Source organism: Dermatophagoides farinae, chromosome 10 (assembly GCF_024713945.1).
Source record: "Dermatophagoides farinae isolate YC_2012a chromosome 10, ASM2471394v1, whole genome shotgun sequence".
In the NCBI taxonomy this organism is placed as follows: domain Eukaryota; kingdom Metazoa; phylum Arthropoda; class Arachnida; order Sarcoptiformes; family Pyroglyphidae; genus Dermatophagoides; species Dermatophagoides farinae.
Genome location: NC_134686.1, coordinates 675,036 through 1,143,191, shown reverse-complemented (window position 1 = coordinate 1,143,191; position 468,156 = coordinate 675,036). Strand labels below are relative to the sequence as shown.

General features: G+C 29.5%; 72 protein-coding genes and 1 long non-coding RNA gene across 135 annotated transcripts; 37 read left to right on the top strand and 36 right to left on the bottom strand.

Annotated features, from left to right (window-relative positions):
- Nucleotides 1–43,474: 43,474 nt before the first annotated feature.
- snama (something that sticks like glue) lies at nucleotides 43,475–52,510 on the bottom strand. Of its 2 annotated transcripts, none has more exons than XM_075734672.1 (11): nucleotides 52,404–52,510; nucleotides 51,675–52,334; nucleotides 51,479–51,600; nucleotides 51,028–51,389; nucleotides 50,754–50,944; nucleotides 48,939–49,488; nucleotides 48,640–48,850; nucleotides 47,569–48,557; nucleotides 47,059–47,459; nucleotides 45,727–46,959; nucleotides 43,475–45,603 (listed from the first exon to the last, which is right to left on the bottom strand). In XM_075734672.1, the coding sequence occupies exons 2-11, from the start codon at nucleotides 51,838–51,840 to the stop codon at nucleotides 44,315–44,317; spliced, it is 5,514 nt and encodes a 1,837-aa protein (XP_075590787.1). In that variant the 5' UTR covers nucleotides 51,841–52,334; nucleotides 52,404–52,510; the 3' UTR covers nucleotides 43,475–44,314. The 2 variants fall into 2 exon arrangements, with proteins under 2 accessions (XP_075590787.1, XP_075590788.1); XM_075734673.1 differs by having other exon boundaries at nucleotides 52,400–52,487.
- Nucleotides 52,511–52,966: 456 nt separating this feature from the next.
- LOC124491069 (chitinase-like protein 3) lies at nucleotides 52,967–54,685 on the top strand. Its single transcript, XM_047053678.2, has 3 exons — nucleotides 52,967–53,504; nucleotides 53,573–54,069; nucleotides 54,153–54,685. Exons 1-3 carry the CDS (start codon nucleotides 53,068–53,070, stop codon nucleotides 54,470–54,472), a joined length of 1,254 nt encoding a protein of 417 aa, XP_046909634.2. The 5' UTR covers nucleotides 52,967–53,067; the 3' UTR covers nucleotides 54,473–54,685.
- A 1,001-nt stretch (nucleotides 54,686–55,686) lies between these two features.
- Nucleotides 55,687–63,745, top strand: LOC124490666 (uncharacterized). 5 transcript variants are annotated; one of them, XM_075734678.1, is made up of 8 exons: nucleotides 55,687–57,601; nucleotides 58,545–59,043; nucleotides 59,137–59,726; nucleotides 59,849–60,064; nucleotides 60,154–60,408; nucleotides 60,473–60,802; nucleotides 60,866–62,355; nucleotides 62,616–63,745. In XM_075734678.1, exons 2-8 carry the CDS (start codon nucleotides 58,667–58,669, stop codon nucleotides 63,087–63,089), a joined length of 3,732 nt encoding a protein of 1,243 aa, XP_075590793.1. In that variant the 5' UTR covers nucleotides 55,687–57,601; nucleotides 58,545–58,666; the 3' UTR covers nucleotides 63,090–63,745. The 5 variants fall into 5 exon arrangements, with proteins under 5 accessions (XP_075590793.1, XP_075590790.1, XP_075590791.1 ...); XM_075734675.1 differs by having other exon boundaries at nucleotides 55,688–56,980; nucleotides 57,140–57,601; nucleotides 60,473–62,355; XM_075734676.1 differs by having other exon boundaries at nucleotides 55,688–56,414; nucleotides 60,473–62,355.
- A 140-nt stretch (nucleotides 63,746–63,885) lies between these two features.
- On the bottom strand, nucleotides 63,886–75,163 carry Pbgs (Porphobilinogen synthase). 4 transcript variants are annotated; one of them, XM_075734682.1, is made up of 3 exons: nucleotides 75,012–75,163; nucleotides 65,061–65,552; nucleotides 63,886–64,970 (listed from the first exon to the last, which is right to left on the bottom strand). In XM_075734682.1, the coding sequence occupies exons 2-3, from the start codon at nucleotides 65,530–65,532 to the stop codon at nucleotides 64,348–64,350; spliced, it is 1,095 nt and encodes a 364-aa protein (XP_075590797.1). In that variant the 5' UTR covers nucleotides 65,533–65,552; nucleotides 75,012–75,163; the 3' UTR covers nucleotides 63,886–64,347. The 4 variants fall into 4 exon arrangements, with proteins under 4 accessions (XP_075590797.1, XP_075590796.1, XP_075590798.1 ...); XM_075734681.1 differs by lacking the exon at nucleotides 75,012–75,163 and adding an exon at nucleotides 65,796–66,036; XM_075734683.1 differs by lacking the exon at nucleotides 75,012–75,163 and adding an exon at nucleotides 65,848–66,036.
- Nucleotides 72,428–74,896, top strand: LOC124491064 (palmitoyltransferase ZDHHC11). 2 transcript variants are annotated; one of them, XM_075734680.1, is made up of 4 exons: nucleotides 72,428–73,624; nucleotides 73,749–73,895; nucleotides 73,970–74,140; nucleotides 74,208–74,352. In XM_075734680.1, the coding sequence occupies exons 1-4, from the start codon at nucleotides 72,937–72,939 to the stop codon at nucleotides 74,219–74,221; spliced, it is 1,020 nt and encodes a 339-aa protein (XP_075590795.1). In that variant the 5' UTR covers nucleotides 72,428–72,936; the 3' UTR covers nucleotides 74,222–74,352. The 2 variants fall into 2 exon arrangements, with proteins under 2 accessions (XP_075590795.1, XP_075590794.1); XM_075734679.1 differs by having other exon boundaries at nucleotides 73,970–74,896.
- A 60-nt stretch (nucleotides 75,164–75,223) lies between the features above and the next one.
- LOC124500268 (uncharacterized) lies at nucleotides 75,224–78,503 on the top strand. Of its 5 annotated transcripts, none has more exons than XM_075734662.1 (6): nucleotides 75,224–75,401; nucleotides 75,554–75,674; nucleotides 75,765–75,859; nucleotides 75,949–76,773; nucleotides 76,848–77,392; nucleotides 77,445–78,503. In XM_075734662.1, the coding sequence occupies exons 2-6, from the start codon at nucleotides 75,555–75,557 to the stop codon at nucleotides 78,059–78,061; spliced, it is 2,202 nt and encodes a 733-aa protein (XP_075590777.1). In that variant the 5' UTR covers nucleotides 75,224–75,401; nucleotide 75,554; the 3' UTR covers nucleotides 78,062–78,503. The 5 variants fall into 5 exon arrangements, with proteins under 5 accessions (XP_075590777.1, XP_075590779.1, XP_046920280.2 ...); XM_075734663.1 differs by having other exon boundaries at nucleotides 75,279–75,674; nucleotides 75,949–76,379; nucleotides 76,449–76,773; XM_075734664.1 differs by having other exon boundaries at nucleotides 75,236–75,674; nucleotides 75,797–75,859.
- On the top strand, nucleotides 78,464–80,829 carry LOC124491217 (ribonuclease Z, mitochondrial). Its single transcript, XM_047053848.2, has one exon. It carries the CDS (start codon nucleotides 78,541–78,543, stop codon nucleotides 80,737–80,739), a length of 2,199 nt encoding a protein of 732 aa, XP_046909804.2. The 5' UTR covers nucleotides 78,464–78,540; the 3' UTR covers nucleotides 80,740–80,829.
- Nucleotides 80,788–84,500, bottom strand: Lfg (Glutamate NMDA receptor-associated protein 1 lifeguard). Of its 2 annotated transcripts, XM_075734669.1 has the most exons (6): nucleotides 84,257–84,458; nucleotides 83,023–83,208; nucleotides 82,789–82,921; nucleotides 82,353–82,710; nucleotides 81,944–82,092; nucleotides 80,788–81,458 (listed from the first exon to the last, which is right to left on the bottom strand). In XM_075734669.1, the coding sequence occupies exons 2-6, from the start codon at nucleotides 83,180–83,182 to the stop codon at nucleotides 81,290–81,292; spliced, it is 969 nt and encodes a 322-aa protein (XP_075590784.1). In that variant the 5' UTR covers nucleotides 83,183–83,208; nucleotides 84,257–84,458; the 3' UTR covers nucleotides 80,788–81,289. The 2 variants fall into 2 exon arrangements, with proteins under 2 accessions (XP_075590784.1, XP_046920356.1); XM_047064400.2 differs by lacking the exon at nucleotides 81,944–82,092 and having other exon boundaries at nucleotides 80,788–81,445; nucleotides 84,257–84,500.
- Nucleotides 84,501–84,523: 23 nt separating this feature from the next.
- Nucleotides 84,524–86,043, top strand: eIF2Bbeta (eukaryotic translation initiation factor 2B subunit beta). Its single transcript, XM_047064398.2, has 5 exons — nucleotides 84,524–84,705; nucleotides 84,782–84,868; nucleotides 84,933–85,566; nucleotides 85,639–85,832; nucleotides 85,909–86,043. The coding sequence occupies exons 1-5, from the start codon at nucleotides 84,557–84,559 to the stop codon at nucleotides 85,982–85,984; spliced, it is 1,140 nt and encodes a 379-aa protein (XP_046920354.2). The 5' UTR covers nucleotides 84,524–84,556; the 3' UTR covers nucleotides 85,985–86,043.
- Nucleotides 85,851–87,198, bottom strand: LOC124500338 (testis-specific serine/threonine-protein kinase 3). Its single transcript, XM_047064397.2, has 2 exons — nucleotides 86,515–87,198; nucleotides 85,851–86,447 (listed from the first exon to the last, which is right to left on the bottom strand). The coding sequence occupies exons 1-2, from the start codon at nucleotides 87,171–87,173 to the stop codon at nucleotides 86,051–86,053; spliced, it is 1,056 nt and encodes a 351-aa protein (XP_046920353.2). The 5' UTR covers nucleotides 87,174–87,198; the 3' UTR covers nucleotides 85,851–86,050.
- A 67-nt stretch (nucleotides 87,199–87,265) lies between these two features.
- On the bottom strand, nucleotides 87,266–88,315 carry LOC124500342 (uncharacterized). 2 transcript variants are annotated; one of them, XM_047064402.2, is made up of 2 exons: nucleotides 87,775–88,315; nucleotides 87,266–87,707 (listed from the first exon to the last, which is right to left on the bottom strand). In XM_047064402.2, exons 1-2 carry the CDS (start codon nucleotides 88,127–88,129, stop codon nucleotides 87,418–87,420), a joined length of 645 nt encoding a protein of 214 aa, XP_046920358.1. In that variant the 5' UTR covers nucleotides 88,130–88,315; the 3' UTR covers nucleotides 87,266–87,417. The 2 variants fall into 2 exon arrangements, with proteins under 2 accessions (XP_046920358.1, XP_075590785.1); XM_075734670.1 differs by having other exon boundaries at nucleotides 87,266–87,626; nucleotides 87,775–88,237.
- A 1,070-nt stretch (nucleotides 88,316–89,385) lies between these two features.
- On the bottom strand, nucleotides 89,386–91,590 carry LOC124491063 (beta-1,3-galactosyltransferase brn). The gene is given in 3 exon segments (XM_047053673.2): nucleotides 89,386–90,263; nucleotides 90,265–91,019; nucleotides 91,113–91,590. Coding segments are annotated over 3 exon segments (1,425 nt in total). The 5' UTR covers nucleotides 91,135–91,590; the 3' UTR covers nucleotides 89,386–89,615.
- Nucleotides 91,591–91,741: 151 nt separating this feature from the next.
- On the top strand, nucleotides 91,742–93,032 carry LOC124500625 (uncharacterized). Its single transcript, XM_075734667.1, is given in 2 exon segments — nucleotides 91,742–92,487; nucleotides 92,489–93,032. Coding segments are annotated over 2 exon segments (1,134 nt in total). The 5' UTR covers nucleotides 91,742–91,839; the 3' UTR covers nucleotides 92,975–93,032.
- Nucleotides 93,033–93,126: 94 nt separating this feature from the next.
- On the top strand, nucleotides 93,127–95,433 carry LOC124500514 (pyruvate dehydrogenase [acetyl-transferring]-phosphatase 1, mitochondrial-like). Its single transcript, XM_047064595.2, has 2 exons — nucleotides 93,127–93,458; nucleotides 93,521–95,433. The coding sequence occupies exons 1-2, from the start codon at nucleotides 93,222–93,224 to the stop codon at nucleotides 95,327–95,329; spliced, it is 2,046 nt and encodes a 681-aa protein (XP_046920551.2). The 5' UTR covers nucleotides 93,127–93,221; the 3' UTR covers nucleotides 95,330–95,433.
- A 135-nt stretch (nucleotides 95,434–95,568) lies between these two features.
- LOC124500515 (uncharacterized) lies at nucleotides 95,569–97,171 on the top strand. The gene is made up of 2 exons (XM_047064596.2): nucleotides 95,569–95,671; nucleotides 95,744–97,171. The coding sequence occupies exons 1-2, from the start codon at nucleotides 95,631–95,633 to the stop codon at nucleotides 97,161–97,163; spliced, it is 1,461 nt and encodes a 486-aa protein (XP_046920552.2). The 5' UTR covers nucleotides 95,569–95,630; the 3' UTR covers nucleotides 97,164–97,171.
- lt (vacuolar protein sorting-associated protein light) lies at nucleotides 97,166–101,013 on the bottom strand. Its single transcript, XM_047064593.2, has 6 exons — nucleotides 100,420–101,013; nucleotides 100,189–100,347; nucleotides 100,031–100,114; nucleotides 99,383–99,965; nucleotides 97,460–99,321; nucleotides 97,166–97,390 (listed from the first exon to the last, which is right to left on the bottom strand). Exons 1-6 carry the CDS (start codon nucleotides 100,501–100,503, stop codon nucleotides 97,247–97,249), a joined length of 2,916 nt encoding a protein of 971 aa, XP_046920549.1. The 5' UTR covers nucleotides 100,504–101,013; the 3' UTR covers nucleotides 97,166–97,246.
- Nucleotides 101,014–101,122: 109 nt separating this feature from the next.
- Mcm3 (minichromosome maintenance 3) lies at nucleotides 101,123–104,099 on the top strand. Its single transcript, XM_047053098.2, has 5 exons — nucleotides 101,123–101,325; nucleotides 101,386–102,853; nucleotides 102,934–103,066; nucleotides 103,122–103,272; nucleotides 103,348–104,099. Exons 1-5 carry the CDS (start codon nucleotides 101,233–101,235, stop codon nucleotides 103,984–103,986), a joined length of 2,484 nt encoding a protein of 827 aa, XP_046909054.1. The 5' UTR covers nucleotides 101,123–101,232; the 3' UTR covers nucleotides 103,987–104,099.
- Nucleotides 104,100–104,164: 65 nt separating this feature from the next.
- LOC124490582 (mitochondrial translation release factor in rescue) lies at nucleotides 104,165–105,821 on the top strand. 2 transcript variants are annotated; one of them, XM_075734671.1, is made up of 2 exons: nucleotides 104,165–104,456; nucleotides 104,531–105,821. In XM_075734671.1, exon 2 carries the CDS (start codon nucleotides 104,577–104,579, stop codon nucleotides 105,126–105,128), a length of 552 nt encoding a protein of 183 aa, XP_075590786.1. In that variant the 5' UTR covers nucleotides 104,165–104,456; nucleotides 104,531–104,576; the 3' UTR covers nucleotides 105,129–105,821. The 2 variants fall into 2 exon arrangements, with proteins under 2 accessions (XP_075590786.1, XP_046909062.2); XM_047053106.2 differs by having other exon boundaries at nucleotides 104,315–104,456; nucleotides 104,527–105,821.
- Nucleotides 105,214–105,821, top strand: LOC124490580 (transmembrane protein 203). Its single transcript, XM_047053103.2, has one exon. The coding sequence runs from the start codon at nucleotides 105,214–105,216 to the stop codon at nucleotides 105,649–105,651; it is 438 nt and encodes a 145-aa protein (XP_046909059.2). The 3' UTR covers nucleotides 105,652–105,821.
- LOC124490581 (enolase-phosphatase E1) lies at nucleotides 105,821–107,228 on the top strand. Its single transcript, XM_047053105.2, has 3 exons — nucleotides 105,821–106,274; nucleotides 106,333–106,607; nucleotides 106,697–107,228. Exons 1-3 carry the CDS (start codon nucleotides 105,859–105,861, stop codon nucleotides 106,834–106,836), a joined length of 831 nt encoding a protein of 276 aa, XP_046909061.2. The 5' UTR covers nucleotides 105,821–105,858; the 3' UTR covers nucleotides 106,837–107,228.
- Nucleotides 107,229–107,503: 275 nt separating this feature from the next.
- On the top strand, nucleotides 107,504–109,480 carry LOC124490579 (soma ferritin). The gene is made up of 3 exons (XM_047053102.2): nucleotides 107,504–107,936; nucleotides 108,024–108,055; nucleotides 108,757–109,480. The coding sequence occupies exons 1-3, from the start codon at nucleotides 107,852–107,854 to the stop codon at nucleotides 109,165–109,167; spliced, it is 528 nt and encodes a 175-aa protein (XP_046909058.1). The 5' UTR covers nucleotides 107,504–107,851; the 3' UTR covers nucleotides 109,168–109,480.
- On the bottom strand, nucleotides 109,432–112,790 carry LOC124490576 (uncharacterized). 2 transcript variants are annotated; one of them, XM_075734666.1, is made up of 8 exons: nucleotides 112,190–112,790; nucleotides 112,026–112,109; nucleotides 110,977–111,928; nucleotides 110,802–110,917; nucleotides 110,495–110,728; nucleotides 110,296–110,442; nucleotides 110,006–110,218; nucleotides 109,432–109,884 (listed from the first exon to the last, which is right to left on the bottom strand). In XM_075734666.1, the coding sequence occupies exons 3-8, from the start codon at nucleotides 111,515–111,517 to the stop codon at nucleotides 109,501–109,503; spliced, it is 1,635 nt and encodes a 544-aa protein (XP_075590781.1). In that variant the 5' UTR covers nucleotides 111,518–111,928; nucleotides 112,026–112,109; nucleotides 112,190–112,790; the 3' UTR covers nucleotides 109,432–109,500. The 2 variants fall into 2 exon arrangements, with proteins under 2 accessions (XP_075590781.1, XP_046909056.2); XM_047053100.2 differs by lacking the exon at nucleotides 112,190–112,790 and having other exon boundaries at nucleotides 110,977–112,146.
- An 88-nt stretch (nucleotides 112,791–112,878) lies between these two features.
- LOC124490578 (calcium load-activated calcium channel) lies at nucleotides 112,879–113,851 on the top strand. The gene is made up of 4 exons (XM_047053101.2): nucleotides 112,879–113,030; nucleotides 113,088–113,165; nucleotides 113,236–113,410; nucleotides 113,483–113,851. Exons 1-4 carry the CDS (start codon nucleotides 112,967–112,969, stop codon nucleotides 113,712–113,714), a joined length of 549 nt encoding a protein of 182 aa, XP_046909057.1. The 5' UTR covers nucleotides 112,879–112,966; the 3' UTR covers nucleotides 113,715–113,851.
- Nucleotides 113,712–115,665, bottom strand: LOC124490575 (FAD-dependent oxidoreductase domain-containing protein 1). Its single transcript, XM_047053099.2, has 2 exons — nucleotides 114,992–115,665; nucleotides 113,712–114,925 (listed from the first exon to the last, which is right to left on the bottom strand). Exons 1-2 carry the CDS (start codon nucleotides 115,568–115,570, stop codon nucleotides 113,789–113,791), a joined length of 1,716 nt encoding a protein of 571 aa, XP_046909055.2. The 5' UTR covers nucleotides 115,571–115,665; the 3' UTR covers nucleotides 113,712–113,788.
- A 117-nt stretch (nucleotides 115,666–115,782) lies between these two features.
- On the top strand, nucleotides 115,783–118,435 carry LOC124500519 (glutathione S-transferase Mu 1). The gene is made up of 3 exons (XM_047064599.2): nucleotides 115,783–117,212; nucleotides 117,285–117,422; nucleotides 117,524–118,435. Exons 1-3 carry the CDS (start codon nucleotides 117,093–117,095, stop codon nucleotides 118,118–118,120), a joined length of 855 nt encoding a protein of 284 aa, XP_046920555.2. The 5' UTR covers nucleotides 115,783–117,092; the 3' UTR covers nucleotides 118,121–118,435.
- A 2,190-nt stretch (nucleotides 118,436–120,625) lies between these two features.
- Nucleotides 120,626–131,984, top strand: FBXO11 (F-box protein 11). Of its 4 annotated transcripts, XM_075734661.1 has the most exons (10): nucleotides 120,626–120,704; nucleotides 120,788–121,028; nucleotides 121,091–121,702; nucleotides 126,624–128,255; nucleotides 128,345–128,522; nucleotides 128,613–128,742; nucleotides 128,815–129,025; nucleotides 129,093–130,713; nucleotides 130,792–130,890; nucleotides 130,965–131,984. In XM_075734661.1, exons 4-10 carry the CDS (start codon nucleotides 126,860–126,862, stop codon nucleotides 131,092–131,094), a joined length of 3,765 nt encoding a protein of 1,254 aa, XP_075590776.1. In that variant the 5' UTR covers nucleotides 120,626–120,704; nucleotides 120,788–121,028; nucleotides 121,091–121,702; nucleotides 126,624–126,859; the 3' UTR covers nucleotides 131,095–131,984. The 4 variants fall into 4 exon arrangements, with proteins under 4 accessions (XP_075590776.1, XP_075590773.1, XP_075590774.1 ...); XM_075734658.1 differs by lacking the exons at nucleotides 120,626–120,704; nucleotides 120,788–121,028; nucleotides 121,091–121,702 and adding an exon at nucleotides 123,074–123,363; XM_075734659.1 differs by lacking the exons at nucleotides 120,626–120,704; nucleotides 120,788–121,028; nucleotides 121,091–121,702 and adding an exon at nucleotides 123,076–124,036.
- A 2,025-nt stretch (nucleotides 131,985–134,009) lies between these two features.
- LOC124500390 (uncharacterized) lies at nucleotides 134,010–146,850 on the top strand. Of its 12 annotated transcripts, none has more exons than XM_075734650.1 (13): nucleotides 134,010–134,597; nucleotides 134,836–134,940; nucleotides 136,322–136,685; nucleotides 136,777–137,363; nucleotides 137,441–137,858; nucleotides 137,919–138,711; nucleotides 138,772–138,860; nucleotides 139,056–139,530; nucleotides 139,592–142,927; nucleotides 143,142–143,492; nucleotides 143,666–143,767; nucleotides 143,869–145,090; nucleotides 145,145–146,850. In XM_075734650.1, the coding sequence occupies exons 4-13, from the start codon at nucleotides 137,108–137,110 to the stop codon at nucleotides 146,053–146,055; spliced, it is 7,953 nt and encodes a 2,650-aa protein (XP_075590765.1). In that variant the 5' UTR covers nucleotides 134,010–134,597; nucleotides 134,836–134,940; nucleotides 136,322–136,685; nucleotides 136,777–137,107; the 3' UTR covers nucleotides 146,056–146,850. The 12 variants fall into 12 exon arrangements, with proteins under 12 accessions (XP_075590765.1, XP_075590764.1, XP_075590761.1 ...); XM_075734649.1 differs by having other exon boundaries at nucleotides 145,142–146,850; XM_075734646.1 differs by having other exon boundaries at nucleotides 136,364–136,685; nucleotides 143,869–146,850.
- A 92-nt stretch (nucleotides 146,851–146,942) lies between these two features.
- Glut1 (Glucose transporter 1) lies at nucleotides 146,943–158,805 on the bottom strand. The gene is made up of 13 exons (XM_075734657.1): nucleotides 157,839–158,805; nucleotides 154,983–156,066; nucleotides 151,503–151,598; nucleotides 151,274–151,434; nucleotides 151,019–151,168; nucleotides 150,879–150,922; nucleotides 150,385–150,594; nucleotides 150,180–150,268; nucleotides 149,795–150,106; nucleotides 149,642–149,717; nucleotides 149,423–149,562; nucleotides 148,964–149,327; nucleotides 146,943–148,597 (listed from the first exon to the last, which is right to left on the bottom strand). The coding sequence occupies exons 2-13, from the start codon at nucleotides 155,025–155,027 to the stop codon at nucleotides 147,687–147,689; spliced, it is 2,598 nt and encodes an 865-aa protein (XP_075590772.1). The 5' UTR covers nucleotides 155,028–156,066; nucleotides 157,839–158,805; the 3' UTR covers nucleotides 146,943–147,686.
- Nucleotides 153,412–154,645, bottom strand: LOC124500396 (E3 ubiquitin-protein ligase synoviolin). Its single transcript, XM_047064469.2, has one exon. The coding sequence runs from the start codon at nucleotides 154,385–154,387 to the stop codon at nucleotides 153,470–153,472; it is 918 nt and encodes a 305-aa protein (XP_046920425.2). The 5' UTR covers nucleotides 154,388–154,645; the 3' UTR covers nucleotides 153,412–153,469.
- A 1,481-nt stretch (nucleotides 158,806–160,286) lies between the features above and the next one.
- LOC124500391 (ATP-binding cassette sub-family C member 4) lies at nucleotides 160,287–166,357 on the top strand. 6 transcript variants are annotated; one of them, XM_075734635.1, is made up of 9 exons: nucleotides 160,504–161,054; nucleotides 161,207–161,292; nucleotides 161,378–161,622; nucleotides 161,751–161,864; nucleotides 161,943–162,357; nucleotides 162,438–162,727; nucleotides 162,793–164,735; nucleotides 164,816–165,043; nucleotides 165,129–166,357. In XM_075734635.1, the coding sequence occupies exons 3-9, from the start codon at nucleotides 161,549–161,551 to the stop codon at nucleotides 166,217–166,219; spliced, it is 4,155 nt and encodes a 1,384-aa protein (XP_075590750.1). In that variant the 5' UTR covers nucleotides 160,504–161,054; nucleotides 161,207–161,292; nucleotides 161,378–161,548; the 3' UTR covers nucleotides 166,220–166,357. The 6 variants fall into 6 exon arrangements, with proteins under 6 accessions (XP_075590749.1, XP_075590750.1, XP_075590753.1 ...); XM_075734634.1 differs by lacking the exon at nucleotides 161,207–161,292 and having other exon boundaries at nucleotides 160,287–161,054; XM_075734638.1 differs by lacking the exon at nucleotides 161,207–161,292 and having other exon boundaries at nucleotides 160,504–161,043.
- A 113-nt stretch (nucleotides 166,358–166,470) lies between these two features.
- On the top strand, nucleotides 166,471–169,431 carry EndoB (SH3 domain containing GRB2 like, endophilin-B). Of its 3 annotated transcripts, none has more exons than XM_075734642.1 (7): nucleotides 166,471–167,168; nucleotides 167,410–167,513; nucleotides 167,612–167,753; nucleotides 167,815–168,191; nucleotides 168,325–168,366; nucleotides 168,486–168,575; nucleotides 168,640–169,431. In XM_075734642.1, the coding sequence occupies exons 2-7, from the start codon at nucleotides 167,442–167,444 to the stop codon at nucleotides 169,237–169,239; spliced, it is 1,323 nt and encodes a 440-aa protein (XP_075590757.1). In that variant the 5' UTR covers nucleotides 166,471–167,168; nucleotides 167,410–167,441; the 3' UTR covers nucleotides 169,240–169,431. The 3 variants fall into 3 exon arrangements, with proteins under 3 accessions (XP_075590757.1, XP_075590756.1, XP_046920420.2); XM_075734641.1 differs by having other exon boundaries at nucleotides 166,471–167,188; XM_047064464.2 differs by lacking the exon at nucleotides 168,325–168,366 and having other exon boundaries at nucleotides 166,471–167,513.
- Nucleotides 169,421–170,261, bottom strand: U2A (small nuclear ribonucleoprotein polypeptide A'-like U2A). The gene has a single exon (XM_047064470.2). It carries the CDS (start codon nucleotides 170,204–170,206, stop codon nucleotides 169,487–169,489), a length of 720 nt encoding a protein of 239 aa, XP_046920426.2. The 5' UTR covers nucleotides 170,207–170,261; the 3' UTR covers nucleotides 169,421–169,486.
- Nucleotides 170,262–170,351: 90 nt separating this feature from the next.
- On the bottom strand, nucleotides 170,352–171,709 carry eIF1A (eukaryotic translation initiation factor 1A). The gene is made up of 2 exons (XM_047064471.2): nucleotides 171,500–171,709; nucleotides 170,352–171,427 (listed from the first exon to the last, which is right to left on the bottom strand). Exon 2 carries the CDS (start codon nucleotides 171,257–171,259, stop codon nucleotides 170,810–170,812), a length of 450 nt encoding a protein of 149 aa, XP_046920427.1. The 5' UTR covers nucleotides 171,260–171,427; nucleotides 171,500–171,709; the 3' UTR covers nucleotides 170,352–170,809.
- On the bottom strand, nucleotides 171,500–173,361 carry NiPp1 (nuclear inhibitor of protein phosphatase 1). Its single transcript, XM_047064467.2, has 3 exons — nucleotides 173,230–173,361; nucleotides 173,101–173,161; nucleotides 171,500–172,860 (listed from the first exon to the last, which is right to left on the bottom strand). Exons 1-3 carry the CDS (start codon nucleotides 173,268–173,270, stop codon nucleotides 171,880–171,882), a joined length of 1,083 nt encoding a protein of 360 aa, XP_046920423.2. The 5' UTR covers nucleotides 173,271–173,361; the 3' UTR covers nucleotides 171,500–171,879.
- Nucleotides 173,362–173,429: 68 nt separating this feature from the next.
- Nucleotides 173,430–174,431, top strand: LOC124500418 (transmembrane protein 14C). Its single transcript, XM_047064490.2, has 2 exons — nucleotides 173,430–173,796; nucleotides 173,883–174,431. Exons 1-2 carry the CDS (start codon nucleotides 173,526–173,528, stop codon nucleotides 174,026–174,028), a joined length of 417 nt encoding a protein of 138 aa, XP_046920446.1. The 5' UTR covers nucleotides 173,430–173,525; the 3' UTR covers nucleotides 174,029–174,431.
- Nucleotides 174,432–176,883: 2,452 nt separating this feature from the next.
- LOC142597852 (uncharacterized) lies at nucleotides 176,884–178,221 on the top strand. The gene is made up of 2 exons (XM_075734633.1): nucleotides 176,884–177,085; nucleotides 177,175–178,221. Exons 1-2 carry the CDS (start codon nucleotides 176,986–176,988, stop codon nucleotides 178,191–178,193), a joined length of 1,119 nt encoding a protein of 372 aa, XP_075590748.1. The 5' UTR covers nucleotides 176,884–176,985; the 3' UTR covers nucleotides 178,194–178,221.
- Nucleotides 178,222–179,084: 863 nt separating this feature from the next.
- On the top strand, nucleotides 179,085–180,058 carry LOC142597857 (uncharacterized). The gene is made up of 2 exons (XM_075734800.1): nucleotides 179,085–179,357; nucleotides 179,427–180,058. Exons 1-2 carry the CDS (start codon nucleotides 179,135–179,137, stop codon nucleotides 179,891–179,893), a joined length of 690 nt encoding a protein of 229 aa, XP_075590915.1. The 5' UTR covers nucleotides 179,085–179,134; the 3' UTR covers nucleotides 179,894–180,058.
- A 4,969-nt stretch (nucleotides 180,059–185,027) lies between these two features.
- On the top strand, nucleotides 185,028–200,656 carry LOC124491055 (uncharacterized). The gene is made up of 8 exons (XM_075734632.1): nucleotides 185,028–185,277; nucleotides 190,791–192,600; nucleotides 197,793–197,986; nucleotides 198,069–198,264; nucleotides 199,449–199,569; nucleotides 199,790–200,025; nucleotides 200,121–200,354; nucleotides 200,491–200,656. The coding sequence occupies exons 2-8, from the start codon at nucleotides 191,430–191,432 to the stop codon at nucleotides 200,601–200,603; spliced, it is 2,265 nt and encodes a 754-aa protein (XP_075590747.1). The 5' UTR covers nucleotides 185,028–185,277; nucleotides 190,791–191,429; the 3' UTR covers nucleotides 200,604–200,656.
- LOC124490109 (uncharacterized) lies at nucleotides 200,609–202,850 on the top strand. Its single transcript, XM_047052573.2, has 4 exons — nucleotides 200,609–201,541; nucleotides 201,612–202,030; nucleotides 202,111–202,305; nucleotides 202,385–202,850. The coding sequence occupies exons 1-4, from the start codon at nucleotides 200,916–200,918 to the stop codon at nucleotides 202,825–202,827; spliced, it is 1,683 nt and encodes a 560-aa protein (XP_046908529.2). The 5' UTR covers nucleotides 200,609–200,915; the 3' UTR covers nucleotides 202,828–202,850.
- A 46-nt stretch (nucleotides 202,851–202,896) lies between these two features.
- LOC124490110 (uncharacterized) lies at nucleotides 202,897–203,811 on the top strand. The gene is made up of 2 exons (XM_047052575.2): nucleotides 202,897–203,521; nucleotides 203,599–203,811. The coding sequence occupies exons 1-2, from the start codon at nucleotides 203,003–203,005 to the stop codon at nucleotides 203,704–203,706; spliced, it is 627 nt and encodes a 208-aa protein (XP_046908531.1). The 5' UTR covers nucleotides 202,897–203,002; the 3' UTR covers nucleotides 203,707–203,811.
- Nucleotides 203,812–203,892: 81 nt separating this feature from the next.
- LOC124491277 (DNA damage-regulated autophagy modulator protein 2) lies at nucleotides 203,893–205,480 on the top strand. Its single transcript, XM_047053912.2, has 4 exons — nucleotides 203,893–204,320; nucleotides 204,401–204,522; nucleotides 204,592–205,091; nucleotides 205,170–205,480. The coding sequence occupies exons 1-4, from the start codon at nucleotides 204,250–204,252 to the stop codon at nucleotides 205,326–205,328; spliced, it is 852 nt and encodes a 283-aa protein (XP_046909868.1). The 5' UTR covers nucleotides 203,893–204,249; the 3' UTR covers nucleotides 205,329–205,480.
- On the bottom strand, nucleotides 205,322–208,111 carry LOC124500275 (electron transfer flavoprotein regulatory factor orsai). Of its 2 annotated transcripts, none has more exons than XM_075734631.1 (4): nucleotides 207,264–208,111; nucleotides 206,794–207,217; nucleotides 206,501–206,631; nucleotides 205,322–206,411 (listed from the first exon to the last, which is right to left on the bottom strand). In XM_075734631.1, exons 3-4 carry the CDS (start codon nucleotides 206,618–206,620, stop codon nucleotides 206,058–206,060), a joined length of 474 nt encoding a protein of 157 aa, XP_075590746.1. In that variant the 5' UTR covers nucleotides 206,621–206,631; nucleotides 206,794–207,217; nucleotides 207,264–208,111; the 3' UTR covers nucleotides 205,322–206,057. The 2 variants fall into 2 exon arrangements, with proteins under 2 accessions (XP_075590746.1, XP_075590745.1); XM_075734630.1 differs by having other exon boundaries at nucleotides 206,794–207,194.
- A 114-nt stretch (nucleotides 208,112–208,225) lies between these two features.
- LOC124491054 (uncharacterized) lies at nucleotides 208,226–213,776 on the bottom strand. Of its 9 annotated transcripts, XM_075734624.1 has the most exons (6): nucleotides 213,033–213,133; nucleotides 212,886–212,902; nucleotides 210,881–212,369; nucleotides 210,257–210,791; nucleotides 209,817–210,190; nucleotides 208,367–209,745 (listed from the first exon to the last, which is right to left on the bottom strand). In XM_075734624.1, exons 3-6 carry the CDS (start codon nucleotides 212,333–212,335, stop codon nucleotides 208,921–208,923), a joined length of 3,189 nt encoding a protein of 1,062 aa, XP_075590739.1. In that variant the 5' UTR covers nucleotides 212,336–212,369; nucleotides 212,886–212,902; nucleotides 213,033–213,133; the 3' UTR covers nucleotides 208,367–208,920. The 9 variants fall into 9 exon arrangements, with proteins under 9 accessions (XP_075590743.1, XP_075590739.1, XP_075590738.1 ...); XM_075734628.1 differs by lacking the exons at nucleotides 212,886–212,902; nucleotides 213,033–213,133 and adding an exon at nucleotides 213,639–213,776 and having other exon boundaries at nucleotides 208,226–209,745; nucleotides 210,914–212,369; XM_075734623.1 differs by lacking the exons at nucleotides 212,886–212,902; nucleotides 213,033–213,133 and adding an exon at nucleotides 213,639–213,776.
- A 598-nt stretch (nucleotides 213,777–214,374) lies between these two features.
- Nucleotides 214,375–218,410, top strand: LOC124490599 (uncharacterized protein KIAA2013 homolog). The gene is made up of 7 exons (XM_047053124.2): nucleotides 214,375–214,515; nucleotides 214,587–214,687; nucleotides 214,759–215,115; nucleotides 215,172–215,323; nucleotides 215,397–216,044; nucleotides 216,106–216,424; nucleotides 216,480–218,410. The coding sequence occupies exons 1-7, from the start codon at nucleotides 214,448–214,450 to the stop codon at nucleotides 216,875–216,877; spliced, it is 2,043 nt and encodes a 680-aa protein (XP_046909080.1). The 5' UTR covers nucleotides 214,375–214,447; the 3' UTR covers nucleotides 216,878–218,410.
- Klp31E (kinesin-like protein 31E) lies at nucleotides 217,022–224,935 on the bottom strand. Its single transcript, XM_075734601.1, has 10 exons — nucleotides 223,880–224,935; nucleotides 223,565–223,788; nucleotides 223,293–223,472; nucleotides 220,585–223,231; nucleotides 220,001–220,491; nucleotides 219,600–219,926; nucleotides 219,209–219,358; nucleotides 219,019–219,104; nucleotides 218,140–218,389; nucleotides 217,022–218,069 (listed from the first exon to the last, which is right to left on the bottom strand). Exons 2-10 carry the CDS (start codon nucleotides 223,597–223,599, stop codon nucleotides 217,385–217,387), a joined length of 4,851 nt encoding a protein of 1,616 aa, XP_075590716.1. The 5' UTR covers nucleotides 223,600–223,788; nucleotides 223,880–224,935; the 3' UTR covers nucleotides 217,022–217,384.
- A 1,521-nt stretch (nucleotides 224,936–226,456) lies between these two features.
- On the bottom strand, nucleotides 226,457–230,183 carry PolD1 (DNA polymerase delta 1, catalytic subunit). The gene is made up of 3 exons (XM_047053123.2): nucleotides 227,169–230,183; nucleotides 226,935–227,088; nucleotides 226,457–226,864 (listed from the first exon to the last, which is right to left on the bottom strand). The coding sequence occupies exons 1-3, from the start codon at nucleotides 230,116–230,118 to the stop codon at nucleotides 226,768–226,770; spliced, it is 3,201 nt and encodes a 1,066-aa protein (XP_046909079.2). The 5' UTR covers nucleotides 230,119–230,183; the 3' UTR covers nucleotides 226,457–226,767.
- Nucleotides 230,184–230,357: 174 nt separating this feature from the next.
- LOC124500499 (BET1 homolog) lies at nucleotides 230,358–231,106 on the bottom strand. The gene is made up of 3 exons (XM_047064581.2): nucleotides 230,979–231,106; nucleotides 230,825–230,907; nucleotides 230,358–230,742 (listed from the first exon to the last, which is right to left on the bottom strand). Exons 1-3 carry the CDS (start codon nucleotides 231,007–231,009, stop codon nucleotides 230,533–230,535), a joined length of 324 nt encoding a protein of 107 aa, XP_046920537.1. The 5' UTR covers nucleotides 231,010–231,106; the 3' UTR covers nucleotides 230,358–230,532.
- A 298-nt stretch (nucleotides 231,107–231,404) lies between these two features.
- Alr (Evr1_Alr domain-containing protein Alr) lies at nucleotides 231,405–232,270 on the top strand. Its single transcript, XM_047053530.2, has 2 exons — nucleotides 231,405–231,658; nucleotides 231,714–232,270. Exons 1-2 carry the CDS (start codon nucleotides 231,405–231,407, stop codon nucleotides 232,054–232,056), a joined length of 597 nt encoding a protein of 198 aa, XP_046909486.1. The 3' UTR covers nucleotides 232,057–232,270.
- LOC124490943 (pleckstrin homology domain-containing family J member 1-like) lies at nucleotides 231,683–232,911 on the bottom strand. Its single transcript, XM_047053531.2, has 3 exons — nucleotides 232,701–232,911; nucleotides 232,445–232,627; nucleotides 231,683–232,364 (listed from the first exon to the last, which is right to left on the bottom strand). The coding sequence occupies exons 1-3, from the start codon at nucleotides 232,843–232,845 to the stop codon at nucleotides 232,171–232,173; spliced, it is 522 nt and encodes a 173-aa protein (XP_046909487.1). The 5' UTR covers nucleotides 232,846–232,911; the 3' UTR covers nucleotides 231,683–232,170.
- LOC124490940 (dnaJ homolog subfamily C member 9) lies at nucleotides 232,740–234,044 on the bottom strand. Its single transcript, XM_047053529.2, has 2 exons — nucleotides 233,723–234,044; nucleotides 232,740–233,658 (listed from the first exon to the last, which is right to left on the bottom strand). Exons 1-2 carry the CDS (start codon nucleotides 233,915–233,917, stop codon nucleotides 233,047–233,049), a joined length of 807 nt encoding a protein of 268 aa, XP_046909485.2. The 5' UTR covers nucleotides 233,918–234,044; the 3' UTR covers nucleotides 232,740–233,046.
- Nucleotides 234,045–235,454: 1,410 nt separating this feature from the next.
- On the top strand, nucleotides 235,455–244,394 carry RhoGAPp190 (Rho GTPase-activating protein 190). Its single transcript, XM_047064748.2, is given in 14 exon segments — nucleotides 235,455–235,964; nucleotides 235,966–237,489; nucleotides 237,579–238,553; nucleotides 238,626–239,078; nucleotides 239,081–239,288; nucleotides 239,632–239,984; nucleotides 239,987–241,076; nucleotides 241,308–241,558; nucleotides 241,640–241,762; nucleotides 241,837–241,921; nucleotides 242,012–242,680; nucleotides 242,893–243,297; nucleotides 243,378–243,615; nucleotides 243,685–244,394. Coding segments are annotated over 14 exon segments (6,999 nt in total). The 5' UTR covers nucleotides 235,455–235,580; the 3' UTR covers nucleotides 243,926–244,394.
- LOC124500557 (uncharacterized) lies at nucleotides 244,345–245,881 on the bottom strand. Its single transcript, XM_047064641.2, has 3 exons — nucleotides 245,371–245,881; nucleotides 244,838–245,303; nucleotides 244,345–244,635 (listed from the first exon to the last, which is right to left on the bottom strand). Exons 1-3 carry the CDS (start codon nucleotides 245,495–245,497, stop codon nucleotides 244,515–244,517), a joined length of 714 nt encoding a protein of 237 aa, XP_046920597.2. The 5' UTR covers nucleotides 245,498–245,881; the 3' UTR covers nucleotides 244,345–244,514.
- A 354-nt stretch (nucleotides 245,882–246,235) lies between these two features.
- On the bottom strand, nucleotides 246,236–247,355 carry LOC124489774 (uncharacterized). Its single transcript, XM_047052163.2, has 2 exons — nucleotides 247,298–247,355; nucleotides 246,236–247,206 (listed from the first exon to the last, which is right to left on the bottom strand). The coding sequence occupies exons 1-2, from the start codon at nucleotides 247,352–247,354 to the stop codon at nucleotides 246,295–246,297; spliced, it is 969 nt and encodes a 322-aa protein (XP_046908119.2). The 5' UTR covers nucleotide 247,355; the 3' UTR covers nucleotides 246,236–246,294.
- Nucleotides 247,356–247,366: 11 nt separating this feature from the next.
- LOC124500374 (uncharacterized) lies at nucleotides 247,367–249,828 on the bottom strand. The gene is made up of 4 exons (XM_047064440.2): nucleotides 249,469–249,828; nucleotides 249,170–249,367; nucleotides 248,525–249,084; nucleotides 247,367–248,454 (listed from the first exon to the last, which is right to left on the bottom strand). The coding sequence occupies exons 1-4, from the start codon at nucleotides 249,654–249,656 to the stop codon at nucleotides 247,616–247,618; spliced, it is 1,785 nt and encodes a 594-aa protein (XP_046920396.2). The 5' UTR covers nucleotides 249,657–249,828; the 3' UTR covers nucleotides 247,367–247,615.
- Nucleotides 249,829–250,610: 782 nt separating this feature from the next.
- Nucleotides 250,611–253,093, top strand: LOC142597851 (uncharacterized). The gene is made up of 2 exons (XR_012832456.1): nucleotides 250,611–252,611; nucleotides 252,794–253,093. It is a non-coding gene; the product is annotated as an uncharacterized LOC142597851 (long non-coding RNA).
- On the bottom strand, nucleotides 251,007–252,606 carry LOC124500281 (aldo-keto reductase family 1 member B1). The gene is made up of 2 exons (XM_047064337.2): nucleotides 251,773–252,606; nucleotides 251,007–251,700 (listed from the first exon to the last, which is right to left on the bottom strand). Exons 1-2 carry the CDS (start codon nucleotides 252,481–252,483, stop codon nucleotides 251,329–251,331), a joined length of 1,083 nt encoding a protein of 360 aa, XP_046920293.2. The 5' UTR covers nucleotides 252,484–252,606; the 3' UTR covers nucleotides 251,007–251,328.
- Nucleotides 253,094–253,431: 338 nt separating the features above from the next.
- Nucleotides 253,432–257,222, bottom strand: LOC124500282 (fatty acid hydroxylase domain-containing protein 2). Of its 5 annotated transcripts, none has more exons than XM_075734615.1 (5): nucleotides 256,306–257,222; nucleotides 255,059–255,137; nucleotides 254,359–254,739; nucleotides 253,799–254,277; nucleotides 253,432–253,691 (listed from the first exon to the last, which is right to left on the bottom strand). In XM_075734615.1, exons 3-5 carry the CDS (start codon nucleotides 254,644–254,646, stop codon nucleotides 253,547–253,549), a joined length of 912 nt encoding a protein of 303 aa, XP_075590730.1. In that variant the 5' UTR covers nucleotides 254,647–254,739; nucleotides 255,059–255,137; nucleotides 256,306–257,222; the 3' UTR covers nucleotides 253,432–253,546. The 5 variants fall into 5 exon arrangements, with proteins under 5 accessions (XP_075590730.1, XP_075590731.1, XP_075590732.1 ...); XM_075734616.1 differs by lacking the exon at nucleotides 256,306–257,222 and adding an exon at nucleotides 255,811–256,175; XM_075734617.1 differs by lacking the exon at nucleotides 255,059–255,137.
- Nucleotides 257,223–264,842: 7,620 nt separating this feature from the next.
- Nucleotides 264,843–270,637, top strand: LOC124490185 (bromodomain testis-specific protein). Its single transcript, XM_047052645.2, has 6 exons — nucleotides 264,843–266,870; nucleotides 267,129–268,310; nucleotides 268,370–268,761; nucleotides 268,826–268,954; nucleotides 269,016–269,721; nucleotides 269,786–270,637. The coding sequence occupies exons 2-6, from the start codon at nucleotides 267,218–267,220 to the stop codon at nucleotides 270,163–270,165; spliced, it is 2,700 nt and encodes an 899-aa protein (XP_046908601.2). The 5' UTR covers nucleotides 264,843–266,870; nucleotides 267,129–267,217; the 3' UTR covers nucleotides 270,166–270,637.
- A 797-nt stretch (nucleotides 270,638–271,434) lies between these two features.
- Nucleotides 271,435–273,877, bottom strand: LOC124500479 (germacrene A synthase). Its single transcript, XM_047064553.2, has 4 exons — nucleotides 273,698–273,877; nucleotides 273,222–273,616; nucleotides 272,692–273,152; nucleotides 271,435–272,621 (listed from the first exon to the last, which is right to left on the bottom strand). Exons 1-4 carry the CDS (start codon nucleotides 273,704–273,706, stop codon nucleotides 272,239–272,241), a joined length of 1,248 nt encoding a protein of 415 aa, XP_046920509.2. The 5' UTR covers nucleotides 273,707–273,877; the 3' UTR covers nucleotides 271,435–272,238.
- Nucleotides 273,878–275,196: 1,319 nt separating this feature from the next.
- On the top strand, nucleotides 275,197–278,505 carry LOC124490928 (nose resistant to fluoxetine protein 6-like). Of its 2 annotated transcripts, none has more exons than XM_047053514.2 (8): nucleotides 275,197–275,275; nucleotides 275,368–275,753; nucleotides 275,847–276,242; nucleotides 276,355–276,820; nucleotides 276,915–277,164; nucleotides 277,256–277,467; nucleotides 277,565–277,685; nucleotides 277,825–278,505. In XM_047053514.2, the coding sequence occupies exons 2-8, from the start codon at nucleotides 275,450–275,452 to the stop codon at nucleotides 278,452–278,454; spliced, it is 2,379 nt and encodes a 792-aa protein (XP_046909470.2). In that variant the 5' UTR covers nucleotides 275,197–275,275; nucleotides 275,368–275,449; the 3' UTR covers nucleotides 278,455–278,505. The 2 variants fall into 2 exon arrangements, with proteins under 2 accessions (XP_046909470.2, XP_075590950.1); XM_075734835.1 differs by having other exon boundaries at nucleotides 277,854–278,039.
- LOC124491051 (glutaminyl-peptide cyclotransferase) lies at nucleotides 278,477–280,271 on the bottom strand. Its single transcript, XM_047053658.2, has 4 exons — nucleotides 280,155–280,271; nucleotides 279,884–280,000; nucleotides 278,927–279,770; nucleotides 278,477–278,841 (listed from the first exon to the last, which is right to left on the bottom strand). Exons 1-4 carry the CDS (start codon nucleotides 280,224–280,226, stop codon nucleotides 278,552–278,554), a joined length of 1,323 nt encoding a protein of 440 aa, XP_046909614.2. The 5' UTR covers nucleotides 280,227–280,271; the 3' UTR covers nucleotides 278,477–278,551.
- Nucleotides 280,272–280,981: 710 nt separating this feature from the next.
- LOC124500278 (aldo-keto reductase family 1 member B15) lies at nucleotides 280,982–282,592 on the bottom strand. Its single transcript, XM_047064335.2, has 3 exons — nucleotides 282,340–282,592; nucleotides 282,132–282,282; nucleotides 280,982–282,028 (listed from the first exon to the last, which is right to left on the bottom strand). The coding sequence occupies exons 1-3, from the start codon at nucleotides 282,479–282,481 to the stop codon at nucleotides 281,206–281,208; spliced, it is 1,116 nt and encodes a 371-aa protein (XP_046920291.2). The 5' UTR covers nucleotides 282,482–282,592; the 3' UTR covers nucleotides 280,982–281,205.
- An 18-nt stretch (nucleotides 282,593–282,610) lies between these two features.
- Nucleotides 282,611–285,474, bottom strand: LOC124491042 (uncharacterized). Of its 2 annotated transcripts, XM_075734614.1 has the most exons (5): nucleotides 285,238–285,474; nucleotides 285,028–285,142; nucleotides 284,693–284,944; nucleotides 284,528–284,599; nucleotides 282,611–284,385 (listed from the first exon to the last, which is right to left on the bottom strand). In XM_075734614.1, exons 1-5 carry the CDS (start codon nucleotides 285,379–285,381, stop codon nucleotides 282,860–282,862), a joined length of 2,109 nt encoding a protein of 702 aa, XP_075590729.1. In that variant the 5' UTR covers nucleotides 285,382–285,474; the 3' UTR covers nucleotides 282,611–282,859. The 2 variants fall into 2 exon arrangements, with proteins under 2 accessions (XP_075590729.1, XP_075590728.1); XM_075734613.1 differs by having other exon boundaries at nucleotides 284,528–284,944.
- Nucleotides 285,432–296,123, bottom strand: LOC142597846 (uncharacterized). The gene is made up of 2 exons (XM_075734599.1): nucleotides 296,111–296,123; nucleotides 285,432–286,198 (listed from the first exon to the last, which is right to left on the bottom strand). The coding sequence occupies exons 1-2, from the start codon at nucleotides 296,121–296,123 to the stop codon at nucleotides 285,432–285,434; spliced, it is 780 nt and encodes a 259-aa protein (XP_075590714.1).
- Nucleotides 289,097–299,969, top strand: LOC124490905 (uncharacterized). The gene is made up of 2 exons (XM_075734590.1): nucleotides 289,097–290,190; nucleotides 299,243–299,969. Exon 2 carries the CDS (start codon nucleotides 299,430–299,432, stop codon nucleotides 299,967–299,969), a length of 540 nt encoding a protein of 179 aa, XP_075590705.1. The 5' UTR covers nucleotides 289,097–290,190; nucleotides 299,243–299,429.
- Nucleotides 299,970–309,470: 9,501 nt separating this feature from the next.
- On the top strand, nucleotides 309,471–311,834 carry LOC124490904 (uncharacterized). Its single transcript, XM_047053480.2, has one exon. The coding sequence runs from the start codon at nucleotides 310,824–310,826 to the stop codon at nucleotides 311,832–311,834; it is 1,011 nt and encodes a 336-aa protein (XP_046909436.2). The 5' UTR covers nucleotides 309,471–310,823.
- A 19,998-nt stretch (nucleotides 311,835–331,832) lies between these two features.
- Nucleotides 331,833–362,370, top strand: LOC124490902 (3',5'-cyclic-AMP phosphodiesterase 4C-like). 3 transcript variants are annotated; one of them, XM_075734586.1, is made up of 8 exons: nucleotides 331,833–335,346; nucleotides 346,503–346,673; nucleotides 359,402–359,509; nucleotides 359,582–359,904; nucleotides 359,990–360,441; nucleotides 360,526–360,690; nucleotides 360,782–361,364; nucleotides 361,443–362,370. In XM_075734586.1, exons 1-8 carry the CDS (start codon nucleotides 334,127–334,129, stop codon nucleotides 361,742–361,744), a joined length of 3,324 nt encoding a protein of 1,107 aa, XP_075590701.1. In that variant the 5' UTR covers nucleotides 331,833–334,126; the 3' UTR covers nucleotides 361,745–362,370. The 3 variants fall into 3 exon arrangements, with proteins under 3 accessions (XP_075590701.1, XP_046909434.2, XP_075590702.1); XM_047053478.2 differs by lacking the exon at nucleotides 331,833–335,346 and adding an exon at nucleotides 341,285–344,718; XM_075734587.1 differs by lacking the exons at nucleotides 331,833–335,346; nucleotides 346,503–346,673 and adding an exon at nucleotides 356,334–359,140.
- LOC142597844 (uncharacterized) lies at nucleotides 348,950–356,419 on the top strand. Its single transcript, XM_075734589.1, has 2 exons — nucleotides 348,950–350,192; nucleotides 355,661–356,419. Exons 1-2 carry the CDS (start codon nucleotides 349,669–349,671, stop codon nucleotides 355,680–355,682), a joined length of 546 nt encoding a protein of 181 aa, XP_075590704.1. The 5' UTR covers nucleotides 348,950–349,668; the 3' UTR covers nucleotides 355,683–356,419.
- Nucleotides 362,371–374,887: 12,517 nt separating the features above from the next.
- Nucleotides 374,888–377,584, bottom strand: LOC124491028 (uncharacterized). Of its 2 annotated transcripts, XM_047053621.2 has the most exons (8): nucleotides 377,129–377,584; nucleotides 376,632–377,054; nucleotides 376,365–376,535; nucleotides 376,231–376,278; nucleotides 376,064–376,144; nucleotides 375,439–375,888; nucleotides 375,321–375,374; nucleotides 374,888–375,249 (listed from the first exon to the last, which is right to left on the bottom strand). In XM_047053621.2, the coding sequence occupies exons 1-8, from the start codon at nucleotides 377,190–377,192 to the stop codon at nucleotides 374,936–374,938; spliced, it is 1,605 nt and encodes a 534-aa protein (XP_046909577.2). In that variant the 5' UTR covers nucleotides 377,193–377,584; the 3' UTR covers nucleotides 374,888–374,935. The 2 variants fall into 2 exon arrangements, with proteins under 2 accessions (XP_046909577.2, XP_075590721.1); XM_075734606.1 differs by having other exon boundaries at nucleotides 376,365–377,054; nucleotides 377,129–377,311.
- A 9,897-nt stretch (nucleotides 377,585–387,481) lies between these two features.
- Nucleotides 387,482–421,241, bottom strand: LOC124490863 (solute carrier family 4 member 11-like). 3 transcript variants are annotated; one of them, XM_075734877.1, is made up of 19 exons: nucleotides 420,344–421,241; nucleotides 417,783–418,509; nucleotides 408,987–409,027; nucleotides 402,292–402,426; nucleotides 402,119–402,194; nucleotides 399,086–399,170; nucleotides 397,495–397,618; nucleotides 394,072–394,272; nucleotides 393,886–393,967; nucleotides 392,915–393,037; nucleotides 391,134–391,247; nucleotides 390,866–391,072; nucleotides 390,104–390,782; nucleotides 389,895–390,001; nucleotides 389,642–389,807; nucleotides 389,365–389,538; nucleotides 389,077–389,272; nucleotides 388,821–388,990; nucleotides 387,482–388,750 (listed from the first exon to the last, which is right to left on the bottom strand). In XM_075734877.1, the coding sequence occupies exons 2-19, from the start codon at nucleotides 417,922–417,924 to the stop codon at nucleotides 388,684–388,686; spliced, it is 2,889 nt and encodes a 962-aa protein (XP_075590992.1). In that variant the 5' UTR covers nucleotides 417,925–418,509; nucleotides 420,344–421,241; the 3' UTR covers nucleotides 387,482–388,683. The 3 variants fall into 3 exon arrangements, with proteins under 3 accessions (XP_075590992.1, XP_075590993.1, XP_075590991.1); XM_075734878.1 differs by lacking the exons at nucleotides 408,987–409,027; nucleotides 417,783–418,509; nucleotides 420,344–421,241 and adding an exon at nucleotides 402,489–402,534 and having other exon boundaries at nucleotides 391,134–391,248; nucleotides 392,913–393,037; XM_075734876.1 differs by lacking the exons at nucleotides 408,987–409,027; nucleotides 417,783–418,509; nucleotides 420,344–421,241 and having other exon boundaries at nucleotides 402,292–403,555.
- Nucleotides 421,242–424,343: 3,102 nt separating this feature from the next.
- LOC124500310 (uncharacterized) lies at nucleotides 424,344–426,995 on the bottom strand. Its single transcript, XM_047064368.2, is given in 4 exon segments — nucleotides 424,344–424,523; nucleotides 424,525–425,457; nucleotides 425,525–426,079; nucleotides 426,523–426,995. Coding segments are annotated over 4 exon segments (2,064 nt in total). The 5' UTR covers nucleotides 426,919–426,995.
- Nucleotides 426,996–427,205: 210 nt separating this feature from the next.
- LOC124490926 (putative 4-coumarate--CoA ligase 2) lies at nucleotides 427,206–429,298 on the bottom strand. The gene is made up of 4 exons (XM_047053511.2): nucleotides 428,997–429,298; nucleotides 428,010–428,931; nucleotides 427,451–427,939; nucleotides 427,206–427,390 (listed from the first exon to the last, which is right to left on the bottom strand). Exons 1-4 carry the CDS (start codon nucleotides 429,090–429,092, stop codon nucleotides 427,254–427,256), a joined length of 1,644 nt encoding a protein of 547 aa, XP_046909467.2. The 5' UTR covers nucleotides 429,093–429,298; the 3' UTR covers nucleotides 427,206–427,253.
- Nucleotides 429,299–429,648: 350 nt separating this feature from the next.
- On the bottom strand, nucleotides 429,649–456,100 carry mub (poly(rC)-binding protein mub). Of its 5 annotated transcripts, none has more exons than XM_075734875.1 (11): nucleotides 453,828–456,024; nucleotides 442,393–442,848; nucleotides 442,249–442,305; nucleotides 442,047–442,163; nucleotides 441,734–441,955; nucleotides 441,514–441,642; nucleotides 439,782–439,898; nucleotides 435,915–435,993; nucleotides 435,506–435,674; nucleotides 435,317–435,436; nucleotides 429,649–430,634 (listed from the first exon to the last, which is right to left on the bottom strand). In XM_075734875.1, the coding sequence occupies exons 2-11, from the start codon at nucleotides 442,630–442,632 to the stop codon at nucleotides 430,541–430,543; spliced, it is 1,344 nt and encodes a 447-aa protein (XP_075590990.1). In that variant the 5' UTR covers nucleotides 442,633–442,848; nucleotides 453,828–456,024; the 3' UTR covers nucleotides 429,649–430,540. The 5 variants fall into 5 exon arrangements, with proteins under 5 accessions (XP_075590990.1, XP_075590986.1, XP_075590987.1 ...); XM_075734871.1 differs by lacking the exons at nucleotides 429,649–430,634; nucleotides 435,915–435,993 and adding exons at nucleotides 433,570–434,114; nucleotides 436,955–437,644 and having other exon boundaries at nucleotides 453,828–456,100; XM_075734872.1 differs by lacking the exons at nucleotides 429,649–430,634; nucleotides 435,915–435,993 and adding exons at nucleotides 433,570–434,111; nucleotides 436,955–437,644 and having other exon boundaries at nucleotides 453,828–456,100.
- Between the last annotated feature and the right edge of the window lie 12,056 nt (nucleotides 456,101–468,156).

The following is a 468,156-nucleotide window of genomic DNA, read 5'->3' as shown; positions in this document are numbered from 1 at the left end:
ATATGTCAAACAAAAAAAAACAGAATCCGAATCAGAATCAGAATCATAATAATTGACGACTAACAATCGATGAACAAGAATTTTAGTTTTCATCTATCTTTGACATTTCATCATAGTGAATGGATATAAAAAAAACTTCAGGAAATAGGCGAGAAAATTTTCCAGTTCATTGGAATATGACGAGGAAAAAAAAACTAAAGTAAATCAAGTTATTTGCATGTTTGTTGAATTTATCAGTTTCTCTCTCTCTCTCTCTCTCTCTGTTCGATTTAATTCACAATTCACAAACAATAAGACATTTAAAGAATTGAAACTTTTCAAGAATTTCAACAATAGAATCAATCCATGACAATGAAAACAACTTGTTTCTTTTTTTCTCTCTCTCTCTCTCTCTCTCTCTCTCTCTCTGTGTGTGTGTATGAAAATTTCCACCCAATTCAAACAAAACAACAACAACAACAACAACAAAAACAAGAATTTCAGATAAAATTCTGAAGGAAAAAAAAATAATACAAAATTCTATCGTTTCATTGAATTCTTGTACATCATCATCATCATCAGCATCAATGTTTATGTTTAGATATCATACACATCATTAGTTTTAGGTCATAATTTTTATTGATCTATCATTGATTCTTCTTCCTCATCTCTCTCTCTCTCTCTCATGAGCATCTTTAAGCGTCAAAAAAAATCGTTTTGTAACCCGTTTATTTTTTTCAACTGAATTTTGTTTTTTTTTCGTTTCGTTTCGTTTCGTTTCATTTTTGTTATATAATTGAATAAATGCTAAAAAAAACTTAAACTTTTTTTCTTACTGAATATGATTATTATAGAATGGAAAAGAAAACTCATTTCCATCAACCAGAACCAAAATTTAACTCATCAACATAATCATCATCTATTCTTTCACCATATATACGGTGTGTGTGTATCATCTATTTGTCTAATACCGATGGGACCCAGAAGAGAATGCAATGGTATCATCATCATCATCATCATTATTTTAAGTTATTATTAGACCATGGACAAAAAAAAATTTTTTTGAAATTATAATTTTTTAATGAAATAAACAAATACAAAATATACGGTGATAGTGGTGGTGGAGGTGGTGGTGGTTCGCTGTCCATTGGGAAATTCATTCATTGTAAACACTACAACCACCATCACCACCACCACCACCCATTGTTGAATGAATTACATAACTCGCTGTTGGTGCATTATTCAAAGTTGAACTAAAATCAAAATCAAAATCAAATAAAAATCCAAAAATTATATTTATTAATCGTTGTGACCAAAGAGTTGAATATTTGGCACCCACACACATACACACACACACACACATCAATGATGTTGATGGACGGGATGATGTCAGCAACAACAAAAAAAAACCCGTTCAAACTCAAACTCAAATCAAATCAAATTGGATGTTGATGGCTGATATACTGAGTGTGTGTGTGTGATTCATGATGCATATTCTACTCGGTTATTATGGTGAATGCACCACGGAAAAGATTCCAAAGAATTCATATGTGGAACCAAAATTCAGAATCTGTTTCATTCGGTAAAACTCATACATATTTTTTTCTTGTTGTTGTTGTTGTCGTCGTCATATATGGTTTATCCTATTGGGATTCAACTTTTTTTTCCACTATCAAATTTCTCTCTCTCACTCTACCATCATCTTTGTTGGAATGAGAATGGGGAAAAAAATGAATAAGTGAACGAATGAATGATCAAACTTGGAATGACCTAGGGCCAGCCTAGGCTGTTAAAAAAAAATTCCAATCAAACAAAAATAAAATGTCCATATGTGTACAACAACAACAACAACAAAAATTGATTTAAAATCAAGTTGAACTCTAAACGGCGGTTAAAGTGTTAACAAAAAAAAAATTATCAAGAAATTGTCCCCACCCTCTCCATTTATTATTACACACACAGCGATTTTTTTTGCCTTTCATTCATTTTTAATTTCAACGATGATATTCAAATTCATTCAAGTGTTTTCAAGCGTATGGTGATGCTCGTTGTTCAAAGTTTGGGTTAAATTTTCATTTTTTTTTTTTTTGTTGTTGATGAGGATGATGATGAAGCACAATTCACCACCGATCCATTTATTCATATTCACATTATCCATTTGCAACGGATTCGACAGAAAATAAATAAATAATATGAAAAACAACAACAACAACAAAAAACTTGAAATTATGAACCGGGAATATTTTAACGAAAAGAGTGAAAAAAAAGTACAAAAAAAAAGTTAATTGTATGAAAACTTTTCGAAAAAAAAACGAATAATCAATTCTTTCATCATTATCAATACACACCGTTCCAATGAATCATTGAATCAGTGAATGGTAAATAAAACACACAGTATCCATAGAGATTTATTCATACATATATATGGTTATCTCATGAATATAAAAAAAAATGAAATGAAAAAAATTTTGTTTTTCACTTTATTCACTGGAAAAATAAAATGAACAACAACAACAACAACAACAAAAAGTTTATGGCTACAAAATTAAAGGCCAAAAAATAGAAAAAAAAAGTTTTGATTTTTGGAAGAATTTTTTTTGTTTTGTTTTTGTTTTTCATCAAATGGATAATGAGAAAAAAAACCTAGAAAAAAAAACCAGAAAAAAAATCATGATCATCATCATCATTGATCATTGAATGAAATTGCATTAAATTACATTTACCAGTGGATGAAAAAAAAAATAGTGATGAGCTTTAAATGTTTGAATTCATTGGGCATTTCCACAAACCATTGAATGTTCATTTTTTTCGGTTTTTTTTTTGGTTTTGGTTTTTCATTTCATGTGCGTGAGTTTCATCCGAGATTTTTTTTCATTTTTCTTTTTCCTAAGACACACACACACATCATCATCATCATCATCATCGTATTGCTTGCCAGAGAGAAAAAAGATGATCACAAAGTGTAATCGGTATTTTGTGTTATAGCTTGGTTTTAATAATTTACTTCCTGGCTTTGTAGAAAAAAAAAGAAAGAAAGAAAGTGAAAAAAAATCCCTTGATGAACAACAACAACAACAACAAAAAAAGAGAATTGGACCGATGAGAAATCGAAATGGATCGGTCCAAATAAAATCAATGGATGAATGATTGCAACATTCAATCCCCATATGATTATTACTACTTTGGAAATATCCAAATATTAGATATATTATCATCATCATCATTATTAGTTTCATCAGAAAATTCTGTGAGTATTAAATACACACACACACACACACACATACAGACATTCATGTTATCAATATAGTGATGATAATCATTGCTTTTTACAGTCACTTGACAATTTTTTTTCCGACTAATATTCAATTGAAAAAAAAAATAAATGAATGAATGAATGAATGCAAGAGAAAAAGTGTAACTAAAAAAAAACTCTTCTTCATTGGTGATGATGATGATGATGATGATGGAAACAGAATTTTTTTTCTTGTCTTATTCTTCTCATTCATCATAAGAATCAGACGTCATTTACACATCTAAAGAGACACATGTGATGATGAACAAACAAATAAACAAACAAAAAGAGAAATGAAAATGAAAAGATTTGGTTTTTTTCCAATACATTGATGTTCCATGATATGGAAGAAAAAATAACTGATTCTGGAACAACAACAACAACAACAACAACAACCAAGGGCCATCATTGTTATGGAAATTTTTGTTTTTGATTTTATTCATTCATACACACACACATACACACACATGACATATGTAATATTTACCATTTCATATTGCGGTTATTTTGTTGTTGTTGTTGTTGTTTCTTATTTATGCAACAAATTTTTCTTTCTATCAACCCGTACAAACATCATTATTCCATGATGATATAATTTATGATGTGAAAATGCAAGAATTTCATCACTTTTATTCAAAAAATTTTTAATTTTTTTTTAGAATTTTTTTTTCATCTCGGTTGAAAACATAAACATATATATAATATATATATTGATATTCTGGTAAAATGAAATGAAACGAACAAACAAACAACCAGACAAACAAATTCTCCATACATAATGAAGATTAATTTTTTGTTCCATGGAAATTTTGTGTACAGTGCATCAGAATTTAAATTATTGGGAAGAAAAAAAATTCTTGCAAATTTCTGTTACATATCAACGATTTGATTCATTTGTTTTTTTTTTTTTTTTTTTTTTTGACAACAACAACATTTATATACAACACTGTCATCTCTGTAATTAGTTTGGCATTCAAAATATACGTGTGACAAAACACACACACAATAAAATCACGAGTTTTTTTTTGAACGAAACAAAAAAAAATCAAATTGACAATTAGCCATTTTTTTCTGGCTTCAATAACAAAAAAAAAAAAAAATTTCAAAGATGAATTTCTCTTGGCTTGGCTACATATTCTGGTTCTTTTGATGTTTTTTTTCTATTCTTCACTATTTTGATCGTGTAGTACAGACAAAAACATAAAAATGTACCAAAAGAGAACGAATAAATAAAAAAAAGAATATGATTTATTATTGATGATAGTTTTGTGGTATGTTTCCAAGTGTGTGTGTGTATGTCGTTTACACATATAAACACATACCATAGAATATTCTGTGGGTAATAATAATGATGATGATGATGATGGCAAAAAGAAAAAAAAAACATCATCATATATACGTCATTAATTTCTTTGCCATTTTTTTTATTTTATTTCATATTTTTTTTTATTCTTTATTCCACATATTCTTGTTTTCATAGAATATTCTGTCGGTATTTTTTTTTGTTGTTGTTCATATAATATTGTCATCATTATCACCGGCACCATCAACACCACAAACAACAACAACAACTAACACTAGCAAACTACCATCATAAGAATGTTGGTACAAACAACAGAATTTGAATATGATATGAATATGATCCAGAAATGATCCATATATGATCCACCAACTGACTATGACTTTTTGACTTTTAGATTCTTTCACAAATGTACTGACACACACACCCAAACACACACACAGAACAATGAATTTTTTCGAATCAGAATCTAAAGATCTAGATTTATATTCGAACGAAAAGCAAAAAAAAAAAAATTCTTCACTGATCAGCGAAGAATTTTTTCCATTTCATATATTAATTTTTTCATTCATTCATTCATTCATTCATCCATTCCAAACGATGCATTCATGTTTGTTTGTTATGCAAAGAGTAAAAAAACAAGATTTATATCAAATATAAAAAAAATGATTGCATTACAATGATGATGATGATGATGATCTGGATGATAATAAAAAAAAAACCAAAACAAAATGATCAGCAATATTTTGTTGTTGTTGCTGTTGTTGTTGTTGTTGGATATGAATGTAAATGATACCAGACCAAACCAAACCAAATAAAAAAATGAAACGTAACGAAACAAAACATAAAATTTGAACCGAGAAAAAAAACAGAAACAGAAAACAGAAAGAAATTCAAAATAAACATAAAATGGATAACAACAACAACAACAACAACAACAAAAAACGTTTTTGATCATTTCAACTATAAAAGAATTTTTAAATTCTTTACGTTAAAAGAAAAAAATAAATATAAATTCTGTCATTGTTGTTGTTGTTGTTGTTGTTTTGTGGGTGTGTGTGTGTTTCAAAATCCATTAAATTGTTTTTTTTTGTGCGTGTGTACGTTGTGTGTGTGTGTCTGGAATTTGAATTTAAATTTTTTCCATTTTCATTTTCTTATATGAATCTTCTTTACTCATCATCATCATCATCATATATGCATTTTTTTTTGTCCAAAGAAGAAAAAGAAAAAAAATACTGGCAACATTCTTATTCCATGTTATTGTTATTTTTTTTTCATTTCTCTAGAAAAAAAAATCTACTCTCTCATCATCATCATCAACCACAGAATTGAATTGAAAATTTTTATCACTCTCACTGTCTCACACACACACACACACACTCTTTCACACAAACAAACACAGACAGAATTTGTTGTTGTTATATACGAAGAAAGACGCAAAAAAAATAACTAAATGATTGATTGTGGTTGAATTTTTATTTCAATGGCAAAAAAAAGAAACGAAAAGAAAGAGAAAAATTATTTTAATAGCTTTTCTCATCATCATCATCATCATCGTCAATGCAATCCAAAGAAACGACAAGAGAGAGAGAGAGAGAGAGAGAGAGAGAGAGAGACACTAATTTTTTTTTCTTGTAATTTAATTCAATCGTCAATCAACACACACACACACACACACACACACACACACACACACACACACACACACACACACACACACACAGACAGAGTTGAAATTGAGGATTGAATTTTTTGAAATGAAAGAGAAAAGAAAAGAAAAGAAAAAATTCTTCAATTGAAATTATCATCATCATCATCATTATTATTATAAATTCACCGGAATTCTCACCCTAAATCTTATTATTTTTTTTTCGAAGGTTTTCTCTCTCTGCCACAGTCCCTTCCCTTCCCCGTTGGACATAAATTATTTTGCTGTTGTTGCCTTCGATTACACACAAACAAGCACACACTGACACACAAACCGAGAGAGAGAGAGAGAGAGAGAAATGTTTGCTTGAATTCATTTCTAGAGCAATAGAATTATAGTGAATGAATGTGAATGAAAAAATCATCAAACTGTAAATTCTTATGAATCTCAATAAATAAAAAAATCAAATATACACATCGTATGTAGAATAACCTTAAAGGATTCCATTAGACAACGATTATCCACCCATATTCAATGTGTGTGTGTCTATCTGTGGGTACGAGTGCTGCATACAAACATCCTCTGGGCTTTATTTGCAAAGCTAATTGCATTGTACAGTTTTATTTATTTATTATGATGATGAATGAATGAATGAAAATTGGTATTTTTTTTCGGTCCGTTATTTCAATGACAAAAAAAAATTGAGCATCAAATTAGAACAATTCACATGGATATTATTATATTTGTGAATATTGTATGTTGTTGGTAATCATAAAATGGAAATTTTTTTTTTTCGTACCAAGTAACGAAAAAAAAAATAAAAATTCGTAAATCCATCATTTTGAATCAATTTATTTCATCCATTTATTACAACTGGTTTCAATGTGATAATAATAATAATAATCATTTTGATGATTGAAATTCATGAATTTTTACTTGATAAATTCTTACGTTTTTCACTCAAGACACACACACACACACAAAAGGAAAAGAATAAAATCCATAAATGATGAGACGAAGAATTATGATGATGATGATAAAGTTGTTCAAACATTGACAAGCATCACATGGCAACCAGAATAAAGAGACATTTAAATTTATGAAAATAGAATCTATAGAATCTATGAATTTGAAAAATGCATTTTCCCACAAGAGAGGAGAAAATAAAAAATGAAAAAAAAAATTCTTTTCCAAAAGCGAAAACCATGTCTTTTTTTTCTCCCATCATCATCATCATCATCATAATGTTTTCCATATGATTTGATTTCAGATCATCGGTTGTTGTTGTTGTTGACAGAAAAAAAAATTGCATCATCATTATCATTCAACAACAACAACAACAACAAATCGAATGCATAATTTATATGGAATAAAATTGAAAATTGGAAACAAAATGGATCCGAAAATGATCGGTAATGTTTATGGTTCTTGCTTGTTTGATTTTATCATCATCATCATCATCATGGATAATTTTCACCATCCATATATCAAGAAAAAAAAGGTAAAACAAAAAAAAAAATTTCACCTGTCTGGCACTAAAATAACAATCCAAGAATCAAATTTATTGAGCATCTGTTTGCATGTCACATATATCAGATTAAAGAAAAAAAAATAAATAATGAGAACATTGTCGACATGTCAACAGAGAGAAAAAACCGGTTTCCAATATATTCTTTTATATAAAATTGAATGAACTTTTGTTTTATATTTTATTTGCTGCTGCTTAAAACAATTTCAATCAATAAATAATGTGTCCATACACACAACACACACACACATAAGATGGTCATTCAATTCCATTTGATTGGATCGACAACAACAACAACAACAACAACGACGATGATGATGATGAGAGGAATTATTATTATTATATTGGCCAACCGAATAATGATCATGATGATGACCATTAGTTATTTTGTTGTTGTTGTTGTTGTTTTTTTTTTTGCCAACCATTTTTTGCTTTTTTCTTCATTCTCCATCATTGTTATGCTGTAGTTTTGTTTTATATTTCATTAGTTTTTTTTGTTTTTATTTTATTTTATTTCTTTGATTATTTAAGCTGAGAATTGTATTACTATTCCTACTACTACTACTATTACTACCACTGTTGATGATTATCATTCGTCTGTCATTGGCAAATAGAAAAAAAAATCCATGCCGGATACGATTCTACGATGGCTATAATAATAATAATGTCGATTTTTTTTAATTCTAATTCTCATTCTGGTAAAAAAGAGAGAGAGAATATAAAACAGATATCTAACAGAAAAAAAGAATGGAAGAGAGGTATTTACTTCTTCTTCTTCTTCATCTCCTCCTATGGGTAATATTTTCGCTCTTATTTTCATGGTTCCCGGTTCATCAGTATCCGGCGGTATGTAGGCAGAGAGAGAGAGAGAGAGAGAGAGCAAAAGATGATCTTTACATTGAATTTAATGTAGAGAATTTTTTTTTAAGAAACGAGAGAAAAAAAACCATTTTTACCATTCAAATCACGTATCATTCGTTTGATCGACACGAAAAAAAATAAGCGATGAAAATATTTACAAGATCAACGAATACCTACGGCTTTTTTTTTGGTGGGGAATCGGCGGAATCATTTTTGATCATCACACACACACACTGACGTCGATGATGATCTCAGTTTTTTTTAAAATTTTTTTTTCTCACATCATTGTTTGGTTGGTTGATTGGTTGATGGTTAATAATAATGAAAACCCCAAAAAAAATAATAATTTTCGGGTGAACGGGAAATAGAAAAAAAAATTGCCAAAGATAGCGGAAATTTTTTTGTTGTGGGTATTGACAAAAAAAAGCCAAAAGTTTAGTTTAGTCCTTGGTTACCACAGTTCTTCTTCCGTTTGATTTTTTTTATTTTTTGGTATATACGTCATACCGAAAGTTAAATGAAAAAAAGGTCATTTAACAATGGACAATTAAGCAGGAAAATTTTTTTTCTCTTGATCAAAGGAAAACAAATGAAAAATTCAATGCACACACACACGGATCGACACTTTTGTTGTTGTTGTTGTTGTTGTTGATCTAACTAATCGACCATCATCGATCGATCGATCGTTTTCTATTCACAATATTCATTCACATTGGTTTTTTTTTGTTTCCGGTAGAGAGAGAGAGAGGGAAAAAAATGGATTCGATTATCGAATTTCATTTGGATTTTTTTTTATTTAGTTTGAATGCCATAAATCGATATTCACTTTCATTTGCAATGGAAAATTTTTTTCCCAAAAATTTTCCCATTAGAATTTGAACACAAAAAAGGATAATTTTAATAGCATCATCATCATCATCATTAAATCACTACAAATGATTCGTTTGTTCGTTGGTTCGTGGTTCAAATTTTTTTTCAATTATTTGCACAAACAAAAATGAAAAGGTTTGCAATTGATTTTTAAATTATTGCCAAGGAAAAACTTCACCAACCACTTACAACTTTTTTTTGTTTTCTTTTCCTTTCTTTTTTTCACGGTGAATAAATATATCGATGGATGATTTTTATCAATCCAAACAACAACAACCATGGTGTGAGAATAATAATAAAAAAAATTCTTTTCAACTATTCTGGTTTTGTCATATTTTTTTTCTCTTCAAATTCTTTCATTCTTTACTTTCAATTTAACAAAAAAAAAATTTCAATCTTTCATCGTTTATATAAAGATCAAAGAATTGTCGCGTTTTTTGGTTGTTTTTTTTCCTCTTGATTCGTTGTTCATACAGGCATATTGAACATTTTTTTTTGATTCTTTTTTTTTACCATCTTCCACGGTCCTTAGGGTGCGTTCTAATTTATCTGTCAGCCAAATTCTGTGTGTCTATCGAATTTTTTTTCTACACTTTTTTTTTGTTGAACATATCACCGAATAGATCTTTGCAACACTGCCTCAAACCTTTTCAACAACAACAACAATAACAACAACAAAAAACTCAAGAATCCAAGAACACACACACACATGAAAAAATCGATTGAATCGAATTAGATAATTTTTCATTCTCTCTCTCTCTCCCACTCTATCTCTCACTCAGTTGCATTTCATTCTATTACACATCTTGATTATGTCTCTTTGACTTTATTTTCACTGGTAGGTGGATTTATTATGTGGAATTGTGTTTGGTTAGTGGGAGAAAAAAAACAAAAAATTTTTTTTTTAGTTGTTTTTGTTGTTGTTTCTTGTTGTTGTTATTGTTATTATTTGTCGCTAGTGTGTGTGTATGTGATTTAATGTATGTTGAAATAATCAACACAAGAATCAAATTCAAAATTCTTTTTTCGTGAATTGATGACAAAAAAAAAAAAATAAATAAATAAATAAAACACGAAGAATTCCAAAGAATCTACCATTTCATTTACCATTTTCTCTATTGTGTGTATACACTGGTCGTGGATATTTATATATTTTTTTTCTACAGATTTGTATTATATGATGCCATAACAAATTATGTTGTACTGTTTATATATAATATGCAAATTTCATGTGATTCAAGAATTTTTTTATTTGATTTTTTTTCGTACCACTAAAAATGAGAATACAAGAATGAAGGAATGAATGAATGAGAGGGAAAAAATGAAATCAACAACAACAACAACAACAAATCGAACATACACACACACACATACAATAGAAATAGAGAATCGCAATCAACAAAATCAATTTTATTCTATAATTCAAGAATCTTTTCTCTCCGTTTCCGAAATATTCAATATTCATTTGTATATGCAAGTGATTTGTAATAGTATGATCATTATCTAGGTTAATTTATCTCACAAATCGTGTTTTATTATTGTTATTATTAAGGAAACCATGGAAAATTTGTACTGTCATTTGTGAACGGTACCAAAAAAAAACGCCTTTTACGGTATTTTTTTTTACTATTTGGTCATTAGGAGAATGGGCGCGACATCCCACATTGTACTTTTTCATCTTGGAATTTTGTACGGAATCAGAATCGTATCCGTGGATTCTTTATTTTCATCTCTTTGATTAAATTAATGTTTTTTTGTTGTTGTTGTTTTCTTTTGCCAATAATTCTGGTTAGCTTTTGTTTTTCTTATATATATATGATACAATTGACTCATACAAGCACACACACACACAGAATATTCCTTATTTTACGAATAAATTGTTCATTTGTCTCATGTTCATTATTTAAATTAATGATGACCATTGGTCTTTTTCTCCAATACTAAACACTTCTATTTCACATTCATTTATTCAATCTTGACCATATCAACATTAACACAGTGTGTGTGTGTGTGCGAGTGTGTGGATGTCATAAAGTGTAACCAATTTGGATCGATTAAAAACAAAAAAAAAACCGAAACTAAATTCCATGCTAAACTAAACAAAAACAGAGTTTGTTTGTTTGTTTGTTTTTCTATGGCCAAATATAAATTGGATGGACAATTTTTGTTTTTACTGCCAAGTGTTGATGATGGTACTCATTTTTTTTTTTTGATTTGTCACCAACAGACCAAAAAAAAAAAAAAAAAATTGGACATAACATCAGCATATATGCATAGAAATTGAAGAAAATTATTTTTGACCATTAACACGGCCATCGGAATATTATCGTTTTTTTTTTTTTGGTTGTCCGACAAATTTTATTTCAATTGAAATTAGCATCATCATCATCATCATTGTATACATCAGATATGTATCAAATATAACTAGTTGGCAATTTTTCGTGGATATCAAACACACACACACACACACACAAAAACACGAGCACTGAGAAGAAAAAAAATTCATTGTGATTGTTTTTTATTTTTTATATTTTTTTTTTCGGTTGTGGTTGACAATTTCACATAGAAACAAAAATATCTGTGCATGTGTCTGCGATTGTCTTGTATGATGATTTTCAATGGTGTGGATTTTCATTTTCATTCAACCGAAAATATAATTCAACAACAGCAAATGGAAAGAATTTTTATTCTTTTGAAAATGACCAACAACAACAACTGCAACAACAACAACAGCAAGATCTGCGTGTAATCGATTAAATTATAACACCAAACAACACCGAACAACAACAACAACAACAACAGGAGAAACAAAACAAAAAAAAATTATCTTCAAGTAATCAGTTCCATTTCATAAACACATATCATCATTACACATACTCACACACTTATAAACACATCAACACCATGGACAATAAACTTTTGAAACATCAAAAAAAAAAAATTGAACAAAGAATCCACTTCGCTTGTCTCTGTGTGTGTGTGTATGTCACTTGTTCATAACAAAAACAAGAGTAAATCAACATTGTTTCAAGTAGTAGTAGCAGCATTCTCTGTGTTTGATCCGTTATTTTATAATTCTTTTCATGTTTCTCTTTTTTTTTCTTACTGGACAATCCGCATTCCCTTTTACGCAAAAAAAATTGCTTGTTATTTCAATTTTTTTTTTTTTTGTTTGATGTCGTTGTTGCCTTGCGGCAGACACAAGTTTTTTTTTGAATTTTAATTCCCTGACATCAGGATCCAGGGAAAAACAGAAAATTTGTTAACAAAAAAAAAATTAATTCAATTAAAAAACAATGGTTTCGATTTGAAATGAAACAAAAAAAACAGTTACGTCATTTGTGTATTTCTAAGAATTTTTTTTTCTTTGCATATCAAAAGAGAAACAAATCAGAATACAGAATATATTCTTGTTTCTTATTATTTAATATCGATGTTTGTCATGAGAATGAATGATTTTAATTAGTTCTTTTGGGTTCTTAGTTTGTTTTCTTTTTCTCTCTCTTTTGAGATCTTTTGTGTGCGTGAATGTTTGCCACTTCCGTTACGTAGCTGTTTTGTTTCACTTTCGGTACGCATTGGTATTCTCGATATTTGTGATAAACAGGAAAGAGAAGCATTCTTTTTTTTCTTTTTTATTTTTGTTCATTCCATACCATTCCGTTCCATTCATTTTATTTTCTTTATTTCACTCTCTCTTTCTCACACTCGATATTCTTTTCAGAATGTAACGGGAAAATTCAATTTTCCCGTTTCGCACACACACACAGTTTATTATTACTATAACCGTGCCAATGAAAATCCCGTAGATGGTTGATTTTTTGATCCTTCAGTCTTTTTTTTTCCTGATGCTCGGTATGGTCGTTTGCTTCATGCCATGTCCAAAATACAAAAAAAAATCGAGAGAAAGAGAGAAAACTAAATAAATCAACAAAGTGATTTATGAATTTCTTTTCATTTTTATTTTTTTTTTGTTTTTTTCCATTTCACATTCTTGAGCATTTTTTTTTTAGTTTGTTTTTCAAACCATTCGATCCGTTCATTTTGAAAAATATCATCATATCATATAATAAGACCGTGTGTGTGTGTACTTGATAATTTTCACTTTTGGTTGCAAAAAAAAACACACCAACTTTTCATTTATTTTCACTACCGTGTTTCATAAATCGTTATTAATTACACCTTGGATCGAACATCATCCACCCCTGCCAGCACCACTGCAAAAAAAAATCGACAACAACTGGGCATGAAAATCATCATATTGATCAACATATCGATGATACTGATGCAATCAATAACGTACACACCAAAAAAACGCATGTCTAAAAAAAAAGATCAAAGAGGAATAAATTTTTTTCTATCTATAATTCTCTCTACCCACTGATAATAACAATGAGATAAATAAAATTAGTTTTTTTTTCACTCTCTTGCCTCTCTCTCTCTGTGTGTGTGTGTGTGTGTGTGTGTGTGTGTGTGTGTGTGTGTGTGTGTGTGTGTGTGTGTGTGTGTGTGTGTGTGTGTGTGTGTGTCCAAAATATTCTGTATTCCAGTATATTTATCGATATAGTAAGAATATCGGTTTTTTTCTTTCTCTCCAACAAATTCTACAATATGTGCACACAAATATAAATGGAAATGAATTGCAAAAAAAAAAATATAAGATGGTAAAACGGAATTGAATTCAATTATTTTCATTCGTTTTTTATTTTGCTTTTGCTCTTCTTTTTTTTTGCCATGGCATTATATTCACAGCTCAATTCAGCTTTATTCCCATACACACACACACACAAGTGGAATTTTTTTTTTTTTTTTTTTTTTGATACCCTTGAAGGTCATAGATTCGATTTGGCATGTTTTTTTTCCATTTTATTCACATCATTCACCGAGTATGAATACATATATATAACCTAGAGAGAATTGAAAAAAAATTTTTTTTCGCTTGCCAAAAGCAAAAAAAAAAGAATTGAAAAAATTGAAATCGACATTGTAGTAACAATGTTTCATCATTATCAATTCGTTTTTCTCGAGAATTCTCTACTTGAGAATTTCATTTCATCTTCATCGTCGTTAAATTCGTCGTATCCACCGAAAAAAAAGGATTAAGAAGATGAAGATGAAGAATAAAAATCAGAATGATGACGATGATTAGATGGAACGAGAAAGAGTAGGAATCGGTCTTTTTTTTCATTTGGAAATTGTGAAATTCTTTGTGTGTAGAAAAAAAAAATCTAATCGTTGACAGAAAATAAAAAACAAGAACAACAACAAAACAAAAATAAAATTCTGCTGAATATTCTAATTTAAAAAACTGAAAATTTTCATTTGTTGTTGTTGTTGATGCTTTTTTTGCCATTTCAAGATGAAATGATATTAAGCCTATAGTTAATTTGATTACAATTTGTTGTTGTTGTTGTTTTTTTTGCTCGTTCAACACCATCTACACTGATATAATCGAGTGTTATCATCATCATCATCGTTGTCATTATTTTTCAAAGTAATTCCATAACAGTCTGTGTGTGTGTGTATGAAAATAAAAACAAAAAAAAAAGATGAATATCAAATCGGTTGACTGGATTTACTGGATTTTGAAGTGTAAATTTTCATTTTATTTTTTTTTGTTCAATGCAAGAAATAAGGCTTGTGTGTGTGTGCGTTAAGCAGTAAAATCAAAAAGGCAAAGCTGACAAGAAAGTTACAACAACGACGACGACCTTGTCATTTGGTACAAAAGTATCATCAATTTTCATCTTTACCAGAATTTTTTTTATTTTATTTTAAACAAAATAAATTCCAATGGAATTGATACCAAAATTCCTTGTGATAACCATCATCATCATCCGATATCAGTGAATCAAATGAATAAAATCTTGAGTATATTATAAATGGCACATCCAACAACATTCTGTTCACAAAGGTCGTCGTCGCCGTCGTCGTCGTCGTCATTGGTTCAAAAAAAAGGTCAAATTCACAAACGATCATTATGCACACACACACACACACACACACACACACACACACACACAAAATTCTCAGAATCGTCTTCTTCTACTTTTTCGTTTTTCAAGAATCAATTTGTGTGTACTAATCGTGAATAAGAAAAAAAAAAAAAAATTCCAGCTATCATTTGTGGTCTTTGTTGTGTGTGCGCGCTTTTGGCTCACAAACAAACATCGAAACAAAAAACCAAAAATGAGAAAAAAGAAACTTCTACTTGGAGAGAAAATCGGAGAAAACGAGTGGAGAAATTGAATAATTTTTACATTAACTTTTTCACTTTTATTCATTCATTCATTTTTTTTACTACTCTTTCATGGAAAAAGTCTCAGGTTTTGTTTTTCATCTTTTGTTTTGTTTTGTTTTCAAGAATCGGGTAATGTGTGTGTTTGTGTTCCAGGAACAACAACAACAACAACAACAAAACTACTTCGGGTAGACAACAACAAACGTTTTGCCATTTTTTTGTTTGTTTGTTCACCAGTCTTGTCTTGTTTCGTTGAATTTCATTTTGGTTTCAAAAGCCAATGAGAAACATTTAAATTATATATACTCAATTAAGAGCCAGAAGAAGAAGAAAGAAAAACCAACACACACACACACACACACACACACACACACACAGTCATCAGAATTTCTAATCCTTTTTATTCTTATATTCATACTATTTGATTCATTACCCTTTTTTGATCCAATTCAATCATATTGTCTCTGTTTTGAATGAAATTGGAATTCAAATAAATTTTTTTTTCATTCACATTCATCAGGACAGAATTTGCAACAACGATAAAAATGTTTTGTGAGCTTCCAACGACGACGACGACGACAACGTCAAAGATAATAATAAGATGAAGCAAAGATTATTTGCATTTTATATACATACAGAATTTTATTGAATGAATCAAGAAAAAAAAAACTATCCACCCATTTTCATTTCATTGTGTTCATTCATTCAAATTAAATACGGAAATTTTTTTTTGTTTGTTTGTTTGTTTGTAGATCCGATTCATTGGTATGTTATTTGCTTGAGACGTTTTTTAATCGAATAAAATGAACACAACAAACAGAATGTATAATGATGATGTATTCCGGAGAAAGAAATGAAACAAGCAAGCAAGAAAGAAAAAGACATCGAATATTCATGCATGCATGCACGTTATCATCATCTTTGTAATTGTTTTATACTTGCATCAACTTTCAATAATTTTAATTCTATAGACTAGAAATGATTCTAGACTACACCCACATGTTTGATCCAAAGACAGAATGCATGATTATTGTTGTTGTGTTTTTTTCCAGTTGTTGTGGTTGTTGTTGTTTTTTTTAATGGGGAACAGTTCATCATCATAGTAGCTAGATGATCATGGCAGCTTCACCTCATTGCTTTTTTTTTTATTTTCAACATTAAAGAATTTTTTTTGTTTATTCATTGATTCCAAGAAAAATGAAGGTTTTTTTTATGTATGTACAAGATTTGTTTTTTTTTTGTTTTTTGTTTTGTTGCAAACTATTCAATTGATTGATTGAATAAAACAAAACGGTAAAATAATCCTTTCACAATTGTGAAATTGAAGCCAGAAAACAAAACCAGAATTCTTTGGATAATAGAAAAGAATAAAAAAAATGGTGTACAACACACAGACACACACACACACACAGAATTTATGATTAAATGTCGTACAGTTCATTTTGTTTGTATACAGAACAACATGCACCAGGTTGTGAATTTGGCCATTTTTTCAATGTTTTGGTTGGATTAAACCCAAAAAAAAAATTGGAACAAAACAAATGAAAAAACACGAAAATTTTTTGAACATTACTCTAATCTCTTGATGCTCTTGTATTTTTCTCCTTTCCGTTTTTTTTTCATATTTCATTTTCACGAATTTGTCTCACACATCTTTATACACTGTATGTGACAAGCTTAGTGACAAGAGAAAAAAAGAAGACATACAGGAATACTTTCATCATCATTTGATCTTAATTTAACAACAACAAAAAAAAAAATCCAATACAAACGACAAAAACAATGGATTGAACTGGAGCCACTTTTATTTGATCAATCAATGGATCAAGCTTTTCATTTCAAATTTTTTTTGGCTGTTGTCCATTTAATTTCATTGACAATTGAAAAATGAAATTTTTCACCGAGAGAGAGAAAGAGAAAAAAAGTAATAAAAGAAAGCAAAAAAATCAAATTTCATGTGTTGTTTTTTCATCTAAAAAAAACTACCATTAGATAGTATCTGAATGAATGTTTCTGCGCAAAGAGAGATGGAGATGGAGAGAGAGAGAGAGAATCAAAATCATTTTCACGTGAATTTTTTTTTGTTTTTTGTTTTTTTTTTATTCTGTGGTTATTATTGATTGTTGTTGTTGTTGTTGTCGTTTTTTTTCTATTATTCACATGGACCCAGAATTATACACACACACACACATCAACAAGAGACTATCAGATTAAATTTTTCATGATGATGATGATGAAACAACAATGAGATCATAGATATACAATTGTTGTTGTTGTTGTTTATTTAGCCAGTCTAATTCCAATGAATTTTAACCGGCATTTCGTTTTTTTTTTTCGTTGAATTTTGTAATTCTATTGTTTGTGATGTTTCATTCTCATACATTCATCATTTTTTATATATATATGTGAAAAATCATTCAAAAATTTCATGTTTGTTCTTTGTTATCATATAATCGCTAGTGGATTTTTTTTTGTTCTGAATTTTTAGAGATTTAAAAAACACATGAATGAATAAATGAATGAATGAATGAAAATTGAAAAGAAAAGATAATGCCAGATTAAATTCTTGAAAATTAAATGTCGTCTATATGAAAAATGCAAAATGTACACTTGAAATAAACGATGTACACACACACACACACACACACACCGACACAATGATGATTGCCGCTGCCATTTTGTGCATTTGTGTGTGTGTGCATTCACACGTTTTTTTTTTCTCTTTTTTTTCATATTATTGTTTGATAATCATCAAACGAATCATCATGTCGATAATGATCATAATAACCATAATAATAATCATTATCATCATCATTTGATTCAATAATCATATAAATACTATGATTATATGTGTGTGTGTGTGTTTTGTTTATTTGATACGATTCTGTGCATTCTGTTTATTTCTGTGTGTGTGTATGTGTATGTGTGTACACTGTAATCTGAAAACAAAATAAACGATACAAGAATCAGAAAACAAACAAACAAACAAACAAACAAAAAATTATTGGCCATAATTTTTTCAAATGCAATGCATTATTATTATTTACAACAAAAATGACAATTGACAATTTTTCTCTTTCTCTCTGTCCCTTTCCTTGTTTTTTTTCGTTTGTTCGTTTTTCGAAACAATTACAGGGGCCGGTAATGTAAATGTTCAACGAACAAACAAACAAGCACACGCACACGCACAAACACACACACCCAATACATGGCAAATTGTTTATAAACGACGAGAAAAAAAATGAAAAAAAAACATCCAACGATTATTGATCATCATCATTGAAACAAACAAATATGACAATACAAAATATCATGGCCACATTCATTTTTGTGTTTATCTTTTCACACACGCCTTTCTGATTCATAGAATGAAAATAATTGACGGGTTTTCTACTGCTGCTGCTGATGTTTTGTGTGTGTGTGTGTGTTTTGCCATTGACAAGCAAATCTGTTCCACCTCTCTCTCTCTCTCTCTCTCACTATCTATCTCGATTGTTGTATTTTTTTTTTTTTTTTTGTTTCAACGATAATCTTGATGATATGATGATATAATTTTTTTTTCTGTTTGTTTCTTTTATGTTTTTGAAGTTCTTCAGTTTTTTGTTGTTGTTGTTGTTGTTTGAGGTCTTATTCATGCATGCATACCATGTATTATATGCATATCATGTGTGCATAAATTGTTGTTGTTGTATGGCGCATACAGATGTTGATGATCATGATCATCAAGGCTATAATCATCATCATCTTCTTGAAAAAAAGAATAACAAAAACGAGATTCTATACGATTCTTTGGCTTAATTTCTTTTTTTTTTTTTTTTTTTAGTTTTCGAAACACGTATTGTTATGGGCTAGAATGAAAAAAAAATCGTGTATTTGATTTGAACATTGCTGTTATTTTCAATCAATTCATTGATCATTTGGTGGTATTGATCATTGATGATGATGATGATGATGATGATACACGAAATGGATTCATTTTCTATTCGTAATCGTTGAAATCATTGGATGAATCATTTGTTCTTTTATTTTTTTTTTTTTTTGTTGCACATCTTTATGGCTATAGTAATCTTGAAGTGGCTCTTTTCTTTTCTTTTTTCTCTCGCTCGAATAACAATAGCCATCCAAGAGAAAAAAAAATGGAAAAAAAATCCACTGTCATATTCATTGGATTTATTCGACAACCAAAAAAATGGCAGCAACCACCCTGTATATTGTTCCATTAGTAAATCTCTGGTTCTCTGGTTTTGAAAAAAATTTTTGTTGTTGTTGTTATACATCCATATTCATACCATCAATTTTTATTGGCTTTTTTTATTATTATCATCATTTTCAATTTTTTTTTACTCATATATATCGTCCATTATTATTATTGTTATTATGACTTGTTATTGTGTCTGTAACAGAATGTGGTAGAATATTGAACAAAAAAAAAAAAAAAAAATTCTTTCGACCTCGTCAACCACAACAGTAACAGCAACAATAACCAAAAAAAAAAAAAAAAAAAAATCTCTGAAACTTATTGAGTGAAAGTGAAAGTGAATGAATGGAAAAAAATCCAAATTCTTTTAGGTTTATCGTTTCAGGAATAATTTTTTCATTTTTTTTTACATTCCACTTTTTTTTATATTCTTTGATATAAATCAAAGATTCATACACACAACAATACATGATACTTGAATATTACATTTTGTGTGTGTGTGTGTGTGTGAAATCACACAATTCAATGATAATTTCAATGATTTTGTTGTTGTTGTTGTTGTTACTACTGTTTATTACAATTGTAAAAATTGTGAATATAACAACAACAACAACAACAACAACGACAACAACAATTCATACGTTTTTGATAATTCCAAATATTCTGTGTATCATCATCATCATCATCATTATTATTATTGTAACTTTTCGAGAATTTTTTTGTGTACATGTGAAAAAAATTTTTTTTTTTCATTTTGAAAGAATTTTTTTTTTTATTTCTAGAATTCTATGTAGAATGTGATGTGATGTGATTATAGCATTTGGAATTTTCTGGTTTTTGTTGTTGTTGTTGTTGTTGTTTGGTTGCAACATACAACACTGTTTCATCATCATCATCATCATCATCTACAGAATCGTTTGAGAGAGAGAGAAAAAAAATGATAATAACCATCTGGTTTGGGGAAATAAAGAGTGTGTGTGTGTGTGAAAAAAAATGGCAAGCCACCAGGAATGGATGAATGAAATTTTTCATTTTTTTTTTAATTTTCAAGCCACATAAAAAAAAGTTAATTGCAAATTTTTTTTTCTTGTTCTCTCTCTCTCTCTTTCTCTCTCAAGCTAGATGCCATAATAAATAATTGAAATTGTCCAAAAAATAATAATAATAATAATGAAAACGCTGACCATCACCCCTTCCAGAAAAAAAAGTTGATGATTATGAATTTTGAATTAATTTTTGACTGGCCAAAAAACACACACACACACACGCCAAATATATAGTGTCATTCGATAACAACAACAACAACAACAACAACACAACAACAACAACAACTACAACAACAACAAAACGTTTGGCATGATGTTCATCATGCCATACATATATGGAACATTTATATATTGAGTATATATATTGAATATAATGACACAAAATAAAACCAGAAACAAAACAAAACAAAAAAAAAATTTGACTATGATGATCCAATTCTTTTCTTATTCTACAACCATTCACAATTATTCATTTCAATCATTCAATCATTCTAGGGAAATTTTTTTTTTCATTGGATGTTCGTGTGTGTGTGTGTGTGTGTGTGGATTTTCCAAACAAAAAACTACAACAACAACAACAACAAAGAGATTTTCATGCATGTTCTCTTTCGCTCTCTCTCTATGTATATGATGGTGTAAAATAAATGAAAAAAGAAATAAGATTATTTAGTCACTCAGTCAGTCAGTCAGTAAGTCAAATCAGACAAAACAAACGAAAAACAACAACAACAACAACAAAAGACAGCAGCAGCATCAGTGAATATTGAATGAATGAATGGGCAGAAAAAAACCCATATGCATCAATACATAAATGTTCTGATGACAATAATAAATGAGATTCGAACAAAAAAAAATGGCACGAAAACGACAAAAAAAAAGTATTAGAAGAATCAAGAAAATGAATGAATGAATGAAGGAAGAAGAAAAAAAATAAACAACACAACAACAAGAACAAAGTAATAATAAATAAATAGGCGAACAACAACAACAAAAAAAATGATGAATCGGTCCATGGTGAGTGTCATTCAATTCCATTTATTTGTGTTGTTGTTGTTGTTGTTGTTGGATATTATTCTTGACTTTTTTTTCTTCTACATTTGTTGTATTTCATATAGAAAACTATAGCGATGATGATGATTATGTCCACAGTTTTTTTTGTTGTTGTTGTTGTTGGCCAAAACAAAAAATGAGAATATTCCATATTTCCTTCACAGAATTCATTGATTTGAAATTGTTCATTTATTCATTGTAGAATTTAACAAAAAAAAAAAAAAAAAAAAAACGAACAACAACAACAACAACAAACGAAAATCCATCAATGATTTAACTCGTAATCTTTGGTCAAACAAAACCAAAAAAACAAAAAAAAAACGAAAAAAAAACTGTCAAAATTGATTCGCTTGATTTGTTCAATCATTCATCCGCATCAGAAATTGCATGCATGCACAGAAATAAAATAAAAAAAATCTCGACCACCACCACCACCACCACCATCACCAAAATCAAATTTTCATTTACGCTTTGTTTACTTTTTTATATTATCCATTCATATATATTCATCAAAAATCGATTGATTGATTTTATAATCTCTCACTCTCTCTCTCATATATGTATGACGTGTTATTATTAGGATATTTTTGTGTCGTAAATATATAATATATATATATTTCCAACCTAAACAATCCAATAAAAAAAAAGATTCATTGCACACCCACGCACACACACACATACACACAAAAAAAACCTGAATCCAAGTTTGGTCAACAACAACAACAACAACAACGAAAAAAAAGTCGCAATTCAAGCAATTTGTTTGGTCAAGATTTATTTCTTTGGACAATTTCTTTTCTAGTTTTTCAACTTGCTGCTTTAATTTGATCCTATTATTCTTGTTCATTATCAGTTGCTGTTGTCTTATTTAATGTGTCTGTTTGTTTGTTTGTCTATCTACAGCGCTGAAAAAAAAGTTGACAAAAAAAAATTTTTTTTTTGAGAAAATTATCAAGAATAAATCCAAAAGCGACAAAAAAAATTGCCAATTTTTCTCATTCTCATTCTCGCACGCCTGTTTTTCACATCACAAATGAACTTTTTTTTCGTTTTCATTTTCGTTGTTGTTGTTGTTGTTGTTCTTTGTTGTCAAATTGACATTATCATCATCATCATCAGTTGTGTTGATTATATAAGTTTGTTGTTGTTGTTGTTGTCGCAGTAGATATTATTAATCTACTAGTAAAAACACAATACCAACACCAATACAGTAATGGCCAATTTATGATGATTCAGTAGTAAAATAGACACTCAGTCTATTTGCTCACATCGACTTATGGCTTAACGGTAAATAAAGAATGAAAAAGAAAGACAAAAAATGTAAAATTCTATTGCCAATTTCATTGACAAAAAAAAAAAAGAAAAGAAAAGAAAATCAATGAATGAACGAAAACAAAAAAAAAAATGTGAAAACAGATCTTTAGGTCAAGTTATTATAGCGAATATTTATTTTTATTTTTATTTTTACTGTGAAATTCATTTCATTTCTCTATCTTTCTCTCTGAAAATTTTCTTCAAATTACATGTCGTTATAATTTTGTTCTTATGATTCTTCATTTTTGTTGTTGTTGTTGTTTCCATTTCAATCATTTTTGATCATTTCTTTGTTGTCATCGTTATGGTTGTCGTTTTTTTTTCTTTTGGATAAGAAAAAAAACTTGTATTCGTCTCAAGCGATTTGGTCATTTCTTTTATTTGTCATCAGTGTGTATATTACATACACACACACAAATCGAATAAAAATAAAAGATCATTCAACAAGAGAGAGAGAAAGTTTGGATCGAGAATATCAAATACATCTATCCATGATCATCATGATCATGATCATGAAGATGATGATGAAATTGGCAATAATAACACACGAAATAGAATTTCATTTTTTTTTCTTCTTCTTGTTCTTTTTTTCTTTACCCAATAATGTTTGTGCCAATATTTCTATACTAATAAATCAATATTCAGTCACGAATTATCATCATCAACAAACAAACAAACAAACAAGCAAAAAAATGTCTTTCAAAGAATATGGAAACAAACGAACGAACAACAACAAAAACATCAGATATCATTTTTCCAACAATATCAACACCACCATCATCGTTCACAAATATTGTTATTGTTCATCATTCGTTTTTTGTCGTTTTTTGTCTTGTTCAATCATTCATTGAATCGCTCTTTTTTTTATCGTTCTTGCCATTTTCTTCATTTCAAGGTTGTCGTTTTGTTGTTGTTGTTGTTTTTTTCCGATTTGATTTACGAATTTTATTCCATTCAAATGATACATCATCGTCATCACAGACAACAAACATCCGAATGAAATCAACAACAACAACAACAACAACAACAGTAAAAAAATTGTGAAAATAGAAAAGAAACGAGAAAATAAAAATAAAAAATTAGACTTTTTAAACTAAACTTATTCTCTCTCTCTCTCTCTCTTTCTCGTTTTTTTTGTCGGCGGCCATTCTTTTCGTTGTATTTTGTCCGCTGTTGTTGTTGTTGTTGTTGTTGTTTTGGATTCTGGTTACTACGGTTACCAGAATTTTTTTTTCTTTATTTATTCTCACTATCTTCATTTTCCGATCATCATTTTTCTTTTTTTTTTATTTCATCGGGTTTTTTTTTTGGTTCGCCATTCCAGAAAATGAAACAGTTCTTTTTGTGTGTGTGTGTGTGTACATCGTTTACATTCGTTTCTTTGCATTACTGAATGCTTCTGATGATGGAAATCTTTGGCCATTTCCTTTTCCATTTCAAATTGTCGTTGTTTGGGCTGGTTTGGTCTGTCTATCGGTTGGCCTGTTCAAATCTTTGTTTGTTGTAATAAAGAATTTAATCGAATGTTGTGTGTGTGTGTATCGAAACTTAAAAAAAAAATTATCGGGCCTTGATTTCATCCACACTCTCTCTTATTGAACATGATCAAATTTTTTTTTTCTTTTTAGCGTGCATTTTAAAATTATCAAACAAATGAAGAAAAAAACAACAACAAAAATTCTAACCATGTGTTTCTTTTCTATTCAGTTTTTTTTCATTCGATAAAATGTTGTATATCGTGTTGGATGGATTTGATTCTCACTGTAATTGACAAACAAAAATTTGTGATGTTTAATTTGTAATTTTCACCATTGTATCTGTCTACTTTTTTTTCTGTTACAAAATTCCTACCACACACACACACACACACACACACACACACAAAACAAACAACGATGATGGCTATTTTGTTTTTAAGAAAAAAAACAAATGATACAAAAATTGAATCATTGCCGCCATGGTCATCATCATCATCATCTATCTATCTATAATGACCATAATAATAATAATAATAATTTGAACGATTTCAGAAAGGAAAAAAACAAAAAGTGTGGAAAAAAAAACAAAAAAAAAAATTTTTTTTCTAGTGCCAAACAAATTAATTCTGGTTGTCAGTTTTCTATCTATCTAACCATCTATCTATCTGTCTGTTTGTAATGTAATACATGCGTGTGTGCGCTGCTTTGGCTGCTGCTATATTAAATTGCCACCATTATTGGCGTGTACAACAACAACAACAGACATACTTATCTCGTTTGTTTTTCATTTTTTTTTTTTTTGGATTTCAACATTGTTGTTACTACTGTTGAAGAGAAATTTTTCAAGATTCTCTGTCTTACTTAAATTACCGATCAGCATCATCATCATCATCAGAAATTTTTTTTTTCATCTTTTAAATTTTTATAATTTTGATGTTTTCAGTTTTTTCTGTTTCTTTTTTTGTTTCATACTGATTATATGATGTTCTTTCTCCTCCCACACATTATTTTTTTTTTCATTTCATTTCATTCGCTTGAACACCTCCTTTGCTCTCTACACACACACACACACACACACACAAAAACTAGCCACGTCGCCATGAACCATGAAGCTAATTGATTGATTGTCAATGATTGGCTATAGAAAAATTGCCAAATATAAAAACTATGTGACTGGAAAAAACAAACAAAAAAAAAAACAAAAAATGAAAATAATCTACTTCCGATCCACAATTGGACCAATTTCATTCATTCACTCACACACTCAAACACACACACGAATGTTTTTTATTTATCATCGGTGTTTGTCTTGTCTTGTTCTGAATGAATGATTTTGATGAAAAAAAAAAAAATAAAAACAAAATTGTGACATTCTAATTCATCATCATCATCATCATGTTGATTGTACATTTTTTCAATGATTTGATTTATATTATGATTCGGTAATTTTGGAATTTATTCATCCATTCATTCATTCATTTATTCGTCACCATCACAACCGGTAAAACCGAAAAAAAATGAAAATGAAAATGAAAATAGATCCAGTAGTAGTCAGTTATCACACAAAACGGGAAAAAAATTAAATTGAATTACGTGAAAATTATTATAATATAAATATGCTTGTTGTTGTTGTTGTTGTTGTTGTCTTATTTTGTATAATGCACACACACACACACACTGTTGACATTTGACATAATGTTTTGTTGTTGTTGTTGTTGTTGTTGTTGGTGAAAAAAAAATGTAAATGATATTTTCGACCATATTCCTCACGTAGTATAATATTAATAATAATCAACATAAAGTTGAAATTGGATCCATGCGGTTGTGTTGTTCATCTATAGAGGTATATTTACATGGCTTATTCGATTAGTGGTTGGTCGGCTGGTGGTGGTGACGGTTAGTGGGTGATGTGGGAGATGTGATGGACATCATGTAGCGTTATGTGGTATTTCAAATAACAAAACTAACCAATGATAAATGCCGTTGACATTTTTGAATCATTCTTCATATGTAATATTTATGCTTGTGTGTGTGTGTGTGTGTGTCCACCATATAAACTTGAAAATTTGAAACTTGAAATTCAATTTTTTTTCTCATCTCATAAAAAACCACCACATGAAAACCAAAAAAAAAAAAACCGAAAAACGAAAACCGAAACATGATGATGATGATTGAATTTATGGTTGAATTAAACTTTACATTTTTTTTTCTCATTCATCCACACTGCTGAATTCAATGTTTTTTTTGCTGTTGTTGTTGTTGTTGTTGTTAGATTTGAATGTGATATCTATACGGTTTTAATCTATCCACATCAAAATGGCCGTGTATATTTGAAAAATTCAAATGCTCCTCACACACCGACACACACTGTATACTCCTGGGGTGATTTTTTTATTTTTTTTAGTTTCCATTCAATGATTTTCGATCTAGCAAACGAACGAACCAGCGATCAGAGAAGCAACTACAACAACAACAACAGAAAAAAAAACTTTCTCAATGGAAGAATCCAAAAAAAAAGAAAAAAAAAGTTTTTTACGAGAAAAAAAATTTTTAAAAGCTTTGCATACATGTTATTCTTGGTGGTGGTGGTGGTTTTTTTCTTTCTTTAAATTAAATTATTTTATCTCCGACGATGGTGATACTGCAGACACACACACACACGCACACACACATCTGGCCATATTCTAGCAAGGATTTTCTTTTTTTTGGTTTCAATCCACATTTGTGAATAATATTCATATTTTGGATTTTACTTTCATTTTTTTTTCACCCATTTCTTATCATTAAACATCATGTGTTTTCTTTTCTTTTCGTTTTTATTATTATCTCCATCTCTCTTCATAGCCATACTGTTTCACTCGTGCAAAACAATCAATTTGTGGTGGATGGGAAAAAAAATTTTTTTTCGATTCTACCACCCTTCCTCTCTTTCTACCCAATGGCAACAACTTAACTTTACAATCATTTTGTGTTTTTTGTTTTGTTTTCGGGCGAAATTTAGTGAATAAAAAAAAAAACGAAACCCACAGATATAAACGTGACCAACTAGCAAAAATCAAATGATCCAAAAATAATGAATAAAAGTTGAATGAAAATGGGAAAAAAAACTGAATTTTTTTTCTCTCTCTCTTCTGGTCTTCTTGATCCAAAATCCAAAATTCTTTTGTTGTTCATCTAGCATATACCTACCTGGGATGATGTCAAGAAGAGTTTATGATTTACAACAAAAAAAAACGACTTGAAATTCATTTTACACTCCCCCTCCCAAAAAAAAACATACAAATTATGATGACCATCATCATTTGTATAATAATGGCTGGGGATAAAACAAAACAAAAAAAAACCCAAAAACAGGAAAAAAAACATCACGATTCCAATGGGCCAATTGTGAAATGTGAAACAAAATTGTTTCTTGTTTCTGTTTTTTTTTTGTTTTTTGTTATTTATGATTGTAATATATTCATATGATGAATAGTAATGAATGAATGAATGAAACAAAAAAGCAAAATTTAAATCCATGTTCGTCTGTCTGTCTGTCTCTCTAAATGTATACAATTTGTGGTTGACAAGATAGAGCGTGAGAGAGAGATTCTTGAAAGTTTCAAAAATAAAAAAAATCCAGTTGTTTTCTCTCGGTGGTCGTTGTTGTTGTTGTTGTTGTTGTTGTTGTCAAGAAGTAGCCACAAAAAAATGGAATGAAATAAAATCCATATGTCCAGAGAAAACAAAAGTGAAAACAAAATTGTCTCAAACACACAAACTATTTGTTTGTTTTTTTGTTTTTTTTGTTTTTTGGAAACAACAACAACAACAACAAGAAATTGATTCTATTGGAATATTCTGGTTCGAAGAGAGAGAGAGAGAGAGAAAAAAAAAGACGACACGACACGACGAATATTCTTTTTGGTTTTTCTTCTTTTCAAAAGAAACATTGAATTTTTTTTTTGCTCGTTTAATGAGCTTCTACATGTGCAGCAATTCTGTCGTTGTTGTTGTTGCAATCAATCTAAACACACACAAAAAAATGACCATTTTTTTCCAATATCACCCTGATAAAAACAACTATATACAGTTTAAATTGGAATATAAAAAAAGTCAACAGAAAAAAATGATCAACTTTTTTCTGGTTTACCCAATTTTGCCATCATCAAGCTGAAAACAAACAAACAAAAAAAAAAAGATTCAAGGATAAGCACACACACACACACAGACAACACATTTGGATACATAAAAAGAAAAACAAACCAACAACGAATGAATGAATGAATGAAGAAAGAAAAAAACTATTTTTCATCACCATAATCATCATCATCATAAGATTGATTTTGACTTTCAATGATTTTTTTTCAGTGAATGTAGTGAAATCATAAATGAAATAAACAAAACAAAAACAAAACGCAAACAAACGGAAGAAAAATGTGAAACAATAAATTATGCAATATATCGTTATTAATAATAATGTTGAAACATCTTTATTGCAAGATTCATGATGCTTATGATGATGATCAAAGGCGGTAAAATGAATGAATGAATGAATGAATGAATTCCAAGAAGAAGGAAAAGATGAAAAAAAACTTGAACCAATATCAATTACATGCTTGTGGTTTCTGTTCATATACCATTTTTATTCTTCATTTTATTCACAAATGTTTTTTGATGGTTTTTTTTTCGGCGGTCAATTTTTTTTATATGAAACATACACATAGCAAAAGAAGAAAAAAACTTGACCGGAAGTATTCTTGCATTCCAAATCTAATGTATAGAATATGTACTCCCTGGTCTTTGGATCTATTATCATTTCCGTTGCTATCATGTCGTGTACTTGATATTTATTATTCAATTGTTTCAAATAATTTCATCAATTTTTTTTTGTTTATTGATTAAATTTTGGTCAATTCATAAATGAAGTGATGATGATGATGAAAACTGAAAATCAAAATCCATCGAATGTTGTTGTTGTTGTTTCGATACATCACACCCCACACACCCACGGTACTATTTATGTTTCTGATCTCTCTCCCTCTCTCTCTCTCTCTCTCTCTCTCTCTCTCTCTCTCTCTCTCTCTCTCTCTCTCTCTCTCTCTCTCTCTCTATGGTGCACCATGATGATGATCATGATGATCATGAAGCTCATTATTTTTTGATTTAAAACCCATGAAAAAAACAGTGGAAAAACAACAACAACAACATTAAGATGATAATAATGTATGTTTGGTTGGTTGGTTGGTGATGATGATGATGATGGTGGTACAGGTTTCCTGTAATTTTTTTTTCTCTCATGTTCTGACTGTATGAGAAAAAAAACAGAACAAAATACAAAATCCAAATGGAACTGAAAAGAAAAAAAAATAGTGAACAACCAACGAGTATTGGATTCTTCAGAATTTTTTTCCACACACACACACACACACTCATTCACACCAATTTTTTTTTTGGACTTTTTAGTGTTGTCCATCCTAATTAATATAAATGTTTTTTTTCTTGTTTCGTTTTGTTCGTCTTTTATTTATACATTTAACTAGATACAAATGATGATGATGATGATTGTGTTATAAATACAACCATCAACAACAACAACAACAACAACAACAAAGACATCGGATATGGTTATATTATCCAGTTACAAGGAGAGAGTGAGAGAGGAAAAAAATTATGGATAAACAACAACAACAACAACGACGACGACGACAACAACAACAACATTAAATAGCTAAATGTCGATTTCGATTTTTTTTTTTTTTTGCAAACGAGCAAATTGTTACGGTTGATGAAACAATGAAAATGAAATCAAATTCATATTTATTGTGTAATTGTAATCATCATCATCATCATTCTAATTGGATCATTTGTTTTGTTTTGTAGTTTTTTCACATTTCATCCATCTCTCAACAAAAATTCAGTTCTATCAATGAACAAATGAATGTTTAGAAGTAAAAAAAAAAAAATCAAATTCAAACCATGAACCTATTCAAGTACATTTAAATTAAAATACATAATACTACCACCACCTATGCACACACACACCCACGCACATGAACACAATCTTTGTGCTGAAAAAAAAACAAATTCTGTTGCAATTCTTCAAATGTTTCGAAAAAAAAAACAGCAGCAAGAAACAAAAATAATCAAAAAACAAAAAAAAATCGAAAAAAATCTTTTTCCAATGAACTCTTTCGTCGTCATTTGGATCACACTACTGCTTCTGCTGCTGCTGCTGTTACTAAATAAAATGATCTAGTTATCGGACAACAGCTTGCTTGTTGTTGTTCGTCATTTATTTAGCTTGACTAGATCAATAGATTGATAAAAAAAAACTACCTATAACAGCTAGTGAGAATATATCGCTGTTGTCAATTTTGGTTCGTTTTTTTTTCGCTCTCATTTTTTCATTATTTGATCAAGTAAATTTGTCAAAGAAAAACGAACGAACGAACGAGTTATTTTTAGCTGTAAACGAATCGTTTTTTAATAGAAATGATTGAAAAGACATTTTTTTTTTCGTACAGACGAAACACTAAACTAATATATTAAACTAAGCGATCGATAATTTGAATTGCTGAATCTCAGAACTCCGCACTGGCACACACACACAAATCTTTGGATTATTTTACTGATTTTTTTTTGGCCATTTTCATCACATAATTTGAATTTAAAAATCATCATCATCACTTACTATAAGGACGATCCTTGTTGGTTGTAATAGCTGCCGATACAATCGATGTTGATGATGACAATATAATCGATGATAATGATGATGATGATTTGTTGTTGATGTTGTTGATTCAGAATTAATGCTAACAATGGTAATAGAATTGGATGATAATAATGATAATGATGATGGTGATGGTGATGATGATGATGATGATGAAGAATTTTATGACAAAATTTTAATAATATTATCCTAAATAATTGTGATGATAATGAAAATAATGACAATGACGATAGTGGTGATGGACGAATCAATTTATCAATAAATCGATGATCGTCGTTATGTTGTTTTTGTTGATTATGAGCCATTTTATGAACGATAATAATAATGAGATGGCCGTAAAAAAATAAATCAAATCATCATCATATACATCGTGGCATTTATAATTATCACACACACACACACCAAAACATCCACTCACTTGCACTGAAAACAATTTACACACACACACACAGAAAAAATTTGCAGAAAAAATTTTAAATTGTAAATGTTTTTCGATGTCCAAAAATCAATTAAACAATTAATAATAATAGAAACGAACAATACACAACTCGTTTACTCGCCGATGGTGTCGCCACTGGCCGATGACTATTACAAAAATCAAATTCGATTATAAATAAATCAATCAATCAATAATTGTTGTTGTTGACATGACATAAAGATGAACAAAAAAAAAAATTTTTTTGATTTGATGAATGATTTTTTTGTTTTGTTTCACATATACGCCCAACGAATAATTGAATGATTTTTATGGACAACAACAACAAAAAATTAAAAAGTAACAAAAATTTTGTTGTCCATTTTTTTTCCCCACAGTTATAGTCATGGTCAGTCAGTTGGTCGGTCATTCAGTCGGTCGATTGGTTGGCGGGTCGATTGTTATTCTTTCCGTTCATGGAACAACGTGTGTGTGTGTGTGTATGGTGTGCGTGATATATGATGATGATGATGATGATGATTATGAATCCAAAAAATTAATATAGAAATGAAACTTTATCGGATATCGATATAGTTTATGGATGGTTTAAACAAGAGAAAGAAAACAAGCAACAACAACAACAATGAACAAGAATAAAGTCCAGCCAAACTTATGATGATGATGATGATGGTGATGATCGTCGATGTAGTTGAATCGGAAATTGAAGAAAGAAAAAAAAATAGAAGAAGAAAAATTGAATTTCAAGTCACACTATATTCAATATATCGTTGAATTGGTCGGTTGTTTTTTTTTTTGTTGTTGTTGTCTGGTTTTTTTTGGGGGTGATTCTACGTGTTTTATGTATATATGTCGTGTGTTTTTGTGTTTGTGTGTGTGTGCGTGTGTTTGAATCATTCACCAAAAATGAAATGTGACTAAATGAAATGAAACACAAACAAACTAGATCGAATATGGAATACCAATATATATTCGAATTTTTGGTATGGAATGCAAAAAAAAAAAAATGAAAAGAAACTGCGCATTTGATGGTACAAGAATCACATTGCTGCTGCTGCTGCTGCTTCTATTCTACTATGACGACGACGACGACGACTACGTTAACAGCAAACAACATGGCCGGTTGCTTTATTTTTTTTTTCACTTGAAAACTTGGAACCTGGAATGGAGTGTGGATATTGAAACACACACGCACATAAAGGCGGGTATATATTATTTTTTCGGATTTCGATTTTTATTTTTTCTTGTTAACAATAACGACGACGACGACGACGACGACTTCAACAGAGCTACACAATAACCGAAACCTGGAAAAAAAAATGTTTTGTCCGCGTTTTTAGTTTGATTTTGGTTCTTGTTTTTTATTCCAACAGAAAATGTTCACCATCATACAGAAATTAAATGAAACATATATAAATCAAAAGATGAGCTTTTTTTCAGCAACTAAAGATTCTTGCTACTTGATCGTTTGATTATGTTTTAATAAAAAGTGAAGAAGAAAAAAAATAAGAGATGCATGATGGACAAATAATCTCTCTCTCTCTCTCTTTTTTCCATTCAGAATAACAATATAACCAACTACACACACAGATAGAAATTTTCCTTGGAAGAAAAACCCCACTACAACATAAGTGAAGTGTGGTAAAATCTTTTTTTTTTTATTCTGGAAACCTTGCCATTTAATTCAGTTTTTCTCCTTTTTTTGTTTTCATTTGTGATTATTTAATTAGCAATTTATGATGATGATGATGATGATTCTTTTGTTCTTTTTGATTCTATTGTCTGTCTGTATGTCTGTCTTTATTTATTCATTTTTTACTTTTTTTATTTTGTTCAACATTTATTCTTACGTAATAATAAGAATATTCTTTTATCATCATCATCGCTTATTATTATTGGATTATTACACATATTGTGTGGTGGAAATTCTTCCTTCATTTTTTTTATGCGTTCCTTTTGTGTATATTCTGAATAACTTGCCAACTTTTTTTTTATTTGGCTTCTTGTTTCCGGATAATGAATTATTATTGTTGTTGTTTTGTTTCGTTTTTTTTTGCAAATAAAAAAAAACAAAACTTTTTTTTTTTTCTCTCTCTCTCTCTCTTTTCAAATCATTATAATCATCATCATTCGATTCTCGTTTGACTGATTGATTGATCGATTGATTGATCAGTATCGATTCAAATTGTGAAAGATTCGTGTTGAAGATGAAGAAGATGGCCATTTAAATAATGTGGTGACTATCAAGTGGAATATTTGGTTATCATTCTCACATTGATCATATCATCTATAATATGAATATGAATATGAATCCACAGTGGAACAAAAAAAAAACTGAGAGAAGCCTTTAGGGTCCATTTATTTTGATTATTGTCGTGAAGTAAACCCAGTCGTAGAGTACGTCACGGTTTTTGGCGCTTTTTAATAGTCCGGAACAGGCGCTGCAATCTAGCAAACAACATGATTGTTAATGAATCAATGTTTCTCCTTTCAGTAATGTTCAACGTGGTACGTTGTATATGAATTGTACATGTGAGCACAAGAGAGTTTCTTGTATGTTCCAGATTTAATTTATGTATTTTTCATGTTTCCATTCTCATTGATTGAACAATAAAATAATCAAAGTTATTCTCGAAAAACATCAACAATGATGAATCAGAAAAACAAATTGAATCAATTCGAAATGAGCTATCCTCTTTACAGACTATGAATCATCAATTGAAAAATCTGGCACTTAAATATAAATCACAATGTGGACAATATCAAAAACAACAGAAGCAACAACAATCTGGTTCTAATGATAATCAGATTGCATCTGCAATCCTTGGTACAATGGTACCGCTGAACGGTTAATTGCCGTTGTAAAACGGTGTTTAAAGACTTTCGATAATGAATTCAAGTCAATGGAAGACGCTCGTAGCATCTTTTTGAAAATCAAGTCAACAATCAATGGTCGTCCATTAATTCAAAATGACGAGCGATGGCTATCGCCGTTTGAAGTCGCTTACGGACGTAAACAAGAGCCCTTGATCAAGAACAATGTTGAAATTGGGAACGTCAACAAATGGATGGACTATTTGTCAACGATTAGGAATAAATTCGAAAGACTTTGGAAGCAGCAATATTTGAATACTTTGGCTCAACGTAATCCACCGAGATCTACGGACATCAAACCTGGGGATTTTGTCCTGCTTCCCGCTGAGTATCAAAAACGAAAGGATTGGCCATTGGCGAAAATTATATCGAGTCTATCGCAAGCGACGATGGCATCGTACGCTCCGTTAAAATCAAATTAGTCGATGAGAAAAAGAATTTCATCCGTCCCGTAAATGGACTCGTACTGTTGGAAGCGGTGGGGGAGTGTCGTGAAGTAAACCCCTCGTAGAGTATGTCACGGTTTTTGGCGCTGTCGAGTTTGGCTCTAAGTTGTGTGTGTGAGCGCTTTTTGATCATTGTGTTTTTTTTGTATTTCGATATATATATTGGCACCTAAAAATAAACAATACGATTTTCTACAAAAACTGATTTTGCTTTGTTTGTTTTGTTTTCTGGTTTTCTTGGTAGAATTTACTACAGATTATCATCATGGATCATTTATCCATAATGATCCATTATTGATCATCTTCATTGTTGCTTTACCTGTTTGTATTAGTGTGTGTGTGTGTGTGTTTGTGTGTATGCAAATTTGGTAAATTATAAATGAATCCAATTCATTTTTATATTGGAAAGAGAATATGCAAATGGCTTTCACACACACACACAGCCAAATGTGATAAGAAAATTTTTTTTTCCTGTCCTCTATTTCCACATTATTCATATTTCAACTTTCAAAACTTTGCATGCCGTTATATTTTGTCCTATGATATGAAACAAAAAAAAAAATTGGTCATCATTGGTTATTTTTCAGATGGCACAAAACAAAAAAAAAAAACAAAAGCAAAAAAAAAACGAATCGAATCGAATCCAAAATCTCAAAAAAAAAAACGATGAAAGTGTCAAGATGGATGTTCTCAACAACAACAACAAAAAAACAGTGTGTTGTGTGTGTGTGTGTGTGTGTGTGTGTGTATCAACATGGTTAGCTTTTAACACACAGAAACTTTTTATGAAGAAGAAAAAAAAAATATTCCAGAATATAGAAAACTGTTGTTGTTGTTGTTGTCGTCGCCGCATCTAACAACAGTCAAAATCAACAAACGCACACACACACAGACAGACAGACACTTGGAAAAATACACACAGATTTATTTATTTAAATAAATCATCAGGCACCATAGTTAGTAAGAAAGAAAAGAGAAAAAAAACGAAGGAAATTAGACCAGACTGAATTCAGCATTTGTTTTGCTTTTTAGACTTTTTATTTTTCTACTATTTGGTGATTTTTCTTCTTTATCAAAAGCAGATATATTTATTTTTTTTCAGTGTTTTTAGCACCACTCATTCATTCATTCATTCATAAAAAAATTATTTCATGTTCATATCGTTTGTTTATCTGCCTCTTGTTGTTGTTGTTGTTGTTGTTGTTGTTGTTAATATTGAACACATTAACACTCAAACACACGAGAATATAAATCGATTTAGTCCATTATATATAAAGGAATTAAGAAAGAAAAGAAAAAATGTGTTCAATACTCATGTGTGTTGATTGTTGTTGTTGTTGTTGTTTTGTTGTTTTATTGAACAACAACAATGACAACATCAACAACTGCAAAAAAAATGGAAGAAAAATGGTAAAGAAATAAATCCTTCCTGGTTCAAAAGTGTTTTTTTTTATAGAGACAGGAAAAAAAATATATCACAAGGTGGATGATGACCGCCGAAAAGCAAAACAAAACTGTATCAAGAATTTCCAGTAAACAAAACAAAACAAAACCAAAAAAAAAACGTAGAAGAATTGGGAAAAGAATCGAAACAAAAAAACACAACAACAGAATTCAATAGTCCATTATATTTGATGTTTTTCATCATCATCATCATCATTCAATTTCCCATTCAAAACACACACACACACACACACACACACGAGCACACAGACAAAATTATATCAAGATACAACTTGGTTAAAGTAAATTGTACTAGATCACGCTATCATTGAAAAACAAAAAAAAATTTTTTTTTGTTTTATTCAAAGTTTGCATACCCACCATCAATAATGAATATCTTAATAGATAAAGATACGTGATCTGTGCGCATGTCTATGTGACGTGACATTCATTGACAAAAAAAAAGAGGATTATTAATGAAAAAAAAAAATTGCAGATCATTTCCATCATCATCCTGGTTATTGTTGTTACTTCACATAATGACCACCAATATATATATGTGTGATTATTATGGTGAATTCCATTGAAACGAAAAAAAAAAATGGTGATCCAGAATTCTGAACATTGAATTCAACAAAAAAAAAACTACAAACAAAAAACACCAGCAACTTTGTGGAAAACATCACTGTGATAGAAAATAAAAGTTACACCAGGAGCATTTCATTTATTCAAATCATTGTTGATCACACACACACACACACACACACAACCAACCAACCACCACCACCCCCACTATTATATTATTAAATGAAAAACAAAAACAAAAAAAAAAACAACGGACATGAACCAGGATCACTAACCACCAATTGGATTTCTCAAAAAAAGAAAACACAATGAAAAAAAAACAACACAGATAACACCGAAAGACAGAAAAAAAAGAGAAACAAATTATTATGTGAACAATGTCATTGTGTGTACAACAACAACAACAACAACAAAAAACTAGGGGGTTATTCACAATGAATGAAGAACCAAAAAAAACGAAAAAACGGAAACTGTGACCATTATAACACTGAGAGAAAGAGATAAATGTACTATACTAATGTCTGTAACACACGCACGCACAAACAACCAAAATACCAACGGAAAAAGAATGAATTTTTTTTTGTTTTTTTTTTTTTTTGCCAATTTGCATTTTTTCCCATTCCCATAGTGCTTGTTGTTGTTGTTGTTGTTGTTATCATTGTCATTTTTTTTCTCGGGCAAGAAAAGCAAAAAAAGCGAAAAAAAAACATCTCTATATCGACGGCCATGGATGGATGCCGAATGAAAATGAAAATGAAATGGATACAGAGAATTGAAATAAAAAACAACTTGCAATGAAAATTGAAAATTGATTTCAGAGCAACAACCAACCAACCAACCAACCAACCCCTCAACCAACAACCACAAATAATGGAAAATAATCAGCCAATAAATCGATGTTGTCGTTTCGTTTTTTGTTGTTGTTGTTGTTGTTTTTTACGTTGACATCAATTGTGTTACGTTGTTATATTTGTTTTTTCTTAGATTCAATTTTAGTTTGATTGATTCTGTTTCCATTTCTATGTACTTCAACATCCCACGTAACGCGTTTATCTTCGTGTGTTCACACAAATCAATCTGGTAATCTGTTTTTTTTTGTTGAAAATAGCCATTTGATTACAATGACAACAACAACAACAACGACAACAACAAAAAATAAATAAAATATTGCGATTCAAATTTACAATGAAAAAACGAAAATAGAATTGTCACATCTACCATAACCAATCTGTTTATATTTCATTCGATTCCATTCTATTCGATTCTAATTTAACGATTCTCTATTTTTTTCCAACAAATTGATTCTTATTCATCTTCAAATGATCAAATTCAATTCGTTTTTTTTTTCTTACCAATATTATATTATTATCTCTCTCTCTCTCCTTCCATGATTCTTTACATTGATTCTTTACTTTTACCCGAACAGGCAATGTTTTTACAATTTCTATTTCTGATGAAAACTGATATCATCATCATCATCTTGATCATCGTATTGAAGAGAATAAATGATACACTTTTGTATTTTTTTTTTTTTTTTTTTGCTGGCCAGCACTCTCACTCACACATGGTCATTTCAGTGCCAGAAAACAAAACAAAAAAATAATCACCAAAAGCAAACAATAATAATAATCAACAATAAAATGAAAATGAAAAAAAATACAAAAGTTAAAGAATGGGTGATATACTAGATCCTCTTTGTTTATTCTTTTCCTACTTCTAGGTCCAGCCAGTTTTTTTTTCAACAACAACAAAAAACGAAAACGAAAAAAATAGAACGAGACTAAAACAGATTAATCTTTGATTAATTTTTTGTTTCATCATTCGATTCTTTCGATTTTCAATTCAATTCATTTTGGCATCAATTTTGGAGCGCTTAGGCCAAATTCTTTGTCGTTTTTTTTCCATCTTCTTCTTCTTCTTCTTCTTTTCCTTGTTTCATTCATTTAATCGAGAGAAAATTTTTCCTCTTTTCTGCCCATCACAATCATTCTTTATACCTATATGTACATCTTAGCTTTGTAGATTTTTTTTCTCGTTTTTCATTTCATTTTTTATCATCAATCGAGTGATGGTGGTGGTGTATGGTGTATCTTTCACATAAGCATACCCCATCACCACCGCTTCGTGACCGACCTAAATCAAACAAATATACAAACACCAGTGACTAAAATTCAAGTTTTTTTTACTGTTTGTCTTTGTTATTCGGGGTTTTTAATTTTTTTGTTTTGTTTCTGTTTCTGTTTCTCGGTACGCCGATTATTTGTTTTTCTTCATTCATTCTTATCTCAGTGTAATAATAGTTTTAGTTTACACAAACGAACACACACAAACACACACACACACAGGCAAACACGCATTACATTAAATATAAAACCATTGATTCCAATCCATGATGTTTATCTATTTGTATAAGCAATTATTAATTGAAAAGTTATACACAAACAACGTACACCATCACCGGCGTATCGTTTTTTGTTTGTTTGTCGTTTGTTTGTATCGGTTTTTATTTGTTCATGATCAGACATTTTTTTTTTTGGTATTTATATAATTGAAATGAATATACAACAACCAACAACCAACAACAACAAAAACATTGGTCATCGGTTTTTTTTCAGTTGATTTTTATCGATACACAAAGTGAACACTGATCAGTGATCAGATGTTTTTTTTGTTTTTTTTTTTGGTTTGTAATCAAATGAATTTTGTACAAGTAAACATGGAAAAAACTTGTGTGTGTGTGTGTGTGTCATAAGCAGCAAAGATTAAAGATTCAAGATTCGATTCAAATAAAGATTTTAATTTATAAAAATCAATCGATCGATTGATCGATCGAATATCCAATATCTTGATGGATTTTTTTTTGATTAAGTTAATTATATTTTGGTGCATGTGTGTGTGTGTGTGTGTGTTTCATTCAAATTAATTTTTTTTTCTATTTTTGTTTCGTTTTTTTTGTGTATTAATTGGGATTTATTGCTACAAATTAAATATTAGGATAAAAAAATGTAGGCTAATCCTTTTGTTTCGTTTATTATTATCATTCTAGGATTATTGAGAATTAAGACAACAAATAGCAAAAACAAACAGCGAAAACAAACATTGTCAAATGCACTCAAACACACACACACGCACGCACACATTTACATAATCCAAAATGCAAATCAAAATTAGACCAGGAAAAAAAATATTCATTTGAATATGGATCAATCAGGATTTGTTTGGTTTTTTTCTACTGTATGTGAATCAAATCAATCAATTCAAATTGATCGAGTTTTTTTTCATCATCATCATCAGAAAATACATTTGAATATTGAATATGGCTTGTTTAGTACGAAAAAAACAAATTTTTTTTCCACTAAATTGATCATCATTGAAAATTGCCAGTTTACTGAATAATAATGATGATGATGATAATAATAATGTTGTTGTGTGCTATAAAGAATATTCTATGTAGAAAAAAAATTGAATTCTCGAAAGTATACAGGTGTGGTGGCTGGTCCAAAAAAAAAAAAAATTATTCTCATAGGTGTTAATATAGAAAAAAAAACGCACAAATCTCATCACGCAATGTCGATTCGATGAATTTCTACTCAAAAAAAATGCAAAATGCAAGTAGCCATGACCATTAAGACAAATGGAAATCAATTTATTTGTACTCATCGTTGTTCATGAATACCGAAATTGTTTCGAAGAACAAAACCAAAAAAAAAAAAAAAATCACCATAACCAAGTTATCAGACTTTTTTCTGCTGCTGTTGTTGTACACCGGAAAAAAAATTCAATAAGAGACAAAAAAAAATGCAAATCAAAAAATTCCCTGGAACATTTTTGATGTCATCATTTTATTATCCATCTCTACCATATATGTGTATGGCTTGCATTCAATTGATACCGGATGGCCAGTGCAAACGAACGAATTGGAACAAATCGAAAAAATGGATTTTTTCTGTTGCACTAATAGAGCTGTGTATCGATAGAAAATATGAATATCATGTATATATAATATCAATATGGTAATGGTAATAAAACAACAAAGAAAAAAAAAGTTTACCACAGATAAACAAATTTATTTGTGCAAATTTCCTGTTTTTCTCTCTTTTTTTTCTGTTCAATCAATACACCACAACGACCACTATCATTGCCAAAAAATTATTCATTGTCATCATCATCATCATCATCATAATCATCATATTCATCATTATTTTCTAATTCAAATGATCGTCGTCGTCGTCGTTTTGTTCATCATATTGTATCGCGACATGGACCAAAAAAAAAAAAAAAAAAAAACAAACCAACAAAAAAATGCATTGCAGTGAAGCCCCATGTTTATTTTTCAGCCATCATCACCACCATCATTGTAATCGCAATCGTTAAGGCATTATTTTACCGTAGAATTAACGGTTTTTATTTCGATAACAAAAAGAAAAAAAATTTAGCAACTAAAAAAAAAACAAAAAAAAACGAAAACAACAAAACCAATTACATAATGGATGTGCGAATGAATAATAGATTTTTTCGTTCGTTCGTTCTTCTTCTGTCTGAATGTTTATGTTTACGAGAAATCCATATCCATCTGATATCCGATTGAATGTGAATTTTTATTATTATTATTATTTCATTTGCAATAAAATCAATGCAACAATAAAAAAAAGAAAAAATTTTTGTTGTCGTTGTTGCCACCGATGTTGAAGAACAAACTATATGAACTTTTCAAGTTTTTTTGATGAAAAAAAAAGAAGAAGAATTTCAACCAATCAGCTAGAATTTTGAATAGTGAGGAAAAAAAAGTACCGGAGAATTTTCGATGAATAAAAAACGCAAACAAAACAATGGACGACAGTAGTAGTAGTGGCAATGGTAATAAAAATAAAATCGGATCGGATGACGATGATGATGATCGAATTCAATTCGCTTTTTTTTCTCTTTTTTTTTAACATTCCAACAAATATTTATTCGGTATATATGAATGTTTTATGAATGTTTGAGAGAGGGACAGAGGGAAGGAAAATCTTTTCGATACAAAATAAAAAAAAAACGCAAAAAAACGAGAAAAAAAACTTTTTTTTTTCTGAATAAAAAAAAGAAATAAAAAAAAAATTATAAATCCACGGGAACGAAATCGATAAACGGGAAATTTAAGTTTTTTTTCCATGGAAAAAAACAAAAACAACAAAAGTTAATGCTACTTTTACAACAACAACAACAACAACAACATAATAACCCGATCGACATTTGTTTTTTTGTTTTTGTTTTTGTTTTAATTTTTTTTTCTCTTTCATCTCTTTTTTCACTGTTGATCGATTTTGACTGCATCATTTTATTGTCGCAATCATTCTGGTGTTTACAAGCAAAAGCAAAAAAAAAAAATTTTCTCCACTAATTTCTGTCTAATTTATTATCAACATTAAACCAGAAAAAGAACGAAGAAGATGATGATGGAAAAGAATCTGAGAAAGACGGAAATTTGCCATCAATGTTATACACACACATACACACAGGAAGGAATGAAAAACAAAAAGGAAAAAATCACTAAACATTCAGCAATATACAAAAAAAAAAATTTATTCTCATCAATTAATCCCTATATATATATGTGAACTAATTTACAACTTATTACAAGCATCATTAAACAATCGTGTGTGTGTGTGTAAGCGTTCATCGTCCATTATACACAAACTATCATCATCATCATCAATGAATGAATGAATTTACAACAATTTTTTCAATGTTACAATGTTACCAATTATAAATCGTTCACATCATCGTCGTCGTTGTCGTCATTGTAAGTAGTTTTTGTTTAGTTGAAACAACAACAACAACAACAACAACAACAACAACAACAACAAAATGACATCAAAAATGCTTTGATGGGAGTAAAAGGAAGGGGATGGAAATAATCGTCACAAACAGAAAAAAGAAAAGAAAAAAAAAGTTTTGTCATCAATGTGTGAATTAATTTTCACGCACAATAAGAAATGGATCCACCAAAACAAAAAAAAAACTCATGAAATTCGATCATCATCATCGTCATTGATGATAATTCCTATTATTATTATCATCAACCCCTGGAAACCCTCCAACTTCGAACACCACCACCACCATCAATACACAATACTGCAACATAAAAACAAAACCCACACACACACAGACACACACACCCATCAAATAATAACTTTTTTCACATAGAATTTGTCATCATTTATTAATACGACAAAACAAAGACATACAGAGAGAGAGAAAGGGAAAAAAACGAACAAAAAAAAAATGAATAGAAAAAAAAGATTGATACGAATAAATTCTGTACAGGAAAATGTCACTGTGTGTGTGTGTCTGTGTTACAAACAACAAAATTGTTCGCCATTCTTGTAGATGATCAAAAAAAAAAAAAATTTTTTTGTTTTGTTTTTGAAACAAAGTTTGACATTTTTTTTTTCTACGGAAAACTGAAACAAAAACAAAACAAAAAAAAAATTCATATATAATCCAGTGCTTTTCATGTCTATCTGTCTGTCTGTCTGTGTGTGTGTGTGTGGATGTAATTAATCATCAGAATAGAAAAAAAAGAAATACATAAAGCAAAAAAAAAGAGTAGGAAGACGAAACAAAACTAAATTCACTAAACGGAATTCAGATTTTTTTAGTTGGACTTCATTATTCATTATTCATATACAATGTATGTTTGTCATAAAACGAAGGTCTTCACATAATTTGATGATGATGATGATGATGATGGTGATGGTATGGCCCGGAAATGGATGGATATGAACAACAACAACAACAAAAATGGCGGCTTAATAGTTGATGATTGCTGGTGTGTGTGTGTGTGTGTGTGTGTTTGTGGCTAGAAAATTTTACAAAATGAATGAGAAAAGAATTTTATAATTTTTTTTTGTTTTGTTTTGTTTTTTTTTTTTGGTACTAATTTATTCATAATCAGAATATTCTATGTTGTTGTTGAAAAAATAAAATTAAAAATAAAAAAAAAAATTTATATTCTCCACAAATCTTCACATTCAACGTCGTGAATGTGAAGATTTTTTATCACTTGAATTTTTATTCTTTGATGATGATGATGATGATGATAATGTTGAATGTTTAAATGAAATTGGATCAATAGCTGATTTAATTTTCTTTTTAACAATATTCTTCATCGATGATGATGATGATGATTTGATACCTGAATTATGATGATCACCACCACCATCACTATCGATTGAACTTTCTGAATGTAAACGTTTACGATGTGAACGTTTTGATTTTGATGTTGATGTCGATGTTAATGATGATGATGATGGATGATGTTGCTGTTGTTTATGATTTGATGATCGACGTTCTTCTTTATCACGTTTTTTTTCCTTTGATGATGATGATGATGATGATGGTTTTGATTTAGATGATGATGATGAATCCATTTTTTCTTTTTCTTTATCTTTCGATGATGTATGGTGATGATGATGATGATGATGTCGATCTTTTTTATCTGATCGATCTTTCTTTTTATCCTTTGATCGTTCTTTATCCTTTTCTTTATCTTTTTTATTATGTCGATGATGATGATTATTATCAGAATCATGTTTCGATTTCGATGATGATGATGATTCTTTTACTTTTTCTTTTAAACTTATTTTTGATTTAAGTTTCATTGTACTACTAGATGATTCTTTATTATATTCACCATCATCATCATCATCATCTTTATGATGATGTTTCGATGATAAATCATCATCTTCTTCTTCTTGTTGTTGTTGTTGTTGTCGTTGTATGGATGATGAACGTTTTCCAAATGAAAATGATACCAACAATTTACCTTGTTCATTTGTTTGTATTACTTTTTTATGTTTACCACCATCACCATCACAACCACCACCACCACCATCACCATTTGGATCATCATCATCTTGATTATCATCATCATTGTCTAGATTATTTACAATATCTTTATCATTGTCATTCATCTTATTGATATCCACATTATTTGATTCATTGATAATAATTTTCTTATTATTCGATTTCATTTTCACTTTATTATTATTATCTGATCGATGAACATTTGATGTTTGGCCTTCATCATTGGCATTGGTAACATCTTCGCTTTCTAAATCGCTATAATCTTCTTGAATTTTTATTTCCACATCTTCTTGAATGTTTCCAAATTTTGCTTCATTACCACTACTACTACTAGTAGTCTTTATTTTCAAACTCTTTGCTGTTGTTGTTGTTGCTTTGTTTGTTAACGATATTTTCTTGCTATTGGACATTACTGGAACTGGCAATTCTTTTAGCGATAAATCTTCTGACAAATCTAGATTAATTAGAAACATTGCAATATAATTAATATAAAGTTTTTCACTAATTTGTTTGTGTTTCTTTTTTTTGTTGTTCAGTCGTGTGTGTGTATATAATTTATATTGAAATATAGGCTTACTTTTGTTATTAACTGTACCAGAATTTTCTTGTTCTTGTCTGTCCAATTCTTTTGCTTGATGTTCATTAATCGAAGCTTGTTCTTTTCCGTTTTCTTCTTCTTCTTCAACAATATTGCCAATGCCTTGAACTGGAACATTTAAAGATGAAAAAGTTGTTGCTGTTGTTGTTGTTGTTTTCGGTTTATCTATCGCTGTTAATGGTTGTTGATGATGTTCATCGACAATGTTCCATTCATTGTTTTTCAATGTATGATGATGATGAGCTTTATTATTCTCAATATCGATTACATTATCAGAAGTAGAAGAACCCAAAGTCTTATTTTTTTCTTCTTCTTTTTCTTCTTTAATCTTCGATTCATCATCATCTTTACTGGATCTTTTATTATTTGAACGTTTACCACCACCACCACCACCACTATTGCCTCTTTTTTCCTCTTCATGATGATGTTTTTTAGTTGATGATGACTTACTGCCACTATGTTCAGCAGAATTTTTCAAAGATTTTTCACTTTTTGAAGACGATTTACTATGATGGCCATAATGATCAGATGAAGATTTCAATGATGATGATGATGATTTTGTTGATGATTTAGATTTATTTTTTGATGATTGTTTACTTCGATCTTTTTCTGATTTTCTATCAACATCATCATTCATAAATTTCTGATTACTAGATGCTGATGATGATTTTGATTCTTTTTTACGAATTTCATTGCTTTTTTTGGATTTTTTCGATTTTATTTTTTGTTCTTTTTTCGATTCAGAAATTGATATATTCGATGAAGTAGATGTGGCACCATCGTTGTCGTCATCGTCGTCGTCGTCAGATGATGATGATGATGATGACGATGACGATGATGAACTGTCATCATCACTACTACTTAAGCTACTTTCACTACTACTGCTGCTACTTGATTCACTTTGATTTTGATTTTTCTTCTTTTTCTTTTGGCTTATGCTATTACTGGATGATGATTTTTCTTTTTTCGAAGATTTTTCCTTAAATCTGTGGCCAGATTTAGAATCACCATGATCTGACAATTTACTCTTAATCGATTTAGATTCTTTGATGATAATTCGTTTGCCATTATCATCATCATCATCGTCGTCACTTGCAACATTATTATCCGAATCATTTTGATGACGTTTATCAACGACATCTAGTTTATCATATTGGCGTTGATCATCATCATCGTCATCATCTTGTAATTTAATATCAATCAAATTGGATTCTATATACATATGGAGGTAGAAAACAAACGAAACAAACAAAAAAAAAAAATAAATGATAAGAAAAACTGATAACAAAAAAAAAAAAAAAGTTAACAAACCTTTCTGGTGAATAAAATCAAAATCATTAATACCGCATACTAAATTCACATCATTTGAATTAGTATATGGATCAGATTTGCCCATTCTTCTATCATCATCCAAATCGATCATTTTTTCACCTACTGCTGCTTCATATTCATCTCTACTATGTCTACGACGATGATGATGGCTAGTAGTAGAATCTTCGTTTCTATTATTGTTGTTGTTGTTGTTGCCATATTTATCAGTTCGACGTTTCAATGATGACGATGATTCATCTTTGTCAGTGATTGTTCGATTCATATGATAGGAAGATTCACGTTTATGGCGTGATGTTGACGAAGACTTATGGCGACTGTCATCATGGCGATTCTTATCATCATGATCATAATGTTCACGGTTTCGTTCTCCATATTCACCTCTAAGGAATTTTTCGATTTTTTTTTTTGGTTCATTTGTAAAAAGTCATACCATTAGATATAAAAAAAATGCTTATTATGGGAAAAAAAATTTTTTTCTTCTAAACAAACCTTTTATCATATTTGGAATAAGAACGTGAACGAGATCTTCGGCTATTATTTCTATTTTGTTGACGATGGCTAACGTGTAGATGATTGTTGCCGCTGTCAAGATATGATGATGATGATTTACTACTACCACCAACATTCGATGCATATCTATTATGATAATGTGATGATGGTGAACGTGATGATCGATGTGGTAAAGGCGATCGATGATGTTGTTGTTGATGTTGTTGATGATGATGATGATGATGACGGCGATCACCATCTCGATTTCTTGATATTGATGATTCATATATTTCACGTGATTCTGAACGTTTAGAACGATGTCGATTTGATGATGATCGTGATGGTGATCGATGTGAACGGATACTCGATGGTGATGAACCTCTTGATGAGATTGATCGTGAACGAGAACGACGATTTCTTTGATGACTAGAAGCAGATGGTGAACGAGATCGACTATGATCTCGTCTTCTATTATCAATCATTATTGAACGTCCAGAACGATCATCATCTCGATAGCGACGAGAACGAGATTCTAATTGTCTATTAAATCGTTCCAATTGATCTTCATAATCATCATATTTACGCGATGATGATGATGATGATGAATAATAAGAATTTTCCATTAATGATCGACCATTTAATGCACTTAATGGATCAAGCCCATTTGGTCCATAGGGAATATGCAATGGATTTAGTGTACCCATACGATTATTTATACCATACATTGTATTATCATACAATGGATTTCTAATCTGTCCACCAAAAAATGGTGGTAAAGGCGGCGGTGGTGGTATCGGTGGCAGACCTAATTGACCTAATCCAGGCAATGGTGGTGGAAATGGAACTGGTGCTGATGTCGAATCTGATTGTATTAGATTTCTATTTTGTGTATGCGATAAACGAGGTGGTAATGGTAACATTCCAGGTGGACGTGGCAATATTGATGACTGTCCACGGCTAGATCGTACACCAATGGGCATTTGATGATTCTGTATAAATATAGAATTAGAAAAAAAATGAAATTTTTTTTTTTTTGGAAAATACATTTGAAAAAAGCAATAAATCACTTACTCTAAATCGATTATTTGAAAAATTTGGATGAAATTGACCAAAAAATGGTGGCGGTGGCAATACATTGCCACCAATCACAGGTAATTGATTCGATGATCCAATTCTATTTGTTGTTGTTGCTGCTGCTGCTGTTGACGATGATGATGATGATGAATCAGAATCATTAATATTAGTATTAGTAGTACTAGTAGTTGGTATTGGATTTTTTTCACTAGAAATGAATGATGATGATGAGAAAAAAAAAATTAATTTCAAATTCCAAACAGAAAAAAATTCATGCAAAATTCACAAACACAAACCTTTTCTTATCATCATCATCATTATGACGTAAAATTTTTCCACTTTCATCTTTTTCATCATCATCATCATTATCATCATCGTTTTTAGTCACTATGGGCTTTTCAATAATTTCATCATCATTTTCTTTTTTGTTCACAATTTGTTCATCATTATCGTCGATTTCATTGTTTGTTTTGCCATCCTCATCATCAGCATTATCGATTTTTTGTTCATCATCCACTTTATTGTCATCTTTTTTCAAAATTGATGATTCTTGATCCATATTCTCATTGCTATCATCCACACCATTATCATCATGATCACCATCACCATTATCATCGATTGATTGATTTGATTGTTGTTGTTGTTGTTGATCAATTTTATTATCATCATCAATTTCAATATTCTTTTTCTTTATGGCCATACGATTATTGAATCCAGTTTCTTTACGAAATTTATCCACCGATAATCGTAGAAAACGATTCGGTATCAAATTATCTGGTGAAACATTTGTTTCATGACAGCTAGGACATTCATGATTATCTGATTCCAACAATAATAATCGTATACCTAGATTTTTGAAAACAAAAAAAAATGAAGAAAAAAAAATAGACAATCATTATGAGTATTTATAAAATGGTGGATATAATGTAGTAAGAAAAAAAAACACAGAAAGGAAATGAACTGAAAAAAAATTTTTCTTCTTCATCGATGTAAAATCATCAGGTTGGAATTATATATATACAAACCGCTTAAGAATCTGTAAATGTTAGGAAACAAAAAAAAAAAAAAAATTTTCTCGCTAAATTTCAAGTTTTTTTTTATTCGTCAAATCATTTTTTTTAGTTTGATGTATCCAGGGATACTCTAAAAAAAAAGAAAATCAACCTGGACAATCACATTTTTGGTCATTTTTTTTTTTTTGGTTTCAGAGGATAAAAAAATGAAATAGTAAAAGAAAAAGTTTTTCACATGTAAAAAAAAAATTTAAATTAAGTTTGGTAAATTATAATAAAATGGATCAATAATCGATATATTGATATATTGAATTTTTGTCCATTACTTGTTTTCTTGAAAAAAATTATTAATTAATCCATAATTAATATAATTATTAATTAAAGTTATATCACAAATCATCATAATTATTATCACACAAATTATCATTTTTTTTGTTTGTTTTTGTTTTCAATAAAATTTGAATAGATAGATTTCGTCGTTGATATGTTGATTATTTGGTTTTTCGTTTCGTTTGTTTCTTCGGTTGTTATATTACGATACATTTTTTAACCAAATTCCGACGCCACCATCATCATCATCATCTGGCTTGGGGTTCTCGTGCCGACGCACACACACACACACCAATCTCTGATCTGCATATCATCATTTTCGACGATTTTTATATGTAAATTTTTTTTTATATCACATTTTGAAGAGAATTTGATGATTCATTTCGATGTTTTTTTTTGTTGATGAAGTGGTAATGATGATGGGAACAGAAAAAATGATTCTTGTTCAATGGGATTATTATCAATCAATATATATGTGTATAAAAGCATTATTGAGAATTTTGAAAAAAATAAAGATTAAAAAGATTTGAATGAATTTTTGTCAAATCAAGTCACATGCTAATATATACTCTACTAAAGAGATAAATAGATTAAATGTGTGTTTAGCAACTACTACTACTACTTTGTTGAATGGGAAATAAAAAAAAGATGATGAAAATAATGATAATGATGATGATGGTGATAATAAATTTAAAGAATATGGATAGAGAATTTTATAATTCATAATAATATTAATAATAATAATAATAAATCGACCAACAAAATTACATTCATCACAGAAACTGTTGCCACAACATGGTACCAATACGGCATCCTGTAATAGATTTTTACAAAGCGAACATTGTAGTTCTTCCGGTATTTCAATTTTTTGTTGCTGTTGTTGTTGTTCACCATTATTGATTTCGTTTTCACTTTCCGAAAATGGTGCCTTTTCTTTTTTCACTACTTTATATGCAACACTGTTGAAAAAGTGAATAAATAAATAAAACAAAATTAATGAAGATATTCTGTTCTGTGGTTAAATATGAAAAAAAAGACTTACTGGTCAATTAACGGTACAGCATATTCTCCATTAGCCGTAATCATTGCTCCTTTTTGTTCAGGTCCAACTGTTATCATAAAACTACGTGGTATGCCCGTACTACGTTTAACATCGATACTATTAGTAGGACAATGTTTAATATAATGTCCTGGTTTTCCACAACGATAACAAGTATAATTAGGTGGTAATGGTCCCATTGGTCCACGTCCTCTTGCATATTTAGATGGATCATAATCTTTGGTTGATTGTGTTAGCATTTCTTTGATTTTATCTTCTTCAGAACCACCACCACCACCACTACCAGCTGTAGTGATGGTAACCAAAGAAGATGATGTTGCCATATTTGATGATGATGTGTTATCCTTTTTTGTTGTTGTTGTTGTTGTTGAAAATCAAAGAATTAATAATTAACCATTCAAAGATTCAGAATTATTATATTTTAACAACTTACAGATTTATTATTTCCACTTGTATTATTGTTTTTATTCCATTTTTTATTCGAATTTGCCACAGGAACACGGGCAACAATCACAGATGTATTTTTAGGTATTAATGTTGCATTATTTTTATACACTAATAATAATCGATAATTGATAAGGTTAATATATTAACATTGATTTGATTATTATTCATATTTATTCACATACCTTCTTTAGTTTGAGCATTGGTAATTTCTAAATCAAGATCGGCACTTTTACCAATTTTTCTTTGTTGCATAATGGATTTTTTCAATTCACCAACAGAAATATGTAGACTATCAAATGTAATTGTATGGGCTTCTTTACCACTTTTGAATTTATAATGAACGGACATCTTTTTTTTTTGTTAATCTTGTTCGGTGGTTATTTGTGTAAACGACCAGAATATGTTGGATTGATGGATGGATACAAACACAAATAACACACACATATATAAACGATGATAATGATGATGATGATAAACACAAAGACGAAATACAACGTATCAAACGAGGTAAACAAACAAACGAAAAAAAATGTGAACTCAGAAATGTCTTTTCTTTTCGAGTGAGTCAAATTTTTTTCGATTTGGAACAATTTCGAATACAGGAAGATATAAAAAAAATGAACGTAGAACGGGTTTTCTTTTTTCTCTTTTTCTTTTTTCTTTCGGTTTTGTAAGCATGTGATTAGAGGCGAAATTAATCGAAAGTCAATATTTTTGTACTTGCTTTCAAAAAAAAAAGTTGATTGATTATGACTAATGAAGACAATGATGATGATGATGACGATGATGAAAATTTAGAATCACAAACAAATCGTTTTTCGATCGCTATAAGCTATAGTTTGCTGTTGAATATAAGAAAGTCTGCTATATATATATTGATCATGAGTAAAAAATAACAAAACAATACCAACACCAACACCAAAAACACGATGACGACGAGTACATTTTGGAAGCCATATTTTCTCACGTTTATAATACGCAAGCACGCAACCACCACCACCACCACCACCAGGATCACAAAAATAATGGAAACACAAAAAAAAGAAAAAAAAAATAGAAAAAACCAGAACACAACAATGAGAGCTCAATATATTGGATATATATATGTGGTGCTGCCACCAACTGGCATAAAATTTTTTTTTCTGTTTTCCCGGAAATTTTCTCCAATTCCAAAAAAAAATGTTGAAAAAAAATTTTCGGAAACTTTTTTTATTTGGTCTTTGGTTTTCGCTGAATCATTTTGATTGGAAAATTCATATGATTTCTTTTTTTTTTTTTTTGGATAAAAAAATTTTCAAATTAGATTAGATTGTTGATGATAATAATCATATATGATATACTTGATGTCATGTCAATATATCATTGAATCAATGAATGTGACTGCAATGCATTCGAAATTTTCGAATTTTCACAGTGATGAAATGTGCAAAACGGTTGCCATTGACAAAATGAAAATGCAGAAAAAAATAAATGAAAACAAAGCAAACATCTGATCAAGAAAAAAAGTCAAATGATTGTTTCTCATGATCATGATCATCATATCATATCATATATCGAATCGTTATCATGTTTTGAATGGATTTTCAATCAATAAATAAATGCTTCGAATCTGAACATTTTAATAAAATGATGATGATGATGAATCTACAATCATATTATCGCCATCAAAAGACAATCCTAAATGGATTTTTTCTATTAATTCAATTATTGATTTTAATGAAAACTATCAATGCATTTAATGATCAACATCAACCAAAACGTATTTGTTATTTATTGATTGAAAATCAACAAAATCATTTAATACCTATTGATCAATTAAAATATTCATTATGTACACATTGGATATTTTCGTTTGCTCACCTGGATGATTATAATGTTAATGTTTCCACATTGATGGATGATTATATACGTAAAGTTATGTCAACAACTAATAATCAAACGGAACAATATTATCTAATATCGATAGGCACAACGGATATGTCGTTTGTTGATAACCCAAAGAAAATTGAAAAGTAAGTATTTCAGTGGTCTATATTTTAACGATTTGAAATTTTTTTTTTTTGCAATTTTCATTTTCAAGATTTATTGATTCAATCATCCAATTAATGGATCGATTTTATTTGGATGGATTCGATTTAGATTGGGAATTTCCTATGCAACGTAAACATCAATTTACATATTTATTACGAATGATTAGATATCGTTTTAAACATAAATTCAATCATCGTGGTAAACCATACATATTGAGCGTGGCATTATCACCGGTTATTTATATTGTTGAAACCAGTTATGATATCCATTCTATTGGCCATCTAGTGGATTTTGTCAACCTAATGACATATGATTTTCATTCACCGAATACAATTCCATATACGAATTTTAATTCACCATTATATGCAAATCAATTGGATAGATTATATTTTGAATATTTTAATACAAATTTTGCCGTTAATTATATGATACAATTGGGATTATTGCCACAGAAAATAATGGTCGGAATACCATTCTATGGTTATAAATATTATCTGGTTAATAAAAATTTTCATAATCTTTATGCATTATCCAATGGTACTGAAGGTAATTTGATATATTGAATATATATGCTGATTGTTTGAATTTTTCTAATTCTGTTTTTGTTTTCACCAAAATTAACTAAATAGTACCAGTAGCATTCAATGAAATTTGCGATGATTTTCTTTTGGATCCAAATACAACCATTGTTTTTGATCATTATTCCAAAGTACCATATGCATATCGTGAATATGAATGGATTACATATGATGATTATGAAAGTATAACAATAAAAGCACAATGGATTATGGATAATCATTTAGGTGGATCAATGACATTTCCATTAAATTATGATGATTATAATGGTGAAAAATGTATTAATAATAAACAACAACAACAACGACAACGACAACGACGACGAAGTAAACATTATCCACTTCAATCCATACTTTTTGATATAATTAATTGAAAACTAAAAACTAAAAAACTAAAAAAAAACAGTTCCAATCCACACCTTTAGATGGCGTTGTCAAGCAACAAACAAAAAAAAATCCAAACATTCGATGAAAGAAAACTTTTTTTTCTTTTGGTTTGTTGAAACGGAAATGGTAAAAATGAAATGAAATGGTGAGCATCCATTTTTCAAAAAAAAGAAAAAAATAAACTCTTGAAATCATGAACCATCATCATTGATTGTCAACTTCTTTTTATCGATAATGATGTCGGTGATGATCAAAATAATCTAATCGCGCATACCGGTTTTTTTTACGATACAGAGAGAGAGAGAGCGAGAAAGAGCAAATACTTGAGAGCGAAATCTCAAAAGATTTCTTATACTATACTACAGAGCAGCAGCTATCCACTCAAAAGAAAAAAATGATGACGACGACGATGATAATAATGATGATGATGATGTAAAACTAAAAAAAATTGATGCATTTCCATTTTCATGTCTACAGTTGCATTTCATTTTTTATCCAATTTTATGACGATATTTTTTTTTTGTTTTGAAATGAATTTTTTTCCTTCTTCTTCTCTCTTGGATCTTGATTGAACAGAACAGAATACAAAAAAAAAACCCAAAAGGTGAAATATATCCAGAATCAAAACAAATTCAAACAAAACAAAACAAACAAACAAAAACGGGAGAATTTTCGGAATTTGAAAATAACGAAACAGACAAAGAATTTTTTCTTCGAATCTGACAAATAAATACAAAAAAAAAAAAAAAAATTCAAGGCGAATTTCAAAGTTTCAAATGTGATTTTTGTTTTCGTTTTTTTTTCTCTTGTGTCATCAATCATCAATCAGTGTTTTTGTTTTTGTTTTTTTTTTCAAATACCCATCTTTTTTTTTGTTTTATCTTATCACATTCATCGATTTCATCGCAACAAATGATCAAATTGTATTGAATTTGAACATATATGAAATATATACAAAACAAAAACAAAAAAAAATTGATAATCATACGATATACGTCATTTACGACACGGACAATTTGTGTTGCTCATCTGCTCCTCCTCCTTCTCCTCCTCTTTTGCTCAATTTGTTCTTTTTTTTTTTTTTTTTTTTTTTTTTTGCTGTATTTTTGTTGCATATATATATACGCTTCGTCGTCGCCATTATTATTTTATTATTATCATCATCATTGATATATATGTATTCGAAAATATTGATTTCGGACACATAAAGAAATTTCTGAAATCAAATGTCATGTTTTTATATATTATTCGTTTTTAAAAATCATCACATCATTTAAATTGACACATTTTTAAATGTTTGTTTGCCTTTTTTTTTTGAAAAAAAACAGTAAAAAAACAAACTTGACACATAGACAAACGAACGAAACAAAACCCAAAATTTTGCAAAAAAAGCACAGATATATTCGAGCATTTCTTTTGTGTTTTGAACATGAGGAATTTTTTTGTTTGTTTGTTTGTTTAGAACAAAAGAAATCTAGAATATAAAAAAAATAGAATTTTGGGAAAATTCGTTACATTCTCGTCATTGTTATAATTCATCATCATTTTATTGATCATTCATCGATCGATCGAAAATCATCATCTAAAAATCGTCATCTTTTATGATAACGAATTGGATTTTTTTAAATTGTGATTTTTTTTATTATCCGTCGTCGTTTTTTTTGATTGGATTCGAGAAAAAAAAAGAAAAATAAGAAATATATTCACATCCATATATATTCTATATATTCATCACAACTTCATTTTTTTTGCCGTTGTTATTGGAACGAGGAATCAATTAGCCAAAAAAAAATTGATAGATAAAACGTGGAAACAAAACAAAACGGAAAAAAAGGATCAATTCAGGTGTTTTTGTGTGTGTGTGTGTGTGTGTTATATAGTGTGTGCTAATCATCTTTATCTTTTTTTTTTGAAAAACAAAAAATCTGGGTAATTATAAAATTAATTTTTTTTTTTAATTATTAATTGATTTATTCGATCACTGAACTTATGCATTTTTTGTTGTTGTTGTTGGAACGATTTTAAAATTTTCCACTCATACACACCCCCTCTTCTTCTTCCTCCTCCTACTACTACTACTACTACTCCTCCTCGAACAGAGAGAGGGAGGGAGGTGCAGATGTGTCTTTTATTTTATCCAAAAGGTTAAATAAAAAAAAAAATATAAAAGGCATCGGCGGGAGTATGATCAATTTTCATTTTGCACATGCGTACTATATAGTACAACAAATTGTATTGTGCTCAATATAATATCGTTGTTGTTGTTGTTGTTTTTTGTCTACGACGTCGATCAAAAATGTATAGTATCTCAATGTGTTGATGACGACTACACTAAACACACACACACACATCGAACGATAAACCATAGTTGCTGATTTTTTTTTTTGTTGAAATAATTTTTTTTAGTTTATAAATGATGATGATGATGATTTAAAGAAAAAAAAAGACGAAGAAATACCCGAAAAAAAAGTGATACATTTTCACTGGCATTCAATGTTTGTTGTTTTTTTTTCACATTTCATGAATGTCTTTTGATCGTCCTTGTTGTTTTTTTTTTTGTTGTTGTTGTTGTTGTTTCGATTCTTTCCATTTTACAATTGATGATGATTGAAATTGAAATTGGCTAATCAGCATTTTTTTTTTATCATGTTTAGAAAAAAAAACATTTAATTATTTTGATACATATCGAATGAAATTGCACACACACACACACACACACAAAAAAATGATCCAGAAAAAAATACAATGAATTGAATCATCAATGAATGAATTTTCTTGGAGCGATATAAACACAATTGATGAAAAGAATCGCAAAAAAACAAACAAACAAATGATGATGAAAATTTAGCCACAAAAACAATATAAAAACAAAAAAAAAATTCATGTGGTGAACAAATCGAAACAAACAAACCAAAAAAAAAGAATATTCCTGGAAAACCGGAACAATCACGAACAAAAAAAATATTTTCGTCAATCATCGCGACATATATATGCTGTGTGACAAAAAAAAACGTTCGAATGAATTTTTGTCTCTCTCTGTGTGGTCACTTTCGCTATCTCTGATTTTTGAATTTGTGGAATATTTATCGATGTGTGTGTGTGTGTGCATTACCTGGGTAAATGAATTTTTTTTTTTTCTATTTGTTCATCATCACCAATTTTTTTTTGTTGTCCAGTGATTTTCAGTTCTTGTGTGTGTGTGTGTGTTTTTTTTACAAGCCTTCGGCCAGCTAATTTAAATTATCAATCAATTTTTCATTATTATTAACGTACAACAACGAATTAATCAACTATAATAATTTAGCTGTTGTTGTTTTTTTGAAATGGATGTTTTCAGACAAAATGTGTCCAAAAAAATATCGATAATTTCCTTTCATACTCCCCCCTCTCATACACTCTTTCTCTCTCTCACTCACACACACACACACGCTCTGTTCCTGTTGGTCTATATTTTTACTATACCAAGATTGGTCTATCTGCGAGTGTGTGTGTGTGTGTGTGTGTATGTGTATTCAAGCTTTGGATACCAATTTTGTAAAAAAAAATATATATATATAGGGGGATGAGAATGAAAACAACAACAAAGAGAAAGGAAATTGAAATTGAATATATGTATATGGTGGTGGTTACCATAGAGACAAAAAAAAAACATCAAAATAGAAAAAACTCGAATCGAATAAATTCGAAATAGTGGTTCAAACAAATTCGAAATAGTGAACAAATCTGATTTGAAAGAAAACAATCCAAAAAAACATTTTTATAAATTAAATGTTTCTGTCGAAAAAAATAAATTCAAAAAAAAAATTGATTTCTACTGCTAAGACACACACACACACTATCTGATAGCATCTGGCTGGACTATTACAAAAAAAAAAAAAAAATTTTTTTTTTTTTTTGATTGCACGAATGAAAAAAAAACAATCAAAATTCCAAATTTAGAGATTATTTGAATCATCATGAATTTAGTGTTTCATTTCTAATTTATTCATCTGACTTATTAATTACTGACATTTTTTTTTAAATTCATTCGTTCGATTCTTTTTTTTTCTTTGTAATCAGAAAATAATATCGCAACAGAGAAGAATCACATCTACAACGGATAAATTTAGTTTGAAAAAAAATAAATTGGACAAAATCAAAAAAAAAATTGATTTTCCTTGATTATTATTTTTTTTTCATATATGGATCAATCGGCAATCATAACGAATACTACTACTACTACTACGAATAGCCAACATAATAAATTAATGATGATGATGTCAACAGATGAAACTGAAGAAGGTGAAATTCTTGAAGATGGTGAAATTGCCGATGATGATGATGATGATGATGATAATAATAATAATGTTAATAATGATTATATTATGAATTCAACAAATATCAACAACAGAGAAGGATTTAAAGAGAATGATTTGATAATGAATAACAATAACAACAACAACAACAACAAGAATGGAATCGGATTAGGTGGAATCCATAATAATAATAATAATAGATTTGGTCCGCCGCCACTACCAATACCATCATCGCAACAATTTTCAGGCTTTCAGGATAGCAGGTTAGATTTTAAATTCATTTTTAATTTAATAATAAATTTAAATATGTCGAAAAACAAAACAAAAAAATTTTTCAAAATTCAATTTTTTTTTAGAGATGAAAAACCTGGATTTTTTTCTTTACCACCACCACCACCACCACCACACCCATCATTACAACCACCATCACAACAACAACAACAATCATTACCACCGAAAGGACCAAAAAGAAAAAAAAGAAATGGTGGTGGTGGTGGTGATCGAGGTAATAGAAAAAGAAAACGTTCAAATAGTCTTGTAATGATGGGTTCTGGTATAGGAATGAAACATAAATTTTCAACATCGCCACCTAATCATTCATTACAACAATCATTAAATGAACCATCGTCATCAACATCATCATCAACTGTTATCATACAGTCATCTTCATCACCATCATCATCATCAACGACTACAAATATTAGCCATCAACGTGATCCATTCGATGTAACACAATATTTGAACGACTCATCATTTGATACTGTCGAACTGTCTGATGAAATAGAATTCAGATTTGAGTTGATTGAATTTGATGTTTTCATGGAAATATTAGGCTGTAAAATCAATGAAGAAAGTGAAGCATTTAAAAACGGTAATGTTCCACAACAAGAAAGATCAAAATTAATGTCGCGAATAGTGAAAATTATGAAAAAATTACATGGCAATGGTATGTAAAAGTTTGGATGCACGTGTCAATCACATGATTTTTGGATTTTTTTTATTGAAACTTTTTTTATTGAATTTTTTTTCAATGTCCTAAACTAATTTTAAATTTTATATCATTATCAGATCCAGATACGGCTCGACGATTTGCTAGACTTAAACGTCGATCGAAAGAAAAACAAAATTCCACAAGTATTGCATCAAAAACTGGTGTGTACAAAACACCATGCCGTTTTTATATGGAAGGCAAATGTCACAAAGGATCCGATTGTCTTTATTCTCACGATGTTGCTATTCCTAAACGTAAAGAATTGTGCAAATTTTACCTACAAGGTTTTTGTGGTATGTCATTTGTAATGAAAGATTTTCATGCTAAAATATATATTGATTTTTTAATAATAATAATAAAAATGTTTGATTCATTTCTTTAGGTAAAGGAGATGATTGTCTTTTTATGCATGGTGAATTTCCATGTAAATTTTTCCATACAAATACTAAATGTTATTCTGGAGAGAATTGTCGATTCAGTCATCAACCACTCACTCCAGAAAGTCGAGAGATACTACGAAGCTATTTAGATTCAGGAACATTTCCAGATGAAGTAAAGCCCTATAGGCCTATTAATAATCCAAATGATTGGATTAAAGATGACGATGATCCAGACTCAAATGATTATGACTATGAAGGTAGAAACTTTTTTTTTGGCTAATGAAATAGATTGTATTAAATTTTTTTTTAAAATTTATTTAGCATTATTATCAAACAAAACTCGAAAAGTTTTACTTGGAGCTCCTACTGAGAAAATGAAAAATTCTCTAGAAACTTGGAAATGGCAACTGGAATTGAAAGAATCTGAACAAGCATACACTGGTTCAAAACGTAATCTATTCAGTATTGATGATGGCCTAACTTTAACAGAGAAACCACCTACACCAAGAATCGAAGAAGATGATGAAGTAATTGAGGCGCACATTCAAAACTATTATAATGATCTACTCGATACAGATGATTATGATGAAATGATACATTTGAAAGAAATTGAAGAATTGGAACAAAAATTGAAACAAGAAGAACAAATACGTAAACAGCAGCCAACACCACTTGAATCGCAAACGGAATTTCCGAATCCTTCGATTGTACCAGCTGCTTCACCATTACAGCAATCGCAATTTAAAGAAGAGCTTAGTGAAGAAGAGAAACGATTGATTGAAGCTTCAATGAAAGATGAAGATCTTCGTATTATGCCTAATCAACCTTTCACACTTCCACCTGCTTTTGGTGGATCACCACAGCCGCCTCCTCAATTATCAATGGCTCAGCCAACCATTTCAGTTGTCGATCAAACAACGCCTCCATATGTAACGAATTTTAATTCTCCTCATCATAATCCATTTGGTTTGCCACAACCATTATTAGATGATTCGAAACCTTTTGGTATTAATAACATGGATCCATCATTATCAAAATTACCAGTTCAACCACAGCCTTCGCAAGATCCAAGATCTCGTGATCCAAGAATTCGTGATCCTCGTCTGAATAATTCAAATCGCTCAGTGCCTAGCATCGTAACAACAGCCACATCTTTAGTAACGAATAGTTCATCCAATTTTAGCATGACTAGCGGTAATGTGATACCAATATCATCGATGCCAACACATCCTACAGTATCTATTGTAACTCAAATGAAACCCGAAAGTAAATCGATCAAATCTAACCCGAATCTAGTCATCAAATACAAATTGATTGGCGTTGAAGTAAATACGATCGATTATTCTGATTATTATGAGTCTTATCAAGCGGATACATCTCTTAAATGTGATCCTCGATTAAAACGATTTTTTGACAATCCATTGCCATCGCCTCGATTCAAATCAAGTAGCAACGCTGTTGAACATCCAGATCATTCTTTGACGGCGCAAGAATCGAATTTTATAAAATCACCAACTGAATCATTTACAACGACGGGACAAAAACTGCCATCACAATCGGCAATAAGCAAATCTTTTTCTTCACAATCATCATCATCATCAACATCAAATAACAGCATGATTTCAAGAGATCCTCGTATGCGTAATCGAATTAATGAAAATGATCTTCGCAATAGCCTGGATACCAAGAATAGCGACAGTAATACAAGTATTATTTCTACAAGCTCTACCGATCAAACCATCACAACAACATCACCATTATCATTAACAACTACGACTACAACTGTGGTGGCTGGAGATTTAGAAACTAATACTGATACTAAATCTCAAAGTAATAGCACAGCATCTGATCAAAATACTCAAAATAATCTGACGGAAGTTGCTAATAAAACTAACGATCGATCGTCGATACCATCATATGCATTGTCGGCATTGCCCACAACTCAATCATTATTTTCATCAGTTACCGGAAGTAGTCTATTGCCATTTGCTAAGCAATCCACAACTGAATCATCATCATCATCATTATTATTGGATTCGAATAATGATAATGACGATGATGATGATGATGATGATGATGAAGATCGACTAAAAGTTGATGAAAATCCTATCGATTCTACTCTTAATGATCGTAAAGTTGAAACAAATATTACATTTGACGAACCATCATCATCGGAAACGAAATTATGGCCAAAAGGAAACAACGTAAGTTTATTATTCTCTTTTGTATTGTTTGTATAAATTAAAATTCAAGTTATATTTATTGTATATGGGAAAAAGTAGTATATGATCGAATCATTCATGAGGCATCGATAAGTAACTTTTATCCATCATATAGTAGTCGTTATATTATGCTAATGATATTCATGATGAGAGAGAGAGAGACTATGTTTGTATTATTTTCATTCTCTTTCTTTAATTTCTAACTTTTTTATTATTCTTTTTACGATTCACTTGCGAGATAGATTGGAAATAATATGATAAATAATGATGTCACAACTACAACGAAAACATTATCTGTGATAGATTCATCTGATTATGAAATGGGAATCGATCTTCGAGTTTCTTCTACTTCATCAAATTTGCTTGATAAAAATATCTCTTTAAATGTGAATCGAATGAACATCCGTTTACCGAAACCGCAATCATCATCATCATCATCATCAATGTTAACCACAACAACAACAATAGATGCAGCTATGACAAATCAAGATGACAATCAAAATAGTAGTAATAATGAATCAGAATCAGAATATGAAAATGAATTAATTATAGCTACTAGTAGTTCTGAAACAGAAGATAATATCCTATTATTGAATTCATCATCATCATTGAATAATAATGATAATGTTGTTGATGATGATGATGAACAACAACAATTACAAAAACATCAACAAAATAATACTGTCAGTAGTTGTGGTAGTAGTGATGATGTATGATCAAAAAAAGAAAAGAAAATAATGTCAACTTTATTATTATAAATTAAGGCCACAATGGATTAACCATCATTTTTTTTCCAATTATCATTGGAAATTTTGATCATCAATATATATACAAATACAAAAAAAAATTATACTTCTAATTCAGAAAAAAAAATAAATGAGACACACACACATACATAAACAATAAGAATTTTTTTTTTTGATTTACCAAGGAAAAAAAATCGAAACTGAATTTTTCTTTTCTTTTTTTTGTTCAAATAATAAAAACAAAATTAACAAATGGATCCAATTGGCAAAATTTTGAACAAAATGGGGCCATCATTTTTTCCCTTTTTTGTGCAATAAATAAAAAAAATGTACATCCAATGAATTCTGAACAACAACAGAATTGTGGAATAAAGAAGCAAAACAAAAAGAAAAAAAAATCATGTCCATTCTCATCGTCATTGTCATTCGTTTTTCGTGAAAACTTTTTTTTTCTCTTGTTTACATTTTTTTTTTCATTTTTATTTGTAATTATTAATAATCAATAATTATTCTCTACTTATGGCCACAAACACACACACACACACGCGCCCACATACAGAATACATACAAATTATTTTAAAAATAAAAATAAAACTAAACCAGTAAATCGGTTTTTCACATAAAAATCAAAATCTTTTACCACCCACCATGCAGGTACTTTTTATAGGTGGAAAGTTTGAAAAAAAAAGAAAATTGCCAAAAACAAAAAAATCCTGGATCCAAAAGAACACAAACAGATCGCAGTTTCGCAAACACATCTACATTCATTTTTCGTTTTATATTTATTTATTTTCAGATCATCATTATACATTACACACACACACATTTGTTTTTTGTTGATATCACGTGAAAAAAAAACACATCATCATTTTGCCATGTAAACACGAAAAACTGTCTTGTGTTGTTTTTTTTTTTTTTGAGAAAAATTATATGGAAAACAAAAAAAATTTCTTTTCTTTGAACTTTTTTATATCACGCAAAAATTGTAATAAATAACAATTCTCATGAAAAAATATTCCACTATGAAATATATAATCAATTTTCTTTTTCGATTCTTGGAACAGCATAGGCACCATATATAATAATTTTTCCATTTTTGTTGATGATATTTTTAGTTCACTGGGTAAGAAATGAAAATTTTTCATCACCATTTTTTCTTAATGGGGGGGGGGGTGAAAAAATGAGAATAGCGTGCGTAATATGATTCAGGTTTTTGTTTTCATTATAATCAAAATTCTTGGCCACCATTATTATTATGAATCCAATGAAGAATATCGGCAGTAAAATAAGTGATGATAATCGATGCACCTGCTCGTTTAAATCCGATTATTGTTTCCATAACAATTTGTCGTAAATCGAATAAACCAATTTGTGCCGCATGTTTAAGCATTGAATATTCACCTGAAACCTGATATACAGCAATTGGATAGTTTGGATAATGATCGGCAATTGATCGTACAATATCAAGATAAGCCATTGCTGGTTTAACCATAATCATATCGGCACCTTGCCTTATGTCACGATCAATCGAACGTAAAGCCATACCACGTGAACCGGCTGGTAATTGATATTTTTTACGATCACCAAATTTTGGTGCCGATCCGGCTGCATTTCGAAATGGGCCATAAAAACAGGAAGAAAATTTCGCACCATACGATAGTATGGATACATGTGAATAACCGGCCAAAGTTAATTGTTCACGAATAAGAGCAATACGAGAATCCATCATATCGCTTGGAGCGATTACATCGGCACCAACCTGTGCATATTTGACCGATAATTTTGCTAATGCTTCAATTGATTTTGGATTATCAATGTGGCCATTATGTTGATCAAAAATACAACAATGTCCTATAATAAATGAATTAAATTTAAATTGAATTAAATGATGGAAAAAAAAGAAGATAAATGATCAACACAAAAAAAAAGACAAAGACATACCATGATCGGTGAAAGCACAAAGACATACATCTGTTATGATTAACAATTGTGGAAATTTTTTCTTGATAACCGGAATAACTTTTAACAATGGATTCTTTTCAACATTGAAAGCATCATCCAAATTCTTTTCCTCTTGTTGGCCATATTGTTGTTCCAAACAAGGAAACAAAAGTATTGATGATAGACCCAAATCAGACACTAATGGTGTTAGATATTCGATCAGAATATTTTGTCCCATACGATATACATCAGGGAATGATTCAATTGATTCGTTAGCATAATCATCATCAAGTACAAACAATGGTAATATAAAATCTTTTGGTGAAAAATTTTGTACCGATTGTGATTGCCAATGACGTGTAATTGGATGCGATTGTGATGAATGTAAATAATCTTTTAAGCTTGTATTATAATGGCTTTCTTTGTTGTTGTTGTTGTTGTTTTCATTCATTGTCGAAGACATTTGGGACATTTTATTTATTATTTGTTAATCTGCAAACAAACAAACAAATAAAACAAGTAGATGAAAATGGAATATATATAAAAAAAAAATAAAAATAAAGACGAAAAAAAAGAAAAGAAAATTGTAAAACGGAAATGTGAAAATGAAACAAGAAATTGGATACGGAACATGAAAAACAATCACACACACACACACACTATATATAGTGAAAAGAAACGCTGAAATGGAATTGGAACAAACACAAAAAAAAAGCAAAAAACAAACAGACAGACATAAAGTGGAAAGAAACGAATGAAAGAATATAAATCAAAAAAATGTATCAACTAAATGGTAATGTGTGAACAAACAAAAAAAATTCAAAGCGGATTCAGATAAATGAAAAAAAATGAGCAATAAAAGAAATAAATAAATATATAAAAAAAAACAAGAAAATCAACGGGCTCGAGGCCAAAATATTTTTTGAATTCGTTTTGGGTGCTAGTATTTCTACTTGTTTTTTAACCTTGTGTACATGAGTGTGTGTGTGTGTGTAGTAAAGACAAATATTATTATCATCATCATATCGATGATCAATTCAATCATCATCATCATCATCATCAATCAATTGATTCAAGTTCAAACATTAGCAGACGGTTTTTTTTTCATTGAAAGAAAAGAGAGAGAGAGAAAAAAAAAATGAAAAAAAAACTTTTTTATTTCCACCATATATGACGAAGAAATGTGTGTTTTTTGGAATAAATTTTTTTTTCGAATAATCCGATCAAATTTTTTTTTCATCTAATTGAATTCAATTAGATAAAAAAAATTTCCGGGTAATTATTAATAAAACACATCATCATCATCATTCAATTCAGTTGTTTAATTCATGACGACAATACAACAGCTTGTGCATCACAATTATTTTAAGTTTCAAATTACAAAAAGTTTCCTGATGATGTTGAAGATGATTATAAATAGGACACATCTGGGGCTTGACTAAAATGTAGATAATTTGATATTAGTCAATGATACACATACACACACACACACACGCACACACACCATCAAAAGCATCAAATTTTATTTCTTTTGAAATGAAATTGAAAATAAAAACTTAAAATTCACATCATTCATTCATTCATTCATTCAGGTATAAATGGATTCATTGGAAAAATGAAAATTATTATCATCATTTATCCAACAAATATAGCCAACTATCAAAAATAGAAAAAAAATTAAATTAAAATTAAAAACTTTTCGCTCATTTACATACATGAAAACTAGTTATATGGATAACTTTTCAATTAATCAATCAGAATTAAATATGCACAAACAAGCAGAATATATGTATATAGAATATTCTGGAAAGAAAAAAAATCTGGCTTTTGGATGATGAAGCATTCAAAACATCCAATCATTATCATCATCATTATCATCATCATCATTAATAGAAAACAGTATTCTATGCAGAAATATTCTCTCATATTCAAGATAAAATAATGATAAAGTTTTCATTTTTTTTCATTGTCTTTATCACCATCTTTCTTTTTTCAATTTTTTTTTGTCTTGTCATTATTTTTTTTTCTATAAATTGGCACATACTGCTGCTGTTGCTGTTGCTGCTGCTGCTACAATAAAAAAAAGGAGATAACAATAGAAGTGTATTAGGCGAAAAAAAAAGTAACAAATATGCATGAAAGAAAATCATAATCAAATTATAACCCAAAAAACAGTTAGCGTCGTAGCTGAATAGCCTTGAATGGGGCTTCTTGATTTTGGTTATAACAATCTGTGTCTGTGTGTGTGTGTGTGTGTGTTATATAATCATTATATGGCCCTATGATTAAAGATGTGCCTATACATTATGTTGGGTAAAATGAAAAAAAAAATCTATTACGACCAAAACATTGTTGATGGTGATATCTTGATTAACTTGAAAAACAATGCCTTAGAAACTAGAAATTTTTCTTTCTTTCTCCTTCTTTTTTTTTGTTGCATAACATCAATACCCAAAGAATATTCAATCAACGAGCTTATTATTGATTATTGTTTATTGTTAATAACGAAACAAAAAAACAATATATATCGTACTCAAAACAGGATTAATGAATTTTCAGATAATTTGACCGTCAAACTAAAAAAAAAAAAAAAAAAAAATGACGGTATAGAATATTCTGGATACACTGACACACATGCACACACGATATATACTGTTTTCTACCATTACCACCGTGTGTGTGTGTGTGTGTGTGTGTAAAACACAAGAACAGGAGAGATATGAAAAAAAATTATGAAAAGCCCACTTGAAAATAGAATCATAAATAATGGGGAAAAAAAATGAAACCTAATGAATGAATTGACAACAAAAAAAGATTGGTTAGGTTAGCCAAATTTCACACAATTGGTCAAGTTTGTTAACCCATTAATGCCCATCATCCTATATATAGGATATTTACTTGAAGATGAATAATTTCAAAACTATTCATTCAATTTTTATAAAATTAAAAGCGTTTTATTTCACGTTTATTTAGCTTCAAAATGATATATAACTCATCTGTATTATCTTTATCTAAGTACAGTTAATTTGATCTTGATTGTCAAAAAGTCGGATTTTCTGAATGACTAGAATTCAAAGTGTTGTAAGACCATTTTATAATCCGAAAATGATAACAATTTATATTAGAAAAATGTAAAATGATCTTCAAATAACATTTTTAATTAGGAGTTATCAAATTAAAATTAGATCTAATTACCGCAATGATGATTTTCCGGTGATCCTATATATAGGATCATGGGCATTCAAAGTACTAAAATATCAACTTCTGTTATTATTGAAACCTATGTATTACATCGTAGTATCTCTTGTTTTCTATGTAGGACTAGCATATTTTTCCAAACAAAAATCTGGTTAATCTATTTATCAGTGTTTCTCAACCATAGGGTCACCATCAATACAAGACAAGACAATCAATACAAGATTATTACAGAAATTCCGGATATTTCCGGACTAAATCCAGACGTATGGTAACCCTAAGAATTTCTATGCCAAATTGTTAGAGTGCTATTCTTTTTATTAGTGAGAGAAACAAATTATTCAAACTCCTAATTTGTCAGGATCCAATACATGTTGTTTATTTTTCGAACCAATAGGTCGGCCACGAGGCTTATCATTTATCTCCCCTGTTTGGTTAATGTCGTCAGCATCATCATCAATGTCGGTAATTGGATTATCATCAGGTTTATCAGATTTCTCCGATGTCCCTGGAACAGAAGGATTAGTCGGTTCTATCATTAAGATAGGGCTTACGGTTTTCGAGCTCGGTGTCTCTTGCCATTTTACCGTCGATGACAGCTCTATTTGTCCAGCCTTACGATCGTAGCATCGGTATATGGATTCACCATCATAGCCAACCAACACCACGGGCTTCGAGCGACCATCAAACTTGTTATCATTTTTGATCAACATTTCACCGACAGATCCGCCGATATCCATATGGATATATTCACCAGCATTACAACACGATGATTTGTTTGCCATCGATACAATTGTTCCGGCATCAACATGATTATGTCTTTCGTGCCGCACGGCCAAACTTTCACCAATAGCCATCATGGTTACTCGTTTCTTCGGTATTCGGGCACGGACCTCGTACACATTTGTATATTTCTGTGAACGATCAGCATAAATCAATGGTTTTCCATCTCGATAAATAACCGTACAATTAAAGTCGCCACCAAAATGTATATTTCGATGTTTCGATAATTGACCCAGTGATATCATGTTCATTGGCGATGTTTCAATCAATAACGAATTCGTTAATTCAACAGTCGTCCAATTTTCGCCATCATGAAGTTCCACTTCGACTGACCCAATACCGGACGCTTGGCTGATGCCACCAGGAGATGCGATTTCACCCCCATTATATGGTTCGATATCAGTAAAATATTTCCGATCATTAAACGTATGCACACTAGCACCACCATCGGCAAATATTTCACAGGATTGGTAGTCGTCGTCGTACGATGGTTTCGGCATCACTTTCGGTCTATCCGCTATACCAGCTTTTGACAAGGCCATCAATGTCACCTTCGGCTTTGAATCATTCGACTCATTCGAATCTTTTAACAACGGACAATTCTTTCGAATATGACCTTCTTTGTGACATTCGTAGCACCGGAAATTTTTCTTCCGTCTAGCCATGGCCAACATGTTTTTGGTCTCGGACTCTCTTTTGATCTCAATCTCTTTCTTTTCACCAGCCTCAGCCGTCATCGACCCGGTTACAAATTGTTCCAGCTGATTGAATGTCATACGTGTGCCAGAACTCAAGCGTATAGCTTCGATACTATTCTTTATTGATTCAAACTTTGGCGGAAGAATGGACAATACTTTTGAACATTTTTCACCATCCGTCAATTCCTTGCCCTTGGTAAGCAATTCTGAAGCAACCGACCGTATTTTCCGAAAAGTATCTTTGGCACAATCAGACCACGTAATCGAATAAAACTTCAGCATCAAATTGTCGAGTTCAGCTGATGACGATCCTTGATGATACTCTTTCAATGCTTTATAGATTTCTTTTGCTGTTTTGCAACCGATAATTCTGTCATGATTATCATCATCCAAGGAACTGTACAGTAAATTCTTGGCCGCATACATTTCTTTATCTTGGCTTTTGTCATCATACTTTTCTTCAACGTATTTCCAAAGATCGAGACTCCGAAGAGCTGATTCAATTTCGACATTCCAGCGTTGAAACGATGAATCGTTGAGCACAGTGATTTTCGGTGCAACTGAATGGCATGAAGGACCCATAACCTGTTGTTTATTTGATGAACAGATGCACAATCACAATCGATATAGAAATAATAATAAAGATAATTTATTGTAGAAGAAAAATGATAATGATAATTGATATGAATTACAAAGCACAAACAATATTTTAGATGAAGAAAGAGAGAAGAGAAGATCACACCAAAATTACAAGCTGTATATAAACCGCATGGTTAATCGAGCTAGTTCTTTATATATTTGTAGCCACAGACAGGCGCATGTCGATTTACATATGATGAACGTTCACTGATTTACAATATCGGTGACTAAACGTCAACAGTTTCAAATTACAAAAAGTTTCCTGATGATGTTGAAGATGATTATAAATAGGACACATCTGGGGCTTGACTAAAATGTAGATAATTTGATATTAGTCAATGATACACATACACACACACACACACGCACACACACCATCAAAAGCATCAAATTTTATTTCTTTTGAAATGAAATTGAAAATAAAAACTTAAAATTCACATCATTCATTCATTCATTCATTCAGGTATAAATGGATTCATTGGAAAAATGAAAATTATTATCATCATTTATCCAACAAATATAGCCAACTATCAAAAATAGAAAAAAAATTAAATTAAAATTAAAAACTTTTCGCTCATTTACATACATGAAAACTAGTTATATGGATAACTTTTCAATTAATCAATCAGAATTAAATATGCACAAACAAGCAGAATATATGTATATAGAATATTCTGGAAAGAAAAAAAATCTGGCTTTTGGATGATGAAGCATTCAAAACATCCAATCATTATCATCATCATTATCATCATCATCATTAATAGAAAACAGTATTCTATGCAGAAATATTCTCTCATATTCAAGATAAAATAATGATAAAGTTTTCATTTTTTTTTCATTGTCTTTATCACCATCTTTCTTTTTTCAATTTTTTTTTGTCTTGTCATTATTTTTTTTTTCTATAAATTGGCACATACTGCTGCTGTTGCTGTTGCTGCTGCTGCTACAATAAAAAAAAGGAGATAACAATAGAAGTGTATTAGGCGAAAAAAAAGTAACAAATATGCATGAAAGAAAATCATAATCAAATTATAACCCAAAAAAAAACAGTTAGCGTGGTAGCTGAATAGCCTTAAATGGGGCTTCTTGATTTTGGTTATAACAATCTGTGTCTGTGTGTGTGTGTGTGTGTGTGTTATATAATCATTATATGGCCCTATGATTAAAGATGTGCCTATACATTATGTTGGGTAAAATGAAAAAAAAAATCTATTACGACCAAAACATTGTTGATGGTGATATCTTGATTAACTTGAAAAACAATGCCTTAGAAACTAGAAATTTTTCTTTCTTTCTTCTTCTTTTTTTTTTGTTGCATAACATCAATACCCAAAGAATATTCAATCAACGAGCTTATTATTGATTATTCTTTATTGTTAATAACGAAAAAAAAACAATACTACTCGCACTCGAAACAGGATTAATGAATTTTCAGATAATTTGACCGTCAAACTAAAAAAAAAAAAAAAAAAAAAAATGACGGCATAGAATATTCTGGATACACTGACACACATGCACACACGATATATACTGTTTTCTACCATTACCACCGTGTGTGTGTGTGTGTGTGTGTAAAACACAAGAACAGGAGAGATATGAAAAAAAAAATTATGAAAAGCCCACTTGAAAATAGAATCATAAATAATGGGGAAAAAAAATGAAACCTAATGAATGAATTGACAACAAAAAAAAAGATTGGTTAGGTTAGCCAAATTTCACACAATTGGTCAAGTTTGTTAAATAATGATGAATAAAATAGGGCCGAATTTATATATGTATGTGTAAAGCGCATGGAATAAAATTATTCTGGAAAAAAATAGAAATGAAATATCATTATTATTATTATTATCATATATGATTGGATAGAAATATATATTTGAACAATAACATAAATGAACAAAATATATTAGAAATAAAGAATAAGAATTACGTAATTGTATATCATCATCATTGTGTATATAACAACAACAATAATAATAATGGTGTGTGGAACATGTACCATGGAATTCGTGGAATAATAATAATAAAAGAAGAAGAAAAATGTTACTGGATTCACTGGCAGAAACATACACACACACACACACACACACACAAACACTGCCCATATATCATACCAAAAACAAAAAACGCACACATATACACAAAGAGAAGCAAATGTATTGTTGCGTTGCTGTTATTTGAAACTGAAACACAAGCAACAACGAACAAAAAAAAGATACACGCGCGACAATTCTTTGTGCAATTCCATTGTCGCATATGTTGAAAAAGTAGAAAACAGAAAAAAAAGTGAGTCAATGCCATACAAATGGAACGGTAATATTCATCATCATTTGTTAGTTGGCCGTCATACGACCATCAACGACGACGACGACCAACGTCTTTTACCATCATCATCATCATCATCATCATCGACAAACGTCAAAAGAAATTTGGTTTCTATGGTTCTTAGTACTGAATTTCTATTTCTGCTTTATAAATTGAACAAATAATAATGGGAAAAAAATGGAATTTTCAATAATCGGATGAAATATTAAAAAAAAGAAAAAAAAATAAGAAACAGAATGACGATTCAAATTCATCCAAAAGAAAATCAAAATCATCAATCATCAATTTTATTAGATACAACAACAACAACAACAACAAAAACAACCAATAATCAACAACAACAGCAACAACAACAACAACAACAAGAATTTGTCCGTTATAATGGTTGGAATCGGCCATTTCATTATTTTCAATTAATTGGCTGGACCATTTATATTGTTTTTGGTTTCATTAATTTTCTTCTATTCATACCGAACATGTCGTCTTCCATTGATCATCATAATAATCATAATAATGTATTGCCTTTTCTAATATATAATCTATTCATTTATTTAATGCATTTTTTCACACATATTATTGCATCAACAATCAATCCAATTGATAATAATGTATTGGCCAAATATAGTGAACAAAAACAATTGAAACCGAAAAAATTTGATCGTAATAAACATGAACATGTGATTGAAAATCAATTCTGTTATATATGTGAATCAAATGTGGATATGAAATCAAAACATTGTAGTATTTGTAATAAATGTGTTTCAAATTTTGATCATCATTGTAAATGGTTAAATAATTGTGTTGGTGGTAAAAATTATCATTGGTTTGTATTGTCAATGATTACGGCATTAATACAAGCATTGACCATATTGGTTACAGCCATTTTATTGATCATTTCATTACATGTAAAGGATTTTATGCAAAGTAATAATTTTGAACAAAAAATTTTGAAAATTTAAAATTGAAATTTTGAAGTGTGAAGCAAAAAAAAAATTCTTAATTTCTATATCTCTCTTTTTCATTCTTTAATTAATTAATTAATTAATAGCATCAAAATTAGTGATTGTCCATTATGAATTTGATAACGAAGGAACCATTAAAATTATATGGTCAATCATTCTGTATATAACATTGGTTGTATCAACTATTTCAACATTATTATTACTTCATCTTTGTATTTTTCATATATTTTTAAGTAAGTAAAAAAAAACGATTCTTTTCATTTTGATTCAAATTCTTTTAAATTCTTCATCATCAATACATATTTAGATATAATTGGTGAATCTACATATGAATTTGTGATGAGACAAAGATCATTGCTAAAACAGGCAAGACAATCACCATCAACAACAATGGGAAAGAATGAATCGACATCAATGAATAGACAATTGCAGCAAACAAAAATCAATATTGGCCATGATGAACAACCATTACAGCGTGGTAATAAATCATCATTGTTTACAATGTTCAATAAATTCTGTATATTTTTCAATCAACATACGCATAGAAATAATAAGATAAAAATTGATATAACAAACAACAACAACAACAACAACAATTTGGAACAAAAATTGGACAACAATAACAGTAATAAACAGGTAGTAAAAAAAGATAAAATTAGGTCAACTATTATTATGGAAAATCAGATTGCAGAATCGCAACCATCAACAGCAGCAACAACAACAACAACAACAACGAAATCAAATGGTTATAATAATGAGAATCAAATGAAAGTTTGAAATTGTTTTATTTATGCACAAAACAAAAAAAATAACATTTGACCCTTTTATAAAAAAAAAGAATTTAAAGAATCATCATCATCATTGAAACTATAAACACAAAAAAAAACCTGTGTGTACGTGTTTGGCCTGAAATTTATTGTAAATTAATTATTTATATCGATTGATAAACACACTGTGACCCTACCAGAAGTGGTCGATTTTTTATTGTTGTTGTTGTTGGTAACTAACACACAAACAAACAAACAAAAAAAAACTCATTTCAATATATTGTAAAAATTGCCATTATTCTACATTCGAATTATGGCTACTTGTTTTGTTCTATTTCACATTGTTTGATCTATTATACATTGATGATATTTATTGTTATTATTATACACACACACACACACACACACACACACACACTCACATTGTTGTTCGTTATTGATTGAATGTTTTAATAAAGGTAAAATTCTTTTTCTTTCTTTCTGTTGTCTCTTAATTACAACGATATATTTATACCTCATTAATTATTATGAAATGATGAGGTATGATGCAGACGAAAAAAAAACAAAATTGTCAAAACTTACCAACAGACAAAAAAAAACGGAAAAGGAAAATTCGTTGAAACGTTTCGTACCAAATTCAGGAATTATTGCCACACAAATGGTTGGAAAAACATTCGATGAATCAAGAATCTGATTCATGTTTAGGTGTATCCACACATGTGGATATAGCCCCAAAACACCAAGGGATTTTTTCTCTTTTTCTCTTTTTTTATTATTATTTTTACCCATTGATTGACAGTTGTTTTATTACCACTGTGCACAGTGTTTGTGTGTGTGTGTGTGTGTGTCTGTGTTTATGTGTTTGTGTGTTATATGTTTGTCCATGGATCGTGTGTGTGTTCTGTGTGTGTTTTCAATAATAAATGAATTTATTAATTTACATATGGTTGAAATGTTCATCATTTAGAATTGGTTTTATTTTATTTTTTTTTTTATAATTTTTTTTTTAATTATTTTCATTTTATATTGTATTTAAAACTTGTTAATGGCCACCATTATCATCATCTTGATATTTAATATAAATAATAATAACCGTTGGCCATGTCCTCGATCATATTTAATAGAATGATGCATCAAATACCGGCCAACGAAGCCTGTGAAACTGAAGAAGAAGTTGAAGAAGATAATTATAATTTTAATAATGCAGATGTTGATTCAAAATCATATCTGGTCAATTTATATAAGGTATGAATGTGATTTATTAGATCAATTTTTTCAAAAAAAAAAAAATGTAATAAAATCATATTTTTGTTCCAATGGAATATAATCGTAAAGAATCTGAAAAATTGCAACTATTTTCTAAATAGTTTAATCGTCAATGAACAATTGGACTATGTTGTGATATCATTGTTCAAAAATCATCAATTCAGGTATCTATCCATGTTATGAACATTTATATTTAGTTTTTTTTTTCTAAACATTTTCGATTATTATTATTATTATGATGGTCCATCATCAGTTTCGGTATCAAATTGTTCGATTCCGATACAGTATTCGAACGAGTCCATTTTACCTGTGAAGATAATCATATTGTTGATTATATCGATAATGAAGAGCTGCCACCGAAATTGATAGATGTGATAGAAATGTTTGATTTTAAAAATATCTACTATAATGGTTGTATTATTACCGAAATACGTGATTATCGTCAATCATCGACAGATTTTTTCAATTCATATTTCATTTTATTAAAGCCAACTAGTTTAAGCCTTTATAATGATGTAAAAAAGATCATTGGATTGACAAACAAGAATTATATATGGACAAATACATCTAGACTGAAATTGGAATCCAAATTGATCTATCTAACATCGCCAAAATTATGTCTTGATCCTAATCCATGTATAGGCATTTTATCGAAAAAATTATCAAGAAAAAAATTAATATTTGGTAACAAATTATTCTTAAGACTGCCAAGAAAAAGACTCAAAACAATAATCACTAATGATCAATCAAAAGAATTTAGATTACTCAATTTTTTGAAAACCAAAAAACCAACTACATTCATACAGCAAAAAATGAAACCAAATTCAGCTGCAATTGAAAGCCAGATGAAAATAATGCAAACTGAATATAAAGATGTAGAAAAATTGGCTAAACAATTGATCGAACCGAAAGATTGCCAATCGAATGTTGAATTAATGAAAACTGAAGAATATCGAATGGAATTTTTAGACACAACCGGAACAATTATAACATTGACCATATTTCGTCGACCATATGATGATGTTTATTTTGGTAATATTATCAACATGAAGAATGGTGATTCTAAATCGGCACCAAAGTAAGTATCATCATAATAGATGATGAATTTATTTTATTTATTTCTTTTTCTTTCATTTTTTTCCCGAATTCTAGTTTTTATCTTGGTCCAAAAGAAATGAAACGTCGTTATATCGAACAATTTATTGAAACATTTTCAGAGAATGGAAAAAAAATGATTAAAATTACTCAACGAATCGGCAATGAAGAACCAAAAGTGAAACATACTCAAGCTGTTGAAATGTATCTGTTACGGCAGCAAAATTTAGCAAAATTAAAAGTTGAACAGCAGCAACAACAACAACAACAGCAATCGAATCAACAATCTCAAATTATTACAATGAAAAACAATGAATCAAACATTCAACAGCATCAGGCTTCTAAACAAACTATCATTTTGAATTCATTGATCAATAATAATCATCAAATTCATACTACAAATGTTTCTAGTGATAATACAGGAACGATAATCACGACAACTACCGTTTCATCATCATTACCATCATCATCATTACCATTATCAGCATCATCAGCCATAAACAATACCTCAACAATGACGAAATTGACTCCGAATCAAATTGTGATAAAACATTCAAATTTAAAATTAATTCAAGCAGCTAATTCGAATGTCATCAATAAAGGTAACATTTGTGTTATTTTATTTCACATTAATAAATGTTTTTTTTTCATTAGAAGTGATCAATAACAATGAAAATAATCATCATTCGACATCTATGATTTCTTTGAATACGACAACTAATACAACGAATAATAGTAATCAACAATCGACAATTCAATCACATCATCATCATCATCATCATCCTGTGCAGCAGCAACAGCAGCAGCAGCCAGTATTGTTGAATGTAAGCACAACAGCCACCGGTCAATATCATCAAAATGGAACACAACAGATACCTATACGTATACCACTTTCATTTTCATTACAACAATTAAAATCTGGCCAAATTGCATTAGTTCCAAATACAAATCTAAATACAAATTCATCGACAACAACAGGTACTACTGCTGGTACAGTTGCTAATGTTGTTCAAATGACAAATACAACAAATTCACAACAAAATGTTCCGGTTACATTTACAAATGATGTTAATAACCGTCATCATCATCATAATCAAGATCAATTACAACAGCAAACCAACAACAATAGTAATGAAATTCAATCATCAAATAGTACTAATACCACTACTGCTTCTACTACTACTGCTAATAATAATAATGTAACCTATGTTCCAACCAATGTCAATTTTATTCTACAAGGAAATCAAGTTTTCACTAGCAAAATTGGTTGAAAATATAAATATATGGACCACTTTGCAATCATCATTAACAACAAAATTGGGGGGGGGGGGTTGGGAAAAAACTAGAAACTATATTGGAATTATATTATGTCGTTCAGAATTGAAATTATTCTTTTGTGTATGTGTTTGTCTGTGTTTGTCTTTGTTTGTTTGTTTGTTTGTCTTTGTTTTTAACCAATTAACGGGTTTTTTTTCATTCAAATGGTTTGTCAAATATATTATATAGGGTTAATAAGATTTTATTTTATTTTATTTTTATTATTTTTTTTTTTTTTTTTTGTAAATATATTTTCAACAACAACAAACAGGAAAAAAAATTTCATTTGCATGTATGAATTAAATGGATTTGAAAAAAAAATTGTAAATTTAAATTTGTTCTCATCAGATGGCGCCATTATGTTTTTTTATTATTATCAAAATTATTCACGTGTTTTTGGATTTCATTTGTTTTTGGTTTTTTTGGGTTCAAAATGTTTTTCAGTTTGACCACCATCAGAAGAACATTTATTCGCCCATTATGGACAATCACAGATTTTCGTTATTTGTCATATTTATCGAAAACTAATGTGACAACAAATGTCCATAATAATGATGATAATGTATCATTGTGTGTTGTTGGCAATGGTGCCGATGGAAATCCACGTTCATTATTTCTTGATTATAATGATCATATTTTTATGTTCAATTGTGGTGAAGGTCTTCAACGTTCAATATGTGATTTAGGTTTTAAACCATCGAAAATTGATACATTTTTTTCCACTTCAAATAGATGGCATAATTACAGTGGCATGACTTCATTGTTACTTGCACGTTATGATTCTGGTTCTAGACATTTAAACATTAACAATGCTGATTTAAATCAAACATTCATACAATATTGTACGGTATTTGATACAAAATTAAAACGGCTAAAATATAACTATTTTGATGATAAGAATTTTGTATATGAAAATCTTTCCATTCAAATTGTTCCCATCGTGTTTGGTAATATAAAAACAGCCATATATCTTGGTACATTACGAGCACAACGAGGTAGAATAAATTTGGAAAAATGTTTTCATCAAAAAGTTCCACGTAATCTGGTAACTGAATTGGAACAGAATCAATGTGTTCAAAATCAATATGGCCAAATTATTCATCCATCCGATGTAAGTGATCCAGATAGACCGGAACAAAATTTTTTAATATTCGAATGTATTGATAAAAATTATTTGGAACATTTGTCCGTAAACAAAGTGATCAATGAATTCATACCAAAATGCAATGTTATGGTTCATTTTACCAATGATTTGAATTTACAAGAAAAATCGTATGATAATTTTTTCAAACAACATCATTCTAGTCATCATTTATTGATTACCAATAGCAATCCATCATTTAATCTTCGTTCAAATTATCGATTTCAACTTCAATTGAATCAACTGGATTCTTGTCTGTTTCCGTGTTTACGAAATACGGAACAATCACCCACTATTAGTGTATCGAATAATAATAATGATAATAATGTAATCTATTCACCAACCGGTATCAAATATATATTTCGTTCATCAACAACAACAGAAATGTCGGAAATAAATACGGACTGTGTTCCACAATTACCTACCATTGTTGATGCACTTCAACACAAAGATGGATCAGAACGTGATGGAATTGAAGAATCAATTGAAAATCTTCGTAAAAAACAATCATCTATAACAAATCATTCACGACTATGGAATCATAAATATCCAGAATTTTTATTTCTTGGTACCGCTTCATCACATCCATTACCTATACGTAATGTTTCAGGAATTTTAGTCAATATTGATGAAGAAAATTCCATTCTATTTGATTGTGGTGAAAATACCTATGGACAATTGTTGAATTTTTATGGCCAAAACAGTGTTGCAAAAATTTTGGCCAAAATTAAAACAATATTCATATCACATCATCATTCAGATCATCATTTAGGTTTGATTAATTTATTGAAAAAACGTAATCAATTATGTCAATCAAACAATATGAACAAATTATGGATTCTATTACCACCAATGGTACATCAATTTATACAAAATTCAAAAATTATAAATTTAAATCATAATAACCATTACAATGTGGTTAGAAATCAATTTTTTCATCAATTTCGTTCGAATATAATGAAAACATTACAGATTCAACAAATGGATCTAATACCTGTGGATCATTGTGCATATGCTTTTGCCATTGGTATCACTGATAAACGTGGATTTAAATTCATTTATTCTGGTGATACAAAACCATGTGATCGTCTTATAAAATATGGCCATAATAATTGTCATCTATTGATACATGAAGCAACAGTTGAAGATGGTCTGCATAAATTTGCCCAAACAAATTTTCATTCAACAATATCTGAAGCAATCAATGTTGGCCATAAAATGCAAGCAAAATTTACATTATTAACACATTTTAGTCAACGATATGGTAAATTACCATTATTACCAATGGAACAGCTGAACAATGATGATAACATTGGTTTAGCATTTGATAATATGATCATATCAGCCGATCAATTATATAGAATACCATTATTATATGATACATTGAAATGTATGTATTCTAAACATATTGATCGTATACAATATCGAACTGATCTTTATGAAAGAAAATTTAATGCTCATTCATCATCATCATCATCATCATTGATTTGATGGCTGATAAACAAATTTTGTAAACAAAATAAACAAACAAACACACTATTTATGAATGAATTAATAAAATTTTTTCATTTTATTCATCAGATATTAAGTATTTTTATTTTTTTTTTATAAATATAGCAAAATATTATTCATCATTTGTTTTTGCACATTACATTTCTGTTTGAATAAGTCTCTCTTTTTTTTTTACTCATCTGCAAGATTATGAATATATATGTGTGTGAGGAGTAGGAATAATAATAATGTGATGTGATGATGATGATGATGTGATTGAAACGATATAGCAACAAACAAAAGCGCTAAATTATGGCCAAAAAAAAAAAGAAAGAAAAAAAATTTTAAAGAACTGGATGACAGAATAGAATAGAATAGATGAAGAACGATGATGATGATGATGATCATTGATTTCAATTTTGTTGTTGTTGTTGTTGTGGTAGAATTTCATTGCAAAGCAATCATGATCGATTAAATGTTCGGATTGATTATATAGCATGATGATGATAATTTGTTCGGACACCAAAAAAAAAAAACAACAACAATCGGATTAATCACTTGAAACTGCTTGTAATATTTGTAACATGTACATAAAGATGTTGATAATATCCAGATATAATGTCAATGCAGCAAATACATAATCTTCAGCAGAGAATTGCATTTTATGTGAACCACCAAGAATCATTTGCGTGTCGATCAATAGAAACTGTAGAATTTTGTTTTCATTTTTTTAATTTTTTGGTGCAAAAGCGATTAGATTATTATTCAACACAGCCATATAATGATAAAAAAAAAATTCAGAAAAAAAGAATACGTTAAATATCCAAGGATAAAGCGAGGGAAAAAAAAGAGAAAAAACAAATAGAAATATATGTTAGTTAATCGAATTAGAACATGAAGTGCTTAGAAGAATATTCTTTTTTTGTTTATTATTATTGTGCTATATATAAGTGGATTAAAATGATAAGCACAAGATGAAAATCAAATCAAATCATTTTGTATGAGAGATTATTATAATTATAATTATAATTATAATGATTGTTTTGATTATAATGATTTATATCGTAAATGAATTTTTTCTTCTTTTGATTCAATTATGTCATAGAACATTAGCAGCAGTAGCAGTAGCAGTAGCAGCAGCATTCGGGAACAATAATTATCAATAAGAATTAGGGTATGTTTTTCTTGTTTTTTTTTCTAATTCCGATTAGCAGCACCAAGAATGCTGAGAATATACATGAATATCTGAATAATATCTAAATAAAGTGTTAATGCTGCAAATACATAATCTTCGGTTGATATTTGCAATTTATGTGAACCACCAATAATCATTTGAGTGTCGATTATTAAGAACTGTTGTTGTTGTTGTTGTTTTTTTTTAAATAATTGATAGCAGCGAAATGATGATGAAAAAAGGAGAGAAAAATGAAAATTACAAATAAATTTGGTAAAATAAAAACGATCTTATTAAATTATATAAGGGGGTTATAGGCTATTTAACTAAAAAACAAAAAAAAAATAATCCCGTTCGTGCTACCGCTTTCACCATATCAATTAAATTAATGAATATATATCATCATAGCATTAAGATAATGAGAATTAAATTCACTTACCGCTGAAAAGAGGAAGGCTCCAATACAAGAATAAATTAAATGCATAGTGTTACTTCGTGGAAAGAACATCATGATGAAACCAAACATTACAAACACAATGAATATTATAAACATCATTCCATTGAATATAGTGAAATCAATCTTGGTTTGGAATGCAAACAATGTCAAACCAAGACAAATAACGCCAGTTATCAATACCGCATATATAACTATTTGGAATTGATATAGTGAAGCTGTAACGCCCACCAAAAATGATTGGGCCAACGTGAATAAGAACAAACAAATATAATTATGTGGAGTTTTACGAGCCATGTCTCCACAACAGGCCAAAGTAATCATTGTTACCAAAACTACGGCCCTATAGAAGATGTTACGGAAATAATTTTCATTGATATGATATAAGAATTTTGAAATTTTTAATTTTCATAAAACTTACAATGCCACAAACATTAGCCAACTGTTTTGTCTGGTCCATTCCTGGGCTTTGTCACTGCCAGAGATGGCAAATACAAATCCAAATGTGATGGCAAGTTGAACCGATAAAATTCCATATACTTTTCGAATGAAACCTTTACACAAATAATAAAAAAATACAAAATACAATTACCAGAAATTCATACATTCATCGATCAATCTCTATCTAACATAACATATCATATCGATAACTTACCAAGACGGACAGCTTTCGAACTAAATCCTTCAAATTGATCACCAAAACCAGCTTCAGGATTATATTGTGGTGGACTATCTGGATAGCCTGAACTTGGATATTGGCCAGGATATTGACCACCTTGTGGTGTACCATATTGTTGTTGTTGATTACTATACATCTTGTATTGTTTGTTAGTTTTTTTTTCTAAGATCAGAAACAAACAAAAAAAATTTTGATTCGAAATTTGTTTGTTCAATTAATCGAATTTAATATTGATGATGATTCAATACAAAAAACAAAACAAAACACAAATTGTTGGAAAAAACACACAAATAAATTAGAATTACAACATTGGTGGTGGTTTGTCGTGTCGCAAACAACAGTATAGTGTGCAATATAGAGAAATCGTATGAAAAAGAAAATACTAGAAACAATGCAAAGAAGATAAACAGCGGCACAGACTATATCGGTAAAACTATTCTCACTGCTCTCACTATAAACACAATGGATCCATCAACATCAAAAAAAAAAAAAAAAGAAAACCACTACTCATTTTTTTTTGCAAATCTCATAAACAAAAGCAAAAAAAAAATTGTTACTTTGGTTACAAATTGATTTTTTTCTATTTTATTGTTGTTGTTGTTGTACTGTTTTTCTACGTTTTAAAATATGAAAGAGAGAGAGATGGAGATGGATAGATAAAATATGAATCATATGTATTTTTTTTTTTACTTTAACATTTCAATTTATTAAAATACATATATGAAATGAAATATGTAAAAAAGCATTTGTTGCATTTGAGATTATCAATGATTTTCAATAATCACATAATGATGATGATCAATGTAATCATTTTTTTTTTCGTTTCACGCACAATGATGTCATCACACCAGAGAAACCAGATAGCTAATGAATCATGTTCTTTTAGTGTTTTGGAAAAATAATCATAGATAAAAAGTAAGCAAGCAAGCAATAAAACGGGCCAAGGGAAGAGAAAAAAAAGATTGGTGGTAATCAGAAAAAAAAAAAAAATCGAATGTTTTAAAAATGAACTATAATAGAATATCGTGGCTAAGCATATATTATGAATGAATTCGAAAATTGACGACGTGTAAATAGAAATTTTTAAAGAAAAAAAAACAAAATTTCGATGCGAAAAAAAAGCCGAATAATAGCATATATGGAAGATGAAAATTCTTCTTTTATATCATCAAAGAATCCTGAAAGAATCGAATAAAAATGATCCACTTACCACCGAATATATATTCTTCTGATTAATATGTTTCCAAATTGACACGATGATATGTATGGACAACGAATATACAATTTTATTTGCGGTTACGGTTGAATTGAGTGGTGGAACAAAAAAAAAATGAGAAAAAAGAAAATTTTTTGACGGCGTCAATTAAACATAAACAAATTTTTGAGTCATGAATGTGTGAAATGAAGAGAGAGAGAGAGAGAGAGAGTCAGCGGCTGAGAGATCAATAGATTGTATATTTCCACCTAAACAGGATCCATTGGTGGGAAATAGTTTAAGGATACCTGCTGCATGTGGGTTTGGAATTTCTATTTTATTTTTTTTTTTGTAATTGTTTCGTGGCGCCGTTTGTTTTTGGATTTCATCATAATTTTTCAATTCAAGATGGAAATGGATTATGATAAAAAATTGAATGAATTTTTACTGCAAATAAAAAATGGGTTTGTGTTTTGTGTTTTTTTGAATATAAATACAATTATCGTGTTTTGATATATTCATTTTATTTTTTCATTGTAGACAAATATCAGGTTCATATAATTTTGCCAAACAAACCGTATTGTTGGTCCTGGATCTGATTATCAATACTGAATGGACAAAAATTAGGTATGTTATTATTTTGAATTGGAACAAAGTTTATTGAATTAAATTGAATATAAATTTTTTAAAGAGATATGATTGAAAAAGTTCAAGAAATTGGAAAAACATTAATCAAAGAACAGCCAACAGAACCAGTGATTGATAATATGGTGAAAAGAATATTGAAAATAATTCGTGAAGAATTCAATCATATTCGTGGTATACGTGATGATGAAGGTTTTGAATCAATAATAAATTTATGGTCACATAATCAACAATGTAAAGAAGAAGCTACATTAGAAGAAATGACCATTGTAAAAGATTCTATAAGCATAGCCATTGGTGAACTATTAAGCGAATTGGAAACAAGTGGTGAAAATATTGCCCAACAAGCTATGGAACATATCTATTGGGATGAAGTTATTCTTACTATTGGCCGATCAAAAACGGTTGAAGCATTTCTTAAATTTGTGGCCAAAAAGAAAAGAAAATTTCAGGTTATCGTTGCTGAATGTGGTCCAGATAATAATGGCCATGATTTGGCCATTAGTTTAGCTAAAGAAAATATAAACACCATATTGATTCATGATTCGGCAATATTTTCGGTCATGTCTCGTGTAAATAAAGTAATAATCGGTACACATTCAATAATGGCCAATGGTGGTATTAAATCCGTTTCTGGTACATATACATTGGCTTTGGCTGCAAAACAATATTCAGTTCCTGTTAGTATATTGCATTATTATTCATGTTACTTTACATTTCAAATCCCAAATTCTTTTTTCTGTTTTGTTTAGTTTATTGTCTGCACCGGAATGTTTAAATTGACGCCCAAACATATGGCCAGTTATGACCAGATGGCATTCAATAAATTTTCATCACCAGAAAAAGTTCTTAATTATGAATATAGCTATTCGGTTGACTGTCAGGTAGTGAATCCGGCATTTGATTATGTACCACCTGAATTGATAACAATTTTTGTTTCAAACATGTAAGTTGTTGTTGGATGTTCGTTATTTCATTCATCATTTGTTTTTGTTTTTTTCTGTTTTACAAAAAAAAACTAGTGGCGGAACAACACCATCAGATGTTTATCGACTTTTAGGTGAATTATATCATCCAGCCGATGAATTAGCAATTTAATAAAATTTTTTTTTCTCTTTGATTAATTAATAAATAAATGTGCAAATGATTATCCATCATTTACCATTATCGTTTTTTATTGATATTCAAAGTAGAAAATTTATTTTTTTTCGATATCGATTGAAATAATGATTGTCGTCGATTATTATTACTATTACGGCTGATTGTACGTTGTTGAATATTGATACTATTGTTATCACTAATACTGTTGAACCATTTTGAATATAAAACTTCATTGATATTTAAACGTTTATTGAAATCTGGTTCCAACATGCTGTTGATCAATTGTTTTAGATTAGTGGATAATCGTTGATATTGTGATTGTTGACGATAATTATGATTCAATTGATGTTGTACAACCAGTTGTTCATCATCCGAATGAAATGGAAACATACCGCTGGTGACAATGTAAAGACAAACGCCACAATTCCAAACATCATATGCCATTGGATTGTAAGGAATTCTGTAAGGAATTTGATTTGGTTTTTTTTTGGATTTTTTTTTAATTTCATTTCATTTTACCTACTTACTTTCGATAAATTTCCGGTGGTAAATACAATTCAGTGCCACAATAATCTTCACATAATTTTTTACGATCATTATTATTTGTCCATAGTATCGATAAACTAAAATCACAAATTTTTGGCTGATCATCAATGGTAAGTAAAATATTGTCCAATTTAACATCACGATGTGCTATTTGATTTTCATGCATATGAAGTAAACCATTACAAATCGAACGAAACAATAGCCGTGATCGTCTTTCACTTTGTCGTCCTTTTTCCAATATACGATCTCTTAATGTACCATTTTCAATAAATTCCATAACAATAACATAACCATTGATTGTTGGTGGTTGATCAATATTGAATGCTTCAATGAAATCTATTATATTCACATGTGGTTTATTATTCAACATTCGTATGATATGTATTTCATAACGGAGAAAATTTTTACGATAATAATCTGAACATTGATTAAAATTAATAAATTTAATTGCTACCATACGATTGAATCGTATTTGTTGTGCTTTATAAACACAAGCATATGATCCGGTTCCAATTAGATTATTTATTCGATAACCATGTTTCATAATCTGTTGACAATGATTAATGTTGATTGATGATGATGTTTGCCGTTGTTGCTGTCGCTGTTGTTGTTGTTGTTGCTGTTGTTGATTGTCAACCATCGATATATGAAATTAAATATTGTCACATCAATCAGAGTAAAAAAGTAATGGGAATTTGCAAATTTAAATATTAAAAATTGAAATGAAATCAATTTTTTTTTTTTTTTTTGAAAAATTCGAATTTTATTGTTTCCATTTCAAATTATATTATACAGAGATTATTATTATTATTATTAATAGCAAACAAAATGGGTCAAAATAGACATTTGGTCAATGATCTGATAGAATTTTGTTTGTTTTTTCTTTAATAAGAAATTACTGGTCCTTCGGTAACACCTTCTCTATTCAACGGTGTCATAGTGGTCACTTCATTATCATCTTCAATTGGTTCATAAATTGTGGACACAATACTCAACTGTGTACCTTCACCAGTTTGATTAATGACACGTTCTTTTTTACGGAATCTTCGACCACCAATAATCACTTCCGATTCAGTGGTACCATTATAATTTTCTGGATAATCATTATTAAAAGTGGCCATTGGAAAATTTTGAAACATTTGCTGTGTATTGGCCAACATTTGTTGCATCATTTCTGTGCGATGAAGAGAAAAAATGTTTTTTATTGTTTGAATTAAAAAATCAAAACACTGGTGACTTACGTTCAAACATTTGTAAATGTCTATTACCGGCAAACAATTGTGGTACGTGGCCAGAAAATTTAAATAAATCTTTTTGTGGATTATAATCAAATTCAAAGAAATCTTTACCACCTTTTTCATTGGTTGCAATTTCATTGCTAAAATCTTTGACCGTACGATGTACATCATTTTCATCATCACCTTGTGCTATTACGGTACTTTCTTTCAACGGAACTATTGGATCACTTTCACGTTCAATTGAACGTTTATAACGTATATAAATATGTTTGGCATTAGCACCATCATTATTATCGATGATGATCAATAATATAAACACGGTTACTGCCACAATTGTAAATGAAAATTTTGAAAACATTTTGTTTCGATTTCAATTTCAATTAACACACACGCAAAATGTACATAAATTGATTGATTGATTGATGGTAACGACTGAACGATTCGATCGATTCATATGACCAATTTATATATGTTCGAATGATTGGTTGGTTGGTTGGTTGGTGTTTAGGATGGAAACAACCACCACAACCACAACCAGAAGAAGAAGAAAAAGAAGGTATGTACAATGATTACATACATACACACACACACAAAACAACACAAACATGAATCGCAAAGCCATATTTCTGTCTCTGTGTGTATGTTTACCATTGATAATTATTATTATCATAAAAAAATATATACATTCGAATGTCAATCATTATATGTATGATGAACAATTGATGGTTGAATATATTGTCACCATCCAAATAATAATCAAAAAAAAAAACCAGCTTGTTTGGCAAGTTTGATATCATATCCGTTTTTTTTTGTTTTGTTTCTGGTTCTTTTCCCTATACTGCTGCTGCTGCTGCTGCTGCTGCTTCATCATCATCATTTAATTTGATCAATGACAACTGTTTCTACATACATAAACAAACCAGAAATAAAAACAAAACAAAAAAATTTGTCTATTTGGTATCTTGATGTTGATGTTGATGTTGATGATGATGATGACGATGGTGTGGTTGATAATGATTGCCCCATCATCATCATCATCATCAAAAATAAACAACGACACAAACAGAAATTTCTAGCAAAACCGAATAAAAAAACAATTTTAGCAATGGTGATGAATCACCAACAATTTTTTTTTCAATTTTGAAAAAAATTGATCCATTTTTTTGCGCTAAAATTATTGATTGCAACAACAAAAAAAAAATTCGAAAATTGCATTTGATTCAATGAATGGCTAATAAATTTTCATACCGAATAAATAAATAAAAAAAACCGGTACACATTTGTCCTTGAAAAAAAAACCACCACCACCACACCACAACCACCAATTAATTGATGATGATGATGATGATTTTTAGTCTTGATCATCATGATTATCAATCGTGTCCAAATTATTATTAATGATGATGATATAACAATGATGGTGATGGTGATGGTGATGATGATTTTTGTTGCAATCACACAAAAATTTTACGGTTGCAACTTGCAATCATCAACGAAAAACGAATATTTTTTTTCACTTTTCAAAAATATGACATAATGATGACTGAATGTGTTGAATATATATTTCATATGTATGGGAAAAGTATCCATAGAAATCAATCGATCGATCAATCAATCAATCAATTTGTTTATTTACTTGGTTTGTTTTTTTTTTGTTCTTCTTCGTTTGGTTGATTATCTGTTGTTGTAAAAATATCATCAACGATATGATTTGTTTTTGTTTTGAACTATATCAATATTGAACTGAGTTTGTTTTTATTTTTATTAATCATCGATTCCATTATTATGCTTTTGAATTTTAAAACAAACACAATAATAATGAGCTAAACTTTTTTAAAAATATATTATGCATTACCAAATGATTTTTGTTCATTCCAAACTTGCCATAAAAATTTTGGATCATGAAAACCATGTGAACCGATAATTGTTGAATATTTTTTTCCATCATATTCCAATGGATAGAAATACATTTGTTGTTTATTATCGATTAAATTGATTTGCATACGATATGCCAATATGCCAAGATAAACATCATCATATTTAAATGGTTGGCTATAAAGACTAGCATAATAAAGATCGATAACTGTTTGATTATTGACTAGAAAACAACCACCAGTTACATATGGTGGATATCTATTCCATTGATATTCATCCAGACTAATATACCATTTTGATGTTAAATGTCGTTGTGGATGTGAATTAGCAAATACATAGCCAACATATAATCGGCCATCAAATTGATGTGGCTGTTGCTGTTGTTGTTTATAAAACCAATCATTATCTTGCCATAGATCTTGATTATCGTTTAAACCGGAATCATAATCATTTGATGGCTGCATTGATGAATTTGGTTGTATAATAAGACGTAGATAATTACGAGTAAATTTGAGCAAATTTTTTATCGATATATAATAATCATCATCAACAAATAAAATAAACGGCACTTGATGGCAGTTCTGTGCAGTCCATTGTAGTGAGGCCATAGTTTTTTTTCGTATTATTATAATATGAATCAATGAAATCCGCCTGAACGAGATCATTGTAGAATTGATTTTCAATATCGATCAATTGTTGACAATCAACTGTTTGATTGAACGCAAATATGGAACGAAATTTTTGTGATTTTTTCGTAAACACTATATTCGGATAATGATGGAATGTATTTGGACAACGAAATTGATTCACCGATGATGAACATTTGCCCAACATGAAAACAGTACGAATTTGAACATCACTAAAACGTTGTTCATTACCCCATGTTTGGCGAATAATATTTCGTAACAGGAAATTACATGTTGCACTTTTAATAACCAGCAACAATGTTATTGGATTGTTTGAATACAGTGATGATGTTGAATTTGTACCCATATTATCGAAGTTTTGCTGGCATTTAAATTTAGGATTCAAATGATAATCATATGAATAATTATGTATAGGTTTAAGTGCATTATTGGCCGAATTTTGTTTAACATTTTCAATAAAATAACGAAAATCTTTCATATAAAGTGGATAATGAAAATTTTCACCATCAAATATTGTTTCAAATGGATGGACAAATATACCGCCAATATACATTAATAACAATATGATTATAGTGACGCAAGTTATCAATAATAATCGTGAACGATTACCACGTAAACGAAATTTAATCCAATGAATCAATGATTGATGACGATGTTGATGGCGATGATTAGGATTATGATAAACAATTGGTTCACAACGTATAGATTGAAATTCATATTGAATTCCTAACAAAAAAAAAAAAAAAATAAATAAATAAATAAATAAATAAATATCGGAAAATGAAAACGGAAATAGATTAGATTTGAATAAATACCAACTTTGAAAGAAACCGGGTGTCATTTTAAGTATCTAGTAAAATAGTGACCATTCAATGGACAGTGGACAAAATAATAAATAAATAGAAATATATAAATCAAATGAATAATCAGGTAATGGACCAGGTAAAAAAAAAAATTCGTTTTTGTTGTTGTTGTTCAATATTCACTTTGTGTGTGCACTCATTCGTTTAAATTTTGTCGAGTAATTATGATGCAGAATTTTTTTTTGTTGTTGTTGTTGTAAATTCATCAATTATACAGTCGCACATATACAAAGATATATATATCACATTCAATTTGAAAAAAAAAATTTACAGAAATTCATCATTTGCGACAAACTTAAATGGAATAATATAACGATTGTCCACATTGATCCAAAAAAAAAAAAAATCATTTCAATGAGCCCATTTGACCATTTGCACCAATGAAAGAAAAAAAAATCAACCACACAGCTGTATTCACACACACACACACACACCGAAAAAATGAATCTTCACATTTATCATGATAAAATACCAAAAAAAAAAAAAAAAAAAATGTTCCCATTCGATTTAATTCAAGCGGTTACGTCCTTTATTAATCGTACATTTAAAAAAATTGGAATTTTCAATTTTGTGAACACACACACATGTGTTTGGATATTTAAATTTTTTTTTATTTTTATTTTTTTTTCATCATTCTTAAAAAAATTTTTAAACATTCTCATTGTTGTTCTCATAGAAAAAAAATGGAAGAAAAACAAGCTAGAAATCCAACCGATGGAATTTATCATCATTTAGGTGTGGAATTATCATGTCAATCGTCACAGCTTGAAATGGATGAATCAAAACCAGTTGAAGCTATTGTGGCAAAAATGGACAACATTATCAACATGATCAATCAAAATATGATGGTCGGTGAACATTACACTGATATTGCCAGATTGAAATCAGATAATTCATTCATTCTGATATCTAATCACATTCATCCGTCGATAAGATCAGGATTCGTTACTAGATTCAATCAATATGAAGATATTCCCAATTGTGTTGCCAATTATTTAAATCCTGGTCATGGACTAGCGAATAGTGTTGCAATTCGTGATACAAATGAAAAAGATCATGATGATTCATTAACCAGAATTTTTGTTGGTTTCGATTCCGGACATATTATAATGCTCGATACAAAGCTTTCGATTCTGTCGACAAAACAATTTTGTCATAATATAATCACCAAAATTGTTTTGAGCCCTAATCAACAGGATCGTCTTGTTTGTGGTGATTTTGATGGTCGATTAGTGTTGATTGATGCAAATAGAGATATGGAATCTCTTACTTATTATGATAATGCTCATTCTGATCCGATCAACGATCTGGTATTTCGTATGGATGATGGTTTCCGATAATACCATCATAACAGCCGGTGCAGATCATTCAATATTACTTTGGGATTTTCGTATTTCTCGTACGGATCGACCAGCTTCAACCATAGCACAAGTGACCAGTCAACCAACAGCATTAGATTGTGTAGCCGAACATGAATTGATATTTGGAACTGAAACAGGAAATTTGGTTCGTTTAGATCTACGAAATTCGAGTAAAATTCTACAAAAACATTCATTATTCAGTAATCAATATGAATATGATGATGATATGAGTGTTATAAAAATTCATCCACTAAAACAACATCTCAGTTGTGTTTTGACAGCTCATCAATATTGGCTTATTGAACGTCAAAATTTGGATACAATAATCGATAATCATCATTCAACATATTTTAAACGTGTTCATTTGAAAAACTGTTTAGCCATTAATGATGATAATGATTTATTAATAATTGGTAATAATTTTAATCATTTCCTTTTTCCAAATATTCTAATGTAATAATCATTTTTTGATGATTTTAAATTAAAAATCAAATTAAAAAATTATTCGAAAAAAATAATTCTTAACATATCGATTATATCGATTACTGTTGTCCGCTTAAATGGCAGCATCATCATCATCATCTTCATATATTTTGTTCGGTCGACCGCCAAACATCAGCTGTAGGTTCAATGTGTTTTTTTTAATCTTGATTTCAAAAAAAAAAATTCAACCAAGATCCATAGGATCTATCTATAGATGGAACATGCTGCCAACATTGGTGACAAGGACATTACATTTTCGATATTATTATAAAGTTTTTTATTCAAAATCGATTGCCGATTATTTGATCTTGTCGATCAAACACGATGGTCATTACAATGCACAACAATATCGATGTCTGGCATCATCGTTTTTCCGTAATCCAAGAAAGATAGAATCATATTTCAGTGCAATAGGAGGCGAATCCGATGATCCACCACCAGATCTAACCCCTGAACAAGTAATTGACCCTTTTGTCTAACGATTAAATCAAGACGAATTTCGTTCCATTGAACTTCTCAGGTTACAGCCATATTACGAACGAATGAATCGTTGGTGCTGAACAATGCTACTGCAGCTGAAAACGTGCGATTTTTGGAGAATTTCCTCGATGTTCTGGAATCGAAAAAATTTGCCAAAAATAAAAAATTTGAAGCCATTCGAAGGAAACAGCGACGAATCACATCATCGGAGAGGCAGCCACAACCGAAAAAATTATATTCATTAGTCGATCATCCATGGATTTCACAAGTTGAATCGAATCAATTGGCCTCAAATCATCCAATCGAGGATCGACTACGTGTTTCCACAATAAATTTGGACGATGAAGATGATCACAGATCAATTATATTCGGTGTTTTCGATGGCCATGGTGGTGGATTCTGTGCCGATGTCATTGCTCGACGTTTGTTTCATTATGTAGCTATTGGACTGAAAGCTAGACACTTAAATTTAACTCAGCCTAAAGACACGGCCTCAATTGATGCCAATGATATTGCTAAAATAGTATCTGATCATTCGTTATCACCATCGAATTTCTATCATAACATTCATTCAATATATGAAGCTGAAGTAGCACGTCGGTTGCAATCTCGGATTGAAGAATTCGAAATGGATGCTCTACAAAAATTTGCCATCGATGAATTGGAACATCATCATGAAAAAACAGATGATGTAATCAAATCCATTATCGAACGAGCTTTCATCCGCTGTGATCAAGATCTTGACCGAGAGATCGAATTGAATCTAACTAATACTACATCGAATCTTTTATTACATTATTATCATTCACTTGCCGTATCTGGTTCTTGTGCCACAGTGGCTCTAGTCATTGACAACAAACTTTACATTGCTTCAACTGGTGATTGTCGTGCTGTAATGGGATTGCTTCGTGTCGATGATCATCAACAACAACAACAAATCAGTCAACAATCCAAACAGCGATTATCACCATTGGAAAAGAAACAAAAATTACGTGTAATTGAATTATCACGTGAACATAATTCCGATAATGTTAGTGAATTGAATCGAATATATTCAGAACATCCAAAGGAAGAAAATAATTTTATTATTCGGGAACATAGGCTATTAGGACAGTTGATGCCATTACGTGCATTTGGTGATTTTCCATTCAAATGGTCAGTGGATAAAATGAAACAATTAGGTCTTACACGAGCTTTTGGTAGTCATGTTATTCCCACTTTTTATCGGACACCACCATATCTGATTGTTACACCTGAAATAACAATGTTCGATTTGGAACAAGATGATAATATGTGGCTTGATCGATTTGTCATAATGGCTACCGATGGCCTTTGGGAACAGTTTGAATCATCATATAAAGTGGTCAAAGCTGTGAATCGTTATAGACAAAATCTTAGTCAACAAATTATGGCCTATACATCTGCACAGGTGTTTAAAATTGAACCTGTAAACGATGAAGATGAATATTCATCATCATTGACATTGCAAGAGATTATTGATCGTTTAAATAAACAGGTAAAACATGGCCCAATAACAACATTTAAACGTGTTACAGCCGATGATGATCTTATTGAAGATATTAATTGTGGTACATTTTTATTACGAACTGCTTTAAGCGATATTTCAGCCAATCAATCAGTGCCACGACCAAATATCGGTAAAGTACCAGAATCAGATCCATTATTAATGGAACAAGAAGAAGAACGAGAAAAATTTTCACATCATGTTGATCAATATGAACAACAAAAACGACGACATCAAAAATTGGTATCCTATCTGACATTACCACAATCGGTTGTTCGCAATTTTCGTGATGATATATCATTGATTGTAATCGGTCTAAAATAAAAATGAAACACATCATTTTATTATTTCCTCACAAACTAAAAAAAAAATGTACACATGCTCAATTTGTTTGACAAAAAAAAACAAAAACAAAAAGAAAAAAAAATCCAATATTTTTAAATTTCTTGTCTATTTCAACCGAATAGGTGGTGCTTGATGATCATGTGATCATAGTATAAATCGTTGATCGGTAACCACACCCACCTTCTCTGTATTTTTTTTTTTGATGTCAATAGAATGCCCTGAAATATTTTGATTTTTTTTTCTGATACGAATTTCTATTTTTAAAATTTATAAAATCATTATGTCTGAATGCGATTCTGGTGGAATATCAATTGATAATTGGTAAGTGTGTCAAATTCCTGTGTTGAAATTCTACATTGATAACATTGTATTTTTTCATTCAATTCAAAACAGTCAAAATGCTTATGAAACTGAAGAAGCAAAACAAATTCGTAAACTAATCGAACATCATTGTGGTGTGTTTAAATTTTCATCAAATATAAAATTGTATTGTAATTTTTGTCATTTCGAATTTACTGATCATAGTGATGAAAATGTACAAAAACATTTGAATGATGTGGAACATTTGAAAAATTTTTTAAAAAATTCACAAAAATCACGCAAAAGTCGTCGATCATTGGATGTTTTTAATGGTGGTGGTGGTGATGGCGGTGGTAATCGATGCATAACTTTAGCCACAAATGAATTGGTTCTAGTAAGCGATGATGAAGATGAAACTGGTGATCCTGAAACGAATAAAATCGAAATCATCATCAATGCATATCAATCCGGAGTGCTGGCAAATCGAAAATTTGATAAAATTCATTGCATACCATGTGATATAGAACTACGTGATTCATTGTTGTTGATCAAAAAACATTTACTCAAAGATCGTTTACATTTGAAAAATATGATGAAACTTGAAAATCAATCAAAACAATATGCAAGTAAAGAATTTGCTGGCAATAAAAAAATTCAACAATTCGTCGATACAAATGCCAATTGTCTTGAATGGGATGGACCATCATTGATACATTGTAAAGTTTGTCATAAAGTCATACAGGCCCGTTATTATACACTCATTCGTCATTGTCAACGTCGATCACATAAAACTCGTCTATCATCATGGTTACCAGATGATAATGGTACCGTTTTGTCCAATGATGAAAATATTTACAGACAAAAAATTCAAATGGAAAAAGAAAAATTGAAAACATTAATGGAAACGAATCAAGATTGTTTACTATTACATGCAAATAAAATCTATTGTCGTTTATGTGAAAAAATTCTCATCACTAAATATAATAATGTTTTAAATCATCTTGGCCGTTCGATACACATTGCTCGAAAAGCTCAGGAACAAAATAAAACCAATGATGATGGTGATGATTCAATGATTACCACGATTGATAATAATCAATCATCACAAGTGCAACAAAATATCGGAGAAATAATTGATAATCTGCTACAAAAAGAACAAAATCGATTGAATCGTTTGATAGAAAAACATTCAGAACATTTAATTCTATACAATCATTGTGAAAATGTTCTCTGTAAACCATGTAAACGAATTATGTTGGCTCAATATATAAATGTTCATAATCATTTACGTCGTCAAAGTCATAAAGATAAAACAATACTATATGATGGTGGTGGTGATGGTGATACAAATAAGAAAAAATTGACAACAGAAATTGTCGAAATAACAGCCAATGATGAAGATGATAATGATGATGAGCAATTGGTGATGAATTCTGTTACTGGAACCGTAGAAGAAGAACAGGTTATACTTATCGAACAAATACCTATGGGTGATCAATTAACATTTATTTAAATGAAAATTTGAAACAAATAAACTTTTCATTTTTTTATTTATTTTTTTTAAAAAAATATCACACAAAAAAATTATTATTATTATCATGGACTATAAGTGAGCTGATGATGATTGCTGCCACTTGTGTTTGCCGCCATTGTATTTGTCAATGATGTTGATGAATATGATGGTATGACTGGTGAATTTTGATTTTTACCATTTTTCGTCTTACAAATTTGACATAGTTTCTGATTCGGGAAAAAAAATTCAGGTGAAATTAATCAGTGTTTGAACAAAAATAACATGTTTATATTTACCTGTTGAATTAATTGTTTTCCATTATTGATATCCACATCGGCTGTAAAATCTAAACAATTTGTATGGAAAAGATGTCCACATTGAAATAGAACGTATTCACCATATGTGGTAATCATTGCTTGATGATTATGATGATGATGATGTGTTAATATTCCTGGCACTTGACATGAATAACAATAACGTTCATGATCACGAACAACAACCGCTTTTGAACGCATTCGATACATTTTACTGAATTGTTGATAACAATCTGAATTTAGTACACGACGGCATCCATCTTCCAGTGTGACCATTAAACGATAATCTTGTAATATCTGCACTAATGATGGTACTAAATCTGGTATCGATACACCTTCAGGTATTCTTGATATCAATGATATTGGATCCGTAGCATTCGTGCCAACTTCACGTAATAATTTTGATAATAAATTCGTTTTCGATACTGAAATGTCCATCAATTCTGCCCAAAGATCAGCATCACCATGTTCTTTACAGAAATCTATTGCCGCATTAATGTCGTCGGTTTTATCGATAATGATCCTTAAAGCTTCATGTGTATTACCCATTCGGCCTAAAATGAACACTACGGCTTTGGTTAGCTGTTGTTTTTTACAAACTTCTAATGCCTTTTCTAATTGAATATAATTTGATTGTCGCAAAAATGGAACAATTCTGTCTGGAATATGTTTAGCATATAGATCGAAAAGGAGATCATGATAACGTGTACAGGCAACAGGATCACGTTGAATCAAACGATCCAGATATGCACATAATAGCCGTGGATGTTTCCGTAATCTTGTAATAACTTTATCACATGGTATTAAATCTTGATTTGCTATTAATAGCCGTGAAGTTTCTTCGGCATCCAACTCTAAAAGTTCAACGATTCTATCTTCAACAAGATGTAATAGCCGATGTTTCCATATTAAATCAAATACACGTTTAGCATTACCAGTCTGTAGAAATATAAACAAAGCTTTTTGATAGCGGCATTCATAAATATACATTTCAGCTAATGATTCCAAAAGATTATGGTCCTGTTGTAATTGTGATGATAATTTTGTTGTAAGACGATCAATCATTGAATCTGTTGAATAAAGATGAAGTGGCAATGATCGAATTGTTCGTAAAAATCCATTAGAATCATCTTGATCTAAAAATTCGATCAATACCATTTCGTATAGATGTGGTGCAAGAAGACGTTGATTATCTAATCCTATCGGTAGATATTTGGCCAACACACGAATACAATGATGTTGTCTAAATAGATTCAAATGAATTTCCCAAAGATTCCAATTTTTCAAACAAAGTTCATGACAAATTTTACCAGCTTCTTCACATGAATCCAATGTTGCTTCTACCAACAGATGTTTAATGAATAATTGTCCAACACTTTCGTATGTATGTCGAAAACATTGACGATTATTCATACGATTTGTTTTCATTCGTTGAAATGCTTTACGAAATTTTTTTCGACTTAAAAGCCAATCAATAGAATCATCTTCATCACGTGGTCTTGCAATAATCAAATCACGTGGAAATATAATCAAATAGCCATTTTCTTCACGATAATGTATCATTTGAATGTCACGTGTTTTTTGTACTGTTTTCAAAAATTCATTCGGTGTCAATATATCATCGGATATATCAGTGAAAATGTCGGCATTTTTTGGTTCAACCATTTTTATTCGAACCAATTTTTGATTTTCATTCAAAATTGAATCATCATTTTGTTCGGATATGGAATCATCAATAGTGGGATAAAGAAATGATTTCTGTGTACATAGAATTAATAATCTGTCTTGTTCGAATGGCACCACTCCACAGGCTATAAGATGAGAATCAATATTGAAAGAATTGACTGGTGGGGAAAAAAAATTTTTATTAAAAAACCGATAATCGTTGAATTATTATTATCGAACCTAATTCTACATAATATTTACGAATACGTTCTTGGACCATCATCGCTTGTGTTAATGAAAGTTCGGAATCAAAATTTCTTTGTCGTATGCTACAAATTTTGATTGAATTACCCCATGATACCAATAATGTACGATTATCACGCCATGTGAAACTACATTGATAAAGATCCAATTTAATACGATAATCATTTTCTTTATCACGATCCAAATGTGTTATTATTGTTTTACTTTGTGAATCATAAATTTTTAGACAAAGATCTGAAGCCCAAACAATAAAATTACCAAACCAATTGGCTATACGTACAACACCACGTGCCTGTTGTAAACATGTTGCACGATAACGTCCAAGAAGATTTTTTTCAAAAAATATAAGACGATCAGCTTCACCGATAACAAAACGACGTGCACTCGTTATTCCATATTGTGGATCAATAGCTAAAGCTTTTACTGGTCTTTCAAATGTTGTCGTATAATGTGGTTCACCGGTCGTATAAAATTCTTGTATACATACACGATAATCTGAACACGAGGCAATAAAATCCGCTTTTTCATCTATACTTAATTGATTTATTGATGATCGATGCTTAATCAATCATAAGACAAAATAATGAATACAAATGGTTAAAATTTTCAGAAAAAAAAACTTACTAAATTATTAAATGTATTTGAACAATTAACACCTTCAATATTCAACACGTACATTTGTCCAGATTGGGTGCCTAAAACGAAAAACTGCAGGTCCAATAAAAAAAAGCAAAAACAAATTACAATTAAGAATTGAAATTCTTTCATTGTGCGGGCAATACTTTTTCATGTGTTGCTATCGATGTGATTGATTCAGATTTCAGAATGTTTGGCACATCTCCTCTGATACGTGAATAGGTCAATTTAGGTTCATCATCATCGTCGTCGTCGTCATCGTCATCGCCATCATCATTCGCTCTATTATTCATTGTTGATGTATTCTAAAGATGAAAACAAAAAAATTACAGAATTCAAATAACATGTGATAAACTTTCGAATTAGTTAACTCCTACCTGATGATTGGGCAAAATAATCGATGGATTAGTTGTATCATTTAGATAAATTATTGATTCACCTTCCACATATGTGGAATCCATTGATCATGCAAAGAGAAAGAGAAAAAAAAATTCAACAACAAAATAAACATTAAAATAAACAAACAAAAAAAATTTTTTTTTGAGCATCCAAAATGGAGATTATTAGTGATAAAATAAAAATAAAAATTCAACTAAAAGATAAAATATAATAATGAATGTGTATGCATTGTGTGTGTATATAAACACAGAAAAATGATGATGGAAAAAAAACGAATGAAAACAAAAAAATGTTTGAGTTGCGCAGTCGTAACCAAACACATTTTTTTTTGGTTTTTAATTTCGAATCCATTTTTTTCGCGGTCATCCGATTTTGTGTTTACTATATAATTGGATATTTTGTTAACGATCTGGATCCGGTTATACTTAATGGTGATGATGATGATGATGATGATTAATCTTAGTCCATAAATTGTTAGTTTTTGTGGCCAGTTTGGTTTTTTGAAATTTTTTAAAATGAAAAAAGAACAACAAAATAATTTGTATATATACATCAGATTTCATGATGAATTTATTTGCCACCAGATGGTGGATGAAGTGCACAAAAAATAATTACTGAATGTGTAACAAGAAAAAGAAATAGGCGGAGCTTGTGTGAGTGTGTGGATTAGACTTTTCCCTCCAAAAAAAAAAACAAATCTGTTGAGCCGAACAAAGAAAGTCTCGAAAAAATTTCAGTTTTTTAATAAAAAAAAATTTACATTTCCTTGCGATTTAATTTTTTTTTTGTGTATGAAAATGGCTTTTCTTCAAGATTTAAATGATAATGATAATGCTGAACAACGTGAAAAACAATCTCAGTATTTGGATTTTCTTGATGATGAGGTATTTCATTTTTTTTTCAATGATTTGAAATGGTAAATATTGAATTTTTTTTTATTTCAGAATGATCAAGGTTATTATGCTGAAGCTGTTAAACATATGATCAAAACACAACAACAACGTTTAATTGTTAATGTTAATGATTTACGTAGAAAATTACCATTACGTACAAAATGTTTACTTCGTTCTGGTATTGAAGAGATTGTCCTATTTCAGAATGCTCTTCGTGAATATATCAGTCATCAGGCACCGGATTTTGTTGAAAATTTTGATGAATTTTTGATTGGCTTAGAAGGCAGTTTTGGTTCACATCATGTCACACCACGTAATTTGTCATCAATATTTTTGGGTTCCATTATTGCTGTCGAAGGTATTGTTACAAAATGTTCATTAGTTCGACCAAAAATTGTTCGTTCTGTTCATTATTGTCCGGCTACTAAAAAGAAACATGAACGTCGATATACGGATTTGACATCATTGTCCGCTTATCCATCGTCATCGGTTTATCCTACAAAAGATGAAGATGGAAACCTATTGGAAACTGAATTTGGCCTTTCTACATATAAAGATCATCAGATACTTTCGATACAAGAAATGCCTGAAAAAGCTCCGGCTGGCCAACTGCCTCGATCTGTTGATATCATTTCCGATAATGATTTAGTCGATGTTTGTAAACCTGGCGATCGGGTACTTATTGTTGGACCTTATCGATGTTTGCCCAACAAACAAGGTTATTATACATCTGGAACATTTCGTACAGTTGTGTTGGCCAACAATATCACTCAATTGAACAAAGAAGTTTTGACAGTTGATTTGATGCCCGAAGATTTGCAACGTTGTCAACGATTTTCACGTCAGAAAAATGTTTTCGAAGTTTTGGCTCGTTCGTTGGCTCCTTCAATTTATGGACATGATTATATTAAAAAAGCATTGCTTTGCATGTTGCTTGGCGGGTTAGAAAAAATCCTGCCTAATGGAACACGTCTTCGTGGTGATATTAATGTCCTATTGATTGGTGATCCATCTGTATCAAAATCTCAATTGTTACGTTATGTATTGAATTGTGCACCGAGAGCCGTGGCAACCACTGGTCGTGGATCATCAGGTGTCGGTTTAACAGCTGCTGTTACACATGATCCAGAAACTGGTGATCGTCGATTAGAAGCCGGTGCTATGGTTCTAGCTGATCGTGGTGTTGTTTGTATTGATGAATTTGATAAAATGTCCGACATTGATCGTACAGCCATTCATGAAGTTATGGAACAAGGCAAAGTAACCATCACTAAAGCTGGTATACAGGCACAACTTAATGCACGTTGTTCAGTATTGGCAGCAGCAAATCCAGTATATGGTCGTTATGATCAATATAAAACACCAAATGATAATATAGGAATGCAGGATTCATTGCTTTCACGTTTTGATCTATTATTTATAATGTTGGATAAGAATGAAATTGAAAATGATACCGAAATTTCTGATCATGTTGTTCGAGTACATCGATTCCGTCCACACGGTGAACAGGATGGTGAACGTAAGTGTTGTGTTATAATACTATAGAAGTGATTTTGTAATCAAATTTTAAACAATTTTTTATTATTGTCACTTTTTTAGCACTTCCAATCATAACGAATGCAGATTTTCTTTCAACCAAAATGAATCCAAACAAAATGAACGATGAACAAGAATCGGGTCAAGATATTTATGAAAAATATGATCCACTACTTCATGGTAAACGTAAACGAAAGTAAGTGTTTTTTTTCTGGAATTTCTGAATTTTATAAAAATTTACTCAATTACAGTGAAAAATTCGTTACCATGAACTTTATGCGAAAATATATTCATTTAGCAAAAGCGATCAAACCACAATTAAGTCAAGAAGCTATTGATATTATTGCCGAAGAGTATTCGAAACTTCGAACATATGATTTAGAACAAAACGATCTTTGTCGTGTAAGTATAACCAAAAAAAAAAAAAAGAAAAAAAAATAAAACTGAAATGGTTTAACAATTTTCATCATCTAATAGACACAACCGATAACGGCTCGAACATTGGAAACATTGATTCGTTTATCAACGGCTCATGCAAGAGCTCGTCTTTCGAAATCGATTGATACCGTTGATGCTAAAGCTGCAGTAGAAATGGTTCAATTTTCTCATTTTCAAAAAGTATTGGAAAAACCTGGAAAACGTAAACGTCGTCACGAAGATGATTATGATGATGATGAAGAGGATGAGGAAGAAGTTGAAAATGAAATCTATGATGATGATAAAAATGATGATGTCTATGAAATGCGTTTTGATGATGAATCACATCGACCACGTAAATCACGTAAGGCTGATGCAGATGAATCAATGGATACTACTGACCGATTGACTACAACAATTGATGAAGTGTCAACAACAACAAAATCTCAGGAAAAACTATCACCATTGTCGGAAATGCCTGATGCACGATTCAAAGAATTTCGACAATATTTGTATAAGATTTTCCATGATAACAAACAATCAAGTTTGACCACTGTTTTGATTTATAAAGCATACGATGAAGAAGCACAAAAAGAAGGAAAATTGAAATTCACACATGAAGAAATTGATTTTGCATTAGCTAAAATGAATGATTTGAATCAGATATTTTTGTCTAATAATATGGCCATTTTGATCTAGGAAAAAAATTTCATTGTAATTGCATCCGATTTTTTTCACATTTCAAATTGTCAAAATTTTCAAATTAAATTCCATTTAAACATCCATTACGATATATATGGATGGATGTTTAATTTTGTGTGTGTCTGTTTTTTTTCAATAATTTTGTTTTGATGATATTCTTTTGTGTGATGTTGAAAACACATTGATTCTGATAATTCGATGAAACGATGGTAATTGATTGATTTGAATGAAACAAAAAAAAAAAATAGTACCGTTTGTTTTTTTCTTTGTCGATAATTATGTGCATAAATTCAACTACAAAAATCATTACACGATCTTGCGTTCGTCGCCTATATAAAGATCTATTACGATTTGGTCGTAACGAATTGCAATATACGAATAAAGATTATTTTTGTCAACGAATTCGTAAAGAATTTCGTGTCAATCGAAATCTTGATCGTCCAGAAGATATTGAATACTATTATAAGGTATTTTTGATATTCTGATTTTTGAATTTTTTGATTTTGAAATTGATTTTTTCATTTTTTTTTTTGCCAGAAAGGATTAACTTTATTACAAAAACGAGCCATAGTTTAACATATTTTCAAATGTTTTTTCGTAATCACCATCATACTAATCTCATTGTTAATCATTTTTTTCGAACATCTCAGTTGTTACAAAATTCTATTGCTGTTTCCAATTATTTCAAACAACAACAATTTCAAATTCATTCAAGTCAAATTTGTTTTAAATTTATTCCGGATAAAAGTCGTTTACCCGTATTGAATGAAAACGATATTGAAGAACAATTCGTCCAGGGAAGTGGTCCTGGTGGACAGAATGTAAATCGTTTACAAAATTGTGTAATACTCAAACATTTACCAACCGGTATCATTGTCAAATGTCATCAAGAACGATTATTACAACGTAATCGTAAACTAGCACGACAACTTTTATTACAACGTTTAGATGTACATTACAATGGTACGGATTCAATTGTTGAACAAAAAAAACGATATATTCTTTCACGATTAGAACAACGTGAACAACGTTTTTCGGATTTACGTATGAAAAAATTACAATATCAAAAAATTTTTCAACAACAACGACAAAAACAGCAACAACAACAACAACAAGAATCTGATTATAATGAAAATTAATTGATAATGAAACTTTGCAATAAATAATCGTCATCATCATATCTCTTTTTTTTAGAAAAAAAAACTCTAGCAAGCTAATCAAGTCATGTTCTATACATGGAAAGAATTTTGTCGATGGTTAAATGTAACTTTATTCGAATTTTGGATGTTTCTATTGGCCACAATCTGTTTTACATTTTTATTGGCATTGAAGATTGAAAATCCATTCAATATATTAGAAATTATTGGCATCAAATCATCATCATCACTAAATTGGTGGCATATATTTTTTCCATATTTTTTAAACGATGCACTTGCTTCATATTTCAATATTATTATTTTTATTCGTCAATATCATATTGGTAAAATTCGTCAAGCATTCATTCGTCTAGTGTTTGTAACGGCACGATTAGCAATGCTTTGTGTGGTCAAAGTATTTTTAATCTATAAATTAGAGAATAGATTAGCTGTCAATTTTTCTGAAATATTTTTACCATTGTTTTTTCTATTGTTTATTCTAATCTGTAGATCTTTTCGTATCTGATGTTCGATCATGTATACACTATAGAATTTTTTTTTGTGTCCACAAAATCTTATTATAGTTTAATTTAGTTTAAAAAAAACAATTGTGATTCATTTGTTTACGTTTGTTTACGTATGTTTAGATTGTCGATTGTGTGTGTGTGTTGGTTGATTTGCAAATAAATTCTCTTTACTTAATTTTTGTTGTTGTTATTGTTTTAAAATTCGAATGGCCATGGCCACAGAATTGGTACGACTATTCAAACCTAAAGTTATTTTATTCAATTTAATTGGTACCATTATTCCATTGGATTGGCAAGACGAATGTATAGAACCATTTATTCGTGATAATATTCATCGATTTATTGAAGAAAATTGGTCACAATCAGAATTTGTTTATGAAATGATTACCATACAATTTCAACAAGAATCTATTGAACATTATTTTCATAATGATCGAAAAGATTGTCCATTAGTATTGAATTTTAATCGTGATCATTCCAATTGGATGGATGTTATTGATTCGGTGGAAAAATTTATTCATTGGCAAATGGTAAACACACAGTTAACAATGTCGAATCAAACATTGGAATTGTTACGTCTATGTTGGATGGATGGTTACCATAAAGGAATGATTAAAACAAAGTAAGTGGATCCTTTGATTGATTTGTCTTTGAAGAAAATACAAGGGATTTTGTTTCAGACTTTTCCATGATGTTAAAAACAATTTAAATCGATGGAAATCGATGAATATTCAATTGGCAATATTATCATTAACGATGAATAATGATGTATGTAGATTGATACTGACATCAACAAATGATGGTAATATTTCGGAAATGTTTGATTATTATTTTGATGAACAAACAATTGATGGCCATTATCGGCAAACAGAATTACAATTTTATCAACAAATAATGCAATCAATGAACATTTCCATTGGAAATGAAATTCTATTAATCAGTAATTATGGACGAGGTATGTGGGTGTGTGTGTGTGTGTGTGTGTGTGTGGTCAATCATTCATTTTCATTACATCGTTATTTTTGATCATTTATTTATACATAGATTTAAAAATGGCCAAAGAAAATGGCAATTTTCAAACATTGTTATTATTACGACCATTGGTTAATCAGCAACCACCAAGATCATATTATTTGATTCGTTTTGCTCATACCGATAGCCTTGGACGAATTGAATTTGTTTAAGATGAAAAAAAAATTCTTTTTTTTTTTGGTACAAATGTGGTGTGTACTTTAAGGCTATCTAATAGCACATTTTTTTCGCTGATTTATTCATTCGTCGTTCGATACATTTGCACATTGAATTGAATTGACAAAACAAAAAAAAAAAAAAATTTAATCGAATCAATCAAATTATAATGTGCTCAGATTTTTTGTTGCCGTTGTTGGATAAGATGTGGATAAAAAAAAATGACAATCAAAGAAAATGAAAATGAAAATCAATTGTTACAAGATATGAATGACAATGATAAGATTTTGTTTAAAAAAAAATCAATCAATCAATTGTAATGAGAACAAAGTTCAAAGTATCCATGTATTGGATCATAATTCGATGTGCTGATGATGATGATTTTTAAATCGATGACGAACTAAATAGATCCATTTTTAAAAAAAAAAATTGTACATCTAGGGTAGTGGAAATTATTATTGATCAAATTAAATGCGCAGGACACATACCACACACACACACCACAACATCCATCATAGCCGCTATTTATGGCTGTTTATTTTTCTAGCACATTCACACACTTATGTATGTGTACCACCACCACCACCACTAACACCACAATCATTCGATTTTTTATCATTGCCAAATATAATTTTGGTGTTTAGTGTTTTTTTTTTTTTTGGCCACAATATATAAAAACCTGCTTCCAACCACACACACAGCGAGCGTTTCACATATTCCATTCACCAACAACAACAACAACAAAAAACACACGAAGTAATTCATATTTCAATAACAATTCTTGGTGCGCATCAACAGTGTTTGGTCGTCCGAAATAAAAAACAATTTTTTTTCCCCTTTTAATCAAAAAACAAATCTTCATTTTGATTTTTCATTTTTGTTTTCATTTTCATCATCACGAATATATAAATAAATTGTGTTTTGATATTTTTTTTTGTTCTTTTTATTGGTAAATTTTCCTTTTCGTGAAAAAAAAATAAATACAAAACAAAAACAAACGATTGCATCATCATGGCTGAATCATCTCAAATTTCAATGGTTCGACAGAATTATCACAAAGAATGTGAAGCTGGTGTTAATAAACAAATCAATCTTGGTAATGAATGAAAACCAAAACCCAAAAAAAATTCGTTGACAATTAATGAATATTCTTTCTTTTTTTTGTCACCCCTATTCATTTTAGAATTGTATGCGTCGTATGTCTATCAGCAATTGGTAAATATCAAATCAAATCAAATCAAATATTTTTTAAAATCCTTGAAATAGTGTGTGTGTGTGTCTCTGTGTTCAAAGATATGAAACCTATTCGATGAAGAAACTTAAATTTTCATTATCATCAGACTGGTTTTATTCAATTCATTCAATCACTGTGTGTGTGTGTTTCAGTCCATTCGATTTTCTCGTGATTACCATAAATATACAACACACACACACAGCATGATGATGATTTTTTTTATACAAGACAAGAAACAAACAAAAAAAAATATAGCCAACTCACAAATATTCGATTATGACTCACACACACACACTGGTCTTTGTCACAATGTTGGCGATAATTTTGCCGAGTACTCTAATTTTTTTTTCTTTTATTGGTCTCAATAATAATGAAAATCGTTAGATTTAACCAGCGCATGATCATATGATCATTTTGTTTGTTTGTAAAATTGAATAAACATGAAAAGAGGATAAACAACAACAACAACAAGGCTGCTGATTCTGATTTTTTAGTTGAATAAGCATTTTTTTAAAAATATACATTGGTATATTCAATGAAAATTGTTGTTGTTGTTGTTGTTGTTTCAAGGTTTTTGAAATAAAGGATAATGATTTCATTTCCGTTTTTCAATGATATCAGATTTTCCTTGGATTTTAATTTTGTTTTTTTGTTTGTGTTTAATCTTTGTTTTCCATTTTAGGCTTTCCATTTTGATCGCGAAGATGTTGCTTTGCCTGGATTTCGTAAATTTTTCGATGAATCCAGTAAAGAAGAACGTGAACATGCCGAAAAATTGATGAAATTTCAGAATCAACGTGGTGGCCGTATTGTATTGCATGATATACCTAAACCAGTGAAACAGGATTGGACATCCGGTTTGGAAGCAATGGAAGCAGCATTGGAATTGGAAAAAACTGTCAATCAATCATTGTTGGATTTACATGCTGTTGCCACTAAAAATAATGATGTTCAATTTGCCGATTTTCTTGAAACACATTATTTAACTGAACAAGTTGAAGCAATCAAAAAATTGGCCGATTATGTTACACAATTACGTCGTTGTGGTCTTGGTTTGGGTGAATATCTTTTCGATAAACATACCCTACAATGATGATGATAATCTTAATCATAACAAAAAAAAAAAAAAAAAAAAAACATCGATAAATCAACAGCAAAACGAAATTGGAACAGAAAAAAAAATCACTACCGTAGAAGAACATTATCAGCAACAATATTTAAGTTTCATTTTTGTTTTTTTTTTCTTTCGTTGTTAAAAACAACTGCTAAATTTTGTGTCCTTTCTTTATATCTTTGTTTTCGTTTTTGCTTTCATGTTGTAATCAAAATCAAATCAGATTTAATTAATCATTTGATATAGTTGAAAAAAATTAATAAAAAAAAAATATGTGAGTTGAAAAGAAAAATTTTTTTTTTTGTACATAAATCATCGACAAAATGATGGAATCATTGAAATACATGGTAAAAATGATGTCAGACAAAAATTTCCAAATGATTGTTGCTGTTGTTGTTGTTGTTGTTGTTTACCACGATACATTTCTTCAATAAATTGACAAAAACATTTTGCCTGTCTACAATGTCTTGGTGGTATATCGGTTGATGATGGTATGGTTATATTTATCGATTGTTGCTGCTGCTGTTGCTGTTGCTGTTGGTTTGAATTATTTGATTGTTGTTGTTGTTGTTGTGGCTGTAATGATGATGATGATTGTTCCGGTTGTGGTTGAATAATAGATAATGACATACGTTGTCTACCAAATTCACGTATCCATCGTTGTGAATATCGATATAAAAGTTTTTCGGCTTGTTTCTTTTTTTTTTTTTTTTTTGGTGACAAGATTCATAAACATATGTGTGGTCACATGAGTGGTCAATTTTATTTATACAAACAAACAAAAAAAAAACAAAACAAAACAAAACAAAAAACTTACTTCTTTTTGTGATATTTGTCTTGTACCACTAGAACCAGTTATATAAATGTTGTCATCATCGCCAATAAATCTATTGTCACCACTATTGCCATCCAAGATTGATGTATCGATATTTTGATGTTGATTTCGATTGTTTTGATGCTGTTGCTGTTGCTGCTTTGTGGTTTGTAAATCTTTATTGTTGTTGTTTTTTAACATGTCTTGTAAAAATTTCTATAAAATTTCATTTTTTCAAAAAAATAGCCACATTACAAATTGATGAATTGTGGAAAAATTACATTGATACTTACAATACAATATTTTGGATCAAAATATACAAAAATTAAATTAATTTTATGGCAACTAAAATGACCACGATCATCGATGCCAAGAAAAATATTGTGGCGACCAAATATGGAATTTATTTGTGATAAACATTCTTCAAGCATTCTGTAAAGCTATTATTAGTGAATTATATTAGTGAATAACCGAATATTTTTGGTTTCTTACCCGAGATTTAATGAATATGACCAAAAATATACCCAATGCATTCAATACTAGCCACATGATTCCGGATAAAAATATTGATAAACCTTTTGTACCTGATGCTAAAATGCCCAACAATACAATGATGCTCAACGTAATCCATAATGCTAATATTCTTTTATGTAATGTTATATATAAATGAAAACGATAATCACTAAGTAAAATGCTCATCGTTGATACATAATCTTCAACTGTTAACTGAAATGAATGAATTAATTAATTGGAATTTTTCATACCAAAAACCAGAAAAAAATGAATGAATAATGCTTACAGTCAATGGTTGTGCCATCAATTCTTCTGGTACAAGATGTGCTTTAAATGTGGCCGGTGTTAACCATGCACAATTATTATTCAATGGATATAATGTAACAACAATATCACCATTGCCTGAAAATTTGGTAAACAAAAAAACAGATGTTTCAACTCAATCAACGATAATCACTTACTGAAACCAGATTTTGGAATATTCAAAACGGAACTAGATGTATTTGAATGATTAGATTTTGTTAAATTATTACTACTACTACCAGCAATATTTGTACTATTTCCACCGCCACCACCATTGCCACCACTATTACCACCATTAATCTGAAGAACTTGAGTTGTACTATTAGCAGAAAGATCAATGGTTGCAAATTGTTGCTGTTGTTGTTGTTGACTTTGTTGATTATTTTCAGCTGAAGAATTTGATGATTTTAATCGTATTGCACTTTTATTGATATTATCATCACCATCACCATCATCATTAACAACAACTGATTTACTATCAATGGTTTTCAATGAATTTATCGTTGTAGGTAACGATGATTGCTGATGATCTGATGTTTGTTGATCATCAAATTGAACCCAAGAATTATCATTGTTATTGTTATTCATTTTTTCAAACATTCTATCGATTGAAAAATCTGCTAATTGATTCGGTTGTTGTTGTTGTTGATTCTGTTGTTGTTGTTGTTGTTGTTGTTGTATTTCACTCAATGGATCCATTTTTGTTGTTTGTTTATTTATATCACCATAAAAATCGAAAAAAAAAATTTTTTTTTTTGAAAAACAAACACACACACACACACAATTTATAACTTGTTACTACATTCGATTATTGTGGTTGTTATTTTGAGATTAATAAATAAATAATGATGATAGTGATACCATTGTTTCTAAAATAGAATGTATCATCATCATCATTGTGACATCAATAAAAAAAAACATCCTTTTTTTTGTTGTTCATAGCGGCAATTTCAATTATACTAAGACAATTTGATGATTCAAACGTTTTCTTGTTTTCAACATTCAACCAACCGAGCAATCAACTAATTGAACCAGCCAAACAGCTTGTTGTTCTTGAAATCTTATGACCACCACCACCATTACCACCACCGCCAGCACCACCAACACGTTCTTCCGATGTTTAATGGAAGATACATAGAGAAAAAAAACGATGAAACAAACGTTGGAAATATATAGAAATGAATAGCAACAAACACAGGTAACAAACCTGTGTGTGTGTGTTAATCAAAACTTATTGCTAAACTTGTTGTTGTTGTTGTTTTGGCTATAGAATAATGATGGAAATCAAAATCTGAAAATTATAAAAAAAAAACAAATCACACAGGTAGGCATAAGCACGTATGAAACATGAATAGAATCCAGGCATACAACCTTGAATTGTTGTTGTTCATTCCAAGCTCCTAGTCTGTCTGCTTTTATTTTTGGCTTTAAAAAAAACCAAAAATTCAAGTTTGGTGAGTATTGATGGTTGATGGATGGATAAAATGAACAGCCAGAAATTCATGTTGATTGACAGCAGAATATCAACGTCAAATGATGATGATGATTATTACATGAGGTAAAAATCGATTAATCAATCAATCAATTTGGAATTAAAATCAATATCTTTATACAATATTCGTGGTCAAGGTTCAAACAATCAGCAAATTGAACAAAGGTCAAATTACTCATTATAGGTCAATGATTGCGTTGACCGAACAATTGATTGCGAATCCAGTTTTTCCCATATATTTCACATACAAATTAAATAGTGACAAGTTTTTTTTGTCGTTGTTGTTGTTGAAATGGTTGCACCAAAAAAACTGGTTGTAATGATTATATTTTTTTTTGTTGAAAATCATCAAAATTATCATAATCATGGTTGACACACAAAATGTGCTTAATTAATCTCTCTCTCTCTCTTGTGTTTGTATTTTGTTTTCAATTTGTCAATATGCAACACATTCATGAATGAATGAACACTAATTCAAATTCAAATTTAGCGCGCAAAATTTCTGGCCAATTTACAATTTTTTCTCTTCAGGGTTGATATAGTCGCCTTTCGAAGCAAAAAAAAAAAATAAAAAACATCATCATCATCACTTCACGTTCTTACATTTCACATGTTTTAATTTGGAAAATTAGAATTTAAATTTTTATAAAAATAAAATGATTCCTTATGACGCTATTCTTATTGTACTCATATCATCATTTACAGCCTTATTCGGTGAAGGTTTGTAAATTGTTTCCATTTTACAATTTTTAACAATTAATTGATTTCAATGATCAGGTTTAACATGGCTTTTGGTTTATCGAACAGAGAAATATAAAAAATTGAAAAATGAAGTTGAAAAACGATGTAAAAAATGTAAGTATTACAATTTTCCCCTTTTTCAGGAACCAAATCTTTATATTTATCCTTTCCATATATATTATAGTGGAAAAGAAAAAAGAAACAATGGGCGAAACAAGTGATCGTCAACAGAAAAAGAAACTAGAACGTGAAGAAGAAAAATTAAAAAATCATAATCGTGATCTTTCAATGGTTAAAATGAAATCAATGTTTGCCATCGGTATTACATTTACAGCACTATTATCCATGTTCAATAGCATGTAAGTGTTATTTTTTTTGGTTGATTTAAAGAATTTTTGTTTGTTTTTCATTCCCATTCTATATACGGCCAGTTTTGATGGTCGAGTTGTAGCAAAATTACCATTTGTTCCAATATCATGGGTACAAGGTCTTTCACATCGTAATCTACCTGGCAATGATTTTACCGATTGTTCTTTCATATTTCTTTATATATTATGTACAATGTCTATACGCCAAAATATACAAAAAATCCTTGGATTCGCACCATCAAGATCGGCCAATCAACAGACTGGAACAATATTTGGACCAATGCCCAATAAATAGAATATATAGAATAGAATATATTATTTATTTATTTGTAGTAATAATAATTAAAAAAACAATTAATTAATTGTTCACTAATATTGATAAACTTCTTTCAATGGTTTATTGTTGAATAAACGTTCCCAATTGAATGCACGTAGATCGATTGTTTTATAATCTTGATATAATAAAAATTCCATTATAGCACGTCCAATTGCTGGTGACATTTGTACACCTAAACCACCGAATCCAGTGGCCCATATAAGATTCTTGAAAAATGGATCCTGTCCAATCAATGGTGTTTGATCGATACGATTATAATCAATGTAACCGGCCCAAGCTCCTTTTATTTTCATATCAGTCATGTCAAATGATTCTATACGATTTTTAAGCATTGGTTGTACACGACGATCAAAATATGAATAATCCACATCAAGTGTATCGACATCTGGTTCTTCATCATTTGATGGTGATCGGCCACAGATAAAATTACCACCAAGACCTTCACGACGACAATATGTGCCACTAGTGTCGATCAAGAATGGAAAATTTAATCCAGGTCCATCTTTACTATTGAAAGCATAAACATATCGTTTTCTTGGTTCAATTGGAAAATTGACCACTGAACGCCAATCATCAACATCTTCACCATAGCCTAATAATTTGGCTATTTTATGTGATTCATAACCGGTGGCAATTACGCCTAATCCAAATTCTACATGACGAACATTACCATCGGGTTCACGAACAACAACATAATTACAGGTAGTTTTTTCATAATGATAATCATTTTTGAAATTAAAATCCAATATTTCTGCATGAACAAATTCGACACCGAAAAATTGTGCTTTAGCTTTAAATGCCACCAATAATGCTAATGGATCAAACCAGCCTTCATTTTGAACACCATATGATCCAAGAACAATACCATCCGTATTGATCATTGGAAATTTTTCCTTTATCCTTTCGGCAGTATACAATTCAACTAATGTTCCCATTTCGATTTGTTTCTGGTGATTACGTATCAATTGTTCTGCTTGTGATTCATCAGCCAATGTTAGAAAACCTTGTGGATGATAACTAAGATCCGGTGGTTCACCATCCAATATGCTCAAATGTTTTCGTGCATTTCGTATGAATTCCGATGAATACTGTGCCATAAGAATATTTTCTTCCAATGAAAATTGTTGACGAAGACCACCGGTACTTAATGCTGTTGAACATCGTGTAAACTATCGAATAATAAATGATGATAAAAAACTGTGATTGATTAAAGATTTTATCAAAAAAAAACTTACACTAGGATCTTTTTCAATTACAGCTATTTTCAAACCGAATGGTGCTTTTTCCTTTAGAAAATAAGCAATAGCCGTACCAATGATACCGCCACCAAATACACAAACATCAACATGATTTGGACAGCCAATCTCTTCACGTGTTTTATGTATACGTCCATCAAGTAATAATGATATATCTTCTTTAACGATATTTTTAGCACGTGTAAAACCAATATTTTTAGTAAAATATTGTGGATATTTATACATCATATAGCTATTACTATAATGTGGATCATTCACCGGATTATATGGAACACCATCGGCACCAATATTAACGGCGGCATCATCATCATCATCTTTTTTACCGGTACCCAAAACATTTCCATGATCTTTAATTACAACTATTTTTCTTGGTTCAGGTTTTTTTCTTTGTTTTGTTAATTTCTTTTTATCATCATCATCATTAGTTTTGGTTGGAACATTAGAATCACCATCAGATGGTGATGATGAAGCGGAAAAATTCCGTAAATAAAATTGTTTAACAAATGAATCGAATATTTTTGATGAAAAATGATTAGATTTTTTGATCATACAATGCATGATAATGATGGCAATGAATATGGATTGATTAGAATGATGGCGATGTTCACGACGATATTGGATCAATAGAAGAAATATCGAACGATTATAGATATTTTTTTAAAAAATAAAAATCATGTGTTCGATACGAAAATATTTACCATAATAAAAAAAAATTGTTACGCCATCTTTTGAATGAAAATCAAACTAGGCCATAAATATTTTTTTCTGTGATTTTTTTTCGAAAATTTTTTTTTTTTTGATTGTTTTGATTTCAAAACAAAAAAAATTGTGAAATTTCCAATGAAAACTTTCAATGAATCCGTCTGATTCTGAGCTTTTATTGATCCCTAATCTACATATCAATTCATACTCATCGTTGAGAAAAAAGAATCCATCCACTAACTAACAGCTGAACTAACATACAGGAATCAACAAGTTATTTTTTTGGTCAAATATTGAAATTTCAAAATGGATCCTGTCCAATTATCATTTATCATCAGTGAAAATCTGAATATTATTATTAACAGAATTGAAAATCATGTTCAATGGTCATAGATAAACACATCCATTTATTCATCAATTTGATTACAAGCCAAAAACTTGGCTTGTCGATGATGATGATGATGATGATGGTGGCCATACGATAATGAAGATTTTTTCAATGGCAAACATTTTACCACACACACATACACATGCATACATTGTGTGTTTTGAATATATCACATACACACACACACACATACGTAAGCCATATATATGTGTGTGTGTGTGTGTGTTTTTACGACGACAACAAAATTTTGAGCCAAAAAAAAAAACGAAAAAGAAAAAGAAACTCGAATGCCAAATGAAAAGCAAAGTGTAAACAGATTTTCTACTGTGTTAACAAGTGGTAAAAAAAATATGATGAAGAAGACAAGAAGAAATTTCGCTACGTATTTATATGATCATATATGAATCATATGAATCCTGATTATCATCATCAAGATTGTTTTTGATTTGATCAATCGTGAATCGTTTGAAAAATTGTTCATGTGTTTGTTTATTTGTTTCATCGAGAAAAAAAAACAAAAAAATTTTTTCATAAACGGAACAGAATCTAAATTCAATTTGTCTTCATTGATTTTTTTATCATCATCTCATACACATACACATTCATCAATGATCTTGTGACTTGGTTTTTTTTTCTTTTGAATTCAAACAAAAAAAAAATCGAATGATATCAAATATTATCTGACACACACACACCCACGCATACACACAGAAAAAATATTTGATAAAAAGTGGATATAATCAGCCATTATCATCATCATCATCATCATCATTGGCAACAATTAATTTGGAAATTTTTTTTTTCTTAATTGTTCAAACTACGATTACACTAGCGTGCTTATATACGCAATATCCGTTTTTTTTTTTACTCCAGATCAAAAGTACAGCCAATCAACTTTTTTTTTTGAACAAAAAAAAGGAACAAAGTTTGCAAAGTTCGCATTGACAATTTTTCCATTCACATTTTGATTGTTGACAACGATTCGAAATCATGACTATTGCGGATAAACAACATCAACAACAACAACAACGGCAGCAGCAGCAGCAGCAGCCCGATGATAATGACAATGAAGAGAATGTTCCCATTCTGGGCTATTGGAACATTCGTGGTGTAATTAGTTTTAATTACAAATTTTAACTTTTCAAATTTTTTTCTCTAATTGCCCATTTGCTGTGTATATAGAATGCCCAACCGATTCGGTTGTTATTACATTATACGAAAACCAGATACAAGGAAAAGAAATATAATTTTGGAAAATGTGACCAAGATAAAATTATATGGCGATCATCGAAATTTAATCTGGAATTGGATTTTCCAAATGTAAGTTTGTTTTGTTATGTTTTGTTTTTGGACACGAATATCTCATATATTCATGATGATTTATTTATGATGTATGTGTATGATGATGATGATCAAACTAGCTACCATACTACATCGAAGGTAATCTTAAATTGACACAAAGTTTAACCATTCTACGATATTTGGCCAAAAAACATAATCTTGCCGGTCAAACGGAAAAGGAACGTACCAGAATCGATTTGCTTGAACAACAATTACGTGATTATCGTAATGAATTCATTGAAGCATCGACGAATAAAAATTTTGAAAAGGCTCGTCTCATTTATTTGGCACGTTTGCCTGAAAAACTTCGTGCATTATCATCATTTCTAAAAGAACGGCCATTCTTTTGCGGTAATTCATTGTCATATGTGGATTTTATGGCCTATGAATACATTGATCAACATCATTATTTGTCTCATGAATTATTTGAACAATATGGATGCCAGAATCTTGTTGAATATCTACAACGTATCGAAGCATTACCAACTATTAAAGAATATCAATATTCACAGGATTATATTCGTCATCCATCCGGTTTGTTGGTTGCATGGTATGAAGCAAAATTCTTTTCCACTTTTAATCGATCGGTAAGCGATAAACCAACAGAACAATTGAAACAGGAAATCGAAGATACCAATTCATCATCAGATGTTGAACAGGATATGTATCTAGTTTGAAATATGGAAAAAAAATTATCAAAAACAAAAAGAAACCAAAAAAAACAACAAAACATACACACCCACAAATTCAATTCAAAAAATTCATTATGTGCGCGCGTGTGTTTGTAAATCGTTCGATGATGACGACTATTTCAATCCTTATTATTCAAATTCAAATTCCACTAAAATCTTTCAATTATGACAATTTAGGATTCTATAATTTTTTTTCTTTTGTCTTGATTGATTATGTAATTCTTCTTTCAATTTACCTGCATACTTTGAGAGTGTAACGAATGAAATAAATGAAAAAAAAATTCATGTCCAACCAAAAAATTTATGAAAAAAATATGGGCTATTTTCACACACACACACACACACATTCGATTCGTGTTTGATTCGAATGAAATTCTTCCATTTCATCTCGTTATTGTTCTCATTACAACAATATGAATCAAATCAAATTGATGGTGTCTGTGTATATAAGTGGTGGTTGAAACAAATTCTTCAATTTAGTTCATCGATAAATATGAACCCAAAGCAAAAGAAAAAACGAATAGAAAAGTTTTTTTTTTTGCCTAAAGCATTCGATTTGATGATGATGATGAAGATTCAAAAAAAACGAATAAAACGAATATTGTCGTTTTCCTTGAAGGTCGTTTAGGTTCGACGGACAATTTCTTTACATTTTTTTTCTTCTTCGACGACGACGACGACTACCCAAATGATTGTTGTTTATTGTGTTTGACTGTGTTTGAACGTGTTTTTTTTTTATTTCTATCTGTAACAACGTATTCGAATCAAATGAAAATCAACATGTTACAACAAGAATGGCCTCGTCTTTAAATATGGTATGTTATTTTTTTTTGAGGGGAGTTGATGATTTGGTCAGAGTTCAGACAATGAAGGACATTACATAAATTGAAGTCAAATCGTTTTTTTTTCTTTGCCTGTTTGACCAGCAACACACACACATACACACAAAGAGAGCGAGAATATAATGACCATCAAGAGACCAAGGCAGCAATTCATTTCTACAATCAACAATTTTTTTTTTGCCATTTCAATTTGAAATTGTGCTATTGAAATGAAACGAAACGAATTTTTTTTTTACACGCTAATCAATCTACATTTGTGTTGGTCATCCAATGAATGATCGACGATGGAATCGAAATGCCGTGCCCATATATATATATGCAGTGTTCAACAAATCGAATCGAACAAGAATGTTTTTAAGCAGTCCTAGGGGACATATACATACATAGGTTGATTGTTCTTCTGATTGAAATGAATTTTTTTCACAAAAACGATATTTTTTTTGTGATAAAAATTATCGATTTATAAGTTCCCCATACACATTATTATATCATAAATATGGATTTGTGATCAGTCATCATTTGAATTTGAGAAAAAAAAAATTGAGGTCAACTTGTTGCACACAGGTTTTTCATATACGTGCGTGTGTGTGTGTGTATGTTTGGTTGTTATCAAAACATGGTGATGGTGGTGGTGGTGGATTGACCTGAGAACCTTATCCCTGGTCACATTTCATAAACCTCATGAGATGATCATGACCTGTGCAATCATTGTTGACGTTCCCAGCTATGGATCACAATACTTTTTTGTGTGTGGTGTGATCCGGACAGCGAACGAAAAAAAAAATGAAAACCGTTCTGGTACTAGTTGGTTTTTTTTCTATAATACGGAAGTATAGAACAGTGTAATCATAGTCATCATGTTGGGGTTTTTTTTCACCAATATTTGAATATCTGACCTGTTGGAAAATTTTCAAAACGGACCCAACCGTTTCAAAAGAAAAAAAAAGAAAAATTTTTACTTGATTGTGTACGATGACGACGACGATCAACACTGTGCATGTGTGTGCACACACGGTGAGAAATCTACCGAAACGAAATGTCGTTCCAAGATCAAATAGGTAGTCAAAAAAGTAAAATCATTGAAATATATCAAGGACAATATTGGATTGTTAAAATTGAAAAATTGGAAAAAAACGAGAAAAAAAAACCCTGGTACCTTAAAGATTTTGTTTCACACACACGCACACAGTAGAATGACCTTTTTTCACATTTTATTTGTAATTTTCGTTTAAACGAAAAAAAAAATTTCATTCCATTACATGTTGAATGTTGTTGTTGTTGTTGCTGAGAGTTTCAAAAAAACTCAGACAGTCAAAATGTTAATCAAACACAAACATTAATCCAAAAAAAATGAAAATGAAAATGAAATGCAAATCAATTTGGATGAAATTAGGTTGTCGTTGTTGTTGTTGTTGTCTTGAATCGAACAACAAAATTCTCATCAAATCAGATTTGATGAGAATTTTTTTTTTTTTGGCTATTTTAACCCTTGATATTGTGTCTGGATGATCGAATGTTGTCTGCAAAAAAAAAAAAAAAAATTCGAATGATTTTTTGTTGTTGTTGTTGTAGTCGTGATTCTTAAAAGTTGATGATCATTATCATCATCATCATCATGATTATCAGATGTGTGTGTGTGTGTGTGTGACAGCATTTAAGGTTGAACTTAAACACTCAAAAAAAAATTTTAAACACTGTATATATCTTTGTGTATATTTGATAATCTGGTTTGTTTTTATTTTGATTGAAACTTGTTTTTTATGATGATCTTAATCTTTATTTTTTCTTGATGATGATATGAATATGACAGAAACAATTACCATCATCATTAAACCAGAAAAAGAAATTAAATTTGAATATACAACAACGACAACTACAATACGAATATATCATGATCATATGTAATCGAATGGACAAAATTTTCCTATAGGACAAAAAAAAAGGAAATGATGAGATTATGAAACACGGAATTTATCAACACACAGCTGGGGGGCGTGGATCCAAAAATTTAATAATTGATCCATACAACAACAACAACGACGACGACGCAAGTAATTCCTTTATTTGACAGAATTGATTGAAATTGATTGATTTTCATTTATTCCAATGAAAGAATAATGTGGACACAACGATCAAGTTTCAAACTTTATCCACCCGGTGGTTATAGTAGTTCAATCAATTTCGATTAATTAAAGAAGAAAAAAAAGAAAAGTGAAACTACCCTGTGGTGTGCATTGGTGCACGTCGTCGTCATCGTCATTTTATTGTTGATGTGTCCTGTGTGTGTGTGTATGCCGCCCAAATTCATGAAAATGGATTTGGTTCAATCCAACCAGGATCCATCTGCTACCAGAAAATTTTTTGTTTCGGGTTTAATTAAAGAACAATAACCTTTTTACAACAACAACAACAACAACCAAACGATGCTGTTGATTTCAAAGTTTTTTTTCGGGTTCTATCGGTGGTTCCAAGAAAAAAAAATATTAATAATAAACCGATACCAAAATTCCATAATGATGATGATGGAATTTAATTTCAACTACTTGCCCCCCCCAAAAAAAAATTCAAATTCGGGTCGTTAATCTTTTTTCTTTCTTTCTTTCTTTCTCATCATCATAATTATATGTGGCCATCATCATTATTCGTAAAAAAACGCGTGCAAAGTAATATTTTAGTTGGAAAAAGGTCGAAGGCCATCCAGTTTCAATTTCATTTCTCTCTCCATGTGAGTATGTGTGTATGTCGTCCATCACTGTGTATAGCCAATCCATTGTACAAATTAAAAGGGGGTAGGTAAGAGAAATGGTGATGGGGAAAGGATATTAAGATTTTCATATGAAATGAGATGTTCATCATCATCATCATTTTTTTTCGGGGTTCGATGCACTTGATTCCTCTTGATTCAGTGCCTAGCCTCTTTTTTTTTCTCTATCTATAACCACTTTTAAGCTAAAGCCAAACATAAGGTAATAGTGTTTGCCTGTGTGTGTGAAAAAAGATTTAATGGCCGGCTGGTGTATTCTCAATACAATTCATACACATAGTTGTCGGTCTGTTGTTGTTGTTGTTGTTTTTTTTCGGGGACCAAGAGATTTCACAAATCGACTCGACTCATTTTACCAAAGAAATTTTTGTCGATTTGATTTGATTTGAAACATACACACACACACACACACACACACCATGCACTATACACGTATTTTGAACCGACATTTTTTCATAGTCGTCTTTGTTGTTGAAATTTTAGCTTTTTTGTTTGTATTATATGTGTTCTATTGCTATCTTGATTCGATTTTAGTTGTTAGTGTGTTTGTGTGTGTATGAATGTTGTCGGGGCTGGGTCGGTACCATTTTTGATCATCATGATTATTATATGGGGAAAGTTCGCATAGAATTGAACCATAGTTGACTGACTGACTGATGATGATGATGATGATGATCTCGTGTCGCCTCCTCCTCCTTTTTTTTAATTTGGGCTTTTAGTTGTCGTTCTCACGAGATTCAAGTTTTTTTTTCAAATGTAATTGTAATTTTGAACGAAATAAAAAAAAACTTTTTTTTTGTTGTTCACAAAAAAGAAAAGAAAAACTGTATGACGGAATATTCACTTTTGATGGGGGGGGGGAACAAAAATCCGAAAAAATTTTTCATTGATTCAAAAATCGAAGTTTTTTTGTTTTGTTTTGTTTTGTTTCTATAGATTCGAATATATATAGTTTGACCATATTGGTCATCAGATGGCGTTGCTGATTTGTTTTTTTTTTTTAGAAGTGGTATATTCAAATGAAAGGGATTAATTCAGTGATCTGCAAAAAAAAATGTTCTGTTCTGTTCTGTTTTCTTTCATAAACTCGTTGTGTGTGTGTGTGTGTTATTGTTATAATACACCTGCACATATTTAACAATCGTTCGTTAATGCTACTACTACTGGTTTTTTTCTTAAAATCCTCTTCTTATTTCTTGTCATATTTGAACCGCCTACATTATATTGATGATGATGATTTTTTTTGTAGTAGTAGCATTACACATAGATATACAAACAAAACTTGGGTATAGCTGCCAGTATTATTTTTCATTCCAGTGATTCGATTCTCTCATTCGAATATTTGCCTTCCATCGGTTCGTGTGTGTGTGTGTGTTTTCTGTTTTTCTATTTTTCTATTTTGTTTTGTAATTTTATTTTTTCTGGTGTTTTTCATTGTGTATAAAAAAAAAAGATTGTGGCAGCTTGGCATTTTTTTTTGTTTGTTTCTTTTCATCTATATTGGATAAATTTCGAGCCTTTTTTTCTGTTCGAGTTTTTTTTGTTTGTTTGTGTTTATTATCCATTATCATCATCTAATTTCTATTTTCCATATTTATTATTATTATTGTGTATCATAAAAGGTAACAGCCAACTTTTTTTTAAAATTCTTTACATTAGTTATAAGAAATCTATGACTGATAGGAAAGAAAAAGATGATAATTTTTTGTTTTTCATTTCTATATGAACTATTCTGGTTCTGGTTATTATTAATAATAATGATGATAATTGTTCCAGAATTATTATTATTTGAATGGATCTGGATCTAGAATCTTTTTCTTTGTGTATATGTGTTTGTGTATGTGTTCATAATGTAATGTCATTATATTCTCATATCAATATATCATGTATAAATGTGAATTTTGAAATTTTAATTTTCAACACTTTGAACTTACAACAAACAACAACGATAGATTGATAGATTCGTTCAAGCTCAGTGATCATTTAACCATTTTTTTTGTTTTTTTTTTTTTTTTGCCAATCGTTAACCATCCATCCATTCATTCGATTCAATCTTCAAAAAAGGATCTGTATCTCTTTTTTTTGGTATATCTTATCTAATCATCATCGTCATCATCATTTCATCGTCATCATCATTAATTATCGTGAATAGTTATTCAACTTTATCCTTTACTTTTATGTATGTGTTTGTGTGCGTGCGTGTGTGTGTATGTATATGTATGAATATGCGAAATTCCTTCATTGTCTTTGTTTTCTGCTTTTGATTCTTTTTCTTTTTTTTCCCTCTGAATTAGGGTGAGTATCAATTATGAATTCATACGAATCATTTTTAATTGATACAAGAATTCTATACTCAAATCTTGTGATCATCACCATCATCATCATCATCAATTTAAAACTTGATTGGTTTGCCTCTTGGATGATGATGTAGATGACTATGGAGAGAGTCTCGTCTAGTTTTCATCATCATCATCATCATTGGACAGGAGTAAAGCTGCTAATGATTATTATTATTATTATTACTTGTTTTAATTATCAAACTAATCAATGATAAAATCCACATATCATCGAGTAATTACCAGTATATATTAGATGCTAGAAATGTAACGATCAAATTTTTTTTTTAATGGATGACCTGAATCATCAACCTATTATCGACAGCATTTTAAACCATAAACCATAATGATGATGATGATGATGATGTTCGGTTTACCATTAAAGTAAATCTCAAATCATCATCATATTGTAAATAAAAAAAATTGTTTGAAAGGACATATCATTTTTTTTGTCATTGTTATTTGTTGTTGACTAAACAAAACTTAACCACGTTTTGTAAGTTTAATTCAAATTTTGGCTATAATTTCCACTGATTCAGCCATATGTCATTTTTTTCAAAAAAAAAAAAAAAAAATGACAACCAATCGCGTTCACCTGATTGATGATTTGATATTCAAATTTTTTTTTCCTGTATAGCCAAAATAAAAAGAAAAAAATTCAAATTCCAAACACACACACACACACAAATATCGTTTATCTTTGATTTTGAATTTTGAATTCCAGAATTCTGTGATTGAGTTTTTTTTTCTCATTCAAGAGAATTCATCATCATTTAGGGTCAATTTCAACTGAGCTATAAAATCTTTTTATTTATTTCCTCTCTCTCTCTCTCTCTCTCTCTCTCTCTCTCTCTCTACTTTTCTGGTAATTGTTGTTTATGTGTGTATTGTATATATGGTTTTTCTCATGGCTCAATTTTTTTTTCTCTCACTTATAATTTTTTTTTTACCTGGTTTACTCTCATTTCACTATGTGTATGTGTGTGTGTGTAAGTATGTATGTCCTCAATTCCATTGGCATACAAATTTTTTTCGCTAAATAAAAACGTATATAATATGCTGGTGGTTTCTCTCTTTTCTGGCCAGGTTTTTTTTCGGCTTGGTTTTTTTTTTTGGCTTTTGGCTTTGGCGTCCACCATTTCATTCACATTTTATTCATGATTTATAAACAGCAAGTCATTCATGTGTGTGTGTGTGTGTTGTGTTCAAGTTTTCTCTGTGTATGTATATCAATTGTCTATTCATTTTCTTTTACATACATTTAGGTCTTTGAAAAAGAAATAGCTTTGCTTTTTCTCTCACTCATTTTTTTTCAATACACTTAATAGTCATCCCATATGGAGATATGATGATAATCTTGTGTGTGTGTGTGTGTAATGTTTTCAGAGTCAATCCATGATTTTTTTTTCTTTCATTGATGTTGATGTTGATGATGATCTCTATTGGTGTTTGTGGATATATCTTCCTCACATACACACACATTCATTCATTTATTGGAAAATTTTGATCCTGAATTTTTTTTTTAGAACACAAACGGGAAAAAATTTTTTTTTTTGAAGCTATCAGATAACAATAAAAAGGGTTTTTTTTCACTATGATCATCATCATTATTATCTTCCTTTACACTGACCTTTTGATGATGATGATGATGATGATGATGACCACAAACGTATATTATACATTTTAATCACTTTTTTTTCATCTATAGATGAGGTAGGATCATATCTGTTTATAATCAATCTGTGTGTGTGTGTGTATGTTTTTGATGAAATACACCCTTGGATAAGTTGATGATCACGATGAATGTTTGGGGAGAGAGAAATTTTTTTTTTTTTATTTCATTTTTTTCCACCAAAATTAATACTGACATTTATTTTTTTTCCGTTTCGTTTATATCGTTCAGCCAATGATGATGATGATGATTATTTTTTCATTTTGGTTGATGAAAAAAAACCGATTTACACGGATGATTCTCATTTTCAATTTAATTGAATCAATTTTTTTTGTTTTTTTTTCGTTGACATTTGGAATTTTTCCGAAATGAAAATTCTTCATCGTCACCCGTGTTTTCAAATGGCATTAAATGATTCTTTGTATTTCAATTGTTTATAGATTCTTGTTCATCATGATGATGATGATGATGATGTGTTTTCCATGATACGCTCATTAGTAATGAGATGAATTATTTTTAATTAATGGCCTGTGTGTGTGTGTGTGTGTGTGCAGGAAGATTAAACAAAAAAAACATGCATGCACGAATGGATGTATGGATAATGGCCAATGTGATTGCATTTAAAACCAGAAAAAAATACAGTTTTTTTCTATATTAATTAATTCTTGGATCATAAATTATTATTAGTAAGTCATGAGGATGATGATGATAAATAATAATCAAGGTTATTATGGCTGTATCCTAGATTTATATACTAGATTGCGATTTTTTTTTCTTTTTTTTTGTTTTTTTATTGCAAAAAATGGACCCTGCCACTTTGAAATAATTTTTTTTGTCTAATTATTGTTTTTTTTCTCTTTCTATAAAATCATAGATCGATTGCATTGGAAATCAATCAATGAAAAAAATGATGATGATGATGAAATTTCTAAATAAAATACACTACAGCTGATTATTATTTCATCATCATCATTGATTTTTCACATGTTCACGTGTGTGTATATGGTGTTTTTTTTAGTGCATATCATCAATGTTTCACTGCCATATATATATTGTTAATATCGATCGATAAATAATAATAATTGATAATTTTAAATAACATAAAAAAATATGTTCATCAATCAAAGTAATAATAATCAACAACAACAACAACAACAATCTGTTCAACAAAGATCAACAATGGTCAATACAAACAATATGGCTACTGTTTCTGGAACCAATAATAATGATATTATTTCTAATGATGATGATGATGATGATGATGGTGGTTGTAATAGTACAACAAATGATCGACACCTGTTTACATCACGACATATACATACTAGCCATTATCATCATCATCATCATCATACACCTATTGGCCATGGCCATCATGATAATAATAATAATGATACCTCTTCCATATCGGTCGATAATAATGATGATCAAATATCAACGATTGGTTCCAGACAATCTACGTCCACCGTTTCATCAGTATCATCATCATCGCCGCCACCACCACCACCACCACCACAATCGGCATTGACATCGCCCAATGGCCGTGTTTCAGTTAAAAAATTAGCTAGACAAGCATCAAGATCACGAAGTTCATCGAGAGTGAAGAAAAAATTATGCATTAATCCAGTCATGACCAATGTTGCCATGGCCGTTGAAGCAGCTAATCCACCATATTATTATGAATCTAAATCTCAACCACAACCGCAACAACTACAACAACAGCAATCAAGTCAACAAGATTCGCCTCCATCATCATCAGCATCCAATAATACCTCATCATCATCATCATTATCAAATTTAAATTGTACGTCTTCCATATTGTCTGCCAACGGTAGCCATCAAAATCATGAATATCACCATCAATTGGAATCTATAATTGTTGCTACCTCTTCCTCTTCCACCACTTCTCAAAATTCTTCTGTCGAGTTACAAAATATTCCATTATCAAAAGATTCACCGTCTTCATCAAAATCGATGATCGGGTTTGAAAATCTTTCAACAGCTACAAAAACGACGTCATCATCAACCACGGCAACAAATGGTGTTGCTAATATTGATGATCAAGAAGATATGCTATTATTAGCCGATGATAATAATGCCTGTTCGGCATCGCCAACTGATCCTCATCAATCTTCATCAAATTTAAATTCGGGCCTTGAATCTCATAGCGATCATCATCGACATCATCTGAGTAATTCTCCTGTAAATCATCATAATCATCATTCACCACCTTATGATTTACGTAGAAAATCTGGTCCAAATTTAAATTCAAATCAGAATTCTGTTGTCACCACTGAAACATCATCATCATCGATTTCTCAACAAGATCAATGCAATGGACAATCATCTAGTAATGACAATACACTTATTGCAACAAATACTGCCAATATGATTGTGCCGAATCAACAAACAAACGAATGTCCATCGAACCATTTAACAACTAGACAACATAGCCATGGCCGTTCATATCGACCACAAAACAATCAAAGTCACAGTCCATCAACGAAAGGTTAGTCTGAGGTCAAATTTATTTTTTGACAAAATATAAATATAAAGTCAATTAATTCTTTTGAATTTTTGTTTATTTATTTACTGTAGTCCTTGCCGATAAAAATCAATATATTAGCCAGGATGGAGCAGCTGCAAGTTATCTACTCTATCAACTTCCCGACGAAGTATTGCTTTTGATATTCTCTTATCTATACGAAGTAGATTTGTGCCATGTATCAGAAGTTTGTAAACGATTCCATAAAATTGCTAATGACTGTAAACTATGGTACGTTTTTTTTTTTTGGTCCATTATCGTTATCATTTTTTATTTGAATTTTTATTATTATTATTATCTTGGTTGCTTTATGATGCGTAGGAAAAATCTATACCAGGATCGTTATGAATATGATAATCCAATGTTTTATCGTGGTGTTGCCAAATTTGAAATAGTTCCAGCAGCGGAATGTGACCTAGATAATCCATGGAAAGAAAGTTTTCAACAATTGGTCAGTCTTTTTTTTATTGAGTTTGATGATTTTTTTTTATAATTTTTCATTCATCTAATAAATAATAATTAGTATTACGGAATCCATGTACGACCTGGACGATTGGAACAAATTGAAAAGGATCCACAAAGGTATCGTGGTCAATCGGTGGTCTATTTTGATACAATTGAACAGGCATACAATTATTCAGAAGACTTTGATAATTGTTTTATATTCATACACTCTGGTCATTATAAATTTGATTATCTCATGATTGATTCGAATGTTAATTTTATTGGTGCTGGTAAGTGTAATTGATAGCATAGAGTTAACAACAATCTTAACTATTTCAACTATTTTATGGTTTATAGCTCCGGGAAATATTGCCGAAAATGTTATTTTGGAAAAGGAAACCGAATCGACCATAACATTTGTTGAAGGTGCACGTGAAGCCTATCTTGGATATGTGACCTTGAAGTTTACACCCGACCAATCAACTTCAGCACAACATCATAAACATTATTGCCTGAAAATCGGTGAGAATAGCTCACCGACCATTGATCATTGTACAATTCGTTCCACATCAGTGGTTGGTGCAGCTGTCTGTGTTTCCGGCGCTGGCTCTGAACCAACCATTCGACATTGTGATATCAGCGATTGTGAGAATGTCGGTCTTTATATTACCGATTATGCACAAGGTATCTATGAAGAGAATGAAATCTCTCGAAACGCATTGGCTGGTGTTTGGGTTAAGAATCATGCGAATCCAATTATGCGTCGTAATCATATTCATCATGGTCGTGATGTTGGTGTATTCACATTCGATAATGGATTAGGCTATTTCGAAGCAAACAACATACATAATAATCGTATTGCCGGTTTCGAAGTGAAAGCTGGTGCTAATCCAACTGTGACTCGATGTGAAATCCATCATGGTCAAACTGGTGGCATCTATGTTCATGAATCAGGTCGTGGCCAGTTTATAGAAAATCGTATTCATTCCAATAATTTTGCTGGAGTATGGATTACATCACAATCGAATCCAACCATACGACGGAATGAAATCTACAATGGTCACCAAGGAGGCGTTTATATATTTGGTGAAGGTCGTGGTCTTATCGAACATAATAATATCTATGGAAATGCCTTAGCCGGAATTCAGATACGTACTGCTAGCGATCCTATTGTTCGATTCAATAAAATTCATCATGGTCAACATGGTGGTATTTATGTTCACGAAAAAGGCCTAGGTTTGATTGAAGAAAATGAGGTTTATGCAAATACATTGGCCGGCGTATGGATTACAACAGGATCGACACCTACATTACGTCGTAATCGAATTCATTCGGGTAAACAAGTTGGTGTTTATTTCTATGATAATGGCCATGGTCGATTAGAAGAGAACGATATCTTCAATCATCTGTATTCTGGTGTGCAGATCCGAACCGGATCGAATCCGGTTATTCGAAGGAATAAAATTTGGGGCGGTCAAAATGGTGGTGTTCTTGTTTACAATGGTGGCCTTGGTTTATTGGAACAAAATGAAATTTTCGATAATGCAATGGCTGGTGTTTGGATCAAAACCGATTCAAATCCAACATTAAGGCGGAACAAAATATACGATGGCCGTGATGGTGGTGTATGTATATTCAACGGTGGTAAAGGTGTACTTGAAGATAATGATATATTCCGTAATGCACAAGCTGGTGTTTTGATTTCAACACAATCACATCCATTATTGAGAAGAAATCGTATTTTTGATGGTTTAGCTGCCGGTGTAGAGATCACGAACAATGCAACAGCCATATTGGAATTTAATCAAATATTTAACAATCGTTTTGGTGGCTTATGTTTAGCATCAGGTGTTTTACCGATGTTGAAAAATAACAAAATTTATGATAATCATAATGCAGTCGAAAAGGCTGTAAATAGTGGCCAATGTCTATATAAAATATCATCATATACCAGTTTTCCTATGCATGATTTTTTTCGGTAAGTGTTATTCAACAAACATTCTTGATTTTTTATGAGATAATAATCATTATCATTATTATCATTTAAAATTTACAGCTGTCGTACTTGTAACACAACAGATCGAAATGCTATTTGTGTTAATTGTATAAAAACTTGTCATAATGGACATGATGTTGAATTTATTCGCCATGATAGGTATGTGTTTTTTTTTAATCTAAATGAATTTCTAATAATTTTTTTTTTTTGAAATGAATTTAATTTTTCTAAAGATTTTTTTGCGATTGTGGTGCACGAACATTAAGCAATCAATGTCAACTACAAGATGAACCAACACAGGATACGGATACATTATATGATTCAGCAGCACCGATGGAATCACATACACTGATGGTGAATTGAACCATATTAAAAAAAAAATAGTGCAATTTTCGATGAAAAGAGAAAAAAAAACCAAAGATAATTTGAAATTGCAAATTTCCATTCTTCGTAGTGTGTATACTGTAATTCTTTACATTGAATGTACAAAAAAAAACACTCATCACCCACTTAGGAATTTTTTTTTAACAAATTTTTTTTTCATTTCATTTCATTTCATCAACATTTGTATATCATTCATGTCACAAATAATCCATCATTCCGATTCTCATTCATTCATTCATTCATCACTACCAACCAACCAACCAACCAAACAGGCTGCCTCTCTTTATAGGAATTCTTTTTTTTTCTCCATTATTTTATCAACCAAAAAAAACCAAAAACAAAAATTCGTGCAATTCCTTTTTCCATCTTGTAAACAACAACAACAATCTATCTATCAATCATCAATCAAATTATTATTATGATAAACAAAACACAGTAAAAACACTCTTATGGTAAATTTTTTTTCCTATATTTTCGCAACAACAACAACAAAAAAAAATATTAACTCGGCCCGGATTCTTTCGATTTAAATTTTGTTCGTTTGTTTTTTTTTCTTTTTCATTCATCTCATCATATCTGATTTTTCTAATTCAATCCTTGCCCCTCAAACTTATAGCTTGTATAACAAACTATAGATACAATGTGTAGCTCTCATTTTATTTTATTTTTTTTTCATTTAATCATTTTCATCAGTTTTTTCTTTCTGTATACAAATTACAATGCACACACACACATTATAAATAACATTCTCATCATCATCATCATGGATCATGGATCATCAATGATTAGGAATTATTTTTTTAAACAAAAAAGAGAGAAAAAAAATTTGCCAATCAATCAATATTAAACTATTATATATATGAAAAAAATGGAAACATTTTGAACATTTATAATTTCGAACGTTTTTTTTTTTGTTGTGGAATTTTTTTTTTTTTTGAAAATAATGTAACGCCATCTAGAGAAATGAATTGGAAATTAGATTAAATTATTGTTTTTTTTATTCATTTATTTTGCCGGTTCTATAGAATTTTCTATAGAATCTTTATCATCATCATCATCATCATCAGTGAAACGCAATCAGAGGAATATTTTCATTGTCAATGATAGGATTCGGTTGTGTGTGTGTGTGTGTGTGTGTGCTATACTGCACACTAGATCCATAGAATCGGCAATTTGCTCGAACAGCCGAATTCTTTTTTTTTCTTCTTCTTCTTCTTCACAATCAATGGAGAAGAAACAAAATTCTGACGCATCTTTATCGAATGATGATGATGACAATCTTTCGTTCGATGGTCGTATTTTATATAGTCCAATGACATTACAATGGTGTGTATGCGTGGTTAAATCTTTTTTTTTTTTTTTTTTTTTTTGCCACATTTCGGTCATTATAGCCACCATTCATTTATAATGATAAATAAAATTGAATTAAAATTAAAGAATAAAAGAAAAGAAAAGAGGGAAAAAACCTGAAATTTTAACACATTTGAAATGAAAGTGCCAACGAACGAACGAATGGAAAAAAAAACAAAACCAGAAAATGACAAAATCATACAAAAACATGATGATGATGATGATAATTCTGAATCTTGATTTAAATCAAAAATCAGCACAACCGGTTGTGTGGCCTTGTGTGTGTGTGTGTGTGTGTGTTTGTAAAAATTTTTACGCGCCTTTTATTTTCATTTTTTTTACGTTTTTTGTTTTGTTTAATATGATTCTCACTTGTAAGCTTCTGTATATGTGTGTGTGTGTGTGTGAATCACATTGTATACACAGTTCATCGACCAGGTTTTTATTCCAATATTCATTCAGTATTACACAATGATGATGATGATGATGATGAATATTGTTGCTCAAATTGGATTAATTTACTTTTATGGACAATACATTTTCAATAGAACAAACAAGAATCCCCTCGTTCCATATGAAATTGAGAGAAAAAAAAACAGAATTACCACACTTACAGAATTTTTTTTTACTTGTTGCTTATATTATCATCATCATCAACATTTTTATTATAAACAAATCAATGATCAATGAAGATATTTTTTTTGTCGAAAATTTAATGATTATGATGATTGAACAAACCGGACATACAAACAAACCAGAATCGATCACTACTACTATAACACACCACCACCACCACTATACTACTACTACTACTACAAGAACAAATAATATCAAGCTGCGTAATATGTGATGATATGATTCTGTACGCGCGCGTTGTACTTTATTCACCTTTGTTTTTTTTTACAAAAAAAAAAAATATGGCCACCTAATATAATCATCTACATTTTTTTTTTGTATTTAATTGGCAAAAAGAATTTTTTTTTTATTCTTCAAGAAATGACATTCAAATCGATAAAAATGTAAGAAAAATTACATTTTTTTTCAACCAAAAGATGGCAATCATAGCAATCACGTTGTTTATGAATAGAAATTTCCCGGCTATTGCAAAAAAAAAATAGTAGCAACTGCAATGATGCAATTCGAATGAGAACGCATGCGTCAAATGCAGGAAACATAGAGGGTACAGAATTATCATCATCATCATCAGAAGTATTGACTACTACAACAATATAAAGATGTACGTTTTTTTTATGTTTTATGAATGCATGCAGCATTAATAACAATGGCTGCCGTGTGTGGAAAAAAAAATATATCCCTAGTACTAGTGGTAGTGGTTTCAGTTTTACTTGTGTGTATATGTTGAAAACACACACACACACACACAAACATCATCAACATCCTTTTTTTTTCATTATTTGTCACACTAAAACGGCATTGTTTTTTTTTGTTCTCGCTTTCTTCCTTTCTGTATATACCACTATGATGACTATACCCATAAATTCTTTGTTGTGGTTGTGGTGGTGATGGTGGTGGTGGTCGTATATACAATACATAACCATCACCAGATAAACCAGTCACCATACTTTTTTTTTATTGTTATTTTAAAACAACTACTACTACTACCATTACTACTACTACTACTACCCAAATATTTCTGAAAAAAAAGAAGAAGAAGAAGAAGAATAATAAGAAGAAAAAAGACAAAAAATCTTTGCATCCATCCATTCATCCATTACCACATACACGCACACCAGATTTTTTATACGTTGATAATAATAAATTGTATTGTATGTATGTATGTATGCTGTGTATGTATTTGTATTTGTATGTTTTAGAGAGTTTTTATACAACCAAAAATTTATAATCATCATCATCATCATCATCATTCAATAGCAACAAGAAAAAAAAATATAACTCTTTATACTGTAATAAGTGTGTATGTGTGTGACTGAAAAAAAAAGATAGATAGCGAGAGCAAACCCTCTCCGAATATCATCCAATCCAATCCAATCCAATAATAATAATAATAATAACAAGAGAATTCTGTAATACAAAAAAAACAACAGAAAAAAAATATTCTTGTTGTATCCATTCACATACAAACAAAAACGACGCGTTAAACAAAAAAAAAGGTAAGTTTTATGTTTTCCAATTTTAATTGTCCACATAATTTTTTCCTATTCTTTTTCGTTTGTTTGTTTCATCCATTTGTTGTGAGTGCATATATGCATGCATGCATGCTTGTTCTTTGGCCTCAAAGTTCAACATTGATGTTTTCTGGTTGATTTTTTTTTGTTTTGTTTTTGGTTGAAAAAATTTTTTGATTTTCGTTTCGTTTCTTTTTTTCTGTTCGTTCAAATATATATATAGTATAGTTATAATAATAAATATCGATCGATATATATTGACAAGTATAATAACGTCATCATCGAATCTATTTTGTATTCGAATTCTTCGAAATTTCACAAAAATTCGGTAAGTAACTTTGATTTTGCTCATTTGATTCACTTTTTTTGTTGTTGTCTATGTTTGATTCTTTATTCTTATATATATCAATTATGCAATCGATCAGTAGTAGATTGTTTGGTTATAAATTGTTAAATGATGATGATAATTTGTTGGTTTGATTGATGATTGCAATTTGTTTTTCTTTCTCTCTTTTTCTCACTCGCTTGCTCTCCATAATGTAATATCTTTTAATCTCGTGATGTATTCTTGTCATATATGTGTTCATCATATCATATACCTATAATTAATTAAGTAGTTGATATACAACGGGTTTTTTCATTCGAAAACATTCGATCATCATCATCATTATTAGGTTATCTAAATTTCATCTTGATCAATACTGATTCATCAAGATGAATATTTTATCCAGCTCAATATATTATTTCTTGGAATTTGAGCCATAATGCATGAACACCTTGAAACAACCATGATGAACCAACCATCTACAAAAAAAAAGTCTAACACTGGTAGTTCTGGCTTTTTTTTTATTTCCATTTCAATCATCCATCCATCCATCCCCTTTTTATAATCATCAAAGAAAATTACAATTTCCCAACAATCAAAGACGATATTTTTTTTTGCTGCTGCTGCTGTTGCTGCTGCTATTTGAAACTCAATGTTACTCAATGCCAATGTTGGATGTGTTTCATTAAAAGTTTTTTTTTATATATATTTGAATATAAAATACTCTTAGCAACTAGTAAAAATGATAACAATCCTGGCATTTTTTTTGTTGTTGTCTGTATATATAAAATACATGCAGCAACAACAACAAAAAAAATATTGAATTTCAAAAAAAAAAAAAATACAGAGAGAGAAACAGATTTTTCTTCCTCATTTCATTTTATTTCATTTCTCATTCAAATCCATCATTGAAATTTTTTTTCCTTCATTCTCTATTTTTTTTCACAGCAACAGATTTTCAGCTTTAGGAATTTTTTTTTGTTTATCCATCAAATCAATGAACATTTGATTGATTCGATGATGATGATGATGACGATGTGTGTGTGCGTTACGTTTGTATGTACAGAGATTTTTTTTTTTTTGGAACTCTAAGAAAAAGAGAAAATTGTAGACAATTTTGATTCCACATTGACAATAGGTGTGTGTGTGTGTGTGTATGTGGTGCCTGGATTTGTGTAGGATGATGATTTTGAAAAAAAAAATAAAAAAAAGACGAGACAACCAATGATGATGATGATGATGACAAATGACGTTAGAATTAGACATTTTGGGACAATCATGTGCTATATATGTTTTTTTTTATTTTCAAATAACCAATTTGGATCGTTTTTTTGATATAATTAAAAAAAAAAAAATTTTCATGTTATCAATTTTCATTTCACAGGTGATCGTTTTCTATTTTCTCTTCGTTTTGTTTCGTTTATAGTCGACGAAAGAAAAAAAATTCGATTCTTCGATTGACGCAAACCAGCCAGCCATATTCAAGATCAGCTCAACTCTCAGCATTTTATGTTTGTGTAATAAAGAGGCATTTTTTTCCCCCCAACCAAATTCAGTGTGATATTTTTTTTTTTTTTTTTTTTTTGCTTTCTTTCTATATCTCACAAAATTTGTAATCATCAAGTGAAGAAAACAAAAAGCGAAAATTTCTAAAAAAAAATTGTTTTTACAAAATTTTTTTTTTTAAACATTCTTTTTTTTCTTGAATTTTGAGAAAATTTTCTCTCTTTCGTCATTAAATAATAGAGGTTTGTTTGTGTGTGTGTGTGTGTGTGTGTGGACTATTAGTTTAAATTTTTGACCATTATCTAAATTTGTTTTTTTTTGTTTGAATTACAGGTTTCAACACAAAGACGAAATCGATCATCTTGTGATTGTTTGTTTGTTTGTTTGTTTATTCATTCATTTGTGTGTTGTGTGTTTTGTCAATCTTTTTTTTACAACAACAATCAACAAATTGAAAGGAATTTTTGTTTTTGGATCAAGAAAACGATACAAAAATAGCCGACTGTTGTTTCGGTTGTTAACTTGTTTATAGAACCACCACCACCACCACCACTCCCAACATCTGCAGAAAAATTATTATCTGCAGTGGGTTTTATCAATCATCAATCAATCAATTTAAAAAATTTATTAATATGTGAATTAAGTGTTTTTGTTCAAATGAATCATGTCTACAGTGTCACCATTATCTTCAACAACAACAACAACAACAACATCATTGAATACGCAGCAACAGGAGCAGCAGCAACAACAACAACAGCAACAATCATCGAATAATAATAATAATACAAGCAGCAATCAAATTTCGTCATCATCATCGTCATCATCAACGTCGACTAGTTCAAAATCGAAAACCAAATATAATCCTTTCGATATAAACCAAATTTTCAAAGGAAAATCATTGGAAAATCCAAAAACTTCTGGTATGTTTTTGTTTGCTTTTTTAAAAAAAAATGTTTAATTGAAATTGGAATTATTTTTATTTTGTAATTTAAATTAGTTATTGTACCAAAACATGGCTTACAAACAGTTGGAAAAGTTTTGGTTGGACGTCGTGTACCTCCACCTGCCAATGTTACATCATCATCATCATCATCAACATCAACATTGTCAACAACAACAACAACAACGACTACATCTAACATTGGATTAAATTCATCAGCAATCAACGACGATAATCAGCAACAAATATCTTCAACAGCAAATAACAGTAGTAATAATAGCAGCAGCAACAGCAGTACTTTGGACAATACAAATAATCTTAGTTGTTTAAATACGAATAATAACATTGTTGAAAATCATAATTATAATAATAATAACGAAAAAATCGGCGACAGTATCAATCAGAATAATACGACGACAAGATCGTTGTCTACCGGATTAAATCAAGGTTTACCGAACGATAAAGAAGAGGAAAGGTTTGTATCAATCAATTTCTAATTTATATTGATAAATACTAAATAATCCATATAAAATAGTTCATCATCATCATTGAAAGGAGAAACAGGCTCAGGAAGCCAAAAAGATACGACCCAACATTTAATCGGTCAACAGCAACAAAATCCGTCAAAATGTTCGATAACGCAATCTGTTGTGAATCATCATCATGCCCAATCTCATCATCCTCCTTCTTCTTTTTCACATCACCATCCACAACAAAAACAACAACATCATCCACAATTACCACCAACAGATTTGTACAGTCCAATGCCTCAAACGGCGCAAAATCATGCTCATGCATACCAACAGCAATATCAGAAACAATTTCAAAAAGAATTTCCGCCAATATCGACTGCTGGTGGCGACGTAGGAGGACGAGACAAATCTGCATCGATTCCCAAAGAATCGAATATTCTTGGTGCCGCAGGAGGAGGAAGTCGGCGAGAATCATTAGCAACGGAGTATCAACAAAAACAGCATCGTCAAACCCCTCCATTACAACTGAAGGGTCCAGCCAATGTACTGCAAGATGGAGGTGGCGAAAGAGAAAACGATCAGAATCAAAGCGGTAGTGGTTATCATGTTCGGGATCATTCAGCCGATTATCATCATTCTTATCGTCATAATCACCCTAATAATAACAAGAATCTTCATCATTCATCATCGGCATCGAATTTGCCATCATCACAAATGAGTGCTGCAAATGATCTACTTTATCATCTTCCGACTGCGAATGATTTTCCTTTGATTATGTCATCATCTTCAAAGAATATTTCTGACCCTTTGAATCCTCAGCAATCATTGAATCGCAATACTAATCGACGAAACGATGTAAGTTTTCAATATCTAAGTTATAAAAATATTTAAATAAAGCTATTTCTACTTGATTAGGGATATTCGTCTTCGTCATCAAATCAAAATTATGGACCTACCGGTGGTAGTAGTGGCAACAGCCGAAAAAGTCATAATAGATCCGAACGGTAAGAGATTGTCGATAAGAGATTATTTAGGCTTTTAGAACAAAAAAAATGATTATAAACCAATTGTGACATGAAAAATTTTGTGTTGACAACACTTTCACTACCCACTGTTTATGATTCGTGTTGAAGAAACCTAGATGAATTTTATTTTTTTTTCCTTATCTAAATTATCGTACGTTTTATTTTTGATTTTAGAAAATTTGCTCTTGAAAAACCAGCCATAATCGATGATAAAGAGCTAAAATCGTTGGATAAAATATTGAAAACCGATTTGGATTGTGATTGGGCAGATGAAAAAGAAATCGATTATGGTGCCAAGATACACTTTAGCGATGGTGATGATTCTACGGATGATGACGATGATCGTGAAAGTAATAAAACTATGGAAAGAGAAGATTCACAGCCAAAATCTGTTGAATCTTCAACAAAATCAATTCCATCATCATTAATGAGAGATAATGTTCGCCAATCTGCCTATCATCCATCTTCACGGGAAGCATCGGCATCCAATTCTATGTCAATGTATCCTCCACCATCTAATCGTGGACAGATGGATCCACGAACAGCAGTACCACCTCCAAATATACCGCCACATGAAGCCAATAGATATTATGGACGAAAATCTGATCCACTCTATGAAACTATCAATCGTAAAGATAATTTGAATGAGGTATGCATTTATTATAAAAGTTTACTTGGTTTAATTATATAATTTTTTTTTTTATATCTAGCATTATGATGAACGTCGTGGTGAATATCATGTTTCATCCAGATCACAACAATTGCCTAGAGGCGGTGGTAGATATCTTCAACAACAATATCTCCCACCACCACCACCACCACTACAACCCCAATTACAGATGCAACCTTCGCGAAGCTCAAGAGAAAATGGACGTGGTGATCATAGTGGTAGTTCACAAATGAATTGTGTTGGTTCTGAGGAAGAAAATTGGCGCCCTAAACCTCGATTGAAAGATGAAGTTAGCAATGCTGTACTTCGAGGACGACAATCTCGAGATGCTGACCATGATGAAATGATGATGCCGCCGCCACCACCACAATCTAATCGTGATCGACGTGATTCGACACGTGATTATCGTTCTGATCGCTTGGGTGGTCCATCTAGTGGTGGATATTCGTTATCTGGTAATAAATCATCGATCTATCCTCCTCCGAATTTGCCGCCACGTTTACAGAAACAAATTGAACAAAACATGCATCAGAAAAATTCTAGTGCCCGAACACGATCGCCTTCACAACAACAACAAGGTGATCAGATCATGAACGGTGGTCAAGTGTTGATGGATCAACGTCATTCGTATCGTGATTATCCTTCATCACAATCGATTTATGATCAAAGAGGTGTTCCACAACGAGATTCACATCATCGACGAACACCTCCTGATGTTAGCTATAATGATGGTGGACGACAATCATCTGGCCGCTTTAATACACAAAAGAATGAACCAGCTAGTTGGCGCAATACAAAGCCGAATGATAATCGAGAAACATTGCCATCTCAACAATCATCTAATCGAAAAGATTCTTCTGATGTATCTTCATCGTCATCATCTACGACTTCAGCAACAACAAAACCTACGCCTTTATCGCAATCACAAAGTGATCCACATCATTTGGAACAGTCGAAAGAATCTCCATCAAAAGATTTGCCCAATACCAACAAAACGCATCATGAATCCATTGAATCTAAACCTTCTGCTGCACAACCGCCAGAATCAGAAATTGAAGTTGTCGAAACACCTGTTTCGGATCCCCCACCCGAAAAAGAAATTTTACCAGAAGATGGCAGTAATACAGAAACATCAGCAACCAATAAACCGGCAGTCGAACCTTCAAAAGTGGATGCCCAATCAAATCAGAACGTTGAAAATGAAGTGAATTCTCAGCAACAAAAACAATCACCTGTGTTGTCGACAAACCAACAGCCATCTACGTTGACGAACCAAAAGAGTTACAAGGAAGATAATGGTAGTGGTAGTCACACTAACCAACAACCGCAACACTATCGAAGCACTAATTCAAGAGGATCATATGCCGATTCTCATCAACAATCACGAAGACGAGATGGTGGTTCTCGGTATATGGATCATTCAAATGATAATCGACAACATCCTCAACGAAAATATTCCAACAATTCTACGGTATCTTCGGACCGTTATACGCCTCCATCGACTTGTCCTTCTAATCAAATTCAGCGCCGTGATAACTATACAAACAGCAATTATCAGCATCAAGGTTCATCATCGAATTATCAACATAATCAATCTCAACAACCGACATATAAATCGAATGTGGATTCATCAAGCATAGAACATTCGTCCTCACAACTGCAACAACAGACTTATGATTCAACGAATAATCGATCTAGACATGATTCGATTAGCTCGAATTCGACCAATACGACTACGTCAACGACAAATACACCAGCACCTACCCCTCCGGTAGTTGCTCCTGTATCATCACCGCCGCCACCACCACCACCACCATCACAAACAACAGCATTGACGAATACAACAACGAACAACAACAATGTCATCGTTTCGACGGCTACATCATTGCCTTCAGGTCCCGTTGTTGGTCTTTCGACCAACATACGAGCCATTTCGACTTATGGTCCACCGCCTACTACCGCTAAAGTTTTTGGTGATCAAGCCATGATACAACCGGCATCTACAACTCCACCTGTCCAGAATTCTAATGTTGAGAAACGAAATACCACAGGACCAAATCCGGTAACAAACCAAAATCAAGCGATTAAACATGCGAGTGGTGGTTCCAGTGGTAATGTTGTAAACAAACCACAACCACAAGGAACATCGAATCGTCGTGATGAACGAAATGATCATCATCATCCACAACAACGTATTAGTAGTGGTGGACATCATCGACCTTCGTCTGGTGCTGGCAGCTCTTCGTCTCGATATGGTTCTCGAAATGTTCAACAATCAAAACCACAACGTAGTTCCACTCATCATGGCTCGGCTAGTGGTCCAAATAGTGCAGTTTCGCATAAATCAATGGTTCCACCAGTATCCAAAAGTCCTGGTGCTTCATCCATTTCGAATGCTCCTACAGCTCGGCAACAATCAACAACTTCAAATTCATCGGCTGCCGCCACTCGACAAGAATCAGAAGATTTCATTCAAGATGAATGGGAAACTGCTTCTGAATCTAGTGATCTAATGGAACGAAGTATGGCTGAGGTATCATCATCGGCAGAAAATCGTAATAAATTGAATGATGAAAAACCATCTTCTCAAGCTCAGCAACAAACAAGTGCTTCGAATACAACAGCATCTAAACATGGAAGTGATCGAACTATTTATACATCCAAATCATCGGCACATCAACCACCATCATCATTGCATCATCATCAACAACAGGATCATCATGGAAGCTATAGAACTAGTGGACGACATGATAGAGGAGAACGTCCGTCAAATCGTGGAAATGATTCAATGTATCAGCAACATCATTCATCGTCTTCATCCAGGCATCATGGATCATCATCGGCGATAATGAATTCCTACCATGCTCGTAGTTCTGGTGGAGTATCTCGTCATACCACAAGAGGAGGAGGGAGTGGAAATTCATCTACAAGTGGATATCGAGGTGGAAGTGGAAACAATAGCACTATGCTAAGCAGTTCAGCTCCAAAACGATCATCTAATCAAGGTTCGTTGTCGATGGCCCCAAACTCAAATTACCACGGTAATCAACGACATCATGAGCAACAAATGAATGTTGCCATGTCAAAAATGACATTGTCTGATTCACATGATGCTGAAGATACATCGTTAAAATCGTCCGAACGTAATCGCAAAAATTCTTCCGGTGGTCCAGTTCAGAGCCATCAAAGTTCTGGTCGGCATCATGGTTCGAATACTATGGGTGATTCTTCTACGACTGTGATAAATAATCAACAAAAACAGACGTATACTGAATCAGAACAACAACAACAACAAGGTACAATGGCGAATAAAAAAATGGCTCAACCACATGATCAGCAACATCTCAATAATAATAGATCAAGACGAAAAAGTGATGTAAGTAAAACATAGGGATTAGTTTAATAATTACCATTCAATGAATGATGATTTGCTTGAATATTCATAATCTGTCAATCCTATGAAACCTTCATGGAAATGATTTGAAATCCAAGTGTACTGATTATTATGTATAGGCCAAAATAATTGCTTTTAGTTTTTTTGTTGATTAAAACAACAATTTAACATATTTTTTTTCTCTCTCTAAATTTAGCAGCGATCATCTAAACCTAATAATAATAATAAAAGTAACCAGAATCAGCAACAACAATCACAAACAAAAAGTGCGAATACCAATCGATCACAACAAGATTCAACTCAAATAATAAATCAAAAAGATTCTGTACAAGAACATAACAAATCAGCTGGTAATGTAACAACAGTTCAACGTAGTAATAGTAATTCTTCGTCATCGAATTTCGATCAATCAAATCAGGATTCATCATTGGTTTCGAGGGATGATGGACAATCATCCATCACGAAAGAATCTTCAACAACTAATCCATCAACAACAGTAGTGAAAAAAACTGAAACACCGCTTAATATTACTAGAATTCCCGATATGGTAAGTTAATTATTAAACTATTTTTATTTATTGATTTAAACAACTTTGAGATGAGCTTTTTGCTAATTTTATGTGTCCATTGTCTTTTTCTTTTAATTTAATGTGCGTTTGTTTGTGTTGATGTGTGCTTTTCATCCATTGTTGATTCGCATTTGTTACGTTTGCTACTTTAGGATGCAAGCTCTACTAACATGATTATCACTAATCGTAAAATTGTTGGAACACTAATCTACGAGAATACTAAATTAAAAGAAGAGAATAAAGTCCTCTCAAAGGTTGCTTTCCTATTAATTAATTAATAATCATATATATTTTGATTATTTATCATTGAAAATTGATTAATTTTTTTTTTATTTTCGATTTTTATTGTTTATAGATTGATGAAGTTGTTTCTACCACACCATCAACAGTTGCAACAAATAATAATAATTCTGCAACTTCAATTTCACAATCAATTTCTTCATCAACATCAAAAAGCTATACAGTGAACAGTACAACAGCTTCGACAACATCGGCTATTAATGAAGAATTGAATATGAAAATTGCTTCTGTCAAAAAAGTTTGGGATACAGCACCGAATGAAATACAAACGACAAATAATAATAATAATTCACAACAAACACAAAGTTCTGGTGAAAGAAAAAATTCGTTGCTATCGGCAACTAGTCCAACTGATAAAACTCAACAACAACAACAACAAAAAATAAACAATGGAAATTTGTCAAACATTAAAAAACAATCAAATCCAAATATATTTACTGCTAGTGGAAATGCACAAATAATAAATGCTACATCACCACCGGTTGTTGTTTCAACATCGGCATACAGTGGTTTTCAGCATCATCAGAATGTGCTGCAAACTCCTACTAGTCCTCCAACAATATCGCATCAAATATATCAGAATCCATTAGCTGCTGCTACAAATCCACAACAAAATCCTGCTGCATTAGCTGCTGCATTTCATCAATACAATGCTGCCTCCGGTCAATTATCTCATCATGATCAAACAAATTTCACTGGTAATCCTGCCGCTAATACAACGAATGCATCACAGGCTTCTGCTGGATTAAGTCATTCACATGGGGCCCAAGTGACCTTTCCACATATTCCTGCATTCGCTATGCATCAACAACCGAATGTAGTCGCAGCGGTACAACAATCTCAGTTCAATCAAATGGCATTGGCTATGATGCAGGCTAGTAGTAATGCTCCGGCTGCAAATCTTCAATTTTTAACTCAGCTGAATGCGGCGCAACCACAAGCTTTAGGACCAGCAAATACCAACGATCATCAATTCAATAAGTTTACGTTGGCTGCAGCAAATCCTAATGCGGTTGCAATGATGAAATCAACAACAGCCACATTTGTTCCCCACCATCCACATCACCATCAGCAAGCCAATCATCATAATTTACAACAAACAGCTGGTGGATGGCCTGCAACTGGTCAACAATTACAACAGGCTAATCAACAACACTTCTTTACACAATTAGCTGCAGCAGCCACCAATCCAGCCGCAAATGCATTAGGTGGATTTGTTCCTGCTCCATTAAACCTGAATAATGCTGCTGGGGCCAGTGCAATTCTTCCAACAAATGGTTCGCAAACACAACTTTCACAAAATTCTTATCATAATAATCGTCAAACAGCAGGTACCATGCAACGTGTTGATCCTAGTGTGGTCGGTAATCCAAATATGGCTTCTATTCGTTCGTTTGCAATGGGGCCAACAGCTGATCAGATGCACCATCATCAAATGGCTACTGCTTCCAATCAATTCATGAATGATGGTCAAGCCAACAGAACAACCGGAAGTGCCGCTGGAATAGTAGCTAATCAGCAACATAATGTAGCTGGTCATCAAAATCATCGAAATTCACATCAATTCTTTGCAGGACCACAACCGAATGCCACGCCACAAACATCACAAGCATTGAATATACAAGCTGCTGCCAATTGGACTGCAGCAGCAGCAGCCAATCAACAATTAGCCTTTTTTAATCATCAAAACAAAATGCAACACCAAGCTAACGGGCGTTCACAACCACAAGGTCAACCGCAACAATTTCCTATGCATTTGATGATGAACAATGCTTTAGCTGCTGCCGCTCATCACGCTGGTGGTCATCATGTTCAACAACATCAAATGAATTCACGAACAAGTCCATTGACAAACACTAATTCTTTTCCTAACAATTCTGTTGTGGCAAATGCCGGCAACAGTTATCAACCGAATCCTATTCAACGACCAAACGCCCAGCAATCAGGTGTTGTTGGTAAAGGTGGTATGATGAATCAATCATCAAATAATCGAAATGGTTCAAACAAATCATTCAATAATCAACAAGGAATTGGAAAATCTAGACAATATCAAAATCGTAACAATAGTACACCATCACCAGGTACTAACATCAACAATAATTCTGCTATTAATCAAACAAATACTGCTACATCGACTAATGTTAATGCCGATTACAATGAATCTGGATCCACCGGTACAACAAATACATCACAAACGTCGACAGTTCCCGCAACAAATATAACTGGTACCGTAAAAGATTAAAACTAAAAAATGGATCTCATGACATCTATTCATCGACATAACCAGACACATGCATATATATACATACACATACGCACACAAAGTGATTTAATCTGGATTATCTTGTGCTTGAAAAACAATGACCATTTGGTTTGAAACAGCTCTATGACGGTATGAAGATATTTGCTACATATTCTTGATGTGTGTGTATGTGTATACTATAATAGTGTATAATAATTGTGAATATTGATTGATATGTACACACCAACATATACACCCATATTGCTGCTGCTATTTTTCATATATAATGGGTGTATTTTATTGTGATTGTTTCATTACAACTACAACTACAAAAACAACAACAACAACAACAAAGATCGAACACAATGTTGATGATAATGATGATTAATGGAATCTATATGTTTTTCTTCTACTTTTACTTCTTTAATTTATAATTATACTATATCAACATTGAACTCTGATATGATGATTCTTGATCCTTAAAATGATGATGATAATGTTTCATAAATCATCATCAATCAATTTAAATAAATAGTTTGATTTTGTTCTATACAAAAAAAAACAACAACAACAACAACAACAAACAAACAAGCAAAACAGAATCTTATTACACACACATATATTTCTTTCATTCATAGACAATGAACACACACACACACATACACATACAAAACACCTGTTACAGACATTTATTTAAAAAAAAATTGTCTGTCACTCTGTCTAATTTCTTTCTGTCAAAATTGATGATGATGTTGATGAATAAAAAAAGAAATAAAAAACAAAACTGAAAAAAAATCATTTATACAATTCATCATTTATATTCATCGAATCAATTGAATTTAATTATTTTATACATTCATTAATTAATTATATAATATATGATGTGATGTGATGAATAGATTTTTTTTTCTTTCCTTTCATTTCTTTCATTTTTCATTCTTTGCAAATATAAATAAATAAATAAATGTAAAAGTAAATAATCAACAGGTGTGTGTGTGTTCGTTTTATTGTAATATAGTTGTAAATCATAGTTCTTCCATTTGTTGTTGGATAGATGGCAGCATTTTCATAAATATTGAAATTAAATACCGCCAATTTTTAAATTATAAATTCACTGTGATGATGGTGTGTTTTTTTTCACATTTTTTTTGTATACAATTTATTTATTCAACAACATTTTTTTTTATTGATTGCGAAAATTGAGCATTATCTGATTAGGATCTGGATCTGGATCTGGATGATGATGATGTTAATGTTGACAAAATCAAGTATTTATATTTTGTTTTATTTATATTGTTTTCATTTCATAAATATAACGTTGTATGTGTATGTTTAGGTTCAAATTTTGGTGCATAAATCATAATAATTGATAATTGATAATTGATGAGCGATAATGGTGAATGTTGATGATGAAAATGATGGCTATTTACAAATTTTTTGAGTTATTTGGCAATATAATGGATGAATTGAAAGATTATATATTCATTAAAATTTTCATGAATTAGTGAGATTATTTTTGGTGTGTGTGTCTGTGTATGAGAAGTGTGCATTTTGGCATGAGAAAAATCACAGTTTTCAATAAAGAGAAACAAAAAAATTATCAGAATTGAAATTAAAATTTATTGTTTACATCATAATTGATCTTCAATAATAATTCGATGATGATTTGGAGTGGCAACAGCAAAACTACCACCAACAATAAAATTTCCACCACTAAATACATCATTCAACATTGCTGCCGATTGTTGTTGTTGTTGTTGCGATTGTTGTTGTTGTTGAAGATGATGTTGATGATGATGTTGTTGATGAGCATGTGATTGATGACTAGCCATAGCCGATACTTTTTTTCGTGTCAATGTTGAAACAGCTGATGGTGTTCCTGTTTGTGATATATGATTATTATTGGCAGATGGTGGAAATATAAATGGCGTCGTTGATGAACATAAAGTGGATGATGATGGTGGTGTCAACGATGGTGGTGATGATGATGTTTGATGATAATATTGGTGGTTGACAATTTGTTGTGGTTTATGATGATTAGGAATTGAAGCGTTTGAAGATAATGGCACTAATTGTGGCATTGTTTGTTGTTGTTGTTGTTGTTGTTGTTGATGGTGATGATGATGATGATGATTAGTACCTGTCGCTGTTGCTGTTGTTTGTTGTGATGTTGGTTGAGGTGGTGGCAAAACAAAATGATGATACGATTCTTTTGATGGATTTGAATGGATAGGCGCATCTGGTGGTTGTTGTGGTGGTGGTAGTGGTGGTGGCGGCGGCGGCGGTAATGCAACCGTTATAGGCTGTGTTTCCGAATGTATTGGCACAATTGGTATCTGCATAATTGGTGTTGATGGAGCTATCATTGGAATTCGACCCATACTACCGGTTGGTGTATGACGTAATGGACCAGGTGTTAATGGTGTTTGTGGTTGACTTCCACCACCACCACCACCACCACCACTACAACCAGTGGTCGATTGTGTTGGTACACCACCATCATTATAATGAAAATGATGATAATGGTGATGATGAAGATAGCCTAACATAATTGATGATGATTGAAAAAAAAAATTAATTTAATCCAACAAAAAGGTCAAAAATTCAAATTCATTCATTCATACTAATCATGCATCAAATCTAATTTAAAATTTTGGGTTTATTATTTTTTCGGAATAATTTAAAAGAAGAATACGAAACAAACAAAAAAAAACAAAACAAAAAACAAAGGGCACAATTATCAATTATCGAATTAAAAAAATATAAAATCATGTCGATATTGTTTTATAATCGGGATATTGTTTAAACTTAAAATCCTGATTCTGTGATTGACTAGATTGTTGTTGTTGTTGTTGCTGCTGCTGCTGTTCGGGTTCTTTACAAATATCCAAAGAATCTCCATTCTTACATTTTTCCAAGGTTCTTTCATCAGCAAAAATAATATCACCACTACTTGATTTATGTGAATAAATATCACCAGAACTAGAATTATGTGATTCAAGACCAGTCTGTGATGATGATTGATGTCCACCAATACCAGCCACAGCAGCATTTCCAGATGATGATGGTGCTTGGCCATCATGTGTGAATTGTTGTGAACCACCAACATTATCATCAATTTGTATTAAATTATCAGAACCATCTTTACGAAATAAAGCCGATATCTCTTCAAATGTACGATTTTTAGTTTCGGGCACTTTAAAATAAGTGAATATCCAAAAAATGGCTAAAAATCCAGTGAATGGTAAAAATGCATATTTATCCATTGCTTTCTATTATTTTTTTAAATTAAATTTAAATTTAAAATCAATAAGTTTTTTCCCAACCCTCCGCCCCAAAAAAAATTACATTACATTACATTACTTACATCTTTAAATTGTATCATAATTGGAAATGCTAAACCGACAACAAAATTAGTAAACCAATTTACTGATGCTGCAATACTAATGGCAGCTGGTCTTGGACCTTGTGAAAAAAGCTCGGCAGTTATCATCCAAGGAATTGATCCTGAATGAATAAAAAAATGAGAAAACATTGAGAAATTGAATTAAAAATTCAAATTTTTTTTCGACTTCGTTCGACTTACCCGGTCCAATAGCAAAAAATACAACATAAATTAATGTACTGATGACGCTCATATAAGACATCCATGTATATAGAAACTGGTGAGAGAGAAAAAAACATTAGAACAAACGAATGAAGCTGTTGAATCAAAAAAAAAAAAACAAAAAAAACTTACACCAAATAACAAGAATATGGTTAAAAACATGCTCGTTATAAACATTCCACCAAGTCCATATAAATGTAATGTACGGCGACCAGTTCTATCCATCAACATCATCGATACTAATGACATTAACACCATGACGACACCGACACCAATTGTAGAATATTTGGCCAAATCATCACCAAGTCCAGCAATAGTGAATATATTGGTTGAATAATAAAAAATGGCATTTATGCCGGACAATTGTTGTGATAATTGCATCACAGTGCCAATAATCAATGGTGTTTGTAATGAACGATTTTTGATCAATTGTAACATTGTAATCTGTTGAATTATGAAAAACAAAACAAAAAAAATTAACATTTCAATTCAATAAAAACATATCATCATGCTTCACCTTAGCTTCTTGTTGTTGGGCTCTATCTTCAATACGCATTTCTTCAATATCATCTTCAACATTTGTTGTACATCGTAATCGTTGTAATGCTAAAAAGAAAAGAAAAAGAAAGTAATGCAACAACAACAACAACAATAATAATAGTTGTTATTATTATCTTGATATAATTTCCGTTATGAATAAAACAAAAAAAAATAAAAAATACCATAAGTGGCTTCAGTTAACCGTCCTTTTGAAATTAATAAATATCTAGGTGATTCCGGACATTGTGGTAAAAGCATCAATTGTAAAATTGCTGGTATGAATGCCACACCCAATAAAAATGGCCATCCATCTTCAGTGCCTAATATTTGTGATAGGCCCAATATTTGTGATAATAATAGTCCAATGGTTACGCCCAATTGATTTACCGTTCCTGTGTTTTTTTTTTTTTTTTTTTTTTTGGTGGTGGGTAGTTAGTTATCAACCAATGAGAATGAAAACAAAACAAAAAAAAACAGTAAAAAAACGAGAGAAAAAAAAATTAGAATCTTCAGGAACAAAAAAAAAAAAAATTTGGACAGAAAAATGCCATTAGATTGAAAGCATACATCTTGAATTATTCATTCAATCAAACAGACTCAAACGTTACACTATTGATGAATGATCGATCTATACTACTATTTATAGTTCACGTCCAACAAAAAAAACAAAGCTTACCAAGTGCACCTCTTAATGTCATTGGTGCTATTTCCGATAGATACCTATGAAAGAAAAATCAAAAAAATTAATCAGTACTAATTAACCATAGAAAGGGAAAAAAGAATCCAATTATCATCATCATCGTCGTCATTACTTACATAGGCACAAGTGCAGTATTTAGTCCACAACTAAGACCAATAAAAAATCTACCAAACACAAGACATTCTATTGAACAGAATAAATGTGATGAACTCATCAATGTAGCACCCAATATGGCAATGGCATTGTTGAGCAATAGACCACATTTTCTATATTTTTTTTTTTTTGGTGAATGAAAAATTTTCATAAATTAAAAAAATTTGATTGAATTCAGAATTTGAAAGTTGTTATTGTTTTCTTCATATTCTTATTACCTTCCACAATAATCAGCGATAGCACCGCCAGATATACCGCCAATCATACCGCCAACAGCGAATATTGAAACTGTTACCGACCATACTAATGTTAACATATCTTCAGACATATATTTACCTGTTCGTGATTTGTATACTTCGGCAATAAAATTTTCTAAAATCTTTAAATTTTACAATTCATCATTGAATGAATGAATCAATCATCATCATCATCATCAGTATTACGAACCTTTTGTGGTGCATTTATCACTCCGGTATTGTAACCAAATTGAAACATGCCAAGTACGGCTGAAAATATTGCAAACACCAGCATACATGTTAGACCCTATTTAATAAAAAAAAAAAGAGAGAACGAAGAGTTAGATAGATGGTCCAAATGAAATTCAGAAGCAACAACAATAACAAAAACGAAGAAGAACGAGGAAATCATTAATGAAAATTGATACCATCATTATTATTACATATACAAACAACAACGATAGTCATCATAGTGTGTTGTGACGTTATGAATAATAATAATGTATAATAATATTCGGGCCCAGATTCTGAATGCAAAAAAAAAGAGAATCCTGATTTTCATTTCAGGCCACACACACACACACACACACATATTCTTCATGAAACCTTTTTTTCCTATGGTACAACAATAACCAAAAAATGATGATGACGCCAAAGTGAATAGTTCCCAAATTCAGTGTTTTCTATGGTAGCTGATAACTATACATTTGATACGATTCTATTCCATTCAGTTTTTTTTTATTTTTGATTCATTGAGAATTCGGTCGGTTCGATTTTCGCTTCGTTTGTTTTTTTTTTTTTTTTGTTGTCTCTGCATGTGTATGGTTTATTGTGTCGGGTCAACTATTACAATAACAACGACAACAACAAGGGCAAGTTCATATTAATAGCATCCTTTTTTTTTCTCTCTCTCTGTAAGTTGCTATAGCAGCTCATCTATTTTTGTGTGTGTATGTGTGCATGAGACACCAGAATTTGGATCATTATATAATTCCAACACACACACACTTTCACATAAAAAAATGGTTTCTAGGTCAACAACACATATGTGATGACGCGCCATGACGTTCTTTTTCGAATAATTCTATACTATACAGATACACACACACACACAAGGTCCAAAGAATATTCTGAGTATTCTGGAGCCAAAAATAGAATTCAAAAAAAATAAATTGTTCTCGTTAAAGAACCAGGAATAGAAACACACACACACATACACATACATATAAATGTTTGGCAAAATCATGTTCTTTCATTCCCCACAGGTCCTCCCCCCATCATTAGAATCAAAGAATCAAGGTTGACACACAAACAATGTCCATTTGTTGTTGTTTGGAGTTTATTTTGCGAAAAGAATTTATTCATATTTCGAAATACGAATGAAACGGTATGGACCACCACCACCTTTGTTGATTATGAAACAACCAACAAGATACATCCATCCATCCATCCATCCATCCATCATGTCGCGTAAAAAACTTTTTGACTTTCATTTATGCATAAATAAATGACCAAGAAAAAAAACGAATAAAATTTTTGCATATCCATTGATAATGATGATGATTTTATCTAATTAGATTAGAAATTAGCATTTGTTGTTCGTATTTAACACAAGGAAATTGATTGAAAACAAAAAAAACAGAAAGAAGAAGAAAAAAAGTTTACCACAGTTAATCCTGAAAAAAAAACAAAATGTACTCATTAACATTCAAATGGCAATTTCATTCAAATTATTATTTTGTGGTCAAACCAGAGAAAAAAACCAAAGTTACCAAGGTGAAATAATGATAATCATAATCAGCGGCAGTAGCAGCAGCAGCAACCCAAATTATCATCATCAAACTGGAAAAAAAACACACACACACACACACACACACACAAACACAGGAAGCCGATTACATTGGCCGAAAAAAAAGCCAGACAAAGATTAATTCCAAATTTTTTGTGTATGGTTTGTGCCCAGCCCAAATGAATCGTTTAAATTTGCAGAAAAAAATTGCCAGAAAAAAAGTCAACAACAACGACAAAAAATGACGGACCTATTTCACAACAACGAATCCAAAATTATCTACACAAAATAGGAATTTTGTAATAATTTTGTTTTTCATCGATTGACATTATATTTACATGTTTTGTTTTGTTTTTATTATTGGCACGTTTGTCTCATTCGCCACCTTTTCAAAGTGTTTCACGACAAACAGGACAAAATTGTCTAACATGAATCCAACGTTTTAAACAATCACGATGATAAATATGGCGACAATTGATTGCTTTTCTTGTATATTCACGATCCAACATTATATCCAAACAAATAGGACATGGTTGTTGATTAGAAATTTCATCAATTGTTGGTATTGAAAACATTGTCATCATACGATTGATAGTACAATATGAACGATATAGATTATAGCAGCAATCTAAAAATTTATCCCATTTTCTTATGGCATAACGTAATAAACTTAATGCACGTATACCATTTGAAATCATGGCCATCCAAATCAATGTTTGACTTATTGCACATATTGCACATGTAATCATCTGTATAAATGAACGATATAATAATTTTTCTTGCCATTCATTTTGATAATACAGACGATCAATAATATTCATTATATAATCACCAATACAACGTATCAATAAACATGTTGTATAAATATAACGATATAGAAATAATAATGTTAATAACATATTTGTTTTCATTGTTGTTGTCGATATGAATATGATGAATCGTTGATGATAATAAATTGACCAGATTTGTATAAAATTTATGATTGCCGATAATGATTGTATTATGATTAAACGTAAATGATCTGGTTCTATATTATTATCATCATCAATTTGATTAATTTGTTCCAGTCGTTTTTCCAATAATAAATGTAAAATTGTAAAATAAAATATAAAACAAAAATGAATGATATTAATCAATTTGAATAATGGTTGAAACAGAACGAATGATGATGATAATTCTAAAAATAATGGCCAACGATTATCATTGATATATTCCAATTCAATTGACCGTAAATGGCCGAATAGATATTTGGATATGAATTCAAATGTTAACTGTACAATCATAATCATATTGATATATGTGGCCATTAATGAACAATGGATGTTGAATGATTTTCACACAAATTGGATAAAATTGTTGATTCTGTACATAATATGCATAGGTAAAACGAGCCAATATTATAAATATGCTTGATGATATTAATGTCAAACCATTATTGATCGATGATGATGACATTTGTTCGAATCAATCACACACAAACACCACTTAGCAAAAAAAATCTTTCTTACAGATAAATTTAAATATTAACGGGTATAATTAAAAATCTTTTAAACTAAATCTTTTTACTGTGCATCTTGTTAACCACGTTGAGCGCTATATATATGTGTGTGTAACACAAACCAAAAAAAAAAAAACAATCGTCATTTCAACAGAAAAATATAGAATTTTGCTAGAAAAAAAAAGTAAATTAATTGAATTATAATGAAATTAAGTTGAACATGTAAATAAATGCTCGATATTTTTTTTTTTGGCCAGAATATTCAATGGTAGACCATAAACTTTTTATTATTATCATTTGAATTGAAATTTTAAAATGTCAAAAACTTTTCGCTCTTTTTGCACATAATAATAATAATGAATGAATGAATAAAAAAAAAACAATGAAAATGAAACCAAACTTACTTCAGGACAATGGTGACCACTGGGACACCAAGTTTTTCGGCACATTTCCAAGCACACAAAAACACACACAAACACAGATGTCAATTTTTTTTCTTTCTTTCTTTTTGTTTTCGAATCGATGAATCTCTGATACCACCAACCAACCAACCAACCGACCTATCGACCGACCAACCAACCGACCAAAATCAGCCAAAAAAAAAAATCAAATAAAAATGATGATGATTATGGCGGTGGATGTGGCACTATTTATATATTTGCAAAAAAAACGATTGGCGATGATGATGATGATGATTTGTAAGAGTTCACGAATTGAATTCTGTTGTTGTTGATGCTGCTTCTAATTGATTGATTAAATGAATATTCATCATATTCCTGAACGAATCAATACGAGACTTTTAGCAACGACCAAAAAAAAACAACAATTTATACGATTTCTTCATTTGAATAACACAAAAAAAAACAAAACAAAAATTTGATCAATCTGATGACGATATTTGAAAGTTTTCTTTTTGTTGTCTATTTGTTTGTTTGTTTGTTTGTTACATTTTGACACACAAATGAAAAAAAATGAAAACAACGTTTAATGCACAGTGGGGTGGGGGGAAAAAAATTGACGTTATCGTTGTCTGACTTTAGTGTGAGTTTAAAATATCAGGAAAAAAAAAATATCAAACGCGTTTTATTATCAGTTCGATATCTATCAATAAGAAACTGGTTATTTATTTTGTTTTGGCGTTGTTGAATGTTTTTGATGCATCATCATCATCATCATCATCAGCATCATTGATTCAAGTTGATATAAATGATTTATAAATAAATGTGTGCGATGAAAATAAAATAAAAAAACAGATTGAAAACAGTTGAAATAAGTTTGGGCAGTGTTAAGGTTTGATTTTTTTTTGTTGTCGTTGCTGCTGCTGCTGAATGAATGAGTCATTTAGTAGCTGATTTTGGCTTTAAAGAGATAGATTTATAATAATTTTAATTGTGTGCGCACCGTTAGCAGAAAGTGAGATAGAGAGAGAGAGAGAGAGAGAGGCTGCTTGTTTTTGATTGATCGATTGATTGATTGATTGATTTATGTCTGTAAAATGGAAAAGAGAAGAAAAAAAATGAAATTAGAAAATTAGAAAATAAATGATGATGATGATGATGATGATGACCAATGGTCAAACATGTACTGTGTATGTATATATATGTTATTAATTAATTTCAATTTTAAATTACAAGACTTTTTTTTCCAATGCAAATCAAATCTCACTTTTTCTCGTCTATGAACAAAAAAAAAATTTGTCATTTTTTTTTATTTGGTTGCCTTTGATGATGACAATCAAAATGAAACAACAACAACAACAAAATCCTGTTTAGATGATGGATGATGATGATCAACACTATTTTTCGTTGATTATCAATGTTTTTTGCCTGTCTGTGTGTGTGTGTGTGTTTGTGTGTGTCAAACGGAAAAGTGTGAGAGATCCCAAAAAAGGAATTATTCTAAAAAAAGAGAGAGAAAGAGAGATAGAGATCAATAGAAAACAATTCGACAAAAAAACATCATCATTACATATTCATTGAATAATATTGATCATTAAAATGATGATGATGATGAAAATTAATTGATTCGAGGTCGAATAACCGAAATAAAAAAAAACATCATTAAAATAGATCGATCTCTATTCAATATCGATCAATATCAATGGATAAAATAGATCGATCAATCAAATAAAAAAAAACAAAACAAAACAGGACAAAAAAAAATGTCCAACTAAATGACTGAATAGAGAATGAAAACATTGGATAATGATACATTGGATGGTTAATCTTTGGTGGAATCGTCTAACGAACTAAAAAAAAAGAATGTAACGACCACATTGATTATGATAATTTGATTTTTTTTTTGTTTTCATCGACAAAATTCTTTGTGTTGAAAAATTTCCAACACTTTACACAATACCTGTCTAGTTATAGCTAAAGATTTTATACGGGATTTAAGTTGCTGTTGTCACAATGGATGTGCGAAAAAATAAAATGAAACACATAGTGTGTTTCAATTCAACTGAATCGATCCAAAAAAAAAGAGAAAGAGAAAAGATTTATCTATCCATAGATATTCATTCAATGAATTGGTCTCTATTGGGTATTAACTTTTTATCCCAAAGAGAGAGAAAGAGAAAGATTCTGCACATAAGTTTTGTTTTTTTTTTGGCGGTAATAATAAAATTTTTCTTGTGCCCTTTCCACACACACACACACAAGCAAGAATCTTTGAATCCATTGAAGCAAACAAATCGAAAGTAAGAATATTCTTGCTTGTGTGTGTGTGTGTGTAGATGTCGATTTCGATCATCATGATGATGATGACGATGACAACAACAACAACAATAATCACACACACACCAGAAAAAAAAAGTTAAATCAATTCATTCAAGCATATAAACTTTTGATTCAATGAATTTTGTGTTCAAATATTTTGTTGAGAATGTGTGTGTGTGTGTGTGTGTGGAAAAGAAATCATCAACGAATGATAATCATTTTTTTTTCCTTGTTTTTGTTGTCATCGTCGTTGTTTTTTGACTTCTTTCTTTCTTCATGTTATGGTCACCAAATTACAATTTTGAAAATGATAATTTGATGAAAACGAAAACAAAAATGGCGTAGGCGTCAGAAGAAGAGAAAAATTTATTTCATTTTTCATTTTTGTTTTGTTTTTTTGTTTTTGTTTCTGCTGACATAAACAGTTGTTGTTGTTGTTTTGTTGTTGTCGGGTCCAGTTACATTTTTGGTCATCATTTTTCTTTTGGATCTTGTATTGATTCAATTTTTTTTCGTTGTTGTTGTTGTTGTTGAAATATTTACCTTTGTTTTATTTTGATGATTGAAATATTGATTTTTGTTCAATTTCTATCAGGTGGTTATATTGTTGTTGATGAAAAGAAAATTTTACAGACTGATACCGTAGAAATTTTCAATTTTCCATACCATTCAGATATCTGAATTTTTTTTTCACTTCCGCCCACACGCTCAAACACACACACACACACACACTGTCACTCTTGCTCTTGGTTCAGACACCGTCGAGACACACACACACACACACCCAAACAATCATTTGAAAACCACACAACAACACAAAATCAATGAATAATTTTTTTCCCTTTGTTTCTTTTGGTTGGTTGATTTATATATTCAAATTATCATCATTTTTATTGTAACGATGATTTTGTCGTTGTTGTTGATGATGATGATGATGATGATTTAATGATTTTTGTTTGTTGTCGTTTGTTGTTGTTGTTGTTGTTGTTGTAAAAAATTGAATAGAAAAATGGTTTGTGATGATGTTGATTGAAACAAAACCAAACCAAATGACAACAACAACAACAACAACAATTTACTTGGTTGGTGATGATGTGGGTAGTTGATGATTGGTTTCAATGAATGAATGAATGAATGTTTTGATATGAAATGATGATGATGATGATGATGACGAATTGGTGAAAGAAAAAAAAAACGGACCCGGATAGCTATAGCTAAAATCAGTCACTCAGACTCAAATATTCGTTTTTCCGTGTGTGTGTGTATGGATCTTCTTCATAACATTCACAACATAAATACATAGCAAAAAAAAAATTTAAACATAGAACCGGACACTTTGAATTCCGAACAGAAGACTGAACTCAAACACACACACACACACATACATAAAACTTCAAGTGAGTAGCAAAAAATAAAGTTATCGGATGATAAAGATACACGCACACACACACACATACACATAGTGGATAGTGGATAGTGGATAGTTTAGTTTTTGGTATAATATCCCAAAAACCAGAATATCCCGGAATGAAGAAGAAGAAGAAGAAGAAGCTCCCAGAAAACAAAAAATTGAGTTTTTTTCTTTTGAAATACTGTGACTACTGTAAAAAACATCAATCTCCCTCCCCCCACTATATCAACTAACTAACCAACAAACCAAACAAATACCAGAATTATCATCATCATCATCACTAAATACTAACTACAGATGTATACTGTATATCCATAGCGCACACACACACGGTGGATCCAGGATCTTGTTGTTGTTATCGTTTTGTGTTATTGCTCCTTGCTTCTTGTTGGACCCAAAAATATAGAGATAGAGAACGCGTGTGTGTGTAGTAGTAGTAATGTGTCCACATTTTATATAGATACAGGGTGTATGGATATTTTCAATGGGGGTAGTTTTGTTTTGTTTTTGTTGTTGTTGTTGTTGTTGTAAACATCAATTTTTATAAGTCTTGAAGAAACTATATGTTTGCGCGATGCATATCCTAATACTGAATTCAGATAGTTATCATTTAATGGGGTTTTCTATTCTCTATGGCCATTTTATATATACATGAATCAAACACCTACACAGAATATATTCCATTCAATTCTCTATTTATATATAGTCCACTTTTTTTGATGATGATGATAACTTTTACAATACATTTGGATTTTTTTTTATTTATTCTATAGAGAATTTAAAGATGATGATGGAACTGAAATTCATTTCCATCTATCTATGCAGAACAGAATTCGTATGAATGTGTATAGAATCTCCTATATGAAATATAGATTTTATTAGTAGTAGCATCTTATACGAAACGAACGAACGAACGAAACTATCGATCGTATCGGAATTTTTTTTTTTTTTGATAACAACAAAAAATTCTTTTGCTAAATGCAAATCATGTTAAAGTTATGAATGGAAATAGAATGTAGTTAAGATTCAACAACAACAACAAAAAAAGTAAAAATGATTGAAAAATCGATATATCAATCAAAACTAGAGTATCAAAACAAAAAAAAACCTGGTCAGGCAATTTGCGTGTGTGTTGGTGGTTAAATTTTGACATGCACACACAAAAAAAAACAATGTGTAAACTTTTCTGCTTGTGGGCTATTGATTATTTCGAAATCAGAAACTGACAAAAAAAAACCCAAAACCCAAAACCCAACACACACACACACACACAATCGAAAAAGAAAGTTTACAGAAACTTATATTATTACTTGTATATTGAACAAAAAAAAACAGAAAAAAAACGATGATGATAATGTTTTGTGGACATTATTTCGTTTCGTTTCGTTTCTTGTCTCTTTTGATAATTTTGAAATAAATTTTTTATGATGATGATGGAAAAGATGGATTGCACATTTTAGTCTGAAAAAAATAATAATAATTTCAAGTGAACACTGGTAAATATCACACAAATGTAAACACACACACACACACACACACACACCAAACATATAGTGATGTTAACGATCTATAAAGGAAACGCGGTGTTTTGCAAACCAAAAAAAAAAAAATAAAAATATTGGGATTAGGTTTCATCATCATCATCATTATATATCAAACGAAATCAAATCTAATCAAAATCAATTTGAAAACAAAACAAAAAAAAATAAACATTTTCCATTCAAGATTCGAGAAAAAACTCAAAAAACAACAAACAAAATCGTCATGAATAAACACTGTGTGTGTGTGTGTGTGTGTGTGTTTGGTTTGCTAATGTTCAACTAATACATTTATGGAAATGAACAATGAAAATAATCTTGTCATCATCATCATCATCATCATTATTTGGATAATAATTCAATTTCCGTTGAAAGATTTCAAAAAAAAACAAAAAAATAAATTCCGGTAACGGAAATTGAATCACTTTTTTTTCGTTTTGCAAATTATCATCACCATCATCGATCGATCGGTTTATCATTATCATCATCATCATTATCAAATATATTTCACTTGAGGCTGTAATTTTTTCATTCGCCATTCTGTTTAAAAATTAAAAATCATCTCCAATCCAGTTCAATTTCAAAACATCAAATGAACTTTATTGCTGCTGTTGCTGCTCTATACCACCAACAAAGAAGAAGAAGAAAAAAGTTGACTTTTTTTTGCACTTGAAAAACTTTTTTAGTCTTTTTTTTTAACGATAATAATTGATTTATGAGAACAAACGAAAAAAAAGGTGGCCATAATCGTAATTTTTGTTGTTGTTGTTGTTGTTCAATTTCGTTTGTCTACAATATTGTAATTATCCGGTAATTTATATATATTTCATTTATTTCACATTTACAACCAATTTATATATACACACACACATGTGTGTCTGTGTGTGACTGTGATAAATGGTGTGATAATTTATAACGATGATGATTATTACCTGTTGATGATTTTTTTACAATTTAATTAGTTATTAGTTATATTATACAATTGAAATTATTACGTGTTTTATTATCAATTTTACTATCATATGATGAATGATGATTTTTTTATATGGTAATTTGTGTGTGTGCCATAAAAGAATCAAAAATTTTAAATCAAATTTTTCTTTCCTTTTTTACTATTATCATTTTCATCATAGTGCCCATCATTCATTCATTCATTCATTCAACATCGAGCTTATACATTGGTCCACGGCCACCATTTTTGAATATTCCAAAAAATTTTATCATTCTCTCTCTCTATCTATCTATCGTAAATCTTAAATACATCATCAAATTCATCAAAATAAGAAAAAAAAAGAAGATTGAAAATGGAAAAACATTCACGTTTTAGCCGAAAATCATTATTTGATCGTACATTTTTCCTGTCTAGATTAATTTTCACGTATAAATTTTTTTATGATTTTTTTCTTGTTTTTTCTTGGTTTTTTTTTGGTCTTTGTTTTTATATATGGCTTCATCACCAGGTCTAATGTTTTGTTTTTCTCTTTTTCTGTTTTTTTTTTGTTTTAGTTATGTATTTCCAATATTTTATCAAGGTTACAAAAATAATGGTCTCGATTTTCAGGATTTATATCGTTGTCCAAAAGATGATGAAGCCGAAAAAAGTTTAAAAACATTAAAAAGGTTTGTTTGTCTTCGAAAAAAGAAAGATCATCAAAATATCAAAAAAAAAAAAAAAAAAAAAAAATTTCTACCCAACAGAAGCTGGACAAAAGAATTAAAAAGTAAACAACCAAAACTATGGCGTGCATTAGCACGTGCATTTGGTCCATCATTTATATTACCATTATTTTGTTATTTATTCGAAGAATGTTTCATACGTATTGTACAACCATTTTTACTTGGTCGTGTTATTAGATATTTTTCAGAAAATACAAATATAACCTATTTGGATGCATGTTGGTCAGCAGCTGGTGTGACCATTTGTACTGCATTTTTTATATCATGTCATCATCCAGCAATGATACAAACAATGCGTATCGGTATGCGTATGCGTACAGCATGTTGTTCATTAATGTTTCAAAAATCATTACGTTTAAGTCGTGCATCGGTCAATCAAACGGCCGTTGGACAAATTGTTAATATCATGTCCAATGATGTTAATCGTATGGATGAGGTATGAGGTACATGTGATTTGGGACTTTGTCATTTGATATTAGAAATTTTTTTTTTCTCTCTCTCTCTCCTTTTTTATAGTTTAGCATTTTTGTTTCATACATAATTGTATCACCAATACAAATGTTCATTGTTATCTATATTCTTTATGGATATATTAATTGGACTTGTTTTGTTGGTCTTGCATTATTGTTTTTATTAATACCAATACAGGTATATATGGGACGATTATTTTCACGTGTACGTTTCAATACAGCCAAACAAACAGATAAAAGATTACGATTGATGAGTGAAATTACATCCGGTATACGTGTAATTAAAATGTATTCATGGGAAAAACCATTCGCAAATCGTGTTGCCGATGCACGAAAGTATGTGATACTAAACTAGTGAATTCTGAATCTAAATTTTTATTTTTTTTCATCATTATTTATAGAACGGAAGTAAAATATATCCGTCAAGCTTGTTATTTGAAAGCAATCAATTTATCAGTGTTTTTTGTGGCCACACGTATTGTATTGTTTGCTTGTTTCATCACCTATGTATTGGTTGGTAATCAATTAACATCGGAAGCAGTGTTCGTATCGATGGCATTATTCAATACATTGCGATTGACGATAACATTTTTTTTTCCAAATTCAATTGGTCTTGCATCTGAATTATTAATCGGTTGTAAACGGATTGAAAATTTTTTATTATTAAAAGAAATGGAATCTATTGAAGATAATGATGGAAAATTTAAAAGAGAAAAAAATTATATACAAAATAACCATATTGCAAATAATGAAAATGATGATGATAAAAAATCCAATGAAAATCTTGCTAATAATTTATTAATGGAAAAAAATGAACCAAAATTAATGATCAATAATATTGTGGCCAAATGGAGTCCAGAATTGATGCAACCAACATTACGAAATATAAGTGCCAGATTAAAACCAGGTGATTTACTGGCCGTAATTGGACCAGTTGGTGCTGGTAAAAGTTCATTATTGATGAGTATATTACGAGAATTACCACTTGAATCCGGTAAAATTGAATTAGAAGGATCATTATCATATGCTAGCCAAGATCCATGGTCATTCAATGAAACTGTTCGTAATAATATTCTATTCGGTATGCCATACGATCAAAAACATTATGATCAAGTGATCAAAGTTTGTGCATTGGAACGTGATTTAACATTGATGCCATTCGGTGATAGAACATTGGTTGGTGAGAAAGGTGTTTCATTAAGTGGTGGACAAAAAGCTCGTATCAATTTGGCTAGAGCAATTTATCGAAATTCCGATATATGTCTATTAGATGATCCATTATCAGCTGTCGATACAGCTGTAGCTGAACATATATTTGAAAAATGTATTATGGAACATTTAAAATCAAAGATTCGTATATTGGTTACACATCAAATTCAATTCATACAAAAAGCAACAAAAATTTTAATACTTAAAGAAGGTGATTGTTTAGCATATGGATCATTTACTGAATTACAACAAATGGGCATCGATTTTATGAGTTTATTAGCTGAAAAACAGGATCCAAATAATAAAGATGATGATGATAATAATGGTGAAAAACATCGAAAATTAACAATTTCTAGTTCATTTGATGGTTCAGAAATTGTTTTACAATCCGATACAAATATGCGTGGCCGTACATGTACCATTTCAAGTGGACAAGAAGGTTTTGAAGTTTTACCATCAGATAATGATGATGTTAATGACATCGATAATTTAGAAAAATCAACCGACAACAAATCCGATACAAAATTAACAGAAGAACAATTTCAACGTGGTTCAATTAAATGGAAAGTTTATCGTGAATATTTAAAAGCCGGTGCTACTATATTGTCATTAACGGTGACAATTTCATTTCTTATATTATCACAAACAATTTTCGTTGGATCAGATCTATTTTTAACAGCATGGACAAATAAAAATCAATATGGTCAAACACAAATATCGGATATGGAACAACATCGTGATATTATTATCTATTCAATATTGATTGTTAGTCTTTTCATTACAACTATTGTTCGTTCGGTTTCATTCTTTCAAATTTGTATGCATGCTTCTGAACGATTACATAATCAAATATTTGAACGTCTACTACGTGCACGTGTTGCATTTTTTGATCAAAATCCAGCTGGCCGTATATTGAATCGTTTTACAAAAGATCTAGGCATTATTGATGAAATGTTACCCAGTACAGCATATGATTTGAATTTAACATTTTCACAAGCAATTGGTGTTGTTATCACTGTTAGCATTGTCAATTGGTGGCTAATTTTTCCGGCAATTTTATTGACAATTTTTGTATTTTTTATGAGAACAATTTACATTAAATCTGCACGTGATATTAAACGTTTTGAAAGTTTAGGTAAGTAGACAGAAAAAAAATTGACGGAAAATCGATCTAATCTAATGATTTTCATTTTTTTTTTTTTTTACTAATTTCAGCACGTAGTCCAGTCTATTCACATATAAGTACAACAATCAATGGTTTAGCATCGATACGTGCATTTGGTGTACAAGAAGCATTTGAACGGCAATTTTTTATCTATCAAAATGACCATAGTGCTACATGGTTTTTATTTATAAGTTCATCAAGATGTATGGGCCTAATGGTTGATTGGATTTCCACTATTTATATTGCAGCTATTTCATTTGTAATTATGATATCAAAAGGTTCAATCAATCAATCAATAATTTTTTTATATTTTATTTCGAAAAAAGAAAAAAATCAATTTAACAATTTTGTATTTTATTTTAGATTTACAAGGTGGTAGTGCTGGATTAGCAATATCATCTGGTTTAATGTTGGCTGGTATGACACAATGGGGTGTAAGACAATCGGCAGAATTTGAAAGTCAAATGACATCTGTTGAACGTATTGTTGAATATCAAGATCTACCAAAAGAATCATCAGCTGAATCAAAACCAGAACAACGACCACCAATTGAATGGCCAACCGATGGTACCATTGAATTTGATCAGATGTATTTACGATATGATGGTAGTGATAAACCAGTATTGAAGAATATTGATTGCACTATTTATGGTGGTGAAAAAATTGGTATCGTTGGCCGTACAGGAGCTGGTAAAAGTTCTATTATTTCGGCATTGTTTCGTTTGACCGAAACAGATGGATCCATTCGTATAGATGGTATCGATACTAAATCGATTGGATTGAATGATCTTCGTAAAAAATTGTCGATAATCCCACAGGATCCTGTAGTGTTTACCGGTTCGGTTCGATATAATTTAGATCCATTTCATGAATATGCAGATGATAATATTTGGAGTGCATTAGAACAGGTGCAGCTAAAAGCACAGGTAAATAATTACAAAGGTAAACTGGAAACAATGATCACTGAAAGTGGTAGCAATCTAAGTGTCGGTCAACGGCAATTAATTTGTTTGGCACGAGCGATCCTAAAAAATAATCGAATATTAATATTGGATGAAGCAACGGCCAATGTTGATCATCAAACCGATCAACTTATACAGCAAACAATAAGAGAAAAATTTTGTGATTGCACCGTATTGACCATTGCACATCGTCTTAATACAATTATTGATTGTGATCGTGTTCTAGTATTGGATGCCGGTGAAATTGTTGAATTTGATATTCCATATTTCCTATTAAGAAGTAAAGGTAGTTTCTATGAAATGTGTAAAAAAACTGGCAGAGCAATGTTTGCAAATCTATATCAATTGGCAAAGATTACACATAAAAATCAATTAAAATCAAATTTGAATGAAGAAATTGGAGAAAAAACCATACAGCCATTAGATGAACAAGATGATGTCGATGATGAAGAATTATTGACTGGCAAACCAAATGAACATCGTTTTGACTAAATTTAAGTGAACCAAATCAACAACATCATTCATTTTCATTTACAATAGATGTAAACACTGAAGATTTTATTTTGTGAAAAATTTTTTTTTATTTTCAATCATCATCATTCAAAAAATAAAATTAGAAATAAAAAAAAATTAACCGGCTTTTTAGTTTGAATCTGTAGAAAAAGATCAAATTCATTTATCGATGGTTGAACAATCGATATTTTTTTCTGTTGACATTTAAAATTCGAAACAAAAATCACGTGATCATTATTTGAATGCGTAGATTTTTTTTTCGTTTATTTTTTTTTTTTTGGTCTAATTAGTTATAATTGTGTGAATTTGTAGACGAAATGAGCAATTTTTTTATTTTGTTTTGGTTCTGGCTAATTGAAACATTCCTGATTGTTAATTGTAAAAATGTTTTTTATGGACATTGTTCTATCGTTGTTTGCAACAGCGACAAATTGGCTTGCGGTAACTAAGTGAATTGAATTGAAGTGAAAAAGAGAGAGAGAAAAAAAATTCTCAAAACTTGAACTTCATCATCATCATCATCGACTACGACGTTTTTCAACATATACAACACATCCTATGCTGTAGTATATATCAACCAGAGCGAAACAAAAAACTTTCCACGCGCATACACTAACCAGAAAAAAAAACCAAAGACAAAAAAAAAATAACATCGTAATCAAACAATAACAACAACAACCGAATGAAAGAAAAAAAACCAAACAAAGCTTATGGACAACCACCAGAAGAAGGAAAAAGTCAAAAAAAAAACTCGTTGATATCATCATCGTCATCATGAACAAAAAAAATGTGATTGGCTAAAATAGAAAAAGAATAAGAACAAAAAGTCTACATTGTCAAGATTTTTATTCTCAACATCATCAACAACAACAAAAATTGCCATATACTCTACGTGTTTTTTTTTTGGTGTAGTTATATCTGGCTGATTGTAAATATTTTTGATTTGTGGTGGGCTCATTTTCCAAAATAAAACTACACACACACACACACACCATCAACAATCGATAAACACACACAATTGATCTATGAGCCTAAAACTTTTTTTTTCTTGTTGCCCTAATCTTCTCTTTTTTTTGGATGATAATCCATGATTCACACGTTTTGATATATGTAGTTTGTTTGTGTGTGTGTGTGTCGTGAATTTTTATTTTTTTCCCATTACATTTCAGATTGAAAATATTGCTTGATGTGAGATCACATTATGGATTTTAGTACAAAAAGTTTAAAAAATCTTGTATCAGATGTGACTACTGTTTTCACTCGTGCTAAACAGGTATTTTTTTTTTGTTTTGTTTCATATTCGATTTACATTTTTTTTTGTTGATTCTGATTTTTTTATTCTGTATGATTCCAAATGGTGGTGGTATTCAGTATGCAGAAGAAACAATTGGTACGGCTGAACGTACTGAATTGGATTCAGAATATGAACAGCTGGCTGAACGTGCTGATTGTTATAGACAATGGACTGAAAGAATTGTATCGAAATTAGAGGCTGTTATACAACCAAATCCAAGTTTGTATTTTCATTTTACTTTATTCGTTATTTATTTATTAATTTTTTCCTATTTTTATAGATATGAGATATGGTGAAATGTTGATTGAACGAACAATGGGTTCAAATACTGAATTGATCAAATCACGTGATAATCGTTTACGTAATCTTGATTATTTGGGCAATGATATGATTGATGCTGGTATTGCATTCGGTCCATCAACATTATATGGTTCAGCATTGGTCAAAGTGGGTAAACATCAGACTGAATTGGGACAAGCAGAAAAAGATTTCGTACAAAATGCTTATCGTACTATAATCATTCCATTGAGAAAATTTCTAGATGAAGATATGAAAACAATTGCAAAAGAACGTAAAGTTCTTGAAACAAAACGGCTTGATTTAGATGTAGCCAAAAATCGTCTTCGTAAAGCTAAAAGTCAAGATAGTCAAAATAATGTAAGTCTACATGAACATTGAACATTCTAAATATATTATGTGTCTAATCTGATAATCTTTGTCATTTTGACTAACTTGATCATTTTTATCTATTTTTTTCCCACTCTTTTTGCTTACAATTTCTATTATAAAGCCAAAACTTAAACCAGAAATGATTGAAAATGAGATCGAAGAGGTTTATAATCAAATTTTTTTTTCACTTTCAATCAGCTTATTTTTCAATTTATTTTTCTTTGTGTTGATTATAATTATGATTCATTGGTTTGTTTTTTGCAATTTTCTATGACACCACAGGCTGAACGTGATCTCAAACATTGTCAAGAAGAATTTGATAGACAGATTGAAATAACAAAATTGTTGCTTGAAGGTATCACCAGTGCTCAGGTATGACATTTGATTATGATGATGAAAAAATTGTTTTTCATCCATATTATTGACACATATATAGGCAAATCATGTACGTTGTTTGAATGATTTCGCTCAATGTCAAATTGAATATTATCATCAATGTTTTCGTCATATGGCTAATTTACAACGAGAAATAAATCAACCACCACCACCACCACCATCATCCACATTGAATGATCAATCACTTCCCAACGGTGGTGGTGGTGGTGATGGTGGTGCTACATTAAAAGATTCAAACAATCCGGCTACTATAAAAATGACATCTAATCATCATAAAATGAGAACAACATCCAATAATTCTGCTGCTACTGCTATGGAAGCAATTGATTTAATTCATCATACAAATATCGATAACAATTCCACAACGGTTCCAATGGATTTAAGTTCATCATCATCATCAACAACAACAACAACAACATCAACAATCAATAAAAGACGTGCAAAATGTTTAAATACTTATTATGCACAATCTAATGATGAACTTGCATTATTAGCCGATGAAATTATTTACGTCACATTGATTGATCATAAAAATCAACAACAATCAATCGATGATACGAGCGATTGGATGTATGGTGAACGTCTTAGTGATGGCCGAAAAGGAAAAGTTCCTGTTGCTTATTTGGAAATTTTGAACTAAAAAAAATTTTCATTGAATTTGATCATTTTTCATGTTGTTGTCATGTGTGTTTTGATTTTTCCTTTCTTTTTTTTGTTGCAGTTGACATTTATTTACACTACAAATTATTATTATTCATCATTTTATTTTGTACATATGGATTGTCTTTCATTAATTATAAAAGAATGATTTTTTGCGAAAATGAAAAGAAAATGAGGTTTTTATTATGATTTCATACACAATTGAGATCCATCATCATTGATAATGATTATTGATTATTACTATTTGGTATATAACCTTGTTTCAACAACAATTTCAAACGTTCCATCTCTTCCAATGTATTGGCCTTTGAAATAGCTTGTTTAATAGCTTGAACCTCTTCGGTTGTAAGCTGTTTTCGTTGATTAGTATTTGGTTGAATAACGGCACCACCACCACCTGGAACGAATGTTTTCGATTTAATACCAATTTCATGTTCTAATCGTTTTCCTTTTTCACCGCTAAATAATTTATGGGATTCTTCACGTTCACGTAATTTAACTTTTTTAAAATCCAATAAACGTATCGATGGAATTCGATGTATAACATATAAACGATAATGTTTCTTTGTGGATACTGGATTTCCCATCAATGCAAGTGTAGTTAATTTTTTAAATCCACTCAATGGATCAAGATCACCAAGTTCATCCAGCTGATTATTGATCATTATAAGAGTTTCCAAATTGGGAATGGTTTCATGAAGACGTTCATCAATTTTTGAACAACGATTATTACTCAAATATAAACGTTTAAGACGATTCAATAATGGAAAATTTTCTAATGTACGAATATCGTTCGATGTAAAATCAATGGCATCAAATTGATCCAATGTGGCGCCCAAATTTTCCAATGTTGTTATCTTATAATCACGTAGATCTAATTCACGATCACCAGTAGATTTGTTCATGAATTGAAATGCACCTTCCACCAATTCGATAGTAAGCTTCATTTTTATTATTATTATTATTAATGATGATGAAATCAATGATGAATACAGAATTTGGCAATTTTTATTTTATTACAATGAATTTTTTTTGTCATGCCGCTCATTAATATTATTCATTCATAAAGGACGTAATTTTTTAAGAATATGGTTACTTTTTTTGTGCAAAAGATGGCGTAATCATTTCTCTTGAATGATTTTTTTTATTCAATCGAACGAACGAACAAAAAAAAATGTTACAATAAACAATGTTTAAATCGAAAAAAAACAAACATCATTTTACATTTACACAAATTTTTAAGCAAAATTTAAATTTTTTTTTTGGGGGGTGGATAAATAAGTGTGTGTGTGTGTAATAATTATTAGCCATTTAGAATTTGTGTGTAAGAAAATTAAACAGAGTGTGAAAATGAAAAAAAAAACAAATACCTAGAGAAGAATAGAGAGCAAGCAAGAATATCGATAGAATAGATTTATAATGAATGTGTGTGTGTGTGTGTTCATGTGTTTGTTGTATTTGGTTGCACATGGAAAAAAATAATAATGATGGAAAAATGCATGGCGACCAAAAAAAAAAAAAAATATTCTTGTTGTTGTTGTTGCAAATCATTATGGTAAATCATTATCTGAACCAACAGAATCAACATCATCACCGAATTCAATAATATCCTCTTCTTCATCATCTTCGCCAAATTCACGTAATGAAACTTCATTTATACGAGCATTTTCAGGTAATTCACCATACGTTTTTAAATTTCTTGCTTCATCCGGATTATATTTGAGTATAACATCGGCCTTTGTATCCTGATAATCACGTAAACCAATCAAGATGATATCACCTTGATTGATCCACACCTTTTTACGAAGTTTGCCACGTATATGACATAACCGTTTGACACCATCGAAACAATACGCCTCTAAACGGCCATTGCCCAACATACGCATCACTTGTGCATATTCTTGGCCATCTTCTTTAAATACTAATTCACGTTTTTCATCTTCATTTTCATTCTTACCACGACGACGATTTTTACCTCCCTTACCTTTGTTTTTAGGCATTTTGGGATGCTTTAAAAATGAAACACTTTTTTTACGATCTCTTCTTTTTTTTTATTTATCAACTTTCTGTTTCCAATTAAGAAACACGTGTAGTTAAAAATGGGAAAAAATTAGCAAAAAAAAAAAATTTAATTTGCCGGTGAAAATCAATCACTGGATTCTTTCTTTCTATATGATGATGGGAGAGAGAAAAAAAAATTATTCAATCAATCAATAATCTATTCACATCAAAAAACATACCAAGATATTGTGTGTGGGAAAAAAATTTTTTTTTTTTTTTGGCCAACAAAACAATTTGGAACTAGTTCCAAAAAAAGAATGTTCTAAAAAATTGTTGTAGTACAGAGCAAAAAAACGCGTTTGCCAACACTGAAACAAACAAACAAAAAAAACATCGACAACGATTACGACGTTGAGTGAAATGTGTGAGTCGATGGCTCTCTTTGTCTGTGGATAACGAAAAAAATATCACACACACACACGGATAAACACGCTTGCGTGCTCATCCTTTTCTTGGAAACTTTTTTTTGTTGTTCTTAAAAAAAATTTCCGTAAAGTTTTTCGAGAAAATTTAAATTTTATTCACAATTCTTCTTTCTTTTTTTTCTTTTGCTTTGGAATCAAAAATTAGTCAATGATGTAGTTTTTTCATGTCCTGGCCATGCTTCTTTTGCATATTTCTTTTTCTTTTCTTTTTCATCGGCAAAATCTTCTTCAACATCATACAATGAAATTGTCGATTCAGAATGGACAGATGATTTTGATTTTGTTGGTACTGCCGGAATAGGTCCAATTAGTTTATCAACGTTGTTATCATCATCATTGTCGTCGTTGTCGTCATTATCGATATCTGGTGCTGGATTCGGTAATTGTATGCCTAATGAACAATTTTTTTGCAACAATGTATGTGATGATGATGATGAAGTAGCAACCGAAGTACTTGGCTGATCAGATGTATTGATTCGATGAAAAAATGATTCTTTAAATAAATTAGAATATAATGATGAAGATGATGATGAATTTTGTATTTTCATTCGTTTAATGCCACTATTATTGGATGGTATAATCGATGTTTGTACTAGATTACGAAATTTTCCAACATTTGGATCAACATCTTCAGGATTGATTATTTCATCATCACCATAAAATTGAACTGATTTACGTTTATTAGCTTTAGCTGGTTTCATATCATCAGTTTCAGATACACCTAACATACTGACACGACGATTTTGTGCCGTATTATATTCGGTCAGATGATCGATTTCATTTTCACAATCCGGTAATGATATCTGTGTTTCATCTTCATCGCCTTTCATTTGTTGTTTTTTAGGCTTTTCACGTAGAACATAATTTCTTGTCGATGCACCAAAATGAAAACAAGAATCAATGGGAAGTTGTGTTGGACTATTTGCTTCGATTCGAATTGAACCAATAAATGAGCCATGTGTTGAGCCAAGATCGACTAGAAAAAAACGTTCCAAATTTTTATGATAAACTAAAGCAGCATGAACACGTGAACATGAAGCATGATCAATACAGAAATCTGTCATGGATAAATTTCGGCCAAATAAATAATGATTTTTTTCATCAATCATGAGTTTCTACGAGAGAAGATAGAACGAAAAAAAATATATTTGAAACAAGCTATATTCAATCATCATATGTGGATAACTTAATGATGAAAGCTGATACAAAAATGTTCATCAATTATTCTGGGCATCATCGATTGTGTAGAAAATCGAACGGAAAAAAAACAAAAAAAAAATTTCTACATCAAATTGCTACATGGATGCCTGTTGGAAATTGGAAATGTTAAATGAGAAATAATCATAAAAACAAACCTGAACCAATTTTCCATCTTTCATAACATCCAAATGATGGCCAGGTGGTGGAATTCCAGCCCTACGATTAAAATCGAAGAAAAAGAATCGATTAATTTATTTATTTATTTTTTTAAATGATAAACAAACCATGATGGTACTTTATAGTTGGACAATGATGGATCCATCATGAGTTATTAGAAACATCGATCTTTGGTAAACAAAACAAAAAAAAATTCTGATTTATTCTTGTGTTTATACATTTTTTTCTTGTCATCCATTGACAATGATAATCCGATAGATGGCATTACAATCAATAATTGTCAAGGTGTTTACATTTTTATTTTTTTATTACTGGAGTAAATTTTTAGACAAAGTAAAAAAATTTTTTTTTGTTGATAAAATAATATAAAATTATTATTATTATCAACAACAACAATCAACAAATGGTTGACAATAGTCTTTTGAATACGACAACTCGTACTGGTGTTATTGAAACAGTGGATACATTTGAATCGAATAATTTTTTCGGATTGAAAATGCCTGCAGATTTTTTAAGCATCGGTTATGCATGCATTGTAGCATTAGGTGGTATTATTGGCTATGCAAAAGCTGGTAGTGTTCCATCATTGATTGCCGGATTAGGTTTCGGCGCTGTACTTGGTGTTGGTGCCTATTTTACATCGGCAAATCCAAGACATTATCATCTTTTATTAGGTACGTTTGTGGTAAAATTATTTCATTTTATTTTGTTTTTAATCATATTTAATTTTTCATTTTTCATTCGAAAAAAAAATCAAAAGCATCTTCATTGGCATTAGCCGGATTAATGGGATATCGTTTCTATAAATCGGGAAAATTTATGCCAGCTGGTTTAGTGTTTACATTATCGGCTTTTATGGTACTACGATTTAGTCTTCGTTTCATTACTAATCGAAATTATTTTTGAGCTGAAACAAAAAAAAACCTGGAATCAAACAAACAAACAAACAAACAAAAATCCCATGCACACGCACACACACACTCAAACATAAAAAAAAGAATCCTTGAATGACCAGACTATTTTTTTTTTTAATTTTCAAATAACACACGAAAAAAACATTTCCGTATTTTTTTTAAAAAAAACAGAAAAAAAATTTCCATAAAAAAACCAAGATGATGATGATGGTGTGTTTGTAATGCCGAGCTATTTTAATCTTTTTTTTGCTTTGTTGCCCTGTCATAAAATGGCCAATTTAATCCGTTAAGGTCAAACCGTGATTGAAATGAGAAAAAAAAACCACTCAGAAAGAGTGGTTTTTTTTCTAATTTTGGAGAATAAAAAAAAGAAAAATCAGTTTTACACCGTTAAATTGTTTGATGATTTGTGTGGTCATCATCTAACCTGCTTTGATTTTTTTTTGCAGGGTGTTGTTTGGTGGCGGAGAAAAAAACTAATTTTTTTTTCCTGTATATGATGATGGTCAATCTTTTCTTTTTAATTTATATGTAAGAAGCACACAGCTTTACATCTGCATCAGAAAAAAAAATCATGACCATCATTCATTCATTCATTTTTTTGTGGCCAATGTTTCGAACATAATGAATAAAGTTCATCACTAAACTACACCGAAACAAAAAAAAAAAACACGACCAGTTCATTCGAATGATGTTGCTGTTTTTTTTTGTTCGACAAAAAAAGGTGGAGAATTATGCAACACAAAAAAATCTTCATTTTTTTTGCCGTTAATGAATAAGAATAATTAACCAATTCATAGAACAATTCTTGCCAAAATTAATGAACCAAAAAAACAAAAAAAAAAAACAAAAAAAAGATGATCGTTTCATTATGAATAATGATGGGGTGAATTGTATTATATAAAAGCAGAAGAAAAAAATTTTCTAATAAGTAAAAATAGTAGTCTTTATTATGATTCTCATTAACATCATCATCATGATTATCGTTATGTTTCAAAGTTTTTCAAGAGCTTCACTGGTGGTAGTAGTAGTAGTAGACAACCAGGTATATACACAGTCATTTTCGATCCAAAATATAACCCAAATAAACATGTAAATCCTTTTAAAAGTTTTTTATTTTCTCATCACACACACACACACATACTTGAACAATTGATATTAAAGTGTTCCAGTTTAGATTCAAAGATTCGAATCTTTTTCATCGTAGTCGTCGTCATTAGATATAGCAAAAAAAAAAGAAATAATCGAACCAAATAAATTCAACGATTATTGCTTCAATCAAACGACGACGACGACGACGACGACGACGATGATGACAACAACAAAATAAGAATTTTCAACTAGGATGAGAATGAAATGAAATAAAAATTTTTTTTCACACACACACACACACACAATAGCAAAGTGGAAAAATTACGATTGAGATCCATTAAAAACATTGGGAATAACCAGCAAAAAAAAAAAACGTTTTAATGGATTCTTTTCATTTCTATAGAATTTGATTTGATGATTTCAGGCGCATCACTACAAAAAAAAGTGTGTGTATGTGTGTGTGTGTGTGTATGTGAAATATACACACAATATTCATCAACGATTCTTTTTAATAAATTAAAGAATAAGAATGAACAATTTGAAATACACACACACTGACAAAATGGTGAAAAAACCCGTTAAATTTGAAAATTTTTTTATTTTATCTCCCACCAAAAAATAACTATAAATGAATGAATGAATGGTGTGTTGTCAAATCTTGAACATCGATTTTTTTTGCACCTTTTTTTCCTTTCTTTCTCTTTCAAATTTTAACAATGAAAATTTATCGTTTTTTTTATTGTGGAGTACAAAAAAAAACAGTTTAGCATCATTATCATCATCAACAATAGTGATTCGTAAAATTTTTCGATCAATAATTCTTTTAAGAATAACCGTCTTGATTATGATGATGATTTATCAATCAAGATTAAAAATTGCTTTTTTTGTGATTTCGTTTTGGTCTTTTGTTTGGCAACATTAAAATACCAATTCGAATTTTGATCGATCAAACTTGAATCAATCAATCAATGAATTTTATCCATCTACATACATACATACATACATATACAACAAGTTTATTGCTTATCTGATATCAAGATTTTTTTTTATAAAAAAAGGGTCTTTAACCTTTAAACATTATTTTTTTATTTCATGTTCAATCAATGAAATATATTTTGCCCAATCAATCAGTCAATCAATCAAATATTAAATAAAAAAAAAATAATGCATGAACTTTGAACTTTACTGTTCGACCTAACCCATCAATAATAATAATAAAATCGTGATGAAGATTTTTTTCTTTTATTTTTTTTTCCAAATTCCAAATGGATTCACATTCGTTCATTGGCCTTTCAATGATAATAATGAGTATATATATATATGGTGTTCGAATCTGGAATCAATTCACATTTTCATTTGTTAGAAAAATTATCATTCAAAATATATATAAATTAAAATGGACAAAAAAAACAAGTCTTTGTATTTTCAATAGAATTTTCTTCTTCTTCTTCTTCTTCTTTCATACTTAGGAATGAATAATAATGGAAATAAAAACTGGTTATTATATTACTGGACATATCCACTTATGATCATCATCATTATATTGGAAAAAAAACCAGTTCATTTTTTTTCCATTATATAATCATGAATAAGGGTACAATTCTTGTTGTTGCTGTTGTTGTGATGTTAACTTGAACTTGGTTGGTCAGTTTTTTTTCGAGATATAATAATGCTGCTCTTGATTGACCAAAAGAAAGAAAGTAAAGAACTTATCAACGGACGGTATAAATAGCCGAATATTTCATGTTTTTTTTGAATTGAATTGAATTAATCATTTCAGATCATCTTCCAGAAATAAAAAATCTTGTGTGTTTGTTTGTTTTTTTTTGTGTGTGGATAAAAAATTATTTTGGTATCATGAAATTTTCTATATTGATACTTGGTTCATTATGTTTATTATTGATGATATTCGAAGTTAGCTGTAATAGTAAAGGTGGTACAAAAGGTGGTAGTTCAGGTGAGCAATTTTTTTATTTCCAAATTTTTTTTTTTTTTTTGGCCATTTGTTTTCTATGGAAATTTTTTTTTTCTTTAAATTTTCTATAGGAACCAAAGGTAATCCAAATGTACCACCACCGCCAAGTAAAGGTGGTAGACCATCACCACCAGTAAAAGGTCAAAGACCATCAACAACAACAACAACTACTGAAGAACCAGTACAACAACAACAACAACAAGAAGAACAACAGGAAGAAGAACAACAACAGGAAGAAGAACAGCAACAAGAAGAGCAACAACAGCAGCAAGAAGAGGAACCACAACAACAAGAAGAAGAACAACAACAACAGCAAGAAGAGGAGCAACAACAGGAAGAAGAACAGCAACAGGAAGAAGAACAACAAGAGGAAGAACAACAGCAACAGGAAGAAGAACCACCAACTAAAGGTGGAAAAGAACAGCCACCACCACCATCAAAAGGTGGTAGACCACAACCACCATCGAAAGGTGGACGTCCACAACCATCGACAACAACATCATCACCACCAACTAAAGGTGGCACAAAAGGTGGCACAAAAGGAGGTACAAAAGGTGGTACAAAAGGTGGCATCAAACGACCATTTTATCGACCAGATCGAATTGATATTTTAACATTAGAAGATCAAATTTTAAGAGGTGTACAACCAATACGATCAGAACGGCCATCATCATTGATTGTACCGAAAGTAGTAAGTGCTCGTAATCATAATGATGATCCACAACCAATATCATCATCCATTCATTTTCCACGACGATCAATGTTAAATATGATTGAAGAGCAACCACAACAGACACGTATAATGCCACCAACAATGGCATTGGTTGAAAATGATGGTGATCATCATCATCATCATCAAGAATTATTAATGCCAATGATTCATCAATCATTGCCATCGGTACGATCAATCATTCCACAACCTTATGAACATTTATTACAACAACAACAACAACAACAACAACCGCAGCCACAACCACAGCCACAACCATTCGTACAAGCATGGAATGCACCACGAATGCAGCCACAACAACAGCATCAATTGTATATGCAAAATGTACGACAATTGCCAATTTATGATGGATGGGATTAAGAATCAAGAATAATAATACGAAGAATAAGAAGAAGAAAAAAGAAAAAAAATTCTAGAAATGATGGAATCCATTCATTCATTCATTCATTCATCCATAAACATTACATAGATTAGATAGCAGTTAAATTCAAATTTAAAAATTAAATTACAACAAAAAAAAAATGAAGAAATTCAGAATCGTATAGCTTTCTTATATTATTATGAATATAATATAATAATTGTCAAGAATTTCAATTCATGAATTTTATCTTATCTTATCTTATCATCATTATCATTATTTATCGTATCGATCATTTTAATTCATCATCATCGATTATATTCTCATCGATTTATTTACTAATTAAGAATTATAAATCATGGAATCGTGTTACGAATAATAATTTATTTATTTTTTTATATATTGTAATTGACTTACATATACACATGTCCGAAAACCAAAAAAAAAAAAAAAAAAAAAAAAAAAAAAAACAAAACAAATTTCTCATTTTGTGTATGTCTGAAATCTTAATCTAAATCTAAATCTTAATCTTATCTCTATATTTATTTATCTATTTTTGTTCGTTTGAATTAAAATGAAAAAATAAAAGCCAAAAACAAAATCCTTTTATATATGTATGAATCAGACATTCATGTTTTAATTTTGATGTGTGTGTGTAATCTGTAATCTTTTTGGGTTATTTTTAAAACTTTTTTTCTTCTTTGGTTTGTAGAGAAACTGGTCTGATATCTTGTGTGCAATGTGTGTGTGTGTGTGTAACCTTCAACTTGACATGGATGTTTTATAAATATACAACACACACACTGTTGTTGTGTTTTCAGTTTCAGGTCAAGTTTTTTTTCTGGTTCACTGAGATTATTATTTTTTTTTTTTTTTTTTGGTTTGGTTTGGCGGTCAGTTCAGAACTTTTTTTCGATTCATTCGTTCATATCTTACGATTTTGATGATGATGATGATGATGATGATCCGAAATAGCCATACAAAATTATGTTTAATTTTATCGATAATTTCAATGATTTTGATGATCATTGAAATTAATGCCAATGATGTTAAAGGCGGCGGTAGGGGTGTTGCAACGAATAATGGACAGCGTCCATCACCATTATCAAGAATAAATATGGTTAAAACATCAACAACAACAACAACGACAGAATCATCACAAAAAGGTAAAATAATATTTTCATTGTCATTGTCACTGATTGATTGATTGATTAAATTATTCTTACGATGAAAAGAAATCTATGATCATACGGAAATACTACCAATGAAAAATGATGATCATGATCATGACCATGATGATGATAATGATGATGTCAATGAAGAATCAGAATCGAACCAAAATTCACCTGTACCAGTACCTGTTGTATTCATTGAACAGCAACGAATACAACAGCGACCAACTATCGATGATCATCATACAGGTTCAATGATGGCACGTCGATTATTTCCACGATCATCATCATCATCATCATCATCATCATCATCATCGATGATGACAACCATGAAACCAAATATTCATCATCGATCAATTGATGAAAATGATCAAAATCATGATGAACAACAACAACAACAGCAGCAGCAGCAACAACAACAACAATTTAATTGGTGGGCAAGAAAAGATTTGCGTTTAAGAAAATTGCAAAAAAAATTAGATCAAGAAGAACAACAAATGATGGAATTAATGTATGGATTTTCACTTTGATCATCGTTAATGAACATGAAAAACAGAAAACAATTGACAAAACACGACGAATGAATTCACAAACTCTACACACACAAAAAAAATGCAAACACATCGTATGTTGTAATGCAGATTTCTCAATTTCCTGTGTCGTTTAATTTTTTTTTTCATTCCTAACAAACAGACTGACAAAACAAAACGAACGAACAAATGAATTGTCTACTTACACACATATTCTATATATATTTATTATTATTCAAATGAATAAATAATCAATTCTGGTGATTCTCGATTCTTGATTCTGGTGATTCTTGAGTTTATTTTATATACGATAAATAAATGAATGAATTGAATGAATGAATGAATGAGAAATGAGATGATGAGATGAAAAATGTGTAAACAAACAAAATAAGTTTTGTTTTTTTTTCTGGTTTGTTGTAGAAGAGGGTTAAACACAAATTGTGTAATCGTTTTTCGTTTTTTTTTTAAATTTCAAATTCATCAATATTGAAAAAAGAAAAAAAAATATAAAAATAGAACCAAAACTATTCCTTTTTATCAGAATTCATTTCCATTGGGAAAATTATTCTGTTTGTTTGTTTGTTTGTTTGCCTGTTTCATTTCATTCATTTTCCAATGTCAAATATTGGCTGATTGAGTTGATTGAACATGAAACATCATCATAACAAGAATTTTGCATGACGTTGACGAGATAATGAGAATCATAAGAATAAATTCCATTTCCAAGAATAAATGAAGAATAAGAATGAGAAGCAGAATCCATTGTTCCAAGAAAAATTCATTTATCATCATCATCATCATCATCATCAATGAATCATAATGAAAAAAATTTAATAAATCATAATAATAATTGAATCTGGATTGAATGGATGGTGGATGATAATGAAATGGCAGCCAAATAAATCCAATGCTACAATCACCTTTTATGCAATGAAATGTAGTCAAAATTGATGATGATAATGATTATTGTCTTGATTAGCTTGAAACAAAATCTAGTAGAAGAACAGCAATCTCATTAATAAATGAAATTGGGTCATTCATTTATTATATCGTCATTAATGACCGTGGTACAGTTTTTTTTACCATTCAAGTTATGTAATGATGATGATGATGATGAACACACACACCAAAAAAAAAAAATCCATCACACAAACAGGGTGTCCGAATATGGTGATGGTCAAAATTTTTTTTTTGAACCAGAAAAAAGTACAACAACTCAATTCTTTACAGTCTGAAAAGGAAAAAAAAATTTGCAAAAAAAAACTCATCCCATTGTGTCCGTAGAGTGAATTGATGGCCAAAAAATAAGTTTCATTTGAAAAAGAATTGAATTCTGTTTTCTATTCTTACTTTTTTTTTCATTCCCTTTCCCCTTGCTACCACCACAATCATCATCATCATCAACATTTACGTGCTTGGTAAATTTTGTCTTTTTTTTCAGTTTTATTTCATTATTACAATCCACACCGAAGAAAGAAAAAAAAAACACCACCATCAAACAAAGTTTTTCGTAGTCATTTTTCCCCTCTATTTTGAATGATGTATTCTTCTTCTTCTTCGTCGTCGTCGTTGTTGTTTGTTATTGTTATTGTGTATAAAGATAATTTTTCATCTCAAAGAACCAAGTTTCTTTTTCTTTATTATTATTATTATTATTATTATTATTCTGGATCTAGATCTGGATCTTCTTTTGTTGTTCAATTGCTACGGCGGCGATGGTGGTGGTGGTGTTTCAGTTTCAGTTTTTTTATTTTTTTTTTTTGTTCGGGAATCCAATTTTTTCCATTTTTAGTTGGTTATCGGTTTTTTGGTTTTTTTTTATATTTTTTCTTCCTAAACCAACGCACAATGAACATCCAACAACAACAACAACAACAACAGTAACAGTCATCGACAACATCATTCATTTTATTCTCTATATGCCGAAATTCTTTGGAATTCTTGATCATTACCGAATTCTTTCTTCGCTGCGTGTGTGTGTGTGTGTGTGTGTATGTGTGTAGCGAGCGAAAAAATGAATGAAATAATTCTTGCAAATCGACAAAAATTACATAGATAGTGGAAGAAAGGCGAAGAAGAAGAAGAAGAAAAAACGAAAATCGAAAATTATTACATCTGTCATGATGTTAATAAATTATCTAATAATAAATATTTCTCGGAGATCAAATGATTTTTTATTAGCAAAAAAAAAAAAAAATATTATCAATTTGAAAATGAATCGAATCAAATCGAATCGAATCAAATCGAATCGAAATGAATCAGAAATGAAAAAAACAAAACGAAACGAAACGAAACGAAAAACTATCGTTCAATTTCTCAATGTCAAAAATTCAAACAGTAAAAAGAAAAAATTCATCCAATTCATAAACATTGTTACACCACCATCATCATCATTATTCACCGATGATATATTGTGATGATTTTATTTACATTTTATTCGAATAATGAAAATTATTTGATTCAACAACAACAACAACAACAACAACTACGATGAAGAAGAAGAATACATCATTCAACAACAGCAGAAAAATGGAAAAATTCAATTTTCGAAATTGAATTTTCACAAACCTCCACAACAATTGCAACAACAAAAAAAAACTTTTTTTGTTGTTGTGTGTCCGTGGCGGATAAAGGATATTTACATCAGAGCAAAACATCATGATGATAAATGTTGTCATCATCATCATAATCATTACATTTGGGATAAATTGATGGAATTTTTTTCTCTTTATTTTCCACTTGGAAAATGATTCTTCATATCAATTTTCATTCGATTTGATTCGATTCGATTACCTGTAGTCTGTTGTTATTGTCTTGGATGAATAAATATTTAGAAATGCAAAAAAACATTTGACATCATCATCATCATCATCAGTGTTTTTTTTTTCGTATACGAAAACTCATTATAAATGATGAAAATTCTACTGTTGCCGCTATTATTTGAATGAAATTCATCTACAAGATTTTTGGAATCAAATATGAATCCGAGCAATAAATTGGATATATGTTTTGTGTGTGTGTGTGCTAGTTTATTTGCCAATTTCTAACCAACCAAGCAAAGAAGTAGTTTTTTTTATATACACATCACATACGGTACATCTGAATGGATGAATATAAAATAATTAGGAAACACCATCTTCATGGTGCACACACACACACACTCGGAAAAAAAATTCACAATAGTGGCGGTTTACCATGATTTTCATTCATTCATTCATTCATCGTAGATTGTGTATTCTTAAAGACCAAAATATATAAATATGAAACGAATGGAAATTCTTTCATTCTCATTTTTTTTTTGGCTTTTCCGGCTTGTTTTTTTTTAGTTGATTTCCTTTTTATTATTATTATTTGTGTATGTTGTTGACTGTTCTTGTCATCATTATTGCATCTTTTACTCTAGAGCCGCTCTTGTTGTTGTTGTTGTTGTTGTCATTGTTGTTGTTGTTATTAAATATAATACGATGATGATGATGAGTATACATGTCATTTATTCATAGCCTAAACACAAAGCATCATGGATCGTTTCATTAAGGCATACCAAATAGTTGATGTGTGTGTGATCATCATATACACAGAATTTATTTATGTGTTTTTTTTCTTTTGGCTAAACATTCATTCATTTCAGATTGAAATGAAATTCTGATTGGATTCTGTGCTGGGCACCAATGCGAATTATTTAAATTCAAACATATTGATTATAGATTTATGAATGAAACAAAATGAAATAACAAGCAAGCATTGAAAAAAAAATCTTTATTTCCGTTTGCATTCTGTTGTTGTTGTTGTTGTTGTTGTTGTTATTCTTGGATTCTGATTCTGATTATTATTATTTTTTTTCATTGTAGTTAATCGATATTTATACGTTTCTTTTTCTTTATTTTGTTGACTTTTTGCCATTTTGAATCTTGTTGTTTATTATTATTATTGTCGATGATGATGATGATGATGATGCTAATGATATGCAAAAAAAAAAAGAAAGAAAGAAAAGAAACGACAACATCAGCCTAATAATAATAACAATAAATGCCGAAACGAAATAAAACTTGAACGAAATATTGAAATCGATCGGCAAGAAGAAGTGGAAAAAGTTTTTTTTCCTCCACCATAGCCATGGAAATTTATTTTTGTCTATTTAAGAAATGACGATTCTTGTTGTTGTTGTGAACAAAAAACTATAATTATCACACACACACACACACATGACGAGACAAGTGTGTTGACCAGGAAAAAATTCTGTTTGACAAATTCTGTATTTTTTTTGTTTCGGACTGGCTTACTTTTTTAATATCTCCGACGACGATAAATGGTTCATCATCATCATCATCATCGATTGATTAGGCAGGCAGTTACAAATGGAACAAGAAAATATAAATAAATGTGGTGCCTGTGCGTGTTGAAATAGTTGTCGTGTTTGCTTCTGCTGCTGCTGCTGCTGCTGTATAATCATCAAACACAGATGGAATCGTACAAGAATTGAAAAAGAAATTCTTACAGTTTTTGGCTATATGCATGTATGCGTGTGTTTATAATTAGTAAGTGGATCAAATCGATAATGATAATTTCGAAACAGAAAAAAAATCAATTATACTAAATGAAAAGTTTTTTATATATATATCCATTCCATATAGTGAAATGGATTGAATTTTTTCAATCAAAAAAAAAAAAAAAAAAATTCAAACTGTCGTCAACTGTTTCAATGATCATCATCATCACATCATTATCATCGTGTGTGTGTATCCAAATTTGATTTTGGGATCAAAGAAAAATTCTGAAAAAAAATTTTTTTTTCATCTTCTTCACCAACCAAAAGAAAAACAATGAAATCAATGAAATAGAATCGAATGGCGCATGTCATCATCATTATTTCTTTAGAATATTCTCCTATAGAATTACGTAATTTATCTATACCACTACCACACACACACACATACACACTCACACACACAGAATATAATTCTACGGCCAATTTTTTTTTTTTTACTATCCGATAAAAATTGTATTCGATTTCATTCATTCATTCAGTGATTCAGTGATTCATTCATTCATTCTAAAAAGCCGTATAATAACTGTATATGTTATTTTGTCGTCTTGGATCTTTTCGGTGCAGATAAAACATCACAACAACAACAACGATAATAATAACCAAAAAATAGTAGTCAAATTTATGATGCCAGTAAGGCAACATCATCTAATCATTTTTTGTTTTCCAGTGATTCACGAAAAATTATAACGACAACAACAGTGTGTGTTTTTTTTCAAATTATCTACATGGTATGTTTGTCTATGTCAAATGCATTCTGTGTAGTGTGTGTGTGTGTGTGTGATTTTCAACAACAACAACAACAAATAACCACTTGAAAGTCAGGATGATGGCGGTGATGGTAAGTATGGAACCTATTATGATGATGATAATTCAAACTTTTTTACTTTTTACAAAAAAAAAAAAAAAAATTTCATTACAATAATCACATGTTGTTTTTTTTTCCATTGTTGTAAATGTCAAATTCTGTTTCTGCGTATTTCACTGTCCATGTGATGATGTATGTATGTGTATGGTGTGTCAGAATTTAAAAAAAAATAGACAAAAGAATTGAAAAAAAAAATTTTTTTGGAATGAAAATGTCATTTTCAATGACAATCATTTGATGTGATGATGATGATGATTTCTTTTCCCATTTTTTTTTTTTTTGACATTATCATTGAAATCTTTTGGATATTAAAAAATTTTATGGTTGAACAGAAGAAAAAAAAATTTGAATATTTCCGGTTATTTTATTTTGTCTCCAGTTATTATCATACCCAGTATCTATTCATGAATTGTATTTGCATGTCAAGTATTCTGTAATTCTGCAATTCTTGAAGAATTTAGTTTTTTTTTTGTCAAGTGTTTAACATTATCAATATTGTGTGTATGCGTGTGTTTCAATTTCTATTTCTTTCCAATAATTTCAAGCACGATTAATTCTTTTCAATCTTTTCGTTTGAAAATTTTTTTTTTTTACTCAAAAGGTGATCAGGTTTTTTTTCCAGTTTTTTTTTGCAATTTTATTTTTTGTTTACTTCTGAGTTGTTGTTGTTGTTGTTGCTGCTGCTGCTGTTTCAATTTCTTTAAATTCATTTTGATTGGTTCCTTTTTCTATCGCCCATCAATGTTTCTGGTACATTTCACAATATTGCCAGCAAAAAAAAAACGATTCTATAGACGATAAAATGGTTTGTAATGACAACAACAACAACAACAACAACAACAATGAAGACGATGAAATGAACCGAGAACAAAACAAAACAAAAAAAAATTTTTCTTTTTTTTTGAAAGCTTGAAAATCGATTCAATTGTTTGGGTTGGCCAAAAGAATTTTTTCCTTTTTTTCGTTGTTGTTGTTGTTGTTGTTCGGTTTTTTTCTGATTGAGATTGTATCTATCAATCTAACCTTGCTGCTGCTGATGATGATGACCCGAATTTCTATATATACAAATACCAAGTAGCCATTTAAAGATAAAAAATAAAATTGAATCGATTGATACAGAATACAGAATTGTCAATGATTTTGATTTGTTGTTATTGTTGTTGTTTTTTTTCAGATTCTGTCCTAGTGTGTGTGTGTACGTTGACGTCATTATTATTCCAATTATTAATTCTTCACACACACACACACACACACAATCAATGATCCTTGATGAAGATGATACTTTTTCATTTTCATTTTTTTTGTTTTTTGTTTCATTCTTCATCAATTTTTTTTATTTCACGCCTAAACGAACTAAAAAAAAAGCTAATGTTTTTTTTTTGTTGTCCATCCAGAAAAAAAATGAAAATGAAAACTAATTTACTCTCATCACGACTACTGATCTTGATGATGATGATATTTTTTCTCTCCATTTTCAATGTGTATAGCGATTTAGTAAATTGATGTGCTCATCATCATCATCATCATTTTACCGATGTGACAGAATAAACGTTCAAAGTTTGTTTGTTTTTTACATGGTTCTTTGAATCGTTTCCATTAACACACACACAGACACACAATGTGTGTTTGCGATTCTCAATTATTATCTCTGGCTGGTTATTTCTTTTTTCTTTTCTTCATTACACTGCATGTGTGTGTGTGTCATCAGTATTATTAATGTCAATGAAAATCATACCGACACACACACACACACACACAAATGTTGTACGTAAAGAGAATATAAAGAACAATTTTTTCGTCGCTACAGGCGAATATATTAATTTATTTTGGTGTTAAATAATCCCAAATGGAACAATGGATTTGGATTGATGTTGATGATCATTGAATTTCTGATACATAAACGCAACGACAGAATTTTTTTTTTGTTTAAAAATTTTCTCAAATCGAATCGAATCAATTGGCTATTGACATCACATATATATGTGTGTCCGAATGTTGGAAATTTTGAAAAGTTTTTTTTCTTATGGGAAAGTTTCTTTGTGTGTGTGTGTCAAATTTCCAATTCCGTGTTTAAGAATGCAGAATATCTATTTTGGTTTTTTTTTCGATTTTTTTTCCAATAACAAATATTTTTGTTGTTGTTTTTTTTAATCAAAAGTTTTTTTATTCCTGTTATACGCCTACCACCCAGATCCATGCTCGAGATATCACACATAGATAAATTCAAATATTGAAAATTTTTTGTATTAGAAAAAAAACACACAAATAGTGTCAAATATATATTACAGTCAAGTCACGAATTGAACATTTTCTTTTTCTTCGTCGTTGTTGTTGTTGTTGTTGTTGTTGTTGTTATTTTTATTATCAATATCACAAAATGGAAATCATATCATCATCATCATCATCTTTTTTCTTTCCTTGAATATTTTTTTTTCAGATCATCAAATTACTTCTGATGATGATGATGTTATGATGAAAGTTTTTTTTTCATATATGAATTGCACGCAACAAAAACAAACACACAAAAATGGTCATTTGTTGTGGAAAAAAAAAGTAAATAATCAATAAAAAAAAATTCTTTTGGCCAGCAACAGAATTCTGAATTCTGCAGAATTTTTTTTTCATGAACTTGGAAGTTGGAATCAAAAAAAAAGTTGGCGAGAATTTTATCCGGATGATCATGATGATGATGATGAGGTGATTTTTTTTTGTTTTCAACTCGACAATAATTCTACTGTATGATGTGAGTATGTTCATCGTGGTGGAAAGATATTTTTTCATTTTCATCATCGTCATCTTTTTTGTTTTGTCATTCAAATCAACCCCAAAAAAATGTTTTGAAACCCAGACAAATATTTATATATTGATCGATCGATTTCAACTATGAATAAAACAAAAAAAACCCGGCAAAACATCATCATCATCAGGATCGGAAACCATCTTTTTTTTCTTGGGCATTCATAATAATAATAACCTGATTTATTCGTCTTGGGAATTTTTTTTTTGCATTCCATATAGAATGGCATCATTTTTTTCTTCGTACAGAAAAAAAACTGTAGTTGTGAGAATCCTCAAATGGGAATTAAATAACAATGAAAAAAAAGAAAGTAAGAAAAAAAAGTAGCCCACTTTGAGGAAAACAAAAATAGTGAGAAAAACATCATCATCATTATTTATAAGTGTAGAATTTTAGAATTTTAGAATTTTTAAATTTTCAATGAAAAATTTTCAATTCTCATCATCTTTATCACATCAGATGATGATAATGATGATCATTTCGTTTTGTTTCACTGGTCATTGTTTGTCCGTTGTTGTGGTGGTGTCGGCTGATTTTTTGTTTTGTTTTTTTCCACTAAATGAAAGCTAATATTTTTGGCCATCTCGGGTATCGCGTTCGGGTATTTATTACTTTTTTTTTTTTGGCTGTAGTTCAGCCCGTAATGTACCCGTTGTTGTGGTCACTGTTTTTTTTTAATGTTTGTTTTGTGTTCTATATGTAATATAATGAAAATTGAAAAGTGAAAATGAATATTCGAATAATTTATGCTTGACAATAATAATAATAATAACGCACACACAATGGCCAATCAAATGAAACGGAAAGGCCAAAACGTTTTTTTTTCTTCTTCATTCTTCATCATCATCATCATTTTTTTTAGCCGTCTGGCTTGTTTAGTTTATCGTCAACCAAAAAAAAAAACCATTCCCATCCATCCATCCAAAAAAAAAATTTCCAATTTTTCAATCTTTGCCATTTATAAATGAAGAAATAATATTTGAATCGAAAACCAAACGACAACAACAACCGACGACGACGACGACGACGACGACGACAGGGTTATTTATGAGCCTCAAGGTTCTGGAAAACAATTTCGTTTGTCTCACTCAGTCAGTCAGTCAGTCATTATTTGTTATATTTTCATTTCCATTTCCATTTAAATTGTTACCAAATTTTTTTTTTTTTTTGGTTCAATCACAATACACAATATATATAGTGTCATTTTGTGCTGTAAAAAAAATGGTTAATATTTTGTGTGTTTGTTCATGGATGATAGTTACACCTTTTTCCTGTGTGTGTGTATGTGTATGTGATTGTTGTTGTTTTTTTTTTTTTTTTTGTTAATTTATTATTTGACGACAATTCTTAATGATGATGATGATTATTATGACCAGATTTTCTGTTGATTTTCACCGTGTATTTGTGTGTGTGTGTACTAGACAAACTACCAGGAACTACCATATGTTCACACAATTTTTTGTTGTTGTTGTTGGAACCAAAAAAAAACGAAATCATAAATTACGCGTGCTTTTTCTCTTCTCTTCTGGTTGTTATTTGCATGCAAGTCCAATACCGACTGTAAAATACCGTTTGTTTTATTGGTTTGTGCATGTGTGTAGTGTATGTTCAGGGTGTTGACCATCATCATCACTCACATCGCATATAAAATGCACGCGCAAGTTTTATATTTTTATTCACAATTTTTTCTCCATCTCTCTGTGTGTGCGTGTGTTTTGTTGTTTGAGAAAAAAAAACTTTTTTCATTTTTATACTCTGTTATTGTTGTTAAAACAGCAAAAATGGTACACATGTGATATTTTGAAATTATCATCATCATCATCATCATCATCATCAGTCTGTTGGTCGGTTGGAACTATTTCAAATGAAACGCGTTGTTTTGGTGGTGAAACACACACACACACACTGGGACCAAAAATACAAAAAATTCTCTAGAATCAACTTGAACTCGTCCTTGTTGTGATCTTTTTATTTCAAAATAAGTTTTAAACCAGAGAAAAAAAAACTTTTTCCACTTTTTCACTGGTGTATTTATGTGGTCAACAACAATTGACAGAATATTAAAAAAAAAAACAGAATCGATTCTGATCCACGATCAATTCTATCTATCTACATGTATCAAATTTCATTTTAATCGAAAAGTAAAAAAAAATTCATTCATAATTCACAAATAACGTTCCAATAAACAAGTTTTTCATTTGCTGTTGGTTCAATTATAATTTTTGCAATCTTGAAAATTGGCCATAACAATGACGACGATGATGATGATGATGATGATGATGATTCACTTACAATCAACAACATTATCAGCATGAAACACAAATTAAATTAAATTGCAAAGAACCACAACAAGAATATTAAAAAAAAAATACGGCCATTTATTCTCTGTGATGGTGTGTGTGTGTGTGTTTGATGGTTATATTTCCACTCATCATTCGGATATTATACATTTATTTATTATTTCATCAAGTTTCATTTTTTTTTCGGTTTTGGTTTTTTAGTGTTTTCCATCATCATCATCATCATCATTATGTCGGTTTCCTTTGTATGTGATGATGATGATTATGATTATGAATTCTGTTTGTTTGTTTATTGCATCATTTTATCCATTATATAATTCCAAGTTTTCTCATTTTTTTTTCTCCATTTCGTTTCAATTTTCCCCCTCCCCCCCAAAAAAAAACATTAGTGAAAATAGCCAAATTGAATAACAACGAATACGACGACGACGACGACGACGATGACGATAATTGAAATGAATTTAATCGATCTTTGATTGACATTTTTTTCAACTTGTTTTGGGTGTGTGTGTGTGTGTGTTCAATCAGTTTTTTTTGTTTGCTTTTTCAATAATAATCATTATCGATGATATACCCATTAACCCTACGTTGGTGGACAACAAACAAACAAATGAATATATATGATCATTTAATTCACATTAAATACATTGATACTGATGAAGATTCTGTTGTATGTTTGTAAATAATATTCATATATCCGATACAGAAATTAATTCCATTTCGATTCTGTTACAACACAACAACAACAACAACAACAAACGAACCGGAATCACTATCAAAGAATATAATTACTTTATTGCTACACACACACACACACAATCGATAATCGATAATCGATACTGCCAGTGAAAATAGAAAAAAAATCACCACACGCCCAATTCAGAAATCAAATCAAATCTCATTTTGTGTTAAAATGTAATTTTGGTGTGTTTGGTTTTTTGTTTTTTCATTCTATTTGCCAACCAGAATAAAAAAAAGCCTAAAAACAAAATTGAAATCACCGCCATTCTTCATTTGTGATAATCAACATGATCATGATCACTACCGTTACCACCAGCTACAGTAATGTAATCGAATTTTCAATTTCAATTTCTTCATTATCGATACTGCCATCGTTATTGATGTTCATTATAATTATAATTCAATCAACAATTTATTATTCTGATTATAATCACCATCACCAAAACGATGATGATGATGATGATGATCAAATTTCAATCATTAAACAATTTCAATGGTCATTGTGGCCATTATCGTTGTCATTGATTATATTATTATCACTGATTTCAGTCTCTATTCATTGTTATTGTTATATATTATCAATTTTCATCACTATTATGGCCTTGATTTCATCACTAATTTATTCCACAACAACAACAACAACAACAACGATGACGACAACGACGACAACGGATATCGATTTAATCAGAATAAAAATGGCCAAAATTCTTGATTATATTCATCATCATGTGCCTTGGTTCCCATCATTATTATCATCAACAATCATCATATGGATAATTAGTGCTATATTGAAATTTTATTTGCTGTTATGGTGGTGGTGGTGGTGGTTGTGGTTGTATAGGAGAAATAATCATAGTAAACCATTATTAGAACAGAAGAATGATGATGATGACAATGACAACTTAATTTTATTTTCAAATCAAATAATCAATAATGATTACGATGATGATGATGATGATGATTGTAAGCCTTTAAAAAATAAAGAAAATGGCAATATTTTTTCAATTTCACAACCACAACAATTACAATCGTCATCATGGAAGACGACGACAACGACGACGAAGACGACACTAATCATTGATCGATTCATTAATTTTCTTCAACCACCGCTTAGACAACAACTGCAGCAACATTTTTGGTTGCCTTTATTATTATTATTACCATGGAAAACTAATGAAAATAATAATAACAGCAACAACAACAACAACAACAACAAAAGTAACAACAATGATAATAAATCTATTGTCAGATTAAATTTGACAAAGACAACAACTAGAATCCATCGAAAATCTATTAACAATGATAATGATGATGATGTTGATAACATCAGCAATTGTATTGAATTGAAATTAGATCAAAATCGACAACAACAACAAAGACGACTATTACGACAAAAACTAATACCATACAATAGTAATAAAAATGTGCCAAAAATTTTCAATTTGGTGATAACATTAGGTAAGATTTCATTTTCCTTTCTTTTTTTTGTTGATTTCACATTTTTTTTTATTCTCCATTATTATTGTCAATGACAATAATAATGGTTCCGGTCTTTGGTTGGTTGGTTGGTTGGTGGATGGTTGAACAGAGGAGGAAAGAAAAACGAAAGAAAACCAGAATCGATTTTGAAAAATCAATGATTCAGATTTTTTTTTCTGTGGTGCGTGTTAATGGTTGAAATTTTTTTTTTGTTCATTTTATTCTGAGAATCAAAGAATATGATGAATCAAGAATATGTCAAGCCTGTAGAAAAAAACAGGCAATTGTAGTCAAATCAAAAGCGATCATCATATAATAATTTTGTTTTGCATTATTTTGAATCAAAAGTTTCATCTGTTACTGATTCTTGTCAAACATATAGGCAATGATTGTGTTTTGTTTTTTTTTGTTTTTTGAGTTGAATCCAGACACACAAATCCCAGTAGATGAACATAGAAAAAAATATGTCAGATATATGTACGTTATAAGCATCTTGAGCAGCAACATGAACAACGAAAACAAAAACAAAACAAAAAAAAACATTCTTCAACATGTCAATCAATGATGAGCAACAACACAACACATGACATAACAAGATATTTTAATTGAAAGTTAATTAGTTTTTTTTTCTATTGAGAATTGAAATGAATAACATACATACACACAAACACACACACACACACACACGATTCTATTTGAAAATTGAGATTCTGTATCGTAGAAGAAGCCATTTATATCTCCAAATTCTACGGTGCATTTTATTTTATTTTTTTTTTTGAGCTAGTGTGTTGCAATTTGAGATAAAAATAGAATCCTGAATACACAGTTGAGATAGCATTATCATCGATCGATGATTACCAGTTTTCAGTTGATGATGATGATGACTAGAAAAAAAAATTCTCTTTTGGAATTATCTCATTCTGTTTTTTTTTTCATAAAATATTCATGAAAAATTAGATGGAATTTTAAAAACGTTTCCTTTTTCTATCTATCTAGTCAGATTCTGGTGTATTGGTGTAATCAAAAGAGAAAAAAGATTAAGTTTTTTTCTCTCTTTCTTTCAAATTTGAAATTCTATCCATAGTAAAACAAAATTGTATCAATTCAAATGACGATTCTGATGATTCTGTGTTTCACTTTTTTTTTATTTACTCATTCTCAAGAGTCTATACTTTTTTTTTCTCTCTCTCTCTCTCTCATTTATACACTGAGAATTCAATACAATTTGAAAGTTTTACCATTTGCTATTTTTGCCATCTGATTTACAGATAAAGAAAGATTGGGCAAATGAAAACGAAAAATTTCAAATTCAAATACATTTAGAAACCCTTAGGACTTATGGTAGTATATAGATTAATATAAATGTAATGACAAAATGAACCCAAATAAAAGTCAACTAAAAAAACAAAACAAAAATAAAACAAAAAACAAAACAGCCAGAAATTTATATTCATCATCAACATTTGCACAACATCCATAATAATAATGAAATATAAGCGATAAGCGACTTAATGAATATGATGATGATGATGATGATGATTAAAGTCCCTATGGTCATGTTTCTTGTGTGTGTGTTAGAATTAATTATTTTTGGCCGAAATTCTGATTTTTTTACTGCTGCTCCTGCTGCTGCTGATTCTGGTGGCAGTAATGGTGGTGATGTTTTGCCAATGACAAAAAAAAATTAAACCACCAAAAATAGAAACACATATGGAAAGCAATATGTTTTACTTTTTTTTGTTGTTTCTTTTTTTTCTGGCTATGATTAATTGTTAATTTCATGTGTCTATTGTACTGATCTCTAATCTCTCTTGTCGTGAAAAATTTTTTATTTATTTATTTTAATTATCACCCAACTAGAATCTGAAATCATCAAGAAACAAACAAAACCAAACAAAAAAAACGTTGAAATCATCAACATTTCATGATGCATTTCCAGAACCAAAAAAAAAATTTACAATGTAATTCATAGAATCAAGAATTGTTGTTGTTGTTGTTTTGTTGGAATTCAAAAAGTTTTCAACTTTTATTTTCTTTCTCGTATAGATTGTTTCTGGTTGTTGTTGTTGTTGTTTACAAACGACAAACATCAGACGACAGGAATTTTTTTTTGTTTCTACAAAATTTCCGGTTCAATATGATACATTGTTTTTTTTTGTTGTTCACGCATGAATTCGCATTATGGTTCTATCTCTCACCATATGATTCGGTACGATCCAGGAACACAGATACACACACATATCATAACATTATATGATCCAAAAAAAAATATGATTGATATAATTATTGAGAATGGAGATATGTTTGAATCTCTCTCTCTCTCTCTCTCAAAAGTTTCTGGCCATCATTTTTTTTCTCTATTTATTTATCTCACATCTCCAGAATAATCACATATTGATCCAATGAAAAAAAATCTAGACGTCATAATGAAATGATGATGATGATTAAAATTGTCGTCATCACCAATCACCAATCACCAATTCATCTTCAGGCATATGATTAGTGATCAAATTCATCAAAATTTCACATTAACACTTTTTTTTTTTGGTTTATATGTCCAATCATTTTTTGTTTACGGTTAATTGTGGCCTAAAGTTTTTCTCATTCTTTAGCTTTCAGAATCAGAATATTTTTTTTTTTGCACATGGCACAAGAAAAAAAAACATTTACTTTCTTTTCATTTTTATTGGTCTGTGAAGAATTAAAGAATATTCATTATATGGCAACAAAGCGGATAAGCGCTTACCATCACCATCATGATGATGATGATGAATATAATGACAAGATGATAATGTCGGCAACTATGATGATGATGATGATGATGATGGTATTAAAAAAAATTAAATTATGCATAGTAAGCACATCTTTTCATATTTTTTTTTCTTTCTTAGAAACAAAATTCTTGTTGAAAAGATTAAAAAAAAAATGAATTTAATTTTAATCATCTACAGCCTATTCAATTTAAAACATTCGAATTCTGTTACATACAGAATTCATTTTTAAAAAAAGGAATTTAAAACTCATCTTAGAGAATGAAACAAAACAGGAAAAAAATGAGGGCCAATTTTTTTCTCCATAAAAAAAACCATTCAATTGTTCAATTTCACACACACACACAGACTGTTGCCAGACAAAAAAAAATGAAAACCTAATCCTCCTCTATATGTGTGTGTTTTTGATCATTTAATTCGTTTGGTTTCCTCCTTGACCGATTGGGCGAGCAGAAAATTTTTTTTTTCTTTTTGATGATTGTGTGTTTGGGTGCCCAAACCAAAAAAAAAAAAAAAAAAAAAAAAAAAAAAAAAACATAAGGAAACATCAATAAAACACATGATCAAATTTGTGATCATAACGAAAATTTTTGTTTTGTGCGTGGGTGTATTATGTTCCAAACCAAATGAACAAGTTATTTATGGCCAGAAAAACAAAGAAAAAATGAAGAAAATCAAAATACATAAAGAATATATATGTTTACACTACAACTTTTACAAATCTATAAATGTGTTGATTATTTGTGGGTGAAAAAACCAAAAAAAAACACATATTCCTCATTCTGTGTGTTTGTTTCATATTCTGGAATTATTCTGTAATGAAACAAAACATGAAAATTCATTTCCATTGTTTTGAATTTGAATCATAAATTCAGAATTTTTATTGTTGTTGTTGTTGTTGTTAGAATCGTCATTCATTCATTCTACATAAAACAAGAAAAAAAAGTTAATCATTATCATTCAAATTTTGTTTGTTTATTTCATTGATTTTTTTTTGCAATTCCAAAGTTTTTCTTTCTCTCTCACTCATTGTTTCGTGCCTGGAATTATTCTTTTTGTTGTTGTTTGAAACGGATTTTTTTTTGCACATTTTCTCCTCCTATTTCAAATTTCGATTCTTTGCTTGTGTGTGTGTGTGTGTGTGTGTGTGTGTGTGTGTGTGTGTGTGTGTGTGTGTGTATGTTTGATCTTGATGCTTGATCAGCATTCATTGTGTTTGATATTTGAATCAATGATGATGAATAGAGAGAGAGAGATAGAACAAACAAAGATAGGCAAATCATTCAGTTCAATTCAATTCAATTCAATACAATTTATTTGTTTTTGTTTTTATTTTTGTTGTTTTTGGTTAATTTCAGTTGAATTTTTGACCTAAATTCCATTCTATTTAGCTTACAACAACAACAACAACAACTAATATAATTCTGTAGAATAAAATTTTCATTGGAATTTAACAACTAATTGTTAATGTTTTGTTTTGAAGAATTTGATTTAAGACACAACTTAATCGACAAACACACACACACACACACACAAAACATACAATACAACAGAAACAGTCAGATTGTATTAGGATTTTTTTTTTTTTTTTTTGGTAATGTTTGAAAAACAAAAACAAAAACAACAACAACAACAACAAAAAAATTTTCACCGAAACTTTTTATGTTTTTTAGCCTTGTAGGTTTTTTTTTTCTTTGAACAATGAGAAAAAAAACAATCACAATGGACCAACAAACACACACACACACACACACACACTCATTCGATTCACGATATATTAACTTGATTAGTGTGTGCAAGTGTGTGTGTGCAAGTTGTGCCCATCCACCGGGTATCCGGCCTGGGCTTGACCACTGGCCAGACATCTAATTCAATCTAAGTAATTTTTTTTTTCGGCACTAGCTTTTTTTTATTATCATCATCATCATCATCATGACGACCATACATGAACAAAAAAAAAAAAAAAAATACAACGATCGTCATCATCAACAAACAAACAGACAGACAAAAATATTACATCCGTATGTCCGCATATTATCATCATCATGATCATTTTGTTTGTATATTGGTGGTTTATCTTTGGTTTTCTTCTCAAATAAAATTCCATTTTCATTCTCTCTCTCACTTGATCTAGTTTGGTTTTTGATCATCTTCATATGTTTTTTTCTTTGTTCAATTTTTTTTCGGCCTACAAATGGACATAGAAAAAAACTGAAATGATCAACGAAAAAAAATAGAAATGAAAAAAAAATTTCATCTTTTTATGATTTTGATGACCATGAGACTTGGCTTTTGAATCTTGATTGGTCATGTTTTGTTTTGTTTTTTTTGTGTGTTTCGCTGTTTTGTGTTATTTTCGCTCAATTTTTTTTCTCTTTTTTCATTCATTTATCAATATAGGAATATTTCTGACAATCTGTTTGACCAAATCCGTATGGACAATTACGGTTACAGAAGTACATATCATGTCAATTAAAAGTGGCCGTACTGATTATGTTATAGCTGGTGAAAGTGTACAATTATCTTGCCATTATATGTTTACAAAACCATATGAAAGAGTATTGGCTGTTAATTGGAAAAAAGATGGTCAAGAGGTATGTGATGGCTAAAAAAAAAAATGAAAATTTTATTTTCTCATTGTTCTATCATCATCATTTATTGTATTTTTTTTTTTAGGTTTATTTTTCAATGCCAAACAAACGTCCATTAGCATTGTCATTATTTCGTGGCCACGTTGATTATAATTCAAAAGATTTATTAAACACTGTCACATTATTCAATGTTGACAAGAATTTTGCTGGCCAATATTCATGTCGTGTAATTACTGAATATAATGAATCGGAAAATTCTGCACAAATGATTATTATTGTTGGTAATTATAATGTCAAAAAAAAAGAAAAAAATTCTTTCCCTAAAACAACAAACAAACAAACAAAACAGACAATCATCAAATAATTCATCATCACAGCTGACGACAGCAGTAGCAGCAGCAACCAATAATCAAGAATTTTTTTTTTGTTTGTTTCATTTTTGTTCCTGGAACATGATTCATCTTGTCAAATTTTCTCGCCTTCATCATCATCATCATCATCAGATTAATTTCCATATATCTCTCTTCAATTTCATTTTGTTTGTTTGTTTGACATGTGACAATAATAACAATGTTTCCATATGCAGAACAACAACATTAATAGTGGTATATATAGAATCAACTAAAACGTGTTATAGCAAAGAAATTTGATCCAATAATAATGATAATCAAGAATCTAGAATCTGGATGACATGATCTAATTTTATTTATTTATTTATCTATTTTTTTTTCATTGCTCACGCACCATGATGATGATGATGATGAATAATATTTTCATTTCCATCTTAATTTGATTTCATTTTCATTGTACACATATGTTTATTTTTGTTCTTGTTGTAAACTTTAAATTCAAAATATCACCATATTCAGCTTTGTCCACATGTTTTTTTTTCTAGGATTCTTTTCCGTTTTTATCATTCATTTATTTATTTATTCTAGTAAATCCAGTGCATGTTTCCAATGAAATCACTGGTTCCATCATGTACAATATACATTGAAATTTTGTTCAACAAAATTCTACACATATATCATATCAAAATATCAAGTTGGTTGGCCTTTTGTTGTTCCGGCAGATTCTGAGAAACAGAAAAAAAAATTTTTTTTTTCGCTTACGTCCACGGTTTTTTTTCTATCTATATCTCTGTGCCCTTCCACTCTCTCTCTCTCTTTCTCTTTTTCACATCATATAATAATCATCTTTAAATAACATAACGGTCAAACAGAAAAAAAAAATTTTTTTTCCCTCCAGAACATCATCATCAGAATATCATGTATATAAAAATGCTGCTGCTGCTGCTGCTGCTCAGAATATAGATGATTTGATTTCACAAGACAATCTTTTCTTTTCTTTGTCTTTTTTTTGTTTCCAATTTTTCGCTTCAATTCATTTCTCATATTTTTTTCTTTTTTCTTTTGGTCATTTTTTTGTTGTTGTCTCTTTTTGTCTTATGAATGGGAAAAAAAAGATGCCTGTAAAGATTCAAATTGGAAAACCAAAACCGATATGGTCAACTGTGTTGAAGAAATTAGTTTTCATTGTATTGGAATGTATCCAAAACCATCACCAGCTTGTAGTATTCATAATGAGTATGTATATATATCATGTATTTATTTATTATATTCACCAGTGAGATTTTCAAATCAATCAAAAATAGATGGATTCATGAAGTGATTTTTTTTGTTTTTTTTTTTTGGTTGAAAACTTAATCATGACATGACATGACATGACATGTAGTGGTTTGAATCAAAAAAGATTTATCCTTTTTCAATGTTTTTTTTTCTCTTTCTCTCTCACTTATACAAATAGCGTGACTGATCAATATTTTGCTGGTGAAACATTCGATATGATTGAACAATTATCAAATGGTACATATGAAATTGCAATACAAAGACGTTATTTAGCTGAAAATTTTACCAAATATCCTGGACAACTTTCATTCCATTGTCATCTATTAGTATTGATGACTTCATGGCGTATGGGCATCAATTATAAACTTTTTGGTGATGCTGGTTGCATTGATTTACCACCATCAATCAATAATGGTATGTTTTTTTTTTTACTACTTTGGATTGGATTGGATTTTTTTTTGAAAATGATGATTCTATCGTTTGTTTTTTTTAATATTTCTTTCTAATAGGAACATCACAATTGATTGGTGAAAAAACATGTTGGAATACACCGAAAGAAAATAGTCGTGTCAATTATAGCTGTCATGATGGTTACAATTTAATGGGACCATCAGTATTGATTTGTCGTAATGGTAGTTGGATACCGGATCCAATCAATCTAATGTCACAACCGGTTGCTGATTTACGAACTTATAATCAATTACGTTTACCAATGCCTTATTGTCAGTTTATTGAAAATCAATGTATGTATAATAATACAAATAAATATATTCTATGTATGAATGAAAAATAAAAAAAATTTTAATTCGTTTCTTTTTTCTTTTCTTTTTTTTGTTTCAAATCGTCGATTCCCAACACACACCCACACACATATCATAGTGAAAAATGATTCTACATCGTTACCGATTCTGTTGTCCAAATTTTATCAAATTTCATCATTGTTTTTATTGTTGTTGTTTCATCATCATTGCTATTTTGTTGCCAAAAATTAATTTTTCTTTTTTGTTTTCTTGGATTCAAAGAATTAAAATTAAAATTTTTTTTCTTTTGACTGCCTGCCATTGCCATCCAATGCGGATCTCTCTGTGTGTGTGTGCAATTATTAATCTTTTTTCTACACCACTAATCCTGATATTTACTTTATCAGCAAAAACAATCACCTAGGAAATAAAAAAAATTGGTTTACCAATCAAATTGATGATCAGAAATCATTGATTTGATTGATTATCATTTTGATTGTTTCAATCGTTTTTTTTTGTGCGTGTGTGTATGTGTATCAAATCCATCATCTAATTATTATAATCATGATGACGAATGCTTTTTATTCATCAATTTTTCTATTGATTTTATTCATTATTAATTTAAAATCAATTTGTTCAACAGCTACAACAACCATGTCACCGGATATAATCAATGAAGCTGAATGTTTTCAATTAAGATATTTGAATAAAAATTCTCAATATGAAAATGAATATAGAAAAAAATGTGGCCAAATATTTGTGGATAATTTTTGTGAACATGTTCAATGTTTATCCATTGAATCATGTCCAAATGGTTATGAATTGATTGAAAATATTGTTGGTCATAAATGTTGTCCAGCTTGTGTTAAATTATTAGATGAAAATGATGTATGTGAACCAGAATCAATGTCAATGGATGATAGAATTGAACGTTGTAAAAATGGTATGATTTGTGATCATATGATAAAACGTTGTCGATTACCAGATTTAGAACAGATGTTATCATCAACAAAACCATGTTTACGTGAATATCATAATCGTTGGTCAGTAAGACAGAATAAAATGTTCTACATAATGAGTGCAAATAATGCTATTAAATCATTATTTCCGATACCATATGCACATGAACAATTTTTACCACATTGTACATTTGATGGTACTTATGCACCGAAACAACCAAGTAGAAACAAGTAAATTCATCAACAGTGTTGACCTTTGTAATGTTTAATAACATTTCTTTTTATTTTCCTATATATATAGAGCTTATTGTGTGAATCCAAATGATGGTAAACCAACATTTGGCATTATTGATAGCCACCGTAGCGTGAATCAAACATGTAAATGTTCACAAACAATGCAAGATAAATTAGCATTGGCCATTGATCGTTTAGATCCATCGAATAAACATAATGCACAATTGGATAAAGTGATAACAGTATTCAATTCGGATACACATATGAAATGTAAATTTTCAGGAAATTTTCAAGAAGTTCAATGTATGAATGAAACTTGTTTGTGTGTAAATGAAAAAACCGGTAAACCAATATTGGATCCAAAAGAAATTATTAATAATGATTGGGCAAGAAATAATGCAAAAACCTTATATCAACCATTGAAACCAGAATATGTAAGATGGCAATCAGCTGTTGTTTATGGTGCACTCAACAGATTGGTATGCTGTAAGTAATAAATGATCATTAATGATTTAATGTATTCAGAAATTTTTTTTTTTTCATTCATTTCATTTGTGTTTGTATAGTTGATGAAGAAACACAGAAAAAAAAATTAGTGGACAAACCGATTGAAAAAAGTTATGAAGAAGAATGTTTTATCGAAGTACATCGTTCAAGTAAAATGGTTAATCATTTTGCCAAAAAAGGAACAACATTAGAAGGATTAACGAATACAAAATGTGGTTTTGATGATAATTTTTATCGTGTACAATGTCCAGATGGTTTGTTATGGTGTTAAATTTTTTTTTTGTTCTATTGAAAATAATTCATGAATGAATTCAATTTCTGTTTCAAATATAGCTGCTTGTACTTGTCATGATCCGGATGGCAATCCAATTACACCATATAGAGCTGATTCAAAATTATCACAAGAAATTGATTGTCGTTGTGCGTTAGAAGAATATCTTTCAAAAAATGGTATATTACCAGTAGGAATATTACGCTGTAATGGTTTAGGAAATTTCAAACCAATCCAATGTAGTTCAAATGAACAAATATGTTATTGTGTTGATGATAATGGTGCAAGAATTAGTGAACGTTTTTTGATGGAAAAAATTCAGGATTTTAAATTGAAAACATCGGGAAATTATTTTGTTGAAGATCTTTGCCAGATTATGCGCAATACATTAAGTTTGACCAATAATCAATTGATTCATGGTGATAAACATTTTTGTTATAATCCATTACGAAAATCATTCGAATTATGTGATGAACCAACAGAGGATCATATTTTTAAAAATTAATAAAAAATTTAATTTTATTAAAATTCAAAAGATGGCACTATCATCGTTTGTTGACATGTGTGATTTATTTTTTTTTTCTCGGCTACGATTTTTTCGCATTGATTTTTTTTTTTTTTTGATTATCCACCAGTTTTTTTTCCGAAAATTTATCAAAATTGACAAAACATCGAAACAAATGTCATCGAAAAGAGGAATGATTATTGTACTGGAAGGTTTGGATCGTGTTGGTAAAACAACACAAGCACAAAAATTGGTTCAATCATTACGAAATCAAGGAAAAGATACTGAATTGATTCGTTTTCCTGATCGTTCTACAATGACTGGAAATCTAATCAATCAATATTTGTGTGGACAAACTAAACTGAATGATCATGTTATTCATCTACTTTTCGCGGCAAATCGATGGGAAAAATTTGATCAAATGTTAGAAATGGTCAAAGCCGGTACCACATTTGTCATTGATCGTTATTCATATTCAGGTGTAGCATATACATCGGCTAAAGGTTTAGATTTTGATTGGTGTTGTTCACCGGAAAAAGGACTGATTAAACCTGATTGTGTTTTATTTTTGACCACCGATATCAATGCTATAAGTAAACGTGAAGATTTTGGTCAAGAAATTTATGATAGAAAAGAATTTCAAAAATCTGTTTATGAAGCATATGAAAAACTTGTTGATAAAAATTATTGGAATGTAAGTTATCATCATCATCATTTATATTTTTATTAAATATTAACAATTTTAATCTATTCCATCTACACACTATTCAGATCATTGATACGACCAATAAAACTATTGACGATGTACATGATGAAATTTTAAAAGTTGTCCACAATCGTTTGGAAAATATTTCGAAAAATATATCATATCTCTGGTAATAATCATCGCAACTACAAATTATCCATCCAAATAAAATGGTTTATTTTTGATTTTAAAAATTTGAAAAATTAAAATAAAATTTACACTTTTTTTCCAAAAAAAAACGATTGTTTATATCGATAGTAGACGACCATCGCTTGTTTTTTTTTGATTTTTGCGTATACGCAATCTAAAACAGTCAACACATTCTTTCGTTTCATTGTTCGCTTTGTTGTTGTTTGATATTTGATTTTGGTGATTATTTTCATATATTTTCAACAATTTGATAAATATTGCACTTTTTTTTCCATCCAAATAGGCGTTGATTCACATTGTGTGTGTGTGTGTGTCAATCAAACATAATACTTTGATGATATTGATGCCAATGAGTTTTTTTCTAAACAGGAAACTAATTCCACGATACGAAAAAGAATCTAAATATTATCGAATAATTTTTTTTTATTCATTTAGCAATACAATGAATTATTGATCTCATTCATATAATTTTGAATCTTTACAAATCATTTATTATTCCATCCAATATCTCTCTGTGTACAATCATCATGTCTTGGGATAATCTTCATTATTTACCATTGGCTGTATTTGTATGTCTTCCATCCACTTTTATAATATCGTATGTTTTTTTATCGATGGTTATTTGATGAATATTTTTTTTCAAATGAATCTTTTCTCCTATATATATGATCAAAATAGATATGTTATCGCAATCTCTTTAAATCATGTTGAAGTTCAATTTCCATATATTAGTGATACTGGAACACATGTTCCTGAATCAAATATTTTTGCTCAATCTTTGAATATGGTCTCAGCATTAGGTATTATTGTTGTCAATTGAATTGATGATTGAATATATTGATTTTTCATTTTCAAATTATAAAATATAGTTGCCATCACAATATATATGAGATTTAAACATGTTGAACAATATTATCGTGATGATCTAACAGTAACATCGAATAAAATATTCAGACTGAATCGTTTTGCATTATATTTTGGCATATTATCCGCTATTGGTTTATCTGTTGTGGCAAATTTTCGTGAAATTGAATTATTTAAAATCCATTTACTTGGTGCATTAATGTCGTTTGGTTTTGGTTCCGTTTATTGTTGGCTACAATCATGGCTTTCATTTCGTATGGTACCATTAGTGAATACTAAACAAATGGCATGGTTTCGTACAATATTGTCTGTGATTATAACTATATCATTTTTAATCACCTGTGTTATGGGCCAAATATCCATTCATCATTTTCATGGCCGTGATCCAACTAATTGGCAACCAAAAGATGGTGGTTATCGTACCCATGTAATTAGTGCTATTAGTGAATGGGTTGCTGCTATGGCTTTAGATTTTTTTATTCTAACTTATACCCGTGAATTTCAGGTAACTTTTTTATTTGCATTCATTCATTCATTATTACAAATCTAATCAAATGATTTAAAAAAAAATTCCAATTTATAGACATTTACTGTGTCAACACCAAGAGTGATGCTTCGTACTGATGATTTTGTTGATCCATATCTATCACATGGTTCAAGATATCCAGTTGATGCTAGCATTAATCCAATACAATTTTCGTCTGATCGTGAACAACAAACATCGACACCAATTATTTATTAATTCAATCAATCAATCAATTCTGATTATATTAATTAATTAATTCATTTTTATTCTTCAAATTTGATTAACGAAAATCAATCAATCAGGAATAATAAAATTCGTGTGTGTGTGTGTGTGAGTGTGGGTGTGTAAATAAATTTTTTTGTTTACCATAATCTGTGATTAAGAAACATTTAAAAAAAAAATCTGAAATTTATTTTTTTCCCCCACCCTTAAAATCACAAATGTGGATGATTTTTTACTCACATGAAAAAAAATGAAAGGCCACAAGGTCTCTACACATCAAAAAAAAAACCATTCAATTTGGTTTTGTTTGGACAAATTCAAATTGAAAAAGTAAAAAAAAACAACCTACAAACTGTAAAATAACTGAGCAATGAATTTACATGATATATCATCAGATGAATTATCCGATTGTGTTTATTGAATGATGGAAATAAAAAAAAAATGGAAAATAATTGCTGAGATATGAATGTGTTGTTTATGTGTGTGTGTGTTTGACTGATTAGTAGACACATTTGTAATAACAAACATTACAAAGGAAAAAAAACAGTAGCAGCAGCAGCAGCAAAAGTCAAATGAATCTGTGTATCACATGTTTTTGAGTATCGAATGATGATGATGATGATGATGAATATATTCCGTGTAAACCATCCATCCATCCATCCATCCATCCATTCGTTCATTCATTAATTCATTCAGTCATTTGAATTTTTTTCATTTTTCATTTTATTGTTTAATCTCTTCTTTCATAGAATCCATTACTACTGATGTTTGTTGTTGATTTGTTGTTGTTGTTGTTGTTTTGGCTTCAAATTTTTTCAATATTAATTTCGGATCAATTTTATTGGCCAAATCATTATCATCGTCATCCAATTTTTCTGGATAATAACGTTGTTTTAAATAACGATATTTTCTTAAACGATATAATGCTTCTAATTCTTTAATAATGAATTCACCACGTGAAATATGTTTCTGTATCTGTTGTGGATCGGTTTCATCACGATTCTTAACAAATGATTTATGACAACGATCACGAAAATATTTATAACCTAATGGATAATCTCGGCCATAATAAAGAAGCTGTAAATTAAAGAGAGAGAGAGAGAGAGAAGAGATTATCCAGGATTTAGATTAATTTACCGGAAAGAAATAAAAAAAATTACACTCACCGTTTTATATAGATTCAACACTTGTAAACGTAATTGTCGTTGAACATTTGGTCCACCAAGACTACCGCCATTGACCATTGTGGTTAATTTTAATGTACAAGAAATCGATGGTGGATACATTGAAATTTTTACTGTTTGATTAAATTATGAAACAAGAAACAAAAAAAATTAGAAAACAACACGAAAATTGGATGATGTATCCAAAACAAAAATTTTATTGTTCATCAATTAAAGGTCATAAAACGCACGTACACACGCAAAAAACACGTATAAAGAGAGAGAAATAAACAAACCTAATAAAATATTGTTGACGGATTTTTTTCAATGAGGAAAGATTCGTCAAATTGATTTTGTTGTTGTTGTGGTCGTTTTGTTTGTTTGTATGGAAGAACAACAAAACAGTGATGTATTCATTCAAAGTCATGTGGTTATCATTCATCTAATTATATGATGATGATGATGATGAGAAGTGGTGGTGGTGGTGGTGGTATATTTGTGATAACGTTACGATGATGATTAACACCAGAAAAAAAAATGTTGATAAAATTGAGTACAAAATAATAAACACAATTTGATTAGGTGAGCGCGGTAGTAAATTGATGGTAAGATTCAAGAGGAAGCAAAAAAAAAAAATTTAATAGTCGCCTCTCGCGTTGAAACACATTGAATTTATCAAGGATTTTTATACATTGAACTAAAAAAAAAAATAATAAAAAGCTACCCTTATTATTATTAATGTTCAATGTCGAATATGAATTCTTACCGTTATAGTGGATAAAAATCAAAATTGAAAGGTTTCATTTCATGTACCTTGAAAATTTCAAATGATTAAAGCAACATCAAAACAACAACACAAAAAAAATTGAGAAACAATCAAAACATTTTGACAACAACAACAACAACAAGTTTATGAGCTACTGGTGATGGTGGTTGATTTTTTTTTTTTTTTTTTTGTTTCACCCGTTACCGTTTCTTGTTTAATGATCACAAATCACATCAAATCATGTATCTCCATCCAAAAGATACATTATTCATCAACAAACAATCATCAATAACATTGAATTTTTTTTTTTTTTTTTGGTTTATCTTGTCGTCAACAATGTTGTGATGATTGTGTATGTAGTGGTTAATGGTGTGTTTGGTTCAAGTTTTTATGGAAATAAAAGAAAAAAAATTAAACAGTCGTTGGCCATAATCATATGGCTTTTCTCTTTTTATTTCTGTCAATTAACTCATATGGATGGATGGATGGATGGATGGATGGATGGATGGATGGATGGATGGATGGATTCGAGGATTGAATTGAATTTGTATGTTTATTTCTATCTTCTCTCTATATATCTTGTGTAAAGAAATGGTGTGCGTGATCAACATAACATCGTCCAAAATTTTAAAAAAAATGAGCGCATGCGTCAACTCGTGCCATTAGGCACGTTTACCATTTTTTTTTTCTTTCTTTCTTTTAAACGCAAATTCAAAATACAAATTGGAACGCGCTATTCCTACAAAAAGTTGAATATTCTATAAAAAAAAAAAAAAAATAATCATCATCAGATTTAATTTGATTCCAAAAATAAATATTCTTCATTTCGAATGAAAAAATCTGTGACCATTTTTTTTTAGAAAACACAACCCAACCACTACTACTACTTTAATAGTTGTGTTTTTTTTACTATACTCATCATCCTCACCATCATCATCAAATTATCAATTTTTCAATTCAGTAAAAAAAAACAAAGAAAGAAATTTATTAATAGACATTTTGCTATATAATGTGATAATGATAATTTTCAACGACAATCATCAAATAAACAACAAAACAGACACAAACACACACACACACACAAACAAAAATTGATAATGAATGAAGAAAAAATTAAACATCATCTTTATAAATCTGATTGAGCCGTGTGCGCGAGATCTCTACAATTAATTTGTGGTATATGTGTGTGTGTGTGTGTATGATATATGTGAATGTGATTCAAAAATTCGAATGTATCTCCAACAACAACAACAACAAAACGGTGTATTGCCCCTATTTTTAAGATGATTTGATGATATAATGATGAAAATAAATGATTTACAAATGTGAACAATAATAAAAAAAAATTTTTGAAAATAACAATCAATTCTAATTGAAAAACTGTTTGCACACAAGAAAAAAAAATCCATTGAAAATGACAAACATCATCATAATCTTCATATATAGATATATCACAAAATAAATTTATTTAGATTTTCTTTTTCTTTCTTTTTTTTTGCAGTAGTGGTGGTGGTTGTTGATTTGATTTGATTTATAAAAACAAAAACATTTGACGAAACATCATGTTTAAATGAGAGAGAAGGAGAGACAGACTAGAATAGAGATAGAATATTCGATAATAAACCATTCTAAATCTCTATTTTGTTTTGTTTTTTTTTCATTCATCAATGGTGCCAGTAGTAGATGATGAATCTTCATCAATTTGATTCGAAATGATTGTTGTATCGGTAGTTATGGCAGCTTGATTTAAAGTTAATGTAGATTTTTCTCTTTCTTGTTGTTGATTACCATTAGTTTGGTTTATCGATATATTATCATCATCATCATTTATTGTTTCAATTTGGCCATTAGATCCATGTTCGGAATGATTAGATTGTTGTTGTTCATCACCCGATAAATCTATTGTCATTGTTTCTTGATCATTTGTGGCTGAAGATTGTGAATTTGGCTGCTGTTGTTGTTGTTCACCATTATTATGATCAGTCATTGATGATGATGATGATGAAACAAAAATTTGTTGCTGCTGTACTGGCACTTGGTAATGTCGTTGTTGTTGTTGTTGTTGCTGTTGTTGTTGTTGTAAATATGTAGCTCGTAATAATGGCAATTCAAAATGATGGAAAAAATAAATCATTGAATGATATGTAAACAACATTGTAGTCAACAATGCCAATCCAGAATATTGTCCATTGAATCGATAATGATAGGCATAGAATACAAATTGATAGAGGTAGAAAAATCGAAGAAAATGTCGTCTTGTAATCTGTGATTGTATGGCCAATGAATCAAATTGATCGGCTGCCCATACCATTATTATCACATGGAATGTGATCGATGAATCAGAGAAAAATTCATACATTATTGTTTCCATTCCAATCAATGCAAGTATTACGGTGACCAAAGAAGCGGCCAAAAATGATATTCTTGTTGCAGGCTGTTGTAATTCTAATGATCGTAAAAATTCTGAAACAAATACAAATACCTAAAAAAAATATATAAATAAAAGTTAAAATTTTTCTATATCTAAAACAAAATAAAGATCTATATCATCACCTGTTGATGGCTATATCGAATCAACATCGATACAAATAATGTAAAAACAATCATTATAAAAGCAGCTGCAAGATATGATGTACGAGTCATCCAAACATTTACAAAACGAAAATGTTCACCAGTGACAACGTTTCGAACGAAACCACGATTATTTTCACGTTCAGCCAACTGTTTGATTGAACCAATCAATACATCATCGTAGCCAAGAAAATTATTCAACATAAAACGAGCTGTTCGATCACCAAAACATTTATCTGTTTCAGGATTAAGTACAACTTTCATAACTGGCACATGATATCGATCACGCATTTGTTCAGATAATCGTAAAAGGCCATATTCAAGAGAATATTCTACAATATATGGTTCTGACCAAGCTATTAGAAAAAAAAATTTATATTTTAAAACATCAGATATTAATATATAAAAATCAATATACAAACCTCCGTTCTTTTTATAATTTAAAAAAGTTAATTCTGGATCATTTTCATCAATATCATTTTCCATATTGATAATCACTGGATTCAAAGGACTATATTGATTATTGAAATTTTCCGATACACTTGGCTTCAATTTCAAATAAGATGATCCAGAATCTGATTGAAAAATATCATAAGTAAATTTTTGATATTGTTCATATGTCAATGGAAACATTATTGTTGGTGTTTTCATTGTTGTTGTATTATAATGATGATTCCAAAATTTTGGATTCAATTCAGAATTGGCAGTAGTGGTGGTGGTGGTGGTGGTTAAAAATGACTCTTGATCACCAATTTGGACACGTAATATGCCATGTTTTGGCCATGTTTGTTTAACATGATCCAAACATGTTAATGGTGAACGTATAAACATCACATGCATATGTATCAATAATGCAAAAGAAATAAAGGCCATCAATAATATGGAATATTCGAAAATATTTCGAATAAATTTCGGTATAGAAACCGAATATAAAAGAGCGATTCTTATGAGCAACATCTTATAAATATATGAACAAAGAAAAAACAAAGAAAGAAAAAAGAAATGATTAGAATTTTTTTTCCCACAAAATTTCAAATCGATCCAACCTTGATCATGATCGAGAATAAAACGATACCTACACTATAGACTCGTTGTCGTGTACGAAGAAGATTGGCATCTAAAATCCATTCAGCACCAACACCACCATTAATTGGAACTTCAAATAAATTGTTAAAATTCCTTGGTTGCTGTTGCTGTTGTTGTTGTTGTTGATGATGATGATGATTACTACCACTATGTTGATGTATATTAAATGTTAGATTCATTGTAACTGAAAATGGTGACCGATTTCGAGACGTTGTCGATTCGCCTGATTGCTGTTGTTGTTGTTGTTGATTAACATTTTCATTTGAAATTGATTGCTGCTCATTAGTTGATGATGATGATGATGATGAATCCATCAAATTGTCATTATTATCATCACTTATTAAACCAGTTATAATTGATGATTGATGGCCATTATTTGTTGTTTGTTGTCCATGATTCAATGTATCTGTAGCTGTATTAGTTGTCGATGTAATCGATGACGATGTATTTGGTTGTGTTGATGATTCTAATCGTTGTTCTTGTTGCTGTTGTTGTTGTTCTTGGTTTCTGTTGTTGATTTCTTCATTTGAAGATGTTGATGATGGTGTTGATTGAATGGAAACTCGACGAATAGTTGCTGCATATACAGGTTCAATTGTGACTATATTTCGTGATGATGATGACGATGGTGTTGAATGATGATGATGATGATGTGTAGGATTTATTTGTATAATTCGTGTTGTTGCGGATGTAGGAATAGTAATAGCATTACCATTACCGTTTTGAAAATTTTGTGTATTACCGTTATCACCATTTATAATAATCGTTGAATGTTGTGAATTCGATTGATTCGGTTGTCGATGATTATTATTACGATGATGATGATGTTGAATAATATTATAATGTTCAAATATACGTGTTATAGCATTCGTAGATGAGGATTGTGAATGTGATGATGATGATGATGTGGAATTCATTGATGATAAAGAATTATTTGTCGTTGTGACATAAACTTGTGTTGAAGTGTTGGCTTCATTCGTTGTTGAAGATTGATCATTATTGGTTTCAGTTTGACCATCATCATCATCATTATCATCATCATTACGGTTATTACCACTAAATATACGAGCTATTCGAATCAAACAGTTAGCCAATGATTGTGTGGTTGTTGTATGTGACTGTGGTGGCTGCTGTTGTTGTTGTTGTCGTTGTTGTTGTTGTTGTTGCTGCTGATGTTGATTATGGTGACCATTATTATCATCATCAGTAATGTTATGTTGTTGACTATCAATATTACTATTATCACTATTATTATTATTATTATTATTCACAGTGGTATTGATTCCATGTTCATCATCATTAAAATTTGTTGATGATTGATGTCCATTCGAAGAAGAAGAAGTAGAAGAAGAAGGTGGAGACGATGAAACATTACTGTCTTCATCATTATTATTATTCGACAATGGCAACGACATGATATTTTCTATGGGAGGTTTTTGTTTTCTATTCCTAAATTTTTACAACAACAACAACAACAAAAACAAATATATAAAAAAAATGATGAATACGTAATCGATAGAAAAAAAATACGAAGAAGAAAGCAAAAAAAGAGAAAGTAAAAAGGAAAAAATAGATCACTTTCAATTATACTATAATTATGGATATGTACACTAGTGGTGGTGGTGGTGGTGGTGGTTGTTTCCAATAAAAATGGAGCAACAACAGAAAGAACAAAAAAAAAATTTCAATTCCATGCAATTTTACGATTTGGAACGAAAAAAAAATTTGAAAATGCTCACTATCAAAGAAAGAGAGAAATAGATAAATGTAAAAAAACAAATGCAAAAGTAGAGTTATATATCAAGTTATTATTATTATTAAAAAGGATATATATCGTAATTATGGTCAAAAAAAAAAAAAAGAAAAAGCCAAGAAAGAGATTATTATTATTGAATATAAAAAATGTGTTCAACGATGTAAAATTTCGAATGTTTTTTGTTAAGAAAAAAAAAATTTCTTTCATACCTGTGTATATGTAATCTCTATTTACACGTTGTAAATTGGAAAAAAAAGAAATATAAAAAACGAAATAAATAAATATATATGAAATGAAACGAGTACAAGGTCATGTGTCAACAACCAAATTCAAATATAAAATAAAAAATAACAGACTGTTTTGTTTGCTTTTTTGTAATTCTTTGTATAAAAATTTTTTTTGGCGATGATGATGCAATTTATTTAGATCAAAGAATGAATAAAATGTAACACACACACACACACATACATACAATGAAAGAGAAAAGAAAAAAGTCAACAAACAAACAATTTTATATAGATCTTTTTGCTGTGATAATGAGTTGTTGTGTTTAATTGTTGTTTTAGCGGTCATGGCTATCTTCTCTGTCTCTCTCTCTCTCTCGTGTTCTTTCTTTCGATTTGCATTCAATTTTTTTTTTTTTTTTTTGCCACCAATTAAAAATGTTGTTGATCCAGAAACGAGATGGTTAAAAGAAAAAACTCAAGTTTGTTTTGAAAATGGTGGAGGTGGTGTGTGTTTGTTTGTGTTCGATAGTAATTGATTGATTTTTATTGTTGTTGTTTTGTTTCGTTGTTACTATACACACACACACACACAAACAAACAAAACGTCTTAACTAAATTTTTCGAGTTTTGTTTTGTTTTGTTTTTAGAGTTTAATGATAAAAAAAAAAATTTTCTCGTTTTAGGATTAGAAACAAAACAAAACAAAACAAAAAAAAATGCACGACCAGTACATACCTTTTGTACACAAACGTGTGATTTGTTTTTGTTTTTTTTCGTATAAATGAGCCAAAATTCGTTCACCTGAATCGTATGTGCATGTGATGATGGTGGTGGTGTGGGCAAATTGTTTTTTTTATTTTGAATATGAAAATGAAATTTTTGTCGTTGTTTTTGTATTTCATTCAAACATTAAAAAAAATGGATCAAATAATGACGCCGTATATATTCGATGTATTCGATGTTGGGTTCACATATATGTAAAAAAAAGCACCGAAGTAAACATACACGCACACATTTTTTCATTTCATTTGAGAGCAAATTCCAAATGAAGTGTACCCGTTATATAACTGGTTAGTGGATAAAAAAAAATGATATTATCTGATGGAATGAAATTTTTGAGAAAATTTAAAATTATACCCACTAAATGTGTAAAGCGATTATAATTTTGATTGTAATATTTCGAGTGAAAACAAAAAAAAAAATAAATCACAAAAATTCATTCGATATATAAATAAAAAATTCTGAAAGGAATACATCATTTATGGAGAGATGAAATTAAATCAACGAAAAATTGATAAACTTTGATATCACTTTGAAAAAAATGGTGATTTAACGCCAAAAAAAATTGCAGTGTACCACTCACATTTTTCTCTGTGTTATATTGTATGTTTGTTATGAATCAGGTGGCCGGATAATTATCATCATCATCATCATCCAATATCAATCCAACAATGATAAGAATGACGGATTCTTAAAATAATCCAACGGTTTGCAGTGAACCAGATCAGATCTTATTTTCATCATCTATATACTGATTGGAAATCATGTCTTTACGTGATTATTTTGAATTTTTCAATTCTCGTCGTCTGAAACGACATGATAAATTGTTTTTGTAATTATTCAGTTATTCAATCAGTCATATTGTTCATAATAAATCCAATTTTGTTTTTTTTTTTTTGGTAGGCGAAAACGTTCCATTCTTATGATATGTGGAATACTTTTGGTCATTTATCTAATATCATTGGTTTTTCGTCGATTAAATGTTACCCGTTTGAAAAAAGAAGGTACGAACACTTTATTTTGTTTGTTTATTTATTTCGTTGTTTTTTTTTAATTTCGAATATTTTCACCACAGATTTCACTTCTCAATGTATCGATAAATTTGTACAATCATTTCATTACGAAATTGAATCTTCCGATTCCAGTGTTTGGATTCCATTCGAAAATCATCCATCATCAGCATCGTTGCCCACCGTTGTAGAACCGACATCATCATCATCATCATCATTTGGAACTACTTACTATCCGAGTATCAATGATATATCAAAAAATTCTTTTATTCCATTTGTTGGCAATGGAAAATTTTCCATTGCTCCAGTCGAAAATTTAGAAAATGGTGCACGTTTTCATATAATGGGCAAACGTATTCTCGATACATTCATACCATTCGATCCGATTATTAATGTGGGCGAATTTGGAACTCATACTAAATGTATGGATATTGATTGATTAATTAATTTATTGATAATCAATTTTTATTTTTATTAGCTGCTTACGTATCGCGTTATCGTAAGGGAATTGTTGAAAAATTTACCTGCAGCAATTATGGTGGCGGTATCATTTCGATTCATGAGATTTTTTCCGCTCATCGTTTAATACCAGTGTTGTTTACGCAGAACATTCGTATTTCGAATCCTACGGTATGTATGTTTCATTACCATAATTATGATTTATATATTCATTACGATGTTATTGGTTTTTTTTCCAAATCAGAATTCTCCGGTTATATTGACTTTATCTCGTTGGTCAAATAAATCTGTCGTTAGTAAGCCTATTGGTGTGACCACCAAAGATCATCGTGAATATTCAATGATTGTTGCACCAGTACAGCATAGCATCGAAAATCATAGTGGCAAAAAACAATCCAATCGACTATCAAAAGCACAAGCAATTGCAATTGCATATCCATCGTTGCATGACACAATCGAAGTACATCCAAATGATCGTTTCTCATTATCCGTCCATACGTTTATCAATTATACTGGTGTTTTTAGTCATGAATCCGAAATGCAAGCTGCAATACCAGATCTAAAAATTTCATTACGAGAAACGGTCAAAAAATTGGTTGATTTTTCCGATACAGCCCTGCAACAATATCATGAACATGCATGGGAAAAAATTTGGTCTTCAGGTTTTAGTATTTCACATTCACATGCTCCAAACGTTGTCAATGGATATCAGATAAATGCTACACTTTATTATATGCTATCTCAACGTCCAATGTTATTGCCAAATCAATCGAATCAACAGAGTAATTCTATATTGGAAAATTTTAGCAACGAATTAACAAATTTAGAAACAATAAATCGATCATTGATTTATCGGCCAGATCGATGTTATAATGGCCATTCTACATTGCATGTATGTAAATTAAATTGACCAAATTGTTTCATTAACTCAAAAATTTTTTTTTTCAATTCAGGCTCCTCGTTTATGGGACCGTCTGGATTCTGTTAACGATCTTTATCGTGTAATTTCATTATGGTTTTTAACATTAGAAAAACAAAGTTGTGAACATTTAATGAAATCAAGTGCTGGCAATGTTCTTCAAGCATTTGTGCTCAGTTTGATTGGTTTACGTTTCACACCAAGACATATTGAATTTCATTCACATCCAAATGATCTTCAACGATCATTTCTGATTCGACGTTTAATGTATGATGATAAAACTTTGCTCAACATTAGTGTTATCATTAATGATGAAAACAAAGCTTTGATTCGTGTTTCCATTGAAAATCATAGTAAGTTTATCAATTGATGATCTAATTACCACCATTAAACATTTTTTATTCTTAGATAAATTAAAAGAATATTATGCTTGTGATGCTGGTTGTTTGGATGCACCAATACATCTGACATCCATTGCACAAGAATTTCCAGTAAAATTAACTGAACCATTAACACCATTACTTTATATAACATCTGATCGTGAACATGTACAAGAATTAAAACATTCAATTCATGTGAAAGAAATTAGTGAAGCACCACCACATGAACATCAGACAATTGCTTTACATCGTTATGGCCATTCACTTGGTGGTTTACCCAATTTTTTTTGGATAGCAATGATTTTTTTAATCATTATATTTCATTTATTTCTTGGTAAATTAATCTATAATGAATATTTTAATAGCCATAATTTACCACCATATGAACGTACTTCTTACCGGAATATTGGACGATATTCAATGTAAAAAAACAAAAACAAAACAAAAAAACATTCATTCATTCATTCAGTCTGTGATGTGATTCAATCAATACGCCAATTTTATATATTCAAATCAAATCAAATTGTATAAAAAACAAAAAAAAAACAAAGCCAATCACACTTGGACATTTTTAAAATTTGATCCTAGTCGATTTACACACAAGGATTTTTCTTTTTTTTTTTATTATTTCATAAAAGAGTGAGAGAGAGAACATTATTATAAATTATTTTATAAATAAAAATAAATAAAAAGATTTTGTTTGTTTGTTTGTTTGTCGTTTTTGTTTTGTTTTGTTTTGTTTTTTTTTAGTCAAAAATTAGTTTGTGTTTCCTACAAAAATATAGTGATGATGATTTGTTATTAATTTTTTTGTTTTGTTTTTGTAGCATACAAAAAAAAGTGTGATATTCTAGTGTGTGTGTGTGTGTGTGTGTATGTAGAAATACTGATGATTGGATAAATGATTGACAGATGAAAGATGATGATTATTTGTTAATGGCTAATAATATCTTCAATAGGACTACTATCACGATGTTGCCATAAATTGATTGTACAATCATTTGATGCCGTGAATATTGTCTGCTGTATGGTGGCAATATCATTGACGGCCATTTGATGTGCTTGTATTTCGCCAAATAAATGACAATTTTCGGTGCTCCATAAACGAAGATAGCCACTACGACATGCTGATAATAGAACAGTTTCTTGTAAGAATGTATCCAATGCTAATACCCAACCACGATTACTATATGTGGCCATACAACTTTGTGCTGTAAGATCCCATTTTTTAATATAACCATCACGACCACCAGAAAACAGGAAACGGCCTTTATTTATCAATCGTAATGCTTGTATACCATCATAATGTGGTGGCTGTAATGTATATTTTGGTACATAGATTCCATTTAGATTTTGTTCCAATTCAAAAACTTTTATATAATGATCTTTTGAACCAGTGATGACTAAACGTGTATCATTGATTTCATCATCATCAACGGCCAAACATGTGACCAATGAATTATGGCCAGTATTTAGCCTAGAAATTGGTTGAAATTTTCGTAGATCCCATGCACGAACAATACGATCGGATGTTGAAAACAGAATCGAACCATCGGCACTTAGTTGTATATCATAAATGAAAATATCATTACCAAGATCTGTTGTTAAACCTGTTGAACTATATTCAAAATCAAACAAACAAACAAAAAAATGAATGATATGCTTTACAAACAAACAATTAAACATACCTTAATGTTCGTACACAATTAATTGGTTTTTGGCGTGGATCCCAGATTTTAATGATCGATTTGGAACAAGTGAAAATTAATTTATTATATTCTTCATATCGTACAACATTAACAGCATCTGGATGATCATTCAATGAAAATACTTCTGTACATTGGTTGAGATCCCAAATTTTTGCCGTACAATCTTTTGATCCACTAAATAATACTTCTTTTGTAGCTGTCACTGATAATACTGCTCGTCTATGTCCAACTATTAAAAACATTAATTAATTTTTTTTTGTTGCGGTCAATTTTTGCGGTATTACAAAGAGGAATGAAATGAAAATATGGAAAAAAAATTTGAAATTTAATCAATTTATTGATTATATTGATAAAAATTGAATTAATTAATTAATTTATATGTTTGATGATGATGACATGAAAAAAAATGATGTATGTTTTTTTTATAAGTTATGTGATTATGCACCACCACCACCACAAACGCCATCAGTCGTCGCATTGTATTATAAATCATCATCATCATGATGAATTAATGAAAATTCAATCTTTTTTTTCGTCTAGTACAAACACCATCTTGACATGTTTCACAAGTATTACAAAATGATGATTGTATTTGATGATGATTAGATGAATTTGTTGTTGGTGAATTATCATCAACAATGGCCATTGTTGTTTTATTTCGTTTTATTATTTTTGATTTATTTGTAGATTTGATATTTCTATTATTTGTTGTTGTTGTTGGTTTTATATCCATGATGATTCTACATTCAACATTTGTCGATAAGGCATGATCATTTTTATCACCATCATCATCATCATCATTGTTTTTATCAAAACCAATCTTGACATCATTATCATTATTTAGAATTTTACACTCACCTACGCTATGTGTACATGTCAATGGAAATTGTTTATCGATTGCTTTACTACTACTAGCCGTCGTACATGGTAATATTTGACCAATGCTATATATATATATTTTTTTTAGGATTAATGAAAAGAACGAAGATTAAAAAAAAAATTAATGATGACACATGTCAAAAATGTTGTTGTTTGTCAGGGCGCATACCTATTTTCCACTTGATTACTAACTGTTGAGGCACCAGTCAATCGAGAAAAAACATCCGAATCATTATTCATAGATGAACACATCAATGTTGATGATTTTGTTGTTTCACGATTAATTCGACGATTTATTGATGGTGATCCGGGCGGTGTACCAGTTACTGCTGTTGACGATTCATTAATGTTAAAAGTATCACTGTGATATAATAATATAGAAAAATTCCATTGATTAGAAAGGATTAATTTAAAAAAAAAATCCGGTTATCGAAAAAGACAATTATATAAATCTAAAGCTAAATTTTTAAAGGATAAAGAAAAAAGCACACAAACACAATCATCATCATCATCAATCTTACATAACATTTGGTCGACAATAATTTGAATCATAATTTTGATGATGATCATTGTTGTTGTTGTTATTGCTGCTGCTGTTGCTGTTGCTGCTAGTGCTACGCATAAAACGATTCATTTTAAATGATGTCAGATTATTATTGTTATTATTATTATTCATCATCAAATGATTGCTGCTGCTGATGTTGTTATTGTTATTGTTGTTGTTGTTGTTGATATGATATTGATGATTATTATTATTATTCGATGGAATCCTACGTCTCATCAAATGTGGTGATAAAAGATAATGATGATGATGTGAAATCATTTTAGTCGGTATAGAAGAAGAACTACATGATGATGCACATGTTGTTGACATGTCATTCAATTCTCTTTGATTGTTCAAATCAATAAAAAAAACACACAATAATAGAACAAAGACAAAAAGCAAAACAAAGACGATCACAGAGAGACAAGACAAACAATGGGACAAATTAAAATCATTGCACATATAGATACATATAGTAAATTATTAAGAAGGAAAAAAAATGTAACACTTACTTGAGTGAAGATGCATTCGATACATGACATACTACCGGAACAGCAGAAGCAGCCACCACCACCACCATTTAAGCTCGATTTGTTTGGATTTACACCACCAGCAGAAGAAATAGTATTAGCAGCATTCGAAGATTCATACATACTTTGTATCATCAACGAATTTGAATCACAATGTTGTTGTTGTTGATCAATATTGTTTTTATCATTGTCTTTAATCAGCCAAAATGTTCTATTCATTTCCAATTGTTGATGTTTAATTTCTTGTTCTTGTTGACTTTGTGGTGGTAACAATAATTCAGCCGGTGTTCTTGTTAATCGACGATATTTTGGATTCGAAGGTGGAATGTCTGAAATATGTGGTAATATGTCATCATCATAATTATCGTTTTCGTATTTCTAAAATGATGGGTAATAGAGACAGAGAGAGAGAGAGAGAAAAGAAAAAAGTATTCAGATTAGCTTGTTTTGTGTGTGTATTTATATACTTACCAGTTGTTGAAGTTTATTGGTTTCAATCAAATAATCCAATAATTGACTACGGGCAACATATTCATCGGTTAAATTTTTACATCTAGCATCCTTTTCTTTAAGCTCTTCATCACGTTGAGATGCAACGATAGCATGATTGATTGCACTATTTGCCAATTTATTCAAAATATATTCCGTTTCATCTGGATCAAGTTTATCGAACAATTGATCAATGTTGAGATTTTCATCCTCCGATTGCATGATGATTCCTTGGCTAGTTTTGATACATTGATCCAGATATTCAATGTTTTCTTTGACCGATTCAAAATAATCATAATCATTATTGTTTTCTTTCAATGTATTCAACAGGTCGATTGATTCTTGTCTATCTTCATAGTAGCGGGTCAATTTTTTCTCTTCAAGCTCAAATTGTGTACGAAGTGCGACAATTTTGTTGAATTTCTGTTCAAATTGTGTCCATTTGTCACGTGCTTTTTGTGGTGTACTGCCGCCATTCATGTAACGTCGGAAACGGCCACCCACACGATCACTATAAGCAGGTCGTGCTAATCGTTTTAGATTTTTAATCTCTTCTTCGCGACGTTGTAATATTTTCTTCTGTTGATTTGATCGCGTTTCAAGATTACGAATTTGCATGTCCTTTTTCTGATCTTCACGTGTTAATTTATTGATCATAATTCGATTCCTTAGCAATTCTTTATTATGTTTACCCATTTGTTCACGCATCTGAGCAATCAATTTGACACGATGTTGTTTTGCTTCAAGAACTTCTTGTCGTAGTTTTTTCAGCTGCTCTTTACTAATCGATTCTTGGCTTAACATTTTCTTATGTTCACGTTTAAGATTTTCATATTTACGAATATCAGCCTGTAGATTGGATATTCGTTTTTCATATTCTTCTTTCTTTGCTTTCGATGTATGATCATCTTTGTTTTCTTTTTTAATTTTGCCCATCAATTTATCACGATCTTCTTCAATTTGTTTGATTTTCATTTTGAAGCTAACAATTTTCTGTTCATATTGTTCAGTCAATTCAATGATTCGTCGTTCACGAGCTTCAAATTCTTCTATTAAACGTTCCTTAGAAGCTAAACTTTCCATTAGATTGGCCAATTCAACATTATGATTTGCTAGTTTTGTTTCAAAATCTTCAGTATTGTCTTCTTCAGAGAAATCCTCTTGATCATCATCATGTAAATCTGTGACACGATTACCATTGCTATCTGGTGAGCTCATTGAATGGTTCAATTGATTATAAAAAGATTTTCCCAATTCAACATCATGTTTAGCCTTTTCTATAATGTCCATTCCACCATTCGTTTCGTATTCATCATTCGTTGTACGATTCAATTGTTTACGATAATGAGTAATAAGATGTTCACTTTCAACAACTCTTGAACGTAAATCACTGATTTCTTTTAGATATGCTTTAATAAAAGATTCGGCTGCATCTTCATTTGCATTTTGATTCGTAATGCTGGTACCACCACCACCACCACCGCCGCCGCCATCATTATTAGCAATCTGATATTTGACCAAATTTTCTTTCAGATTAATATTTTCATCATTTACATCGGTCAATCGTGTGTTCAATGCTTTGATACGAACATTTGCATTGTTCAATTCTCTTCGTAGCATTTCATTTTCATGATAAACATCATTCAATTCAACTTCGCCATCATTTTTGACAAATAATTTACCCTGTCGTAGTTCTTGATTTTCAAGCTGTAATTGCATAATTTGACGACGTAATTCATTAATAAGTTGTGTCTGTGAATCTTGATTGGCTGTGACTTTGTTTTTGATATTTTTGGCTCGATTAGCGTAACGTAATGTATTTAATGTTTCGACAAAATCTCTATCACATGGTGAAATACAGGCAATCATTAATGTAACACTGTTACCACCAAGAGAATCTTGTAGTACACGTGTTAATTTTGAATCACGATATGGTATGTGTGTCATTTTTCTTGTTCGATCACCTAATGCTGATATCACATTGCCAAGATGTAATAATCCGGTATTTATTGATATTCCTTCACGTGCACGTTCACCAACGGCACCAGTACGAGAAAGACGTTCAGAACCGGCAAGATCGACAAAATTAAATTTGGCAGTTAATGTTATTACTTCTTGTTCAGGCGTTTCATTATCATCCTCTTTTTTGATTAAATCTATACGTGTTTGTTTAATAAAAAGTGTAAAAATTGCATGTGATCTTGATGATTCGGCATTCATTAATGTAGCGCCTGTTGTACGAAATAATGAACCAGATTTCAGACAATGCATTGTATCATCACTAGTAGATACGGATTTTGATTCAACACCAAGCAATACAATGCCTTCATCATCCATAATACGTATTCGATTTCGTTTGTTTCGATTTTCGGCCAACAGATCAATAATTTCATCATTATAAATTTCAATGAACTGTGTACTAATACTAAATTCAGGCATTGGAAGACCATCATTTTTGGCTTGATCACGTCTTTTATTGATATTTTCGAATAAATGTTCAACAGCACGAGGAATAATACCCCTTTGTTCTTGTGGAAATGTAACATCAAATCCAGTACCCATTGTATAGGTTTTACCTGATCCAGTTTGACCATATGCAAGTATTGTTGCATTATAGCCATTGAAACAACTGTCATTTTGATAACGATAATTAGATAACGATATCTGAAAAAAACCGAAAAAAAACTTACCCTTCAATTAGTGATGTAACACAAGCATCATAAATTTCTGATTGTTTAGAAGACATATCAAAGACATGATCAAATGTAAATGCTTTATCATCACCAAGCCAAACTTGTGGTTCACCAGGTGTACACCGAGTACAAATATTATACATATCAATTTCTTCACGTTGTAATTTTGGCCGAATTCTATTGTAGACCACCACCACCAACAACAACAACAAAAAAAACAATCAATCAATCAATCAATCAATTAGATTGATAATTATCATAATACATACCTAACGGCAACGCTTACATTGGTGTTGGATGCCATTTTTTGCTTTATTTATTCAAATTCGAATGATAATCAAACAGAAGAATGTATCACAGTTGTTTATTTGTGTGTGTGTGTATGTTATGTTTTATTCACACAAAACAAAGATTCGATTCTAGATTTGATTTGATTCGATTTTTTTTTTGGAATGAAACAAAATTCTATTGAATTTGAATATCAATAATAAACCTAAAAAAAAAAATTTACAACAAACAAATCAATAAATTGTAATAATCAAATTAATTCTGATTCTGAAAAAAAAAAATTCAAATCTACTAACAAATATATGATTGTTGTTGTTGTTGTCATTAATAATAACACACTTAAATTTGGACGGTGGGGATTTCAATGATGATTGTTGATTGTTGATATGGTTACACATGTAGATTAATTGATTATAAATATAAAACTGATCAATAGAAGTAAAAAAAAAAGAATGGCGCGAAGGCCATCCATAAAGAAATTGGGTTAATATCAAATGTTTTTTTTTTGTTTTGTTTTTTGGTCCGAGATTATGATTGTCACATATAAATACTAAAAAAAAGAAAAAAAATGATGAAAACTTAAAGAAATTGATGACTAACACACACACACAAACACAAAAAAGACGTTATTTGTTTTTGTCTGTTTTCAACGATAATAAATTCAAAAATTGATGATGATGAAAAAAAAACTCCATAACTGGCTCAGCAGACACAAACAGCGAAGAAGCATTATTGATTGTGATGCAAATAGAAAAAAAAACCAACCAACCGATCGATCAAGTGTGTGTGTGTGTGTGTTTGTGGAAACCAAACCGACAAATTTTCTTTTCTTTTTTTTCTGATGATGATGATGATGATGAAGCCAAAAGAAAGCAAGCAAAGCGCGAGTGAAGCGCACCGAAAAAAAAAACCACCACCACCACCACTACCAAATGATCACAACCACATGAACAGACAGAGATAGATGATAGTAGAACAAACAAACAATAAATGAGAAATAGAAGCGTGCGCGGCAGTGATGATGATGGTTTTTCAATGGAAGAAAAAAAAAAACGGCCGACCAACCGACCGTTTTTTTTGTCCAATTTGGAATCCGTTTGAATGTGAAGAGTTAAAGTTAGTTGATCCTGGGTGGGGGGGCAAAGAAAAATATCAGGCCACCATCATCATCATCATCATCAAAATAGCCATTCAGCTAGCCAGCCAGCCAGCTAGCTAGCTAGCTTGGCCAGTTTTGAATGACCAATGATGATGAGAAAACAAAAAAAATGATTATGGAATAGTTCACAATGACAAAAAAAAATTCATAGTGGTCAGAATATTCTATTCTGCATGGTCCAATTCACATACATTCAAAAAAAAAACAACAAACATAAACAGACGAATTGATGACATAATATAAAAACATATAATAACAAACTGCGCGCTCCGATATGCGCCAATGATTGTTTGTCATCCAGTGAAAAATTATCTCTAAATTCTATCTATTCGCATTATTCTGTGTGTGTGTTTAAACATGCACGCATATATTCTTGTTGTCAACATGTACACACACACGCACACCGAAACAATTTTTTTTTTTTAGGCGCCCAGAATTCAATTATTCTTTTTTGGTTGCCAAAGAATTTTTCTTTTAATAATTAAAAAAATAGTGCATGATGACAATAATATGTGTCATATTATTGTTGTCGTTTTTATGATTTAAAAAAAAAATTTTCAAATTCATAATAATGGCATACAGAGAAAAACAATCGATTTTTTTTTTTTTTGGTGATATGACTGGCAAAGAGAATTTTTTTACAAACCGCCACCACCACCAAAAAAAAAAATGAAAAATTTTATTGATTGATCAGATCGATTGATTTCAAATTTTCGTGTCTAGACTGGTATATTATCATCATCAAAATGTATAAAAATAAAGCAACAACAAGATCAATTGTTTTGTATAATTAGAATATATATATATGAGAAGTGGAAAATGGAAAACTTGTTTTTGTCGCTATTAATATCTCATATAATATGTGAATGTCGTTTGGTGTGGTCGATTTATGATTGTTGATCAATGATGATGAATGATGATGATGATTTTACCAATGTTGTGATCGATAGATAGCTTCCTTTTTTTATTATTATTATTATTTGATCTGATTTGATTGTGTTGGTCAAAAATAGTAGCTGTTGTTGGTCCAACCTTTTTTTTTTTTTTTTGTTAGCCAAATTTAGCGCTGTCATTCCAATATTCCACCTGGTTCTGCAATGATGATGATGATGAATCTCAATTTTTTGTTGTTGTTGTTGTTGTTGTTGTTGCTGCTGTTACTACAAATCAATTTATCGCTAATCATTTTAGGGTGATTGTCATTATTTTTATTTTTTTTTTTTGTTCATCGAATTCTATTATAATTGATTCGACATTCATTGTACCAACAGGTAAATTGACATATACGTAATCAATTATCACATGTTACATGGAATTTTTTTTTTATTTTATTCAATTGTTCTTAATGTAATTATATCATGAGGTCATCGTCATCATCGATGATGACCAATCTGGCCATAGTGGTGAAGAAACGTACACACTTGAGATGATAAAAAATGGATGCCAATGATCATGATGATAGTGTAAAGTGGATGGAGATAAAAAGAAAACAAGTGCGAATCTAATTTTGGTAACCAGGATTTATGTGTTTGCGCATTTGTTATGGTAATAATAATCATCATCATCATCATCATCATGATGAATTAACATAATCTCATATCATTCCAAGTAAACCTGGATATCGATAATCATCATGATCATGTTGATGAACAACATCACCACCACCAGAAACAAAGCAAAAAAAAACATTGTAAAGCCGACAATCTGTTATTCATAGAGCGGATGAACATTTTTTTTTTATTTTTTTATTTTTAGATTTCTTTTCTCTCTTCGTTTCAATGTCTAGCCTAATTAGCTGTACTTGTATTTCGATGTTTAATGTAGAGACACATATATTCGACACATATTAATTTCAAACGATACAAAAATTCACTTGACATTGATGGATCGAATATAAGTAAAAAAAAAATTTTTCAAAATTGAAAATGCACTTGAAAAAGCACTTATGATGATGAATCTTTAAAAAAAAAAAAAACAAAATGCGATCAAATATTCAAATTTATCGATCCTCGAATCGGATAATGATCACCATTCAGGCATACCAAAACGTTGAATAATTTTTTGCTGTTCAGCTAGATCAAATTTAATTTTTTTACGCATATAAAATATTGGACAATCACAGCTAAATGAATGAATGAATGAATGAAAAGAGATATTAATAGATAAGTATTGATGATGATACACATATATACCTTGTACAGATAACCTCTTCCAATAGGCTACCTTGACAACGTTGACATTGTGTCCATAATTTGGCAAATTTTTCTTCAAATTGTGTTAATTTTGAAATTTCATTCTTAAATATGGATTGTTCATCTTTAACACAATAATCGCAAGTGGCATATTCTAATCCATAAAAATTGGACAGGTAAAATAATCAAAATGTGAAATGAAATGAAATGAATGAATGAATGAATGAAACTTACCATGTTTTTCCGGTAAAGATGTTTTACATTTAATACAAGTTTCACGTTTATTTGTATATTTAAATAATGCACCAACTTTTGATGTTAACACTGTTTTTGTACGTGTATGATCACCACGCAATAATACTGATTCAGTTTTTTCACGAAATATTGGCTCAAATATCCGTATTAATGGTTTTGAAATTTGATTATCAAGATAATATTGTGTATCGATTGGAATACGATTTTCTAATACATAAATTGGATCTTCTGATTTCATATATGCTGGTGTACCTTTTGCTGCAGCAATTATTACAAATGGTACACGATCACCTAATTTTGGTGCTGAACCAGCATCACGTTTAGCCATACGGTTAGCCAATTCAACATGTGCTTGTTTTGCAGCATATTCATGATCAGATTTTGTCAATTCTTTTGTAATGATCAGATTGGAAATATCTACACGATTACAGAGTAAATCAGCAATCACTGATTTAGCATGATTGACGGCAGCTTCTGGATTCCGTTCGACAAGAATCTTGTGTAAACAGGCACTGATCAAATTGGCAACCAATGGACAATTATCACGACGTACAGTTTCAATGCCTTTACAGTCCATTTTATCGAATTTTTCTGGACGAGTCCAAAAAAGACCAGCATAACGTTTTTTATTGATCAATAAATATGGATAATAAACTTTTTCAAATTCAAGTTTAATTGGTTTGTCAAATTTTTCCGATATTTTATCCGCTGCTTCTTTACCCAATTTCATAGCCTCTTCAACGGTATTGACACCAAAATTGACCATCACTGAATCTGTATCACCATAAATGACCATACAATCTTTGCCATAGCCATTCGCCACAGTATATGTTGTTTCCACTAGATTCTTTGTCTTTTCAATCATAACACGGCCAAAAGCGGTGACACTTTGTGATATTTCCAAACACGGTAATTTACCCACTTGTGCACCAGTGAAACCATATACTGAATTGGCAGACATTTTCAATGCCAATTGACGGCCATCTAGTACTTTTTTACGAAATGGATCGGTTTCTTTTTTCAAATCAGCTTTTGCATTTTTACGTGCAGACAATAATTGTTCTAAAATATCTGGTAATAGTCCTTTTCGTATGGTTTGTTTAACAAAATATGATCCTGATGGTGTTTTCGTATAGGCATCTGGATCCATTTGTTTTGCTTCATTGGCAGTCAATAATGTTGTATAACAAAGATTATGTGCCATCATAATAGATGGATATAGTGATGCAAAATCCAATGTTGCAATCGGTACACCATAATAACCACGTATTGGTTCAATAACTAATGCACCAGAAAAATCATCACCTTGTTCAGCACGTACAGCAGGCATTACTAAATCCTGTTTAAGTGCTTGTCGTAATAACTGTGATACAACTTTAATCTGTTGACCACGTGCTAGAAGATATGATAATGGTACACCAGTAACACGTGCCATTTCCATATAATTAATCAATGACATTAATTTATCCAATAATTTCAATGGTAACAATGCATCCTTTAAACAATATACGGCCAAACGTTTACGTGTCTGTTCATTACCATTTTGTAGATCAGTAATAATTGAATGATGTACATCTTCTTTTTGTTCACCAAGAAAATGATAACTAACAGCATTCAATGTATATGATCGTAGTTTATAATCACGTAATATGACCAATAAAAGATCAAATTGAACACGACCTTCAATATTGATTATTTTATTTTCACGTTTTCCCATTTGTTTTGATTGTAGAATAGCACGTCTTATTTTGGTCTGTGAACGTTTTATTCGTCCAAGAAATGGAAATGTTGATGATTTCAATGTTTTAGCACGATCAATTAGAAAACCGAGATCAAAATTCTGGATATTATAACCGGTGATAATATCTGGATCAACTTCACGAACAAAATCAGCCCATGCTTGAAGCATTTTTTTCTCATCATCATAACAACGAACTTCATGATCAACAATTGGTAGACAGGTTTTCAAACAGAAAATAACTCTAATAAATGGTTCTGATTCACCTTGTCTAGTGACATAGTTGGCAATCTGTATGATTGGATCATGTTCTGGTTCGGGAAAAATACCTTTTCTGCCAGCACATTCAATATCAAAACTAAGCACACGTAACGGAGCAATTGATGACCATTTTTCATCCGGTTCATAGGCAATTAATTTGTCATAGGCTACATCTAATTCCACTTGACATCTGGATTCATATTTATCCGCACTTCTTAGCTGATATGATTGAACAGGCAATTCGATCCAACAACAACCGACAACATTTCGATCCACCATGAATCGGATTTCAAATTCAATATTGGATTCAAAACATTTTGTTTCCGATTGACCGAGCAAATTTGTTGTTGTTAATATTTTGGCAGCAATACTGATTAATCGTGGCAAACACAATGTAATCTTTATGAATTGTGTTTTACCCAATTTTTGATAACCATAAAGTGATTGTTTTTCGACCAAATCAATCGATAGTACAGCATCGGATATGTTTTCAGAATTGTTTCGTAATTCGGCCAGAATCAGTTTGTTCAATCGTTCAAGTAATTGTTTACATATTTTTGAATCAAATGTTTTCGGTGCTAAAACATAGAAATATGGTGCAAAACCATGAACATGTGCCATTATCGATATACCATCGGATGTGACACCAAACATTCGCATGATTGGCATTGGTCCTTGTGATGGACCAGGCATATCTGGTCGTGCTTCACCAATGTAATAATCAATGTCAATTTGTTGAAAAATGATTGCATCTTTTTTATAATCAATTGATGGCTGTGGTCGACACCATCGACTATGAACACGTTTAGTTTCGACAATTTCATCATCTTGTTGTTGTGGATCAACATTCATATCAGTGTTGTTTCCAACATTTGATTCTTCATCGATAAATTCTTCATAATCATCACCATAATCATTATCGTTATCCATGATGAATTATTCAAAAAAAGAAAAAATAAACACTTTGGACAAGGACAAAAAAACCAGTGAAATTCCCTCCAAAACTCAAATGCATGCAACACTTCAACATATAACTCACAAACAAATTCCTAGAATATTTCTTTGATGTCTTGTTGGATTTTTTTTCCGAAAAGTTTTTTTTTTCGAATGTTTGTATAATGGTCATTTTTGACAATTTGTTTTGATTCAATTGTAAAATTTGATGGAAAATAATCATTTTAATGGAAAAAAACAACAAAATCTGTTCCAATGGAAAAAAATTTGGAACAACAATCACGTTATGATTGATAAAATGCGATTTAAAATTTAAAAAAATAAAAAATAAATACAAAATCGTGTTTGTTTTTAATCTTTGTTGAAAATACAACAATGTGATTTCATTTTTTAAAATCTAATAATCAACCAAATGATGAAGAAAACAAAAAGCGAAAACAATAATAGATACCATATGTAACGATGATTACCGGAACTGGCAATTTTTTTCAAACGAGCCATAGAATTTGTCAATGATCCCCATGTGGAATCAAAATCATTGTCCATATCTTTTAGGAAACGATTATGTTCTTTGATTTCGTCACCAATGTCCAGTGATAACTAAAAAAAATTCAATTCAAATTATAAGACAGTGGATAATTAATCTTGACCAGTGGTGAAAAAAAAAAAACAAAAAACATACCGATTTTAGTTCATTAACTTGATTTCGAAGACCAGAAATTAGATCATTATTTTCATTACCTTGGATGTGGGTGGAGAAAAAATCTGAAAAAAAAACAACAAAAACAAAATGAGTAAAAAAATTTCGTAAAAAAAATTCGCGAATCATATCATACCTTCATTTGAATGTGGATAACGTCGAGCCATTTTTTGTTGTTGTTGTTGTTGTCGATGTTTTTTTTCGTTCACGAGTTGTCGATATTTACAATTGATCAAAAGATGATTAAAGGTGAATTGTAACGTTTTTGTTCAATTTAAACCTCTTTTTTCTTTCTTTTTCTGGTTTTCGCTATTTTATTTTTTTCGCTATTTCTTATCACACATGCACACACGTCGACAATAAACAAAAAAATCAGATGTTACAATGTGTGTGTGTGTGTGTGTGTGTGACGCAAACTCGGCGAAAAATTCATATATCATGATCATCTGACATTGCATCACTTTTTGGGATATTTTTTTTCGTCTCTCTCTCTCTCTCACATTTTGTCCTGTTAATTGTTGTCGGTAAATTACCTCAACGTGTTTGTGTTTGTTGAAAAAAAATGTCATCGTTTGTTACAAATATTTTTCAATCAATGTTTTCATCATCATCGATTACAACAGTAACACCAATAACAATGTTACAACAATCACATGATGGTGATTATGAATATGGTATCGGTAGTGGACTACGCCATCAACGTCCATGTCGTGCTTGTAATGATTTTAAAACATGGATTCAGACCAATCAAAATCAAAATCAACAGGTTAAACATCAACAAAAAAATGATGATGATAATAATTCCAATTTAACTAGGTAATTTTACATTTACATTAAAAATTGTTTGAAAAAATAATTTATTTTCTCACAGATCTGATTGTCCATTGGATAAAAATGAATTAGGACACAATACTTGGAGTGTTTTACATACAATATCTATGTATTATCCAGAAAAACCAACCAATGATGAACAAGAATTGATGAAAAATTTCATAAAAGGATTGGCTCGTTTTTATCCATGTGAAACATGTGCCAAAGATTTTCAACAAGAAATCCATAATGATCCACCACAAACAGAAAATCGTCATTCATTATCATTATGGTGGTGTCGACAACATAATCGTGTGAATAAAAAATTAGGAAAACCAGAATTTGATTGTCGTCTTTTGGAACAAAGATGGCTTGATGGTTGGAATGATGGCTCATGTGATTAGATCGATGATAATAATTTGATAATAGTTTTTTTTTGTTTAAATTGTTTCACTTCATTTTGCTAGTTTTTTTTTATTTGTATATTGACATTATGCTTTGAAATTAAAACCAATCAATCATGATTTATTTGACCATGGTGTCGATTCAAGTGGATCAATACCGGTGATTGTTTTCAATTGTAAACGTAGTTGATTTAAATAAACACGTTGTTTACGATATGATAATTGTTTCAATAATTCTAACCATTCGTTTGTTTGACGGCTATTTAGACAAAAGAAACAATAATTTACATCTGGTTCGGCTAGAAAATCTATATGTGAAAATTAATCCAGATATATATAAACATGATGATGATTAAATGAACTAAAACAAAACAAAACAGATGCTTACAAAATGAAAATTTATTCGGCATATTAGAATCAATGTGAATATGGAAATTTTCCATTAAAAATGCAAATGATGGTTTCATCATACGATTCTGGCCATGATGATGATGATGATTCGTTGGATTCATATCCGTATGATATACAAATAATATATTTGAACATAGCCTAAACCATCGTTGTTTGTAACCTGTGTGTTATTTGAAATGATTTAAATATAATCAGAGTTTCTTTTTTTTCACAAAACAAAACAAAAACATTACCAGATTCATTGAATTTATAAAACATGACACCTTCTTTAATTGATTGTCCATTGGATATTTCCAATAAAATTTCTTGATTTATTAACATTTTAATGATTTTTGATGATTGAATTGGATGATGAATTTTTTCTTTTGTTCGATTCATTTGACAAACAAACCATCATGTATGATAATGATGATGATGATAATTGTGTGTGTGTGTGTGTGTGTGTGAAAAAGAGCAAAGACAGTACATAGAATACGTGACAATTAATTTGAATAAATTTTTTGTTTGTGTGTTCAAAGAGAGAAAACAAAAATCACAGAAAACCACCATTATACGAATAAGAGATGACCGGATAAATTATCAGATGCGTCGTTTTTTGTTCTTGTTGTTGTTGTTGTTGGATGATGATTTACCTTTATTCTTTGATCCGGATGTTGCATATTTAGCTTCAAGATTTTTAATTAATGAATTAAAACCATTCTCTTTGGATGTATTTCGTTTTTGAATAGCCATTATTAAATCAGAATCACCATCATTGTTTTGTTGTTTTTCTGATTCTTTTTTAGCCGATAAAGATTCTTTTTGAATTCTTTTTATACGTTTGTTTTTTTTCGATTTTGGTTCATTAACAAATAAATCGAATGCTGGTATTTCATTCATATCGATCAATTTGTTAAGCATTCCGGTGACACGATCTTCATCATAGAAATAAAAATATTCATAAATCATGTTTAAATCTCCTTCGAATTTTACATAAAGATTTTTCAAATCTTTTTCCTCTTCTGATGAGCCAACATAATTTTGTTCGAAATCATCCAATTTTTTAGCATCAATACGTGGAAACAATGTTCGCCAATAGTTCATGAATTCATCGAATGTAGATAAATCCGTAAAACTATTCTCATCGGTAATGATCATTCCACTTTCATCATAAACTTTTCTATATTCATCATTACTCAATACACAATGAACCTAAATTAAATGTAATCAAATCAAATTACCATATTACCAAAATAAAAAACAAATTCGAATTTACCTTGGTCAATATTTGAAATGCACGTTTTGCCGATTCTTTTTGACTTGCAGCTTGTACTCTATCCGGATGAACTTTAAGTGATTTTTTACGATATGCCGATTTAATTTCATTCTCATTGGCTGTTTTAGATATTTCAAGAATTTCATATAGATTTTTTGTACCAAAATATTCTTGACATTCTTGTAGAAAATCCATTATGATTTTAGTTGATCAAAGAAAAATTAAATTAAAATTAAAAAAAAACTGAATGACTTTGTTGAGAAAAAAAAATAGGCGCCAAAAAAAAATGAGCTATAAAAACGAGCAACAAACAACACACAAATGGATTGAAAAAAAAAGATGCTGACCTGAAAAGTAAGAAATTCTCAATTTGCGCATGATCATTGAATGATGATTGAATTATAAAAAGAAAAAAAAAATGAATGATACCAAATAGAGGAGGAATACTATAGTAGTCATCGTCGCGACCTTGATGATCCATCCAATGAGGGTGAGCAATGGATATGTATCATCAATATATCATTATTCTGGGTAGTGGTACTGTGTGAATATAGTGGGTCGTATACCCACACACACACACACACACACATACACACACATGGACTCGAACTATTGGATTGACCATTATCATCATCATAGACGTGCATAGTTTGTGTGTGTGTATGTATATAATACACTCCGGTATATCAAAATCGATGAGCCAAAAATTGCTTTGAATGTTAAAAATTCTTTGATGATGATTCTTACATGAACAACAGCAGAAGCAGCATAAAATATTTCTATGTTCCAAAAATAGATGGATCGTTATTTTTTTTTTTTGGACCATCACACACACACACACACACACACATATTCCATCATTATGAATTTTTATATTTGTGTGTTTATTACATAATTGAGAGTTGAATTTGACTCAATGATTATTGTGTGTGTGTGATCCATTTTTTTTTCTGGTTCAAAATAATCACCATCATCAACAAAAATATATTTCTTATGTGTGAAAAAAAAAATTTGAAAACCCTTTTGTGTGTGTGTTTGTGTCTGTTGTTTTATGTTCGGAATCATTTTCGATCGAAATTATATTATCTAAATGTGAAGAAAATTTTTTTTTTCGTGTTTGACTGCGCTTGACAAATAAAAAAAAACAAAGAATCTTTATTTGAGAATTTTTTTGCAATTCAACACATCCATAAAAAATATTAAGGCCACTACAACACAACGAATGATAGTCGATCTATTTGATTCAATTCTTGTTTTTTTTTCGTTTTTTTTTGTTTTATCCATCTTTTTCTGCACACAGACAGATCACATTCTAGAAATAGAAATGATGATGATGATGATTGTTTCCAGTTCATCGTTTCTTCTACATCGATCCATATTTTTATTTCATCTGACAACATAGAGAGAATATAAAATTCTGTTGTTGTTGTTGTTTTTTTTTATCATTCACCAATTCCATATACTGCTCATCATCAACATATATAATCCATATATATAATATAAAACTTGTTTATAATTTCATTTGACATTTATTCTTTTATTCTTGGTTTTTATTTTTGATTCTTGATGATAAACTTTTTTTTTATATATGTCTCGTATGTGGCTTTTATTCTTATGATTTATTCAAGAAGCTGAGTGGGAAACAAAAATCCCAAAATATATGATAATGTGATGATTCGAAAGTTGAAAAAAAAATTCATAAACCGCATCTCTCTCAACCATAATGTTTTATTTTTTTTTTTTTTCGTCGATCAATAATAACATCATCACAATTTACATAGTGGAATAAATTTTCAAAAACAAAACATCATCTATTTCAACAAAAAATAATAAAAGTTTTTGTTGTTGAAATATTGAAATGTCACGAAAAAATGATCATCATCATCATCATGATCATCGACGACCATTCGATACGATCACTGGTGGACATTATGGTGGTGGTGGTGGTGGTGGACGTATGTTTTGTATATCGGTTGTTGGATTATCTGGTACTGAAAAAGAAAAAGGCTGTCTCGGTGTTGGTAAATCATGTCTTTGTAATCGATTTATACGGCCACAAGCTGATGAATATAATCGTGATCATATATCGATATTATCACAGCCAGATTTTAGTGGACCAATTGTCAACAATGAACATTGGTTATATTGGGGTGAAACAAGAAAATGCACCGATGAAGGTTTTGAATTAACATTCAGTATTGTAGAACAGACTGAATTTGTTGATGATGCTTGTTTTCAGCCATTTCCGTTCGGGCAAAACAATCGAATTATATCATAAACGTTGTGCAGCTACCAGATTGAATTCAGCGGAAAAATTAATGTACATCTGTAAGAATCAATTAGGTATTGAAAAAGAATATGAACAACATTATCTACCTGATGGTAAATTCAATGTTGATGGATTTATCTGTGTATTTGATGTCAGTCAAATTCAAGGCCGTACCATTGAAAGACAAATCGAATTGACGGCATTAATATTGAATTCATTACTGAAAACAAAAAAACCAGTTGTATTGGCAACAACAAAAAATGATGAATATTCTGAACGTTATGTACGTGAAGCAGAAAAACTAGTCAATCGACGTGAATTCAAAGGATTAATACCACTAGTCGAAACAAGTGCTCACGATAATGTTAATGTTGATATGGCATTCTGGGCCTGTGTACAACGTGATTGGACCAAAGGTAAAACAAAAATTCTTTCATATCATGAAGCATTCCAAAGACAACAGGATCGCCTAGAAATTGTCAATGATGCCTATTTAACATTAATCAAATCAAATATAACCGATTATCGTATCCATTGGAATAATACTTATTCAAATCTATCGCAAAGTCAAGATTTTATTACTTATTGTGATCTATTTGGACAGGAAAGTGCTCAACAAACATTTAAAAGACATGTTAAAAAATTAAAAGAAGAATATGTTTGCCGTAAAATTGACATGTATCTAAGACGTTTACCAAAATTATTTAGTGAAATGTTACCAGATCTAGAAAGTTTTGGTCATGATCGTAGCTGGTTAGCTGTACAACAAATTCTTCATCAACATCCATTGTTTGATAATAATTTTGTGCTCAATGAAAGTCTTTCATGGCAAGAAATGGATGATACAAATGAAACACGTATACCATTTGATTTATTACAAACACCTGAAGCAGAAAAATCATATCTAGATCATTTGGCAACATTATTGGCTGAAGACCATTTACGTAGTCTTCGTTATCAATTTAGTGAATTACTACGGGAAACATCAGTGGTGCCTGGACAACCGCTCAGAGAAATTCGTGATCAATTAAAAGGTCGTGAATGTGTTGAATCATTACCAGAATCAGAGTTGAAATTAATTTATGATGAATATCAAAAAATACTACAACAAGATGCTCGTGATCAATTGAATGAATTATTTCTGGAAAGAGTATCATTATTTTTACAATTCTCTACCGGTAAAACATTGACACAAGAAGATTTGGCCGCTATATCACATGAATTATCCAAAGATGACCGATGGCTAACATTAGATTTGATTCCACAGGATCGTCAACTAGCATTAATACGACATCTTGGCTTTCTACAATGGCCAATTAAAGAACATTGTTCAGCTGGACAAACTTGTGTGGATTTAAATATCGAAGCTTATCATGCTTCATTGGCCAAACGTAATCCTCGGAATTTATTTTGGAATCATGATTTAGAAAAAATTCAAATCAAATTCATTGTATTTGGTTCATCGACATATGCTGATAATTTAGCCACTGTGGTTAAAGTAAGTTATATTCCAATTATTATTATGAATGAAATGTTACCATTTTATTATCATCATTTTAATGAATTCACATTTATTTTTGAAAATAGGCAATGTGTCCTTCACTTGAACAAGAAAATCCTCGAGTCCATTATGAAATGGAAACAATGCCAAGTAATGAATCATCAAACATTATTACCATTCGTCCATTTGCCAATCCATTACAATCGGAAGCTTATCTTTGTGTATATTCTTCACGTGCATCATTAGATTTTTTATTTAAAACATTAGAACATTCATTATTAGCCGATTTACAATATGGTAATCTTCATCCAACTGGTCTTCCTTTAGTACTATTATTAGCTTGTACTCCTGATACATCGGCCAAAGAACGAAACTATCTACGTGAAGAAGGCGCTAATCGTTCACAATGTTTACAATGTGCATTTTTTGATGTCACCAGTAATGAACCACATGCAAGATTTAAATCAGATGAACTATTACGAGCATTAATTTTCTTAAGTGAATCATTAATACGGCGAGCTGAAATGAGCCATATTTATGGCGGCCCGAATAATTCATTACTATCAAATCATTCCATTCCAGAAGGTGCCTTGAATCCAGAGATTCGAATACTAATATCGTTAATGTGTGGTGATCCATTATCACCTGCTCGTTTTCTCGAATCATTAATTCTTATGGATGGTTTAGCAAATTTAAATTTCTATCCAGTATCCGATCATTCATTTGTTACTGACATTGGTTTTCTATTATCCATTGATGATGAAAATAATGATAATAATAATCTATCATTGAATCAACATGAAATACCAAGTTGTTATGTTGAATTTGTTGTCTCATCTTATCATAGTTCATATACGATCAAAGAAGAATTATTTTATGGAAATATTCTAGTCTATTGGTCAAAACGACAAGCTTCATTTGCAAATATGTCAGCATTGGCTTCGATCACAGCTTCATTGATGCCCATACATATTCTAGCATTAGTTGAAAATGAACTTAGACCTAGCAAACTTTCACATCAATTAGTGGCCAAAGGAAAAGAATTGGCCGATCAATTACAGGTAAAATTTATTTTTGAATTTATCATCGATAGATGATGATTAATCGATTCTCTGTTTTTTTTGTTGTTGCAGGCACATTTTCGAATCTCAACACTTGGTTCCGAAATGGCAAAATGTATCTCATCATTTCTTAATTATTGTCTACAAAATAAACATCTTATTGAAAAGAATCTTCAAATTGCAAACACCGCCACTACAAATGTTGTTGGAATTGAAAATCAATTTGATCCACAATCGTCGGCTGATGATTGTTTTATTGGCACGAATCCTGGTGATGCAAATTTTGAATCAATAATTCAACAACAGACACATTTGAATGATCATTGTGAATCACCATCGAAATTATTAGCTGATAGTATTTATGAAAAATTACCTGAAGATCAACAATTGTCTAAAATTCATCAGCCATCATCATCATCATCAACGAATAAACTACATTCTAATGAATATCCATCATCATTTCTAGTCAGACATCGTGGTACACAACACATACGAAACGATATTCACCCGATGATATTTTAGATTCATCATCATCATCAATAGTAGCAGTACAAGAACAAATGGAACATATACCACATTTTTTGAATCCTCTTTTTAATGCAAATGAAACAACAACAACAACAACAGCAATACCAACAACGACGACGACAACAACAACAACAACTGGTGAACATTTATTGAAACCATCTGAAATGATACGACAACGTAAACAACATATGAACAACAATCATAATTGTAAGTAATGGTTTTTTTTTTTTGGTGACAATTCTTTTTCTTGATTATCATTTTACATTCATTTATATATGTACTTAATGATGATTGTATTTTTTATATGTGTCATTATTATATTCTCTTTACTATTCTTGTCTATTCTTGTTTCTCTTTTCTATTTCTTTTCTTTTTCTATTTCCACCTTCAAACACTATAATTTTCATGATTTTTTTTTGTTGGCGTCAATCTTTTTTTTTATCTTTCCTTTTTTTTCCATCAATTTCATTACAATTGTGAATTGTATTGAATGATAATGTGTGTGTGTGTATGTGTGTGTGTTTTTTATTTGCTGCAAATCAAACAAAAGACTATAATTTACAATCATATCCAAGTGCTGATTCATTAGATCGAATCTATGCATTAGATTCACATTATCAACATTCACATTATTATTTTGGTGATGGTGATGGTAGTAATGTTCATCATCATCATCATCATCATGTTGATAATAATAATGATGACAATGACATAATAACAAATACAACGACACATTTGCCAGCTCATTATGTTTATCGTCCTTCAGTTCAACGTAGTCATATGATTGCTAGTGATGGTCATAGTAATTTTATTGATCGTACCATTGAATCATTACCACCGAGGCCAGCATCATCGGCACATGTTATGATACCAACAAATCGTAATCAATCATCATCATCATATATCCACCACCTTATTCACGAATTGCTATATCACCACCGCCTGCTTATAAAATACATGCCCAACATTATCAATTTGAAATGAATAATGATGATCTAGATTCGAATCAATTATATTCAAATTATTATCATCATCATCATCATAATGAACAAGAACCACCGTTAGAACCAAATACATTAGCATATTATCAAAGGAAATATTACCCACCACCATTACCATTACAACAGTCTCAAGTTCATCATGATCATCATGAATTATATTCAACATTCCGAATTCATCAACAATCATCATCATCATCATCATTTACTACAAATTTTAATGATAAACATCATCATTCTACAGCCAATCATCCAATTCTAATGCCTAATGATGTTCATACAAGAAATTCTCAATTAATTTATGCTACAACTGGCCGTCATTTTCATCCATCACAACAACAACAACAACAATTTTCTCGTTCACCTCATTTTCATTATCATCAACAACAAAATATTCTGAGAAATAAATCCGCATTTCAATCGACAACAACATCATCGGAATTGTCGCAATATTTGGACGATGAACGATTATCACTTCATTGTAAATTACAGAATAAAAAAAAGAAAAAGAAACATTCATTCAAAACACGATCATCATCTTTGTCACATAGAATGGCTACAGCCGATGAAGAAGATGAAGATGACGACGATGATGATAACCACGATGATGATGATGGACATCATCAATCATCCAAATTAATGTTTGATAATGGCAAAGATAAATCATCATCACGATCATTATTGAATAGAACAAGACATCGTAATCGTAAAACGGATGAACGATCATTGAATCGATCATCGAAATTATATCGAGATATTGATTCCAAATCAAATAAAGATGTTAATAAAACTAGAAGTAGTGGAAATCTAAATTCGTTAGATGATACAAAAACATTGACTGGCAATAATGATAATTATGAATCGGAAATGGCAATGGTTCAAACAAATAATGTCAATGATGATATAAATGATGATGATGAAGATAATGATAATGATGATGTTGTCATCGATGATGAAGATGGTCATGAATCATGTGTGTCATCCGATACTAGTAGTGGTATTATATGTTTATAATATTCGATTGCTTATTCCCTGATTCCAAAAGCTCCGAATATACCTAACATACATACACGCACATAAAAATCGTGATATGATTTTTAAAACCTTGAAACCTAAGTGCTTCCTATTTGCAATTCCTTGTAGTTTTTTTTCCTATGAATGATTTATTTTTGTTTTCGAAGGAAAAATTCTAATAATTCTCATAATTTTCTGTTGTCTCCTATTGTAGCTGATGAAAATTTAAATGCAACTGCAGATAAATTTGCCGTTATATCTGGATGGGCTTATCATCAGAATCAGAATCAGAATAATAATAACCGATCACCAACTAATATTGCTTCTATTCATAATCGATCAATGTTAGATCAATGGCCACCACCATCATCAACATCATCGTCGATTGTACAGCATGTTCCTACTACTACTATTACTAATAATAATAACAATGATGAAAATTCAACATCTAGTGAACGGTCAAAGGTATTATATATAGTATTTTAAATGGTCTGTGTCAAATATTCTCAAGAGATTTTTTTTTTTTTTTTTTTTTTTTTTGATCAGGCTCCTGGTAAAATTGATATAAAGAAATACAATAATCTTTCTGATGCAATTGGCCGATTAAATTTACATTCACCCTTGGGACCAACTACTAGATCAAGTCATTCAACATTTGATGACATATCGGTAAGATATAGTATATATAAGATGGATGGTTTTAAAAATCCATTTAATAAATGTTGTAAACATTACATTTATAGAAACCAATGGCTATATTTGATGATTCAAGAATTTTGCTTAATAAACGTGAACGAATTTCCATTAAACATTCATTGTCTACTAAAGGTAATTTATTTTTTTTTAAATTTTATTTTTACTGACTATTTATCATTCAATTATACGATTTTTTCGTAAAAAAATATACAAAACGATTAGATAACGATTCTGAAAGTGATGTTAGTGATTCAACAAATAATAATAACATAAATAATGAACAACAAACAACAGAAATGATCAATCTAAATGAACGACTTAAATTCAATAGCTTAAAACAGCCAAGTACAATTGGCCCATTAAGACAGAATAGTTCCAATAATAATAATAATAGTGGTAGTAGTAGTAATAAAAAGACACAGAATAAAAAATCTCGTCGAATTACACCGGTACCGGTTGCACCACCACGTCTACCATCAAGTGCAAATAGTTCAAATGCTGTAACGCCCACCAGTTCTGGTGTTGGTAAATCATTCACATCGTTTAGTTCGTATGATGATAATAATTCAATCATCAATGATAATAAATCACTTAATATAACAACAACAACAACAACAACAACAACAATGGTTAACAGCGGCAGCATTAATAATAATAATAATAATCAGGATAATACATTCATCGATACAACAAATGGTAATGATGGCAAAATCAGTATGGATTCTGGTGAATTACGGCGAACACGTTGGCATCAATTTTCCAAATTATTTTCATTACCCGCCGATAATGAATCCGGAATCAGTATCGATGATAATAGTATTGATGCTGGTTCAGAAGAAACCAGCATTAGTCATAGTATCAATCCTGCTGCTGCTGCTGCTGCAATCGCTGGTAAGAGGATTGAAATAATTTTTTGTTTTCTCTGGAATGTCCATTTTACATTTGGTTTGCATGGAAAATTACTGCTCATTTTTTTTTTTGATTGATTTATATTTATTTATTATCAAATATTTTGTTGTTTGAATGGTCCTTTTTTGTGATTGGATTCCAATTGATTTTAATTTTTTTTCTCTTTTTTTCTTACTTTTCCAATCTTGTTATAGCATCAAAAACCAGTGGCCAAAATAGTAGTAATAATAATAATAATAATAGCAATGGTGAAAAGGCAAAATTCCTTAAAAGTAAATCGATTGGAACATTTCCAGAACTTGATAAGAAATCCATAAGAAAAAAAGAAAAAATGGAAAGGAAAAAAATGAAAGAAGAGGAAAGAAAACAACGTAAAAGTATTAAAGAGAATAATAATAATTCAAGCCGTAATCGTAGCCGATCAAAAGGAACACATTCATCATTGGAAGATTTTGCTCAACAAAATGGCAATCCAGTGCCATTGTTCATTGAAAAATGTATACAGTTCATCGAACAAGAGGGTCTTGATATGGAAGGAATCTATCGTGTTCCAGGCAATCGTGCTCATGTTGATACACTTTTATTGAAATTCGATGAAAGTAAGTTTAGAGTTTTTTTTGGTATTCTTTTATGTCATCATGTTGAATATAATTTTTTTTTTTTTGTATCGTAATTCTAGATCCCGATATAAATATTGCTGATCTAGACATTCCAGTCAATGCCGTTGCAACAGCATTGAAAGATTTTTTTCTCAAACGTTTACCACCGATTTTTCCATCCGATTCTATGGCTAATATTGCCAATCTAGCTAAACAATATACTGATATTGGACAGCTATCTGAAATGCGTACATTTCTACGTGAATTACCAAATTCAAATTTTGAAATTCTTAAACATATGATCTCACATTTTGTCAAGTAAGTTTTATTTAAGACGCCTTCATGTTAAAACCTATAATTTTTTTTTTTGCTTTTTCCACCATTCAGAATCACAGAAAAAAGTTCAGAAAACAGTATGGATAGTAAAAATTTAGCCATTTGTTGGTGGCCAACATTATTACAATTTGAATTTACCAACATGGATCTATTTGAACAAAAACGGCCACATTTAATGAATTTTGTTCAAATCATGATTGATTCATATACAGATCTATTTCCATTCAATGCCGATAGTGAAGATAATCTAGCCACATTATCCTGTTCAGCGGATGAATTATCTTCATTATGATTAAAAATTTGATTTATCCAATTATACCCTCGAAAAATATCGTGATTTCAACCACCACCCCCCCCAAAAAAAACGAAAATTTCATTTGCCATTTAATATACTCATCACTTAATCTTTCTAATTTTTTTCGACTGAAAACAACAACAACAACAAAAGCCATATTGTTATTTGTTCGAATGCCCATTCTTTCATCTGAACCCTTTTTTTTAGCATCATCATTCTCCCACAACGTCCCTTTACCTTGCAAAAAAAAAATTATTTATATTTTCATTTCTGTGATTTTTATTTATTTATTTAATTATTTTTCATTTTTTTTCTGTTTTGTTAATTTTCATTTTTTTTCCATTTCATTTCATTTCATCATTTTTTTGCCTATCTGCATAATAATAATAATAATAAAAACACATTTTGATAATTGAAAAAAAAATTAAAATGCAAAAAAATTTTATTAATCGTCAAAAAAAAAAAATCGATTATAAAAACATGTAAAAGGAACAAAAATTCACCGGTGTTGTTTTTTTTTTTGGTCGTTGGTTGCTTTTGTTTTGAACACACATCATCGTGTAAATGTTTTTTTTTCTGTTGTCCATTATTCATCGTCATTACTTTCAAAATCGTCATCTTTGGTATTTTTAAAATCTTGTTTGGTGGCCACCGCCACCACCATGTCGTATGATTCATGATTGGATTGATTTCTTTTGTTTTGCCGCCTAGGAGATATATGATTATATTGTTTGTTTGGAAGATGATATTTAAAAAAAAATGAGTTAGAAACAAAACAAAAATGATTAACCCTGGTTTTTTTTAAAAGCATTGTGCCATTGAAAAAAAAAACATTGAGACATTTTTTTTTGTTGATCTCAAAATTCTATGGCGTTTCTCTTGGCGATGAAAGCGTGTGTGTGTACTTACATCCGTCTTTTCAATACTTTGGCCACAATCAATGCACAAACAGTTATGAATAAGGTTATCACAATAAAACATATTAATGTATGTAAACTAAACATTGACGATGATGATGATGATTGTGGCCTACAAATGGCAGAATGTTCACGATATTCAGAACATTTGTCAAAAACATCGTCACGTATTTTTGGATCAGAAGGTAAACTTGCATAAAGTGCACTTATATTATGGCCACATTCATTCAATTTATTGGCAGCATCGATTGCACATTGTTTTGCTTCCCAAATACCACAGCAAGAGGTTTTTTTCACCGATTCTGTCTGAAAATTACTGCCAAACTCTAATGCAACATTGGTAATTTTTTCATGATAGATATCTTTACATTCTTGTAAGTATGGTGTGATTGCTTTGTCACATTTTGGATCATTTATTTCCACCGATCCGATATTGATTTCAGCACCGAAAATTGGTTCTATAGAAAATAAAAATAAAAATTTTTCTCAATAAAAAAAATTCCATTTACAAATAATCAAACATACCTGTAGGTTCTGGTTGGCGAATTATAGCGGATAGATCAAAAGCATTTATAAAATTGGCAACAAATAGCCATGATATGATGTATGTGATGAGAACACGAACTTTTGCCTGGTCTTTATACATCATCATTTTTTATCCTTGCTAAAAAAAACTATATCAATCACACAACACAGAATTAACAACACACATGTAACACAAAGTCGTATTAAATCTCAAATGGTATCGATTTTGATTATCATTGAATTTTAACATTGATATGTGTGTGTGTGTGTGTGTGATTAATAATCACCCAATGCGAAAATGAATGATATCGCCAAATAAGAAAGTAAAAAAAAATGGTATTTAACCAGTGATAACAGAGACAGAGACAGAAAAAATCATTGATAACAAAAAAAAAATTGTCAATGATATCAATATACAATTGTTGTGTTGGACAAAATTTAATCATCAAGACGATTTCAGAGAAAAAAAAACCATAAGTACACATTATCAATGTTTTACTTATGTTATTGTGTGTTTTATTTTTGTGTTGGTTTTTTTTTACTGTTATCTTTTCACTATTTTGATGATTATGTGTGTGTGTGTTGCGCTCATCACAAGGTACCCAGCATTCTGAATCTGGATTTTTTTTTTCCCCATTAACCACTATCATTCATTACTACCATATATATATAGACATGTGTTACGATTCTTATTGTGATGATTCATCCATTGGTGGTGATCCAGAATGGATCAGTTCCACTACCTCAACCAACTATATCATCACGCCTATATCATAAAGTCAAATTGTGTGACCAAAAAAAAAGACGAAACATGTGTGATGGTCGATATTTTCATTCAGAATTGAAGAATTGTAAAAAGAGAGAGTGAGAGGTTGTTGTTGTTTTTTTATTGTCATATATCTGTATGTACTGTACACACAGCTTTTAATCCAATTGTAATAGACTAAATGGACTGATTCGACGATATTCATAAATGGTGATTATAGTAAATAAATATAATGATAATGTAATAATCACAATAATAGGACATAGGATACGAATTCTATCATTAACACGTAATAATATTAATAAATTATCATTAGCCACTGGATTGATACCAATGCAACCTAAATAACCACGATCTTTAAAATTTACATTTGATATTTTCAATTCAATTACGGTTTGATTATTATTATTATTATTATCTGATGATTGTTGCTGTTTGGCCATCACCATATTATATAGTTGAATTTGGACACGATCATTGTTTCGATGTAACCATTGTTTTGTTTTATTTTTAATTTTTGTATAATTATCATATGAGAAAATATAACCACCACCAACATTACCATTATTATGATGATGATGATCATCATCTACTTCTTCTATACGAAAAATATCCAATGTAGAATTGATTTGATGATATTTCGAAACAAATGAACATTTCATTCGCCATTCTTCATTGGCCCATACTGTTTGTGAAATTACATTTTTACCAAATAATTCTGATCGAATTCTTGGTTTAGCTCTAACAGCAAAACGATGTATATGAAGAATTTTTGTAGAATTTAAATCCAATAACATTATTTGACGACATTCATAATCACCAACATCAATAGGTTTAGCTTTCAATAAAGTTAATATTATAATTGAATCATTTTGATTGATTAAATGAAATTTTGTTCGATTATAATTATTTGGCGACAATGATGAATCTATAATTAATTTTTGATCTTTATACCAATTAACAATGGTAATCGATGATGATGATGAATGATTGAAAATTTTACAAGATAAATTTAATGATTGATATTCAGTAAGCAATACATATTCACAATGAATCGATTTAATCATCATCTATAGAGTAATTTTGTTTAAAAAAAAAAATATCCAGTATAAATTAATCAATCAATCAATCAATCGATGAATAAATATGCACAACACATACCGAACGATCAAATAAATTCATTGTAATTATTAAAAATAACAAATAAATCAAAAACATGATGTCAGATGATTTTTTTTTTTGATAAAACATACATGGATGGAAAATTGGATGAAAAAAAAATGGTATTTAAATTCGGTTCAACAATGTGTTTGGATTGTTCTTTTTTGTTTGTTTGTTTGAAAATTTTGTTTTGTTCCGTACATATAGATCAAAATCTAATTATCTAATTATTATTGGTAATAAACAATCTCTCTGTGTGCGCATGTGTGTGTGTGTTTGACAAAAAAAAATTCATTGAAATGAATTTAAAAAAAAAATTCACATACAATTACAGGATGTAGAATGATGATTCTGTATATGACTTTTTGATCGTCTTAAACTTTTAATGAAACCTATTCTATTTGATTCTTTTTCATCCAATTTTTCATTCATTGATGATTGTTTCGTTGTTACATTATTCATTCTGAATGAATTTGAACGAATAATTTTTAATTTACTATTTTTACGTTGTAATGATTTCTCACGATTATTATTATTACTATTACTATTACTATAAGTAAAATTTCGGGATTTTTTCCTTTGAAATGTTTTACCTGTACAACGATAATATTTGGCTCTACTATCTTTATCAATGAAATCATTATCATCATGATCATTATCGCCAATAATCGGTATTTGACAATAATATAATCGTATTGCTTTGAATGTAAATGTATTTAATGAACCAAGACGATTACCATAAAAACAATCGGATGTTTTCTTTTCCAATACTTTTTCATCATCATCTTTACCATAAACATTGATAGTTTCTGCACCAAGTATACAAACATTTTGTTGTTGATTATTATCTTGATGATGAAGCCAATTATAAATTCTTTGCTGCATTGAATCCAATGGATGATCAAGTTTAGTTGCAACAAAAACTTTTGAACAAAGCTGTATAATATTATTATCTGATGATGATGATGATGATGATTGATTCGTTGTTTGCTGTTGTTGTTGTTGTTGTTGTTCATGTGTTGATTTTGGCCGTTTAATAATAGTCTCTGAATCATTATTGTTGATTCTAGGCAATAATTTGCAATAAACAATGCGTAAAAATTGTATATAATGACCATGTTCAATGTTGGTACAATTTCTTGTCTCCAATTTAGAAGCTATATATGAAGATAGAAACAAAAAAGTCAGTCTATCGCCGCTCATATATATATGATGGTGAAAACTTACGAGATTTAATTTTAATATCGATCGATTGTGCGTTTAAAAAATAATCCACATATTGACTATTCAACCATCGGCTAGCACGTTGTGTTAATGAACAGAATGGTTCAAATTCTGGCCGTTTAAAAAAACTGCCAGCCGAAAGAAGTTCTGGTTTAAAATCTTCGATTCCAATCACTGTATATGGGTAATCATCATTTTCTTCCAAAATTATTGCATTCATATCATCACCGGATTTATATTGTTCATAAAATAATCGTAAAATTGTTAAATGTCTAGAACTTTCATCGGCCAAACTGATTTCCGGATCAATGAACCATTCACTATTTGCTTCAATTTTCAATGATTCCAATGTGATTATATTCCAAAAAAGTGTATCTGGTTGTTTCAATCGACCATTAACTCGTTCCAATAATTGATCGATTGTTTCGAATGAATTTTCATTCAAACGTTTTGGTATAAAATCCAAATGTTTTAGCTTTCTGAATTTATCATTGAACATGATATCATCATTGTTATTATTATAATAATCACTATCAAATTTATCTTTTCGTCGTATCCATAATCTATAATCAATCAATCAATCAATCAATCAATCAATAGATCGATTTGAATAATAATATTGTTATGAAAAATTTTTTTTTCACTTACCGAAAAGCTTTCAATGAAGTTTCAAATTCACCACGTGATATTGGACTCCATAATGGTGTTACCGGATTGATTTGTTGTTCCCAACGGCTAACCATTGAAGTGACATTATGACGATAAGATAAACGTACCGTTTCACAATTGATTATATTCCAATGTGAATTTTTATCCAACCAATTATTGGCCGTATCAATCAGATGACTAATATCAATATAATGATGATGATATTATTAAACTAATCAATAATCAATTGTACAAAATACAAAAAAAAGAGAGAGAGAATGAAAATTACAATACAATACCTGAATCGATGATATTCAACTTGATGATGTGCACTAGATGAATATGTTAATACTGATGGAACAAAATCGATGAATGTAAATTCAGCATCATATGGTATTGATTTTTCCAATATTAATGGATCTTCTGGTTTTTCCGGTAGATTTTTTTCACGGTGAATTCGATTCAAATATACAGCACAATATGACATTTTATTTTCAAACAATCGATTGTTTAATGCAAAAAAAAAATAAAAAAAATTTTATCAATCAATCAACAACAACAACAAACAAATATATAATGATCATCACAATCGATAGTGATTTGTTTGTTTGTTTGTGTGTGTGTGGAAATAGCTGATGATTTTCGCCACAACAAACAAATAACGGATAGACGAACAATCGAACCCTGATCAAATTGTAAATTCATTTAACCAATTGATCTGGTCGACCGGACTAAGTATAAAAAAAAAAATTTTGCAATTCTTTTTCACTATGTGTGTGTGTGTGTACCGAGAGTACAATATTATATATATGATATCCTCCTACGATTCTTGTTCAATCATCTTGTTCGTTGCTGTTGTCATTTTCAATGAATAAAAAAAAAGAAGAAGAAGAAGAAAGAAGAAGACTATCATCAGATAATAGAGTTTTGTTTTGTGGCAAACAAACCAACCAACAATAACAACAACAACAGCAAAAAAAGTTTGCATTATAATTAATGTGTAGATAGATAGAAAGATATAAACGCAACACACACACACACACACACACACCTTTTCCATATACAACTACAAATGATGATGATGATCGGACAGTATTTTTTTTGGATCAAACGATAATTTTTCCAATGATGATAATATACCTTGGTGAATAGTGAAATTTTTTTTTTTGTTTTTTGTTTTCATTATTCTTATTAGATTATCATGACTTTACACACACACACGCATACATTTTTTTATGGACAGAATAATTCTATATTTATATGAATATACATGGTTTTTTATATATATATATACAACAACTACTAATTCAATATGGATATCACGCAATGAATAAATGACAGAATATTATTATTATTATTAGAACAAAGGGAGATAGATAGATTCTGAAAATCCACATAATAAAATATATTAGAATCGAAGGCAAAAGTGGACCAACTAACTAACCAACCAACCAAATTTTTTTTTTTTTTTGCTGGTTCACAATTATTATTAGTTGGCTTTTATTTTTTTGACTGGTTGTTGTTGTTGTTGTTGTTGTTATGAACTAAATTTGACAAAATAAAAAAAAAGACAAAGACCAATGATGAGTGGTGAGTGATTGTGTCTGTCTATCTTTCTAATAGTAATAAATGAATAGATAGAATGAATGATGAAATTTGATTAAAATGAACATTGTGAAACAAAAAAAAAATTATTATTGCGTACAACCCAAAAAAAAAAAATTCTTTCTCTGCTGGTGATTGTTCATTTACTCATAACATTGACCATGGAGTCTTTATAATAACCTTTGAAACCCAAGACCAAAAAAACCAGAAAAAAAAATCTCAAGATACGTGATTATAATTGGCCAGAAATTTTTTATTATTATTATTATCATTAGTATTTAAATGACAAATGGACATTTATGGAATTATGTTTGGAAACAAAACAAAACAAAAAAAATGATGGTCATTGTGTTGGTGTGCGTGGTTACCAGAATAAAAATTACAAAAAAACTGACCAAATCGAATAAAATAAGTTAAGGTCAATTTGATTCAATGATTTTTGCTGTTGCTGCTGTTTTTTTTAAAGCAAATATTTGTCCAATATAATTGAAAAATTATGTATACAAGACAAACATTTATTCTTGTGGATTTTTTTTTTCAATTTTCATTTCATTTTATTCTTCATTGAATGGATAATCTGGATGATTAGTTAGTCCATTTATATCATATATACGTTGTTTTTCATCAATCATATCAATTTGTTTCATTTCATCATTGGTTAATTGAAAATCAAATAATTGTATATTGGATTTTATTCGTTTTGGATTTGAACTTTTCACAACAATCGGTACTGAACGTTGTAATTGCCAACGTAATGCAATATGTGCACTAGTTTTATTATGATTTTCACCAATTGCGATCAATCGTGGATCATTTAATAATTCTTTATCTGCACGTCTTATTGGTGCATATGCTTGCATTATAATCTGATTTTCAAGCAAATATTTTAATAATAATTTTTGTTTCAAATTTGGATGACTTTCAACCTGTAATAAAAAAAAAAATTTGAATGAAATTCATTTTTTTTATATATTTGCATATTGATTAGATTATATTACCTGATTAATAACCGGTTTTATTGTTGCTTTTGAAAGTAATGTTTTTATTTGTCTACGATTAAAATTTGATACACCAATTGAATGTGTATAATTATTACGTATGGCTTGTTCCATTGATTCCCATGTTTCTAAATATGAATCTTTTTTCCATGTTCGTGGTATAATGGAACCATTTTTAAATTTTGGATATTTATCTTGATCATCATTTTCTTTGAAACCAGTTGGATAATGTAACAACACTAGATCTATATAGGAAACTTTTAATTTTTGCATCGATTGTTGTATACTTTTGATGACACTTGATTTGGAAAAATGATTACACCAAACTTTTGTTGTTATGAATAAATCATCACGATTTATGATTCCTTCTTTGAATAATTCTTGTAGAATATCACCAATCATTTGTTCATTACCATAAATATCTGCTGTATCAATCAATCTATAACCATTGGTTATAGCCGATTTTATGGCTCGTTTCACAACACTATTATTGCCCAATTGCCATGTACCAAATGCAACCAATGGTAAACAATGGCCATTATTCATGACAATTTGTTTGGACTTTGATCCATCACGATGTGGATGATCAACAATACGGCCAAAATCTGATGAATTCAATTGATGAACATCTACTATTACAATGAAAATTGTTGACCATAAACACATGATGAATAATAAACCAATTATTATTGAACAGTTGATTGATTTCATGATGAATCGAATTTGATCAATTTTTTGAATGTAAAAACTAAAAAAAAAATGAAATGAATGGATGGCTCTGGCTTTTTATTCAGAAAAAAATAGACGAGGTTTTTTCTTTTTCTTTTACATTTTGATAAGTAGCAGCAGCAGCATACACACACACACACACAAACACTACCATCATCATGGTTTATCGATAATGAAAAAAAACCTCTCTCTGTGTGTGTGTGTGCATTGTGTTGTTTTTACCACCATCTCATCTTCAAATTCTAATTAAACTTTTTCTTTCTTTCTTTATTTTTTTTTCTCATTATTCAAGGATCAAAAAAAAAAAAAACAAATTCAATTTGAATTAATAATGAGAAACATAGATGCCAGTGTCCCTGAATCATCGTCGTCATCATCATCATTGTGTGTTATTTGTTTAATCGAAACGGTATTGTTGACTTTTGTATTCAAGAAAATTAACATTCATATGTGCTGTACCGTATTAATCTCTTACTAACCATCCTGTAGTTTATCAGTCTTATCTTCTCAATATATATACGTTATTAATTGTTGATTTCGTTGATTTTCCTTGAATTTAAAATAAAAAAGAACATCATACAAAAAAAAGAAAGATTGTTGTTTTTTTTTTTGCCATTTTTGATCATCATCATCATCATGATGATTGATTTTCACGTCATCATTGATTTCAATAGATAGGTATTTTGTTATTCACACATGAGCCCCTGGCAACAACAACAACAAGTGGTTTTTTTTTTCAATGAATAAGTTTTTTTTTCTTTATTCTGAAAAAAAATAGCCATAGCAAAATATTCATGAATGAAAAATACTTTGTTGATCGTTTATAATAATATAACAAATATTAAAATCTTTGGAAGAATAATGTTGTGTGTCTGTGTCTGTTTATGTGTGTATGTATGTTTACACATCAATAAAGTGAAACATTTCACGTTTTGTTGGATTAGATTATTTTTTAAATGAAACACAATTGACAATTTGATAGATGTAATATATATTATAAATAAAACAATAATAATATTATAAAATCTTGATTGATTTTGTTAGATTAATCATTATCTGGTATCAATATTTTCATTGGTGTCAAACTAAGTAGTACTTGATGTCGTTTTGAATATTTTGATTTAAAATAACGTTCACTTGTACCATGAAAATAATCTAAAAATCCCATACGACCAAAATTTTGATTGAACCTGTTCAATTTGTTTGGATGTAAGTATGAAAATGATAAAAGAAAAAAATATTTGTTCATTATTGATCAAGTGATTGATATATATTATAAAGGATATATTATACTAACATTAAATGGTGATAATCATGAAATTCTGGTGATGGCATCAATGGAAAATGATAACCAGAATGATCATTCAATGTAACAATATGAACAATCAATAGCCATATTGAAATCGTACTACGATGGCTAAGCATTAAAAATGGTCCAATTAGTACAGGCACAAGATTGGCTAAAAAATGTTCAAATGGATGACAATATAATGCTGATATAGCAATCGGTGCTTGCCATTTATGGTGAATTTTATGAATAAAACGATAAAAGAATTTATAATGAAGTAAACGATGTAAGTAGTAAAATGTGATCTCCTGTAGAAATACAAAAACAACTAAATGATAAATAATTGTCGATACTGGAGGCACACGATAATTTCTGTCGAATGGTAAATTATTCATTATCAAAGATCCCAATGCTGTTGTCAATAATTGTACGGTAATTTGATTATAGAATGCTACTTTTGCCGTTTCAATAATATCATCCAATGTGATCTATAAGAAAATGAGAAAAAAGATTTCATAAGAAATTCATAAGAATAAAACACAGACAAACAGACACACAGACATACATACTTGTTTATCATCTTGTATTTTATAACGATATAGAAATTTTGGCCATTGAAAATAATCCAATAATGTATAGAATGAGCCAATTAGCCAGAAACAGCCCATTGTCAATATCATTAGTGATAATATTTCCGAACAAATAGCTGATGTTCGATCAAAATTTGATTCATATTTATCGAATAAAAATTGTATCCAATCACGTGCCGGTTCAGATATTCGATCGGTTAATGTCAATACATGGCTTAGATAATTTGATTCAGTACAATTTTCTTGTGTTGTTTTTGTTGACATCATTTTTTAATGTTGTCGTGCCCGTGGCGTGTGTGTGTGTGTGTGTATGTATGTATGTATGCTATTCGATCAATACAAAATTGTCAATTTGAATACCTAAAAGTTGGAGAAAGAGAAAAAAAAACAAATCAATTTATTGTTGAAAGAAAAACGAAAATCATGAAACAAAAAAATGATCGATTGAAGAATCCAGTTCAATCAAACAAATTGAAATGATAAAAAAAACACAACAAAAAACTTTATGTCACATCATCTCATTGATTGTGTCTTAGTTATTGCAAACCAAAAATTTTTTCAAGTGAAATGTGTATGTCTGTGATTTCATTTTTTCGATTGACAAATTGATTTGTTGCTTTTACAATTGTTAAGTGTAAACATGACAATAATACACCTAATATAACACACATTTACACACCTTAAGAATGATAATGACGATGATGATGATGATTACTTGATTTGAATGAAAAAAACCCCACCCGATTATTGAATTGAATCTAAATAAAAAATTTTATCAATTTGGATGATTTTTTTTGGTTGTTGTACTAATAATAAAATCTAAATGAGGCTTTTGTGTGTGTGTATGATTCATACGAAATGATGATAATTTTTTTTTGATCAAATAATGCACAAAACACAATTACATGTTGAGAAAACAAAAAAAGAGGAAGAAAACATTTGGTTGTTGTTGTTGTTGTTGTTCTGTGTTTATCGATCATAAATGATTGTCGTCAATTATAATATGATATATATTTTAAGGGGGTAGGAAATAAGCCAAATTAAATGTTACACATACACATTTCATTATGATGATGATAATGATAATTGAAACAATGAAACCATATATATATTGTGTGTTTGAGGTTATCAACACACACACAAACAAACAAACAAAAATGTTGATCTTATTAATCTGACAAGGTTATCATTATTATTATTATTTATGGATCATTTTCATATTTATTGTTGTTGTTGTGGTTACGAATTGATAATAATTAACCACTATGTTAAACAATTATATGATGATGATGATGATGATGGATAATCAAATTAGATCACATTGTTTTGTTGCTTATTGATTGATTGATTGATTGATTGATTGTCAACAACAATTGATTTGTAATCACCAAATGTAATGTGGATTATTTTTATTTCCTATGTTTTGCTTACCATTATTATATTGATGAAAATGGATTGATTGATGGATGGAATACAGCCATAGAAATATGATGATTATGATTAACATATTTCTGATGACTGTTGATATAATGTATATGATTAACATTGTTTCATTTTCATATATATTCATATTTTATTGTTGTTGTTGTTGTCGTTTTTTTTTTTTTGATTATTGTCAACACATAAACATACAACCAATCATCATCACACAATGATCATCGTCATCAATATTACGATGACAAAGCAAGGACGGCAATGGAAATTGTGTGTATATAGAAATTTAATTCACATTCGAAAAAAAAACAAATCAAATAACGGTTTGAATGACCAAAAAAAAAAAAAAAAAAAAAACATTGATTTGATTTGATTTGATATGATGGCGATGGTAAATGAGGAAAAAATTTCATCATCATCATCATCATGCTCATTCATTCACTCACTTGAAGAGAAACATGAGTTTTTATTTTGTCAAATTTTAAAACTTACGTTTTGTCGCTTGATGGTGGTGGTGGTGGTGGTGTTACCTTTGGTTGTTGTGATTGAAATCAAATTCGTTCGTTTTTTTTGTTAGAAAATAGAATGCAAATGAAAATTATTAGGTGAACATACAAAAAAAAAGTGAAAAATCTTATATTTCGATAATAAAAAAAAATTCGAATTTCACTACACGGATAATAGTAGTAGTAGTAGTAGTAGTAGTAGTAGGTCACACACACACATACACACTGTAATAAATTTTGAAATAAAAAGTGATGATGAAATTGAGCCAATAAATTGAGGAAACAAATTCATAAATAACGTGTGTGTGTGTGTGTGTGTTCGTAAAATTCGAATATTTTTTTGTTGTTGCTGTTGGTTTTTATACGGATTTTCATTTTACTTGGAAAAAATGGATTGGATGATTGCATCCATATACAACACACACACACACACACACACAATTACGCGTGAGTAGATGAATTCTTTTTGATTATAATAATAATAATATTAAAAAAAAAATCAATTAAAATCATCGATTAATACATGTTTTTTGTTGTTGTCATGCTAGAAGCCGTTTCGCTCTTATATGAACATGGCCCAATTTCTATTTTTTTTTTTTTTTTAATTTGTTTCATCATCATCATCATCGATTCTTTGAAAATGAAAAATTATTGAAGAATGGTGGTGACGAATTAAAAACATTCGACAAGATTAAAAAAAAAAAAAACTTTGATAAGCACGTACTTTCAATGATTTTTTTTTGTTTGTGTGTGTGTGTGCTACGTGCACGAACAATAAAAAAAATGTTGATAAAAAAACAACAACAACAACGATGGATGATGATGATGATGATGATATGTTACAAATGTTTGTTGTTGACAATTGTTGATATATGATTTGTCAGAATTTCTTTTTTTTTTTTTTTTTTTTTTTTTTGCTGAAAAAAAATCACTAATCACTAATAATATTAATTTCATGACAACAAAATCATCAACGCCATATAATAACTGATGATGAATAAATAATAATAACGACGACATCTTCATCATCATCATCATCATCATCATCATAAATGAGTCATGATGATCAAACAGAAAAACAAAAAAATATTGAAAAAAAAATGGGTTCCATCACCACCACCACCACCACCAGCACCGCCACTACACCGGCATCAACATTCATTATCATCATTGATAGAAATCATGTGTACACAAACATAACATCTGTGTTCATGAATATGAAAATATCATCATCATCATCATCATCCACAAATTTTATCGATTTCATTTTTTTGACAAAAAAAATGGAATGATGAAAAAAAATTGTTAAAGTTCGAATTTTTTTTGTAATTATTTTCATTCAAAACCGACAGATAGTGTTATATTTGCGTGAGATGAATTTTTTTTCAACCAAAAAAAAAACACGAAATTCAATTAAATCGACAATAAAAAACAGCAGCAACAACAATAATCACAAGATGATGATGATGAAGATTTCCATATGGTGATGATCGATAATATTACAAAATCGATCGATCGAATTGTGTTTGCTGCAATTTGATGATTGGATTTCACCCCCCACTATATAATATATATGAAATGTTGAATTATAATTGAATCGAAAAAATTTTTTTTTGAATTTTGATATAATCAAAAAAAAAGAAAGAGATGGAATCATCAAAAATTCAATCAAAATAATCTTGATACAAATTCATTCTTTTTTCATATATATGAATTCAATTTTTATTTTTCCTTTCTTTTTCTATTCATTTTGCCTGTATATACAATTCATTCACACACACACACACAATGGTGAATGATGAGAAACAAAAAATGTTACCAAAATTATAGCCTTTTTTTCTTGTATTCTGTGTGTTGGGCTATATGTGGGTATAATAATCTCCTGTTATGTTATTATTATTTATCATGCTGATGATGATGATGATGATGATGATTATACTCCCAAATATTCAGTTATTCCATCAGACAATAGTGGTGTATATGTGTATAGAATTTGTGTGTGGGCAATATATTAGAAGAGAGAAAAACAAAATTTGTTCTAAAGGAAATGATAATGTAAGAAAATTCTTCATATATTTATTCTTTTTGTATATATATCCATTCGCTCCCTGCGTGTGTATGTGTGTGTGTCGCTTGTTTGTTCGTTTGTTGTGTTCCTTGTTGTTGTTGTTGTTGTTGTTGCTAATTTTTATTGTCGTCGATATTTGTCGATCGATTATTGATTGATTTTTTTTTTGTTTTTTCATTCTCACGGCCTTTTTTTCTCTTTCTCTCATTCTCTCAATTGATTGATTCTTGCCTTGCGTGTATATGTGTGTTTGTGTATGTTTGCCATCGTTCACATATGTATGTCAATTGTGAATATATATTTCATTAGTGCCATCTACTATACTATGACGCTAAGGATGTGTGTAAACTGCGGCGAAGCTGAGCCGGCCATTCTTGCTTATTTTCAGTACAAACATAACTATTTAGTATGAGCTACTCAGTGTGTGTTGTGTGTGTGTGTGTCTGAGCATGCTGGAAAACTTTTGAATGCCGCTGAAACAGTTCGTCCAGCTCAGAAGTAGAAGTCGCTTCCAAAGAAACGCATTCTGTGGTATGTAGCTTTGACAAAGCTTTTTTTCATTGTTCTAGCTCAGCACACTTTGCTGCAGATTTTGCATCCAATAGATGGTGCAGTCATTCAATAGAACATAGAAAGAGTTCGAATTCGAATTTTTCGAATTGATTATTGTGATAATACATGTGACAAACGTGATTTTCATTTTGTGTGCCTGTGTGAGTAAAACTGAAGCTGAGCTGTATGGCTTCTTTTCTTATCGATATCGATGAACAATAATAAGTATGCTGTTTGATCAATAAGTTGATGTTGGATTTACGTAACATTTTCAAAGGTGTCAGGTACAATACAAAAGTCATGGCTGACCCTGCGGTACCAAACCGAAAGCCGGAAGCAAAACGCCGTGCATAGAAATCCACCGTCTGGCACGAAGCGTTAAAATTGACACCTTTGGCTGGATGCCAAGCAGGGGGGCGGCGCAGCCGACCTCCAGTTATATTGACCGTCAAGGATTTATATCTTTGACTGGATACCAAGCAGGGGGGCGGCGCAGCCGCCACCCCTGCGGGTATCCAGCTCTATTGACCTCAAGAAATCATACCTTTGGCTGGGTACCAAGCAGGGGGGGCGGCGCAGCCGCCACACCTGCGGGTATCCAGCTATATTGATTGTCAGGAGTCAGCCCCGCAGGGCCAGTCTGGGGCAGGCGCGAAGCGCCTGTACCGGGCTGGTAATTGTGTAATGCATAAAGATTAATAATAAATTCAAATGAAAACAAAACAAAAAAACATTTTATAGATAACCAACCAACCAGCAAAAAAAAAATTCTGTTTTTTTTCTTCTTTTTCCTGGTTATTCTCAATGTGTATGTGTATGTATCAAAGTAAAAAAAAATGAAATGAAATGAAATCCTGGTTATTTGATTCATCAAATCAAAAACAAAAACAGAAAATCATTCGAGATAAAGATAGTAACAAACAAACAAACACACAGAGAGAGAGAGAAACATATGAAAAAGCAAATTATACCATGATTGTCGTCATCATGTTTTTCTTTACCCAAACACCAACACCACACACACACACCATTAACAACTACACAACCTAACGACGGAATTAGACACATAAAAACAACAAAATGACAACGAAAAACATTTTTTTTTTTTGGACTAATGAAATACAAAAAAAATGCGAAAAGAGGCAATTTGCTTACTTTTTTTATTATTTGGGGACTATTAGATTGGATGATGATGATGATTTGAATGAATCATGAAGAAGCATCATTCACAATAGAATCGATTGATTGATTGATTGAAACATATAGAATATACACGTGCACGTGCAAAAAAAAATATATTTGGACATTTGTTATACGTGGACATGATGATGATGATTTAATTGTTGATGATTCAAATGTCCAAATGATGGCCAATCAAACTAACTACTACTAGCTGCTGCTGCTGATGCTACAACTGATTCAATCATCAAAAATAATCAAAATCGATGATCGATGATGATGATTCACATTGTCATCGATTGGATTGTAATCATCAATAAATATAAATAGGCAGTAATGAAATTATCAAACCAAATGTTGAACAAAAACTGAATGAATATTCTTTTCCTGTACTGTGTGGATGCAAACACAACAAACTAAACAAAAAAAAATCTTAAAAACAACAACAAGAATAAAATGTGAACAAAAACAACCAGAGAAAAAAAATAAACGACAATAAAAAAAAATAGAGCAACAAACATAAACCAAACACACACACACACGAACGCATTAACACAAGAATACAGAAATTCGCAAAAGAAGCAAAGAATCAAGAATATGACCGAGATTCAGACGAAAACTGATTCACTATGTCTATGTGTGTGTGTAAGTGTGTTGGTTCAGTGCATTAGATTCTGTTGTTGTTTCATTCAGAATTTTCTATCCATCTATTCATACTATACACACACACACACACACATTGATTTTAATGATGATTTTGGTGTTAAAACCAGGCGCGTGATATACTAAAATAACAAACAAACAAAAAATGTTAAAAGCTACACATTAATTCTTATATATTTCAATTTGATTTGGAATCATTCTTTAGTATGATGGACAAAATTACTGAAATTCTGTAATTCTAAAAATATTATACAGACATACACACAAACAACATGCAAAAAAAAAATTCTTGAAAATCAATCAATCAATCATTTTGTGAATAAATCAAGCAACCCTTTCGTTTTTGTTTATTTATTTTAATAAATTTTTTTACTTTAAATCGATTTGGCCATTTTTTCTTGATTTAAATATCGCGCCAGCTTTTTTTTTGTTATCATTTTGAATCCACAGATTCAGCATGCTGTTCTGTGTGTGTGTGTTTGACATGCTAATAATGAAAAAAAATAAATGCCATGCCGTTTACATGCTGTCGGCAGAAATTTTTTTTTTTTTTTTTGTATCCTTGTGTCTGTTTGTTTGTGTGTGACAAGGGAAAAAAATATCGTTTTTTTTTCCATCATTTATAATTCCAGGCTATGGCTTCTTTTTTTTGCTGCTACTACTACTACTACTACTACTACTGCTATCTAATAAAAATGCTACATTTTTGTGTGTGTGTGTGTGTCAGTGTATTATTATTATTTTGTACACATGATGAAATCATCATCATCATAAAGATTTAAAAATCCTCGTTTTATTTTTTGAAAAAAAAAAGATTCACGATGATTCATAAGACGTAGTTTCCGAGTTTCTGAGTGTTTTTTTTTTCGTTTCGTTTTGTTTCGTTTCATTTTTTTCCAAATTCCCCAATTTGATTTTGTTTGTTTGTTGTCATGTTTGATGAAAATTCATTCAGGAAAAAAAAATTTTTTTTTTTTCCAAATTTTGTCTGATTGATATCCATTGATTTATTTTTATCTCCATACATACATATTTACAACATACACACACACACATTTATTATCGATACGATCGATCTACACAAATTGTACATTATATAAAATGGTGATTATGATTATTAGTCTTATGATTCATTCTGATTTTATGTTAATGGAAATGGCCTGATTTTTTTTTCTGTTTTGTTATTGTTGTCATATTGATTGATTGATTGATTGCAATCATACACAATGTTGTTTCCATGATGATTTTAAATTATCAAAACAAAACAAAAAAATTTTTTTCCTGTTTTAAAATTTTCAAAAGAATCATCATCATCACGTGTTTAGAATCGCATCGATGAATCATTTGTTTGTTTGTTTGTTGTCGATGTTGTTGTTGACCAATGAAAAATCAAAAACAGAATCGTAAACGAAAAAAAAAATCAAAATGCAAACAAGGTGGCAATGTGAAATTTTATCGATTCAATTCAAAATGAAAAAGAGAGGGAAAGAAACTTTTCAAGATATCTGGTATTGTGTGTGTGTGTGTGTTGTGTATGGTGAGGAAAAAATTGGTTTGAGGTTGGTTGATGTTGCGTGATGATGATGATGATGATATGCGTTGTGTAAGTATTCAGTGTGGATTCAATGGCCTTGAAAACAAGCATTGATCTTGCCACATACACACACACATATTCGCATATCATCATCATTTTCATTTTTTAAATGAAAAATCTTCGTACAAGAAGAAGAAGAAGAAAACCAGCTTTACATTTGATGATAATTTGTACATTGACAAGAGTTTGGTGGTAGTAGTGGTGGTGGTGGTGGTTGTAATGGTGGGGAACGGAAACCATACGGACGGGTTATATAACTTGGATTGATCATGATGATGATGATGATGATGATAATCAATTCGCGATTGATTTTTTTTCTGAGGATGTGTGTGTGTGTGTTTTTTTGGTTTATAAAAATTCATGATTCAAGAAATTCCAAGAATTTTTTTTTCTCTCGATTGTCTAGACACATTTATATGAACTCGGACATCATTGGATTCAATCATATCATTTTTCTTTTTTTTTGGATCTGTTTATGTTTGTAAAGAGAAAGAGAGAGAAAGAGAAAAAAGGGCAAAGTGTGGGAGTATGTGTTTGACCTATGATCATCAAAACATAAATTGGCCTATTTGGCCATCATTCATTTCATCTGATCATAATCTTTTCTTGTATCACATAAAACTAAAAAAAAAATCCATTTGATTTTCAAAAAGATTCTGATAATCTCACAATAGAAGAGAATCTTCTCGAATACGAAAATTCTTTAGAATTGTGGAAAAAAAAATTTTTTTTTTGCCAAAAATAATCTTTTCAGAAAAAACAAACGATTGATTTCTGAAATGGCAATTGTTTTTTTTTTTTTGTTGCATTTGAATTTGTTATTATAAAAACTAAAACACACACACACCCACATCCTACCCAAAATGGAAAATAAACGAATCATAAAGTATAAATATCATCATCATCATCATCATCATTATCATCAGCATCAAAATTAAGAAAAAGAAAAGAATATTCTTGTTGTTGTTGTTGTTATGTTGAGAGAATGATTTTTGATTTTTATGTTATATTTGATACAAGAATCAACAAAAAAAAACGACTCATCATCATCATGATGCGATAATGGCGCCCTCTCTCTGTGATATGATGTGTTCTTTTCTTTTCTTTTTTTTTTTGTTTAGTTTTTTTGTATACAAAATTATTATTATCCATGCATTTGGTCTTTGTCTCTTTCTCATTTTTTTTTTTTTGGTGTATCGTTATGATGACGACAAATTCGCCCATTCGTCCTTGAGTTGTCCCCGTCACCATAATCAACATCATCATCATCATCAATGATCGACAAAACGCGTATTATACACGACTCCACAACATTTGCTACTTGTTTTTTTTTGTTTTACGTTGTTTTTGGATATGTCATGAGAAAAAAAAAGTAGTGGTTGATAAATAATGCTGTAAGAAAAATTTTTTTTTTGGGTGTGGAGGTTTTTTTGTTGTTGTTGTTGTTGTGCCTTGTGCCACTCTCAATAGACAGACACACGTCCACCTTTATTTATGCACTTGTATTGTATTGCATTGTATAACCACCAATATATATATATATATATATATGCATAGTAGTAGTAGCATAGATTTTTATTATAAAAGATTATTATTGATCACTCTCCCTCCGTTATACAGTGTATGCTCTGCAACAAGAAACAAAAAAAAAGGAAAAAATTTTTGATTCGATTGAAAAAACAAACGTTCGTTTGCATCATGATCATGATGATCATCAATTTATTTTTCAACGATCATTTTTTTTTCAATTATCATTTCAAGACATTGACAAAATAATCGAAGATTGGTAGTACACATGATGCCAACAACATTCACATACATACAAATGTTAAAATAGAGTGACTATTCACAATGACTCACAAGTTCCATGAAATCATCATTATATTTCTTGTTTCTCCCCCCCACCATTTCTTGAATGCTGCTGCAATTTGATTTTTTTTTTGTTTTGTTTTGAGAAAAAAAATATACCTACAACAACAACAACAATCGTCAATCTTTCTTTTCATGGTAAATGATGATGATTATATTGGTGTGTACTTTGAACATTGAACATAAATGATGATGATGATGATGATCATCCCTTTAAGCAATTTCACCATACAAGTAACCGGTCTTATTTTTTTCTGGAATTATTGAACAAATGAAAATAAATTCGAAATAAATCAAAGAAGAAAAAAAATTATTCAAAACTTGAACTTGATTTTGGGGTATTAATATTGAATGAAAAAAGAGAAAGAGACAAGGGAAATTCTCACAGGAAATGACATTAACATCAACATTTTGTTTTATATAATATAAGGAACTATTTACTACTACTAGTAATTCAAGAATTTCAAAACACACACACACATACAGAATCATCAAGAAAAATTGAAATTGAAAATCGACAGTAGATATTATTACTATTTTGTACAAGTTTGTATGTATCAAGTGAAAATAGTGATGATAACAAAAAAAAAAAAGTATATCTTCCTTTCCCACAATATATACAACAACAACAACAACCAACAACAATTTTTATATTGGCATGGTTCATGCTCAATGAATATGCCGCTTAACGGAAAAGGAAAATGATGATATAGTGTTGTTGCCATTAGTGATGGTGGTGATTTTTTTTTCTTTTCTATGTACATGTGGTATTATATTAAAGTAATAAAATGCAAACAAACGTTTTATGTGTGTATGTATGTGTTTGTATGTATGAAGTACGCGCCTTTTTTCCTTGTCTTTATTTTTTTTTTATTCACACGAATGAATTTATTTTATATATATATACTTACAGTATATCTTCGTCGTCATTTATTATTCTTGTATATATATTCAATCACAAAGTATATTCTATTTGTGTATGTGTGTATATTGTATAAGAAAAAGCCGAGATTTATCCATTGAGAAAAAAGATAGGGTCTACAAATATATATATATAGCATAATTTTAAACGTCTACTTTTTGACCATTTTGATCCTATCAGTTATGTTTCTATAGTATCCATAAATGCTACTATCATTTTTTGGGTATATTTATTCATTTTTCATTAATTTTAATGCTGTTAGCAATTTATTTATGGAAAAAAGAAGTAGTATTTCATTGAATTAGATTGATGGTAGTAGTTGAATATAAGATGTTAATAAATGAATGAAAAAATGATAAATGTTTCAGCAGCACCACGATCTATGTACGATCATTCGCGCGCTGGATGCCTGCTTGTGTGCTTCATTTTACCTGATATTAGTGCTGGTCTCTTTTTTGTTTGTGACAAAAAAAAAAATTTTTTTTTCTTTTTTTTTCGTTACAACATTAACCAAGGACGGACAACGATTCTCATTTCATGTTTTGTGTATTTGAGTGTGTTGTTGTGTGACTCTCACCGTTCTTCTTTATTCACATTTGATTGCTCTCTGCTCTTGCTTGTTCATCATCATCATCATCATTTTTACAACAGATATGTTTTGTATTTGAACTCACTCACTTTGTCGTGTTGTATTTTGTGTGTGTGTATTCTGCGATTGTGCTAAAAGTGTCTTCTTTCCAAACAGAAACACAACGTTTTTGTATGAGCCTTGTATGTGTTATTGTATTATATGTATTTGTTTTTACAGTGTGTTTCCTGTTGAATTCTCCCCATTGATAAAACGTTTTGTGAATGTGAAAGTTTCTTCCCCCCATTTATTTATTGTGTGGATTGAATTCATCATCATCATCATCATCATCATTATGATGGAATGAATGTGCGTTTTGTTTGTGTTGTGTGTATTGGATTCTGTATGGACCATTCGTCCAAAAGAAAAACGTGTTTAAGCAATTAATTTAACATCATCAATTTGTTTCGATTTAATAATTGAACATCATCATCATCATCATCTTTTGCCACCCAATTCACACACGCAACAAACTTTTAATTGTCCGTTTTATAAACCTCGTCTTCGTTATAATCGGGTTTTTTTTCTTCTGCTCATCATTATTATCATCAATTCCATATAGTCAACAACAACAACAACACTCAATTATAAAATCATATCAAATCGTAATATTGATACGCACAAATAGTCAAACACACACACACACAAAAGTTGAATTGATTTGTTGTTGAATTTTTTTTAAATTCCATGTTAACAACACGCTTCGATTTTAATTTTTGTTTTTGTCGTCATTAATTTTCATCTCCATCTTTCGTCAACGACATCAACAACAATAATCAAATCTTTTGGAAAGATTAATCATTGGAATTGAATAGCCAACATTTTTTCATCTATCCAAATCGACAACAACATTATTATCATCAATTGATTGATACGGTGTGCTGCAAATCTGCATTTTGCAGATTTTGTGCCACTGAATTCGTGTCAACACCAACCACCACCACTGTCCATCTAACAACTGGACATATTTTTTTTTTGCTTTATTTCAAATGTGAATTTTGATCTCTTTCTCAGGGAATTTCGATGATTTTTCCGTGTCATTTGAGAAAGCAGTTTAGAACAATTCAAGATAATTGGTAATTATTTTGAATGAAAAACATTTTTTTCAGAAAGACAATATGCTAGTCATGCTTTTGCTTGAAATTTTTTTTTCATTTTTTTCCTTACATCAGTAGAAAAACTGAACTTTGAACACTTTGTTTTTTTTCACTTAAATTGTAGTGTTATAATGTTTCACAATAAATATATATTTTCTTTACAAAACCATATAATAAATCGTGTTTCATTTATTGCATTTTATCTCAAATTTCTTTTGGTTTCTTTTTCTTTCACAGCGATCCAAAAAAGACCAAAGTTGTTATATAATAATTTTCTAAAGCGCAAACAGTGAACAAAAGAAAAAAAATCTTGAATTGCCGAATTCATGAAACTAAAAATGCATGATGAGATAAATTCGATGGACATTTCGAAAAAGATGCTTGAATTAACGACCATCCCATTTTCACCAATGAATCCTTCAATCCCCATGAAACGAAAGTATAGCTCTTCTAATCATTTTCGACCTCATTTGACATCATCAACATCTGACATGTCGAATGAAAGTTTAAATAATGAACAGAATTTGGATGATTGTGAAGAGGAAGATGATGACAATTCACGTGCATCATCGAATCTTAATGAACATGCCAATGATGAAATCAGTAGTTTGAAATCAGATTCATCATCAGTGATGGCTAACACTACAACAACAATTAATCTTCCATCACCACCATCATCGACACGATCATCATTCGATGTTGCCATCCATAGAGATTCGTTTCTATTATCAAATGGTGATATGTCCGAAAATAATTTCGATCATTCTCATGCTACAAGTATTTTCGGTGATAGTTCTGATGTTGCATCTCATGATGATGATATGATTGAGGAGATCTCTATGAAAAGTTATGATGAAAATTTAGATGATGAAATTAAATTGATCACTGAAGAATTGATTGAAAATGTCATCGATGCATCTGAAGATGATGATTGGAAATCGATTACGATTGATTTTGATGGTGAAACAATCTTACCGAATGGTCTTCGTTTGATAAAAGGCATGGCCGACATGATCTTCTACAGGGAAGATGATAGTATACCTTATCGTTTTACGAATCAATTAAATTTTCTGAAGACCATTCTAACCAAATACATTTGCCGCTATAAAACGGCTGTGCCATTCTTGAATCCTGTCGATAGTGTCCGTCTCAAGATTCCTCATTATTATCTAGTTATCAGAAAACCAATGGATCTAAATACAGTCAAAAATCGACTCAATTTTCTTTGGTATCAATCTGCTAGTGAATGTATCAGTGATATCCGTCAAATATTCAAAAATTGTTATAATTTCAATGCTCCCACCGATTATGTTTATTCTGCCGGCAAAAAATTGGAAGAATTTTTCAATGAAAAACTAAAAGATATGCCTCTTGTGGAAGAAGAAATTCCCTGTCCACCAAGACAAAACATTGAAGAATGTAGGTTTTTATTTGTTCGCTTGAGCATTTCAATTATTTTTATTTTTTTGCCTTTTTAGTTCAAAAATTGAATGAAAAACGCAGCTCGAAACGTCGAAGTGGATCATTGTCAGATAGTATCGATGGTCAGATTCCATTTCCGAATGGTGAAAACAGTTTGGTTGGACCATTCTCACCAATCAAGATGACAACACGTAGTGAGAGAGGTGTTATGGTTCGTAAACCAAGTAAAGATTTACCAGCTCCAATTTCGACGCCTCCTGTGAAACAACCTACAGTGAGAAAAGTTCCATTGAACAAACCATTGAGCGAGTGTTGTAAATTTGTCAAAGAATTGTTCACCAAGAAACATGAAAATTATGCTTGGCCATTCTGGAAACCGGTTAATCCAAATGATTATCCTGATTATTTACAAAAAATTAAAAAACCGATTGATCTTTCAACTATCAAAGTAAGTTTTTTTCTACATGACATGTATATCATATCATTTTTAATCATTGTTTGTTTTCAATCAGACGAATATTCAATCGGGAAAATATACCACTGTGGATGATTTCGCTAAAGATATGAGATTAATGTTTTCAAATTGTTTACGTTATAATCCACCAGAATCTCCCATCATCGAACAAGCCAGACAACTTAGGGTATGGTCATCATTTCTTAATGTTTTATTGATTCTCATTCATTTATTGATTATTTTAATAGGAAGCATTCGAATATCGATATGCACAGTTTCCAGAGGATTATTTGAAAGAAAAATTGATTGTTCCAAAACACAACAGTACTCCATCAATTTCGGTACGACATATGCCTAGTGCCTCAACATCATCAAGTCATCATCATATTTCTGATTCATCGAATTCATCAAGCAAATCTCATAGTGGCAAAAAACCGAAATTAGAAACAAATAATAAGAAAAATAGTCTCAAAAGTCGTGTCTCTCAACATGAATCTGGTCATTTGTACAGCCCTATCAATGTTTCAATGATAGCCGATAGACATAATGGCAATACTAATGCAGATAATGATCCTGCCAGTGAAGATCGTATGAAAATGCTTGAATTTCAAGTAGCATGCTTGAGAGAAGCTCTAACAACGGCATTATCTCACAATCCGGAAGCTACAGCTGCCACTGCACTTCTCAACGCAATCGCACCAAATGCTAATGGAATTAAGAATGGAAAACTTTCCAATTCAAAAAAGCCAAGAAAGAATGGCTATAAAACTAAAACAAATAAAAGGTTGTCCCAAAAATCTTCAGCAAACAAGAAACGAAAACATTTATCCTCTGACGAGGAGGATGACAATTCGGATTCCGATGTTGATGATTCCTATCAGCTTACTGAGCCATTCAATCCTGAAAGTATTGATGATCTTAAAAAACTGAAAAAAGATCTTGAAAATCTTCATGGTTTGTATTTGAATTTTTCATTCTGTCATACAATCTAATTTAATGTTTTTTTTCATTTATATAGCAACCGATTTGCAAAATGTTCTTCGTATTTTGCAATCAACCGAACCATCGTTGAGATGTGATGATGAACAAAATGTTGAAATCGATTTTGAAGCACTGAAACCAAAGACATTGATAGCGCTCAGAAAATATGTCACTTCTTGTATGCTAAATAGCAATAGTAAAGCATCGCCATCAAATCCTGGCAAAAGTGGTAATAATATACCATCATCAGCCGCATCGTTAACGAATAAAAACAGCAAAAAATTATGCCGTGCATCTTCATCAAACAATTTTGATACTGACTGTGATAATTCAATTCAAAACAATTGGTCACGTGCTGATTCTAGAGCTTCAAACTTACAACTCAGTGAAAGTAGCAGTGATAGTGAATTGGACTAATGATTATTATTATATTATTATATAATATAAAACACAAACAATTCAACAAATAAGTGAAATAATGGAATATAATTCATTCAAAAAGTATACAAACCATTTTCTATTTGCAAAATGAAGAAAAGTGATTCATCAAACATGTGTAAAGAATTTCATCCGGAAAGCAATGTTTGTCATCTTTTCCAGAATTGGTTTATGGTGTTGTGCTCTATCTTGTTAATGGGGGTGGTGGTGGTTATAAGTGTGATTCAAGGACAATCGACTTTTTAACAAAAATTGGCCGCAACAACATTTTTGTTTTGGTGTCTGGGATCAAGAAGAAAAAAAAATCGTTCAAAATATATCTTAATTATAGTGTGATAAAAAGACAAACAACCTGATGGAATAATTGAAACCAAAAAAAAGAAAAAAGAAATAATCTCGTATCAATAGATTATTATTGATTGGAATCATCATCAAATGAAGAAAAGAAAAATTACAAACTACATGTGTAAACATCATCTTCACAATAAAATAAATATAGAGATCATATTAGATTGTAGTTTATAACATTATTACATCAAACGCTGATGATGATGATTACGATGATGATGATGATGATGGGTGTGTTATCTATTTTTTTTCTAATTATATTTAGGATATATATAAATAATATATAAAATGTCGATGTGTTCTATATATAATAATAATAATAAGAATCAGACATTGTATCTGTGTGTATGTGTGTCTGTCTATCATCATTATCATTATCATTATCATCATGATCATTACCCATAAAATTATTATCATCATTTCAAACAAATAACAAATGATACATTACCATTTATTATTATTTTACCATTTATTGTTATTATTATTTGTGAGAAAACAAAAACAAACAAACAAACTAAAAAAAAAACCATTGTAATAATAATAATAATTCACTTTAAAACAACACATAAACATAAACTACAAACAAAATATTTTTTCACATTTTCATTTCCAAAAAAAAAAGAAAAAAAAAATTCCTTGATAACCATCATCATCATTATATATATCACATCATCATTCATTCATTCATATAAAAAAAAATCAATGATTTTGTTGTCGAAAAGCAAAGAAAATTAATTGATTGATTTTGTGTGTGTTTGTAATATTTGTGTTTTTTTTCGTTGTTGTTGTTGTTGTTGTATACAGGTTGTGGGTGTTTTTTTTTCTATATGTAAATTTTTGATGATTTTGAAAAAAAAACAATTCTTGAATGGAAAATATGGGAAACGGGAATTGGTTAGATTTTCTTTTTTTTTTGTTTGCTGTATCATTTGATTCTTTCATTTCATTACACATACACACACACAGAGACACCAATCATGCACTTGATCATTGAGATTCATATTTTCATTATGATTATCCACTCACATACACAAAAAAACATTAAAACTATCTCACATTTATAGTCGAAATAGAAAAATTTGTGGTCATCATCATCATCATGATTATCATCTCATCATTATATTATTCTCATTATTATCGTTTCTTATCCTCTTCTTTTTTTTTCCTATTCCTTTTTCTCTTCAAAAGAAACGAAAAAACAAATATTGATAGAATTGTGAAAATTATCATCATCATCATCATCAACACAAATCACCATTCATTTCTTATTGGCAAATTTGGACAACCATCTCTCACCTCTTCATTTAATAACAAAAACAAATCATCATCATCATCGATCATCAATTATCGATCATCAATGAAAACATTTCATTCATTTTTTTTTCTTATTCTCAAGTCATGTTAAAAAAAAGTGTTAATTTCTTTTTCATCATTAATTTGTTAAAGATCTCTGTTTTTTTCATTTTTTCTTTTTCTTTCTCACACACAAAATCCTTTTTTTGAAAAAAAAAATGAAATAAAAAAAATCAATTGTCAAAATTAAATAATATTAAGCAAAAAAAAAAACGAAATTGTGACTTTGTGGTGGTTTTTTTTTCTTTGTTCTATTTTTGTTTTTGCCGAATAAAACAAAACAAAACAAAAAAAATTTTGAAAAACAAAAAACGAGCTCCATCTATTGATCAAGATTAACATTTTGTTTATTTATTTTGGTTGAACATTCTCCGGTACCGGTTTTAACCATTCATAATAATGTTGTTGTTGTTGTTTATGATGATTATTTAATTTGTTTTTATTATTCAAAAGTATAATTGTTTGATGTTGATCATATAAAAAATGTCCACCAGGTGGTATAGCATCCAATTGAAAATTTTGTCCATGATATCTTCGTGCTTGAACAGCATAACGCCAATAACCACCCAATACTTCTTTTACACCTTCCAAATATAGCCGTAATCGTTCTGATGCTTCTGTACTGGAATTCAATACAGGATCAAGCATAATCTGATCGATTAGATCGAATATAAAGGTATCTTTTTCTTGAATTAATTGATGTACATGATTAACAGCTTCTTGTAATGTAAAACCTATTTGAAAAATATAGGAAAAATAATTATTATTATCATCGACAATAAATGATTGGTTCGAATTAATCACCTTTAGTATGAACTAGAACAGTATAAGCATGTCTCATACGGCTAAATTTAAAATTGGCTTCAGCAACCTCTTTACGAAATGTTAGATGATCATTAACCATGATCATTTCTTCGGATACAGCATCAATCAATGATTTCATCAATGGATGGTTCCATTCCTGATCAGTAAGGGCTATATTTTTAGCATATTCAATCAATTGTAACGTCATCTGACCACCAACTGAACCAAGACGTGCTTTCATATAACTATCCCAATTAGGAATAATTGTTTCGTTTGTTCCATTACCATTACTCATGTGATCATTATTATTATTCGTGGTCCATTCATCTTCCAATATATTACCAGCTATATAATCTTTAAACATTTTAATTGATCGATTGATCTGTTGTTTTGTATAATCGAAATATGTTTCTTTCATCACACGTTGTATGGCTTTTATAAAATCTGGCCATTCATTACATCTGTTTCAAAAAAAAAAATTCGAATATTTTATATAAATTTCTCGGCAAAAAAAAAAATTAATACTCAACTGATTGCCGGTCAATATACCATCAAACATATCGATCATTTGATGCCAAAAATTACCATAATCAATTTGTCCATTACTTAGTATACGGCTAAGACCATCATGATAATCATCGGCAAGAAAAAACATCGTACACCATTTCATTAATTTTTCTAAACGATGAAAATTTGCCGATGGAAAACAACATGCTGAATAAAGACCAAGATCAGAATTACGGATTGAATCAACGAATGCTTGATGTTTTCGTAATGGTCCACTATTATCAATAGCCCATTCATAACAGTATCGTATCATCCATTGGGAATAGTTTGGATTTATCACCACAGGAAATGGACTTTCATAATGTGGATAAATGAAATTTAATCGATCTAATTGATCATAATATTCAACATTCGATGGCTAATTAGAATGTTTAGGAACAAAAAAAAGTACTTTTCAATAACATTTATAAACATAAACATTTCACAATCAATTACTTACCTGCGGCATTGTCAAATCACGATTTGATTTCCTTTGTGTTTACTTGTCCTTTTTATATATATATAGATACACGACACATTAATCATGTTTATCGATCAAATTTTTTCCATCCTTTTTTCTTGTTCTTGTTGTTGTTGTTGTTGTTGATTTCATTTTGAATCCTCACCGTTCATTATCATGATAAAGAACGTCAAGGCCAATAATTATTTGCTATTTTTTCTTTCTTCGATAGGTTATGGTTATTATTTTCTTTCTCTTCTTACTTATATTAAATATATTATAAATTAAATTAAGCTGTCTATATTGGTTTTTCATCATTCTTCATGGTAGTTGTTTTTTTTCCACTGGGATTCACATAGATTCACATATATATCTCACATATCATCATCATAGATGGCGATACATGAATGTTTTTTTTGTGCAAACGGCGTAAAGTTCAAGAATTATTCAAAAATAAATCCGTTATAGATCTTGAAAATTGCTCGTCAAACTGGTTATGGCAAGTTCTAACGTTTTAATTCAAACGTATTTCAAAATGTAATTTAATTCTTGGTAAAAACCAAAGATTAAATCGAGATTAAGAAAATGAAATGAATGACAAAATTGGTGTTGGACATGGAACAAGTTGTCAATCCATTGGCTACTACTATTACCATTTACTTATCTGCCTTATCAACGATTCAAAGACAAACAGAATGTGGTAAAAAAAATATCAAGAAGAATAAAAGATAAAAACCATTTTTGTTAAAAAAAAATATCGAAAACCGATTAAATATCTGCAAAATCGTTGAAGAAACTTGATATTTTTATGATGTGCATGACTAATTGACAGTACAAATAAAAAGAAAAAAAAATGTCTTTTTTTTTCTTTCTTGAAACTTATCATCAGGTAAATATTACGAAAAAACATTTCAAACAAACCACATGATGATGATGATGATGATGTGTGTGTGTTTGTGTTTGTTTGAATCGATTCGGTTGATTTAATTCAATTTGATTGATTGATTGATTGATGAATTAACCGAAAAAAAACATGGCAAAAAAAAATTGTCATTGTTCATATTTCACAATTGACCAGACCATTTATTTGTAGTGATGGAATCAAATAAAGTAAGAGAAAAAAAAACGTATATGACAATGGAAGATAAATGTCAAACATAAACAAACAAACAAACAAAGAAGTTAAAGAAAAAACAAACAAATGGGAAATATTAAAGGGAAAACAAAAATTCATGATGGATATCACTATAGTACTGTTGCTGCTGCTGATGCTGCTACTGGTGGTGGTGTTGCCAATCTCATCATCATCATCATCATTTATTTTTTACAAATATTAAGAATGTCAACCGTATCTTTGTGAAAATCTATTTATTTTTATCACTGGCTGGGGGCATTTAAAAATTATTCTTGCGATGAAATGCAATACACACATATATATGATCAGTTTATATTCGGTTTATTAAAAAAAAAAGAAAAGAAAAAATCCATCATTTGTCCATCTATGATGATGATGATGATAAAGTTATATTGCCCTGAAAATAAATGTTTGTAAAAGAATCATTTGCACTGAAAACAAAGGTAATTATTAAGAATGAAAAGTGAGAAAGTTGTTTTTTTTTATATATTTTGATATTTCCTTCAAAAATGTATAAATTTCAATCACAATCTAGTCGATCAAGATCATTTCATGATTTGAGGTTCATATCATCATCATCATCATCATCATCAACAACAACGATAATCATCATCATCATGTCATTTTTGTTGTTATTATTATTAATTGTCAACATATGTTTGGGTGCCACCAATCCATATAAAAATAATGCTGATTATTTTAATCCAATAATTCATGATCATCAGATTCAAATTGCTAATAATTTTCTTTTCAATCATGTTCAATCATTGATGATTAATAATTATCGAAAATATTATCAAATTTTATTTAATAATAATGTCAACACTAGTAGCTATGTCAAAACTATTAATGATCAAAATTGTTTACAACTATTAAAACAAACATTAATACATCCACTTGAAACTGAATGGTCAGCTAAATGTGAGTGTTATTTTGTTGTTGTTGGAAAATTTTGTTGTTGTTGTTTTTTTTTCCATTTTGAATTTAATTATTATTTACACCATTTCATTTCAGTGATCGATTCTACTGGATCTATATTTGGCCATGGATTATTATCTGGTACTTTTACTAGTTTTGGTGATTTCGATTCCTGTATCAGTATAGATACTACTAGCCATCATCATCATTATCATTTATCATCGAAAAATGATGATGATGATATCTCATTTATTGGAAAATATTGTATTGCTACATTACGTTTGCCAACAACAAATCATTTGAAAAGATTTCCCTCGATAAATCCAACACAAAATTCAGAATATTTGAAAATTGATGCCAACATCAATGATACATGGAAACAATCTTTATTGGAACGTTGGTTACAGGCCAATGTTCGTTATCCAATTGCAAATGGAATATGTTTACCATCTGTTTGTGAAACAAAATTTGTTGGCAATATAATCCAGGATGGTAAATATGAAAAAAAAATTGCATTTTCAATTATTTATATTGATTATTAACTTTTTTTCGTTTTTCGTTATTGTTGAACAACAACAACAACAACAACAACAAAAAAAATCAGCTTTTCAACCATTACGCGATACCAATTTCAACATTGAATTCTGTCAAACAAAACAGGATTCATCATTTAATGATTGGTTTTTAACCAAATACATTTTAACCACCACAATAATAATTTTATTTGCATTGATTATTTTGGCTACAATATTGGAAATATATGGTGTTCAAATGGATGATAATGGTACAAAATCATTGCAAATGATATCATGTTTTTCGTTATGTACAAATTTTCGTTCATTATTTGTTATAAAAAAACGAATGCAATATCCATGGATCGATGGCTGGCGTGTTTTATTAACATTAATAGTTCTTATATCACATGTATCAATCAATCAAGGTGTATTACATTTAAGTCCATTATCACCATTTATTCATTTTCCAGATGATTATCTACGACAAATGAAACATATAAGCAATCGATATCTGGTCAATAGTACATGGACTATAAAATCATTTTTTATGATGAGGTTCAAAATTTTTTTTGCCATTTTTTGTTTTTGTTTTTGCTATTCAATCTCAATCAATTAATTGATTTATTTTTTTCCCACTTCTTCTTTTTAGTGGTTTTTTATTAGCACAAAGTTTTTTAAAATCTAAAAATTCACCATCATTTGGCCGTTATGTATTGGTTCGGTGGTTACGTTTTACACCTTGTTATCTTGGTTATATCATATTAACATTATTGTTAGGTTTTACCGGTGCAGGACCATTATTTCATGAAAAAATTATCGAACCATATTTGAAACCATGTGTAAACAATTTAGTATATCATCTGTTATACATAAATAATTGGTTAGATTTCAGACAAATGGTTTGTGTTGGATATTCTATATTTTTTTCACCCATCAATTCATCATCATCATCATCATTGTGTTTAATTTTCATTTTCATTTTCATCACAGTGTGGATTTCAAACATGGTACATTTCCGTTGATTTTCAACTTTATTTACTTTCATTCATTGTGTTGGCATTACATTATCATAATTTTAATTGTTTAGCCTACATGATAACATTTTTATTCATCATTTCATCATACATAATGACCATGGTCATGTTTATTTGGAAAATACATGGAATACCGTTTTTCATTTCACCATTATATCCACAATTACCGTAATTTATTTATCTCTTTTTTTCGAAAGGGGGGAATCATTAATTTCACATTTTGTTTTTTATTTATATACCCCGCTTCTCCCCTCCAAAAAAATAGTCTAGCTGATCGTGGCTATTTTTTCTATTGGACAGCCACATATAATCATTTTGAAGCCTATTTTACTGGCATTACAATCGGTGTTATGGTCAACAAAAAAATCATCTTCAACATGTCCAAGGTTTGACCATATAACGATAATGATAATTAGATTTTTTTTTCATGTGTTTTATATATGATAAATTTGTTAATATTTTTTTTGTTGTTGTTGTTTTGTTCCTCTGTTTACCTATATATATATAATCATTTAATTTGGTTAGGTTTTAATAAGAAATCTATTTCTATTCAGCCAAGCAATGTTGGCCATCGTACCGCATATATTTCCATTATTTTATGTTGATTATCAACAAGAACGACAATTACTTGATTTAATTAGCAGCTATTCATGGTCGGATGCATTGATTATAACCATACCGAATATATTGTGGCTTATATCATTATCATTCATGTTCTATTTATTATCAACATATCCAACAATAATGAAAGAAAACATTATTATCAAAACATTATCATCACATTTTTTTGTACCATTGGCTAGAATCAGTTTTGCCATTTATTTGGTTCATGTACCATTAACATGGTTCATTGTACATCATACACGTTTTCCACAATTAAGAAATGAATTCGGTACTTTTACATTCTGTTTTCTACTCATCATAATATCCGTTCTTGCTGCAATCATTATACATATTTTTTTCGAACTTCCTTTTACCAAATTGATTCATTTATTATTGTATCCAAAGTCATCAACAACAACAATGAAAAAATCAGCGCCAATTAAATCAACGTACGATATTGTTTTGAATAATAAAAACAATAACGATGCAGCAACTTGTTTGACACATGAACAACAACAACAACAAAAACGCCCACAACAAACAGACAATTGAATGTTTTTTTTGCCAAAAAAAAAAAAAAATAAATAAATGACTTTATTGCTGTTGATGATTCGAATATTGTGAAATTCAATTTTTTTTTTGCTGACCATTAGATTGGTCGAAAAAAATTTAACAGAAATAATTGCATAATATTCGTAAAACGGCCAATAGAATTAAAATTAAGATTATCAACATTATCATCCATACTATGCCATGTTCGTGGAAATGGATGTGGTATCAGATGAAGTGCCGGTACATTTCGTATGACAAATGGTAGATGATCATCGCGTACAAAACTGACCATAAATGCTGGATTCTGTTGAAAGAAAACCTTATTACTACCACCGCTCATGGATTTGGCTGTTTTCTTTTCATTATTGAATTGTAGATAACTTTTTTCTTGATTAGAAACAAAAAAAAACAGAAAATCAAACGTTAAATCAAAACGAGGTGAGAAAAAACCTATCTATTTTTTTTAAAATACCTATTTGAATTAATTGCTGAAAATGTTGACTTGTATTGAGATTTGTATTATAGAAACGTGGCGAACCAGATCCACCGATCAAATCGAATAATATGAATAATTGTATACCATCAATTGTATGATAATCTTGTGGTGATATTATTAACACTTCGGTAATTTTACCATTTTTCTTTTTATTTTGATTTTCATTTTGAATATCAATCAGTCGCTGTTTAGCCGATATTGAATCTTGACCATCACATAAAAGATAACGACTTGAACGTTTCATATTGGTCATATTTGCCAGTGTAGCGAATCGTTTCCTCTGTTCATGGATTTTATTCGTAATCTTTTCCCATTTATTAGCAAGATGTTTTGAACCAAATAATGAATCACTTTGTGGTGATTTCGATTTATATCGTCGTTTATTACGTCGTAATGCATTCGGTTCAGAACGAATAATTTCTTCACCATCGAAAAAAATTAATTGCAATGTATTCAATTGTATGGTACGATTACTATTGAAATGGTGGAGCCAATGTTTTTCCAGATGATCATTCATCGTATACGCTAGATAAATCATCATTGAACATGATACGGCAGCATCGGTGGCACCAGTGAATCTTTCCACTTGATTAATATCCGTATTATTATGGCCTTTTACTAGCGACGATTTTAATGAATCATAATGACAGGCTAATATTGTTCGTTTCAATGATGATTTACTTCGTATACAACCAAATTCTGGCACGTATGTGGCAATTATGTTTTGAAATTTAACTTGACCAGCAGGTGTTCGTGTCCGGAATACATCCTCTTCAATATGCCATCGTGAATTCAAGTCTCGCAATGTATTTTTAATATACTGAAAATATTTTTTTTTTTTTTTGGCAAAGAAGAAAAAAACAAACAAAAAAAACCAAAAAAAAAAATTCACTCAATTTTTTCGTTTCAAAAAAAAAAAAATTCGTGACATACTTGCCGAACAGTTTCATGGCCAGCTGAATTTACACTTCGTGGTATGAGGATTTTTTCCAAAATTGATTGAAAAAAATCTTTATCAAATTTAATATTTTGAATTAAAATTTTGAGATCCTAATCTCTCGTCGAACCATCATCATCATCATCATCATCATCAACGAATGAAGTTGAAGTTGCAGTAGTGGTGAAAAAAACAAAAACAAATTTTTTTTTTTTTTTTTGGTTTGATAAAAATCAATTTTTTTTTAAAATCCAAATCATTACTTACAGATTTATCTAGGATGATATTTTTATCATCATCATTTTTTTTATTATTGTCACAATTGATGATTGTCATCATAAATGATAATGATAATAATAACGAACAAATAATGATAAAAAAGTGATGAACGATAATTTTCATAATCGATATATCGAATTGTTTCGGCATTTTTTTTGTTTTGTTTTGTTTAAAAAATTTTTTTTTTCAATCAAATCGATTGATTATCACAAATGTATAAACTGTCGATGATGATCAAAGTTAATCATGAAAAAAAATGGTTATATATTCGCATTATCATTACAAATGTGGTATGTATAAAACTTGAACATTTCAAATCATTTGTCCAATATATGAAAAAAAAAATCTGTATCCAAAGTTCAATTTTTTCGTTTTTCTCTTTGAAAAAAAAATTTTTTTTTTCATTCATTTATTCATCTAATCTAATCTAAATTTCTCTTTCTATTAAATAATGACTTTTGTGTTTGTCGTCGTCTTCGTTGTCGTCGTCGTCGTTGCCGTTGTTGTTGTTGTAGTTTGTTGTTTGTCAAAGAGGAAAATTCAATGCAAATACGTGCTGGTGGTCGGTTTTTCCTTCGTTTTTTTTCCATTTTATTATTATTCATCAATTTATCAGTTTCTATTTTATTTTATTTTTTTTTTACATAATAGATAGATTGATTCAACAAACAAACAAACAAACAAACAAAACTAGAACCTTGACATGGTTTCTTTTTTACTACTACTACTACTACTACTATGGATTATTGCATAAAAAAAATAACAAATAATAGAGGGGGCTAGAAAAATAAAATTCACAAATGGATTGATGTCTGTTTGTTGTGAATGAAATTTATTTTTTTTTATTTTATTTTTCTGACAAAATTTGGAGCCAACCCGATGATGATCATCATTTAAATTAATGATGATTCATTAAGCTATATTATGGTGGAATTCTCTTTTTTTTTCGTTTGAGGCCATTAACTAAACTACCATTAATGGTGGTATAGTACAACACACTAAAGAGCAAATGATTTAATTGTTGTTGTTGTTGTTGTTATTATTGTATAACAAATGGAAATTCTGGTAAATGTGAAGCTGATTCAAATGTGATTTCTCTGCCACCATTATTGTTGCTTTTATCCAATGACATAATGGCCAACATTTCTGTTTGATTTAGTTGAAAATCAAATAATGAAATATTTTCTATCATACGATGTTTTTTATTCGTACGTGGTATAATAACAATACCCCTTTGTAATTGCCAACGTAAAATGATCTGTGCAATTGTTCGATTATGTTCCAAAGCAATTTGTTTTAATTTTGGTTCAACAAATAATTCTACATTAGCACGACGTAATGGTGAATATGCAACCAAATGTATGTGTTTATTTTGACAATATTCAAGTAATTTTTCTTGATTCAAATGTGGATGACATTCAACTTGATTCACTACTGGTTCATATCGTCGTCGTCTATTTGTTGTTGTTGTTGTTGTTGATAAAAGTTTATCCAATTGTTTTATATTGAAATTAGATACACCAATTGAACGGGTTAGATTCTGATCACATGCATCTTCTAAACCTTGATATGCTAATTCAAAATTTTCTTTACTCAAATCACTACCAATTATTGTATTGTTATTGGTGAATTTTGGTACAAATTCATCACCAGATTGAAATGACATTGGCCAATGTATAAGCACTAAATCAAGATAATCAATACGAAGATTTTTTAATGATTGGCGAACCGATTTGATTGCCAATTCTTTTGTATGATGATTACTCCATACTTTTGTTGTAATGAATAATTCTTCTCTAGTAATTTTTCCATCTTGTATAAGTTCATATAATGCTTGTCCAATATCTTTTTCATTTTGATAGCTATGTGTATATGAAGTTTTTTTTCCAGGAACAAAAAAGTAGTGAAAAAAAAATGAATGAATGAATTGAGTGAGACGACACTGGGAAAAAGTTCAAAACTTACAAATCGGCCGTATCAATATGACGATAACCAACATTGATGGCATTTTTTATGGCTTGTATTATTTGTTCAGATGTTGTTGCAATCCTTGATGTGCCTAAACCAACAACAGGAATATAATGACCATTTTTAAGCTGTACAGTTCTATTAAGGGCTAAGAATTTCATATAAAATTGATGATGAATTTATAATTTAATCGATATATATTTACTTGATTGTTGTTGTTGCTGTGTGGCTAATGATAATGTGGACGTTTCCATTGATGATACAAAAAATGGCTGTCTTGGACAATTATTATTCATCATCATCAACAATAATAAACAGACAAGAATTGAATCAAAAATTGTAGACATTTTGTGACCAACTTGGTGTTATTGCCAAGACTTTTATAATCCACAATGATTTGCTGCTGCTGCTACTATTGCAATATATATGAAAAATCAAAGTTGATGAAATAAAAAAAAACACCAAAGATTAGATTTGCCCTAAAAACTATAAATTTATTCGACAAAATATTTCAATCATCATCATCATCATCATCATTATCAAAAGCAGAAAAAAAATCAAAAATTCAGACATGATACGATTAATGTGTGTGTGTTTTTTTTTGTTTTTTTCGTTGAATGAAATTAACAAAATGATATATATATAAATAGGATCTGAACAACAACAACAACAACAACAAAAAAAAAAATGATAATAACAGGAATAAATGAAAAACAAAATGATGATCATAATGTTTGCCAATATGAATTACAATAATCATATACAATTGAATCGATCCCGATGAATGGCTCATGTTCCGTTTGTTGTTGTTGTTGTTGTTGATGATTATGATCAGTGATTGACCAATTCATTGATAAATGTTTTGTGGCCATCAATGTTAATGTTTTAAATATTGATGATGATGATGATGATGATTTTTGTTGATGAATAAAAATTTCTTTCATCACTTTTTCATTTGTACAGAATATAGTCTGTTCATTTGTTTCTAATTTTTTGATTATTATTGCACGTAATATTGATGATGGTTGATTAATAAAATATTCTTGTTTTGTTTTCGTTTTTTTAGTTGCCGCCGCTGTTGTTATTGTAGCCGTTGGCAATGTTATTTTTGATGATAGAAATGATGACGATGATGATGTCAATTCATTTTGTTGTTGTTGCTGTTGCTGTTGTTGTTGTTGTTGTTGATTATGATCAAAAGTTTTACTTGAAATCATCATATCGATTCCAGCTAAATTTGATCGATATTTATTGAATGTTTGTTGCTGTTGTTGTTGTAACAAAATTTGTGTTGTTTGATTGGCATTCAACGACATCCGTTGTAATTCATTTAGAAAACTTGATAACAATGGTATTGTATTGATTGTTTCAGAATTAGTTAACTGTGAAATTAATTTTTTCAAAGTTTTTATCTGCATCATTGCCAATGATCGTTGAATTTGACTAGTAGTAGTAGTTGTACTACTACTACTACTACTACTGCTGGTGCTGCTACTACTACTACTACTACTACGCCAATCAATTTCGATTCTTAATAATTTTCCCAAATCAACACCACTTATGAGTACATTGAATTCAGCCAATGATGATTTTAGTCCATCATCATGATGATGATGATGATGAAACTTTTTATTTATCATAACAACCAACGGGGGGTTTGTTGTTGTCATTGTTGTTGTTGTTGTTGTTGTTGTTGTTGAACTTTTTATCACTTTGAAGTGTTCTTGTTTAATAAAAAATTCGGCCATGATACGATTACGTGTACCAATGATGGCTAAATTTATTTTACTATTAAATGGCCAATCTAACAATGTGCGCCATGGTCCACGAAATTGTTGTTGTTGTTGTTGTTGTTGTTGTTGTTGTTGTCGATTAAATCGATAATTATTCTTTTGTAATTGATAGATTAATTTTATATTATAATGATAATGACAGAATGGTTGTTTATCATTTGTCTGCATAAAATAATAAACAATTTTTGACATGTTAAAATTTTTGTTGTTTCTTTCATCATTATCATCATCATCATCGTCGTCATTATTATTGAACGATTCAATATTGGCTTTATAATCAACAATACTATTTGGACCAAGCCTAATAGGACATATTGTCTGATTCATTGTCATCATCATTGATGATTTACGTGGTACTTGAAAACAATAACTATAATATGGATGATCGCCAATCATTGATGAACATTGTCCATTAATAAATTCATCATAATTTTGACATGGAAAACCCATAAATGGACCTTAAATTGTATATAGAAATGAAAATAAAAAAAAAATTAAAGAAAAAATGGCCAAATCTATAAATGGATCAATCCAAATGTTTGTTGTTGTTGTTGTTGTTGTTTTTTTTTTTATAATGAAAAATTGATATATGATAATTACATTCAGAATTAATGGCTTCAATATATATTAAAAATGAACGAGCGTGATTACAGCCAATAAATCGACGTATGCCTAAATTATGATGATAATGATAATGATGGGCATGAAAATTTAGTAAAAAATTGAATGGAAAAAAACAACAATACAATACAATACAATATATACCATCAAAGATGTTTTTCTCTTTACTTATATAATCGACAACATTCTTTATGGAAACATTTTTTTTACAACCAGGCTGATTTACGCCTCCATTTAAAAAGAAATCAACATGACCACATGATTGACTCATACCGAAACCACCGGACATAATACTAGCCACATCTGAATGTATAACATCAACAAATTTTGCATCATTTCTATCAAGTCTAACAGCTGGATCAGTATATTGAAAATATGGTTCAGCTGGATCAAGACCTATGGTGTATGTGAATAAATAAAGAGAGAGAGAGAGAGATAGATTGATTTTCTTTGATTGAAAACATTTGTATAAAACATACCTGTAATATGACCTAAATCTGTAATAATTTCACCAATATAACCGGCCACATGAGCACCAAGACTATGTCCTATAATATGAATTTTGTGGCTACTAAATTGATTTGGATAACTTTTCTATGTATGTACACAATTTTGATTGTAAAAAAGGAAAAAAAGAAGCAAAAAAAAAACTTTGGAACTTGAATTAATTCCATTTTGGAATGCTGTACCTGAATAAGTTTAATAAGATGAGCAATCATTGCACCAACTAATCGAGTATTTGCAACCGCTTGACTATATGGTGGTGATGCTCCCAACATCCAATCAACACAAATAACATTAACATCATCTCGATTCAATAATGCCAAACTCATTTCCTATAGAAACAAAAAAAAAATTAACGAAAACGAATTAAGAATTTCATTTATTTTTGATTATATATATAATTTATAGATTCGATCACTACATTAACCCAATATTCATCACTATTCTCCAAATATCCATGAACGATTATCTTTAAATCGGATTCTGGTTGAAAATATTTTGAAATAAAAAATTCATTCGTTTCACTATATGGTAAACGTTCAGCCAATGTAGGATTCGTACGTGTACGTAGATAAAAAGCAATTTTAATTGCACTTGGTGGTTCAGGTATCAGATTGATTGGCCTATAAATGGTACGAAATGGTTCGGTAATACGAAAACAGCCATATGGTTCAAAACAACGACCAATTATCGGTGATTGTGATGTAGTTGTAGCCGTGATGGTATTATTCTTTTTCCTTATCGATGTCAATGATTTTCGTAGTACAGCGGCCACATTTTTTTCATTATAATCATAATGATGATGACCAACAAAATGACGATCACTAAACGTTCCATTAGTGTTGTTAGTATTCGATTGGGTTAAAATGGTGAGCAAAAGCTGTAATTTTCGTGAAAATTTGATTTTATCATTTAATAAATAATCAATAAATGAAGAATTTAATGTCGAAAATGGTTTTACGAATAAATCTATTGAAATATCATTCAATAAAAGATGATCTAATGATTTTTTAATCAAAAATTTAATATCTGATTGATTGATCAATGATGATGATGATGATGAATTATTATTATTATTATTATTATGAACAGCTGATGATGATGATTGTTGACGTGCAACATTATTGTTTATGATGTAATATAATGCTGATAATGAAGATGTAAATGGATGATGATGATGATGATGATGATGGTGATTTAGGCCAAAATTCAATGAACGTAAATGGCTTATTAATGGATTATAATAATGATGATGATTATGATTATCGATAATCGATTTTTGTTGTGGTTGTTGTTGTTGTTCCAAACACAAAACCAATAATAAATTGAATGAAAATATCCAAATATGGTGATAATAATTATAATGACGATGATGATGAAATAATGATTTGATTGAAAAATAACGTGGTAATTTCAAATTAATATTTTTGAAAAATTGTATCAAAGAAATGGAACATAAAATCATTGATGATATTATGTAATAATCATAATTATTATATATATAATGGTGACATTGAAGTCGATGACGATAATAATTGTATGATAATGGAAACAACATTTTGATCAAAATATCTTTATTCAATAATATCAATTGGTCAATCTATCAATGAATGGATCAAGATCAAGATCAATTGGAAATTGATCATACAAAAGTAAAATTGATTATTATCATTGATGATTTTGATCGATATTTGAAAAGAGAAAAAAATATCTATCGATTGTGATGAATGTATCAAAGTCAGGAAGCATATGTAAAAAAGATAGACGATTATGAAGGTCAAGATCAACAATGATGATGATGATGATGATGATGGATATTTGAAAACTGAATGAATGGATGATGAAACCATCGACATGCTGTAACGCAACGACCATGATGATTAACACCACTATAGTAAACAACACTGGTTTTTTTTTTTTTTTTTTTTTTTGCTGGCTCTTTGGTATTTCAACATTTTCAAACAAGCCAAATGGAATGAGAGAGAGAGAAAGACATGACCGTATACGATGATGATGATAATTTATTCTAACGGTAATCAATTATTATTATTATTGTCCATCATCATCATCGTTATCATTCCATTGGTGATTTATGATATGACCCACATTTGTGGAATGATGCTATTTTCGGTATTTACTATGAACTGCACTTGTTTTTCTCTTTTTTTTTGTTGTTGTTTTTTCTTATTTCAATTTCTGATTTTTATTTTTTTAGAATTATAAGCTTTTGATTGATGGTGAAAGAGAAGAATTACAATGTGTAAGAATGGCTTTGAAATTTGTTGTTGTTGTTGTTATTTTGAAATTAACTTGGATCTATTTTTTTTTTCTCTTTCCATAGAATTCATGATGATGATGATTATTATGATTTCGAACAACAACAACAACAACAACAGCATGGACATTGTCCATTATCTTGATTCAAAAAAAAAATGAAATGAAAAAATTGAAATTTTATCAATCTTCGTCGGTGATTTTTTTTCTAGTTAATTTTTTTTCTGTTGATTTTTACCTTTTTTTGTAGGTTAAAACTTTGTCTTTCTATGTTTACCTTTGTGTTTATATATTCATCATATTCAGCACACATGCACAAAAACAAAAAAACTTTTCCAAATCTCTGAAAAAAAACCACATAACACAGCATGGTATTTATTTTGATTTTTTTTTTTTTATTTACCGTAATATTTTGTGCGTGTGTGTGTGTGTGTGTGTTTATGTCTTTGATGAAGTAGATGACAAATACACAAACAAACAAACTGACTAACGAACTATAAAGTGAATGATGAAATTTGGTAAAAAAACGCACAAACACATACATCACCTAATTCTGTCATCATCATCATCATCATCATCATGGTGTTTTTTTTTATAGGAATCGATTTTTTTTTTTGTTCATCGTTGTTGTTGTTTTTGTTGTTGTCGAATTCTAAATTCTGGTAATTTTTCACTTTTTTTTCCATCATCATCATCATCATCATCATCACGATCATCGTTTAGAATTACAGGTCTCTACCTCTACCTTTTATTTCACATCATCATCATCATGATCATCTTCGTCATTGATGATGATGTAAAAAAAAATGAAATTTTTCAATAAGAAAACTCCAGTGTTTCCCAATGGGTTTTGTGTGTGTGTGTGTGTGTTTGAGTGTTTGTTTCATACAAAATTTATAAATGAAAATTTCCGGCATAATAAACACACACACACACACATCTACCACCAAAATAGCATTTCCTAATACATTTAGAATCAAGGAACAAAAAAAAAAAGTTCAAGATTCCTAAAAATATCAGCGTTTCTAAACCAACATGGAGAAAAATGAACCAAACACACAACTGTTTTTAAACACACTATTCACTACCGGTTTCACTACTGGTGGATGCTGGTTGCATTTCCTTCCTATTTTTGATTATATATATACAAATAGAATAAAAATTAGTTGGTTATATAATTGGTATTTGTATATTTGGCAAACGCTGACAAATTATATTTGAAAAATTGTACTAGGGAAAATAGAAGAATTCTTTGAAAGACAAAAAAAAAAATTCTTTCATTTCATTATGCTTTTACTACTACCACCACCACCACCACCACCACCACCATTATTACTACTACAACGATTCTTGCTTTCATTTGATTTTGAATTTGATTTTTTTTTCTGGTTGTTTTGTTTCAACATCAACATCAAGAACTTTGACTGCTGTATACAGTTGTATATCCCCTGTGTATATATGTCATGGAATATAGAAGCAGCAGCAGCAGCAGCATACCACATCCATTTATATCAGAAAAAAATAAAAAAAAATCAATGGATTCAAACTACGCAACTGTATATTATATACTTTGTGGATGGATAAAAAAAATGATATGCTATGTATGTATGTGTGGTGGTAGTGTTTTTTCTTTTTGATGAAAATCGCGCCGAAATTTCTGTTCACATTTTTATTCCACACACACACACACACACACACACACACACACATACACAAGCTGAAAAGCCAAGATGAAAAAAAAACACACACAGCTACAGAATTGAATGAATGAAAAAAAAACGATGGCCATATAGACACAGAACATTCTCAGACATAAAAGAACATTGAATGAAATTGTAAAACGCGCAAAAAAATTTTTTTTTATATTCAGTGTTCTGTTTGTGTTTGTGTGTGTGTGTGTATCATAGTGTCCGGAATTTTTTTTTTTTTTTTCATCGTCATTATCTCTCTCTCTCTCTCTGTTTCCATTTATACCGGTAATAATTTGATGATGACTTTTTTTTTGTCTGTTGTATGGAAAATTTTTCAGTTTTTTTTCGTTTGAAAATTGTTTGTTTGAAAACTGTTGTTTATTATCTGATTGTTTTTTTTTGTGTGTTTGTCGTTTTTCCCGGGTTCAAAGATAAAAGCGAATATTTCCGCATTTTATCCAGGTGTTATACACCACACATGCCACACGCACACACACACAAAAAGGGATATTTCCCTTGTTGTTTTTGAACAAATCTTGATCATCATCATCATCGTCATCATCAAAGATCAACATTTCGTCGTGTGTTATATATGAATTCTCCTATGGATTGTGATTCTCACATACAGTGAAAAATAGTGAAAAACAGTGATAATCACAATGATGACGAGCTTCTTTTTTATGATTTTTTTTCTACATTTTTTTTTTTGTTTTGATCACTATAAATAATATATATAATTATCATCCAACCAACAAACATCATCATCATCATCATCAACGATTCTTAGCATCGACAAAATAATAACGATAATTTTTTCAAATGTAAAAAAAAATATCATCTTCTTTGATGCGTTTCAACGTGTGTTTGTGTTTGTGTTTGTTGGCATCGTTTGTTGTTGTTGTTGTTTTTTTTTCGTTCCCTGTGTGTTCGTGTGCATGTTTTTGCTGCATTTGAATTTTGAATGAATATGAAAAAAATTTGCATAAATCGTGTGTTTGTTTGTGTAAATTCATTGAACATTTGAAAAACTAATATTTTCAAACATTCCAACAACAAAGTGTTTGCCATATATAATAACAACAACAACAACAACAACAACAAGAATATCGAACATTTTTCTTTCTTTCTTCTTCCGTAAAAAAATAAGAATTTCATGTCCAGAATATAGAAAAGGTATTTTTATTTTTTATTATTCCTCTTTTGACATTTATGAGAATGAAGAAAAAAAAATCCTTCACTTTATTCAAAAAATGGTAGAATCGGTTTAAATCGATTTTTTTTTTAGAGAATTTCAAGTAGAAAAAAAATATGAAAAAAAACCATTAATGCAACTTCACACACAAACACACACACACGAACCAACACACAAAAAAGTATGCTATCCAGAATAACCAGAATTATTTAGACATTTTTTTTTTGACATGGAATGAAAATTCATTTTCCGGTTGGCCAATATGGCCACTACAGGTGGATGTTGTTTTTTTCTCGATTTGATCGATGTTTATGACAACAGAGTACAGAGTACCGATCATTGATTAGTTAATTGCATAATACATGTGTATATTCTCATGTTGTTGTTGTTGACAATGATAATAGTGTCTTGTTCCATTTTGTTTTTTTTTTCTTTTTTTTCAGTGAATATTTAAGTGAATTTGTCTGTTTGTTTGTTTTTTCCTATTTGTTTGTTTGTTCATTTGTTTGTTTGTTTGCTATACGATAATGATGATGATGGAGATTGAATGTAGTGGATCGAAAAAAAAGAATGAAAAAAAAAACAAGACAAGAATTATTTGACAATAATGATCATTATTAATTCATCGATTCTCTCTCTATTTCTCTATTTATCGATTATTAGATTGGTCGATAGAGTGGTAAATTTGTTTGCATTTTACTTGTTTGCATGCATGCACACAGTATACAAGGATAAAAGGAAATGGAATTAATTTCCAATGATGATGATGATGATGATGATGATGATGATGTTGACAATTTTTTTCGTTGCTAAGAATTATTTCTTTTCGTAATCGATCATCATCATCATCATATGAAAATTGTTTAAATTCACACAAACGATAGAGATCATCAGCAATAATAATAATGTCAACAGCAGAATAAAACAGGTTCCGTTTTTTTTTTGTATATTCAATCAATCAATCAAATTTTTTTTCCCCATATATCGATGGGATCAAGTTAAAAAATTTCTTTTTTTTTTCTTTTTGTCTTCCACATGATCGATATGATCGACAACAGTATGAAAAAGGCAAATAATCGATGATGATGATGATGATTCTTGTCATCTGGTCGATTTGCCCTTGAAATATCATCCATATATGTGATGTTATCAAATCGGTCATCATCTATTAGTTATAATTCGTGTTATTGATGGAATAATTTTTTTTTGTTTGAGCTTTGGGTCACCAGTTTTTTTTCTTTTTTTTTCATCGATCAATATTAACTGTATGATACACTTTGTGTTGGATACAATGACAACAAACATGAATTTAAAAAAAAAAACAAAACAAAACCCAAGAGAATCGACAATTGTTGGGTTGTTTTTCTTCTCTGTTTGTATCTGTATCTGTATCTGTGATTGTGAATTTAAATCGATTTTGGTACTGTTTTATTTTTTATTCTTTTTTTTCATCATGATGATGATGATGAGTTTTTTTTCCATTCTGATTTACATATGAATTGTCGGTGTGTATTTTTTTTTTTTTTTTTTTTTTTTTTTTGGCCAAAACAGAATCAAAAAGTTGGAATTGATACGATTTTTTTTTTCGTTCGTTCGTTTGTTTGTTTGTTTCGAATTGTGGAGAAAAAGTTCTGGATTATTCACCATCAAAGAATCGGTACGAATTATTTATTTCGAAAAAAAAAATAAATTCTGCTTCAATCGCTTCAATTGTGTTAATGTAAATTGGTTGACAAATTCCTTCTATTTGGATTTTTTTTTTGCTAAACAAATTCTTTTGATTCTTTACATTGGAAATGTTCTTTAAGAATTTTTTTTGTTACCAAAAAAAAAAATATTATCATTATTTTTAATTCCTGAATGTGTGTGTGTGTGTGTGTATCGGTTTCACAAGTAAAAAAAAAAACGAAACAAAAATTCATATTTCCATTCTGTGAAATTTATTTTTAATTTTTCTTCTTCATCATGATTATCCGTTATTCAATTTATTCATTTTAACGATTATTATCACAATGTTTGTGTGTGTGTGTGTGTGTTTGCATCTTGATTATCATTTATTAATCATTTTTTTTTCTGTAAATAGAAATTGTACGTCACAGTTACATGCACACAAAAAAAATTGAGCGAGTTTGCCATTTTTTTTTCTCTCTCTCTTTCTGCCCATATTGTTCATGATGAAAATCATGTATATCTGAATTTTTTCGTTTTTTTTTCATATTTTAGTACATTCGTTGATGTTTAAAGATTATTGTAGATTTAGAATTCAGACCCACACACACACACACACACAGAGAGAGAGAGAGAGAGAGAGACAGAACCAATCCATCCATCCATGTCACAAATGACAATTCTTTGGTTGTTGGTTGTATGTGATGTTTTTTCTTCTTCTTCTCATAAATAATATGTGCAATATCATGCCATAATCACATTATCATTCATCCTGTGTGTGTGTGTGTGTGTGTGCAACAATTATCATGCCCATCATTATTATCTTGAACGAAAGTGAAAAAAAAACGATTTTGAACGAAATTCGTTTTTTTTTACAAATTCTCTTTGGTTATGTTGATTCGGGAAATGATCCAAGAATGTATATGTGTGTGTGTGTATGTATATGCGTTTGGTGATTTAATGGGAAAATTTCCGGGAATTTTTTCTTTTCAAAGAATTGTCAAAGAAAATTTGAAAATTGTGAAATGAGGTGAAGTAAAGTAAACTTTTTTTTTCCTTTGTTGTTGTTGTCGTTGTTGTTGTTGTTGTTGTTTGATGATTGAATTTAATAGATACGTTTTTTGTTATACAAAAGAAAAAAAAAGTTAATGGTAATTTTTTTTTCTCTCTGTTCCCTTGTGTGTTTACCGAGAGAGACTGAGAAAAAAAAAGAATTTGTCTATTCTCGCTGTGAGATATCAATGTTTTTTTTTTTTTTTTTTTTTTGATTCTTCTGTACGGATTTTGGAATTTGTCTATTTGTAATGGCAAATGAAATTTAACAAGTGAAAAAAAATTCATTTCCATATAACACATCTTCATCATGATGATTCAAATATTCTTCGTTTGGATCAATTGTCGTTGTTGTCGATTAAAACGACACACACACACACATGGCATTTGTCATATATTGAAAATAAAATTGACAACAACAACAACAACAAGACATCAGCCAGATGTGAAAAAAATGTGTTTTTTTATTATTATTATTTCACTAGATACATTTGCACTTGACCAAAGGTGAACAATCCTTTGTATATCTGTGTAAATGACATGTATCTGTATCTGAAACTGTATCTGTTGCTGTTGTAATGGTAATGGTGTTGTAACCAAAGGAAGAAGAACAGAAAAAAATTGTCATCATGACAATGAAGAATTATTATCATTTTTCACACGCACACACACACACGAAAAACAAAAGAATAAATTAATTCATATATATATGGACCACCAACACCACCACCATTACCACCAATAAATGATGAACGTGAAAAAAAATTCTTTAAGAATAAATATCAATCATTCCTGTCTGTTGTCAGTTGTTGTTGTTGTTGACCTGATATTCTTTCATATGATTAATATTCGAAATGTAGCGCCTAATTTAATGATAATAAATCTATCTATCTATATCTATATTTTCATTTTTGTTTCACACCATCAGGTGAAGCCATATATCGAAAAGACCAAAAAAAAAAAAATTTTTTTTTTTCAAGTTCATCATTGTGAACTTTTCTTGTTTCATTCAATTTCATGATGATGTATTGGTGTGTGTGTGTGTGTGTGTGTGTGTGTCGCCGTGTATAGAATTCCATTGGAATCGAGAATTTTTTTTTCGTTTTGTTTGTAAATGAATGTGATAATAAGATGAATACGAAGAAGCTATTTTGAGACTAAATGAATAGTCGTATTTTGACTAAAGTCAACATTGTATGCATATGGTATATATACACCTGGGTGTACTTTTTTTTCTCTCTCAGTGTGTGTGTTGTGAAATGAAATTTTATTTTGAATTTTTCTCTCTTTAGTTTTTTTTTTTTTTTTTTTTTTTGGTGCACAAAAAACACCGTAACGAGCAACGTTGATGATGATGATGATGATAATAGAAAAACCGAGAAAAAAAATGATAATAGCAAACAATTTCAAGAAGAAATCATGTCTATTTCATTTCATTTCATTTCATTTCATTTTTGCATCAACATTAATGATGATATTGCATTTTTTTTTTCATTCATTCATTTTATTTGAGGTTCCAGAACTGAACTGTTTTGAAATTCACATTATTCGCATTTTCTTTTTATTTTATTATATGATTGCCATTTTGTCTCTATATTGGTCTTCTTTTATTTTCTTTTTTTTCGGTTTTTGTTGTTGTTGTTGTTGTTGTTGATATTCCTGATGGGTCCAATTTCTTTATTTGTTTTGTTTTTTGTTGGCTGTGTGGATGATAAAGAAATGGGCCATAAGAATTTTTTTTTTGGCCGTTTTACATTACACAAACATAAGCTTAGGTTTTTTTTTTGGGTTTTTTGGGTTTTTTTGGACTTTTTTTTTTGGTTGCTTTATGAATATATTTTGTTCAGTGTAATTTGAAGAAAACAAAAAAAAATCGTTTGCTGTCACATGACACACGTATAATGATTATGGTGTGTGTGTGTGTGTGCGTGTGTCTAATTTAATTAATTTTCATTTGTTTCATTTGTTGTTTGATGATTGTGAAATATCACCATCATCATGATGATGATGAATGTTTTTTTTTTCTCAGTTTGTTTGCATCGAAATAATTCTGGTAACAGGAATAATAATAATAATCATGGCAATTATTTTTGGCTATTTTTAATCTATCAAAGAATCGATCTGGATTCTATGGAATGACGAATGATTGTATTTTTTTTCCATTGTATGTGTGTTGTGTTCATTTTTTTTCCAGTTCAATTGATAATGGATTATTGTATTTCACTCTCTCTCTCTCTCCGTTTTTTTCGGTGCATGTTTTAGGTACTTTTGTGTTGTTCGGTGGTCTTTTTTTTCGGTATTTTTATTTATAGTCCCGGATTTTTTTTTTTTTTTTTTTTTGTTAATCGTATTCGACGACATTCTTTGTTTCCGGCTTGTTATTATTGGTTGGCTTGTTTTTTTTTTTTTTGCTTTCTATTTTACTTCATTAGTACACAGTGTACACGCACACACAAATAAATCCTATTAACAATATCAATGTGGATTGTGATTTTTTTTCATTTTTCATTTTTTTTTTTTTTTTAACTGAAAACATCAATATAAACAGAACTCTTGACCATCATAATTGTGTGGCAGTACAGACATTAATTTGATGCGTATGTATAAAGTTTGTGATTAAAATGACCATTTTGGCCAGTGGATAATTATCTATAATTATCCAACGTTGGTTTCAAAATTCCGATTTTTTAATATTCAACGAAAATGGACATTAATCAATTTAATTAATTTAATGGTGTGATGTTTATTCTAGGTGTGTAATTTTCGTTGACAAACAAAAAATAAATAAATTATCCAATTATCCAATAGTTTAAAATGATGATAAAAATTCAATGCCAAATGCTCTAAAAAAAAATGACGATGATCATGATCATCGCCAATCGTTTTGGGTTTGGGTTTGGTTTGATTTTGATGTGAATACGAATAAATAAATAATAAACATTCAGACTGAAAAAAATCCTTTTTTTCTTCTCTTCCCATTCGAATAATCGTTTCCAATTTGTTTCTGTTGATGATGATTTTTCTTGTTTTTTTTTTTTTTTTTGAATGTCACATTTTCTGACATATTCGTCATCATCATCATCGTCATCATTGATGACGTTCAAATCGATATTTTAGCCGATTTTTTTTTTGTTGTTGTTGTTTCTCAATCAATCAAAATTGACAAAAAAAAATACTAACCATCAAGTGCCATGTACTTGAATGATGTATCATCATCATCAAGGGAAAATTTTCTGTTTCTTTTAACGTAAAAATAGATATATTTTTTTGGCCAAATGAAAATGATAATTTCCCCTGTGTGTTTTGTGCATTGATTGAATTTATTATTAATGTCTATGTATTGAATCAGTGAAGAGAGACACTGAAAATTGCTTTTTAACTTGAATCAGAAAAAAATGAAAAAAGTTTTTCTCTCCTCTTACAACTCACTTATAAATGTAGAGATTGAATTTAGATTTTGTTTGTGTGTGTGTTTTTGGTCCAATAAATTCTGTCATAATGATGACGATGATGATTGAAACCTGAAACAAAACGAAAAAAAAAATAAAAAATTAATCGATAAAACATGACACTGGTTTAAATTCTTGTTGCAGAAAAAAAAAATTTACAATGTTTTTCTGTTTTTGTTTTGTTTCTATTTTGTTTTATTCAATAAAAGGTTAAACTTTTGTTTTGTTTGTTTGCTTTTTTTCAGAATATTCTTGCTTGATTGCTCGTTTTCTTTTCTCTATTGAGATTATATAATTGGTAATCGGATGTGATGTGATGCGTGTGTGTGTGTGTGTGTTTTTCATTAGGGAAATAGAATGTAAAAAATAATAATCTGCATATATCAGTTTTCTCTTTGTGTGTGTTTGTGCGTTTGTTTTTGTTTATCTATGATCTTGGATCTTGTCAACAAAATGATATTGATGATTACCAGAAACATGGATACAAATAAAAGTCAAATTTTTAATCTTTTCTTTTTTCGTTTTGTTTTGGATCGAAAGATGTTTTTTTTTTGTTTGCACATCAAAAACAGAGATGTGGTTCAAAAAAAAAAATTCAATTTTCTCATCTGAGAGTGGAAAGAAAAGAATTTTTTTCGATAACAAACCAAATCGAAGAGAAAATGTCCACCAAATGACATTGAAAAAGGATTTTTTTTCTTTTTCACTCTAAAAATGTAGATTTTCATAATTTTTTTCCATTCGTTGATCGAAAAAAAAATCATTAGAAATGGAAATTGAATCTGGGAGTCAAGAATATCCACAACTGAATGATGGGCGAGACTTTTCTACGATGAAACAGAATAACAAAAGAAAAAAACATTCGTCGACGTCGTCGTCGTCGTCGTTGTTGTTGTTGTTGTTGTTGTTGAACATAAGAAAATGTCAACGCTGGAAAAAAAATGATCAAGAATGAAAAAAATAAAAATAAAAATGTAATCCAAATGTAAACGAAAACGAAAGGGCACATGGAATCAGAATCATCTCAAACTAAAAAAAGAAGAAGAAAAGAATTAGGAATATTCTAAAAATAATTTTCTATAATCAGCTCAATAAGAGAAATAATTTATTCTGTCTCATTGTGTGTGTGTGTATGTGTATACAGACTGACTGACTCCGGAATTGTTTGCTTGCCTGTTGTTGTTTTTTCTCTATCCCCCCGTGAAGGAATGAATTTTTTTTCAACCGGATACAAACGAATGAATGAATGAATTTAGCAGGAAAAAAAACTAGAATACTTACCTGTGGTGAAAAATTACCTGTATTGTACAGAATGATGAAATAAAAACTGAAAAAAAAATTCCTAGAATGAGACCAGTAGTAAACAACTACTGAACAATATCTTTGTATATTCGTATTTCGTAACATCATGATCATCACATGAAATGTATAGTGTGAAACTAATTAATTTTTCTTTCTTTCTGTTTGTTTGTTTATGTTTATGTTTGTAACCATGTAATAATATTCTTGCCATGACGATCATGATGGTGATGATACAGAATTTTATACCTTAAGGCCAAAACCCAAATTATCATTTGGATGATGATCCATTTTCTCATGATGAACTTGTTATTTTTATTAGATTTTTGTTGTTGTTGTTGTTGTTGTTATTTGCCATTCTTTTTGTCATCAAAAAAAAATCGATATGATCAAAAAAAATTCTGGATCTGGTTAGTTAGGTTGGTTTTCTTTCCATTCTCCTAGATACCAAACGATGATAATAATAACATTAACAACAACAACAACAACAACAACGACAACAACAACAATGGCTGACAATTGGAAAACAAACAAACAAACAAAATTTTATTTGAGTTTTTTTTCACTCATTCTCTCTCACGATCGATTCGCTCAATTTGATATTGAGCATTTCGTTGGTTATCATTATCGGTCATCATTCTGGAGATAGTTTGAAATTGTTTTGTTTTGTTTTCACAATTTGTTTTTCTCAAGAATTACCATTTTGTTTCATTGCAAATTTACACTGTGTATGTGTGTATGTGTGTTTGTCAACAACAACGAAAAAAAAATGACACATGTATGGCAAATTGTCATTTAATCATCATCATCGTCGTCATTTTTTTTTCTTCATTCTCATTATTACATAACAAGAATTCATGAATGAATGAATGAAAATATTCTTTATGTAAAAAAAAAGAAAGAAAGAAAAAGAATTGCTGCCACTTGATAAGAATAATTTTTCTCCATATCTGGGCTATTCACTCACTATGGCACCATAACCATGAAACAAATGGAAAAAAAAATGCATTTGACGCTTGCACATCTATTCTGTTCTATTCAATTTCATTATAATCTCACCAAAAATCAGGTGACTTTTCTTTTCTTTTCTTTTTTGCTTGTTATCATGGAACCGATGCTTTTGACATGGTTAACATATATAAAAAAAAGTGGATGAATGGAAGAATATGATTTTTTTTTTGACTTTTCTCTTTCTCTCTTTCGTTGATTTTTAATTAGCAATTTTGAATGTACATCAACAGTGTGATAGACACAGAGACACAGAAAAAAAAACGAAAGAAAATCATTCGATGGTACCGTACCCAAAAAAAAGAAGAAAAAAAAGCCATTAATAATAATGATGATAATATAATGTCGTATATTCAACGTAAAATATTAATAAGTGATAAATTGGAAAGAATCTTTACGATTCTTTTTTTGTCTTTTTTACTCAATTCTTTGAATCTGGAATTGTACAGAATTTCCACCAGAATGTCCATTATGGAATTTTTTCTAATTTTTCTAATTTTTTTCGTTTTCTTTCTCTCTCTCTCTCTCTTTTTCTCTTGTTTTTAATAATTTTCAGATTCATTCAGATTCATTTTTTTGTTTGTCAACCTCGTCAAATTATTTCTCATGTGCTAAAAAATAAGTCAAGTCAAGTCAATTCTTGTCAATTCTTGTCAACTGTCATTTTTTTTGTTGTCATCATTTGTGTTGGCGTTGAATATTTGTAAATTTTCTTCTACTTCTTCATTCATCCATATTTGCACATGCACAAATTTATTAAATCCATCAAAATGATGACAAGCATTGAAGAAGAAATTATTATCAATAATGATCATGGACAAAATAATGATGATGATGATGACGATGATAATGATGAAGACGAAGATGATGATGAAGAAGAAAATGAAGAAGATGGTAATAATAATAAAATGGAAACGGAAACGGAAAAAGTGAAAAATGATCATCAACAACATGAAAAACGTGAAAGGAAATTAGATTTTTCACATCCAGATATACATAATAAAAATAATAATACAAATAAGCGTCATAATGAATTATTATCAGATCAACGATGTTTATCACCAACAAAACAGATATCATCATCTATGCAAACAAATCCAATTATGTTAATGAATAATCCATTATTACATATCCAACAACAGCAACAACAACAACATAGACAACGTATTGGTGGTGCTGGTGGCAGCGTCGGCGGCAGTGGTGATCGATCATTAGCACAGCAAGCATTATTGAATCGTGCATTACGTAATAGACGTCATACATTGGCCAATGTTAATCGGTAAGTTTAGTGAAAATTTTTTTTCTTTTTCATTACATTACCTGTCAATATATTTATATATGAGGTTTCATTCACCATAATAATGTGTGTTTGACCTTTATTTTTCAGGTGTTTATTCATTCTCAATAATTCAATAACATTATGATATTGTAACGGTTTTTTTGTTTCAAAGAATATCGATATTCTTTGTTTTTCTATGTGTGTGTGTTTGTTTCAGTGCATTTGACATTTTTTTTTTTTGGCCAGATTCTTTTTTTGTTTTGTTTTCAAGAATTTAGAACAAAATAAAATACTTAGCAATACACATGTGGCAGTGTTTCAGTGTATTATAAGAAAAATGAAACCAAAAAATAAATGCTCAGCAATTTACAATGAAAGAAATTTATTTTGTCATCATCATCGATACGTTCGATGACTGTGTGGAAAATAAATCTACAAAAAAAGGTCCCTAGGGGTTTTCTGCTGATGTCCAATTTCGATTTGACCAAATTTTTTCTTTTTTTTTTTTGTTTGAATCAATGAAAAAAAAACCTTACCTACTGAACTAAACTTTTCACTGTACAGTACTGTGTACTGTGTACTCAACTACTTGATTTGATCTGATTTGATACTGGACAAAGAATTGTGAATGAAAATAAATAAATATAACAATGCTTGATTCTGTGGATTTTTTTTTTTCATTATTACGATTGCAAAATTCCATCATTATGAGTTCAAATGGTCCATTTTTATTCTGGCTATTATTGTGTTGTATCGTGTGTGTGTGTGTGTGTGTGTGAGAATTAATAGAACACATGAAAAATATCATCGATTTAGATGTAAAAAAAAATTTTTTTTACTGGACATTTAAATTCTTTTAAAATTTTAAAATCGGGTATTTTTATCTTTGAAAAGGAAAATATTCTAAAAATCTAGACTAGTGATTGCCTGTTTTCTATTTTGTTGTTGTTGTCGTTGTCGTTGTTGTTGTTGTTGTTGTTGTTGTTTGGTTGTTAGGTTCAAATCAAACATCCTTTAAGACTTTTTTTTGTTGTTGTTGTGCAAAAAAAAAAGTTTAGAAAAATTTTTCGTCGTCGTCGTTGTTGTTTCTGTTGTTGTTCAATTTCGGCCCATCCGGTCGGCGTTTTATTTATTCGTGGCCCAAAAGTTTGCATTGTGTTGGCTTTCAATTTCAGTATTCTTGTGTTTGTGTGTGTGTGTGTGTGATATTTTGCATTTGGATGGTCTAATTTTTTTGAACTTTAAAAAAAAAAAAAAAATTTCAACCAACCAAAAAAACAACAATAGAACGACAAGAAAAAAAACAAAAGTTTGTCTTTTTAGACAAAAAAAATAAAAAAACAAACTAATGTATTCCATTATTTGTCAATTTATGTGATAAGAATTTAATTTGATATTCTCGAGAATTGAAAATTTGAATAACATTTCTTTGGATTTGTATGCATTTCAAAATCCAAAAAGAAACAAAAACAGCAGAAGAATGTAGAGAATCAAAGGGTTGTTTTTTTTTGCACATTTTCAAATTTTTTTTTAGTATATCAAGCTTATTGATTTGTACACAATGGTTTATTTGCAAATTTTCAAATTGAATAATCGGATCAGATCACACGACACTACTTACTCTCTATCTCCCTTCGTATTTATTATTCCATTCATGTGTGTGTGTGGTATGTTTTACCATTTTACCAAGTTATATCTTGTCTGATTGAAAATCAATGATGATGATGATGATGATGCTCACACAACCACCACCACACCACCACTGCTGTCAATTTCCTGTGTGTGTGTGTGTGATACAAGTTTCTTTTTTGCCTGAGCAAAAAAAAAACATTAGACACCCTCTCTCTCTCTCCATTTTTTTCTTACGATGAAATTGATATATTGATATATGGAAAATAATAATGTAAAGTAAATAGGCAAACTTTTACACTTTTTTGTTTTGGCTTGAAATGGGAAAAACAAAAATTCTTGATTCTAGATTCTAGATTCTAGAATCTAGACCAATATTATGATAATAATAATAAAAATGTTGTGTTGGGCTCATTTTTTTTGTTATTTTTTTTATTCTTCTTCGAAGAATTTTTTTTCTTTTTTTTTATTTCATCGTTGTGAATGATTATTTACAATCTTTTTATTTTCTTTTTCATTTTTTGTTGTTGTTGTTGTTGTTTGTTTGTTTCTCGTCGGTATAGTAACTGTATGTATATATAATACTATAAATCATACTATAAACACGAAGACAAAGATTCATGGAAAATATTCTTAAATTCTATAGTGAACATACACACACACACACACAGAATAAAATGAACATAAAACTGTTGTTCTTGATGAAAGTGGCAAAAAACTATCCATCATTCATTTTTATTTTATCGATTCTTTATTTTTTTCAAGCTGGCTTTTTTGCTTTATTATTCAACAACAACAACAAACATATTCCATTATTCTGGTCAGCTGAAAAATTCTCTCTGTGTGTGTGTGTGTGTGTTTAGTGTTTATGATGTATTCAAGCGTGATAATATGGCCAATGGCCTGTTCCGTGTATGTGTGTGTGTGTGTGTTTGTTTTTTTGTTTGTTTATTTGCTTGTTATATAATCTAAATTGACCAAATTATATGATTTTTTTTTATTTTCATTTTCATATTTGCTTACATTTTTTTGTTATTACTACTGCAAGTAGCTTAAAAGGGGGTAGTAGTGGTGGTGGTGGTTGTGCTGTGTTTTTGGACAATATTAAATATTTGAATCTGAATCTGAATTGTAATGTTTACATATATAAATAAAGGACAACACAATATATAAAATGATGATGATGATGATAAACTGAAAATTGAAAATCAAAAAAAAAAGTTCATTGCCATTCGTTGAATACACTAAATTCTGGCTACAAGAATAATTTTATGATTATGATGATGATGATGACAGTGAATGGTTGTCATAAAAATAATTACTTTGTTTTTTTTTATTGTTTTTTTTTCTTCGAAACTAACGAATTTTGCTCCTCCCCGCCCCCACAAAAAAAGAATCTGGTATTTCTTATCTCATTTATTATTATTATGGTGGTGGTGGTGGTGGTTAAGAATGTTGTGTAAATGAATGCAATTCAATCATTTTGTTTTGTTTGTTTTTGTTTTTATTGTATTTTCATTTCAATTCTTTAGTTTCTGGTATTTATTCCGGTGATTTAGTTTTGTTTGTGTGTGTGTGTGTGTGTGTGTGTACGATTATTGTTGTTGACAAAGGGAAAAAAAATATTTCATAATGGAAAATTATTATTAGGTTCCAGATGTTTTTCTTTTTTTTTTCATCGCCCATCACCATCATCATCATCAAACATCAAACATAGGGTGTTGTCCATGAAAATGAAAAACAATACACACACACACACAGCAAGCAAGAAAGCAACGGTGAAAATGTCTACCTACTTAATCATCATCTATATATATGGTTATTAATAATTGATCTTGATGATGATGATGATGATAATAATAATAATAATAATGGCAGTGGTGGTGTGAAATTTTCCATTTTTGAATCATTGAATACACAATGGCTCACAATGGGTTGGGTAGAAGAAAATGAATCTTGAAAAGTGTCATTTGACTTTTTGTTTTTGTTTTTGTTTTTTTTTTTTGAATATACCTATTTTCTAGGTTTTTATGATTTCCATTACTTTTCATTTTCATTTTCATTTTCATTTTCATTTACATCGTCATATTATTACAAAAGTGTATCCACACACACAGTGTTCCATACTAATATAGTTAATTATTTCGTTGATGAATGACTGAGGTAGAGGTGTGTGTGTGTGTTTTTTTTGACGATGTTTGTTCCATCATCATCCATACACACACACACACACACACACACACACAATGAAAAAAAAATGGGTGATGAAAAAGTTTTTTTTTGTTGTTTTCAACTTTAGCCATGTGTTAAAGTATTCACTTTTTTCCATTGATTGTACTTACCAGACACAACTATTGAATTACATAATGATTGAAACTTTTTTTTTTTGAAAAAAAATTCATTTTTTTTATAGACCAACTATCGCCATCTATTGATTGAAATTATGATTACTTCTTAAATGTTTAAATCATTTTCATAATATAGATAATAGATGTCGCTACGTGAATCATTTTAACAATTTTGATATTACATAATTTTCATTTTTATTCTGGATTTTTTTTTTTTTTTTTGGCTAACCATAATTATCATCAAAATATATAATTCCAAATGTAGAGTGATGTATAGAATAATAAAAACCTTGTATATTGATGATGATTTTATTTTCTTTGTTAATGTGTGTTTGTGTTTGTGTGTAAAACGATCATCAGCACACAACCTCAGGCTGCCAATAATTTAGGAAAATTTTCCATCATTATCGTCATCAGGATGATTTTTTTTTTTTTTGTTGCAACAACAATGATGAAGAACAACATATGCATCGTCGATCTAATAACATCTCAATAATGATGATGGAAATGAGAGAAAAATGAAAATGAAAATGAAAATTTCGGTATTCAGAATTTTTTTTTTCGCTTTCACTCTTTTTTTTTTGTTCATTGATGACGATAATGATTTCGATGATGATGATGATGATGATGATAATTCATGCAATGGAATTGTGTAAAATTAATATCACGCAAATAAATTTTTTTTATTCACATACTACTAATTGCATTTATGATTAGTGATGACTTTTTTTTTCTCTGGTTCTCTCCCATTTTTTTTTTTTTTTTTTTTGCTCGATTCATCATTTTCTCAATATATACAGAGAGTGCTAACGACCAATACATTATATTAGTGGAGAATATCGTTTGAAAATGAAACGGAGAAAAAGTTTTTTTTTTATTTTTTGGTTGATACAAACTTTGAAATTTTTTTTTATTTCAAAGTTTTTACTTTCCTGTCCCCCCTGGTACTGTTGAAATTATATGTTTCATCATAACCATATATCATAATCATATATATCTATATAAACTGAGATGATTCTCTGGTTGGTCATTTATGTAGGAAATTGAATCATTTCATTACAACCCCATTTGGTTCATTTGTTATTCGATCGATGCCCATTATTATTTATATCTTTGATAGTTTTGCGATAGAGAAAGAGAGAAAGAGAGAAAGCAAATTACAATTTTCTCATTTCATTGCTTCTCTTGTTGTTGTTGTTGTTGTTGTTCATCTGCGGAATGAACAAGAAAAAAAAATAATATTCTTATCGATTACACATATGATTATGCCGAACAATTCTTTGTTCAATTTATTGTTGAGCGATAGTAAGAGAGAAAACGAAAAATGAACGGTTCGGTTATTCACCATCTCATATCATCATCATCATCGTCTGTAATTTTTTTTTGTGTTTTTTTTCATTATTATTATCATTTTATTGATTGCTTTTCGATCCACCAGTTTGTTCAGTTTCGTTTTTTTTTTATTGATAAGTCTGGCATCAGGGTCTGTGTGGATTAGCACATAATTTGGCCGCATTTATTTATTCGACTTATCTGTATATGTTTGACCATTGTAGTAGTAGTAGTAGTAGTGGAAAAGAAACGGAAAAAGATAATCGGCTCCGGAAATTCATACTTTGGTAATTTATATCCGAATCAATAACGAGATGTGATGATGATTTCCCTTGTTGGTGATCAAGATGATGATCAACCATTTTTTTTTTTTTTTTTTGTTATGCCCAAATGACCTCTACAAATTCAAAAAAAAAAATACCAAATTCACGGAATTTTTTTTCACAGTGTAATATTCAAATATGATGTAATGACAAAAATAAATTGATTACAAAAATCTTTCTTGAATATAACTTGTAACTCAGTAGCTTATCGAGCAATCGATTGATTGATTGATTGATCGATTAATTTGTTTCTCATTTTAATAACCAATCAAATATGTTTCATTCACAATTCATGTGCTGTGTTTAATGTTCACAATTGATATATTTAAATGAATTTCTGATCGATTTTGTTTTTACTTGATTGATCAATCATAATCATAATCATTTTGTAATCCAATTTTTCCTGTTTTTCTTGAATCAATGATGATGTATGCATTGAAATTTCCATGCTAATAACCAACCAACCAACCAACAGATCGATCGATCGATCGATCCACCGACCGACGAAATGATATTCATCGTCATTATATTGTCATTTTCAATTTCTCAATATTTCTGTATTTAGTGCAAAGAGTTTTGTTTTTGTTTTTGTTTTTTTGGATACAAAATTCTGTAATTTTGATTCCACGATTCTTTTATTCTCTTCTTTTTTTTCGCTACAATAAACATAGAATTACACTTGAAACAAAGAAAAAAAATTTTTTTCACACACTTGAAAATGTATCCATCATACATGGATGAAAATCATTGGAAACTAACAAAAAAAAATTGAAAAATCTTGTCATTCTGTTTCGTTCATTCATTTATTCATACGCAGAGACACATTGAGATTAGAATTGAACGACCATTCGTGTTTATTGATTTGGAATTAATTTCTCCTTAATGAATGGCACACTCGCACCCACACATACACACACACACAATATTATCTGACAATCTAAATGAGTGGCTTTTTTCCAATATTCAATGGCAGAAATTTTTTCATTTTTCATTCATTTTTTTTCTATCTTTTAATTCAATTGTTTTTCCAATTAAAATTGAATGACAGAATTTTTTTTTCATTTTCATTTTCATTTCGATTCGGATTCTGAAATTAGATTTCAAAAGAAGAAAAAAAATTGAAATTTTTTTAAGATCTCAACACGATTCATATATCCATCGTGTGTGTGTTATCTCTTATATCGATTAAATTCTATTAACCAAAAAAAAAATCAGAAGAATCAGAATTTTTCAATAAAAAAAAAGACTAGGTTTTTTCAGACTATTGAATTGTCTATAGCCAGCATTGTCTGTCTGGCTGGCTGTCTGGTTTTTCTAGCTGATGTTGACAATTTTTTTTTCTGTTTCAATCATCTTATGAATGTCATTTTTGAATGTGACGAGAAAAAAAAGGAAAATTTCAATCATTCGATTGATATTTGAATATAATTTGTGTGTGATGTGTGTACAAGTTGCACAGACAAAACTTGCAATTTTTATTTCTATTTCATTTCAATTTCCTTTTTTTTTATTCAAAGATGTGATTTTTTTTTCTCCCTCTATTTTTTTCCAGTCAATTTCTTTTGTCGGTTTGCTACTATTGTTGTTGTTGTTTCAGTTGCACGCGACATCTTTGAATTTCCTTTTCCTTCTGTTTTTTTTTTTTTTTTTTTTTTTTTTGTTGTTGTTGTTGCTACTGTCGTTTTTTTTTATAAATATTCAAACCAATCATTACGCAGTTTGAATAATTTTTACACACACATACACAGACAAAACTTATTGACATTGCAAATGTGTTGCCCATGTTGTTGGTGATGATGATGATGATGATGATGATGCCAATTCAAATACACTATTATTCAACACTTGATATTCACGTTCACAAACACACATTTGGAATGAATAATTGAAAACATTGACTAACAAACAAACAAACAAAGACGACGACAACGACGACGACGAAAAACCACTTGAATATATTATTTGTATATACATTCACATTCACTAATTTCTTTCTTCTTCCTTTGATGTTGGTTGACATGTAAGAATGACGGCAGTATATGCAAATAATAAAGAATAACAACAACTGCGACAACAACAACAAAAATCCAATAGACAAAGTTTCAAAATCACCAATCAAATTCTTATTTTATCCATGTCAGGGAATAATAATGGAATATCGAACGTTATTTTTTTGAAATTTCCGATCAATTTCTTGTTTCGATTGTTGCAGTTGTAGTTGTAGTTGTTGTTGTTGCCAAATGAGAAAAAAAATGCATCCAGTTATTCTGTAATTTTTTTCGCCCGCCACTATTATTTTATGTGGATATTAAAATGAAAGAAAAAAAATTCTGTAATCCTTTTTTTTTCGTTTTAATAGTAGTAGAATCCGAATAAAGTGTGAACGAAAGAAAAAAAAAACTCTTACCAACAGTTTTCACCAACAGTTATCATGTATGAGCCTTCATTATGAATTGTTTGCACTGAGATTGTTTTGATTCTCTGATTTTCACACTCTTATCATTTTCAGTTTCATTTCATTTCAAAAAATTTTTTTTTCTAGTTCCAGATTTTAAGCCAGATTTTCTCCCCATCATCATCATCATCATCATCATCATTATTGTTATATTGATATCAAAGTCAAATATTTGGCCAGTTTTGTTCCCTCTCTGTCTCCCTCTCTCTTGCTTTTTGTATTCGTGAATTTTTTTTATTCCATTCGACAACCGTGACTGCGACAAAAAAAAAATGTGCCATGTGGCAAACAAAAAAAAAATGGGAAAAAAATGAAATTTTTTTTCTTGCATCTCCATCTTCATCATCATCATCTAGTTCTTGGAATTTTAACCGATACATACAAAAAAATTTCAGAACAACAAAAAGAAAGAAATTTGAACTGGAGAAGAATAAGAAACGAGAAAAAAAACACCACTAACTAGCACCTGCGTCTTATATAGAAGTTGTTATTTTTTTTTCTATGGAAAAATTTTTTTGTTTTGTTTCCAAATTCTGTTGATAGTTGTGAATTAATGTTATTCTAGTGGATTTTTTGGTTTTGTTTTCGTTCAATTTGATTTGATTTGATTTGATTTAGGTTGATTGGCCGGTGTTGAAAACAAAACAAAAAACAAAAATATCGGAATCCAGAATTCTCAGAATCGATTCCAATTCACAATAGTTGTGTGTATCTGTGTATCTGTATGTTTTTATTTATTTATTCATCGAATTGTACGTTTTTTTTTGTTTTTTTGTTTTTGTTTTGTTTTTATTTCAGATTTTCAGATTCTTCAGTGTTTATGATATATTCTAAACACAAATTCTGGTGTAGAATATATACACACACACACACACACATAGCAATAAGGTAACCAAAACATCTACTTTGTTTGTAGTGCCAATACCGATATTCATGTGTAATAATGATGATGGTGATCATTGATAGGATCCAAAAAAAAAGAGTATAGATTTCCTCGTTGTCATCGTCGTCGTAGTCGTGGTCGCCTTCGCCACATTGAATATAACGCAAACGCAAACATTCTCTACATTCCATTGTGGTGTGTGTGTATGTATTGGATATATAGACGTATAAATGGTCTGTTTCTGTTTCTGTTTTTTTTTTTTTTTTTTTTTTTTTTTTTTTTTTTTTTTTTTTTTTTTTTTTTTTTTTTTTGTTATACACTGGAATTGAATGTGAATGTGAATGGATAGTATATGAATATATATAAACTAATGGCTGTCATTTACGGTCACAATGTAAACGTTATTTTCTTTCCTTCTTTCATCTCTCTCTCCCTTTCTCTCTCTTTTTTCCATCTTTCAAGATTTTCATTTTCATTTTCTTTTCATTTTTTTTTCATTTTGAAAACCTTCTACACATTTCTACAAACAAACAAACAAAAAAAAGTGGTTGGCGCCATTCATTCATTCATTCATTTGTTGTTGTTGTTTTTGTTGTTGTTCAAACTTTGACTTTGTTGTTGTTGTTGTCATATTTTTCGCATGTGTTATTCGGTTTTCTGTTCTGTTCTGTTCAAAAGTTGTGATTTTTTTTTCTCTCTCTTTTCTCTTTTCTCTTTTTCAATTTGTGAATAATTTCTCTCAATTGTATGAGTCGTGATTTCTTTCTGGCCAATCAATAAATCTATGTAGATGATGATGATGAAACAAGTAGCAGTCAGTGTTTTTTTTCTTCCTTTCTAGGTAGTTAATTTGTTTTTTTTTTCATTTCATTCAAATTGAAGTTCAACAACAACAACGTAACATGTGAAATACAAAAAAAAAATTTTTGAAATTGAAAGAGAAATAAATAAATGAAAAAAGTTCAAACATTTGCCATTGGCTTCTGTTAATTTGTTTGTTTGTGCGTGTTTGTGTGTGTGTGTCTGAGTGTGTCTTTTTTGGTTCATAATCATAATCATCATCATCGTTTGTTTGCTAATTTTTCCAATTTCGAGTTCAATAAAACTTTATATACGTTCAATCATTTACTGTTGTTGTTGTTGTTGTTGTCATTGTTTGATTCTTTGATTCTGAACAAAAAAGTTTTCCAGTTTATGATGATGATGATGATGATAATGTGATGTGATTCATTTATTTACCATCTTTAAGTCTGTGTATATGTGTGTGTGTGTGTGTTGGTTATTTTTGGTTGTTTTTGATGTGATCTGTTTCTTGTCATTGTTGATGATGATGATGATGATGATGATGTTCCACAGTTACCACACACACATACCACCATCATATCGTACAAGATCCATCAAGAATTTATTTTCAAGTCTAATTGTTGTTGTTGTTGTTGTTAAAAATAGAATTTTTCAACCATCACACACACACACAAGTGTTCCTTTTGCATCATTCATTTCATTGATTGAAATTATTATGATCCAATGATTTATTTGTAATGATGACAGTTTTTTTTTTTTTTGATTTGCTTTTTTTCATAAATTATCATTTTTTTTTTGTGCGAAAATTGTTCATTCATCCGAATTCAAGATATACATAACGTTCAATGTGTCTCTGTGTGTGTGTGTGTATAATCCATATTTATATCATATTTTTGATGATGATTATGATTATGATAATCATAATGTTGTCGTGACCAAAATCACGATCCATTCGTTATCGTTATCGTTGCTCTGCTGCTGCCACTGCTGCTATTGCCATTGATGTTATATTAGAAGGACACATTTGTCAATCTCAAATTCTCTTCATGACAGTTTGTATATTGGAAAAAAAAGGTCAAATAAAATGAAAATGGCAAATAATACAAATATACAAATTGAAAAAAATAATGACCCGACAACAACAACGACAACGACAACAACAACACAGGTCAAATCGACAACTGTAACAACAACAGCAGCAGCAGCAGCATCCGCTTCAACAATAATGAAATTTGATCGAAATAGCACTATTTCTACAATGAATACTCTATCAAGTAGCAATAGTAATAGTAATGGTGGTGGTTATGGTGGTGGTGGTGGTGGTTGCGGTAGTAGTAGTAGTATTGAATTACATAATAATAATGATGGTGGAAAATCATCATCAATTCGTTGTGTTGTATCAATTGAACTTGCTCATAATGATAATGATGATGATGGTGATAATGATAATCATCATGATGGTAATAAAAAACATTTTTGCCATCCACTAACATCTACTACCAATCATTATCATCAAATGGATCAAATTGAAACACAACAACAACAACAACAACAACAAACGATAATTACAACCACCACCACCACCACCCCAACAACAACAACAACAACAACTTTATCATCATCATCATATCATCATACAAATCAAAATCATAATCATAACCATCGTTCACCATCACCAAATCGTAAAATATTAATGAAAAATATGGCTAAAAATTCTTCATTCAATGTTTATCATAATCATGATAGAACTATTATGATACCGAATATTACAATGACATCTTCATTATCGTCTACTTTGACAACATCGCCACCCACTACAACAGTATTAATAAATGATGATTGTTTTGATAATAATAATAATAAAAATCTGGCATCACCGACAACAACAACAACAACAACACAACTACAACCACAATCATCATCATCGATAAATAATCGTTCAATGATGATTAAATCTCGTAATCATTTATTAGCTACCAATAATTCTGGTAGTAGTGGTGGTGGTGGTGGTGGTGGTGCACCAATATTATTATCAGTACCAACAACAGCTAATGGTGGTCCACCAAGACGTCGTCATTCATGGATTTGTGGGTAAGTTTGGTTGATATTACATTGGCAGCAAAGAATTGAAAGAAAAAAAATACCATTATTCTTCATTAGAATTCTGTATGTATGTGACTTGAAAATGGTAAAAAAAAAAAATATCAAACTCTACAAACGGTAAATGTCAATGTTCAAAAAACTTTCATGTCTCTCTTGGTTGATCGTATTATCAATTTAGTTTCCTTGTAAATAGTAATAGTAATGGTAGTTAATGATGATTTCAATTGCCTTTTTGGCATCGTCATCATTCAATCATATAATCATTCGAAATAAGAATCGATTAACCCATTAATGCCCAAATTTTTTTTTTGAAAAAAAGTTATCAATTATAAAAATTTGATGGCTACAAGTAATAAATATGACATTTATTTATTTTTAAAATTTTTATATTTCGAGAAATTGAACTTTGAACTTCCATCCTATATATAGGATGATGGGCACACAGACAACAAAAATTGCATATATTGGATATATTGGATATTATTGTTATTTTATCAAATACAATTGATATATTCGGTTTTTCTCTTCGAAATCATTTTACAAATTAACAATACATCAATTTGTAGTGTATTTATTTTATAATTTACTATGATATTATTTAAAATCATTTAAGCAGAAACTTTTATTGTACAAGATCCATTGATACGGTGATTTTTTTTTTACAAACATGGCATGTCCATTGTTTGTGATCTTGTATCTTGATGATGAAATGATTCCCTGTATTTAATAATTCATCACCGAGGCTAAAATGTCTTGGTCGACCAAGATTTTTAATTTTGAAAATGAGTCCAATGATAAATAAATTTTCGAAATTGACCTTTTATATTCAAGAAATTTTTTTCTCTTGGGTCTACAATACAATAAAATGTATGAATTGGTGAATGACTGGTTAAATCAATCGAATTAGTGAATAGCAAAAAATACTACTTCCTCGATTTTATTGATAAATGGTAATTAGAAATATTTTACTAAACAAAATATTTCATATTACTCAAATAATCCTCAATCAACTTTGGCTGTTTGATGGTCATGTTTTTTGAGTTTGGTCCAATACACATTCAGTTTATTTTATCATGTTTATTCCTGGGAGCTATTCATGGTCCTCTTCTACACCTGACCCTGGATATACGTTTGGATTTTCTCTGTAAACCCCAGGCCTTCTTGAAGTATCTTGTGACCAAACCATCCCACATCAATACAATTAGCACTGTGGTCACCTTACTTCCATACATAGATTTCAGTTCGTTGGCCAGCAGTTCGTCAATTCTGTGTTCGGAATAATCCTCTTGTTCGAAATAACATATACTGTTTTATTATCTTTTCTACCTAAGAGAAACAGTTCATTTTTCTTATCAAAACTATAATCTAATTTTTCCCTTTCTTTGTCGATCTTCAATGGCCAGATTCAGAATAAAATGCGATTCTTATTGCTGGTGTGGAGTTTGAATAATTTGTTTCTCTCACTAATAAAAAGAATAGCACTCTAACAATTTGGCATAGAAATTCTTAGGGTTACCATACGTCTGGATTTAGTCCGGAAATATCCGGAATTTCTGTAATAATCTTGTATTGATTGTCTTGTCTTGTATTGATGGTGACCCTATGGTTGAGAAACACTGATAAATAGATTAACCAGATTTTTGTTTGGAAAAATATGCTAGTCCGACATAGAAAACAAGAGATACTACGATGTAATACATAGGTTTCAATAATAACAGAAGTTGATATTTTAGTACTTTGAATGCCCATGATCCTATATATAGGATCACCGGAAAATCATCATTGCGGTAATTAGATCTAATTTTAATTTGATAACTCCTAATTAAAAATGTTATTTGAAGATCATTTTACATTTTTCTAATATAAATTGTTATCACTTTCGGATTATAAAATGGTCTTACAACACTTTGAATTCTAGTCATTCAGAAAATCCGACTTTTCGACAATCAAGATCAAATTAACTGTACTTAGATAAAGATAATACATATGAGTTATATATCATTTTGAAGCTAAATAAACGTGAAATAAAACGTTTTTAATTTTATAAAAATTGGATGAATAGTTTTGAAATTATTCATCTTAAAGTAAATATCCTATATATAGGATGATGGGCATTAATGGGTTAATTGAATGAAATAGAAAAAAAATTCTTAAACTTGTCCAACCCATACATTCAAACACCAGAATTTTTGTTTTCAAGTTCCTTTTTTCCTTTTTTTTTTTTTTTTTTTTTTGGTTCTCTACACTCGTGATGATTATGATGATGATGATGATTATCATTTATTATTTCATCTTCATTTTCGTTAATTTTTTTTCGTTGTATCAAAAGAAATTGAATGCTGATGTGTCTAAGTGATCAAATTTCATCAGTTTCAATTTTCTTTTCATTTCTATTGATTATCTTTATCTCACTCAGTCAGTCACTCACTTTTTTCATTGCTTTTTGTTGTCTTTTTTCTGATTGTCTTGGATTGTATTGATTTTCAATACATTGTCCATACTGTGAAAGTTGTTTATTTTTTTTTTTTTTTTTTTGTCATTCGCCTAGCAACAACAGACAAACAAAAAAAAACTTAATCAGGGAATGTCTGGTTGATGGAATCCAAAAAAATATCGATCCATTCTTATGATGATGATGATGATAATTGGATGATTTAATCATTATCAATAGTCAAGTTAATTAAAGAATTATATTCCATTCCATTTTTACCACACTTGAACACATAAACACACACACACACACACACAGTGTGAAAGTGATGGTTTCAAATCTTTTTTTTTCTGTTCTTTCGATTATAATCGATTTATTATATATTCATGGAAACAAATCGATTTCCAATTTAACATTCATCTCATCTCATCATCATCATCATTCTGTTTTGCATAACCAAAAAAACACACATTAATTCGAAAGAATACCATAAAATGTAGGTGTCCAGAATTTTCCATTATTCGTCTGCTGTCTTGTTTTTGTTGTTGTTGTGCATAACCTGATAAGACATTTGATGCTTTTTTTTCATTCATGATGATGGTCATTTGAAATTGAATTTTTTTTTCCTTTTGTTGTTTTTCCATTTAATACAATCACAAATGGTTACATTTGATTTCTTCGGTTAATGTGTGTGTGTGTGTGTGTGTGTGTGAATGTCACATCTATGTGAATGTTCAATTTGGTCTGGTAACAAATTCTAGCCATTTTTTTTCTATTCATCGTTATTTTTTTCTGGATAATCATCATCATCATCAAATGAATCGATTCAAATGCAGCTGCAAATTGAGAATTGTAAATTCTCAATTGATGGTTTTAGTTTCCAATTGGTTTTGGCCAATGTATATTGGTGAAAATTTATTCTCGTTATATACGTGCTCCATTGGGACACTTTTTTTATAGTTAGTTAGTTTGTTATGTGTGTGTGTGTAGTAAAAAGAATCGTAATGATATTGGCTCATTTTTCTTCTTTTTTTTCTACTTTCTTAAATTCACATTTCATCTATGTTTAAATGACATTTTCAAAGATCAATCTGTTACATTAGCCGTGTGCGTGTGTGTGTGTTTGATTGCTATAAGGTTTATATTTATTCACATTCTGTGTCCATAGAATAATTGCATTGTTGGTGGGGAAACAACAACAACAAACAACAAACAAACGAACACAATATTAAATCATCAGAATAATAATTCTGTATTCTGGTATTTTTTTTATTCTTTCTCTCCATAATGATCTATATATATATATCAATTGATGAGAAAAGCAAAAAAAGCCACACACACACACAAAAAAAAACCGATTAACTATCTGTCGAATTCAATCAACTATAACGTTTTTGTTATGTTTTTTTTTCTCTCTATCTTGTTGAATATTCATATATAAATTCTTGTTGTGTATGGCACGAATAATAACCTAACTAAACTAAACCAAACCAAAAAAAAAATCCAATTCTCAATCATTTGATTTCACAATTCAACAACAAACTGAATATATTCTGTGTCTGTGTGTGTATGTTTTCAATTTTATTTTCTATTTCACTATTTACTGTTCATCATCATCTTGTTGTTGTTGTTGTTCATTTTCATTCCATCATTGCATATACCGAATTCACACAATTGACATTTCCAACAACAACAACAACAACAAAAAAATCCATTGCATTGTTTGCTCAATGTTGTCGTTGTCGTCGTTGTTGTTGTTGTTGTTGGATTTTTTTTCTCCACAATATTCCATCATTTCAACATTCTCAATCAAGTTTTATTGTTGTTGTTGTTGTTGTTAGCTTTTTTTTCTACTGGTTTGGATCAGAAAAAAAATTCAATATTCACTGTCGTCACATACACAGAGGCACCATGACTAGTAAAAAAAAGTCATTGTATTGAAAAAAAAGAAAATTCTTGAAAATTTCAACAACGACGACAAAGAATTCGAGAATTTGAAAAAAAACGTATATGGTGGAATTATTTTATTTTTTATTTATTTATTTTTTTTTGAAATGTAAACAAAACGAACAAAGATTGATTACATTTGGAATTAAAACACAGTGGAAAAATTCTTTTCAAAATGGACACTCTATCTATCTATCTATAGCTCTAAATGATTCAATTTGATCAATTTTTGCAACATTAAACATACGATATTGGTCCATGGTTGTTGTTGTTGTTGTTGTTGTCAATGAAAAAGTCAATGTTGGCCATCATCATGATGATGATGGATGTTGAATTTGATAAGATCACGTTCGTTTGTTTGTTCTTTTGAAACATTTTGAAATCAAAATGAAATCGATTCTTGACGAATAGAAAAAAAAGAAAGTTATGTTGTCCACTGTCTATGTTGGATCAATTCTATTTTGGATGATATTTAGTCAATATTCCTCGTTGTTTGACAACAACAACAACAACGACGACGACAACGACAACAGAATACGAAAATGACATTTCGACAAATTAATTTATGCCAAATGATTTGTAAGCAAACAGAAGAAAAAACATACACATGATGATGACGATGGTGATGACAGAATATTCTTTGATATTATATATGTTGAACATTTTTTTGACTGTTGACCACCAATATAATAACATAAAATTAAGCTGTATGGAATTTTCTTATTAAATTCTTATGTATCTCTCTGGTTTGATGATGATGATGATCATCATCATGTATTATAAATTATTCTTTCAATGTCAATCTTTGATGTTTTGTATGCATGTGTGTGTGTGTATGTTTGCAATGTTTCAAGATTGATACTGATTAGTAGTACTAATAATAATAATAATTTTCCATTTAATGCTCAATAATTTAAAACAAATTGAATCGTCTTTGATTTATTCATATTCAATATGTATTAATTCAATTTAATAATCATCAAGTTCTGTCAAGATCATTTTCGTCGTGGTTGTCGTTGTCGTTTTTTCTTCCTCTCTCTCTCTCTCTCTTTATCGATAATAATATATTATTGATTGATTGTTTGGTAAATAGTAAGAAACCGGAAAAAAAATACATGGTCATTGCATTTTGTGCACGTGCGCGTGCTCGTGTGTGTGTGTGTTTTATTTATTTTTTACATTCCAATGTTGATGACATACTAATGTCAACAAACATTTTTTCAATAAAATTTAAATTTCTGAAATCTGTCATATTCATCTGCAGTTGTTGTTGTTGTTGTTGAAAATTTAACATTTGGCCATCATCATATTGATGCGAGGAATGCGAGGAATGAACGAAACGATTAATTAAAAATGGCAATGTGTATCTGTGTATGTCTGTGTTTTTTTGTGGTAATCTTTCTGATTTTCGATTGCTTGAAAACTTTTCAAGTATGTGACATACTAACGAAATTTTTTTATTTTTTTTTCAAAAGTTTTCCATTTCCATATCTTGTGATATAATCGATTTGTAATGAAATTTTCAATTTACCATGTTTTTTTTTATTCTTCTGCTCCATTCAAATTCGATTAAAATTCTGGTTTCTTTTTCTTTTTTGAATAAAAAAATTTTTTTTTCTCTCGATTCTTATTCAAAATGATGATGATGATGATGATGATGAATCGTTAAATTATTCATCCATTGTTGTTGTTGTTGTCGTTGTTGTTGTTGATTCGAATGGTTGTTATTAGGTACATATTTATCTTTTTTTTCTGAAAATTTTTTATCTGGAATTTGAGAAAAAAAAACTTGAATGATTACCAAGCAAAATGAGTATCCGTTTTTCTTTACATTCAGAATTTTTAAGAAGATTCCACAACACAAGATTCTTATTACTGGTAACAAATGAAAGAACAGAATCAATTATTGAATAAAAAATAAAGAGACAGCAGAACATAGAGAATTATTCTTCATCATAATAGCCTCTAAGAATTTTTTTTCTGTTTTTTTTCTCTTCTGAATTTTATTGAATTTAAAATGGTTTTTTTCATGTTTATAATGATCATGATGATGATGATGATTGTATTGCGACATGGCCATTATTCATTGGAAATTTAGATTTGGATTCATTCATTCATTCATTTTTATCATCAAATGGAGGTAGAAAGAAAAAAAAAGACAGATTTTGAAATGTTTCATCATCATTTGCATCGTGAGGATTTTCATTATCATTCGTAAATGATGAATGTAAAACTTTTTTTTCGCATCCATTTTAAATAAATATAAACAACCAACTTGGATATGAATGCTGTGAATATAATATATATAAATATTCAAGGTCAAGAAGCTTATTCTGGATAATGACCGATTTGGTTGTTGTTGTTGTTGTTGTGTTTCATTTTTTTTTTTTTAGTTTTGTGTCTGGTATTTTTTATTTTCCATCCTACTCATTATCATCATCATCATCATCATTATGTCACAGTAGCAAGTTTTTTTCATTATTACAAATGTCAGTGTTTTTTTCCATGAATGAGTGTTTTTGCAATTTCATTATTAGTTGGTTGATATAGTGTGCACTGTTTGCGATTCTGGATTGAAATTCAAATTCATTGTCTAAAATAATGAGCCATACTATGAATGGAATTCTGGTTTCTGGTTTCAAATTTTCATTTTTTGTTTTGTCTTGTATTTTTATTGTATTCGTTGTTGTTGTTATTTTGACTCTCATTATTTTGGATCGATTTATGATGTTCTGGATTCATTTTTTTTTAACTTGAATACCTTGATTTTTTTCTATTAAACAAATGTGATGCGTTTTTGTTTGTGTCTGTGTTTTTTTGGTCGTAGGTTATTATTAATTTGAATTTGTTATTGTTGTGGTGTTGTTGTTGTTGTTGTTGTGAAATGAAAAGAAACAACAACAACAACAACGATAAAAAAACGAGCAAACTAAACCGGAGAGTTTGTCGTTGGTTGTTTTTCTTCTCCTTTTTTTTCATTCTTTTGGGAGTTGTCGCAAAATTATTTTTATTTTTTTGTTTTTCAATTTTAGCCTGACCTTTTTTTTATTCAGGTTTTTTTTTGTTTGTTTCTCTGGCCATTCTCTGTTCATTTATTCATTAATTCACAGGGATATCTCTCGCTCTCTCTCACTCTGTGTGTGTATGTGTGTGTCGTTGTCTTATTTTAAACGTTGAATAAATAAATAAATAATCAAGTTGAAAGAATAAACAATGAATGAATGAATGAATTCAAGAACAATGGCCACCTATATTATATATGGTTATAGTTGAATGAAAATTGGTATTTTTCATCCATTCGGATATTTTTATTCTTTGTTGTTTTTTGTTGTTGTTGTTGTTGTTGTTGTTGTTTGATGATGGTATATTAGAGAGGACAACAGCAGCGAAAATTATGCATAGACACGCACACTACCATACACCATGAACAATGTACACATGCAACAATTATGACGATCGACGTCATCAGAGAGAAAAATGTCGATATCAACCATTTGCAAATAACCAGCCAACAATAATAAAAAATGAATGAAAATTCAGACAATTTTTCAATCTCATCTGTTTTGTTTTCTGATTATCATGATTATTCATCTGGATTCTGGATTCCTAGTAATCAAAAAAAAAAAAATTTTTTTTTCACAGGCTCATCATCAAATGACGTTATATAAAGCCAACAGAATTTATTTATTGATTTTTTTCCCTCTGTTTTATCCGGTTACCGTAGTGGCAGTATTAAAGAATCATTTATTATTATCATTTTTTTTTTTTGGCTTTAATCAAATTGATTTGCATTTTTGTATTTTGCAATTTGCAAATTGACATTCACACACACACACACACACGCGATTGTGTGCGTTTTTTTTTATTATTCCATAATTCAATTCATTATTATTCACATTACGAAACAATGAATTTTAGGTAGAATCCAAAAAAAAATTGATGATGATGATGATGAATACGTTGGCATGTTATTTTTTTTTCATTTCGTTGGTCAGTTCAACAACAACAACAACAATATTCAACATGTGAGACAGCGAAATTTTTCTCATTTTTTTTTTCGTTCTTTTGTTCTAATGTTTGTTGTTGTTATGCGCTGTTTTTTTTCTAGTTTTGTTTTGTTTGTTTGTTTATTTTTGATTGATCGACCAATCCGATCCATACACAACGTCAACCAATCATCAATTTATCAAAAAAAACGCTTTCTCACTTTTTCCATTTCTTATTCTTTTCACACACACCAGAGAAATATTTGCCATTTTTTTCCTTTCATGGTCATCGAATCATCATTATACAGACATGAAATGAAATGATGATGATGATGATGATGAAAACACAAAATGAATGTGGCAGAAAATTGAAAAAAAATTTTTGTTTTCCATTTGATTCACAAAACAAACTAAAAATTCAATGTGAAAATTGAAAAGATTCGTTGATTGATTGAGTGTAATTTTTGCTGTTGTTGTTGTTGTTGTTGTTGTTGTATTACATTCATGTTGTTGAAAAAAAAATTCTTTTCAGAATTTTATCTACATGTTGTTGTTATTATTATTCCTTGGTGTATTTATTCTCCATTGCACATGATGGTCATTGGATTTTTATTATTATCCTGTGTACTCTTATATATAAACTTTTTTTTTATTTATTCCACTTTGTGTATCTAGGTAAAGAACATAGAATATTCTAGTTGATTTTTTTTTCTTTTTGATTGTTTGTTCGATTTATTATTAAACGATATATAACCAGAATATATTTTGGATCCACCAGAAATAAAGCAGCTAGCCATTTGTGATTCTTGGATGTACATGTTTTTTTTATATTTAGTTAGTTATTTTTTTTTCATCATTCCCTTGATATTGGTTGACTGGTTGGTTAATCCTTGACAAAATGAAAGCTTTAACCTACAAAAAAAACCAAAACGAAACGAAAAGAAATGATATGAGATGATTAGTTTCCAAAACCATTATTATTAGGTTGGTTTGACTCGGTTTATGATCACCATCACAATGATGATGATGATGATGATCGGGCAAAGAAAAACTTTTTTTTTTTTTGCCATTTCAATACTCAAACGGTGACGTCTATCTGTCTGTCTACATGTGTAGGTTTTATGTTATCAACTACCAGACACACACACACACACACAGAGATCAGATTGGAACAGAAAATAAAAATTTGGGTCATTTTATAGTGGCTACTATACTGACCAATTTGTGGTCAAAAAAAAAATAAAAATACAATTTATATGATTCTTGTTTCTTCATATATATGGAATTATTTTTTTTCCCCGCATTTAATAATATTTGTATAACAATAATTGGTTTTGATTTGAAAGTTCATTTTCATTTGGTCCTCCTTTTGCTTTTTTTTTTTTTGGTTTTCATCATTGATTGATATACTACTGCAGTATTTCATTTTGTTAATTAACACATTGTTTCTTGTCATCGTCAACTTTTTTATTTGTCAAAAAAAAAATAAAAATTTCATTTGAAAAAGCGCGACCTCTATTGGATTTTTATTTCACATTCAATCAAATTGAAACTTTATTTTTTTTTTTTGGTTTTCAACTTGGTTTGGTTTTGTATTTGTATCGAAAATCGATTGAAAATATTATAAATGCCCTCTAGGGTTTTTGATCAGCAATGTTACATATGATACACATTTGAATCTGAAAATAGAAAACCATTTGCAAACTTTTTTTTATTCACTTGATTCAAATGAAATGAGAATCCATTTTGTGGTGTTTGAATCATCATCATCATCATCATCATTATTATCATTAATGTATTTGTATTACACATTTTCATCATTTCGAAGAAAAAAAAAATAAAACATCACATACTACATTTCCATTCAGAATGCAACGATATTTCCGTTGTTTTCTTTTTGCTTTCTTTTTATTTGGGTTTTTTTTAACCATTCTTGGTTGGATTTTCTTTTCTTTTTTTTCAATTTCAATTTTTTTTTCTCTTGTTTCAAATTTCTTTTTTTTCACACTACGAAAACGAATAAACGAAATGTGTGTGTGTGTGTGTGTATTACACAATTTTATCATTCCATTACCGTTGTTTCGTTACCGTTGAAACTCATGTTTCAAACTTCCGGCCATTACAGATTTTTTTTTCTCATTTTTGCCACTGTACAACAACAACAACAACAACAACGATAACCAGAATTATGAAAAATGAGTGGGGAGAATTTTTTTGAAAAAAATGAAAAAAAACAAACAAATTAATTCCGGTTTCTGTCTGTCTGGCCTGTGTGCAAGTGTGTTGTGAATGGAAAAAAGTTTTTCCCATTTCATTTTCACGTTGTTTTTGATGCTTAAATACTGGAAATTTTTCTATTTTTTTTCTCGTTTCGTCAAAATGTACGAGGCTGGTATAATGGTCAACTTTGTGCCTAGAGTTTTTTTTTGTTGTTTGGCTTCCAATTTGGTACCTATCTGTACATACACGCAAACACACTGAGAGAGAAAAAATATTTTCATATAAATTACCGGCTAGTTTCCGGGGAGAAATTATAATGTTTTGGATAAATAAACTTCCAGAAAAAAAACAAACAAAATACCCGCACAGTAACCATTCATATATATGAAAATAGTTTTCTTGCTGTTGCCATTCTATAACGATGATGATGATGATGATGACCTGAATGAAACCCAATTGAATGAAACTTTTTTTTTGCTGGCTGTAGTTAGGTGGTAAAAAAAACAGTAATTTTGAAATGAAAAATGAAATTTACACCATTTTGACGTGAAAATCACATCACTTTTTGATCATCATCATCATCATTAACATTTGTTCCAGATGTTTAAACCATTCATTCATTCCGTTTCAATTTTTTTTCTGGAAATTTGGAAAATAAAAGAAAAATTTTGGAATTGCTTTCTCTCGCTCTCTTCACATGAAATGGAATTATTTATGTTTCACGGATTCTTTCATTCTCATTTACAATTCAGTCAGCAATAATCATCGTAATAATTTGCCGGTTTAATCAACCAGTTTTTTTTCATTTTTTTTTCTTCTAGTTATCATCATCAATTATGATGATGATGATGATGATGATTCATATTAGAAAATTTTTTTTTTCTTGAACGAAATTAAATGAACGATTTGCTTCGTTTTGTTTTGTTATGAATGGATGCTTTCCAATTATTTTGGTTTTTCATCCATCCATTCATCCATTCATTCATTGAATCGATTCCTTTTTGACGATGAAAAATGTTTTTTATGATGATGATGATGATGATTATAATTGATTGTGATTAAAAATCATATAAATCGCTTGAATGAAAATTGGTTATGATGATGGTAGAATGAGAAAAAAAAATAATCAACTAACCGTAAAATAATCGGTAACAAATCGCACACACACACACACACACACACACACGCACAAACATTAAGAAAAAAAAATATCAACTTTTTGTTTGAATTCTGGACAGCAGATGGCGCATCGTTATTCTTTTTTTTTGTTTTTTAAATTTTAAAATTCTTTATTCTTGAAATGGTTTGGTTATTATTAGTTAATGATGATTTTGATTGAACAAACAAAAAAAATTATTCTTGGAATTTTTTTTTCGTTTGTTTGTTTCATTTCATTTAATAATTTTTTTTTTCTTTCACTGACATTTAGATATTGAATTACGACTGGCTGATTCTGTGATTCTTGTTGTTTTTTCAGTTTTTTTTTTGTTTATGATGTTATTGAACAGGAAAAAAAACTTGATATTCTTTTTTCACTTTATCCAGTCTGTTTCGGATAAATAAATGGTTCCACGAATTTTTTTTAAATGAAAAAAAACGACGACGACGACGATGATGATGAAGAAGATTATTACCTTTTTTTTTCTGTTCATGGTGAAAATGTACATTAAAAATAAATGACAAATTTAATCGAATGTGAAACAATGAAATTTCATCATCGTCATAAAATATTTTTTGTTTTATAATTCCCGAAAAACGAAAAAATCTGCTTTCTTGGGAATTTCTATACGCCATCATTATTATTATTCGGATATTCTCTTGACATTTTTTCGATAAAAAATTCATGAATCAAAGTTTTTTTTGTTTGTTTGTTTTATTAAATAAAAACTACAACAACAACAACAACAACAACAGCCGAACATTTAAATCATCCATAAATGAAAATAATCGGTTTTTCTCCCTCTCTCTTTTTCTATCAGGGTTATTTTTTCAGTTGATTATCATCATCCAATGATCTAGATTCTGGGCCTTTATTTGGATCGGGTTTCGATTCTTGTTTTTTTTCTATCTCTCACATTTATTATCATGTCAGCGGCAAATGTTGTTATTGCTGCTGCTGCTGCTGCTGCTTATCGTTTTACTGGCATTGTCGTTTCTATTGTTTTTTTTATTGTTTACCATGTTTATCGATATAATTTTGTTTGTCATACCACCTGAATCATATTCATTCGGATGAGTTATAAATGCACAGATTCTTTATGTTTGTTTTTATTATTATTCTCATCATCATTCATTTGTTTTTTGTTGTTTTTGTTGTTGTTATCTGGTTTTTTGTTGTTGTTGTTGTTATTTTGATTTCCAATAATCGAATTCGTTTGGTTGGAGTTATATTTATTTGTTTTTGTAATTCGATACACAATCATTTATGATTCCGTTGTTGTTGTTGTTGTTGTCGTTGTCTTGTTTTCATATTTTTTTAATGGTTGATTGGTCAATAATATAACGATGATGATGATGATGATGATAATGATATAATGTACATCTCATGAACAGAATTTCGATAAATTCTTTCTACTGTTACCACTACTACTGTTAATACTACTACTACATTAAAAATTAGGGCGAGGTTTATGATTATGATTCTGGATTCTGTTTCTTGTTTGATACCAGTACCTAGGCTAGTGTATGTGTATATGTATAGTGAATACTCATTATTATCGTCATCATCCGTATTGACAGCCATAATTAATAATGAATACATATACCAATGATGATTATGGTACACGCAAAAATCCATAAAATGAATGAATGAATGAATTAAACAAGCGCCAAGTTATTTGGGATTATTACTTGGGATTTTTCCTTTTTTTTCTTTTGCTCTTTCCATGACTAGAAAATGTGGCCTATTTAACATTCAAACAAATCCAACACACACACACACACACACACGCATACACACCCGACAAGTTAGAATTTGGTTGGATCGAAACATTTTAAAAAAAAAATTGTCTCTGTTTTTTGGGTTTTTCATTATATGTGCGTGTGCGGTATGACAAACTTCCGTTGGTTATCGATTTATGAATCTTTTACCTTTCATCAGACAACATATTTTGTGCATTGTTTTTTTCCTCTTACAATCGATCAATTAGGATTTTTGTTTTTTTTTTTTTTTTTTTGTTCAAAAAAAAGAGAAAGAGAAGAAAAAAATGATGAAATTCTAAAGTGAAAACAAACAAAAGGCCATTATTCAATTATGAAATTCTGGAAAAAAAACAAAAAAAAAGTTTTTTTTAGTTTCTGGCTTATAAATTCTGTTAACGACCAGAATTCTGTTTCCATCGTTCGTGTTTACACCAGAACCACCATAAAACATTAACGGCAAACAAAAAAAGAAAAAAAGAAAAATCAAATGTCGACACAAATCCCAAAAAAAAAAGAAATCATCCATTCAATAAAAATTTTATTCGAAAAATGAGAAAGAAAAAACATTAAAAAAGAGTTAACTTTTGAATATCAAAAAAAAAAAAAATAAAATAAAATTCCGACGAAAGATTCTAGAGAGAGAAAACACAGCAAAACAAGAAGAATTTTTTTTATTTTTAGATTAATGTTTTTTTGTTGTTGTTGTTGTATGAACGAAGACATAAAAAACAAATTTCTTTTTTTTATAACTGGCTCGCTGGCTGACTGACTGAATGAATGATTGACATCAGTCATCCACTATAGTGTTATATGGTGAAAATGAACATTTTACATCTGTGTGTTTGCATTATGTGTGTGTGTATGTATTATGTGTGTAATTAAAACTGAATAAAAAACAATCAAAACAGCTGCTACTACTAAATATCTTGTCGTTTTTTTTTGTTCCGTGTACACTAATCATATCATATCATATTCAAAGACGAAAAAAACATCATCGTGATGATATATTGATGGCAAGAAAAAAACAAATTCTGTGTTGTGCTTTTCAGCCATTAAGGTTTTTTTTTCATTATTCACATTCGCAACACACACACACACACAGAGAATTCGTTTATTTCATTCATTTGTGATTAATCGAAATGTAGCTTTTTTTTTGCCTGTTTCTTGATCATAAGAAAATGATTACAATCTAATGATTTTTTCTTTTTCTTTTTTTTATTGGAAAATGGAATATGTCATTTGCATTTGTAGAGAATATTCTTTTTTTTTTTTGGTGGCAAATCTTTTATTCTGTGGAATTAATACATATACATGTATTCGTGTGTGTGTGATAGGAATTCCAACAAAACAAAAAAAAATGTAACCGAAAGCTAAATGAAATGGTAGAATCATCAAATGTTTTTTTTTCATTTTGGATTATATATTAGAATATATGAATAATATGAAAAATTTTCATGTAAATTATTTGTTTTATTTTACTCTTTTTATATTGGTTTTTTTTTCTTTTGTAAACACAAATGTCACACACAGACAGACACACACACGCTAGAAACATTGTCAATATTTAGCCTATAAATATTAAGTTTCAATTTTTTTTTTGTTGTTGTTTTTTTTCCACGTCACTTCAGATGATTATTATTATTTTCTTATTGGTTGTCAACGAACCAAAATATATAAGTTGACAATGATGTCCGTCAGTGTCTGTGTGTGTGTGTGTGTGTATGTTATGTGTTAATATTCCTTTTGACAAACACCGTTTTTTGTTGTTGTTGTTGTTGTAAAACACTTAGTTGATTGTAAGCCAGAATTTGGATAAAATTTTTTCTTTATTATCATTATTCTACATATTCTACTTCTACTTCTTCGTCTTCTTCTTCTTCATCATCTTCTTCTTCTTCTGGTTACATGAATGAAATATATCCAAGAAACGGAAAAAAATAGACCTGTCAAGTAGATATATGGAATAAAACTCGAAAATGCACACACCGACAGACACACATAGACACAGAAACAGGAACTTTCATTTTCAATACAAACAAATGTTTGACCTTTTTCTTTATCTTTCTTCCTTTCTCGCCATCCCCATTCTGGACACACACAAACACACACACACATTTTTGTACATGTAGCCAATGTTCAATTTAGGTCTGAAAGTGACAATTGTTTGTCTGTCTGTGTGTATATATTACATTGTCTGCTCAGTGTGCAAATTGTTTGCGTGTGTTTAGTCTATTCTTTTTTTTTGTTCAGGTGAAAAAAAGCTACATCTATATTTTGATGAGATGAAAGAATTAAATACAAAATGAAAATAAAAACCGACAGGATTATCCTCCATTTGTGTGTGTGTTTTTTTTTATTATCATTATTATTACCGGTGTTTTATTATCTGGGTTTTTTCCGACTGAAAGAAATAAAAGAAAAAAAAATCCGGATATTATTGTCACATGTGCAATTATGATGGGTTGTAGGTCAAAATCCCGAAAACAAAAACCCCGAAAACCGAAACACCGAAACCAAATGACCGAAAACAAAAACCCCGAAAAAAAATTATCCCGAAAAAAAATTATCCCGAAAACAAAAACCCCGAAAACAAAAACCCCGAAAAAAAATTATCCCGAAAAAAAATTATCCCGAAAACAAAAACCCCGAAAACAAAAACGTAGAAAATGGCTTGTTCCCTTAAACTTTAAAGCTTAAAGAATTATTCGACCAAACTGAATAGAATCAAAGATAAATAAGTGAAATTTGGATTTAAATTTCCAATTTTAAACGAACAAATGGTGATAATTATATAATATAAATGAATAATATAATAATATAATGTAATATAAATTATATAATTCGAATCCTAATTGATTCGGTCAATGAATCGTATTGACGATAAATTGACATCAATTTGCCTTCTCAAAAAAGATCGTGTTGGAGCGAAATTTGTAATTTTGGATGTTTCACCTCAAGTTTGATAACGGACAATTTATTAAATTAACTGATTATTCACATGAAAAACTGACCAAAATTGATATATTTACCGATCGTTTTCAACTGACCAAAACTTTTAAAAAATTACTGACCAACCCCTCATTTTACTGACCGAAAAAATGGTACCCAATTAAATATTGCACGTCAAAGAACAATATTTCTGTAGGACAATGTCACAAATGCCTACGTTTTGACCATAAACTGGAAAATGTAAAAATGCTCTAGTCTGCTCAAAATGCCATGGTAATCATGAATCAAGAACATACACTTCATCTAGTCAATTATTTAGTTGTGCTTATTGTTTGTGGTGGAATCAACACAGGAAAAATTAGTCTAGTTCTGAATTAAATGTCAATTATTCAGTTTTCTGTGAAGAATGTCCACAATATAAGCTAGCAACCGAACATTATCATAACCACATCGATTATGGATATTGAGCAAAGACAAACTAAAATTCCGGTTCAAAATTTACAACATAGTTTGAAATCTGTTGATCTATTTACCACAACTTCGAAATGCTGATTTTACTGAAGCCAGCCAATGTTCTGTTGTAGTAATGTAATTACTTAACAATTATGTTTGTGTAATATTTATAAGAGTAGCGTTATTCAGCTACGATTAACATTTATTTATTATTAAATATTGTTCATTTTGCATTCGTTTGATTCTCACTACAACATGTTCATATAAAAGTAGTTCTTTGAGAACAAGGCTAGAAACAGTTATTGTCAAATTTGAATCGATTGAATCAGAATCGTGTAAATACACTGATAAACATCGTTGCGTGATTATTATGAGCATGTTACGATCAAATTCAAAATTTGAACAACTGGCTGATCGAATTATGATGAACCAGAATGGTACAATGAACAACATCATGAATGAATTCATTGTATATGATGAAAAGGCCAAATCTCAATCTTAAGAAAAAGTTTAAAAATAATATAAAATGCCCATTTTGCCATAAAATTGGACATAAAGTTGAAGGATGTTGGATGAAACGAAAAATTGATTCCAATAAAACAGAAGTTTCTCCATCAACATCATCTAATGATAAATCTTCTTCTAGCTCATCATTTTCACGAAATCAAATAACAAAAAAGAGAAGAAAGCTGCAAAATCGTTGTTGTTGAAATGTGCTGAAAAATTATCAGATATCTGGATACTTGATTCTGGATGTACTTCTCATACAACGATTGATAAAAATTTACTTATGGATCAAGAAGATAAACAGATTGAATTTGAATTGGCTAATGGTAATACAATTACATCAGAGAAAAATTGGTAATGTTGTTATTGAACCAAAACCAAATTGAAAGATGTGGCCTATGGAGGTTTCAGTTCAAATTTGATATCTGTTCGAAAATTGATTGAAGGCGGTTTTAAGATAAATTTTGAAGAAAATTTGGCCCAAATAACAAAAAATGAAATTTCATTTAATCTATGGATTATTGACAACAAATTAAAAAATATCATCATGAATATCTAGATATTAATTTAAAATTTAAAACTTGTGGTGATTGTATGATGAATAAACTAGATCTAATGACTTCTTTTCGTAGAATCCGGTACATGAAATTTCTCACAGTAATAGTGTTAATCTCCGTTCATTTAAAGTTTAAGGGAACAAGCCATTTTCTACGTTTTTGTTTTCGGGGTTTTTGTTTTCGGGGTAATTTTTTTTCGGGGTTTTTGTTTTCGGGATAATTTTTTTTCGGGATAATTTTTTTTCGGGGTTTTTGTTTTCGGGGTTTTTGTTTTCGGGATAATTTTTTTTCGGTCATTTGGTTTCGGCGTTTCGGTTTTCGGGGTTTTTGTTTTCGGGATTTTGACCTACAACCATTATGATGATGATGATGATTTTTTTTTCTGAAATTGATGATTATTGAAATCGTTAAAAACAAATTTTTCTTTTTCTTTTTTGTTTTTTGATCTTCATTTCAAGTGTTTGTTTTTCTCACTCACAAGTGTGTGTGTGTGCGTGTGTGTCCTGTTTTGCTTGTTTTTTTTTTATTTGACAAAATGATGATGATGATGATGAGAGCTAGATGATGAGTACACCGCCACAAAGAGGCGAATCGTTAATTAAGATTTTTGATCATTTGATGTACCAGGAACTGAAATGGAACAAAAGAAAATTCCTTCATTTTATTCACCATCATCATCATTCGGTTTCATTTTTTTTGTGTATGTATGAATTGGTTTGACCTAAATTTATTATCTATTGATTTGGATGATTTGTACCATACATAAATGATCCACATTTTGAATGCACATTAAGAATGTGGTTGAAGAAAATGTAGAAAAAGCACACACACACAAACAAACACACCTGCTCGATTCACATCATCATTTTTTTTTTTGCTCGTTATTTAGATGAATCTTTTTTTTTTTTTTTTGTTTCCAATTCTCTAATTATGATTGATTGATTGATTGATTAATCGATAAATTATCATATTATGTGTGTGTGTGTGTGTGAAAAAGAAAACAAATGATAAATTCAATGTGAATGAAATGAAATGAAAAAAAAATTGGTTGAAAACAACATCCAATCTAATGCAAAATGAAAAGACTGAATTCACACACAAAATGAATGGATGAATGAATCAACCAAATGCTGCAAATGCAAATTTTGTTGTTTTGTTTTTTTTTTGCTTTCTGATGTTTTTGTTTTTGCAGAAAACCAAATTTTTTCCACTTTTTCTAACAAACGCACACACACCCGCACACGCACACACACTGTTAAATAAAAGTTAAATTAATGGCTTTAGATTATGGTTGAATGGTATAGAGAAAAAAAATTTCCGAAATTCAAATTTCTCAAATTTTCTCATTTGTTTTTTTTCCCAGTTTTTGTTTTGTCATCATTTTTTTTTTCTTCTATTTTTCTTTCTTTTCTCAAATTTTCAGGGATGAAAAAATAATAACAGTTTTTCTCTCTCTCTCTCTCATTGATAGTCGGTATTTTTTGCTTGCATTTCTCTCTCTCTCTCTCATTGATAGTCGGTATTTTTTGCTTGCATTTCCTACTTTTTTACCGTTATAATAATGTATTATTATATGGATGGATGAAATTGAACAGTCTATATGTGTGTGTGTGTGTTTGGCTACTTACTACTACTCTGCTACTTTGCTAATACGGGTTTGTAGGAAATTTTTTTTTTTTGGTATTTCTTTTCTCTTAAAACTATGCCCAAAAGCAAATAAGTATATGATGATGATGATGATGATAATATGGTGCAGGCAACAACAACAACAACAAAAATGCAGCGCATAAGTATATCTTATGGTATATTGTGTGTATGTATGGCTGCCATATATGAACAACCAGCAACCAACAACCAACAACAACAACCAACAAGCCAACCAGATAAAAAGCTAAAAAAAACAAGAATCAAACAGCAGCAGCAGCAAAAGGATCTAAGGATCTGATAAAACTCTTAAAAAAATGATCAAAATGATGATGAAATTCTAAAGAAAATAAAAAAATTGTTTTTGATGTTTGTGTGTGTGTATGTGTGTGAAAGATGTCAACAACAACAACAACAATTGTCAACAATTTAGAATCTGTTTGTTAATTCTTTGCTGTTTTTGTTGTTGTTGTTGTTGTTTATTTTCAAATTTTTTTTCCTGTTTATGTTTCTTGTGTTCTGTGTTTGTCATCGGTGTTGTTGTTGTTGTTGTTGTTGATCATCATCAACATGAATTCTCTCTCTTGGGTTTTTTTTAAATTTTGAAAATTTTCTCGAATCTTTACTTCCATCAATATTTATCATCATCATCATCATTTAAATAGTGTGTGTATACAGGCGCATGCGCCAAAACATGAAATGATTGTTCCAATGAAATGAAATAAAATAAAATGAAATGAAATGAAAACAAACATAGACAGAATTCTGCAATTCAATTCAATTCCATTCAGTGTTCGTGTGTGTGTGTGATGGGTGTGATGGGTGTGTGATGGGTGTACATTTGTGCATTTTAACAATTTTCAATTTTCATTAATGAAGAATGATAATTAAAATGAAAATTTTTTATTTGTTTTATTTTGTATTTTTTTTTTGAAACATTGAATTACACCTTAACTATTTGAATATTCAAAAAAAAACTTTCTCTCTCTGTGTGTGTGTGTGTGTGTATGGTGAATTTCGTTTTTTTTTCACACTTATGTGTTATCGCACGATTGTTGTTCATCATATTTTCGTTTGTCTGTTGGCAACAACAATAGAATGTAATTGAATTGAATTGAATTTGAACTGCCTGAACAATGATGAATAAATAATGCAAAAAAAAAGATGTTGCATGTCATTTTATCATTTAAAATGAATATGGTGATGATCAAAATTTTCTTCATTTTCTTGAATCTTGATTCCATTTGTTTGGCTTGACGTTTTTTTTTGTTTTCATCTTCATCATCATCTTTATAGCATTAGCTGTGTTGATGGTAGTTGTTGACAACACAATACATAATAATGAAACAGTGGTGACAACAACAATAACGACGACGACGACAACGACGACTGCGACAATTATAATAGACACATTTGGTGTTGATGATCACCCAAACACACACATACACACAAACACACACACACACACACAGAACTTTCAATTCTTCTTGATTCTCATTTTGTTCAGTGTTGAGAATTTTTTTTTCTCACTCACTCATTCATTCACTCAACTGACTGAGTGCACGTTTAATTCTTTTTTTTCTTTACAATTTTATTCATGTGTTTTGTTTGTCTGTTGGTACCAAAAAAAAACCAAGAATCAATTTGAGTTGTGTGAAATTTTTTTTTTTTTTGTGCACTTTTAAAAATTCCATGTCATTGTCGTCTGTGTGTGTCAAATCATTTCAATTCTTGTTTTGTCATCATTATCATTGATTTTTTTTTCAAGAAAAAAAAACGAAAAATGAAAAAATATTTTGAAAGTCAATTAAAAATCAATCAATCAATCAATCAAACAATCGATAAATCCAAAATAAATGTAAAGAATTAAAAAGTTTCATTATTACATAGAAAAATCCATCACGATCCTATGTATGTGTGTGTGTGTGTAGGATGATGATGATCGCGATTATTACCCGGATTCCATTGAATTACTGCTACTACCGAATTTGACATCTATAAATATCGATTTTGTTGTTTGGTGCGTGTGTCATTGATAAACTTTTTTATTATCATTATCAACGAAAAAAAATCAGTGAAAAAAAAACCACAACAAACTTTTACATATATATATACCGAACAGAATCAAGAATATTCTTATTTTATTGAAAACAATTCTTCTTCTTTTTTTTTCTTCAAGTTGTTTTTATTTATTCAAGCTTGAGAATTGGATTTTTTTTTGTTTTGTTTTATGATCGGTCTGAAAACCAAACACTTGACACACGTACAGTGTCCAGTGTAATGGTCAAGTGTCCATGTTTTCTCCAATTTAATTTATACACCAGAAATAAAAGAACCGGAGATCTACCAGACAACAATCGACAACCATCAATAACAACAACAACAACAACAACAACAACCGATGATCTGTGGTGGATAATAAATTTGATTATTTCAATTACAATTTCACATCCATAATACATTCAAGGACGATTGTTTATTATTATTAAATAGACGAAAAAAGAAAAACATATTCAAATGTCTGGAACTTTTTCTTATTATTGACAAGAACTTTTCATTATTGAAAATTGAATTATCCATCCTCTGTGTGTGTGTGTGTGTGCGTATGGTTTTTTTACGTATTTTCCAAATGTGATTAAATAGCCAAAAAAAAACACAAACTAATTTAATGATTAAAGGAAGAAAAGACCGAAACGATAACGACAACAACAACAACAACAACAGCGAAGAAATTGATGAAGAAGAAATCATTAAAGTGGCCAATGATGATGATGATAATAATGATGACGAAAAAGAAATTTTTAAAACGTCAATTTTAAATAGACAAAATTGGCAACATTATCATCATCATACACAGCAACAGAAGAAGAAAAGTGGTAAAAGCAATGGAGATAATGATGATGCAAATTTTACTTACATTCATCAAGATGATGAAATGAAGAATAATAATGATGATGATGATTTTGGTTGCCAAGAAACAAATACAGACACAGATATCGTTTCATCATCATCTAATTTAAATGAAAAATCAAAAAATTTGTCATCTTCTACCACCACAACCTCATCAATAATTAAATATCAACCACAGCAGCTGCAAAAAAAATCATCCATCGATGTTGATTGGTGGCATTCAACAACAACAACAACAAATGAATCGATAATAAAGCAACAAAAATCTGTTAGTTTTGAAGAAAAAGATGATCAACAACAACAACAACAACAAAAACAACAACAACAATTATTGAAAAATCAAATGAAAACAAAAAAATTGAATAAAAATAAAATGTCATCACCAACATCGCCATCAACGACATCAACAACAACAACAATAAGACGAACATATTCAAATTCAAGTGCCAATAGTGGTAGTATCAATTTTTTCGATACGGTTAATGAAGAAACCGATGATGATGATGATGATGATGCGGATAATGGAAATAAAACTACAACAACAACAACAACCAAAATCAATATGGATGATTCATCTGATCCGATAAACATAGTGAAAGCATTGGAAAAAAGTCTTGAAAAACAAAAAATTTTAGACATGAAACAATTTGATAATGATGGTGATGATGAAATGGAAAAAATCCATGATGATCGTGATGATGATGATGGTGATGATGATGATGAAAAGAATATTCTGTACCATCAATCACCACTACAATCAACAGCATCAATACAACGTCGAATGTATGCACGTAGTATTAGTTTTGCTGGTACACGTTCAACAACGGCATCAGCATCATCATATGGCCGTTTTTTATCATCACAGCTACAATCATCAAATATTATGGCTGGCCATCAACAATCATCATTAATACGTCCACGTGGTCTACTTTTTCAACGTCTTGATGGTCGTCGATTATTGCCAAGTATTTCTTGCGAGTAAGTGCTTGTGTCTATGAGTGTGTGTGTGTGTGATAAAATTTTTTTTTTTTTTTGATTTTGCAAAAAAAAAATTTGTATTTCAAAAATCCAACCATAGATGGCGTATGTGTGTACTAATTTAATCAAAAAAAAAAAACAAGAAAAGAAAAGAAAATTGATTGACTTTTGCACCACGATATATATATCGAACGCTTCGAGCAAAATTAACGAAATTATTTATTGATTTTTTATTTCTATAGCTACAAAATCTTCATTTCCGTTGTGTGTTTATAGTTTTTTTTTCGTTGTTTGGTTTGTTTGTTTATAGAATATCCAGAATTTGTATTTTTTTTTTTTTCACCAACATCATCATTATCGTTTTTTTTATTTGCTCAATTTGTTTTCGAATACTTTAATGATGATCATGATCATGATGATCATCGTGATGATGATAATAATAAAAAAAAGATAACGAAAAAGTTAATACGTTTTCCATCTGTATATAATATATATAATCACATTTGATCATATATGATAATACGGTTTACGATCACATCTATCCCCTTTTTGTTTATATATATATTAGCCTCACATTATTATTATTATTCTATATTCTGTATTCTGTATATATTCTGCATAAAGAGAGCAAAAAATTCTGGAATTAGTTTTTTTTTCAATCATTTGGCTTGTATAAAATGATTCTTTCGTTTTTTTTTTTTTGGACCATTCATTCATTCATTCATTCCATCAATATTGGTTTTTGTGTAAATAGAACGAAAAAATTCTTTTTTTTGCTGCGTTTTACGGCTTGTTTTTTTTTGTTTTGTTTTTCTGATCATCGTTTGTCCCAATTTTTTTTTTTTTGCGAGGCAACGAGAAAAAAAAAGTTCCAACGAAACAAGTTGACAAAGTGAATGGAAACTTTCTTAATTTTTCTAAATATAAAGTTTTTTTTTCTTTCTTTCTTTTTTCCAATCGTTTTTCAAGTTTTTTTTCCTATACTGAAGTCGAGTGGAGTGAAGTGGAATTGATGAGGGGTGGGAGGGGGGTGGTGAGAAAAATTTTTCAGAATTTTTTTTCTGCAAATGTTGGCAATTTTTTTTATTACTACTGCTACTTGGTCACATGTTCACAATGATGATAATGAGCAAATGAAAAAATTATTTTTACTAATAATCAACCAGTGAACTGAAGAATTTTAATGGCTAAAAATGGAGAAAAAAAAATATTCTCGTTTTCATTCAATATTTGGTGTGGTGTATGGGCCATATTGACATTTACACTTTGATCATTTGTATTTGAATTAAATTAAAATGGAATCGAAAAAAAAATGGAAAATAAAAGAATCGCTATCCATATATTTTGTTGCAATAAATTTCATGAAATTTGACAATTTTTTTTAACAAACAACAACGAATGATGATGAAAAAAAAAATTCTGCAACATTCATTTCTCTTTTCTTTTTTTTTATTTGTGCCCATAATGTTTCATAATGTCAAGAATTTTTTTTTTGCTTTCTTTTCTTTCTTTTATTCTTGAGCTTCCGCCAATATTCAGTGTGTGTGTGTGTGTGTGTGTGTCTGTGTTTGGTTGCGATAATGTCAATAACGGCGATTGTTTGTCTCATTTGAAAGGATTCTTCAGGAAAAAAAAAATAAAATAGAAACGAAAATGAAAAGAAAAAGACGAACATCATCACCTTGTGTCAATAATCAGTCAGTCAGTCAGTCAGTGTTTGTGTGAGTGCATTTTCTTTTCTGTTTTTTTTAAAAAAATTCAATTTTCTGATGATTCAGAAAATATGAGTCATCACCAAACACAAATTCTGTGCAGAATTCATATGAATTCTTTCCGTTTTCATTGTTATTAAAATATCGATATGATAATGTCATATTTTTTTTCATTGAATGAATTCTTTATTCTTTATTCTGTTACCAAAAATAGAAAATAAATGCAACATGTCTGGCAATACGTTTTGTTTGTCTGTTTGTTTATTTGAATAACGCGTATCCATCAATGATGAATCACAGTGAATGGCTATTTTGATATTTTCATATTTGTTTTTGGTTTTTTTCTTGGTTCACATAAATAAATAGCATCATTCTTTTTTTTTGACAATAACACTCAAATGAGAGAATGGAGAATATAATAAATGATGATTCTTATATTGAGATTCCTAGTGTGTTTGTGTGTGTATTTGAATCTATAATAAAAATGGAATTCTTTGGAATAGATTGTTTGTTCGGCATTTTGTTTGTTTGTTTGTTTTGATTTCGTTTTTGCAATCTAAATTTCTGATGATGATGATGATGATGAAATTTTGTTTCTCTGTAAAACAAGGGTTGCCCTGGCAATTGATAATGATGATGATGATGATGATGATGATGCTCTAATTATAAAATCCATGGACAATTAACAATTTCTATGGAATTATCAAACAGAAAAAAAAATTTGATTATCACTTAGGGTCGTTTTGGTTTTTTTTTTCTCTTTTGTATATCAAATTAACAATAAGATTAATTTTAAGAGATTAGATTCCAAAATGATACCAAAATAGGAAATGAAAACAAAAACGTTCGATTCTGTTGCTGACAATATCCAATTGGTTGGCACGAACACACACACACATATTGTGAATGGCAAATAATTCTATGATGAACATTTTTCCATGTACCAGAATTTTTCATTATTATTATTATTATTTATCATACACAAAAAAATGAAATCAAATGAAATGATTTCAAATCAATTTCATTGTAATATACATGAAATAGAAAACAAAAATAAATAAATACACAAATAACCCAAATGGACGGATGCTTCATGTATTTTCATTTTCATCTGTTTTTTTTTCCTATTCAATAATAGAATGCAATCAAACGTGTGTACTGTGTGTGTGTGTGTGTGTGTGTGTGTGTGTGTGTGTATTGTGATGATGAATGTGTAGAATATTATTATTACCTGGAAAATTTCTAATCAAAATGCATGATAATGTGCACGCCACATGTATGAAAAGAAATAAAAAGATGATATGATGATGATGATTGAATTTTTTCTTTTTCATTTGTCATATAATTTGATTGGATTTGGAGAGAGAGAGAGAAAAAAAAAAGAATATGATTATTATTGACAACAAAATGACATCATCATCATCAACAGCCAACCTGTACACACGCACACACACACACACTATGAATATGTTTCTAGAATTCTTCATGGATCCAACCAAAAAAAAAAATCCATTGAAATGATACCATATCGGCGGCCAAATGGTTGTAGAAAAAGGACAGAATTTTTTTTTTCTTTCACTAGGTGAGAAAGTTTCCGAAAAGGAGATGCATATTATTGTCGTCCTGTCGTCTGGTAACCCTATTTGCTAGTTGATTGATGTTGACAATTTTTTTTCTTTCTTTCTCGTTGTTCATTTTTTCCCGGGTTTCCCACTTCTTCTTCACCATCACATAATTATCATGACATAATTTTGTATGCACACACACACACACAGACAGACCAGTTTGAATATCTAATAAAAATATACAGATTGTAACCAGTTCAAGTGTACCAAGTTTGAATTGAATTGATTAGAATTGATTGGTTGCAGAAATAATGATTCGAAATTAATGAATTTATATTGGACAAAATTAATTTACGAATATTACGACAAGCAAAAATTTGAAGATGAAGTGAAAAGAAAAAGTTTCATCTGATGAATATGCTTGTTATTTCATTTTATTTTTCATTTATTTATTTATTCGGATTCCTGAATCAATCTATTTTGGGAAAATGAATTCTCGGCTGCATTTTCATTGATTCATCGGTTTTTTTTGCAATTGTTTCTCTCTCTCCATGTATTCTAATTTTTTTTTCTACTTGGCGATAAATACAAAACCAGCGGCAACCAATGGCATTCATTAATACGTTGTTGTTGTTGTTGTTGTATATCTGAAGATCTGGTCTTGACATTTTTCCATTGCTACTTTGATGTCATTATAATGATGATGATGATGATGGTGAATAATTTAAATATCCATTAGCCTGAAGGTAAATTATTTTTTTTGTGAGTGTGAGTGTGTAAATATGATGCTAATGATGGTTAGAGGTCTTTTTTTTTTTGGTGCGTGGTTATCAATTTTGTTTTTCATTTTTTTTTTTTTTAGGTTCAATTTATTTATCATTATTATATTACGGATCAATGTCTGTGTCTGTTTTTTTTTTCTTTTGTGCTTTAGATGGATTTGATAAATGAAAATTTCCAAAACTTACACACACAAACACACAGGTAGACACATTAATCTACCTGTTTTTTTTTGGTAATAAAAATTTTTTTTTTATCAGACTTTTTTTTATGAAATTGTCAATTTTTGTTTGTTTACTGTACTTTTCTCATTGTAATGAGAATATAGCCTTGGATTTTGTTGTTGTTGTTGTTGTCGTTTTTCTCTTCTTCATAATTGTTTACATCGTAAACAAGAATAATCTTATGTGTGTGTGTGTGTTTTTGTTGTTGTTGTTGTTTTCATCATTTGATGCATATGAACAAAATACTATCTAATCCTTGGCAACGATATTCAGTGTGTGTGTGTGCATGTGTCTGTGTTCCAGAATATTCATTATGATGCCTTAAGAATCGAATTTCTTGATATTTAAACAACAAAAAATAATGATAAAATGAACGAGAGATAAAAGCAAATAAAAAAAAATCGTTTCAGTCAACAACAACAAATCAAATCGATATATGACACATCTCAATATCTATTTGATTAATTAATATCGATTGATTGATTTTGATTTCTACTTTTTCATTATTATACTACTATTATTATTATTGCAATCAAGCTGTAGCAACAGCACAAAAAAAACTGGCCATTTTCAATGTCATCATGGATTACATGTTTTTTTTATGGCCAAGTTGGTGGCAATGGTGATAGTGATGGTGATATGGTGGAAAAAAATTAAATCCAAAATGGGTGACAATTTTAATCAAAATTCTCGAAAAAAAACTTTATTAATCAATCGGTTGATGATGATGATGATGATGGAAAAAAATGACATAAAATCAATTTGATTGATTTTTATTAGGTTAAATTCATTTTATATCTGATCTGAAGATTATTGATTGAATGTAGATGTGTGTAATTTTTTTCTGGTTTTCTAACCAAAATCATCATCATCATCATCATCATTATCATCATCAAGTGGGTAGCAGCATACTTTCAAGCAGTACACAGTTGTGATTGTCATAAAATTTAATTAAGATATATTTCAATGTTGTTGTTGTTGTTGTCGTTGTTGTTGTTGTTGTTGTTGTTGTTTTTCTTCACCATCATCTTTATTTTTTTTATGGTTTACAAAAAAAAAATAATAAATGCAAATCACCAACAAATTCGTTTGTTTGCTTTTTTTTTGGCCACATGGCTAGGCTAGCAAACCTATGCATCTGGTGTATCCATTATAATGATGATGATGATGATAATCAGACCAATTTTTTTTTCTTCTTCATCTTCATCGTCGTCGTCTTGCTATTCCAAATTCATTTTAAAAACATAAATTTCAACCACACACACACACACACACACACACACACACACACACACACACACACACACACACACACACACACACACACACACACAAATATATAGAGACTTGATGCAACACAATTATTTGTGTGTGTGTGTGTGTGTGGATGCACTGACAAAAATATACACAACCAAAAATTTCAACATCATCAACATGTTATTATTTGAGTTTTATTCTCTCTCTCTCCATTCATTCATGTATGTTCCATTTTTATTATATTTCTACCATATACTGCTATTGTGTACATGTGCATGATTCTGTTTTTTTTTTTTGTTTTCTCTAGCATACAGATACCACACACACACGCAAACATTATAAAACATCATCATCATCATCATCAATGGTGTGTGCAGTATCATTCTAGTCGATCATTCTCATTCTAACACACACACACATGCAGACACAATTGGATACAATCACATGTTGGATGATACTTGTATGTGTCTGTGTGTGTGTTGTGAAAATTTTTTCATTTTTTTTTTTTTTTTTTTGAAAATGTGAAAAAAAAATTTTTCTCAATTGACAATCGATATATATGTGTGTGTGTTGATAAAATGAGAAAGAAAAAAAAACCTAGATATGATAAACAACATGATTCATCATATAATGAAAATGATGATGCACATCTGATTCAATCAAATCGATTCTTATCATCATCTTTTTTCTCTTTCTCTCTGGTTATAAGTTTGTGTGTGTGTGTGTTTGTGACTTGAACAAATCATCTTTTTTTTTTGTTTCTTTGCATCTGTTTTTTATTCTAGTCTGTTTGTTTGATTGGTTCCAATTATGATGAACTTTTTTTTTTTTGATCATCATTATTATTGCTGTTATTATTATTATTATAATGATGGTGATTATTATCATTGATTTCTATAGTGATAATGAGAATAAAACTTGTACGTCATTTGTGAAAACAATATATGTATCATGATTAAATTTGATTCCACACACAGAAAAAAAATGAAACCAATCGAAATCGTCATCCGGTTATCATAATTTTTTTTTTTTTTGACATTGTTTTCCTTTTTTTTATTCTGTGTTTTTTTTACCCCATTTCTAATAGTGCATTCTTTCATATTCTTTGATTGACGAGCACACACACACACACACACACACACACAGTCTCCAGTGGTTTTTTTTTCATACAAAGCAATTCTCTTCCTCTCACACACACGATAATAATCATCATCATCATCAAACTCATTAATAACCATTATTGAGTTATATATCAAAGTTTGTTTGTTTGGTTGTTTCTCAACCACATGTTCAAAAAAAAAACAACAGCAACAGCAACAAGAATATATAACCATAACCATATATATTATGAATTGCATTATTTTGTAACAAAGTTTCGTCGTCGTCGTCTCTTTTTTCTCTTTCGGTGTTTGTTGTGTGTGTGTGTGTGTGTGTACAATTTGTTGTTTGTTGTAATTAATGGGCAACATTTATATATATAGATATATATAACTGATAATGATGATGATGAAGATTATTATTTTTAATGTTTTTTGTTTTTTGTTTTTTTTTTTTTTGTTTACTACATTCGTCCATTTCATTTTTTTTTCTGTTGAAATGAAATGAAGGAAAAAAAATATGATCCATTGAAAGAAACTGTCTGTGTGTGTGTGTGTGTGTACTGGATTACTACCATTTCAATTTGTGTATCTGTGATGTGTTTGGTTACAAAATTTCATATTTGAAAAATTTTCTGAAATTTTTCAATGTTTTTTTTTTTTTTGTTTACACACCATTCATCATTCATTCATTTATTTTTGTCGTCAATCATCATCAGCCACAAATTATCATCATTTGAGATCATTTTGTTTTTTTGTTTATTTGCCACCATCATGATGGTGATGATTTTTCATAATTTCAGTATTGGTGGTGGTGGTTTTTTTTTCATCAATCAAATCAAAAAAAAAAAAAAAATATTTCCATGATGATGACAAGACACAAAGTCTATATGGCCAACAAATTTGTTGCTATTTCTATTTTCTTTTGTCATCATGATTCATATTGTGACATTCATGATGATGATGATGATGATGAATTGTCATCTTATTTAATAATTTCTTCCTCTGGTTACCGTATCGGGATCAAATTTCTTTCTTTTTTTTCTTCATTCAATTTGACACAAATGAACAATAATCCATGTGTGTGTGTTTGTTTGTGAATGAATTTCAATGTTCATCCAATGGATGAAGTTTTGTTGTTGTTTTTTTTCATTTCTTTAAAATTTTTTTCCATATATATCGTTATGATTGTAATCACCATGCTATTTTGGAATACGTTAGGCGCATTCTGGCAATATATTCGTCAACAACAATATAATTTGCCAACAACAACAACAACAAATGTACGACAGCCATTCATGTCTAATGTTGTTGTTGTTGATGATGATGATGATGACGATGACGATGACGATGTTGATGTTGATGTGGATAACATAAACAAAAACGGCAATAGAATTGATGAATCAATAACAGAATCATCGACAACAGATGATTCTTTTATTTTTGATCAACATTCTCACTCACATCACCATCATCTTCATAGAAATCGAAATAAGAATCAACAAATTTTTACAAACGATAGCAAAATAGCTAATAAAAACAAAATTCATGTCATCGATGAACATGAACAACAACAACAACAACAACAACAACAATCATCAACATCAGCATCATTGGAAAAATCGGAAAATATTTTCCTAAATCGTTTATTTAATTCAATAACAAATTCCATCGGAATGATCAATATGAATAAACATTTGAATTCTGTACAGAATTTTATGGATCGAAAAATGACTATGATGACGACAACGATGACTACATCAACAACAACAACGTCAACGACAACGGAATTTGTAACAACATCAACGATACATACAATGACAGCCAAATCTAACAATAATAAGAGCAAAATGATGTCTAATATTTCTTGTGATAATCAAAATCAACAACAACAACAACAACAACAACAACAACAACTACAACAAACATCATCAATTGATGATGATAAATCATTAAATTCACAATGTGATCATCATGAACATCAACGTCATATACCATATCATATGTTGGATAATAATGATGATGATGATAATAATCAAAATAATCATCCAAATAATAATAATAATCATCATCATCATTGTTGCGATAAATATCATCCAATTGATCAATCATCCATTATATCGGAACCATTTTGTCCATTCATTATAATGCGTGAATCACCATCAAATGCAACTACCGTTTCGACAAATAGTTTATTAACACAGACTAGTAGTAATTATACACAATCACCATATCAATCAAGTATTGAATTTGATTTAAATTCAGATTGTATTTCTGATTTCGGTGGCTATACTGGCCATCCACATATTCGTCATGCATCTAGTGGAACATTATTGGTTGCCCGGCCAACTTCAAACACCACCACCACCACCAACACAACGGCAACAACAAAATCAAAACAACAATTTTTCAATAAAATATCATCACGTAGTGGTGGTAATACTACACCAAATAGAAATCTTTATTATTCTCGTCATCGTCATTCATCTTCAGCTGTCATTATGAATCATTGTTCGTCTTCTATATCTGGACAGATTTCTTCATCAAATTCTATTTATGGTTGTGGTGGTGGTAGTAGTTATGCCGGTGGCGGCGGTGGTGGTGGTGGTGGTAGTATTGGCATACCAATAACACGTAGACATCGTTCATCATATCCATCATACAGTATACGTAATTCTATTTCAGGTATTCCATTACGTATCGGTCCAAGACTTTATCCGGGTCGATCATCACAAAGGTTCGCTTATTCATTCGACGAATTTTTTTTTGTCTCCTTCATTTTTCCGTTTTTTGTTCTGCTTCATTTCCAAATTTGATTTGATTTTCTCATTTTTCATTCATTTATTCATTCATTAATCAACCATGTGGAAACATCAGATAAAAAAAATGAAAAAGATTCGCTGATTGAATTTTTTTTTTTTTTTTTTTTTGTTCAATTTTTAAATCAAATCAAAAAAAAATAAAATAAAACTTGCTTTACCAGCGACCTCTGTGGATCGGATTTGAAAAAATAAAATAAAATAAAATACACATGCGTCATTTCAAAATGAATTCATTTTCAATTCTAGTGTGTATAGCTACCCAATTTTGAATGTTTGACTGACTGACTGACTAACTGACTTACTGGCTTTTTATCGATCATCATTCATTATTTATTCATATCGATTGATTCTCTTTTGATCGATAGAGATGATCCATTTGTATATATATATATGTGTGTGTGTGTGTGTGTGTATGTCTGTATGAATCACATGTACATTGTTGTTATTTGCGTATGAATAAAATAAAAAAAAACACACACACACACAAACAGGATGTCAGAGAAAAAAAAATATTAATCGATGGAAAATAAAAATATCATCAACAGCGAGAGTGAAAGAGAAACAATCGATTGATTTTTTTGTTTTTATTTCTTGTACATCATCCAAAAATTGAATTGTTATTCATCCCCTAAAGCTATTTGATTATCATAATTAGAATTTAAATAGAAATTTTTGTCTGACGAACATAAACATACAAATACACACACACACACACACACTAATATTTAATTGATGAACGTCATCTTATGGACTACTTTTGGACAATTTTATTGAACAAAAATTCATTGAGATGATTTTGAAGGACCATCAACGATAACAACAACAACAATAACAATAATAATAACAACAACAATAACAACAACAACAACATTTTTTTGGTCATTCGCAAAATTGACAATTCATCTTTTTTTTATTTTCTTCAATTGTTGTTGTTGTTGTTGTTGTTGTTGTTATCTTTATCGTTATCTATCCATCAGGGTTTTTTCGCCGTTGTTGTTGTTATTGTTGTTGTTGTTGTTATTATTCATTTCCATAGAAGTAGTAGTAGTAGTAGTAGCAGTAGTAGTATAAATAAAAGGATGAATGAATGGATGATTATTTGAATTTGTTGTTGTTGTCGTTGTTGTTGTTCTATTCATTCACATTCGTTCATTTTTTTTACATTTATTTGTTTGTTTGTTTGTTTGTTTGATGTGTATATATTTGTATATGTGTGTGTGTGTTGAGTGTGCGAAAAAAAATGGCCAATAAAAAAATGGGTTAGTAGATGACCATTTTGAAAAAAAAATAAAAAAAAAAAAAACAAAATTCGAAAACACTTTGATCACAGTGGCCATGATGTAAACTTGGTATCTTTGCTGCTGTGAAATTTTTGAAAATTTTTTTTTCTTTCAATCATCAATAATCAATAATAATAGAAAAAATGTCACAAACCAAACAACATTATCATTATCAACGTAAAGATTTGATACAAAAATTTTTTGAAAAAAATTCTTCTGCTACCCATCGTCGTATTTATATTCATACTAATAATAATAAAAGAAATTTATTACGTAAATGTTTTAGGTGTGACATTTTTTTTTCTCGTTTGTTCTGTGTGTGATTTTTTTCTGTTTTTTTTTATCTCATTTTAACCTTTAACAATGATTAACTTTGTTTTTTGTTTTTGTTTTTTTTTTTTTGCTTCACTTCATTTTAGTTTCGATGTGGATGAAAGTGGCCAAACAAATGCCGGCAATGTTAATGCATCGGGTCTTACGTTACAGAATTTACCTGTACGACGTGAATCATTTCTATATAGATCGGATTCTGAATATGAAATATCACCAAAATCAGCATCACGACATTCATCCATTGGTAGTGGTGAATCGTAAGTGTTGAACAAATTTTTTTTCATAATTTTTTGTTGCGAGAACTCTAAAAAAAAGTCGATTAGCAAAAAAAAAAAATGCAAGCGCTTTTTTATGTTTCGATTCTTGGCCACTAGATGGCCGATCATGTTCCAAGAAAATTTTTTTAAAAAAAGAATATCATTCTCTATTAACAATTCTGATTAACTATGAATAAAAACAAAAAAATAAATTGCATTTACCAAGAATCCAAAATGCAAATTTTCATGGCCATAGAGTTATGAATAATAATAATAATCATTAATATAGATCGTTTTGATTATTATTAATTTGTTCAATCACACACAAACATACACACATGAATATTTAATAATCGATTTTGGAAATAATGAAAACAAACTGACAAATAAATTTTGTATTTTTATCATTATAATGGATGGAAAATTACCATATAAACAAACAATAACAATGATCCATTCACCCTGTATATGTGTGTGTGTGTGTATGTGTCTCTATCACTATCTACCCACACATCCGGACATATATTTTTTTTTATCATTTCATTTGAATCCATCCAAATGATTATTATTATAATTTCCAAATTACAAACACACAAACACACACACACAGAGGGATCATAGTACAGAAAACAAACATATTCACCGTACTACAGCTACAATTTCAAACTTATTTATTCAATTTTCAATTTGAATAAATAATCATCATACTAATCAGATATCAGATATTTATCCACCAATAACCGTCTAATCTAATCTAAATAGAGACATCAAACATGTTTGTATATTGAATTGTGGAGACGATTTATTGATAAATGATTGACTTTTGATTTTGATTTTTTTGTTTGTTTTTTTCCAATCACTTTTCAATCATCATGATCAAATTGTTTGTTTTAATGAATTATCTCATGTTTTCACTCGCATACACATACACAAATCATTATCATTTATGAAATAATCATTCATTGAATTGATGATTGATTGATTATTATTGATGATGATGGATGAAATAATTGAAATGCCGAATTGAAAAAAAGTAAAAGATAAATATCTTGCATCTTTTCAATAAAGTGTAAAAGAGTGAGAAAAATCTGATAAACACCAATCAATCAATCAACATCAATGAATGAATGAATGAATGGATGGATGCACATACGGTATCAATGACTTTAAAAAACATTATTATACTTTACATATGCATAAAAATTTGTTCAATTTGTCTCGTTTAAAGATACAATCTCTCTCTCTTTCCATATAAATACGTGCCTGTGTGTGCGTGCATATGATACAGGGTGATACTCACGCTTTTTATTTGAAAAATCCAAAAAAAACAGGATTTCATTCATTCATGGATTTTGATTTTGGAACTGAAAACATGATTCAATTCATTTGTTGTTGTTTAATCTGTCTATATATTATTTCATGTCTTGATTAGATTTTCTGTTCTGTTTTTCAAAGATTTTTCTTTGTTGCTAACAATCTTGAATTTTGATTCACAAGGCGCATTAATATTTAACCAGAATTAATGAAAAGACAACAAAAATGATGATGATGATTATCACTATCATCATCATCATCATCATTTTGTTTATTCTAACTAATCATCGATAATTGATGATAAAATATGAATGATATCTTGGTTGATTAGTTGATGGTGGTATTGGTGGTAGATATGATTGTAGATCCATGTATCATTTTCATATTCTAGAAAAAAATGGAAAAAAAAGCGAAAAGAAATTGTATTCAATGTGTATGATGATGATGCTAAAACGATTGTGTAAGCATCAACCACCCACACACACATACACACACATAATACCGTTCATAATATGTACATGTGTGTGTGCTGGTTAAGGGGTATCGTAGGTGTGCATTATTCATATTTTTTGTTTTGGAGAGCCTCATCACACTGTGATATCGAATGAAAAAAAAAAAATAAACGAAAGTGCTGCCTTTTTTTTCTCAATCACTCACTTTACATATAATTGAGCTGTTAGGTTATATGGTTTTTATTATACAAACACAATCATCACAAGCACAAGCATCGATTATCTTGAATTGAATTTGTCTCTACTTTTTTTTTTTTTTTTGTTAATTTATGATCGATGATGATAACATGAGACAAATCATATTTGCTTTTTTTTCATTTTCGGGTATTTAAAAAGAGATCAATATTTGAATTTTGAATTGAATATTTCAGATCGTGTGTTGAAATGTTACAAACGAATGTTTTTTCTCCTAAATTTCGTGTCTGTGATGTTTATTTATTTTTTTTTTACCGCCCATTATCATCAATTTGTTGTTGTTGTTGTTAATATTTTCATTGTTGAAATGAACAAGCATTTTTTTTTTACTTGTAAACATTTTCATCAACAATAAAGGTGTGGTACAAATTGCCATCATTGATGTCGTCACCATTGTCGTTGACAATTATTATGATGTTTTTTTTTTTTGTAAACTTTGAGCCAATAAAAAAAATTTATTCAAGATCAATTCATCGTGAGATTTATTAAATCGAATCATCCAATCGTATCATTATTATGTGTTTGCATATTTCAAATCGATTTTTGCCCTGTTTAAACAAACAAACAAATCGCACACACACACACAGAGAGATAATTATCTTTAAATCTTTATTTCACTCGATAAATGCATAACGGAAGCAATTAGTGATAATTTTTATTTGCATATCTCGTGTTTTTTTTTTGCATGTGTGTGTGTGTGTTATTTTTTGGTTTTTATATCAAATTTGCGTGCATAAGAATTTTCGTTTTTTTTTTTCTTTAATTGATGATAATGATGACGACGATGATTATCATTATATGATGATGATGATGATTATTATTCCAAACTTAGAAGGAATTTTTATAGAGTGAAAGAGAGAGAGAGAGAGAGAAAAGTTCAAATTTCAACACTAATTATCATCATCATCATTATCATCATATAATAATCATAATAATTGACAAATTGAAGAAAAACAAACCAAACCGAACCGAAAATGGCAATGTTTCCTTTTGGTGGTTATTATTCAAGTTCAGCACCAAACTATGGATATTCATCATCATCATCATCATCATATTCACATGTACAAGAATATTCCAATTTTTCCAATAGAATGTCTTTAACATTACTGATCCATAATGATAATGATAACGATGATGATGGTGGTGATTATGGATCAAAATTTAAATCAATTCATCCAGAAAATCTTCGAAAAAGTTTACCATTACCAATTATAAAAAATGATAATAATCGAATAAAACCATTGCAATCAAATCAACAACGACAACATCGACAACAAGAACAGAATAATTCACCAATTCTTTATGATTCTGGTGCATATTCATCATCAATGAGTTTATCATCATCAACAACAAATTCCACATCATCATCATCATCATATGAACATCCACATATGTCTAATTTATTTGAACGTAGAAATAGTTTTCATCATTACAACGGTCATGATCATCATCATAATCATCATCATCATCATTATAAAAATAATAATCATCATCATTGGTAAGTGTTGACAACAACTTTACTTTTTTTTGTTGTTGATTATAAAATCATCAACAAAAAGCGTGTCGTTTCGTTTTCAATTTACCAAAATTAAAACAGAAAAACAGAAAAAATCTCTCTTTCCATTGTGTTGATTTTTTTTTCTATTTTTATCCAATTTATCAAAATTCATCATTTTTTTAACAAAAAAAAATCCATATTTAATCTATATTTAAACACACAGACTCATACATTTGTCGTTTATGATGACTTGTCAAGATCGGTTTTTTTCCATTTTGTTTTTTTTTTCGTTGACAACAACAATTAATTCTACAACAACAACAACAACACTAATATATATACGTCATTGAACGTATAATAATAATAATAAGTTTGTTTGATGATCATAAAAGAATGAACCGACTAAATAAACAAAACTTGATCAAAAATTTTTTTGTTTCTCTTTCTCGTTGATTAAATTAGAGATGCAAAGATTATATATATCAAATTCATTAATGTATATGAAATACAGTTATATATCGATTAATGAATTTTGATAAGTCATTTTAAGCAAAAAAAAAATGTTTGATTCTGTGTGTCGGTATCAATAATATTCTGAGATTTCATTACCATTATCATCATCATTATTATTTCAATTATGAATATACAGAATCTATGTGGTGAAAAACAAAAATTCAATTAAATCTCCATTCTTCAATTGTATTTCCTTTCATTTTTCACTCTTAGCTATTTAAAAAAATGCATAATAAATCTCACTATATATATGTAGAATATAACAACAACAGCAGCAACAACAGCAACATTCTATGGAATCGGAAATATGAATACAATGCCAACGATTCTATAGGATAAAAAGAATTTTTTTCCCTACATATTTTGAACAGAATGCATAGAATTTTTTATATATATAGCACTGAAAAAAATGGTGGTCACATATTAAACTTGGGTTGTTGGATGGAAACCACATATATTTTTTTCTTTCTTTCTTTCTTTCTTTCTTTCTTTCTTTACTATCTGGAACCTTAAATTCTGAATTCTGAAAGCTCAGAATTCAGAATTTTTCTCAATAATGCATACATGCATGCATGTCTGTGTATAGAGTCTTTTATTTTTTGGTTCATTCGTATTGGTTATATATATGAATTTTTTTCTTTCACTAGATTCACATCTATGGATATGGGATGCTAGCGACATTTTTTTTTCCACACAAAACTTTGCCCTACCAATTGGCCAATATCAATGCTATGTTATTATTAGAGGACGATTGATTTGTTGTTGTTGTTGTTATTAGGAAAATCTTGATTTTGATTTTTATTTTTGTCTTGATTTTTTTGTTTCACACTTATTGTGAAACAAAACAAGAAAAATCTTTTGGTTTGTTCCAATAACAACAATAAAGTAGTGGTCACATTCACATACACACATGCCACTATATATATTGTATGTACTTGATGTTTTTCATTAGTTGATGATTTGAAACTAACGGTCAATTTTCAAATGATGAAAATCAATGTGAAATTTTTCCATTGAACATCTTCCTGAATATATTTTTTTTTCCTTATTAAGATTGAGATGGGTTTTTTTTCTGCTTTTGTTTTTATCTCTCTCTCACTCTTCAAACACACCGGACAACAAACGCACACACACACAAACGCGCGCGCACACACACTTACAAAAACACAGGAAGGAATTGGAATTTCCTTTACATTTCCAATATTCAATTCAATTCAATTCAATCTGATTTGATTTGATTGAATTTTAATCTAGAAATCTAATCTAGATTTTTGTCTGTCTGTCTTGTTTGTTTGTTTTGAAATTAATTATTCTACAGGGTATTTGTTTTCAAGGCTCAACAAAATCAAATTAAATTCAAATTTTGATTTTTTTTTCTTTTATTCTTGATTCAAGTAATACAACTCTATTATTTTCTCATTATATATGACGATGATGATGATGATGATGTGATGGTTGTGCATTGTATTGGGTATTGATACTTTACATTAATGACAATTGAACACCTTGCAAATTCATGACAATGGAATATATATTCTTCAATAAATGAATGTCTTTATTTATAGATGTCACTACTATAGTAATAGTACTGTATTCACAATAGGTGGCGCTTATTTTTTCGTTATTTATGTGTTTTGTATATATATGTCATATAATGGCGTCATAGACAATTGAGAATATATTCCACATTCTCTTCCTTGTAATGATTTTCTATATCTCTCTGTGTGTGTGTATGTCTTGTTTGTTACACTAGAAATTATGTTATTATTCAAGTGAAAAAGAAAGAAAGAAAGAAAAGAGAGTATGAGAGAGAAAGCATAGTCAATTCGGGTTTGTATTCGCATGTTCATCGTTGTCTCGTTTGTTTTTATCCTGCATACACACACACACACATTCACAAACTATGTGTATATGAAAAGAATCCAGAATTTCAAACGCCCGAAACATTTTTTTTTTTTTTTTGGAGATTCTTACTGTATGCTACTACTGTATTGTCATTACCACTACCACAATGATTCATACTTTACATTCCAGGACTCTATACGACGAAAAAAAAAATTTTTGTCTTTTTTTTGCACTACAATTGCTAACGACCATTTTTTTTTTTTTTTTTTTTTTTTTTTTTTTTTTTTTTGGTTTGTTTGTTTGTTTCTGAACGATTCGCCTAGTTTTATATATATATATACACATCTGATGATTATGATGAAGATGATGATTCGGTTTCTTTTCTTCGTTTCGTCATTTTACCCCCAGTAAAAATACTCAAAGAAAATATAGACGAATGAGAAAAGAAGAAGAAGAAAGAAATTGTTCTGTGGCTCCAAAATAAGTTGACAACACACACACACAAACGCAGACAGTATATACACAAAGTCGAAAAGAAAGAAAGAAAAAAAATTCTCCGCTAAAAGTTCTCGGTGTTTGTATGTATGTATGTATTGTGTGTATACGACAAAACAACAACAACAACAACAACAACAACAATTCTAATTCTGAATAGTGTGTGTATGTGTGTGTGTTGAATATTCTTCTTTTTTTTTATTATTATTTTTGGTAAATCATTTTATCCATGCTATTCATTATTCTGTATGTGTATGTATGCGTTAGTTTGTTTGTTGTCAATAATATAGACCATTATTATTACTGTGTTCACATAATACATCAACAACAACATTTCCATTTCCATTTCATTCATTCAATAACATCAAATTTTTTGACAACAAATAAATGAATGAAATAAAAAAAAATTCTCATACAACAACAACAACAACAACAACAACAGAATTCAACATACTCATCAACAAAGAGAGAGAGAGAGAGAGAGAAGAAAAACATTGACAACTACAGATATCATTTATTTGAATTTGTTGTTGTTGTTGTTGATGATGATGATCTGATTATTATTGTCGATTCTGTGTGTGTGTTTTTGTTCCATTATATTAAACATTAAACGGCTTTATGAAAACAAGCGAAAAAAAATGCTGGTTTTTTTTAAATTTTAAAATTTGAATTTTTTTTTTGCCATTCTGTGTGTGTGTGTGTTTTGAACAATGTTCCTAAAAGTGTTGAAAATTATCGAATAATAATCGACAGTGATGTTCAATTTTTTTTCCCATTTTGTTCATATTTTTTTTGTGTGTGTTATTGTTGTTGTTAATAATTGTAGAATTAACTTGAATCCAAAAAGAAGAAGACACGAATATCGACAACAACAACAACAACAAAATTCTTTCCATGCAAACATCAACATTGAGAGTGAAAGAATAAAAACAACAACAACAACATTATTTGCTGCTATTTAGTTATGATGATGATGAAAATAGGAAGAAATTCGTGATAAGATTGTGAAGAAGAAGAAGAAAAATTTTTTTTTTTCATTTGAAAAAAAACTGGCTGACTGGTTTGGGTTGATGAAATTCTTGTTGTTGCCAGAATTCATATCTTTTTGATTATGATGATGATGATGATGTTTGCCAAATAAGTGTATCATACACACACAGATGCATGCAGAATTTTATTATTTTATCCATGATGATAATGATCATCATGATAATGATGATGATTACTGTATGACATTTGCCGGATAAATTTATTCTTTAAATATCAACATTCTTTAAACAAAAATCCAAAAGAAAACAATCATCATTTCAACTTTATATTGATCATCATCATCATCATATCGACATTGTTTTTTTTTTTGGAGAGAGATCTTCAAATTCAGATCTTATAAAGAAAATTCTGAGAAATTTTTATCTGGAAAAATACGATGAACACCGCCTAAAAATTTTTACTGATAAATATCTGACTAAACAACAACAACAACGAAAAAAAAACCAACAAAAAGTGACTAAAAACCAAAGAATAAATAGAACAACAACGACGACGAAAATTCTGCCGTCAGCATTCACAGCGTTTACAATTGCGGTTGTTGTTGCTGTTGTTGTTGATTTTCTTCATTAAATTTGTTTTTTCTTACGGTTACTGAATTTTACACATAGTGAGATTACACAAATTCAAATCAACCGAATCATCGAAATTTTCGCATTCTTTTTTTTTCTTTGTTTTTGTTTCGTTTGATGATTATTCCATACACATCATATAGCCATCATCAAGTTAGATAAGATAGAGTGATACATACTAAATACACGAATCAACCATGTATTTATTTACATGAACGAAGGGCAACAAAAAAGTAAAGAGCAAAGAATAAAGAAAAAAAAATAGCCAAAATTTAATTCTGTATTCTGAATTCTACCCATGCGTCGTATGGTGAGAATAAATTTTTTTTTTGTTTCTGCTCATTGCCCATTCTGTTTTGGAACTAACCATTCTCGCACACACACACTTACACACACAGAGAGAAACCTGGTTAAGGTTAATTAAGGTGTATTTTTCATTATAAAATCATCTTTACCGTTTTCATTTCACTTGAATCATTGTTGGCTTTAATCTTTCTAATTTTTTTTCTCCGTTTCGGTTATATAAGAATTTCCGCTGCAATTTTTACAGTGATAAAAAATTCTCCACCTTTTTTCTCAACCGGTATACACCACGAATATAAATCACGATTAATAGTTATATATGGTATATATGAACCGAGCCAAGATTTAAAGCCAAACAAAAAAAAATTTGAAATGTCAACCATGTTTGTGTGTGTGTGTGTGTGTGTGAAAAACAATAAAATTCGGTCGAGATTTAAATCATTTCACATTGATTGATAATCGATTGTTTCAATCATTGCTACAAACAATGATAATTTGATTGGGTGTTTTGTTTTGGTTTTTTTTCCTGTGAATACAACTCCTCTCATCACTATCATTATCATCATCATCATCATTTGGAAAATTTGGATCGTTTCACATGCGCATTTCAATGTTTTTTTTTCAACATTTCACAAATGACATTCATATATTATTCTTATTTTCGTGTGTGTGTGTGTGTGTTTTTTTTTCCAGTGATGGTTCATCATCATCATAATCATCGTAACGAGAAAAAAAAATTCTTAAGTGATGATGATCTTATGATAATGATGATGACTGTGTTGATGATGGTGGCTGATTTGTTTAAAAATATCGTTATATCGCTGTGGTTGTTTTACCAAAAAACCAACTTTTTTTTATTATTTGCTGATTTAATATCATCATTATAAACTCGTCATCAAAATGCTGTCATTAAAATCAATAGCGACAGATACAAACGGAGAATTTGCAATGAGATGATGAATAAATAATCGCTATATTTAGACATTTAAATATATAATAAATAAATGACTGACTGACTAACGTGGAATTAAAACTTGAAATTGAATTGAATTGAATGTGAAAAAAAACGATCGATATGAACAACCAAAATAAAAACAACAACAACAACAACAACAAACGAGCATCATCCTCATCATCATCATCATCATCATCACGGTGTCGATACGAAATTGAATGACAAAGTCTTGAATCAAAGTGTTTGTGCTTCGATGATTTTTTTACAGAATTTACAACAATAAAAACGACAAACAAACAAACGAAGAATTTGAAGAATTGTACTGTGTTAATAGATTCTATGTCGTTGTCGTCGTCGTCGTCATCATCTTTTTGATTCTTTTTTTTTGTTTGTTTGTCATCATCATCATCTATCGGTTTATTAGCATTGACATTTTTTTTTATCCACCGTAAAGATCATCATTATCATCATCATTGACAAGTGTAAAGTGAGAGAGAGTGAAAACGCCCGAATAACAAGAAAAAAAAATTTCCCATTTTTTCACTTTGCTAATTCGTTCGACATTTTATTTTATTTTTTTCAACGACGAAGACGACGACAACGATGATGGTTGTGGTGGTGGTGGTGGTTGTGGCCAAAAATTCAGAAAGATAAAAAAAGAAATTTATGGCCAAAACCAATGATGAAAATGGTGGAAATCTGAAAAATATCATCACCACCATCGACTATATCAATGACAAAAGAAAAAAAAAACATTCTGCTCATCCACATTTTTTTTCTCTCTCTCTCTCATCATTATTATATGATGATAAAATTATGAATTTAAATCTATAAAGATTCTTAGCAAAAAAAAAAAAAAAATGATGATGATGATGATGATGAAAAATGCCCAGAAGAGATATTCTACATTCATAGAATTATGATGATAATATTCTATTGCTACTACTACCACTACTACTAGTTTTGATAATCATCATGATTACTAAGATGCCCTACTACATCGTTTGTCCGGAATGAAATAGGAAAAAAAAATATCAAACTCAAATGGCAATGTTTTTCCAATGGGAATTAATAATAATGTTATAATATATTGCTCCATTTTGAATCAACAAAAAGTGTAAAAAATCAGTGAATTCTGTAAATCATCTTTTTTTTCTCTCTTCTTCTCTCTCTTCGCTCTTTTTGTTATTGAAGAAAAATAAAACGATTCACCTGAGACATTCAAACACTCAAACACACAAACACACACACACACACAGACACACAAACTTTCAGAATATTCTTGAATTGAACAAGAATTTGTTTTTTTTACTTTGCTTAAAAATTATACATTAATATTTCTGTGTGTGCATGTGTTTGTGTGTTTGTTCATGGAATGATTTCTTATTTCCTTCCACAGAAAATCCAGTATATATTTACTATTTAAACAAACAAAATTTATAGCTCGACCATATAAATATGACAATTTTTCATTGATTTTCTCACTTGTTTGTCTGTTGTTTTTTTTTTGGTTCCTTGTCCGTCCTATAGTCTCATGAATATTCTTTGATTTTATATATGTGTGTGTGAATTTATTCAATTTATTTATTGTGATTTCATTACTCACAATTACTCGTTATTTATAGCCAAATCTTAACGTTTTTTTCTGGGTTCTGTTTTTGTTTTGTTTCAATTTTCATTCTCAACAACAACCAAAAACAAACAAAACAACCAAAACAACAACAATCGAAATCAAATCAAATGTAAATAACATTGCGCATATATACACAAAAAAACACAAAACGACCAAGCTGAACAAAGGCAAAAGAAAAAACAAGATCAATGATTGATTGGAATAATAGTGCCAACATATTCACGAAATAACAAGAAAAAAAACCAAAAGCCAAAATACAAAGAAATAAAAAGAAATCATAAAAGGTTCATCATCAATCATCATTGATTAACCTTGTTAACAATCATTTTTTGTTTTGTTTTTGTTTTTCTCTTCTTTGGCTTACAAATTCATCAATCAATCAATCATACACACACTAAACACAAACATCTTGATCACAATAACGACATCTTTCTTTTCAAACAAACAAACAAAAAAAAATTTTCTTCATTCATAAAATTTTTCGATTCAAATAGCCAGTAAAGCTGTGTTCGAAATTTTGTGATTGTTTTTTCGGCCTCTTCTCGCAAAAGCAAGAAGAGGAAAGCAGCAGCAGCAGCAATAGCCGCAATAGCAGCAGCAGCAGCAGCACCAGTATGACGGCTCCAAAAAGGCCAGAGCCAAAAGAAAATGCTGCAGGCGGTCATTGTATTGCGGCTGGAACATTGGTGGTCGCCAACACCCCCACCACCGCCACCACCACCACTACTGCCAGCACCACATTGACGCCAACGCCATTTTCTACAAAAAAATCGGCTAAGGTCACAACAATATTGTTAAATAAGCCAACAACAACAACAACCACAAAAAATCGTGTAAATAACAACAACAACAACAACAACAATAAAATTTGTACAAAATCTAAACCTGAATCAAAATGGAATAATGATAATGTAAATAAAACATGTCATTTGAGTCATAGCCACCATCCACATCAACATTCACATTCTCATCATCAACATCAACATCATGATCATCATAATTATCGTTCAAAATCTACATCAACAACAACAACAACAACAACGACAGCAGCGACAGCGACAACAACAACAACGACAACATCACCATTAATACAATCGCTACCACATCCACATCAATTAGCACATCAGCATACTTATCCGAAAATATCATTAACATCAATAGCATCAGCTGGTTGCATAAAAGAAGAAGATGGATATGATGATGAATTTAATAATTATCATCATCATCATCATTCAAATGAAGATGATGATGGTATTTCAAACAATACAACCAATTCTTCATTATTAGATAAACGTCGTCTTAGTGCTCAATATAGTGGTAATGATTGTTTTGGTCATGATAATAATAACCAATCAATTATTGATGATCATCATCAACGTCGACATTATCGTCGTTCAGAAGATTATGATGATGATTCACCTGGTTTAAGTTCAACTAGTGCAACTGTTGGTGGTGGTACTAATAACGGTAGTGGTGCTGGTGGTGGTGGTGGTGGTGGTGCTAACATTCCACGAACATTCAGTACATCAGCTTTACGTATGAAAAATCGTAGTTTTTTCTGGGACCGTTTACAAGCTGCACCAAGGTAGGCACATGATGATGATGATGATGATGGTTTGAACATGAATTGGTTTTATTTTTCATTCGACAAAAAAAAATTTTGACTTTTGACATTTCATCATCATCATCATCATTATTATTATTATTTTTTGCGCAATATTTGCATATTCAATTCGGCTAATCGGCTTAAATTTTTCTCGCATATGTTTGGTTTTTTTTTGTTGAAAAAAAAATTTCAAATTTTTAAAATTCTTTTCCATTCTTTTTAATCTTTTTTTTTTCATAGCCATGCTGAAGATCTTATCGTCACACCATTTGCACAAATTCTTGCGAGCTTACGTAATGTCCGTAATAATTATATTCATATTACAAATGTTCGATATCCAACCAATCGGTATGTCTGTTTGTTTTCGTTTGTTTTTCTTTCATTAATTATTAAAATTTTTTTTTCTGTATACAAAAACAGTCCACGTGAAGTTGGACGTCGACCTAGTTATACACAATTAATTCAACAACAACAAACACAACAACAACAACAACAACAAATTAATACAAATCAGCCAACAACAACTAAACAGCCAATAGACGATATAATGTCTAGATTGGCTGTGGAAACCCTTGAAGAGCTTGATTGGTGTATGGATCAATTGGAAACAATACAATCACATAGATCTGTTGGTGATATGGCTACCAGTAAATTTAGACGAATGTTAAATAAAGAATTAAGTCATTTTTCTGAAACAAAATCTGGAAGTCAAATTTCAGAATATATTTTTCGTACATTTTTAGGTTAGTTAGTCTCTTGGTTGATTCCATATGTTTTGAATTGATTTAATTAAAAAAATTTTTTTTTTTGTATTATTAATTCTTGTAGACAAACAAGAAGAATTAGATTTACCAATATTACAATTGGAAGAAAGTTCCAAACAAGGATCATTGGCCATTTCATCTGGATCTTCTAGTAATACAACTGCAGTTGCATCACCTGCCGATAATGCTGCTGCTGCTGCAACTACTACTACTACTACTAGTACTGATATAATGAAGATATCACCACCACCATCATCATCATCATCTGCCATACAACCATTATCAGGAAAAAATTCTCCAGCACGTACAATGTCACATATATCTGGTGTACGTAAATCAACATTAACACATGCAAATAGTTTAACAAAAACGCCAAGATTCGGTATTGAAGCAGCTAATGAAGAAGAATTATCTAGAATATTTTCCGATATGGATAAATGGGGTATCGATCTATTCAAAGTGTCTGAATATTCTAATCATCATCCATTGACTACTGTTATGTATACTATTTTTAGAGTATGTATTATTAATTTTTTTTATATAATCATCATTTGAGAAATTAATTAAAAAAAATTTTTCCATTTTTTTTTTTTTGGACAGTCACGTGATTTAATGAAAACGTTCCAAATACCATCACAAACTTTCATTCGTTTAATGTTAACATTGGAAGATCATTATCATATTGATGTACCATATCATAATAGCATACATGCAGCTGATGTTGCTCAATCTGTACATGTGTTATTATTATCACCAGCACTTGATGTATGTGTTTTTTTTACATATTTTTGATGATTTTTCATTATTGAAAACAAAAAAATATTTATTTTATTTTATTTTATCACATCTCATTTAGTCTGTATTTACTGATCTTGAAATATTAACGGCATTATTTGCCGCTGCCATACACGATGTTGATCATCCTGGTGTTACTAATCAATTTTTAATCAATTCAAGCTCTGAATTAGCATTAATGTATAATGATGAATCTGTATTGGAAGCACATTCATTGGCCGTTGCATTTAAAGTGCTACAAGATCCTGATTGTGACATTTTTATAAATTTAAGCAAAAAACAGCGTCAAACATTACGTAGAATGACAATAGACATGGTATTGGCCACCGATATGAGCAAACATATGAGTCTATTGGCCGATTTGAAAACAATGGTGGAAACAAAAAAAGTGGCCGGTTCTGGTGTATTATTTTTAGACAATTATACTGAACGTATACAAGTTTTACAAAATATGTTACATTGTGCCGATTTATCTAATCCAACCAAAAAATTGGAACTATACCAAAAATGGTGTTCATTATTGATGGAAGAATTTTTTCAACAAGGCGATAAAGAACATTCAATGGGCCTAGAAATTTCACCAATGTGTGATCGTAATAATGCAACTATTGAAAAATCACAAGTCGGTTTTATCGATTATATTGGTATGTGATCCACATTTGATTTTTTTTTTGTTATTTCAGTTGAATTTTCATTTTTCTTCTTTTTTTTTGGTTGTATAGTTCATCCATTATGGGAAACATGGGCAGATCTTGTACATCCAGATGCACAGGATATATTGGATACATTGGAAGAGAATCGTGATTGGTATCAAAATATGATACCAGCAAGTCCAACAAATGAAAAAGAAAATGATAATAGTAATGAACATAATAGTCGACGATCATCATTGGCTGCTGTTGCTGAAAAAATAAAATTTCAAGTCACAATTGAAGAACCAGAAGATGAAGATGATAATAATAATCATCATGATCATGGTCATGATCATGATGATGATAATTGTGGTAAACATGGTGATGATTAATTGATTAAATATGGATCGATTTTGAAATAACAATTTTCAACACTCTTTTTCAACCATCCAAACAAACATTTACCTGGGGCTGCATTTATTTTTCTTTTCTTTTCATTATCACCATCAGTGTTATTTCATTTGAAAGAAAAGAAAAAACAAACAATCAACTGCAGAATTGACATTTCTATGAACACAAGATTCTTTCACTCACTCACTCACTCACACACACACACTATGTCTCTGTAACTGATAAAAAAAAACTTTTTATAAATTAAAAAATTATTCTGATTCTGATAATTAAGATGAAAAAAAAACAAACCGGAATTTGTTAAATTGTTGCTGTTTTTATTATTATTATTATTATTGATTATTGATCATTATTTTGTTAATTTTCATGGTGATATATTCTCTTTCCTTCTCTCTCTCTCTCTCTGTCTCTCTCTATACATCTATATAAATTGTTCATCATTTCGCTTACATATGTCACACTTACTATTTGAATTGTGAATGTTTTATCATCATCGATCATCGATCATCGATTTGTGGATTTTATTGTTTTTATTATTATTCCGATTTTTTTTCTGTTGTGAGATAAATAAATAATAAAAAATTTTTCCATTGACAACCAAAAAAAACGAAGATAAAATGGAGAAATTCTGATTAAATTCAATTAAAAAAAAAGAAAATTTCAATTTCATTCTGATCCTGATTCTGATTCCGATTCTGTTGATGAATAAATGTAGTGAAGCCAACATTTATTTTGTTTTTTATTTTCATTTTGATTTCATATCACCAGATGTCGTTACCGTATCGACAATAATTGAATTATGTATGGCGCCACCAACATCATCATGATTATTATGACCATTTTAATCATAAGCAAAAAACAAAAAAAAACAAAAATCATCATCAATCACTAAACTTATATATTGAATGAAACAACAACGAAAAAAAAACGAAAATTTTTTTTATTTTGATTCCGATGGACATGAAATAAACAACAACAACAACAACAACGACAACGACAACGACAACAACTGGAAAAAAAATTTTTGATTCGTTTGTGCTTATGCAACCAATCGTATGGTTTTATTTTTTTTTTTTTTTTAGTTTTGTTTGATTCACATCATTTGTTTCTAATGACGATGCATTTTTTTTCCCATTTCTTTTCATTTTGTTTTGTGTCCATTTTCTGTCCATTTAACTATGTTGTCGCATTTTTCCATTCTCCTTACATACTAATTGAATATCATTCATGGTCTATAGTGAGCAGAAAAACGTAGAAAAAAAAAGAATGAGAAAAAAAAACTATATATCCATTGACCGAAGAAAATAAATAAAAAATAATCGAACCTAAATTGTCTTTTTTTTTATTATTATCATTTCTCGCTTTATGTCCATTAGATTACACTGTTACACACACACACACACACACACACACAAAAAAGACACATATCATTTGACACTTGTGAAATTCATTTTCGTTTCCAAATTTCGAAATAAAAAAAAAGTAGAAAAAGACTTTGAATTGGTTTTTTTTGCACTTGTTTCATTCTCTGTTTGTGTTTGTCCACAAGCAGCAGTGGAGACAAAAAAAAATTCTTCACACATCTTTTTTTAATTCATCTTGGTTGGCTGGTTATTTGTTGGTGGCATTTTTTTCTCTCTGTGTATGTGTGTGTGTGTGTGTGTGTGTGTGTGTAAAGTTCATTTGTCAATCAATTTATAAAGAACTGAGAATTCTGTTTCTCTCGTTAGTCGTATTTCGCATTCTGTTTTTTTTTCTGTTGCTAATTCTTTGTTTGTCCACTAATTTATTAATTGCCGATTGTCAATAATTTTCCTTTTTTTCATTCTAGTACATTGTCTATGCGTGTGTGTGTGTGTGTGTGTGTGTCTGAGAGAGAAAAAAAATGTTTCATTTCTTCGATTTTTGTTGATTCATTCAATCATTCATTATATGTTTGTTTGTTTGTCTCTCTCCCTTTCTCTCTATCTATCTATTTTTGATCTTGATTCCAATTCGAATCAGCTATTTTTTTTTCTTTGATTCATTCCATTCACATCATTCATGATCAATTTTGTTTTTTTTTTCTTTTCGTAGTTGTATTTTGTATCGATTTTTCACGTCATTACTAGAATTGGTAAAGAATTCGTCTTTGGTTCAATTATTAAGAAATGATAATAAAGACAATAATAATGTAAATGTGATGCAATTTATTCACAATTAAATGGACCGAAACAGATAAACAAAACAAAGTAAGTATAAGTAAATTATAATGAAAAAAACTAATTTTTCACAATTATAAATAAAAAAGAATTAAAACTAGACTACGTTCATAGACAACGTGACAAGTGTATAGACTCTATGAATGGTGCAAAAAAAATGTGTGTTTGTGTCTGTGTGAATGTATAATCATAATTTTGTTGGCTGTTACTACAAACTGATCATTATCATCCACATCATCATCATCATCATCATCATTTCAAAAAAAAAAAATCATTTTTGTTACTTACCAAAAATCATTTTCAATGATGATTGCTTGATTGCTTTCAAAGTAAAAAAAAAAATTAAGAACTAATTTAATTATATTAATGATGATGATGATGATGATGATGATGATGATTATTCACGATTATTACGCTATATATGAATGTTTGTATAACCATCATCATGAGCAACATTTCATTTTGTGTTATTTAACTTTTTTTTTCATTCTCGAATTTTTTTTTTTTATTTTATATATCTTGAAAATCATCATTGCATATATGAGAATACATTCAGACGACGGCTAGATGGTTATTTTTTTTTCTCTTTGGTTGGGGGCTCAATTCCATTTTGGGTATACAAAGAAATGGAAAAATTCTCGTTAACTTTTTTTCTTCACTAATTTTCTCTTTACTGGATTCGTTCAAAAAAAAAAATCTTATAATGTGATGATGATGATCGTGATCACACAACCCAATGATCAAGATAATGATGATGTTTTTTTTTTCGTTTCTCACATGGCAGTGGCATTGGTAGTGGTGGTGGTGGTGGTGGCGTTGGTGGTACATGAGAAGAAAATAAGAAAACCCCTAACCCCTTTTTCAAGTATAAAGCAAATCAACATTCCATTTCACGGCATGTTTGTTCATTGTGTGTATGTGTGTGTGTGTGTGGATTCTGAAACTTTATTTTTTTTTTTCATTTTGCATAATTATGATGATGATGAAATTTTTTTTTCTTCTGCTTCAACAGAAAAAAAATGAAAATGATTCTTGTCGTTAATTACGAAAAGTCATTATAATAGTTCCCGGTTTAGTCACAGTCAAAAGTTAATAAGGTGTAAGAATTTTGTTTTTTTCGTTTTTGTTTCTTTCTTTCTTTTTCAAATTTTTTTCAAATTCAAGAATCTTTTTTTTATGTTTTTTACCATTTCAAAGTTCTAGCCCACACACACACACACACTCATTCATTCTTGAACACCATTATTCTTCTCATCATCAGAATCAGAATCATCAGAATGGTTTTGAACGATGGAATCTATAAAAAGTCATTATTGTTTTTTTTTTTCGTTCGTTACACATAAACAACAAACAACAAATGACATTATCATTATCATTCTGATTCTTGAATTTAGTTTGTCAAAAATAAAATAATCGACAACTTCATTGCCATTCTCGTTGTTTGTTTATTTTCTTTTTGACCTTCAAGTTCTCTTCTCTCTCTCTCCCGCACACTTAATTTTATGATTTTTCTATTTTCATTTTCAATGACCAGGGAAAAGAAACCAGATTTTTTTCTCTTTTTTTTTGGCTCAGATAATTCCATTTTCAATTCAATTTCGACAATTATATCAGAATTGTATTACCCAATCACAACAGTCATCATCAGAGCTGAAAGACTCATTTATTTTTGTTTAGCCAAATGTAGCCATTTTTTTTACCATTTCAAAATCTTGATCGATTTATTTAGTCAATCTATATATATGATGTAATCATTGTAATTCTCTCCATCATCATCATCATCATCACTTTGTCATCATCATAATCAAGTTTTGATTTCTAAACATCTATTTTTTCATCCATTTTGATAAACTAAAAACGAAAAAAATTTTCATTATCATCATCATCATCATCATCATTATAATCTGTATGTCTTTTACTTTCAACCATGTAAATGTTGTTTATGTATATATAAAAATATTCATACTCTTGAAATGGTTGAATACAATGACGATCATCATCATCATCATCATCATCAGACCATTAAGAATTTGTGTACCAATCGTTTGATGATGATGATGATGATGATCACACATCCATACACAAAGCAATAATCCAAGAATATTCTGAAGAAAAAGAAGTAAAAAAAATGAAAAGTTACGAAATGAATGAACAAAAAAGGAAAAAAGAATGAAAAATATGAATGAATAAAATGAAATGAAATGAATCTAAAGTGGTTTGGTTTTTCATTGTTCGCATTTGGTTCCACCATTTCTTTCTTTTTTTTCACACACTAAATGTTCAATTATTGTTTCCTGTTTTGTTTGTTTGTTTGTTTGTTTGTTATCATTCTGGTTGTTTTTTTTTCATTTTCATTTCATTTTCTTTTCTTTTCGTTCGTAGATCAATGTTTGAATTGTGTGAAAAAAAAATGTTGAATTTTAGTTTTTTTTTTCACTTTCTCATTTCATTCATTCAACCAAAAAAAAAAAGAAAGAAGAAACATCATCATTGTTTGTTGCTATACGCGACCTACATAAATATTTTGCATGAATGTGTCAAGAAAGTTGTTTATGTGTATTTATATGGTTTGTGTTTTGTTGTTTGTTCATAGCCAGAATATTCATGAAATTTACAGAATTTTATTCTTTCTCTCTCACGCTGTTTTTTTAAAAAAAAAATGAATAAAATCTAGTTTATACATGAAGAAAAAACATGAATTTCAGATTTTTCCGCTCCAAACACATACATAAAAATGGGAACATTTTTTTTAAATCAATCAATAAAGACAGGATTGATTTTGACTTGAATAAATCCAAATAATAATCATAATCATAATAATAAACAAAATTCTTATTCATTTGTCAAAGTTTTTTTTTGTTCCCCCCATTGAATTGTCAACGATTCTCTCTCTCTCTCTCTATATATATATAAATTACCATATATAATAACCAAAAAATCGAGAATGGGAATTGTCGCTGTTTTTGTTGTTGTTGTTGATTTCCATTCTTGTATATACAATAATCAATTCGATAAAAAAAACCAATCGAATCAAGCAAAAAAATGCAAAAATTCGATTTGAACGACAACAACAACAACAACAACAACAATAGACAATCATCATTATTTCCCATATATAGATTCTTAAATTCATTGCCGTTGTTGTTGTTGTTGTTGTTGTTGTTCGTATATGATCACGATGATGATGTTTTTTTTTGCTTATTTTTCTTTGTTGGGATTTTATTATTGCCATTTTTTGTTCCATGATGATAAATATTGCCAACAATGCAAATTTTCTTGCCCCTTCTCTGTTTCTTTAAGCCGAATGAATCATAATAATAATAACAAGAGAATAAGAAAAAAAAATGAGCAAAGAAATAAACAAATTCATAATGAGCATTTAGATAGAATTCATAAATACGATTCATCAGCCAATTTCAATTTCAAAAATGGCCATTTACATGTTTGAATTCCGTTGTTTCCGTTATTTCATATTATTCCTGTATTTAGAATTTTTTCTTCCCATGAATGACTACAAAAAAAAATCGACGTTTTGATTCTGTTAACCCCATCGATCACCAGATCATCATCATTGAATCAATATTTTTTCCATTTTGTTTGCCTAAAAATCAAACTTTCAAAACAAATTTTTTTTTCTCCCATTCGTATACTATGTATATTGATGTGGAAAATTTTCATTTTTTTTTTTGTTTAATAAGTTTTATTATATATTATATTATAACTAGCTAGAAAAAATCATCAAATTCAATATTATCATTTTTTTGAATGAATTATCCATCATCATCATCATCATTGTTTGAAAGAATAGAATATTGTATTTTGAATTCTTGAAGAAAAAAATTCATTGGAAAATTCTTATTCATTTCTTATTGCCTATAGGGAATTTGCTTGAGGATGGTGGAATTTTGCATTCACTGGTTTGTTGTTGTTGTTTCATTTTTTGCATTTTAAAATTTAAAAAAATGAGGAGCCATTTGAAATGAAAAATAAAAACAAAAACAAAAACAAAATATCATTATTCCTGTTGTTTTGCATATGAACATAAGAAATGAAAAACATATTCGAGAACCACTTATTCTTATTCAGTCATTTTTTTCGATTCGTTCTAGAATTTGAAATTAAATTTTTCACCTTTTTTTTGCATTCATTTATGTATATGTGAACTTGAAACAACTGGAAAACAGTTTTATTTTTACACCAAAAAAAAAAAAAAAATCCCCACAAACACACAATAACAAACAAACCCAAAAAAAACAATTATCATGTTTATGGCCAAAAAAACATTGTCATTTCCGGTGGACATGTTTATATAGAAATTGTCCATTATCCCTTATGTGTATGTGTGTGTCTTTATAACCGATTTTTTTTCATCTTCTTTTGTCTCATTTTCATTCAAAAAACATACACACCGACACACACACACACATTCAAGATTACTAGGCTAATTATAATTGTTATTAATTGTCGTCGTCGTCGTCGTCATTGTTGTTGTTGTTGTTGTTGTTTTTTGCTTTTATTTCTGGCTAGCACATCAAATCCAACAACAACAACAAAAAACCTACTTATTAGTATTTTTTTTTTCATTGGAATAAATTCGCATTTTATTCTCATTCTCATAACAATAGAATTTATTTATATTTCCAGAAGATGAACAAAACATCATACACACACACACATCAAACTAACTAACTAACAACAACAATAATAAACTACTACTAGACTAGATAGATACTAAACAGAAAGACACAACTAAAAAAACATTGTGAGATAAAATGAATGAATGAATGAGTGAAAATAAATCCACATGAGAATTAACACAACACCACCACTATATATATGGATATATTTCAGTATTTTTGATTTTTACTCCAATACTAGTCGTTTTTTTTTGGATTTTAGTTCCGTTTTTGTTGATCACACAGTGTGTGTGTGTGTGTGTGTGGGTTTTCTTCATTTTCTTTTGACAAACATGTATTTTTTATTGTTCTTTCGTTTTTTTTTGTTGTCTAGTTTGCTAGTTTAGTTTTTAGGTACATTTGATTTGTTTCATTGTTCTAATTTTTCGATTTTCGATTTCGTTTATCATTCATGAGTAATAATACACCAATCAATCTATTTTGGTGGCCAGATTCTTGTCATGGTCATCATCAATATCGTGTGTGTGTGTGATTTTATTGTATTCCTGTTCTGATATAATAAAAACAAAGTTTACACAGAATATTTCACAGAATTACAAAATATTCATGATCAGAATAATCAAACCGTTTTTTTGTTGTTGTTGCTGTTGTTCCTGTGGTTTCATTTCATTAATTTAACGGAAAAATATTTTTTAAACGTAGGAATTTCAATCAAACAAAAAAAATGACGATGATGATGATGATTCGGTGGTCCATTCATGTCATAATGTTTTATCCAAGTTTTTGAATATGAAATGCCAATCAAATTCATGTTCGAACCATTTGTAAAACCGTCGGTATTGTTTTGTTTTGTTTTTTTTTTTTTTTTTTTGAAATTACCGGCGGAAAAAAAACTGATGATAAAGTTTTTTGTATTGTTTTTTTTCGGAAATTGAAAATTTAAATTAATTTTCAATTCATCAGATTGTTTACATTTTTTTTGTTTGGTACGTGTTTGTGTGTAAAAACTTTTGATTCAATTTCAGCATCTCAGTGACAAAAATTCTATCCGGAATTTAGCCAATTTTGAGCGTAGAATATAAATAATTTAAACACTGTATCATTATTTCATTTGACGTTTTGTTTTTCGTTTTTGTGAAAAAATTTTTTTTTTTAACAATCACAATGAACTTTTTTTTTTGCTGGATTTGAATTCAATCGTCAGCCAGTCAGTCAGTCAGTTATCAGATTTGACCCTAGAGACATTGGAAAAAGTTTCGCCTTTCTTTTGATTTTATTTTTTCTTTTTTTTTTGAAATCTTTGATTTTGATCCATTTGGAATGATTTATGCACAAATGTCATTCACACTCATACAATCGACTGGTTCTATTGTTAACGATGATGAGATTTGAAAGTTTTTTTTTCTGTGTTTCGATTTGTTTTTGAGCCCTGTTTGGATAGTCGTAACCAATTTTGATTAATTTAATTTCTGATTTTTTTTTATTGCTGGTTTTTGTTGTTATTGTCTGACGCCTTTTTTTTCTCCGTGTTTACTAAACCATATTTTTTTTGTTCTTGATAAATTTTTTAGAAAAAAAAAGCTTTCAAGAGAATTGAATATTCAATTTGTTCATTTTTTTTTGTACAGAATTGGATACTGTATCAGTGTCTGCAAGTGTGTGTGTGTAAGAATAGAATGAGTCAATGAACGAGAATTCAAAATAACCAAGTTGAAACCACAAAAAAAAAATTTTTTATCGTAATAATAGCCATCTTTTATTTTGTCTGTCACACATTTGAATTGTAATCCATCATTCACACATTTCATTGTCTTAGAGTTTTTTGAAAAATCACCATCACCACACATTCAAACCATTAGCCAATTATTTAGTTTGACCATATATGGAAATTATTTCCACTGATAATTCAATGTTCACTGGCCTTGGTCCGTCATCTTTTTTTTCAAAATTGATCATCTTTATCATCCATCCAGTGGTTCGTTTGTTTTGTTGATTTTTTCACCAGAATCCATAAAGAGATAAAAAATTTTCGTTTCCAGCATAATTATTTATTTATTTCAAATGAAAATATCCAAATGAAAACATTTTCTGATGAATGATCATACCACTGTGGAGAAAAAAAAATTCAGTTTTTTTTCTTTTAAATTCTACTTGTACTAATCAATTTCTTTTATATGGTAAACAAATTCATCATCTGTTGTTGTTGTTGCTGCTGCTGCTGCTGTTGTTGTTGTTTATCAAACATGAATCAATCAATCATTCTTCATTTTTTTTTCACTTCCGTTACGATTCTGATATTGAAATTCTGCTTTTGGCTACATTTATTGGTCAATATTTATTTATTCATTCATTCATTCATACATTCATTTTTTTCCAGAGTGGATATATTCCATATCGCTATCAGAGAAAGAAAAACAAATTTATCCAGAATTTTTTTTTTTGGTTTGTTTGAAATTCTTTTTTTTTATTATTCTGACAAGATTAACATCAAGATATATATACACTGTATGTGTGTGTGTGTGCGTGTATATTTGATTAATTAAATTTCAATGATGATGATGATGATGAAATGGATATTTTTCATACGAAACTTTTTTTTCATTTCACACACACACACATAAGTAATGAGCAATCAACATTGGATATTGTAACAACATTGTATCGGTAGAAAAAAAAACAAAGTCTTAATAAATGATGATGATGATGATGAAGATGATGATGATTTTTTTTTTCGTTATCGGCACACATAACACGACTTTTATCATAATAATAATGATGATGATGATTATGATTCTTTTGCTTCTTTTCTTCGTTGTTATTAATGAATATATATATGAAATCAAATTAGTAATCTTTGAACGGTTTTTTTTTCGCACATCAAATAAATTGATGTGCGAAAAAAAACAAAAAAAAAAATATTCATTCTTCATCCATAAAGATTTGTGTTTGATATATATAGTAGTTTGCTTTTTCTCTATGTATAAAAACACATACTAACTAATTTGCATTTAAAGTTTTGTGAATTTTTTTTTGTCTTGTCTGTTGTTGAAATGCAAGCGCTAGAATGATGAACTTCATTATTTTTTTTATTATGTTGAAAAGTTAAGCTTCCGCGTGAGAGTGTGAAACAGAAAAATATTCAAATTTTAAATGAAATTTTTCTTCTGCTGTTGTTGTTGTCGACATTCATTTATTCATCAGTCGGCCAAAAATCAGAATACAAAAAAAAATGAAGAATTTTTAGCAGCAATAATTTAAAATTGTCATATTGTTTGTCAGATTCTGTTTTTTTTTTCGTTGTTTCACTCATTTCAATTCGGTTTGTTTTTTATTTCCTAAATTGATGAATTTCAACTTTCAAATACAATAATACACAATAAGATCCATCAATCAATTAACGTGGATAAAAAAAGAAGTTTCTTTCGTATTCATTTCCAAGATTTTGTTTTGTTTTGTCGTAATAAATAAATAAATAAATAAAGCCTGGATGTCCATCCTTTTTACAGGAAATTTGATTAATACCCAAAAGAAAATAAAATGTTGATGATGATGATGATATCACACACCGTTAGTGTACGTAGATGTTCATTATTCTTTCTTTTTTTTTTTTTTTTTTTGGTTCACTTAATAATAATAAGGCAATAGAATCATATCACAACATATAGCCATTATTATGTAACAAAGAAGAAGCTTCTTTTTTTTCTATTTCATTCATTCACGCTTGTCCATCATCATCATCATTCAATTCAATTCCATTCAATTCATTCAGTTGGTTCCACATGTCCATTTTAATCTCTTACTTTTCTTGGTGTTGATGTTCTTTATTGTCTTTTTTTTTTTTTTTGTTTGTTTCTCTTGTCTAGTTCTGGTTGTATATAAATATATCCTAAGCATATATATAGGTTACGTGCTTAGAATGATTGACTGACTGGCTGACTGAGTGAGTGAGTGACCATCATGGATTCAATATCTTTTTTTTATGTTTGAGAATTTTCTTCTTGGTTTTTGGTGTGTGTGTGTGTGTGTGTTGGATTTCTATTTCAATTTATATCATCTTAATTTTTGTTATTTTTCACTTCCAACATGTGTCGGTAAGTGAGTGTGGGTGTGGGTGTTGCGTTCACACCATGCTAGCCATCAACCAGCCGACCAACCAAACATCCAGACACACACACACATCACAGATCAATTGACTTTAATCTATTTTTTTTATCTTTTTTTTTCTTTAGTGAAAATATGTTTTGATGTTGTAATCTTTTTATATCTATAATGCTAAAAAAAATATCTATAGTTTATTGTGTTAACAATCAAAAAAAAAAAAAAAAAAAAAAAACAAAAAAACAGAAAATGCTCACTTTCATATCAATTCAATTCATTTTTTTTTTTTTGCTCATCATCAAAAATGATTAATATATGATGATGATGATGATGAAATTGGCCATCCCCAATTGGGTTTTCTCCGTGCATACACATACACACACACACGCAGAGAGTGATGACAGTGATCATAACCATTACTATTCAGATTTAACTCAATGATAATGATGATGATAACGTTGATGATATGAAAAATGAATTTTTTTTTTCATTTCATACACGGGCAAACAAATTTTTTCATTTCATACCATGAATGTTGTTCATCATGTTTCTATATTCGTATTTGGAATTTTTTTCCCTTATTCGTGATTCATTGCTTTTTTTCGTATTGAAAATCAAAGAAAAAAAAAGAAAGAAAAAGAAATGAGAAAGCGAGGAAAAAATTCGATGAAATTCTTTATCTAATACTTCACAGTTGATATGATTTTGCTTGGATATTTCGTTTTCTTTTTTTTTTCTTTTTTTTTTGGTTTTTCATTTCATATTGCATATAAGAATAATGTTATAAGACCAACCAACAATTATTCTTAAATGTGGCTCCCCTACTTCGATCCAATAATATATTTCTTGGGTCAAATTCTGGGTTTTTCTTGGTAAAAAAAAAATTTGCACACACACACTGTGCATCATTACATTCTTTGATTGTTTTTAGTGATTATTTTGTTTTTTTTTTTGTTTCTATTGAATATCATCATGGGATTTTTCGATTTTTTTTTTGGTCCGTTCAATTTTGTTTCTTTTTTTCTTGACTTTCTGTGTAATGAATTTATATACTAACAACCATTCTAAAATGCCAGATGTCAGAGAATAGCTTAATTTTTTTTTCTCAATCAATTTGATTCGATTTTTTTTTTAATTTCATTATTAAAAATTTTCACTTCTTCACTCAATTTGTGAATTTTTTTTCGTCAATTTTCTTCATTGTTTCAAATCGTCAATATTGAATACATCTGGTGTGTGTATTTTTCATCATCGATTTATTCATTATCATTTTCATTAGTTTTGCTTTCAAATCTAAATGATAATTCATATTGAACACACGGGTATTGAATTGAAATTGATCGTAGAATTTTTCGTTTTGTTTTGATTGATTATGATAATGATGATGATGATGATGATAAGCCGCTTAAATAATTAGAGAAAATCGTCTTGTGTAATATATATGGAAAAACAAAAACAAAAAAGAAGGTCCATTCACAAACAATCAATGCAAACATTTAATTCATACACATATGTCATTTATATTTTGTATATATAATGCTACCATTTATTTTAATTTATTACCCAAAAAAAAAGAGAGAGAACATAGTACATGAGATAAACCTTTTTTGTTGTTGTTGTTGTTGTTACTTTTCCATAATGGATACTATGTTTTTTTTCCATTGGTTATATCTGGTTCTTATTCTTCTTCTTTTTCTTCTCATCAAGACTTATTTCCATTCGATTTTGATTTTATTTTTTGTTTTGTTTCTACCGGACCATTGAAGCTTGTATTTTATTTCATTCCATTATGGCTCATATATACGATTAATACTGTTGCTGCTGCTGCTGCTGACATGTTTCATTTCCTATTAATTCGACACAAGAATCTTTTATAGATAGAAAAACCCGACAAACAAACAGAATAAACACACACACACACACACAAATATTGGCTAAATATTTTTTCTCTCACTCTAGTTATTCTTTAGATTCTTGAAATAATCTCATACCGTATCTGTTATGGTTTTACCTTTCAACCGAAAATTCATTTGTAAAAATTTTTTTCAAAAATCAATTTTATTATTTACATTTGCAAATTTTTTAATTTACAACAATTTTTGAAAAGAAAAAAAAATTGTTTACATTTTATCGTCGTTGTTGTTTGTTTATCACATCAATTTTTTTTTCGTTGAATTTGAAGCTCAATGTATTTTTTTTTTGTCGTTGTGTTTGTATTTGGTCCAGTTTTAGTGGATCAAGTTTTTTTTTTTAGTTTTCCAATCACCACTGTAATGATAAAATTATTGATGATGAAAAAATTTGTAAATAACCACACGAAGAGATTTGCCCAATGAATGATAATTTTATTTTGATCATCATTTTTAGCATCACTGATGAATGAATGAATTGATTTATCATTTCCAAAAAAATTTTCATCATCATATTCATTATCATCATCATCATCATCGTTGTTGTTGTTGTCATTGACAAATGTATGATTTGATTGCAATTTACGTCGATGATGCTCATCCAATGATGATGATGATGTTTGAAGAGATTTGTGTCCAACTTTGAAAAAAAAAAAGAAAATTTCAATTTAAAGTTTATTTTTTTCCATTATAAATGAAAAAAAAACTTACCATTTTTATATCGATTTATCAGCAAATTCTGTTGTGGTGTTGGTGATTGATTTTCTGCATTTTTTTTTTGTTGCAAAATTCATAAATTCAGTGATAAAAAAAAGAATTAACCACTTACCATAAACACGTATAAGGCCTTCTTTTTCGCCTAAAATATTTTTCGCTAAACATTTAAATGTACCAAAATCATTAACAGTTAGATAATTGATTATTAATCTCATTGTAATACGATAACCATGATATTCTTCATTGGCTTCATATTTATTATTAATGTTTTCTATTGTTTGATGATTCGACGATAATAATAAAGATCGATTATTATTATTGCTAATCGTCGATATTATTGCCATTGTTGCTGTTGCTGTTGTTGTCAATTGTTGTTGTTGTTGTTGTTGTAGTTGTAATTGTTGTTGTTGTGATATTGAAGGATTAGCAATAATTGGTATCTCTGATGGCGTGATCCATATTGCTATTGGCCGTGGATATGCTTCACACATACAAACTAATTGAATTCTAGATCCAACATGAGAACTAATTAGTTGATTTTGAACACGAATTTTTGGCCGAACTGTCAGTGAAATCAAAATCAAAATCAAATTTTTTTTTCGTTCGTTCGTTCGTTGTAAATGTAATTGAATGAGAAAAAAAATGAAAACGAAAAATGAATTTCAATCAAAATAAAATTCATTCACCATTGGGTTTCAGATTGGAAACAAAACGAAACAAAAAAAAAACAAACTCACAATTGACATGAAGTAAAACACGTCGACTTATGCTGGGCGGTACACCGTTTGAAGCAATACAAAGATAGGCACCCATATCCTCTGTTTTGTTTTGTTTTTTTTTTGTTCCAAAGAATAACATGCAATTAATTCCTGTTTTTTTTATTTTGAATTTCAATTATTATTACCTCTTGTCACTTGTGTTAGATTCAATTGACTACCATCGAATGTTTGAACTTTTTTTGTATATAGCAAAGAAAATTGAAATTGAATTGAAATTAATTTCATGTCGATAATCGATCAATAATATATCGATGGATACCTGAATATTTTTGGCCACCAAATAATCCTAGATTTATTGGTTTACCATTTTCACGTCTCCAGCTAATTTTTGGTTTTGGATATCCTTTCGCCGAACATTTAAGTATTGCTTTTTGATGTTCATCAACTGTTGTATCGGAACTAGTACGATCTTCGTTCAATATTGGTGGCACTGTGTGTGTGTGTGTGTTTTTTTTTTGTCCACAATCAATCAATAGATTATTAATTATGAATTCAGCAATGAGCAAAAAAAAAAATTCCAAAATACCTTGTACATCTAAATGACCAACTTGTGAAATCATTGTTTTGGCATTCACCTGGCACATATAATTACCACGATCTGATAAACGTACATGTTTTATATTTAGGAACCATTGACGATCACTATTCTGTGTAACACGATATTTTCGTTCACCAAATAATGTATCCATGCCTATTGTCAATACTGTTGGTTCACTATTCGATGAATCCATTTTAAGCCATGCTACTTTATATGGTCCTAAATTCTCTACAGAACATTCTAATATTGCATTACGACCTAATACTGTTGTTGCATTTTCAATTGGTTTTGTAAAATATGGTATTATATCCTGATTTTGTTTATTATTATTATTATGATGATGATGATAATGATGTTTATGTTTGTAATGATGTTGATTATTTGATGAATTTTCACTATTTGTATGACAAACTATTTGCATACAAGAAAAAAAATTCATTTGAATAGAATAAACAATCAATTAAAAAAAAGAAACTATGACTTACATTCTAATTGATAGATTAATATTATTGTTTCAATTGAAACGATAATTAATCGTTTGATAATCATGATTGAACATAGATCACAACAACAATGAATCAAATGATGATGATGATGTTGTGTTGAAAAAAACAAATTCTTTAGTCAAACAAACAAACAAAAAAAAAATTTATTCAACACAAGACACACACACGGAATATTTTTGGATGAAAATTCCTTGTCGATGGAATGGATGGTTGTTTTTTCAATGACATTTTTCGAAAAAAATTTCAAATCAATAAATCTGTAATGAATTTCCTTTTTTTTCCACTCATTGGTCATGAACACCATTCACACAACAAACACTGTCACATTTTTTTTCGGGAATAAAAAAAAAATATTTTCCCGCTTCAAATAATTTCGTACGATTGGACCATGGAACAACAATGGTTTCACGATATATATAAGAATTCATGTTACAAACTGAATTGTATCCAATGCTGGTGTCTGGTTTTTATATGAACCAGCCAGCATAACCACCAGCCAACAGTGTGTGTGTGTGTGTGTGATTTAACTCAATTTTTCAACAACAACAACAACAACAACAACAGAAAATAAAACGAACGAACCATTCTGCTATATAATAATTTCATATACGATTGTCGATGATTCTGATTCCGATTATTCCGATTTTTTATAGTTCATGATGATGATGATGATGATGATGTTCCATGTGTATATTCACCGATTCTCATCAGTTTTTTTTACATATCATTCGTTTATGTTATTCAAAATAGATTCAATCATTGGATGAATTGAATAGCCGTTTCTCATCATCATCATCATTATTATCATCATCAGAAGAAAAAAAAACATTCTCATAAACGATTCAAAAGGTTAAGAAACAAAATTTCTGAGTGTGTGTGTGTGTGTGTGTGTGTAAAGAATCTATTAAATATTTAAGTTTTTTTTCCATTCGGTCCTTCTCTCCAGAACTTTTCACATCTCATTTGATTATTCAACAATGATGATGATGATGATGGTGTGTTGAAAAATATTCAAATTGTATCAATATTGACATACACACACACGAAAAAATTTTTATCTTCCACTATTGTTGTTGTTGTCGTTGAAAACTTGAGATTGAAAAAATATAATTTTCTCTTCATTTTAAACAACTTACCTCATTGTAATTCAATTTGATTGATAAAAGAGTTTTATCTTTCTGGTGAAAAATAAAATCATCATCATCATCATCATGACCAGAACTTTATGCAAATATTCCATATACATTCAACTTGATTTCAAATCAATTTGATTGATATAAAAGTTTACAATTAATCAATTTCTCTGGCTAACCATCAGAAGAGAACCTGATTTTTTTTCCATCCTTTTTTTCATTGATTAAAATTCAATCATGTTTAACAAACAACAACAACAGCAGCAGCAGCAACACAAACAGAATCCAATGTAACAATGGATGTGGATGAACTTGATTGCTGCCTTGTTTTCGATCCGATCCGATCCGATACGATCAGTTTGATTTGCAATATTGATCGGTTGTTTTATGCTTGAGATAAAAAAAAAGTTTTTATTTTTTTTTTCTTTTTCTTCTTCTTCTTCTTTGATCACTGAACAACGATTCTAAAGAAAACTATAAAAATCGAACAACAAAGCCACATCAAACACGATGATCTTTTCTCACCGATGATGATGATCACTGACTATATCAAGATGACGACGACGTTGACGACGATGATGATCATCAAACATTTTATTTTACAATAAATTGATGTTGAAGTAGTAAAAAAAGGTTGCCTACCCCATCTTTAATGCGACTATGAACTTTTTTTTTACAACACACAGGCAGATAGGAATTTACATTCAAAGAGAAAGATTCTGTTGTTTAATAAATGTTGTCTGTTGTTGTCTGTTGTTGTTGTTGTTGTCATAGTCGTTGTTTTGTGTTTTGTATCAAGATCATCAAATCAAATCAAACGATGAATTTGCCTAGCTTGATTTGACTGAGTTGCTAAGTTATCGAAAACAAGCAAGAAAAAAAATCAAAAAAAGTCAAAAAAATTCAAATGAATTGGTGTTTTTTTTTCTGTTCTTGTTGAAGAATAAAAAAAAAGAAATAAATCTAAATGGTTCAAAAGAGAGAAAGAGAGAAAATATTTCTCTTGGTACGTGTTTTTTTTTGCTGTTGAGATTTTCAAATTTTTCATTCGGATTTCAGTCAGCCAATATATATATACTAAGAGATCATGTTAGCCGCTTGCTTGAATGTTCATCTCTGAATCTTTTTTTTTTTTTGTTTCAAATGTTTCGATTTTTTTTCGATTCTGCATTCAGTTTCTGTGTGTGTTCACTTTAAATCGTTGTTGGCAAGCAAGCAAAAAAGCTTTGATTTTTTTTTTATTTTCAATCTAAAAAAAAACGATCGTTACATGTCTCTTGATGTGTTTTGTTTTTCGTTTTGATTCGTTTCAATACATACAATTCCTATACTGAGACATACACACACACAGGATACTATGGAGGACAAATGGCGGTAAATCGTTATTTTTTTTGGACCCAAAAGAATCTTTCAAAGACTCATTCGCTTTACGGTCAATTAATTTTTTAATTTTTTTTTTCACATTTCTTTCCATTGCCATAGATTTGTTGTATTTATTTTTGTTTCAAATTTTCAACGACAACAACAACAACAACAATTTGCAACAACAGAAAAAAAAACTTCATCATTGATAAACCAAACCAATGGCTCATTTTTTTTTTTTTTGGTTTCACTCGAAAAATGAAATTTTTTTTTTATTTTTCATCAACAAATTTTGTTTTTTTTTCTGAAGAAAATCTTATTGTTTTTCAATCATAACAAGAAATTCTGTGATTAAGAATTTTTTAGAATTCATTCATGATTGTTATCTATAATTTTCAATTTTTATTTCTTTGTATCCGGATCCAAACAACGTGATAACGGAAACTATATTTGTTATAATGATGATAATCATCATCATTATTACTGTGATTGATCACTATGCAGTATGCAGTAATTTGTTTGTGGTATTTTGAATTGGCAACGGAAACTTGGAACTTTTTTTTTTGATTGCTAAAAACTTGAATGAGAAAATAAATTTTTCCACTAAACAACAATCGGAATGTTGTGAGTTGAAAAAAACGACAAAAATCATTGAATCATGATGTGCAAAAATTTGCGATGCAAAATCATCACCACCAGAATTGGTAATGCAAAAAAACGCAGACAAAAAAAAAATTTCATAAATTCCAAAATCCATTGGTATGGCAAGATAATTTCTGACCTAAATACAATGACAACCTCGATATCATTTTTTTTTTGTTTTTTGTTTGCGTTTGACCAAACATTTAGCAAATGGAAAAAAAAATTGTAACAATTAAAGCAAATGTTCATGACCATCATTGCATTTCATTTAATTTTTTTCGTTTTAATTTTATTGCTTGATTTAATTTCCATTATTATGTGTGTGTGTGTGTGTGTGATTATCAATTTTATTTTCTTCATTTACCATATTCGATCATTTTGATTTGATTCGATTTTTTTTTCTTGGATATTTTCATTCTGGATATGTCACATTTACATCATAAATTCTCTGCAATTGTTATGGTTTTCTGTATTGGACATTGATTTTTTTGTTTGTTTGTTTGTTTGTTGTTGACACTTGCTGGTTGCAATATTTTTTTTTTTTTTTTTTTGCTTATTTGTGTGTGTGTGTGTGCATTGTCATTCGGATGTAAAAATTAATCACAAATGATTAGTTTCAAATGTTTAACTTGTATTTTGTTTCTAATATATATATTTGGTGGCCAAAGAATTCTTGTGTGTGTTTTATATATCAATTCGAAAATGATGATATTTTTTTGTTTCAGTTTCAGTTTCATTGATTTTTTTTTCACTGTATCCAAAAAAACAAACAAAAATTATCTTTGATTTCATTTTTTTTTCTCTCTCATTGGCCATTTTGTTGTTGTTGTTGTATATTAATAATAATTTTCTATATTCCAATTTTTATTTTCGCTTTCTTGCACACATACACACACACACACCATGTACGATTCATAAATGATAAATAGAAAAATTCGTTTGATGATCGTTCCAACGTCAATTGTCAGAATTCAGAATTTTTCCAGTATACCACATTTCATCATCATCATCATCATCATCATTATTGTCGTAAAGTAATAATGGGGCGAAAACAAAAATTCTGCTCTGTCTGACTCTCTGATTTTGCTGGTGCTGAAATGGCTTCAAAATTTTTTTTCTCATTTCACTACATTCTAGTTCATTCAGAAGTTTTTTTTCTATTTAGTCTAAGAATTTTTTTCTTCTTCTCGTTTTTTTTTTGGTATTAAAACTTTTTATAATTAAAGAATGCTTCATTTAATTTTGTAGAAAACTTGTGTGTGTGTGTGTGTGTGCGTGGTACATATACCATATAGTATCTCTATTATTATTATACATCCATTATATGAGGGGGTGGTAGGGTGTGTGGTGGCTGACAAATCACAGGATCTTAGTTATTATAAAGATTTTTGTTTGAAGACAAGAAAAATAAAGAAAGATAATCAAAGCTTATGATTGTCAAAATGGATTCTTATACGGGGATCTTTGTTTTCATTTCATTTCATTCATTTGGTTTGGTTCATTTTCGATCCAATTTTCTTCGACACACACACACATGGTGAAAATGAAAAGCCCTTGAATCGTTGAATGCAATTATCATCATCATCATTACTAATTAACACTTTTTTTTGTTTTTTTTCAAATTTTCTTTTCCATATATATAAAGATTATTAAGTGTTACCATTGTCTAGATTCAAAATCGAATTCAATTTTTTTTCAATTTTATTTTCATTTTCATTGATTATTATTATACAGTGTTTTGGGAAAGAAAGCAAGAAAGAAATGAAAATGAAAATGAAATTTCGTACCATTTTGGTACGAATTTAGCTCTCAAAAAAAAGCTCTGTTTTTTCTGTATTATTTCAAATCTGTTAAGCTTTTTTTCTGTCGTTCAATTCAATTCAAGAATATGAAAATTTCAAATTGAAATCATAATATTATTTACATGTGTCAATTATTTGTCGAATTAGCGTGTGTGTGTGTGTGTGTGTTTCGTTTTTTTTCACGAATCTTTCAGATTCTTATTCGTATTATTCTGTATTGTTAGCCGTATAAAATTCAATCATTTCAATTTTTTTTTCTCTCGTTTAAATTGATTAAATTTTTTTTCTTCTTTTTCGTTTTTTTTTTTGACAATTTATTCATGCAAACATGCAGGCATACACACACAGACACACAGACAGACATAAATACAAGATTTTCACGAGTGTTTTTTTTTCAATATGATTTTTTTTCTTTTTTTTTGGACAGTTTTATTCTTCCTTCTGTTTTGTTTGCCCTGAAGTTGTATTTGTTTTTTTTTTATTTTATTTCATTGAATTCTGTTGCATCATTGGCATTGATTATTCACATAAAATTTCTTGACAGTTTTTTTTTCTTTGGATGAATCCAAATTTTATATTCTTGCTACGAAGAGAATTCCATAAATTTTTTTTTTTTAAAAGACAAACATACACGAAAAAAAGGAAGAAATCGTAAATTCTTTTCGTTTGGTTGAAAATTCCACCATTTTCAATCGAATTTTTGTTTATGGAAAGAACGAGAGAATGAATGAAAAATATGCATCATATGCAGATAATGATAATAATGTAGACAAGAAGAAGAACAGAATTTATTAATCAGAAAAGAACAACTACAATAAAAACAACAGAATCATCTAAACGATCATGATCATAATATTCTTGTTTTGAAGAATATAGATGCTGGTGATTATGACAATGATGTCAATGACGATGATGATCGAAACAATTTTGGTAAATTTTGAAAGTTTGAATGCATCATCATCACACATATCATATATTTGAATAAAATTTCCATTTTTCTTTATCCATAACCCAAACAACAAAAAAAAACGACAATGATGATTCCAACCATCCATCCATCCACCAAACATAAACACACACACACACACACATGTATGGATTCACAACAACAAAAATAAACAAGAAATAAATAAATAAAAAAAAACAGTTCAAATGAATGGAAAACTTTAATTTCCCACGTGTATCATAAAATGGTAACATATTCATTTTTTTCATCATCTGTTTTACAGCTACTAGCACTGCCACCACCACCACTATCACCACCACCAATCGTTGGTGATTCATTTTCTTTTTGTTTTTTCTATTTTATTTTGCTGCATCTGCAAAAAAAACAACAACATTCAATGGGCATCATCATCATTTTCAAAATAGAAATGATGATGATGATGATGATGAAATATGAAATAATTTATTTGAACAAATTATAATGACACATTGTCTTAATTGTTTTTGATATGATTTTTTTGTTTTTGTTTTGTTTTGTTTCTCTTTCACTTCATGAAAGATATATATATGTATGGTTATGGTTTCTTTTTTTTCCAATGAAATCCATTGCTTTTTTTTTACTGGGTTTCATCCATCGAATTGATGATTGTTGTTGTTGTTGTTGTTGATTCAAGCACACAATCATCATCAACAAAATTAGCCAACAAACAAACATCAAAATGATTGAAGAAGAAGAAGAAGATGAAAAAAAAGAAACAATTTCAAAACTTTTAATGGTAATAATTTTCGTTCTATTTCCAACAAAATTGCTGTCAAAATAATAATGATGATGATGATGATCATTTTCAATCAGAGAAGGAAAGAAAAAAAAATTTATTTCCGTTTTCTATATGTTTATTTAAACTTTTAAAGAAATTTTAAAATCAAATTTTCAGAAACACAAATCATTGTCGTGGAATTTGTTTTTTTTTCACTTGTTTCACTTTTTGCAAAATTCTCTTTTCTCTTTTCTTTTTTTTTATTATTATTAATTTACCACATTGACTACTACGTGACTAAAATAAATAGCCGATTGTCTATTGGAAAAAAAAGAAATGATTGACTAGATATTATTTCTGATATATATGGTCACGAATCACATAGTGTGACTGCGAAAAAAAAAATCACATATCACACTAACAAGGGTTTCAGTTTTATGTGGTCAATTAATTTTTTGTTTCACTTCTAACTAAATTAAAATTCACAAAAAGTAAAAAACGCTGAAAACATTGCTGATTATCAATCGTAAATCATGGACACTAAATTCTTTATCAAATATCGATAAATATTTTCTATTGTGACCAAAAAAATGGACAGAATTTATCCATTTTTTTTTGCATAATTGGAAAAGAATTCATGAATTGGATGTGTGTGTGTGCGTAAAATACTGCTTCTTGAAATTGAAATTGTTTGTCCACCACGGTATTTCATTGATTCTAATTTATGTTTTTGTTTTTTTGTTGTTTTATTTATTTCTCGGTCAAAATTTAATGCTTGACTGACTCGATCTTTTTTGAATGAAGAAAAAGTTCTTTAGTCTAGATATAAACGAGCAAGAGAAAAAAAAATGAGATTCAATTCTTTGTGAAGCTATATTTAGACTTTATCGTCTGGATTTACGTTCCAATGGTAATAATAATAATAATTTTTTTTTCTGTTTTCAAATCATCATCATCATCATCATATTGAATATCGACAGATAAATACATTGATAGAAATGGAAAATCTCTTTCTTTCCATATTCATTCGATTCTTACTGTTGTTGTTGTTGTTGTTATTGGGTTGGTGATTTTGAAAATTTCGTGAAAGCAAAAAACTAATTTATTGGCTGGACATAGGAATATCGATGCCATCGATTGAAGATGAAAAAAAAACACTCACACCACACAAACACACACACACACACATAAACATCGTTATGAATAAAATTGAATGGCTCAATGGCTGGTTGTTCAATAATTTTTTTTTTTCTTTTTTTTGTTGCAATCAAAATCTGTGGAAAGAAAAACGAGATTGTCCTGAATCGAGTTTTTTTTGTTGTTTTTTTGTTTTTTCAATCATCGATGATGCCGCCCGTTGTTTTAGCCATTGAACATATAATATTTTATATGCATAGAATCGTGGCCATTCTTTGCTGGCGTAATCATTATCATCGTCATCAGCAATTGGTGATATTCCAACAGTTGATTGGAATTGTCTTTTTTTGTTGTTGTTGTTGTCGTCGTTGACAATCGAATCCAATCAAAATGAATGTTTTTGTGTGTGTGTGTGTGTATGTGTTGGTATTGAAGAGAATCAATTCGTTTTTTTTAGGTAATTTAAAATTTCTGTAATCGAAACATATTGCATATCGTATTTCACTATGTGTTGATTTAATTCAGAATAAAAATAGAATGAAAATTCCGATTTTCTTTTCAGAATAATTGAAAAAAAATTGATCAACTACGATTAACAGAACGACGATGTAATCAGAATTCAATTTTTTTTTTTTTGTTTCTGTTGATTTAGCCAACTGTGTGTGTGTGTGTGTTTTGAGTTTATGAATACTAATCATTTCTATTTCTTCTTTTTTTTCTGGATTCTGGATTCTGGTTTCAAGTAATGAAATCTTTTCCAATTTCTTAATCTTTTGCAGAATGAAAAAAAAATTCACAATTCTCTTGTGTGTATGTCTGAATAATGATTACAAACGATATTATTCCATATATTCAATAATTTGGAAAATGAATTTTTTTTTTTGTTTGCATTAATGGCAATATGGCAAAAGAAAAACCACAGCAAATAATTTTCAAGTAAGTAGTGAAGACAAACAAACAAACAAAAAAATGAAATCAGAAAAAATTTAAATTGAAAAAAAAAAATTTTCATTCAAATTCATTCCAATGAAAAGAAGTAGAAATGAAAATACCGACCATTTGATTTGATCGATTATCAAAACGATATGAATACATGTGAAATAATTTTTTTGGTTCGCTACCGTAAATGATGATCATGATGAAATGAAAATTCAAAAAAAAAATGAAGAAGAAAAATAATAATAAAAAATTTCAAATGAAAAATTGAATTTTTTTTTTCTTGTTGTTGTTGCCATTTGATCGATTTGTGAATGTGTGTGTGTGTTCCAGTGTATATATATAGCTGCACATTATTTACCATTTGCTGATCAACCATTAATCTCAACAATGATCTTGATGATGATGATGATGATGATGATGATGATGATGTTGGAAATTGAAATGAAAAAAAAGGAATCGATTTCGTTTACATTCGTTGTTCGAATTCGGGTTCGGGTGTGTGTGTGTGTGTGTGTGTGTTTTACCAAATGTTGGAATATCATTTTTTTTTCTCTCTTTCTATTTATTTGTTTGTTTGACATTCTCGCATACAAACACGACCACAGAATCATCATCATCATCATTGTCAATGACAATAAATATAATGCAAACAGCAGCAGCAGCAGCAGTAGCAACAACGGCAACAACAACAACAACAACAAATACAAGACATATGCGTGTATGGAACATTGAACACATGGAATCAGAGGAGAAAAAAAATATACATATGATGATGATGATGAGAATTTTTTTTTTTTTTTTTTTGCTTTCGTTTGCAAAGGTTTTATTTGCCGACTATTTTTTTTTTTATTTTATTTTATTATTATCATTATTTTTTTTTGTGGTTCATTCGTAAAATCGGATCAACTTTTTTTTCCAATAGCGATTCTTGAGAAAAAAAAATCAGTTATTGAGAATGAGAGAGAGAGAGAGTTTATAATGATGATGAATGAAATATCGAAATATAATAAATGCAAGATGAGCTGTTTTTTTTGTTGTTGTTGTTGTTGTTGTTGCTTCACCCAATTTCATTCCATATATAACAAACAATAGAAAGAGAGAAAGAGAGAGAGAAATTGTAAAATCGATTAATGACAATCGATTGATAATGGATAACGGATTGCTAAAAATCGAATAGAACACATCGTTGAAAATAAAAAAAATTTTTTTCCTGTCTTTTCATAACATTATTCAATTCATAATTCATGATAATAGATGGCAGCATAAATATGTTATTCGAAAAACACTGATTCAATATACAATATAATGCATGCATGCATTTTTTTTTCTTGTTTTATTCATTCACAATTTGACTAAAAAAAAAATTTCCAAAATCAATAATAACTCTGATATAATTTGATTAATAATAATGACATGTTTATTAGTTTACAAATAAAATTTTTTTTTGTTCTTTTCTTTTCTTCCATTTCATTTGTTTTATAAATAAATTGTCGTTGTTGCAATAATGATAATAATAATAATAATAATAATAATAGTAATGATGATGAATAATTTCATCAACGTCTGAAAGACTAATTAATTGTTTTCATTTTTTAAATTCTGAATTTTTCTGATTTTCTGTTTTGTGTTGTTGTTGTTGTTGTTGATCATATTGACTAAATTGATTATCATTGTTGTTTTTTCTGCTAAAAGAATAAAGAATTTATATCATTTTTGTTTCATATATGGTGGATAGATATATTTTTTTGAAATTGAAAAAAAAACAAGAAAATTCTGCTGCTGCTTCTGCTGCTGCTGTTTTTTTTTTTTTTTTTGAATAACATAAAGAATTTACTATATATATTTGATCTCTTGAAACTATATGATGTGAAATGACAATAATAAAATACTATCACTGTGTGTGTGGGTGTGTGTATGATTTTTTTTTGTTGTTATTTTTCGCAATAAAAAGATAATAATTACGGTTATATCACTATTTTTTGTCATATATTAAAAATTTACTGAACATTTGAGAATATGTTTGTATGTGTGTGGGTGTGTGTGGGTGTGTTTGAAAATGTTGTTAGGATACAATAAATATACTTGTCTTGATTACTTTGTTTTTTTTTTGTATATGTACAAACACGTATGTAGTAGGTCAAAAAAAAAGATAAGAAGACGAGTGTTGAAAGATTTGAAGAAACGCAATCAAGGCATCATTGATTTGTGTTTTTTTTTTTTTGTCTTTGTATATAACAACAACAACAACAACAACAAAACAACAATTGATCGATTAATCGATCAAAGAAACAACGAAATAGAGAGAGAGAGTAAATATTTAAAGAATTATGCAACATTTAGTTCATGTTGTTTTTATGGGGACTAGAATAAAAAAAATGAAACACAAATATTCTAAGCAGTTAACCAATAACAGCGAATAATAATAATATTTGACATGAACATTGTTTGTGTATGTATGTGTAATCAAAATACAATAATGTAATTTGTATGATGCTTATGATGATGATGATGATGATGATGGTAACAGAATTTTTTTTCCCATTCTGATTAGATTCTTGTTCATATTATTTGTAATGTATTTAATTAGTTGAAATGATGAAAATCAAAAACAAAAAAAAAATTCAATAATAAGATGAGCAGTACAAGTGTTTTTTCTTTTTTTTTCTCATTTACAATGTTTTTTTTCTTGTTGTTGTTGTTGTTGTTGTTGTTTGATTATTGATTATTATAGATGAAATAAAAACGGAAACAAGAACAGAGAATCGTATACGGAATATAATTTCTTATAAATCGACAGATCTATCTATCTATTTTATTCATTGATTTTCACCATCAAGTGCTTCTAGATATTTATTGTCAATCACAAATGGAACTATTTTGTGTCTAATTTGATGAAGAAAAAAAAATGATGACAGAAATTAAAATTAATTCAATCAAACAATTTTTGTCATACCTGAATGGTAACAAAAGAATGACGATAACTGGAAAAACCATTTTTATATATGGCCATGGTGAGAATCCGAAAAAACACATTAAACCCAATTGAACCATTTGACATAATGTAAATAGATGAATTTTTCTTTGTGGACATCTTCGTATATAATGATTTGGTGGATAGGCAGCCTTTTATAAATGAATGTTGAAAATATGTTTATTGATTAGTGAAATTGTTGTGAATTTGAATCAAATCAAACAAACAAACAAAATACCTGTTCCATGAATAAAAGCGTAATACGTTCAAACATTTGATTGCCATTGAGCGAAGTTATTGCCATATAAAGAAAAAGGCCATCAAGCACGGCAGTTGGTATATAAGCCATTGGATAAGGTATTAAAAATACTGATAAACCAATCAATATGTGTGATACGATTCCAGTTAAACGTGTTTCACGAACTTTAACAATTCTATATTGGTAATGAAAAAAAAAATTAATATAAAAATCATTATTCAAGATTTTTTTGGATGAAAAATTTTCATTTTATAAATCATCATTTACATTTCATAGACATGACCCTGATCGACACGTTCTTCAACATCGGCTAAACTTCGTACATGTAATGGTGAATGTGGTAATACACCATGCATCCATGGAAATGCATACAATGATAGAAAACCATTCAATATACCGACAACAAATAGATCCAGATGATAAGCGCAGCCTTTTTTCAATCTTATGATGAATGTTTTTCATTTATTGAAGAAAAAGAAAAAGAAATAGAAAAAAAACCATTTTCAATCATCATCATCATGATAATAAATGTTGTTTAACTTACTTGTTACATGGATTATTAACCATAGCAGCGGAAATGTTTTGATCCATAAAGAATAACAATGATAATGAAAAACCTAAACCCATACAGGCACCGAATGCCGTCCAAGGAAGATCTTCTAATCGTGCACGTTTTAAATGTAGCTCTTCATCATATCTAAAATGTTCAACTATAAAAATAACAAAATGGAAATGGAAAAAACAACAACAATATTGATTGCATGATGATAAACAAATGTGATACCTGCTATACATACCTGGTATATCACGAAACACAAATGATCCGATAAAACTTAGAATAATAACTGAACATGGTAATGCATAATCGGCTAAAAGTTCTCTTTTACTAGCTTGAAGATAAGGACTGATGATGTTTGATCAATGAGAAAACATAGAAACAAACAAAAATGGAAAGAAAATGGAAAATTATCGTGATTGAAAAACAAAACAGAAAAAAAACACACACGTTTTATTAAAATTAAACAATGACACAGCCATCCAAACAGTACCAAGCATGAGCAATAGAAAAAGCAAACTGGTCTCACGACGACAAATACCATCTTCAGACATATGTAGATCAGTGAATATTAATTTCAATGCTGCTGTTGTTAAATTCTGTAATATACGATTTGCTTCTGGAGACCAAATCAATGAGGCAAGTGTTGTAGCTAATGTTGATACATTGGCAGCAGATAAATGTATTATATCTGATGATGATGAATAATTTGTATGAACACTTTGATTGTACGATTGATGATGATGATGATGATTATTATTACTATTACTATTAGTGGTTGAAAATAATGAATAATTTGAATGACCCAAAAAGAATGCCGTTTGATAAATTGGATCTGTCCAATTATTATTTGGATTATTATTATTTAAATTCAGATTGCTATTATTTTCATAATTTAATGTTGATGTTGACAATAAATCACTATTTATAATAGCTGTAGTAGCGGCTGTTGTAGTAGCAATAGTTGTATTTGAAAATGATGATGGCAATATTGATTCAACAATCAATGGTAAATTTGATTGTGCCAATACTTGAGCCTGTTGACGAAAATGTTGCAATAAATGTTGCCGATCACTAGTACGATTTAATTGATTTAAACATAATGGACTATAATAATGTGTTTGAAAATCTATTGTGAAATAAAACAAATGATGATGATAATAATATATGGACATGATTCATCATTTTTTTTCTGACAAATTAAAACCTTACTTTTGATTACATCACGACCAGCATCGACAGCAAAGGCAATACTAATAAATAATGAAAATATTTCCTCTGTTGATCTTGTACACCATTTCATTAATTTGCTTAGATCAAAAACAGCATAAAGAACAAGAAAAAATGTATTCCATAATCCAACACATGCATACATTGCATGAAAATCCAATTGAAAATCTTCACAGATGTTATAGATTACTAGGGTGAAACAAAAAAAAAATTGTCAATCATATGATGATTTGGTCAGTGAAATAAATACCTTTTATATATAGACAAATAGGCGCCGTTGTCATTATGATCACCAATGGTTGACCACCAAGAAATGCAAATGACAATCCACCAATTGTTTGTCCAATGATCGCTTTTCGAATATCTGATTATATGCGAGAGCAAAAAAAAAAGAAAAATTTGTGAAACAAAAAGACAAAAAAAAATTATTCACATATCACGCATTCATCATGATTAATGAATGGCTGATAATCATTATCTCTATATATGATTCATTAATAAAAAAAACGGAAAATCATTAAAATGACTTGAAATCCGGTTATATTGACTGGATCAAATTCATTAACTTTTTTTTATCGTTAATATTATGGCTTGATTTGACAACAATTTATCATGACACAAGAATATGATGTTGAAAACAAAAGAAAAAAAATTTTTTTTTTTTTTTTTGCAAAGTTGAAATAAAGAATAAGAAGATCAGTCCTTCCCAGTGTTTCTTCACAAAAGTTTGAGAAACACTGGAATTTTATTCCTTATCATTCACTATTGTGTGAACGTGTTGTGAATGAATGATTTGTTTCAAATGAATTATGTGTGTGTGTGTCTGTGTGCGTGTGTGTGTGTGTGTTCAATATTGATCACATCCGTAACAAACAAAATTCGAAGAAATGTAAAATAAGTCAAAGCATTGCAATAACAAAAAAAAAATAATTTCTTATTCGTTATCGTTGGATCAATAATGATGATGATCATCATCATGATGAAATAAAACAAAACAAAAGCGATAGAAAAAAAACAAATGGGTAGAGATAGAAAAAACAAAAAACATACAGGAATAATAATTTGAGAATAATTTTTTTTTTCTGTTTTCACATCATTTCGATCAATATATTATATATATCGGATGATGATTATCGATTTTGAATTCAACTAGATCGAATAAAATGAGGGCGTACAAATAATATTTTTTGGCCTAGATCTTTGGTTTTTTGGTTATCAAGCATCGAAAAGAAAAAAAAATATAATACTAAATGATCCATGATACATGAGAAGAGGACCATTATCTACGTGTGTGTGTGTGTGTGTGTGTGAATTCTGAAATTCTAATGCATCTACGATGAAAAATGAATTCAACTACTGATTATAAATGAAAAAAAAATATGAAAATAAAAAAAATCTCATCATTGAAATTTATATGACAAACAACGAAATAAAAAAAGAAAGAAAAATTAATAGCAAATTTAATTTATTTTGATGAATGAATGAATAAATGCTGGCTTTACCACCATAATTCAGTTATCATTTTCATTTTCAGAATCAGAAAAAAAATAATAATGGCATACCATTATCATTGTTATCACACAAGAACATCAATAAAATTATTATTATAATGGTGCAACAAAAAAAAATTGTAACAAACTTACCACCTAGTTAGTGATTTTTTTTTCGTTGTTGTTGTTGTTTGGTTCCCAGTTTGGTTTTTTTTTCATTTTATTTTTTTTGAAACATGGACAGCAGCATAGCACGGCAGCAATATTATTATTATTATTATTATGAGCCAAAAAGTAACAACAAGGACATGATATAAAAGTCATTTGAATAAATTTCAAATGTTGATGGCAATAATGATGATCCATGATGGGCAATACACACACACACACACACGCGCATATACGAATCAACAACAGCAAAAAAAAATTGAAATGAAATGAAACGAAACGAAACGAAACGAAACGAAACGAAAATAAGATTTCATAAATTGAGTAAGTAAGATTCAAGAATTTTTTTTTCTTCTCGTCGTCATCAACATACCAATTTTTCCCGCCGTGTTATTATTATTAAGGACACCGAAGGCTATTGTCGGTAATATACAGGCAAAATAAAGGAAGAAAATGGTTGATATTGTTTTCTGTATGGTTTTTCTTCCGACCAAACCTAAAATTTTTTTTTGTTGTTGTTGTTGTTGTTGTTGTAAATGGAAAAAAATGAGATAAAAAAACACATTAAATCATATATATATGGTTAATATTTTGTAAATGTTTTTCTTTTTCGTTTTCATTCCAAAATAATCTTTTAATGATGCCACAACAACAACAATATGATGGAATTTGGATATTTGATACTGAATACGAATAAAAAAAAATCAAAACTTTCATGCCAGAAAACCAGACACCCAGCCGAACCAAAAGAAAAGAAAAGAAAACAAAATAATCAAATCGAAATAAACATTCATATATTTATGGCCTTTAGCTGATTTTTTTTGTTTCGTTTTGTTTCGTTATTGGTATTGGTTCTCTTCTTTTTATATATGTCATTACAATCATAATAATCATCATCATCATTATTTGGTCGATTTAATAGTTTCAAATGGTAAAATACTATATATAATTGAACACATGAACAAACATAAATAAATCAAATTATTACCAATTTCTTATTTTGTTGTTACTATATATATCGATAAATATCGTTTGAAGCTAAGCTTATAATTCATATTTAGAGGCCAAATAATAAAAAGAAAAACAAGTAAGCAAACACCCATAATGAAAGGAATTAATACCAAAAAAAAAAATAAATGAATGATGAATCTCGATATATCAGAATAATATAACAAATGACAATAGGAAATAATCAAAATGATTTTTTTTTTGTTTTTTGTTTTGGATTTGTGGCCACCACAATTGGAATGTTAATGGATTGTAAACGAATTGAATATGAACAATCAAAATATGAAACTAATCATCATGAATGGGCAAATATCGTAAATCAAATATAACACTTACCATCAACATAATCACTTAGATAATGTGATGTACGTCGTCTTAGATCATCATATAATCCTTGTGCAAAATGGCATCTTGGTTCCTGTGTGTAGATGTGTGTATTTAGATGGTTATTTTAGGAACAAAAAAAAGAGAGAATAGATTACAGTAAATTTTCAATAAAAAAAAATAAATCCACACATTTACCTCAAATTCAGCTTCCGGTTCATGATTACCCATACGACGTGTTGGATTGCTTTGTTCAGAAGCTAAATCTTGAGCATGTTTGAGCAAAATTCCTTTGAATTCAGCTTCACCATGTACATCTAATAATTTTTGTCGAAAATCAATATCGGCAAATATTGTGGCAAATGTACGTCCAGTTTCCAATGCATTTTTTGTTCCTTTCTATATAATAACAATAAAATAATGATCAGTTGGTTAGTTTGGTTCCATATTTCGTATTTTCATCATCATATAAAAAATGATGATGAAAATGGTGACGACAAACACACGTTTTTAAAATTGGAAAAAGAAGAACAACGAAAAAAATGATGAGAAAAAAAACGAAAAACAAATATTAAAGGAACGTGAATTTTTTATTTTAAAAAACAATTTATCATACGCCCACACTCTCACACTCATACACACACACACACACAAACATAATGAAAACGAAAAATTGACTTGGGAATGAATTTTCAATTTCACTGTCTTTTTTTCACACACACACAATTTCATCGTTTTCAAAAAAAAAAAAAAATTCGATGATCAAAATAAATGAAAAAAAAAATTCCATCAGTTTTATTTACAGAATGTACAGAATACCAAGCACACACACACACACACACACACAATAGAGAAAAAAAACCACAAACACTTATCATTATTGCTTGATGGTTGGCTTGATATGACAATCATCATCATCATCATCATTTTCAATAAATAAAAAAAAAACAAATAAACACTGAAAACAAGACAATGGTGAAGAAAAAAGTGTTGTATGCAAAGATGTGGATTTTTTTTTTTGCTTTTTATAATGAAAATTTTATTGAAAAAAAAATTGGAATGGAATGAAATTCCAATTGGAATCAATTCTTGTGTTTGTGTGTATGTGTGAATCGATTCTTTAAAAGTTTATCAATTATTTATTCACATCATGTGTAAAAGTTGAATGTGATTAATTAGATTAAATTGTTATATCGTTATATGATCAAAACAAACATAGAAAATAATATAATAAAATGATGATTAAAATGCGTTGAAAAAAAAATTTCAAGCTAATTTAGATATATAAATCAACTTTATGAATGATGATCATGATTATAGATTGATGATTTGGGCTCAAACACTTTTTGTTTTTTTTAGATGGCCTACACATAACAACAACAGTGGAAAACAGTTTGTTTCATGTGTTTGATTATTTATTTTTTTTTTTTTTGCTTGTCATAATGTTTTCATCATCATCATCATCAGACAACATTATTTTTTTGTTGGTGGGGGGTGGGTGGGTGGTTTTGTTTTTGTTTGGCTCAATGTGAAGAGAAGAGGAAAAAAAATCGAAGAAGAAAATTCTGTATCCGATCGTGACATAGACACTAGAAATAATGGGGACTTTCATATAATACGTGAATAAGTTGAAATATCATCGTTAATTCTTACCATCCCCTCTCTCCATATCAAACGATGATGATGATGATGACAATCGATAGATTCGCGTTGGTTTGCTTTTGTCTACTATCTTTCGTTTACAGTTTTTTCGATAGTTCTGGAAACATTATGGATTGTAACAACAACAACAACAACAACAACAACGACGACAACAACAACGACAACAACAACAACAACAACAACGACAACAAAAAACATTTTCTTTTGTACATATTTTCGATTTTTTTTTCTTCTTTGGTTCCATCATCATCGTTCTTCTATAGAGTTTTGTTTCAGTCCGCTGTTCATTCTTTGTTTTTTTTTCCATTCTTTGTTTTGTTTCGATACAAATTCAAACGAACGAACAAACGAATGAATGAATGAATGAACGAATGAAACGACAAACGACATCGATCCGTTTTTTTTACTCGAAGAAAAAAAAGAACTAGGACAATTCACATAAAAAAAAATTCGAGTGAACCAAAAGTAACGAAAAAAAAAAAATTCTACACCCAAATAACAACAAACAAAATTAGATCAAAATTTCAACATTTTCTTCACTCTCTATGTCTCTCGTTTGTTGTGAATGTTGATGATGGAAAAAAACAGAGAGAGAGAGAGAGAGAGAGAGAGAGAGAGAGAGAGAGAGAGAGAGAGAGAGAGAGAGAGAGAGAGAGAGAGATAAAGAATCAAAAAGAAAAAAAAGTCAGTAAAGGCTGCATGTTGTGTTTCTTAATGTTGTTTGTTTGTTTGTCGTTTGTTGTTGTTGTTTATTGCAATGAGACAACAACAACAACAACAAAAATCAGATGCACAAAGATCCAATTCGTGGCAATCATTATTATTATCATTGTCTATTGGTTATATTGATGGTTCGGATTTTTTTTTCTCATCTCGTTTAATTCGGTTGTTGTTGCCGATGATGCTGATGATGATGATGATGATGATGTTTTTTTTTTTCATTTCATTTTCTATGGTTATATTGTTCGTGTCTTCCTCTATTTCACACACACACACACACACACACACATTGATTGATTATTTCAAATCAATCGAATGTTTTACAATCACCAAATTTTCGGAACCAGAAGCAATTAAGGACATCCAAAATAACCGTACAAACAAACAATCAATGAACGAAAAAAGATTTTTATTTTATTGAAAAAAAAATAACGAATCTATATAGACCGAAACAATCTCTGAAGAGAGAGAAAAAAAACCTTGAAAAGAAAATTGATCTAAATGTTGTACAACTGTCATGTATCCCACCCTGAAATTTGGGCTGTACACATTTGTTTCGGCCATGTGTATCGTACACCTTTGACTTGGAAAAAAAGAGAAAATTTTCTTGATTAAAAAAAACAACTTGAAATGAACATAAAAATGAATGGACACATCCATATATAGTGGATTATTAATAAATAATAACGTCATATCATTTGGCCACTACCACCACCTAATATTTGGCCATTTGATTTGATTTTGAAATAGAAAAAAAAAAAAAAATTTTGCTTGCGGCTACATCAATTGCAAAATATATATCGATTTGTAGTAAATAATAAAAATTTATATGGATTGAAACCAAAGAAGAAAAAAAACCGTTCTAATAATGATTTTTTTTTTTTTGGCAACACTAAATACATTCAATCCGGAATTGGTAAAAAAAAATGAATGAAATTTTATATAAGCCATGAAACATGTCAAAGACTGAAATATAGAAAGCAAGCAAGAGAGAGAGACAGAAAGAGATATTATTAATCAAATCAAAGAGGCCATTCAAATAACACAGAGCAAAAAAAAATGTGCTTGATCGATTTTTTTTTTGGAATAAATGAATCGATGGATGATTTTTTTTTTTTTTGGCCAAATGAAATAGAAATGAATCTCTTTTCAATCGTTCTGTTTTTTTTTTGTTGGTATACAACAAAATACAAACCAATTTGTAAATGTAAAATACAAAAAAAAAATAACAAAACTTACTTCTTTACTTGGTGTTACGACCAATATGAAAAAACGTACTTCATGTGAATTTCTGCCCATATTTGCTGGATGTTTTAATCTTGCAATGGCTACATGTCGCCTAGCTAATGAAGGCAAACTACACCTACACACACACAATGTATACAAATGTACAATTAATTGGTAGTGGTTGATGATTATCATGATCATGGTGATCATAATGATGATGGTGGTGGTGGTGGTGGTGATAAATATATGAATGTATGATGTGAAGAGACCAAAAAAAAAAAAAAAAATGACAACCACAAAATAAATATATGACCAAAAACGAGAAATGGGAGGGATTAAAGAGAGAAAGAAAAAAAAATTAATTATAATTAATTAATTAGATATAATAAGCGGCTAATGGAGGAACAAAAAAAAAAATTTTTCCATGTTACACACACACACACACACACACACAAAAAATGCAACATCCGGAAGTACATGTACACTGAAACAAAAAACAAAACAAAAACCGTGTGGCTTTTCAAATCAAAAACAAAAAAGACTAGACAATCATGATTACAATTGATGTATTATGCATAAGGCAAATTTGGTGCCCAAAAAAAAAAAAAAAAAAATTTTCACACACACACAAAAAAAATCAAACTCGAAATTGAATTGAATCAAATAATAGAATCGACAATTTCAACAGCAACGAAAATATCAAAAAAAAAAAAACATCAAACACACATGGATATCAATGCTATTAAAAACCGTAAAAAAAAAATTTTCATTGGAAAAAGTCTGAAATGAAACAAAAAAATCTCAGTTCATCTGTCTATTTGTTTTGTTTTCTTTCTCTCTTTCTGTGTTTGTTTGTCTGTGTGTGTGTATTCACACATTATCATATATGGATCATTGTCATCATTATCATTTTGATTCTTGATTCTTTTGGTTTAGATAAACAAAACATAAAAAGAGAATGAGAGAGAGATAAACAGCTTGATACTAACAAACATACATCATTCACATCTAAATAATAATAATAAAAAAAACCGAACAAAACATTCATGAATAACAATGACAATGATCACAATTCTTTTTCTGTGGCATAAAACTAAACAAAACAAACGAAACAAAAAAAAATATTATTCATTCTGATGATTCGACATGTGTACATCAAACGCGAGAGATAGAGAAAAAAAAATCAAAACTTGAATATTGGCTGTTGTTGTTGTTGTATATTGTGAATCTGTAATCATAAAATACAACCATCGTATAAATATATAGAGCTTAGAATTAGTGATGATGAGATTCTTTAGTAGTGACAAACATACAATTAGATTAGTGTAGTGTACAAAACAACAACAACAATAACAAGAGAAAAAAAAATACATGACACGACACACACACATATATATTTGTGAACAATAGAAAATTTGTATGCGGATAAGAATATTCTTAACACACATATATACTGATGACAATGAGCAAAAAAAAAAGCCACAGATAACATCATTGTTTGTTTGTTTGTTTTTATGTTCAAGACAAACAAACAAAAAGAGAGAAAAATTCATTTGAAAGTTATTCAAAATTCAACCAAAAAAAAAAAAAAATTTTTACTTACATTGAACATAGCCATGATTGATCGTAATCGAAACCACCACCATCACTGATATATGTTCCTTGAATTGTACGGGCAAGTAATTGCACTTTAAATGTAAGAAAAAGAGACAGAGAGTGAACAAAATAGATAAAACAGTTAGTTAGTTAGTTAGTTATTCAGTTAATTAATTATTCATTTATTTATTTTGATTTGAATTTTTTTTTTTTTTTTTTTTTTTGAAACGCAATAATCTTGTTTGTCGTTGAAAGTTTTTTTTTCTGTTTGTCAATTTTTTTTTTGCGAAACATTAACTATTATCTATTATTATTATTATTATTCGATATAGGCAGCCATCATTCATTTGCAACTATTCACATTCGAGTATAAAGTTTTTATCATGATGTTTATAAGAAAATTCTTTGAATATTGAAGTATATTGATTGAACACATGCATACATTACAAACAGTGATAGATTGATTGATTTGAAATTGATGTTGAGTATCGGTTTTTCTTTCTTTCTTTCTTTCTTTTTTCTCATCGAAAGTGTGCAGAAAAATAGAGTTTAGTTTAGTACGGTGACGGAGAAAAGAAAAATTGTAAATTGAAACTTTAAAGTATGTGTGTGTGTGTTTGTGTGTGTGTGTGACCCAGAGAAAGGAATGTTGACGACGCATCGTCGTTGTTGTTGTTATTATCCGTATAGTAAACGAAATTTGAAAAAATTCATGAAAAAAATATTGCAAATATTGCAAATTCTTGCAATATTTTTTTTGTTCATACATTATTCTTTTTTTTCAATAATTTTTTTTTTGTTCTCTGTTTGTCAAAATGATTATTGTTTTGTTCATTGGTCTGTTTGTTTGCCAGAAATGACTTGACAACGAGAGCAAAAAAAAGAGAGAAAGAGTTGATGTTCATTATTGTCATTGAAAGAGGAAAAAAACAAATAATGAAAAAAAAAATGTCACCAGAGGAAAAAAAATGCGGACTTGTAAAACGATGAAGAGAAAAAAAAATTCAAATATTTTCGAGAAGAAATGAAAATTCAACAACAGGAACACACAACAGGAACAGAATTAAATTAGATGGGTGACAAACGAAGGAAAAAAAAATTCAATTTTTTTTAACAAAAAAAAAGCATGAAATCCAATGAATCAAGAATCAAGATTACCGTGACGACTACTACTACCCCTACTACTACTATTAAATGAATTCTAACGGAATTCTGTTGCCAATTGTAATAATAAATGAACGACAGACGTCATCAAAATGTGGGAATCATAATTGCATTTTAATATGATTAGTGAAAATCAAAATCAAAATCAAAAAAAAAAAAAAATAAAATAAAATGAAATGAAAAATAAAATTTGTCGTCGTTGTAGTCGTCGTAGTCATTTCCATGATTCGATTCTACATATATATAGATATAGAATCGAATTGAATCATGCAAATGTAAAGAATCGATAAAATGGAAAATGAAAAAAAACTCTATCTTACTTTTGGTGTTTTTTTTCCCCACCCTTTTTCACAACATTATTATATTGCATTTGATTCACAAAATTGTATCGAATGAAATGAGAAAAAAAAAACAACAGCATCCTAAATTAGTATTTTATTTTGTCATGAGAAAAAAGACGAAAAAAAAATCCAGAATAAAGGATGAACAATATTAGCATCAAATCCAGCAGGAATTTTCTCTTTTTTTTCTTGATGAAAAAAAAAACGAAATGAAACATTTCATTGGATACCGGCCATAATGTAATGTAAATGTTGTTCTGCACACACACACACACATTGACTATTTGTATCCAAATAAATATTACATGGAACAGGGAATAAAAAAAAATATTTTTATTCCTGAAATTGAATATAAATACACTACTCACTAACAACCAAAAAAAAAGGAAACGAATATAAAATGAATGATGAATGAATCAATCAAATTCTTGGCTGAATAATAATAATACAGATAATAAAGATAAAAAGGCTGTGCAAAAAAAACTGAACAAAAAAGAAAAGAAAACGTGATGTTGATAGATATATTTTGGATATTGGGTGTTTTTCTGGGCGTGTGTGTGTGTGTGCATCTTGCACTATGTGATAATAATATTGAAAATATTGATGCGGTTATTCTTTTATTTTCTTGGTTATCCACCATTTCAATCGGATCAAACATTTATTCATTCAAATTGAATTGAATTGAATTGCAAGAAAAAAAAATTCTAGTTTTTTTTTCTTTTCCAATTTTTTCAAAAATTTTTTTTTTTGTCATTGCATCAATGTGATGAATTTATTCATACATAAAATTCGGTATTTGGTGAATGAAAAAAAAAATAAAATAAAACGATTTTCAACGCAATGACAATGTGTAAGAAAAAGAAAAAGAATCCAAAACATGGATGACATGGACAATCATATGATTTGACAAATCGAAAATTGAATTTGATCATTGGGGTGTGTGTGTGTGTGTGAAAGCATTTCAAAAAAATGGAAAAAAAATTCAATTTAAATTTATCAATTTGTTGAAAACACACACATACACATATGAATTACAATTTTGAATAATTGAATGTTTTCTCTATGATTGATTTTCCATTGATTTATTCGCTACATGTGCTTGTTTTTTGATTGTAATAAAGTGGTCATTATGTGTGATACTAATGTTTGTTCGGTGCAACGAAAAAAGACAAACACAGAATCCAACGTAATATTCTGTTATGGTCACATGAATTGTTTGTTTTAGTGTACAGGAAAAAAAAGTTGATTATCATCATCATCATCATCAGAGACCACATAATTATCAGACATTTTAAGCATCATTATCATTGATTGGAAATGAATTGATAATCAATAAATAATCATCATCAACTCACAAGGAGATAATAATTATTGATGATTATTGACCATTGATTATTAGTATATTGATATTCGTCTTCAAATCTTAATGCATTGAAAACACGCAATAATGTTTTTGTTTTTGTAATATAATCGAAATTGTTTTGTTTGTTTAATTTTTTTTATGAGTGAAAAAAATAGATAAATTCATCACTTACATTCACCAGAATCGTGTGTGAACAATGCTGTTTTTGCTTCTTTAAGTGTTGTCAATGGTTCACGGCCATCGATAACCTTGTTTTTTTTTGGGGTGGGGAAAAAAATGAAAAGTTTTAGAGAATTTTAAATTGAACTTTTTTTCTTTTTTAATTTTCACTATAATTTAACTCACCTTTCGTAACATACGATCAACAATTCCTTCTAATGATGTTTCTGTTATATCCAATAATAATACTGCTTGTTGTAAAAATTGATCAACATCCATTGAAGCTCGTACTTCGGCACCAAAATCTTTCATTGGAAGTCGCTGAAATGAAGAACACATTAATATTATCTCTTGTGTTCGTGAACGAGAATCACGACGACTACATTGTCCATAATAATTATGACCAAAAATGGTCGTACTTAGTGAAGAAACATTATCACTACCGGTATATAATACACCGGATAAATTTATTAAGGCCTGACTAGCACGTCTAATGGGACCGGTAACTTTTTGATCCCAGGATTTTCTACGTCTTGCTGCTGATGGATTTAATGATAATGTTGTCTGTTGTTGTTGTTGTTGTTGTCGACTAGTATCAGGTATACTACTAACAGTAGCAATATCAGTTGTCATCTGAGTACTAGTGACAGAGGCACGTCTACGACCAACATCAATGGTCACCTTTGATGATTGTTGTTGTTGTTGTTGTAAATTCAATGGATTTAGTTCATGTTGATAATGATATTCTTCGGGCGAATTTGCCGGATGTATTAGAATGGATGGTGGTTGCTGTCTTTGTGGTGTAAATTGTTGTCCACCACTACTGCCAATCATAGTGGCCGTTACATTTTCAATCGATGTATGTCTTGTTTTTGTTATTTTTGTTGTCGATATAAATGGTTTCCGTTTCATTTTGGCAGTGTTTAATAATTTAGATTTTATTGATTTTGTTGTTGTTTGTTTTAAATTTTTCTCCAAATTTGTCTTTGCCGTTGTCGTCGTTGTCGTCGTCGTCGTTGATGGTGTTTGAGCAACAATATCATCATTATTACCATCATTATCTTCATCCAATGGTTGTTTTATAAAAGTCAATTCTTCATCTTTGGTCATTGTTAATGATAATGACGACAACGACAATGATGATGATGATGATAATGATAATGATTGTGGTTTTGATTGTTCTTCTTCTTTTTTTTTGTTTTTGATCATCATCAATGTTTCCATCATTTGATGTGGATGAAACAATTTTATTTTCATTATTTTCTTCCATTATTATTCTGGTTATTCTTGAATTTTGGTTTTTTTTCTCGTTCAAATAATATCAGAATTAAGTGAAAAAAAGTCGTATCGACATTTGTTTTAAAAGAAACAAAAACTTTTTTTCTCTTGATTCAATCGTCGATATTGATGGTGGTGATTTGATAATAATTTAATCACAGATTATTTCAAAAAAAAAAAAAAAAAAAACAAACAAACAAACAAATACATCACAACAATGATGATTGAAGAATTTATAATTAAATAAAGGATGGAAATGAATTTGAAACCTAATTTTTTTTTATAGTTATATCATTGAAAAACAATATAACATTAACAGTAATAATAACAACGTCGATAAACAATGATTATGATGATAATAATGATGATGATGATGACGATGACGATGATGATGATGTTGATGTTGATGATGATGAATAAGATTCTTCAATGAAAACATGATGATTTGTGATGGACGGATAGACATAGATGTGTTATAATAATGTCGAAGAATAAAGAATATAAAAGACAACAACAACAACAACAACAAGAAAAAAACAATGGATGGATAGTCGGTCGGTCGGTCGGTTGGTTGGTTGGTTGGTTGGTTGGTTGAAAATTTATTAAGTTGAAAATGTAGATGGCTTATAAATGGATGGATGGATGGATGATTCAATGTAATTATTGTTTAGGTTTACTTGAATCTTTGGTTAATGTGTGTGTGTTCATATACATCATCATCATCATCATCATCATCATCAGATGATTTTGTTTTGTTTTCAGTAGTAACGACAACAACAACAACAACAACAAACCAAGAATCAAATCATTATATAAAGTAGTAATATATGTCTGATGTGTGTAATGTGTTGTAGTGTGCAATGTCTGTGTGTGTGTGTTTTTTGTTTTTTGTTTTTTGTTTTTTTTTTTTGGTGAATCACACACACAAACACACACACTGTTAGATCATTCTTGATTCCAGAAATGGAAATGTACAAAATGAAATAATGTATAGTAATGGAACAATCAACTAAAAAAAAAAAAAAATTTTTCTTTCGTTTGGTGGAAAAAAAAGAAAGAAAAAAAATAAACGAATTTTTTTTCCTTTCTTTTCTTTTATTCTGCTATTGACCAAGTTGATTTCTATTCGAATTCTATACTAATACTGCTGCTGTGTGTATAACCAGACAGTTGAGATAGTGTGGATAAGAAGAAAAAAAAATTGATGCAAAAAAAACGGTTTTTTTTCGTAGATGCGCATTGAATACAGTTGCGGGTGTGTGTATGTGTGTTTGTGACTGTGTATATACACAGGGTATTGGTATGAATCGCTGACAAAAAAAAAACGACAACCTCGACCACGACGACGTACGATTTGATCTTTACTGAATAAAAATGAAAAAAAAACCTCCACCACCACCATCATCATCAACATTATTGAACGAAATGTGAAAGATGTCGAGAACAAACGGACCGATTTCTATTTTTTTTTCTTCTTTTTTTTTGATTCTTGTTGGATCTTGTTTTTTTTCCTATTTCATTATACTTATTTTCATTCACAGAAATAAAAATCTGTAGTATAATTATGGTGATGGCGGTGGTGGTGGTGGTGGTCTCGAATAAGTTGATTCTTTAGATTCTTGATGATGTTGTTGTTGATGTCTTTGGTTATGATGATGATGATGATGATGATGATGATGTTGGCCTATTGACATTATAAGTCCCTTATAATATTTTTTTTCCTTTTCTTCTGTTTTCCATAATCTTTTTTTGTTTGTTTGTTTGTTTGTCTGTTTCCGTGTTTCGGCTTCATTCATTCATTCATTCATTCAGTTTGGTGCAAATACAAGTAGTAGTAGAAGTTTTTTTTTGTTCATTGATCCAATAATAATTTGTTTATTTCAATAACAACTTTTTTTTCTGCGTGTGTGTTGAAAAAGAAAACCATCATCATCATCATCATCATCATTCAGTAAGTCAGTCAGTCAGCCAGTTCAGCAAGTCAATATCATTATGGTTTTGTCGTATCGATACCATCTATCGATAGCTCTCCAAAGGTCTGGCTAGAACAAATTTTCATATGTTTTTTTTCCATTTATCAAATAAAAATAAAGACAATAAAGTTGATGATGAACGATAGAGAGAGAGAAACCAGAAAAATAAATGTTATATATCATATAATGCCGGCTACAAACAAATCGATGACAATGTTGTCGCTGTTGTTGTTGATGATGATGATGAAAACAATAAAACTTTTTTCTCAATATTCTTATCATCACATTCTCTTTTATATTGAATTCCCAATTGGATTCGGCAAATAACAACAACGATAACAATAACAATAACAACAACAACAACAACAATGAAAACATTGACATTAAAATGATATGAAAGGAAAAAAAATCATCTACCATTGAATATCATACAATATATATATAGTTGTATATGATGAGAAATCATCATTCACATATAAAACACAACAAACCAATCCACCCACACACACACACACACACACACATACACACAATATTGGAATGATGATGCTTTTTTTTGCCAAACAAATCGTTTTTTTTTCACCCATTGATTCATCCATTCATTCATTCATTCCGATTATTCAGTTATATAGAATAATGTAAAACTTTACTTCTATGTATCACCATAAGCAAAAAAAAAAAAAAAATGATGATGATGATGACTTATATAATAACCAAACAAACAAATAAATAAACAAAACAAAAAAAAATATTGAATGAATGACTAATTTCAAATATATAATAGTATGATGTATGTTGTTTTTTTTGTTCGTTGGTCAATACTGACCATCAAAAGGAATAATAAAATATATATATATATATATAAGCCAATGGCTACAGCCGATTGAATCGATCGATCAATAATTGAGGTCATTCTCATCATCATTGGAAATTTTTTCTTTTTTTAGGGTCGGTGGGTGGGTGGTTGGATGGTTAGATATATTCAATAAATTAAGTTTCAAGTATAACATCGATGTTTGTGTTTGTGTGTGTATGTGTGTGTGTGGCGGGTATTTAATAAAATAAAATAAAATAAAAAACAACATTAGTTATGGAACAAATCACAAACAACAATCGATGAGAAAATAAGTCAAAATCTCCATCTTTATTGTGTTTAAAATCGATTCAATTTATATATATTAAGATAAATGTTTTTGCTTGATCATGATGAGAGATTGATAAAAAAAACGAAACAACGAAACGAAGAAAAATTGGCAAATATTTTTTTTTTGCGGATTTTGTAAAGATTTCTCACACTCATTTTGATCGTTGTCGTAGCAGTAGCAGTTTAGTAGTCGTAGTAGTCGACGGCAACGGAAACATAAACACAAAAGGAAACAGCAAAAAAAAAAGTTACCCAAATGTTATGTTATACTATGGGTTGAAGAATCAAATAACCATGAGAGAGAGAATAGAAAAAGTTCGTCATCAAAAACCAAAAGAAAAAAAAGAGGTATGAGAAATTGATGTTTGCAACATCAGCGAATCTTTTTCTTAGTTTTTTTTCCCATTCATCCAGAATTCAATTTCCATTCATTACGTTTGAATTCATTCATTCATTCATTCAATTCATCAATTTCTGTGCTGTGTTGTTCAAAAACGTTGACTTTTTTTTCTTTTTCACTACTATTTTGATTGGTTTATATATTAAATTGATGATACTTTTCTCTCTCTCGCTCTCTGATTTTTTCTTGTTTTTGTTGTTTTCACATTCTTTTTCCCCAAAAACTAAATTGTTCCATTGCTTTAAATGGAATATATTTGACTGATGATTGCTAGGATTGATTCATTCGTTGTGATGAAATGAATTGATTCATTTCGATTTTCGATTTCGTAGCACACAGGTTTTTCCTCATATTTTTTTTTGTTTCTTGTGTATCAAATAATTTGATTGTTTTTTTTCATCAACAACAACAACAAAAAAATATATTTGACCTATAAATCTATCTATTGGAATAAAATTACCAAAATTCATCCACCTCTTTGTTTTGTCATTTTACGATAAATACCTTATATCAAAAAAAAAAAAAAAAATGTCAACAAGAATCAATGTCATCAGATAATATGATTTACATTGACAGGCGTAAAGAGATAAAGAAAGAGATCAGAAATCATTTATTTGTTTGATAAATTCATCACATCAAATAAATATTAGAAAATCATTGAGAAAAATTATTTGAAATGTCATTTCTTTGGTTTTTTTCTTTTTTACATTTCTCAACATTTTTTTTTCTTATTATGGATTACTGCATCATAATCATCATCATCATCAAATAAATGTGTGTGGTCTACAGCCATATGTTCAATGTTTTCATTGGTTTTGATTGGAAAAAATTTTAAATTTTGAATTCATTCCATCAAAAAAAAAAAAAAAAAAAATGGAAAAATATAATCATGGCATGTGGTTGTAGAGAGTAGCAAACAACCAGCATTAAAATAAAAATTAAAATCGATACAACAACAACAACGGGGAAAAAAATACTGAATAAATGTGATATGTCGGAAATTCTTCAATCTTTTCACACACACACACACTGGTGACAATTCTAAATTCGATTCTAGAAATAAAAAAGAATTTTTTTTCTTTTCATTTCATTTTGTTTTGTTTTTGTTTTTGTTTTCTGTTCTTCAACATTATTATTATCATTTTCAAAAGTGTATATTAACGGAACTACAGAACCAAAAAAAGAAAAGAAAATTCTTTTTTTCATCCATGACAGATGATGCGTCACAGAATAGGAAAAAAAACCTCACAGAATTGATTTCAACTGACGCGCCATCTTGGATCAAATGTTGTCAATTTTCTTTTTGTTTTGTTTTGTACTTGAGTTTTTTTTTCTCACTATCGATAATCGATTTTTTTTCTCACCGTTGTTATCAGATAGATTGAGTTTGAGTTTTGATTCATTTTGTTTTACAATGACACTAAAAGAGAATTGCGTTTCGAAATTTTGAATGTTGCAAGATTGAAGAAAAAACAAACCGATAATAAACATCAAGTGTGTCCAGGGCATTTATAGATTTGTAAATGTTGAGAAAAAAAACATACACAGAGAATGACTTTTTTTCCACAGAATAATGTCACATGATGATGAATCTGTGAAATGGATATAAAAATAGATTGAATTTTTGTTTTTTTTTTTGTTTTGTTTTGTTTGTTTATGTACGGCTCAATAGACAATTATACAACAAATCAACATTTGAATTTTGGGTTCATTTTATGTTTTTGGTTTTGGTTATTTTTTTTTTTTTTTTGCAATTCAGAATTTTCTACAATGATGTTGATCAGATAATAATAATAATAATATATGTCACAAATAATTGAATGAGACATTTTGCAGCCATTGTGATTCTCATTCAATGAGAGAAAGAGAGAGAGATATACATAAATAAATCATGAGAATGATTGGATATTTTTTTGTCGTCGTTGTTGTTTTGTTTTGTTTTGTTTTCAAATGAATGAATGAATGAAAAAAAAATGAAAAAGGAAGTGGAAAAGGAAATGAAATTTTTTTTGTTGTTGTTTTTTTTGTCTTGTTTTGTCTTGTTTCATCAAATATTCAAATATAAATTTAAGAAAAATAGACATACCTCAAGCTTGGCATACATTAGCGTGACTTCATCGCCATCATCTGGATGGTGGTGGAAAAAAAAAGGAAAAAAAGAAAGAATAAAAGATTGAATAAAATAAAAGAATTTTGTTCTCATATTTTAAATGTATATGAAAAAAAAATGATGAGCATGATAGAATGGAAATTCATTTGATAAACCAAAAAAAAAAAAAAAAATGACAATTTCAAGAAAAGAGAACCAAAAAAATGTCAAATTTTTGGATTTTTTTTTTTTTTTTTTTTTTGGTTTCATGAATTTGTAATTTATTTTTTTGTTGATATGTTCCACCCATACACAAAGAGAATTCGGACTGAATCTGTATTATATTCGTTCTGTGTTTGTTTATGAAATGAAAAAAAAAATTCTCATAATAATCACTGATTACAGATAAAAGATGGCGCTCAAATTGTGGTGAAAATTTATTTTTTAATCTGAAACAAAAACTTCATCCATTTTCTTTTCATTGTTTTGTCTAAAACAAAACAAAAAAAAAAAAAAAATCTAATTCCACAAAATTAATGGATACACAAATTGAATGGAATATATGTATATATTCATCATAAATATAAAACTAAAATTTTCACATTTGCATGCATATGATTGCTGAAAAAATGGTCTATTTTTCATTTTTTCCATTTTTTTTATTCTAAATTCTAAATTTTAAACGATAAAGAACCAAAAAAAAAAAAACAAAAAAAATTCTCATGGAATAAAAATGGCAATAATAATCATTTATCCACATGGAAAGTGATTATGACACTCACACACTTACACAATTCAATTGAAAAACAACAAATTTATGATTGCTGCAAGTGAAAATTGAATTTCATTTTTTTTTTTTGTCACTTACACACACACACACACTCGTATCTATTTAACAAAATTGTGTGTTTGTGGTTGACATGATGATAATGTCCACAACAACAACAACAACAACAACGAATAACAATCTATTTATTTATCTCTGTTTTTTATCTTTTGGAAAACCATTAAAAGCAAAGGTGTCATATGTATGTACAAAAAACGGTAGCCTGTCAAGACAAAAACAATGTATCTTTATCTTATTATTATTAGACAGGTTTATTTTCTGTATCTGTAAATCCAATTACATGGATTTCAAACAAGAACAAAAAAACACGGTGAACGAAAAAAAAAAATTTTTTCAAGCATCACATAAATGATGATGGCCTTTTTGTTTATTTTCTCAAATGAATATAAAGTGAATGATGATCATTTATTTTCAGTGGGGGGCGGGGAACCAAAAAAAAAAAAATTTTCATTTTTTACCATTTTTAAAGTCGCTATAATGCATTTTATTTACATTTTCATCAATATAACCTGATACGTGATAAGTTTTTTAAAAAGAGACAAAACAAAAAAAATTCATTCTCCAATCATCAATGATGACCATCATCATCAATGGTCATCATCTAACCACCACAACCACAACCACACACACACACACAGACACACTTTATCACATAATAAACATTTCCTACTGGAATATCAAATTTTTTTTTGTCTACTTGATGTAAAGTTACTGGTTTTGTTTGCAGAATTTATACATTTTTTTTGTGGTGGCAGGTATCTCTTTTCTTTCATTATTATATGTTACAATACACAACATATAGATGAACCGACGAGGAAAAAGGAAATTTTTTTTTTTGTTGCTCACAATTCACAAACCACACGTAAAAATTTTCATTTCTAATAAAATATTCATCATTGCATATTTGAATATTATTATGAAATGAGAGGAAAAAAAATGAACATGGCAGCCATTTGCCAATAATCATTATCGATAAATTCCAATTTTTTTCTGTTTGTTCACATGAAAATTGCAATACAAATGATAATGGACTGCCTGGTATTTTTTTTTCTAGCATCGATTTTTACTGTTAATAATCGATTTGAATGGAATGAATTTTTCGTTCTCTTATTGCCAATAGCAACCACCAAAAAAAAAGAAACAGTAATTTATTGACCCCTAATTGACCTTTGAAGTTGATCTGATTTTTTCTTTCTTTTCATATATTTTGTATGCATTTTATATACATATAATATAATCATCGCAATCGGATCAGAAAAGATTTGCTGTTTTTTTTTACTTTCTTGTTCATTCTGATTTTGATTTTTTTTTCTCTCTCTCTATTCAAATACATAAACACCGATTAATATCGGATCAAATATTTGATAAAGAGAGTGTGAGTGAGTGAGAAAAAAAAGAATCTGGTTCCCGTTATTTTTCTTTTGCCAAAAAAAAAGAAAAAAAACAACGAAAACAAGACGATTCAATACAACCACGGGTTAAATGTAATCATTCATTCAAGAAGAAAAAAAAACATGCACACACACATGATATATTCTACGGCGTAGAATCTACGCCAACGCACACACACACACATTGCTGCTATCAGATTTTTTTTTTGCATTTATTTTTTTTCAGATGTCCATCAGCTCAAACAGTGAAAATGAAAAAGAAAAAAAACATTCAATCTTCTTGTTGTTGTTGTTGTTGTTGTATATTCTTTTGAGGCTTATACAGAATTGTTTGATTTTTTTTTCTCTCTCTCTCTCTCTCTCTCTCTGTTCACTTGACCCATTGAGAATCAAATGAAAGAATAGAGAAAGAGAGAGAAAATTATTTTATGCTGCGATTGGCATTCTCATCATCATCATCATCGTCGCCTTCTTATAGTTTGACGCCTTTTATTCCAACTTTTCATCACCATCGTCAACACTATACATTATCAATTGATGGCAAATGTATCGTAAGAAGGAAAAAAAAAACTCAACGAAATAAAAAAAAAAATAAATTCTCAAAATAATGAAAATGAAAATGAAAATCAAATCATCATCATCAGAATAATGATGAAAAATCATTTTCATATCCAAAACATACGTTACATTTATTCCATTTTCTTGGATATATTTTTTTTTACTTGATTAAGATTATCAAAATCATAATCATTACAGTATATGAAATCGAAACAAACAAAATAATGCTAATGGGAAACTTTGTCAATTGGTATGAACAAAAAAATCATCATATTCGAGTTACCAGTTTCTTTTTTTCTTCACAATCTTCTGATGGACAACAACAACAACAACAACAACGACAAAGATGGCGCCGAAAATAACTCGATTTAGGACACATGAAAAAAAGAGATGAAAAATACAGAAAAAAATGGACCCCTCAACACACACACACACACACATACACAATCTACAAAGCATAATAGAAAAGGCGCTAACCATAGCAGAAAAAAAAAATGGAAAATCCGATCTACGACTCAACAAAAAAAATGTTTCACAAACATATTAGACAAAGTGAGTGAGTGAATGAGTAAAAAAAAAAGTCTGCAAGACGACAATTTTTTTTTTTTTGCACGACAATAAAATTGCACATCCACCACACACAAACACAAACACAACAACAACAACAACAACAAAAGACACAAAGATCAAATGATTGATGATATTACCGAATTGAGAATCTTATAGCAAAAAAAAAAAAAAAAATTCTATGGATAAAATCTCATTCATAACAATTTTTCTTTATATTTCATGTGATAAAAAATTTTTTTTTTCTTTTGATTGTTGTTGAAAAACTAGTTCTTGAACAACAACAACAACAACAATGACATCAATTTGATTTTGATCTCATCACACACAAACACTGCATTTGATCAAAGATAATAAAAAAGATTTTAGAAAAACCACAAAGAATTTTTCCTAGTTGTTGTTGTTGTTGTTGTTGTTCTAATCATTGAAAATTTGATTATTGACAATCATTTTTTTCCATTCTACTTCGTTTATCGACTTAAGATTCTTGATCGAATGAAAAAAAAATAAAATTAGATGGGCATGATAGAATATTTTTTTTTATTCTATTTTTGCTTGTCTTTTCGTTTTCGTTTTTTTTTGCTTTTGTGTAAAGTAAGAGTTAAAGAATTCTTTCAAAGAAGAATATAATTGAAACTTGCAATTTATTTTTTTTTATTATTTCTAAAATTCTTGGGCTGTTCCTATCTCTCTTTATCTTTCTGTGCGTGTGTGTGTGTGTGTGTGTGTGTGTAAACGGAATTCACTAGTTCCGTTTTTTTTTCATTTATGAAAAAAAACGAATCTAATCAAGTTATAACATTATGTTGTATTGTTGTTGTTGTTGTTGTTGTTCATCGTCATAATGATATAAAAGTCTGACAAAAGCAGCTCATCATAGAAACACAGAAACACCCTAGTAAGAGTAAAACGAAAAAAAAAATTCATCATCATCATCATCATCAACAGCGAACACAAAAAAAAAACTATGAACCACTTGAAAAGGAAAAACAAAACCAAAAAAAAAAAAATTTTTTTTTGTTCTTTTTGCACAATTTCATTCCTAAATATACAAATACATCATATATATAAGCAAGTAAAAGTAAGAAGTGCCAATAATATCCAACAGAATAACCGAACAACCAAACCCCTAACTGACAGACAAATGATTCAAATAAGCATAAATAATAACAAAACAAAAAAAAACAAATGGTGATAAAGTTCAAAATAGAATATATAAACTTTTTTTTCATATCATTTGATTCATGATGATTGTCGATCATGGATTCGTTGTAGTTATGTGTGTGTGTGTTGAAGAACTTTTTTTTTTTTTGGTGCATGATGATGATATTCATAACAAGTGCAATAACTATAGTGAATGAAAGAATTTCAAAAAATGAAATGATTTGTTTATTTATTTATTTTTCATATTTTTGCATTTTTTTTTTCTTCGGAAAAAAAACAAAGAATTTCAGAATTTTTTTTTCTGTCGATTATCACTATATAGAATTATATATATAGTCAAAAGAGAAAAAGTCAAAAAAAAAAAAAATTTCTACTCAATTTATCATCATCGTCTTTATAAAACACGTTTGTAAACCGTCATCATAGATCATCATCATCATATAGGTTCAACATTTAAACAATATATATATATGAATGTGAATGTGAATATTAATGATTGATGTTCTTGATATTCAATGATGATGATGATGGAATGAAACCATAAACATATGTATGTTATTGATGAATGTGTGTGTGTGTTTTTCACAATTTGTTTGTTTGTTTGTTAGTTTGGTTTTATTTATTTATTGTTCATGTATCTGTTTGTTTGTTTGTTTGTTTGTTATCATTTGTCATTAGGTTAATTGCCAACAACAACAACAACAACAACAGAAAATGCAAGTCAATTCGTTTGAATAGATAAAACAATTATATGAAGCCAGATACTAACAACAACAACAAGAATTAAAAAAAACATCAACCACAAAAATAGATAGATAGGAAACGATTTAGTTTTTTTTTGTGAATATGTTTTTTTTTCTCAGCCAAAATATGAGAATACAACCAGAAAAAAACAAATGAAAAACTCAATTCAAATGTTTTTTTTTTTCGTTAAATTCTATGGAATCATTTTTTTCGGTTTAGTTTTCGAGCTTCGATTTGGGCTTTCATCCACAAAATATTTGATTGGATGGCATGCAGACAGGCATTGTGTGTCTATGGTCTATGGAAAATGATCGCTATGAATGCCTATTAATTGAGCATTTATGCTAATGAAAAAGACAATATCAAATGGAAATGATAAAAAAATGATGATGATGTATATAGATGGATTGGATGATGATGGTGATGGAATTTCAATCTTTTTTTTTCTTCTATACCGCCCCCCCAAAAAAAAACACTTCATTTGTGCCCTTCCTTCTCTTTATTGCATTTTTGTTTTTTTTTCTCGTTGTTTGAATTTTGTGGTCTCACAATAAATGATGGATTGAGAATGCAAAATATTCAAAAAAAAAATGTGAACATAATACCCCAGATGGAATAGATAAATAGATTGATAGGGTGAAAAAAAAGAATTAGAATTCGATCCATGATGATGATGATGATGATTATGAAACCATTCACAAGCGGGTGGTGTGTATGGAGTGGGTTTAAAACAAAAAACAAAACAAAAAAATTCACGAATAAAATACGATGTGCATGATTGTGATTTACACATTTCATTTACACTGTACACACACACATTCTATTGACAAAAATTTCAAAGATTTTTCTTCATTTGGTCTGCGTGGGTGTGTGAATCTCGGTCAAAAATTATTGATAAAGCCATTTTCACACAAAAATAGAGAGAGAGAGAGAGAGAGAGAGAGAGAGACAGACAGACAGACAGAAAGATTTTGGTTTTTTTTATTATGACTATATCCAAATGTTTTTTTTTATATTCGAGTTTAAAGTTATTGAATTTTTGAAAAACCCACACACACACACAAACACAGTGTGTGTTCTAAATTTTCATATGAAACAAAAAAATATGAAAATTGTCATTTATTTTCATTTGATCAATAAAAGTTTTTTTTTGTTGTTGCTACTGCTGCTGCTGTTGCTGTTGCTGTTTTGTATTTGACAATCACCAGAATTAAAAATGAAAAAAAGGGAGCAAAGAATCGATTTTTTTTTCACTCAAAATCAGAAAAAAAACGAATAGATATGACTGTCTCTCTCTGTGTGCGTGTGTGTATCTTTATTCGCAAAATTTGAAAAAGAGAAAAAAACTTTGTTGTTGTTGTTCGAGAGAGAGAGAGAGAGAGAGAGAGAGAGAGAGAGAGAGAGAGAGAGAGAGAGAGAGAGAGAGAGAGAGAGAACAACAAGACAAACAAGAAAAGAAAAAAAAATTACAGCCAAAAAATGGCTCAGTGATAATTTTTTTTTTTTTTTTTGGTTTTACAATTCTTGATTTATTTATTTTTTCATTTCATTGCAAATAAAAAAGCGTTAAAGCAGCAAAATGTTTTCAACGACAACAACAACAACAACAAAAAATTTGGATCGATTGTCAAGAAAATGAAATCAAAAAAAAAAAAACGGATACAATGAACTCATTAGATTATGATCATTCAAATAAAACGAATCGCTCTTTTTTTGCTGTAATAATATTTTCACACACATCCACAGTTATTTGGCCACAAAATAGCCTAAAGTATGTGTGTGTGTATGTGTGTGTGGGTGTTTGTTTGTGTGTGTGTGTGTGAAAAAAAGATGTGAAAATAATCAATTTCAAAAATCGAATTCGGATATAGCTGTCTAGCTGACATCAAGCTGACGACGACAACAACAACGACAACGACAACGAATGACAATAATGTTTTCAACACTTTTACACTTATTATATTATCATTACTATTATATACGTTTATATATGGCTACAGAATATCTATCATGATCATGTGATGATGATGATGATGATGAAAAACATGTTTTCTGATCAAAAATCTTTTAAATGAAAATGAAATTAAAAAAAAACGATTGTGATTAAATAGTAAACATATGCATGCATAGATAAACAGGAAACATTGAAAGACAAACCAAAACGACAAAAATGAATAAAAAACAAAAAAAAAGAAAAGAATCTTATACGGATATGTCAGAATTTCAATTTATAATCAAGAATCAAGAATAATGATAATGGATATTTTTTTACAACTATATAATAACAAACTAATAGAATATACAATGAAATCTAGAAAAGAGAGAGAGATAATAATGAAAAGAATTTTTTTTTCATGACATACATTTATTTGTTTTTGTCCGGAATATTCTATTCTCTCTCTCTCTCTCTAACTCAAAATATTCAATATTGATAATGGTTGATTATAGAAAATAATGATTCACGTATATTATCAATATATAATAGCGGAGGTCAGAAAAAAAGGATATATCAATATATATGAAATATAAACTCATTAATTCAATCGATATAAATGTGTGTGTGTGTGTGTGTGTATTAATTTTCAAATATCGATTGATTTTCGTCTGAGTGGATAAAATTTTCATATTAAAAAAAAACTGAATTTTATTGTTAACGAGAATTTTATCTTTTTTACTTTTCGATGAAAATGAACAATAGATAGATTGAAGATAGAATTGAGGGAATTTTTTTTTAAATTCTTGGTTCATGGCTATGAAAAAAAAACTAAATAATAAAGTTGTTGAATTTTTTTCCCCCACTCCTCTACTTCCATTAACCAACCAACCAACCAACCAACCGACAAACGCAGACACACCTATTATACCTTATTCAAAGCGAGAAAAAAAAGATTCTGTTTAAAAGAAAATTTTTTTTTCTCTTCGCCTATCCAGTCGATCGTTCTTATTGATGGTTATATATCAGTAGAAAAGAAAAGTGATCTATTAATGATGTAATCAATGGTGGTGGTGGTGGTGGTGGTGTGTTTGTGTGATGTTTTAGTGAAATGAGAAAATTAAAAGGGCGTTCATAAATTGAGCACATAACAGACTGGCTATCAATTTTGAAATGATAAATCACGAGCTATAATTGATTACAGCCGGATGTGTGTGTGTGTGTGTCTGTGTTTAAATAACGGACTAATCAATTCAAACAGAACGAATACTATATTTGTGTGTGTGCTATAAGAGAAGCAAAGTGAGTGAGAAAAAAAATTCGCAAATTGTATGAAATTCTATCTATCTATCTATCTATATTCGAACCAGATTGTAAATTGGCCCATTTTTTTTTTTTTTTGGAAATGATGTATGTGTGTGTGTGTGTGTGCAAAATGATTTCTAAGAATAAAAAAAAGAAATTTTTTTTTTTAAATAAATAATGTAAATTGTGTGCGTGTGTGTGTGTCTATGCATTTGTTGTTGTTCATAAATAGTAAACTATGCAACGACAACAACAACAAGAAAAATAACCTAAAAAAAACTTACCAAAAGCAATACGCCATTCACCATTACGGAATACCCAATTATGATGTCTATATGGCCGCCGTGAATATTCTGCACTACCATATCGTCGTAATGAACCACGGAATGATCCACGTACACCACGACGTACGCCCATCTTGTTCATCACTGGCCATCTTCGGCCACTGATGATTGAAAATCGGCTGCTTAATTCAGCAATGGTTGAAAAATGTTTCTTTTGTTGTTATTGTTGTTGCTGTTTTTTTTGTTGTCAATTTTTTTTTTTGCTTTTTGATTGTCTGTCTAGTATAGTTGTTGTCTACTAATTCTGTTGATTTGAGAATGTTGAGGGTGTGTTTGTTTTCAATTCAAGTTTATTTTCTTTCTTTCAGCATGTGGAAAATATTAATCTTTCAATGTTGTATACACACAAAAAAAAATGGCCAAATGAAAAAATTTTTCAATTTCCAAGCTTTTTTTTCGTTGTTGTTGTTGTTGTTGTTGTTGTTGTTGAAATTTTCATTGAAATGATCATCATCATCATATATAAATGAAAGATATTAGGGCAGTTACTCTTAATGGTCGTTGTTTGTTTGACGTTGATGAGATCGTAAAGAGAGAGAGAAAGAGAAAAATAATATCATTTGGTAGTAAATTTTCATAATGTCATCATATAGAATGCATGAATTTTTTTTTCTCGTTTCTGTTGCGATTCTTGCGATATACACACACAATTGGACCGTGACTTTGTCTACGATGATGACGATGATGATGATGACGATGATGGATCAATGAAGAAGAAGAAAAAAAAAGAGAGAAAAAGAATAATTAGTCATTTGAAACAAGAATGCCAAACAAAAAAACAAAAAAGAAAAAAGTATCTTAATGTTGAGATAGACAGCAGACAGGCAGAAGTGAATGAGAAAAAAAAGAAAAAAAGAAAAAAATCAATGAAAATGAATGAAAAACCCTCTCATGTAAGATAAATATACAAAGTACATTTTTTTTTATTCTGGGGTAAATAGAATTGTTAATACAGAAAAAAAATAAGAAGAAGAAGAGAATTATCGACAAGAGAAAAAAAAGGAATGATTGGCAAGTCAAATTAAGTTATACCATCTATCTATCTATCTATCTATCTATCAATCTATGAACAAGTGAGTTAGTGAAATGACAGACAGAAAAAAAAATCAAACATTATGATGATGATTTTTCATAATGAAACGAAAGAAAGAAAATAAAAACACAACTACAAGAATACATCATCATTTATAGAATTCTGAATTCATTACAATGAAGAATAAATTCTGTCATTCTGTTATGTTGTGTTTGATGAATAATTTTGTTGCTGTTGTCATTATTATTATCGTTTTATTTGTAGCGACCAATAGGTTCAATATGACCATCAAAGTAAATATTTCTTCTTCTGTTATTTTGTTTGTTTTTTTTAATTAAAATTTGGATTCAATTCGATCGTTTATTTCAATCAATGAATAAATGGCTCTAATTTCGTATTTTTTTTCCATTTGGACCAAATTGATTCTCGAAAAAAACAAATTGCAACACACACACACAAACACAGAGACAGCTATTCTTCATTCATATATCTAGTCTCTCACTCTCTTTTACTCTCTGATGGATTAAATAATGTTTATATAAGTAGAAATCAATCAATTTGTCTATGGTAAAAAAAAGAACAGAAGAGAAAAAAAAATTCCACCACTTTTAACTTTACTGTCATTGCAATTGTATCCAACATTGTGAAACAGACAAAATTCTGGCATTCTGGCATTCAATAATAATAATAATCGTCAATCGACATTGATTATAAAGAAAAAAATTCAATGTGAATTCAAAAAAAAACAAAACAAAACAAAACGAAAAAAACATGTGGCCGAAATAAAACAATTAATTCAGAATCACAAGAATCGTGTTGGAAAATAAATGAATAAATATTCAAATTTTAAACATCATTGAATCAATAAATAAATAAATATTGAACAACAATCTATTCGAGGTCAAGAGAGAAAGAGTGAAAAAAACGATGAAAATTATTGATTGTAAATACACCAATCGATGATCGATGTGTTTCGGCCACAACGGCAAATATATAGATGAATCGAATTGGAAAAAAAATTTGTCAACGAACGAATGTGAATGGTGTGGTGGTCAAACATATTGCGTGTGTGTGTGTGTGTGCGAACGAAAGGGGTCACACATTGATTCAATTATTATTATTAATTGTCCTTTTTTCTCCCGAATATTTTCTCAAATTACTTTTTCAGGAAGAATGAAAAAAAACCAGTAATCAAATTAAATGATGACATTTTGAAAATTGAATCAAACATTGAAAAATCAAACACACACACACAATCATTTCTCTATGTATCATTAAATATTGATGATGATAATCAATGATGATTTTGAAATATAAAAATTAATCGCAATGTGAGTGAAAAAAAAATTCTGAATTCTGAAAAATCCAGCTTATTGTGATCGAATTATTAGAAATCCATAACAATAACGATAAAAACAACAACAACAACAACAACAACAATTGGAAAATCAATGAAATTAATACTTACACAATTGGTGCGTGTGTTGAAAATTTTCTCAACAAAAGAACAACAAAAAAAAAAAATTAATCTCATTACATCTTCTGTATTCTATGACGATGTTGTTGTTGTTGTTGTTGAGAAAAAGAATAAAACCAATGAATGAGGAAACAAATTATTTTTTTTTCATCTTCACCATTCATTCATTTTATTGATCACCACAATCGAAAAAGAAGTGCATGTAACCGCACACATACATACACACACACACACACACAAACACATAGCATTGATAAAATAAGAATATTCTGTATGCATTTATGTTATGTCATTGCACGCATTTTAAACAACAACAACAATAACAACAAAAAACAAAACAAAACCGATCCAAAACTACACACACACAGAATTACAGACAGACAAGAATTAAAAACAAACACACACACACTGGTATATTGTTACAAAAAACACGATGATGACTGTAGATGGAATAGATGAATGAATGAATGAATGAGATGGAATCAAATCGAATGTGGAAATAATTCTTGCACTATGTGTTTTATTTTTGGTATATGAAGAAGAAGAAGAAAAAAAAAAAACAAACCAAACCAAAAAAAAAAAAAAAAACGAATGATTGAAAATAACTGTCAAAGACATACATACATACACAAACACGCGCGCGTACAAATGAATTCAACAACACTACAGTCTACACACACACACACACATACAGACACATAATGTTTTCATTGATCCAAAGAATTTTTTCTTCATGCAAGAAAAAAAAAACGAAACGAAAAAACCTTCATTGATGTTCGCTTATAGCGAAAAAAAAAACGATATTATATTCGTTATCACACACACATACATACTGGAGAAAATGCAGAATTTATAGTTATATTACACACACACACACACATTACAGAATGAAAAAAAAATTCTTTCTCTCAATTTCATTCTCAATACCCCATTGTCATTGAATGTTGAACATTGAGAATATATATATATATATGGATGGATAGATTCCATACGTATATACCCTATCACTACATATATTTATTTATACTATACCCCAATAGCATCATCATCAACAACATCAGTAATGATGATGATGATGATGATGATGACAAGCGTGCGCAATGAACCAAGGTCCATAGATGTAAAATTTTTTTTTTGTTATTTTTTCTTTTTTGCAAAAAAACAAAATCAAGAAATACTGAGTGTGTGTGTGTGTGTATAGACCAAAGTTGTAGATGTACAATGAGTACAAACACACACACATACACACACACACACTGAAATTCTGTTCAGAATTTTGATATCAAAAACGATATTTAGTTTTATAAGGCTGCTGTCTGGCTGGCTGGCTGGTTGATTTTGATATCCAAACCCTAGTAGAATAAATTTCATCCCCAAGAAGTAGTAGTAACAGTTGTGGTGGTGGTGGTGGTGGACAGAATATCATATTATTCTGTATGATGATGATGATGATGCTATTCAATGGAACGGATAAATGGCTAAAAAAATTATAGTATAGTTTTATATTGTGTAGTGGTGGTGTTTCATGAACATAGTAGTGGTGCTGTTTCATCTTTTAGATTGGAATTCTTTAGAAATTGTATATACACTATATTCATATAACAGAATCACAAACTAAGGGGAAAGCCTTAGTTACTAAGACGCTACAATCAATGAATGAATGAATCGGATAGGATCGGATCGGATCGAATTCGAGACCTAGCTAGACATTGAGTATAAAGAGAATAACAAGAAAAAAAAGACGCAATGAAGAAATTTTTTGTAATGAAGAAAAAAAACCGAAACAAACAACACAAACAGGCAAACAAAACAAAACAAAACAAAAAAAAAAAAAATGAAAAAAAAATAACGCCGAAACTGAAATGAAATTGGCTGAATATAATGTTTTTTTTTCATTCTTTTTTCTTTTGTTTAGTTGTTCTGTGGGTTTTTTTTCTCTGTCGGTCTTCTTGCATATTTGACGATTTTCTCTCTTACTCTCTCGCTCTCTGGATCTCTTCCGTTATGATTATTGATTGATTAATGTTTTTTGATGATTTTCGATTTTTTTTATTCTCATACGCTTTCATATATTGTTTGCGTCTAAATTTTATTTCTCCTCTCTTTTTTGTTTTGTTTTCCTATTAAACATTCATTTTGATCAAAAAAAAATATACCAAAATCGAATCGAATTGAATCAAAAAACAAAAACAAAACAAAACGATTCGATTCGATTCAATTTTAAGAATTCGATTTGAAATTGTCAACTCTATTTTATTGGTTCTACACACACACAAACACAATACAACCACCATGTTTTTTTTTCTTTACTACATCTGGATTATTATGATCATCATCATCATCGTCGTCGTCAAAAGAGAATAGAATTGATGATCATTTTGTAGCGTGTTTATTTCTTTCTTTTTTTTAGTCTATTTTCCAATTGATGATGATGATGATGATGATGGTGGCAGTATATTTGGAGCCAATTTTTTTTCTCTCTTTCACTATTGTTTCACTACAGTCTCAATCCATCTAAATCGAAAGAAAATAAAAAAAAAGTTCAGATGGATTTTTATTATTATTATTATTATTTCACCCAAAACATTCATTTCTAATCGAATCCATTGTCGGATTCCCATTTTCTCTGATTTATGGCATAAATGTTTTATTTGTTTATTTTGTTTGTTTGTTTTTTCAATTTTCTTACATTTGTTCCATTTGATTTTTTTTTTTTTGGCTGACAAAATCGATGTTTAATGATACTGCTGCTGTTTATGATGATGATGATGATGATGACGATGAAAAAAAGGTCAGAATAAATAAATCAATCAAACGAATAGGGTCCAATAGAGATTATTCAGATGGCCAGATGGTCAGTTGTTTATATTTAGCAATTTTTATATATGTGGCGATCACACACACACACACACACACAAACATGATAATCGACAATATGCATCATCATCATGTATATTATTATTATTATCAACACCCAAAAATTTGAATTATAAAGATGAAACAAAAAAAATCCCCTTGTCATAATTATTATGGTGTATTATATAAAAACAATAATCGAATATATTATATATGGATATGGATTGATTGATTTTTTTGTTGCTGATATCATCGAAAAAAAAAACATCACAAACACACACACAGAGAGACACTGAAATGAAGTCAGTGGACAAGTTGATCATGTACAAAAAAAAAATTATTCTGAATGATGATGACATTCATTTATTTATTCATTTAATTAAGATGAATTGGCTGAAAACACAGAGACATACATACACATGTATAGAGACATATTGTGATGAAAGAATATTCTTTTTCAACTTGTCATCATCAACAACATAATTATCATCATCATCATCATCATCATTATATATAAAACAATGTGGTTTTTTTGTGTGTGTGGTGTGTGTCTTGTGTTTCAAGTAATTAAACATTTTTTTAAGTAGAGATAGATAGAGAGAGAGGGGGGGTAAAAATGAGTGATTTAAAAAATCTATACTATACTGGCACAGAAAAAAAAATGTGATGAAAATGAAACAACATTTGTTCGTTGATGCTTCTTGTTTGAGTATAATAAATGTTTGTGTTTACAAGTTTGGATTCACAAAATACAGGCACACACACACATGTAATGATGATGAAATTTGAAAAGAATCATTCATTTGTGAAATTTTTTTTTTACAGCAGTAGTAGACATAATCATCATCATGGAATATATAAAAATTGAGACAAACTAACAAACAAACATGAACCGGGTATTTTGAAGCAATATTTCATTATGTTTGTTTAAGTTTTTGTGTGAAAAATGACAACATTATATAAAGAAAAATATCGGCACGAAAATCTTTAAAACGTAAACGATGTATGGATAAAATGATCAACATTATAATTGAACCGATTATCAATGATGTTATAATGACGAATTTTAATGCTACATTTATAAGGGACAAAAAAAACACATTAAGTTGAATTATCAACAAACAAACAAAAAAAACTAACCTCTAAAAATAATACGACCAATAATGAATGATCCATTTTTAAGAAAATGTCCATGAATAATATCCGATTTTATCATTATGTTGATGATACTTTTTATACTATAATTATTTGATGATGATAAATATTCATCAACATCATCGTTGTTGTTGTCAAAATTTTTAGACATGCCACGTTTTCCTTTGATCAAGATTTTTCATTTCTTTTAGTTTCAACATGACACAATCAATATCACATGTTATTTCTTGAGAAAAAATCTTTTCATTCACATCACCATCAACATCGTCATGAGTTTCTTTATTTGGTTTCTTTTCTGACGATGAATGATGAATACTTTTGTTAACCACATGATTTTCAATGACATGAGAATTTGTTGGTTTGTTGCTATCTAAATCATAATTAGAGGTAACGGTTGCTATGCTATGTATTGGTGGTATCTTGGTGGTTTTTGAAATTTTCTTATTCTTTTTGTTATTATTATCATTAGTAGCAGTGATGATGTGACAAAGTACTGATGACGATTCTGTTGTCACGATAATTTGTTCAATTTCATCTTTTTTGTTTCGTTTTTCATGTGATTCTACAATAGAATTGTCAGTCGTTATTGACGGCCGCTGTACGGCTGTTGTTGCCCTAGATAAATTGGTTTCATTCGGTTGAGTACCATTATCATCATCATCATCATCATCATTTTTGGATGGAAAAATTGGCATCACAGTTGTCGTTTTTGTTGATACAAATTTACTGCTACTAACAATAGAATCTGCAGTTGAAATGTTTTTTACTATTGAATTGGTTGATGTTGATGTTGCCATTGTCGGCAGTGGCATAGGCGGTGTTAATGTTGACATTTTGCGTTTATTTTGTTTATTTGTTTCATTTGATGTTGATTTTTTTATGGTATCCAAAAGAATTTTGGCCGTAGTCATTGATGCAGTGTTACTGTTGTTGTTTGATGGTTCATTAAACGATTGATCGTTTTCCATAATGTTGACAATTGTCATGTTATGTGGTCGATCGCTATCATCACCGTCACTGAATTCCGAATAACCATCATCATCATCATCATCATCATCACAACCAAATAAATCTCTTGTCGATCTTCGGCCACACTATTTTAACAAAAAAAAAAATTTTAGTCCAATAAAAATAAAAGTTTCATCTTGAGGCTTATCTTACGTTTTTAGTAAAATAATTTATAATACAAAATTCATTTGTAGTAAAAAATACCATTACTTCAATATCGGTTGGCATGATTAAAAATGTGCTAACATTTTCTAATAATAAATATTCAGGATCAAAATCAGGCCTTTCAGTTGACGGTTTCATCATTGGTGGATCATCATCATTATGATTATGATTATTGTATTGATCACTCATTAATTTGAACAATTTTACTGAAAAAACTAAACGATTCCAATCATATGATGATGGTGTCCAAACAATATCGGCATAAAAATTTCGCCCATGTAACCGATATATTTTCGTTCCTTTTGATGAACTAACATGATAATACATATGTGCCATTTCGATTATCCTTGTCGTTGTCGTCGTTGTTATTTTTTGGCCATCATGAACAATGCTGTCATCAAAATCATCATCAATGACATCCGATTGGCATGAGCTTCTAAACATTTCATCTTCCATTGAATTCATATTTCCGATTGTGTTTAAAAATTCACTACTTGGATATTGTTCAGTTATGATGATGGGAAAATAACAAATTTGATTATTCTTGAAATGAAATCGGATGAGGCCACCATAGAGAAAATGTGAAAAAAAAGACAAAAAAAAACTAATATTTTTTTTCGACCATCAAACAAATCAATAATATTGAGTCATGAAAAAATAATTCAATAATCAGATAAGAATGATATGACGGCTAAATTTTTCTTTTTCTATTCCTGTGAAAAGATTTTTTCTTTCTCTCTACGTCTCTTTCTCTTTCTCTCTCGCCATTGAATGACAGAATTGAATCGAAATTTTTTTTTCCGAATGTTTCAAGAGACATTATTCAATTATAAATCCGAATTTATATGTACGCGGGCGGTATGGTCATAGATAGAAATTTTGGATGAATTAAGATGAGAAAAAAAAATGAAATGATCATATAACATACATTCAACATTTCATCATCAAAAAACCTTTCACAGGCAAAAAATAAAATTCATACATACCAATTCCATGCAGATAAAATTTGAATTTGGATAATTATTATACATCATTATAGTTGATTTCATTTTTCGAAAACGATTCCATGCAATTAATTGTTGCCGTTGTTCATTTTCATATTGTTTCGATTGTTGTTGTTGTTGTTGTCGATTCGGTCCATTGTGTCCATCATTATGAAAACATTTCAGCAATTCAGGCTCAAAATTATATACTGTCGATAGACGAAAATTACAGACATCCAACAGCCACATGAATTTTGCATTAAATAATAATGCAAAACATTCATTGATTGCGACGGAAGCATCAAAATTGGCCGTTGGACAATCAAATTTTTTTGTTGTTGATGATATGATCACGATAGGTGTGATTATTATGAAAATCAACACAGTTTTTAACATCATTTTGTCGATCAATTTGATGATGATCAAATTAATTTCTAAAATTGCATTTGCATATGATTTAAAAAAAAAATGCTGAAATCAATTTTATTTTTAGGACAATTTGCAAATTGCTCATGAATAAATGATGATGATTCGAATCAAACAACAAAGAAAAAAAACACAATCGACAACGCCATCTATTGTGAACAGATATCACGATATTCTAGAATACAGTTTACATCATCATACCGATAGATGTCACGAGATTCAGATTCTCTCTGAAAAAATAAAAAAAAAAACAAAAAATATTCGATTCAATTTTCAAATAGTGTTTATTCGAATAATTAAACTCAATTTCAATCATTATTGTCCAGAATTTCATTGGCACATAAATCTTTATAAAAACGTCGATCAATTTTACCCATTTGATTATAATGTAATTGATCTACAATCAAAAGACCACCAATTAATCGTTGATGATAGCCAAGATTATCTATGGAAAAAAAATTCAGTGATGGTATGAGGTAAATATATCTTTGTTTGTTTCTATTACCATTAACAAATTGATGCAGTTGTTCCTCAGTTATTGATGATTCTGATTTTACAGTAACATATGCTCTTGGAACCTCGTTGTATTCAATGTGTTTAACACCAACAACAACAACACCGATAACATCATCATGTGTCATGAGAAATAATTCAATTTCCGCTGGAAACACTGACCAACCTTTATATTTAATAATCTCTTTAATTCGATCGGTAATATGAAGACAGCCATTATTATCGATGAATCCAACATCACCAGTGTGAAACCAACCATCATTATCTATAGCTTTTTTTGTTTCATCTGGTCTGCCATAATATTCACGAAAACGGCTTGTACCACGTATAGAAATTTCACCCAATTGTTCCGATGAAGAGTTTGTCAATTCATTTTTCGTTAAATTATCGATCAATTTCAATTGAAAAGAAGGCAATGGTTTTCCAACATTTTGACTGCTCACACCGATTGATATATAAAGACATTCAGTACAACCATAAGCTAGTTGATAATAATTAATCAATCATTTAGTGATTCCAGGTTTTTATGAATCATGATGATATTATCTTACCATCTAAAATTTGAATTCCATGCTTTTTTGCTAAAATTTCTGCCGTACTTGTCGATAATTTACAACCAGCTGTTAGCACCATTTTTACCGATGATATATCTCGATGGCTAGTCAAATCACTTTTTGCCAACAAATTAACAATATTAGCTGAACCAAATACCTGAACACAACGATATTTTTCAATCACATCAAATATTCGATCCATTTCATTATAATTTAATAAAACAATCGGTGTTTGAGAGATAAGTGCAACAAATAGTAAACAATTTCCACTAACATGTCCCAATGGAAATGTAAGTAACATTGTTTGATGACTATATTTCGCTAATGTTTCAACAGATTTCATTTCAATAACATTTGTTAATAATGTTCGATGTGTATGACAAGCACCTTTTGGTCGTCCAGTTGAACCAGATGTAAATATTATTGTAACCAAATCATCGATGGATGATTCATTGTTACCATAATAAGGTATTGTTGATATTTTTTCATTTTTAAATTTTGAAATTAATTCATCAAATTTTATCGTTGTAGAATTGTATTGTTTATCATCATCAAATGTTTGATCATAATTGATGACAACAATCTTGACATAATCACGAAGATGTTGCCATTTGGATTGTCGATACATTTGTTCTAATTTAAAATAATATTCATTAGAAATGAATAAACATTTTGATTTGGTCTGATCCAATCGTTCACCAATAAAAAATGGACCAATTACCGGTGCTATCAATGTATATGGAACATTCAACAATAGACAAGCATTAATAATGATTGTATATTCAATACAACTTTCGGACATTATGGCACAGATATCATTAGATTGAAAATCAAATTCTCGAAGCATTGCTATGGCCAATGAATGTGATTGATCTTCAAGTTGGCCATATTTCAATTGTTTTCCTGTTTTTGCTTCAGTCTAGAATAAATCAAACCAGAATTATTAATGAGTGAATGAATGAATTAATGAATGAATGAACAAACCAGAAAAATTTGATCCTTTAATCGAGCTGAAATTTGACCATTTTTGAATAAATATTCACCGATTGTTTTCAAATTCTTGTCGATTGATTTAGACATTTTATTATTATGATTGGTAACGATAAAAAAAGGACAATCACAAAGTCAATGGCAAGAAAGCCGAAACAAAAAGTATTTCTTAATTTTTACTGACTTTAATCATTGATTTTCATATCGATTTTTGCTTATTTTGTTTGGATATTGGACTTTAATCTCAAATGATGATAACCAAGACATTTGAAATGATAAAGTTCTATACATTTTGTTCATCATCATCGATCATCAAGGGAGATGTGATTGGATGATGATGATGATGATGATTGCCATTAAATATCACAACGAAAGTTTTTCATCATGATAACATCATTCATATCGGTTTTTTTTTTGAGTTCATTTTGAAATCATTTGCATCTCGAAATAAGTGACCCACCATCATCAAATACAATCATCATGTTGAAAGACCTGCGCATAACTGAATAAACTTGACGTGAATCAAATTATCATTTTTTATTTTCATGGTCCTTTTCTTCTTTTTCTTCTTTCATCCATCCATTTATCTATGGATAGAGGGCGGTAAAATAACATTAAATCAAATGAAAAAAAAATCATCATACATTGAAATTGAAATATATTTATTTTGATTTGTAATTTAAAAATTCAAAATTGATTGATAAATAAATTTTCAAAATAATTGATCATATTGGAAACATAATAATGTTATATTATATTATATTTTATTTGGTGGTGAACAGAATACAGAAAATCGATAAAATTGAAATTGGCACTACTAAATAACGATGATGATGATGAATCAAATTAATATTTCAAGTTTGATTTATAAATTCGTTATATATTAATTAATGTTAAAGTTTTAGAAATGTAATAACAGAAGAAGAATGTGATGATGATGATGATGAATAAATTTCGTGATCATTATCATCATGAAATTTTTTTTTTTTGTTGCAATTTGATGATGATGACGATGATGAATTTATTAATGAATTGTGATGCTGATGATTTTTTTTGTTGATTATGCATCCAAATTATTATTATTATTAATACTGTTATTCTGTGATGAAGAATATTTTTTTTTTGTTTCAATCAAATGATGATGATGATGATGATGATATGGTTGCAGGTTGTCAAATTCATTTTATAATGATGATGTTGATGTTTTAGATTTAATGGATAGCCCATTTTTTTGTTGTTGTATAGAATTTATTTACCATCCGGTTCTCCTAATGTTGTTTATGATGGCAATGATGATGATGATAGATAATTGCCATTAATATTCGTTCCATATGGCTGCTGTTGATGTGGTTGTTGTTGTTGTTGTTGTTGTTGTCGTTTATTTAATTGAATTTGTAAATTACAATGATTATTGTAAATATTATGATGATGATAAGATATGTTTTGATGGCCAACATGATGTTGCTGATGATGATGTTGATGATGATGATAATTGTAACCCGAATTAAATGATGAAATTTGTTTTTCAATATCTAAAATTATTGATTTCGTTGTTGTTGTTGTTGTTGTTGTGATTTGGATGATTGCTGCTGCTGCTGATGATGGTGGTAATGCTGTGTTGAATAATAGATTCTGTATTAATGATAATTTTTAATAATAACGAGAATAACGAGAATTTTTTTTTAGAAATTATAAAGAAAAAAAATTTTTAAAATTGCTGATTTTAATAAGCGGAAAGGGTGGAAAAATGGCCAGAAAAAAAAGAAGAAGAAGAAGAAACACTGACAGATTTCTGAATCAGAAATATATATAAATCATTTATTCATCCAATTTATTTATTTATCCAAATATCAATAAATTATCATCATCATCATCATATACATAATATATGTGTGTGTGTGTGGAGAAAGAAATAAAATTGATGAAAGATTGAAAAATTTGTTTGAGTCAATAATCAAAATCATAATGATGATGATGATGAGATGCGAATGTTGTATTTTAAAATTCGTTTGTATTTTTTTTTCGTTGTCTGTGTGTGTGTTGCAGTTTTATGTTTTCATCATATTTTTTTGGTTGTGGTTCCAACAACGTATATATAGGTTTTTTTTGTAATATTAATTAGTAGGTGTTCCAAGAAAAAAAAATGAATTAATGATAATGATGATATGGTGGTGGTGGTGGTAGTGAATGTTCAGATTTTTATTTTTTATTTATTTTTTTTTTTTTTGGTTTGTACTCTCTGATCTGATTATTGTTGAAAATTTTTCAATTTAAACAAAAAAAAAATGATGATGATAATGATAATTGATGATAATGTTTTAAAGTTTAATATATTTGTGTTTGTTTGTTTTATTTCTAAATGATGCCGATAATGATGATGATGATGATGATGATTGTGAATGAATAAAATGGATGGATTGATGAGATTTTCTGTTGAATTTGTTTGTTTTTCGTTTTGGTTTTTTATGTGTGTGTGTGTGTGTTTGGATTTGGTTTGAATCAAAATGAAATTGAGAATAAATTCAATCATCATCATCATCATCATCATCATCATCATCATTTTAATTAGTAAGAATTTTTTTTTTTCTCATTCTCATAGATAGATAGATTGCACAGGGATTGTAAATTATTTTTGTTTTTTGTTTTTTTGTTTTCTGCCAATGAAGATGAAAACAATGATAAACAATTCGCTTTTACATCATCATCATCTAGTTTTTGTTGTTGTTTTTTTTTCATTATTTTGGTCGTTTTTTTTTCGTTGAAATAATTAGTGAAAAAAAAGAGAGAAAACAAATGAATTATATATGGTGGATTTTGATCATTTCGAAATAAGCCCAAAAGCAAAACAAAAAAAAATCTGGCTGTTTTGGTCTGTGTGTGTGTATGAGTGTGTGTGGGTGGGTGGTGTGTATCGAACAAATATAGAAACAATATTGCAAAAAAAAAAAAAAAAAATATTGGCTGTTTGTTGTATATATAAATAATAGAATGAAAAAAAAGCCAAAAGCAAAATGAAGCATCAGAATCATATCATCATGTTGTATGCAGTATATCCGGTTTGTATGGTGATGATGGAGACGAAAAAAAAAATATAGAATTCAAACCAGAATATTTGTTTATAACCAGACAAAAAAAAATGAAAATGAAAATAAAAATATTCAGAATTCAATGTATCAATTTTTGTGTGTGTGTGTGTGTGTGTGTGTGCATGTGTATTTGTTTGCGTGTAAATCATTTTTTCATATGGTTTATCAATCCGTTGTGGATATAATTCGGTTGAAATTAGAAATTTTTTCATCTTTCACAATTGTGAATGGACATGTTGTTGTTGTTGTTATTTAGGCAAACAAAAATAAGCAAAGAGAAAAAAATTTTTTCTCCATTTTTTCACTCCAAAAAAAACAAACAAAAACCTATCTATCTATGTATTGATCATTTGTTCAAGAAATTTATCATTTTTGATTAGGAAAAAAAGTGGAAAAAAAATTGGATAACAAAAAAAAAATGGACAAGTTCATCATCAGAATCAGAATCAAAAAACATGAGCTGATTGATGATTCCACCAACACACACACCGACACAGACACACAAAAATTTATTCACAATCAAAATCATATTTTGATTTTGAAAATTAGCTCGATATTTTTTTTTGTTGTTGTTATATTGAAATGCAAAGAAAATTTTTTTAAATGAAAAAAAAATCAAAACCAACCTAATATAATATCACCCCAATAAAAAAAAATGCAAAGAAATTTAAAGTAAAAAAAAAATTTCACTCTTAAAATACATATTTTTATATTATTACTGGAACAGCAGAAAATGAATAAAAACTGAACTGATTCCCAAAAAACACACGCACACACACAAAAAATTCAGTTTGCAATTCATAAATATCTTGCCATATTGTATCCATAGATAATGTGTGTATTTGGACGTGTCCGTGTGTGGGTGTATGTGTTCAATGTATGTGAATAATAATAATAATAATAATAATTACCTATATAATTATACCATTTATAATAATAATATTAAATATTTGGTTAATTAATCATAATGATGATATATTAATCAATCAATCAATCAATTAATGATCAATAAATATCTCATTGCACAAATAAAATGATGCTACCCATAATGATGATTATGATGATGAGAAATTTACGTATATGTTGTGTGTGTGTGTGTGTGTATGTTAGTTGTTGTTTGTGATGAAAGGTGTGGATAATTTCTTTTTGTTTTTTATACACATAAATTCTGGTAATTTAATCTGGTAACGAGAGATTATATACATTCTCTCATTGTCGATAAATTTTTAGATAGATAGGAACGAGAAAAAAATTTCGTTGTTGTTGTTGTTGTCGTTGTTTTGGTTGTTTTTTTTTGGATCGAATTTTATGACAGTTTCAATGATGATGATGATGATGAGTATTTTGTTTTACGAAAAAAAGAAAATTGATGATTCACAAACATGGTGTATTATGTGTGTGTGTGTGTATGTATGTATGTAAAAGATTAAATTGTGAATAGAAATTTTTTCATTTTTCATTTTTTTTTCGTCTCTCAATTATTATTATTTTTTAAATGACGATATTTGATCCACCGATTAAAGCCCATCGATATTATCGGTTGATGGTGATTGACGATGTGTATGTTTGCAAAAAAAAAGAAGAAGAAATGAAGTGAAAAACATGGTGGTTGATTTGGTTGTTCATTTTTTTTTTGTTTCTTATTTATTAGTGGATTGAAAAAAAAATTGTTTCGCGTTTTTTTGTTGTTGTTGTTGTTTTTGTTTTGAATCAATATGGTGCATATTTACGATCATTTTTATTTGATTTAGATGTTGAACCATTTGAAATTGTTGTTATTGATTGAATATTATGTTTAGATAGATTGCTTGTTGTTGCATGATATAATTTATTTGCAGCATTATTTGAAACAGCTGCCGCAACAGCTGCCATTGCTGTTAATGAATTTGTTGCTGCACCGGTTGTTGCCGATAATGTTGATGCGGCTGCAGCGGCAGCCGCAGCAGCATGATGATGATGATGATGATGATGAGCAGATTGATTTGTTGTTGTTGTTGTTCCGGCACTATTCAATAAACCATTACTACTATATTTGATGGAAATTTTTCATCAATAAATCCATTTCAATCCATAACAACAACAATAACAACAACAACAACGACAAATTGCAACAGAAAAGAATAAAAATACAAGTGTTATGATGAATGGAATGATTATCGATAAATTTTTTTTCAGAAAAAGAAAGAGTAGAATGATAAAGTGAAAAAAAATAGAGTGAGTGAATGAGTGAAAGATGGACAAAGTGAAGGCAATCGGGCCAATTTTCATAGTTTATTTTTTCGTAGATAATCATATGGATCGTGGACAAAGTCGGAGTTTTTTTTTTTTTGGTGGCAAAGGTTGGTTGGTTGGTTGGTGAGCGAGATTTTTTTTTTTGTTTGTTTGTTGGTTGGTTGGAGGTTTTTTATTTGTTTAATTTGGCAAATCATCATTATTTCATTATTGGATGATAGGAGGCGGACAGAAGTTTTTTATTTTGTTTTGTTTCAAAAAAGACCAGAGAATTTGGTTGGTTGGTTGGTTGTTTGGTTGGTTGGTGGTAGTATATGGTTGGTTTTTTTTATTTTCAATTGGACAGAAAGATGAAAATGAAAAAAAAGAAAGAAAAAAAAAGAAAAAAAAATCAGCAATTAAAAATGATTGGTCAATCAAATTAATTAGTTTTAAATTTTTCATTCAATCAAATCGAGAATCAAGAATCAAGAATCGAAAAAATTTGTATAAAATAAAACAGAATTTAATTCAGAAAAAAAACTAAAAAAAAAACACCACGCACACACACACAATTCTTGATTGAATTCTCATCATCATCATCATCAACATCATCGTCATTATTATTCTGGTTATGGAATCATCAAATTATTAAAATGAATTTTCAAAAAAAAAAAAAAAAAAAAAACAAATAGACATTCGAAATTGTAAAACGAAACCCGCAATACTGAAAGTGAACAAAAAAAAAATTTGTTTGTGTGTGCAAGTGTGCGAGAATGAGAAAAAAAACAAACAAACAAAAATTGATTGATAAAATAATTTTGATTTTTATATGTAAAAATTTTTTTTAAAATCTTTGTCTGGTATGTGTGTATGTTTGTGTGTGTAAAAATCATATTTCTAAAATTTGAAAATGAAATTTGATTATGAAAACTGTTATGTGATTTTTTTTTCATTATAATTGGAATATATGGAATAAATTATTTATTTATTTGGCAAAGGTAAAACGAAATTTACCTTGTTGCGATGAGGTATTGAGCCAGATTGATTGCTTCAGGTGTACCGCTTATTGTAATGGTACGATCTTTTGTTCCTTCTTCACTGCTATTGATTTTAATTGTTGCACCGGATAATTGTCTATATTAAAAGCAAAATGAAATATTTGATTCATCCAACAAATACCCAAAAAAAAATCAATTAAATTACCTGATTTCATTAATTTTCGAACCACCTTTACCTATCACTGAACCGATAATATCATTGGAAATAGTCATTTCGGTGGTGAGAGTAGGGACCATTCCTGGATTGGTGGCGGCGGTATTGCCGTGGTGGCCCAAAGAAGCGGTTGTGTTTGCTGCCAATGTGGCCAATGTTGCTATTTGAATATATTCAATGAAAATGAGAAAAAAAAACAAATGAAATATATCAACCAAATTATTGATAAGTTGTAATTGAAAAAAATCAAAAAAAAAAATGATGCAAATTAGGAATGGCTATAAACAAAACTACAACTACAACACTAAAACAAAACAAAACAAAACAAAAAAACAAAGCAACCGGAAGCAAAATGTAAAACAAAAATTCAAAAAAAAAATGAAATGAAAATAAATAATACCTTGGGGATTCAGGGAGCCAACGGCCTGTCCAGGAAGGAGAGGAGCATGCTGCAATGCCAATCTATGAAGCTTTGTGAGCTTTATTTCGTGTTTGTGTGTGTGTGTATGATTTTTTTTCAATTTTTTTTGTTGCCAAGAATTTTTGACCCAAAAGTTTTTTGTTTGTTTGTTTTTATTTGGAATTCAAAATTGATTTTCAGGTTCAGGTTTTTTTTTTGATTGGTTGGTTGGTTGTAATTTTAGGTTGAATAAATGGTTGTTTGGTTGGTTGGTTGGTTGGTCGATTGGTGGTATTGATGATGAGAGAATTATTCATGGCAAAATGATAAGAAAAAAAAAAGAAAAACGAAATTGATCAATATTGATTAGCATATATATAAAAAAATATATATTGAAATGGATTAAAAATCAATACAAAAAAAAATTTAAATTAAAATTCGATATTCGTCAATACTAAGTGAGTGTGTTTGGTTGAAATAGGTGTGTGTGTGTATGTGTGATTGGCACTTAAAAATTTTTAATTTTTAAAGTCAAGTATAAAAAAAATAGGTGGTAATAAAAATATGAAACGCCCCTTTTTTTACATCTATATATACCATGCATCATTTACTAATGATTAGACTCAAATCACACGCTCAAAACACACACACACACACATACGACATACACAAGACATAATCATCATCATCATATCAAAATCATAATAATGGTAATGAATTTTTGGTTGATTGTAAATGGATGGATAGATGGATGGACCGTTTTGTTTTTGGTTGGTTGGCTGGTTGGTTGGTTGGTTGGTTGGTTGGTTGATTGAATGGCTCGATTGGTTGATGATTTTTTTTCAGTGGTGGATAAATATAGATAGATAGATCGACAGGACCGATGAAGGATTAACATATAACAAATATATATAAACAAATAAACAACAAACGGACAACAACAACAACAACAACAACAACAATGTCGTTTAATGATTTTTTTTTTTGGATTTTGGTTTCTACATCATTTTTTTTCGGTTTGAATTACAAATCACACTTACAAATCCAGGTGAATATTGTGCCGATGATAAATCGAGAAATGTATGATGTGATGGATTTATAATACTAGTAGTAGCACCACCACCACCACCACCACCATTTGATGATGATGAAGATGATGATGATGATATTGTTTGTTGTGCTGTCGCCGATGATTGTTGTTGATGTGATAATAGTGGTGGTGGTGGTGGTAATGATAATGATGAATGATGGTCAATAATTCCACCTTGATGATGATGATGATGATGACCATTACCGCTATTACCACTAAAGATTAACTGTGCATTATGATTAACAGGTGATGATGATGATGATGATGACAATATTTGATTTTGTAATGGTGGTGATGATGATGATGAACATAATGGATGTTGTTGTAATGGTTGAAAATGTGTTTGTTGTTGTTGTTGTTGTTGTGATGGATTCGTTAATTGTCTTGAATTCGTTGTTGTTCCATGTGGATGATGATTACTATGATTATTATGATGATGATGATGATGTTGTTGTTGTAAATGATGATGATGATGATGATTATTATGTGAATTAAGCTGATTTAATTGATTAAAATGTTGACTTAATAATGCTGCAGCAGCTTGATGCTGTAATGCACAAGAATGTGCTGCTGTATCAAAATATGATGCAGATGGTGATGATATGGTTGGTGGTGGTGGTGGTGGTTGTGCATTAAAGGCCTAATTTTATTTTATTGATTTTTTTTTTTGGATTTTTTCAAGGTATAAGTTTTTTTTTCATTCAGAAAAATAAAGGTTTATTTCAAACGATTCAAGGTAATCATCACATGATATATAATGATAATATGTGGTAAAAAGGTATTTTTTTTTTTTTTTTTGGTTCGAAACGAAATTTGGAAAACATGCAAATCATCGATATCAAAAAAGGGATTGTTTAGTTTGTTTGTTTTTTGTTTTGGAAAAAAAAAGAATTGGGAAATTATCAAGAATAAAGGTCAAACGAGAGATAGAAAGAGAGAGAGAGAAAGAGAAAAAAAATTTAAATTTGAAAGAAAAAAAAAATAAAGAGAAAGTGAATGAAAAAAAAAAATTCATGAATAAATTTTGATCATCAGAATAATTTTGAATAAAAACAACCCGAAAAAAACACATTAAACAGAACTTTGTAATTTTAAATTTATTTTTTTTTTCGTCAACAACAACAACAATATTAACAACAACAACAACAACAACAAGATGAAAAAGGAAAAAAAAAGTTTCAAATTGTTGACTCGATTGATTGCTGCTGCTGCTGCTGCTGCTGCATAACAGATTCTTTTTATTTCCAAGAAAAAGAAAAAAAAAAACAAACAGTAATGCTTTATATTCTCCTCTTCATCAAAACGTGGAAAAATTTGGTACAATCAAAAAAAAATATAAAACTTTCGATGGATCGATTGAGAATCCAAAAAAAAAAAAAAATTCAAAACTAATTGGTAAACTAAAGAGAGAAATAGTAAAAGAACTTCTCTATCGCATACACTGAGAACGGAATTTAAAGTTTTTTTTTTTGCTGTACTTAAAATTTTCTTTTCTCCATTGGTCATATTCGTAACATCATCATTATCATTATTAACGAGTGGACCAATGCTAATTAAAAATGTTTGTTTGTTCATTTCAATGATGGATAAAAATTCATAGCGGAATTTTTTTTTGTTCAAATTAATGGACAAAAATAAACCAAAAGAGAAAAAAAAAACAAATCTAGATTTCATTCTAAGCTACTATATTATAAAACCAATCAATTGAGAAAGTAAAAGAAAAAAAAAGTTCACTTTACCATCATCATCACTAAGATCATCATCATCATCATTAATTTATCAATCGAAAACGAATCGATCAAATGTATGATGTACAAAAACAAAAACAAAAAAAAAATAATGTAATGGATGATGATAAAACGCGATGGTCCATCCAATTATATTTGGATTCAACGAAAATACAAAAAAAAACGAACGATAAAAATCAAATTGACGACACTTGACTCTATATTATCCATATACTAACCGAGAAACATTTGATGTATGTGTGTGTGTGTGTTTTTTTTATGTGCAGAATTAAAAGTAGTGAAGAATCAACATATATAAATGTGTGTGTGTATGTTCCATTCTACATAAAATAAAAATATTCTGTTATTCTGTGTATGTGTGTGTGAATACAAATAACAAGATGGCATTCTCGAAATCATTCTTCCATTTTTTTTCCATTCATCACCACCATTTCATTATACAGATATGGATACACAATGACAAGAATCCGATTCAGCCAGGCAAACTAATTGTCATCCAATTATCAACAAATAGTATATGTGAAACGAACCAAAAAAAGAAAGAATCTTATAGAAAACAATGTGAACACACACAGTATCGCGGTGTATGTGTGTGGACGACGAACAACAATCAACAAGAGAAAAGAAAATTAAAATATTTTTTTCCACCAAATAGATAGCAAAGATGGATGGATGAAAGAAGAAAAAAAAATCTCTGCATTTGAAATTCTCTCTTATTCTTATTCTTGACCAGAATAAGCAAAAAAAAAAAAATGAAAAAAATGAAAAATTCTTTTTATACAACACAGAACACACACACACACATGACGAACATCGAAAAGAAGTTTTTATATATATAAAAAAAAGAAAAAAGTTCAAATATTGAAAATGACCAAAATAAAAAAGAGATGAAGAATATTCTTTTTTTTCATATTCTTCCTTCCTTTTTTATTTTCACAGACACACACACACACACTGGTTTTTTCAATCAGATATATATGTTATTATTATTATATTTATGATGATGATGATGATGAAAATATTACTTACATCTGGATGTGGAATTGCAAATTGTCCCTGTATCGTATATGCTTGTCCACCAGCAAAAAACACCGGCGGCATTGCAGGCTTAGGACGGTAAGGAATGGTAGGGCCTTTTGGTGGTGACTATACACACAAACACAGACGGAATGAGAAATCCATTTTCCAATTTTTTTTGACAACAAAAAAAAAATTTTTCCAGAAAACAGCACCAAGTATAAAACGCCATGATCATCCAAACGTAAACGTTGTATAGGTATATGATGATATTGATGCAACGAAACGAAAAAAAAAAATAAATATAGAGGAAAGAAAAATGAAAATGAAAAAAAAAAATAGCCATTAGATTTAGAAACATATACACATACAAAAACAGGAAATATATCTTTTTTTTAAAAAACGAGAATCTATTCGAATTGTTCATGGATGCAGAATGTATATATATATATATATATATATATATTAAACTGGCTCTTTTACACACACACACACACACAAACATAACCAGAAACAAGAATAATAATAAAACGATGATAACGTGGGGGGAAGGGAAAGGTTGGGAACAAAAAAAATACGGAAATTCTGGTTGTTGTTCATCTATCCATCTTATGTATGTAATTCTAATTCTAATCAACTAACGTTGTGTGTGTGTGTGTGTGTGAATATTCTACATAGAATTTTTTTCTCTTCACAAGATTTCTCAAAGGATTTACACACACACACACACACACACACACACACACACACACACACACAGAAACATACATGAAAAATGTTTCAAATATATATAAAAAGATTAACACTACAATGAATTTTGAAATACACACAAATTATTCTAGGCTAATATATAATGGAAAAACACACACACACATATTGTAAACAGAAAAATAAAGGGTTAAATGATAGTGATGATAATTTTTTTCTTCGTTTTGTTTTGTTCTGTTTCAAGATTAATACAAATATTTTTTTGGCGATTGAATTGCCATTTCATTTTTTTGTTGTTGTTGTTGTTGTTGTTGCTAGCTCGAAAAAATTGTATCGATGCTTGTGTGTGTGTGTGTGTGTATGAATGATAAAAGTGTTGAAGGCATCATTATTCTGCATTCTTTTTTTTTTTATTCTGTATCTCTATCTGTGTCTATGTCCATATATACATACATTTGATGATAATTAAAGCGTTTTTTTGTTTTGTTTTGTTTTTTTTCTTTGAATACTAATTATTACTATCAACTGCTGCTACTACTACTACTACTACTTCATTTAATAAAAGCTTTGCATTGATGTTCGTTGAGTGGTATGGATGGAATGGAATGAAAAGAATGAATTAAAATTCACAAGAGCATTATTATTATTATTATTCTGGCAATTTTTTTTCGTTCGTTCGTTCTCTTGTACATTTTGGACGTAATATTAATTAATTTTTTTTTACTCTCATCCTAAATGATAAAGAATATGTGTGTGTGTGTGGGAAAGTGAGAGAAAAGGGAAAAAATTCCCGGGAAAACAAAAAAAAAACGGAAATAAAATGGTTTTGCTTTTCTATTTTTTTATTTCTTGGTTGCAGCTAAATTGCATAGTATATATTTTGCATCTATTGTAATTGGATGTTGAAAATAACAACAACAACAGAACAACAACAACAAAAGATTTTCCAATGTTAATCAATAATGGAAATTAGTTGGAATAACAAAAAAAAAAAAAAAAAACGCACACACAGACAGACAGAAAGACAGAAACATACCTCCAACATAACACAGCAAATTTGATAGATGCTTTTTGTTATTGAATCGGCTGAACCGGATAATGTTACAGCACGTTCAGTTGAATTTGGTAACATTTCACTTGCAACTTGTATACTGGCACCGGTGATCTATTATTAATCGATTGAAGTGAGAAGAAAAAATTAAGTTAAAAACAAAAAAAAAAATAAAACAAAAAAAACATTTATCCAATTCACATACTTCACGTATTTCCTTTATTTTCGATCCACCTTTACCGATTAATGATCCACATTGGCTTGCTGGTACAATCAATTTCAATGTAACTGGCATTGAAATTGAATTCTGTTTACCATTTTGGCCAACAACAATTGCTGTTACTGTTGATGATGTTGTTGTTGCCATTGTATTGTTGGAAATATTAAAATTTGTACCCATTGTGCTGTTACTATTGTTGTTGGCATCCTTTATTTTTACAGTAATAAAATTAAAAAAAAATTTTAAATTTTAAAATCCATTATTCATATTCAATAACTTATTTTTTTTTTATCATTACCTCTTCAAATTTACGTGCAATCATTGCGAATGCTTTTAATATTGATTCAGTTGATCCAGTTACGGTCACTATACGTTCTGGACATGAACCATCCGAAATTGTTATTTTTGCACCACTCTACAATACAAACACATGACAAACAAACAAACAAACGGAAAAATTGAATTTTTAAAACAAACAAAAACAAACAGAAAAAACAAACCTCTTCACGAAATTTTTTAATATTATCGCCTTTTTTACCAATTATACTTCCAACTTCCTACAAAATAAAAAAAAACAAAGAAAAATCGATAAACAAAAATGTTTGATTCTGTAGCTTATTCATCATCATCATCATCATCATTACCTTTCCTTGCATAATTAAACGAATTGTTAACGTTACTGATGGTTGTTGTTGTTGTTGTTGGCTGATAACATTTACATTGCCACCATTACCGGCTACAGAATCGGCACCAGTGGCAGCAACACCACCAATGCCAACGATTGAATTTGTTGTATTATTATTATTATTAGCCATTTCTGATTGTGATGATGTTGATGTTGTTGATGATGTTGTTGATGATGATGATTTTTGTACTACATTCATATTTAAGTTTGTACGTGTTTTTTTTTCTATTGATATCGTCCAATTATTATTATTATTATCAATCAATCAATTGATTGATTGATTTATATCAATAAAAAAAACAAAAGTCAATCAATATGTATATAACAATGATGATAATAACAAAAATTGATAATTTTTCTTTTCAAATTTCCAAATTCCAAATATAAAACTTATTTTGTGGGTTGAAAAAAAATTCTGTTTGTAAGAAAGAAAAAAAAAGAAAAATAGAACAAGAAATCAATTAATATATATAAATATAAATAACGTGTGTAAAATTACAAAAATTCTTCAAACACATGAAATAAGAATCCACCAACAGCATTATTCTGTTTTAACAGTGAATACAATGACCGCTTTTGTTTGTCGTCACCAGAATAGAGTAGAGAATAGTATATAATGACAAGTGAATGATTCTTGTGCGGAAAACAGAACAAAAAAAAAAATAGGCAAAACTATATAAAAACCAGAATCGCAATTGTATACATAGACATGAAAAAAGTAATGAACCACATAAATGTGGATTTTTTTCTATAAAAAAAAGAGAATCAGAATCAGAATTCTTGAAATAAGAGAAGAAAAAGTTGATGTTCCATGTATTTTTTTTTCTAAGATATGGCAAAAAACTTTAAAAATTTACCATTTGAACTCTGTATGTGTGGTGATGATTGAAAGATTCAGATTATTCAGTATTTAAAAGTCAAGTATTTTTATCATCATCATCGTCATCATTAATGTTATCATCAAATGAAAATATTCCGAGAAAAAAAATGGAAAAAGAATTTTTCATTCATTCATTCATTCCATTTCAATTCATTTCATTTCAACTACTATTATTACCATATAAAAACACCATCATCATCATTGAAGCAATTGCTTAATCATATTTCCATCATCATCATCATCATCATTGATGATGATGATGATGATTACGAATGTATTCTGTCTCTAGAGAGAATATTAAAAAGACTGAATAAGAAGAAAAAAAATATGGAATGCTCTCACTGATTCACTGATTCACTGACACACCGAAACAAACGTTTTATTTTCATTTTCTAGCTAGCATTAGATAGAGCGTAGATAAAATGAAAAGAAAAAAAAGAGGAAATTCTTTTTTAATTGCGATAAAACTAAAGCTGTTGCTGTTGTCGTTGCTGTTGTTGTCGTTGATGATGATGATAATCATAGAATAGAGCCAAGAATCAGAATAAAAAAAAATATAACGAAAAGATAAAAATGAATAAAGAATGAGCCAAATATATTATAATAATAGAAAAAGAGATATTAGAATGACAGAATCTTCTTTAGTCATCGTCGTCATCATCATCATCATCATCATCATCATCATAGTCGATGATGAACATATAACAATCAGAAAATGTCACAGAATAGAATCTAGAAAAAAAAGTCTAGACAAGTAGAATATATATATAGTAGAGACAACCAATGATAAAATTAAGAATTTTTTTTTTTATTTTCCAGAAAATTCAGTCCTACTTTTTTTACTGACAATAATAATACCACAATACAGAATATGAATTATTCTATATAGTCTCGTTTCGGTCTAGTTATGTTGTGTGACACGAGTTTTTGATATTTTTTGTAAACTCTCATTTATCTACAAAAACACACAAAATTCAATAGTATCTCGCAGATTAATTGATTTTAATTTTTCATCACCATACACACACACACACACGAAAAAAACATGGCAAACAAAATTCCAAATGAATAATCACCAATCTATCTCTCTCTCTCTGTTCAGTGGCGTTCTAAACAGAATCAGAAATTAAATCATTCAAATACAACAAAATGATGACTAATTACAATTTTAACGTTCATGTGGATTTTCATCCATATGTGTGTGTGTGTGTGATTAAGCTGAATAAAACCTATTATATATCAATGTGTAACATACACTGTGTCTTAAATTCCCCCCCCCCAAAAAAAAAATTCCAAACAAAATGAAAACCAGAAAAAAAATGTGTGCGTGTGTGTATTATATTTTTGATCATATTATAATCGTGAATAATTCTGGTGATAGAACCAAAAAAAAAATAAAAAATAAATAAAATAAAACGAAAACGAAAACGAAACGGACATGAATGAAAAACGAAAAATGCAGGAAGCCTTACACACACGGTTAATATATTTATTTGTGCGCATCACATGATGATGATGATGATGATGTTTAGAAAAAAAAGGACCAGAATAAAAATTCCAGTATAATATGCATATAATTCAAGCTATGCACCTAATTTTTTTCCACTAGAATAGGTTTTTCTCTCAATCTCACTTTGATACACACACACAAACAGTGAGAGAATTCGAAGCAACACGACATTCTGGAATTCTGTTTGGGAATAAAAAAACTCTTTGCTTGCTTGCTTGCTTGCCTGTCTGTCTATCTGTCTGTCTATGCTTGTTTGGTTGCTTACTTGCAAAAGTAATTTTTATATATATTCATGTGTAATAGTTATATATTGGAAACCTAAAAAAAAACTTACATACAACAGCTGTCTCTCTCTCTATTTCTATGTGTGTGTGTCAGCAAATCAAAACCCAAAAAAAAAAATTTTTCGTTTTTCATTATTATTATTACTATATTTCGGTTGCTGCTGCTGATGCTGCTGATGTTGGTTATTATGAATTCGATAAAACTTGTTTTTTTTCATCATCATCTTCATCTTTGCTCTACTACAACTACTACTACTAATAATAATAATGATGATGATGATTATTATTATTAAGAAAAGTAAATTTTTTTTTCATATATAAAAATGATGATACACACACACACACACACACACACACACACAAGACATATGGATCTAAGAGAAACTTTTCGTTAAAATAAAATTTAATAAAAAAAAGTTTCTCGTTGAAACTATTAACCAAATAGTGTGTGATGACAAAAAAAAAACTCAATGTCTCGTACACACACACACAAAAATCAACAAATTTTCATCGATTACTGTTCATTCTATTCTATTATTCCTTTCATCATCATGATAATGACTGATCCAGTCGTGTATTTTCAATGTCTGCAAAAAAAGGGCTTTTACAAAACATAAATCTTTAACATAACAGAATCCCATACACACACGAATTACATTCAATTTAATTACTTGTGTGTAATCATCATCATTATCATTATCATGATAACAAACAAGATTGACAAATGACGACTACACTACTTGATTGATATATGAATACTCTATATTCGTTTTTTTTGTTGTTGGAACATGATGATTGACCACACATACACACACACATACATTATGTTATTAAATGTTTCTCATTTCATTTACGCCATGTTTTTTTTTCTCTTTTTTTTGTTCTGGACTATAGAAATGCTGTCAAATAATGTTTTGTTGATGGTAACAAACAAACTTGAACACACACACAGACACACAGACATACACACAAACAAAAAAAATGACGATCAACAACAAACAGGCGGACAGATAATCATTCATGATCGATGATCATGATCATCATCATCATCAAGGAAGAATTAAACAAAAAATTTACATTTCGCACCAAAAAAAACGAATCAACGACTTTAAAAAAAAACCACCCGCCTACACATGAACATATATATTTAGTATATATCAGGAATAAATAATCGAGCGCTTGTTGAACTTGAGTAATAAATAAATAAAAAAAAAAATTCTTGTTTCCAAAACATGGAGAAAGAGAGAATCCATCGAATTCAAATCGAAAAGAATCCAAAAATAACGATGACGATGAATGAGAGAATTTTTTTTTCTCCACATTCAATATGAAAAAAAAACAAATTTTCCGATGCTACGCTGTTGCTGTATGGATTGGATACAAAAAAAAACATTTCGGTTGTCGATGTTGTTTTCTGTCTGTGTGTGTGAACTAGACAAAATGACAACTATGATTAACATCAATTAGTTGATCCTGTTGTTGTCATATATTAAAAACAAAACAAGATATATATTGATTAATCATCATCATCATCATCATCATCATCACCATCATTCACTATTTTTTTTTCTTCTGTCTGACGATGATTCTTTACCGGTAGTAGTAGTGATGGTAGCTTTTTACCACGTTTTTTTTTTGTTTTTTTTCTATTTTTTTTGTTGCATAATAATAATGATGATGATGATGAAGACTAGTGAGTGGATAATGGAATTTTTGGAAATTGATCAAAAATCATCGGTGATCAATAATCGATCATTTTTTTTCTTGGAAAACAACAACAACAACAACAACAAAAAAGAAAATTTACTTGAAAAATTAATGAAAAATAAAACACATAAAAAAACCGAGACAATGTGAATGATTATCAAGAGAAAATTAAAAAAAAAGACAATTGGACAATTTAATCAATTATAAAAAATAGAAAATACAATTAGATGATTAACACCAAACAAGAAGAAGAAGAAGAAAAAAAACATTTTAGATAGATTGATTTGACAACAACAACAACAATAACAACAACAACAACAATAACAACAACAACAACAACAATAACAACAACAACAACAACAGCAGCCGATAATCGAATAAAGGACAAAGAAAAAAAAAACAACGATAATCTATTTTGAATTGTACACGTATTTTAACCATCGAAATTCTACACAAAAAAAAAAACAAACAAACAAACAAAACACATGCACACACACACGGAGACAAACAACACATTTTGAATCAATTAGTATGTTTGAATCAAATATAAATGTGGTGTATGGATCACACACACACACACACAGAAAAAAAAACATTACCAAACAAATGATATCATCATTTTCTCGTTTCCATTTCCTTTTCTGACTCTCTCTTTCGTCGTCATCAAAAAAAAAAAAAAATGTTGTTGTCATCTTAAGAATCTAAAGATTTACACACACACACACACACAAAGAGTACACATAGTAAACACACAGAGAGAGAAAGAGAGAATAACCGAATTGAATTGAATCAGAAAAATGGTTATTTGCTAAATGTTTAATTCATGTATGTATTATTATTTGTGTCTATATAACACCAAAAAAAAACATATTTTTTTTACAATCAAAATCAATGTACACAAAACACACCAAAACACATTGATAAATGTTTTTTCTTCATTTCTTTTACCAATTCATTATTTAGATGCTTTTTTTCATCATCATCATCATCATGATGATATTCTTTCATTCGAATGAAAAAAATAAATAGGAATCATCATCGTCATCATCATAACTGTCAAATAAATATTTACAAATGGCGAAAACAACCAATCAACAAAATGATGATGATAACCAAAAGAATATTTTCATATTTCGATAGATCAAACCAGAATCAGAATAAATAAATAAAAACTAGTAGTGATGTACAACATTTAATCACCTCTCTCTCTAGCACTCTTGATTGTATGTTGATTAGCAGCTTGATGATGGTTTTCTTATATAAACCACCAACACCACCAACAACAATAATCAAAACAAACAAAAACTGAAACCAAAACTGAGAATCATCATCATCATCACCATCATTAAGATTGATATGTTTATAATGGACGGTATTTTATCAAATGACCATTTATTTTAACAAAGTGGAAAGAAAACAAAACAAAACAAAAAGTAGCCAACAACAATTTATATAAAAATCGACAATACACACACACAAACATATCAAGAGAAAATAAATAGCACCTAGTGGAAATTATTTATTTCATTTCACATCATTCAATACACACACACACCGTTATCCATATATATACTACACACCCTTATTTATTATTATTATCGTTTGAAAATGACGAATAAATGAATATTTATCTATGTGATGAGATCACTTTTGCATGCACTTATACACACCACATAGACATTCAATTTGAATCAATCTATCAATATATAACAAGGTTGAATGTTCGAAAAAAAAGATCCAAAAGTGTGTGTGTGTGCAAGTGTGTATGCTTGTGACAGATTGATATTTTGGCTATAATAAACAAACAAAAAAACGAAATTTTTTTTTATGACTTTTTTTTTCTCACACATTCATTTATCGTCATGATATAAAAATTGATCTGTTCAGTATTGAAAATAAAGAATCCACACTGAAAATAAAAAAAAGAAGGTTATGTGTAGGTGGATATATATGACAAAGACATTTGTTATTGTTCCAAAATGGAAAAAAAACAACAACACACACACACACAAATACAAAACTTATATGTTTGCTAAATCTAAACAATGAAGATGATCTTTGATCGGTAATTTTTTTTCATCAATGAAGAAACAACAACAACAAATTGACAAAAACATTCACACACACACACACACACACACACACACACACACACACACACAGGGTATATTGTAAGAATTAAAATAGTTTTGAATTTGAATTTTACAACAACAACAACAACAACAACAACAACAGCGACAACGACAACCAAAACAATCCAAAAACACCATAATGTTTTATATAGATCGTGATCGGCATTCATAACAGGATGTTTTTTTTTCTCTCTCTCATTCCATCAACAATTTCAATTACATTTGTGTCTGTGTATGGGTATGGGTGTGTGTGTGTGTGTGTTATTTTGTTATCATTGTCGCTTAATGATTTTTGAAGGAAAAAAAAATCTTGAAGATTTACAAGAAAAACATTTTTAATGACAACTATAACAACAACAACAACAACAACAACAACAATGGTTATTTAACACAATTGAATCGTCAAAACAGAAAAAAGAAAAGAGAAAATGATCAACCAAACACAAACAAATGGCAAATGGAATCCTTTTTTTTCTCTTCATCATCATCATGATGATGATGATGATGATCTTATCATTGTGTTTGTTCACACACACACACACACACACACACACATAAATGGACATGACAAAACATGTGCCATGACAAAAAAAAAATTTTTTTTTTATTCTAAAATGATGAAATCATCATCCAAAACCATTGTTGTGTAATATTTTTTTAAAAAAATAACCGCATCATTCTTATCTATATCGACTTTAATAGGTATAATACATAATGGTAAAGATGTCTATTATGACAGCGATCAAACACTACATATTTGGGCGGTTTTCCACAAATTTTTTTTTTTGTTCCACGTTTTCAAAAAAAAATATTAGCCATTGTATACAGAGATTTGACAAGTTTTTTTTTCTTTTTTTCTTTTCTAAATATATGATGTTTAAGATCAAGATTTTTTGGCTGATAAAAATAGAAATACATCACACACACACACACATAGACATAGACATAGACAATTGAATGTGAAACTCTAACTCTAACAAGTGTGATACTGGAAAAAAAACAGGAAAAAAGAATACCAGCCAAATGATGAAATCAGACCATTTTTATGATAATGATGATGATTATGTGTGTGTGTCTGTGTGTGTGTGATGTATTTGTCAGCAGCAGAATGAATGAATGAAAGAAAAGATTCCGGCAAAACATTGCCACACAACAAGAATCATAATCATCATTTTTTCTTTTGGATTTTTCAATTTTTCTTTTGGTCAATTTAAAATTCCTGAATAGTAATAATCTGTCTTATTATTATGGTGGATCCATTGAAAAAAAAGTGTTTGAAATCGATTGAAAATTGATTGAAAAAAAAAATTTTTTTCTTTAGCAGATTCTGGTCAATTAAATTTTTTTTCATGTGTGCGTGTGTGTGTGTGTCATTGTCATGTTTTTTTTTGTTTGATGATGATGATGATGATTTGATTTCAAGAATAGAAAAAAAAAATTCCACAATAAGAATGATAAATATAAAAAAGAATTTTTTTTCCTTTTTAATGGCAAACAAAAATGAAATTCTTCATCCATTCGGATTATTAAATTGTTTGAGCAACAGCAACAACGACGACACAGAATCGGATTGTTGTTGTTCAAACACAATCGTTTTGTCTGTCTGTCTGTATGATCATGGTATTCTCAACATAAGAATGTCTTTTATAGAACAAAAAAAAATGATTGGAACAACAACAACAACAACAACAACGACAACAACAACAACAAAAAAACGGAATTTGATGATGCTATTTTATTTATTTATATATACCTCACAACACAATAATGATAAACGTTTGTTTTATGTTTCTCTTTACATATATACATCATATACAGACGAACGACTACATAAAATATGTTGAATTTGCCAGATTTTCAACATTTTGACACACACACACTCATACACACACACATTTCTACTGGTAAAAAAAAAAAAATTAGATGTATGTATGAAGAAGATGATGATGATGAAAATGTTTTTTTCCTGATGATTCTGTCACCATATTATAATCATCATCATCATCATTAAATATAGAATGAACAGCAGAAGAAGAAGAAGAAGAAGCAGCAACAGTGGTAGTAGAAAATGATAAAGTAAAAAGAAGAAGAAGAAAAAAAAAATAATTGCATTTTTATTAAGCTAAACATTTTTTTTTCTCCATCATCATCATCATGAAGATGATGTGCATTAATATAATCGAGAATACATTATACACACACACATACATACATCAAAAAGAAATCAAATCAAATCTTTCACAATATTCAACATATGATGATGATGATGATGATTATTATTATTTTGACCGAATATTCTTAATGTACTTGCCATTGTACCTAAAAAAAAGAAAGAAAAAAACAATCCATTTTTTTTGGCAGCAACAAACAAACACAGAATTCATGGCGACAGAAAAAGAATCATCACCTATATATATATATATATAATCAAACAAAATTTGACAATTTTCATTCAATTGATTCATTCTAATCATCATCATCATTTATGATGATTATAACACGAAATTAATCGATTAAAAAAAATGTTTATTATTCGTGTACAATGACAACATGTGAATGGAAACTAAAAAAAAAAAAAAAAAATAAAGAAAAAACACCTTCTGCTGCTGATGTACATTGCTATCTAATCTAATTAATGATCCAGCTACTACTATTACTACTACTATTACTACTGCTACTACTACCACTGCAATTCAATAAACATTCAATAAATCAACTGAATACGAATGATAAATTGATAAATCCATGTGATGAATGAATGAATGAATGATGAAAAAAAAAACAAAAAACAAAAACAAAAATTCATTTCATCATCATCATCATTGTGTCATTGTGAACATTGAAATAATTTCCTAGATTCAATATCAACCATCTAAACATATATATAGACAAGGTAAATAAATATTACCGTTTACACACACTCACTCACACACACACACACAGATGATATTATTATTCACGATTGCAATTGTCCGGGACATAATATTTTTATATATTGACTCAATATCGATCTCTTTCTCATCGTATTTTATTTCATTATTATTATTCGAACGGAAATGTTATTAATCATCATCATTATTAACATTGTTGTTTTCAATAACGAATGATTCGGTTCAATATATTGCAAAAAAAAAACACACGATGACTGGTGTTCATCAATAACACACATACAGTGGCAGCAATGTTTATATATATAGCAGCATAGTTTTGATAATCTAGTTATTGCGAATATAAAAAAAAGGTAAAGATCACGAAAATGAAAACAGGGAACAAAACAAAAAATTCACTACAACATTTTCATTGTATTTGCAAAAAAAAAAAAATTTTTGCCGCCAAGCTAACAGATAGCCAGATCGAAAAAAATTAGAAATCATAGTCAATCAATGAGAAAAATTATTGGAAATAAGAAAATCGAAACTCAAGAAGAAATGAGAAAACAAAAAAATGAAATTGAAAATTGAAATCGGAATCATTGGCATAATATATATTCGTACACGTTTATTCGTCTTCTTCATATATTCGTGACCACAAGAATAAACTAAACTTCTTCGTTGGTTTTCTTTGTTTGTTTGTTTGTCATTATTCTTGATAATATCTGTATAGGTAACCATGGTACAAAAGTAAATGATGAAGAAAGAGAAAAAAATTTTTTTTTTATCGAGCAAAAAAAACAAAAACAAACAAGCATAAGATTCATAATAAATGAAAATATGGCTAGGTCATAGCAGCAGCAGCGAACAAAAATCCATTGTCAAGACCTTTAGAAAGGCCAGGATTTCATTTTTTTTTTTTGGGTACAAAAAGAAAAATCCACTTTTTTTCTGTTTTAGTTTCAGATAAAAAAAAGATCTGGTTGCACGAAAGAAAGACAAAAGACAAAAAAAAAATGGCAAACGATCCATAAAAGTAAAATATTGATTCATCCATTCTTAATCTAAATCTAAATTTATAATTCACATTCATATTTCATTTTTTTTTTCAAAAAAAACCATTAATTAAATTGATAAAGATTCTTTAAACACACACACACATACAAACATTTACAATGAAAAAAAATGACAATAACACATGTCATATGAGGAATAATTGGCCAACAAAAAAAATAAATCTTGTTTCCAAATGGATAAATATTCTAATCCGTCCATGTACATCCACCACCACCACCACCCTCATCATTATGATTAGATGGATCTGAAAACTTTGTGAAAATTTTCATTCATTCATTTTTTGAATCATTAAATAAAATGAATCAAAACTTTTCATCTTTTCTTTAATTCTACTTTTTGATTATTGGCACCACCACCGACATGACAAAATAATAAACATCAAGCAATACATACAAGACAATTTAATGATCATCATCATCATCATCATCATCATGATGATGATTAAGTTGTAAAGGAATTATAATTCTTGCAAGCAATTTATATATAGAGTTGAAACTTGGAACTTGACAATAATTTTCATTTCATACGATTATTATTATTATTATTATTCACATTACATATAAAAGTGATTATTATCATTATAAATTCTAATCAGAATCAGAATCAGAAACTGAAAATCACTGACAAACTAAAAAAAAACCATTACATATTCCATATAAATCACACACACACACACAAGCATACACCTAGCACGTAGACAGCCGTGTGTGTGTGTTTCTATATACCATATACCAATGATTAATTTTCAATGGATCATCATTAAAAAAAAAAATTGTGACCATAAAGTTTTTTTGTTGTTGTTGCTTTTCATTCTGAAACTTTTCACCAGTAAAAAAACAAAAACAAAAAACAACGTAATTGCATTCAGATCAAAGTATAAATGAATGAATGAAAAAATCAATTTAATAAAAAGAAAAAAAAAGAAACTACATACATTGTTGGTGTCGATTAAAATTTTTTCTTTTTTTTAGTTGAATTCAGTCAATCAGAGATAATAATTGTATCCACACACACACACACACACACATGCACTCATGCACACAGGGTGGCCAGAATATTCTTGATGATAATGATGATGATGATGAATTCAATTAAAAAATTATCTATTATTCAATCAATAAGTTTGTATTTATGTTCATGTGTTTGTGTATGAAAAAAAAACAGATACACACACACACACAAAGAAAGAAAGAAATTTTCAATTTGTTGTCGTTGTCACACGTAGATTATGATGATGATGATGATGATAAAATGATTTTTGGCTTACTAAATCCTAAAAATGGAATCATATAATATAAGCTCTTTAAGACAAATATATAAAAATGGCTTGTTTTTTTCCCATCTCAATCACACACACTCAAACATTTACACACATTTCATAATTTGGAAAATAAAAAAAAAGAGAACGATAATGATGATGATGTCACATGAAGAAGAAGAAGAAACAAATCTCGAGCAGTAAAATATATGAAAGGCAAATGATGATGATGATGATGATGATGAAGAAAAAAAAAATTAATCAGGTAATATGTAATACACACACAGTGCAAGAGAGCAAACAAATAAGCAAAAGAGATACAAGATTTAAAAATAAAAAATAAAAAAAAAATTCGAATCAAATCAAATCAATCAATCATTTGGATCATTTCATTTGTTTATTTTCAATTTCAATTTCAATTCAATTCATTTAGATTTGTTGTTGTTGTTGCTCGACGTTATTTTTATAATATAACAAGGAAAAATTGAGAAATGAAATTTTGTCCAACAAAAACAAAATAAAACAACAAATGAAAATATGCAACGCCGTTAATGACGATGATGATTGGATTTTTTGTTGTTGTTGTTGTTGTTGATGATGTAAAGAGATGGATAAGAAAAATGGTAGATACCAACATCAGATATACTCTATCTTAAAAGACAGGTTGTTGTTGTTGTTGTTGTTGTTGTATATTACAAGAAAAAGCCGAAAAAAATTTCGCTGATGTGTAATGGAAATGTATTAGACACATGAGTACTGTGTGTGTTTGTGTGTGTGTGTGTATGTGTCTATGGAACCCAAAAACAAAAATCAACCCAAACAAACAAGAAACTGGAAAAAAAAAATTTGTATGAGTGGAACACATAGGAAGATGAATAGGGAACTAGTGGTAAACAAACACATAGAGCAACAAACTGCCAGCACACATACACACACACACACACACGTTGAATCCACCAACACAGTGAAAAAAAAAGGATACACAAACACTCAACACTCTCTTTTATGCACACATATATAAAAAGATATATGATGAATGTGTGTGGAAATCAAGGATCCATTCAAACAAATACACACACATACACGGTGGTTGTTTTTATATGAATTTGATGGAAAAATGATGATGACGATGATGATGATGATGTATAGGGAGAAATTTTTTTTTCTTTTCGGAAAAAAAAGGATGCGGCCGATGTTTGTTCGAGTGGTTTGTATTTTGAACAAATGAATAGCTAGCTAGTTCTTTTGTTATCTATGTGTGTGATGCGTTACATGAAGATGAATTGTTGGTATGTGTGTGTGTTGATGTGAATACGAAGGTGTGTTATATACGAAATAGCAGCAGCAGCAGCAGCAGCCGTAGCATCAGGTCGATGATAATATTCGGACCTGTGAACTAAAACACAGAAAGAATAAATGAGATTGGATATAGATGGATTGTGATGTGATGCATCACACAAAGCAGACAGACAGACAATCAAATGATGATTATGATCAGGCGCCAAAATAAAATAGGTAAATAAATGGTTTCATCGTCATCATCATCATCATCATTTTTTTTCTTTTGGTTCCTCTCAATTATTTCCATGAAAATGAAGACTATACTATATTCCAGAATTCCGTGTGTGTGTGTGTATGCGTGGAATTTTTTTTATCATTCCAGAATTCTTCATTCTTTTGTTTTGACACTTTATTTTTTTCCACAAACACATACACACACCCACATACACATTGATTGAATTAAAGTTTTTCATCCTATTTCATTCTATTCATTCCATTTTGTATTTGGCTTTTTGATTTTGTTTCGTTCCAGTTATAATATGTTCCAAATATGTTTTGTTTTTTTTGTTGTTTTTACACAGAATGATGATGATGATGATGATATAAAAAAGGTTGGAGAATATAGGATTGGTGATGGGTGACGGTTTTTTTTTCAAAAGAAACAAAAAAGGATTGGATGAATGAATGGTTTGATGTCCTTAGGGAAATTGATTGATGATGATGATGATTATTATGAGAATAAGGATGATGGTTGGTTGTTATAATGCAACAAAACAACAATTGAAAATGATTTGGGAATGGATGAATAGATGGATGGATGAATGAATGGATGGATGGAAAGAATGAAAATAAAAAATCAATCTAAAACAGAAAAAAAACAAGAAAAAAAGACAAAAATAGAATAGAATAAATGTGGTCAAATTTTTAAAGCATTGGATTTTTTTCCTTGTTGTTGTATGTTATATGCCAAAAGCAATTGATTTTTTTTGTTACCAGAAGAATATTCTTGGATTAAAATTTATTCGTAAAATTCTAGTTTTAACCAAATATAATCTTTGTGTGTGTGTGTGGTTGTCTGTAATCATTGAAAAAAAACCACGTTTGTCTGTTTGTTGTTGTTGCTGTTGTTGTTGTTGTTTGGTATAAGGAAAAAAAACAGGATTCTCACAGTGAAATTCTGGTTTGTAAAATAATAAAATTTTTTATTATCGTATTCATGTCAGGTCAAACGTTGTTATTGTTATTCACGTTGTTGTTGTTGTTGTTGTTGTTAGGCTCGTTTTTTGTCATGTCAATTCTTTTTTTTTTGGATCCTACCAAATTCGAAGAATATCAAAAAGCATGAATGAATCAAAGATCAAGTATCGACCACTACTACTACTACTACTGGTAGTAGTAGTAGTAAAATGTTGCCGGTTAATATCATACAGGCAAATCATCCACACCATAATATGATGCTACTACCTTACAATGTAAGAGTGGTATTGAACTGTTTAAAGTTTTTGTGAATGTAAACATGCTACTACTATTTTTTTAAAAAGAGAATTCTGTCCATAATAATGATAATGATGTTGATGATGATGATGAGGCGCGAATTTAAAATTCTATATTACATGAATGTGTGTGTGTGTGTGTTTGGGGGGAATGAAAGGGTGAAAAGAATAAATTGATAACATAAATGATGGATATAAATCAATTTGCGCATGTCAATTTTAATGAAGAAATAAATGTTTGAATTTCAATCATTCATCACATTCATTACATAACATATCAATTAAATATAATGATCAAATTACAGACAGAAAATTTATTTTCCTTCCTCTCTCTCTCTCCGCTTCTCAATGACAATAATAAATGAGATTATAATTCTGAATAATTGATAAGACAAACAAGAACATATTCTGCATGAATAATAAGTACAAAAACATCTTTAAAGGCAAAAAAAAAAGAATCCATACAAATTCTGTCAACACCACACACACAATCATCAAGAATTGATTGGATAATTTTTCTATTTCTTAATTATAAATCCAAAAAGAAATCTGATCTTCATCAGTGTTTAGCGTTTTTAGCGTTTCTTTATTTGCTTTTCAAAGGATTCAATTTTGATGAATTTTCTTTTGATCAAAATAAAATTGGTAAATTATAAACTTCCGATTTGGATGTCCTTTTTTTCATTTGTTAAATGAAATTCATTCAAGAGAATCATGTTGAGGGAGAGAAAAAAAAACTTGGGCTTGGTTCATATATATATCGATCACTTTTGACTTGTAGTATTTTGTACACATAAACACCATATATACATCGATGATGATAATCATCATCATGATCATCATTATGGCCACTACTGGAATAAACATGAACAATTTTTTTTTTTTTTTTGATTGGTGAAAAAACCGGATTTTTTTTTCTCCATACACCATAAATATTATTATTACCCGGTTCAGTTGAATAATTTTTTTTTCATCATCATCGTCAACGACAACGACGATAAAAAAGTAAAAAAAAAATTCTGATTATTGGCAAAAAGATGTTAAAAAATGATTGGAATGATGATGATGATGATGGTGATGGGGAGACGAGAAAAAAATTTTTTTTTTTTAAAAAAAATGGGAAAAAAAGGTCAAATGTTGTTGCAAAAAAAAACGTATTTTCAAAAGAAAAATAAAAACGGTATTTCAAATAACCAGTTTGTCGATAATTGGTCTCCTTCTCTCTCTCTTAGTCACTCTCTGTTTTCGGTCAAATTTTCATCATCATCATCATCATCAAATGGCCAATAATGAAAGATGATGATGATTATTATGGTGAGCATATACACAACATCAATGTGTAGTAATCAGCAGCAGAAGCAGCACATTCCAATCTTTTTTTTTTTTTTTTTTAAAATGTAGAACAAGAGAGAGAGAAATAATGAGAAATTTTTATCTTATCTTTAGCAATGTGTCTGAATGGCTGGCCGCTTGATTGCCTGGAAGCACATTGATCCTGATTGAATGTTTCATTCATTCATTCATTCATTCATTCATTATTATTAACCAGAAAAAAAATAAAAAACTCGAACCTGAACCTGTTAGTTGAAATGTGTCTGAAGGATGATGAACAAATAAATAACGAATGATGATGATGATGATGATGATTGGTTTTTGTCACGATGACGACGACGACGACGGTGAAAAAAAAAATAACACCAACCACCGGATTTTGTTTGATTATTGCCAAATATAACAGGTCAATGCAGTTGATGGTGGCGGTGGTGGTGGTTATTACCTACTACTCGATATGGTTGAATTGAAAATCGAATCGGTAAATGAAATGAATAACGGTGAAATGTGGAAAAATTTAAAAATTTGATGACCACACACTTATTTTTTTTTCCTTGATCAATATAAATGCCGGTTCTCTTTTTTTCGTTCTCTGGTTTAGTCGGTGGAAAAAAAAGAAACCAGAAAAAACAAGTTTTCATCAAAAAAAAAAAAAAAAAAAAAAAAAACACGATGATGGAAAATCTCCATTTCACATTCAATCGAATAAACAGAAAAAAAATTTTTTTACCTAGAAATAAAAAATTTTTTTCCAATTGAAAATATCGATAAACATCTTCTTCAGCAACAACAACAACAACACCGTCATCAGCATTAGCAGTGAATATTTTTATATGTAGCGGTAATTTAAACACCAAGATGGTTAGATTGCCCCAAATCAAATACCGAAAAAAATTGTCGAATCATTTTGGTTGTCCAATGGTTGGTAAATTGCAATGCCCATCACCACCACCATCATCATCATTATTATTCAGTGAAAATTGAATATATATAAAAAAAATGTGATTCAATTTTTTTTTTCCTTTGGATGATAACTTACAACATAACCGGATTTGAATAGACCGATGTTAATTTTTAGCTACATTTACACGTTTTTTTTCTGTGTATTCAACATTCAATAAAACTTTAAAATTTTTTATATTTCGTTCATCCAAACCATCAATGAATGAATGAATGAATGAATGATATCGACGTTTATTATTAGGTCATATCATTTGATGATGGTGATGATGATTGATAAATAAAATTCAATGGACAACACACACACACACACACACACACAATTCACATCAATACAACAACCTCGCTATTCAATTACAAATCAATAATTTCAACAGAGTTTAATCGAAAAAAAATTGATCGAAAAATAGGATCATTTTTTTCTTGTTAATGAAAAAATTATGATAATAACAGCAGCAGCAGCAGCAACAACAACAACGAAAGGTTAATACCATGGAATCTAGAAATAATGATGGTGATGATAATGAACATTTAATGATATGTCGATAACTCCAGTGTTTGTGTACAATGGTGGCGGCAGTGGCAGTGGTGGTGATGAACCATTTTTTTCAATTGAAAATTTTCAACTTATGCTTGGAAACACAAAAAAACACACTTCTACTATCAAGGTGGATAGAATTTCAAATTTAAATCCAAAAAAAAAAAAAAAATTTAAAAAAAATCAATCATTCAGAAAAAAAGTAACAACATATAAAGAATCGTTCGTCATCATCATCATCATAATAATGATCCAATTGAATCGGTAGATTGAAATGTATGGCCTCGTTTTTTGATTTGTCTGTCAAACCTGTGTACGGTTTCTACACACATACACACACACACACACACAAAAACAATTTTCAATTCTCTATTGGTTTTTTTTATTCTCTTTTTACTCTCATTTTATGTTCAATACAATTTTTCTTTCGTCAATATTTCTGTCGTCTTTTTTTTTTATTTTATTTATCGAATAAATTCATCTACAACGGCAAAAAAAAAATAGTAAGAAACGAATCCATTGTGAAGTGGCTAAAATTCTATATTTTTTTTTTGCAATGTTGATGAAGAGAAATTTTTTTTTCTGTTTCTAAAAGATTAATCCTTAGAGATTTTGGACTGTCGTCGTCGTCGTCGTCGTCGTCGTAGTTTTTTTTTCATTCTTGGCTCAAAAATGGTTCTGTTTTACTTTTTCTCTTATTGGTCTGTACACGATTCTTTCATCAAATTGATCACCAAAAATTCAACATTATTAGATTTTTACTTTTAGAATTTTTTCTTCTCGTTTCAGATTTTCTATATGACCATTTATTGATCATGTTATCACTGCCACTACGACAACAACAACTACAGCTACAAGAACCAAGTATTTTGGTTCAAAAATAAATTCTACAGTTGAAATCAACAACAAAAAAAAACTGGATAAACAACAACAACAACAACAACAACAAAATGAAAAAAAATCGATTCATCACGATTCTCAGGTGGAAAAAAACACTATATCTTTTTTTCTTTCCTTTGAAATCCAAGTAGACGCTTTTTTTCATTATCCATCGCTTATTGTTATTGTTGGTTAGCCATCCACATCCATTCAGGTATTCTTAAAATGAAGTTAAAATGAAAACACAACGTTTGAAACAAAGTTACAATAAAAAAAAAATTGACGTGTGAACACACATATATTCATATATATAGATTGATTTAAAATCCCTTGGAATAAAAAATGATTTGGTTTTTTTTTTTGGTTCTGGACCGTGTAAAAAAGACAAAAAAATCAAAATCAAATTCAAATTCAATAGTCAAATTGTCCCGAAAAAACAATAAAACAAAATATAACGGGAAAAAAACGTTTCTAGAATAATAATAACAACACATGAATAGCTTTGGGTTAAAATAGTGGCGACAAAAAAATTTTTTTATTGTTGAATTTTAAATCTGAATTTCAATGATGGTGTTTTTTTTTGTTTTCTGATCAATCGATCAATTTTTTTGGAAATAAACAGACATCATCATAATAATCACCATCATTATCCAATCAATCAATCAATCAATCAGTGAGTTGATTTGGATTTTTGAATTTTGATTTTTTTTTCTGTTGTTCTTTTTTGTCATATAATTCAAAGCAGATGTTTTGTTTTTTCTTTGTTTCGTTGTGATTTTGACGCTGATGATGATCATGATGAGAAAACGGAACTTTTTTTGTTTACAGCTATTTTTACCGACAAAAATCATTGATCAATCGTCGAATAATGGCAAAAAAAATCAATTCATTTCCATTGAGATTTCAAAGATTTTGATGTTTATTTTCATTCGAAAGAAAAAATCATTGTGAATCATTTTGATGACTAAATTAAAAGTCAGGTACAGGTTTCTTTCAAATTGATTGAATGATGACTGGAAAAAAAAAGTTTCTGGAATATTTCTTTCACACAGAAGATGAAGAAAATTTCAACTTTATGTTCATTTTCTTTCTTTCATTTTTTTTTGTTTGAAAAAAATGATGGCCTCAATGGTTGGTGAGAATAACAATCATCATTATGATGTGAATTCAGAGAGAAAAAAACATTAATTAATTACCCAGTTACAATTTTTTTTTCTGCATAAATTGAATGAATACAAACATGTCAAAAACAGAATTTGAAGACATATTTGAAGAGAAAACCATTTGGTCCGGTCCATTTGTCATTGTTTTTTCAATAATGAATACTTTTAATTGTCAGTATAGACAGAAAAAAATGTTTCTATTACAGATTTAGATCTCATTATCATCTAGAAAAAAAAATCAAATAAATGATAATCAAACAAGTGGCGCCATCAATGATAATTTTCATGTAAACACATGCATATAGCATCATATATGATTCGATGATGATGAACAAATAGATACTATATATATATCAATAGATTGTGTGCAGAAGAATCGATATTTCCACTGAAATGGATTCAAATAACAGTGGAAAAAAAGGAACCAGCATGATTCCATGAATCATGATTGATTTGTAACGTGAATCAAAAAAAAAGAAAAAAAATGAAAATTGATGAAAAAAACAAAACAAAACAAACAACAACAGCGACAACAACAACATTTCCAATGCCATCATTTTATTATCTATCACATCGGTGTTTGTGTGTGTGTCACATTTATACGATAATTGAAATGAATTAAAATATCAGAAGAAATATAAATGCAGACACACACACACATACACACATTGAAATATAAACAAAAACAGCAAACAAAAAAAAACAAACAAACGGAAATGGAACCGAAAATGAGATTATTTTTCATTGAATGAATTTAAAAACACACAAACAAACACCACTACTACCACCACCACCACCATGTTGACATCCGATTCCGGAAATGACAAAAGAAAAAAAAACACGATAAAGCTCAGACATTATTGATTATCAGGAAAAAAAGAGAGAATCTTTTATCAGTTTTCATCAGTGTTTTTTTTTCTTTACACTGATTGTTTCGTTCATCTTTACCGGCACAAAATGATGGATGGAAAACTTTTTTTTTATCATGTTTTGTTGGAATTTGTTAAAACTCAATCAAAACAAAAACAAAAAAAAAACTAAATTCAAACCAAAATGTGAATGGATAGAGGACAACAACAACAACAACAAATGTTTAACAACATTTAATACGGTGAAGTTTTCATTCAAGGAGCACACCATTTTATGTGAATATATAAAGTTTCATGTTTCATTTTTTTTAATTAATTTTGGTTCTTTAGGTTCATGTTTTGTTTTGTTTTTTCAGTGAACCAAGAAGAAGAAGAAGAAAAGGATGGAAAAATCTATTTTATTTTCAAAGTTTAAAATTGATACTACTACTACGATTATATATGTAAATAAAAACAAAACAAAACAAAAAAAAAACAATGATGATGATGATGAAAAATCGATTATAAATAAATATCAAAATTTTTTTCTACGCCCTAAAACAATAACCCAATGAATACAGGCACATGCTCAGTCAGTTTGAAAATTGAAACATTCACTCAACCTTGTGTATTTATCAGGTGAAATCATTAATTGATTTTTTTTTTCGTTTGTGTGTGTGTGTGTGTGTCAACAAAATTCACTTGTGTGAAAAAAAATCTCTCTGGCCTTCAATTTTCATTGGGTGTACCTAATTAAAATTTTAAAGAATCTGATTTTTTTTTCTCGTCAATTGTTCGAATTTTTTAAATTCAAAATCAAATTTTTTTCAGCTTCAGAATCCAATAAGAGCACTTGGCGAAGAATTTTTTGCTTTTTTTCCATTTTTCATATTCATTATTATTGTTGTTGTTGAAAAACAACACCAAAATGAATTTTGCTTGGATTTGCAATTTTTTTTTTCTCCATTTCGTTTCTTGTTCATTTAATTTTTGGTTTGAAAAATGGAAAAAAAAACACTAATTAATTACCCTAAAGTACTGTGTACAGCAGAATTTTTTTTTAAGTGAAAATTGAAAATTTTTTTTTTGGTCATTATTTTTCAACAAAAAAAAAATGAAAAAAAAATGCAATCATCATCAACAACATACACACACACACAGAATTTCATGAAATTGATTTGCATAATTCAGAATAATGATGATTGCAATATGAAATTTTCCAAATTTTTCCTTTTTCCGTTTTTGTTTTTTTTTGATTGTTTCATCATCACTATATTCGTGAATGTGAAATATCATCATCATGAAAAAAAAATTAGAGATAATCATGATGATGATGATGTAAGAATATCCAAAAAAAAAATGGAAATGGAAATGGAAATGGAAATGAATCCACACACACACACACACAGAAATCATACCAAAAAAATTCTGTGAATAATTCTTACATCAATCCACACATGATCATTTGATTAAATCAGCAACAATAATGAATAAATTGCATGATTTATAAATGTTTTCTATCCATTTGTTGTTGATGATGATTGGCCAAGAATGAGAAAAAAAATGCATACAAAAAAGCTATGTAACATATGAAAGCATCTCTGAGATAAAAATGGATAGATGAAACCAGGAATGATAATAAAATGAGCAATCAAAATCATTTTACTAATCATGAATAAAATGACTGGTATGTGTGTGTGTGTGTGTGTGTGTTAGTAAATTCTTCTAGAGAATTCATTCACGAATCATAATGGCCATGGAATATGCTAGACATGAATTACGCATTTATTTATTTGCACAGTGATTCGTTCATCATTTGACAAATCATTATTTCAAATGATGATGATAATCACTAGAATTTGTGTGTATGTGTGAGAGAAAAAAAAATGCAAATAATAAAGTCATAATAAGCAGGCAAATAAAAAAAAATCATCATTAGGATATGATGAGCTAATGAGAGAGAGAGAGAGATGGTTGCAAAAGGTTGAATCATTTAAAATCAAAAACAAAATGAAATGTTTTCCAAAATGTCAGATTATTGTTAAATCACCAGTTTTTCTTTTTTTGTTTCATTTCAGCAACAACGATGCTAAAAAAATTCGCAGTCAGATTAACCGACGACCGAATAAGAGAGTGTTGGAGAAAAAAAAATTCATTGCGTAATTCTGGTGGAATTTGATAATAAAAAAAAAATTCAATTCAATAAAACTTTGAACAACATTCTCCATATAGAATAAATGAAAAACTTTAAAGAATAAAATGAAAATGTTTCTTTAAGAAAAAAAAAATAATTCTAGTATCAGAATCAAATTTCAAACACAATAGAATCGATTCAATCATCATAGCTAAGATCAAAAATATTATAATTGAATTTCAACGAACAAATAACAGAATCATGTCTACAAAACATGATGACAAGAGAAGAAGGAATGTTTTTTTTTCTACTACTCCTTACTTCATTATCATTATGAAGAACAAAAATTCATGAATTTCAATTACAATATCAAAATCTGAAAGAATTCAATTCAATTTGAATCAAATCAAATAAAACTCAATTCAATAGAATCGACTTATAATGCATACATGGTTTTTTTTTGTTTCATATCCAAACATCATGATGGAGCTAATTTTTTTTATTTTATTTTTGCACATTCAACATTCTGACATTTTGATTCGTTTGTTTGTTGTTAACATGGTGATCATCTTTATTTTGGAATGGAAAAAAAAACAACTCTACACACACACACACACACACATTTGAATATGAAAAAGTGCGAGAAGGATATTGTCATCATCATGTATCCATACATGGCAATATTAGTGATTATTGTCGCCAAGGAAATGGAAAAAATGAATGAATGAATGAATGATCAAGACAAAATCATTATCTTTGATGACAGTACTATCAATGTTTATTTGAAACACACACGATATTTTCTGACACATTTCATTCATTTATCATTTTGTTCAATAATGTTCGATATTGGAATGATGATGATGATGATAATGTTTACATCCGAATAAAACACAGGTATGAAATAAAATGAATTGTCACATGTGTCAACCATTTCATAGCAATAAGTAATGAGTAGTAAGTAATAAGTAATTTTAATTTCGAAAATGAAAAGTCACATGAAACAAGATTATCGTAATGACAAATCATATATGTGTAACATCAATATCTCATCAAAATCTCTTCAATTATCTTGATTTCAGATTCTTCTTTATTCAAACATGAATTATCGATGATAAGAATGATAATGATAATTTAATAATTGATAAACATTTTTTTTTCTTATCAAAACATAACAAACAAACAAAGTAAACAAAAAAAATGATTGAAAAATAACAACACTGGATGATAGAATCCTATTAGATTCATTATTATCATTATTATTACTGATTGTGTTCAGGTTTGATAAAAAATTGATACAGATTCTATTGATAAACAAAATTTTTTCGATACACAAATCTCATTTTCATTTTGGGATTGATTATCAGAGAGACAGAAAAAATTCAATCTATTGAAATGAGAAATGAAAAAAAGTCATCAGCCAATATATTAGAAAACAATGATGATGATGATGATAAAATGGTGAAACAAGAAAAAAAAACAGAATAATTCTGATTCATAAATAAAATGAGAATTTTTGCTGCTATTGTTGCATAGTTCTTTTCACATTTTTTTTTGTTGTTGTGTATCCAGGTACCCAAGAAAAGAATATAAATAAGAAGAAAAAAAAATCTGGTTATTTGAACCAGCATTAACAACAACAACAACAACAACAAAGCCAGTACTAGACAATAGGCAGAAAAAAATGTCATAAAGTACCGAGAGAGAGAAAAAATAGCCGAAAATGAAACCAGAACCGAGAGAAAGAGATGAAAAAAACTTTGAAATATTCATAATACAGACCTATAGAGAGAGTCTACTTTCAATTCTGTTTTTTTTCTTATTTTTCTTGAATTTCAAAAAAAAAGAAAATTTTTTTCTTTTCATTTCATTTCCATCTTCAACAACAACAAAAAAACCGTTAATCCGATTATTCATTCAATTATTAAATATTTAAATTTTGTTTCTGTTCCATTTTTTTTCTTCGTTTTCTGTAATCAGAAAAAGCACAAAAAAAATGATGAAAAACTTGCCTTTTTTGTTCACAAAAAAAAATAATGTGCGTGCACACGCACACGCAGTGATATTTCTATTTGTAAAAACAAATTAAACAGAAAAAAAAGATGAAGAAAATGATGATTATGATGGATAAAAAAAAACGGAAGAAAAAAAATGGCAAGTATGTGCTTGAAGAAGAAGAAGAAGAAAAAAAAAAACGTAATAACTTTCATTTCTTTCCATTTACTTACTTTATCATCATCTCAAATATCACAAATTTTTTTTTTGGTTGTTAATGGCAAAAAAATTTACCTATGTCACTATGGAGAAAATGTATGGCTAAAACCATTGTGGCCATTATCATTTTTTTTCTACCTTTTCTACCTTTGTTCTCCAGTGATTGACCAAATTGATTTTGGTTTAATCTACATTTTTTTTTGCCGTGTGTTTCATCATTGAATTCATCACATGAAAAAAACATGATCAATATTTGTCTCTCTCGAATATGAATTCAATTCGCAAATATACGGGACATACACACACACACAAACACAAGACAAACGAATGCTGGTGGAATCAAAATTGATGAACAAGAAAAAACCATGTATGTTTGCACAGTGAGTGAGTGAGTGAGTGAGTTAGTAAGCGAAGAAAAAAAAAATTCGAAAAGATCTGGAAATATTTCCCATTTTCTTTCGTTATTTTTTTTATGATGGTTCTAAAAAAAAGTCATTCTTGAATCAAATTGAAATGTAACAAGAGAGAAAAAAAAATAAGTTGATGATGATGATGATGTGAAGCACTAACAAGTCCGAAAAAAAAAAAAGAAAAGTTAAACACACAATTCGAGTCGAATCGAATCGAATTGAATCGAATTGAATCGAATTGAATTGAATATCGAACAACAACATTTTCGTTTGCTCACCCAATGATCATAGAATCAACATTACGGTATAGAATGAATGAATGAATGAAAAAAAATATTCTGAAATAAAAAAAAAGAAAGCGGAAAAGCGGAATTCCATATATTCAAAATAGCTAGTTGAATAAAAAAAAAGTTGTTGAATTGAATTGAATTGAATTGAATACACGGAATAAATGTGTTCTGTGTGTTGTGTTGTATGCAATATGTAGAAATCTTTACTTTTGAATAAAATCGAGAATACAGAATTTCTGTGTGTGTGTTTGCTATCCAAATTCGATTGTAACGATTCGATTGCTGTTCAAATTGAAATGATATGATAATCAAATGAATGAAGTGAAAAGAAGAAGAAGAAGAAAAAAACAAAGCAAAGCAGAACAATATTCATTTGTTTTGTTTTTGTTCACCTATGGAATTGAAAGTGGAAAAAAAATTTTTTTTTTTTCAAGAATTTAAAATTAAATTTACCTCATCATAT

Coding starts and splice junctions, on each gene's coding strand:
- snama (XM_075734672.1), bottom strand. CDS start 51,840: ATGTCCGTTCATTATAAATTCAAAAGTGGTAAAGAAGCCCATACAATT. Junction 49,489..50,753: donor CAACAGTTTCTGTGATGAAT/GTAATTTTGTTG, acceptor TCAAAAATCTAG/GTATACGATTATTATTGTTG. Junction 48,558..48,639: donor TTTCAAATAATCGATTTAGA/GTAAGTGATTTA, acceptor ATATTTATACAG/AATCATCAAATGCCCATTGG.
- LOC124491069 (XM_047053678.2), top strand. CDS start 53,068: ATGGATTTTCAATCAATAAATAAATGCTTCGAATCTGAACATTTTAAT. Junction 53,505..53,572: donor AACCCAAAGAAAATTGAAAA/GTAAGTATTTCA, acceptor TTCATTTTCAAG/ATTTATTGATTCAATCATCC. Junction 54,070..54,152: donor ATTATCCAATGGTACTGAAG/GTAATTTGATAT, acceptor TTAACTAAATAG/TACCAGTAGCATTCAATGAA.
- LOC124490666 (XM_075734676.1), top strand. CDS start 58,667: ATGGATCAATCGGCAATCATAACGAATACTACTACTACTACTACGAAT. Junction 59,727..59,848: donor GAAAAAATTACATGGCAATG/GTATGTAAAAGT, acceptor TATCATTATCAG/ATCCAGATACGGCTCGACGA. Junction 60,065..60,153: donor TTACCTACAAGGTTTTTGTG/GTATGTCATTTG, acceptor TCATTTCTTTAG/GTAAAGGAGATGATTGTCTT.
- Pbgs (XM_075734682.1), bottom strand. CDS start 65,532: ATGTCCCAAATGTCTTCGACAATGAATGAAAACAACAACAACAACAAC. Junction 64,971..65,060: donor TTGTGCTTTCACCGATCATG/GTATGTCTTTGT, acceptor CATTTATTATAG/GACATTGTTGTATTTTTGAT.
- LOC124491064 (XM_075734679.1), top strand. CDS start 72,937: ATGACGATTCAAATTCATCCAAAAGAAAATCAAAATCATCAATCATCA. Junction 73,625..73,748: donor TGTAAAGGATTTTATGCAAA/GTAATAATTTTG, acceptor ATTAATTAATAG/CATCAAAATTAGTGATTGTC. Junction 73,896..73,969: donor TATTTTTCATATATTTTTAA/GTAAGTAAAAAA, acceptor ATACATATTTAG/ATATAATTGGTGAATCTACA.
- LOC124500268 (XM_047064324.2), top strand. CDS start 75,531: ATGTCCTCGATCATATTTAATAGAATGATGCATCAAATACCGGCCAAC. Junction 75,860..75,948: donor TTCAAAAATCATCAATTCAG/GTATCTATCCAT, acceptor GTCCATCATCAG/TTTCGGTATCAAATTGTTCG. Junction 76,774..76,847: donor GATTCTAAATCGGCACCAAA/GTAAGTATCATC, acceptor CCCGAATTCTAG/TTTTTATCTTGGTCCAAAAG.
- LOC124491217 (XM_047053848.2), top strand. CDS start 78,541: ATGTTTTTCAGTTTGACCACCATCAGAAGAACATTTATTCGCCCATTA.
- Lfg (XM_075734669.1), bottom strand. CDS start 83,182: ATGTATAGTAATCAACAACAACAATATGGTACACCACAAGGTGGTCAA. Junction 82,711..82,788: donor TGGCTAATGTTTGTGGCATT/GTAAGTTTTATG, acceptor CATCTTCTATAG/GGCCGTAGTTTTGGTAACAA. Junction 82,093..82,352: donor GAGCCTTCCTCTTTTCAGCG/GTAAGTGAATTT, acceptor CAACAACAACAG/TTCTTAATAATCGACACTCA.
- eIF2Bbeta (XM_047064398.2), top strand. CDS start 84,557: ATGTGGGTTTGGAATTTCTATTTTATTTTTTTTTTTGTAATTGTTTCG. Junction 84,869..84,932: donor ACTGAATGGACAAAAATTAG/GTATGTTATTAT, acceptor AATTTTTTAAAG/AGATATGATTGAAAAAGTTC. Junction 85,833..85,908: donor ACAATTTTTGTTTCAAACAT/GTAAGTTGTTGT, acceptor AAAAAAAACTAG/TGGCGGAACAACACCATCAG.
- LOC124500338 (XM_047064397.2), bottom strand. CDS start 87,173: ATGGTTGACAATCAACAACAGCAACAACAACAACAACAGCGACAGCAA. Junction 86,448..86,514: donor CCACCGGAAATTTATCGAAA/GTAAGTAGGTAA, acceptor AATTCCTTACAG/AATTCCTTACAATCCAATGG.
- LOC124500342 (XM_047064402.2), bottom strand. CDS start 88,129: ATGTTTTCAAAATTTTCATTTACAATTGTGGCAGTAACCGTGTTTATA. Junction 87,708..87,774: donor ACATTTACAAATGTTTGAAC/GTAAGTCACCAG, acceptor TTCATCGCACAG/AAATGATGCAACAAATGTTG.
- LOC124500514 (XM_047064595.2), top strand. CDS start 93,222: ATGCTGCCAACATTGGTGACAAGGACATTACATTTTCGATATTATTAT. Junction 93,459..93,520: donor CAGATCTAACCCCTGAACAA/GTAATTGACCCT, acceptor TGAACTTCTCAG/GTTACAGCCATATTACGAAC.
- LOC124500515 (XM_047064596.2), top strand. CDS start 95,631: ATGTCTGAATGCGATTCTGGTGGAATATCAATTGATAATTG. Junction 95,672..95,743: donor GGAATATCAATTGATAATTG/GTAAGTGTGTCA, acceptor AATTCAAAACAG/TCAAAATGCTTATGAAACTG.
- lt (XM_047064593.2), bottom strand. CDS start 100,503: ATGGATTCCACATATGTGGAAGGTGAATCAATAATTTATCTAAATGAT. Junction 100,348..100,419: donor TTATTTTGCCCAATCATCAG/GTAGGAGTTAAC, acceptor TTTCATCTTTAG/AATACATCAACAATGAATAA. Junction 97,391..97,459: donor GAAAACAATTAATTCAACAG/GTAAATATAAAC, acceptor TTCCCGAATCAG/AAACTATGTCAAATTTGTAA.
- Mcm3 (XM_047053098.2), top strand. CDS start 101,233: ATGAAAATGGCTTTTCTTCAAGATTTAAATGATAATGATAATGCTGAA. Junction 101,326..101,385: donor TGGATTTTCTTGATGATGAG/GTATTTCATTTT, acceptor TTTTTATTTCAG/AATGATCAAGGTTATTATGC. Junction 102,854..102,933: donor CGGTGAACAGGATGGTGAAC/GTAAGTGTTGTG, acceptor TCACTTTTTTAG/CACTTCCAATCATAACGAAT.
- LOC124490582 (XM_075734671.1), top strand. CDS start 104,577: ATGTTTTTTCGTAATCACCATCATACTAATCTCATTGTTAATCATTTT.
- LOC124490580 (XM_047053103.2), top strand. CDS start 105,214: ATGTTCTATACATGGAAAGAATTTTGTCGATGGTTAAATGTAACTTTA.
- LOC124490581 (XM_047053105.2), top strand. CDS start 105,859: ATGGCCATGGCCACAGAATTGGTACGACTATTCAAACCTAAAGTTATT. Junction 106,275..106,332: donor AAAGGAATGATTAAAACAAA/GTAAGTGGATCC, acceptor ATTTTGTTTCAG/ACTTTTCCATGATGTTAAAA. Junction 106,608..106,696: donor AATCAGTAATTATGGACGAG/GTATGTGGGTGT, acceptor ATTTATACATAG/ATTTAAAAATGGCCAAAGAA.
- LOC124490579 (XM_047053102.2), top strand. CDS start 107,852: ATGGCTGAATCATCTCAAATTTCAATGGTTCGACAGAATTATCACAAA. Junction 107,937..108,023: donor TAATAAACAAATCAATCTTG/GTAATGAATGAA, acceptor TATTCATTTTAG/AATTGTATGCGTCGTATGTC. Junction 108,056..108,756: donor CGTATGTCTATCAGCAATTG/GTAAATATCAAA, acceptor TTTCCATTTTAG/GCTTTCCATTTTGATCGCGA.
- LOC124490576 (XM_075734666.1), bottom strand. CDS start 111,517: ATGGATCCATTGAGTGAAATACAACAACAACAACAACAACAACAACAG. Junction 110,219..110,295: donor TTGATCCAAAATATTGTATT/GTAAGTATCAAT, acceptor GAAATTTTATAG/AAATTTTTACAAGACATGTT. Junction 109,885..110,005: donor GACAAATATCACAAAAAGAA/GTAAGTTTTTTG, acceptor AAAAAAAAAAAG/AAACAAGCCGAAAAACTTTT.
- LOC124490578 (XM_047053101.2), top strand. CDS start 112,967: ATGATTCCTTATGACGCTATTCTTATTGTACTCATATCATCATTTACA. Junction 113,031..113,087: donor TACAGCCTTATTCGGTGAAG/GTTTGTAAATTG, acceptor TTCAATGATCAG/GTTTAACATGGCTTTTGGTT. Junction 113,166..113,235: donor TGAAAAACGATGTAAAAAAT/GTAAGTATTACA, acceptor TATATATTATAG/TGGAAAAGAAAAAAGAAACA.
- LOC124490575 (XM_047053099.2), bottom strand. CDS start 115,570: ATGCATTGTATGATCAAAAAATCTAATCATTTTTCATCAAAAATATTC. Junction 114,926..114,991: donor TAATTGAAAAAGATCCTAGT/GTAAGTTTTTTT, acceptor ATTATTCGATAG/TTTACACGATGTTCAACAGC.
- LOC124500519 (XM_047064599.2), top strand. CDS start 117,093: ATGACTATTGCGGATAAACAACATCAACAACAACAACAACGGCAGCAG. Junction 117,213..117,284: donor GCTATTGGAACATTCGTGGT/GTAATTAGTTTT, acceptor CTGTGTATATAG/AATGCCCAACCGATTCGGTT. Junction 117,423..117,523: donor TGGAATTGGATTTTCCAAAT/GTAAGTTTGTTT, acceptor TGATCAAACTAG/CTACCATACTACATCGAAGG.
- FBXO11 (XM_075734661.1), top strand. CDS start 126,860: ATGTTCATCAATCAAAGTAATAATAATCAACAACAACAACAACAACAA. Junction 128,256..128,344: donor TCACAGTCCATCAACGAAAG/GTTAGTCTGAGG, acceptor TATTTACTGTAG/TCCTTGCCGATAAAAATCAA. Junction 129,026..129,092: donor TGTTAATTTTATTGGTGCTG/GTAAGTGTAATT, acceptor TATGGTTTATAG/CTCCGGGAAATATTGCCGAA.
- LOC124500390 (XM_075734645.1), top strand. CDS start 137,108: ATGTCTACAGTGTCACCATTATCTTCAACAACAACAACAACAACAACA. Junction 137,859..137,918: donor AACGATAAAGAAGAGGAAAG/GTTTGTATCAAT, acceptor CATATAAAATAG/TTCATCATCATCATTGAAAG. Junction 142,928..143,141: donor GATCAAGACGAAAAAGTGAT/GTAAGTAAAACA, acceptor CTCTAAATTTAG/CAGCGATCATCTAAACCTAA.
- LOC124500396 (XM_047064469.2), bottom strand. CDS start 154,387: ATGGCCACATATATCAATATGATTATGATTGTACAGTTAACATTTGAA.
- Glut1 (XM_075734657.1), bottom strand. CDS start 155,027: ATGTGCCGAAAAACTTGGTGTCCCAGTGGTCACCATTGTCCTGAA. Junction 150,269..150,384: donor GTTAACTGAAGCCACTTATG/GTATTTTTTATT, acceptor TTTTCTTTTTAG/CATTACAACGATTACGATGT. Junction 149,718..149,794: donor CCATATTCTTGTTATTTGGT/GTAAGTTTTTTT, acceptor CTCTCTCACCAG/TTTCTATATACATGGATGTC.
- LOC124500391 (XM_075734634.1), top strand. CDS start 161,549: ATGGAAAAACATTCACGTTTTAGCCGAAAATCATTATTTGATCGTACA. Junction 162,728..162,792: donor CGTGTTGCCGATGCACGAAA/GTATGTGATACT, acceptor CATTATTTATAG/AACGGAAGTAAAATATATCC. Junction 164,736..164,815: donor TAAACGTTTTGAAAGTTTAG/GTAAGTAGACAG, acceptor TACTAATTTCAG/CACGTAGTCCAGTCTATTCA.
- EndoB (XM_075734642.1), top strand. CDS start 167,442: ATGGATTTTAGTACAAAAAGTTTAAAAAATCTTGTATCAGATGTGACT. Junction 167,514..167,611: donor TTTTCACTCGTGCTAAACAG/GTATTTTTTTTT, acceptor GGTGGTATTCAG/TATGCAGAAGAAACAATTGG. Junction 168,367..168,485: donor TTGAAAATGAGATCGAAGAG/GTTTATAATCAA, acceptor ATGACACCACAG/GCTGAACGTGATCTCAAACA.
- U2A (XM_047064470.2), bottom strand. CDS start 170,206: ATGAAGCTTACTATCGAATTGGTGGAAGGTGCATTTCAATTCATGAAC.
- eIF1A (XM_047064471.2), bottom strand. CDS start 171,259: ATGCCTAAAAACAAAGGTAAGGGAGGTAAAAATCGTCGTCGTGGTAAG.
- NiPp1 (XM_047064467.2), bottom strand. CDS start 173,270: ATGATGGATCCATCATTGTCCAACTATAAAGTACCATCATG. Junction 173,162..173,229: donor AACTATAAAGTACCATCATG/GTTTGTTTATCA, acceptor TTTTAATCGTAG/GGCTGGAATTCCACCACCTG. Junction 172,861..173,100: donor AAGATGGAAAATTGGTTCAG/GTTTGTTTTTAT, acceptor CTTCTCTCGTAG/AAACTCATGATTGATGAAAA.
- LOC124500418 (XM_047064490.2), top strand. CDS start 173,526: ATGGTTGACAATAGTCTTTTGAATACGACAACTCGTACTGGTGTTATT. Junction 173,797..173,882: donor ACATTATCATCTTTTATTAG/GTACGTTTGTGG, acceptor AAAAATCAAAAG/CATCTTCATTGGCATTAGCC.
- LOC142597852 (XM_075734633.1), top strand. CDS start 176,986: ATGAAATTTTCTATATTGATACTTGGTTCATTATGTTTATTATTGATG. Junction 177,086..177,174: donor TACAAAAGGTGGTAGTTCAG/GTGAGCAATTTT, acceptor AATTTTCTATAG/GAACCAAAGGTAATCCAAAT.
- LOC142597857 (XM_075734800.1), top strand. CDS start 179,135: ATGATGATGATGATGATGATGATCCGAAATAGCCATACAAAATTATGT. Junction 179,358..179,426: donor GACAGAATCATCACAAAAAG/GTAAAATAATAT, acceptor TACGATGAAAAG/AAATCTATGATCATACGGAA.
- LOC124491055 (XM_075734632.1), top strand. CDS start 191,430: ATGATCATGATCACTACCGTTACCACCAGCTACAGTAATGTAATCGAA. Junction 192,601..197,792: donor CAATTTGGTGATAACATTAG/GTAAGATTTCAT, acceptor TTATCAATATAG/GAATATTTCTGACAATCTGT. Junction 200,355..200,490: donor TCAGTTTATTGAAAATCAAT/GTATGTATAATA, acceptor CACATATCATAG/TGAAAAATGATTCTACATCG.
- LOC124490109 (XM_047052573.2), top strand. CDS start 200,916: ATGATGACGAATGCTTTTTATTCATCAATTTTTCTATTGATTTTATTC. Junction 201,542..201,611: donor AAACAACCAAGTAGAAACAA/GTAAATTCATCA, acceptor CTATATATATAG/AGCTTATTGTGTGAATCCAA. Junction 202,306..202,384: donor TCGTGTACAATGTCCAGATG/GTTTGTTATGGT, acceptor TTTCAAATATAG/CTGCTTGTACTTGTCATGAT.
- LOC124490110 (XM_047052575.2), top strand. CDS start 203,003: ATGTCATCGAAAAGAGGAATGATTATTGTACTGGAAGGTTTGGATCGT. Junction 203,522..203,598: donor TTGATAAAAATTATTGGAAT/GTAAGTTATCAT, acceptor CACACTATTCAG/ATCATTGATACGACCAATAA.
- LOC124491277 (XM_047053912.2), top strand. CDS start 204,250: ATGTCTTGGGATAATCTTCATTATTTACCATTGGCTGTATTTGTATGT. Junction 204,321..204,400: donor CCATCCACTTTTATAATATC/GTATGTTTTTTT, acceptor TGATCAAAATAG/ATATGTTATCGCAATCTCTT. Junction 204,523..204,591: donor GAATATGGTCTCAGCATTAG/GTATTATTGTTG, acceptor TATAAAATATAG/TTGCCATCACAATATATATG.
- LOC124500275 (XM_075734631.1), bottom strand. CDS start 206,620: ATGTATCCACCATCGATTTCTTGTACATTAAAATTAACCACAATGGTC. Junction 206,412..206,500: donor TGTTGAATCTATATAAAACG/GTGAGTGTAATT, acceptor TTTAATTTACAG/CTTCTTTATTATGGCCGAGA.
- LOC124491054 (XM_075734621.1), bottom strand. CDS start 213,249: ATGACCGCTAAAACAACAATTAAACACAACAACTCATTATCACAGCAA. Junction 210,792..210,880: donor TATTCTCGATCATGATCAAG/GTTGGATCGATT, acceptor TATATTTATAAG/ATGTTGCTCATAAGAATCGC. Junction 210,191..210,256: donor AAATTATAAAAAGAACGGAG/GTTTGTATATTG, acceptor TTTTTCTAATAG/CTTGGTCAGAACCATATATT.
- LOC124490599 (XM_047053124.2), top strand. CDS start 214,448: ATGTCTTTACGTGATTATTTTGAATTTTTCAATTCTCGTCGTCTGAAA. Junction 214,516..214,586: donor CGACATGATAAATTGTTTTT/GTAATTATTCAG, acceptor TTTTTTTGGTAG/GCGAAAACGTTCCATTCTTA. Junction 216,425..216,479: donor TGTTTCCATTGAAAATCATA/GTAAGTTTATCA, acceptor TTTTATTCTTAG/ATAAATTAAAAGAATATTAT.
- Klp31E (XM_075734601.1), bottom strand. CDS start 223,599: ATGGCATCCAACACCAATGTAAGCGTTGCCGTTAG. Junction 219,927..220,000: donor ATTGTTTGTCTTGTCTCTCT/GTGATCGTCTTT, acceptor GAACAATCAAAG/AGAATTGAATGACATGTCAA. Junction 218,070..218,139: donor AATTGTGTACGAACATTAAG/GTATGTTTAATT, acceptor TTTTGAATATAG/TTCAACAGGTTTAACAACAG.
- PolD1 (XM_047053123.2), bottom strand. CDS start 230,118: ATGGATAACGATAATGATTATGGTGATGATTATGAAGAATTTATCGAT. Junction 227,089..227,168: donor ATCTTTACCGGAAAAACATG/GTAAGTTTCATT, acceptor TTTATGGATTAG/AATATGCCACTTGCGATTAT. Junction 226,865..226,934: donor GAAGAGGTTATCTGTACAAG/GTATATATGTGT, acceptor TCATTCATTTAG/CTGTGATTGTCCAATATTTT.
- LOC124500499 (XM_047064581.2), bottom strand. CDS start 231,009: ATGGCTCGACGTTATCCACATTCAAATGAAG. Junction 230,908..230,978: donor TTATCCACATTCAAATGAAG/GTATGATATGAT, acceptor TTTTTTTTTCAG/ATTTTTTCTCCACCCACATC. Junction 230,743..230,824: donor AAGTTAATGAACTAAAATCG/GTATGTTTTTTG, acceptor AATTTTTTTTAG/TTATCACTGGACATTGGTGA.
- Alr (XM_047053530.2), top strand. CDS start 231,405: ATGTCATCGTTTGTTACAAATATTTTTCAATCAATGTTTTCATCATCA. Junction 231,659..231,713: donor AATAATTCCAATTTAACTAG/GTAATTTTACAT, acceptor ATTTTCTCACAG/ATCTGATTGTCCATTGGATA.
- LOC124490943 (XM_047053531.2), bottom strand. CDS start 232,845: ATGAATCGAACAAAAGAAAAAATTCATCATCCAATTCAATCATCAAAA. Junction 232,628..232,700: donor TTATAAATTCAATGAATCTG/GTAATGTTTTTG, acceptor AATAACACACAG/GTTACAAACAACGATGGTTT. Junction 232,365..232,444: donor GCCGAATAAATTTTCATTTT/GTAAGCATCTGT, acceptor TTTCACATATAG/ATTTTCTAGCCGAACCAGAT.
- LOC124490940 (XM_047053529.2), bottom strand. CDS start 233,917: ATGGATTTTCTACAAGAATGTCAAGAATATTTTGGTACAAAAAATCTA. Junction 233,659..233,722: donor CATTTCAAATATTGACCAAG/GTAAATTCGAAT, acceptor CATTTAATTTAG/GTTCATTGTGTATTGAGTAA.
- LOC124500557 (XM_047064641.2), bottom strand. CDS start 245,497: ATGATGATGTATAAAGACCAGGCAAAAGTTCGTGTTCTCATCACATAC. Junction 245,304..245,370: donor TCGCCAACCAGAACCTACAG/GTATGTTTGATT, acceptor TATTTTCTATAG/AACCAATTTTCGGTGCTGAA. Junction 244,636..244,837: donor AAAGTATTGAAAAGACGGAT/GTAAGTACACAC, acceptor TATATCTCCTAG/GCGGCAAAACAAAAGAAATC.
- LOC124489774 (XM_047052163.2), bottom strand. CDS start 247,354: ATGTTTTTGATTTATTTGTTATTTTTAATAATTACAATGAATTTATTT. Junction 247,207..247,297: donor TGAATTTATTTGATCGTTCG/GTATGTGTTGTG, acceptor ATTACTCTATAG/ATGATGATTAAATCGATTCA.
- LOC124500374 (XM_047064440.2), bottom strand. CDS start 249,656: ATGTCATATTGTGCTGTATATTTGAATCGAATTCACCGTGAAAAAAAT. Junction 249,368..249,468: donor GTTGAATATCATCGATTCAG/GTATTGTATTGT, acceptor TATTGATATTAG/TCATCTGATTGATACGGCCA. Junction 249,085..249,169: donor ACTTCATTGAAAGCTTTTCG/GTAAGTGAAAAA, acceptor GATTGATTATAG/ATTATGGATACGACGAAAAG.
- LOC124500281 (XM_047064337.2), bottom strand. CDS start 252,483: ATGAAATCAATCAACTGTTCAATAATAATTGGTTTATTATTCATCATG. Junction 251,701..251,772: donor TAAAACCGGTTATTAATCAG/GTAATATAATCT, acceptor TTTTTATTACAG/GTTGAAAGTCATCCAAATTT.
- LOC124500282 (XM_075734615.1), bottom strand. CDS start 254,646: ATGATGTCAACAAAAACAACACAAGAAAATTGTACTGAATCAAATTAT. Junction 254,278..254,358: donor AAATACAAGATGATAAACAA/GTATGTATGTCT, acceptor ATTTTCTTATAG/ATCACATTGGATGATATTAT. Junction 253,692..253,798: donor CATGATTATCACCATTTAAT/GTTAGTATAATA, acceptor CAAATTGAACAG/GTTCAATCAAAATTTTGGTC.
- LOC124490185 (XM_047052645.2), top strand. CDS start 267,218: ATGAAACTAAAAATGCATGATGAGATAAATTCGATGGACATTTCGAAA. Junction 268,311..268,369: donor AAGACAAAACATTGAAGAAT/GTAGGTTTTTAT, acceptor TTGCCTTTTTAG/TTCAAAAATTGAATGAAAAA. Junction 269,722..269,785: donor AGATCTTGAAAATCTTCATG/GTTTGTATTTGA, acceptor TCATTTATATAG/CAACCGATTTGCAAAATGTT.
- LOC124500479 (XM_047064553.2), bottom strand. Junction 273,153..273,221: donor GGTATATTGACCGGCAATCA/GTTGAGTATTAA, acceptor TTTTTGAAACAG/ATGTAATGAATGGCCAGATT. Junction 272,622..272,691: donor TGTTCTAGTTCATACTAAAG/GTGATTAATTCG, acceptor TTTTTCAAATAG/GTTTTACATTACAAGAAGCT.
- LOC124490928 (XM_047053514.2), top strand. CDS start 275,450: ATGTCATTTTTGTTGTTATTATTATTAATTGTCAACATATGTTTGGGT. Junction 275,754..275,846: donor AACTGAATGGTCAGCTAAAT/GTGAGTGTTATT, acceptor ATTTCATTTCAG/TGATCGATTCTACTGGATCT. Junction 276,243..276,354: donor TGGCAATATAATCCAGGATG/GTAAATATGAAA, acceptor AAAAAAAATCAG/CTTTTCAACCATTACGCGAT.
- LOC124491051 (XM_047053658.2), bottom strand. CDS start 280,226: ATGATGACAATCATCAATTGTGACAATAATAAAAAAAATGATGATGAT. Junction 280,001..280,154: donor ATATCATCCTAGATAAATCT/GTAAGTAATGAT, acceptor ACGAGAGATTAG/GATCTCAAAATTTTAATTCA. Junction 278,842..278,926: donor TCAGCAATTAATTCAAATAG/GTATTTTAAAAA, acceptor TTTCTAATCAAG/AAAAAAGTTATCTACAATTC.
- LOC124500278 (XM_047064335.2), bottom strand. CDS start 282,481: ATGTCTACAATTTTTGATTCAATTCTTGTCTGTTTATTATTGTTGATG. Junction 282,283..282,339: donor ACAGCAACAACAACAATCAA/GTAAATATATAT, acceptor TGAAATTCTTAG/CCCTTAATAGAACTGTACAG. Junction 282,029..282,131: donor CATATTGATACGGCCGATTT/GTAAGTTTTGAA, acceptor ATATACACATAG/CTATCAAAATGAAAAAGATA.
- LOC124491042 (XM_075734613.1), bottom strand. CDS start 285,381: ATGAGTTTGGCATTATTGAATCGAGATGATGTTAATGTTATTTGTGTT. Junction 285,143..285,237: donor ATCTTATTAAACTTATTCAG/GTACAGCATTCC, acceptor GTACATACATAG/AAAAGTTATCCAAATCAATT. Junction 284,945..285,027: donor AGATTTAGGTCATATTACAG/GTATGTTTTATA, acceptor CATACACCATAG/GTCTTGATCCAGCTGAACCA.
- LOC124490905 (XM_075734590.1), top strand. CDS start 299,430: ATGCACAAATTTATTAAATCCATCAAAATGATGACAAGCATTGAAGAA.
- LOC124490904 (XM_047053480.2), top strand. CDS start 310,824: ATGAAAATGGCAAATAATACAAATATACAAATTGAAAAAAATAATGAC.
- LOC124490902 (XM_047053478.2), top strand. CDS start 343,082: ATGAATTTCAATGTTCATCCAATGGATGAAGTTTTGTTGTTGTTTTTT. Junction 346,674..359,401: donor TCCATTGGTAGTGGTGAATC/GTAAGTGTTGAA, acceptor TTTTTTTCATAG/CCATGCTGAAGATCTTATCG. Junction 360,442..360,525: donor TTATGTATACTATTTTTAGA/GTATGTATTATT, acceptor TTTTTTGGACAG/TCACGTGATTTAATGAAAAC.
- LOC142597844 (XM_075734589.1), top strand. CDS start 349,669: ATGGCAATGTTTCCTTTTGGTGGTTATTATTCAAGTTCAGCACCAAAC. Junction 350,193..355,660: donor AATAATAATCATCATCATTG/GTAAGTGTTGAC, acceptor TTTTTTTTCCAG/TGATGGTTCATCATCATCAT.
- LOC124491028 (XM_075734606.1), bottom strand. CDS start 377,192: ATGATTATCAAACGATTAATTATCGTTTCAATTGAAACAATAATATTA. Junction 377,055..377,128: donor ATTAATCTATCAATTAGAAT/GTAAGTCATAGT, acceptor GTATGCAAATAG/TTTGTCATACAAATAGTGAA. Junction 375,375..375,438: donor AGGCCTTATACGTGTTTATG/GTAAGTGGTTAA, acceptor AAAAAAATGCAG/AAAATCAATCACCAACACCA.
- LOC124490863 (XM_075734876.1), bottom strand. CDS start 403,362: ATGAAAATAAAATTGTTTCATCCACATCAAATGATGGAAACATTGATG. Junction 399,171..402,118: donor CACACACGATTCTGGTGAAT/GTAAGTGATGAA, acceptor TTACATTTAAAG/TGCAATTACTTGCCCGTACA. Junction 388,751..388,820: donor ATTCTTTTGTTACCATTCAG/GTATGACAAAAA, acceptor TCATCAAATTAG/ACACAAAATAGTTCCATTTG.
- LOC124490926 (XM_047053511.2), bottom strand. CDS start 429,092: ATGTCTAAATCAATCGACAAGAATTTGAAAACAATCGGTGAATATTTA. Junction 427,940..428,009: donor TGGAATTCAAATTTTAGATG/GTAAGATAATAT, acceptor ATTATCAACTAG/CTTATGGTTGTACTGAATGT. Junction 427,391..427,450: donor ACTGCATCAATTTGTTAATG/GTAATAGAAACA, acceptor TTTTTTCCATAG/ATAATCTTGGCTATCATCAA.
- mub (XM_075734871.1), bottom strand. CDS start 442,632: ATGAATGTAGTACAAAAATCATCATCATCAACAACATCATCAACAACA. Junction 437,645..439,781: donor TTGCAATTCCACATCCAGAT/GTAAGTAATATT, acceptor AAATAAAATTAG/GCCTTTAATGCACAACCACC. Junction 435,675..436,954: donor CACAATATTCACCTGGATTT/GTAAGTGTGATT, acceptor ATATTCAAATAG/CAACATTGGCCACATTGGCA.